Below are 510,251 nucleotides of genomic sequence, written 5' to 3'. Positions count from 1 at the left end.
TGGAAAAACCCACTCATTCTTGCCCGAGTCATATGCACCTGTGTACGACCTTGAACTGTTTCAGGATCATCCTTGCGCACGAGGAGGTCGCATTTACCCTTCGTAACGCCTCATTCCATACTCCCCAGTTTATCTTCCTTCCCAGCTCCCCTTCCATTTCTTCTTAATCTTCACCACTCGCTCATCTCCCTGTTCACCCAGCCACCTGTCTTTGTCTCGGATCCTGCCTTCCCCTTCCACATCCGCAAGCAACAGTCACTCCAGCAGGGTGTACCTTGGCAACCTGGGGAACTCTTTCAAACCTTCGGCGCGAAGTCCCTTACCTACAGGTACTTAAACTCATTTCCTCTCGGGCGCTCTACCCTCTCCTTCAATTTTTCGATACTGGCAAACCCTTCTTCCAAATACAAATCCCTCACCTTAACCAGCCCCACTTCTCTCCACTTCCTAAACGTGCCATCCCCCCCCCCCCCCCGCTCAAACCCGTGACTTTCACACAACGGCGTTAACACCGACATCCCCTCCATCCTAAAATGGCTCCCTGAGTACCACCTCGGCATCATTGGCAATGCTGCCGTCACCATAGCCCTTAAGCTGGACCCCTTACAGGATTCCTCCTCCATCCTAACCTATTCTATTCCGTCCTTCCCACCATCGCTTCACCTTCTCCACATTCACCGCCCAATAGTAATGAAGCAGGTTCGGCAACGCCAACCCTCCCTGCTGCCTCTGTAACAGGGTCCTCTTAACCCATGGCACCTTCCCCGCCCATACAAAGTCCAAAATAATTGTGCCAGTTTCCGAAAAAGGCCTTCGGTATAAAGATCGGGAGTGTCTGGAATATGAACAGGAACCTTGGCAGAATAAAGAACAAAGAACAAAGAAATGTACAGCACAGGAACAGGCCCTTCGGCCCTCCAAGCCCGTGCCGACCATGCTGCCCGACTAAACTACAATCTTCTAAAAGAACAAAGAATGTTCACTTTCACCACTTGGATCCTCCCTGTCAAAAACATTTGCAGCATGTCCCACCTCTAGAGATCCTCCCTAGCCTCCTCCACCAGGTTTGTTAAATTTCACTTGTGAAGCATCGCCCATTCCCTCACTACCTGAATCCCCAGGTATCTGAACCTGTCTCTAGCCACCTTAAATGGCATCCTCCCTAAATTGGCTCGCTAACCCAACTCATTCACCAGGAACACTTTGCTTTTCCTTCCATTTAACTTATTCCCCGAGAACGCCCCAAGCCTTCCCAACAGATCCATGATCCCCTCCATGCTCTCCAGTGGGTCCAAAACATACAACAGTAGATCTTCAGCACAGAGTGACATCCGATGCTCCCTTCGTCCCCTCATAATCCCTTACTCTGCCTACCCCCTAAGAGCCATTGCCAGAGGCTCTATTGCCAGCGCAAGCAGCAGCAGCGACAGTGGGCACCCCTGCCTTGTTCCCCTGTGCAATTTGAAGTTCCGTGAACCCATGTCATTGGTCCGCTCACTTGCCCTTGGTGCCACATATAACAAGCGCATCCATGCCACAAACCTCAACCCAAACCTTCCCAGGGCCTCAAACAGGTACCGCCACTCCACCCAGTCAAATGCCTTCTCTGCATCCATTACCTCCGGCACCCGAGCTCCCGACGGGATCATAATCACATTTAACAGCCTCCTTATGTTGCTGCCTGCCCTTTTCAAAGCCTGTTTGGTCCTCCCCACCACCCCCGGCGCACAATCTCCATCCTTCCCACCACTAACTTAGCCAGCACTTTCATGTCTGATTTAACAACGATATGGGCCTAGACGGCCCACATTCCAAAGGGTCCTTCCCCTTTTTTGGTATTGATGCGACCATCAATTCACACGAAATAAGGAGTAGAAGTAAACTGTGGCTTTAATCGACTAGAACAGTGCCTGCCTGCGACTGCTCTGCTACTGGGAGCCGCCTACAGGGCTACTGCTCTTTATACCTCCCCTCAAGGGGAGGAGCCACGTGCGGAGCCCACAAAGGCACCAACATGATACATCACAGGTAATACCTTACAATGGTCCATAGGTGGAGCCCTCATGGGCAACAGCGTGATACAGTTACATACTGATCATTGCCTGCGTCATCGTCTCTGGCAACTCCCCCTTCTCCAACACCTCACTAAACGCCCCCAACAGATGTGGTGCCAGGTTCGTCGCAAACTCCTTATAAAATTCTGCCAGATAGCCATCAGGCCCCTGAGCCTTCCACAACTTCATACTCCTTACACTGATCAACATCCCCCTCAGCCCCAGGGGCTCCTCTAGTGCCTGCCTCTTCTCTTCCTCCAGCTGTGGAAACTCCAGTTCATCTAAGAACTGTCCCATTTCCCCCTTTTCATCCCACTCGGGTCTCCCTGTACAGCGCCTTATAATAATCCCTACACTCCACATTTATCTTCTCCAGCTCCAACACCACATCCCCTGCCCCAGTCCGTATCCTCAAAATTTCCCTGGACGTGGCCTGCCTCCGTAGCTGGTGCGCTAGCATTCGACTCGCCTTCTCCCCGTATTCGTACTGCACCCTTCTTGCCCTACGCAGCTGTCCTACCGCCATTCCCATTGGCAGCCTGTCAAATTGCCCCTGTAATTTCTTCCTCCTCGCTAATCCCTCCGTGGTGGGCACCCTCAAGAACTTCCTATCTATCTCCACTATCTTGTTCATTAGCTGTTTATATTGCTCCCTCCTTTCCTTATCCGCAAGAGATAATCTCCCCTCGGACCACCACTTTTCGTGCTTTCCAAAAGGTGGCCGCTGACACTACCCATTTTGGTTCTACATAATCTTTAATCACAGCCCGTACTTTGTCACAAAACCCTCTATCCACCAACAACCCCAAATCGAGCCTCCAGCTCGGCCTCTGCTCCCGTCCCAATCTAAGCCAAATCTCCAGTCAATGGGGCACATGGTCTGAGATTACTAGCCCCGTGTTCTCTGCCCCTCCACCCCAACCAAAATGTCCTGGCTCACCACAAAGAAGTCAGTCTGGAATACACCCTGTAAACATGCAAAAAAAAGGAATACTCCATTCCCCCAGGGTTCTTGAAGAGTGACGGGTCCACCATACCCATCTTTTCCATAAACCCACCCAGCTCCTTTGCCATTCGTATCCTACCCATTGACCTGGGGCTCGACCTATCTACCCTCGGCTCTAGGACACAGTTAAAATCTCCTCCCATAATCAACTGGTGTGAGGCCAAGTCCGGGATTGCTGCCAGCAACCCCCTCATAAAACCTACATCATCCCAATTCGGTGCATACACATTCACCAATACCACCGGCGTCCCTTCTAATACCCCACTCACCATCACATATCTCTCACCCGGGTCCCTCACTTCCTTCGTGCTCACAAACCCCGTTTTCTTGCTCATCAAAATTGCCACACCCCACTGCTTGGAATCAAACCCTGGTGGAAAACCTGACCCACCCACCCCTTCCTCTGCCTAACCTGGTCCTTCATGCAGAGGTGCGTCCCCTGCAGAAAGACCACCTCTGCTTTCAAGATGCTGAGGTGCGCAAAAATCCGAGATCTATTTCTTTAAATTTAGAGTACCCAATTCATTTTTTCCAGTTAAGGGCCAATCCACCTACCCTGCACATCTTTGGGTCGTGGGGGCAAAACCCATGCAAACACGGGGAGAATGTGCAAACTCCTCACGGACAGTGACCCAGAGCCGGGATCGAACCTGGGACCTCGGTGCCGTGAGGCAGCAGTGCTAACCCCTGCCCAACCCAAGATCTTTTAACCAATCCATTGAGCCCTTGCACTTTCCACGTTATCAGCCTTACCGGGGCTTGCACCTCCATTCCTCGCTACCATCCACCATCCTTTCCTTTTGGCTCTAGCCCCGTTAATTTCACCCTATACCTGGCCCATCCAAGAAGGCCCCTTTCTCCACCCCTGACCATGTTTGTTCTCCCATCTCGCCTTGTTGTGTCACCCTCCTATCCACCCACACATCCTTCCCCCCCACCCCTCCCCTCCTACGGCCACCTCTCTCGTCCCTAAGGGGCTAGTTTAGCACAGTAAGGGGCTGGCTTAGCACAGTGGGCTAAACAGCTGGTTTGTAATGCAGAACAATGCCAGCAATGTGGGTTCAATTCCCGTACCAGCCTTCCCGAACAGGTGCCGGAATGTGGCGACTAGGGGCTTTTCACAGTAACTTCATTGAAACCTACGTGTGACAATAAGTGATTATTATTATTCTCCCCCACCTCACTTCCGTTCAACAGCATTACTTGTGAGCGGGCAGCCCCTGCCCAAAGGCCTCTCCCACTGACCCCCCCCCGCACGCAACTCTGCGCAGCGAAGGAGGCTCCCTGCTGACCTTACCCTCCCCCATCCAAACAAAGACTCATCTTGAATCACAGGTCATCATCCCCAAGAACAAATTAATAAGGAAATAACCACACAGCCCCAGGCAACAGGAGTGGGATGGGGACAGCCATCCTTGTAAACGTTTCACCGCTGCTACACTTTGTCAACCCAACAGTAAATAAACAACAAGAAAGAACCCCCCCCCCCACTCCCTAGCCCCACTCTACCCGTATTCCCAATTATTTCAAAGTGCCAGCACCTCTGTCTCCCAGAATTGTTGAATTCAGTTCTCCACCAGTTTAAGCTCCTTGATAAAGTCACCGGTCTGGGGTCTCAAAATAGCATTTCCGGCAGATGCACTATCAATTACGACGAGACGAGAGTGGAGAGTAATCGAGGCTTTATTACACAGAGATGCGTGGCCTCCTACAGCTGCTGCCAAAATGGCTGCAATTCGGAGAGCACATACATTTATACTCCGTCTACTGGATGGAGCCAGCAGGCAGGGATCTACCCCCGTACCTGTCGTACAGGGGCCTTACCGTAATACACTCGTATGCAGTGCAGTATATACAATATAATACAACAGTGGTGACTACCACACCGGCCTTCATAAGTCACCCATAGTTTCACCGGATAGAGCACCCCAAATCTGATCTGTCATCGATACAGCACCGCTTTGGCCCTGTTGAACCCAGCACGTCATTTTGGCAGCTCTGTTCCAATGTCCTGATATATTCGGACTTTATTCCCCTCCCTTTCACAGTTCCACTTCTCCCTGGCCCACTGCAAAATCTTCACTTTCTCCACGAACTTATGGAGTCCACCCGCAGCGGCTCTCCCGTTCATGGCTTCTGCCTCAGAGACCTGTGTGCTCTGTCCACTTCAGGGGTCTTAACCAGAACCCTCTCCGCCTCCAGCCCCGCCAGCATCCTCCAAATGTACCTTGTGTCTCTCGCACCTTCTACTCCTTCAAGCAGGCCCACTATCCACAGATTATGCTTTCTCACACAATTTTCCTGCTCCTTCACCTTTGCTTTCAACGTCTTGCAAAGGCTCCTAAGAGCCCCATCTCCGCCTCCAATGCCACCACTCAATTGCTGTGATCCGACATCACCCTCTCAATCTCTCGGATCTGCGACCCCTGCGCCTCCAAACATTTCTTCACCTTCTCCATCGAGCCCTTCAGGGGTGCCACAGCCCCTTCGATGGCCTTCGAGCGATCCTCTTGCATCTCCTTCGTCTGCTGGCGGAACTCTTCCTTGATGAAGGCCATCAACTGTTCCATCTGTGGCTTTGCTATTGCACTAGCCTTTCCCCCTCAGCCATCCTTCTATTGACTGCTGAACCACAGGTCCCTCCCAACTTCTTGGCCACAGTCTTTCACCTTCTTCTGCCGGGATTGGTGACCAGCGGAAATACCACTCCCGGGAGGAACTACTCCCACCTTCAACTACACCTTTCTGTCGAAGTTGCACCCAATTTTGGGTAAAAAGAGCTCTTTTCTATGCCTTCAAGCAGGAGCTGCCCTGTGTGCGACCACTCACACCATGACTGCCACCGGAAGTTCCAAAACAAACAGAATCTTAAGCAGGCAAATCCGGTTAAAAAGGTTGCGCAGTGCTGGTCCAAGGCAACAGAAGAGCTCCTTTTTTTAAATAAATTTAGAATACCCGATTATTTTTTTCCAATTAAGGGGCAATTTAGCGTGGCCAATCCACCTAAGCTGCACATATTTGGGTTGTGGGGTGAAACCCACGCAAACACGGTTAGAAGATGCAAACTCCACACGGACAGTGACCCGGGGCCGAGATTGAATCCGGGTCCTCAGCGCAGTAGGCAGCAGCACTAACCACTGCTCCACCGTGCCGCCCTAAGAGAAGAGCTCCTACGTGGGCAGCACGGTGGCGCAGTGGTTTAGCCCTGCAGCCTCACGGCGCCGAGTTCCCAGGTTCGATCCCGGCTCTGGGTCACTGCCCGTGTGGAGTTTGCACATTCTCCCCGTGTTTGCTTGGGTTTCGCCCCCACAACCCAAAGATGTGCAGGATAGGTGGATTGGCCATGCTAAATTGCCCCTTAATTGGAAAAAATGAATTGGGTACTTTAAATTTAAAACAAAAAGAAGAGCTCCTATGTGACTGCTTGGAGTCAGTGGACTAGTCCATATTCAAGAACTCAGCGGCCAACCTTAACAAGTATGCCACCACCGTCACAGTCTTTATCATTTTTTTTTTTTAAATAATATTTTATTGAAAATTTTTGGTCAACCAACACAGTACATTGTGCATCCTTTACACAACATTATAACAATACAGATAATAATGACCTTTTTTATTTAAACAAGAACAAAAGAAAACAACAACAAATAAATAAATATTAAATAACAAAAATAAAAACTAGCCCTAATTGGCAACTGCCTTGTCTCAGGCCACCCCCCCACCCCCCCCCCCCCCCCCCCCCACCACCCCCCACCCCCCAAGTTCTGGGCTGCTGCTGCTGCCTTCTTTGTTCTCCCCTATCTATCTTTCCGCAAGATATTCGACGAACGGTTGCCACCGCCTTGTAAACCCTTGAGCCGACCCCCTTAGGACGAACTTAATCCGCTCTAACTTTATGAACCCCGCCATATCATTTATCCAGGTCTCCACCCCCGGGGGCTTGGCTTCTTTCCACATTAGCAATATTCTGCGCCGGGCTACTAGGGACGCAAAGGCCAAAACATCGGCCTCTTTCGCCTCCTGCACTCCCGGCTCTTGTGCAACCCCAAATATAGCCAACCCCCAGCTTGGTTCGACCCGGACTCCTACTACTTTCGAAAGCACCTTTGTCACCCCCATCCAAAACCCCTGTAGTGCCGGGCATGACCAAAACATATGGGTATGATTCGCTGGGCTTCTCGAGCACCTCGCACACCTATCCTCCACCCCCAAAAATTTACTGAGCCGTGTTCCAGTCATATGTGCCCTGTGTAATACCTTAAACTGAATCAGGCTTAGCCTGGCGCACGAGGACGACGAGTTTACCCTGTTTAGGGCATCTGCCCACATCCCCTCCTCAATCTCCTCCCCTAGCTCTTCTTCCCATTTCCCTTTTAGTTCGTCCATCATAGTCTCCCCTTCGTCTCTCAATTCCCTATATATATCCGACACCTTACCGTCCCCCACCCATTTCTTTGAGATGACTCTGTCCTGCACCTCTTGTGTCGGGAGCTGCGGGAATTCCCTCACCTGCTGCCTCGCAAAAGCCCTCAATTGCATGTACCTGAATGCATTCCCTTGGGGCAACCCATATTTCTCGGTCAGCGCTCCCAGACTCGCAAACTTCCCATCCACAAATAGATCTTTCAATTGCGTTATACCTGCTCTTTGCCACATTCCATATCCCCCATCCATTCCCCCCGGGGCAAACCTATGGTTGTTTCTTATCGGGGACCCCCCCAGTGCTCCGGTCTTTCCCCTATGTCGTCTCCACTGTCCCCAAATCTTCAGTGTAGCTACCACCACCGGACTCGTGGTATAGTTCCTTGGTGAGAACGGCAATGGGGCTGTCACCATAGCCTGCAGGCTGGTCCCCCTACAGGACGCCCTCTCTAATCTCTTCCACGCCGCTCCTTCCTCCTCTCCCATCCACTTACTCACCATTGAAATATTAGCGGCCCAATAATACTCACTTAGGCTCGGTAGTGCCAGCCCCCCCCTATCCCTACTACGCTGTAAGAATCCCTTCCTCACTCTCGGAGTCTTCCCGGCCCAAACAAAACCCATAATACTCTTTTCTATCCTTTTGAAAAAAGCCTTCGTGATCACCACCGGGAGACACTGAAACACAAAAAGGAATCTCGGGAGGACTACCATCTTAACTGCCTGCACCCTCCCTGCCATTGACAATGCTACCATGTCCCATCTCTTGAAATCTTCCTCCATCTGTTCCACCAACCGCGTCAAATTTAGCCTGTGCAATGTGCCCCAATTCTTAGCTATCTGGATCCCCAGGTAACGAAAGTCTCTTGTTACCTTCCTCAACGGTAGGTCTTCTATTTCTCTACTCTGCTCCCCTGGATGCACCACAAACAGCTCACTCTTTCCCATGTTCAATTTATACCCTGAAAAATCCCCAAACTCCCCAAGTATCCGCATTATTTCTGGCATCCCCTCCGCTGGATCCGCCACATATAGTAGCAGATCATCCGCATATAAAGATACCCGGTGTTCTTCTCCTCCCCTAAGTATTCCCCTCCATCCCTTGGAACCTCTCAGCGCTATCGCCAGGGGCTCAATCGCCAGTGCAAACAGTAATGGGGACAGAGGACATCCCTGCCTTGTCCCTCTGTGGAGCCGAAAATATGCCGATCCCCGTCCATTCGTGACCACACTCGCCACTGGGGCCCTATACAACAGCTGCACCCATCTAACATACCCCTCTCCGAACCCAAATCTCCTCAACACCTCCCACAGATAATCCCACTCCACTCTATCAAATGCTTTCTCGGCATCCATCGCCACTACTATCTCCGTTTCACCCTCTGGTGGGGCCATCATCATTACGCCTAACAACCTCCGTATGTTCGTGTTCAGCTGTCTCCCCTTCACAAACCCAGTTTGGTCTTCATGAACCACCCCCGGGACACATTCCTCTATTCTCATTGCCATTACCTTGGCCAAGACCTTGGCATCTACATTGAGGAGGGAGATTGGTCTGTAGGACCCGCATTGTAGCGGATCCTTTTCCTTCTTTAAAAGAAGCGATATCGTTGCTTCTGACATAGTCGGGGGCAGTTGTCCCCTTTCCTTTGCCTCGTTGAAGGTCCTCGTCAGTAGCGGGGCGAGCAAGTCCAAATATTTTCTGTAAAATTCAACTGGGAATCCGTCCGGTCCCGGGGCCTTTCCCGTCTGCATGTTCCTAATTCCTTTCACCACTTCTTCTACCGTGATCTGTGCTCCCAATCCCATCCTTTCCTGCTCTTCCACCTTGGGAATTTCCAGCCGATCCAAAAACTCCATCATTCTCTCCCTCCCATCCGGGGGTTGAGCTTCATACAATTTTTTATAAAATGTCTTGAACACTTCATTCACTCTCTCCGCTCCCCGCTCCGTCTCTCCATCTTCGTCTCTCACCCCCCCTATTTCCCTCGCTGCTCCCCTTTTCCTCAATTGGTGTGCCAGCAATCTGCTCGCCTTCTCTCCATATTCATACTGTACACCCTGCGCCTTCCTCCATTGTGCCTCTGCAGTGCCTGTGGTCAGCAAGTCAAATTCCACATGCAGCCTTTGCCTTTCCCTATACAGTCCCTCCTCCGGTGCTTCCGCATACTGTCTGTCCACCCTCAAAAGTTCTTGCAACAACCGCTCCCGTTCCTTACTCTCCTGCTTCCCTTTATGTGTCCTTATTGATATCAGCTCCCCCCTAACCACCGCCTTCAACGCCTCCCAGACCACTCCCACCTGAACCTCCCCATTGTCATTGAGTTCCAAATACTTTTCAATGCATCCCCTCACCCTTAAGCACACCCCCTCATCCGCCATTAGTCCCATATCCATTCTCCAGGGTGGACGCCCTCTTGTTTCCTCCCCTATCTCCAAGTCTACCCAGTGTGGGGCATGATCCGAAATGGCTATAGCCGTATATTCCGTTCCCCTCACCCTCGGGATCAATGCCCTACCCAACACAAAAAAGTCTATGCGTGAATAGACTTTATGGACATAGGAGAAAAACGAGAACTCCTTACTCCTAGGTCTACTGAATCTCCACGGGTCCACCCCTCCCATCTGCTCCATAAAATCCTTAAGCACCTTGGCTGCTGCCGGCCTCCTACCAGTCCTGGACTTCGACCTATCCAGCCTTGGTTCCAACACCGTGTTAAAGTCTCCCCCCATTATCAGCTTTCCGGTCTCTAGGTCTGGGATGCGTCCTAGCATTCGCCTCATAAAATTGGCATCGTCCCAATTCGGGGCATACACGTTTACCAACACCACCATCTCTCCCTGTAATTTGCCACTCACCATCACGTATCTGCCCCCGTTATCCGCCACTATAGTCTTTGCCTCGAACATTACCCGCTTCCCCACTAATATAGCCACCCCCCTGTTTTTCACATCCAGCCCCGAATGGAACACCTGCCCTACCCATCCTTTGCGCAACCTAACCTGATCTATCAGTTTCAGGTGCGTTTCCTGTAACATGACCACATCTGCTTTAAGTTTCTTAAGGTGTGCGAGTACTCGTGCCCTCTTTATCGGCCCGTTAAGCCCCCTCACGTTCCACGTGATCAGCCGAGTTGGGGGGCTTCCCCCCCCCCCCCCCTTGCCGGTTAGCCATCATCTTTTTCCAGCTTCTCGCCCAGTTCCCACGCGGCTGTATTTCTCCCAGACGGTGCCCCCCCGCCCATCCTTTCCCGCACCCACTCCCCCCTTTCCCCAGCAGCAGCAACCCAGTAATTCCCCCCTCCCCCCCCCCCCCGCTAGACCCCCCGCTAGCGTAATTACTCCCCCCATGTTGCTCCCAGAAGTCAGCAAACTCTGGCTGACCTCGGCTTCCCCCCGTGATCACGGCTCGCCCCGTGCGGTGCCCCCTCCTTCCTGCTTCTCTATTCCCGCCATAATTATCATAGCGCGGGAACCAAGCCCGCGCCTCTCCCTCGGCCCCGCCTCCCATGGCCAACGCCCCATCTCCTCTCCCTCCCCACCTCCCCCCATCACCACCTGTGGGAGAAAGAAAAGTTACCATACCGCAGGATTAATCATACAATACAATCCCTCTTCGCCCCCCCCCCCCCCCCCCCCCCACTCGTCCCACCACTTTGTCCAAACGTTCATTTTCGTAGTCCAATCATTCCAATTTTTCTTCTACAATAAAAGTCCACGCTTCATCCGCCGTCTCAAAGTAGTGGTGCCTCCCTTGATATGTGACCCACAGTCTTGCCGGTTGCAGCATTCCAAACTTTATCTTTTTTTTGTGAAGTACCGCTTTGGCCCGATTAAAGCTCGCCCTCCTTCTCGCCACCTCCGCACTCCAATCTTGATAGACGCGGATCACCGCGTTCTCCCATTTACTACACCGAGTTTTCTTCGCCCATCTAAGGACCATTTCTCTATCCTTAAAACGGAGAAATCTCACCACTATGGCTCTGGGAGCTTCTCCTGCTCTCGGTCCTCGCACCATAACTCGGTATGCTCCCTCCACCTCCAACGGACCCGTCGGGGCCTCCACTCCCATTAACGAGTGCAGCATCGTGCTCACATATGCCCCGACGTCCGCCCCCTCCACACCTTCAGGAAGGCCAAGAATCCTCAAGTTGTTCCTCCTTGCGTTATTTTCCAGTGCCTCCAACCTCTCCACAGATCGTTTCTGGTGTGCCTCCTGTATCTCCGACTTCACCACCAGGCCCTGTATATCGTTTTCATTCTCAGCTGCTTTCGCCTTCACGACCCGAAGCTCCTGCTCCTGGGTCTTTTGTTCCTCTTTCAGCCCTTCAATCGCCTGTAATATCGGGGCCAACAACTCTTTCTTCATTTCCTTTTTTATCTCCTCCACGCAGCGTTTCAAAAACTCTTGTTGTTCAGGGCCCCATATGAAACTGCCACCTTCCGACGCCATCTTGGTTTCTGCTTGCCTTCCTTGCCGTTGTTCCAAAGGATCCGCTGCAATCCGGCCACTTTCCTCTCCTTTTTCCATCCGTGTCCAGGGGGAACACCCTTCTGGTTTACCGCACGGTGTTTTCAGCCGTTAAAATTGCCGTTGGGGCTCCTATCAAGAGCCCAAAAGTCCGTTTCACAGGGAGCTGCCGAAACGTGCGACTCAGCTGGTCATCGCCGCACCCGGAAGTCCACAGTCTTTATCATTAAGTGTGTAGAAGACTGCGTGCCAAAGGTTTTATGTGCGTTCCCCAACCGGACAGCATGGCTTGTCCGGAAGATTGACTCACTACTGAAGGCCAGGTCTGAGCTGTTCAAGATAGGCAACCCTGACCTATACACAAAATCCAGCTACGACCTCCGCAAAGTCATCAGGGATGCCAAGAGACAGTATCAGACCAAGATAGTCACAGATTAACGTCATGGACTTTCGTCGGTTGTGGCAAGGCTTAAACAACATAACGGGCTACAAAGTGAAGCCGAGTAGAATCTCCGGCAGCAGTGTACCCCTTCCTGATTAACTCAATGCATTCTATAGTCAGTTCGAGCAGGAAGCCATCAAACTGTTGTCAACTGCCCCAGCAGCGGGGACACACCCATACCTACTGTCACAGCTTCCGAAGTCAGATCGGCCTTCTTGAAAGTGAACTCTCGGAAAGCAACGGGTCCTGATGGGGTCCCTGGTCGTGCACTCACCCCTGTCTGCATCATCGGTGCCTAGCTGGAGATGGTTGACAGCTTCAAATTCCCCGGTGTGCACATCTCTAACAATCTCTCCTGGTCCACCCATGTTAACGCTACGACCAAGAAAGCACAACAGCACCTATATTTTCTCAGGAAACTTAGAAAATTCGGCACATTGGCTCTTACCAACCTTTACAGATGCAGCCTATCTGCATCACAGCCTGGTATAGCAACTATTCGGCCCAAGACCATAGGAAACGACAGAGTCGTGAACACAACCCAGTCTATCACGAGAACCCGCTGTAGCCATGTAAAATGGCTGTGTTCCGATTAATCTGGCCAAAACCCAGTTTAAAACGGCTAACCCGAAAGACTGCTGGGAAAAGCAGCCAAGAAGACACAAGCAGGCAGCTGCAGACAGGTTCGCATATTCAGCTCTGGGAACGTAGCCCAGATCGATACTCAGGCAGTGGAGAAACGGCGTGAGACCCACCCTGCCTGGGGACCCCCCCGTTGGTCAAAAACGCTCGGGTAGGGAAGATACGGTATTGGTAGCCGTCCTACCCGGGGACTCCACCCAAATCGTACCCGTCGCGGCCCACACACACCTCATTTGAACTTTTCTTTCAAAAACCGTTTTATTTTATTTAGGCAACCTTTGGGTTGCTGCCACATGCTATTTACATCCTGGAACATTTGGATGATAAACCTAGCACTGGTCCACCATTGGGAAGTGTGCCGTGTCCAAACATTTGTTTTGAAAAAAAAAAATGGGGGGAGAGTCACATACTGTGACCAATTATAAGGGTTTAATTGGCCCCAAGAAGGACAGACACACTAACACACCAGATATTAAACCAAAGTATTTACACACACTACGCTTGTCTTACAGAACTCCAGAAGCTCCAAGTCCGGAGAAAACCAGCAAAAACAGGAAAAGGAAAGAAAGAAGACAGCCATGAGGACTCCTTTCATCGTGCTCAACATTCTTTTGATGGACTTTGGTTGCGCGGGAACGCGGACCCCATCACTCCAAACCCCTTTACTGTTAACACTTCACTGAATAATAAAACATGCACTGGCGGTTTTTCCTGTAAATAAAAAGAGAATGTATGGGAATGTATGATCCTGAGCTTGACTGCCAAGCCAGGAAAGAATATATTAAATGTTGTAATTGTTAGTGTATGTTTAGAGAGATAAGATTGTAAGTTTGAAGAATTGTTTAGGTAAACTTAGAGGTTCCCAGTTTATTTTTTTCCAGACACATGCCCCTGCCTGACATTGCGCCCTCAAGAATTGTTTAGGGAAATTTTTGTGCATAGCTAGGGTCAGAGTAGCGGCCATGTGGGAGGTGCCCCCCCAGTCGGGAAACGAAGAGGACAAAATTTATGTGATCCTTCACGCTTTGTGTTAGGATCACAAGGCGGGAATGTAGCCATGTAAAATGGCTGCGTTCCGATTAATCTGGCCAAAACCCAGTTTAAAACGGCTAACCCGAAAGACTGCTGGGAAAAGCAGCCAAGAAGACACAAGCAGGCAGCTGCAGACAGGTTTGCATATTCAGCTCGGGGAGCGTAGCCCAGATCGATACTCAGGGCTATCAACAGCCCATCAACCCAGGTATCCGCAGTTGCATTCAGGACTGTTTACACCTAATCAACTCAGACATCCACAGTTAAATCGGCTATCCCCGGGAACAATTGCAACATATTAGCAATTGAATACCGGGCCAGACCTGTCAGCGCCTGCAGTGGCCGAAACAAAGACAGGTGAGCGACCACCCCCCGATCAAGGAATCGCCTCACCATTGGACACATCGACCCCAGAGATTGGGGACAGAATCCAATCACTTGGGACTCAGGGTCAAGGGCCACCCCGGGTGGCGGGAAGCCCCTGGGCCCTATAAAAGTGAAGGTCCAAGTTCAGCTCTCTCTCTCATCTTCGCCTGCTCGAGACCTTCGCAAGACCAGCCACCGTGTACCGTAAGTTTGAATCCAACGATCGCTACCCGGTCGAGACACCTAGCCACCGACCTGTAGCAGCCTTCTGAATCCCGCGGGCCAGATTTGATTGGACAAGCCATTCATTTCCCTGACCTGGTGGGCTCTTCCTAAGTTTTTTTAAAAATATATATTTTATTATAATTTTTTTTCCCAAACAACAATTTTTCCCCTCTTACAAAACAAACGTAACAATACAGAAATTTTTAACAATACACAAATAACAAAACCCCATTATCTTTTGACCTTAACTAAACTAAAACCCCCGCCCTCCCCTCCCCCCTGGGTTGCTGCTGCTGGTCATCTGTCTTCCCTCTAACGTTCCCCTAGGTAGTCGAGAAATGGCTGCCACCGCTTGGTGAACCCTTGAGCCGATCCTCTCAGGGCAAACTTTATCTGCTCCAATTTAATGAATCCCGCCATATCATTTACCCAGGCCTCCAGTCCGGGGGGTTTCGCCTCCTTCCACATGAGTAGGATCCTGCGCCGGGCTACTAGGGACGCAAAGGCCACAACGTCGGCCTCTTTCGCCTCCTGCACTCCCGGCTCATCCGCAACTCCAAATAGAGCTAACCCCCAGCTTGGTTTGACCCGGGCATTCACCACCTGCGAGATCACTCCCGTTACTCCCTTCCAATACTCTTCCAGTGCCAGGCACGCCCAAAACATATGTGCGTGGTTTGCCGGGCTCCCGCCGCACCTCCCACATTTGTCCTCCACTCCAAAGAACCTGCTCAATCTTGCTCCCGTTATGTGTGCTCTATGTAGCACCTTAAATTGAATCAGGCTAAGCCTGGCGCATGAGGAAGAGGAATTTACCCTGCTTAGGGCATCAGCCCACATACCCTCCTCTATCTCCTCCCCTAGTTCTTCTTCCCACTTTCCTTTTAGTTCGCCCACCGATTCCTCCCCCTCTTCCCTCATCTCTCGGTAAATCTCTGACACCTTGCCCTCTCCGACCCACACCCCTGAAAGCACTCTGTCCTGTATCCCCTGCGTCGGGAGCAACGGAAATTCCCTCACCTGTTGTCTAGTAAACGCCCTCACCTGCATATATCTCAAGAAATTTCCCCGGGGCAACTTATACTTTTCCTCCAATGCTCCCAAAAGTCCCATCTATAAATAAATCTCCCACCCTCCTAATTCCCAACTGGTACCAGCTCTGAAATCCTCCATCCATTCTTCCTGGGGCGAACCTATGGTTGTTCCTGATTGGGGACCCCACCAGGGCTCCCCGCACCCCTCTCTGTCGCCTCCACTGACCCCAGATATTCAAAGTTGCCGCCACCACCGGGTTCGTGGTAAACTTTTTAGGTGAGAACGGTAGCGGTGCCGTCACCAGCGCCTCTAAACTCGTTCCTTTACAGGACTTTCTCTCCAGTCTTTTCCACGCCGCTTGGGCTCTTCCTAAGTTAAGTATTGGCCAGTAGTGATAGGTTTATTATATAGAAAGTAGTATTAGGGTATTAATATTGCTTGTTGAATATAATAAATGACCGTTGTTTTAATCCTTACTAAGTGGTGTGCTGTGTTATTCATCATAACCTGAACTTGAACCACGTGGCGGTATCATAAAGATACCTGGCGACACATGAGCAAAGGTGACCTAAACAGAGCAAATAGACTAAGGTTAAAAAGAGCAACACCACCTCCTATCCATTGACTCTGTCTACACACCCCACTGCCTTGGGAAAGTGGGCAGCATAATCAAAGACCTCTCCCACCCGGCTTATTCACTCTTCCAACTTTTTCCATCGGGCAGGAGGTACAAAACAGATTCAAAAACAGCTTCTTCCACGCTGTTACCAGACTCCTAAATGGCCCTCTTATGGGCTGATCTGATTTCTTCACACATCTTCTCGACTGAGTAGTACTGCACTCCTGTATGCTTCAACCGATGCCTGTGTCTATGTATTTACATTGTGTATTTATGTATTCCCTATGTTCTTCTCATGTATGGAATGATCTGTCTGGACTGTACTCAGAACAATACTTTTCACTGTACCTCAGTACACGTGATAATACATAAATCCAAATGTTTGCCCATTCACTTAATCCAGCTATTGTCCTTTTCAGACTCCTATAATAATCTTTATTATTATTGTCACATGTAGGCTTACATTAACACTACAATGAAGTTACTGTGAAAATCCCCTCGTCGTCACATTCCGGCACCTGTTCGGGTACACAGAGGGAGAATTCAGAATGTCCAATTCACCTAACAAGCACGTCTTTCGGGACTTGCAGGAGGAAACCGGAGCACCCGGAGAAAACCCACACAGACACGGGGAGAACGTGCAGACTCCTTATGTCCTCTTTACAACTTACTTTCCTACCTATCTTTGTGTCATCAGCAAATGTTCAGCAACCATACATTCATCAAAGACACTGATAAAAATTGTAAATAGTTGAGACCCCAGCACTGATCCCTGTGGCACTGCCACTTGTCATATCGTACCAATCTGAAGCACAGATCAGCCAGGTCTCTCGCCTTTTCCTGATTTACTTTGACTTTGATTACGTTTAATGTTTGAGTGGGGATGAGGTATTGTGGCTCAGTAGGTATGCCATGTCTCTGAGTCAGAAGCTTTTGTGTTCAAGCCCTACTCCAGTACTTGTTGATGACAGAAGGACATTCACAATTGTCTTGACCAAACAATTAGATATTCACTAAAATAAATGCAAAATACCCTGGATGCTGGAGATGTGAAATAAAAACAGAAAGTGCTGGATAAATTCAGCATTTCCGGCAGCATCTGTGGAGACAGAAACTGAGTAAATATTTTGAGTCGAATATGATTAATTTTCAGAGCTGGGGCAAGCTCAGAGGGTGATAGGTGAGAGTAGGTGAGGGGAGCAGAGAAATTAAGGTGGCTGATGTCACACTGACAATTCTCAATGAAAAGATCAAGAACAGATAAGAGGCCGGAGGGAGAGGTGCAGGTAGAGAGAGAATATTGGGAGGGTGTAAAAGGGTCCACAGGTTGGGGGGGTATTCAAAGAAGTGAGCACGGATGCAAAGTGGATGGAAGAAGAGTGCAACATCATGCTGAGCTTGAAACTCACCGAGGTGAGGATGTAAATGGATAAAACCCTGGTCTTTCTTTAAGCACAGATAGTTCAGTGTCAGGGAGGGGAAGTCAGAGGATATAACGAATACATGTTAAGAGGTGGGATTGGAAGAAGGGATAGGGTCAGAGGGAAGGGAAGGGGAGGGGAGGAAGGATCCGGAGGGGTGTCAGTACCCATTAGTTATTGGAGCTTGTGTTCCTTAACACCTGAAAGGAAGAGAGAGCTATTCGTTGAGTCGGATGAGGCGAAGAGTCATATTTGACATGAAATGTTAACTGGGTTTCTCTCCACCGATTCTGCCAGACCTGCTCAATTTTTCTAGCACTTTTAGTTAAGTTGATATTCAACCTGCTACTCCTGCCAACGTACAGACAGTAAGAATGGGAGCGATTCTTGGCCAGCCATCCTTGTGCTGATGGTACTTGTAAAGCCATAACCATGTTTCTCTCTCCTCGAGAGAGGTGCCCCATGACCTATGGCCAAGAGAAGAAAAATGCTTGAGTGATGTGGCAGAATGTTTAATAAGGTTTATTATAATAGAAAATCCATTTTTAATTGACATATAAGGGTGTCACCCGGAAAACAAATTTACAAATGACTGCTTATAAGTAAACACACCAAATGTAATGATTGAAACATAAAATCTAATTTAAAAATAAAAAAATGTACCTAAATCACAATGTCGTTATTTCTTTTTTTTATATAAATTTAAAGTACCCAATTCATTTTTCCAATTAAGGGGCAATTTTTAGCGTGGCCAATCTACCTACCTTGCACATCTTTGGGTTGTGGGGGCGAAACCCACGCAAACACAGGGTGAATGTGTAAACTCCATACAGGACAGTGACCCAGAGCCGGGTTCGAACCTGGGACCTCGGCACGTGAGGCTGCAGTGCTAACCCACTGCGCACCGTGCTGCCCCCTTGTTATTTCTATCTATCAGATACTCAATTCTTTGCAGTGTCCACCAGACAGGGAAGGTCCCAAATATACTGGTGGAAACCACATGCTTCTTCTCCACAGCCACCCAGATACAGACATTATTTTGCAACATCTAAGAATCAGTTTTTGGTGGAGATTGTTCTCACTCCTCGCCCATAGGAGGACATGGATCTGTTCTCCAGCTGAATAAAACAATGTCCAGAGAGACAGTCAAATTGTGCAGCATACTATTGGAACACCCAAGAGATGCCACATATCCTGGATGATGGACAATACAACAAAAGATCAATGTGTTCGTAGTCTTAAAAGTTCAGGGCCGGGATTCTCCAATAATGGGGCTATGTCCCCATGCCTGCCAGAAAACGGGCGCAAATCACTCTGGCCCAGGTCTTTTATTAATGGTTCACCTTTATTCCTCTGATTATGACAATCTTACTAGATTTAAATAAATCTGGCATACAAGACTAGTTGAAGATTAAGGAATCATGCATAAATCTCAAAATATCTTTAATAACTTGCTCAAGGACCACTCTACTAACCAATCATAAATGAATTCCATGTTTTTATTTTCCTTTAAGAAAACATTCGCTGTCTCTGAATCTCTGCTCAAATTTCCAGAGCTACTGAACAGAAAGCAGAGATTGGAATAGCAATTTGACGGACGGAGCCATGTTATGAGTACTGGTGCATCAAACAAATGTGTGTGGGTTAATCAAGGAGGCTTGGCAAAGTTTCTGGCACCCTCTGGCTCAGGGAATGTTGCATTAAACCCCAGTAGGATTTGTGTGCATAATCTATGCAAACAATCTGATGCTGCATTATTTATTGAAAGTTCTGTCTTTTGCATGAGCTGTAAGTACAAGAACCTGCCTGTGTGTCCAGCGGTTCAGATAAGCAGGGAATTCTTCTTGGTGTTCTGGCCAACATTGTTCTCTCATCTAATACTTCCAAAAATAGAATAAATTTTACTGCTATTGGTGGGATGCAGAGTGCTGCAGTAGTTTTCTACATTTTCCTAAATCACTCTACTTCATGCACAATGAGCTGCTTTGATTCAATATATGCAAGGATTAATATTATAATTTAACTATATTTAAGTAAATCAGTGCTGTGTAAACAAGGGAAGTGACTATGACATAAAGTAAATTGACTGAAGAAATCTATCAGCCAGCAGTCATATGAATCTGCTTACAGGTAACAAACATTTGACTAATTTTTCAGTGAAATGCAAGACTGCTGCTTTTGCTGTTTTCATTACTTGAGTCACAGGAAAAAGAGTGATACAAGCATTCTGACGAAGAAAACTCACTGACACAGCATCAAATGACAGATATAATTTTACAAGGCTGGATCCTGTATTGCATTGTCAGGATAGTTACTGTATCATAGCGTGCCATTATACAAGATTTCAGTACAGTGTCCTGTAATTTTCATGTTCTTTCATCAGACTTTGAAAGTTGTTTCCTCCTAACATAAGGGAACATGTCCAAGTAAAACCAATTGCTTTATCCAAAAATACAAGTGAAAGAGTGCTTCGCCCACTCATGACTGCTCGTGACACTTTTCATCCATTACCAGTGTTTGGAGACATGGTCAAATTTTGCAATTATAATACAGTGAATGATTTCATTTGATCCATTAAAAAAAAAATCTTGAACACTTTTTCCTCATTCAGCATGCCTCCCTCTGTTGACTCTTGTAAGAGGATGGTTCTGTGGTGTCAGTATTGTACTTCATACAACAGACTATACTAACCCGCATGGGCAGGTGATTCAACTCTAGAACCATCAAAGTTAAACTCGATCCTGTTCTCTCCCAACACATACATACTATCCAGTGATCTCTGGTAAGCAAATGAAAGGGTCTGGGTTGATTCTTTTCTCCTTACCCAGTGACAGTGAGAGTAACTGTTCCCTAACTGCCACAGGTGAATTAGGTGTACTCAGTACAGAGCAGGAAATTAAAACTGGGACACTCACAATCCGCAACTTTTCTGAAGAGTACCGCACTACATGGTGTATTTACTTACTGAGACATAGGGATTCCTTGTATCCGATCTGAAACATATTGCTTCCCATTGAGAAAGCATCTTCATACAGCAAACAAAGAAGTTGGGTTGTTTATACAATGAATCAATTATTTGTGTCATATTAAGTGTCACTAATCACCCTTTGTAGTTCTGGATACTGTCCTGATTCTCCAACATATTTTAAAACCAGTGTCACCAACCTGAGTAGCATCTAAACAAGGGCTGGGATTCTCCGAGCCGAAATGGCACTCGGTGCGGGAACGGAGAATGGGGCCTCAGACCCGTAATCAGGTCCAACGCCGGGACGTGATTCTCCGGCGACCGGAGAATCGGCGCCAGTCGCGCCCGCGCGGCGACACAGCACCGGTCGGGGGCTGTTGAAAGAGGCCCCCGTGGCGATTCTCCGAGGTCGACTGGCTGAGTTCCCGCCGGCGTGGTTCACGTATGGTTCCATCCGGCGGGAGCTCGGCTGCGGTGGCTGTCCAGGGTGGGGCCTCCAAAAAGGCCAGGCGACCGGAGACTTGATCGGTAGCCACCGATCGGCGGGCGCGTGCGGTCTGGGGGGGGGGGGGGGGCCTACCTTCTTCCGCGCCGGCCCGCTGTGTGGCTCCGCCATGTTGCGCGGAAGCGGCTGCCGCGCGCATGCGCGGACCCACGGGCAGCAGTGCAGGGCCGCGTATGGCAGCTGGAACAGCGCAGAGCACTCCGGCACCATGCTGGCCCCTTGTGGGCCGCGGAATCACCGGGGCAAGAGGCCCGTTGACACTGGCGTGAAACACTCCAGTATTTACGCCGGCGTCTACACTTAGCAGCATTTTTGGAGAATCCTGGCCAAGAACTTTGTAAAGAATAACGGGAAATAGTGGGAGTGTATAAACAGTCAATCAGCATCTAAGAAGACAAGTGTTCCAAGTGAGACTTTTCTTCATGGGAGCAGATCCTGAGGAAAATGTACCCAAAATGTATCCCAAACCTTTCTCTTTCAGATGCTGTCAACCTAACTATCCATTGTTTGTTTCCTCAATAAATATTCCCTCCTCTCTGGATTTGCTGGGATACAGTTCCACGGTGCTTGTAGCTTCTGGTACTGAGGAAAGTGGTTCACCTGTGAGGCTAAGCAACAAATGGCAACAAGCTTTTCAAATCTAAGGGAAGGGACATTACATTCAAGCCCAATCTTGTCCTTGTCCAACATGTACACGCACACACAGCTAGGCAGCATCATGAAACGGAGAGTGAGCTATGGCTGATTTTCTGGTCGCTAGTCAAGCCTGGAAAGGTCAATTATAACACCCCTGTACTGAAATCAGCTAACACAGCACTGCCTGTGAATGAAACTTGGGGTCTACGAGGTTTGTTTTAGGCAGCGGGTAGTGCAACTGAATCACTGGGGAGCTTTTCTTTCAATTAACCCACTCACCATCCTTCCACTTTCTCTTCCTGTTTAGACTTGGATCCTGAAGAAGCTGGCAATGCGGGTGGGGGTAAATCTGGGAAACAGCAATTTAACTGCTCCTGGCTAACATAGCATGTCACAACAGAGCACCATCAACAGCAAGTAATTTACACAATTAAAAAGATCCTAACTATTAATTGTTTGAGGGAGGAGGTGTGAACATGTGGGTGTTCTGGCTGTGCAGTGATCTCAGGTAATCTGGTGTCTGAGGTGTTTGAATCATTGAGGATCTGGAATGATCGAGCAACAACTGGATAATCCGCAGCTCATGCTCACGCTCCTCTCTCCGCCTCTCTTCCTCCCATTTGTAGAACCTTTCTTCAGCTTTCCTCTGATAGTCCATGAAGGTGTTGATAATGGTGTCAATGTGTCTCTGAAACACGGTTCCTTTCTTCAACTTCATCCTTTTCTTTGGCACCGAGCACTCTAGATGTTTTCAAAAAAGGATAGTTAAGTGAGATATGATTAAATGACTTGGGATTACAAAAAAAGATTACATAGTGCCTTTCACAATCAAGGGCATTTCAAAGTGCTTTACAGCCAATTAAATGTACTCGAAGCGTAGTCAGTCATAATGTAGGGATTGCATGGTGGTGCAGTGGTTAGCAGTGTTGCCTGATTGCGCCAAGGACCCGGGTTCGATCCCGGCCCCAGGTCACTGTCCGAGTGGAGTTTGCACATCCTCCTCGTGTCTGCATGGGTTTCACCCCTACAGCCCAAAGATGTGCTGAATAGGTGGATTGGCCACATTAAATTGCCCCTTAATTGGAAAAAAATAATTGGGCACTTTAAATTTATAACAAAAAAAAATGTAGAATGTGAGGCAGCCAATTTGAACACAGGAAACTTCCATAAGCAATATGATCATTACCAGATAATCTGTTTTTGTAATATTGGTTGCAGAATAAAATTGGCCAGAACAGTGGGGCTCCTGCTCGTCTTCAGATAGTGTCATGGGATATGTTATGTCCACCTGTGAGGTAGGATGGTATTTCTGTTTAACTTGTCACCCAAAATACTCCCTCAGGTCTGTACTGGACTGTCAGCCCAGAACCTGTGCTCAGATCTCTGGAGTGAGTCTTGAACCCAGAAAATGTTTGACTGACAGACAAGAGTGCTTTCACAGAACCATAGGTGACACTTGGTGTACCAGTGCAAGCCTATGTTTTGCTCAGTGCTCTTGTTGGTTACGCTCTTCTGTTATTTTTTACTCCTGTGTAAAAGAAAATTGGGAGAGTGGCAGAGGGGAGTTGCCCCTGCAAGGGACCAGCAAGGAAACTAAGGACCAAATGGCCTTCGTCAGTGCTGGAACTATTCTAAACTTCTATATGCACCAATTCCTTGTAGTAAAATATGATATCAGCTATTCACCAAAGCAGCTATTCTTAATGTGAGCCTTAATAGTTACTGTCAACAGGTTATTAAATTAGTAATAACAGTTAACATTTTCTTTTTCCTTTCACAGGATGCTTGGAAAGTAGTTCCAGGATTTTGATCCAGCGACAATGAAGAAAGGGCAACAAAGCTCCAAGTCAGGGGTTTGTTGTGTGGAAGGCAATTTGCAGTCTTCCCATGTATCTGCTGCCCTTGTCCTTCTAGGTGGTAGGGGTCACAGGTTTGGAAGGGGCTTGATGAGTTTCTGCATTACACCTTGTACATAGTACACACTGCTGCCACTGTGCAACAGTAGTGGAGAGAGTGAATACTGAATGTGGTGGGTGGGATGCCAATCAAGCAGACTGCTTTGTTCTGCATGATGTTGAGCTCAGCACAGTCTCTGGCCTGGTTTTGTAGCCACAATATTTAAATGGCAGGCCTAGTCCAGTTTCTGGTCAATGGTAACCCCCAGGATACTGATAGTGATGGATCCAGCCATGGTAATGCCATTGAATATCAGGGATATGGTTAGAATCTCCTTTGTCGGGGATGGTCATTGCCTGGCACTTGTATGGCATAAATGTAATGGATTTGTAAACAATAATTATTTAATTATCCAGCTCATACTAATTATGGCATCTTTGCTCAGATACACACCATGTTCATCTTCAGTCCTTTTTCTGCTTGTTGCAGCAGGGGCCTCCGAGGCTGTGCTAATCATCTCCTCTTCTACTGGGCCTTCTGTTTCTGCTACATTAGGAATCAAGAAAATAAGTAAATAACAATAATTTGTATCAGTCCCATTTGAACGCAACAGGACTCAACCAAACATTTCCCATTAGGCCTCAATAACGTTCAGATGAACCAGTTTCATTAGAAATCACACCATACAATGAGTTCCATTAGACGTCAACACATTCAACAACACTTCACCTCAAGGTGCCTCATGGGAAATTACTAAAGGTTCTTAATCCTTTATCTAATTTGTGTAACACCATGTCCTGAGCCTCTGGTACAAATGGCAATTTCTAATCTGCTCCCAATAAAGATTACATTTCACATTCTGAGCCTCAGTTTCATGTTCCAAGCCCAAAATAAGACAATAAGAAATAGGTGCTAGAGTAGGCCATTCGGCTCCTTGAGCCTGCTCCATCATCTAATTAGAAAATGGCTGATCAGATTGTGATCTCAACTCCTGCCTGCCCCCATAACCTCGACTCCCATGTAGTTCAAAAATCTATCACATTTGGTCTTGAATATATCAATGACCCAACCATCTTGACTTGGAAATATATCACTGTTCCTTCACTGTCACTGGGTAAATATCTGGAACTCTCTGCCTAACAGCACTGGGCGTACTTACACCACAGGGAACTGCTTGAAGCAGTTCAAGAAGGCAGCTCACCACCACATTCGCAAGGGAATAAATGTTGGGCTAGCCAGCGATGCCCACATCCTGGGTGTGATTTTTCCCCCAAAAAGGAACAAAGTCCCCTAGCGAGCATGTATAGCCGCGTGTTTCCCAGCACTCGCAGTGCCGAGAAACACATGACTATTCAACGTGATTCGCTTTGACTAAGGGGCCTGAACAGGGAACGCGCGGCCGAGGCCCCACATTGCCCCGCTTTGTACAGTGGGGAGCTCCACTCGCCGGAACTCCCCATTGTAGCGAGAGATCCCGATATCCGAGACCCTAAAACAATCCCCGACCTCCACCCCCCTCTCCCCCCAGACAGAACGCAATATGGGGGGGTCCAATTGCGCCCCCACATCTCCCCAACACCCGTGCCAGGCAACCCGGCCCAATCGCATGCTGAAAACGGCAGCCTGACACCTTTTCAGTTCCCATGCCAGCTGGCACTGCCACCTGGGCCCAGTAGCAGTGCCAGGGTGGCACCCATGTGGCAGTGCCAGGGTGCCAGGATGGTGCTGGCAGTGCCAGGGCACCACCCTGCCCAAAGGGCATGCAGCTTTGGACCTCGGATCCCCTTGGAGAACCCCACAAGTGCCGTTCCGTCTGGTTCCCAATTTTTGGGGATCTGTACGAACTGGGTAGAAGGCAGGAGAATGGGGATGAGAAAATATCAGCCATGATTGAATGGCGGAGCAGACTCAATGGGCCGAGAGGCCTAATTCTGCTCCTATGTCTTATGGTCTTATGGTGCTCGCTGAGGCCTCTGAGGCAAAGGGATTGAGTCCCAAAGACTCAGGTATCTTAGGAATCTGCACATTAGAGTGAGACTAACTGTCTCGCTCTAATATGCAGATTTGCTATAAAATAATCCCGTCCACATTTCAACATCTCACGAGATTATGTTGAATCTCATGAGGTGTGGCAAGCTGGGTAGATCCTGGGAGCGGGGTCTCCGGCTATGAACTGCCATGCTGCGTGTGCTGAGCTGCTTTTCCGGCGCAGTGTGGCCATTAGATCGCATCCCCTGTGAATGAATATAGAAATTTTTAAATCACTCCCAACATCTTGAGCTCTGATTTTGTGTGACACCTTATCAAATGACTTTTGGAAATCCGAATACATTACATCCACTGGTTCTCCTCTATTAAACCTGCTTGCTCCATCCTCACATAATTCCAATAAATCTGTCAAATATCATTTCTCTTTCACAAAACCATGTTGATTTTGCCTGATTATATTGTGATTTTTTTTAATGCCCTGCTCTTACCTCCTTAATAAGGGATTCTAGCAATTTCCCAATAACAAATGATAGGCCAACTGGCATACCTTTCCCTGCTATATGTCTCCCTCCTTTCTTTAATAGAGATGTTAGATTTTTGGTTGTCCAATCCCTTGGGAGTTTTCCAGAATTTAGGAAACTTGGGGGAGATTACAACAATGCATTCACTATCTCTACAGCCACTTCCTCCAAGACCCTAGAATGTAGGCCACCAGAACCAGGGGTTTGTCAGTCCCATTAGCTTTCCCTGTAGCTTTTCAATGATCATGATTGCTTTGAGTTCCTCTCTCCCTTTTACCTTTTGATTTTCCACTATTCTTGGAAAACTCTTTGTGTCTTCTATTGTGAAGATAGATACAAAGGGGTGATTTTTCAGTTGCCCCTACCCAGAGACCAGAAATTCCCACCAACAGTCATTGACTTTTAAATAGTTTGTCAGATTTTCCGCCCCGCCGGTGACCATTTCCACGGTGGGCCTGATCGGATAATTTACCACAAAATACTTGTTCAAAGTCTGTGCCATTTCCTTGTTTCCCATGATTAATTCCCCAGTCTCAATCTCTCAGGCATCAATGCTCACTTAGCTATTATTTTTATTTTTGTATATTTGTCAAAGGTTTTACTGTCTGTTTTTCTGTTCCTTGCTAGTTTTCCCTCATACTCTAATTTCTGCCTCTTTTTTTTAAAAGTCATCCTTTGTTGGTTTCTAAAATTTTCCCAATCTTCTGGCTTTCCACAAATCTGTGCAACATTGCATGCATTTTCTTTCAATCTGACACCATCCATAACTTCCTTAGCTCATGGATGATGCACATCCTTCTCATAGATGTTAAATGATTTAAGTCTTTTCTCTTTTGGATTTCAATTTCATATTTTGCTTGCATGTTCAACCTTATTTATATGGCAAAAATCAATTTATATATCTAACAAATATAAACATTTTGGGACTGTAATGAATGTAAAGTTTCTCTGAGTCATTTGATAGGCCCAATAAAGCAATAAAAATTTAAATTAGTTTAGAATCCATGTCCTCGGCTCATTGCTCTTTCAGAACTGAAGTGCTGGCCAACTGGCAAATTCTGAGGACAAAGCCTGGCCTGGTGAAGACAAGAGAGCTGGCTGGGTGGGACAGCTGAACAGCAAGAACAACATTATGACCATTATGAATTGTCTTTTTTTTAAATTTCAAGTTCCCAATTCATTTTTTTTCCAATTAAGGAGCAATTTTGCGTGGCCAATCCACCGACCCTGCACATCTTTGGGTTGTGGGGGCGAGACCCACGCAGACACGGGAGAATGTGCAAACTCCACACGGACCCAGGGCCAAGACTGAACCCGCGTCCTCGGCGCCATTAAGCAGCAGTGCTAACCATTGCGCTACCAAGCCGCCTCATCATTATGGATTGTCAATGAGTGGAGACAATGCATAAATAATACTTGAAAGAACACAGAACATACAGTGCAGAAGGAGGCCATTCGGCCCATCGAGTCTGCACCGACCCACTTAAGCCCTCACTTCCCCCCTATCCCTGTTACCCAATAACCCCTCCTAACCTTTTTGCTCACTCAGGGGAATTTATCATGGCCAATCTACCTAACCTGCACGTCTTTGGACTGTGGGAGGAAACCGGAGCACCCGGAGGAAACTCACGCAGACACGGGGAGAACGTGCAGACTCCGCACAGGCAGTGACCCAGCGGGGAATCGAACCTGGGACCCTGGCGCTGTGAAGCCACAGTGCTATCTACTTGTGGTACCGTGCTGCCCTAAAGAGGGAAGATAGTCTTAGGCCCTTCCACCGCTAGGTCACAGTCTAGTACTTGTGATATTATTCATACCGTGCTTAGTCGGAACAATCACAATCCAACTAGAAGTAAAGGAGCCATGAAGATCAGATCCATGTAATTATCTCTCTAGCCAGCCCTCTCACAACCTGTGAGCAATGCTATTACAAATCTCCTAGTATGCAGATACTATTAATGATCGTCAAGTCTATCACAAGCAATCAAGCACAGCTCAAAGATGTGCAGGTTAGGTGTATTGGATTGGATTGGATTTGTTTATTGTCACTTGTACCGAGGTACAGTGAAAAGTATTTTTCTGCGAGCAGCTCAACAGATCATTAAGTACATGAGAAGAAAAGGGAATAAAAGAAAATACATAATAGGGCAACACAACATATACAATGTAACTACATAAGCACTGGTATCGGATGAAGCATACAGGGTGTAGTGTTAATGAAGTCAGTCCATAAGAAGGTCATTTAGGAGTCTGGTGACAGTGGGGAAGAAGCTGTTTTTGAGTCTGTTCGTGCGTGGTCTCAGACTTCTGTATCTCCTGCCCGATGGAAAAAGTTGGAAGAGTGAGTAAGCCGGGTGGGAGGGGTCTTTGATTATGCTGCCCGCTTTCCCCAGGCAGCGGGAGGTGTAGATGGAGTCAATGGATGGGAGGCAGGTTCGTGTGATGGACTGGGCGGTGTTCACGACTCTCTGAAGTTTCTTGCGGTCCTGGGCCGAGCAGTTGCCATACCAGGCTGTGATGCAGCCCGATAGGATGCTTTCTATTGGCCATGCTAAATTGCCCCTTGATGGGGTTACGGGGATGGGGTGGGAGTTTGGGCCTAGGTTGGGTGCTCTTTCAAAGGGTAGGTGCAGAGTCATTGGGCTAAATGGCCTCCTTCTGCACTGTAGGGATTCTATGAAAAACACTCTTGCTAGAAAGTGCTTGTGATTTGTAAGTGGGAATTGGTTTTGGCTCGGCTATGATGGCCTTCACGGGGCAACCACCCCACCAGAATTCTTTCTCTCAGTTCCCAAATCATTAGAGGTCATTTTCATGAGGTACCAGAGGGGGGCCACTCCAGCATAAGTCAGCATCTTAAGAAGACACCGAAAGAAAAATGGGAAGAAGGATTTCTCTGGAGTACAGACACTAAGACTAGTGAAGGTAACAAGCTACACTTGTCTATGCTTTGACCATTTCCTCAGCAGAGATGTGAAAACAGGGAATCAAGAACTGAATTTAATGAATCCCACCATTCCTCCTTTTTCACTCATCCATCTATCACACAGATGCAGAAACCCATTGCCAGATATGAGTCTCCAAAACTATCAATACATTTTCACAAGTAGAGATTCTGATTTCCTGATATGGCATATACATCCTTCCCCTATTGGGGCACTGACCCTTTCCTTCCCCCAACCCCCCCTCCCCCACCCACTCGAGACCAAACAGTTTAGGAACAAGTTTACAACAGCCAAAGCCAAGGGACCTCTAAGGACTTGTCGTGGTTACAAGAGTTTAACCAACTACAACCATGTAGCTCTCCAGAACATTGGAAGCTTTCCTTCCGTTCAGCTAGGATCACTACCCAATGAAGCATTGGCCTGCAATTGAATTAAAAAACCCAGCCACTAGGGGCTGGTTTAGCACAGGGCTAAATAGCTGGCTTTTAAAACAGTCCAATGCAGGCCAGCAGCACGGGTTCAATTCCCGTATCAGCCTCCCCGAACAGGCGCTGGAATGTGGCGACTAGGGGCTTTTCACAGTAACTTCATTTGAAGCCTACTTGTGACAATAAGCGATTTTCATTTAATTTCATTTCTGTCCCTCTACATTCCAGCAGTTAGAAAGGTTGGCTGGTATTGCTTCCCGACCTTCTGGCTAAGATTGAGCGTGAGGTCAGGTGTAATGCCTCGATCTGGTATGTCTCTCTTGTGGGGACTATGAATTGGATTCAATTTGAATTGAATTGATTTTTGGAGCAGGAAAGGAGCTGGATTAGGGGTTTGCCCCTGTCCGCTCTGAGCTTTAGCTTTGTAACTCTGATAAAGGAATACAAAAAAATAAAAGGTTGGCTGGTCAATCAGCAATTAATCCCAAGAGAATTGCTGACCTTTCTAGCTGATGTATCAGATTATGTATTCTGCCACAGTGAAGAGTCAATTTCAATTTTCAATTGTATGAAAACAATCACAGAAATCCTACTTACTGCTGTTCTCTCTGCTCACAATATTACTTGCATAAACCACTAGTTTAGGTACATGTTGGTATATATTCCTTGCCTTTCTATCATTATTGTTTATGCATACCTGTAACACTGTCTGCTCCAGACTGTGGTTCAGGCGGAACTTCATCTTCTTCCTTATCTCTGCTGATGGCAACAGCTGGTTGGACATAGCATGCTGTGGGAGTTAAGATTTACAATGTGTCAGTGTTCAGCCAGTTTTAATGGCAAGATGTATCCTCCTCATCATTATAAACAAGGGTATAGGGATCAGTAGTTCGAGCATGGAGCATACAGATTATACTGTTCTCATGAAGATTCATAACTGGAAACCTGCTTTTTTCCTCGTTTTCTCCTCTCTCCAAGTTATTTATTGGGGCTCCATTTCACAGGAACGTAGTAAGCTTCAAGTCAAGGAGAGGAAGTGAGGAACTCGGGGGGGGGGGGGGGCAGCACGGTGGTGCAGTGGTTAGCACTGCTTCCTCACGACGCCGGGGTCTCAGATTCAATCCGGGCCCTGGGTCACTGTCCATGTGGAGTTTGCACATTTGCCTCGTGTTTACGTGTGTTTCGGCCTCACAACCCAAAGATGTTCAGGGTAGGTGGATTGGCCACGCTAAATTGCCCCTTAATTGGAAAAATTGAATTGGGTACTCTAAATTTAAAAAAAAAGAAGTGAGGAACTCAAAAGTTGCAAAATAGTACACTTACTAAGAAAGATTTAGATTTTGAGCAGAAGAACTCAGACTTTATGGCAACTGAGAGATCGGAGAGATTGGTTTTATTGGTTGGCTGGTGGCCAATGATTTGGCCAAAGACATATTCTGTCTGGCAACAGACAGTGATTGGGTTCAGCCAGATGAGGGTTTTCAGGGGACCCAGGAAGAAGGGAGAAGGTTCTGGATGCTGAGAGAAGAAACTGAGTTGTGCTCGCGCTCTCTCTCCAAAAATGTTTCTTGCCTGCCTGTTATGAACCTGCAGAGAAGTCTTGAGATCCTGATGAATCTACAATGAAAACTATTACAGACTGAAAGCCAAGACCTGACTGAAGGCCTAGACTAAAGGATTCCAACTGGAATTCGTACATCTGAAACTTTTATCCTTTCAGTGTTTGTATTTTTTTTACACGTTTGCATGTTCTCCCTTGGTCTGTATGGTTTCCTCCGGGTGCTCCAGTTCCCTCGCACAGTCCAAATATATACAAGTTAGGTGGATTGGCCATGTTAAATTGCACTTTAGTGTCCAACAGTTAGGTGGCGTTACGGGGATAGAGCAGGGAAATTGACCTGGGTAGAGTACTCTTTCAGAGGATCAGTGCAGACTTGATGTGCAGAAATAGCCTCCTTCTGCACTGTAGGGATTCTATGAAGCCAGGATGGTGCATGACATGAAACATAGGAGGCTGAGGGGAGACCTGATTGAAGTGTATTAAATTATAAGATGTCTAGATGCCAAGGTCCTACTCCCTTGGCCGAGAAGTCCAAAATGAGGAAGCATGGATTTACGATATGAGGTTAAGATCTAGAGCGAATGCAAGGGGAATTTCTTTTCACCCAAGGGTAGTGCGGATTTGGAAATCACTGCCCAGCATTGAGGCAGAAACATTAATAACATTTAAGAAGTGCTTGGATATACACCTGGAGTAGCTACAGACCAAGAGCTCAGAAGAGGGATTAGGCTGGATATCTACTTGTTGAAATAGCCTGGTTCAGTGTTGCAAATTTCTAGGATTATATATTCCCCGAACACTATGCAGCAATGCATAAATTTAAATGATATATTTCTGAGTAGATCAGTAGCTGTCACTGGATTACAAAGTCATTGTATGAGATTTTTTGTGCGATGTAACTAAGGGCAATTTTTTTTAATGCAGTCATTTTCATCATTCCTAATGAGTGTCAAGAGGCACAATTATAATCAAAGGAATAGAAGGAGCTTGCAGATCAAAAAATAACCAACAGACATTTATTTGGCTGGAGGGAGATAAAGGCTGATTAGTTTACACCTAGGACTTCTAAAACCTGATGTGAATGTTAAAGATGATGACGACTGCTGGAGTCGGTGCTGTGAATGTTAAAGGGAACCAAAAACATGGGGTGCTCATGGCATGGAGCTGTACTGTTGGGGAGCATGGCGATGCCAGAGCTTCAGCTGTCCTCCATTTCCCGTTCATTTAAACTAACAACTTGGATTATGCGGCGGCTTTCACACAGTAAAATTCCCCGGCTCAGTAAATGGGAAACCAGGTAATGGCCTGCAATTGCTCCCTGTAAACACCATTCCTCAACGGGAACACGTGATCAGAAAACCAACTCATCCATTCTGGAAGCTGTGCTCTGGATGTTAAGGAGTTGATGACTTTATGGATAAGTGCAATGAACATTAAAGGACACGATACTGTATCAGAAATATTAAACATATAAACTATAACGTTATTTCAACAATTGTGGTAATTCCTTTATTATGACAATCTTCCATTTATTTTAATATCATAAATTCAAAGCTCTACTGTTTTGTTGTCAGCCTTGTTATCTCGTATTCAAGCTGTTGCAATGAGTGATTCCTAATGATTGTGGAGTGGTGTATTTCAAAGAGAAAGAGAGCAGCAAAAGCTTCGACATCTAAAGCGAACCCACAGAAAAACATATTTAATATTTTGAGTTCTCGGACATTACGCTCTACATTTTATAAATCATTTGATTTTAATTCCGCTCACGTTGAAGAAGTGTTATTTCTCATTTATCAAACGACTCCGTTATTTCTGATTTCCTTGTGGCAGACACTGAATTAAAGGTTTACCTGTGACGTTTTGCGAGACTGGAGGGGCCTGTGGTGGGCCATTTTCCAATTTCTCTTCCTCTTCTTGTTTGATCGCCACACTGACGACTGTTCCGTCCGGACTTCCTTTGGCATGGAGAGGTCGGCAGCCTAGCACCGCGTCTATTTCGTTGTAGAAGCGCATAGATTTGCACCTCCTGCCGGATTTCCTCTGGTTAACCATAGTCCTGTACTCGTACTTCAGGTTCTTCACTTTAGCTCGACATTGCTTCCAGTCCCGGTTGACCCCTAAGGCGTTAAGGCTGCTGGAGATCCTCACGAATACATCCTTATTCCTCACTGCCCCGGCCAGCTGATTCTGGATGGACCGATCTTTCCAAATGGACAACAGGCCTTTGATCTCCTCGTCCGCCCAATTTTTACTTGCCCTCCTTGCCATTGTTGAGGCTGCCGGTGATCATCTGCTTCGCTCACGATTTTCCAGGAAATGTGGATCACTGGAGGCGGACGTGAGGCGCAGAGAGAGGCAGCTTGGAGATAGTGGCGGGTGAAGGGAGGATGATTGGCGCTTGGGGCTCGGGCTTGTCTCCACCCACAAAAGGCAGCTCAGGAGCTCAGAGAATGCGTTAGTGTGTAACTCGACACTGCAGCGTAAAGGCGATTAGCGGCGCATCCGCTCAGCACAAAACCCTTGCCGGAACAAGAGGCTGCAAGCTGAAATCGCAAGAACCGTCTGTCTAATGAGAAGAATGAGACTCGGCCTCCGCAGCGAGTGTAAGAACGTTAAATGCCAGTCCAGTGGAGCAGGCCAGGGGCCTGTCTAGAAGCCTCATCCACAATGACATTTTCAAAAAATATTCTAGTCTAGACATCGATAAATCGGAACGGAAACACACCACGATAAATTTTCTGTAAGGCTTAGTTCAGACTAAACCTATCTATGGCGGCTGGTTGATGAATTACATGAGACAGAAATTGCCCCCACTGGAAAAATGAAAGTGACATTCCAATAGCAGGCTGTCCAAAACAGAAATTGCAAACACACTAAATATGTGCCTATTTTTTATGTGAGCCCCTCACCCAGTTTTCTCTTCACCCACCCCAATGGGATGGAACTCTGTTGGTATTCATATCAATGCAGTGCCGCAACTATTCCTGGCACAGAAGTGTTATTTACTCACTCATTTTTACAACATTTGACTGGCTTACGGTGGCACAGTGGTTAGCACTGCTGCCTCACAGCTCCAGGGACCCGAGTTCAATTCCGGCCTCGGGTGACTGTGGAGTTTGCACTTTCTCCCCGTGTCTGCGTGGGTTTCTTGGGTGCTCTGGTTTCTTCCCACAATCCAAAGATGATAGGTAGATTGGCCGTACCAAATTGCCTCTTAGTGTCCGTCAGGCTGTGGGGATAGGATGGAGGCGTGGGCTTGGGTAGGGTGCTCTTTCCAAAGGCCGGTGCAGACTCGGGATGGGCTGAATGCTGAATGGCCTCCTTCTGCACTGTAAATTCTATGATTCTATTGCCAAATAGACTTCCTCATAACTTCCCTTCCCAGTATTTAGGAATTGTACAACCAGCTGCACAACTAACTCCTTCTAGTCCTCAATCACTTTCCTATCTTATCACAGAAACTCCGATCTGCCAACAACCCCACAACCATCCTCCACCTCTGGTCTGCCCCCTTCTCCAGTACCACATCCATCCAATGCGGACCGTGAACCTAGATCACAATTGCCGAAACCTCTGCCCGCTTAACTCCAGCCAACAGCACCTTCCCCACCACGAAGAAAAATCAATCCTAGAGAACACCGTGTGCACCAGGGGAAAAACATTTTAAAAATTATTTTTATTCAGATTTTTATCAAAACATAATTTTTGCATAACCATAAACAACATTTAACAAAACGTTAACATTATATAAAGAAAAAAGAACAAAAATACGCAACATTTCCCCCCTCCCCCCGGATTGCTGCTGTTGACATTTTAGTGCTCTCCTAGAAAGTCGAGGAACAGCTGCCACCTCCGAGAGAACCCCGTCATGGACTCTCTCAAGGCAAACTTTATTTTCTTGAGACTGAGAAACCCAGCCATGTCACCAATCCAGGTCTCCACACTCAGGGGCTTCGAGTCCCTCCACATTAAAAGGATCCGTCTCCGGGCTACCAGGGAGGCACAGGCCAAGACCTCGGCCTCTTTCGCTCCCTGAACTCCCGGTTCATCTGACACACCAAAGATCGCTATCTCTGGACTCGGCACTACCCGTGTGTCTAGGATCTTGGACATTGCCTTAGCATATTCCCATCCAGAATCCTTTAAGAGCCGGACATGCCCAGAACATATGGACATGGTTCGCTGGGCTTCCCGCATACTTCGCACATTTATCCTCAACCCCAAAGAACTTGATCATTCTCGCTGCCGCCATGTGTGCCCGATGGACCACCTGAAACTGAATTAAGTTAAGCCTGGCACATGATGAGAAGGAATTAACCCTGCTTAGGGCATCAGCCCACAGGCCCGCATCCAGCTCCCCGCCTAGCTCCTCCTCTCACTTGCCCTTAAGTTCCCCCACTGGGGCTTCCTCCGCCTCCTGTAGTTCTTGGTAGATGTCCGATACCTTCCCCTTCCCTACCCAGGTGCCGGAGACCACCCTATCTTGTATCCTACGTGGGGGTAGCAACGAAAATGTCACCACCTGTTTTTTCAGAAAGGCACGTACCTGAAGGTATCTGAAGGCATTTCCATGGGGCAAACTAATTTCTCTTCCAGCACTTTCAAGCTGGGAAAAGTCCCATCTATGAACAGGTCCCTCTTCCTTTTAATACCTGCCCTATGCCAGCTTTGAAACCCTCCGTCTATCTTGCCCGGGACAAATTTGTGATTGTTGCGTATCGGGGTCCAAACTGAGGCTCCCTCCACCCCCCTGTGTCTTCTCCACTGACCCCAGATCCTTAGTGCCGCCGCCACCACCGGACTTGAGGAGTAGCGCGCCGGCGAGAACGGCAGAGGTGCCGTTACGAGTGCCCCTAAGCTGGTGCCTTTGCATGAAGCTGCCTCAAACCCATCCCCAAATACCCATTTCCTAATCATGGCTATATTAGCCACCCAATAGTAGTTGCAAAATTCGGCAGCACTAGAGGCCCCCCCCCCCCCCCGACTGTGCTCTAGATACAATCTCTTTACTCGCGGGGTCTTATTTGCCCATACACATCCCAAAATGGTCTTGTTCACCCGCTTAAAGAAGGACTTAGGGATGAAGATGGGAAGTCACTGGAAGACAAACTAAAATCTGGGGAGGACCGTCATCTTAACGGTCTGCACCCTCCCCGCTAGAGAAAGCGGGAGCATGTCCCACCTTTTGAAGTCCCCCTCCATCTGCTCTACCAGCCGGGATAAGTTAAGCTTGTGCAGGGCATCCCAGTTCTGAGCCACCTGTATGCCTAGGTACCGAAAGCTCTTCTCCACCATCTTAAGCAGCAGCTCTCCCAGTCTCTTCTCCTGCCCTTTAGCTTGGATCATGAACATCTCGCTTTTCTTCTCGTTTAATTTGTACCCCGATAAATTGCCGAAGTCCCTCAAAATCTGCATGACCTCCTCCATCCCCTCGAGTGGGTCCGAAATATACAGGAGCAGATCATCCGCATGAAGCGAGAACCAATGCTCCTCCCCCCCCGAACCAACCCCTGCCAGTTCTTTGACGCCCGCAGCGCTATGGCCAACGGCTCTATTGCAAGGGCGAATAATAACGGGGAGAGGGGGCACCCCTGCCTCGTCCCTCAATGGAGCGTAAAATATTCCGACCTCACCCTGTTTGTGCATACACTTGCTGTAGTACGGGGGCCTGATAAAGTAGTTGGACCCACACTATGAATCCCTCACCGAATCCAAACCTTCTTAGCGTTTCCCACAGGTACTCCCATTCCACCCGGTCAAATTTTTCTCTGCATCCATCGCAGCCACTACTTCTGCCTCCTCTCCTTCTGAGGGCATCATAATAATGTTTAGGAGCCTCCGTACATTGGAGTTCAGTTGCCTGCCCTGAACGATGCCTGTCTGATCCTCCCCTATCACCCCTGGGACACAGTCCTCAATTCTAGCGGCCAAAATCTTGGCCAGCAATTTGGCATCCATGTTCAAGAGCAATATCGGTCTATAGGACCCATATTGCAGGGGATCTTTCTCCCGTTTGAGAATGAGTGAAATCAAAGCCTGTGACATTGTTGGGGGGAGGGTCCCTCTTTCTTTAGCCTCGTTAAAGGACCTTAGCAGGAGTGGACTCAACAGTTCCAAAAATTTCTTGTAGAATTCTACAGGATAGCCATCCGGCCCCGGGGCCTTGCCTGACTGCATACTCCCTAGGCCCTTAACAATCTCCTCCAACTCTACCGGGGCCCCCAGTCCCTTCACCAGGTCCTCTTCCACCTTTGGAAACCTCAATTGGTCCATGAATTTCTTCATCCCTTCCCCTCCCGCCGGGGGTTCTGACTCGTACAGTTTACCATAAAACACCCTAAAGACTTTGTTCACCCCCTCGGGGTTTGTTATTTTTGTTTCACAGGGCGGGGGGCGGGGGGGGGAGATATTCTTTGGGGGTTGTAAAGGCAGTTAAATTGGACTTTCCATAGGAAGGGAGGGGCCAGAATAACGAGGCAACAGGATGATCGGAGACAGAGGCGGGAGCATTCGGGGTCAGCATGGGTCAGCTGTGTAGCCAGTTAAAATAGCTAACTCCCGATTTACAGTGGCTAACCCTGATGTAAAATGGCGAACGGCAACGGCTGATGGGAAAATCAGCCAACAGGACTAAAACGAGCAGCTGCAGGTAGTCTGTGTATTCACCTCTAGGAAGGCCAGACAAGATCGATACCAGTAACCATCAGCACAACAAAACATAGTAATGAGCAATCCCCGGGAACAATGTGCAACATTTTAGACACACAAAGCCAACCCAGACTCGTTGGCGCCAGCAGAAGCCTACACAAAGGGAGGTGAACGATCACCTCAAGACCGCCCATCGATCAGGGAACCGCTCCAGCATTGGAGAAAATCCAACCAAGTGATTGGGACAAAGTCCAATCACTTGGAACCAGGTACAGGGTCCACCACGAAAGGTAGGAAGCCCCTGGGGACTATAAGAATAGAGTCCAAGTTCAAATTGGCCCTTCTGCTATGCTTCCGCACCTCTCTGCTTCTCTTCTGGACCGGGTCACTCAGCAATGCGAACCAACTTGACAGTGACCGGTCCAGCCATCGCTGAAATCCAGTAAGTCTTACTTCAACGCTCGCTACGAGATAGGCGCTCCTAGCTACCAATCTGTACCAACTTCGAATCCCGCAGGCTCAGAACCCGAACGAAAGGCCATTCGTTTCCCTGACCTGGTGGGCCAGTTCCAAGTTAAGTATTGGCCTGTTAGTCATAGATGTAGCTTAGACGTAGAATTTATGCATGAGTAGTGATTACTGTGTATAATAAATGTGCTTTGATTTAAATCTTACTAAGCGGTGTATTGGATTATTGATCATTACTCGGACTTGAACCACGTGGCGGTACCATAAAGATACCTGGCGACTCAAGAGCAAAGGTGATAAAACAGGGCAATTAAACTAAGGCAAAAGTTAGCAACAGCTGACTCACGGAAGGGTAATGGGGGGAGAGTTAGCGTTAAGCTGGTGCTTGACTTGGGGGATTGGGATCGTGGGGCTGTTGGCGGGGGGGGATGCTGCTTTGCTGACAGAAAAGGAGCCAACTTGGGGGAACAAATGGAGAGTCGGGGGGGGCCTCCAATGGGTTGGCTCGAGTAAGCGGGAGACGCAGGCTCGTGGCTGGCCGAAAAAAGGGGATGGCTAGTCGGCAGGGGAGGGGGGCATTAACCCCCCGTCCAGGTTGATCACGTGGAATTTGAGGGGTCTGAATGGGCCGGTCAAGAGGGCTCGTGTGTTCTCGCACCTAAAGAGGTGAAAGGCAGACGTAGCCATGCTACAGGAGACGCATCTAAAACTTGCAGATCAAACAAGATTGAGAAAGGGGTGGGTGGGCCAGGTGTTTCATTCGGGGCTGGATTCGAAGACCAGAGGGGTAGCAATTCTGATCAGTAAATGGGTGGCATTCGAGGCAGGGAGTATTGTGGCTGATAAAGGGGGGCAGATAAATAATGGTGAGTGGGAAGCTGCAGGGGACCCGGGAGGTGCTGGTGAACGTCTACGCCTCGAACTGGGATGACGTGGAATTCATGAGACGCATGCTGGGTAAAATTCCGGACTTAGACTCACATAATTTGAATGGGGGGTGATTTCAACAAAGTCATTGACCCTGTATTGGACCAGTCAAAGTTCAGGTCAGGAAAGTGACCGGCAGCGGCTCAGGAACTGAGGGGTTTCATGGAACAGGTGGGAGGCGTAGACCCATGGAGGTTCGCTCGGCCGAGGGCAAAGGAGTCCTCTTTTTTCTCCCACGTCCATAAAGTCTATTCTCGTATAGATTTTTTCGTTGTGAGCAGGGCGTTAATCCCAAGGGTGGAGGGGACGGAATACTCGGCCATTGCAGTCTCTGACCATGCTCCGCACTGGGTGGACTTGCGACTTGGTGAAGAGAGAGAGCAGCGCCCACTCTGGAGGCTAGATGTGGGACTGCTAGCGGATGACGAGATTTGTGGGCGGATAAAGAGAAACATTCAAAACTACTTGGAAACAAATGATAAGGGAGAGGTAACGGCGACTACGGTTTGGGGGGCTCTGAAAGCAGTTATCAGAGGGGAGTTAATTTCTATCAGATCCCATAGGGAGAAGAAAGAAAGAGCGGAGAGAGAGAGGCTAGTTGAGGAGATACTCAGAGTAGACAGGAGTTTCGCAGAGACCCCCGAGACGGGGTTATTGAAGGAGCGCCGGAGACTGCAGGCGGAGTTTGATCTGCTGACCACAGGGGAGGTAAAAGGGGCAGTCTATGAATATGGGGAGAAAGTGAGTAGAATGTTGACGCACCAACTTCGTAGGAGAGAGGCGGCCAGGGAAATTGGGGAAGTTCGGGATAAGGATGGTAACATGGTCTTGGACCCAGAGGGTGTGAACAAAGTCTTTAGGGTGTTTTATGGTAAACTGGATGAGTCAGAACCCCTGGCGGGAGGGGAAGGGATGAAGAAATTCATGGATCAATTGAGGTTTCCAAAGGTGGAAGAGGACCTGGTGAAGGGACTGGGGCCCCGATAGAGTTGGAGGAGATTGTTAAGGGCCTAGGGAGTATGCAGTCAGGCAAGGCCCCGGGGCCGGATGGCTATCCTGTAGAATTCTACAAGAAATTTTCGGAACTGTTGAGTCCACTCCTGCTAAGGTCCTTTAACAAGGCTACAGATAGAGGGACCCTCCCCTCAACAGTGTCACAGGTCTCAATCTCACTCATTCTCAAATGGGAGAAAGATCCCCTACAATGTGGGTCCTATAGACAGATATTGCTCTTGAACGTGGATGCCAAATTGCTGGCCAAGATTTTGGCCGCTAGAATTGAGGACTGTGTCCCAGGGGTGATAGGGGAGGATCAGACAGGCTTCGTTAAGGGCAGGCAACTGAACTCCAATGTACGGAGGCTCCTAAACATTATTATGATGCCCTCAGAAGGAGAGGAGGCAGAAGTAGTGGCTGCGATGGATGCAGAGAAAACCTTTGACCGGGTGGAATGGGAGTACCTGTGGGAAACGCTAAGAAGGTTTGGATTCGGTGAGGGATTCATAGTGTGGGTCCAACTACTTTATCAGCCCCCTGTACTACAGCAAGTGTATGCACGAACAGGGTGAGGTCGGAATATTTTAGGCTCCATCGAGGGACGAGGCAGGGGTGCCCCCTCTCCCCGTTATTATTCGCCCTTGCAATAGAGCCGTTGGCCATAGCGCTGCGGGCTTCAAAGAACTGGCAGGGGTTGGTTCGGGGGGGAGGAGCATTGGTTCTCGCTTCATGCGGATGATCTGCTCCTGTATATTTCGGACCCACTAGAGGGGATGGAGGAGGTCATGCAGATTTTGAAGAACTTCGGCAATTTTTCGGGGTACAAATTAAATGAGAAGAAAAGCGAGATGTTCATGATCCAAGCTAAAGGGCAGGAGAAGAGACTGGGAGAGCTGCCGCTTAAGATGGTGGAGAAGAGCTTTCGGTACCTAGGCAAACATGTGCCTCGAAACTGGGATGCCCTCCACAAGCTTAACTTATCCCGGCTGGTAGAGCAGATGGAGGGGGACTTTAAAAGGTGGGATATGCTCCCGCTTTCTCTAGCGGGGAGGGTGCAGACCGTTAAGATGACGGTCCTCCCCAGATTTTAGTTTGTCTTCCAGTGCCTTCCTATCTTCATCCCTAAGTCCTTCTTTAAGCGGGTGAACAAGACCATTTTGGGATTTGTATGGGCAAATAAGACCCCGCGAGTAAATGGACTGTATCTAGAGCGCAGTCGGGGGTGGCGGCGGGGGTGGGGGGGGGGGGGGTCTCTAGCGCTGCCGAATTTTGCAACTACTATTGGGTGGCTAATATAGCCATGATTAGGAAATGGGTATTGGGGGAGGGGTTTGAGGCAGCTTCATGCAAAGGCACCAGCTTAGGAGCACTCGTAACGGCACCTCTGCCGTTCTCGCCGGCGCGCTACTCCTCAAGTCCAGTGGTGGCGGCGGCACTAAGGATCTGGGGTCAGTGGAGAAGACACAGGGGGGGGAGGGAGCCTCAGTTTGGACCCCGATACGCAACAATCACAAATTTGTCCCGGGCAAGATAGACGGAGGGTTTCAAAGCTGGCATAGGGCAGGTATTAAAAGGATGGGGGACCTGTTCATAGATGGGACTTTTCCCAGCTTGAAAGTGCTGGAAGAGAAATTAGTTTGCCCCATGGAAATGCCTTCAGATACCTTCAGGTACGCGCCTTTCTGAGAAAACAGGTGGTGACATTTCCGTTGCTACCCCCACGTAGGATACAAGATAGGGTGGTCTCCGGCACCTGGGTAGGGGAGGGGAAGGTATCGGACATCTACCAAGAACTACAGGAGGCGGAGGAAGCCCCAGTGGGGGAACTTAAGGGCAAATGGGAGGAGGAGCTAGGCGGGGAGCTGGATGCAGGCCTGTGGGCTGATGCCCTAAGCAGGGTTAATTCCTTCTCATCATGTGCCAGGCTTAGCTTAATTCAGTTTCAGGTGGTCCATCGGGCACACATGGCGGCAGCGAGAATGATCAAGTTCTTTGGGGTTGAGGATAGATGTGCGAGGTATGCGGGAAGCCCAGCGAACCATGTCCATATGTTCTGGGCATGTCCGGCTCTTAAAGGATTCTGGATGGGAATACGCTAAGGCAATGTCCAAGATCCTAAACACGCGGGTGGTGCCGAGTCCAGAGATAGCGATCTTTGGTGTGTCAGACGAACTGGGAGTTCAGGAAGCGAAAGAGGCCGAGGTCTTGGCCTTTGCCTGCCTGGTAGCCCGGAGACGGATCCTTTTAATGTGGAGGGACTCGAATCCCCTGAGTGTGGAGACCTGGATTGGTGACATGGCTGGGTTTCTGCTCCCAGGTCCTAGTAAATGCGAATTACACTGTTCTCCCACCTGCTGCTCCGCTCCTTTTTAGCCCATCGCAAGACACGTTCCTTGTCTGAGAAGCGGTGAAACCGTACCACCATAGCCCTCGGCGGTTCGTTAGTTTTGGGATTCCTTGCAAGGACTCTGTGCGCCCCGTCCAGTTCCAGAGGCCGAGGAAATGCCCCCGTCCCCATCAGGGTCCCCAGCTACGTGGTCACAAATGTACTCGCATCTGACCCCTCCGCACCCTCAGGGAGGCCCAGAATTCGCAGGTTTTGCCTCCTGGACCTGTTTTCAAGGTCTTCCAACCTCTCCTGCCATCTCTTATGCAAGGCATCTTTTGCCTCCACCCTGACGGCCAGACCAAGTATCTCGTCTTCGTTATCCGAGACCTTTTTCTCGATCTCCTTGATCGCCTTCTCCTGCATCTTCTGAGTCTCAACCATCTTCTCCATTGAGGCCTTCATCTGGGCCAGCATCTCCGTATTCAGGTCAGCAAACAACTTCTAAGGAACTCCTGCTGTTCCTGCGACCACTGGGCCTACGCTGTCTGATCCGAGCCTGGCGCCATTTTGTGTTCCCGCGCCCGTTCCGCCCGCTTCTCGGCATTCGCTTGTTTCGCTGTCTTACTCCTGGTCCCCTCCATAAACTGATGCGGGGAGCCTTCCAGCGTTGTTTGCCTGCCGAATTTCATCGAGGAGGAGCCGCTAAAACTCCTTAAAAGGACCGGTTAGTCCGTTCGCGGCGGGAGCTGCCGATTTCGCGACCTACCCGCGCATGGCCACCACCGGAAGTTCCACCAGGGGAAATAATGAATACTCCCAGTCCCTCAGGTGTAAAAATCTCCATGGATCAACCCCCCATTCCCTCATGAGCCTTGCCAATCCCTTCTACCGTCCCCTCCCCGTCCACACTCCCGACGGGGTCAGCGAGTGCGGCTGGGACCTGTCCACGCTTGGCTCCAACACTGTGTTCCAATCCCCCAAAATGAACTCCTGAGTATCCAGATTCGGAATGGCAGCCAATGTTCTCTTCACGAACACCGCATCATCCAGTTTGGGGCATATACGTTTACCAACTCCACCAACCTCCCCTCCAGTGCACCCATTATGATCACGTACCTGCCCCCCTCATCCGCGCCACCAGCTTCTCCATCTAGAACCTCACCCGCTTACCCATCAAGATTGCCACCCTCCGAGCCCTACTACCAAACCCTGAATGAAACACCTGGCTCACCCAACCCTTCCTAAGCCTCATCTGGTCTTTCACCACCATATCGGCCTTTAAACTCTTCAAATGAGCAAAAACGTTAGCTCTCTTCACCGGTCCCTCTAATCCCTTCATGTTCACATCACCATTCTGATCATGGGTCTCACATTTCCCGCACCCCCCACCCCCCACTGCCCCTCCTATCCGCCACCACCATTACCCCAGGCCCGACCCGACACCCTCCTTGTCCGTTGTCCTCCTCTCAGAATCATTCACTTTCTCTTGCAAACAGCCAAAATTCCTCAGTAGCTTATTTATCTCAACCACAGTGGATACTGGGTCTGGAATATAAAGACGATCACCTGCACACAAGGGCACCCTGTGCTCCCTCCCTCCCCGATTTATCCCTAACTGGAAGACCTTAACGATACAGCCAGCGGTTCAATTGCTAAAACAAATGGAAGTGGACACAATGAACATTCCTGCCTTGTACCCCGATTTAGCGGAAAATAGCCACAGTTCAAGGCATTTGTGCGAACGCTAGCAGTGGAAGCCCTATACAGTAAACAAAACCAAAAAGTGAACTTTTGCCCAAAACCAAAGCTCCCACAAACCTCAAAGAGATACCCCACTCCATCCTATCAAACACCTTTTCAGCATCCATGGAAACAATCGCTTCCGATCGAGGCACAGGAGAGGGGGAAAAGGACAATGTTTGGCTGACAATTGCCGACCCTTGATGAAGCCTATCTGATCTTCCGAATTCACCTCTGGGAGGCAGGGCTCCAACCGTAGCGCCAGCACTTTTGCGAGTAATTTAGCATCTGCATTCAAAAGTCAAAAAGGTCGAAATGACCAACATTCTGTAGGATCCTTGTCCTTCTTCAGGATCAGGGAAATAAAGGCCTGCACAAGTGTAATGGGCAACGAATCCGGGACATGGAGTCATTAAACATATCTAAGATTAGACGGATCAATTGTCCTGCAAACTTCTTATAAAACTCAATGGAGAATCCACCATGGCCGGGAACTTCACCCATCTGCATTAACCAAATGCATTTAATAATTTCTTGGGGCCCAACGGGGATTCCAACTCCTCCTGCCTCACTCCCCCCCCAACCCCTGCCCCAACACCCCCCCCCCCCCCCCCCACCCCATTCCCCAAACAAAAAACGTCAAGACGTAAGTATACCTGGTGGACATGGGAGAAAAAAAAAAAGTATTTATCCCTCGGGTGCAAAATAACACCACGGATCTGCCCCCCCTCCCCCCCAAAATCTGCTCCTTGAAAGCCAATAATGCCGTTGCTACTCCTGATGGAGTCAGGGATTTAGGCCTGGATCGATCTATCCTGGGATCCAGAGCACATTTAAGTTACGCCTCCAAGATTTGCGGATGCCAGTCCAAATCAGGAATGAAGGCTAGCAGCTTGTTAATAAAACCCATGTCATCCCAATTTGGAGCATAAACATTAACCAGGACCACCGAGGTACCTGCCAAGGATCCACTAACAATCACATGTCTACAATTAGGGTCCACCAAGATTTTGGCAAATGAAAATTGAACCCTTTTTTTTAAACTAAAACTGTCGGACCCTGGACCCTACCATCAAAACCCAAATGAGAAACTTGTCCCACCCACCCCTTCCGCAACTGTGTCTGGTCTCTGACCCTCAAATAATTCTCCTGAAAAAAGCACCACATCAACATTCAGACTTTTAAGCTCAGCAAATACCCTCAACCTTTTTACTGAACCATTCAATCCCCTTATATCCAGGTAACAAAACAAATTGGGGGCCTCCACCACAACCTTGATCCTGAGTCAGCCATTTCCAAGAGGGGTTATCCAACAATTATTTAGAGAGTACAGGCAGCAGGCTCACCCAAGATGGCCACCAAACCCACTAGCAAGACAGAACAAATACAAATCTGTAGTCACCGTCAGCAAACTATCCCTGCCCAATACCTTCTTCCCTCCCACTTCCCGCCCTCAAATAATTTCCACACCCAAACATACATACAAAGAACAGTAAAGCAAACAAAACCCACTAAAACCTGCTTCCACTAACTTGTGGTAGTCACCACTGTATCATACTGTATATATATGGGTTTTACGGTAAGGCCCCTGTACTACAGGTACGGGGGTAGATCCCTGCCTGCTGGCTTCGCCCAGTAGGCGGAGTATAAATATGTGTGCTCTCTGTACAGCAGCCATTTCGGCAGCTGCTGTAGGAGGCCACACATCTCTGTGTAATAAAGCCTCGATTATTCTCTACTCTCGTCTCGTTGTAATTGATAGTGCATCATAACTCTAACCCCAAACAACGCAAAAACACTAAGCTCATTATCTAAAACAAAACGAGTATAATGAGCTGCAGTCACCCCCACTGCTCCAGTCCCATTAGCTTACTCTTCAGCTAGCAGGGTGGCTCCTGCTCAGAGTGAAGAAAAATGCTAACCGAAAGAAAGACAAAATATTAACAAACCCTTAAAACATGGTACTACCAACAGAGAATTATATGTTTCTCATAACTGTTATAGCACATAGAGTAAAAAACCCCATAAAATTAAACCCGCCACTCAAACTAAACTTTTGAAACACTCAACCCACACAAGAACAAAGAAATGCAAACATGAACAAGGAACCCCAACAACTCCCCATATCCACATGCCCACCTGCAAATCCAAAACCTCACAAATCTCAATCAACCCACACTGGCCCATGCTTTTTTACAAAAGAATCAGCCTCCTGACATATCAAAAAAATAGTCTTTCATCTCAAAAGTCACTCTGAGCCATGTCGGGTACACCACCCCAAATCAGACTCCACTTGTATACAGGACGGCTTTGGCCTTGTTAAATGCTGCCCGCTTCTTTGCCAGCTCTGCACCAACATCTTGATATAGCATGATGGCATGGCCTTCCCTTTCAGTCACGATGCTTCTTAGCCTAGCCTATCTCAGGATCAGTTCTTTTTCTGGAAGCAGAGGAACTTCACAATAACTGCTCGTGGTGGTTCTTTGGAATGGGACTTCTGTTGGAGTGTCTGGTGGGCTCAATCCAGCTCGAGAGGAGACATGAATCCACCCTCCCCCACCATCTTCCCAAACATCTTCAAAAACTATTCTGTGGGAGTTGGCCCTTTGGCAACCCGACAACTCGAATATTCCGCCTCCTGGAAGGATTCTCCAAATATTTCACTTTGTCCTTCAGTGCTTTATTCACACCCGCCATCAGAGACATCTCCACCTCCAGAGAGGCAATCTGGTCACCATGCCTCGAGAGTCGCCTCCACGTCTTGTATCGCAGTGCCATGCACTTTTATCATCTGGCACCACTGCCAACCGAATGAGGGGCTCTTCCATCGACTTGCGGAGGTCCCCTGATACAACCCGTCATTGCTTCGCAAATTCTGCCGGTAAGCATCTCGGCCGTTAGTGGAGTGGCTGAAGTCACAGAAGCTGTGTCTGCCATTTTCCCCACTGAAAAGCTCTCAGAAGCCTCTGATTCTGTCGCCAAAGTTCTGCTTTCAACGTTCTTTGCCCTGGTCCTTCTGGGCATTTCCCTTATATGGGCACCTTATTCCATCAATCAAGTGGGTTTTTACACTAAAATACCCCCTGAAACTTGGCGAAAAGGGCCAAAAGTACAGTACCCTAGCAGGAGCCAACTAAGTGTTCATCCTCCCCTACATACGGCCACTGCAAGTCCCCTATCATCTGCAAACCTAGCAACAATTCCCTCAGTTGCGTCCAGTTGCAGCATGTAGGTGGAGGTCACATGTTTGCTGGCTCCTGACGGAGCAATCTTTTTTGCCCCTTTTAGCCCAGTTTCTGGGGAAGATTTGTCCGTGAGGAGAAGTGGGAAGGTTTGGGGTATTTATAGAATGTAAAAACTGGAAAGAAGAATCCAAGGAAGAAGGTAGTGAGCCAAAGTCCACTGCCAAGCATGGCGGGGGGTGCAGCAGGACAAACAATAGCGGGAGAGAGCCCGTTGGGTGGGGCCACACTCATCACGGTGGAGAAGATGACGGAAGTGATGGCAGGAGAGTTCAAACGGCTGTTTTTGAAGCATTTTGAAAAGCATCAGATAGTTTAAGGGGCGAGATCCGTGTCCCAGTGAGAGAGGAGTTGATGAGAACTTCAACGGGAGCAGGGGGAGAAAATGAAAAGTATGGAGGAGGCCGATATGCCAGTGAGGTTGATGGGGGAGGGGTAGGATCCCTTCCAGTATGAATTGGACTTGGCCCACCAGTCACTCTGGCCGAAACCGAGGACGAACGAACCACCGAGTGCAGTGATTGTCTGTTTCCATCAATTCCAGGTGAAGGAGAAAGTGCTGAGGTGGGAGAAGCAGAAGTGTGAGGTGGAATGGGAAGGCAAGGGTATACGCATATACAAGGGAATTGACTGTCGAGCTGGCAAGAAGGCGGAAACGTTTGGGCGAGTCAAGGTGGCTCTGTACAAGCGCAACGTGTGGTTTGGTGTGGACTACCCAGCGAAGCTGCAGGTTACGCACAACAGCCGGGACTATTACTTTGAGACGACAGCGAAGGCAGAGGCATTTGTGAAGGCAGAAGGCCTGGGACTGAACTCAATCGGACTTTTGACGGTTTTTGACTGAGTTTTTCTTTGTTTCTCTTTTGTTGGGTTCTTTTTCTTGTATGGGTGTTCTGGCTAACTTTTTTTTTGTGTAAAGGGGGTTTGGGTCAGGGTAGTTTGAGACTTAGGGTTGTTGGGGTTGCTGGTGTGTTTGAATGGATGTAGGTTATGGGGAGTTTGGAGGGGAGAGGGGAGCATTGGGCTGGCGTGGTTTCATTTTCAATGTGGGGGTGGGGGCTCTGGCAGGCACTGCCGCACTAGCAAATGTATTGTTGGCTAGTGAATGGGAGCGAAGGAGGGGGAGAGGCTACTGCCGTTAACCTGTATGGGCAGGTTTCAATGAGCTTGGGATGTTTGAATGGTGGGGGGATAGGGACGATATTGGGTGAGGTGTTTTCAAGTGAAGTGGTAGAGGAGTTGACGGGAAAGGGGGGGGGGCGACAGTGACTAGGGCGGGGTCTGGGTCCTGGCCACGAGGCGGGGCCTGGAAAGATGGCTTTGGCGGGTAGGAAGAGCAGGTGGGGGTGTGAGACCCCTGGTGAGAGTGGTGACGTGGAACTTACAAGGGTTGGGGGGACTGGTGAAGAGAGCGTGAGTTTTCTGGTATTTAAAGGGCCTGAAAGCGGGCGTGGTGCTGTTACAGGAGACCCATCTGAGTGTAAAGGACCAGATGAGGCTGAGGAAGGGCTGGGTGAGCCAGGTGGTCTATTTGGGCTTCGACAGTAGGGTGCGGAGGTGGCAGTACTGGTGGATAAACAGGTAAAATTCCAGGTGGAGAAGGTGGTGGCAGACCAAGGGGACAGGTATCTGATAGTAACGGGTGCGTTGGAGGGGAGGTTAATGGTGTTGGTCAGCGTGTATGCCCTGAACTGGGACGATGTTGGGTTTTTAGAAGATTTTAGCAGCCAGACCTGGACACTCACCAGTTGATACTGGGAGTGGGGATTGGAATATAGTGCTGGACCTGAAGATGGATAGGTCTTGGTCGTGCTTGCTGTTCCCTTCGGGGGGTGGGGGGGCAAAGGTGTTAGCCGGGCTTATGAAGGAGATGAGAGAGGCGGACAGTGGAGGTTTTTGCAACCGCAGGATAGGGAGTATTCATTTTTCTCACTGGTACATAAGGTGAACTCAAGGATCGACCTTTTTGTTATAGGGTAGGAACTGCTGGAAGGCAGAGTATTCGCCAATCGTGATATCGGATCATGCGCTGCACTGGGTGTATGTGGTCTTTGAGAAGGGTCCAGTCCAGAGGCCAGTGTGAAGGCTGGATGTGGGCTTGGGCAAATGTTTGCATAAAGATGGGGATAGTGATGGTGGAACATGTGGAGTTCAACCAAAATGGGGAAGTCTCATCATCAGTGGTTTGGGAGGCATTGAAGGCGTAGTGAAGAAGGAGGTCATCACATTCAAGGAGGTGGATAGGGAGGTGCAGGAGGATCAGCAGCGGCTGATGGAGGAGATTCTGGAGGTGGATGGAAGATATGCGGACGATCCGGAGGTATTGGTGAAAAGGAAGGAGTTGCAGGCAAAGTTTGATCTCCTGGCTACAGGGAGGGCGGTTCTGCAGTTGAGGTGAGCGTGGGAGGTTGTGTATGAGTATGGTGAGAAAGCCAGTCGATTGATGGCGGGCCAGCTCTGTTGGCAGGCACTGGTAAGGGGGGAGCGTGTGGATTAGGGATGGAACGGGAAGGGTGGTGGTGGCTCCGGATCAGGTGAATAGGGTGTTTGAGGACTTTTACCGGGGTTTATATAAGTTGGAGCTGCTGCAGAATGAGCCAGAGATGAGGGAATTTCTGGAGCGACTGGAGTGGCCAGAGATGGGAGGGGAGAAGAGGGCCAGGTTAGAAGAGCCATTGGGGGTGGAGGAATGGAAGGCAATGATTAGGGAAGATGCAGTCAGGTGAGGCACCGAGGCCGGATGGGTTCCCAGTGGAGTTCTATAAGAAGTTTAAGGACATGTTGGCGCCACTGATGGTGGAAATATTTGAGGATGCGATGGTAAAGGGGGAGCTGCTGGAGACAATGAGGCATTGTTACTGAAAATGGAAACGGATCCGGTAGAGTGTCGGTCATGTAGGCCCATTTCTCTACTGAATGTGAACTTAGGGATGGGTGAGTATTTTGTCGTGTCGTGTTCAGGTGGAAGGGTGGGAGTGGAAGGGTTGCCATTTAGGGTAGCGACAACTCACTTTAGATACTAGGGGTGCAGGTAGCGTGGGATTGGGCTCAACTCCGTAAGCTAAATTTGACAAGCCTAGTGGCGAAGGTGAAGGAGCATTTGAAAAGGTGAGATAGTCTCCCTTTGTCATTGGCTGTCCAGGTGCAGGCAGTCAAAACAAATATTTGCCGCGGTTTCTGTTTTGTTCCAGTGTCTACCGGTCTTCTTGCCAAAGGCATTTTTCCGAGGGGTGGATAGGTTGGTCTCGTCGTTGGAAGGTTGCGAGGATAAGGAAGGCGGTGCTCCAAAGGGGGAAGCAACTGGGGGAGGTTTGGCTCTTCTAAATTTGTTGCACTATTACTGGGCGGCGAATACGGAGAAGGTGCAGGGCTGGAGTAAGGAGACAGAGACTTTGTGGGTGTGGATGAAGGCAAGGTCCTGTAAGGAGTCGGGACTGTGGGCGGTAGCAATGGCGCTGCAGCCACTCGTCCCGGGTAGTATTCTGGGTATCCGGTTGTAGTAGCCACACTGAAGATTTGGGGGTAATTTCGACAGCACTTCAGGTTGAGGGTAGGGTCAAGGGTGATGCCAATAAGAGGGAATCATGGGTTTGAGCTGTCAGAGTTGCAGAAGGGTGCGGGGGCAGATGTATTAGCCTTTGCCTTGTTGATTGCTTGGAGGTAGGTTTTGTTGGGGTGTACCTATTCAGTTCCTCTGATATATGTTTGTTCCCCATTTTCCAGTGGTCCAATATCCATTCTTACCTTTCATATGAAGCAAAAAAACCTCTTGTAATCTTCTTTTATATTACTAGCTAGCTTACATTCATATTTCATCTTCTCCCGCTTATTGCTTTTTTAGTGCCCTCTGTTCTGCGACCATCAATTCACACAAGACGATTAGTAGAAGTGAATAGTGGTTTTAATAAGCTAGATCTGTGCCTGCCTGCGACTGCTCTGTACTGAGTGCCGCCTACAGACTGCAGATCTATATACTATCCCCGAAGGGGCGGAGCCACAGACGGAGCCCACAAGGGCATCATGTTGCTTATTTTCTCCTTGGTTCAATTGCTCTGTTTTATTACCTTTGCTCTCGAGTCGCCAGGTATCTTTATGATACCGCCACGAAGTTCAAGTCCGAGTAATGATCAATAACCCAATACACCGATTAGTAAGATTTAAATCAAAGCACATTTATTATACACAGTAATCGCTTCTCATGCACAAATTCTACGTCTAAGCTACTTCTACAACTAACAGGCCTATATTTAACTTCGGACTGGCCCACCAGGTCAGGGGAACAAATGGCCTTTCGTTCGGGTTCTGAGACTGCGGGATTTGAAGTTGGTACGGATTGGTAGCTAGGTTCGCCTATCTCGTAGCGAGCGTTGAATTAAGGCTTACGTTGTTCGGGAGTCACTGCACCGGTCACGGTCAATGTTGGTTCATGTTGCTGGGTGACCTGGGCAGGACGCAGAGGTGAAGAGAGCTGAAGAGAGCGATTCGAACTTGGGGCTCAAGTCTTATAGTCCCAGGGACTTCCCGCCTTTTGGGGCAGACCCTGTACCTGGTCCCAAGTGATTGGACTTGTCCCAATCGCTTGGTTCGATTTTCTCCAATACTGGAGCGGTTCCCTGATCGATGGGCGGTCTTGAGGTGCTCGTTCACCTCCTTTGTGTTGGCTCCTGCTGGCGCCGAGGAGTCTGGCTTTGCTTTGTGTGTCCAAAATGTTACTTATTGTTCCCGGGGATTGCTCATCAGTATGCAGATGGCTGCTACTTTGTTATGCTGATGGTCGCTGGTATCGATGTTGTTTGGCCTTTGCAGAGGTAAATACACAGCAAACTTGCAGCTGCTGGTTTCTGTCTATGTTGGCTGACTTTCCCATCACCCTTTGCCGTTCGCCATTTTAAATCGGGAGTTGGCCAATTTAGGTGGCTACAATCAACATAATACAATACAATACACTGGTGAATTGTAGCAGCAATACGTTCACCACATTCACCCCCTCTTAAAAAATTGAAGTCCAGCGGGGGCGAAGTGGGCTCACAGATCAAGTCTGTCTGGTGCCTTGATCATTCTCTGTGATCGCCTCAGCTCCGGCTTCGCTGCGAGCACGGGTGTTGGACTCCTTGACTCCGGGAGCGTGTCGCCTGGAGCTTCATCACGGTGGGTCGGCGATGGGGGGGAGGGGGGGATGTAGGCCGTGTAGCAGTGGGGGCGGTATTTGGTGTAGGGGGGGCGTAGGTGATGGTCGCTGGGGAACCGGCGGGTGCCAGATCCCGGAGGGAGACTGTATCTTGTTGGTCGTCACGGTGCACCACGTAGGTGTACTGAGGTTGGCATGTAGGAGCTGGATCCTCTCGACCAGGAGGTCGGACTTATGGCTCTTCACATGCTTCCGGAGGAGGACAGGTCCTGTTGTCAGCCAGGACGGAAGCGAGACCCCTGAGGTGGATTTTCTGAGGAAGACAATTAGACGGTCGTGAGGGGTCTCGTTCGTGGCTGTGCAGAGCAGCGACCAAATGGAGTGGAGTGCGTCAGGGAGGACCTCCTGTCATCGGGAAACCGGGAGACTTCTAGACCGTATGGCCAGAAGGACGGCCTTCCATACCGTTGAGTTCTCCCTCTCCACCTGCCCGTTTCCCCGGGGGTTGTAGCTGGTAGTCCTGCTCGAAGCAATGCCCTTACCGAGCAGATACTGACGCAGCTCATCGCTCATAAACGAGGAGCCCCGGTCACTGTGGAAGTAAGTGGGGAAACCGAACAGAGTGAAGATGCTGTGCAGGGCCTTAATGACAGTGGCCGCGGTCATGTCGGGATATGGGATGGCAAAGGGGAAACAGGAGTACTCGTCAACGACGTTGAGAAAATACACGTTGCGGTCAGTGGAGAGGAGGGGCCCTTTGAAATCGACGCTGAGGCGCTTAAAGGGGCGGGATGCCTTCACCAGGTGGGCCTTGTCTGGCCGATAGAAGTGCGGCTTGCACTCCGCGCAGACTTGGCAGTCCCTGGTCATGGCCCTGACCTCCTCGGTGGAGTAGGGCAGGTTGCGGATCTTGATGAAGTGGAGAAGCAGGGTGACCCCCGGGTGACAGAGGTCATTGTGGATGGCCTGAAGTTGGTCATCCTGCGCGCTGGCGCATGTGCCGCGGGACAGGGCATCTGGGGGCTCATTGAGCTTCCCAGGACGATACACGATATCGTAATTATAGGTGGAGTTTGATTCTCCACCTCAAGATTTTATAATTCTTGGTATTGCCCCGCTGTGTGTTATTGAACATGAAGGCTACCGATCGTTGGTCGGTAACGAGGGTGAACCTCCTACTGGCCAGGTAGTGCCTCCAATGCCGCACAGCTTCCACAATGGCTTGAGCTTCCTTTTCGTCAGAGGAGTGTCGAATCTCGGCGGCGTTGAGGGTACGGGAAAAGAAGGCCACGGGTCTGCCTGCCTGGTTAAGGGTAGCGGCCAGGGCGACATCCGGCGTCGCTCTCCACCTGCGTCCACTGCGTGCATCGTGGCCTTGGTAATGTCTGCCTTGATGCGGCTGAAGGCCAGGCAGGCCGCAGTTGTCAGGGGAAAGATGGTGGCTTTGATAAGTGGGCGGGTTTTGTCCGCATAGTTGGGCACCCACTGGGCATAATATGAAAAGAACCCCAGGCATCTTTTCAGGGCCTTGGGGCAGTGGGGATGGGGAAGTTGCATGCGGTTGGGCCGTAGGACTCCGTTTTCCACGACATAGCCGAGGATGGCTAGTCGGGTTGTGCGGAAACCGCATTTCTCCTTGTAGATGAGATTGAGGGCTTGGACGATTTGGAGGAACTTCTGAAGGTTAGCGCGTGGTCCTGCTGATGGTGACGTTATCCAAGTACGGGAACGTGGCCCGCAGCCCGTACTGGTCAACCATTCGGTCCATCGTTCTTTGGAATACTGAGACCCCATTGGTGACACCAAAGCGGACACTGAGGAAGTGGAAGAGGCGGCCGTCTGCCTCAAAGGCAGTGTAGTGGCGGTCTTCTGGGCAGATCGGAAGCTGGTGGTATGCGGACTTCAGATCTACCGTGGAGAAAACCCTGTAGTGTGCAATCTGATTAACCATGTCTGCTATGCGGGGAAGGGGGTACGCATCGAGTTGCGTGTAATGATTTATGATCTGGCTGCAGTCTACAACCATCCGGTTCTTTTCCCCAGTCCTGATGACCACCACTTGGGCTCTCCAGGGGCTATTACTGGCCTCGATGATCCCCTCCCTCAAGAGCCGCTGGACTTCCGACTTGATAAAAGTCCTGTTCTGGGCACTGTACCGCCTGCTCCTGGTGGCGACGGGTTTACAGTCGGAGGTGAGGTTCACGAAGAGCGAGGGAGGGGCAACCTTAAGGGTCGCGAGGCTACATACGGTGAGAGGGTGTAGGGGTTCGCCGAACTTCAAGGTCAATCTTCTGAGGTTGCACTGGAAATCCAGTCCGAACAAGAGAGCGCAGAGATGGGGGAGGACATAGAGTTTAAAATTGGCGTACTCGGCGCCCTGTATCGCGAGGTTCACAACACAGTACCCCCGGATCTGCACTGAATGTGATCCGGACGCAAGGGAGATTGTTTGGGATGCGGGGGAAATCTGGGGGGAACAGTGCCTTACCGTGTCCGGATGGATGAAGCTCTCCGTCAAACCCAGAGTCAAACAGACAGGGTGTTTCGTGCCCATTGACCCGGACGGTCATCAGGGAGTTCTTGCGGTGCTTGGGCCGTGACTGGTCGAGAGTGACAGCGCCAAGCCGGGTAGCTGGTGTGGTCAGTGGTAGCGGGGTGGTCCCAAGATGGCGGCCCCCATCGGTCGCATGTGTCGGGTGGCGTTGAAGTCGGCGGCCAAGATGGTGGCCCCCATGAGTCGCATGTGTCGGGTAGGGTTAAAGATGGCGGCCCCCACGGATAGCACGAGGCGATTGCGTGTCAGAAGGGGGTGTTACCGGCAGGCACGAAGCCACGCTGCGGGCTTGTGAGTCGGGCCTGTGAGTCGGGCCTGCGATTTTGGAACTTTAGGTCGTGCCAAGTAAACTTTGGCAAAATGTCCTTTCTTGCCGCAGTCGCTGCAGGTCACGTTCCGAGCTGAGCAACGCTGCCTGGGGTTGTTCTGACCGCAGAAATAGCAAGGCGGCCCCCTGGGTTGGGTGGGCAGCCACGCGGCACAGGCCTGGGACACCCTCGAGTCGGGTGACGGTCGCACCTCTGGCGCCCACAAGGAAATTGCCTGGTCGGAGGGGAAAGCATTTAGGCTCTGGAAGGCTACCTCTAATGAGGTGGATAGTTTTACCGTCTCTTCTAGGTCGAGGGCGCCCTTTTCGAGCAGGCGCTGTCTGACATAGCTGGTCCGGACTCCAGCCACATAGGTGACCCGGATGGCGAGTTCCATGTGCTTCGAGGCCGTGACGTGCTTGTCGTTGCAGTTTCGAGCGAGTACCCTCAGATCGTGTACATATTCCTCCAGTGATTCCCCGGGGTGTTGACGACGTGTGGTGACTGGATGCTGCGCAAACACTTCGTTCACCGGCCTCACGTAATGTCTTTTCAGGATCGCGGCCGCGTCTGCGTACGTGGTCACGTCTTCGATTAGTAGAGATTCTGTGGCTCACCCGGGCGTGGAGGAGACTCAGCTTCTGTGCCTCGGTAATGGCGGGCGAGGAGGAGGCGGCGAGGTAGGCCTCAAAGCAGCGGAGCCAGTGTGAAAAGATTCCTTTTGCTTCAGCGGTCTGTGGGTCGAGTTCCAGTCGATCAGGTTTGAGGGCGGCTTCCATTGCGATATCTTAGCTTATTAAATTGATGCGACCATCAATTCACACAAGACGATTAGTAGAGGTGAACAGTGGTTTTAATAAGCGAGACCTGTACCTGCCTGCGACTGCTCTGTACTGAGTGCTGCCTACAGGCTGCAGATCTATATACCACCCCCGAGGGGGCGGAGCCACAGGCAGAGCCCACAAGGGCATTAACATAATACAATACAATACAGTAGTGAATTGTAGCAGCAATAGGTTCATCACACTCTGCTTGCTTTTAAAGTATTCACAATCCTCTGGCTTCCCACTAATCCTCACCGCATTGTATGCTTTTTCTTTTATGCTGTCCCAGACATTCCTTGTCAGCCATGCTTGCCTAGTCCTCCCCTTAGTATGCTTCTTCCTCCTTGGGATGAATTTCTGTTGTACCTCCCAAATAACCCCCCAAAACTCTTGCCATTGCTGGACACTGTCTTTCCTTCCAATCAACACAGCCCTCCAAGATGTCTGCGCTCCTCGAATTCTGACCTCTTGTTTTACCCTGATTTAAATTGCTCCACCAATAGTTGCTTTGCTTTCAGCTTTCTGGGCCCTAAGCTCTGAAATGTAATCACTAAACCTCTCTTTCCTCAAATAGTTCTTAATATCTACCACTTTAATTGAGCTTTAATCAAGAATAAGTCATCCATCCTAACATCTCCTTAATGTGGCTTTGTAATATTTTACTTTATAATGATCTGATGAAGTGCCTTGGTGCATTTATCATGTTAAACAGATGTTATAAGAGGGCGAGGATAGGAATGCATTCCCTCTCCACACACAAGCCACCCAAATGCAGGATTCTGAAAGGGCAGAAGGATAATACAAGGCCCAGCATATTGCTCGTAGTATACTTATTCATCCTTTGGCCTTCATTCTGCTAGATGCCCTAACTGACACTGGAACAAGCATTAAACAGAAGACCTACACCAGTGCTGTAAGTCAATGGCTGCTGAGGGCATTTTTAAATCCACCTTTTGTTGTGCTTCTATAGGTATGGCAGAAGAAGTGGTAATCTCAGGATTGTTCAAGCCAGACACATAGAAATAGCAGGACCACCTGGGTTCGATTATTGGGGAGGTTATATGAAACAGGACCTCAAATTCTGGGGACACAGGAAGCAGCTGTGACTACTTATCGCAAAGTAGCATGAATAACCGCAGATCCAGCGGAGCTTTATTGAGCCAATTAATATACTGTAGATCCAATGTTCTGTACTCAACATTAATCAATAAGGCTAATGACATCGACAAACTCTACCTTTCTGCTGCCGAACTGAATTAACAGATAAAAGTTATTAGATTAAAAGAATGTATTCCTGGTCTGAACCATTTCATCCCCCACCCCGCCCCAACCAATGTAATGGTATATATAATAATCTGGGGCGAAATTCTCCGTTATCGGCACAAAGTCCGCCGATCGGCGCAAAAAACGGCGCAAATCCGACCTGCATCACGCCGCCAAAAACGTCGCGAAGTCTCCGGCCCGAAATGGGCTAGCAGCGACGTGACGGGATCCGCGCTTGCTCACGTGACGGCTCATAAGGACGCGCTGCTTCCCCCCACCCGACCGGAACACCCGACCGGAACACCCGACCGGATGGCCGGCCGCCGCTCAGCCCCGAGGTTCCAGTCATGGGATGTGGAGGCGCTCCTGGACACAGTGGAGCACAGGAGGGAGGCCCTGTATCCCGGGCACGGCCGCAGAGTTGCCCCACGCCACAGCCGGCGTCTGTGGAGGGAGGTGGCAGAGGCCGTCACAGCTGTGGCCCTGACACCACGGACAGGCACCCAGTGCCACAAGAAGGTGAACAACCTCGTCAGAGCAGCCAGGGTGAGCCTCCCTGCCCCCCCCACTGCCCGATATCCAGATCCCCCATATCCCCCCTCCCCATATCCCCCCTCCCCCATATCCCCCCGCCCCCATATCCCCCCTCCCCCATATCCCCCCTCCCAAAATCCCCCATATCCCCCCTCCCCCATATCTCCCCCTCCCCCATATCCCCCATATCCCCAAGTGAATCCAGCCCTAACCTTAACCTCTGCAATACACGCGCAACCGATGGCGTGCATTCATATACCTGCCTAACAGTGTTGCCTTTTACCCCTGCCACCACCCCCCACAGGAGAAGCGCGCACACAACAATAGGGAGCATGTGAGGACTGGAGGAGGCCCCGCTGATGAGAGGCCACTGACCGAACACGAGGAAAGGGCCCTGGAACTGGCTGGCAGACCTGAGGGCCGGGAGGTTGCTGATGCAGAGGTCGGGGGCGTACTAGCAAGTGAGCCACCGACAGCCCGTCCCCATATCCCCCCTCCCCTATATCCCCCTCCCCCATATCACCTGATCACTGCCTGCGTGTCTAACCATGCATGCTTCATTGTGTATCGCAGGAACAAACGTCGAGGCACCCATCCCCGCAGATGCAGACCGCCCGCAGGATGCCCCTCGGAGGCCACGGGAGACAGAGAGACCCGGACCCTCCGGCATGCGACACCCGCAGGATGCCCCTCGCACACCACGGGAGACAGAGAGACCCGGACCCTCCGGCATGCGACGCCCGCAGGATGCCCCTCGCACACCACGGGAGACGGAGAGACCCGGACCCTCCGGCATGCGACGCCCGCAGGATGCCCCTCGCACACCACGGGAGATGGAGAGACCCGGACCCTCCGACATGCGACGCCCGCAGGATGCCCCTCGCACACCACGGGAGACGGAGAGACCCGGACCCTCCGGCATGCGATGCCCGCAGGATGCCCCTCACACACCACGGGAGACGGAGAGACCTGGACCCTCCGGCATGCTACGCCCGCAGGATGTCCCTTGGAGACCACGGGAGACGGAGAGACCTGGAGCAACAGGGAGACGACGCCCCCGTCTCGTTCGGGTGCGACGACGCAGGCGTGTGCCACCAGCGACGAGAGGGGCGGCCACAGGCCCTCATCACAGCCAAGCCAGGACACCACTACCCAGGACACCACTACCCAGGACACCACTGCCCAGGACACCCCTACCAGGGACAGCACTACCCAGGAAAACGAAATACCGGACAGTGACACAGATTGGATGGACGCAGACGAACTGCCACCCCAAAGTGCCATGGACTCAGAGTGGGACGAAGAGCACAACACAACGCCACTGCTGTCACCAACACCCTCCACCATCGCAGAAACACTCACCTCGGTTGGGCATTTTAGTGATGAGGCGTCTGGTACACTCACTGGTGCGCACAACACAGCCGTCTCGGTACAGCAGGCGGAGATAGGAGCAGCAGAGGGGCCGGGCGGTCGGAGGGCAGCCCAGCCCAAGCGAACATCTGCCGCCCAGATGGATCCCGGGTTCCTGGAGTGACCACACCCACCCATAGATCCGATGCAACCACCGAACCGGAGACGAGCGAAGAGGGTGACGGCCGGCTTGCGGCAGCTGCAGTCGCATGTGGAGGAGTCCAACCGCGTCCAGGAGCTGGGAGTGGTGCCGGTCATACGTGCCACCCAGGCCGACACCGCACGGGTGGCGTCCGCGGTGGAGGCAATGGGTGCGACGGTGTCAGACATGGGGAACGGTTTGCGAGGCCTGGGGCTTTACGTGCAGGCGGCGTCTGTGGCCCAGGACATGGCTGCCCTCTCACAGGAGGCCATGAGCCAGTGCCAGCGCCAGGTGGCAGAGGCGCTCAACGCCATGGCCCAGTCTCTGCAGGCCATGGCCCAGTCTCAGCAGGCCATAGCCCAGTCTCAGCAGGCCATAGCCCAGTCTCTGCAGGCCATCGCTGAGGGCCTCGGCGCCATTGGCCATGTGCGAGCCGGCGTCACACAGTCACAGACAGGGTTTGCCAATCCCCTGAGCTCCATGGCTGCAAACCTGCAGACCCCTGTCGATACCAGCACGGGCCTCCAGGACTGGCAGCACCAGATGTCGGGGGGGGGGGCGTCGGATGGCCAGTCCGTTCGCATCCCCCACCCATGTAGAGGCCTGGGGGCCATTGGGCACCCCGAGGGAGGAGGAGGTGCTGTGGTCCATCCCGGGTCCCCCTGTAGGGGAGGTCCCGGAACACCGCGACACCTCGGACTCCCCCCCTTCCGTCCCAGGTGCATCGGGTGGGCAACGGGCAGGACAGGCTGGCAGCTCGCCATCCCAGTCGCCCGGACCGCAGCCTGGCCCATCTAGGCCAGGACGCCCCAGGAAACAGCCGCCAAAGGGATCCCGTGTCAGAGGGCAGGAATCACAGGAGTCCACCTCCAGTTCTGCTGTACCGTCTGGGGAACCACATAGACGTAGTCATAGGGTCCGTAAGGCCAAACAATTAGACACTGAGTAAGTTGACACGGGTGCAGGGCACAGATGAGTTTTAGGGGCTAGGGCACGTGCATGAACTCCGTTCGTTATTAAAGTCAATGTTACACCTACAGAAGCTGCCTTTGTGCTCTGTTCAAAGCGTGCGGGGGTGTCATGTACGTTGAGCGCAAGTATGTGTGTGAGGGGTGGTCTTACCTCAGCCCCAGGTGAGTCTGCCCCCTTCCCCCTGGGCCACCATCAACATCCCCCCGGGCAGAGGACGGGACCGTGTGCTGCAGTGTCACAGCCGCATGCAGGGATGGTCCGGGTGGATGGTGGTACTGTGGCCATGGGTCAGGCATAGTCTGGACGCAGCACACCACAATGATGCGGCCGACCCTATCTGACCGATACTGGAGGGCGCCCCCAGAGAGGTCCAGGCACCTGAAACGCATCTTCAGCACGCCAAAGCACCTCTCTATCACTCCCCTTGTCGCTACATGGGCATCATTGTAGCGGTTCTCCGCCTCATTGCGTGGCCTCCGTACAGGCGTCATCAGCCATGATCGCAATGGGTAGCCCGTCGCCCAGCAACCAGCCCCTCAGTCGGGGATGGCGTCCCTCGTACATGCCGGTGATGGATGACCGCGACAACACGTATGAGTCGTGTACACTGCCCGGGTAATGGGCGCAGACGTGCAGGATCATCATGCGGTGGTCGCAGACCACCTGTATGTTCATCGAATAGGTCCCCTTCCTATTGGTGAACACGGCCCTGTTATCTGCAGGTGGCCGCATGGCGACGTGCATCCCATCAGTCGCGCCCTGGACCATGGGGAACCCGGCCACGGCAGAGAAGCCCACGGCCCGGACACCTTGGCTGGCCCGGTCCACAGGGAAGCGGATGTAGCGGTGCGCCATGGCATATAGGGCGTCTGTCACTGCCCGGATGCACCGGTGCACCATTGTCTGCGATATGCCGGACAGGTCCCCACTCGGTGCCTGGAATGACCCCGTTGCATAAAGGTTCAGGGCCACCGTAACCTTGACAGACACGGGGAGAGGATGTCCCCCGCCAGTGCCACGCGGTGACAGATGTGTCAGCAGGTGGCAGATGTGTGCCACGGTTTCCCGCCTCATCCGGAGTCTCCTCCTGCATTCCCGGTCCTTGAGGTCCTGGTACACACGGGGCGCCCTCGGGTGCCTCCGTTGCCGCGGGGCCGCGACGTCCTCCTCCCCTCCTCGTCCTGTCGGTCAGGTGTCCCTCCAGCCTGGGCGGCTGCCGCCTGCCCCTCTGCGGCAGCCTGCGCCGCCTCTCTGGCATGCTCCTCCTCCTCCTCCTCACCCAGGGCAACATAGACATTAGCGGCTGCCACCACGGCGGCCAACATCGCTGGCTGATCGGAAAACATGACGGCCTGGTTGGGGGGGGGGGGGGGGGGGGGGGGGAATGACGACATGTCATCATTGCCCATACCACCTCCTCCCCCCAGCCAGGTGGCATGGACCGCATGGGTCCAACTGTTGGAAGCTGGCACCTGGCCAGGTGGACCAACTCACTTGCCCTCGCACCCCCCCCCTCCCTGGCACGGACCCCCCATCCTCCTCCCCGGCACGGACCCCCCATCCCCCTCCCCGGCACGGACCCCCCATCCTCCTCCCCGGCACGGACCCCCCCATCCCCCTCCCCGGCACGGACCCCCCCATCCTCCTCCCCGGCACGGACACCCCATCCTCCTCCCCGGCCCTCCCCGGCACGGACCCCCCATCCCCCTCCCCGGCACGGACCCCCCCATCCCCCTCCCCGGCACGGACCCCCCATCCTCCTCCCCGGCACGGACCCCCCCATCCTCCCTCCCCGGCACGGACCCCCCCATCCTCCCTCCCCGGCACGGACCCCCCCAACCTCCCTCCCCGGCACGGACCCCCCCCATCCCCCTCCCCGGCCCTCCCCAGCACGGACCCCCCCCCCCATCCCCCTCCCCGGCACGGACCCCCCATCCTCCTCCTCGGCACGGACCCCCCATCCTCCTCCCCGGCACGGACCCCCCCATCCCCCTCCCCGGCACGGACCCCCCCCATCCTCCTCCCCGGCACGGACCCCCCCCCATCCCCCTCCCCGGCACGGACCCCCCATCCTCCTCCCCGGCACGGACCCCCCATCCTCCTCCCCGGCCCTCCCCGGCACAGACCCCCCATCCTCCTCCCCGGCACGGACCCCCCCATCTCCCTCCCCGGCACGGACCCCCCATCCTCCTCCCCGGCCCTCCCCGGCACTGACCCCCCTCCCGGCACTCCCCCGGAGCCCAGCCCACTCTAACCACGCCCCACCCCCCCCCCGCCGCACACACACACACACACACACACACAACCCTACACACACCTCTCCCCACACATTCAGACTGCGGCCACGCCATCGCCTGCCCAGCGGCCAACCCCCCAGGCCGTCACCCACCTCCACGCTGGTCGGCGTAAACCTGGAGCACAGGTTGACGCCGATTAAAAGGTTTGATTTACGTCGACGTGACCCGTCATCACTTCGACGGGACTTCGGCCCATCCGGACGGGAGAATATCGGCAGGCCCAAAATCGGCTGCCTTGCGCCCACCCGTGCCATTCTCCGACGTCTGCAGCGCCATTAACGCCCCGCCAACTTTTCTCCCTTTGGAGACTTCGGCGGGCGGCGGGGGCGGAATTCACGGCGGCCAACGGCCATTCTCCGACCGGCTGGCGGGTCGGAGAATGACGCCCAGATCTCCATACTGATACGTAACTGCAAAATGCACTCACCCAATGGTTTGCTCCATGTGGTGGTGTACTGTGGCATTTAGACTAATGTGACGACTGAATTAACTGGACCATGTTGATATATGTGCTACAAATGGCCGTTGTACTCTTAGGTATGCGAGAAATCCATGTTTTGTTCTGGTCAGATGCTGGAAAGTATTTTTGAAAACTTTTTAGTGATTTTTGTCTGCAATGTTCTTCATGGCTGAAAAACCTGCTGACATTCTCTTGACAAAAATATTTAGAATGGCTGGGTGGAAAAGATGATGTCCTGGAAACCATCATTCACATTTGAAATCTTGATGAGCTGAAGGAGCAAAATACTGAACAAGACAAAAAAAAAGAACACTATTAATCTGAAAAATCAATGGAAAACTGTTTGAGGTAATCAAAGAAAATTCTTCCACCATACCTCTGATAGAAATAACATTTATAATATTCTGAACTGTCACAGTTCTCAATCATTAAATAATATTTTATTTTCAACTGACACGTGCTAATGGCCTTAGTATATCTACAACTGGTAGAAAGCAACACAGAAATGAGGATTAAAATGGAAGCAGAAATGGAGTTTAAATTAATAGTCCCAAGAACAGATAGGCTCATTACAAACAAATAATTTTGATAATCACCAAGATAAGGACATGATGGAAATACTAAATGAATAGTCATACCCAATGGAGAACAATGATGCAATGCTCGAGGTGCACAGAAGACCAGACATTAGTTAAAGGGAGAAGCCTAAAGCTTAATTCAAGGTGGGGAAATTGAAATGGATAAAATAATGGGATTGAAGCTAGATGGTTTCCACCCGAGGGTATTAAAGTTGAAAACACGGAGATGGGAAGATAACAAGGCACGTCAATTATGGGCAAGCGAGTTTAACATCATAGCGGCACGATAGCACAGTGGTTAGCACTGTTGCTTCGCAGCACCAGAGATCAGGGTTTGATTCCCGTTTGGGTCACTGTCTGTGCGGAGTCTTATCATTCTCCCCGTGTCTGCATGGGTTTCCTCCGGGTGCTCCGGTTTCCTCCCACAAGTCCCAAATTGAACATTCTGAATTCTCCCTCCGTGTACCCGAACAGGCGCTGTAGTGTGGCAACTAGGGGATTTTCACAGTAACTTCATTGCAGTGTTAGTGTAAGCCTACTTGTGACACTAATAAAGATTATTATTAGTTTGAAGATACCTGGAAATTTATCAGTCAACATAGGGGAGCATGCACGCACAAACCTAGGAAAGGTAAACTGACGAGAGTCAGTTGGTATGATTTGTGAAAGGTAGGTTATATCTAACCAACAGAGTCAATGGACTTTGAGAAGGCATTTGGTAAGATTCTGCATAAGAGACTGACAGCAAGAATTAAGGCATCTGAAATTAGAGTTGGCCTTATGGCAAAGCAGGAAGTCAGGTGGAAGAAAGCAGAGTTTTAAAAATAAATTTAGAGTACCCAATTTATTTCCAATTAAGGGGCAATTTAGTGTGGGCAATCCACCTACCCTGCACATATTTGGTTGTGGGGGCGAAACCCACGCAAACACGGGGCGAATGTGCAAACTGTACACGGATAGTGACCCAGGCCCGGGATCAAATCTGGGACCTCGGCGCCGCGAGACAGCAGTGCTAACCACTGCACCACCCTGCTGCCCGAAAGCAGACAGAGTTGAGATTAAAAGGACAGATCAATTGGTTCACACTGAAAGGTGCTTTCCCCCAAGAATTGGTGCTGGGGTTTTTCACAGAATCATTGATAATAGACGGTTTATCCAATTTTAAGGGGATTACTTTAGTAAAGAAGGGTACATAATGAATTGTAAAGGGACCTGAAAATTGCAAAGAACTTAGATAAATAAATGATAAAGATGGCAGATTTAGTTTAATGTAACCAAATGTGAGCTAGTACACTTTAGGAATAGCAATAGCATGTAAGGGTGCTATATCAATGTGATTGATAAGAAGGAACCAAAAACAAAGTCTGGAAATCTCTGGTCAGGCAGTATCTACAGAGGGAGAAATAATTAGCATTACAGTTTGGTGAATCTTAATTACTGATGAGAACTGATGAGAAGCCATCAACCTTGGGCATTAAAACTATCTCTCTTGGTCTACAGGTGATGGCTGACCTGCTGAGTATTACCAGCATTTTCTGCTTTTGTTTTAGATTTGCCGCACCCAGAGCATTTTGTTTTTGTTAAAGGCCCCAGGCACATAAGACACTAAAAATGAGTTCATAAATGCAATGGGCAATCAAAAATGTTAATGGATGCCAGGTTTCATCACTAGGTTAAGAACACAAAAGTAAGAAAAATCAACTTCAATCCATGTCAATAGATCACCCACAATCCTATGATCCTGAACTGAAAAATAAATTCTTGTTTGGCACAGAATGATTATTTGGAAATCCAAATATACTACACACACTGGTTTCCCTTATCTATCCTGCTCAAAAATTTGACAAATTTATCAGAAATGATTTCCCTTTAATAAACTTATGTTCATTTTGGATATTCACACTATGATTTAAGTGCCTGATATTATGGGCGGGATTCTCCGAAATGGAGGCAGAGTGTCCGCGCCGCCGTGAACGGGCACGGGCATTACCCATTCTGGGCCCCACAGGAGGCCAGCACGGCGCTGGAGCGGTTCACACCGGCACCGAAGTAACATGGCGCGGGGGTTCAGGGGCCGGCCGTGTAACAAAATAGGGCCGGGGCTGGAGAGGCCGGCCCGCCGATCGGTGGGCCCCAATTGCGGGCCAGATCCCATCGGAGCCCCCTCCTGGTGAAGGAGCCCCCCTCCCCCTCCCACAGGCCGCCCTCCCCTGACCCTGCGCGCAGAGTTCCCGCCAGCTGCGAGCAGGTGTGGACGGCGCTGGCGGGACTCTGCCGTTTCCGCGCGGCTGCTCGGTCCATCAAGGCCGGAGAATCGGTCCTCGGAGAATCGCGTGCCGGCGTCGGGGCGGCGTGGCCCGGTTGCGGCGATTCTCCGCCACGTGGCTCGGAGAATCCCGCCCTATGTCCCTAATAATATACTCTTGCATTTTTCCCAATATTGATGTCAGACTAACTGGCTTATAGAATCCTGTTTTTTTCCCTCACTCCTTTCTTTGAATAGCTGGGTTACGTTTGCTACTTCCAATCCACAGGCAGCATTCTAAAATGTAGGGAATTCTGGGAGATCAAATGCATTCAGTATATCTGAAACCATCTCTTTTAAAAACCTGGAATGTGGCCACCAGGTCCAGGGGATTGCCTTATACTTTCTCACGTGCTACTTTTTTTACTAATACTCATTCCTTTAAGTTCTTCATTTTTACATCGTTAGTTTCACACAGTTTCAAAAGCGCGTTTTGTGTTTTCTACTGTGAAGACAGATAATACAAAGTATTTGTATTTAGCATCAGTGCCATTTCATTCTGAATTTACTCTTCCCTGAATCCTGATGTTTCTTATCACTCCTGAGACGTACTATGGATGGAGCCAAATTTACACAAGCAATGATCCCAGCATTACAGTTGGTCTTATTACCCTGGATAGTGAGGAGAAAACAAACCAGCCATTGTTACCACTCAGGATTGATTAATCAACGACGGTGCTGAGGACCCGGGTTCGAATCCCGGCCCTGGGTCACTGTCCGTGTGGAGTTTGCACATTCTCACCATGTCTGCGGGGGTTTCACCCCCACAACCCAAAGATGTGTTGGTTAGGTGGATTGGCCATGATAAAATTGCCCCTTAATTGGAAAAAAAATAATTGGGTACTCTAAATTTATTTAAAAAAAGAATTGATTCATCAAATAACATTAATAACCCTTATTAGTGTCACAAGTGTGTGTATGTGTCTGACCGCAAGTTTAAAAAACAGAGTGAGGTTTGACTGTAATGTTTTCCACAGGCAAACAGCCTGCTGTCACTCACTATTTAGGCTTCCACATTAATAATAACCAATTTTATCAGGTGTCAGATAATTATAGGTATGCATGGACTATGTATCCCAGCAAGAGTCGGCATCTTTGAGCAAGAGACAAAAGACGGGGTTGATTGAAGGTCTTCATAGCTTCAGAATCTTGGTTCAATCAATATTTCTCCTCTGGCCTGCCCTCACTACCTGTCCATGTCAGATTTATGGTGGATGGATCAGGTATCAGTTTGTTGCCCATTGTTTCATCCTCTCTGGAGGTGGGGTTACTCTCAACAGTTGGAGTAATTGGCAAGGTTACTCTTGGGTTCAGGAGATTCAGAACAGACACCCTCTGAATAGCAAAGTTAAGGTTAGTAGACTGAAAAGAATGAATTAGGGGTAAGAATGAATTTAAATTTTATTCGGCATCCTATCACTACATCAAACTTTTCATAACCCATTACATGGAGGTAGCATTGTTGCTATTTGGCAAAAAAACAAAAGCCACTTTTGCACAAAGTCCCATAAACATCAAATTAATATTTTTATTGGAGTTGGTGGAGTTAGAATGTTGGCCAGGATGGCAGAAGATTTCTGATAATGATGAAAACTTTTACATCCATTTGAACTACTGGAAAACACAAACATGGTTTTTGTTTAACCGAATCATCCGAAAGACAACACCTCTAATAATGTAGTACTCTCAGTACTATAGGTAAAAGTCAGCCTTGATTGTTTTGGAGTGATGTTTGAAATCACAATTTTCTGAATGAGTGCTGTCAACTAAACAAAGATGCAGCCTGTGACAATTTTACACCTCAGATAATGTAGAGATTGATGTGTTAGGCTGACTGGTTCGATGTGGACTGCGCTTGATGCAGGGAAGCTAGAAACAGACGTCTAACACTGGAGAAAATCCAACACTGTTTTATTCAACGGTAGAACTGATACACATGTTCAGCTGTGGGTCGACACTATACTGAACTGACTGGAGACCTTGTATTAGCCTGACCACACTTACTAGCTACCGCATGGTGTTTGCACTGTTAGCTCGTAGACTCTGACTGTCTCAGTGGCTGGGTCCAGAGGGAGAGGAAAACCTAGTGCCCTCTGGCTTTATAGTGGTAGTGTCCTGTCTGGTGATTGGCTGCACTGTGTTGTGTGCTTATTGGTCATCCTGTATGTCAATCACTGCCTGTCTGCATCTCATTATATACATGAGTAGATATTATGACATTTCCCCCCCTTTTTTTTTTAGATAAATAAATACTAGGGTGGGTGAGCGTAAGTGCCTGACTATATACAAAAGGTGTCTAGATGAACGTATGTACATAGGAAGGTGTTGATAGTGCAGATACATAGCAAACAAAACAATATTTACAGAGGTTAAAGCGATGAAGTCACAAAATGTACAAGAGTTCAGTCTATAGATTTAGTATTTGTGGTGGACGACGAATTCTTGTCGATCGCTGCAGAGGTGGATCAGGTGCCGCCTGCACTTGGATAGGCGGGATCGCTGCCATCGCGGTGGTCGCGTGGGCCGGCAGGATTGCTGGTAGATCGGTGGTCTCGTGGTAGGGTACGTCCGGAGGAAGCATCGTAGGCGGCGGGGCACGTCGGTCAGGTAGCGGGCGTGGAACTCTTCGCAGTGCCCGTCTGTTGAGCCGTAGCAGGGAGCCATCAGCCATGCGGACAAGGAACGATCTTGGGACCACTTGTTTGGTCACAACAGCTGTGGCTGACCAGCCGCCCTCAGGCAACTGGACACAAACATGATCATTGGGGGCCAGCTCGGGTAGATCCGCGGCATGAGCATCGTATGTGGCTTTTTGTTGGGCCCGTGACTGCTGCATTTTTTGTAAGACCATGAGGTGGTCAAGGTCTGGAACATGGATGGCTGGAACTGTGCGATTCATGAGCATCTGCGCTGGAGACAATTCAATGGACAGTGAGGTTGCCCTGTATGCCAGCAGTGTCAGGTTGAAGTCGGAGCCTGAGTCTGCAGCTTTGCACAGCAACCGCTTTACAATATGGACCCCTTTTTCGGCCTGCCCATTTGACTGCGGATAGTGGAGACTGGAGGTTATGTGACGGAAGTTGTAGGACTGTGCAAAATCAGACCATTCCTGGCTGTAAAAGCAAGGACCGTTGTCGCTCATTACCGTGAGCGGTATCCCATGCCTGGCGAACATTTCTTGGCAGGCTTTGATTACCGCCTTCGACGTGAGGTCGGACAGTTTTACCACCTCTGGGTAACTGGAGAAGTAGTCGACCAGGAGTAGGTAGTCACGCCCCTTGGCGTGGAAAAGGTCTACACCTACTTTGGACCACGGAGAGGTCGCGATCTCGTCCTGCTGCAACGTTTCTTTGGGTTGAGCTGGCTGAAACCTCTGACAGGTAGGGCAGTTGAGAACTGTGTCGGCAATGTCCTGGCTGATGCCCGGCCAATAGACCGCATCCCAAGCTCAGCATCGGCATTTCTCGACCCCAAGGTGGCCCTCATGGAGTTGGCCCAGCACCATAGCCCGCATGCTCTGAGGAATTACGATCCTGTCGAGTTTCAGAAGGATTCCCTCCACCACCGTCAGGTCGTCTTTTGCGTTATAGAACTGGGGACATTGTCCCTTCTGCCAGCCATTGGTAAGGTGCTGCATCACACGCTGCAGCAGAGGATCCTTGTCCGTCTCCTCACGAATTTGGACCACCAGTTCGTCAGAGGCCGGAAGGTTGGTGGCACACAACTGCACTTGCGCTTCTATGTGGCAGATGAAGTCACTTTGTTCACACGGTGTGGTAATTGACCTGGATAGGGCATCTGCAATGATCAGCTCTTTGCCTGGCGTGTAGACAAGTTCGAAGTCGTAGCGGCGTAGCTTAAGAAGAATTTGCTGTAACCGAGGTGTCATGTCATTTAAATCCTTCTGGATTACATGGACTAGAGGCCTGTGGTCCGTTTCTACCGTGAATTTTGGCAGGCCGTAAACGTAGTCGTGAAACTTGACTATCCCTGTCAGGAGGCCCAGATACTCCTTCTCAATCTGAGCGTACCGTTGCTCATTGGGCGTCATGGCCCGGGAGGCATACGCCACTGGAGCCCAGGACGGGGAGCCATCTCACTGAAGGGGCACCGCCCCAATGCTGTCCTGGCTTGCATCAGTCGATATCTTGGTTTCCTTGGTTGGGTCGAAGAACGCTAGAACCGGGGCTGTGGTGAGCTTTGCTTTCAGCTCGCGCCATTCCTCTTCATGCGTGGGCAGCCACTGGAGTTCCGTCGACTTCTTGACGAGATGGCGGAGGACCGTGGTGTGGGATGCCATATTGGGAATGAATTTCCCCAGGAAGTTGACCATCCCGAGGAAGCGGAGGACCGCCTTCTTGTCTTCCGGGGTCTTCATGGCGTTGATCGCCGAGACCTTGTCGGCATCTGGCCGCAAGCCCTGCCGCGAGATGTGGTCACCTAGGAACTTAATATCAGATTGACCAAAGGAGCACTTGGCCCTGTTGAGCTGGAGACCATGTTCATGAATTCTCTGGAATACCTGCTTGAGGCGAGCGATGTGTTCCTGGGGCGTTGTGGACCAGATGATTATGTCGTCAACGTATACTCGCACCCCCTCGATGCCCTCCATCATCTGCTCCATGATGCGGTGAAATACCTCGGTGGCAGATATGATACCAAAGGGCATCCGGTTGTAGCAGTAGCGACTGAAGGGGGTGTTGAACGTGCACAGCTTGCGACTGGACGCGTCGAGCTGTATTTGCCAAAAACCCTTGGAGGCGTCCAGCTTAGTAAAGAATTTGGCATTAGCCATTTCACTGGTCAACTCTTCACATTTTGGTATCGGGTAATGCTCCCGCATGATGTTGCGGTTTAGATCCTTCGGGTCAATGCAAATGCGAAGCTCCCCTGACGGCTTCTTTACGCAGACCATGGAGCTGACCCAGTCTGTGGGCTTTGTGACCTTTGATATGATGCCCTGGTCTTGGAGGTCCTGTAATTGCTTCTTCGGACTTCCGGTTGCGGCTATGCGGAGCTAAGTCGCACATTCGGCGGCTCCCGCTAAAAAGGACTTTTGGGCTCTCCAGAGGAGCCCCAACGGCAATTTTTTCGATGACTTCCAGTGTGGGAAGGGAATAGCAAGATCCCCCCCATAGTATATGGAGTGGACCAGGAGTGGAGAGCTCAAAAAAGCGTTTTTGGAGCAGCAAAAAGTGCGAGGGAGAAAAAACAAGATGGCGGCGGGCGGATATCAAGCGGCATGGGTGCAGGAGCAGCAGGAGTTTCTCAGGCGCTGCTTTGAGGAGCTGAAGAAAGAGGTGCTGGCGCCAATGCTGACGGCGATCGAGGGGTTAGTGGAGACCCAGAAGGCCCAAGGGGTGGCGATCCGGGAGGTGCGGGAAAAAGCCTCGGAGAACGAGGATGAGATCTTGGGCCTGGCGGTGAAGATGGAGGCACACAAGGCGCTGCACAAGAGGTGGGCGGAAAGATTCGAAGACCTGGAGAACAGGTCGAGGAGGAAGAATCTTCGGATTCTGGGTCTCCCTGAAGGAGTGGAGGGGGACGATGCTGGAGCATATGTGAGCACGATGCTCAACTCGCTGATGGGTGCGGAGGCCTCTCCGAGTCCCCTGGCGCTTGATGGGGCTCATCGGGTCCTGGCGAGGAGACCCAAGGCCAACGAGCCGCCAAGGGCGGTAGTGGTGAGGTTTCACCGTTTCGTGGATAGAGACTGTGTCTTGAGATGGGCCAAGAAAGAGCGGAGCAGCAGGTGGGATGATACGGAGATCCAAATCTATCAGGACTGGAGTGCGGAGATGGCAAAGAGAGCTGGTTTTAATCGGGCCAAGGCGGTGCTCCATCGGAAGGGGGTGAGGTTCGGAATGCTGCAGCCAGCGCGATTGTGGGTCACGTTTCAGGATCGACACCACTACTTCGAAACGCCCGAGGAGGCTTGGACCTTTATACAAACTGAAAAGTTGGACTCAAACTGAGGGTTTGTGGTTGTGGGGGGGGATGTCGGTTGTATACATTGTTTTAACTATGCGTCGGGAATGTTCCACGGGTTGGGTGATGGATGGGGATGGGGGAGGAGATCTGATGGGGAGACTGTGAGACAGTGTGTGCGCCGGGGCTGGAGGGAGGGGAGGCCCGGGGATGGGGGAATTGGGATAAGGCCGCAACAGGAGCAGCGCCAGAGGGGGCGGGGCCGGCTCAGGAAAGCGCGGGCTTTTTCCCGCGCTAGGGAAGGACGGAGGGGGGGGTGGAGGAGCGCACACTGATTGCTGGGGAGGAGGGGGAGTGGGGATTCCCACACGGGGGGGGGGGGGTCAATGGGACGGCGGGGGAGGCCGGGGTCAGCAGGAGTCAGCTGACTTACGGGAGTGTTATGGGGGGAGCAAAAGAGCGAGATACGGATCTATCGGGGGGAAGGGGGAGGGGGAGGGGGGGGAAATAGGGTTGCTGCTGCATCGGCCGATGGGGAACTGGAAACAGAAGAGGTGGTCGGGGCGGGGGTCCCCCATCTGGATTACTGGAGAGTGCGGGAGGCGCGGGCACGGGACTGGCCGAGAAAAGGAGATGGCTAGTCGGCAGGGGTGGGGGGTGGGAAGCACCCCAATCCGGCTGATAACTTGGAATGTGAGGGGCCTGAATGGGCCGGTTAAGCGGGCCCGAGTGTTCACGCACTTAAAGGGACTGAAGGCAGACGTGGTCATGCTTCAGGAGACACATTTGAAGGTGGCAGACCAGGTCAGGTTAAGAAAGGGATGGGTAGGACAGGTATTCCATTCGGGGCTGGATGCGAAGAACAGAGGGGTGGCAATACTGGTGGGGAAGCGGGTGTTGTTTGAGGCCAAGAATATTGTAGTAGACAATGGAGGTCGATACGTGATGGTGAGCGGTAGGTTGCAGGGGACGTGGGTGGTATTGGTAAACGTATACGCCCCGAACTGGGATGATGCTGGATTTATCAAGCGCATGTTGGGGCAGATTCCGGATCTGGAGGCAGGAAGCTTGATAATGGGGGGGGGGGGATTTCAAAACAGTGTTGGACCCAGCATTAGATCGCTCCAGATCTAGGACGGGGAAGAGGCCGGCTGCGGCCAAGGTGCTTAGGGGGTTTATGGACCAGATGGGGGGAGTAGATCCGTGGAGATTTGCTAGGCCCATGGCCAGGGAATTTCCTTTTTTTTCTCACGTACACAGAGCCTACTCCCGGATAGATTTTTTTGTTTTGAGTAGGGCGCTGATCCCGAAAGTGGAGGGAATGGAGTACTCGGCCATAGCCATCTCAGACCACGCCCCGCACTGGGTGGAGCTGGAGTTAGGAGAGGAGAGGGACCAACGCCCGCTGTGGCGTCTGGATGTGGGATTACTGGCGGATGAGGAGGTGTGCGGGAGGGTGCGGGGGTGCATTGAAAGGTATTTGGAGGCCAACGACAACGGGGAGGTGCAGGTGGGGGTAGTATGGGAGGCGCTGAAGGCGGTGGTCAGGGGAGAGTTAATCTCCATCAGGGCTCACAGGGAGAAGAGAGAGGGCAGGGAAAGGGAGAGGTTAGTGGGGGAGATCCTAAGGGTAGACAGGAGATATGCAGAGGCCCCCGAGGAGGGACTACTTAGGGAGCGGCGAAGTCTCCAGACGGAATTCGACCTGTTGACCACAGGGAAGGCAGAGGCACAGTGGAGGAAAGCACAGTGAGCAACGTACGAGTATGGGGAGAAGGCGAGCCGGATGCTGGCACATCAGCTCCGTAAGAGGATGGCAGCGAGGGAGATAGGTGGAGTCAAGGAAAGCAGAGGAACTATGGTGCGGAGTGCGGTGAAAGTAAATGAGGCATTTAAGGACTTTTATGAGGAGCTGTACAGATCTCAGCCCCCAGCTGGGGAAGAGGGGATGCGACGATTTCTAGATCAACTGAGGTTCCCGAGGAGCAGGTGGTGGCTGGTTTGGGGGCACCAATTGGGTTGGAGGAGCTGGTTAAAGGACTGGGGAGCATGCTTGCGGGGAAGGCCCCGGGGCCAGATGGGTTCCCAGTTGAGTTTTACAGGAATTATGCGGACCTGTTAGCCCCGTTGCTAGTGAGGACTTTCAGTGAGGCAAGGGAGGGGGGGACCCTGCCCCTGACAATGTCCGGGGCGCTGATCTCTCTGATCCTGAAGCGGGACAAGGACCCATTGCAATGTGGGTCGTATAGACCGATCTCGCTCCTCAATGTGGATGCTAAGTTGCTGGCAAAAGTGCTGGCTACGAGAATTGAGGACTGTGTCCCGGGGGTGATTCATGAGGACCAGAAGGGATTTGTAAAGGGCAGGCAGCTAAACACCAATGTGCGGAGGCTTCTAAACGTGATTATGATGCCATCGGTGGCGGGAGAGGCGGAGATAGTGGCAGCTGTGGACGCGGAGAAGGCCTTTGACCGGGTGGAGTGGGAGTATCTCTGGGAAGTGTTGCAGAGGTTTGGGTTTTGGGAGGGGTTTATCAGTTGGGTTAAGCTCCTATATAGAGCCCCGGTGGCGAGTGTGGCTACGAATCGGCGGAGGTTGGAGTATTTTCGGCTGTATTGAGGGACGAGGCAGGGGTGCCCCCTGTCCCCCCTGTTGTTTGCATTAGCAATTGTGCCTTTGGCCATGGCATTAAGGGAGTCCAGCAAATGGAGGGGGGTGGTCCGAGGGGGAGAGGAGCATCGGGTGTCGCAGTATGCGGACAACCTGTTGCTGTATGTGGCAGATCCAATGGAGGGGATGGTGGAGGTCATGCGGATCCTAGGGGAGTTTGGGGACCTCTCGGGCTATAAGCTCAATGTAGAGAAAAGTGAGCTCTTTGTGGTGCATCCAGGGGACCAGGGAAGAGGGATAGACGACCTACCGTTGAGGAGGGCGGAAAGGAGCTTTCGGTACTTGGGGATCCAGGTAGCTAGGAGCTGGGTGGCCCTGCACAAACTTAATTTGACGCGGCTGGTGGAGCAGATGGAGGAGGACTTTAAAAGATGGGATGTGTTGCCACTCTCGCTAGCGGGCAGGGTACAGTCGATTAAAATGATGGTCCTCCCGAGGTTTCTTTTTGTGTTCCAGTGCCTTCCTATTATGATTACCAAGGCCTTTTTTAAGCGGGTAGGTAGGAGCATCATGGGTTTTGTGTGGGCAAACAAGACCCCGAGGGTAAGGAGGGGGTTTCTGGAGCGCAGTGGGGACAGGGAGGGCTGGCGTTGCCGAATCTGGGTGGCTATTATTGGGCAGCCAACATGGCGATGATCCGTAAGTGGGTAATAGAGGGAGAGAGGGCGGCATGGAAGAGGCTGGAGATGGCGTCCTGCAAAGGAACGAGCCTGAGGGCGCTGGTGATGGCACCGCTGCCGTTCTCGCCGACAAGGTACACCATGAGTCCGGTGGTGGCGGCAACTCTAAAGATCTGGGGGCAGTGGAGACGACATAGGGGTGGTGTGGTCCCCAATCCGGGAGAACCATCGGTTCGTCCCAGGAAGGGTGGACGGGGGGTTTCGGAGCTGGCATCGGGCAGGGATCATAAGGATGGGGGACCTGTTTATAGACGGGACGTTTGCAAGCCTAGGGGCGCTGGAGGAGAAGTTTGGGTTACCCCCGGGAAATGCGTTCAGGTATATGCAAGTGAGGGCGTTTGTGAGGCGGCAGGTGAGGGGATTCCTGTTGCTCCCGGCACAGGGGATTCAGGACAGGGTGATTTCGGGTGTATGGGTCGGAGAAGGCAAGGTTTCGGCGATATATCAGGAGATGAAAGAAGAGGAGGAGGTTTCGGTAGAGGAGCTGAAGGGCAAGTGGGAGGAGGAGTTGGGGGAGGAGATTGAAGAGGGTTTGGGCGCTGATGCCCTGAGTAAGGTTAATTCCTTTTCCTCATGTGCCAGGCTCAGCCTGATACAGTTTAAGGTTATTCACAGAGCGCATATGACAGGGGCGAGGCTGAGTAGGTTCTTTGGGATGGAGGACAGATGCGGGAGGTGCTCGGGAAGCCTGGCGAATCACGCCCACATGTTCTGGTCGTGCCCAGCACTGGATGGGTTCTGGAGGGGTTTCGCGAAGACTATGTCCAAGGTGGTGAAAGTCCTGGTCAAGCCAAGTTGGGGGCTGGCATTATTTGGGGTGGCGGACGAGCCGGGAGTGCAGGAGGCGAAAGAGGCCGGTATTCTGGCCTTTGCGTCCCTGGTAGCCCGGCGGAGGATCTTGCTCATGTGGAAGGACGTGAAGCCCCCCAGTGTGGAAGCCTGGATAAGAACATAAGAACGTAAGAACTAGGAGCAGGAGTAGGCCATCTGGCCCCTCGAGCCTGCTCCGCCATTCAATGAGATCATGGCTGATCTTTTGTGGACTCAGCTCCACTTTCCGGCCCGAACACCATAACCCTTAATCCCTTTATTCTTCAAAAAACTATCTATCTTTATCTTAAAAACATTTAATGAAGGAGCCTCTACTGCTTCACTGGGCAAGGAATTCCATAGATTCACAACCCTTTGGGTGAAGAAGTTCCTCCTAAACTCAGTCCTAAATCTACTTCCCCTTATTTTGAGGCTATGCCCCCTAGTTCTGCTTTCACCCGCCAGTGGAAACAACCTGCCCGCATCTATCCTATCGATTCCCTTCATAATTTTATATGTTTCTATAAGATCCCCCCTCATCCTTCTAAATTCCAACGAGTACAGTCCCAGTCTACTCAACCTCTCCTCGTAATCCAACCCCTTCAGCTCTGGGATTAACCTAGTGAATCGCCTCTGCACACCCTCCAGTGCCAGTACGTCCTTTCTCAAGTAAGGAGACCAAAACTGAACACAATACTCCAGGTGTGGCCTCACTAACACCTTATACAATTGCAGCATAACCTCCCTAGTCTTAAACTCCATCCCTCTAGCAATGAAGGACAAAATTCCATTTGCCTTCTTAATCACCTGTTGCACCTGAAAACCAACTTTCTGCGACTCATGCACGAGCACACCCAGGTCTCTCTGCACAGCAGCATGTTTTAATATTTTATCATTTAAATAATAATCCCTTTTACCGTTATTCTTACCAAAATGGATAACCTCACATTTGTCAACATTGTATTCCATCTGCCAGACCCTAGCCCATTCACTTAGCCTGTCCAAATCCCTCTGCAGACTTCCAGTATCCTCTGCACTTTTTGCTTTACCACTTATCTTAGTGTCGTCTGCAAACTTGGACACATTGCCCTTGGTCCCCAACTCCAAATCATCTATGTAAATTGTGAACAGTTGTGGGCCCAACACTGATCCCTGAGGGACACCACTAGCTACTGATTGCCAACCAGAGAAACACCCATTAATCCCCACTCTTTGCTTTCTATTAATTAACCAATCCTCTATCCATGCTACTACTTTCCCCTTAATGCCATGCATCTTTATCTTATGCAACAACCTTTTGTGTGGCACCTTGTCAAAGGCTTTCTGGAAATCCAGATATACCACATCCATTGGCTCCCTGTTATCTACCGCACTGTTAATGTCCTCAAAAAATTCCACTAAATTAGTTAGGCACGACCTGCCCTTTATGAACCCATGCTGCGTCTGTCCAATGGGACAATTTCCATCCAGATGCCTCGCTATTTCTTCCTTGATGATAGATTCCAGCATCTTTCCTACTACCGAAGTTAAGCTCACTGGCCTATAATTACCCACTTTCTGCCTACCTCCTTTTTAAAACAGTGGTGTCACATTTGCTAATTTCCAGTCCGCCGGGACCACCCCAGAGTCTAGTGAATTTTGGTAAATTATCACTAGTGCATTTGCAATTTCCCTAGCCATCTCTTTTAGCACTCTGGGATGCATTCCATCAGGGCCAGGAGACTTGTCTACCTTTAGCCTCATTAGCTTGCCCATCACTACCTCCTTGGTGATATCAATCCTCTCAAGGTCCTCACCTGTCATAGCCTCATTTCCATCAGTCACTGGCATGTTATTTGTGTCTTCCACTGTGAAGACCTACCCAAAAAACCTGTTCAGTTCCTCAGCCATTTCCTCATCTCCCATTATTAAATCTCCCTTCTCTTCCTCTAAAGGACCAATATTTACCTTAGCCACTCTTTTTTGTTTTATGTATTTGTAGAAACTTTTACTATCTGTTTTTATATTCTGAGCAAGTTTACTCTCATAATCTATCTTACTCTTCTTTATAGCTTTTTTAGTAGCTTTCTGTTGCCCCCTAAAGATTTCCCAGTCCTCTAGTCTCCCACTGATCTTTGCTACTTTGTATGTTTTTTCCTTCAATTTGATAAATGACATGGCAGGGTTCATTAAGCTGGAGAGGATTAAGTTTGCCTTGAGAGGGTCTGCGCAGGGGTTCTTCAGGCGGTGGCAACCGTTCCTAGACTATCTCGCGGAGCATTAGAATGAGGTCGGTCAGCAGCAGCAGCAACCCAGGGAGGGAGGGGGGGGTCTCTTTCGGGGGGGTATTTGGGCGGGCGGGGGAGGGGGTATTCCTCGGGGTACTTGTAAAAAAAAAGCATATGGGAGGGTTAATATGTGCGGGAGAAACCCATTGTATAAGTTCTGTATTATGTTTGATTGATATGTTTATGTTTTGTTCCGTTCTTTTCTCTTTTTCTTTTCTGTAACGGGGGGGGGTTTAATTGGTTGAAAATTTTTGTTGGAAAAACTTTGAATAAACATATTTTTTTAAAAAAGTAATTGCTTCTTCAGACGATCCTTGAGGGGTGCCGGCACCCGGCGTGGTGCATGAATTACAGGGGTGGCGTTCGGCTTGAGCAGGATTTTATATCGGTATGGGAGCTTGCCCATCCCATTGAATACGCTGTGGTACTGCGTGATAATGTCATCTAAGCTTCCGGTTGCGGCTATGCAGAGCTAAGTCGCACGTTCGGCAGCTCCCGCTAGAAACGGACTTTTGGGCTCTTTTTAGAGCCCGTAACGGCGCTTGCTCGACGTTTCCTGGTGTGGGCACAGGAGCAGCAGGAGTTTCTCCAGCGCTGCTTTAGGGAGCTGAAAGCGGATCTGCTGGAGCCAATGAAGGCGTCAATTGATAAGCAGCTGGAGACCCAGACGGCCCAAGGGGCGGCGATCCGGGAGGTCCGGCAAAAGGTCTCTGAGAACGAAGATGAGATCCTAGGCCTAGCGGTGAAGGTGGAGGTGCGCGCGGCGCTCCATAAAAAATGGCAGGAGAGGTTCGAGGAGATGGAGAACCGGTCGAGGCGGAAGAATCTACGGATCCTGGGCCTCCCGGAGGGATTGGAGGGGTCGGATGTGGGGGCCTACGTGATCACCATGCTGAATTCGCTGATGGGAGCGGGGTCCTTCCAGGGGCCCCTGGAGCTGGAGAAGGCCCACCGAGTGCTGGTGAGGAGGCCCAAGCCCAACGAGCCGCCGCGGGAGGTGCTGGTGCGGTTCCACCGGTTTGCTGATCGGGAGTGCGTGCTAAGGTGGGCCAAGAAGGAGCGGAGCAGCAGGTGGGAGAACGCGGAGGTCCGGATCTACCAGGCTTGGAGCGCGGAGGTGGCGAAGAAAAGGGCCGGTTACAACCGGGCGAAGGCGGTGCTGCACAGGAAGGGGGTGAACTTTGGCATGCTGCAGCCGGCGCGTCTGTGGGTCATCTATAAGGACCGACATCATTATTTTGAGACCCCAGAGGAGGCGTGGGCCTTTGTCCAGGCCGAAAAACTGGACTTGGACTGAGGGCCAGGGGCAGGGGGCCACGGTGAACGGATGGTTGGGGATTGTTGTGTTGCATTTTGAGGGGGGGGGTCTTTGTTCATTGTTGGTTCTTTATTTTTCGGGGGTTGGTTGGGCACTGTTTCAGTTGGGTCCGCGGGTGGGCTTGTGGAGGGGGGCAGGTAAACGGCTTGGGGGGTTGATGGCCGGCAGGGGGGATGGGACCCCGCGGCGGGGGGTGAGGCCTGGGATGGGGGCCTGAAAAGGGAGCTGTGCCAGAGGAGGCAGGGCCGGGCGAGTGGAAAGAGCGGGCTTTTCCCCACGCTAAGGGCTGAAGGGGGCAAGGTCGGAGCTGGGAAGCGCGGGCTTTTTCCCACGCTAGGAGTGGAAGGGGGAGGGGGAGAGCCTGCTGGTGGGCAATAGGAGGGGAGGGAATGGTCCACAATGGGAGGGGTCGAGGGAGTGGCGGGAGTGGCAGGGGTCAGCAGGAGTCGGCTGACTTACAGGAGTGCAATGGGGGGAGCAATGCAGCTAGGGGGGGACCTAGCTGGGGGTGAGAGGGTGGGGGGCGGGGGTGTGGGGCGACCGGATTGCTGCTGGAATGACCAAGGGGGACCTAGCTGGGGGAAGGGGTCATCGAAGCGAGCAACAGTCCCTGGAGAGCTCAAGTAGTGGTGGTAAAGACCGGGGAGAAGCATAGGATGGTCATTGACTACAACCAGACCATCAACAGGTTTACGCAGCTGGACGCGTACCCGCTCCCCCATATAGCCGACCTGGTAAACAGGATCGCACAACACAAGGTTTTCTCCACGGTGGATCTCAAGTCTGTCTACCACCAGCTACCCCTCCGTAATAGTGACCGCAAGTACACTGCCTTCGAAGCAGATGGGCGGCTCTATCAATTTTTAAGAGTTCCCTTTGGTGTCACTAATGGGGTCTCGGTCTTCCAGCGAGAGATGGACCGAATGGTTGACCGGTACGGGTTACGCGCAACGTTCCCGTATCTGGATAATGTCACCATCTGCGGCCATGACCAGCAGGACCACGACACCAACCCCTGCAAATTTCTCCAGACCGCGAAAATCCTTAACCCGACATACAATAAGGATAAATGCATGTTTAGCACCGACCGTCTAGCCATTCTAGGCTACGTAGTGCGAAATGGAGTTATAGGCCCCGACCCTGAGCACATGCGCCCCCTTATGGAGTTCCCCCTCCCTCACTGCCCCAAGGCCCTGAAGCGCTGCCTTGGGTTTTTCAGCTATTACGCACAGTGGGTCCCCAACTACGCAGACGAAGCCCGACCCCTAATCCAGTCCACAACCTTCCCCCTGTCGACGGAGGCCCGCCAGGCCTTCAGCCGCATCAAAGCAGACATTGCAAAGGCCATGATGCGCGCCATTGATGAGTCCCTCCCCTTCCAGGTCGAGAGCGATGCGTCTGATGTAGCTCTGGCGGCCACCCTCAACGAAGCGGGAAGGCCCGTGGCTTTCTTCTCCCGTACCCTCCATGCTTCCGAAATTCGCCATTCCTCGGTCGAAAAAGAGGCACAAGCCATAGTAGAAGCTGTGAGGCATTGGAGGCATTACCTGGCCGGCAGGAGATTCACTCTCCTCACGGACCAACGGTCAGTTGCCTTCATGTTTGATAATGCACAGCGGGGCAAGATTAAAAACGACAAGATCTTGCGGCGGAGGATAGAACTCTCCACCTTCAACTACAAGATCTTGTACCGTCCGGGGAAGCTAAACAAGCCTCCTGTCCCACGGCACTTGTGCCACTGCACAAGTGGACCGCCTCCGAGCCCTCCACGAGGACCTCTGCCACCCGGGGGTCACTCGTTTCTTCCACTCCATCAAGACCCGCAGCCTGCCCTACTCCATCGAGGAGGTCAGGACAGTCACCAGGGACTGCCAAATCTGTGCAGAGTGAAAACCGCACATCTACCGGCCAGAGAGGGTGCACCTGATAAAGTCTTCCCATTCCTTTGAACGCCTCAGCATGGATTTCAAAGGCCCCCTCCCCTCCACCGACCGCAACACGTATTTCCTGAACGTGATTGACGAGTACTCCCGGTTCCCATTTGCCATCCCCTGCCCAGACATGACCACAACCACCGTTATCAAGACCCTCCAGGGTATCTTTACACTGTTCGGTTTCCCCGCGTACATACACAGTGATAGGGGGTCCTCCTTTATGAGCGACGAACTGCGTCAATTCCTGCTCAGCAAGGGCATCGCCTCGAGCAGGACGACCAGTTACAACCCCCGGGGAAACGGACAGGTGGAGAGGGAGAACGGAACGGTCTGGAAGACTGTTCTACTGGCCCTACGGTCCAGGAATCTCCCAGTCTCCCGCTGGCAAGAAGTCCTCCCGATGGTCCTCCACGCTATCTGGTCGCTGCTCTGTACAACCACAAACCAGACACCTCATGAACGTCTCCTTGTTTTCCCCAGGAAGTCCTCCTCCGGGACCTCGCTCCCAACCTGGGTAGCGACACCCGGACCCATCCTGCTTCGGAAGCACGTGCGGGCGCACATGTTGGATCCGTTGGTCGAGAGGGTCCACCTGCTGCACGCTAACCCCCAGTATGCCTACGTGGCGTTCCCTGACGGCCGGCAAGATACAGTCTCCCTTCGGGACCTGGCGCCCGCCGGAAACCCTCGCGCACCCAAACCATTACCCCCCCCCCCCCCACAGGAGTGGGAGGGGTCAGTACTCCCGCCGCTCCTGCCTAGGCCCGCCCACCCACCGATGCCCCCTACAGGCGCCCCCCCCCCCCCCCCCACCCCGGTGTCAACCGTTTGCCCCAACAGCGCCGCCTAGGGGTGACGAAGCTGCCAGGGAGGCCGAAACCACGCTCCCGGAGTCGCAACCACCGGGACCCCCACCAGAATCACCACCAAAGCCGAGGCGCTCCAGAAGGACGACCAGGTCACCCGATCGACTGATTGCTTCGCTATGACTTTAACTGTGAACGAACGCTTTGTAAAAGCCTCGACAGCACGGTACCTCCATTCCTGATCATACCATGTTAAAGGCGACTGTTACCACTGGCCACCACCCCTGCCGGACTCTTTTTTAACAGGGGGTGAATGTGGTAGTACCAGGTATTGCGGTACCTAAGAGGTGGATGAGCATTGGTTAGACCCAGGAGTTTACCATTGGCTGTTGTTATGTAGCTCCGCCCTGACAGGCGGAGTATAAGAAATGGTGCCGTCCCAGCAGCCTTCACCTTCTGTACCGAAGCTGCTGGGGAACAAGTTCTAGTAGATTAAAGCCTTCAGTTACGAAATCACTTCGTCTTGAGTGTAATTGATCGCGCATCAGGAGGAAGGCACAGGGGGCGGTATATGAATATGGAGAAAAGGCGAGCCGGATGCTGGCGCACCAGCTTCGGAAGCGAGAGGCAGCTAGGGAGATCGGGGGAGTTAAGGATGGGGGAGGGAGCATGGTGCAAAGTGGGGTGGGTATCATTGGGGTCTTCAGGGACTTCTATGAGGAACTGTATCGGTCCGAGCCCCCACTGGAGGAGGGAGGGATGGGTCGTTTTCTGGACCGGTTGAGATTCCCGAGGGTGGAGGAGGGGCAGGTGACGGGGCTGGGGGCATTGGTGGGGTTGGAGGAGTTGGTTAAAGGGATAGGAAGCATGCAGGCGGGGAAGGCACCGGGACCAGATGGGTTCCCGGTCGAATTTTATAAGAAGTTTGCGGAACTGCTGGGCCCCCTGTTGGTAAGGACCTTTAACGAGGCAAGGGAAGGAGGGGCTTTGCCCCTGACGATGTCTCGGGCGTTGATCTCCTTGATCCTGAAGTGGGACAAGGATCCCCTACATTGTGGGTCATACAGGCCGATCTCACTCCTAAATGTAGATGCAAAGTTGTTGGCGAAGATTTTACCCACGAGGATAGAGGACTGTGTGCCGCAGGTCATTCACGAGGATCAGACAGGGTTTGTGAAAGGGAGACAGCTGAATACGAATGTACGGAGGCTCTTGAATGTTATAATGATGCCGGCGGTGGAAGGGGAGGCGGAGATAGTGGCGACAATGGATGCGGAGAAGGCCTTTGATAGGGTAGAGTGGGGGTACCTGTGGTAGGTGCTGAAAAGGTTCGGGTTTGGGGAGGGATTTGTCAGGTGGGTTAAGTTGGTGTATGAGGCCCCGGTGGCGAATGTGACCACGAACAGAAGGAGGTGAGAGTATTTTCGGTTACACCGGGGGACGAGGCAGGGGTGTCCCCTGACCCCCCCCCTGCTCTTTGCACTGGCGATTGAGCCCCTGGCCATGGCATTGAGGGAGTCGAGGAATTGGAGGGGGATGGTGCGGGGTGGGGAGGAACATCGGGTATCGCTCTATGCGGACGATTTACTGCTATATATGGCAGACCTGGTGGGGGGAATGCCGGAGGTGATGAGGATTCTCAGGGAGATTGGGGATTTCTCTGGGTATAAACTCAATATGGGGAAGAGCGAGTTGTTCGTTGTTCACCCAGGGGACCAGGAGAGGGGGATTGGTGAACTCCCACTAAAAAGGGCGGAGAGGAGTTTCAGGTACCTGGGGGTCCAGGTGGCTGGGAGTTGGGGGGGCCCTACATAAGCTTAACTTCACGAGGCTGGTGGAGCAGATGGAGGAGGAGTTTAAGAGGTGGGACGTGCTGCCACTCTCCCTGGCGGGTAGGGTGCAGTCAGTTAAAATGACGGTGCTCCCGAGATTTTTGTTCCTGTTCCAGTGCCTCCCCATCCTGATCCCTAAGGCCTTCTTCAGGCTGGTTAATAGGAGCATTATGGGGTTTGTGTGGGCGCAGAAGACTCCGAGGGTGAGAAGGGTGTTCCTGGAGCGGTACAGGGATCGGGGGGGGGGGGGGGGGTTGGCGCTGCCTAACCTCTGTGGGTATTATTGGGCCCCAACGTGGCGATGGTGCGTAAGTGGGTGATGGAGGGGGATGGGGCGGCATGGAAGAGGAGGGAGATGGCGTCCTGTGTGGGCACGAGCCTGGAGGCGCTGGTGACGGTGCCGCTGCCGCTTCCTCCAATGAGGTATACCACAAGCCCGGTGGTGGCGGCCACCCTCAAAGTTTTGGGGCACTGGAGACGTCACAGGGGGGAAGTGGGGGCCTCGGTGTGGTCCCCGATTCGGGGGAACCACTGGTTTGTCCCGCGGAGGATGGACGGAGGGTTCCTGTGCTGGCACAGGGCAGGTATTAGAAGGATGGGGGACCTGTTTGTGGACGGGAAGCTCGCGAGCCTGGGTGAGCTGGAGGAGAAGTTTGGGCTCCCCCCCAGGGAACACCTTCAGATATATGCAGGTAAGGGCGTTTGTTCGGCGACAGGTGGTGGAGTTCCCACTATTGCCGCCGCGCAGGGTGCAGCACAGGGTGCTGTCGGGGGTGTGGGTTGGAGAGGGGAGGATCTCGGCAACGTATCAGGTGATGCAGGAGGAGGAGGAGGCCTCGGTGAAGGAACTAAAGGGTAAGTTGGAGGAGGAGTTGGGTGAGGAGACTGACGAGGGGACGTGGGCGGATGCCCTGGGGAGAGTGAACTCTTCCTCCTCTTGCGCGAGGCTCAGCCTCATACAATTTAAGGTGCTGCATAGGGCTCACATGACCGGGGCAAGGATAAGCCGGTTCTTTGGGTGCGAGGACAGGTGTGTTAGGTGCACAGAGAGCCCAGCAAACGACATGTTCTGGGCGTGCCCAGCGCTGGAGTACCTTTGGAAGGGTGTAGCGAGGACGGTGTCGAGGGTGGTAGGTTCCAGGGTCAAGACGGGCTGGGGGCTCGTAATATTTGGGGTGGCAGAGGAACCGGGAGTGCAGGAGGCGAAAGAGGCCGGTATTCTGGCCTTTGTGTCCCTGGTAGCCCGGCAAAGGATTCTTCTTCAGTGGGGCGGTGGCAACCGTTCCTAGGCTTCCTGGCAGAAAGTTAGAAGATGGTCAGCAGCAGCAGCAACCCGGGGGGGAGGGGGGGGTGTTTGGTTTGTTTTTCTTGAGTGGGCGTGTATATTTGCTTTTGTGTTGATGAAGGCTGTTAATTTATTATTTATGTATATGGGGGTTTATTCTTTTCTTTCTGTATTTTGGTGTTGATATTTTGTGAAAATTTGAATAATAATAATTAAAAAAAAAAAGATAATGTCATCTATGTCGGCTTGCAAGTTACCATCAGGCGAGGCCGTCGCCGGTGATGATGACATGGTGTGGACTCGCTGAACCAGGTTCAGGAGTTTGCAGGCTCGAGCACCGAGCAGGGATGCTCTGTCAGGCCCGACGATTTCAAACCGCAGTGTTGCCTTGATCGCCTTGTTGGATACCCCTAGTTGACACGAGCCACTGGCAGCTATGGCATTGCCATTGTAGTCAAGGAGCTGGCAGGCCGGTGGAAAATGCTTGGTCTGGCGCGGATGGTGTCGAAGTCGGATTTTGAGATGAGGTTCGCCAGTGCGCCGGTGTCCAGTTTGAACCGGATGCGAGCCTTGTTAACTGTGAGGACAGCACACCACTCGTCGTCGGGATCCACACTGAGTATGGATAGGCATTGCGCCGTTGTGGTGGAAGGCAGCTCATGTGTAGTATGATGCCCACCCGGTATGGGGACTTGAGGCACTCAGCATCGGGTCTGTTGGGCTGTCGGGATCGGAATCTGGCATGCCTTGTTGTATTGAGCGGACACTTCTGCAGCGCAGCTGGGATCGCTGGCTGATGAGCGGTGGAGCAGATCTGCAAAGGGCTGCGTAGTGGCCAAGCTTACCACACTGTAGACACTGGCGTCCTTTTGCCGGACATTGCCGCTTTAAATGGGCGGAGCCACAATTTGGACACGTCATGACGCTGACGTCAGTGTGTTCCGTGCGCCATCGCGCATGCGCAGTGTGGTCGGTCGACGAACGCACCTGCGCAGTCGGGTTGTCGGGCTCGTCGTCCACTCGGTCGTGGCGCGCATGCGCAGGGACCCTGGAAAAGCACGCGAAACGGCCACTCTCCTCGATGCTCAGGCCCTGCTTCTGTGCAATGCACCCGTTCCGCCTCATGGGAGGCCAGCTTTGCAGTTTCTGCCGCCCTGATGTGGGAGTAACGATTCTTAGCATGTTCATGGACAACGCACGTCTCGATAGCGACAGGGAGGGTGAACTGTTTGATTTTCAGGAGCTGCTGCCGAAGGGAGTCGGAGTGGACCCCGTAAACGATTTGATCCCGGATCATGGAATCAGCCGTCGAGTCAGTTACATGACTGCGCTCGGATGCGGAGATGGATCAAGAAGGACTGGAAAGGTTCATCCTTACCCTGAAGCCTCTGCTGGAAAACGTACCATTCAAAGCTCTCATTCACCTCAATGTCGCAGTGGCTGTCGAACTTCAGCAGGACTGTTTTGAATTTAGTTTTGTCTTCGCCTTCAGCGAACGTAAGGGAGTTGTAGATGTGGATGGCATGGTCCCCTGCTGTTGAGCGAAATAGCGCAATCTTTCTGCCATCTGATGCGGCTTCGAGGTCGGAGGCCTCGATGTACAAGAGGAACTTTTGCTTGAAGATCTTCCAATTGGCGCCGACGTTGCCGGAGATGCGGAGCTGCGTAGGAGGCTGGACGGCGCCGAGGTTGCCGGAGATGCGGAGGAGGCTGGATGTTTTCCATTTCACCGGATGGCTGCTTGCTGGTCAATGCTGATTCACTCTAGTTAGGTACGTCAATATCAGTATCGCTCTGGTACCATGATGTGTTAGGCTGACTGGTTCGATGTGGACTGCACTTGATGCAGGGAAGCTAGAATCAGACGTCTAACACTGGAGAAAGTCCAAAACTGTTTTATTCAACGATAGAACTGATACACATGTTCAGCTGTGGGTTGACACTATACTGAACTGACTGGAGACCTTGTATTAGCCTGACCAGATTTACTCGCTACCGCATGGTGTTTGCACTGGCTAACTCGTGGACTCTGACTGTCTCAGTGGCTGGGTCCAGAGAGAGCGGGAAACCTAGTGCCCTCTGGCTTTATAGTGGTAGCGTCCTGTCTGGTGATTGGTTGCACTGTGTTGTGTGCTTATTGGTCAATCACTGCCTGTCTGCACTTCAGTATATACATGAGTAGATATTATGACAGAGATTGGCGTGCTTCTCATGCTGTGTCGGAAGATAATACATTTTATTTTCATCTCAGATGCTCAGCCTGATGTCAGTGGAGTTAAAAATTATGGAATATGTAAAAGGAGCTGCTGATTCATTGTCACCCATTTTACATGATAGCACAAAATGTAGCCTGTCGTCGAAACTGAAATTCCTGATATCTGGTATTATCTTCATTATTACTCTCTGTCCCTCTCAAGGACAATAATATTATGTGACCAGCACTGCACACTATAACCCTGACCAGTAACTTGACCTTTAACAGCAACAATTAAACCTTTTTAGATGTTTCATTCTATCATTTTAACACTAATCAGCAACGTTTTGTGAAGGATACAGTGCTGCTGCCCAGAGGCGGGAGGCTGATAACTGATGGTGCCTGTGTTAGGCGGAAGAAGCCTGTTGATCCTGATGGATGAAAGTACAGACGAGCCTTTGGAGTAAATACCTGTCCCATCTTCATTGGCATGAACAGTGCTGGGAAACATATTTCATCTACCAGAGTCAGAGAAAGACATGAATAAGTTAACATCTGCATTTTAATGGTCTTTTTAAGATAATTTTCACTCCTCTTCTGAAATCAGCCTGTTGGAATGAGATGCCCTTTTAATAAGTTTTTACTCGTCCTGGCTGAGGTAGAATGTTGGCCAGGACAGCAGAAGAGTTGAAATAATAAGCTTCAGCTCAGCAGATGATCTTAGAAATATTATAACTTTTACGAGTGTAGGCGGGTGGCACAATGGTTATCACTGCTGCCTCACAGCGTCAGGGACCCAGGTTCGATTCTGACCTTGGGTGGACTGTCTGTGTGGAGTTTGCACGTTTGCTCCATGTTTGCATGGGTTTCCTCCTGGTGCTCCAGTTTCTACCCACAGTCCAAAGATGTGCCGGTTAGGTGGATTGGCTATGCTAAATTGCCCCTTAGTGTCCAAGGATGGGCAGGTTAGGGTACAGGGATAGGGCAGGTCGGATGAGGGAGTGAACCTGGATAGAGTGCTCTTTCAGAAGGCAGACCCGACAGGCCTCCTTTTGCACTCTAGGGATTCTATGGTAATAAAAGATATGATGGAGCTTTTACATCCAATTGAATCAGCAATTGACTCTTAACTACCCTCTGAAATGACCTGGTTCATGGGTAATTAGGGATGGGCAACAAATACTAGCATTGTAGCAATGCCCACATCCCAAAGAATGTTTGGGCAGCACGGTAGCACAAGTGGATAGCACTATGGCTTCACAGCACCAGGGTCCCAGGTTCGATTCCCCGCTGGGTCACTGTCTGTGCGGAGTCTGCACGTTCTCCCCGTGTCTTCGTGGATTTCCTCCGGGTGCTCTGATTTCCTCCCACAGTGCAAAGACATGCAGGTTAAGTGGATTGGCCATGATAAATTCCCCTTAGTGACCACAAAAAAGGTTAGGGGGGGTTATTGGGTTACAGGGATAGGGTGGAAGTGAGGGCTTAAGTGGGTCGGTGCAGACTTGATGGGCCGAATGGCTTCCTTCTGCACTGTATGTTCTATAATTAAAGAAAAATCTTCCCGAAATTATACTAAAATATATTGCACCTTTATTTTCAGTCCCATTCAGGTGCAACTCTGACTTTAAGTTGTCTCAACTCTGGCCTTATTCGGTAAATTACCTTATTCATGGGATTAAGGACATAGCCTGCAAGAGAGTTCCTCCTCCTTCCCATTATCACCTCTCTTGGCTTCTATCCCCTGCATCTGCAGTGGGTAATTGAATGCCATTGTACTTTGGGTGGAAATTCCAGATCTCTTAAGTATTTCAAATCACAGTTACTCCTTTAAGAGATGGGTGCGGTGCAGGGAAAGAGGGAGGCAAAAGCCAGGACTGACATCGAGAGATGGAAAGACGAGCAGTGCTGAGGAAGAGTTATGGGTAGCATTGATTTTCTTCGACAAGTGCACACACTTCCTGAAAACACTGACACAGTCCCTGTAAAAGATGGATATTTCACATGAATGTTCAGGATTTTAAGTGAGGGCTCCAGCTGAGATTAAGATTTTTAATGTTGAAATAGCCAAGCCATTTGTGTTTGAAATTGACCCAGAGTCCATGTACCGCAGTATTAATTGCCTTAAGGAGAGATGGGAAGAAAGTTGGCAGTAAAATAATAATCAAAAGGTTGACTGTATTTCAACTTGTGTGAAGTGTTTTAGCCACATCACAAACCTTTACTTCTGTTGCCATTTTTGATGTCTGAATGCAGGTGAAGTCTCTTCTGGACTGAAAGTTGTTTCTCAATCTTCCGACGTGCCTCAGACTGAAGATTTTCAATTGCACTTTGTTTGCTTCTCCACATGTTCTCCTCCAGCACTTTCATTCTCTCCCAAACCTAAAATACAACATCATACTCCTCACTGAAGTGCAGTGGGCTTTACCTTATATTTTCACTGTAAAAACTTGGGTCTGAATGCGGTCCTGAATGATGGGGTGGAGTTTGCTTCTCTGTACTGCCTGTAAGAGTCCTGGTGATGTGAATTTGTACAATTTAAAACTAAAATAATGGGAATATGCCTTATCCAGCTTTAATTTGAGAATCTCATTCAGAGGGTTCACAAACATGGGAAATGCAAACATGTTGCAGGAAGTTGGGTCAGAATAGAGGGAGCTTCAGAACAAAATTTAATTAGAAAACGTTTTTGGCTGTATTTCTTTCTCCCTTGACTGATTCCTGCTCTGCGAGAGCAACCCTGCTACCATTCTCCACCTCCTTTATTCTAACAACGCACTGGAGAAGGGTCACCCTACCAGCTTTTCACCCCCTTCAAACAGCATTACCAAATTATGGAGGTCATCACAGATGAGAAAGTACCCTGATTTAATAGTGGCGCAATTCTGAGACAAAGGAACAAAACAATCCCTGCTTTGATCTGTCAATCTCAGCCTTAAATACACTATGAATTATCAATTGATAAAACTAACGATAAAAATAGTGATTCTGCCAGGGAATAACATTTTCCCTTCCTCCTACATCCCAAAGATTTAAAAACCCCATCATTGCAGCATTTGAGCACTGACTTTTGGACATATTTTGACATTTCATCTATTGTTTTCAACATTGGTGGCATCCTACACTGTAGGCCTTGACAAATTCAAACTATAAAGGAGACTTCACAGCAATATAGTCTGCTACACCCGAGACAATTATTTTACTCAACCAATTGAAAGTAAAATTATATTGGCAGCATGGTTAGGGACAGCATGAGTGGATAGCACTGTGGCTTCACAGTGCTAGGGTCCCAGGTTCGAGTCCCCGCTGGGTCACTGTCTGTGCGGAGTCTGCACGTTCTCCCCGTGTCTGTGTGGTTTCCTCCGGGTGCTCCGGTTTCCTCCCACAGTCCAAAGACGTGCAGGATTGGCCATGATACATTGCCCTTAGTGACCAAAAAGGATAGGAGGGGTTATTGGGTTACGGAGATGGGGTGGAAGTGAGGGCTTAAGTGGGTCAGTGCAGACTCGATGGGCCGAATGGCCTCCTTCTGCACTGTATGTTCTATGTTCTATGGTGGCGCAGCGGTTAGGACTGCTGCCTCATTGCGCTGAGGTCCCAGGTTCAATCTCGGCCCTGGGTTACTGTCCATGTGGAGTTTGCACATCCTCCCCGTGTTCGCCCCCACAAACCAAAGATGTGCAGGGTAGGTGAATTGGCCACGCTAAATCGCCCCTTAATTGGAAAAATGAATTGGGTACTCTATATTTATTTTAAAAAAGAAAGTAAAATTATAGTTGTTGATCTACATCTACAACTGCCATAAGAAAGAAGATCATCTTGTGTTAAGATCTAAAATCAAAATGGTAAATGGTTCAAACTAACTTTATTTACCCCCCCCCCCCCCCCCCCCCACCCCCACTTACATCCTGTGGAAGTTTCCTCTTCAACAGCAGGCTCCTACTCACACTCATCTTCTGTTGTTTTTTAGCAGCACTGTGGGAGAATGAGACAGATAAACACAGCGTGGGTGTAACAACCAGAGCCGAGTCTTTCCACAATCATTGCAATGGGATGCATCAGTCAGCCATGAGAATGTGACTTCAATGGATCTCCAGACAGATTAGCAAGACAAGTTTCTAGATGAGACATCTGGGTTGTAGAATCCTTGTTAACTTGGTAGATAAATATGCCACCCAATATATTATTGCATTCTGAAGACGGAGACTCTGTGCTGAATTAGCCCTTAGTTGGAGTAACAGTTGGAGGTACTAAAATTATCCACAGTATTCCTCGGCCAGGAGGGATTAAATCAGCCAGGGTTCCCATTCCAGATCAAATGTCTACCAATGTCATTCTCCATCTGCAGGATATGGGGCCTCCCCAAGTGCAAACCCAGTGTGTCCCAAGCTTCCCTCACTCTCACCAGGATATGCCAAGATGGTATTTTATGCCTCTTCACAATGGGAGCAGTAATGGGCAGCATCTCTGTTCTACTACTTCATGCCATACCTAGAGGTGAGAACCTTCCTCCCCAAAATGTTCTCTTTACATCTCTTCCCCATCCCCTCTAAAAATTTTAATCTTGTTCTGGTGCAGCTACATGACCAAATTACCATTTTCTATGTGTCAGCCTAGTCTTTGTAGCACTGAAACCCCAGGTACTACAGAACTGTATTTTGAAGTCCAAATTTACCATCTTTTAAATAATTTAAAATAAACTTTATTCTCACTTTAATAATCTGATTCCTATCTCTTTATTTCTCATAATTAAGTGGTTTAGGTGGCCTTCCTCACCTTTTCAGTGGTGGTTTCGGGCTGGTTTGTGGTGACCTGAAGTCTCGAGCTGAGAGATTAAATGTCCTTCCTTCCTTTGTCTGTGTGTCACATTTCTGGGTTTCAGCTGTTGATTGTGCATTCTCTGATCTCAGCACCCTCTCTGGCACATCTGTTTAAAAATACAAACTTTGATTGCTTTACATTACCCATTTCAGTCTTGGAAAAATAAACTTCAATTAAAATTCATCAGAAGCACATGCTTCAAAGGTACTGTAACACCTGAGCCTGTAACCTAAATGTTGAACTCTGTCAGGTCAGGATAGAGCAGGAAAGTCGGTGAGGTTCATTTCAAAGAATAAATTAAATTACATCTCAAGATAGGAACAGATGTCAAAGGCACTTCAATGATTGTTAACTCATGCATCCGGAAAAGAAAGAACTATTGCAACATCCAACTGTACCTTGACCAAAAGATTTTCATTTCCAGCCATTCCACATGTTGATCATACTTTGTGCAAAGAAATTCTGTCAGATATCATTCAAAAAATCTACCTATTGACTGTTTGAATCTAAGCTTCATCTCATTGGAATGATATGCATTCATGTATTTCAAGTGTTCTGTATTATTTAATATCGCGAAGTACAGTCGCCACTAAGACCAAAGAATCCTTATTTTTCCCGTCTTATCTCATATCGGAGTTCTCTGAACAGAATCAGGGGTGTGAGCGTGCTCTGCTCCATCTCCAGGTTTTGAATTTTTACCTTTTGCCTTAAGTGATAGAAACTGGACATAATACTCAGGTGCAGTCTAACTCAAACACTCAGTATATGCATTTCAAACATTGGCATGTTTATTCAACAATACTGTTCAGCATTCTGCACTTTTATATGGCTTGTTGTTCATTGCAAATCTCCAAACAAGTTTTAACTTCATTTTTAGGTGGATTTACGGTGGCGGTAGGAAGGGAAAAGTTGCACACGAGGTGGCTCCCACTAGGGCACTTAATTTTTAACCATTTTCTTCCAGTTTCTGGGGATATTTTGCGTAAAATCCCATCTGATCAATGGTATAAGGTGCCCATATAAAGGAAATGCCCAGAAGGACCAGGGCAAAGAAAATTGGAGATAGAAATTCGTCGAAGGGAGGGACTTCTTGTGGTGGCATGTCAGAGGAGGTCACGCCCAAGGTAGCTCCCACCAGGGGACTTATTTTTGGGGGCTTTTTTTGTCCGGTTCCTGGGGGCAAACTCTTCTCATAAGAAAGTAGAGGGGTCCAAATGTGGAAGCATGTCAAAAGGCTACAACTAAGAAGTCTGTGGATGGAAATTCTTCAATTGAATTGGAGGCTTTGCATCGAGCCTCAGCAGGGAAGATGGCGGCAGAGGCTCCAGTGGTTGTGGCCACCCCGATCATGGCAAATATGCTAAATGGGTACTGGCTACTGAATTTGAAAAACAATTTGAAAGGCATTTTAAGAGGCAATGGAGAGTGATGTTTGATATTCTCTGAAAATCAATTAAGGAGGCACTAGGTCCTGTTCATGAAAAGTTGGAGAGGATTTTGGAAGCTGTGAAGGAGCATAGCGAGTCGTTGAATGGGATGGAAGCGGCTTTGTCGCGGTAAAGCGACCAAATTGCCTCACTGGAGGCTGAGTTCTCGGTGGCGGCGCAGAAGAATAAGAATCTGAGGGCAAAGTCAAGGAGACAAAACCTCAGGATCATGGGTTGGTGGAAGGTGTACTTTTCACATATGTTCAGTAAGATGGTGGGGGAGGGTGTACTGGCATCCTCTCTAGAGTTGGACAGGGCCCATCGAGCACTCTGGCAGAAGCCTCTGGTAAATGATCCACCACTGGCGGTTTTAGTCAGATTTTGCAGCTTCCAGGAGAAGGAGCGGGTCCTGAAGTGGGCCAAAGAGAATTGTGATCTGAGATGGGAAGGAAGTCACATTAGAATATGCCAGAGTGTTGGTGTGGCGCTAGCGAAGAAGCGGGTGGCCTTTAACAAGGCCAAGGCGACTTTGTACAAGAGGGGAGTGAGGCTTGGAGTTCTGTACCCTGAGAGGCTGCATGTTACCTTCAGGTCAAGGGACCATTACTTTAATCCTTCAGAGGATGCTGAAGCTTTTGTTACAGAGAATGGACCGGGTTTGAGTTAAATGGGCTCCAGGTGGACTTGTTGCGGTTGTTTATGGGATGAGGTTTTGGGGTATTTTGCATATATTTGTTGTTATTTCTTTGTTTTGGGGTTGGGATCGGAGTGTTTTACATAAGTTGTATGGTGGGTGATGGAAAGCTAATTGTTTTGTGGGTATCGTTTAAGGCAGTATTCCTCTTCTCTTTGGAAATATATGGCTCCTGGTGGGATCTTGCTCTTGATAGGGGTGTTAAATTTTGTTGTATTCTTGTAGCCGGTATGGGTTGGGGTGTTTTATCTCTTTTTTCAGCCCTGGGTAGTGGCTACCTCTCGAGCAATAACTTTTTAGCTAACGAACAGAAGCGAGCTCGGGGTGGGGGTGCTGCAGCCTGTTGAATCTGTTTTTTGTGGTTCAATGAGCCTAACATTTTTGTTTGGTTTGTTCGGAGGGAGTGTTGTTCTTTGGAATGTAATCAACATGGATGTTCGGGTGGGGCTTGATTGGGGAGGGGGAGAAGGGGCAGGAGAGGGTTAGCATTTCTGACAGTGATCAAGGGGTTTTCTTTGTTTCATTTTTTGGGCTGGTTTGGTGACCATCTTGGGTGGGCCTTGGGCCTACATCCTCTGGGCAGATACCAGGTTGAGGGGGAGGAGGGAGGCCCCACCTGGAATGCAAGAAGATTAGAGGGCTCAGTAAAAAGGTCGAGAGCCTTCTCTCACCTAAAGAATCTGAAGGCTAATGTGGTGTTTTTGCAGGAGACCCATCTGCGGGTGAGGTACCAGACCAAATTGCGGAAGGGGTGGGTGATCTAGGTCTTTCACTTGGGCTTCGATGTTAGGACTCGCAGGGCGGTGATGCACTATCAATTACCACAAAGACGAGAATAGTGGAACAATTGAGGCTTTATCGAGCAAGGTGTTATACCTCCTGTAGCTGGAACCAGAATGGCTGCAGCACCGGCGAGCACTCACATTTATACGCCGCCTACTGGGCAGAGCCAGCAGGCAAGGATTTACCCTTGCACCTCTAATATATGGGCAGTGCCGTAATACATATAATATACTACCAGTGGTGACTACCACATTCACTCCCTGTTAAAAAAAGAGTCCGCCGGGGGTGGTGGAAAATTACACGTTAAGTCTGTCGGGGGCCTTGACCCTCCTCTGCGATCGCCTCAGTCCTGGTGGTGATGTGGGCGCCGACTTGGTCACCTGCGACTCCGGGAGTGTGTTGTCCTCGTCTTCGTCACCCCTGAGTGGAACCAGCGGGAGGATGGATCCTGCTGGGGTGGGGGCGGCGGTGAGGTTCACTGGAGGGAGGGTGAGTGGCGCAGGGGTGAATGAGGCAGCCGGGGCGGGGTGGGGGCGGTGTCAGGTAGGGGGTCGTGGGTGGGGATCCCGCGGGTGCTAGGTCCCAGAGGGAGACTGTGTCTTGGCGCCCGTCGGGGTGTGCCACGTAGGCGCACTGCGGGTTAGCATGTAAGAGGTGCACTTTTTCGACCAAGGGGTCCGACTTATGGGTCCGCACATGCTTCCGGAGGAGGACGGGTCCAGGAACTGTCAGCCATGTTGGGAGCGAGACCCCGGAGGTGGACTTCCTGGGGAAGGCAAACACACATTCGTGAGGGGTCTCATTTGTCGCGGAGCAGAGGTGCCAACGGATGGAGTGGAGTGCGTCGGGGAGGACCTCCTGCCAGCGGGAGACCGGGAGATTTTTAGACCGCAGGGCCAGCAGGACGGCCTTCCAGACCGTCCCGTTCTCCCTCTCCATCTGCCCGTTTCCCCGGGGGTTGTAGCAGGTCATCCTGCTCGAGGCGATGCCCTTGCTGAGCAGGAACTAACACAGCTCATCGCTTACGAAAGAGGATCCCCGATCACTGTGGATATAGGTGGGGAAACCGAACAGAGTGAAGATGCTGTGCAGGGCTTTGATTACCGTGGCAGAAGTCATATCGGGGCATGGGATGGTGAAAGGGAACAGGGAGTACTCATCAATCACATTCAGAAAGTACATGTTGCAGTCGGTGGAGGGGAGGGGCCCTTTGAAGTCCACGCTGAGGCGTTCAATGGGGCGGGAGACCTTCACCAGGTGCGCTCGATCTGGCCGGTAGAAGTGCGGCTTGCACTCAGCGCAGACCTGGCAGTCTCTGGTGACGGTCCTGACCTCCTCAATGGAGTAGGGCAGGTTGCAGGCCTTGATGAAATGGAAGAACAGAGTGACCCCCGGGTGGCAGAGGTCATAGTGGAGAGCCCGGAGTCGGTCCACCTGTGCGCCAGCACATGTACCGCAGGATAGGGCATCAGGGGGCTCATTGAGCTTCCCCGGGCGATAAAGATCTCATAGTTATAGGTGGAGAGCTCGATCCTCCACCTCAAGATCTTGTCATTTTTGATCTTGCCCCGCTGTGTGTTCTGGAGGAATTTTTGGAGGTTAGCGTCGTGGTCCTGCTGATCATGGCCGCAGATGGTGATGTTATTAGGTTCGGGAAGGTGGCCCGCATTCTGTACCGGTCAACCATTCGGCCCATCTCTCGCTGGAAGACCGAGACCCCATTAGTGTTGCCGAAGGGAACCCTAAGGAAGTGATAGAGGCAGCCATCTGCTTCAAACGCAGTGTATTGGCGGTCCTCCGGGCGGATGGGGAGCTGGTGGTAGGCGGACTTCAAGTCCACTGTGGAAAAGACTCGATACTGCACAATCTGATTGACCATGTCAGATATGCGTGGGAGGGGGTACGCGTCGAACTGCGTGTACCGATTGATGGTCTGGTTGTAGTCAATGACCATCCTGTGCTTCTCCCCAGTCTTCACTACCATCACTTGAGCTCTCCAGGGGCTGTTGCTGGCCCAAATGACCCCTTTCCGCAGAAGCCGTTGGACCTCCAACCTGATGAAGGTCCTGTCCTGGGCACTGTATCGCCTGCTCCTGGTGGCGACGGGTTTTCAATCCGGGGTGAGATTCGCAAACAGGGATGGTGGATCGACCTTAAGGGTCGTGAGGCTGCAGACGGTGAGGGCGGGTAGGGGTCCGCCGAATTTTAAAGTTAGGCTTTGCAGATGGCACTGAAAATCCAGGCCGAGTAACAGGGCAGCGCAGAGATGGAGGAGGACGTAGAGCCAGAAGTTGCTAAACTCTACACCTTGGACGGTGAGGGTCGCGATGCAGTACCCCCGGATTTCCACGGAATGGGATCCGGAGGCCAGGGAGATTTTCTGGGTGACGGGGTGTGCCGGGAGGGAGCAGCGCCTTACCGTAGTGGGGTGGATGAAGCTCTCTGTGCTCCCGGAGTCAAAAAGGCAGGTCGTCGCGTGCCCGTTGATCTTCACATTCATCGTTGCGGTCGCGAGGTTGCGGGGCCGGTACTGATCCAGGGTGATACGAGGCAAGCTGCGGAAGATGCTGGGAGGTCCCGGGCTGGTCAGCGGTAGCGGAGGTAGCGGCAGGCGATGAACGGCCAGATGAGCAGGGGTCCGGAGACGCCGTCCAAAATGGCGCCGAAGATGGCGGTGCCCACGGGGCGGACATGGCGGGCGGCATCAAATATGGCGGCGCCCACGGGCTGCACGTGGCTTGCGATGAGGAAGATGGCGGCGCCCATGGGCTGCACATGGCTTGCAAAGGGGAAAATGGCGGTGCCCCTGGGTCGCACGTGGGGGTTGTAGGAACGCAGGGCCTGGAAACAGCAGCGACCGACCTAGCCTGGCAAACAGAAGCGAAGTGTCCTTTCTTCCCGCATTCCGCGCCGGGCAGCGCTGCCTGGAGCGTTTGTTTTGCCCACAAAAATAACACTTGGGCCCCCCAGGGTTGGCTGGCTGCCGCGCGGCACTGGCTTGCAGTGAGCTGGTGTCGGCAGCTGGTTGGGCCCACGATGCCCACGAGGGTGCCGCGCGGTCAGGGGCGTAGGATTGAACGTTACGGGAGGCCACTTCTAACGAATTAGCGAGCTGCCTAGTTCCCGCAAAATCGAGCGTACCCCCTTCCAGTAGCCGCTGGCAGATGTACGCAGACTTCATGCCCATGATGTAAGTATCTCTAATTAAAAGTTCTGTGTGCTGGACTGCCGAAACTGCCTGGCAGTTCCTAACTAGGATGTGTAGGGCACGCCGGAAATCGTCTAGAGACTCCCCGGGGAGTTGCTGTCTCGTGGCCAGGAGTGTCTGGCATATACTTGATTTACTGGTCGAACGTAATGTCCCTTCAGGAGCTCCATCGCTTCGGAGCAGGTGGGCGCAACCAAGATGAGGGGAAAAATGTCAGGGCTCACCCGTAAATAAAGGGCTTGGAGCTTCTGCGAGTCTGAGGGTTCTTCAGCAGCTGCCCTGAGGTAGCTTTCGAAGCAGGCTAGCCAGTGGTCAAAGGCGGACGTAGCTTTGGCTGCTTGAGGGCTCAGCTGCAGGCGATCAGCTTATGCGGAGATCCATCGTTTAAAAAATCTTGAGCAATAAATTGATGCACTATCAATTACTACAAAGACGAGAATAGTGGAACAATCGAGACTTTACTGAGCAAAGATGTTGTACCTCCTGTAGCTGGAACCAGAATGGCTGCAGCACCGGCGAGCACACACATTTGTACGCCGCCTGCTGGGCGGAGCCAGCAGGCAGGGATTTACCCATGTACCTCTAATATACAGGCAGTGCTGTAATACATATAATATACCACTAGTGGTGACTACCACTGGCGGCAATTTTAATCAACAAATGGGTTAATTTTTAGACCGACAAAGTTGTGGCGGGCCCATGCGGTAAATACGTGATGGTTACAGGGTCTTTGGCAGGTATGTTGGTGATATTAGTAAATATACATGCCCTGAACTGGGACGATGCAGCATGTATTAGGAAGCTGTCGCCTTCCAATCCGGAATTGGATACACGCCAACTGATTATTGGAGGCGATTTAAATTGCGTATTAGATCCGAAGCTGGACCGTGCTGGGCTGAAATCGTTGGCGCTCTTGAGGGTAGCAAAGACGTTGTTAGTGTTTATGGAGCAGGTGGTGGCAGATCCATGGAGGTTTATGCACCCGGAAGGTAAATAATTCTCATTCTTCTCCTCAGTACAGAAGATATATTCACTGATCAAACTTCTTTCTGGTGGGTAGCTCTCTTCACCCTTGCGTGAGGAAGGCAGAATACTAGCACATTGTCATCTTGGACCATGCCCCACATCTGAAGGGCTGGAGTGGGGCCGAAGGATCAGACAGGCTGGCGCTTGTCAGCCATTATTCAGAGGCTGTTGAATGTTGTTCTCTCCCCGCCCGAGGAGCCATATTATGTCTTTTGATGCCGAGAAGGCATTTGTCAGGGTGGAGCGGAGATACCTTTTTGAAGTTCTGGAGACGTTCGGTCTAGGGCCAATATTGATTTCATGGGTAAGGCTGTTGTATGGGGTCCCTTGGCTAGTATTCGTACTAATTACTTGAGTTTGGGGTACTTCCATTTGAATAGGGGGACTGGACAGAGGTGTCCGATGTCTCCCCTCCTATTTGCATTAGTGATTGAGCCCTTACCCATAAGCTTGAGGGCTTTGGGTAAGTGAAGGAGATAAAGAGGGGAGGTGTAGAGCAGGGTGTCCCTATACGTTGACCATCTGATGCTTCATGTTATGGACCTGGTCCCCACTGTGGGTGATATAATGGAGCTATTGAGGAACTTTGGTTCATTTTCAGGTTACAAGTTGAAACTGGAAAAGAGCGAATGCTTTCCGGTTAACCGCCACCCCCCAGGGAGGGGAGCCATCTTAGGGATGTTGCCTTTTCGCTTGGCCAGGTCTAGCTTCAAGTATCTGAGAGTCTGGGTGACCCATGATTTGGTCCGGCTTCAGACAAGGTTAAAAAAAAACTAGAACCAGAGGACACCATCTCAGATTAAAGGGACGATCCTTTAAAACAGAGATGAGGAGGATTTTTTTCAGCCAGAGGGTGGTGAATCTGTGGAACTCTTTGCCGCAGAATGCTGTGGAGGCCAATTCACTGAGTGTCTTTAAGACAGAGATAAATAGGTTCTTGATGAATAAGGGGATCAGGGGTTATGGGGAGAAGGTAGGAGAATGGGGGTGAGAAAATATCAGCCATGATTGAATGGCGGAGCAGACGCGATGGGCCAAGTGGCCTAATTCTGCTCCTATGTCTTATGGTCTAAGTCCGATCTGCAAAAATGGGACAACCTTCCCCTGTTCCTGGCAGGCAAAGTCCAGTCTATTAAAATGAATGTTGTTCCAAAGTTTTTGTTTTTGTTTCAATGTCTTATCTTCCTCCCTAAATCTTTGTTTGCGAAGGTTAATAGACTGTTCTCATTCTTTATATGGGCGGGCCAGATTCCGAAGGTCCATAGGGTAGTTCTCCAAAGGGATAGACAGTCGGGGGGGGGCCAAGTATTGCCGAATTTGCTTTATTATTATTGGGCGGCTAATGCGGAGACGGTGCTGGGGTAGCGCAGTGACCCAGGTTCCGTATGGGAGCAGATAGAGGCGAGGTCGTATAGGGGATCTAGTTTGGGTGTGTTGGTGACGGCCTTGTTTCCGTTTTCTCCTGCTAGGTGCTCCTTGATCCCGGTGGTCGTGTCTCCTTTAAGGATGTAGAGGTGATTCAGACAGCATTTTAAGCTTGGATCTGTGTTGAGGTGGGCCACTATCTGTGCCAGTCATTTATTTGAGCCGTTGAGATTGGACGCCACGTTCGGGGTGTGGGAAGGGGCTTGAGAGATTTGGGGATTTGTTTGTGGAGGGACAGTTTACCAGATTGGAGGAATTGTCAGCAAATTTGGGCTTGTGGTGTCGAACTCGTTCAGGTACCTCCAGATAAGGAATTTTGTATGGGTGGCCTTCCCAACATTTCCCGAGGCACCGTGAACGTCAATGTTGGAAAGGATCTTTTCGCTGGTGGGGCAGGAGGAGGGTAGCATGTCTGCTATTTATGAGCGAATTCTGTCTGAGGTTTCGGACTTGGCAGATGCGGTGAAGACAAAATGGGAGAAGTAACCGGGACCTAGTGGATGATGAGGTGTGGAGTGAGGCCCTTCACAGGGGGAACTCCATATCTTCATGGGCGCTACTTGGTTTAATTCACCTGAGGAAGGAGCTGCGCTCTGAAAACTAGTGTTTCGAAACAAACCTGTTGGACTTTAACCTAGTGTTGTAAGATGCATGGCGTTAAGGGTAAAGTAGTAGTATGGATAGAGGATTGGTTAATTAATAGCAAAGAGTGTGGATTAATGGGTGTTTCTCTGGTTGGCAATCAGTAGCTAGTGGTGTCCCTCAGGGATCAGTGTTGGGCCCACAATTGTTCACAATTTACATGATTTGGAGTTGGGGACCTAGTGCAATGTGTCCACGTTTGCAGACGACACTAAGATGAGTGGTAAAGCAAAAAGTGCAGAGGATACTGAAATGAAAATCGCTTATTGTCACAAGTAGGCTTCAAATGAAGTTACTGTGAAAAGCCCCTAGTCACCACATTCCGGCGCCTGTTCGGGGAGGCTGTTACGGGAATTGAACCGTGCTGCTGGCCTGCCTTGATCTGCTTTTAAAGCCAGCGATTTAGCCCTGTGCTAAACAGCCCCTTTCTGCAGAGGGATTTGGATAGTTTAAGTCAATGGGCTAGGGTCTGGCAGATGGAATACAGCAGTGTTCTTCAAAGTCGGGGGTGGGTCACGGGCGGGTGGGTTGCGGGCGGGTGTCGGGAGAGTCGTGGAGCCGTTGACCGCGGCACTCCCGATCACGCAAATCCCCGCGCAGCAGCCGGCTTTTCATAACGCCGGCTGAAAGCGGCTGCGAGCATGTTAAAAAAAAATTCAGCCGCATTACACATGCGCGCACAATGATCGGCGCGCAGTGCGGCCGCTATTTTAAAAAAACGGTTGCAGCGTTTTGTTTTACAAGTTCTGTAGTGGTTTTTATTCATTTATTCTTTCATTTTATTCATTTAATTTTTATTACTTTCATTTATTTTATTTTCAAGTTCGGGGGATTTTATTCATTTTTTTCTTTTCTTTTACTCTTTTTGTTTTACAAGTTCGGGGGGGTTTTATTTGATAAAATTTTACAGGAAAAAAATTCAGAACTTTGGACAGATGGAGACTCCATACTTTCCGACACCGGAAGGCTTCACCTTCATCCAACAGGTTCCATTGGAGGAGCGTGTACGAGGGCCAAAGGGACCCAAAACCATTTCCTCCATTTTCGTCAGCAGCAAACAAGGTAAGAGAAAATGGTGGGTCGCGCAGGTCGGCCGGCGTGGGTCGCGAAGGTCGGCCGGTGTGGGTTGCGAAGGTCGGCCGGGTTGGGTCCCGAAGGTTGGCCAGTTGGTTAAAATGGGTCCCCGGAAAAAAAGTTTGAAGAACACTGGAATACAGTGTTGACAAATGTGAGGTTATCCATTTTGGTAGGAAAAAGCAGCAAAAGGGATCATTATTTAAATGATAAAATATTAAAACATGCTGCCGTGCAGAGGGACCTGGGTGTCCTAGTGCATGAGTCGCAAAAAGGTAGTTTACAGGTGCAACAGGTGATTAAGAAGGCAAATGGAGACTTCCGGTGGCGGCTATGAGGAAGTAGGTCGCATATTTGGTGGCTCCCATTTCGGGCGGACTTTTGGACCTATTCCCCTGACTTTTTTGAGCTTTTGAGCGCGGACCTGGAAAGCAATAGTACTCAGGCACTGAACCCATACAGATTTGTATGGGCTTAAGAAGCCAGAGGGACCATAAACAGCAGAAGAAGTGGTCAAGCAAGGCTGTGAGAGACCAAGATGGCCGATGTCGAGAGCAAGGCGCCGACAGCCCAGCCTACAATGGAGCAGCTGCTACAGGCCTTGCAGGAGGGCTTTTTAGCTCTGAAGCGCGATAACTTAGAGCCGCTCCAGAAGTCGATGGACCGGTGGAAAAAAGGCTGGATGATCAGGCTGAGAAGCTCCAGAAGCTGGAGAAGACGGTGGAGGAGCAGGCCGACTTTCAAACGGGGGCGGAAGTGGAGATTCGGAGGTTGAGAGATCAGCAAAAAATGCTCCTGGAAAGGCTGGAGGACCTGGACAACAGATCCCACTGGCAGAATGTAAGAATTGTTGGCCTCCCGGAGGGGACTGAGGGGCTGGATGCTGCCGCGTATGTGGAGGGTTTTTTCAGAAGCTGCTGGGGAACGAGGTGTTCCCTCGCCCGCCGGTGGTGGACAGGGCACACAGAGTGCAGGTGAGGTAGCCGCGACGAGGGTGTCCCGCACGAGCGATGGTGGTCCGGTTCCACAGGTACCTGGACAAGGAGCGGGTTCTGCAATGGGCCAAGAGCACACAAAGCTGTACTTGGGACAATAGCACCCTGCATGTTTACTAAGACCTGAGTACCGAGGTGGCCAGGAGGAGAGAAGGGGAGGCTACATTTGGAAGCAAATGGACGTCTTAGTGAAAGGCAGCATGGTTTTGTGAAGGGGAGGTCGTGTCTCACTAACTTGATAGAGTTTTTCGAGGAGGTCACTAAGATGATGGATGCAAGTAGGGCAGTGGATGTTGTCTATATGGACTTCAGTAAGGCCTTTGACAAGGTCCCTCATGGTAGACTAGTACAAAAGGTGAAGTCACACGGGATCAGGGGGGAGCTGGCAAGGTGGATACAGAACTGGCTAGGTCATAGAAGGCAGAGAGTAGCAATGGAAGGATGCTTTTCTAATTGGAGGGCTGTGACCAGTGGTGTTCCACAGGGATCAGTGCTGGGACCTTTGCTGTTTGTAGTATATATAAATGATTTGGAGGAAAATGTAACTGGTCTGATTAGTAAGTTTGCAGACGACACAAAGGTTGGTGGAATTGCGGATAGCGATGAGGACTGTCAGAGGATACAGCAGGATTTAGATTGTTTGGAGACTTGGGCGGAGAGATGGCAGATGGAGTTTAATCCGGACAAATGTGAGGTAATGCATTTTGGAAGGTCTAATGCAGGTAGGGAATATACAGTGAATGGTAGAACCCTCAAGTGTATTGAAAGTCAAAGAGATCTAGGAGTACAGGTCCACAGGTCATTGAAAGGGGCAACACAGGTGGAGAAGGTAGTCAAGAAGGCATACGGCATGCTTGCCTTCATTGGCCGGGGCATTGAGTATAAGAATTGGCAAGTCATGTTGCAGCTGTATAGAACCTTAGTTAGGCCACACTTGGAGTATAGTGTTCAATTCTGGTCGCCACACGACCCGAAGGATGTGGAGGCTTTAGAGAGGGTGCAGAAGAGATTTACCAGAATGTTGCCTGGTATGGAGGGCATTAGCTATGAGGAGCGGTTGAATAAACTCGGTTTGTTCTCACTGGAACGAAGGAGGTTAAGGGGGGACCTGATAGAGGTATACAAAATTATGAGGGGCATAGACAGAGTGGATAGTCAGAGGCTTTTCCCCAGGGTAGAGGGGTCAATTACTAGGGGGCATAGGTTTAAGGTGAGAGGGGCAAGGTTTAGAGTAGATGTACGAGGCAAGTTTTTTTACACAGAGGGTAGTGGGTGCCTGGAACTCGCTACCGGAGAAGGTGGTGGAAGCAGGGACGATAGTGACATTTAAGGGGCATCTTGACAAATACATGAATAGGATGGGAATAGAGGGATACGGACCCAGGAAGTGTAGAAGATTGTAGTTTAGTCAGGCAGCATGGTCGGCACGGGCTTGGAGGGCCGAAGGGCCTGTTCCTGTGCTGCACATTTCTTTGTTCTTTGTTCTTTGTTTGTACAGGCAGGTGAAGGAGATTTTGTATAAGAACAAGGTGAAATTCGGGCTGCTTTTTCCGGCGCGACTGTGGGTTACATATGAGGGTCAGCACCACTATTTCGAGGAACCCAAGGAGGCGAAGGACTTTGTTAAGAAGCAAGGGCTGGCCCTGAGCTGAGGACTCTTGGACTCATGGTAGAACTTTTAAGTCTATTTTGTTTCTCTCTCGCTGTGAGAGATGCCTGCATGCTTGGGTCCGTTCTTTTCGTTTTTTCTACCTTTTTAGGTGGATGTATTTTGGTTGCGATGTGTTGTTCTTGGGATCGATGGGTGAGAGACGTACTGGCGCCGAAGCTGGGAGCCAACAGGCAGCTGGGTGGGCTAGTCAACGGAAGCCAGGTGGGGAGTGTTCATATAGTTAGATTAGAGCAGGGGTTAGGTGGTAGGATGGTGTTGCTAGCAGGGGGGGTGGGGGGAGGATGGGTTGATCTGCTGACGAGGATGGAAATTGGGCATGGCAACAGTGGGGAGGTCATGGGTGGAGCCGGCCAGGAGGCGGGGCAGAGGATGCGCGACACATGGCTGGGGGGCTGGCCAAGGAAAGGGGATGGCTGATCGGCAAAGGGGGGGGGGGCAAAGTGCCCCCCAACCAGGCTGATCACCTGGAATGTTAGAGGGCTAAACGGGCCAGTGAAGAGGGCGCGTGTGTTCGTGCATTTGCAGGTTCTGAAGGTGGACGTAGTCATGCTGCAGGAGACGCACCTGGAAGTGGCAGACCAGGTTAGGTTAAGGAAGGGCTGAGTTGGTCAGGCCTTTCCTTCGGTGCTCGACACTAAGACTAGGGGGGTTACGATCCTGATTAATAAAAGGGTTCAATTTGAGGCGGAGGGTACAGTTGCGGATGGGGACAGCAGATTTGTTATGGTTAGGGGTAAGCTCGAAGGGGTGAGAGTAGTCTTGGTTAGTGTGTATGCCCCTAATTGGGATGATGTGGATTTTATCAGGAGGTTGCTAGGGAAGATCCCCAACTTGGACTCGCGCAAACTGATCATGGGTGGGGACTTTAACACAGTCCTGGACCCGAGTCTGGATAGGTCGTGTTCAAAAACAGGCAGGTTGCCAGTGATGGCAAAGGAACTGAGAGGGTTTATGGAGCAAATGGACGGAGCTCATCCGTGGAGATTTAGCTGGCCGTCGGCGAGGTAGTTTTCGTACTACTCCCACGTACAAAAGGTGCATTCCTGAATTGATTTCTTTGTCATGAGTAGGGACTTGCTGGCCAGGATGGTGGGGGCAGAATATTCGGCAATTGCCATATCGGACCAAGCTCCGCACTGGGTAGCTCTACAGATTTGTAAGGATAGCTTTCAGCGCCCACAATGGAGGCTGGAAGTTGGATTGCTTGCGGACGAGGCGGTGTGTGAGAGACTCAGGAGATGCATGCAGAATTACCTGCAGGTAAATGATACCGGATAAGTCTCAGCAGCGGTGCTCTGGGAGGCGCTGAAGGCAGTGATGAGAGGGGAGCTGATCCCAATCCGGGCTCATAGGGACAGGATAGGGCAGAAACGGACCGACTGGTTAAGGAAATTTTACAGACGGACAGGAGCAATGCGGGGTCCCCGAGGCCAGAGTTACTTAGGAAACAACAGAGGCTGCAGGCCGGGTTCGGGGTGCTGACTACAGGCAAGGACGTAGAGCAGCTCAGAAAGGCAAAAGGCGCGATATATGAGCATGGAGAGAAAGCCAGCAGAATGCTCGCGCAATAACTAAGGAAGAGAGAAGCGGCTAGGGAGACAGGAAGGATAGTGGATGGAGAGGGAAATCTGGTGGGGGACCCGGCAGGGCTGAACAAGGTCTTTAGGGACTTTTATAGTAAGCTGTACACTTCGGAACCCCCCCCCCCCCCAGGGGACCGGAGGGGATGAGGCGATTCCTGGACGGACTGACCTTCCCAAGAGTGGGTAGGGGTGTGATAGACAGACTGGGGGCCCTGGACAGGATCGAAGCGGTATTGGGGGGCCTGAAGGTCATGCAGTCAGGTAAAGCACCGGGGCCGGATGGGTATCCGGTAGAGTTTTATAAAATGTTTGCCGAGATAGTAGGGCCGATGCTGGTCAGGGTTTTTAACGAGGCAAGAGACAGAGGGGTTCTATCCCCGACGATGTCGCAGGCCACTATTTCGCTTATTCTGAAACGGGATAAAGACCCGGAGGCTTGTGGGTCATACAGGCCGATCTCTTTGATCAACGTAGACGCTAAATTACTGGCCAAGATCTTGGCGACTAGAATTGAGGACTGTGTACCGGACGTAATTGCGGAGGACCAAACCAGGTTCGTAAAGGGTAGGCAACTGGTGGTCAATCTAAGAAGGCTGCTTAATGTGATTATGATGCCCCCAGAGAGCAGGGAGGCAGAGATAGTGGTAGCTATGGATGCGGAAAAGGCTTTTGACCGGGTCGAGTGGGACTAACTGTGGGAGGTGCTGGGAAGGTTTGGGTTCGGGGAGGGGTTCATTGACTAGGTTAGGCTGTTATATCTGGCCCCGGAGGCTAGTGTAAGGACGAAGAGGACGACATCATATTATTTCAGACTGCACTGCGGGTCAAGACAGGGTTGCCCTCTCTCCCCACTGCTGTTCGTGCTGGCCATAGAGCCCCTGGCAATTGCTCTGAGAGCTTCAAGGGACTGGAAAGGGCTGGTCCGGGTGGGGAGTGGAACATAAAGTCTCGTTATACGCGGATGACCTGCTGTTATACGTATCGGACCCAATGGTGGGGATGGACGGTATCATGGAAACCCTGAGGGCATTTGGCCGGTTTTCAGGATTGTAAACTGAACGTGGCTAAGAGCAAGTTGTTCGTAATTCAGGTGAGGGGGCAGGAGAGCAGGCTGAAGGGGTTGCCGTTCAGGCTGGTAGGAGAAAGCTTCAGATACTTGGGGACACAGGTGGCACGGGACTGGGGCAAGTTGCATAAGCTCAACCTGTCCCGACTGGTGGAATGAGTGAGGGAGGAGGTTCGGAGTTGGGATGCGCTCCTGCTGTCACTAGCAGACTGTTAAGATGACGATTCTCCCGAGATTCTTGTTCATGTTTCTGTGTCTCCCCGTTTTCATCCCGAGGTCCTTCTTTAAGAGGCTGAATAAAATTATCCTGGGATTTGTCTGGGTGGGGAAGTCCCCGCAGGTGAGGAAGGTGATGCTCGAAAGGAACAGAGGGGAAGGGGGGCTGGCGTTGCCTAACTTCAGCAATTACTACTGGGCGGCCAACATAGCGATGATACAGAAATGGATGATGGGTACGGGGTCGGTTTGGGAGCGGATGGAGGCTGCTTCGTGCAGGGGCACCAGTTCGGTAGCCCTGGTTACTTCGCCTCTGCCGCTCCCACCGGCACGGTACTCCACCAGCTCTATAGTGGTAGCGGCTCTTCGGATCTGGGGCAGTGGAGGAGGCATATAGGGGAAGTGAGAGCATCGGTGTGGACCCCAATCTGCGGCAATCACTGATTTGCCCCGGGGAACATGGACAGTGGGTATCGACTGTGGCGAAGGGCGGGGATTGCGAGGGCGGGTGATCTGTTCTTGGAAGGGAGCGTCCCGAGCATGAGGGCGTTGGAGAAGTTTGGGCTGGCGGGAGGGAATGACTTTAGTACTTGCAGGTGCGGGATTTCGTGCGCAGGCTGGTGCCGTCCTTCCCACGCCTCCCGCCAAAGGGGAAGCAGGACAGGGTAGTATCGAGGGGAGAGGTAGATGAGTGTAGAGTCTCAGATATTTACAAAGAACTAATGGGAGCAGAGGATACACAGACTGAGGACCTGAAGCTTAAGTGGGAAGTGGAGCTCGGGTGGGGGGGGGGGGGGGGATGGAGGACGATATTTGGGCAGAAGCTCTGAGCAGAGTAAACACGACATGCGCCTAGCTTAGTCTGATCCAGTTTAAGGTCGTGCACCGGGCCCACATGATGGTGGCCCGGATGAGTAAATTCTTCGGGCTGGAGGACATGTGTGCCAGATGCGCCTGTGGGCCGGCTAATCACGTGCACATGTTCTGGTCATGCCCTAGACTCAGGGGGTACTGGCAGGGATTCGTGGACATCATGTCTCGGGTTTGAAAACTGGGATGGTAATGAGTCCTGAGGTGGCAATCTTTGGGGTGTCGGAGGACCCCGGAGTCCAGGAGGAGAAGGAGGCCGACGTCGTGGCCTTTGCTTCCCTGGTAGCCCGGCGACGAATACCGTTGGCATGGAGGGACCCGAGGCCCCCGAAGACCGAAATATGGCTATCGGACATGGCGAGCTTTCTCGGTCTAGAGAAAGTTAAGTTCGCCTTGAGAGGTATCTTACTATCGGGGTTTGCCCGGAGGTGGCAGCCATTCATTGACTTCTTCGCGGAGAATTAACTGTCAGCAGGGGAGGGGGGGGGCTAGGGTAGAGTAGAGTAGGGGTGGTTTAGGCAGGTCCTTGCGAGAATGGAGTTGTGGATTGTACTCTGCGTTATTTGCTTTTCTTTTTTGTACAGTACTATATAATGTCATTGTTTTATATGCCAAAAATACCACAATAAAATTGTTTATTAAAAAAAAAGAAGGCAAATGGAATTTTGTCCTTCATTGCTAGAGGGATGGAGTTTAAGACTAGGGAGGTTATGCTGCAATTGTATAAGGAGTTAATGAGGCCACACCTGGAGTATTATGTTCAGTTTTGGTCCCCTTACCTGAGAAAGGACGTACTGGCGCTGGAGGGTGTGCAGAAGAGATTCACTAGGTTAATCCCAGACTTGAGGGGGTTGGATTACGAAGAGAGGTTGAGTAGACTGGGACTGTACTTTTTGGAATTTAGAAGGATGTGGGGGGATGTTATAGAAACATATAAAATTATGAAGGGAATAGATAGAATAGATGTGGGCAGGTTGTTTGCACTGGCGGGTGAAAACAGAACTAGGGGGCATAGCCTCAAAATTGTTAAGTAATGGGTTAAGAGACATTGCAATTAGTTGTCTCATTTATGTTAAGTATCCATTAATTGACACTGATATGTAAAGGGGCTTCAGGTGGCCTCTGTCAGGTGGTGTCTTGTTAAGAGTTTTGTGCAGAGGCTGTGGAAGTGAAATAAATGGTGTTTGGTGAAAAGGAAAAAGAACTTTAGACTCTTCATTTCACAGCAACTAAAACGTCTAACAATGGTAGCAGAGGATGGTTGCTGTGCAAATGTGAAGGTTTGAAAGATACAACTTTTCCTGATCAAACCAAGGAGTGAGTGAGAAGGGAAAAAAAAGATACATGGCTGAACCCAGGATAAAGATGGCTGGATATGACTATCCTCCCTTATTTTCTGAAAGGGAATCGTACGACCAACGGAGAAGTGCAGTAGTTATGTGGACTAAAGTAACTGCTTTGGGAAAGAGAAAACAAGGTATGGCATTGGCTCTTTCTCTACCATATGGCAGTAAAATCCGAAACAAAGTGCTTTCTGAGCTGGAATTGGAAGAGTTAGACTCAGAAGAAGGTCTGGAGACTTTATTACATTATATGGATAAGATTTATAAGAAAGATGACTTGTTAAGTGCGTATGAAGCATGGTCGGATTTTGATAAGTTCCGGAAAATGGAGGATATCTCCATGGAAGACTATATAATGGAATTTGGCAGACTATATAAAAGGCTGCAGAAACACAATCTGGAATTTCCTGTCTGTGTTGGCCTTTAAATTACTTGACTGTGCTGGAGTGAGCAACATGGATAGGCTCCTGGTTTTGACAGGAGTTCAGTTTACTAATAAGGATACCTTATTCGAACAGATGACAAAAGCTTTACAAAAGTTTCTGGGGAAACATTCGATTCCGATGGCTCTGATGACCCAAATAGGTCAGCCTGCAATAAGGCAGAATATGGAAGATACACTAGTAACAGGATGGCGAAATCGTATGGCTACGAACAGGGCTCAAGACTATAGACGGAGACCGAGACAAGGAAATTATGAAGACAGAAACCCAGTTAGAACCTACAATAGGAAGATGAACCCCAGAAATGCACGGGGCATGATAAATCGATGTTTTTGATGTGACTCTCAATACCATTATGCTTTCAACTGTCCAACTCGTTATGATAGAGTGTTTGAAGCGACACATGACACGGAAGAGTCAGAAGAGGAAAAAGATAGTGACCAGAAAGAAGGCATTGTCCTATTGACAAGCAGTTTTACGCCGGTAATGAGGGTGTTGGTTGCAGAATCCTTCAATTGTGCTGTATTGGACAGTGGCTGCACATCTACAGTGTGTGGAATTGACTGGTTAAAATGTTACCTGGACTCTTTGAATGCTGAAAATCGTAACAAGGTTAAGGAATTTGAAAGTTCCACAAGTTTCAGGTTTGGGGATGATAATACTCTTAAATCGCTGAAAAGAGTGGTGATCCCTTGCAATATTGCCGGAGTGAATCATTTCATTAGCACGGATGTTGTATCAAGTGAGATACCTTTGCTTCTGAACAGACCATCGATGAAGAAAGCACACATGAAACTGGATATGGAACAGGATAAGGCAACAGTTTTTGGAAAGACGGTGGACTTACAATTTACACAGTCGGGACACTATTGTATTCCATTACTGACAAATAATTTTTCCAAGTAGAGTGGTTAAGGATGTGTTAATGGCAGTTGAAAATGGGACTTTAGCTGATAAAAAGCTTGTGGTATTAAAACTGCATAGGCAATTTGCACATCCGTCTCCTTGGAGGCTGAAAAATGTATTAAAGGATGCAGGGGTCAGGGATGACGACTATACTAAACTGATAGAACAGGTTAGTGACCGCTGTGAAGTTTGTAGGAAGTACAGAAGGACACCAGCACGACCGATAGTAACCCTATCTTTGGCCAGGGATTTTAACGACATTGTGGCCATGGACCTTAAGATCTGGGATAAAGCAAATAATATATTTATTTTGCATTTTGTAGATTTAGCAACCAGATTTAGTCAATCAACGATTGTACAAAGTAAAGAAAAGAGAGTAATTCTGGATCAAATCGTGGAAAAATGGATAGGGACAGGAATGGGTCCACCGGCAAAATTCCTTACGGACAATGGGGGAGAATTTGCTCATGATGAGTTTAGGGATATCTGTGAAAACATGAATATCAGAGTTATGAATACAGCTGCAGAAAGCCCATTTAGTAATGGTGTCTGTGAAAGAAATCATGCTGTCATCGGTGACATGCTTCGGAAAATTTTGGCAGATCGACCAAATTGCAGGCTAAATTCAGCTTTAGCATGGGCAGTACATGCAAAGAATTCATTGCAGATGGTTGGGGGCTATAGTCCTTATCAATTGTTATTTAGTGTTTGGTAGAAATCCTAAAGTTCCGTCCATTTTGGATGACCAGCTTCCAGCTTGGGAGGGGACTACAATTAGCTCTGGTTTTGCTGAACATTTAAATGCATTACATAGCAGTAGAAAAGCTTTTTTGGAAGCAGAAGTCTCTGAAAGAATTCGCAGAGCTTTAAGACATAACGTACGGCCATCAGATGCCGTTTTTCAGCAAGGAGGCATGGTATACTATAAGAGAGACAATTCTAATGAATGGAAAGGCCCAGGGAAGATCATAGGCATAGTTGGCAAAACAATTATTTTGCAACATGGTAATCAAACTGTTAGGGTCCATTCATCAAGGATAATGGGTACAGATTACAAATTTTCAAATTTAAACAGAGCAGACAGACATGACGAGGAACAGAGTCATCTGGTACGCATGTGTTACAGAACTATGAGGACCAATTAACTGAAGACAGGGTTTCTGTGGAGGAACACAACACTTCTGGTGAATTAAAACAGGCCATTTTTCCGAAAGGGCAACTGCCAAAAGTTGGTACAAAAGTGACATACTTGCCTGAAGGGTCTAGTCAATGGAAGGGTGCAACTGTTATTAGTCGAGCAGGGAAGGCCACTGGAAAGTATAAACATTGGTTGAATGTACAGCATTCAGGGGAAGGAGTCAAGACAATGGATTGGGAAAACGGAGTTCAAAAATGGAGGGCACAGAAACGCAGTGCCAGTTCAGATAGTACATCGGATAGTGAACAGGTCCGCAGGAAAAGGTCGAGAACTATTGAAAAGATATTCCACAGCAGAAGGGAAAGATCAAGCAGTAGCAGTACAGAACAAGATACCAGGCGGGAGAGGGGATGTAGTTAGTCAAGATCTCGGAACATGAGTAAGACTACGAATACTAATAGGAGTAGAAGCCCACATGCACGCGAGATTTTGGTGGCTTCAAATAAATTAGATGAAAAAGTCATTAAAGAAGCGAAACAGCAAGAATTGCATAGTTGGAGTGAATTTGGGGTATACACGGAAGTACCGGATAGGGGACAAAGAGCTCTATCCCACAGATGGATTTGCACGGAAAAGGTTCTTCCGGATGGAACTTATAAGGCAAAGGCCAGGCTCGTGGCAAGGGGATTTGAAGAAAACTTAGAAGATCAGGATTTAAGGGTAGATTCACCTACAGCAGGAAAGGTTATTTTAAAGATCTTCTTGGCTCTATTAGCCACAAAGGCATGGGAATGCAAATCTATAGACATAAAAGCTGCTTTTTTTACAGGGGCATCAGCTCCAGAGAGACATTTTTCTCCATCCTCCTAAAGAAGCAGCTAACACAGAAGGGGTACTCTGGAAGTTGAACAAATGTGTATATGGATTAAATGATGCATCTAGAGTCTGGTATTTTTCAGTGAGGTCAGTTTTGTTAAAGTTAGGCTGTTGCCAGTTGAAAGCAGATCCTGCAATGTTTTACTGGCACTATAAAGGAAATCTTTCTGGCATTTTTATGATGCATGTCGATGATTTTTTGTGGGGTGGGACTAGTGATTTTGAAGCTATTGTAATCTCTGGTTTGAGGAAAGAATTCAGGGTTTGAAGTCAGGCTTCCGGTGCATTTAAATTTATTGGGCTGGAAATTGGACAGACTAAATTAGGGGCAACTTTACGTCAGCAATCTTATTTGGAAAGCATCACCCCAATAGCAATTAGTTGTGGCCGAGTTTCACAAAAAGACTCAATGGTTTCAAAGATAGAAAAAGAGCAACTACGAAGTTTAATTGGGCAACTGAACTGGTTAGGTAGACAGACTAAACCGGACGTAAGTTTTGATGTCTTAGAGTTGTGTACAAAAATGAATGATCCCAAAGTGGAAGACATAATAAGAGCAAATAAAGTGTTGGCCAAACTAAAAATGCAGGAGTGTGTTTTGAAGTTCCCGGTTTTAGGTGACCTTAAGCACTTGAAACTCATAGTTTATAGTGATGCGTCCTACGCAAATTTATGTGATGGGGTTTCAAGCACAGGTTTTATAATTTTCCTTTTGGGGAACAATGGTAAATGTTGCCCACTTGTGTGGGAAACAAAGAAAATAAGGGGAGTGGTAAAAAGCACTTTGGCTGCTGAGATGTTAAGCCTTGTAGAGGCGGTGGATATGGCTTTTTATATAAGTATGATATTGACAGAAAGTTTGGGATTAGGGGATTTGGGTAATATACCTATTGACTGTCACATTGACAATAAATCGCTGTGGGAAAATGTGCACTCTACAAAAAGTGTCAATGAAAAGAGGTTACGGATAGACATCGCAAGTTTGAAGCAGATGTTGGACAGAAGGGAAATAACAAAAATTAAATGGGTCGACAGGAGCTATCAACTGTCAAACTGTTTTACGAAAAGAGGGGCGAGTTCACAGAAACTTTTGGATATTGTTAATGAAGGGCGCTTGTTTCTGTGACTGTTTTTTTTTCTTTCTCGTCCAAAAAAAAAGAAAAGAGGCGGGGGGGGAACATCATGTGTGTGTTTTTGAGTTTCTTGAAATTTTGTTTTCACCTAATTATTTTTTTTCTCCAAGGAAGGGGAGACTGTTAAGTAATGGGTTAAGAGACATTACAATTAGTTGTCTCATTTATGTTAAGTATCCATTAATTGACACTCCTATGTAAAGGGGCTTCAGGTGGCCTCTGTCAGGTGGTGTCTTGTTAAGAGTTTTGTGCAGAGGCTGTGGAAGTGAAATAAATGGTGTTTGGTGAAAAGGAAAAAGAACTTTAGACTCTTCATTTCACAGCAACTAAAACGTCTAACAAAAATAAGGGGAAGTAGATTTAGGACTGAGATTAGGAGGAACTTCTTCACCCAAAGGGATGTGAATCTATGGAATTCCCTGCCCAGTGAAGCAGTTGAGGCTCCTTCATTAAATGTTTTCAAGATAAAGATAGATAGTTTTTTGAAGAATAAAGGAATAAAGGATTATGGTGTTCGGGCAGGAAAATGGAGCTGAGTCCACAAAAGATCAGCCATGATCTCATTGAATGGCGGAGCAGGCTCAAAGGGCCAGATGGCCTACTCCTGTTCCTAGTTATTATGTTCTTATGTTCTTCCTGTGCCCACACCAGTCCAACGCTGGCATCTCCACATCATGGTTTAATCCGGTTTAAGGTGGTGCATAGGGAGAACCTGACCAAAACTAGGATGTGTGGATTTTTTCTGGAGGTAGAAGACGGGTGCGAGCAGTGTTCTCGGAAGCTGGCCAATCACACACATATACTCTCTAGTAAGCATGCCCTTTTTGATACTGATGAGGGGGATCGTCCATCAGGTGACAGCAGTAGCCAGAGCGGTGGCACCATGACTGGCCCTACAGTACAGAGGAGGGGGGCAAATCAGAATAGAGCAATACTAATTGGGGATTCGATAGTCAGGGGCACAGACAGGCGCTTCTGTGGTTGTGAAAGTGACTCCAAGATGGTGTGTTGCCTCCCTGGTACCAGGGTCATGGATGTCTCTGAGTGGGTACAGCGCATCTTGAAATGGGAGGGCAAACAGACAGATATCATTGTCCACATTGGTACAAATGACGAGGGCAGGAAAAGCAGCAAGGTCCTTCAAAGACATTAGAGAGAATTAGGTAGCAAGTTAAAAAGCAGGACCTCTAGGGTAGTAATTAGAAGGATTCCTCCCCGTGCCACGTGCTAGTGAGGCTAGGACCAGAGATATACTACAGTTGAATACGTGGTTAAAGAGCTGGTGTAGGAGGGAGGACTTTCAGTTATGAGGATCATTGGGTTGTCTTCCAGGGAATGTTGGACCTGTACAAGGAGGACAGGTTGCACCTAACCTGGAAGGCCACCAATATCCTGGCTGGGAAGTTTGCTAATGTGGTTCAAGAGGGTTTAAACTAGTATAGCAAGGGGGTGGGAATTGGAGCAGCAGGCCAGCAAGTGTGGAGACTGTGGAAGAGCTTGAAACTAAGACAAATATAGCAAAGGAGAGTAGGCAGAGGGACGTCGCTGGTCTCAGTGGGTCTGGAGGTCTGGAGTCCGTTTGCTTAAATCCAAGAAGTATAACAGGTAAGACGAATGAACGTAGAGCTTGGGTTAATATGGGGAATTATGATATTGGTGCTATTACAGAGACATGGTTAAAGGAGGGTCAGGAATGGCAGTTTAACGTTGCGGGATATTGATGTTTTAGATGAGACAGATGGGGTAGCAAAAAGGGTGAGGGAGTTGCATTTCTGGTCAGGAACATATGAGGGAGGATGTCTTGGAGGGATCCTGCAGTGAGGCATTATGGGTAGAACTCACAAATGGGAAAGGTGCAATCACAATGTTGGGGTTGTACTAGTATTGATGTAAGCCTACTTGTGACAATAAAGATTATTGTTATTATTATTATTACTACAGGCCTCCCAACAGCCAGCAGGATACAGAGGAACAGATATGTAGTGATATGCAGACGCTACAGCAACAGATGAACGAACACCACGCAATCGCCAGGTTGAAGTGTTCCCTTCCAGTCAGGGAACACTTCAGCAGTCAAGGATATTCAGCCTCCGATCTTAGTGTAAACATTCTCCAAGGCGGCCTTCAATACACATATAATACAGAATTGCCGAGCAGAAACTGGATGCCAAGTTTCGCAAGCATGAGGACGGCCTCAACTGGGATCTCGGGTTCATGTCACATGACATGTAACTCTCACCATACTGTTTGGGTTTACAGAATCCTACTAACTGTCCTAGCTTGAGACAATTCACACCTCAATCACCTGTGATTATCCCTCACTCCACTCACAGTTTGTACCTGTAAAGACTTGTTTACCTGTAAAGACTCGCATTCTAACCATTCTTCACATTCCAATCTCTAATTATCTTGCGATTGTGTCTCTGCCTATATATGCTGTGTTTGTTAAAAATAAATTTAGAGTACCCAATTATTTTTTCCAATTAAGGGGCAATTTAGCGTGGCCAATCCACTTATCCTGCACATCTTGGAGTTGTGGAGGTGAAACCCACGCAGACACAGGAAGAACGTGCAAACTCCACACGAACAGTGACCCAGAACCGGGATTCGAACCCGAGTCTTCAGCGCCATTGGCAGCAATGCGATGGACTCCATCCTTGAGGTGAACCATCATTACTCGCTTAACCCCACCATTGCTTGCGAGCAGGAAAAAGCTGCAGACGCAATTTGCATTATCATCAGCAGGTAAGGTCGTGAGCCAGTTGCGGTGCTCGAAAGGGGGTATTCTATGAAGACGAGAAGAAGGCCAGTCACTTTTTAGCTAATCAGCTAAAGTGGGAGGAGGCTCCCTGGGATGATTATACAGATAAGGGACTTGGGTGGCAGTTTGGTTTCCAACCTGTCTGAAGTCAATGCAGTTTTTGAGACATTCTATAAGGATCTTTATTGATCAGAGCCCCGAGAGGATAATTCGGTCATGGAGGAGTTTTTAGATGGGTTTTCCTTCCCATTGGTGGTAAGAGAAAAGCGGGAAGGAGTTGGAATCTCCATTGGCCCCGAGGAGATTTTAAAATGTATTGGGTTAATGGAGACCGGTAAAGTTCACCGCTCTGATGGGATTCTCCATTGAGTTCAACAAAAGTTTGCAGGTCAGTTGATCCCATTAATATTGGATATATTTAATTTAATGACTCCTTGGCTAGGGGTTGGTTGCCCTTTACACTTGTGCAGGCTTCTATTTCTCTGATCCTGAATAAGGACAAGGATCCTATGGAATGTGGGTCATTTTGACCATTTCGCTTTTGAATGCGGATGCAAACTTACTTGCGACGGTGTTGGTGCTGTGGTTGGAGCCTTGCCTCCCCGAGGTGATCGCGAAAGACCAGGCTAACTTCATTATGGGTCGGCAATTGTTGGCCAATATATGTTGGTTGTGAAAGATTATTCTTTCCCCCTCTCCTGTGCCCGAACCAGAGGTGACTGTGTCCTTGGACGCTGAAAAAGCGTTTGATAGGGTGGAGTGCGGATATCTCTTTGAGATCCTTGGGAGATTTTGTTTTGGCAAAAAGTTAATATCTTGGATTTGGTTACTATATAGGGCTCTCACTGCTAATGTCTGCATTAATGCTTTTGAGCTCAGGCTATTATCTGTTGAATAGGGGTTCGAGGCAGGATGCCCACTGTCACCACTTCTATTTGCTTTAGCAATTGAACCGCTGGCCATAACATTGTACTAAAATATGCAAACCATTTGTGATATATTGGCAAATCTTTGCGTAACATTTTCCACAAAATGTTGCAGTTTCACACAATTTCAAGAATTTGGTGTGCAAGCACAAGAGACTTACTTAAATGCAATGTTGAATGCCTGAAAAATGGAAGATTTCCTACTTAAATCTATTTTAAAAATTTCTCAAAATTTCTCCCACGTCCTTCAGTGAATGTACTCATTCAGATTGGTACAATTTGGTGGCTGCCAACAGCCCTCTCCAATCTCACCTATTCTTCATATGGGTGTCAATAGTCCATTTCACTTTGGGAGATTCACAGCCAAGCCGGAGTTGTTCTTCCCCAATCCGCATATGCGTATTATCAGAAGGGATCACGGAATCTGGCTAATTTGTCTTCTCCCTAACCCCGAAACTCTAGCATCTTATTGTCTCTTTGGTTGAGATCAACTAACTTCATCCAAAACAGGAATTAGCCATTGGCTTATATTATTATAGCAACGCCCTGTTTAACTCCAGGTAATGATAAAATGCTTGTGAATCTTCATTGTCTTGCATCCAAGTGAAACACAAGCTTCCTCTCTGGGTCATGGAGAATTAGGCTGAAGATATGACAACAAATGCGGGGATTTTCACAGTAACTTCATTGCACTGTTAATGTAAACCTACTTAAATGTTCAGAATAAAATGGGCGCAGAAATCACCAATAAAGGATGCCTGAGGAAAACCCACAGTTAAATTGGTATGTGCAAAGGCAAAGTTACAGTGCTGTAGAGACATAACTGAAATTAGATTGCTCAACTATTGCATTAAGCTATGAACTGGCATCCACAATGAGGAAGGATGAATGGTGAAAGAACAATGGGGGAGGATGAGTAGTGAAAAAAGTAATATGATCTTTTCATGTCACAGCACAAGATGTTCTCTTGGGTTCAGCTCCATCACTGGCTCCCATAAGCTGAGCTTGTGTCGCCTATGATAAAGTACTTTGTTTCCTTCACAATATCTGTAAATAGTAATATGATTTAGGGATCATAACAGAGAACTAAATTCATTACAGTGGCTTCAAGAATGCTGTCATGTATATTTCCCTCTCCAAAATGGTAGACTGGACAAACTCTTACTGAATCAAGACATCGGCGTTGAACTGATACTGGCTTGATTTATTTAAGATGCATGAATGAATAGTAAGTAATTTTGATATAATGCAATAGCCATTTCCTTATTCCCCACAATATATGTTTGTCTTGGGTTCAGGGTCTAGATGGGATTTCTTAATGTTTACCTGTTACCCTAAAAATGCTGCCATAGACAGTTATTTATAAAAAACATTTTTGTTTATTTATGGGTTGTAAGTTTTTCGGGCAACACCAACACCTATAAGGAATGTAAAGCGCACATTGGCCACTTTAAATGGTAGAAGTGGCCACGTTTGGCTGCAGAAACTGTCTGTTTCTCCCAGCAGGCTCAGCCCCCAGTCGAATTCACAAACGGTCAGAGCCCAGACAGGCTGCTGATTAGATTAACTGAAACACAAAGGGAGCAGATGACATCACCAGACCAGACCCGCATCGAGATTGGAAGATCGATACCAACCACAATGGACCTGGATAAGATACAGTAGACACGATAATGGGTCTATCCAGCAGTAAGGAGAAACCCATCTCCATGATGGGAAAGCAATCTGTAAGCCCCGGTAAAGTGATTAGGAACATCGATGGGGCCCAGTCATACTGGGAAGGGCAGTCTCAGCCGTTTGTAATTTCAATAGATTGTGCTATCACTGAGGCTGATAGCAATCCAGGACCATTGTTCTTGCAATTGCCGGTGGGGGCAGAGCTCGCGGGACTTTTTGAAATCTGAACTTTAAAAAGTGTGGCTTAGCAGCCATTTCGCTCTCTTTTTTTTCTTCGGACCCGCATGGCAACTCTCTTTCTCTTCGGACTCTCCTGAACCGAGTTACAGACAGCAGTTTTTTTTTACAGCACGCAGCCAGCCCAGAAGGTCAAGGTCAACTCAGCTGAGTAATTTATAATCGAGGATTGTGAGTATTTCCTCGTCATTCGTGAAGTTCCCGAGGGTAACATAGCAGTTGAGGCTTTGTGGGAATGGTGGATGCATGAACCTTTCATAGTGGAATACATTGCTAATGATGCACGATCAATTAAACTCAAAGACGAGGTTGTATCATAACTGAAGGCTTTAATAGACTAGATCTGTTCCCCAGCAGCTTCGGCACAGAATGAGGGCTGCTGGGATGGCACCTGTTCTTATACCCCGCCTGTCAGGGCGGAGCCACATACCAAACAGCCAATGGTAAGCTGCTAGGTTTACCCAATAGTCTACAGCCTCTCGGGTACTGCAATACCTGATACTACCACATTCACCCCTGTTAAAAAAGAGTCCGGCGGGGGTGGTGGCCAGTGGTTACAATTGCGTTGAACATGGTATGATCAGATATGGAGGTACCGTGAGTATTTACAAGCGTGGAAGATATATACAGTCAGTGTTCGTTTACAGTTACAGTTACAGTGTAGCAATCAGTCGGTCGGGTGGCCTGGTCGTCCTCCTGGATCGTCTGAGCCTCTGTGGTGGTTCTGGTGGGGGTCTGGGCGTCTGCGACTCCGGGAGCGTGGCTTCGTCGTCCATGGCAGCTTCGTCACCCCTAGACGGCGCTGGCGGGGAAAACGGTTGACACGAGAGGGGGTTCGGGTGTCGCTAGCCAGGTTGGGAGCGAGGTCCCAGAGGAGGACTTCCTGGGGAAGACAAGGAGACGTTCATGAGGTGTCTGATTGGTAGTTGTACAGAGCAGCGACCGAATGGCGTGGAGGGCCTCCGGGAGGACTTCCTGCCAGCGGGAGACGGGGAGAGCCCTGGACCGCAGGGCCAGTAGGACGGTCTTCCAGACCGTTCCGTTCTCCCTCTCTACCTGCCTGTTTCCCTGGGGGTTGTAACTGGTCGTCCTGCTTGAGGCGATGCCTTTGCTGAGCAGGAATTGACGCAGTTCGTCGCTCATAAAGGAGGACACCCTATCACTGTGTATGTACGCGGGGAACCCGAGCAGTGTAAAGATACCCTGGAGGGCCTTGATGACGGTGGTTGTGGTCATGTCGGGGCAGGGGATGGCGAACGGGAACCAGGAGTACTCGTCAATCACGTTCAGGAAATACGTGTTGCGGTCGGTGGAGGGGAGGGGGCCTTTGAAGTCCATATTGAGGCGCTCAAAGGGACGGGAAACCTTTATCAGGTGCACCCTCTCTGGCCGGTAGAAGTGCGGTTTGCACTCCGCGCAGATTTGGCAGTCCCTGGTGACGGTCCTGACCTCCTCGATGGAGTAGGGCAGGTTGCGGGCCTTAATGAAGTGGAAAAAGCGAGTGACCCCCGGGTGGCAGAGGTCCTCGTGGAGGGCTCGGAGGCGGTCCACTTGTGCAGTGGCACGCGTGCCGCGGGACAGGGCATCGGAAGGCTTGTTTAGCTTCCCAGGACGGTACAAGATCTCGTAGTTGTAGGTGGAGAGTTCTATCCTCCACCGCAAGATCTTGTCGTTCTTTATCTTGCCCCGCTGTGCATTATCAAACATGAACGCCACCGACCGTTGGTCAGTGAGGAGAGTGAATCTCCTGCCGGCCAGGTAATGCCTCCAGTGTCGCACAGCTTCTACTATGGCTTGTGCCTCTTTTTCGACCGAGGAATGGCGAATTTCTGAAGCATGGACGGGACGGGAGAAGAAGGCCACGGGTCTGCCTGCTTGGTTGAGGGTGGCGGCCAGAGCTACGTCGGACGCATCGCTCTCGACCTGGAAGGGGAGGGACTCGTCGATGGCGCGCATCGTAGCCTTTACAATGTCTGCTTTGATGCGGCAGAAGGCCTGGCGGGCCTCCGTCGACAGGGGGAAGGTTGTGGACTGGATTAGGGGTCGGGCTTTGTCTGCGTAGTTGGGGGACCCACTGTGCGTAATAACTGAAAAACCTGAGGCAGTGCTTCAGGGCCTTGGGGCAGTGAGGGAGGGGAATTTCATGAGGGGCCGCATGCGTTCAGGGTCGGGGCCTATAACTCCATTTCGCACTACGTAGCCGAGAATGGCTAGACGGTCGGTGCTAAAGACGCATTTATCCTTATTGTATGTTAAGGATTTTCGCGGTCTGGAGAAATTTTTGGAGGTTGGTGTCGTGGTCCTGCTGGTCATGGCCGCAGATGGTGACGTTATCAAGATACGGGAACGTTGCGCGTAAGCCGTACCGGTCAACCATTCGGTCCATCTCGCGTTGGAGACCGAGACCCCCATTAGTGACACCAAAGGGAACCCTTGAAAATTGGTAGAGCCGCCCATCTGCTTCGAAGGCAGTGTATTTGTGGTCACTAGTGCGGAGGGGTAGCTGATGGTAGGCGGACATGAGATCCACCGTGGAGAAGACCTTGTATTGTGCGATCCTGTTCACCAGGTCGGATATGCGGCGGAGAGGGTACGCATCCAGCTGCGTAAACCTGTTGATGGTCTGACTGTAGTCAATGACCATCATATGTTTCTCCCCGGTCTTTACCACCACTACTTGAGCTCTCCAGGGACTATTGCGAGCTTCAATGACCCCTTCCCTCAGTAACCTTTGGACCTCTGACCTGATGAACGTCCGGTCCTGGGCACTGTACTGTCTGCTCCTGGTGGCGATGGGTTTGCAATCCGGGGTGAGGTTCGCAAACAGGGAAGGCGGGTCGACCTTAAGGGTTGCGAGGCCGCAGACAGTAAGGGGGGCTATAGGGCCGCCGAATTTAAAAGTGAGGCTTTGCAAGTTACATTGGAAGTCCAACCCCAGGAGTGTAGCCGCGCAGAGGTGCGGCAGGACATAAAGGCGGAAATTGTTGAATTTCCTGCCTTGGACAGTGAGGTTTGCTAGGCAGAACCCCTTTATCTCCACTGAGTGTGACCGGGAGGCCAGGGAGATTCTTTGGTGTACCGGGTGGGTAACAAGTGGGTAACACGCCTTACCGTGTTGGGGTGTATAAAGCTCTCTGTGCTCCCAGAGTCGATCAGGCAAAACGTCTCGTGGCCGTTGATGAAGATCGTCGTCGTTGCTTTTGCGAGTGTCCGAGGCCAGCAGCACGGTTCAATTCCCGTAACAGCCTCCCCGAACAGGCGCCGGAATGTGGCGACTAGGGGCTTTTCACAGTAACTTCATTTGAAGCCTACTTGTGACAATAAGCGATTTTAATTTTCTTAATTTCATATCAGTCTCTTAGTCATGTGACATTGCATTACAATTACATCAGTATCAGATGTTAAACCTTTAAAAAAATAAATTTAGAATACCCAATTCATTTTTTCCAATGAAGGAGCAATTTAGCCTGGCCAATCCACCTACCCTGCACATCTTTTGGGCTGTGGGGGTGAAACCCATGCAAACACAAGGAGAATGTGCAAACACCACACAGCCGGCGAACCAGAGCTGGGATCGAACCTGGGACCTCAGTGCCGTGAGGCCATAGTGCTAACCACTGCGCCACCGTACTGCCCGAGATGTTAACCCTTTTAATGCGCAAACACAACAGGATTTTTCTCAAAAGAAGGGCCTTCAAAAATAAAATCGCAACAAACACACAGCAATGTGGTTGACTATTAATTGCCTTCTTAAATGGCCTAGCAAGCCACTCATGCATGCAAAACCTTGACGACAAAGTATAATATCACTTCTGACAATCCTGCTGAGCTGCCAATCCTCTGATTGGGCTGGAAGCTCTTGGAGTGGGCTGGCGTCCTTACCAGGAAGGCAGCCCTAGTGGCAGTCACTTAATAGGATACTATAAGCAAAATTCAGCCATGGGTTCCACCGTTTGCCAAAGCATAGTCACCCCCATATCCTGCTCCCACTTTCAGCTGTGGTGACACTAAATAATCCTGGCTGGACTGTTCATTTAATATCCCAGCCAAATTACAGTGCCTCTTAAATTACACCCCTCCCTCAATATTTCACCAGGGTCAGTTCAGATTATGAACATAGGCCCTGGTTGAGGGCTCAAACACACTAACGGTGCAATAGTAACAGCCACTGAAACAAACGGTCAGATTAAGAAGAATCACCTAACTGAGACAACAATCACTTGGGAAGTATCGCAGAATCAGAAAGGTGTAAATTAAGGGCCTCATGATGCTGCGAGTCTTAAATCTAAATAATTTCAAGTAAACTGAAGAATCTTTTTCTTTTTTTTAAAAACAATTTTATTGAGGTATTTTAGGCATATTGAAAAAGTGACATTGTACAGGACAAAAAAAAGTCAAGGCACAAATTAAACATAGTGCAAACCACAGCTCTGTTCACGCAAGGACCTGCCTCAATATCCCCCGACTTTACTCTATTCTACCCTAGCGCCCCCCCACCCCCTCCCGCCCTGCTGACCCCTACTCCTCTGCGAAGAAGTCAATAAATGGCTGCCACCTTCGGGCAAACCCTAGTAGCGAACCTCTCAAGGCGAACTTGACTTTCTCTGGGCCAAGAAAGCTCGCCATGTTCGATAGCCATACCTCAGCCCTCGGGGGCTTTGAGTCCCTCCATGCTAACAGTATTCGTCGCCGGGCTACCAGGGAAGCAAAGGCCAGAACGTCTGCCTCTCTCTGTTCCTGGAGTCCCGGATCCTCCGAAACCCCAAAGGTTGCCACCTCAGGGCTCATTACCACCCCAGTTTTCAATACCCGGGACATGACATCTGTGAATCACTGCCAATACCCCGAGTTTAGGGCACGACCAGAACATGTGTACATGGTTAGCCGGCTGTTATAACCTGCCTACTTACCATTGGCTGGGGACTAATGACAATCCCACAATCCTGTAGGAGTATGAGCTTCCCAAATGAGGGGGGCGGAGAAACCATTTGTAAACTCCTAGTATAAATAAAGCTGGCCAGTTCAGGAACCAGTAGGAAGGAGCGTGCAGCAAGGGAAGTTGCTGCTGCTGTTATATATATATGTTATTGTAAATAAATGTTATTACTTTGTATCCTTAAAACTCGTGCTGGATTCTTCGTGGCCCTCACAAAACTGGCGACGAGGATGGGATTCGAACCCACGCATGCGCAGCACAATGGATTAGCAGGTGTGACCAAAATGAAAATGTTAGCCCGGAGTTATGTCTGGTGGCCAGGCCTCGACACCGACATTGAGAAGGTGGCCCAAACCTGCTCCATTTGCCAGGAGCATCAGAAGCTTCCGCCGGCCGAGCCCCTACATCACTGGGAATGGCCAGGGCGGCCTTGGGCATGCTTGCATGCAGATTTCGCAGGCCCTTTTCAAGGATCCATGTTCCTTCTATTAATTGACACCCAGTCTAAATGGCTAGAGGTGCATAAGATGCAAGGGACAACGTCCTGCGCAACAATTGAAAAGATGCGTTTGTCGTTTAGTACGCATGGCCTCCCCGAGGTGCTGGTCATGGATAACGGCACTCCATTCACGAGTGAGGAGTTTGCGAGGTGCACGAAGATGAATGGCATATGCCATATCCGCACTGCCCCTTACCACCCGGCTTCAAATGGGTTGGCAGAGCGCGCAGTGCAGACATTCAAAAGAGGCCTAAAGAAGCAGTCTTCCAGATCAATGGACACGAGACTGGCTCGCTTTTTGTTTACGTATAGGACCACCCCCCATGCGGTGACTGGGGTAGATCCCGCAGAACTCCTAATGGGCCGGAGATTTCGCACCCACCTTAGTATGATTTTCCCGGACATTGGCGCAAAAGTATGCCGCACACAAGAACGGCAGGGACAGGGATTTTCTCGGCATCGGCTGATTCGGCAGTTTGCGCCCGGTGACCCAGTGTTCGTTCGGAATTTTGCTGGTGGTGCCCAATGGGTTCCTGGTGCAATCTTTCGCCAGACGGGCCCTATATCTTACCAGGTGCAAGCCCAGGGTCGTCTCCAGCGCAAACATGTAGACCCCGTCCGGTCCAGAAGACTATCCCCTCAAAAGATTCCCCGCCCCCGGAGCTCATTTCTACAGCCGCAGAGACCAGAGACAAGGGAAGGTAGTCCTCACAATCTTCCACTGGTGCCTCACTCGAAGCCTGCGCAGGTCGTTACGGAACCGAATGGAGATAGAGACGCTGACATGACGGAGGCAGCAGACTCTGACTCCGAGATGGAGACACAGGATGCATCAGAGGGGGAATCCTCGGGTCCACGGGCCGTGGATGTACAACCGTTGCGCCGTTCATCACGGAAGCGCCGGTCTCCGTCTCGTTACACGCCGCCTGATCCAGCGCCGCGTGCAAATGATGTCCGGCCTGCGGCCAAACGAGTCCGACGCCCTCCTTCGCCAGGGTCTTCGGTGGATTCCTTGGACTTTGGGGGGGAGGGATGTTATAACCTGCCTACTTACCATTGGCTGGGGACTAATGACAATCCCACAATCCTGTGGGAGTATGAGCTTCCCCAATGAGGGGGGCGGAGAAACCATTAGTAAACTCCTAGTATAAATAAAGCTGGCCAGTTCAGGAACCAGCAGGAAGGAATGTGCAGCAAGGGAAGTTGCTGCTGCTGTTATATATATATGTTATTGTAAATAAATGTTATTACTTTGTATCCTTAAAACTCGTGCTGGATTCTTCGTGGCCCTCACAAAACCGGCCCTCCGGTGCATCTAGCACACTTGTCCCCCAGCCCGAAGAATCTGCTCATCTGGGCCACCGTCATGTGGGCCCGGTGCACGACCTTAAACTGGATCAGGCTGAGCCTGGCACATGTTGCGGTCGTGTTTACTCTGCTCAGGGCTTCTGCCCAGATACCGTCCTGTATCTCTCTCCCGAGCTCCTCTTCCCACTTAAGCTTCAGGTCCTCGGTCTGCGTATCCTCAGCTCCCATTAGTTCCTTGTAGACGTTTGGGACTCTACCCCCTCCCACCTCTCCCCTAGAAACTACCCTGTCCTGTCTCCCCTTCGGCGGGAGACGTGGGAAGGACGGTACCAGTCTGCGTACAAAATCCCGCACCTGCAAGTATCTAAAGTCAATCCCTCTCACCAGCCCAAACTTCTCCTCCAGCGCCCTCCAGCTCGGAAAGCTCCCTTCCAGGAACAGATCCTCCATCCTCACAATCCCATCCCTCCTCCACAGTCGATACCCCTCGTCCATGTTCCCCGGGGCAAATCGGTGGTTGCCGCAGATTGGGGTCCACACCGATGCTCTTACCTCCCCTACATGCCTCCTCCACTGGCCCCAGATCCGAAGAGCCGCCACCACTATTGGGCTGGTGGAGTACCGTGCCGGTGGAAGCGGCAGAGGCGCCGTGACCAGGGCTGCTAAGCTAGTGCCCCTGCACGAAGCAGCCTCCATCCGCTCCCAAATCGACCCCGCACCCACCATCCATTTCCTTATCATCGCTATGTTGGCCGCCCAATAATAGTTGAAGTTCGGCAACGCCAGCCCCCCTTCTCCTCTGTTCCTTTCAAGCATCACCCGCGGGGACTTCCCAGAATAATTTCTCTTAAAGAAGGACCGCGGGATAAAGATGGGGAGACACTGAAAAACAAACAAGAACCGCGGGAGAATCGTCATCTTAACAGTCTGCACCCTCCCCGCCAATGACAGTGGGAGCGCATCCCACCTCCGGACCTCCTCCCTCACTCGTTCCACCAGTCGGGACAGGTTGAGCTTATGCAACTTGCCCCAGTCTCGTGCCACCTGAATCCCCAAATATCGGAAACTCTCCCCCACTAGCCTGAACGGCAACCCCTTCAGCCTACTCTCCTGAATTACAAACAACTAGCTCTTAGCCATGTTCCGTTTGTATCCAGAGAACCGGCCAAATTCCCTCATGGTTGCCATAATACCGTCCATCCCCACCATTAGGTCCGATACATATAACAGCAGATCATCTGCGTATAACGAGACTCTATGTTTCACTCCCCCCCCCCCTGGACCAGCCCTTTCCAGCCCCTAGAAGCTCTCAGTGCAATTGCCAGCGGCTCTATGGCCAGCGCAAACAGCAGTGGGGAGAGGGGGCAGCCATGTCTTGTCCCACGGTGCAGGCTAAAGTAGTCCGATGTTGTCCTGTTCGTCCTCACACTCGCCTCCGGGGACTGATATAATACCCTAACCCAGTCGATGAATCCCGCCCCGAACCATCCTAGTACCTCCCACAGATAATCCCACTCGACTCGGTCAAAAACCTTTTCAGCATCCATGGCTACCACTATCTCCCACTATCTCTACCTCCCTACTCTCCGGGGGCTCATAATCACGTTGCGCAGCCTTCTTAGGTTGGCCACCAGCTGCCTCCCCTTTACAAACCCGGTTTGGTCCTCCACAATGACATCCGGTACACAGTCCTCAATTCTGGCCGCCAAAATCTTGGCCAGTAACCTGGCGTCTACGTTGATCAAAGAGATCGACCTGCATGACCCACAAGCCTCCGGGTCCTTATCCCGTTTCAGAATAAGCGAGATGGTGGCCTGCGACATCGTCGGGGGTGAACTCCCTCTGCCTCTTGCCTCGTTAAAGACCCTGACCAGCACCTGCCAACTATCCCGGCAAATGCTTTGTAAAACTCCACCGGATACCCGTCCGGCCCCGGGGCTTTACCCGACTGCATGACCTTCAGGCTCCCAATACCGCTTCGATCCTGACCAGGGCCCCCAGTCCGTCCACCAAACCCCTCCCCACTCTTGGGAAGGTCAGTCCGTCCAGGAATCACCTCATGCCCCCCGGGCCCCGGTGGGTTCCGAAGTGTACAGCTTACTATAAAAGTCCCTAAAGACCTTGTTCAACCCTGCCGGGTTCCCCACCAGATTTCCCTCCCCATCCACTACCCTCCCAATTTCCCTAGCCGCTTCCCTCTTCCTTAATTGTTGAGCAAGCATCTACTGGCCTTCTCCCCATACTCATAAATCGCGCCTGTTACCTTTCTAAGCTGCTCTACAGCCTTGCCTGTAGTCAGCATCCCAAATTCGGCCTGCAGCCTCTGGCGTTTCCTGAGTAACTCTGGCCTTGGGGATTCCGCGTAACTCCTGTCCGTCGGTAGAATTTCCTTAATCAGTCGGTCCTTCTCTGCCCTGTCTGTCCTGCCGGGATTGAAATCAGCTCCTCTCTCACCACTGCCTTGAGTGCCTCCCAGAGCACCACTGCCGAGACTTCTCCAGTATCGTTCACCTGCAGGTAATTCTGCACACATTTCCTCAGCCTCTCACACACCGCCTCGTCCGCGAGTAATCCAACTTCCAGCCTCCATGGTGGGCACTAAAAGCTGTCCTTACAAAACTGCAGATCTACCTAGTGTGGAGCAGTAGGGACCTGCTGGTCGGAATGGTGGGGTCCGATATGGCAATTGCCGAATATTCTGCCCCCACCATTCCGACCAGCAGGTCCCTACTCACAACAAAGTAGTCAATTTGGGAGTACACCTTGAGGACGTGGGAATAGTACGGGAACTCCCTCGCCATCGGCCGGCTAAATCTCCATGGATCTGCTCCCTCCGTTTGCTCCATGAACCCCCTCAGTTCCTTTGCCATCGCTGGCAACCTGCCCGTTCTTGAATATGACCGGTCCAGGCTCGGATGCAGGACTGTATTAAAGTCCGTGCCCATGATCAGCTTACGTGAGTCCAAGTCGGGGATCTTCCCTCGCATCCTCCTAATAAAATCCACATCATCCCAATTAGGGGCATATACACTGACCAGGACTACTCTCACCCCTTCGACCTTACCCCTCACCATAACGAACCTGCCACCCCCATCCACGACTGTGCCTTCCGCCTAAAATTTGTACCCATTTATTAATCAGGATCACAACCCCCCTCGTCTTAGAATCAAGCCCCGAATGAAAGACCTGACTGACCCAGCCCCTCCTTAACCTAACCTGGTCTGCCACTTTCAGGTGCGTCTCCTGCAGCATGACTACGTCCGCCTTCAGAACCTGCAGATGCGCAAACACACGCGCCCTCTTCACTGGCCCGTTTAACTCTCTAACATTCCAGGTGATCAGCCTGGTTGGGGGGCACTTTGCCCCCCCCCTTTGCTGATCAGCTATCCCCTTTCCTTGGCCAGCCCCCCAGCCATGTGTCACCCTTCATCTGGCCCGCCTCCTGACCGGCTCCACCCATGACCTCCTCACTGTTGCCATTCCCAGTTTCCATCCCCATCAGCAGAACGACTCCCCCCCCCCCCCTCCCCCCCTAGCAACACCATCCTATCACCTAACCCCTGCTCTAATCTAACTATATGCACACCCCCCACTTTGGCTTCCGTTGACTGGCCCCACTCAGCTAGCCTGGGGCTCCCAGCCTCGGCGCCAGCGCGGCTCCCACCCATTGTTCCCAGTCACCCCTCCCCCGACCCACCCATACCACTTCCCCAGATCAGCCCTACTTAAGCAAACACTCGATACAAGTAATAAACAACCCCCACAATAGCACAATTCAAGTTAAACAAGAAAGAAAAAAGAGATAAGAAATAACAGGCACTCTCAGTCCTTCTCATACAGACACAGAAAAAGATTACACAAAGTTCCCCTGAAGCATCCATCTTAACCCAACCCTTTTAACTGTTTTCTTTATTATTTTCCCCCCAGCCGAACTCCATCTAATCAAAGAGCCCAAAAAGGAAACATTCAGGTAATCCACGCAAAAAGCACGCAAAAATAAAACACATCCCTACCACCTTCCAACCCCTTAAAAAGGTCGAAAAAGAAACGACAAAACCGGACCCAAACATGCAGGCAATTTTCAAAACGGGAGAGTCACCACCTATACTTGAAAGTTTTAACATGAGTCCAAACGCCCTCAGCTCAGGGCCAGCCCTTGCTTCTTAACGAAGTCCATCGCCTCTTCGGGTTCCTCTAAATAGTGGTGCTGACCCTCATACGTAACCCAGTCACGCCGGAAAAAGCAGCCCGAATCTCACCTTTGTTTTGTACAGTATCTTTCACCTGCCTGTAGCCTTCTCTCCTCCTGGCCACCTCAGCGCTCAAATCTTGGTACACACGCAGGGTGGTATTGTCCCAAGTACAGCTTTGTGTGCTCTTTGCCCATTGCAGCACCCGTTCCTTGTCCAGGTACCTGTGAAAGCGTACCACCATCGCTCGTGGGGGACCCCCTCATCGCGGCTGCCTCACCTGCACTCTGTGTGCCCTGTCCACCACCGGCGGGCGCGGGAACACCTCGTTCCCCAGCAACTTCTGAAACATACCCTCCATATATTGGGCAGCGTCCAGCCCCTCTGCCCCCTCCGGGAGGCCCACGATTCTCACGTTCTGCCGGCGAGATCTGTTGTCCAGGTCCTCCAGCCTTTCCAGAAGCACTTTTTGCTGGTCCCTCAACCTCCGAATCTCCACATCCGCCACCGTTTGAAAGTCAGCCTGTTCCTCCACTGACTTCTCCAACTGCTGGAGCTTCTCAGCCTGATCATCCAGCCTTTTTTCCATCCGGTCAATCGACTTCTATAGTAGCTCCAAATTGTCACGCTTCAGAGCCAAAAAGCCCTCCTGCATAGTCTGCAGCAGCTGCTCCATTGTGGGCTGGGCTGTCGGCTCCTTGCTCTGAACACCAGCCATGCTGGTCCCTCTCACAGCCTCCACTGTGCCCTTACTCGGCCACTTCTTCTGCTGTTTACGGTCCCTCCGGCATCTTAGGTCCATATAATTCTGTATGGGTCCTGTGCCTGAGTACTATTGCTTTCCAGTTCCGCGCTCAAAAGCGCAAAAATGTCGGGGGAAAAGGTCCAAAAGTCCGACCGAAACGGGAGCCACCAAATGCGCGACCATCTCCCTCATAGCTGCCACCGGAAGTCTCATAAACTGAAGAATCTTGATAGCGACTCCAACTGAGTCCCGCTAATTCATCCAGGTTAGGTATAGAACCTAGGATTTTTAAAAATATATTTTTTTATTGGCTTTTCTCTTATTTATAAACAGTTGTTGTGTGTATACATTACCTTTTTCTTGCCTGCACAAATTTACTTTATTAAAACCTAGGATCTTTGCAGCCTTTATGACTCTATCTCATATTGGACAGAAAATTACCAAACTTGGCCTTTGGGGAACTCAACTTCTGGCTGTTTTAGAAAGTAGGTATTATTGCCCCAAATTCAGATTTTGTGATATTACAAAACGCAGTAAAGATCAAAAGGTCATCCAAAGATAGCACAAGTGTCAATCATTGATGCGCAACAATATTAATGTATTAATTCACAGTTCTGAAATGAAAGCTCTCTAACATTAAAATGCACCCACACATATGCATATACATAAGCATACCTTTATATACCCTACTTACCTGAGATAGAGGTCTGATAGAGGAGACTGTCTGCTGCAGATGATCTGAGGGACTCTAGAAGGTCCCACATCTCCTTCCTGAAATTTCACAGCAAAGTAACAATGAGATTCTGAGTTCACCCAAATTTTGTTCAGTTTGGATACTTCACATTTGCGTTGACCTTTAAAGCATACGCTGCTATTTCCTTTGTGTTCTATATCCACTGCTAAATCATGAGTTTGCACAGCATGTACGAGTGTATGTCATATAAAATATCAGCTTTCTCTGTTTTATTACACTTCTGGTAGTATGTTATGTTATACTACTGAATGTAACATATATTACTCAATACTGTTGTTGATGAGGTTTTCTGAATCTTGATGAGAAAGACACAAATTCGTTCAGTAATAACAAAAGATCTATTGAGTAACTAAAACAATAATTTTGAGAGTTCTTTACTTTAATATTAATACTAGCAATAAGGTTAACAAGATCTAAATACAGTAACTATGTTTATCTACACTAACACTCTGAGCTAATCTACACTCCTGCTCTCTCGTCACAGTACACCCAAAAGAGAGAGAGAGGAGCAGAATGAGCTTGCTTTTATACCCGTTAGTACTGGCCTCTAGTGATTATCTGATTCCACTGGTTATACATTAACCCCTTATGTACATGCACATACAGAGATCACTACATCCCCCTTTTTTTGTGTTACATATTTTCTGTATGTTGTAAAGAAAATTGAACAAACATAATTGATGCAGTTTGCAAATGCATTACATAAAATCAATGAGTTAATCAGTCCAATGGTCACAAATTTAGTCTCTTAGGTTTCTTTCTTTCTTCTGTTTTCTTGTGTTTAAGTACCAACAAGTCATCATGATGTGTTCAAATGGTTGAATCACTTTTGTTGTCTGACCTGGCCTTTTTCTTGTGCTTGTGGTATCGATTCTGTATGTCATCTGCCTTGAAAACTGTGTTGCTTCTTTGTCTTGGAGCAAATATGAAGTCGTGAAATTCATTGACATGACATTTGTTTTGTGTGACCAATGTCCATGTTATGTTTCTATTCTTGTCATTGTTTTGGACTGTGCAGAGTCGTACTATGTTGTACAGGTTGTTTTTTTGTTGTAGTTGTTGTTGTAGTTGTTGTTGTTTTTGTTGTTGTTTTTGTTGTGTTCCATGACTGTTCCTTGTGGATAATTTGAGTCATTCTCAAAGTTATTGATATCAGTGTCCTTTGTGGTATCTGATGTTTCATTGAGCTTTGTGATTTGAGGTTTGTGTGAATGATCTGATGTTTCATCGATTTTGGTGACATCAGTCATTTCTGGTTGATTTGTTTCATCTTTGATCTCTTGGTGCTCCTCTTCTGGAATCAACATCTTCAAGATTTCAGTTTCTTGTAGGTTGTCAAGAGTAGATGAGGTTTTAATTGACGTGGTCTCACTGGACTCATGTGTAATTTTACTTTGATTGCCAAGATCTTTTGTACAGACGAGCTGAGATCTGTCAGTCTCGCTGTGATCTTGCACATCTTGTATGTTGATTGTGATCACATTGTTACTATTCTCACATACAGTGGTTAGACTTTCATTGTCTTCTTTTTGTTGATTAAATGAGGTGGATAGACCTTCATAGTCTTCTTCATGCATGATTGTCGCTCTGGAGTCTTCAATTGCTTCCATTCTGGAGTCTGCCAACGATCTCTCTGTGGCGGCTTCCATCGCTCTCTGTGTGGAGTTGTGCAGTGTTCTCTCAGTGGAGACGATCAGCGCTCTCTCAATGGAGTCGGTCAGTACTCTCTGTGTGGTGTCGTTTTCTTCTTGGTTATTTGACAAGTTGCTGTCATCTAATGTATCAACGATCTGCCATTCCATCATGGTATTGGATTCATCTACCATGAGTAGAGTCGTATTGAGCTTTTCAACCGTGTTGCTGATGCTGTGATTATCATATCCGAATAACTGAGTAGTATTCTTCAATAAACAAATCATCTTCTTTGGTTTCGGATTTGTTATTGTACTCTTCATTTTTAATAAACAAATAATTTTCTTTAGTTTTGGATTTGTTAATGTGCTCTTCGTGTTGAATGCTGCAAACTGCTTGTTCCAGGGAGCTGAAAAAGTTATTTTCAACTGCTGGTTGAAATTCAGGCATTGTTCTGCCTTTCGAGGTAAAGAATTTGTGTTTTGTAGCTTTAAAATTCTTATTTTTAATTTTCCTTTAAGTGGGTGTGGTCTGAGTCTTTGGACATCATGATGCATGTGACATCATGCGGAATCATCGATTGCACATGCGCAAATCGATCTTCATCCAGAGTGTGCGCTTTTTTCACCTGCGCATGCGTAGCTTCTTTCGCATGCGAAGAACGGAATTTTGCTGGTTTGCGTCTTTTCTGGACGTGCACATGTGCGTTCTGCTCTCGCTCAAGATGGATGCCGTTCAAAACGTGCATGTTCTTTACTTTCAACACTGCCTCTACCTCATGGTGAGTTTTCGCGCCGTTCTTTCTTTGGATAAATTCAAGGTGATTCCCTTAAACTTACATCACATAGTCCATCAACTAATTGATCCCTGATCATTGAGTCTCATAAATCAGAAAAATTGCAGGCTTGTGCTTGTAACTTGACGTCTGTAACAAAATTAGTGATTGGCTCGCCGTTTGTCTGGAACCTATTACGAAATGTAAACCTTTCCGTGATCTCATTAGTCTGCATTTTGCAGTGTTCTTCAAATTTTGCGCTTATCACTTTAAATTTAGTTTTGTCTTCACCGTCCAAGTAATTAAAGGAGATATAGATCCCTATAGCTTGCTGACCTGCCTGGGACAGTAGCAGTGCTATTCTTCTTGCTTCAGAGGCTATGTTTAAATCATTAGCTTCCATATATATTTGGAACTGCTGTTTAAACATTCTCCAGTTACAACTTAAGTTACCGGTAGTTTTCAGCTGCCATGGAGCTTGAATGTGGTCCATCGAATCGGTTGGTCGTCGAGGATCCGAATGCAGCGAAGTCTTCCACAGTCGAGCAGTTGGTACTTTATTTTCTTTCTTTTTTCTAACCTAATCTAACTAGTACTGTTTTTTAAAGCCAATTAGCCTGATACCATGTTTTATTACACTCCTGGTAGTATGTTATGTTATACGACTGAATGTAATATATGTTGCTCAATGCTGTTGTTGAGGTTTTCTGAATCTTGATGAGAAAGACTCAAAGTCGTCCAGCAATAAAAGATCTATTGAGTAACTAAAACAATAATTTTGTGAGTTCTTTACTTTAATATTAATACTAGCAATAAGGTTAGCAAGATCTAAATACAGTAACTATGTTTATCTACACTAACACTCTGAGCTAATCTACACTCCTGCTCTCTCGTCACAGTACACCCAAAAGAGAGGAGCAGAATGAGCTTGCTTTTATACCCCTGTTAGTACTGCCCTCTAGTGATCATCTGATTCTACTGATTACACCCTTATGTACATGCACATACAGAGGTCACTACATTCTGAACAGTAATAACTTGCTCTGATAGAAAAACATCTTGAGGCTTTTCGTAGAAGCATCATTTGACAGAAAATGGACACCTAATCAATTAAGCAGATGTTGTTGGGGTTGTTCAAATATTTGGTTAGGCATGCGTTTGAGGAGAGCTTTATACAGGTATAGTGTGTGAAAGCCAGAAACCTCTGGACCAGAGGTTTGGGTCAAGCCAGATGTGATGGGGGTCAAGGGTTGCTTGGAACACAGGAATAGACTGTGTGCAAAGCCAATAACTAGTCAGGCTCCATACCATGCTGGTGAAGCACCTTGCTGAATTGCCCAGGTAAGTTTTATTATCTTTTAAATTAAAATTGATGCACGGTACATTATCAGGGCTGGTTTAGGTCAATGGGCTAGACAGCTGGCTTGTAATGCAGAACAAAGCCAGCAGCGCGGGTCCAATTCCCGTACCGGCTGAGAATTCTGAATTCTCCCTCTGTGTACCTGGACAGACGCTGGAATGTGGCGACTAGAGGCTTTTCACAGTAACTTCATTGAAGCCTACTTGTGACAATAAAAAAGATCATTACTATTATTATTATGGAATTGTCCAGTTTTCGCTCAACTCCAGTTTTTAAGACAGCTGGATTTGGCACACTGCACTGTGGTAGTAATCATAATCCTCACATGCATAGATATACCATCACCTATCAAAACTTTTTACTTCCTAGATTTTATTTGATTTGATTTATTATTGTCACATGTATTAGTATACAGTGAAAAGTATTGTTTCTTGCATGCTGTACAAACAATGCATACCGTACATAAGGAAGGAGAGATTGCAGAATATAATGTTACAGTTATAGCAAGGTGTAGAGAAAGGATCAAGTTAATACGAGGTAGGTCCATTCAAAAGTCTGATGGCAGTAGGGAAGAAGCTGCTCTTGAGTCGGTTGGTACCTGACTTCAAACTTTGGTATCTTTTTCCTGCCGGAAGGAGGTGGAAGAGAGTATTTCCGGGGTGCGTGGGGTCCTTAATTATGCTGGCTGCCTTTCTGAGGCAGCGGGAATTATAGATAGAGTCAATGGATGGGAGGTTGGTTTGCTTGATGGACTGGGCTACATTCACGACCTTTTCTAGTTTCCTGCGGTCTTGGGTAGAGCAGGATCCATACCAAGCTGTGATACAACCAGAAAGAATGCTTTCTATGGTGCATCTGTCGACATTGGTGAGGATCGGACCTGACATGCCAAATTTCCTCAGTCTTCTGAGAAAGTAGAGTCGTTGGTGGGCTTTCTTAACTATAGTGTCGGCATGGGGGGACCAAGACAGGCTGTTGGTGATCTGTACACCTAAAAACTTGAAGCTCTCGACCCTTTGTACTTCATTCCCATTGATGTAGACAGGGGTATGTTCTCCACTACGCTTCCTAAAGTCGATGATAATCTCCTTCGTTTTGTTGACATTGAGGGAGAGATTATTGTCGTCGCACCAGTTCACCAGATTCTCTATCTCATTCCTATACTCTGTCTCGTCATTGTTTGAAATCCGACCCACTATGGTGGTGTCATCAGCAAATTTGAAGATCGAGTTGGAGGGGAATTTGGCCATAGTCATAGGTGTATAAGGAGCCTAGTAGGGGGCGGAGGACACAGCCTTGTGGGGCACCGGTGTTGACGATGATTGTGGAGGAGGTGTTGTTGACTATCTTTACTGATTGTGGTCTGTGGGTTAGAAAGTTCAGGATCCAGTCACAGAGGGAGGAGCCGAGGCCAAGGCCACGGAGTTTGGAGATGAGTTTCGTTGGAATGATGGTGTTTAAGGTTGAGCTGTAGTCGATAAATAGGAGTCTGACATAGGTGTCTTTGTTATCTAGGTGTTCTAGGGTAGAGTGCAGGGCCATGGAGATGGCGTCTGCTGTGGACCTGTTGCAGTGGTAGGCAAATTGTAGTGGATCAAGGTAATCTGGGAGGCTGGAGTTGATTCGTGCCATGACTAACCTTTCAAAGCACTTCATGATGATGGATGTCAGAGCCACTGGACGATAGTCATTAAGGCACGCTGCTTGACTTTTGTTTGGTACAGGGATGATGGTCATCTTCTTGAAGCAGATAGGGACCTCAGATTGTGGTAGAGAGACGTTGAAGATGTCTGCGAATACCCCTGCCAGCTGATCCGCGCAAGACCTGAGTGCTCGTCCGGGTACCCCATCCGGGCCAGTGGCTTTCCGTGGGTTGACGTGGTAGATGCTTGTGGAGGAGATGAGGAATCTGACCATTAGTTAAATTTGTCCAAATCCATAGAAATTTGGTAGGAGCAGGCTCTTATTTTATTTAAATGTCTGCCTCGCTGTAGGAATTTGGGTATGGAGCTGACCTCCGAGTAGTCTATCCTTGGGATTCTAGTAAAGAAGGTGGATTCCATTCAGATATCCTAGCTTTCAAAGTCTATTTTAGAGTGGGCACTCCTTATAGTAGCTAAAGGAAATGCTTCTTTCAAGTACATATTCAAAATGTCATCAGTCATGGAACAATTTACATCAAGGTCATGCATAACTGGGATCAGTTTGTAATATGGAACTTCAATCTAGAACAAAGCTTGATCAGTCTGGGATATAGGACCATCTGGCAAATTCTGAGCTGGTTCTCAAAGCGTGAAATGACAAGAATGAGGAAGAGTATCGCCCGGAAAATATACTGAAACCCTTGTCTCCTCATTTGACATAGAAGCATTGGAAAGGGAATTAGACTGTTATCTGAAAAGGAAGAATGCGCGGGAATATGGCATGGGGGGTGGGGGGGGGGGGGGGGTGGGGGAGCGGGTACAGACATGATGGGCTTGTTAAGTTTATGCCACTTGCGCTAAGTATCAGGACTTTGTGTTTGTATTAATATCTTTGTGATTGAGGAGACTATTCCAAATTATTTTACTGGAACTCCCTCCCTAACAGCACAGTGGGTGTAAAATAGTTTTAAATTATCCTATTCAATCTAATTATTTTAGTTCCAGCACACATAGCTAAATGCTAAGATGACAAATCTAGCATTAAACATCTACCTTCTCTTGGCTGATGTGAGATTTATGTTCCTCTATTGTAGTTAGCCATAATTACTCACTCATGCAGTTCCTGTAGCTGGGCGAGCTGGAGATTGTGCCCTTCTATCAATAGCTGCACTTCTTCCTCAGAAACCAAACCCTGAAAAAAAGATTGGAAAATATAATAGATTAACTTCATAGTACTGAGTGTTAGTCTAAAATATAGTTCAATTCTAACCGTAACTGATGAGTTAATGAGACGGAGTTTGACTCTGAAGAGTCTTTATGGAACTAGCATACTGTATGTACATGAGAATAAAATAAAATATTCAGCCCGCATATTCAACTATGGAGTGTATCAAAGTCAAAGCCAGTCCAGTTCTCATCGAACATTTGTGAATAAGCTTTGTCACCCAAAACCACTAGTTAGTGATCAGCATGAGGAATCTCTAGGTTACTTGTATGTTATTTTTAAATTTTCTCTTTCTGTTCAACTATGTATTACACTTACTGATTTTTCTATCGGAGAGGATGCCCAGGACATTGCAGAAGTGCAGCATTCTCTTAGCTCAGGTCTCTTGAGGCAATTCTCAAGCTCATTCCGGCTCGTTTCCTCAAGGTCTATCCCTGCGGAAGAATCATGCACAAAGGATTACAGAAGAAGTCAGTGTTGTAATTCAGTATCGTCACAAGCCTGAAATGTCTCAAGATGATTTTCTATCATGGTTGATATATGGATACATGGCTGATATTAGGATCTTGCCACGTGAGGTTTATTTATCGTAGGTTCCATGCATTTTAATGCTATTTAAATTTTGAAATGAAGAAGCCGAGGGCAAGGGTTTAGTTTGTTATTACTTCTTTCTGTCACTTGGAGGCATTAATTTCTTGTTGGTGTTAGTTCCATGGATGCTGGCTACTACATTGCCATCAAAATAACCGAGTGAGTGTCAACACACTGTTCAACTGCAGAGGGCATGACAGCTGAGCCAGATCCTGTCCTCACCCAATGTGTAATGCACTTTTAACCCAGAGGCACTGGAAAGTACTTAGGGGCTGAAACATTGGCGGAATTCTATCTAGTTCCCTGAGGGAGCTACGGCTGAATTACTATTGCCTCAAACAAGATCAACAAATGCAACTGAAACCAGGGATCAAAGCTGGAATAATGGCTCTGTAATATACCAAGCAGTGCATATACCCAAAAAACTCTAGGAAGCCTCTATTTACCTCTGTACATCCCAAATAATTTGTCTGTCAAATGCTTGTGAAATACTGCTGCACTGTAAACTGTAGACAAATGTCTCAGTCAATTTGAACACAGCTACTTCCCACAACAGCAATGAGATAAATGACAAGATAATCTATTTTAGTGGTTTTATGAGTGATGAATAATGGTCAAGATGTTTGGAGAGTTTTCTTACGCTTTTTCAGAGTGTCAAAGGATCAATTAATTCCCCCAGAGAGGGCAGAAAAGACCTCAGATTTATGAATCATCTGAAAGACAGCACCTCCAATAGTGCGTTTCCTCAGTACAATATTAAGTGTCCACCTGGATCATGGTTTTTGGGGCTTGAACCTATAATCTTCTGATTCACAGGCAAGAGTCCTATGCCAAGGTTGACACCTTGGCCTCAATGTAACCTTAAAATACACAATTGGTAAGAGCTGGACTGAGAGGGAAGCCCCTTTGACAGTACTGTTGTGCGACCCAGGCAATCTTTACTCTTCTGCCTCATTTAAATATCCCGACGCGGACTTTCACCTGCAGGACGTAGGATGAAAAATCAGCAGCTACTGAACACCAAGAGGAAACAAAGAATATGGGGCGGGATTCTCCGACCCCCCGCCGGGTCGGAGAATCGCTGGGGGTCGGCGTGAATCCCGCCCCTGCCAGCCTCCGAATTCTCCCACCCCCCAAAAGTCGCCACGGCGTGAATCGCGCTGCCCGCCTCGGAGAATGGCGGGGACCGACGGGACTCGGGGCCGCCCGAATTCTCCGGCCCGCGATGGGTCGAGTTCCCGCCTGTTTTTGCCGGGTCCTGTCATGATATTTAGATCAGCATATCAGGTGCAATCAAACACACACTGATGGACATGCAGTAGGACCAACCAACACACACACAACATCGCAGCCAATCACCAGTGAGAGCACACGCACTATAAAAACAGGGGACACTACAGTTCCCGCTCATTCCAGCAGCAACCAGCTCAGAGCACTGAGCTCAGAGCCTGCCACTCAGACATTCACCATGTGCTGAGTGCCTCACCCAGATAGCAATAGGGCAGGGTCCACAGATTAGCTGGTAATGCACGTACCCAAGTTAGCAGTGTGCTGTTACAATTGAGTAGTTAATAAAATTGAGTTACGCCATCTCCAGCAGTGTTGGATCGTTTGTACATCAGAACACCCAACACGACATGATACCAGAAGTGGACGCAAACCAGCGCCTGTGAGACCTACCTGCAACGTATCAGCAATCCGCCGTCCTGCACCATGGAGAGCATCGACCCGCCGCCGCCGCTCCGAATCGCTGGCAGTCTCGGGGTCAATTGGAAACTGTTCAAGCAGCGCTTCCAACTCTTCCTCGAGGCCACAGACAGGGAGAATGCGTCGGAAACCAGGAGGATTGCCTTTCTCCTCTCCACGGCAGGGCAACATGCCATCCACATCTTTAACTCCCTTACATTTGCAGAAGGCGAGGACAAAACTAGATACAAGACGGTGCTCCTGAAGTTCGACGAACACTTCAGCGTTGAAGTAAATGAGAGCTTCGAGAGGTACCTGTTCCAGCAGCGCCTGCAGGGTAAGGACGAACCTTTCCAGTCTTACTTAACACACCTCCGCATCCTCACGCAGTCCTGTGGCTATGGGACCACCTCTGACTCCATGATACGCGACCAGATAGTTTTCGGAGTCATGTCGGACACCCTGCGCCAGCAGCTCCTTCGGCTCAAGCAACTCACCCTGGCGACTGCCATCGAGACCTGCGTCCTGCATGAAAACGCCACCAGCCGGTACTCACACATCCAGGCGGCCGAAACAGCGCGGCACGGGCCTCACGAGGCACAGCGGGTCCAGACGATCAAGTAATGGCTGCGGCCTGGAGGAGGCCGGCCATTTCGCTCGCTTTCCGAGGCCTCCCGCTCTTGTACGCGCCAAATGAAGGGACGCTGACGCAGAGGAACATGATGCGCAGGCGCGCACTACGCAAGACCGCACCGCGCATGCGCGGTGGCGCAACGAACGCACTGATGTCACGACGTGCGGCAACTGTGGCTCCGCCCATTTAAAGCGGCAATGTCCTGCCAAAGCGCGATAATGCCTACACTGTGGCAGGTTGGCCCACTATGCTGCCTGATGTCGAGCAGCTCACCCTGCCAACTCGTACCCGTTTAACCAGCCTCGCAGAAACGTTCAGGCAATTCAACCCACGTTCACTGAGTCCGATCCAGACGTCACACAGACCAGTAGACCAGTGACACTGAGGACAGGGAGCCCTTCCGCGTTGCTGTCATCAACAAGAACAAGCTGTCGAATGCACCAGCCGCTGCCAGTGCACAGCCATGATCCGGATGACGAGTGGTGTGCCACCCTGACGGTCAACCCGAATTCGTCGCCCACCTGAGAGACTTAATTTATGAACCTTTTCATATTGGACTCACTGACTTGTTCTGACATACTGTTTCAGACTTTTTGCCATACCGTTTAAGATTTTGTTATTGTTTGTTAATAACATTGGTTTCGTTCTTGGTGTAACATAGTTAGTTTCTGCACCTGGCACCTTCCTGTGTATATAGTATACCCACATGTACATATTGTTGTAAATATTGCACACACATGATTAGATGCACTCACCACACTTCTTTATTTATTATCATGTAGGCACATATTCTTTGCGAAAAGGGGGGATATCATGATATTTAGATCAGCATATCATGGTGCAATCAAACACACACTGATGGACATGCAGTAGGACCAACCAACACACACACAACATCGCAGCCAATCACCAGTGAGAGCACACGCACTATAAAAACAGGGGACACTACAGTTCCCGCTCATTCCAGCAGCAGCCAGCTCAGAGCACCGAGCTCAGAGCCTGCCACTCAGACATTCACCATGTGCTGAGTGCCTCACCCAGATAGTGATAGGACAGGGCCCACAGATTAGCTGGTAATGCACGTACCCAAGTTAGCTGTGTGCTGTTACAGTTGAGTAGTTAATAAAATTGAGTTACACCATCTCCAGCCGTGTTGGATCGTTTGTACATCAGAACACCCAACATGACAGGTCCCGCCGGTGTAAATCAAGGTAGGTCCCTACCAGCGGGACCCAGCCCTGTGAACGGCCTCCGGGGTCCTCGGGGTGGCGCGGGGCGATCTGGCCCCGGGGAGTGCCCCCACGGTGGCCTGGCCCGTGGGCCTGTGCCGTGGGGGCACTCTATTCCTACGCGCCGGCAGTGTAGGCCTCCGTAATGGCCTGCGCATAGGTGAACCCCCCCTGCGCATGCGCGGGGATGACGTCAGCAGACGCTGACGCTCCCGTGCATGCGGGACCCGCGCCGGACGGCTGAGTCCCTTCGGCCCCGACTGGCGTGGCGCCAAAGGCCTTCCACACCGGCTGGCGGGGTGCAAACCACTCCAGCGCCGTCCTAGCCCCTGAAGGTGCGGAGGATTCCGCACCTTTGGGGCGGCCCAACGATGGGGTGGTTCCCGCCACTCCACTGCGCCGTTTCTGCCTGCCCCGCCGATTCCCGGAGAATCACGCCCATGGTCCGTAGAACTGTAAACTCACTTGGGGCAGAGATGCTGGAGGTTTTCTTCTAAGATCAAGAGAATCTTCTTCTCACCCTGTTCCTGAACGATTTGTACATTTCCAACTAAAATAGTATCAGTGTCCAAATTATAAAATCAGATTTAGACATTTGTGGGCTCCATTTGCCTGCAACAGTCGGTCTTAATGCTAAGAGTTTAAATGGCAGTGAGAGGGTAGTATTCGGTTGCCATTTTATCATACCACCTGCACTGTTTCCCGCTGGGTAAAAATTGGGGTTCTTTTTAGTACATTTAAAATTATTTTTCACAGCTAGTTTTACCTGTAGCATCCAAGACAAGTTCCTGTAGACTCCAAGCCTCAGTGGACTGGTCCTTCCACATTAATTCCTCCATCTCCTCCAAGTGGAGGCTGATGCATAGGGCCGCCACAGTTTTAGCTGGTGAGCGTGAAGATTTTGGGGTAAAAAGTTGAAGTTCTACATTACTCACATGTTTCTGTTCCATCCGTAGATCCTGAGAAGAAGTTAATGTAGGGGAATCAGCCACTTTACTAGGGTACAATTGCATTTTACTTAATTTATTTACTCTATTTAAGTTCTGCTCATCAAGTTGAGGAGTGTCAGCGTTGCACAGCAAAACATTGTTCCATTTTCTTCCCTGAGGCACCAACACCATCATAAAGCTTTATTTACATGTTCCCATGTTGTTGTTCTTAGGTCAAGGTCAGCACAGGTTAAATGCAGAGTAAAGCTTTCTTTTCACTAATCGTTCACAGTTTAGTACCGTCACAAAGAATCCTTTAATAAAGTGAAGTCACCATAGTCCCACCAAATGACCATAGGCTGCTTTCCCCTTTGAGGGGAGAGCTGACTGGTGGTGATTTAGCCTGAGGATCATCACACCTCAAGCGAGGGACAAGATTGAGAAGGTGGGCCTTTTAGAAAAACATTTTATTTTATTATATTGGAGGCATTTTCAAATTTGTACATAACAAAGAAGAAAAACAAAAAACAATCACGGCAACAGCAAACAGCCAAAATATCCTTACACCCCCCCAAAACTCTTCAGTCTACTCCACCTGCTGCCACCCGAGTGCCCGCCCCCTCTTTTTAAAATTTGTAATCCAGATCCCCAGCCCAAACAGAAAATGACCGCCCTCCCCACTTCAGATACCTGAACCCATTCCCCTTCGGCAACTGGTATGTCCCCTCTAGCTCCTCCAAGTCTGCAAAATTCCTTCCAACAAACAAATCCCTAAAATATTTTTATCCCCACCTGCCCCCACCCCCAGAACCTTGCATCCAACCCCACCGGGGCAAAGCTATGATTGTTGCAAATAGGCACCCAAAGAGACCATGCCTTCCATTCTAACTTGCTTCTGGCACTGGATCCACGCCCACAATGCTGATATCACCACCGGGCTAGTGGAGTATCTGGCCAGCAAGAATGGAAGAGTACCAGCAATAGTGCCCTCAAACTGGTCCCTTTACACAAGGCCACCTCCATCCGCGCCCACACCAACTGCTCCTCCACCGCCCACTTCCTAACCATTGCAATGCTTTCTGCCCAATAATAGATTAGCAAGTTCAGCAACACTAACCCTACTCCCTGTCAATCCCTCTCCAAGAACCCCGTCCTAGCCCGCAGAGCCTTAACTGCCCACACAAATCTCAAAATCATCCCATTAACATTTCTAAAAACGGATTTGGGCACATAGACCAAGAGATTCTGAAATACAAACAAAAGCCTCAGCAACAATGTCATCTTCATCGTCTGGACCTGAACAGCCAACGACAATTGCAGCACATCCCACCTCTTAAGGTACGACTTCATTCCTTCCACCTACCGTGCCAAATTCAACTTATGCAGCTGGGCCCCACTTGTATCCCAAGATACTGAAAACTCTCCCCCACCAGCTTCCCTGGACTCCTCCCCTGTCCCCGGGCATTAATTGGGAATATCTCACTTTTCTCCATGTTGTGCTTACACCCCGAAAAGAGGTTAAACTCCAAAAAAATCCCCATGATCCTGTTGAAGCTCCAGACTGGGTCCGAAATATACAGCAGAAAATCATCTGTGTACAAAGAAACGTGGTGCTCCACCCCCTTCCCCCTCCTGCTCCGGAGGATGACGTTAAGGAGAAAGATCGGGAGGGTCTGAATAACAAACAGGAACCTTGGCAGCACATTCATCTTTATCACCTATACCCTCCCTGCCATCGTCAAGTGTAAAGTGTCCCAACTCTTAAGGTCCCCCTTAACCACCTTCATGAACACTATCAAATTCCACCTGTGCATCGTGGCCCACTCACGTGTCACCTGAATCCCCAAATACCTAAATCTCTCTCTAGCCACCTTAAACGGTAGTGCCCCCAAATCCAAATTGGCCCTCCCACCACCGCATTCACCGGAAACAGCTTGCTCTTCCCTACATTCAGCTTATACCCGGAAAAGGCCCCAAACCTCTCCTCTAGCAGGCCCATGATACTGTCCATACTTTCCAGCGGGTCAGATACAAACAACTATTCGTCTGTGTACAACGACACCCGGTGCTCCCCCACCCCCCCACTTAATCCCTCGCCACTCAGCGGACCCCCGAAGGGCTATCGCCAAGGGTTCAATCGCCACCGCAAGTAACAATGGTGACAGTGGGCACTCCTGCCTCGTTCTCTTGTGCAACCCAAACCAAGCTCAACTCATCTTGTTCATACGCACGCTTGCCACCGAGGATGAATACTAAAGACGCACCCACGCCACAAACTTTGGCCCAAACCCAAACCTACCCAGAATTCCGAACAGGTACTTCTATTCTACCCGGTCAAAGGCCTTCTCCGCATCCATAGATACAATATTCTCAGGTGCCCACCTTCCCTGACGGAGTCATAACTACATTCAAAAGTCTCCTGATGTTGTTGGAGAGCTGCCTATCCTTCACAAAACCTTTGATCGATCCTCAGAGACCACCTCTGGCACGCACCCCTCCATCCTACTCACCAACATCTTCGCCAGTATTTTTACATCTGTATTTAACAAAGAGATGGGCCTGTACAACCCACGTTCCAGTGGATTCTTCCCCTTCTTTGGAATCAATGAAATTGATGCCTGTGACAGCATCGCTGGCAAGTCCCCCCTCTCCCCCGCCTCACTGAACATCCCCAACAAGTGGGGAGCCAACTCTGTCGTAAACCGCTCATAAAACTCCGCCGGAAAACCTCCACCCTGGCCTTTGCACCTGCCCTGATATAAGCCTAACATCCAGCCAATGCAGCGCATGGTCTGATATCACAATTCCCAAATACTCTGCCCCCACCATTCCCGTCAGCACCACCCAACTCACCACGGAAAAATCGATTCCAGAATATACCTTATACATGTGCAAGAAGAAGGAGCACTCCCTTTCTCCAAACCTCCACAGATCCACCATCCCCATTTGCTCCATAAACCCTCCCAGCTCCTTCACTATCCTCAACCTTCCTATTGACTTGGGGATCGACCTGTCTACCTTCAGCTCCATCACACAGCTGAAATCCCTGCCCATAATCAGCTGGTGCGTATCCAAGTCCGAAATCGCCCCCAGTAACCCCTTTACAAATCCTGCATTGTCCCATTTAGGCACACATACATCAACTAACACTACCGGCATCCCCTCCAGCACCCCATTCACTATCACATACCTTCCCCCGGGTCCCACATCTCCCTGGCCCCCACGAACCCCGTTCTCTTGCTCAACAAAATGGCCACACTCCTCGACTTTGAATCAAATGCCGAGTAAAATACTTGCCCCACCCATCCCTTCCTCAGCCTACCCTCATCCTTCAATCAGAAATCATCTCCGCTCTCAACCCCCTCAGGTGTGCAAAAACCCGGGATCTCTTGACCGGTCCATTTAGCCCCCGGACGTTCCACGTCACAACTCTTACCGGAGGCTTATGCCTCCATTCCCCTCTAATGTCTGCCATCATCCCCCATCAGTTCTGCCTCACCGATTCTGAAACGGGTGTATCCAAGTTGGCCCCCTCTCCGCCATGACGACGCTCAACCTGCAAACCTGCCATGTCGCAATTCCCCTCCCGCCAACCTGGCCACCCCTCGCAACCACCTCCCCCACCTCACCTCCATTGCTAGCGTAGCAACTCTCACCCAAAGGCTCCCTTCGCACACTCTCCCATCCCTTTCCCCATCAATCCCTCTTTAGTTTGCGCAACCAGACCCTAATCCCCCTGAATAACGACAATACTTTCGACACCACACATTGGACCCCTTGCATGCAAAAAACACCAAAATTCACAAACAACCTCTTTCTAAAAACAAAACAAAAGGTGGGAGGGGGGAGCGATCGCCCCTTACAAACTTACAGCTTTTTAAAATTCCCCCTTCGGCAACACAAAACAGCCGTAACACCCAACCTTTGCAGACTTAACCCCTCCATCTCACACTGCCCGTCAGTTCTCCCCAACCTATGGTCCCTTATAAAGTAATTCACCTCTTCAAATTAAGAGGATTGTATTTTGTTTATTTTATTACTGATTGATTGCTTATATGTTTGTTATGTATCTTCCTTATTTGAATAAAAATATTTTTAAAAAGTTACATGGAATGTTAGGGGGTTAAATGGTCCAGTAAAATGCTCCAAGGTGCTCGCACATCTCAAGAGCCTCAACACAGAAGTGGCATTCCATCAAGGAAAACATCTTCATATTAAAGATCACATCAGATTACGCAAAGCGTAGGTTGGTCAGGTTTTTCACACTATCTTTAACAGCAAGGCTAGGGAAATGGAGATTTTGATAAACAAGAAACAATAGAGTCCAATTTGCCCCCTCAAATGTAATCTCAGACCCTGATGGACGGTACGCAATAGTTAGCGCCACGCTTCCTCAAACCCCTGTGAGTCTTGGTGAATGTCTATCCCCAACCGGGATGACACAAAATTAATTATTTTATTTCATTTTTTAATATAAATTCATAGAACCCAATTATTTTTTTTCAAATTAAGGGGCATTTTAGCGTGGCAAATCCACCTACCCTGCACATCTTTTGGGTTGTGGGGGTGAGACCCACGCAGACACGGGGAGAATGTGCAAACTCCACACGGACAGTGACCCAGGGCCAGGATCGAACCTGGGACCTCGGTGCAGTGAGGCAGCAGTGCTAATCACTGCACCACCATGTCGCCTATTATTTTATTTCTATCCTCCCTTCCCAACTTAGAACCCATCATCTGCTCTTTGGTGGGGGCTTGAACTGTGTCTTGGTCACAAAGTTAGATCGCTCAAATCTGAAGCCTCTTGCCTTTTCTTGCATTTCCAAAGCTCTCTCCTCCAAGACTCAAGACAGATGCATGGACCTTTGGTGTTTCCTACATCCGGACACGAAAGGCTTCTCCTACTTTTCTAATGTCCACCACACTTATTCACGTATCAACTATATTTTTCTTAAACAATGCTCTTCCCCCCGCAGTATGAAATGAAATGAAATGAAAATCGCTTATTGTCACAAGTAGGCTTCAAATGAGGTTGCTGGAAAAATCCCTAGTCGCAACATTCCGGCGCCTGTTTGGGGAGGCTGGTACGGGAATTGAACCGTGCTGCAAGTCATAGCCATATCAGACCAAGCGCCTCATTCCCTGGACTTGGTTCTTACACTGGCTAATGGTCTAACTCCATGGAAGTTTGATACAGCCCATTATCCGACAAGAAATTTTGCAAACTATATCCACCAACACAGATGATTTTATTAAAATAAATAAATCTGATTCCACCACCCCTTCAATATTGCGGAAGACCCTTAAGGCAGTCCTTCGAAGTAACATAGAGCGGGTTTCTCCCAAAAGGGAACAAAATCCCCTAGAATAAAAGCGATTTTATTCCGTGTATCACGGCACTCGCAATGCCGAATATGGTGATATCATGGTTGTGCTGTAATTCACTGACTGACCACTAGGAGTCTCATTAGTATATAAGCGAATGTTAAGAGTCAGGTGACCTCAGACTGACTGGACAGCAGGGAAGACAGAGGTTGCTTGTGCATGAAATTACTATTATTCATCTGTTGTTTTCCCAGTTTTTAAAAATAAATTTAGAGTACCCAATTATTTTTTTCCAATTAAGGGACAATTTAACTTGGCCAATCCACCTAACCTGCACACCTTTGGGTTGTGGGGGTGAAACCCATGCAGACATGGGGAGAATGTGCAAACTCCACACGGACAGTGACCCAGGGCCAGGATTCAAATCCGGGTCCTCAGCGCCGAACCCGGGTCCTCAGCGCGTTTTCCCACAGCTAATGTTAATAAATCGTTTATAGATTTAGCTACAAGTGTTCTTGTAATCTAAATAAGGCCACCCGATGAGAAAATGCTGATTAAATAGGCTTTGGCACCAATGTCTAACTTCAATTAGACCACTGTACTGCTCACTTCAAGTGATAGCAGCTATTTGTCCTCATCAACCGCATTTATTTTAAATGGAGTGTCAGTTTGCATTTTTTTTAGTGCTGGAAAACTTTTTTATGTCTCCAAAATATTCTTCTCTGTTATTACTCCAGCAAACAAACAGAAATGTGGCGCGACGGGGCGGAGAATCCAGCCCAGGGTCTTGCTTTCTGCCTCTTGCACGATGCTGACTGATCTGGGGTTGAGCTTAGAGTAGCAATTCTGAGCAAAATTTTCTGATTAAAATAAATGCAGTTGATGAGGACAAATGGCTGCTACCACTTGAAGTGAGCAGTACAGTGTCCAATTGAAATTAGACATTGGCGCCAAAGCCTATTTCATCAGCATGACTGATTTTAAAAATCTAAAAATTAGCCAATTAGAAGAAATCACAAAATATCTTAGAGACTATAATGGTGCAAGCATTAAATGTTATGGTACAACCCAAAGATGTGCACATTAGGTGGATTGGCGATGCTAAATTGCCCCTTAATTGGAAAAAAATTATTGGGTAATCCAAAATTTAAAAAATTTAAAAATGAGATTTAAAAATAATTAAATGTTATGGTGCTTGTGACCTGAGTGTGGCGGTGAAAGAACACAGTTTATTCCATCCCAATCTGTATTGTATCCAACGGCTTAGATTCATCATTAGATGATCAGTCCTGTGAAGAATTAGGTCTAGTGCAGTTGGTATATAGCATCCACAAAGGATTGGATTAACACTCCAACAATTCTGAGAACACTATCAGCAAATTCAGCAATGTGTTCACTGATTTTAGTGCACTACCATTCGCCAACGAGATCTGATTTAAAGAGATGCATTATCTCAAGCACCGATACAAACTATTAGTAATGAAATTGCTGAAGACGTAGATCTGCATGTCAATCTAATTTCTACCCTACCACCCATATCAGATACGAAACCACAAGTTATCAAGAAGGTAGAAGAACCTACCAATGGGGTAAATTCCATGGTATGTGTGAAACAAAAAAAATGGTGATGCTCGTATAGGCATGGATCCCAAAGATCTTCACGAAAAAAGTGTACATATTGTAAAACAATCATTACAGAAAGCAATGGAGAGCCAATCTGATCCCTACCTCGCAAAATCACATTACAAAGCATTACCATTGACACATGGTAGATCGTCAGCAGAGTTACTCGTGAATAGAAGGTTGCGTACCACGTTTCCATATTTGGCAAAGAAGGAAGAGAATGGAGTGGTACTGCAGGAAATGCAAAACATTAAAGCAAACCAAAAGCAGTTTTATGATAGGGTATCTGGAATTTTACCACCTCCGAGTAGTGATGACATTGTGAGAATAGAAGTTCGGGCAATTGATCGAGAAAAGCCATTGTGCTTGAAGAAGTACAGACAGAGGATGGGTTGATTTTAAGAAGAAATTGTTGCGCATTCTTGAAAACCAGAGAAGACTTTCACAACAATGTGACGGATGATGAATCGACGTCAGAAACAAAGTCAGCTGCAGTGTCAGATAGTTCAGCAGTTCCTGAGCATGGGAATGTCATGGGGAACACCAAGAGGAAACCCACGCAGACACGGGGAGAACGTGCAGACTCCGCACAGTGACCCAAGCTGGGAATCGAACCTGGGACACATGAGCTGAAGCAACATTGCTAACCACTGTGCTACCGTGCCGCCCGGGTAGGTTTGGTCTTGGTCAAAAATTTATCTCATGGATCCACCTTCTTTACACCTCCCCTACCGCAAGTGTGCACACTAACTCTTCGCATTCGGAGTACTTTCCCCTTTCCAGACCACAGCAGATATGTCCCCTGTCCCCATTGCTCTTCTCCATAGCAAGAGAACCCCTATCAATAGCCTTGAAATCGTCCATGCTGTTGAAGGGTCTCCTCCAAGCTGGTGCAGAACATTGTGTATCCTTATATACTGATGACCTCCTTTTATACATTACATGTGCGTCGATGATATAATGAACATTCTCAGCACCTTCGGCTCTTTTTCCAGCTAGAAACTGAACATTAACAAAAGCGAGTGTTTTCCAGTTAATTCCAATGACAAACATATCCCTCCCATATTTCCGTATATGTGGTGCCAGCTTTCGCTACCTAGGCGTCAACATAGCTGATTCGCTCCCGACCCTTCATAGAATAAATTACTCGAGCCTGTTCGCCAAACTTAAGGCAGATTTGCACCATTGGAATTGTTTACCTTTCTCCTTAGCTTGTAGGATACATTCCATAAAAATGAAATTCTACTCAGTTTTTGTTTCTTTTTCAATGTCTCCCCATCTTCCTACCATGACCACTTTTTGCCTTGGTTAAAAAGCTAATATCCTTGTTCATCTGGGTGGGCAGATTCCCTAGAGGCCGCAGAGTGACACTTCAGAGGGGGAGATAAGTTGTTGGTTTGGCTCTTCCTATTTTACTGTATTATCATTGGGTGGCCAAAGTCAAATACACTATCGGGGGATCAGTTGAGGGGTTCTACCCAAGATGGCAGTTACTCATTGCTTATTTTAAGGAATTAGTTACCGTCAGTTGCTAAAGGTTTTGGGGGGTTTGGTTTTTATTTTTTGTTTCTTTTATGGATGAAGTGCATTTGGTCAGTTGTGTTTGTGTTACGTTGTTCTGTGTTACATACCATAGCCATAGAATTTACAGTGCAGGAGGAGGCCATTCGGCCCATTGAGTCTGCACCAGCCCTTGGAAAGAGCACCCTACACAAGCCCACACCATCACTCTATCCCTGTAACCCAGTAACTCCACCCAACCCAGTCTTTTTTTTGGACACAAAGGGCAATTTAGCATAGCCAATCCACCTAATGTGCACATCTTTGGACTGTGGGAGGAAACCGGAGCGCCCGGAGGAAACCCACGCAGACACGGGGAGAACATGCAGACTCCGCACAGACAGTGACCCAAGCGGGGAATCGAACCTGGGACCCTGGAGCTGTGCAGCAACTATGCTAACCACTATGCTACCGTGCTGCCCATCTGCTGTTTGTGATGATGGTTTTGTTATAAAATTCATTGTAAATGAAAAATCATTAATAAAAATATTTAAAAAAATTATTATTGGCGGCCAATATCCAAAAAATCCAAACACGGTGTCATGACCCAAGTCAAAAATGTGCCTTATGGAGGCACATTCCTGCTGCTCATCCTCTCTTCCTGCCTTTGTCTGTGCCCCACTGACCTTTTACCTTTCGAAATTCATGTCAAACCCTGTCATGATATCCACGGTAAGAATATGGAAACAACTTTGTCAACATTTTATGCTTTCTGCTCCTTCTCTACTGGGCCCTATTTGCAATAACCTCTTGTTTTTGCCCTCCGTGCTTGACTGGGCATTCGCTTTGTGGAGGGGGAAGGGTCTTGTGTGTTTTTCCGACCAGTTTGTAGTTGGGAACTTTTTGTCAGTTTCAGTGAGTCCATGGACAAATTTAATTTACCTATATCTAGTCAAGTCAGATAATTGGTCTGCTCGCACTTTCTATCCTTCCTTCAATCACCTCCAAGTACATTGGAGAGGATTTTGTCTGTGTCTCAAACCAGGAGTAGTTCTATCTCAAGGTTGTATGATCTCATGATATCACCTGGGTGCTTCCCTCTCCAGAAGACGAGAATGGACTAGGAAGCTGAGCTTGGGCTCTGCCTAACAGATGACAGGTGCGAGGAGGTCCTATCTGTCCTCCTGTGGCTCTGTTAAGCTTAATTCAATTTGGCGTTCTGCACAGAATTCACTTTACCAAGGTGAGAATTAGTGGGTTTTCTCCCAACATCGACAACAAATGTGACAGATGCTCGCTCACCCCTGCTGAGCATAGCCACATGTCCTGGTCCTGCCCAAAGCTATTCAGCTTCTGAACATCCTTTTTTGATACTCTCCAATATTCTGGATACTGACCAACAGTTCTGTCCTTCAACAGCCATATTTGGACTCTCACTCAAACATGCCAGTCTCACCAAGGTTGAAGCAGACGTTATCGCATTTGCTTCATTAATAGCTCACAGATGGATTTTATTAACCTGGAAGTCACCAATTGCTCCATCCTGGTGAGAAGACTTGATGTCCTTTTTATATCTGGAGAAGATTAAACATCTTGAGGGGTTCGACTGAGAAATGTTATTGTAGATGGCAACCATTTATCTCTTTCTTCAAATAATTCATTACTGTCAACTGTTCAGTTTACTGTTTTCTTTTTACATCATTTTGTGTTGTATATCTGTTTTTTTGGAGGGTAGGGAGCTGAATTTATAACTATGTATTGTTCTCTGTTTTCCTGCTCCTTTCCCCATTTGAAAATCAGTTAAAAAATATATATATTTTTTAAATGGGTGCTAAAAGAATGGCCCCATTATTAGGGCCAAAGATTGCTTATACTGCTTTCGTGATCTTTGTGAGATTGATGACCTTTCCTGATTTGGTGATGCTGAAAATGAAGGTTTTTCTGTGTTCTTTGCATCAAAGCCTGAAGAGAACTTTGATCATGAAAACATGTCCTCACCTTATTCCTCCTGGAATTTTGTGGCTATGAGATTGTCTGCATGTTGTGTCCATGCAACAGCATCCTCATATGGCTCGTCTGAATCCTCTTCAGTCATCCTCTTTGAAATTCTCCTCATCTGAGGAGATGTTTAGCTCCTCAATGTCTCCCCTCCCCTGTAGTGGTGCAGCAAACAACAATGATGCATGGCAGTCTCTATTGCAGAGCCCCACCTGACCTGTCCAACATCAAAAATGCATCTTTAAGAGGCCAATAGTTTGCTCTATTAAGGACCTTGCGGCAGAATATGCAGTGTTGTATTTCTCCTCAAAACACACTATGGCTGACACAGCAGCATGTTTAGCTATGTCTTCAGGGGCTATCCTATATCATGGAGGAATAAACTCTTTAAATGATGGGATCCCTCAAATATCTCTGGCAACTGCGGGTAACTCAAAATACAAATGTCATGTGTGTTCCCTGGGTACCTCGCAGAAACATGCTGGATCTGCTTCCCGTGATCACAAATGAGCTGGATGTCCAGAGTGAAATTGTTTTCTATTAATGAATTTTATGCTGCTGCCACGGAGCTCTCAAGGCCACATGTACAATCAATGGTGCTTGCAAGAAACCGGAGATTGCGGCGAATCCTACAGCTCTGGCAGCCAGGCTTGCTTCATCCATGCGAATTGCAGGGAATGGTGAGCTTTATTGAAAGGGGGTCTGTGACCTCCCTTTTGCAACTGAGTGTCACCAATTGCGAGATTTCACAAAGATCCCCAATGGGGATCCCCAGAGAGCCCTGGAAGGATCCGCAGGCAAAGTTTGTGCGCAGGTAACCTGCAGAACAATGGGCATTGGACGGCCTCCAAGTCTGTGCGGTGTGAGCTCCTCCCACAGAATGTGGCAAGTGTGAACTATCACATCCCTAGACAAGTGAACCATCTTTCACTCATCTCCACGTATGAGCTCTATCCTCTGTAGACCCTTGGTTGCGCAAAATATCTTAGTGGATTTGGTCCCTCCTTGGCAGAATCTGAGACTTCCTGGCTTTGCTGGCTCAGATCAGGGAAGACCATTGCCCTGAGGATTGTGCCAATTGGCGACAGGCTCTTCATCCCCTCATTGTAACCATAGCTTTCAATAAGGCAGCATTGCCTCCAGCCCGCAATCTCCAGTCCTCATTGTCTCTGTGAACGGATAGAATTGAGCAATCGATGGTAATTCCCCTTCAATGGTCTCAGTCCACATACAAGGCAAGAATCCAGTCTCTAGCCCTTGACCTGCACTCAATCTGCACACTGCATAACAAGGTCACCACTTGCATCATCCTGGAGGATAACAGATGGCTGAGCATCCTCCTTAGACTTGGCTGTGTATTGGCATCAAGGGTCTTAATTAGGGTCAAAAGACTCATGTCCTGTAAGTATAGGGCTAGTTTAGCTCAGTGGGCTAGACAGCTAGTTTGTGATGCGGAACAAGGACAGCAGCATGGGTTCAATTCCCGTACCAGCTTACCCGAACAGGCGCCGGCATGTGGCGACAAGGGGTTTTTCACAGTAACTTCATACTTGTGACAATAAAAGATTATTATTATTATTTGTGGCAATTGTCCTCCAAAGGTCTTGACAATAACTATTGATACCCAATCATTGCACTTATGTCATGACTGCAAGCATGGTATCTTGAATGCCATGACAAGTGCACTGGAAACATTGAGGCTTGTAGGGTCCATGCAGCTTTTGCGCATCAGCCATGACCTTTGATTTTGTTTTGACCCTATATCCATTCTGATATGTCTCTGTAAGAATCAGATGCCGCTTAAGATCATTTGCACTGCAACACCTAAACTTAATGATTTGTGCCTGAATGCACACCATTTATGTATCCCTGCCTCCCCCCACTGTCTCCACCCCCTATATTTCCCCTGCCCAGTCTTGTCTCTGTCCCCCCACCCCGTCGGCACAGCTTGTGCAACAGGCACTTGATATTTTGCAGCTAGTCTTAAAGGAAGGCAAAAGCAGTGTTTACTGGCCTCCACGTTGTCGATGAAGCGAAGCTCGCCAGGTGCGTGACACTTATATACAGTCGCAAAACAGACCGTTCCAATTATTTGCTGGCAAGTCACTTAATTTGGAAGGGGTGCATAATTCTGGCAAGTTAGTCTTTTATTGAGCACTCATGAGATATGCAAATGAATGCAAATGGATTTCCCGACATAGATCGGCAAGAAACTTGATCTGCTCTTTGATCTGTGGCAGTGTCTTTCAAACTTTTTTTCCTGGGGACCCATTTTTACCAACCAGCCAACCTTCGGGACCCACGCCGGCCGACATTTGCGACCCACCATTTTATCTTACCTTTAATGCCTGCTTGGTCCTCATTTACTTGTTTGCTGCTGACAAAATGGAGGATTCGCAATCACGCCAGCGCTCGGGGCGCGTGACATTAATTTTTTTTTAAAGCTTCTCCTGGGTCAGCGCGCTGACGTCAGGAGGAGGCGGTGCTTCTCGCTTGGTTCTGAGCATGCACACGGATGCGCAGTGCGGCCGCATTTTTTAATCTGGTCGCGGCCGTCATTTTCAAAGTCGCTTGCAGCTGACATTGTTAAAAGCCGGCTGTTGCGTGCAAATTCATGCAATCGGGAACGCCGTGACGACTGCTCCGCGACCCTTCCGACACCTCTGCGACCCTCACTTTGAAAATGCCTGATCTATGGTATTCCCTTAGCCAAAGGTTCACAAGAAAAATGATTTGAGTGATTCGAAACAAACCTGTTGGACTTTAACCTGGTGTTGTAAGACTTCTTACTGTGCCCACCCCAGTCCAACGCCAGCATCTCCTTATCAAGAAAAATTATATTAAAAAAGATAGAAAAACAGCAGTGTGACATTGCTACCTGTGGCAATCTGAACTCCCCTTCTGCAATCACTCCTTGCTGATTGCGGTAAAGTATTACTTCCAGCAGAGAGGAATACTCCTTTCCTCCTGACACCAGCAATTCAAACTTTGCTCCTTGAGTACTGAGATACAAATAAAAATCATAAACAATGTCACCAGTCAGAAAACAACGGTTTTATATCCCTGAAATCTCATTGCTGCCAATCAGCATATTTTCCTTTATGATTTTCCATTTGTTTTCCTTTTTTAAAAAAATGTTCTCATTGGTTTTCAAATTTTATGTTACACATTTCAGTTCTAAGGTTAAGTCATCCAGGTTGCAAAACCGTGCAAAACAAAGCAAAAAACAACCAAGGAAAAATTAAAATGACAAAAGAGATAAACTAAAGAGTGAAAAAGAAATCAGAAACAAAGACCACTGTTTAATATTTACACACACTTGTCTCCCCTTCCTCTGTGGCGATGGTCCCCATTTGGCCGACTGCCTCAGCTGTATTCGCCCGTGTTGGCGGAGCATGTATTAACCGTTGTGCTTTTTTTTGTTGTTTACTCTGGTTTTCCACTTGCCCTCAGGCCCGTCCCCTGCGGCTCTGTTCCTTGTGAGCTTTCCCCCCCCCCTCTTACTCCTACCCACCGCCTTCCCTTCCCCCCCTTTCCTTTATGTTCCGTGGCTTGTCTGTGCCTTCCCCCCTCTTCCCCTCGCTCTACTGGTTGCTGGTTACGAAAAGGTCAGGAGTAAATTGGTGAACAGCATCCATGTCCTGTGAAGCCCTCTTCCGACCCTCGGGTGACAAATTTTATCTTCTCCAATTGGACGAACTCCGACAGATCAGACCGCTAGTCTGCAGCTCTGGGTGGTGCTGCTGATCGTCAGCCAAGCAGGATTCTTCGGTGGGCGATTAGGGAGGCAAAGGCTAGGGGGTCGGCCCCCTCTCCTCATAAAGAGTTCTGGCTGCTCCGAGACAGCGAAGACTGCCACTTTTGGGTATGGCACCACCCTCACCCCCACAACCTTAGACATTGCCTCAAAGAAGGTTGTACAGAACCCTATAAGACTGGGGAATGCAAGGGTGGTGCAGTGGTTAGCAATGCTGTCTAAGGCGCTGAGGCCCCGGGTTCGATCCCGGCCCCGCGTCACTGTCCGTGTGGAGTTTGCACATTCTCCCTGTGTCTGTGTGGGTTTAACCCCCGCAATCCAAATATGTGTAGGTTAGGTGGATTGGCATTCTAAATTGCCCCTTAATTGGAAAAAAAATGTTAAAAACAAAAAAAACTGGGGAATGCCCAGAACATGTGGGTGTGGTAGGCCAGGCCACCGTTTGCATTTGTCCTCCACCTCCTGGAAGAACCTGCTCATTCGGATTCTGGTTAGGTGTGCTCTGTGCACCACCTTTGGCTGCAACAGCTCAGTCTATTTGTTTCCCTAGTATGGGCACACACCAAGCAAAGGAAGCTTTTCTAAAAAATAGGGAAGTCCTGCTAAAACTTTACAAGGCACTCGTTAGACCATACCTGGAATACTGTGAACAGTTTTGGTCCCTTATCTAAGGAAAGATATATTGGCATTGGAGGCAGTCCAGAGAAGGTTCACAACGTTGATCCTGAGTATGGAGGGATTTTCTCATTAGGAGAGATTGAGCAGGTTGAGCCCATACTCATTAGAGTTAAGAATGGAACTTATTGAGACATACAAGATTCTCAGGGGGCTTGACAGGGTAGATGCTGAGAGCATGTTTCCTCTTGTGGGAGAGTCCAGGACCACACAGCATAATCAAAGAGTAAGGGGTCACCCATTTAAGACAGATGAGGAGGAATTTCTTCTCTCAGAGGAATCTGTGGAATTCTTTACTGCAGAGAGCTGCAGAAGCTGGTTCATTAAGTATGTTCAGGACTGAGATAGACAGATTTTTAATCAGTAAGGGAATCAAGTGTTATGGGATAATGTGGGAAGTGGAGTTGAGGATTATCATATCAGATCAGTCATTGAATGACAGAGCAGACTCTGTGCCGAGTGGCCTACTTCTGCTCCTACGTCTTATGGTCTAAATTGAGAAATCAAAGTGAGAGGCCACAATGCAAGATGTTATAAAGTTTGAGGACAAGAGGTAAAGTAGAATAAATTAAGTGACACCTAGCTTGAGTTCTAAAAGCTGGTAAAAGGAACAGAAGACAAAGTGGTAACATGTTCTATAGAGTTACAGTAAAAGCAGACACTTTTGACTTTTGTTTCTAATATTGGTGTTATATTATATTACTACTCCTGGTAGCATGTTATATTACGTTGTGTAATATCTTATTACTCATTTGCTTTCTGCCAAGATGGTCATACACTCGATGTTCATTAACGCTCTAAGTCTTCAAATAACGCAAATACTGTTTATTGAGTAACGATAACAATTTAACTATGGGTTCGTTCTCTCTTCTACAACTAAACTTTAGATTAAATTAACAAGACTAAATATATATTAACTATGATATACGACACCTGCACACTAAGCTATCTCTCTCTAACTCTGGTCACTAGTCACTCCAAACACGAAAAGGTGGACATTCTCTCTGAGTTTATCTTTTATACCTATATCTGGTGCTGCCATCTAGTGGTTATCATAAGCACTTACTTATGGATGTTAACCCTTTTCATACATTCAGATATACAAATCACTACAATTGGAAGATCAAATAACTGTTACAGTGGTCTCACCTGATTGATGAGTTATGCCACACTGAACCAGATGTCCCTCTTGTAATGAGGCTCAATCTTTGATCATTTGCTGATTTCTTGGTATGCTTGAGAACGAAATGCCAGGAATGGGTTTTCAGAGACTGTCTGAATGCATGGCAAGACCAAGTCATTGAAATATCTCTGTGACTTTGGTGAATACTGTCTGGATTTAAGTAATGCTGTGTATTAAAACCCATACTGGCTGCAATGGCTATAAATGTATAATTGGAGCTGCAACCAAAAACCAAAGATGAACACTCTACCCCAGCTGAGATCAGGATTAGACTCAGCAGTGATACCAACCATTGATAAATAGCCGGTCAACATGTACTGTCCGGACTCATAATTGAAAAAAAAACATTTGCGTGAAATACTGCAGGGAATACATAATTTGGAACTGTGTCCTAGCATGAGTCAGTTTAGAGGAACAGCAGAGAAAATGGTGTGGGTAAAAGGCATCACTTACCCAGTCAACACAGACTCCATAGCTGACTTTGCAAAATCACTCTTGGCTACTTCTGATGTTTTTAATATTCCTGATGTAGACCCAGTGACAGGCAAGTCTGTTAACATTAAAAAAAAAACGGGTGCACTTAGTATTAAATGATTGTCATAAACCCAATCATTCAGAGTGTAGCACTGGGCTCACAGCATGTAATATTCTGTGGAATATTATTTTCTCCATTTTTATTTTATTCATGTTATTTCCACAGTTTCTGTCATATTACATGTGAGATTAGTAGTTAATTGGGGTTTCATAGCCAAGGGTACAGTCATGCAGGTCTGCTACCATTGATGTGAGACCAATATGCTATGTTGCCTCTCTGGTGCCACGGTAAGGAATATTACTGAGAGGGTTCAGAACATTCTGCAAGGGAACGGCAAAGAGCTAGAAGTTGTGGTCTATGTCAGAACCAATGAGATAGGGAAGATATGGGTTGACATCCTGCAGCCAAGAGTTTAAGGAGTTAGGGAGGGAGTTAGAAAGCAGGTCCTTGAAGGTGACATTCTGTGTCCTACCCTCCAACTAAGATCTGGAGAATATCAGAATGGTTACAGCACAGAAGTAATTTGGTCCATTGTGTCCATGTCCGCACTCTGCATGAGCAACTCAGCGAGTCACACTCCTTTTCCCGTAGCTCTCCAAATTTTCTTTCTTCAGATGCTTATCCAGTTCCCTTTTCAAAGCCATGATTGAATCTGCCTCCACCACACTGTCAGGCAAACATTGCAAATCGTAACCAGTTGATGCATAAAACAAAATCCTCATGTCACCATTGCTTCTTTTGACAAACACCTGAAATCAGTGTTCTCTGATTCTTTACCCTTCTGCCAATTCGAATGGTTTCTCCTTATCTACTCAGTTTCGACCCCTCTTGATTTTAAACATCTCCATTAAATCTCCTCTCAACCTTCGCTCAGGATAACAACCCAGCTTACCCAATCTAGCTGTATAACTGAAGTCTCTTATCTCTAGAACCATTCTTGTAAAATTATTTCTGCATCTCCGAAACCTTCATATTGTTCCTAAAGCAATAGGAGGATATAACAGGTGAGTGCACAGTGATAAACATGGTGCAAGTGAAAAGGGCTTCACATTCCTGAATCATTGGGACCAGTTCTGTGGCAGAGGAGGAACTTCTTCAAGATGGATGGATTCCATGAACGGAGCTGAGACCAATAAGTTTGCTGTGGGAGAGCATTTAAACTAATTTAGCAGGGAGTTGGGCACCAAGATCTATTAAAAAGTAGAAGCAAGGCACACAGAGAACTAGGAGAGACAGAGATAGAATTTTACAGAAGCAAGTGTGACCACAGAAAATATATTAAAATATCCAAGTTAGATCTGGAGTGCACGTGTGGAAACATAATTTGATGAGCTGCAGGCACAAATAGCCATGTGGGAATAAAGAGAAGCTGCACAAAATGGCTGCTTAACGTAAATTCTTGTAAACCAAACACCAGAGTAGACAGAGGGGTCCACAGTGACAGTTGAGGTCCTGGAGATATTAGTGGTGCAGGTGGGCAGGAGGGGAGATGCCAAGATACTACGGGAGGTCAGAACACTCTCAATGGCTACCCTCAGAAATGTGTGGCAGCAAGTAGCCAGGAGGCTCAAGTCCAGAATTTAGACCAAAGAACCTTATAACAAAAGTACCATAAGTCTGTTGACCTCATGCGTCAGTTCTCAACATCAGTTAATCACTTGACATCTACTAACAACCCAGCAGCCTAATCACTCATCCTGCAGAACTCCCTGGCATTCAGGACTCAAGTCTAACATCCAAATACCCCACCTTGCTCTCAGACCCACCAACGCTGCCAGCCTCACACCCAGCTCTCATGGCATTTACTTACCTCCAGTCATTCAGCCATGACAGACACATGACTCAGACACAGTGCTACACAAGCTCTGACAGTCTGCCCTCTCTCTTGCAGGACAAGGTGGCACACAATAGAAGGAAAGAGCAGAGCTAGTGGAGGGCCCCTTGGATGTACAATGGAGATGATTCCCTGCATCATGGTGCTGGCTATGACAAGGTCCGCAGCATTAATGTTGCTGAAAAAATTAGGATGATGACAGGTTCCTGCCTAACTTCCTTTCTCAGCTCCCAGCACACACTCATCCTGCTGTTTGGCATAATGAACAAGCTGCAGCTGTGTGGTCATGTATTCCATGCTTCCCGCTCCAACCCCCTTCCATCACACCAATCTTCCCCTTCTGAGTTTCAGCTTTCAGACACCCAAGAACTGTCACCTGTTCAACTATATGAGCCCCAAGAGGGGGAAAGAGAGCTACAAGAGAGCACTGATGAAGAGGCCCTGTCGTTTGATCCAGCACTTGCAGACACCAACTTAGAAGCTGACACTTCACTTACCCTAGAGTCTAATACAGAGTTGAAATCACCACATTGTGCTAGCCTGTCAGACTGCCTCCTGTTACTGTCCAGGAGCATGCAGGAGTTCAGCTCCAACTTGACAGAGGGAATGACATCAAGCCTGCTCTCTATGCAGTCTCTGATCCATCGAATAATAATCTTTATTAGTGTCACAAGTAGGCTTACAATAACACTGCGATGAAGTTACTGTGAAAATCCATTAGTCGCAACACTCCGGCGCCTGTTAGGGTACAGAGAGAGAATTCAGAATGTCCAATTCACCGAAAAAGCACGTCTTTCGGGACTTGTGGGAGGCAAACGGAGCACCTGGAGGAAACCCACACAGACACGGGGAGAACGTGCAGACTCCGCACAGACAGTGATCCAAGCCAGGAGTCGAACCTGGGACCTTGGTGCTGTGAAGCAATAGTGCTAACCACTGTGCTACCGTGCCGTCACCTTGTTACTCTGCAGACCTGGAGGCACTTGAAACTGCTGCCCCTACATCTCTTGCCGTCTTTGGGTGCACAGGGCCTACGTTGCTCACACGTGAGATCGGTTGTTTAACATCAGGATGTATTGGGTCACAGAGGGGGAGTCCTGACGTATATCCTCTGTTTTATATCTTCTAAATACAGATGAAAGAGCTTGCTCAATACATCATGATGACCTCAAAATAGCACCTTTTGAATTGGGAGTAATTACATTACATTTGGTAGAATGTCAGTGTCTATCGATTGGTTCTAACAGCTTTCAGTGCTGCCCTCCCAACTGATCTGAAAGATTGAAAATGAGAACTTCCAATCCCAATGAACAAATACTGATCTTTCCTCGAAAGCACTGACCAAGCCAACGCAGGGACAAAATGCTGGCTCAGGTTAAAAAGCATATATATTTTTGGCATGTCTGCTCTTAGCTCGTATAGCTCAGCATTACACAGAATATATTTACCCACTAAATCATGAGAACCACTTGGGTATCTATAGCATTAAGACAGTGATCATAGCTCTGGGTGGCAAACACTGTCATAACAATGGTTGAGTAGCTGTTCAATTATTTCCCTGAAAATGTTTCTTTACATATTGTGATATAAATCATATTAATCTTACCTTGATTATCTCCACTTATTTTGACCTGTTTCTGTGCTTTTTTGTTCTGCTTAGTCTCTGGGTCCTTGATAAGCTGTATCTGGTGACCTTCCTGTTGATAGGTAAGTAGACAGGACAGACCGTCCTCAAAGTGACCATAAAATTTAGTCACTGTCACACAGAGAAATCTGATCAAAAGAAACATTTGCACATTAGAAATTAGACGAAAGGAAATTAAGGTCTTCTCCACTGGTCAATTATAAATCCATTATGAGTAGAACCATTTACAACTCTTTAGAATGGTGCACATGTCCATTAAAATTGAGATTCATAGAACCTCTACAGTACAGAAGGATGCCTTTTGGCCCATCGAGTCTGCACCGACCCTTGGAAAGAGTAACAGCCCAACCTTATCCCTGTAATCCAGTAACCCCACCTAAGGGGAGGGCAGCACGGTGGCCCAGTGGTGAGCACAGTTGCTTCACAGCTCCAGGGTCCCAGGTTCGATTCCCGGCTTGGGTCACTGTCTGTGCGGAGTCTACACATCCTCCCCGTGTGTGTGTGGGTTTCCTCCGGGTGCTTCGGTTTCCTCCCACAGTCCAAAGATGTGCAGATTAGGTGGATTGGCCAAGATAAATTGCCCTTCCCGTCCAAAAAGGTTAGGTGGGGTTACTGGGTTACGGGGATGGGGTTGAGGCATGGGCTTAAGTAGGATGCTCTTTCCAAGAGCCGGTGCAGACTTGATGCGCCAAATGGTCTCCTTCTAGGGCAGCACGGTAGCCTTGTGGATAGCACAATTGCTTCACAGCTCCAGGGTCCCAGGTTCGATTCCAGCTTGGGTCACTGTCTGTGAGGAGTCTGCACATCCTCCCCGTGTGTGCGTGGGTTTACTCCGGGTGCTCCGGTTTCCTCCCACAGTCCAAAGATGTGCAGGTTAGGTGGATTGGCCATGATAAATTGCCCTTAGTGTTCAAAATTGCCCTTAGTGTTGGGTGGGGTTACTGGGTTATGGGGATAGGGTGGCTGTGTTGACCTTGGGTAGGGTGCTCTTTCCAAGAGCCGGTGCAGACTCGATGGGCCGAATGGCCTCCTTCTGCACTGTAAATTCTATGATAATCTATGAAACCTTTTTGGACACTAAAGGAGCAATTTAGCATGGCCCCACCTGCACATCTTTGGACTGTGGGAGGAAACCTGAGCACCTGGAGGAAACCCATGCAGACACAGGGAGAAAGTACAAACTCCACACAGTTGCCCGAGGCTGGAATTGAACCCGGGTCCCTGGCACTGTGAGGCAGAAGTGCTAACCACTGTGCCACCGTGCTGCCCTGATGTCTTTAGAATGGAATGTGAATCTTTGAAGGACAAAAGGTACATTTTAAGACCTCACTTCTACTACAGAGTCTCGTTCAAATGGAACATGGATCAAGGAACCAAATGTAGATCCAATTCACGCACTCCCTCACTGTCCGTGTGGAGTTTGCACATTCTCCCTGTGTCTGCGTATGTCTCACCCAAAGATGTGCAGGGTAGGTGGATTGGCCACACTAAAGTGCCCCTTAATTGGAAAAAAATAATTGGGTACTCTAAATTTATTAATTTTTTTAATTTAGCTGGATAAAAGTTTAAAAAATGCATGTGGAAGTTCCACGATTACTAACAGGTTAATCGTTCTTTCTGTAAAGACACTAAAGGAGCGTTTTACCTTTGGTGGAGAAGGTCACCCGTCCAGGTTCCCTGCTCCTCTGTCTGTCCTTCAGTCTGTGCTTCTCCATCAGTGGTGTCCTTCTTTAAAAGAGCACCCTCGTCCTTCAATGGAAACTATAGAGAAAGGTGAACAAGAGTGAGGCTGGTAAAAGGAAATACAGAGATGAACGAGAATGTTACTGTCAGGGTGAGCACAGAAATACATCTTTAGTCTAACAACTTCAGTGTTGCTTTACTGTTGGGATCAGTGCATGAATGATACAAAGTTATTTCGATTTGATTAAACCATATTGATTTAACCATAGGTGACCACTACGATGGAAGGAGTGCTGCATTCTACCTCAAACAGTACAATTTCTACATTAAATTTTAGTTTTGTTGACATGACTTGAAAAGACAGAAATATATGTAATTTAAAGATTGACTGTATTAAATAATACAGGTTGCTGTATTATTTCATAAAGACATATCATTGTCAGAATTCCTGGACCTGGGGTGGCAAGATTCTCCAAATAGGAGGCTATATTTTGGGACAGGACCCAATTCTGGTGGGTCTCTGGTGTTTTTTATTGATCAGTGAAAATTGTTGCATCCACTCCTTCTGTCCTGACATCAATAAAGAGATGGGTTTGGTGGGATAACATTCCTGAGCAGAAATTCTGCCAGTCCTGCATACTTGTTGCCTGCATGATACAAGCAGTCTCTGTCATGGGAATGTCACTTTAAGAAATGTTTGTCTGCTCATGTGGCTGCAGTGATTTCAGAGTGAGGGTGGAGCTGAGCTCTGGCTCTGTTTTTTTGTTTCACTTTGAGGAAAAGCTTGGGTGTGTTTGTGTTTTTTGGTTTTGTTTTAGTATTGGAGCTGAAGCCAGCCAAAGAAGGTGTAATTTCGATCTCTCTGCCATCTAAAGACTACCTCGAGATCATTTGGTGAATTCAGAGTGATAACTGCTCTCAGTAGAGAATTTAAACCTGACGTACTTCTGTAAAAAGGATCTTTGTCTTATGGATGTTAAAAGGAAAGTTTAAGGATTACTTAGAGTGTTGTATTCTTTGGGGGGTATATTTGAATTGATGGTTGCTAAGATGTTCACTGTATGTTTTAAAAAGGTTAACTGAGTTCATAGAATAAACATTGTTTTGCTTTAAAAATTACTTTTAAATTTCTGCTGCATCACACCTGTAGAGTGGGCTGTGTGCTCCCCATACCACAATCCAGTAAAAGTCGTGGGTCAGGTGAACTCCATGATACACTTCAAGGTTCTCTAAACCCTGGCCCATAACAAACAGGGGGCTCGAAGGGGATAAAAGTCTATCTATTGGATTGGCTTAGTGAACTTAAAGACAGTGAGGGGTGAGCATATTGTGGTTGCTTTTCAGGTGTGGTATTTCAGTTTAAGAAGGGAATGTGTTGTGGACAATGGCTCTTTCAGAGGCTCTGAAGTTTTTGGAGGTGGAGACGGTCACATGCAGTACCTTACGGACAGAGTCTAAAAACAGGCTTTTAGAGTTGGCAAAAACATTGCAGTTAACATTACCTGTCAAAATGTGAAAATATGAGGTAATTATAGCGGTGGCTAAGCATTTAAAATTGCCGGAGGTACAGTTTGACTCATTGGAAATAGCAAAAATTCAGTTACCAATTAAACAAATGGAACATGAGAAAGAATTAAAACAGCTTGAATACGAAAGAGAAAGGAAAAAGAAAGAGATAGAGAGGAAAAAGAAAAAGAGAGAGAAGAAAGGAAAACAGAAAGAATAGCCCTAGCACAACAAAAAGAAAGAGAAAGAGAGACACAGATCAGGGAAAAAGATAAAGAGTGAGAGTTTGAAGTTCAGAAAATGACCATGAAACATGACAGTCAGTTAAAATTGGCGGACGTAAAGGGAAACGTCAGTCAGAGGGTAGTGATGAGGATAGTGAGAAAGAGCGTCATAGTCAAAGGCTTGGTGGGGATCTATTTAAATATGTCCACGCAGTGCCAAGGTTTGATGAGAAGGAGGTAGAAGCCTTTTTCATTTCATTTGAGAAGGTAGCTAAACAAATGAAATGGCCACAGGACATGTGGGTATTACTGATTCAAACAAAGCTGGTAGGCAGGGCTAGTGAAGTGTTTGTATCACTATCGGAGGAGGAATCTGGGACATACAAGGAGGTGAAAAATCCATTTTAGGTGCATATGAACTAGTGCCTGAAGCCTACAGACAAAGGTTTAGAAATTTAGGGAAAGAATTTGGTCAAACATACATGGAGTTTGAAAGGATCAAACAGAGTAATTTTGATAGGTGGATAAGGTCTTTGAAAATAGACCAAACGTATGAAGCTCTCAGAGAAATTATACTTTTGGAGGAGCTTAAAAATTCAATTCCTGATGTAGTGAGAACTCATGTGGAAGAGCAGAGGGCTAAAACTGCGAGGCTAGCAACAGAAATGGCAGATAATTATTAATTAGATCATAAATCAAAGCTTGGTTTCCGACATCAGTTTCAGCCTGTGAGGGATAGAAACTGGGGACATGAGAAATACTCAAGTAGTAGAGGCAAAGGTGATCTGATGGGAGATAATAAGGAGAGTGTACCTCAGATTAAAAAAGGAATCCAGGAGGGTGGAAGAGACATGAAATGTTTAAAATGTTTTCACTGCAATAAACTAGGCCATGTAAAGTCACAGTGTTGGTGGTGGAAGAAAGGCTGATATGGTAAAACAGGATAAGACAGTGGGGTTTGTTAAAGTGGTAAAGGAAAGCCCAAGTGAAGCAAAGGCGATGCAAAGGATTGTATAGCCTGATCAAGAGGTGATTGATAAGAAGGTGCCAGATCTCTTTGAAGAATTTACTTGTGTGGGCAAAGTTTACTCGTGTGTATCAGAAGGAGCAGGTAAAGCAGTCATAATGATACAGTTTAAGGTCGTTCACTGGGCTCACATGACAGTGGCCTGGATGAGCAGGTTCTTTGGGGTGGAGGATAGGTATGCAAAGTGTGCGGGAGGACCAGCGAGCCATATCCACATGTTCTGGACATGTCCAAAGCTTAGGGGATTTTGGCAGGGGTTTGCGGAAGTTATGTCCACGGTATTAAAACAAGGGTGGCACCGAGTCTGGAGGTGGCGATTTTTGGGGTGTCGGAAGATCCGGGTATCCTGGAGGAGAAAGAGGCAGACATTCTGGCCTTTGCTTCCCTGGTAGCCCTGAGATGGATATTATTAGCTTAGAGGGACTCAAAGCCCTCGAAGTCGGAGGCCTGGCTATCTGACATGGCTAGCTTTCTCTGTTTGGAGAAAATCAAGTTCACCTTGAGGGTCAGTGTTAGGGTTCGCCCAGAAGTGGCAGCCGTTCGTTGACCTCTTTGCGGAAAATTAATCGTCAGCAGAAGGGGGGGGGGGGGGGGGTTAGTTTAGCTTAGAGTACGGAGTTAATAAAGGTGGGACATGTAAGGGAGGAAGCACTATGTTTATAGGTTCATGTACATTGTTTATTTTGTTGTTGTAAAACCAAAAATACCTGAATAAAATGTTTATTAAAAAAAAAGATATGTTGCACTGTTTCCCTGTTCAGTCGGAGTCTTTGACAGCATGCCTGGCCCGACAGATCCTCGAATGACTGGCGCTGTTGTTCCACGTGAAGCCTCATGCGGCGCATCCTTTGCACCTCCTCCTCCTCAGCCTGTTGGGCGGCCATCTCTCCTGATCATGTAGGCAGGTCATCTCCCTGCATGTCCCTGCCCCCATCTCTCCAAACCTTGGCACCGTGGGGACTCTGGCCCTGATGCCCGTCCCAGCTGCCAGGGGAACTGTCAGCTGGCGTTGCCCATGACAGCGGTACGCTCCGCGGCCCCTGCCTGCCACCCCGCCAGAGGGCTTGCAGTGGAAGTTGTGGGTGTGTGGTCACCAGTACGGCCACATGGCCCATTCCTGTCACCTCTCTCCTCTCTTCCGCACCCCCCCCCCCACCCCCCTGGCAGCCCGCGGTCGCACCTCTCCATGTCCCACCTCCCCACTCTCCCTCATCAGCCACAATGCCGGTTTCATGATATTTAAAAGCATAAGTGAACCTCATCATCAGGAATTCGGCCCATTGGAGGCGGAGAATCGCGGGGACCCTGGAGAATATCAGGTCGGGCCCAAATGATATGCCAACAGTGTTCACTGTACGTGCATTCTGGAACACATTGACGCCACTATCAAGGTGACGGAGAATTGTGATTTGGCATGAAATCAGCACCCATCACAATTGCGACGTTGGAACTGATTCTCCACTCAACTGCGTTTCCTGATTCCGGCCTCGGCCGACAGAGAATCCCACCCCTCATCATCCGTTTGGTGAATTGCCTTCATGTGGCAGCCTTGGCTCTATCACCTCTGAATCAAAGGGTCATGGGCTCAAGCTCCAGTTCAGAGAGATGGGATGGTATTTTCCCAAAATTGCACAGAGTGCTAGATTAGGTAGGAAAAGGTGTGTGAAACTTGCTGGCTTCGCACATGCCTATTCTCACCTGATTAAATAATAATAATCTTTATTGTCACAAGTAAGCTTACATTAACACTGAAATGAAGTTACTGTGAAAATCCCCTTGTCGCCACATTCCAGCGCCTGTTTTAGTACAAAGAACAAAGAAAAGTACAGCACAGGAACAGGCCCTTCAGCCCTCCAAGCCTGCACCGACCATGCTGCCCATCTAAACTAAAATCTACACTTCCGGGGTCCGTATCCCTCTATTCCCGTCCTATTCATATACTTGTCAAGACGCCCCTTAAACGTCACTATCGTCCCTGCTTCCACCACCTCCTCCGGCAGCGAGTTCCAGGCACCCACTACCCTCTGTGTAAAAAACTTGCCTCCTACATCTCTTTTAAACCTTGCCCCGCTCACCTTAAACTTATGCCCCCTAGTAATTGACCCCTCTGCCCTTGGAAAAAGCCTCTGACTATCCATTATACACAGAGGGAGAATTCAGAATGTCCAAATTACCTAACAGCACGTCTTTCGGGACTTGTGGGATGAAAACCAGAGCACCCGGAGGAAACCCACGCACACATGGGGAGAAAGTGCAAACTCCATACAGACAGTGACCCAAGCTGGGAATCAAGCCTGGGACCTTGGCGCTGTGAAGCCACAGTGCTAACCACTATGTTACCGTGCCGCCCAAACAGCACTCTGTGGGGGTGGGAGTGGGGGGGGGGGGGGGGGGGGGGGGCTGAAACATGCTGGCAGAGCCGGGATTCTGAGATTGAGCCTGATTTCAAAGTTACATTAAAGGTGCCTCGATCTCAAAGTTAGATTAAAGGGTCCCCATGGAGATTGGTGAAGGTGCTGCTTTTCGAATGGGACATTAAGTCAAGGTCTTATTGTCCCGAAGGTATACAATTCAAAGAGTGGAGAATTCTCCAGTGCTCTGGTCAATATTAATTCCTCAACCAACATTAATAAAACAGATTAACTGGTTGTTTTTCTCATTGTGCGAATTTGCAAATTGGCTGCTCTGAATTTTTACAATTGAGATTTTCCTTCAAATGTATTTAATCAGTTGTGAAACATTTTAAACATCATGAAGTTGTGAAAGAAGCTATATTAATGTAAGTTTTTAAAAAACATTTTGCTCAATATACCAAGAGACTACAACCTCTTTACGGTCTGAAAATTTTACTTACTTTCTCCATTGGGACCTCAGCTTCCTCCAAATCACTGTCATCCTTCTCCTCTTCCTCATCTTCATTTCTTTCCTCTGGTTCAGTGTATTGATCCTCACTGCTAATCAGGCTCTGTCGAGATTCCTACAGAGGGAGAAATGTCAATCTGCATATTCATTACACATAACAAAATCTGCCATATGTTCCATGCATAGAGGAAGCTTTTTTCTGGATGTCTGTAACAGAAAAGATGACTGGATGCTTCACAAATACTGAAATCATGATGTCAGCTTTCCGAGTCAACTGAAAATGTTATCTCTTGCTGGTCTTGAAACATTATTCCACACTTTAATTATAATGTTAGTTTAATAGTTTTTATTCAATTTTCATCACTCCTCTTATATTGTCGCACCAATTACCCATTGTTATTTCATAAAACTACAATGTCTGATGCACAAGCCAAGATGATGAGCGCTGGCAGTGCTTGACTGTGAAGGGAATGTCACAGTCAAACCTGATACCTAGGGGATGGTGGCACAGCAGTAATCTATTTAGACTTGTGATCCAGAGGCCCTGACTAATGCTCTGAGGCCAGATGTTCAAATCCCACTCTGGCAACAGGTGGAATTTAAATTCAATTAAATAATAAAAAATCTGGAGTTAAAACTTAATCCAGTAATGGTGACCGTACCACAAATCTTTCGATCAGCGTCGGAACCTCTCATTCCGAGTGGAGGCAACATAAATGATTAAAGAGACAATTCTGTAGTTACTGAGGAGTTCGCATTTGTCAGTCCAATGTGGTGATATGCACATAGGCATTCTACGTCTAACTGTAAAGAGTTGTACCGATGTATATATTTGTATATAACAAGTGTACATTGCCATTGATCAATACATGTAGTGACAGTCATGACCGGTGGAACCAGACACCCATATAGACAATTATATATACACTGGGGGATGGACTAGACAGGGACACTTAGTAGTAGGATGGACAACGGGACAGTCACATCTCTCAGCTTCACAAACGCAGACATAATTGTTTGTACATAGAATTGCATGGTTACCATCTTGCATGTCAAGAATAAATACTTCTAACAATCACATCCTCATATTCTATGTGTGCCTTCATGATCAGGGAGCCACAGAACACAACATCCAACATTCAACTATTCAATACTATTGTAACTACTCAAGTAAGTCAGAGGTGAACAAAGTCTCTGATACTAACTCAAAGTTGGAGACTCTTTTGGAGGGCCCCAGGAAACAGGAAATTGACTATTGGAAGTTCAAACTTCCTGACAATTGCCACAGAGGGAATGCAAAGGGGCTGCCAAAGGGTCCCATTGTGCATCTTGGGGAGTACGTCCAGTCTCCAGCAATCCCAAGACCGGAAGATCTTGGCCCATGAAACTGGTCATAAAAGCCCACCTAGTTCACTAATATCCTTCAGCTAAGGGAATCCTGCTGTTCCAATCTGGTCTGGCTTACCTATGACTCCAGACCCAAAGCAATATGGTTGATTCTTAATTGCCTTCTGAATTAGCAAGCCATTCAGCTGTACCAAACTGCTACAAAAAAATTGATAAATACTAAAATCAGATGGATCACCTAGCATTAATCTAGGCACCGGAAACAACAATGGCACACCTCCCCCCGCTGATGTTCTAATAGTTCTTGAAAAGGTTGATGAACATCTTCCACTTCGTGAAGAATCCCTCATCCGTAACTCTAATGGCTAACTTAATTCTCTCCAAATGAAGAAACTCAGCAAGGTCCCGCACCCATGACCCAGTACTTGGGAGGATCAGAGGACCGCCAGTTCTTCTTCGAGTTAATAGGGAGGCGAAAGCCACGACAACGGCCTCCTTTCCCACCAAAACACCCGGATCCTCAGACACTCCAAAAATTGCTACCCATGGAGAAGGCGTGACTGCCATTTCCACCACTTGAGACAATACATCCGTAACACCCTCCCAGAACCCCACCAATTTTGGACAAGACCAGAATACGTGGTCATGGTTCGCAGGGGACCCGGCACATCATGCACACTGATCAGCCAGTTGTGGGAAGAAACGGCTCAGCCTTGCCGGTGTCATATGTGCTCTATGCACAACGTTAAGCTGAATAAGACTAAGTCTAGTACACAACAAGGATGCATTAACCCTATGCAGTGCTTCCTCCCAAATCCAACCCCGCAACGTGCCTCCCAATTCCTCCTCCCATTTTTGCTGCACTGTCACCATTGAAACTTCCTCCCTCCTGGCCAGCATACACATTGGAGATTTTACCCTGCCCAATATCATTCTCCGAAAGGAGTTTGTCCTGTAGACCCAAGGGTGGCAACATTGGGAACGAACCAACCTCTATACTCAAAAACAAGTATCTGGAGGTATCTAAACTCATTACCGCTGGGCAATTGACAGGCCTCCATTGGCTCAGTTAGGTCCACTAACTTCCCACCCAAAAACAGGTCCCCAAAGCATTTGATCCCCAGGTGGGCCCATTTCTTAAGCCTGGCATCTAGTCTTGCTGGGACTGTAGTGATCTGCATACCTGTGTATATATTCAAGGGGTCAATGTAAATGCAATACAACTAAGCAATCACTAGAGGGAGCACGGGAGATGTATAAATATGGACAGACAGGAAGTCAGCATCTATTTCAACTGTAAGACTACGAGCTTTATTCAGACACAAGGAATAACACATGGTACCAGGAGACTTCAGAACGCTTACTATAAGATTACACAAGATGCAGGTACAGAAAGATCGAAATGACAAGAAAACCCGTACCGGACATTCGACATGGGGAGACTTCACTGAGTCAATGAAACTCGTTGGAACTCCACCGCAGCTGAAAAGAACCGGTAATTTAAGTCATAGATGGAAAAGTTTTAAACAAATGTTTGAAATATATATCATAGCTAATGATTTGAGAACAGCCTCAGAAGAAATGAAAATAGCACTGCTCCTAGCAGCACATGAAGCTCGAGAAATGTATAACGGTTTTAAATACTTGAAAGGTGAAGACAACACCAAATTAGAAGTAATACTCAAAAAATTTGAAGATCACTGTAACACCAGTAACAATGCTGCTTTAAGACATTCAATGCTTGGAGACCAAATTGCACGGGGGATGAGTGATGCGAAACTCAAACAATCATTACCAAAACAGAAAGGTTTAACGCTGGAAATCGTGATTGACAAGTGCAGATGACAAGAAAAAAATAACTACATTTTTAACAAGAAAGAACGCTGTAAAAGTTCTTTTCCACGGGTCTGAAGAAGTTACAATGGCGTCTGAGTACATTTTAAACTGCCCGGGGAACAAAAGACGCAAATCTGGGTCTGCGCATGCATGCAAGCGCAATTGAAAAAAGATGTTTTGGCCGCAGATCGTTCTGCGCGTACGCAAGTCGCGCATGCGCAGTTGAATGAAAAGACCGCACAGTTCAAAGATGGAACTGCGCATGCGCAAAACGCACATGCGCTGTTGGACAAAAAGAGCACACAGTTCAAAGATGGATCTGCGCATGCGCGAGACGCGCATGCGCAGTTTAAAACGATTCCTACGCTTTACATCACAAGCGTCATGATGTCAGAAGACGCAGACCACGCCCACTTAAAGGAGAAATAACCAAAAATCACAAACAACACTCTAAAAGGCACAAAACCAACAAATTTAACCTCAAAAGGCACAACATTGCCTGAACTTCTACCAGCAGTTCAAAATAACTTTTGCAGCACCCTGGAACAAGAAGTTTGCACCACCCAAAGTGAAGAGCACAACGACAAATCCAAAAGCAAAGAAGATGATTTGTTCATTGAACATGAAGAGAACAATAACAAATCCGCAACAAAAAAAAAGATGATTTGTTTATCGAAAAATACTACTCAGACATGGCTGAGTTATTCGGAAATGCTAATCATAGCATCAGCAACACGGTTGCAAAGCTCAACACGACTCTACTCATGGTAGATAAATCCAATACCATGATGCAATGGCAGATTGTCGATACATTGGATGACAGCAACCTGTCAAATACCCAAGAAGAACACAACACGACACAGAGAGTATTGACCGACTCCGTTGAGAGAGCACAGATCGACTCCACAGAGAGAACACTACACAACTCCACACAATAGAGCGATGAAAGACTCCACAGAGAGTTCGTTGACAGACTCCAAAATGGAAGCAATTAAAGACTCCATAGCAAACGCCATGCATGAACAAGACCATGAAGGTTTACCCAACGTATCGGAGCAATCAGAAGCAGACTATGAAAGTCTACCCAGCTCATATAATCAACAAGAAGACAATGCAAGTCTGCCCACTGTAGGTGAAAACAGTGACAATGTGATCACAATCGACATACAGGATATGCAGGATCACAGCGAGATTGACAGATCTCAGCTCATCTGTACAGAAGCACTCAACAATCAAAGTAGGGCTACTCATGAGTCCAGAGAGACTACGTCAATTGAAACCTCATCCACTCTATACTACCCACAAGAAAATGAAATCTTGAAGATTTTGACTCCAGAAGAGGAGCACCAAGAAACCAAAGGTAATTCAAATGAACCAGAAATGACTCCAGAAGAGGAGCACCAAGGAAGCAAAGAAGAGGAATCAAATCCACCACAAATGACTGATGTCACCAAGACCAATGCAACATCAGATCATTTTCAATCGCTCAATGAAACATCAGATACCACAAAGGACACTGACACCAATAACTTTGAGAATGACTCAAATTATCCACATGGAACAGTCATTGAGCGCAACAAGAACAACAAAAACCACAAGAAGCACACAGAAGCAACAACAAAAACAACAAGAAGCACAACAAGAACAACAACAAAAACTACAAGAACAACAACAAAAACAACAAGAAGCATAACAAAGACAACAAGCATGACAAAAACAACAAAAAGAATGAAAATAACCAGACAGTAACAACAGAAACAACAACAATGAAACAACGACCTGTACAACATGGTACTACTCTGCACACAAAGGACAATGCAACAGCACACTCCAAAACAATAACAAGAGTACAAACATACCATGGCATGACAACGAATCTCACAAATTCTCATTTGCTCCAGAACAAACAAGCACACCAGCTTTCAAGGCAGATGACACACTAAATCGATACCACAAGCACAGAAAAATGTCCACATCAGTCAACATCAGTGGTTCGACCATTCGAACATCTCGTGATGACATGCAGGTTACTTAAAACACAAGAACACTGACGACATTCACAAAGAAATTACAATATCAATATCACCACGTCAACAACAACAACAAAAATTCAACCGAATATTAATTGGCTTTGTATAACAACCAATATCATCACCACTTATACAGATATACATATCATAATTAATCTAGCTGTTTTGTACAATTTTCTTTAACACTGCACAGAAAATATGTAAAAGAAAAAGGGGGGGATGTAGTGATCTGTGTATACATACAAGGAGTCAATGTAAATGCAATACAACTAAGCACTCACTAGAGGGAGCACGGGAGATGTATAAATACAGACAGACAGGAAGTCAGAGGGCACTCTTTACAGGAACAGCAGCTGGTGAGCATGACACAGACAGGCAGCTCAGATGTAACATAGTATAAGCGCTGGAGAGAACAAACTATACAAATAAAACATCTACTTCAACTGTAAGACTACGAGCTTTATTCAGACACAAGGAATAACACAGGGTCAAATCTATGGCTACCACTAATTGGGGCCTTTCTGTACATGCCCTCCAGGCCAAAATGTAACCGACACTGGTTCCACACCCGCAGAGTGGAAACTATCACTGGATTTAACAGGTATCTACTTGCTGAAAATGAAAGAGGAGCCGAGGCCAATGCCCTTAAGGAGGTCTCTCTACACGTGGCCTCCTCCACCCTACACCATACCGACCCTTCTTCCAACATCTATCTTCGGACCATGACAATATTAGCAACCCAGTAGTAACTTTGAAAATTGGGGACGGCCAGACCATCACACCCCGTCTACTCCTCTCCAGACAAACTCTTTTAATACGGGGAACCCTCCCCTCCCACACAAAGCCCAGAACATGCCTACTGACCTTTCTGAAAAAAGATTTGGGCAGAAAGATTGGTAGATTCTGGAATGCAAAAAGGAACCTTGGCAGGATCACCATCATTATTGCCTGGACTCTCCTGGACAAAGATAACGGCAATCTTTTAAACTCCTCTTTCGTCCCCTCTATTAAGCTTGCCAGATTTAGCTTGCGAAGCTGGGCCTGATCCTGTGCCACCTGAATATCCAAATAGCAAAAGCTCTTTCTAACGAGGCAAAATGGGAGAGCCCTCAAACACCATTCTTGTCTTCCGGAGCCAATCAGAAACATCTCGCTCTTTACCGTATTAAGTTTGCATCCGGAAAAGGAGTTAACCTCACTCAAAATCCCCAGAATCTTATCAAATGACTTTATAGGATTGGAAATGTACAATTGGAGATCATCCGCATACAAAGAGAGCCGAGCTCCACTTCTCCCTGTTCAATACCCCTCCACTCACCAGACCCTCAAAGAGCCATTGCCAATGGCTCGTTTGCAAGGGCAAATAGCAGAGGAGAGAGTGGGCACCCCTGCCTCGTCCAGTGCTGCAAAGTGAAATATTCAGAGTTAACCCCTTCAGTGGAGATGCTTGCTTTCGGGTCTTTGTACAACAGCTTAACCTAGTCCACGAATCCCTGTACGAACCCAAGTCGCTCCAAAGTGTCAAATAGGTACGCCCATTCCACTCGATCAAATGCCTTCTCAGCATCCATTGATACCACAATCTCTGCCTCACTTCCTCCTGCGGGCATCATGATTACGTCCAGCAAACTCCGTATATTGGTCGCTAACAACCTGCCTTTTACAAACTCGGTTTGGTCCTCTCCAACCACATCTGGTACACATCCCTCAAGACAGGTAGCCAAGATCTTAGCCAGAAGCTTTGCATCTACATTTAGGAGTAAAATCGCTGTTAAGATCCACATTGCTCAGGATCTTTGTCCTTTTTTTGATTGAAGAAAATGGAAGCCTGAGATAATGTAGGGGGGAACGAGCCCCTCTCCAGCGCTTCATTGTACATCCGTACCATTAATGGACCCAGCAACGTGTCAAAACATTTATAAAATTCGGCTGGGAATCCGTCTGGACTTCGGGCCTCCCCTGACTGCATCAAACTAACACATCCCAGGCCCTCCTGCAGACCCACCGGGGCCCCCAACCCCTGCACCCTCGCCTGACCCACCCTCAGAAACTCCAACCCATCCAATAATCTTTGTCTCAGCTCGTCCGCTGGCAGCGGTTCTGATTGATATAGCCTCTGATAGAAGGACTCAAAAATGGTATTAATCCCTGCTGGGTGCATAACCACATCGTCCCCTTTGCTCCTAAGCCTACCCATTTCCCTAGCAGCCGTCTGCTTCCTCAGTTGGTGGGCGAGCATCCCACCAGACTTCTCCCTATTTTCGTACATGAACCACCTAGCTCTGCGCAGTTGTCTCACCACCTTATCTGAGGTGACCAAATTAAACTCCATCTGGAGCCTCTGGCGCTCCTTCAACAGTGCCTCGTCATGTGATTCCAGGTAACTGCGATTGACTGCTAAGATCGCTTCCACCAATCTTGTTTGCTCCTCTCACTCCACCCTCAGTCAGTGCGCCCGGATCAAAATGAGTTCTCCCCTAACCACAGCCTTCAGTGCCTCCCACAGCACCCCGGCAGACCTCCCCAGTGTTGCTTTCATCCATATAATGACAAATGGTGCCTTTCAACTTCTCACATATTCCCTTGTCCATAAGGAGATCAATCTCCACTGGGGTTTGCAAGGGGCCATTTTTTCTGCCCGCAGGTCACCCAGTGCGGGGCGTGGTCAGACACCACGATCGCCGAGTACTCTGTTCCCACAACTCTAGGAATCAACGTCTTATCTAAAACAAAAAAATGTATTCAAGAATAACACTTGTGAACGTGAAAAGAAAGAAAGAAAACTCCCTTGCCCTAGGCCTCCCAAAGCGCCACGATCCACGTCGCCCATAAGCTGCACGAATCTCAACAGCACCCCAGCCATCGTCAACATCGTCCCGGATCTAGGGCATGATCGATCCACCTCCATTTCCAGGTTATTGGAGTCCCCCCCTAGGATGCGTCTGTGCGTATCTAGATCCGGGATCAGGGACAGAAACCACCTCACAAAATCCACATTGTCGCAATTTGGGGCATTTATATTGCACAGTACCACTGGAGAGCCCTCCAACCTCCCACACACCAACACAAATCTACCACTCGGATCTACCCCACGAGGCCTGTGACTTTCACTCAAAACTCATCCCCCCAAAAAAGAACCCAAATAAATAAATAACCCCCATCCCACCCTCCAGATCCTCCCAACTCCCGAACGCCAGACCTACCTCATTAAAACAAAAAAACAGGCAGGAGAGTGATAAACATATCAACGATATAAGAATGCACAGCAATCAAACGAACAACACAATCCCCAACGACTCAGAACAACATTTTAACGTATTTTAAATTTCCAATCCCTTGGTCCCGAAGAAACTTAGCCGCCTCCTCCAGGGTGTCCAAAACATATTCCTGTTTACGGAAGGTGATCCACAGATGGGCCAGATACAGCATTCCAAATCTCACACCTTCCTGGTGGAGGACTGCCTTAACTTTGTTGAATTCGGCGCGATATTTAGCCAGTTCCGTAGCCAATCGGGGTAGATTCTGATTATGCTCCCCTCCCACAAGCTCTTCTTCACCTGCCTGGCCCATCTTAGGATTTATTCCTTGTCCAGGAAATGATCCAATTGCACCACAGCCACTCCTGGCTGCTCGCCTGTCTTTGACTTTCTTCTCAGCGCTTTGTATGCGCGGTCAATCTCGGGGGGGGGGGGGGGGGGGGGATGGGTGCTGACTAAACACCTTCTTGCCTACCAGCTTCTACAGCATCTTTGTCACATACTCCGACGGTTGTGAGCCCTCCAACCCTTCCGGGAGACCACCGTCTGGAAATCCTGCCGCCGCTCACGATTCCCCAGCTCATCTACTCTGTCCCGTACCTTTTTGAAGCTGCCAGCAATCAGGGAAACCTCTTCCTCTATTGAGGCCAGCCAGTCCTCGTGGTCGGTGACAGACTCTTACATTTTTTGAGCAAGGCACCCTGAGGCTCTAGACACTGCTCAACCCTATCCACTGCTGCCTTAATCGGTTCAATGTCCCTTACAAGATCTTCAGGAAGTTTCCAACCTCTGCTTCTGGGAGTGAGCAGTTAAAAAGTCTACTAAGTGAGCAGTAGACCATTGGGCCGGAAGTGCCGACTCCGGGTTCACCGCCATCGTGCCTTCAACCGTGCTCTCCAAGCCTCATGGTCTGCTTGTTGCCGCTTTTTCTTACCCCCGTTGCGCTTCGTCGGATGAATTCCGGACCGTGCTCAAAGTTTAGCCGACACCTTCACCAGCAAGAATCGGGACCTCGGGATCGCATTCAAAAGTCCGATCGGGACTTATGGGTATGAAAATGTTTCACCGCGCGGGAGCCACCAAGTACACGGCCGTTTACCGCATGGTCACCACCGGAAGTCCGGCTCTCCACCATTCAGGATGGGGATATTTGTGGCAGGATTGCAGAGCTTAAATCTGTTGGTTGTGTAATTGCTTAGCTCTACCGTTGCTGCTAATGTTGTTTGGCATGCAAATAGTCCTGTGTTGTAACTTCACCAGCTTAACACCTCATTCTGTCGATGCCTGGTGCTGCTCCTGGCATGTCTTCCTGCACTGTTCATTGAACCATGGTTGATCCCCAGGCTTGGTGGTAACGTCAAAGTGGGGATATGCTGGGCCATGAGGTTGCAGTCTGTGCTGGAGTACAATTCTGCTGCAACTGATAGCCCACAGTGCCTTATGGTTGCACAGTCTTGAGTTACTAGATTGGATTGAAATCTATCCCATTTAGCACAGTGCCAAATAAAATGATAGACAATATCCTTAATGTGAAGACATTGACTCCACAAGGCCTGTACGGTTGTCACCCTACAGATACTGTCATGGTCAGATGCATCCGCAGGATGCAGGAAGGTTGGTGAGGATGAGGTCAAGTATATTTTTCCTTCTTGTTGGCTCCTCCACCACCTCCGTCGCAGACTCAGTGTAGCAGTTATGACCTTCAGGACTCAGCCAGTTAAATTTGTAGTTGTGCTACTGAGTCACTCTTGGTGATAGTCATTGAAGTTCCCCACCCAGAGTATATTCTTGGTATCCTCAGTGCTTCCTCCAAGTAGTGTTCAATATGGAGGAGTACTGATTCATCAGCTATGGGGGGGATGGGGTACATGAAGATCAGCAGGTTTCCTTGCCCAGAGTTGATGTTGTATTCGCATACAATCTTCAATGGAACCATCCTTTTTATGAATATAGCAAAAGATACTACAGGGAAATAGTAAAAGAAATACAAGTAGGTTTAACAAAGTAGTATAAAAGCATTTAAAGGTTAATCCTTGTAAATTAATAATATTTACCACAAATATAGATCAGCCTCTACAATTTCAGAAATGCTGGGTGGACAGGGAGGGAAATCCCTATTAGGTCAAGTTTATGGACCCTTTAAAAGTCCTGGGCTATGGGGATATTAGGCTTGGCCCAACTACCAACTTGGACTGATAGAACTTTGGTCTGACCATGCCCAGTTTTGCATCCCCTCTTTTCACCTTCCAACAGTCCAACCTGCAAGAATCTTGGAAAAGCATCTTCCACCAAAAGAAAAGGGCTCAAACCAAAGTATTTAGAAATGCAACTGAATATAAGGAAGAGAAAAAAGGGAGAGGGGAAACTCGAAGGGATAGAATTCTGAAGGTTTGCATAAGAACCATCCCTTTGGAACACAACCCAGAACGTTCAACGATCTTGTCACTGGTCAATTCTGCCAGGCACAACACAAGGGAACTTAGAAAATTAAGTGGGCTGGCAATGAGACCATGGGTGTATCAAGTTTCATCACATTTCCAGGGGTCACTGAGACAGTCAGCATCAGGAACCCTGAGTGATTTTCTCTTCCCTAAACCAGGGGCACTGAAACCAATATGACTCTTATTACCACTTTGTCTGAAATCAACCAGCAGCCTTGTTTGTCTGGCCTAGTTGCATGACTATGTATTTTAATTAACATTTTGTTAATTTCAATTTGAGGTGTACTTCACCAAGTTCAGAATCTGATGCAGCCTCCCATTAAACACAATGATAATTAGCTCAGTTTTATCAGATTTTTAAAAATCCCACTTACTGCTTCTTTAGATACTACATGCAGCCCTGAGTCAATCTGTTCATCCCGTGTCTCAGACTGAGCTGGACTCCCTGTGAACCTCTGTGATTCTAGGCTGTAACATCAACAAGAAAACATCTCAAATTCCAAGTCACAATAGTACTGTAGCCTGTAACAACAGTGTGTGATAGTCAGGTTGCTTTTGCCTACACTAATGTGTCTTTCCTCTTCAGATATTCTACTCGAAACTTCCACCGTCGTCCATGGGTCTTTGCAGTCTGCAGACAGAGAGGAGATAGATTGCCACAGGATCAAAAGGAAAGGCTTGTTCAGTCTTATACAGTGCATAATGTCACTCCATATTTATTGGCTGTACAATGCATAATGTCACTACATGTTTATTAGTCTGTACTACCAGACTGTACAGTTTATGTGCAGTTTAGTTTATTAACAATAATCTTTATTGTCACAAGTAGGCTTACATTACATGAAATTACTAATCACTTGTGTAAGAAGGGCACTAATAAATGTGGTTTAATTACAACGATTTATTAGGTCAGACAATAATTATAGTCTATTAATGGATCTTAGAGAGTTTTTTTGAACTTATACAGTGTTTTAGAAAGGTTAAGGAAAATTCCACACTCAGGGTAAAGACATCATTGAGCAACATGCTGACATTGGCAAAAAAATCAAACGCCTGCAGGACCCAGATCAGCAACTTGTTTTTTTGGTGATCTCTGCAACTCTGACGACCTAAAGTAGCAGACACAGCTAGCAGTGCAAGGCCAAGTCAGTTAGCAACAAGGGAAGAGTCATAGAGGGATTTGAAAAAATAACATAAATTTAGAGTACCTAATTATTATTTTTTTCCAATTAAGGGGCAATTTAGCATGGCCAATCGACCTAGCCTGCACATCTTTTGTGTTGGGGGGCGAAACCCATGCAAACACGGTGAGAATGTGCAAACTCCGCATGGACAGTGATCTGAGGTCGGGATCGAACTCGGGTCCCCAACGCCGTGAGGCAGCAGCATAGAGGGAGAAGGATGAAAACTACTTAGTCTGCCTTATGACCACCTGCAACTTGTTTAATGTAAAAGGCTGAACCATATTTAAATGTAAATAATGCTTGCCTACGTGACCTACAATGTATAAGTAACGCTTGATTTCTCAACCGGGCAGTCTGCTTCAGAGGCCTTTCTCTGAAGTTGTGCTCGCCCAACGCATTGGCTCATAAATGATTGTTCGGTACCTGACTCCAGAGATTATTTTGTGTAATAATCTTCTCCACTACACTTGCATCATGAAGCAATGTGAACCAAACTGTCTCAGATGCTGGATGACTTGATATAATGGATTCCAGTTTGGGTGGATGAATGGAACACCTAAATTTCTCCTGGACCTGGATTATTGCTCAGGCCTTTCACGGTCTTGAGTATACTCCACAAAATTACAAAATCACATACCATCAGCTTTCCAAACAACTTCTCCCAGTTCAAGATTTGCCGTTCCCGAGCAATCCATCTGGCCTAAAAAAATAGAAAATTAAGCGGTTATCAAAAAGTACTTGAGGAACAGGATAATAATTATTGTGTCAGGGTGACTAGCTCCTCAGAAGGATGACTGATTCTTTTGTTTTCTGATGGAAAATGGGCACAAGGATAATAAAGGGCAATGGAACCATTCAAGAGGCACACAGGGTTCATGATATTCTAAATGGGAAACACATTTCTGCTCACAGTATCAGTATCTAACTCATAATAGCTGTTGTCAATTACTATTCTTTCATCTCTTTGTCCTGGGCTCAAATGCTGATAATGAAAAAGGAATGATGATCTCTTTCTGTCTCTAATAAAGAAACTGGACTGTTCAATGAATTCCAGCAGTAACTTTTCACCTCATATCCTGAAATCAGCCCAACACTGGGCCCAACTAGCAAACGATTTGAAAAAGTCCCTAGCTTTCCTTTAGGGCCTTATATTCAATTTGGTATGGCTCACATTCACCCACTTTGAGGCTCATCTGTGGGTAATGTAGATGTATCATGCTCCAACTGAGCTGCTGAAGTGGACTTCTGGCACAGATTACCCCTACCTCTGTCCTTGCAACAATGTGGCCTTGTGTGACAATTGGAACATTTTAGGAAAATTGGATTATAAATGTAGTGGACAATTTAAGGGTTAAAGGTCTGGGGCTAGTGTGGTTTGACCGGGGAAGTCCCTGGAAAGTTAATGATTTTCAGCCTGCAGAGATATTGTTTTTTTCACCTTGAGGAGATGAGGTCAGTGCTGGGTGGAGCTCAGGAAGACACACAGCCTATATATGGGGAGCCGTTGAAGAAAGAGAATGGAGGGGGTTAGGTGTAAGTGGGTGGGGCGGTGGGAGTTGGCGTATGGAGTGAGGCTTTGCGGAGGGTTAATGCATCCTTGTTGTGCGTAAGGCTAAGTCTCGTCCAGTTCAAGAGATGAGTGTGGGGGGTGTGCGGGGAGGCCAGCAAACCATATTCACATGTTTTGGGCATATCCAAGGTTGGGGATGTTTTGCACAGGATGTTCAGATATAATGCTGAAGATTTTGGGGTAACGGTAGCTCAGAGTCCAGAGGTGGCAATATTTGGAGTGTCGGAGGATCTGGGAGTGCAGGTGGGAAGAGACGCCAATGTGTTGGCCTTTCCCTCCCTGATAGTCTGGAGAGGATTTTGTTGAGTTGGCGGGACTCAGAGCCGCCGCGTGCAGGGGTATGGGTGAGCAATTTGGCAGAGTTCCTGCACTAGAAAATCAAGTTCCCGATAGAGGTGCATAGGAGGGGTTCACCTTGAGGTGGAAGCTGTTCATCGACTATTTTAAGGAGTGTTGAGTCATCAGCGGGGGGGGGGGGGGGGGGGGCAGAGTCGGGGGGAGGAACATTTCTGAGGGGGGTGTAAGGATGTTTTGGTTGTTTGCTGTTACTGCAGTTGGTTTTTGATTTTCTTCTTTGTTATGCACATCTTTAAAAATGCCTTCAATAAAAGGTTTTTCCAAAAAAAAAAGATACACAGCCATTTTGAAAGTATAAGAAGTTTAATATTTTGGAAGAAAGCTGAAAGGAAATAAACTTTGATCTGACAACACTAGTTTGTCCACAAGAGGGGAGTTGTCTTTCCCAGTAAGATAGTTTAAAAAGTGACATTTAAAAGCAGAGCAGTCGCCTCTGAAGACAAGGAAAAGGCTGAAACAACCCTTTTGAAGCTGCCATTTGAAGATATTCAGCCAGAGTCTGAAATGGGACACACAAGAGCCAGAATCTGTTTTGGAATGCACATATCACTTTAGGCCTTACTTGTTTAAGCTGGGTTGAGAGCTGTATGTTTATTTTCTTGTTGCTTAACAGGAAATTGAGTAGTAGTGTTAAGGTGTAAGTGTAAGTGGTTCTTTTTGGGTTTGAAGTTAAAACCAGTTTAATATTGTGATTCATTATGAAGTTGGGTTTTAAAAATAATCAAGCCCCATTTCTTCATGCAACACACCTGGAACGAATCATTCTTTCTGCACAGTCTTACAAACTAAAATAAATATTGAGGTTTTGGTCCAGTATCCTAGCCACTGTTGTGGTCTGGTCTGAGATCATAATACCTGTAAGGAGTGGACAGATGTTCTCCCTTTGTTATTGTTACAACCCCTTTGGGGGCCGAGGACTGTGCTCCATACGTTTCCCTCCTTACACAGCTGAGTATGAACTTCCCCGGTAATTGGTGGGGGGTTTCCCCTTAACAAGGGGAAATACTCAGTATAAAAACCCTGACCTGGATGCAGGTCAGGGAGGGTAGCCCTTTGGGGAGAGGAGTTATAGTTTTGTTATTTTGTGTATACCGTACACCTGTTGTTCATTAGGGTTAGGGTTAAACCTGTTGTTCATTTCTACCCAACCGTGCATTCCTGTTGTCTTCCCCATTCACGTTCTACACTGGCGATGAGGGTGAAGTGGAGCTGCCGCAGCCACCATGTGTTATACTGCCAATCCACTTTGTCCAGGCCCACAGAGGCCTTCACTCCGAACAGTGAGATGCCACACATCGGGAAACTGAAACAGTTCGATGCTGGTACCGTGAATGCCCCCAGTGCATAGACTGAGTGCAATTTTTTTTTGGTCGTACGCGATCGTTGGGTGATGAACAACAGACTGTTTACCTGCTGACTGCAGTTGGGGGACCCACCCATGTGTTCATCAAGAGCCTCACCCACCCAGGAGTTCCGATGTGGCATGTAGGTGGAAGTCGCAGGTTGGGTAGCTCTTGCTCGAGGCTCTGGTTTTTGGAGTTTGATGCCCGATTTCAGGGGCAGTCTTTGAACAAGCTGGTGCAGGAAAGCATAAGGAAGGTGGGGAACGTCTAAGACCCAGAAAGAAGAGGGCGAGTGAAAGCTCGCCGTTGAGTGAACGGGTCAGCCCGACAGTAGGAAAAATGGCGCAGGCTGGGTCGCTGGGTGGGGCCACGGCCCTCAAAGTGGAAACTCTAATTGAGGTGGTGGCTGGAGAATTCGTGAGGCAGTTCACTAAGCACATGGACGTGCTGTGAAAGGAGGTGATGCTGCGATGGTGGCATGGGTGGAGGAGGCGATTACCCGGGTGATGGTAGAAGTATCGAAGACATCGGCCAAGGTATGGGAGAAAGCAGAGAAGTTGAAGGGGGTGGAGGAAGCTTTCTTGAAGCACAGTGACCAGTTCACCTTGATGGATTAGGTGCTGTGGAGGGTGGTGGAGGCCAACAAAGCACTCAGAGCCAAAGTGGAGGACCCGGAGAACAGTATAGGCGGCAAAAATTATGAATTGTGGGCTTGCATGAGGTGGTGGAGGCCCGAGGCTGACGAAGTACTTCGCAAAGATGTTAGCAGAATTGTTGGGGAAGGGGGAAGAATCCTCCCAATATGAGCTCATCGGTTACTCAGGCCCAAGCCGAAAGCAAACGAGCCAAGAAAAGCAGTTATAATTTGCTTTCATAAGTTTCTTGTCAAGGAGAAGATCCTGAGTTGGGTGAAGGTGAAGGTGGAGGTGAAGTGGGAAGGAGTTGGTATTCGAATATACCAGGGCGTATAATAATAATAATGTGGAGCTGGCGAGATGGCGGGCGGCTTTCGGGCGGGTGAAGGCAGCACTGTAACAGTGAGAGATTTGGCATGGTCTATCCAGCGAAGCTGAGGGTGACTTAAACCCGAGAGATTTCTACTTCGAGATGGTGGAGGCGGTGAAGGTGTTCATGAAGGCTAAAGGACTGGGACTGAAATGAGGGATGGGATTGGGACTTGGGCTGAGGGAAGGGGGGCTATGCTTAGCCTTTATTTCTCATTTTGGGTTATTTGTTTTATCTTTGTGGGGGGGAAACAGCTGGGTTTTTGGGTTGGTTGAATGGGAAAGGGTAGTTTACATTTGTTATAGCCGACAGTTAGCTGCAATTATATTGAGCGTTGGGGCCATGGTGGATTTCTAGGGCGTGGTTTTTGCACTGACTTCGTTTTTTTGTTGTTGTTTATAGGCACCTCCCATGAGAGAGAGAATTGGGAGAATGTGGGCCTGGGCAGAGGCCTCATACTAGCAAGCAAAGGTTGGCTAGTGAATAGTGGGGGAGGGGCTGCAGTCGTTTCGATGGGCCTGGAAGGTGTGAAAGGTGGGGATGGGGATCGATACAAGGAGAGGTGTTTTCAAGAGGAAGTGGATGGAGGGGGTGGGCAGTTTGACAGTACAAAGGTCAGGCCCGAAGGGCAGGGCCCGGGCTCTGATAATGACAGATAGGACGGGCAGCAAAGGGGGAGGGGGGGGCCCCACACACACACACACACACACACACACTCTCACACACAAACACACACGGTCAGAATAGTAATATGGAACGTGAGGGTGTTAGGGGGAAGGGGAGCTGTGAAGAGAGTGAGAGTTTTTACACATTTGAAGATCTTAAAGGCCGGTGTGGTGATGTTGCAGGAGACCCATCTGAGGGTGAAGGATCAGGGGCTAAATTCTCCGCCCTGCCGCGCCACTTGTCTGCCTCGACCCACCGGCAGGATTCTCCGTTACGCCGGCCGGTCAATGTGGTTTCCCATTGTGGGGCAGCCCCATGTCGTCGGGAAACCTACGGGTGCCGGCAAAACGGAGAATCCCGCCGGCGGAAGTTTTGCAGTTGGTGGTTTGGAAGGCTCTGAAGGCTGTTATGAGGGTGAGGTGAGCTCGTTCAAAGCTAAGGTGGGCAAGGAAGAGAGAGAGGAGCGCCAGAAATTAATAGAGGAAATTCTGGAGGTGGGTGGGAGGTAAGAGTGGGACCCGGATCCGCCTTGTTGGCCAAGAGGAAGGAGATGCAGGTGAGGTTCGACCAGTTGTCCACAGGGAAAGAGGTGCGCGAGTTGAGAAGGGTGAGGGGGGCGGTCTATGAGCACTGGGAGAAGGCAGGGTGTGTGTTGACCGGCCAGCTCTGGAGGGAGGCAGCGGCGAAGGAGATAGTTCAGGTGAGGAATAAGATGGAGAAGTTGGCTGCGGCCCCGGAGCAGTTCAATAAAGTATTTGAAGAGTTTTATAAGGAACTTTTTAGGTTTGAGCCACCGTGTCTGCTTGGGTCTCACCCCCACAACCCAAAGGTGTGCAGGCTAGGTGGATTGGTCAGGCTAAATTGGTCCTTAATTGGAAAGAAAATAATCGAGTACTCTAAATTTATTTTTTTTAAAGTGAAGGGAAGGCAGCTGTGCTTGAACGTGAGGAGGTTGCTGAATGTGATCCTGTCTCTGTCAGAGGGAAAGGAGGCGGAGGTGGTGGTGGAGACACTGCACAGAGAGAATGCATTTGATCGGGTAGTGTGGGGTCACTCGATGGCGGTATTGGAGAGATTTGGAATTGGACCGAGGTTTGTGACTTGGGTTCGGCTGTTGTACAAGGAGCCGATGGTATGCACTAATAGTATGAACTCGGAGTACTTTGCACTGCACCAGGGTATGTGACAGGGGAACCCTATGTCCCCCCAATTGGTTGCATTGGCTATAGAACCTGTTTTGTTACCTGTAAGGCAGGTAATCTGTGCTACTCAACTCAGTTCCAGTAGAGGCTTTGGAAGAAGGCTCAAAGTCATCCAGAAGTTTTACAGAAGGTTTATTGAGCAACGCAACTTAAATAACTGCGTGAGTTTTTACTTTAAGAACTGTACGAGTAGAAAGGTTACAACTTTTCTATACACTACATCTTGGCCTGACCACACTAGCAGCCCTGAGCTAAATCTCTGCCTCTGTTCTCCTCACAGTATAATCCACCCAAGACGCCAGAGGGCTGCTTGCTTCCCCTTTTATACATGCCAGTGCTGCCCCTGAGTGGTCTTTCCATTACCCATCAGCCCCTTCTGTACACACCCATGTAACGATCACTACAGAACCCTTGGCCATCGCGCTAAGGAGCTCGAGGCTGTGGAAACGGATAGTGTTGCCGTGATTGTTGTTTTTATTTCAGTGCCTACCGGTATTTTTATCAAAGTACTTCTTCAGGGGATGGACAAATTGATCTCCACGTTCATCTGGTGGCCAGGATTAGGAGGGTGGTCCTGCAGAGAGGGCAACAGGCAGGGCAGCTGGGGAGGGTTGTGGGGCCGAGGCCTCCCAAACCTATTGTGCTACTATTGGCTAGCGAATGTGGAGAAGGTGTGGGGGATGGAGCAAGGAGAGAGAGGCCATAAAGGGTTAAGATGGAGAAGGGCTCCTGTAGGGGGCCGGAGTTGCAGGCGCTGGCAACGGCGCTGCTCTCAATGGCTCCAGGAGAGTACTCGGTGAGTCCGGTGGTGGTGGCCTGAAGATCTGGAGGCAGTTCAGGCAACATTCTAGGCTGGGGCCAGGTCAGGGGGAATGCTGGTGAGGGGGAATCATGAGTTCGAGCCGGGAAGGATGGATGCGAGGTTTCGGAGATGGGATGAGAGGGGGATCAAGGAAATGAAGGATTTGTTAATTGAGGGGCAATTCGTGAGTCTGGAGAAGTTGGGAGAGAAGTATGGATTGGCGCAAAGGTAAGCGTTTCAGTACCTACAGGTTCCAGATTTTTCAAGGAAGGTTTTCCCGACCTTCCCGATAGCGCCAGCGTATTCGCTGCTGGAGGCTGTGCTGTCAGAGGGAGAGTTGGAGATGGGGGTTGTCTCAGTGGTCTATTGGAGGATCCTGGAGAAGGACAGGGTGTCTATGGAGGAGATTCAGGCAAAGTGGGAGGAGGAGCTGGGGGGGCGATGAAAGATGGATATTGGTGTGAGGTGCTGCGGAGAGTAAATGCCTCGACCTCGTGTGTGAAGCTGGGGCTAATATAGTTGAAAGTCGTACATAGGGGGTACCTCACAAAATCAAAGATGAGCCGGGATGGAGGATGTCTGTGAGCGATGTGGGAGGGGCCCTGCAAGTCTTGTTCATATGTTTTGGTCCTGCCTGAAGCTGGAAAGGTTTTGGAGGACGGTTTTTTGCACAATTCCGGGGGTCTTGCACATGGATGTGGAGCCTGGTCCGTCAGAAGCCATATTTGGGGTGTCGGACCTGCCTACGTTTCAGGCGGGAGCAGGGACGGATGTTTAAGCCTTCGCCTCGCAGATCGCTTGTAAGCGGGTCCTGTTGGGGTGGAGGTCAGTCTCTTCACCCTGTGTCTCGGCATGGAGGGGGACTTGTTGGAGTTTTTGACCCTGGAGAAGGTGAAGATTAAGCTGAGGGGGGTGGGGGGGGGGGGGGGTGCAAAGGAGGGGTTCTACAACTCTCGGGGTTTGTTAATTTGCACTTTCGGGAGTTGGTTACCATTGACTGTTCAAGGGGGTGGGATAATTTTTTTTTTTATATTGTTGCGGTTGTTTTTGTTTCTCTTTTATATGGTGAAAATGATGAAAATATGGCGAATAAAAATATTCTTTAAAAAAGAGCCTCACCCACCCGGACAGGTCGGACTCCAAATCTTTCGCCACATTGGTGGCCCTGGTCAAGGCACAACTTAACCCGCAACCCCGTTAATGGTCCGCCGGTTCCGTTTTCACACGGCCTTGCAGGCCCAAGAAGAATCAAATGGTGAATTTGTAACATGCTTAAGGACGCTCGCCACCTCATCTGAGTTCAGGGCTGCACTGTCCTAATCCTTACGGGACCTTTTCATCTGTGGACTCCGAGGCTCCGATACCCAAAGGAAAATCCTTAACCGCCCAGCAGGTGGTGGACACCGCCATTTCCTGGGGGAGCACGGAGTCCAGGAATTGCATGGCTTGTCAGTCCTGAGCCTCGGTCACAGAAGCAACCACCGACCGACTGCTCCCAGATCTAAACAACGCGAGCTTCCACGAAGCGGGACTGACCACAGGACCCAAAGACATCGCTATGGCGCACCCAAAATGATTCCCCCCCAAAATAGAACCCCAAGATGGCGGCCGCAGGCCGGACGCCGCACACAGCGGCGGGACGCCAGACAAGCTTGTGAGGGCGCCGTTCCCTGCCGAACCCTCAGGCAAAATCGTCCCTCCTTGAGGCCAAGCATACTAGTTGAAGACCAGGAGGAGTACCAGCAGTTGCACTGCGTTACAGCCCCAGTGCCGCACCCATCAGGATTGCCTTAAAGGTGAATGGCTACCCCATTGAAATGGAGCTCAATACCCGAGTGGCAGTCGGGTGATCAGACACTGGACATTCGCCATGATCAAGTCTTGTTTCCAGACTTTGGACCTTCGGGATACAGATGCACGATTGGCGACGTACACTGGAGAGTCTTTGGCCACTGAGGTACCTTTAGTGAACCAACCATCTGATCAAGGCATATGGGGACTAGTTGGCATGTTTGCCTTTGGTGGTGGTCTGCGGAGGAGGACCCAGCTTACTGGGCTACGATTGGCTGCACCACTTCAAATTGGACTGGCAACGCATCTGCCACATGTACCCCCTCAGCCCAGCCTCGGGACGATGAAAGGCGCAGTGACCAATATCAGTGTGGATGTGGGTGCACAATTCCATTATTTCCACATCTGCCAGTGCCGTACACGCTGCAGCTCAAAGTTGATGCAGAACTGGATTAGTTGGACCGCTTGGGCATCATCCTCCCCGTCCATTTCATCAATTGGGCTGTGCCAGTGGTCCCGGTGCTAAACATGATGGGTCCATATGTCTGTGTGGGGACTACAAGATGGTGGTGAACTGGCCTCTTGTCTTGACTGTTATCTAGTCCCGCACATAGAGGACCTGTACACCAATTTCAGTGGGGGTACAATGTTCACGAAGCTCGATATGAGCCACGCATACTTAGAGCAGGTCCTGGGTCCCGACTCTCTGAGGTACTTTACAGTCAACAGCTACAGAGGACTGGGCGAATACACCGACTGCCTTTTGGGGTTTCATCGGCCTGTGCGATTTTCCAACGCCTGATGGTAAACATCCTGTGGGGCCTACCCAGGGTGGCAGAAGACCTGGATGATGTACTCATCATTGGGGCCTCGGAAAAAGAACATTTGGAGAACCTGGCCAAAGTTCTCCGGTACTTTGAACAGGCTGGCGTCAGCTGCCACAGGGAGATGTGAGTTTTTACTGCCCCTGAAGTCACCTACTTAGGGTACCGGGTTGACAGAAAGGGGCCTCACCTGGTGGAAAACAAGGTGCGGAGATCCAGCAGGCTCCCATCCCTCAAGGTCCGACTTAATTCCGTCCCTTTTTAGGACTTATCAACTACTACGGGAAATTCATTCCCAACTTCACTACGCTGCTAAGCCCGCTCCACCAATTATTAAAAAAAGGACACCAGTGGGAATGGAACTCCCCACACCAGAAGGCATTTCAAGAGGTCAAGCGGCAATTGCCCTCCAAGAAGTGCGACCACACGTAGACCCTGCTTGGAGACTGTGGACTGGTCCATATTCAAGGCTGCGGCAGCTAACCTGGACGATTAAGTAATCACCGTCACAGACTTCATCAGTAAGTGTGTCGAGGACTGTGTACCAAAGACGACAATACTGGTATTCCCCAATCGGAAACCCTGGCTCAATCAAAAGGTTCACTCCCTGTTGAAGTTCCGGACTGAGGTGTTCAAGTCTGACGACCCTGACCTATATAAGAAATCCAGGTATGACGTACGGAAAGTCATCAGGGATGCAAAAATACAATACCGCATCAAACTAGAGTCCCAGGCCAACGACACTAACCCACGACAACTGTGGCAGAGCCTACACAAGATCACAGGCTTTAAAGCAAGGCCAGGCAGAATGTCTGGGACTGCAGCATCTCTACCCGATGATCTGAACAAATTCTATGCCCGCTTTGACCAGTCAGCCAATGTATCAGTGCCACCCGCCCCAACAGCCCTGGACACACTCATGCCAACTATTACAGGCTCAGAGGTAAGAGCTGCCTTAGTGAATCCGCGGAAAGCGAAGGGCCCCGAAGGAGTCCCTGGGCGAGCACTCAGAGCCTGCGCAGACCAGCTGGCGAGTGTATTCGCAGATATCTTCAACATCTTCCTCTTCCGCTCTGAGTTCCCCACCTCCTTCAAGACCACCATAATACCAGTACCAAAGAAGAACAAGGTAGCCTGCCTCAACGACTACCGACCGGTGGTTCATAGATTATCATAGAATTTACAGTGCAGAAGGAGGCCATTCGGCCCATCCAGTCTGCACCGGCTCTTGGAAAGAGCACCCTACCCAAGGTCAACACCTCCACCCTATCCCCATAACCCAGTAACCCCACCCAACACTAAGGGCAATTTTGGACACTAAGGGCAATTTATCATGGCCAATCCACCTAACCTGCACATCTTTGGACTGTGGGAGGAAACCAGAGCACCCGGAGGAAACCCACGCACACACGGGGAGGATGTGCAGACTCCGCACAGACAGTGACCCAAGCCGGGAATCGAACCTGGGACCCTGGAGCTGTGAAGCAATTGTGCTATCCACAATGCTACCGTGCTGCCCGTGGGTCTGACGTCTGTTATCATGAAATGTTTCAAGCGGCTAGTCATGAGACGGATCACTGCCATCCTCCCAGACGGTCTCGATCCACTGCAGTTTGCCTATCACCGTAACCGGTCCACAGCAGAGGCTATCTCCCTGGCTCTAAATCAACACCTCGACAACAAGGACACCTATGTAAGACTGCTGTTCGCCGACTACAGCTCCGCCTTCAACACCATTATCCCAACAAGACTAATAACCAAACTCCGCAATCTTGGACTTGACCCCTCCCTGTGCAGCTGGATCCTCGACTTCCTCACCAACAGACCTCAATCTTTCAGGATATGCAACAGCACCTCCTCCACAATAGTCCTCAACACCGGAGCCCCGCAAGGATGTGTGCTCAGTCCTCTACTGTACTCCCCGTCATAATATCCACTCATGTATATAATAAGATGCAGACAGGCAGTGATTGACACACAGGATGACCAGTGAGCACACAACACAGTGCAGCCAATCACCTGACAGGGCACGACCACTATAAAGCCAGAGGGCACTAGGTTTCCCACTCTCTCGGGACCCAGCCACTGAGACAGTCAGAGTCCACGAGCTAGCAAGTGCAAACACCATGCGGTGGCTAGTAAGTCTGGTCAGGCTACTACAAGGTCTCCAGTCAGTTCAGTATAGTGTCGACCCACAGTTGAATATGTATATCAGTTCTATCGTTGAATAAAACAGTGTTGGATCTCCTCCAGTGCTAGACATCTGTTTCTAGCTTCCCTCCATCGAGCGCAGTCCACATCGAACCTACCTGCCTAACACATCATGGTACCAGAGTGATACTGATCTTGACGGACCTAACTTGAGTGAATCAGCATTGACCCGCAAGCAGCCATCCGGTGAAATGGAAAACATCCAGCCTCCGCAGCTCCGCATCTCCGGCAACCTCGGCGCCAATTGGAAAATCTTCAAGCAAAAGTTCCTCTTGTACATCGAGGCCTCCGACCTCGTAGCAGCATCGGATGCCAGGAAGATCGCACTATTTCTCTCCACCATGGGGGACCACGCCATCCACATCTACAACTCCCTTACGTTCGCTGATGGCAAAGACAAAACAAAATTCAAAACCGTCCTGCTGAAGTTTGACAGCCACTGCGACATTGAGGTGAATGAGAGCTTTGAACGGTCCGTTTTCCAGCAGAGGCTTCAGGGTAAGGATGAACCTTTTCAGTCCTTCATGACCCATCTCCGCATCCTAGCTCAGTCATGTAACTATGACTGGACGGCTGATTCCATGATCCGGGATCAGATCATTTTCGGGGTCCACTCGGACTCCCTTCGGCAGCAGCTCCTGAAAGTCAAACAGTTGACCCTCTCTGTCGCTATTGAGACGTGCGTTGTCCATGAGCATGCTACGAATTGTAACTCCCACATCAGGGCGGCAGAAACTGAAAAGCTGGCCTGCCACGAGGCGGAACGGGTGCAGGCCATTGCACAAATGCAGGGCTTGATCATCGCGGAGAGTGGCCATTCCGCGCGCTTTTCCCGGGTCCCTGCGCATACGCACCACGACCGAGTGGACGATGATTCCGACAACCCGACTGCGCAGGTGCGTACGTCGACCGATCGCACTGCGCATGCGCGATGGCGCACGGAACGCGCTGACGTCGGCGTCATGACGTGCCCGAATTGTGGCTCCGCCCATTTAAAGTGGCAATGTCCGGCAAAAGGACGCCGGTGTATGCAGTGTGGCAAGCTTGGCCACTACGCAGCCCTTTGCAGATCTGCTCCACCGCTCAGCAGCCAGCGATCCCAGCTGCGGCACAGAAGTGTCCGCTCAATACAACAAGGCATGCCAGATTCCGCTCCCGACAGCCCAACAGACCCTGATGCTGAGTGCCTCAAGTCCCCATACCGGGTGGGCATCATAACTACACATGCGCTGCCTTCCACTGCAACAGTGAAACGCCTCTCGATCCTCAGTGTGGACCCCAACGACGAGTGGTGTGCTGTCCTCACAGTTTACAAGGCTCGCATCCGATTTAAACTGGACACCGGCGCATCAGCGAACCTCATCTCAAAATCTGACCTCGACACCATCCGCGCCTGACCAAGCATTCTTCCACCGGCCTGCCAGCTCCTTGACTACAATGGCAATGCCATAGCTGCCAGTGGCTCCTGTCAACTAGGGGTATCCAACAAGGCGATCAAGGCAACGCTGCGGTTTGAAATCGTCGGGCCTGACAGAGCATCCCTGCTCGTTGCTCATGCCTGCAAACTCCTGAACCTGGTTCAGCGAGTCCACACCATGTCATCATCACCGGCGATGGCCTCGCCTGATGGAATCTTGCAAGCCGACCTAGATGACATTATCACGCAGTACCACAACGTATTCGATGGAATGGGCACGCTCCCATAGAGATATAAAATCCTGTTCAAGCCGAACGCCACCCCTGTAATTCATGCACCACGCCGGGTGCCGGCACCCCTCAAGGATCGTCTGAAGAAGCAATTACAGGACCTCCAAGACCAGAACATCATATCGAAGGTCACAGAGCCAACAGACTGGGTCAGCTCCATGGTCTGCGTAAAGAAGCCGTCAGGGGAGCTTCACATTTGCATTGACCCTAAGGATCTAAACCGCAACATCATGCGGGAGCATTACCTGATACCAAAACGTGAAGAGTTGAACAGTGAGATGGCTCATGCCAAATTCTTTACTAAGCTGGACGCCCCCAAGAGTTTTTGGCAAATACAGCTGGATGCGTCCAGCTGCAAGCTGTGCACGTTCAACACCCCGTTCGGTCGCTACTGCTACAACCGGATGCCTTTTGGGATCATATCTGCCTCCGAAGTATTTCACCGCATCATGGAGAAGATGATGGAGGGCATCGAGGGGGTGCGAGTATTAGTTGACGACGTAAATATCTGGTCCACAACGCCCCAGGAACACATCGCTCGCCTCAAGCAGGTATTCCAGAGAATTCATGAACATGGTCTCCAGCTCAACAGGGCCAAGTGCTCCTTTGGTCAATCTGATATTAAGTTCCTAGGTGACCATCTCATGGCAGGGCTTGCGGCCAGATGCTGACAAGGTCTCGGCGATCAACGCCATGAAGATCCCGGAGCACAAGAAGGTGGTCCCCCGCTTCCTCGGGATGGTCAACTTCCTCGGAAATTCATTCTCAATATAGCATCCCACACCATGGCCCTCTGCCATCTCGTCAAGAAGTTGACGGAATTCCAGTGGCTGCCCACGCATGAAGAGGAATGGTGTGAGCTGAAAGCAAAGCTCACCACAGCCCTGGTTCTAGCATTCTTCGACCCAACCAAGGAAACCAAGATATCGACTGATGCAAGCCAGGACGGCATTGGGGCGGTGCTCCTTCAGCGAGATGACTCCTCGCCCTAGGCTCCAGTGGCGTATGCCTCCCAGGCCATGATGCCCAATGAGCAACGGTACGCTCAGATTAAGAAGGAGTATCTGTGCCTCCTGACAGGGATAGTCAAGTTTCACGACTACGTTTACGGCCTGCCAAAATTCACAGTAGAAACGGACCACAGGCCTCTAGTCCATATAATCCATAAGGATTTAAATGACATGACACCTCGGTTACAGCTAATTCTTCTGAAGCTACGCCGCCAAGACTTCGAACTTGTCTCCACGCCAGGCAAAGAGCTGATCGTTGCAGATGCCAGGGGTCCATATTGTAAAACGGTTACTGTGCAAAGCTGCAGACTCAGGCTCCGATTTCAACCTGGCGATGCTGGCATACAGGGCAACCCCACTGTCCACTGGGTTGTCTCCAGCGCAGATGCTCATGAATCGCACTCTGAGGACCACAGTTCCAGCCATCCATGTTCCAGACCTTGACCACCTCACAGTCTTACAAAAAATGCAGCAGTCACAGGCCCAACAGAAGGCCACATACGATGCTTATGCCACGGATTTACCCGAGCTGTCCCAACTGATCATGTTCGTGTCCAGTTTCCTGAGGGCGGCTGGTCAGCCACAGCTGTTGTGATCAAACAAGTGGCCCCAAGATCGTTCCTTGTCCGCATGGCTGATGGCTCCCTGCTATGGCGCAACAGACGGGCACTGCGAAGAGTTCCATGCCCGCTACCTGACCGAAGTGTCCCGCCACCTACGATGTTTCCTCCGGACGTACCCTGCCACGAGGCCACCGATCTATCAGCAATCCTGCCGGCCCATGCGACCACCGCGATGGCAGCGACCCCGCCTATCCAAGTGCAGGCGGCTCCTGATCCACCTCTGCGGCGATCGACAAGAATCCATCGCCCACCACAAAGACTGAATCTGTAGACTGGACTTCTGTACATTTTGTGACTTCATCGATTTAACCTCTGTAAATATTGTTTCGTTTGCCATGTATCTGCACTATCAACACCTTCCTATGTATATACATTCATTTAGACACCTTTTGTATATAGTCAGGTATACGCACGCACACCTTAGAACTTATTTATCTAAAAAAAAAGGGGGGGAGATGTCAGAATATCTACTCATGTATATAATGAGATGCAGACAGGCAGTGATTGACACACAGGATGACCAGTGAGCACACAACACAGTGCAGCCAATCACCAGACAGGACACTACCACTATGAAGCCAGAGGGCACTAGGTTTCCCGCTCTCTTGGGACCCAGCCACTGAGACATTCAGAGTCCACGAGCTAGCAAGTGTCAACACCATGTCTGGTCAGGCTACTACAAGGTCTCCAGTCAGTTCAGTATAGTGTCGACCCACAGTTGAATATGTATATCAGTTCTATCGTTGAATAAAACAGTGTTGGATCTTCTCCAGTGTTAGACGTCTGTTTCTAGCTTCCCTGCATCGAGTGCAGTCCACATCGAACCTACCTGCCTAACACATCACTCCCTATACACACATGACTGTGTGGCAAGATTTAACTCCAACTCAATCTATAAGTTTGCGGATGATACGACTATGGTGGGCCGTATCTCAAACAGCGACGAATAAGACTATAGGAGGGAGATAAATCACTTGGTTGCATGGTGTACCGAAAACACCTCTGTCTAAATGTTGGAAAGACCAAGGAACTGATCATCGACTTCAGGAAGCGTAGCACGACACACACACACACGTCTGCATCAATGGCTCCGAAGTGAGATCGTCGATAGCTTTAATTTCCTGGAGGTCACCATCACCAACAGTCTGTCCTGGTCCACTCACGTTGATGCAACAGTCAAGAAAGCCCAACATCGTCTCTACTTCTTACGGAAGCTAAAGAAATTTGGCATGTCTGCATCGACTCTCACAAACCTCTACAGATGTGCGAGAGTGGGCATCCTATCCTGCTGCATCACAGCCTGGTATGGCAACTGCTTGGTCCCAAATCGCAAGAAACTGCAGACTGTGGTGAACTCAGCCCAACGCATCACACAAGCTTGCCACCCACACATTGATTCTGTTTACACCTCCCGCTGCCTCAGGAAGGCAGACAGCATTATCAATGCCACCCAGGCATTGCCTTCTTCCAGACCCTTCCATCAGGCAGAAGGTACAGAAGTCTGAAGACTTGCACATCCAGACATATGAACAGCTTCTTCCCCACAGCTACAAGACTCCTCAACGACTCCCCCTTGGGCTGATCTGTTCCCTGTAAGAACACTATTCACGACGCCCTATGCTGCTCTTGCTCATGTATTTGCTTTGTTTGGCACCTTGTTCCGCACTGTAACCAATCACTGTTTGTCGATGTACCATTTGTCAAAGTTCTCTGTTAATTATTCTTTTTGTCTGCTATGTATGTACTGTGTACGTTCCCTCGGCCGCAGAAAAATACTTTTCACTGTACTACGGTACATGTGACAATAAATCAAATCAAATCAAATCAAATCAACCCAGATAAACCATGTCTCCTGACACTCGACACTTCCCCTTACGGCGTAGAAGCCGTTCTCGCACAACAGATGCCCAATTGGTCAGAGTGACCGATAGCTTTCGCGTCATGCTCACTCGCCGACGCCGAGTGGAACTATGTCCAAATCAAGGAGGGCCTGGCAATCTTATTTGGTGGGAGGAAGTTCCACCAGTATATCTACGGCCACGCATTTATGGTCTATACCGACCACAAACCTTTACTTGGGCTAGTCAAAGAGGATCGAGTGATTTCCCCGATCGTGTCCACCATGGGTGAAGCGATAGGTGTTACTCTTAACAGTGTACGAATAGGGGTTCCGGTGGCGGCTATGAAGGAGTAGGTCGCACATTTGGTGGCTCCCGTTCGGGTCAGACCTTTGGGCCTTTTCCCCCGATTTTTTGTCGGATATGATTCGGTAAATTGATGGTGGAGGCAATTGTGAAGTGGATTCTTACATCAGTGCATGGAGAGGCGGACCAGAAGTGCTCGCAAAGGAAGAAATAGGCGAACAGAGAAGGCTTGGGCTGAAGCTGCAGCGGGAGAAAGCATGGCGGACGACCGGGGTCCTGGCTTGACCACCCAGCGGTCGACGGAGCGGCTGATGCAGTTCATTCAGGAGAGCTTCGCCAAGCAGAAACAGGAATGCTTGGACCCGATTAAGGAATCAATTGCGCGGCTGGAACTTAAGACTGGATGCTCAAGACCGGTGTTATGGAACAGGGTTTAGAGAACCCCAAAGTGTATCATGGAGTTCATCTGACCCACAACTTTTAATAGATTGTGGTATGGGGAGCACACGGCCCACTCTACAGGTGTGGTACAGCAGAAATGGAAAAGTAATTTTTAAAGCAAAACAATGTGTATTCTATGAACTCAAGCTAACCTTTTTGAAACATAGTGAAAAGCTTTGCAACCATCAATTCAAATACAACCCCCAAAGAATACAACACTAAGTAATCCTTAATAACTTCCCAAACAACATCCAGAAGACAGAAGAAACACCTTTTAACAGAAGCACATTAGATTTACATTCACTACTGAGAACATTTATAATCCTGAATTCAGCAAATGATCAAGAGATAGTCTTTTCATGGCAGAGAGATCAATAGTACACCTGCTCTGTCCGGCTTCAGCTCCAACACTGAAAACAAAACTGAAATACACCCTGCAGCAAACAGCCTAAAACGAAAGTAAAAATCTGACAGACAGCCCAGCTCCACCCACACTCTGACATCACTGATAAACACCCATTTCTTAAAGGTACATTTCTTAAGCGCCCATTTCTTAAAGGTACTCTCACATGAAACCGGGCGATCCAGAAAGTGGAGAAGGCGCTGGCTGAGCAGAAGGGACATCAAACAGCAGTGGAGTTGGAGGTGGGGATGCTGAGAGACTAGCAGAAAAGGCTCCTGGAGAAGGTGGAGGACCAGGAGAATAGGTCCCGCCGGCAGAACTTGATAATCGTTGGTCTGCCGGAGGGGTCCGAAGGAACGGACGCAGGGGCGTACATAGCGGGCATGTTCGAGAAGTTACTGGGGGATGGGACATTCTCCCGACCCTTGGAGGTGGACAGGGCTCACAGGGACACCCCCTGCGAGGGCAATGGTGGTGAGATTCCCCAGGTACTTGTTAGACAAGGAGTGTATTTTACGGTGGGCCAGGTAGACACGGAGTTGTAAATGGGAGAATATTATCCTGTGGATCTGTCAGGATCTGAGTGCGGAGGTGGCTAGGAGAAGAGCGGGGTTCAACCAAATAAAGTCAACCCTTTTCAAGAAAAAGGTTAAGTTTGGACTGCTGTATTCGGCCCGTCTTTGGGTCATGTTTGAGGAGGTGTGAGGTGGGGGGACAATAGGTGGGAGAATGCCTGGTGCCATGGGTGGGGGTCACCATGCTAGCTGGGCGGGCTAGCTCACGGAAGCGCAGTGGGGGATGAGCAGATGTTATGCTTGTTGAAAGGGTTGGTTTACATGGTGCTGTTACGGGGGGAGGGGGGAATGTTATGCTGACGGGGGAGGGACTTTTGCTGTGGGACAGAAAGGAGATTGGGGGCGGAGGCTGCCGGGTGCAGGCCGGCAGATGCGTGGGGCGCGGGCTGGAAACTGGCCCAAGAAAGGTGATGGCTGATCGGCTAAGGGGGGGTGCGATAAGCCCCCCAACCAGGCTGATCACCTGGAACGTAAGAGGGCTAAATGGGCCAGTTAAGAGGGCACGCGTGTTCGTGCATTTGAGGGGACTGAAGGCGGACGTGGTAATGTTACAGGAGCCGCACCTTAGAGTAGCGGATAAGATTTGGGCAGCACGGTAGCACTGAGGAAAGCACAATTGCTTCACAGCTCTAGGGTCCCAGGTTCGATTCCGGCTTGGGTCACTGTCTCTGCGGAGTCTGCACATCCTCCCAGTGTGTGTGTGGGTTTCCTCCGGGTGCTCCGGTTTCCTCCCACAGTCCAAAGATGTGCAGGTTAGGTGGATTGGCCATGATAAATTGCCCTTAGTGTCCAAAATTGCCCTTAGTGTTGGGTGGGGTTACTGAGTTATGGGGATAGGGTGGAGGTGTTGACCTTGGGTAGGGTGCTCTTTCCAAGAGCCGGTGCAGACTCGATGGGCCGAATGGCCTCCTTCTTCACTGTAAATTCTATGAAATTAGATTAAGGAAGGGATGGGTCCCGAGTTTTTCACTCGGGGCTGGACTCTAAGACTAGAGGGGTCACGATCCTGATTAACAAGCGAGTGTAATTCGGAGCGGGAAGAATAGTTGCGGGTGTGGGATGCCGGTACATTATGGCCAGTGGGAAGCTGGCGGGGCTGCCGGTGGTACTACAGAATGTGTACACGCCAAATTGGGATGATGTAGAGTATATAAAGAGGATGTTGGGGAAGATCCCGGACCTGGATTCGCATAAGATGGTCATGGGGGGATGGGACTTTAATTCAGTCATCGACCCTTGGCTAGGCCGGTCGAGCTCAAGGACAGGCAGGGTGCCAGCAATGGCAAAGGAGCTGATGAGGTTTATGTAGCAAATGGGGGGGTGGACGTGGACCCATGGAGATTTGGGCGGCCGAGAGTGAAGGTGTTCTCCTTCTACTCACATGCGCATAAAGTGTACTACCGGATTGACTTTTTTATTCTGAACAGAGCTCTAATGACGGGGGTAGTGGGCACGGGTATTCAGCGATCACAATCTCGGATCATGCCCCGCTTGGGTTGACCTACAGGTTAGCAAGGAGAGTAGCCAGCGCCCACTCTGGAGACTGGACGTGGGACTTTTAGCTGATGAGGAGGTGTGTGGGCGGCTAAGGAAATGTTTTCAGAACTACCTGGAAGTTAACGACACGAGTGAAGTTTCGGCAGCGGTGGTCTGGGAGGCATTGAAGGCGGTGGTTGGAGGGGAGCTGATCTCGATACAGACCCACAGGGAGAAGACAGACAGAGCAGAGACGGACCGAATGATAAAGGAGATACTGCAGGTCGACAAGAGGCAGGGCTTCTAAGGGAGCGGCAGAGGCTACAGGCGGAGTTTGGCTTGTTAACTACAAGGAAGGCGGTGGAGCAGCTGAGGAAGGCGAGGGGAATGATTTATGAATATGGAGAGAAGGCCAGCAGAATGCTCGCGCAGCAGCTTAGAAAGAGTGAGGCAGTCAGGAGATAGGGAAAAGAAAGGACGGGGATGGGAACCTGGTTGGAAATTCAGCAGGGGTTAATAAGACATTCAAGGAGTTTTACAGCAGGTTGTATGAGTCGGAACCCCCAGCTGGGCCGAAGGGGACGAGGCACTTTTTAGGGGGGCTGAGGTTCCCGAAGGTGGATGGGGGGGGGTTGATAGAAGGGCTGGGGACCCCGATCGGGTTGGAGGAAATAGCAGAGGGTCTGAAGGCCATGCAGTCGGGTAAAGCCCCAGGGCCACACGGGTACCCAGTGGAGTTTTATAAAAAGTTCTCTGGGATATTGGGGTCGCTGTTGATGAGGACATTCAATGAGGCAAGGGAGCGTGGGGTGTTTCACCCAACGATGTCACAGGTCACTATCTCATTGATCCTGAAGCGGGACAAGGACCCGGAGTTATGCGGATCCTATAGGCCGATACCCCTACTAAATGTAGATGCCAATCTGTTGGCCAAAATCGTGTCCTCTAGGATTGAAGACTGCATTCCGGACATGACTGGGGAGGACCAGACGGGATTCGTTAAGGGTAGGCAGTTGGCGGCCAATGTAAGAAGGTTGCTAAATGGGATCATGATGCCCCCAGAAGGTAGGGACGTAGAGGTAGTGGTCGCAATGGACGCAGAGAAGGCATTTGATGGGTGGAATGGGAATATCTGTGGGAGGTACTCGGGGAATTTGGATTTGGACGGGGATTTATCGACTGGGTCAGGCTGCTGTATCAGGCTCCTGTTGCGAGCATACGGATGAACAGGTCAACATCGGACTATTTCAGGCTGCACCGGGGGACGAGACAGGGATGCCCCCTCTCCCCACTGCTGTTTGCATTGGCCTTGGAGCTGCTGGCAATTGCGCTGAGAGCCTCAAGGGGCTGGTCCGGGGGGAGTGGAACACAGCGTCTCACTATAAGCAGACGACCTGCTCCTATATGTTTCGGACCCACTAGAAGGGATGGAAGAAATTATGAGGGTCTGGGGGAATTTGGCCGGTTTTCGGGTTATAAACTGAATATGGGTAAAAGTGAGATGTTTACGATCCAGACAAGGGGGCAGGAGAGGCGATTGGGAGAGTTGCCATTTAGGGTAATAGGGGGAAGCTTTCGGTACCTAGGCATTCAGGTGGCACGGGAATGGGAACGGCTACACAAGTTAAATTTGGCCCGATTAGTAGACCAAATGAAGGACAATTTCCGAAGGTGGGACACGCTCCCTTTGTCACTAGCTGGGAGGGTGCAGACAGTGAAAATGACGGTCCTCCCGACATTCCTGTTTGTGTTTCAGTGTCTCCCCATCTTTATTCCGCAGTCCTTCTTTAAACGGGTCAATAAGGTGATCACTGGCTTTGTATGGGCGGGTAAGACCCCACGAGTAAAAAAGGGGATGCTGGAGCGGAGCCGGGAGGATGGCGGGCTGGTGCTGACGAACTTCAGTAATTATTATTGGGTGGCGAATATAGCCATGATCAGGAAGTGGGTGGAGGGGAGGATTGATGTGGGAGCGAGTGGAGGCGGCATCGTGTAAGGGCACTAGTTTGGGGGCATTGGTAATGGCACCTCTGCCATTCCCGCAGTGGTGGCAGCCCTGAGAGTATGGGGGCAATGGAGGAGACATGTGGGAGCGGAGGGATCATCGGTCTGGTCTCCAATAATCACCGGTTTGCCCCAGGAAGGCTGGATGGAGGGTTCCGGAGATGGCAGAGAGCAGGGATTGAGAGGATGGGAGATATGTTTATAGAGGGGAGCTTTTCTGGCCTGAGGGAGCTGGAGGAGAAATTTTGATTGACGAGAGGAAATGAGTTTAAGTACCTGCAGACGCGGAACTTCCTATGCAGGCAAGTCTCAAACTTCCCACTCCTACCGCCAAGGGGGATCCAGGACAGGGTAGTTTCCAGAATGTGGCTGGGAGAAGGGAGAGTTTCTGACATTTACAAGGAACACATGGCGTCAGAGGAGACGCAGACCGAGGAGTTGAAACGGAAGTGGGAAGAGGAGTTAGGAGGAGAGATAGGGGATGGTCTCTGGGCAGACGCGTTGAGTAGAGTCAACGTATCCACATCATGTGCCAGGCGCAGCCTGATACAGTTCAAGGTCGTTCACTGGGCTCACATGACAGTGGCTCAGATGAGCACGTTCTTTGGAGTAGCAGGGTGTGCGGGAGGGCCAGCGAACCATGTCCATATGTTCTGGGCATGCCCACAGCTTAGGGGATTCTGGCAGGGGTTTGCGGATGTCATGTCCAAGGTGTTGAAAACAAGGGTGGCACCGAGTCCAGAGGTGGCGATTTTCGAAGTGTCGGAAGACCCGGGAATCCAGGAGGAGAAAGAGGCGGATGTTCTGGCCTTTGCTTCCCTGGTAGCCCGGAGACGGATACTATTAGCTTGAAGGGACTCAAAGCCCCTGAGGTCGGAGACCTGGCTAGCTTTCTCTGTCTGGAGAAAATCAAATTCGCCCTGAGAGAGTCAATGTTAGGGTCAATGTTAGGATCTGTCCGGAGGTGGCAGTTGTTCGTCGACTTATTTGGGGAAAATTAACCGTCAGCAGAAGGGAGGGGGGGCCGGGGTTTAGTTTAGTTTAGAGTAGGGGGTTAGTAAAGGTGGGACCTGGGTCATTATTATCTGTATTGTTACAATGTTGTGTAAAGGATGCACAATGTACTGTGTTGGTTGACCAAAAATTTTCAATAAAATATTATTTAAAAAAAAAGTAAAGGTGGGACCTGTAAGGGAGGAAGACGGCTTTGCACTATGTTTATATTTTCATGTACATTGTTTATTCTGTTGTTGTTATGAAACCATAAATACCACAATAAAATGTTTATATTTAAAAAAAAAGTGTATGAATACACACCACCCGGGCACGCAGAACCCACACACCGCCACATTGAGCCACCTGTCCCTGTCCGCAAGACTGCCGGCTCCCGCCTCGGCCGCAGAAGTAGTAGCGGCCCTCCACTTCATGGATTCCTTGTCGGTCACAGCGCCTCGCATTACAGAGTAGACTTGGATGGACCTACAGCAATCTCGGGTCCGACACATGGTCCAGTATGGGGGCCAGGACAGAATTTTGCCCAACGATCTGCAGGCTTATATGACAAAACTCCTGGAGCTAAGCATAGAGGATGGCATCTTATTGTGAGGGACACGAATTGGTCGTCCCGGAACACGATCATGCGCTCGTGTTGATAGATCGCCACAGTGGACACCTGGGGGTATCCAAGATGAAGATGCTGGCCTTCAGCTATGTCTGGTGGCCCAGGATAGACTCGGACTTAGAGAAGGTGGCCCAGCGCTGTGGTCATGCCAGGAGAACCATAAAGCCCCAACGGCTGCGCCAATGCAATCTTGGCCAGGAAAACCTTTGTCCCGTGCCCACCTAGACTTCACCAGCCCATCCCATGATTCCTTCTCATGGTAGATGACCCCTCGAAGTGACTCGAGGTCCACAAGGTACATACTGTGACCACAGAGACAACTGTGGATAGGCTGCGTCACACATTCAGCATTCATGAAATACCCAAAGTGTTGATGGCGGATAACAGCGCCACATTCACGAGCAAGGAATTAGAGTCATTCATGGCCTCGAACGGAATTCAGCATGTACAGACCTCCAAGTATCACCCAGCCTCGAATGGTTTGGCTGAGTGGGCAGTCCAAACCTTCAAAAGGGCAATGAAGAAACTGACCACAGGGTCATGGGAGATGTGACTTTCCCATTTCTGCTTCGGTTACTGGAAGACCCCCCTCATGCTACCACAGGAGTGGCACCAGCAGAGCTGCTAATGGGACGTCAGTTCCAGACCCGCTTCAGCCTCGTCATCCCAGAAATAGGCGCTCGGATCCGCCAGAGGCAGGACTGCGAGACGGGCACAGGGCAAAACTCTCAACGGCGCGATTTCAAACTGGGGGTTGTTGAATACGTGCGCAATTTCAGCGCTGGCGCCACATGGGTCCCGGGGGTGGAATAAAGTATAAATGTTGAGAGCGATTTTCTGTCATTCTAAAAGTTAAATGGGGGCCATTTCTGTAGTTTAGCGAGTAGGTTGCCCACAGAATAGTGTTTAGACAATGTTGCCTTTAGCTTTTTACAGTAAAAGTCTTAAAACTTGAAACCTTATTGTGTGATTCTTCCAGTCAGCCACTGGAAATCTGAATATTTTTCTCAAAGTTAACAGCCTCCACATGGATCATTTAATGACCAGGAAGCCAACGGTATAAATAACAAAGGATTTATTCAATTTAATGTAAAGTCTGCCCACGGACTATTTACTGTCCCTGTTGGGACAACCAACATACCGGTTCCTGCTTGGGACGGCCTTTTATTTATTTATTTTTCATAAATTTAGAGTACCCAATTATTTTTTTCCAATTAAGGGGCAATTCAGTGTGGCCAATCCGCCTAACCTGCATATTTTTGGGTTATGGGGGTGAAACCTAGAGACACGGGAAGAATGTGCAAACTCCACACAGACAGTGACCCAGGGCCGGGATCGGACCCGGGTCCTCAACACCATAGGCAGCAGTGCTAACTACTGGGCCACCGTGGTGCCCTTGTGCCGACTTTTATGTTCGATCTTACAAGCCCCAGCTAATGCGGAAGCTCGTATTCCACGAGCCCCACAGGGAGATCAATTACAGTTTATTCGTGGCCTCGTGGGGATTATTACTGATCAGAACACGTTTCCAAGATAAATCAGTAAAACGGGGAATAGCAGGAATCTGACAGAGCTCCTGAGAAATTTTGGCCTCAGTGATATTCAGATCCGTTCAGAAAGGGTCTGTACTACAATTGACAAAAGAATCAATGGCAACATGAGGAAAAACATTTTTACATAGTGTAAGATTATTTGGTTACGAACAAGAATACAAATCATTAAAAGCTAACTTTACTAAAAAACCTAACATCTAACCTTGTAGATTAGCTACATTTAATTTTATAGGATATTACAGTGAGAAGTAGAGCACAGTATAAAATATAGAGGCCAAGGAAGAGGAGTTTTGGGAGCTGGACCATAAGACATAGGAGCAAAAGTAAGGCCATTAGGCCCATCGAGTCCACTCCACCATTCAATCATGGCTGATTTCAACTCCATTTACCCGCTCTCTCTCCACAGCCCTTAATTCCTCGAGAAATCAAGAATTTATCAACTTCTGTCTTAAAGACACTCAACATCCCGGCCTCCACCGCCCTCAGTGGCAATGAATTCCACAGACCCATCACTCTCTGGCTGAAGAAATTTCTCATCTCTGTTCTAAAGTAACTCCCTTTTATTCTAAGGCTGTGCCCCCGGGTCCTAGTCTCCACTGCTAATGGAAACAACTTCCCTACGTCCACCCTATCTAAGCCATTCATTATCTTGTAAGTTTCTATTAGATCTCCCCTCAACCTCCTAAACTCCAATGAATATAATCCCAGGATCCTCAGACGTTCATCGTATGTTAGGCCTACCATTCCAGGGATCATCCGTGTGAATCTCCGCTGGACCCGCTCCAGTGCCAGTATGTCCTTCCTGAGGTGTGGGGCCCAAAATTGCTCACAGTATTCTAAATGGGGCCTAACTAATGCTTTATAAAGCTTCAGAAGTACATCCCTGCTTTTATATTCCAAGCCTCTTGAGATAAATGACAACATTGCATTTGCTTTCTTAATTACGGACTCCACCTGCAAGTTTACCTTTAGAGAATCCTGGACTAGGACTCCCAAGTCCCTTTGCACTTCAGCATTATGAATTTTGTCACCGTTTAGAAAATAGTCCATGCCTCTATTCGTTTTTCCAAAGTGCAAGACCTCGCACTTGCCCCCGTTGAATTTCATCAGCCATTTCTTGGACCACTCTCCTAAACTGTCTAAATCTTTCTGCAGCCTCCCCACCTCCTCCATACTACCTGCCCCTCCACCTATCTTTGTATCATCGGCAAACTTAGCCAGAATGCCCCCAGTCCCGTCATCTAGATCGTTAATATATAAAGAGAACAGCTGTGGCCCCAACACTGAACCCTGCGGGACACCACTCGTCACCGGTTGCCATTCCGAAAAAGAACCTTTTATCCCAACTCTCTGCCTTCTGCCTGACAGCCAATCGTCAATCCATGTTAGTACCTTGCCTCGAATACCATGGGCCCTTATTTTACTCAGCAGTCTCCCGTGAGGCACCTTTATGTTAAGTCACAAAGAACTCACTCACAGGACAAGACTTTGAATACTGTGTGAATAAACTGTTCATGTTAGAATGCAATGTAGATGTTTTTCTCCACCAGATAATGAAACATGGCACGTAAAAGCTTTGAGATACAAAGGACATTATTTATTTAAATATGTAAGCTTAGCAACAGTTATGTAAATTATTCCTGGTTGATCAACAAAAGTGTCCTCACATGAATGGATAAAGATGATTGGCTTGAGGGAGGGGTTAATTGGATAACAGCCAGAATAAAGGATGCCCTGAGTTTGCCTTCATGGCGGCAGAGAAAAAGACCACCTGGAGGCAATAAGAGAATTAGACAAAAGACAAGGCAGCTAGAGAGGGAGCGAGAGCGAGAGAGAAAGGGGAAGCGAGAAGGGAAGAAAGAGAGCAAGTAAGAGAGAGAGAGAGAGAGAGAGAGACATAGAGGAAGTGAGAGGGGAAGAAAGAGTGAGAGAAAGGGGAAGTGAGAAGAGAAGAAAGAGCAAGAGAAAGGGGAAGAGCGAGCGAGAGAACGAGAGAAAAGGTTATTTCGGGCTTTGTGTGGGCGGGTAAAACCCCGCGAGTGAAGAAAGGGTTGCTGGAGCGCAGTTGGGAGGAGGGTGGGTTGGCGCTGCCGAATTTCTACAACTACTACTGGGCAGCTAATATAGCCATGATTAGGAAGTGGGGAGTGGGGGAGGGGTCGGTGTGGGAGCGGATGGAGGCAGCGTCATATAAAGACACAAGTTTGGGAGCACTGATAACGGCACCTCTTCCATTCTCGCCGGCCTGATACTCCACAAGTCCGGTGGTGGTGGCGGCGGCTCTGAGAATCTGGGGGCAGTGAAGGAGATATAAGAGAGTGGAGGGAGCATCGGTTTGGACCTCGATTTATAATAATCATCAGTTTGTACCGGGTAGGCTGGATGGTGGATTCCGGAGATGGCAAAGGGCAGGAAATAGAAGGATGGGGGATCTATTTATAGACGGGAGCTTCCCCAGCTTGAAAGTCTTGGAGGATAAATTTGAATTGCCAGCAGGGAATGGGTTTAGGTATTTGCAGGTGCGAGACTGCTTGAGAAAGCAGGTTCCGGCCTTTCCGCTGCTACCGTCACGGGGAATACAGGTTAGAGTTGTCTCCAGTGCCTGGGTGGGAGAGGGGAAGATATCAGATATTTACCCGGAGCTTTCGGAGGCGGAGGAAACTCCAGTGGAGGAGCTTAAGGGCAAGTGGGAGGACGAGCTAAGAGGAGAGATAGAGGCGGGTCTATGGGCGGATGCCCTAAACAGGGTTAATACATCCTCATCATGTGCCAGGCTTAGCCTAATACAATTTAAGGTAGGCACATGACAGTGGCTCGGATGAGCAAGTTTTTCGGGGTTGAAGATAGATGTGCGAGGTGCGCGGGAAGCCCCAGCAAATGATGTCCACATGTTTTGGGCATGCCCGAAGCTTAGAGGGTTTTGGCAGGGTTTTGCTCAGGCAATGTCCACGGTCTACGGGTGTCGCCGAGTCCAGAGGAAGCGATCTTTGGAGTGTCGGAAGAGCCGGGAGTTCAGGGGGCAAAAGAGACTGATGTCTTGACCTTTGCCTCCCTGGTAGCCCGGAGACGGATCTTATTAATGTGGAGGGACTCGAAGCCCCCGAGTGTAGAGACCTGGGTTAGTGATATTGCTGGGTTTCTCAGTCTCGAGAAAATAAATTTTGCCTTCAGACGGTCAATGGTAGGGTTCACCTGGAGGTGGCAGCCGTTGGTCGACTTTCTCGGGGAAAATTAAAATGTCAGCAGATGCAGTATTCTAATGGGGGGGGGGGGGGTCGGATTGTTGTTTTATGGTCGGGGTGTGTGAAGGTTGGAATGGGGGTGAAAATGTTTATTATACCATGTCATTGTTATTGTTATAAAAACTTGCAAATAACCTAATAAAAATACTTTTTTAAAAAAAGCAAGGGGGAGAGCGAGAGAGCGGGAGAAAGGGAGAGGGCGAGAGCAAGGTGGGAGAGCGAGAGAAAGGGGGCGAGCGAGAGAACGAAAGGGGGCGAGCGGGAGAATGGGAGAGAGGGGGCGAGCGGGAGACAAGGGGGCGAGCGGGAGACAGGGGGCGAGCGGGAGACAGGGGGCGAGCGGTAGACAGGGGGCGAGCGGGAGACAGGGGGCGAGCGGGAGACAGGGGGCGAGCGGGAGACAGGGGGCGAGCGGGAGACAGGGGAGAGCGGGAGACAGGGGAGAGCGGGAGACAGGGGAGAGCGGGAGACAGGGGGAGAGCGGGAGACAGGGGGAGAGCGGGAGACAGGGGGAGAGCGGGAGACAGGGGGAGAGCGGGAGACAGGGGGAGAGTGGGAGACAGGGGGAGAGCGGGAGACAGGGGGAGAGCGGGAGACAGGTGGAGAGCGGGAGACAGGTGGAGAGCGCAGGGGGTGAGCAGGAGACAGGAGGAGAGCGAGAGACAGGGGGCGAGCGAGAGACAGGGGGAGAGCGAGAGACAGGGGGAGAGCGAGAGACAGGGGGAGAGCGAGAGACAGGGGGAGAGCGAGAGACAGGGGGAGAGCGAGAGACAGGGGGAGAGCGAGAGACAGGGGGAGAGCGAGAGACAGGGGGAGAGCGAGAGACGGGGGGAGAGCGAGAGACGGGGGAGAGCGAGAGACGGGGGGGGGGGAAGAGCGAGAGACAGGGGGAGAGCGAGAGACAGGGGGAGAGCGAGAGACAGGGGGAGAGCGAGAGACGGGGGGAGAGCGAGAGACGGGGGGAGAGCGAGAGACGGGGGGAGAGCGAGAGACGGGGGGGGGAAGAGCGAGAGACGGGGGGGGGAAGAGCGAGAGACGGGGGGGGGGGAAGAGCGAGAGACGGGGGGGGGAGAGCGAGAGACGGGGGGGGAGAGCGAGAGACGGGGGGGGAGAGCGAGAGACGGGGGGGGAGAGCGAGAGACGGGGGGGGAGAGCGAGAGACGGGGGGGGAGAGCTAGAGACGGGGGGGGGGGAGAGCGAGAGACGGGGGGGAGAGCGAGAGACGGGGGGGAGAGCGAGAGACGGGGGGGGGGGAAGAGAGATAGACGGGGGGGGGGGAAGAGAGATAGACGGGGGGGCGGAGAGAGATAGACGGGGGGGGGGGGGAAGAGCGAGAGACGGGGAGGGGGAAGAGCGAGAGACGGGAGGAGAGCGAGAGACGGGGGGAGAGTGAGAGACGGGGGGAGAGCGAGAGACGGGGGGAGAGCGAGAGACGGGGGGAGAGCGAGAGACGGGGGGAGAGCGAGAGACGGGGGAGAGCGAGAGACGGGGGGGGGAGAGCGAGAGACGGGGGGGGGAGAGCGAGAGACGGGGGGGGGGAGAGCGAGAGACGGGGGGGGGAGAGCGAGAGACGGGGGGGGAGAGCGAGAGACGGGGGGGAGAGCGAGAGACGGGGGGGGAGCGCGAGAGACGGGGGGGGAGAGCGAGAGACGGGGGGGGAGAGCGAGAGACGGGGGGGGAGAGCGAGAGACGGGGGGGGGGGGGGAGAAGAGCGAGAGACGGGGGGGGAGAAGAGCGAGAGACGGGGGGGAGAAGAGCGAGAGACGGGGGGGGGGGGGAGAAGAGCGAGAGACGGGGGGGCGGAGAGCGAGAGACGGGGGGAGAGCGAGGGACGGGGGGGAGAGCGAGGGACGGGGGGGAGAGCGAGGGACGGGGGGGGAGAGCGAGGGACGGGGGGGGAGAGCGAGGGACGGGGGGGGAGAGCGAGGGACGGGGGGGGAGAGCGAGGGACGGGGGGGAGAGCGAGGGACGGGGGGAGAGCGAGGGACGGGGGGGGAGAGCGAGGGACGGGGGGGAGGAGAGTGAGGGACGGGGGGGGAGAGCGAGGGACGGGGAGGAGAGCGAGGGACGGGGGTGAGAGCGAGGGACGGGGGTGAGAGCGAGGGACGGGAGGGAGAGCGAGGGACGGGAGGGAGAGCGAGGGACAGGGGGAGAGCGAGGGACAGGGGGAGAGCGAGGGACAGGGGGAGAGCGAGGGACAGCGAGGGACAGGGGGAGAGCGAGGGACAGGGGGAGAGCGAGGGACAGGGGGAGAGCGAGGGACAGGGGGAGAGCGAGGGGCAGGGGGAGAGCGAGGGACAGGGGGAGAGCGAGGGACAGAGGGAGAGCGAGGGACGGGGGAGAGCGAGGGACGGGGGAGAGCGAGGGACGGGGGGAGAGCGAGGGACGGGGGGAGAGCGAGGGACGGGGGAGAGCGACGGACAGGGGGAGAGCGAGGGACAGGGGGAGAGCGAGGGACAGGGGGAGAGCGAGGGACAGGGGGAGAGCGAGGGACAGGGGGAGAGCGAGGGACAGGGGGAGAGCGAGGGACAGGGGGAGAGCGAGGGACAGGGGGAGAGCGAGAGACAGGGGAGAGAGAGAGACAGGGGAGAGAGAGAGACGGGGAGAGCGAGAGACAGGGGGAGAGCGAGAGACAGGGGGAGAGCGAGAGATCGAGAGAAAGGGGAGAGCGAGAGAAAGGGGAAGAGAGAGAAGGCAAAGAGACTCGAAGACCAAAACTGTGTGAGACCATTTTGTGCACTATGTCATCCAGATCTTACATTGAGGTATACTGCATGAAAATATAAATCACTGCCATAGTAATAATAGCAAATTACTGCAGAAGCTGGAATCTGAAACAAATTAGAAAATACTGTACAATCTCAGCAGGTCTGACAGCATCTGTGGGGAGAAAAGGGAGCTAATGTTTTGAGTCTGGATGACTCTTTGTCTGAGCTCACACCTGCCATGTTTGTTGACATGATTCATCTGAGAACTCAATAAACTTGTTCTGACTTTGTCTCAAGTAAATTGATTCACTCCAAGTTTTTCTAACTTGTCTGTTCCTGTATTAAAGGAGTGCAAAGACCCCAAAATCTTACAGTAGTGAAAGGTTACAATCTCGAGTGCACTGTTCAAGAGTCTGGTGGAGGGAGATTCATCATGGCTTTCAAAAGAGGATTGGATTATCATCTGAAGCGGGCTATGGTGAAAAGGTGCGGAAAAGAGACAAGGACTGGAAGCACTGCTAGGATTTGGATTTGGATTTTGTTTATTGTCATGTGTACCAAGTTTCAGTGAAAAGTATTTTTCTGCAAGCAGCTCAACAGATCATTAAGTACATGAAAAGAAAAGGAAAAAGAAGTGAAGTGTTGGGTGCTCTGGTACAATGCAGTTTTATTCCATTAAACTATCTATACATCAGACTTGGTACTCAGCACGTTGTGACTGTGGGAGTGTCTTGCTATGAGGTCCTGGCCCTGTGCCTTCTCCAGATGGACTGCCTAGGAAGTGTCGTGTTTCTTGTTTTATACTGTGTCTGCTCTTTTCTGTGATTGGCTGTCGTGTTATGTGTGCTAATTGGTCCGTTGGTCTGTCTATCATTATGTATGTGTTATGATGTATGTTTGAATATCATGACATCCCCCTTTTTTTACAAGATTATGTGCCTACGTGGTTATAAATATAAATGTGTCCTGAGTGCAGCTAAAGGTGTGTGTGTGCGTAATATTTACATCATGTACATGGGGCTTAACTATATACAAGGGGCGATGTCAGGTGTGACATGCTAACGAGGTTGTACCATAACAAAAAGAACAACGTGGAAATTTGGAACGATCAAACGAAGCCTGTAACGATAAAACAGATACATGTTATAAAACAGTGGTTGCAAAAGTTTGACGTGTAAACAGTCTCATAAGTCCAGTCTAGTAGGTGGGTGACGAATTCGGGTTGACCGCCTCAAGGGTGGGTCGAGAACCACCGGCTGAGGTGCGAGCCTGGCCACGGGCGGCGACAGAAGGGGCATGGTATATGGCAACTCCACAAAGTCGCTATCAGGAACCAGTGGAGGACACGGCGTCTGTGTAGGGTCCCGTTGCGAGCGTGGAAGTAAGCGAAGGGCTTGGCGATTGCGCCTACGCACGGATCCATCCGGCATGCGTACCAGGAACGAGCGGGGAGCCACGCGTTGGAGGACTTCTGCAGGTGCTGACCAGCCACTGTCTGGGAGGTGGATGCGGGCGCTGTCTCCAGGGGCCAGGGAGGGAAGATTAGGTGCCCGTGTGTCGTACGATCTCTTCTGCCGACCGCGCTGCAGTTGCATCCTATGCAGTACCGGAGCATGATCTATTGTTGGTGCCAGGATGGAAGGCACAGTGGTTCTGAGGGCGCGACCCATCAGCAGCTGTGCTGGTGAGAGTCCAGTGGCTAGTGGGGCCGAGCGATAGGCCAGCAGGGCGAGGCAGAAGTCCGACCCGGCAGCAGTAGCCTTGCAGAGGAGCCGCTTGGCAATGTGAACGCCCTTCTCCGCCTTTCCATTTGACTGGGGGTGTAGAGGGCTGGACCTCACGTGTGTGAAGCCATACGAAGCAGCAAAGGACGACCATTCCTGGCTGGCAAAACAGGGCCTATTGTCCGACATGACAGTCATCGGAATGCCGTGGCGAGCAAAGGTGTCTTTGCAGGCCCTGATGACAGCAGACGACGTCAAATCGTGCAGGCGTATGACTTCAGGGTAGTTTGAGAAGTAGTCAACTATGATGACATAGTCCCTGCCGAGCGCGTGAAACAGGTCGACACCCACCTTCGCCCAGGGGGACGTCACCAGCTCATGGGGCAGAAGCGTCTCAGGAGATTGCGCCGGCTGAAACCTTTGGCAGATTGTACAGATGAGCACCATGTTGGCAATATCGTCACTGATGCCCGGCCAGTATACCGCCCCTCAGGCCCTCCGTCTGCACTTCTCGATCCCCAAGTGGCCTTCGTGTAGTTGGTCGAGAACCAGCTGGCGCATGCTGTGCGGAATCACAATCCGGTCCAGCTTCAGAAGGTCACCATCAATGATAGCTAGGTCGTCTCGTACATTGTAGAACTGCGGCACTGCCCTTTTGAGCCATCATCCCGTCATGTGGCGCATCACTCGCTGCAGAAGGGGGTCGGCCGCAGACTATCGGCGGATACGGGCCAGACTGGAGTCGTCAGTCGGCAGATTTGCCGCTGTGAAAGCCACCTATGCCTCGACCTGACATACGAACCCCTCCGCATCTGGCGGCGTGCTCACTCATAATATTATTATTGTTCCCTCATAATATTATTATTGAGGTCTTTGGGGTCAATACAGATACGGAGCTCGCTGGAGGGCTTCTTGACACACACCATGAAGCTGACTCATGGCGTGGGCTCCGTGACTCTGGATAGGGCATCCGCCATGATGAGGTCCTTCCCTGGGGTGTAGACCAGTTGGAAGTCGTACCGCCTGAGTTTAAGTAGGATGCGCTGGAGGCGAGGGGTCATCTCGTTCAGGTCCTTGTTTATTATGCTGACCAGGGGGCGGTGGTCAGTTTCGACAGTGAACCGGGGAAGATCATGTACGTAATCATGGAACTTGTCTAAACCGGTTTGCAAACCCAGGCATTCTTTTTCGATTTGCGCGTAGCGCTGCTCTGTGGGGGTCATGGCCCGCGATGCATAGGCCACTGGGGCCCATGAAGCCGTGTCATCCCTCTGCAGGAGCACTGCTCCAATGCCGGATTGGCTAGCATCAGTTGAGATTTTGGTGGCACAAGATGTGTCAAAAAGCACCAACACTGGTGCCGTGGTGAGTTTGCGTTTGAGCTCCTCCCATTCCAGCTGGTGTGTGTGTTGCCACTGGAACTCTGTGGATTTTCTGACGAGGTGGCGCAGAGTCGTCGTGTGGGAGGCAAGGTTGGGAATGAACTTCCCCAGGAAGTTGACCATGCCAAGGAAGCGTAGGACAGCTTTCTTGTCGGCCGGCTGCGGCATGGCTGTGATGGCGCTCACCTTGTCTGCATCCGGACGGACGTCTGACCGGGAGATATGGTCCCCCAGGAACTTCAACTCGGTCTGGCCAAAGGAGCACTTGGATCGGTTGAGGCGCAGGCTGTTTTCCCGTATGCGGGCAAAAACGCGCTGGAGACGATATATGTGCTCCTGCGGTGTGGTGGACCAGATGATGACATCGTCCACATATACGTGCACCCCTTCGATGCCTTCCATCATCTGCTCCATGATTCTATGGAAGACCTTGGATGCCGAGATGATGCCAAATGGCATCCGGTTGTAGCAGAACCTGCCGAAAGGGGTGTTGAAGGTACATAGCTTTCGGCTGGACGGATCCAGTTGGATCTGCCAAAACCCTTTAGAAGCATCCAGTTTCGTGAATATCTTCGCCTGGGTCATTTCACTGGTGATCTCCTCCCGTTTGGGTATGGGATAATGTTACCTCATAATATTATTATTGAGGTCTTTGGGGTCAATACAGATACGGAGCTCGCAGGAGGGCTTCTTGACACACACCATGGAGCTGACCCATGGCTTGGGCTCCGTGACCCTGGATAGGACCCCTTGGTCCTGGAGATCCTGCAGCTGCTGCTTGAGGCGGTCTTTAAGTGGCGCAGGAACCCTGCGAGGTGCGTGAACGACCGGGATGGCGTCCGGTTTGAGGTGAATTCGGTAGGTGTATGGCAGTGTTCCCATGCCTTCGAATGCCTCCTGGTTGTGGGCGCGGAGCGATTGGAGCTGTGCGTTGAACTCTGCATCCGGGAAGTCAGACGTGCCGTCTGGAGAGAGAGAGTGGATTTGTTGTACAAGGTGGAGAGCCTTGCATGCCTGTGCGCCCAGCAGGGAGTCCTTCGATGAGCCGACTATCTCGAACGAGAGTGTGGCCGTGTGTGTGTTGTGTGTCACCTGGAGCTGGCAGGATCCCATGGCCAGGATAACGTTCCCGTTGCAGTCGACCATCTTGCACCGGGATGGCCGGATTGGTGGTCTGACCTTCATGGCGTAGAAGGCTGACCATGCTATGAGGTTGGCGGAGGCGCCAGAGTCCAGGCGGAAAGTGATCGGTTGACCTTTAGGGTGGCACTCCATTCATCGCCCGGATTGATGGTGTTGACCCGGTTCCCATCAATGACCGCAACCCGGAAGGCGTCTTGGTCATCTGTGTCATCGGTTTGGATGCCGTGATGTGGAGGCTGAATGGTCCGCACGTTCCTGCGAGGTTGTCGGAGAGGTGGAAGATCAACAGGTTGAGCCGCTCGACAGTAGGCAGCGTAGTGACCCATCTTGCCACAGCGTAGGCATCGTCAGGTTTTTGCAGGACATTGCCCTTTTAAATGTGCAGCTCCACAGTTGCCGCACGTCATGACGTCATGGCGTTCGTTACGCCACTGCGCATGCGCAGTTCGGTCTTGCATCTGGCGCGCCTGCGCAGCATGTCCCTCAGTGTTGCCGTAGGTTTTGTCGCGCACAAACGCGGGAGGCCTTGAAAAGCGCGCGAAACGGCCGCCCTCGTCCGGGCCGCGGGCCGGGAGAAACTCGATTGCCTGGACGCTTTCGGCCTCGTGGGTGGCCTGGCTTGCCGATTCGATCGTGTGGGACCCCCTCCGTGCCGATTCGGTCGCCTGAAATTGGGCATAGCGGCTAGTCGCATTCTCATGCAGGACACAGGCTTCAACTGCAGATGCTAAGGTCAGGCCTTTTATTTTTAGAAGCTGCTGGCATAGGCCACTGGAGGCAATGCCAAAAACGATCTGGTCCCGGATCATGGATTCTGAGGTGGTGTCGTAACCGCAGGACTGTGCGAGTATGCGGAGGTGCGTCAGGAAGGACTGAAAGAGCTCATCCTTACCTTGCAGGCACTGCTGAAAGACATACCTCTCAAAGCTTTCGTTGACCTCAACGTTGAAGTGCTTGTCGAGCTTGAGGAGGACCATGTCATACTTAGCTTTGTTCTCGCCTTCCGCGAACACCAAGGAGTTGTATACATGGATGGCATGCTGACCTGCGGTAGTGAGGAGCATGGCAATCTTTGTTTCGTCCGAGGCGCCCTGTTTTTCATTGGCTTGCATAAGCGCTGCTTGAAGAGCGTCCAATTTGTGCCCAGGTTCCCAGCGACTTGCAACGGCTGCGGTTTGTTGAGGGTGTCCATGGCTCAGAATGGCAGATGTGCCGGTAGGTATCGATTCACTCCTGGTATCATGAAGTGTTGGGTGCTCTGAGGTACAGACGAACCAACACGGTTGCGATTGGTACAACGCAGTTTTATTCCATTAAACTATTTGTACATCAGACTTGGTACTCAGCACGTTGTGACTGTGTGAGTTTCTTGCTATATAGGTCCTGGCCCTGTGCTGTCTCCAGATGGACTGCCCAGGACGTGTCGTGTTTCTTGTCTTATACTGTGTCTGCTCTTGTCTGTGATTGGCTGTCGTGTTGTGTGTGCTAATTGGTCCGTTGGTCTGTCTATCATTATGTATGTGTTATGATGTATGTTTGAATATCATGACAAAAAGAAAATACATAATAGAGAAAAGAGAGAGGTTAGTAATAATGTTAGTCTTTTAGAATTAAATTTTAAAAGATTAGAACGATTGTAAGATAAGTAAAAAGGGGATCTGTTAGGGAGAGCTCGCAGAGTCTCGACACGCTCCGGCACCATCTTTTTTTTTAACAAACAATTTTATTGAGGTATTTTAGGCACATAGAAAAAGTGACATTGTACAGTACAAAAAAAAAGCCAAGACACAAATTAAACATAGTGCAAACCACGGCTCTGTTCATGCACGGACCTGCCTCAATATCCCCCTACTCTACTCTACCTTAGCCCTTAGACCCCCCCCCCCACCGCTTCCTCCGCACCCCCCCCTGCTGACGCTTACTCCTCTGCGAAGTAATCAATAAATGGCTGCCACCTTCGGGCGATGCCTAATAGCGAACCTCTCAAGGCGAACTTGACTTTCTCTAGGCCAAGAAAGCTCGCCATGTCCGATAGCCATATCTCAGCCCTTGAGGGCTTTGAGTCCCTCCATGCTAACAGTATTTGTCGCCGGGCTACCAGGGAAGCAAAGGCCAGAACGTCGGCCTCTCTCTCTTCCTGGACTCCTGGGTCCTCCGAAACCCCAAAGATTGCCACCTCAAGGCTCATTACCACCCCAGTTTTCAATACCCGGGACATGACATCTGCAAATCCCTGCCAATACCCCGAGTTTAGGGCACGACCAGAACATGTGTACATGGTTAGCCGGCCCTCCGGCGCATCTAGCACACTTGTCCTCCAGCCCGAACAATTTGCTCATCCGGGCCACTGTCATGTGGGCCCGGTGCATGACCTTAAACTGGATCAGGCTGAGCCTGGCGCATGTTGCGGTCGTGTTTCCTCTGCTCAGGGCTTCTGCCCAGACACCGTCCTCCCCCCCCCCCCCCCCCCCGCCCCTCCGCCCCCCCCCCCCCCGAGCTCCTCTTCCCACTTAAGCTTCAGGTCCTCCATCTGCGTATCCTCAGCTCCCATTAGCTCCTTGTAGACGTCTGAGACTTTACCCTCTCCCACCTCTCCCCTAGAAACTACCCTGTCCTGCCTCCCCTTCGGCAGGAGACGTGGGAAGGACGGCACCAGTCTGCGTACAAAATCCTGCACCTGCAAGTATCTAAAGTCGTTCCCTCTCGCCAGCCCAAACTTCTCCTCCAGCGCCCTCATGCTCGGAAAGCTCCCTTCCAGGAACAGATCCTCCATCCTCACAATCCCCGCCCTCCTCCACAGTCGATACCCCCCGTCCATGTTCCCCGGGGCAAATCAGTGGTTGCCGCAGATTGGGGTCCACACCGATGCTCTTACCTCCCCTACATGCCTCCCCCACTGGCCCCAGATCCGAAGAGCCGCCACCTTTATCAGGCTGGTGGAGTCCCGTGCCGGCAGAAACAGCAGAGGCGCCGTGACCAGGGCTGCTAAGCTAGTGCCCCTGCACAAAGCAGCCTCCATCCGCTCCCAAAACGACCCTGCACCCACCATCCATTTCCTTATCATCGCTATGTTGGCCGCCCTGTAATAGTTGAAGTTCAGCAACGCCAGCACCCCTTCTCCTCTGTTCCTTTCAAGCATCACCCTCCTCACCCGCGGGGACTTCCCTGCCCATACAAATCCCAGAATAGTTTTATTCAGCCTCTTAAAAAAGGACCACGGGATAAAGATGGGGAGACACTGAAAAACGAACAAGAACCGCGGGAGAATCGTCATCTTAACAGTCTGCACCCTCCCCACCAATGACAGTAAGAGCGCATCCCACCTCTGGACCTCCTCCCTCACTCATTTCACCAGTTGGGACAGGTTGAGCTTGTGCAACTTGCCCCAGTCCCGTGCCACCTGAATCCCCAAATATCTCCCCCACTAGCCTGAACGGCAGCCCCTTCAGCCTACTCTCCTGTCCCCTCGCCTGAATTACAAACAACTGCTCTTAGCCATGTTCAGTTTGCATCCAGAGAACCAGCCAAATTCCCTCAAGGTTGCCATAATACCATCCATCCCCACCATTGGTTCCGATACATAGAACAGCAGATCATCTGCGTATAACGAGACTCTATGTTCCACTCCCCCCCGGACCAGCCCTTTCCAGCCCCTAGAAGCTCTCAGTGCAATTGCCAGCGGCTCTCTGGCCAGCGCCAACAGCAGTGGGGAAAGAGGGTAGCCCTGTCTTGTCCCACGGTGCAGTCTAAAGTCGTCCGATGTCATCCTGTTTGTCCTTACACTCGCCTCCGGGCCCGATACAATAGCCTAACCCAGTCGATGAACCCCACCCCGAACCCGTACCGTCCTAGTACCTCCCATAGATAATCCCACTCGACCCGGTCAAAAGCCTTTTCAGCGTCCATGGCTACCACTATCACTACCTCCCTACTCTCCAGGGGCATGATAATCACATTGAGCAGCCTTCTTAGGTTGGCCACCAGCTGCCTCCCCTTTACAAACCCGGTTTGGTCCTCCACAATGACATCCGGGACACAGTCCTCAATTCTGGCCGCCAAAATCTTGGCCAATAATTTGGCGTCTACGTTGATCAAAGAGATCGACCTGTATGACCCACAAGCCTCCGGGTCCTTATCCCGTTTCAGAATTACCTTGATGGTGGCCTGCGACATCGTCGGGGGTAAATTCCCTCTGTCTCTTGCCTCGATAAAGACCCTGACCAGCACTGGCCCCACTATCCCGGCAAATATTTTGTATAGCAAATACTGTTAGCATGGAGGGACTCAAAGCCCCCAAGGGCTGAGATATGGCACCATCTTGTGCATCTACTGGAAGAGATCATGGCATGCATTCATTCCATCCAGTCAGGGAAGGCACTGAGATAGGTTCCCAGGGGACTTCTAAAAGACGTTTGCGGCAGCACCGGCCCTGCACCTGCGGGAAATATTCAATAACTCACTGTCAAGGGGGTCCTGCTGCCCATGCTGGCAAAAGCCTCGATCTCGCTGATTCCAAAAAAAGACAAAGATCCAACGAAGTGTGGGTCATACAGATCCATCTCACTCCAAAGTCCTGGCAAAAGCTCCGGCGGTGGCGATTGGAGAGCCGCTTGCCAGATGTAATCGCGGAAGATGAGACCTAGTTTGTCAAGGGCAGACAGCTAATGGCAAACATCACACACCTGCTGAATGTGATCATGACCTTACCCAGGCATCATCACGTACCAGAAGTGATCATCTCCCTGGATGCTGAGATGGTCTTTGATCGAGTGGAATGGAGGTACCTCATGAAGGGTTTGGGCTTGGGCCCCGTGTTCACCTCGTGAGTGAAACTACTGTACAGCGCTCTGATGGCAAGCATACGGATGAACACCATCAGCTGCACAGAGGCACGAGGCAGGGATGCTCATTGTGTCCGCTGCTGTTCGCACTGGCAATTGAGCCACTGGCCATCGCTCTTAGATCTGCAAAGGGGTGGAGAGGCATTCAGAGAGGAGACAGGGGGCACAGGGTCTCTCTCTCTGCGGATGACCTGCTCCTGTATGTCTCGAACCCCCTCGCCAGTTGGGTAAGTTAACGGAATTCCTGAGTGAGTTCAGAGCCCCCTTGGGATACAGATTAAACCCGAGCAAGAGTGTAATCTTCCCGGTGAACCGGGGTGTGCGTTTAAACTGGCCCAAAACAAGTTCAGATACCTGGGGAACCAGATAGCATGTGACTGTGCACAGCTCCATAAGTGGAACCTGTCCAGCCTGGTGGAGGAGGTGAACAGGAACCTACGGAGATGGGAAGAGTGCAGATGATAAAAATTAACATGCTGCCAAGATCCCTCTTCTTATTCAGATCGTTCCCGATCTTCATCCCCAAATCCTTCTTCACCAGTGAGGATAAACTGAGCATGGCCTTCATCTGGGCTGGAAAGAATCCTAGGATCTGTAAAACCATCCTACAAAGAGGGCGGTGAATCGGGGGCTTAGTTCTGCAGAACTGCCCATTCTACCACTGGGCAGCGAACACAAAGAAGGTGCATGGTTGTTGGGAGAGCCGGAGGCAGAATAGGTGCAGAAGGAGAAGGTAGAGTGGGTGCAGAAGAAGGAGGCAGAATGGGTGCAGAAGGAGGAGGCCTCCTGTATTGGGATGTCCCTTCAGGCACTGGCCACCACCCTATTCGCATTCCCCCCAGCCAAGTACTCGAGAAGCCTGGTGGTCGTAGCCACTTAAAGATCTGGAACCAGCTCAGACCCCACTTCAAACTCAATGGCGTGTCTGCAGCGGCCTCCATCTGCAGATTTGTCCTGGCGAAAATAGAAGCCACCTACAAAGTGTGAAGAAAGGACGAAGGTGGACCAACAGTAAGGGGCCTGTAGGTGGATAGTAATATGGCAACCCTGGGCGAACTAACAGAGAAGCTTCAGCTCCAGAAAGGGAACAAACTCCAAACCTGCAGCTACAGTACTTCCTACGCAAGGAGTCTACAGCGTTTCCACAGACACCCGAACACACCGGGTGTCTGGTGAAGAGGTAAAGGCCCCACCGGACAAAACACGAGAAAAAACTAGGCATAGAGATAGGGGGAGGATTCTGGATCGAAGCATTGCACAGGGTAAACGCCATCTCCTCATGTGCAGGGCTGAGCCCAACACAGTTAAAGGTGGGGCACAGGGTGCACCTGACCAGAACACACGAGTGGGTGCTTCCCGGAGGTGGAGGATAAGTGCAAGCGGTATCAGGCGGGGTCCGGCGAACTACACCCACACGTTCTGACCCTGCCCAAAACTCATCAGGTTCAAGAAGACCACCTTCTTCGAGGCCATATCCTAAGTGATGGGGGTAAAAATGGAGCCATGCCCTTTAGTGCAGTCTTTGGGGTATCAGAGCATCCAGGACTCTTGATGGAGAGAGGGACCAAAATCCTTGCCTTCGCCTTCCTGATTGCCCGGCGGAGACTCCCGCTTGGATGGAGGTCAGCAATGCCACGCATGGCCTCATACTGGCTATCCAACCTAGCAGAGTTCCTGAAGCTAGAAAATGCACCAGCGGGCAGCACGGTGGCGCAGTGGATTAGCACTACGGCCTCACAGCGCTGAGGTCCCCGATTCGATCCCGGCTCTGGGTCACTGCCCATGTGGAGTTTGCACATTCTCCCCGTGTTTGCGTGGGTTTCGCCCCCACAACCCAAAGATGTGCAGGGTAGGTGGATTGGCCACACGAAATTGCCCCTTAATTGGAAAAAATGAATTGGGTACTCTAAATTTATTTTAAAAAAGAAAATGCACCAGAGGATGTTGCCCACAAACGGCAACACTGCCATACACAGAGTGTAACCACCATGCGAGTCCCATCTCCTGTTTTGCTTCTCCCTGGGGTACGGTACTCAGTGGGTATCTGCACCTCAGGCTACAAAGTGGCACCTCCGACTATATCTTTAATGTGCTGGTTACAATGATGTAAATAGACCACTTTTCCTATTTTTGGTACGCAAGTCTAAATCTAGATCCCATTTCGGGTAAGTAGAGTAAAATGGTAAAATGTATTTATAACTTTTGTAATGATTGAGGCAACGGTGTAATTGAATTACATGTTTAACAGATTTGCCTGTCATAAACAAAAAACTTCAAAAACATTTTTTTTAAAAAATCTACCAAGAGATGCTAAATACAACCAGGAAGTAATCGGCAAATTAATGGGATTGGTCATTTGGAATAAACTTGAGAATTTATATTCATCTATCTGGTAAATAGCTGTTTTGGGAAGGATAAACTAAAAACAAGAGCAAAATACTGCAGATGCTGGAAACCTGAAATGAAAACAGAAAATGCTGGAAAAACTCAGCAGGTCTGGCAGCATCTGTGGAGAGAGAAACAGAGTTAATGTTTTAAGTCTGATACAGATATCCGAGATCACCATTTTCAGCACACGGCAAACAGTGAACCTCCGCTCTTCAGGTTTGTCGGGCTTAATGACACACAGTTTTGTGATGAAATCAATTTTTTGCCAGCTGCGGTCTGCACAGACTGGAGTTTCAAAGCATGTTTCTTTTGAGCCAGTCCCCAACTGAAACAGAAACTAAGTTCCTGGTTTCTGAGCAGGGGTTTCTTTATTTAATTTCCTGTGACTGTGAGATCAGTCTTCTGAGCAATAAGCCTGTGCTTTTTGTTGTAGGGAAACGGAAGCTGGTGGGAAAAAATATAGCTCAGCGATTGAATTTCATAACAGACACATGTACTCTTGGATGTTCCATGTTTTTCACTGCTAGTGATCAGAACAGGATAGAAAAGCCATATGAATAGCCCAGACTCGTTGAGAAGCTGGGCGATTTATACCACAGCTGACCATATTGTGTACCAGATATGGTGTTGAGTGGTCAGATGAAGGTGACTCTGGGAAGCTACACCATCAGGACTGTAGTAAACTGAGTGAAGGATGTTCGACATAGTGCACCTTTTTTTTATAATATTTTTATTAAGGTTTTTTAACAACACAATTTTTTCCCCTTACAAGTAATAACCCCCCGCCCCCGTAACAAAATAACGCAAATTCTCCCTGAGCAAGATATATACATGGCAAGATGGTATATTTACATAGCTTTATACACTGGCTCTCGCCCATTCGTGCCAGTTTCCCCCACCCTCCATGTTATCCCCCGCTCATCCGTCCCCTCCAGCAATCTCTCGTTCTCCCCCCCCCCACCCCCCAGGATTGCTGCTGCTGCTGACCGACCTTCCTCTAACGCTCCGCGAGGTATTCTAGGAACGGTTGCCACCGCCTGTAGAACCCTTGTGCAGACCCTCTCAAAGCAAACTTAATTCTCTCCAATTTTATGAACCCCGCCATGTCGTTTATCCAGGCCTCCAGGCTAGAGGGCTTCATCTCCTTCCACAATAGCAAGACCCTTCGCCGTCTACTAGGGACGCAAAGGCCAGAATTCCGGCCTCTTTCGCCTCCTGTACTCCCGGCTCATCCACTACTCCAAATATTGCTAGCCCCCAGCTTGGCTTGACCCGGACATTCACCACCTGAGATATTATTCCCGCCACTCCTCTCCAGAACCCCTCCAATGCCGGGCATGACCAAAACATATGGACATGGTTCGCCGGGCTCCCTGAACATCTTTCACATCTATCCTCTACTCCAAAGAACCTACTCAGCCTCGCCCTCGTCAAATGCGCTCTGTGAACCACCTTAAATTGTATCAGACTGAGCCTGGCACACGAGGAGGAGGTATGAACCCTACCCAGGGCGTCAGCCCATAGCCCTTCCTCAATCTCCTCCCCCAGCTCCTCCTCCCATTTATCTCTCAATTCTTCTACTAGCGCTTCCCCCTCTTCTTTCATCTCTTGGTATATTTCCGACACCTTGCCCTCCCCGACCCATACCCCCGAGATCACCCTATCTTGAACTTCTTGTGCCGGGAGCAACGGAAATTCCCTCACCTGTTGCCTCACAAAAGCCCTCACCTGCATATATCTAAATGCGTTTCCCGGGGGTAACTCAAATTTCTCCTCCAGTGCCCCTAGGCTCGCAAATGTCCCGTCAATGAACAGGTCCCCCATTCTTCTAATCTCCGCCCGATGCCAGCCTTGGAACCCCCCGTCCATCTTCCCCGGGACAAACCGGTGGTTACCCTGATCGGGGACCACACCGATGGTCCCATTGCTCCCCTGTGCCTTCTCCACTGGCCCCAGATCCTTAGCGTTGCCGCCACCACCGGGCTTGTGGTGTGTTTTGTCGGCGGGAGCGGTGCCGTTACCAATGCCCCCAGGCTCGTTCCTTTACAGGACGCCATAGATCATAGAATTTACAGTGCAGAAGGAGGCCATTCGGCCCATCGGGTCTGCACCGGCTCTTGGAACGAGCACCCTACCCAAGGTCAACACCGCCACCCTATCCCCATAACCCAGTAACCCCACCCAACACTAAGGGCAATTTTGGACACTAAGGGCAATTTTGGACACTAAGGGCAATTTATCATGGCCAATCCACCTAACCCGCACATCTTTAGACTGTGGGAGGAAACCGGAGCACCCGGAGGAAACCCACGCACACACGGGGAGGATGTGCAGACTCCGCACAGACAGTGACCCAAGCCGGAATCGAACCTGGGACCCTGGTGCTGTGAAGCAATTGTGCTATCCACAAGGCTACCGTGCTGCCCCATCCTCATCTCCATCCTCTTCCATGCCGCCCCCTCTCCCTCCATGACCCACTTGCGGATCATCGCCACGTTTGCTGCCCAGTAGTAACTCTCTAGGTTTGGCAAATCTCCTCGGTCCCTGTTGCATTCCAAGAACCCTCTTCTAACCCTCGGTGTCTTATTTGCCCACACATACCCCATAATACTCCTACCTACTTTCTTGAAAAAGCCCTTGGTGATCCCGATGGGGAGGCACTGAAACACGAACAAAAACCTCGGAAGGACCACCATTTTGACCGACTGCACCCTACCCGCCAGCGAGAGCGGGAGCATGTCCCATCTTTTAAAATCCTCCTCCATTTGCTCCACCAACCTCGTCAAATGCAGTTTATGTAGGGCCCCCCAACTTCTGGCCACCTGTATCCCCAGATACCGAAAACTCCTCTCCGTCCTCCTCAGCGGTAGGTCCCTTATCCCTCTTTCTTGGTCCCCTGCCTGTAATACAAAAAGCTCACTCTTCCCTACATTAAGCTTGTAGCCCGAGGACTCCCAAACTCCTTCAGAGTCTGCATGACCTCCACCATCCCCTCTATTGGGTCCGCCACGTATAGCTGCAGGTCATCCGCGTATAGCGATACCCGATGCTCCTCTCCCCCGCGGACTATTCCCCTCCATTTCTTGGACTCCTTCAGTGATATGGCCAAGGGTTCGATCGCCAGTGCAAATAACAGGGGGGACAGGGGGCACCCCTGCCTCGTCCCTCGGTACAGCCGAAAGTACTCCGACCTCCGCCGGTTCGTCACTACACTCGCCACCGGGGCGCTATAAAGGAGCTTAACCCATCTAATAAACCCTCCCCCAAACCCAAACCTGCGCAATACCTCCCAGAGGTACTCCCACTCTACTCGGTCAAAGGCTTTTTCCGCGTCCATAGCTGCCACTATCTCCGCCTCTCCCTCCTCCGATGTCATCATTATCACGTTTAAGAGCCGCCACACATTGGTATTTAACTGCCTGCCCTTTACAAATCCCGTCTGGTCCTCATGAATCACCCCCGGGACGCAGTCCTCAATCCTCGTGGCCAGCACTTTTGCCAATAACTTAGCGTCCACATTGAGGAGCGATATCGGCCTGTACGATCCACATTGCAGTGGATCCTTGTCTCGCTTAAGAATCAAGGAGATTGTCACCTCTGACATTGTCTGGGACAGGGTTCCCTCCTCTCTTGCCTCGTTAAAGGTCCTCACTAGCAGCAGGTCCAGCAGGTCCACACATTTTCAAAAGAACTCCACCGGGAACCCGTCCGGCCCCGGGGCCTTCCCCGCCTGCATGCTCCCCAAGCCCTTACTCAGCTCCTCCAACTCAATTGGGGCTCCCAAACCAACCGCCTCCTGCTCCTCCACCGTCGGGAACCCCAGCTGGTCCAGAAATCGCCTCATCCCCCCTTCCCCCCCTGGGGGCTGGGACCTGTACAGCTCTTCATAGAAGGCCTTGAATACCTTATTTATTTTCGTGGCACTTCGAACCGTGGCTCCTCTTCCATCTTTGATTCCCCCTATTTCCCTCGCTGCCGCCGTCTTACGGAGCTGGTGCGCCAGCATCCGACTAGCCTTTTCCCCGTACTCATAGATCGCCCCCTGCGCCTTCCTCCATTGTGCCTCCGCCTTGCCCGTGGTCAGTAGGTCAAACTCCGTCTGGAGCCGTCGCCGTTTCCTGAGTACTCTTTCCTCCGGGGCCTCTGCGTATCTCCTGTCCACTTGCAAGATCTCCCCCACTAACCTCTCCCTTTCCATGCCCTCTGTCTTCTCCCTATGAGCCCTAATGGAGATCAGCTCTCCCCTGACCACCGCCTTCAGCGCCTCCCATACCACCCCCATTCGCACCTCCCCGTTGTCGTTGGCCTCCAAGTACCTTTCAATGCACCCCCTCTTCTTCCCACACACCACCTCATCAGCCAGCAGTCCCACGTCCAACCGCCACAGCGGGCGTTGGTCCCTCTCCTCTCCCAGCCCCATTTCCACCCAGTGCGGGGCATGGTCCGACACGGCTATGGCCGAATACTCCGTCCCCTCCACTCTCGGAATAAGTGCCCTACCCAGAACAAAGAAATCTATCCGGGAGTAAACCTTATGTACATGGGAGAAAAAAGAAAATTCCCTGGCCTGCGGTCTTGCAAACCTCCATGGGTCCACTCCCCCCATCTGATCCATAAAACCCCTGAGCACCTTGGCCGCCGCCGGCCTCCTTCCCGTCCTTGATCTGGAGCGGTCCAGTGCTGGGTCCAGCACTGTATTAAAGTCCCCTCCCATTATCAGTCCTTCTACCTCCAGAAGGAGGTATGTTGCGCCCCAACATACGCTTCATAAATCCAGCATCATCCCAGTTCGGGGCGTATACATTTACCAACACCACCCTCGTCCCTTGCAGCCTACCACTCACCATCACATATCTCCCTCCATTATCCGCTACGATAGTCTTGGCCTCAAATGCTCAAATGACACATGCTTTCCCACCAGAATTGCCACCCCTCTATTTTTCGCGTCTAATCCAGAGTGAAATACCTGTCCTACCCATCCCTTTCTTAACCTGACCTGGTCCGCCACCTTCAGGTGTGTCTCTTGGAGCATTGCCACGTCTGCCTTCAGTCCCTTCAAGTGCGCGAACACTCGAGCCCTCTTCACCGGCCCGTTCAGGCCCATTCCATGTTATCAGCCAGATTGGAGGGGCTCTCAACCTCAACCCCAACCCCCCCCCGCCGCCACCCCGGCCGACTAGCCATCTCCTTTTCTGGGCCAGTCCCTTGTCCGTGTCTCCCTCCCTCTCTAGTCCCCCAGCCAGGGGACCCCCGTCCCAGCCACCTCTTCTGTGTCCCGTTCTCTTTCGGCCAGTTCAGCAGCAACCCTTTCCCCCCCCCCCCTTCCCCCCTTCCCTCCTCTCCCCCTCGCTAGATCCCCATCTAGCTTTTTTGCTCCCCCCATAACCCTCCCGTAAGTCAGCTGACACCTGCTGACCCCGGCTTCCCCCACCATCCCTTTGACCCCCACCCCCCGTGTGGGAATCTCCCAATCAATATACATTCCTTCGTTCCCCTTCCCACCTTTCTTGCCGCGCGCGGGAAAGAAAACCCCGTGCTTTCCAAAGCCTGCCCCGCCCCCCATGGCGCCTCCTGTCGTGACCTTGTCTCTCTCCCCCAGCCCATATAACATTTCCTGTGCGTGATTGACCGCCTATGTACAACAACCATCATACTTCAACCCTCAAACACCCCCCTCACACACAAACCCTCAATTAGAGTCCAGCTTTTCAGTTAGTATAAAGGTCCACGCCTCTTCGGGCGTTTCAAAGTAGTGGTGTTGGCCATTATGTGTAACCCACAGTCGCGCTGGCTGCAACATTCCAACTTTCACTCCTTTCCGATGCAGCACCGCTTTGGCCCGGTTGAAACCCGCTCTCCGCTTAGCGACCTCCGCGCTCCAATCCGGGTATATTCTAATCTCTGCATTGTCCCACTTGCTGCTCCGTTCCCTCTTGGCCCATCTCAGGACCCTCTCTCTGTCCCTAAACCGGTGAAATCTCACCACCATCGCCCTTGGCGGCTCATTTGCCTTGGGCTTCCTCGCAAGCACTCGGTGCGCCCCATCCAGCTCCGGCAATCCCGGGGGGGCCTCCACACCCATCAGCGTCCCGATCATTGTGCCCCGCATATGCTGCGGCATCGGCCCCCTCCACTCCTTCTGGGAGTCCCAGGATCCTCAAGTTGTTTCTCCTCGACCTACTCTCCAGGTCTTCGAGTCTTCCCGCCCACGTCTTGTGCAGCGCCTCGTGCCGCTCCACTTTCTCCCCCAGGCCCATGAGCTCATCGTCGTTCACGTTCACTTTTTCCTGGATCTCCTGGATTTTCACCTCTTGGGCTTTCTGGGTTGCTCCAAGTCCTTCAATTATCCACCATCTCCTTGCACATCTCCTCAAAGCAGCGCTTGATGAACTCCTGCATCTCTTCTTTGTCTGTTGGCGCCGCCATTTTCTTTTCTTTTTTTCCCTTCTTCTCTCGCTGCTCCAGGGCCGCTTTTTTTGCCGTTTCGCTGCGGGTCCGATCCATACAGGTTGGTAGGGGACCTTTCTCCTTCCTTCCCCATGGGTTGGTTTTCAAAAAAGTGCCGTTGGGGCTCCGTTAGCGGGCCAGAAAGTCCGTTTTCACGGGAGCTGCCGCATCGCCGCAACCCGGAAGTGTGCACCTTTTTGTTGATAACCATGATGCACTATTAATTACTACAAAGATGAGAGTAGTGGAATAATCGAGGCTTTATTGAGCAAAGGTGTGCCTCCTGTAGCTGGGATCAGGATGGCTGCAGCACCGGCGAGCACACACATTTATACGCCGCCTACTGGGCGGAGCCAGCAGGCAGGGATTTACCCATGTACCTCTATTATACGTGTCTTACCATAATACAGATAATACTGCTAGTGGTGACTACCACATTCACCCCGTTAAAAAAAAAGAGTCCGGCGGGGGTGGTGGAAAACATTACAAGTTAAGTCTGTCGGGGGCCTTGACTCTCCTCTGCGATTGCCTCAGTCCTGGTGGTGATGTGGGCACCGACTTGGTCACCTGTGACTCCGAGAGCGTGTTGTCCTCGTCTTCGTCACCCCTGAGAGGAACCAGTGGGAGGACGGATCCTACTGGGACGGGGGCTGCGGTGAGGTCCGCTGGAGGGAGGGTGAGTGGCGCAGGGTTGAATGAGGCAGCCAGGGGGGGGGGGGTCATGTCGGGAGCCGTTGGTGGGGATTCAGCGAGTGCCAGGTCCCGGAGGGAGACTGTGTCCTGGCGTCCGTCGGGGTGTGCCAAGTAGGCGTACTGCGGGTTTGTGTGTAGGCGGTGGACTCTTTCGACCAAGGGGTCCGACTTGTGGATCCGCACATACTTGCGAAGGAGGACGGGTCCAGGAACTGTCAGCCATGTTGGGAGCGAGACCCCGGAGGTGGACTTCCTGGGGAAGGCAAACACACGTTCATGAGGGGTCTCGTTAGTCGCGGTGCAGAGGAGCCAACGGATGGAGTGGAGTGCGTCGGGGAGGACCTCCTGCCAGCGGGAGACCGGGAGATTTTTAGACCGCAGGGCCAGCAGGACGGCCTTCCAGACCGTCCCGTTCTCCCTTTCCACCTGCCCGTTTCCCCGGGTGTTGTAGCTGGTCGTCCTGCTCGAGGCAATGCCCTTGCTGAGCAGGACCTGACGCAGCTCATCACTCATAAAAGAGGATCCCCGATCACTGTGGATATAGGTGGGGAAACCGAACAGAGTGAAGATACTGTGGAGGGCTTTAATGGCCGTGGCAGAAGGCATATCGGGGCATGGGATGGCAAAAGGGAACCGGGAGTACTCGTCAATCACGTTCAGAAAGTACGTGTTGCGGTCGGTGGAGGGGAGGGGCCCTTTGAAGTCCACGCTGAGACGTTCAAAAGGGCAGGAGGCCTTCACCAGGTGCGCTCGATCTGGCCGGTAGAAGTGCGGCTTGCACTCTGTGCGGACCGGGCAGTCTCTGGTGACGGTCCTGACCTCCTCAATGGAGTAGGGCAGGTTGCGGGCCTTGACGGAATGGAAGAACCGGGTGACCCCCGGGTGGCAGAGGTCATAGTGGAGAGCCCGGAGTCTGTCCACTTGTGCCCTGGCACATGTACCACGGGATAGGGCGTCGGAATTATAGGTGGAGAGCTCAATCCTCCACCTCAAGGTCTTGTCGTTTTTGATCTTGCCCCGCTGTGTGTCATTGAACATGAAGGCAACCGACCGTTGGTCAGTGAGGAGAGTGAATCTCCTGCCGGCCAGGTAATGCCTCCAATGTCTCACATCTTCCACAATGCCTTGTCCTCCTTTTCGACAGAGGAGTGCCGAATTTCGGAGGCATGGAGGGTGCGGGAGAAGAAGGCCACGGGCCTGCCCGCCTGGTTGAGGCTGGCGGCCAGAGCTACATGCGATGCATCGCTCTCCGCCTGAAAGGGGAGGGACCCGTCGACCGCGTGCATCGTGGCCTTGGCGATGTCTGCCTTGATGCTGTTGAAGGTCTGGCGGGCCGCAGCCGTCAGGGGAAAAAGAGTGGACTGAATGAGTGGGCGGGCCTTGTCTGCATAATTAGGGACCCACTGGGCATAGTAGGAGAAAAACCCCAGGCATCGTTTCAGGGCCTTGGGGCAGTGGGAGTTCCATGAGGGGGCGCATGCGGTCGGGGTCGGGCCCTAGAACTCCATTTTCCACGACATAGCCAAGGATGGCTAAGCGGTTGGTGCGGAACACGCATTTCTCCTTATTGTACGTGAGATTAAGGAGTCTGGCGACCTGGAGGAATGTTTGGAGGTTTGCGTCGTGGTCCAGCTGATCGTGGCCACAGATGGTGACGTTATCTAGGTACGGGAAGGTGGCCCGCAGGCCGTACCGGTCAACCATTCGGTCCGGCTCCCACTGGAAGACCGAGACCCCATTAGTGACGCCGAAGAGAACCCTAAGGAAGTGATAGAGGCGGCCATCTGCTTCGAATGCAGTGTATTGGTGGTCCTCCGGGCGGATGGGGAGCTGGTGGTAGGCGGACTTCAGGTCCACTGTGGAAAAGACCCGATACTGCGCAATCTGATTGACCATGTCAGATATGCGTGGGAGAGGGTATGCGTCGAGCTGCGTGTACCAATTGATGGTCTGACTGTAGTCAATGACTATCCTGTCTACTTCTCCCCAGTCTTTACTATTACCACTTGAGCTCTCCAGGTTGGCTGTTGCTGGCCTCAATGATCCCTTCCCGCAGAAGCCGTTGGACCTCCGACCTGATGAAGGTCCTGTCCTGGGCACTGTACCGTCTGCGCCTGGTGGTGATGGGTTTGCAATCCGGGATGATGTTCGCAAACAGGGAAGGTGGGTCGACCTTAAGGGTCGTGAGGCCGCAGACGGTGACGGGGGGGGGGGGGGGGTAGGTGTCCGCCGAATTTTAAGGTTAAGCTTTGGAGGTGGCACTGGAATTCCAGGCCGAGTAACAGGGCAGCGCAGAGGTGGGGGAGGACGTAGAACCGGAAGTTGCTAAATTCTACGCCTTGGACTGTGAGGGTCGTATTGCAGTGCCCCGGATTTCCACAGAATGGGATCCGGAGGCCAGGGAGATTTTCTGGGTGACTGGGAGGGATCAGTGCCTTGCCGTAGTGGGGCAGATGAAGCTCTCCGTGCTCCCAGAGTCAAAAGAGCAGGTCGTCTCGTGCCCATCGATCTTCACTGTCGTTGTTGCGGTCGCGAGGTTGCGGGGCCGGGACTGGTCCGGGGTGATCGAGGCGAGCTGTGGCAGATGCTGGGAGGCCCCGGGCTGGTCAGCAGTGGTGGCGGTAGCGGCAGGCGATGAACGGCCTGACGAGCAGGGGTCCTGAGGCGCCGTCCAAAATGGCGCCGAAGATGGCGGCGCCCACAGGGCGCACATGGCAGGGGGCATCAAAGATGGCAGCGCCCCTGGGTCGCACGTGGGGGGTGCAGGAACGCCGGGCCTGGAAACAGCGGCGACCGACTGGGCCTGGCAAACATAAACAAAGTGTCCCTCCTTTCCACATCCGTTGCAGGTCGCGCTCCGCGCCGGGCAGCGCTGCCTGGGGTGTTTGTTCTGCCCGCAAAAATAGCACTTGGGGGCCCCCCCAGGGTTGGCTGGCTGCCACGCGGCGCAGGCTTGCGGTGAGCTGGAGTCGGCAGCCGGTGGGGCCCACGATGCCGCCGCGCGGTCGGGGGCATGGGACTGGACGTTACGGGAGGCCGCTTCTAACGAGTTAGCAAGCTGCCTAGTTCCCGCAAGATCAAGCGTACCTCCTTCCAGTAGGCGCTGGCGGACATACGCAGAATTCATGCCCGTAACGAAAGCGTCTCAAATTAAAAGTTGTGTGTGCTGGACTGCCGAAACTGCCTGGCAGTCACAGTTCCTACCTAGGATGTTCAGGGATTGCCAGAAATCGTCCAGAGATTCCCCGGGAGTTGCTGTCTCGTGGCCAGGAGGTGCCTGACGTGTAGTTAATTGACTGGTCGAATGTAATGTCCCTTCAGGAGCTCCATCGCTTCGGAGTAAGTGGGCGCATTCCGGATGAGAGGAAAAATGTCAGGGCTCACCCGTGAATAAAGGACTTGGAGCTTCTGCGAGTCCGAGGGTTCCTCAGCGGATGTTCGGAGGTAGCTTTCGAAGCAGGCTAGCCAGTGGTCAAGGCGGACGTAGCATTGGCTGCTTGAGGGCTCAGCTGCAGGCGATCAGGCTTAACGTGGAGATCCATCGTTTTAAAAAGTCTTTGCTCAATAAATTGATGCACTATCAATTACCACATAGACGAGACTAGTGGAATAATTGAGGCTTTATTGAGCAAAGATGTTGTGCCTCCTGTAGCTGGAACCAGAATGGCTGCAGCACCGGCGAGCACTCGCATTTATACGCCGCCTACTAGGCTGAGCCAGCAGGCAGGGATTTACCCATGTGCCTCTACTATACGGGCCTTACCGTAATACATGTAATATTACGAGTGGTGACTACCACAAACCAGAACTCAGATGGAGTATAGCAGTTATCAGAGACCACTTGATGATCAAATTCTGTGTCAGGGGAAGGAGCTAACTCTACTTGAGGAAGCCAGAATTGTGAAAGATGTTGTGGATTGCCCTGGTATCATACCCGCTGAGGAAAACAGCCAGTAAATCGGAGACTTATAGGCTATTTAAGGTGTATTTTGTCATTCCTTGTTACAAATCTTGCCCATCGGTTCTTCCATTTTGGTGCTTTTGAAAGCTGGTTTCTTTCACATTATTGGTCACGACATGATTGTAATAGTTTTGATTGACTAACGAGCATTGTCTCGCAAACGTGCTCTCAACTCAGAATAATTTGAAGGAGGAAACTTACATGACCATCAAGTAGCTGTAGTCGCTTCACTGCTATACCCAGCTGATGCTTTTTCCTGAAAATGTAAAACAGAAAGCTTTTAGTATGTAGCAACTACTTGCACCACCGGGAGCAGACCTGAATCATCCAGAATTTACAGAGCAGAAAGAGGCCATTCAGCCCTTCGAGTCTGCACCGGCCCTTGTACGAGCACCCTACCTAAGCCCACGCTCCACCCCATCTCCATAAGCCAGTAACCCCAGATAACCCTTTTGGGACATTAAGGGAAATTTAGCATGGCCAATCCACCTAATCTGCATATCTTTGGACTGTGGGAGGAAACCGGAGCACCCGGAGGAAGCCCACGCAGACACGAGGAGAAAGTGGTGCAAACTCCACACAGACAGTCACCAAGACCAGAATTGAACCCTGGTCCCTGGAGCTGTGAGGTAGCAGTGCTAACCACCATGCCACCGTGTCACCCCCAGTATTATCTTTTGGACATCATTTTAGAGTGGCATGGTGCTATTCAGCTGACGGTTTGAAGTGGGCAGTGGCCCTATCTGTGCAATTTCAGACAGGTGGGGTTCCTGTTCTGCTCTGCTCTGCCTTTGAGCTGGCAGTTCAAGGTCTGCAACTTTGTCTTTAAGACATCTTTAAACCACATGGTTGAGAGTGGTGGACCAACTGTCCTGTATATTTGCAGCATATTACAGTCCTGCATTTACTCTCTCTCAGTTTGACTTGCACAGTGCCATACAGTTGCGATATCTTTATCCACCAGTCCAAATAGGCACATTTTTCATTATGCTGATAACAGGCATCCATACCTCTCACGATCTGCATGTAACAACTCCAGGTTTTCTTTCTTCTGTTCCCATGGAGCAGCGTAGAAACGTACAAGGCGGATCAACTCGGTGGTCGGGGTGTACAAGTCAGAAACACTGAGTCATCAGAAAACAAAAGGGCAAATATTAACGGGGAAAATTAAAACAGGAAGTGAACAAACTCCTGCTGCCTCATGAAATAATTCCTCCTTCCCTAAAACAACAAAGGATAGGAACAGTAAAAGATCTAAAAAGTGAAATCTTGCCTATTGGTTTCTTCCATTGTGTTCATTTGGGAAGCTTGCTTCTTTTACGTTATTGGTCTCCACGGAGATTGTAACAGTCGTGATTGACTAACTAGCATTGTCTGGCTAACTCGCCCCTCTAAAGAACTTTATGGGAAAACTTACATGGCCATCAAGTAGTTGCAGTCTCCTCACTGCCACACACAGCTGGTAAAGTTGAAAAGAGTAAGATTAAAAAGGAGGTAAATCAAAAAGTAGGTGATGTGAAGCTTGGGTTATAAAAGCCTGTTGATTGTATGAAAAAGAAAAGATTGAAGAAAATAATTACATTGTTTTGAAATCCTGGTAGAGAATGAGGTAAATTTTCACTCTTATGAACAGGTGGAAAAATGGCGGTAGCAGTCGCACCCATTTTACATCGTTGTCAATAGAAATTAAAACTAAATAATGTAAAGAAAATCTAGGCTAGCCCCCATCTATCAATTAAAATGCACCCCAATTAATTAGTGCGATTACTCTGTTTTAAAACCATCAAGGGAACATGGACAGTAATAAAAGTTATCTGCATCCCACTGCACACAGCCAACCCCTATAGGTCCAGCACATTTATTGGACCCACTTTCCTTTAAAGGCCCGCTGGTAAATATCAGGCAGAGAACGCAAGTATGCTGCACATTATCTGGTCTGAGGCTCTCTGTAACTCCAGTCATATACATGGGTCTGACATTTTATTGGCAGAGTCCTTCACCTGGACAGAGGCTTGGATCAGAGTAGGGGTGGAACGTCAACTGTGTTCTGCAACAGCATCAGCCATTACCACTGACTTTCTGCCTCCAATGTTAATTATGTTGGCCCAGTTTGTGCTCCAAACTTTGGTGCAGGATCCATCTCAGATCTTCCAATTAAGCCCTTGATCATCCCCAAGGTATAAATTCTGATAAGGAGAGATACGAGGCAAAAGACACAATCACACTACTCCATCCTTAGTGGAAGTATGGAAGAGATTCAGTGTCATGGGTCATTAATATTTTTCTTCGACTTTACATCTGGAAAATAAATGTACCCCAAGCACAAATGTACCCCAAGCACACAACTGAAGAAATTTGATTCCCCTAGTTTCAATTGAAGAATCTAGTACAGAGGGGAAGTATCCGCTAGTTGTTAAATAAAGAGGAAAAAAGGACAAAAAAGTTTCACCATTAATAACTAGAGTCAGTTCAATAGATGTCAGATGCATCAAGTACCTTACCCAAATGGCCATTCTTTATCTGCGAGGACAGTAAAGGACAATTTTAATGGATGTCAACCTATTTAAAGAAAATAATATTCATACTAGGATCCTGAAAGTAGAGTTGCAGTCTTGTTTGTTTGGTCTATGCAGAAATGGTGAAATTTTGAGTCAGGCATCCTCCCAGGTGTCTAATGCTGCCACCTAAAATTGGTATGTGCCAATTCAATATATGCAAATGAAGTTTAAACTGGTTTATATACTCAAATACAACTTTCAACAACTTTAGAATGCTACCCATCAGTTCTACAATACACCCAAAAATCACAGGTGCTGTGTAAAGGGATCCTGGGTATTAAACTTTCCAAAATATCATCTGGCTTAACCTACACTGGAATATTAAACAAGGGCTTCTTGGAAACTTTAGTTTGGATTTTTGACTGCAATGATTGGGATGTCATTGTGGCTGGAAGCAAAGGACGGGCAGGAGCACCAGATAACAGCCTAGAGACTTGCAGCTGCAGAGAAGAGGCAGAAGGTGGGGGTTTGCATGGGTCCTTGTCCCAGAGATATACGGGCAAAAAGCTTCATCCCTGCTGTCAATCGCAAACATGGATACCACTGGATGCCGATCCTCTCAATGGAAACATACCTCAAAATGGCACATATAAAACAACAGCTGATTCAGGCAGGCAAAGTGGATAGATAGCCCATTCATCTCACATCCATTTTGGACTCTGCTTGAGAGTTATTTCAATGTAAGAATGTAGGAGATGTTATAGTCAAGCCTGACCTTATCCTCACATACAAATGCACCTTCATTTAGGATTCTCTGCTCAGTGATGAAGAGCAGGAATCCTTGCCGTCTTTTAGCCTTCCTAGCTTAGGTGTGATCAAGTTAATTATAGAGCATCTTAAATTTCCCTAGCCGGGATCAGCTATCTCAGTATACATCAGGTATTGAACATGAACTAAGCTTCAAACTTGCCCGCTACAAAAAGCTCAGCACCATGCCAGACAGTGTACTTCTATGCACTGAATCTTTAGGGGAGCTCAACACATGGGTTGTTGTAAAAATGTGGAACATTAAAATGGATGGTGTTGCACTGGAACAAGTGTGTCTATTTATTTACTTATTTATTTTTATTATTTAAAAAAATAATAATTTAGAGTTCCCAATTCATTTTTTCCAATTAAGGGGCAATTTAGTGTGGCCAATCCACCTATCCTGCACATCTTTGGGTTGTGGGGGCGAAACTCACGCAAATACGGGGAGAATGTGCAAACTCCACACGGACAGTGACCCAGAGCCGGGATCGAACCTGGGACCTCGGCGCCATGAGGCAGCAATGCTAACCACTGGCCACCGCGCTGCCCAAGTGTGTCCATTTAGAACAACACTGCTGAAATTAGAAAGATAGAGATAGCAAAAGTAATTTTGTGAAAATGAAGGATGCGTTAATAACAAGAAAACTCAAGCTTTTGACAAGAAAAAAAATTAATAATATGCTACATTCCTCCCACTTTCATGTATGCCTCAGAAACCTGGACAATAAATAAAGATAGAGAGCTTGCAATATGGATGCGAAGGCGTATGCTAAAAATTCCATATACAAACCATAAAGGAGGTAATGCTGCGGTAATGTCACTGGACTAGTAATCCAGAGGCCCAGGCTAATGTTTGGATACCTGGGTTCAAACCCCACCATGGCAGCTGGTGAAATTTAAGTTCAATTAATTAAAAAACTGGGATTGAAAGTTCGTCTCAGTAATGGTGACCATGAAACGATCAGTGATTGTCATAAAAACCCATCTGGTTACACTTATGTGCTTTAGAGAAGGAAATCTGTCAGAGTCCCGACAGAGCATAAAGAGGCCATTTGGCCCATCAAGTCTGCACCGACACTTCGAAAGACCACCTTACCTAGGCCCTGTAACCCCACCCTAAGGGGCAATTTAGCATGGCCAATCCACCTAACCTGCACATCTTTGGACTGTAGGAGGACACCAGAATACTCGGAGGAAACCCATGCAGACACGGGGAGAACTTGCAAATTCCACAGAGATAATCACTAAGGTCGGAATCAAACTCCGGTCCCTGGCGCTGTGAGGCAGCAGTGCTAACCACAATGCCACCGTGCCACCCCATTCCGTAATCCTTACCTGGTCTGGCCTACACGTGATTCCAGATGCACAACAACTTGGTTGACCCTTAATTGTCCTCAGAAATAGCTTAGCAAGCCTGTCTGTTCAAGGGCAATTAGGGATAGGCAATAAAAGCTAGCTTCACTAGTGACATCCGCATCTCACAAAATAGTGAAAAGAAATTACAAGAACAACCAAAAGAACTCTAAAATGTGACATCCAGGAAAGAAAATGTTTGCATTTCTACTATATGACCAAAGCTAAAAAGTTACAGGAAAGCTACAGAGATCTCTTCTCGAGGGAAAAGTGGAGGGCAGTAGAGAGAAGAGTTGGCCTAGACATAGTTGGATGAAGGCTGGTTGCAGATGAACTTCAGTGGATGTGCGAGGATGGAACAAGACACACGTGTGACATACCATGACAGTCCTGAGGAAAGAATGAGATAGAGTGGGAGATGGTACAACGAACTTGACCTCAACATAGTGTGGATATTTGCAATACCTGCGGAAAAGCCGCCCTGTGGTAATGACCAAATGGGCTAAGAGGTTGGTGGGAAGGGCATGGTTCATCAGTTGATCTTTAAAATCCAGAAGCTGTTGGAAAATTAAAGAGAGAAAAAGTAATGAATAACAATGAATAAATAATGCCTCACAACGCCAGTGTCCCGGGTTCAATTCTGGCCTCGGGTGACTGTCTCTGTGTGGAGTTTGCACTTTCTCGCCGTGTCTGTGGGTTTCCTCGGGGTGCTCTGGTTTCCTCCCATATGTGAGGATAAGGTCAGGCTTGAATATAACATCTCCTACATTCTTACATTGAATGGATTGGCCATGCTAAATTCCACCCCCCCCCCCCCCACCCCACCGTGTCCAAATGTAAGGTGGGGTTACAGGGATAGGGTAGGGGAGTGGGCCTAGTTAGGGTTCTCTTTCAGAGGGTCTTTGTAGACTCGATGGGCTGAATGGCCTCTTTCTTTACTGTAGGGATTCTATGAACTGACACTGATTTATGCTCCATTATGGTGCAGGGTGGAACCATTATGACAATCACTGATCGCTTCATGGTCACCATTACTGAGACTAACTTTCAATCCCAGGGTTTTTACTAATTGAACTTAAATTTCACCAGCTGCCATGGTGGGATTTGAACCCAGGTATCCAGAACATTAGCCTGGGCCTCTGGATTACCAGTCCAGTGGCATTACCGCAGCATTACCTCCTTTATGGTTTGTATCTGGAATTCTTAGCATACGCCTTAGCATCCATATTGTAAGCTCTCTATCTTTATTTGTTGTCCAGGTTTCTGAGGCATTCATGAAAGTGGGAGAAATGTAGCATATTATTAATTTTCTTTCTTGTCAAAAGCTTGAGTTTTCTTGTTATTATTTAAGTAGGGTTCAAAACGTATCATTGAAATTTAAGCCCCAATTTTCTGACACCGGTGGCATTGACAGATCTGTGACAGTTGTTAGCCTCACTGAATTTTGAAAGACTGGCTTTGTGTATGGAAAATAGACACAAGTGTCCTGGCTAGTAGGATGCTTGGGTGGGATGTTCAGCAAGGCCGTTGTTCCTAAAGGCTGCTGTTTTCTATTAAATAGGACCATTTTAGATGGCATGATGGAGCAGTGGTTAGCACTGCTGCCTCACAGCTAGGTACAGGTAAAAATCGTCTCTATTATTTTACAGTTGTTACAATTTTTACTGTTTTCTTTGAAAAGTGTAAACAACAAAGATTTCGTTTTTTAAAAACGGTTTCCAATTAAGGGTCAATTTAGCGGCCAATCCACCTACCCTGCACATCTTTGGGTTATGGGGGTGAGACCCACGCAGACACGAGGAGAATGTGCAAACTCCACACAGACAGTGACCAAGGTTTGGGATCGAACCCGGATGCTCGGCGCCGTGAGGCAGCACTATCGTGCCACCCGTAAACAACAAAGATGCTTCACCTAAACATCTCCTGCTCAACATAATTTTTTTTGTTAAATATTATTTGTATTCATTTTTTCCATTTTATACATAATACAAAATTTAAAACAAAACAGAATAAAACACTAATATATACTTACAACCCGAAAAACATAATCTAACCCCTCATAAAACTTAAACATCAGCAACTAACGGTGCCGAGCTCCTGGAAATACACAATAAACGCCTGCCATCTCTGGTAATACCCCTAAGTTGCTCCACTCACGGTGTACTGGTCTTTCTCAAAGTAAAGAAACTCCACCAGATCTCCTAGCCACACTGAGGCACTGGGCGGAGAAGCAGACTTCCACCCCAGCAATACTCGCTTCTGAGCAATCAGCGAGGCGAAGGCCAGGACATCGGCTCCTGTGCCCAAATGCAGTGAGTCTGACACCCCAAATATGGCCACTAAAGGACAGGGCTCCAGTTCAATTTTCAGAATCGCCGACATGGTGCTAAAGGAGCCCAAAAACCCACATGCTTAGGTCAAGACCGGAACATGGGCACATGTTTGCCCAGACTCCCTGAATAGTGTAGCACTTATCTTATGGGCAGCACGGTAGCACAGTGGTTAGCACAATTGCTTCACAGCTCCAGGGTCCCAGGTTCGTTTCCCGGCTTGGGTCACTGTCTGTGCGGAGTCTGCACATTCTCCCCGTGTGTGCGTGGGTTTCCTCCAGGTGCTCCGGTTTCCTCCCACAGTCCAAAGATGTGCAGGTTAGGTGGATTGGCCATGATAAATTGCCCTCAAGTGTCCAAAATTGCCCTTAGTGTTGGGCGGGGTTACTGGGTTATGGGGATAGGGTGGAGGTCTGGGCTTGGGTGGGGTGCTTTTTCCAAGAGCCGGTGCAGACTCTTGGGCCGCGTGTCCTCCTTCTGCACTGTAAATTCTATGATTCTATGATTCTTCCACCCCTGTAAAAAAAATGACTCATTCTGGATCTAGTTAGGTGTGCCCTATAAACTCCTGGGAGTTGGATTAAACCAAGCCATGGAGTCAGCAGGGCCTCGCTCCACACCTCATCTAAAATGGGCCCTATTTCCTCCTCCCATCTGGCTTTCTCCCCCTCCACTGACACCGAATCCTCCGACATAATCTGTCCATACATATCAGAGGTGCTCCCTTCCTCCGACACTATGAGTGAAAGAACCCTCTTCATTAGAAAGGTTGGTAGCACCATGGGGAATGTCAGGAATATCTGTTTCTCAAAGTTGCGAACTTGTAAATATCTGAAGATGTCAGGTTGAGACCACAATTCTCAGACAGTTCCTCTAAACTGGCAAACAGTCCCTCCAGGAACAGATCACAAATTCTTTCCAACCCCTTCCCAACATGCTTCCCGAAACTGGCATCCAATCTCGCAGATTTGAACAGATGATTTGCACAAATCAGAGCCAGCTTTGATACTGACTCCAATTTAAAATGCCGTTGAAATTGTCTCCATATCTTCAAAGTGGAAACAACCACTGGAACTGCGGAATACTTTGCTGGTGAGAATGGGAGCGAGGCCATCGCTAATGCCCTCAGACCAGACTCTGTTCATGACTTCGATTCCACCAGCACCAACCTAGCTCCCGGCTCTCTAGACCAACCCAACACCTACTCTGCATTCACTGCCCAGTAATAAAATATCAGCTTCGGCAACGGCAAGCACCCTGACTGTCTATCCCTTTGAAGGACTGTCCTTCGCATCCTCGTGATCTTGCCCGCCCATATAAAGGACATAATCAACTTTTCGACTCCCCACAAAACGGATTTAATCAACTTTTCGACTCCCCACAAAACGGATTTAGGGAGAAAGATCGGCAAACACTGGAACAAAAAGAAAATATTGGCAAAATGTTCATCTAGACTGACTCTGAACCGTGCCTGTCAAGGACAGGGGAAGATTATCCCACCTTTGCAGATCAATCCTGACCCTGCCTACCAAGCTCGTATAGTTCAGTTTACGGAGACGGGCCCCAATTGGACACCCTATGCTCCACCCCTACTTTTGCTATCCCCCTCCACTTCCCTGAAGCCCTCCTGGCAATGGCCAGAGGCTCTATTGCTAGTGGGGACATAGGGCACCCTTGCCTCATTCCCCTATTTAATTGGAAATACCCCAAGTTCCATTGGTGTGGACGCCATCTGTTGAGGCCTTATACAACAGTTGTATCCAAGAATCAAACTTGGGCCTCAATCCAAACTTCTCGAAGACTGCAAAAAGATACCCCCATTCTACTCTAGTGAATGCCTTCTCGACATCTAATCAGGTTACCTCTGGATTCTACCCCTCAGACAGGGTAGCACATTTAGCAATCACCACACATTAGGCGACAATTACTGGCCTTTAACAAAACCTATCTGATCTTTGGTCTACGACCAAGATATCATCTATCAACTTTTGACGTTCCTCCCTTGCCTCTCTATCCATATGCGTTTTGCGCAAAATTATCTCTCCTCTAATCACGGCCTCACACAGAACCGAGGGCGAGACCGACCCATTCCCATTAAACCCCACATACTTGTCTATCGCCCTCGATATCCGTCACAGATCCCAAAGTCTGTCAATAACCCACATACACCTCCATGTTGGACACTGAACTGGACCTATTTCTATTACCAAATCTAGCAGATGTGGAGCATGGTCTGAGATGACTATTGCAGAGTATTCAGCTTTCCTCACACCAGGCAGAAGAGGATTTTCTCCTCATAAAAAGTCAACCCTCAAATATACTTTATGTACTGGGGAGAAAAAAAGATAATTCCTTACCCCCAAGAATACATAAACCGCCATGGATCCGCCCCACTCTATCTCCTCCATAACCGGCAACATCACCTTTGCTACTTCCGAAGGGGCCAACAACTTCGGCTTAGGCTAGTCTAGTTTCTGATTCAAGACACAATTCAAGTCTCCCCACAAGATCAACTGATGTGTACCCAAGTCTGGTATTGTGGTCAACAATCTCCTCATGAATGTTACATTGTCCCAGTACGGCCGTACACATTCACCAACACGACTAACTTACCTTCCAGTGTCGCAGTGACGATAACGTATCTACATCCCTGGTCTGCCCCGACCTTTCCTGTCAGAACCCTTTCATTAATTAAGATTGCCAACCCAACCCTTTTGAGTTGTGCATGACTCTCAATCTTGCCACGTACACCATACCAAAACGCACTCTGCTCTTGTACAACACCAACTTTACTTTATTAAAGGCTGCATGCTTCCTTGCAAGCTCTGCACCGACCTCTTGATAATTCTGAATGCTGCTGTCCCCCCACCAACTTTGCAAACATCTGGGCGAGGTACTGGGTGAGCCTTGGGCTCTCCGCCCTCTCCGGCAAACCGTCAATCCTGAGGTTCTGACTCCACGACCTGTTCTCGACCTTCGCCCTGAGGCCCTTATTCTTCTCCTCCACAAGCAGCATCTCAGCTTCCAGCTCAGCTATTTGGCCGCTGTGTCGCGACAAGGTCTCCTCCAACCCTTCAGCTGCTTTCCATGTTCCCGAATCGCCTCCGCAGTCCTTCCCAATCTCTCTCTTATCGTGCCCAGCACATCCTCCACAGACATTTTCAGGGTCTCCGGCATCTCCCTTCCTTGCCTCCCAAAGTCCTTACCGAATTATCTCTCAAACACGATTGCCTCCATCAACAAATCTACTGTGACAGGCGCGACTCCACCTTACGAGGTCACCTCCGTCATCTTTGCTCCCAATGAGCTTCACAGCTTCTCCGCTGAAGGGCTACCACTCGCACCCTTCTTTTCAACATTCTTTTTCACGGCTTTCAACACGTTCTCATGAAATACTGTTCGATGGGTTGGGTCTGTCAACCAATTTCCCCCGGGAACTGGGCTAAAAAGGACCAAATAACATGGACTCTGGCAGGAACTACCTTATGTGCGACCTTCTCCTACATGTTTCTCTCACAAATACAACCCATGTCTTCACATCAGATGTAGGTGTCAATCAAAAACAGTACCTTAAAATGTAAATCATTTAATTTGTTTGTGTGGTAGTCACCACTAGTAGTATTACATGTATTACGGTAAGGCCCGTATAGTAGAGGTACATGGGTAAATCCCTGCCTGCTGGCTCCGCCCAGTAGGCGGCGTATAAATGTGTGCGCTCGCCGGTGCAGTAGCCATTCTGGTTCCAGCTACAGGAGGCACAACATCTTTGCTCAATAAAGCCTTGATTATTCCACTACTCTCGTCTTTGTGGTTCAGCAAAGACTTTTTAAAATGATGGATCTCCGCATCAAGCCTGATCGCCTGCAGCTGAGCACTCAAACAGCCAACGCCATGTCCGCCTTGACCACTGGCTTACCTGCTTCGAAAGCTACCTCCGAACATCCGTTGAGGAATCCTCGGACTCGCAGAAGCTCCAAGTCCTTTATTCACGGGTGAGCCCTGACATTTTTCCTCTTATCCAGGATGCGCCCACTTACTCCGAAGCGCTGGAACTCCTGAAGGGAATTATTTTCGACCAGTCAATCAAGTATACACCAACCACCTCCTGGCCACGAGACAGCAACTCTCCGGGGAGTCTCTGGATGATTTCTGGCGTGCCCTGCACATCCTAGGTAGGAACTGTGACTGCCAGGCAGTTTCGGCAGTCCAGCACACAGAACTTTTAATTCGAGACGCTTACGTTACGGGCATGAAGTCTGCGTACGTCCGCCAGCGGCTATTGGTAGGGGGTACGCTTGATCTTGCGGGAACTAGGCAGCTCGCTAACCCGTTAGAAGTGGCCTCCCGTAACGTCCAGTCATACGCCCCTGACCGCGCGGCACCCTCGTGGGCATCGTGAGCCCCACCAGCTGCCAACTCCAGCTCACCGCAAGCCTGCGCCACGTGGCAGCCAGCCAACCCTGGGGGGCCCCCCAAGTGCTATTTTTGCGGGAAGAACAAACACCCCAGCCAGCGCTGCCCGGCGCAGAGCGTGACCTGCAATGGATGTGGGAAGAAGGGACACTTTGTTTCTGTTTACCAGGCCCGGTCGGTCGCCGCTGTTTCCAGGCCCGGCGTTCCTGCACCCCCCACGTCCGACCCAGGGGCGCCGCCATTTTCCACTTCGCAAGCCACATGCGGCCCGTGGGCGACGCCATCTTCTTCACCGCAAGCCACATGCGGCCCATTGGCGCCACCATCTTTGATGCCGCCCGCCATGTGCGCCCCATGGGCGCTGCCATCCTCGGCGCCATTTTGGACGGCGCCTCAGGACCCCTGCTCGTCTGGCCGTTCATCGTCGGCCACTACCTCCACCACCGCTGACCAGCCCGGGACCTCCTATCATCTGCCACAGCTCACCTCGATCACCCTGGATCAGTCCCGGCCCCGCAACCTCGTGACTGCAACAACAACGGTGAAGATCGATGGGCACGAGACGACCTGCCTTTTTGACCCCGGGAGCACAGAGAGCTTCATCCTCCCCACTATGGTAAGGCGCTGCTCCCTCCCGGTACACCCCGTCACCCAGAAAATCTCCCTGGCCTCCGGATCCCATTCCGTGGAAATCCGGGGGTAATGCATAGCGACCCTCACCGTCCAAGGCGTAGAGTTTAGCAACTTTAGGCTCTCCGTCCTCCCCCACCTCTGCGCTGCCCTGTTACTCGGCCTGGAATTCCAGTGCCACCTCCAAAGCTTAACTTTAAAGTTCAGTGGACCCCTACCCCCCCTCACCGTATGCGGCCTGACGACCCTTAAGGTCGATCCACCTTCCCTATTTGCGAACCTCGCCCCGGATTGCAAACCCGTCGCCACCAGGAGCAGACGATACAGTGCGCAGGACAGGACCTTCATCAGGTGGGAGGTCCAACGGCTTCTGCGGGAAGGGATCATTGAGGCCCGCAACAGCCCCTGGAGAGCTCAAGTGGTAGTAGTACAGACTGGGGAAAAGCACAGGATGGTCATTGACTACAGTCAGACCATCAATTGGTACACGCAGCTCGACGCGTACTCCCTCCCACGCATATCTGACATGGTCAATCAGATTGCGCAGTATCGGGTCTTTTCCACAGTGGACCAGAAGTCCGCCGACCACCAGCTCCCCATCCGCATGGAGGACCACCAATACACTGCGTTCGAAGCAGATGGCCGCCTCTAACACTTCCTTCGGGTTCCCTTCGGCATCACTAATGGGGTCTCGGTCTTCCAGCGAGAGGTAGACCGAATGGTTGACCGGTACGGACTGCTGGCCAACTTCCTGTACCTAGATAACATCACCATCTGCGGCAATGATCAGCAGGACCACGACGCAAACCTCCAGAAATTCCTCCAGACTGCCAAACTCCTTAACCTCATGTACAATAAGGAGAAATTAGTGTTCCGCACCAACCGCTTAGCCATCCTTGGCTATGTCGTGGAAAATGGAGTTCTAGGGCCCGACCCCGACCGCATGCACCCCCTCATGGAACTCCCACTCCCCCAAGGCCCTGAAACGATGCCTGGGGTTTTTCTCCTACTATGCCCAGTGGGTCCCTAATTATGCGGACAAGGCCCGCCCACTCATTCAGTCCACTCTTTTTCCCCTGACGGCTGAGGCCCGCCAGACCTTCAACCATATCAAAGCAGACATCGCCAAGGCCACGATGCATGCGGTCGATGAGTCCCTCCCCTTTCAGGTCGAGAGCAATGCATCGGACGTGGCTCTGGCCGCCGCCCTCAACCAGGCAGGCATGCCCGTGGCCTTCTTCTCCCGCGCGCTCCATGCATCCAACATTCGGCACCCCTCTGTCGAAAAGGAGGCCCAAGCCATTGTGGGAGCTGTGAAACATTGGAGGCATTACCTGGCCGGCATGAGGTTCACTCTCCTCACTGACCAACGGTCGGTCGCCTTCATGTTCAATAACACACAGCGGGGCAAGATGAAAAACAACAAGATCTTGATGTGGAGGATCGAGCTCTCCACCTATAATTACGAGATTTTGTATCGCCCGGGGAAGCTCAACGAGCCCCCTGATGCCCTATCCCGCGGTACATGTGCCAGCACACAGGTGGACTGACTCCGGGCTCTCCACTATGACCTCTGCCACCTGGGGGTCACCCGGTTCTTCCATTTCATCAAGGCCCGCAACCTGCCCTACTCCATTGAGGTCAGTCACGTCACCAGAGACTGCTAGGTCTGCGCAGAGTGCAAGCCGCACTTCTACCGGCCAGATCAAGCGCACCTGGTGAAGGTCTCCCGCCCCTTTGAGCGCCTCAGCATGGGCTTCAAAGGGCCCCTCCCCTCCATCGTCCGCAACACGTACTTTCTGAACGTGTTTGATGAGTACTCCCGGTTCCCTTTTGCCATCCCCGATAGGACTTCTGCCACAGTCATTAAAGTCCTCCACAGCATCTTCATTCTGTTCGGTTTCCCCACCTATATCCACAGTGATCGGGGATCCTCTTTTATGAGCGATGAGCTGCGTCAGTTCCTGCTCAGCAAGGGTATTGCCGCGGGGAAATGGGCAGGTGGAGAGGGAGAAGTGGACGGTCTAGAAGGCCGTCATGCTGGCCCTACGGTCTAAAAATCTCCCGGTCTCCCGCTGGCAGGAGATCCTCCCCGACACGCTCCACTCCATCCGATCGCTCCTCAGCACCGCGACTAACGAGACCCCTCACGAATGAGTGTTTGCCTTCCCCAGGAAGTCCACCTCCGGGGTCTCGTTCCCAACATGGCTGACAGTTCCTGGACCCATCCTCCTTCGCAAGCATGTGCGGACCCATAAGTCGGACTCATTGGCCGAAAGAGTCCACCTCCTATACGCGAACCCGTTGTACGCCTACGTGGCACACCCCGACGGGCGCCAGGACACAGTCTCCCTCCGGGACCTGGCACCCGCTGGATCCCCACCCACAGCCCCCGACCTGACACCGCCCCCCCCCCCCCCCCCCGGCTGCCTCCTTCACCCCTGCGCCACTCACCCACCCTCCAGCGAACCTCACCGCTGCCCCCACCCCAGTAGGAACCGTCCTCCCATTGGATCCACTAAGGGGTGACGAAGGGGTGGACAACACGCTCCCGGAGCCACAGGTGACTAAGTTGGCGCCCACATCACCACCAGGGCTGAGGCGATCACAGAGGAGGGTCAAGGCCCCTGGCAGACTTAACTTGTAATGTTTTCCACCACCCCGCCGGACTCTTTTTTTTTTTTAAAAACAGGGGGTGAATGTGGTAGTCACCACTAGTAGTATTACATGTATTACGGTAAGGCCCGTATAGTAGAGGTACATGGGTAAATCCCTGCCTGCTGGCTCCGCCCAGTAGGCGGCGAATAAATGTGTGCGCTCGCCGGTGCTGCAGCCATTCTGGTTCCAGCTACAGGAGGCACAACATCTTTGCTCAATAAAACCTTGATTATTCCACTACTCTCGGCTTTGTGGTAATTGATAGTGCACCAGTTTGTAATTAAATGGAATGGCTTAATTCACAGGATGGTTACAGCAGAGGAGGAGGCCATTCAGCTCAGCTTTCTACAAGAGTAACTCAACTAGTTCCGCTCCCCCGTCTTTCCCCATAGCCTTGCAAATATTATTCCTTCAGATAATTATCAATTCTTTTTTGAAAGCCAGGATTGAATTTGCCTCCACCACACTCTCAGGCAGTGCATTCCAGATTCTAACCACTCACTGCGTAATAAAGATTTTCCTCAGCCCCCTTCGGTTGTTTTGCCATTCACTTTAAAATTTGCGTCTTCTGGATCTCGATCCTTCCGTCAATGAGAACAGTTTCTCCCTCTCCACTCTGTCCAGACCATCATGATTTTGAACACCTTTTATCAAATCTTCTCTCAATCTTCCCTTCTTTAAGGAGAACAGCCCCAGCTTTTCCAATCTATCCATGTAATTGAAGTCCCCCATCCCTGATGCCATACTCGTAATTATTTTCTACATACTCTCGAATGCCTTCAAATTTTTCTAAAATTGTGGTGTCCAGAATGGGACACAATACTCCAGTTGAAGCGACACCCGTGTTTTTTATTACCATATCCTCCTTGCTTTTGTACTCTATTTATAAAGTCCAACATCAGGGCGGCATGGTGGCACAGTGGTTAGCACTCCTGCCTCATGCCGCCGAGGACCCGTGTTCAATCCAGACCGCGGGTCACTGTTGGTGTGGAGTTTGCACATTCTCCCCGTGCCTGCGTGGGTCTCACCCCGACAACCCAAAGATGTGCAGCTAGGTTGATTGACCACGCTAAATTGCCCCTTAATTGGAAAAATTAATTTAAAAATAAATAAATAAATAAAGTCCAACATTCAGTATGCCTTAATAACCTCTTTTGCAACTTGCCCTGGCAGCTTCAATGATTTATTCAGCTGTACCCTCAGTTACCTCTGCTCCAGCATCTCCCTTAGAATTGAAAATTATTTTATTTTGCCTCTCCCCATTTTTCCAACCAAAATTTGTCATTTCATTCTTCTCTACATTGATTCTCCGGTCCTCCAGCACTGTGTTTCTCAGCACCAGGCCGTTCGCTGGTGGCAGGATTCTCTATTCCCACTCTTGTCAATAAGATTTCCCATTGAAGCCACCCCACGCCGCTGAGAAACCTGTGGGCGGGGGTGCGCTGCCGGCAGGAACAGAGAATCCCAACAGCCGGAGAATTTCAACCTAAATTTCTACTTGTCTGCCTATTCCAATAGTCTGTCTACATTCTCTTGCAGATTCCCACTATTCTTCTCAAAGTTCACAATACTTGCAAGGTTTGTGTCACCCACAAATTTTTTAATTGTGCCCTCATTTATCGGTGTCAAATATTTTTGAATGTGTCAGTCTCCATCCAGGTATAAACTGAGCAACTAATTTGTGCGTTCCAAAATTAGGAAAAATTCTTCACTTGAAGACTGATAGAAGTTTAAAACTCTCTTCTGCAAATGGAAATTGATTTTGGATCAAATATTAACTAATAAAATCGGAGATTAATTTTTTTTATTAGTCAAAAGTTTTTTTTTTTTTTAATTTAGAGTACCCAATTAATTTTTTTCCAATTAATGGGCAATTTAACGTGTCCATTCCACCTACCCTGCACATCTTTGGGTTGTGGGGGCGAACCCACGCGGACAGTGACCCAGAGCCGGGATCGAACCTGGGACCTCGGCGCCGTGAGACAGCAGTGAAACCACTGAACCACAGTGCTGCCCTTAGTCAAAAGTTTTAATGGGTTATGGGGTAAAGGCAGGCAAATTAATAGAAAATCAGTCACGAGTGGCAGAACAGGCTTGAGGGACTAAATGGCCTATTCCTGTTCCTATATTTCTATTATGAATTCCTGAGCAACACATCTTCTGCCTTGCCCTGATATGCAAAATTTAGTCACACTGCAATGTAAATCCCTTATAGTTTTCAGAAACAGAAAGCCATCACTGGAATTAAACCTGTGTGAGTACTGTGGCCAACAATTAAGTACCAAATAAATCATCTAACAGAAACCACAAAAGCTTCATTTTTGTTATAATAGGCGCGTATTCTCTTGCTGAGGTATGGTTCTGCTGATGGTGAATTCCAGTATGTACAATTAGGTCGATATGGGGTTTCAATGTTCCTTTATTATGCAGAAGAACTTTCCATTTTTCTTTTGTGTCAACAAAGTACAGGGTTTCATCCATCTCTCCAGCCACAATGGCCAATCTTTACATATGACCCCAGGATGATTGTAAGCAGGCTATTCAACAAAGGCAGAGAATCACTGGATCTAATTCAACTTATACAGATAGACTTTTTAAAAATAAATTTAAAGTACCCAATTCTTTTTTTCCAATTAAAGGGCAATTTACCGTGGCCAATCCACCTACCCTGCACATCTTTGGGTTGTGGGGGTGAGACCACGCAGACACGGGGAGGATGTTCAAACTCCATAAGGAGAGTGACAGGGGCCGGGATCGAACCCGGGTCCTCGACGCCATGAAGCAGCAGTGCGAACCACTGTGCCACCGTGTCACCCACAGATAGACATTTAGCAGAGGCGTCACTGGATAACACTCACAGTAGCCGAGGAGCTAAATTGCCAAAAATCAGCCATCCACTTACGTCAGCAAGAGTGAAGAGAATGGGAGAAAACATATGCAACAACAGTCACAGATCTGTATAAGGCACTGAAATTAAAAGGTAAATCTCAGAGATACACTTTGTGAAGAAACTAAATTGTACACTTTTTGGGGTACCTCGGTGATGCTGCTCTGCAGTAGTGCCAGTGATGATAGGACAGTGTCACACAGAGTCTCAAACAGCGTGTAATCCTTTGCCTCAACCATCCTTCCATCCTTCCAATAAAACAGAAAAAAGGTTTTAACACCATCACTGCCTCATTCAAACTTAGGACTCCCATTTAGGTAGTGTCTCATGTTCAGAATCCATTTCCATGAAGCAATCTCACCGTCAGAATTCACTTTGAACAGAAAGCCTCTTTTAAGGACATCAACTTCCTTTTCGTTGGAATATTGGCTTCCAATCTGCATCCATTTGTCTCGATCTCAGGCATCACAGAATATACACCTTCTATAGTTATATGCAACCCACAGATAACTCTTACCTTTCTCCTGCTGAAGACATTCCTGTCCTTTAGTGGCCCAATTTGGGGGTTTACTGGAATCAGGTCAATCACTATACCAACTTATGGGGAAGGGCAGAAAGAGGAAAAACCAGGGAAAAAGTCTGGTAGGTAATTGGAGTAGGAAGAAAATGGACAGTACAGGGATGCTAATAGCTTTTGTGCAGGATATGAGGCTAATAAAAACATTAAAAATGTTGTGAAAAGTAAGCAACACTGCAAGGTTGTGATCTTTGAAAACTGGTACTGTACCAGAAAAATCCCAACTCTTAAGGAGCAGGCGTTAAAACATGGATTATAATCAAAGGGTCAAGAACATGAGAACTTCAATTTATGCATAGGTATTATCAGGAAAATTAAATGGCAGCTATAACCTACTATTGGCTTTAACCTCTGGCCTGCTCTGATGAAAAAATGGTGAAAACGGACATGCAGTCAGACACAGACTGGGTTACATTGTACCTCTTCTGCAGGCTTTTCTGTCTCTTTGTTTTCCTCCTCTTTCTGATTCCTGGACAGCAAGTCTTCAGAATCAATATTATCTGCAGCATCAGGAGGAAAATAATTACCACAAACACTCAGAATACAGTCACACCATTCCTAAAGCATTCAAAGTAATAAAAGCAAAATATTGTGGATACTGGAAATCTGAAATAAAAACAGAAAATGTTGGATAAATTCAGCGGGTCTGGCAGCATCGGTGGAGCTGAAGAGAGGTAGAAGTGTGATGGAAATCCCGAAACAAGGTCTCGCTCTCTTCCCCCCACCCCCCTGCCCCCACTGTGGCTGGCAAGGCCCTCAACCATCTGACTCATCTCCCCCATTTCTGCCTTCACCCCTTCCTCTCGCTCACAGAACCATCCTCACTTTTCACCCCACCAGCCTTTACATTCACCCCTCGCTCACAGAACCATCCTCAGTTTTCACCCCACCAGCCTTTACATTCAAAGAATCACACTCTTGTCATTTCCGCCAACTCCAGCATGATGCGACCACTAAACTCATCTTCCCCTCACCTCCCTTGCTAGCATTCCAGAGACTATTCCCTCCATGGCACTCTGGTCCACTCATGCAGCACCCCCAGCTCCTCATCCCCTTCCCACAGTATATTTTGTTGCAATTGCAGAAGGTGTAACACCTGCCCTTTTACCTCCTCTGTCCTCACTGTCCAAGACCCCAAACATTCCTTTCAAATGAAGCGGCAAATTCCCTTACACTTCTTTCAATTTAGTCTACTGTTTTTGCTGCTCACAATGTGGTCTACATCGGGGATACTAAACATAGACTGTGTGACTGCTTTGGAGAACACCTTCACTCAGCACGCAAGCATGACCCCAGCCTTCCCACTGCTTGCTATTTCAATTCATCTTGCTCTTACGTCGATATAGAGTCACAGAATTTACAGTGCAAAAGGAGGCCATTTGGCCCATCGAGTATGCACAGCCCTTAGAAAGAGCACGCTATTTAAGCCCACACCTCCACCCTATCCCCACTAAGGGGCAATTTAGCATGGCCAATCCACCTAACCTTCACATCTTTGGATTGTGGGAGGAAACTGGAGCACCCGGAGAAAACCCATGCAGACACGGGATGAAGTGCAAACTCCACACAGTCACCCGAGGCCGGAATTCAACCATGGTCCCTGGAGTGCTAACCACTGTGCCACCGTGCCTGTCTGTCCTTGGACAGTGAAGCCCACTGCAAACTGGAGGAACAGCACCCCATCTTCCAATTAGGGACTTTACAGTCTTCTGGAGTTCACGTCGAGTTTAATGGCTTCAGACCATGAATTCTCTCTTCCATTTTAATCATTTAAAAATAATTCCAACCCCCCCCCCCCCCCCCCCCCCCCCCCGGGGCCAGGCTGCAACTTGTTCTTGTGCTTTGCTTTCAGAGAGCACATACTCTTGTTCTGCGATTAACAATTCTGCTATCTGACCTTCATGCCACTATTAATACCTGTCTTTAACAGCACCATCACCACTTCCTTTGTCCTGCCAATGGCATCTTTGTCAAATCACCCCCGAGCTCCCACCTATTCCTGACCTTCAATTTTGATCCCTTTCTTCATCAGTATAAAATCCACTACATTTCTACCTCTCTTCAGTTCTGTAGACTCAAAACATTAATTTGGTTCCTCTCTTTACAGATGCTGCCAGATCTGCTGAGTTTTATCCAAAACCATCCACGTTGTTTTATTTCATCCTAAGATGACAAATGAGATGCAACTTGTAAATACTGAACAGAACTGCTAATTCCCGAGTACTATTCAATTGAGGCAACCATTACAATTAAGCCTGATGCTGTACACAATAGCTACAGATTTGTACTTTTCAGGAAGAAGTAACTGGCTAGCTATCCATAGACAGGAGGGAAGCAGATGGGGAATGGAAGCTACTTTTTTAAAAAACACAAGAATTCCTTGGATAACCAACTCAAAAGTCAGACATCTAACCTAATACCAAATAAACATTAATATCCAGGATGGGGATCACCAGCGCCGCCCAGTCAGCGAAACACACAGGCAGAATGATGCTCAGACCTCCAATAGGTCGAGTTCGGCATCCACTTCATTCACCAAGGCAGAGGGGACTGGACGCGCTCAGAAATAGCGTCGCTGAGCCACCAGGTTCATCTGACGTTTTGCCATGGCACTTAGAGAACTTCCCGAGCACTTTGCACAGTCCGCTTGACTCCACCTGTAGACTGCGTTGCCAGTCCAATTGCAAGCACCGCAACCAATTGCACCCCAGCAGGGTGGGGCCATCCCCATGAACCACAATAAGGGGGAGTTAAGCTGATTGACAGTCATAAATAACAGGGGACAACACCATCCCTGTAATCTGTAATTGTCTCTCCTGTGTACGTAGCCAAACAAGCCGCATGCAAGTAAAGGCCAAGGCTTGGACACCCCGTTGTATGCTGTCGAAAGTGCTCTGGGACACCAATGCCCCAGTATCCACATTTGCAACATGTGCCCATTCACCTGAATGGGGACTCGAGTGAGGGCTATGTGGGGCGTTGTCAGCCAATGTAACTGCATTGCAGTTCTTCCTCCGGATGATCTAAGCGAAAGTATGGACGCCATGGTAGCACAGTGGTTAGCACTGTTGCTTCACAGCGCCAGGCTCCCAGGTTTGTTTCCTGGCTTGGGTCACTGTCTGTGTGGAGTCTGCACGTTCTTCCTGTGTCTGCGTGGGTTACTTCCGGGTGCTCCGCTTTCCTCCCACAAGTCCCGAAAGGCGTGCTGTTCGGTAATTTGGACATTCTGAATTCTCCCTATGTGTACCCGAACAGTCGCCGGAATGTGGCGACTAGAGGCTTTTACAGTAACTTAATTGCAGTGTTAATGTGAGCCTATTTGTGACAATAAAGATTAAAGATGTCTACCCCTGCTGGGACGCCTAGATGCTGGGACCCTTATTGCCTATGGTCGCGCGGTGCTGGAGGCCGCAAGTCTCGCACAGAGGTGACTTGCACTTGGCGGACTCAGGGAGGGTTCCTGCTGTGGCGGACAGGCCTGAAACCATGGGTCGGGGCCCTGCCGTTTGTCAGACGTGGTGGGAGGGGCGCCACAGGAGAGACCGCGTACTAGGGCATTTACATTCATGCCCTGTATCTCCTGCACCACACAGTCCGCGCTCTCCCACGACAAGGAAAGTAGCACCTGTTGGAGGTTCAGGGAACGCTTGTCCAAAACCCCCGCTGTGTCTCTGCGTCTGCCAATTCCACAGATGCCACACATCTCGGGTTGCGAAGTTCCATATCTGCAAAATTCAGGAAGATTCCGCAGCTGGGTCATGAACTTGGTGACTGACTCACCTGGGGCGTGTTCCGGCGCGTTAAATTGATACCACTGGACTATGACGGATGGTGGTGGGCTAAAGTGCTGACCAAAGAGCAGGTCAAAGGTGTGGATGTTCAGCGTAAACTCCGGATAATCGCACAAGTATGGGCCCTGGTAATGGTCAGCAAGATCACTGTATGGCGCTTGTCCTCCTCAACATTTCTCGCATGGAAATGGTCAGCAAGTTCACCATGTGGCACTTGTCCTCGACATTGTTCGCATGGAAAGACAAATTCATGCGCTCCGCATATCAGGCCTAATCCTTGACCCTGGCGTCCAGTCGGCTGAACAACGGCATGGTAAAGAAACGCAGGCTCTGACTTGCAACATGAATGCTAGGAGACGGTTGAGCCACAAGGCCTCAAATTGGATAGTTTTTAATCAATAAATTTAGAGTACCCAATTCATTTTTTCCAATTAAGGGGTAATTTAGCGTGACCAACCCACCTACCCTGCACATCTGTGTGTTGTGAGGGCGAAACCCGCGCAAATACGAGGGAGAATATGCAAAATCCACACAGACAGTGACCCAGAGCCGGGATCGAACCTGAGACCTCGGCGCCGTGAGACTGCAGTGCTAACCACTGTGCCACTGTGCTGCCCTATCTCAATGTGGACAGTTAACCAAGTTTACTCCTCACTGCCAGTTTTGTTCTTACAAGAAGGGGAGTCCACATCGAATTGAGCGAAAGAAGGAAGGTTTATATCTGGAGCTGCTGATACACGGCTCTCCGCTATACCCAACTGAGTGAGTTCTGCCCGGTCCCTCATCAATTAGCTTTATACCGAAGTGCTTAGATCACCCTGCCCCCTTAGCGGGGAAGTGTGTGTTCTGCCAAGGACTCTGGGAATACAAAATCTCCGAATCCATAAGTCTCGCATGCATATGATCACTGGAGGGATTGGGAAAGCAAGTGGTTAAATATGTGCTCATAAATGGTGGTGAATAGTTTTGATTGACTTAAATTTGCTAGAATGTTTACGTTTATGAGGAATTTCACGTCAGGACATTCATTGATTTATACGAGGGCAGGGTCATTATACTATGTAAAGCACAATGGAACAGACTTTCTTCTATTTGCACCAGGGTGCAGCACAAAGAAAATGTGAACATGAGGACTGCACACCCACAACAAGTATGTGTATTGTCCTATCGAGTATAGGACCTGGCAAGTCATTCTATAGTTGTATATAACCTTGGTAAGGCCGTACTTGGGAGTATTGCGCACAATTCTGGTCTCCACTCTACCAGAAGGATGTGGAGGCATTGGAGAGGGTGCAGAGGAGGTTTACCAAGATGTTGCCTGGTCTGGAGGGTGTTAGTTATGCGGAGCGGCTGAATGGAATCGGACTGTTTTCATTAGAACGACGGAGGTTGAGGGGTGACCTGATAGAGGTCTACAAAAGTGCAGAAGAGATTTACGAGGATGCTACCAAGACTTGATGGTCTGAGTTATAAGGAGAGGCTGGATAGGCTGAGACTTTTTTTCCCTGGAGAATAGGAGGCTTTGGGGTGATCTTATATAGGTCTATAAAATAATGAGGAGCATAGATAAGGTAGATAGTTAACATCTTTTCCCAAAGGTAGAGGTGTCTAGAACTAGAGGGCATAGGTTTAAGGTGAGAGGGGGGAGATGCAAAAGAGACCAGAGGAGAAATTGTTTCACACAGTGGGTGGTGAATATCTGGAACGGGTTGCCAGCGACAGTGGTAGAGGCAGGGACAATTTTTTCCTTTAAAACGTTAGACAGTTACATGGACAGGGTGGGTATAGAGGGATATGGGCCAAATGCGGGCAAGTGGGACTAGCTTAGTGATAAAAACTGGGTGGCATGGACAAGCCCGGCCGAAGGGCCTGTTTCCATGCTGTAAACATCTATGACTCTAGGATTTTGAGGGGCATAGATAGAGTGGATGGGCAGGCACTGTTTCCCAGGGTGGGGGGAGGTCAGTCACTAGGTTTAAGGTCCTTGGGGCAAAGTTTTGAGATGTGTGATGCGGGTTTTTTTACGCAGAGGGTGATGAGTGCCTGGAACGCTCTCTGCCCGGGGTGGTTGTGGAAGCAGATACATTAACGGCATTAAAATGGCATCTTGACACTTGACAAATACATGGGTAGGATGGGCATGGAGGGATATGGCACAAGGAAGTGCTGAGGGTTTTGGCCAAGGTTGGTATCATGACCGGTACAGGCTTGGAGGGCCAAAGGGCCTGTTCCCGTATTGTTCTTAGTTCTATCCCGCTTGCCCAGATTTCTTCCAAATAATGCGCCTGGCCTCATTTATTATAATCTATTATAATCTATGCCCAAACACAAGTAGGGGAAAATTCACCCAATGCTGCTGCATTATTTTTCGATTATGTCAATTTAAACCTAATAGGTTTAACTGGTATTAGGCAAGCACTGAAGAGGTCCATTCAAAGATTAAAGCTCAACATCTAGCTTGGTTTACAATTCAATATCTTTTAGATATTGTGACTCTGGTATTTTCTGCTCATGGAGAGTTTCCCCTGTCAGGTGGATGTACCTTTAAGAAATGGGTGTTTTTAAAATAGCTGCAGTGATGTCAGTGTGTGGGTGGAGCTGGGCTGTCTGTCTGCTTTTTACTTTCGTTTTGAGCTGGCAGCTGCAGTGTGTTTTTGGTTTCGTTTTCAGAGTTGGAGAGCTGCATTCAAACCAGAAGCTGTATATCGCTCTGCAATCTAAAGACTGTCTCCAGATCACTTGATGATTTCAAAGTAATACCTGTTTCTGTAGAGAATTTAAACCTGCTGTCTTTATTTGAAAAGGGCTTAGCTTGTGGATGTTGTTTGGGAAGTTATTCCGGGTTATCTAGAAAGTACTGTATCTTTTTTTTTGTGGGGGAGGGGGGGGGGGTTGTCAGGGTTCGTCATTGATAAACTGTTTACTGTGTGTTTATAAAATGTTAACTGGATTCATAGAATAAACATTGTTTTTGTTTAAGATACTTTTAGTTCTCTGTTGCATCACACTTGTAAAGTGGGCCCCTGTGCTCCCCATAACCAAAATCTATTAAAAGCTGTGGGTCAGGTGAACTTCATGATATGCTTTGATGTTCTCCAAACCCTGGCCCATAATACCCCTGGCCTACATCTCCTTTTGGCACCCAGATCTCAACTGCCTGGAGCTTCTCACATTTATCAATCTGACTTATTTCCCAAAACTGAATGAAGAGGCACAAACCAACTAAAAGATTACAACTTTCAAAATGCACCATACATTGTGGAGTGAATTCCTGCAAGTTCAGATGAAGGAACCTTCCTTCTGAATCCAATGAAAACTGCCATATTTGAGGAAGGGCATTTTATATATCAGGATTTTTCTGATATATAAGCTGAGTGTGGATTTGTTTTTTCGTATAAAACACACCCAATAAATTAAGCTTGAACAATTTGAACTCTCTGAGGTACCTTTGACAGACAAATGATAAGGAGTTGTTTATTTATAGAACTACAGTATGTAACCAACACAAAATGGTCACTTAGGGAAAAGGTAAGACAGCGGACACCCATGAAACCGACACCCCGTTCAGAGGAGAGAAAATTAGTGGCTGGAGCGGAGTGAAGCAATAATACATTTTCAAATACTAGTCCTATTGAAACAGTCACGGCAGAAAGCAGTTATATTCTGGCGGAGTCAGTATGTGACCCTTGGAGAACAAGCAGGAAATACCCATCCCTCCCCCAACTAAACTTTCCTGTTCCTCCTCACCTTTCCTTTAGCACTTCCCTTTTAATAACATTTCAGGAATATAGTTGGAGAATTGGCCCTTTCCTCGGCTCGCCTCAGTTGCACCATAACGGTGAACTCTGGCGATAGTCAGCAGCCTACTCTAATCTTCTTAAACCTCTTCCCTCTGCAGCAGTGCTATCCTTACCTGCGGAGCTCTCCATGTCAGCCTGACGGCTGTGCGCGGTCCCTGGTTGCCCAGCGACCGTGATTCGAGGTGCGTGGTCTTCCCAGCCCGCAGGTGGCGCACTAGCACTGTACGCGCGTGTGGGCTCCCTGGTTGCCTAGCGACCGATGATTGGAGGCATGTGGTCCTCCAGGGCGGCAGGTGGCGCACTAGTGATGGCGGAGCCATTGAGCCGACCTGCTGTCGATCAACGGATGTGGAGACTCCTACAGGCTTCCTTAAGGGTAAACAACTTTCTTAAAAAACGCGACCCAGGCAGGATAAGCTTATTCAGACAACAGCATATCAATTGAGTGTTTTTAAAGCTTTCACACAATTATGATCATTCCTCAAGTTGTTAGTTTTGTTTTAAAATCCTAAAATGGTGATGCATCTTCTATAGCATTTGATATTGGTCTTGAGCATCCCTATGCTTCCCCAAAGTGAAGGTGATTGGTTTGTGATTTTAAGAGAATGTCATCTTACATCCATGGGGAATGCACCAAAAGTACTAACCTATACTATTTTCCATTTGCAGTTACTGATAGATCCACTCTGTATTTCTAGAATTTTCCCTCTTTTGAGTTTATCTACATATGTATTGTTTTCTTTCACCATTACTCTTCTTTCTAGTTTTGTTTATTCAATGCATTTATTTTTGCTTTCTCTTCATGCGAGTCCAGTTGTTCACCGCAGCCTTTTTTTTAATTAAAAAAAATTCAAATTAAGGGGCAATTTTGCGTGGTCAATCCATCTACCCTGCACACCTCTGTGTTGTGGGGGTGAGACCCACACAGACATGGGGGGAATGTGCAAACTTTATGGACAGTGACCCGGGGCTGGGATCAAACCCAGGTCCTCGGTGCCGTGTGGGTGCAGTGCTAACCAGTGCACCACAATGTCGCCCTTTCACCGCAGCCCTACTACTGGCAAGGTTACCATCTGTCCCTTTCCCGCCCCCGGTGACGATCTGTCTCTTTCCCCCAGAGAGCAGAAAGAGGATTGTTGTGGAAGGTAAATAGTAGAGATAAAGAGAGAGAAGAAAGGAAGGTAAGGGCTGGATTGGAAGTGGGGAGGAGAATCAGGAAAGTGAAAGCTTACTGATTGCAGTCATCACTAGTTGGCTACACGTATTGTTGGGAGAAAGTCAGAGTTTACTGCTACCTGACTACACAGTAATCATTTGTAAGATATCCCATAGTGGATACACAATGGAAAGCACTAAGGAACAGAAGCAAGCAGAAGACTGCAGCTATTTCTGGAAGCTCAGATTCAATTACATAACTAAATCCAGGTGAGCTGAGAAGAAAGCATTTTTTGAAATTGAATTTCTGCTAATAGGTCTCCTACATTGGACATGGTCATGCACCTGAGGCGCAGTATTTTACAGTTCGGCTTCTTAATCCTTTGCTGCTGTCACTTGAGTTGGGGAATAGGGGTGACAATGTTTTCTTGTGCACATAGCAAAAATGTCATGGCTATATAAATCATAAAAACTTATAAAAGGAGATATTTAGTCCATCTTTTCTGTACAAGCTGAAAGTTATTCAACCGTATTCCATTTTCCAATTCTGACAGTTTATACCACTTCAATTTCATATCCAAGGAATTTTTTAATGCAATGAGGGTTTCTGCCTCTACCATCCTTTCTGCCAGCGAGCTTCAGGCCCCCCACCAACCTTTGGGGCACAAATATTCTCAACTTCCCTCTAGTCCTTCTACCAAATTACTTATGTCTCCTGATAATAATACAACGTTTCTATCCACTCTATCTAGGCCTCTCACAATTTTTCACATCTCAATTAAATATCCCCCAACCTCCTCTATACCAAAGAAAATAACCCCAGCCTATCCAATCTTTCTTCATACATAAAACTTTCCAGTCCTGAAACATCTTTCCTCTACCTTCTCTGATGCAATCACCTCCTTCCATTAATATGATGACTGTATCTGTGTGCAGTAATTTAACTATGGCTTAACTAGTCTTTTATATAGTTTTAGCATAGCCCTCTGCTCTTTTGTTCCAGATCCCTGTTAATTAAGTACTCCATATTCCTTATGTTATGACTGTATTTTCCCTCTAGTTCCGTAAGCTGCTTGATTACAGCTGAGACCACTTGAAAACAAACTGAGAGTTGTACAGATACCCTTTTTATCATATATACAGCCAGATAAATAGGACTGAATATCTCTTGTCTGCCAATTCCCATTAATTCATGAAGTTAAACAGTAACTCTGGAAGTTAAACAGTAACTCTGGCTCACTGGGAGTTCTCCCAGTGAGCCAGAGAAGACACAGCCAGAGTGAGACACCGCTAAGAGTGAATTTGGGAATTTGAAGCTAGGTGGGAATTGAATTAAATTGAATTCAATCGGTAAGACTGTTCCTTTTCAAATTTCATGAATTAAAATTAAAATTAAATTAATCTAGAATTGTGCAGTGAAGGTTAACAAAGGCTGCCCCACCCACTCACATAACTGGTTGGCAGTTAAGTGTCAGTCACCTGAATCTACTTTGATCTAAAAGCAGGTGGTTGGGGGAGGGGGGGGGGAGTCAACTCAGGCCAATTTAAAACAGCAACTTGTACCTTTCTCCCAGTGAGCCAGAGAAGACACAGCTAAGAGTGAGTTTGGAAATTTGAAGCTAGGTGGGAATTGAATTCAATCGCTAGGTGAGAATTCAAAGCTGGGAGGGGAGGAGGTGCTTTTTATCCTTGGTAAGTGACTGGTAAGTAGTTTTTCTTGTTTAATTTTCTTTTCATTGGTATATTTGTTTATTTTTTTCTTCGTTTTGTTTCTTGGAATTGTAGTTGTATAAGTTAACCGAAGGTTTAAGACATGGCAGGAGATCCCAGACCCGTGTCATGCTCCTCGTGTGCGATGTGGGAGCTCAGGGACGCGTCCACTGTCCCTGGCTCCTTCACGTGCAAGAAGTGTGTCCAGTTGCAGCTCCTGTTAGACCGCTTGACGGCTCTGGAGCTGCGGATGGACTCACTTTGGAGCATCCGCGATGTTGAGGACGTCGTGGATAGCACATTTAGCGAGTTGGTCACACCGCAGGTGAAAGCTACGGAGGGAGATAGAAAATGGGTGACCAAAAGACAGAGCAAGAGTAGGAAGATAGTGCAGGTGTCCCCTGGGGTCATCTCCCTGCAAAACAGATATACCGCTTTGGATACTGTTGAGTTAGATGGCTCACCAGGGGAAGGCAGCAGCAGCCAGGTTCATGGCACCGTGGCTGGCTCTGCTGCGCAGCAGAGCAGCAAGAAGAATGGCAGGGCTATAGTGATAGGGGACTCAATTGTAAGGGGTTCTGCGGACGCAATCGAGACTCCAGGATGGTATGTTGCCTCCCTGGTGCAAGGGTCAAGGATGTCTCGGAGCAGCTGCAGGACATTCTGGGGGGGGGGGGGGGGGGGAGAGAGTGAATAGCCAGCTGTCGTGGTGTACATAGGCACCAACGATATAGGTAAAAAACGGGACTAGGTCCTACAAGCTGAATTCAGGGAGCTAGGAATTGAACTAAAAAGTAGGACCTCAAAGGTAGTAATCTCAGGATTGCTACCTGTGCCACGAGCTTGTCAGAGCAGGAATGTCAGGATAGATAGGATGAATGTGTGGCTCGAGAGATGGTGGGAGAGATTCAAATTCCTGGGGCATTGGAACCTGTTCTGGGGGAGGTGGGACCAGTACAAACCGGACGGTCTGCACCTGGGCAGGACTGGAACCGATGTCCTAGGGGGGGTGTTTGCTAGAGCTGTTGGGGAGGGTTTAAACTAATGTGGCAGGGGGATGGGAACCAATGCAGGAAGTCGGAAGGTAGTAATACAGGGACAGAAACAAAAGGCAGTAAGGGGGAAAGTGTAAGGCCGAGAAGCCATTGTCAAAAAACAAAAAGGGTGACAGTACAGTGACTGAGGGGAGCTCAGTGAATAGGCCCAGTAATACTAAAAGGAATAAAACGGGAAGTAAAAGTATAAATGGTAAGCGATGCGGCAGGTTGTTACATGAAGATATGGGTTCAACGACAAGGAAAATTAGGAGAAAAGTTAAGAGGAAATATAACTTAGGAGAGATTACTGATCGGGAGGTGTTAAGATTCAAAACAGAGGTATAAAAGCCAACATAAGTGTACTTTACCTGTATGCTCCTTGTGTTCGGAATAAGGGAAATGAGTTGATGGCGCAAATCATCGTGAATGACTATGATTTAATGGCCATTACTGAAACATGGTTAAAAGATGGTCACGACTGGGAGTTAAATATCCAAGGGTATCAAACTATTCGGAAGGACAGAGTGGATGGTAAGGGAGGTGGTGTAGCTCTGTTATTTAAGGATGACATCCGGGCAATAGTAAGGGATGACATCAGTGCTATGGAGGATAAGATTGAATCCATTTGGGTGGAAATCAGGAATAGTAAGGCGAAAAAGTCACTGATAGGAGTAGTCTATCGGCCACCAAATAGTAACATTATGGTGGGGCAGGCAATAAACAGAGAAATAACTGGTGCATGTAGAAATGGTACAGCAGTTATGGGGGATTTTAATCAACATGTCGATTGGTTTAACCAGGTCGGTCAAGGCAGCCTTGAGGAGGAGTTTATAGAATGTATCCGCCATAGTTTCCTAGAACAGTATGTAATGGAACCTACAAGGGAACAAGCGGTCCTAGATCTGGTCCTGTGTAATGAGACAGGATTGATTAATGATCTCATAGTTAGGGATCCTCTCGGAAGGAGCGATCACAATAAGGTGGAATTTAAAATACAGATGGCGGGTGAGAAGGTAAAATCAAACACTAGTGTTTTGTGCTTAAACAAAGGAGATTACAATGGGATGAGAGAAGAACTAGCTAAGGTACACTGGGTGCAAAGACTTTATGGTGAAACAGTTGAGGAACAGTGGAGAACCTTCCAAGCGATTTTTCACAGTGCTCAGCAAAGGTTTATACCAATAAAAAGGAAGGACGGTAGAAAGAGGGAAAATCGACCGTGGATATCTAAGGAAATAAGGGAGAGTATCAAATTGAAGGAAAAAGCATACAAAGTGGCAAAGATTAGTGGGAGACTAGAGGACTGGGAAATCTTTAGGGGGCAAAAGAAAGCTACGACAAAAGCTACAAAGAAGAGTAAGATAGATCATGAGAGTAAACTTGCTCAGAATATAAAAACAGATAGTAAAAGTTTCTGCAAATATATAAAACAAAAAAGAGTGGCTAAGGTAAATATTGGTCCTTTAGAGGATGAGAAGGGAGACTTAATAATGGGAGATGAGGAAATGGCTGAGGAACTGAACAGGTTTTTTGGGTCGGTCTTCACAGTGGAAGACACAAATAACATGCCAGTGACTGATAGAAATGAGGCTATGACAGGTGAGGACCTTGCGATGATTGTTCTCACTAAGGAGGTAGTGATGGGGAAGCTAATGGGGCTAAAGGTAGACTATCTCCTGGCCCTGATGGAATGCATCCCAGAGTGCTAAAAGATGGCTAGGGAAATTGCAAATGCACTAGTGATAATTTATCAAAATTCACTGGACTCTGGGGTGGTCTTGGCGGATTGGAAATTAGCAAACGTGACACCACTGTTTAAAAAAGGAGGTAGGCAAAAAGCGGGTAATTATAGGCCAGTGAGCTTAACTTTGGTAGTAGGGAAGACGCTGGAATCTATCATCAAGGAAGAAATAGCGAGCCATCTGGATGGAAATTGCCCATTGGGCAGATGCAGCATGGGTTCATAAAGGGCAGGTCGTGCCTAACTAATTTAGTGGAATTTTTTGAGGACATTACCAGAGCGGTAGATAATGGGGAGCCAATGGATGTGGTATATCTGGATTTCCAGAAAGCCTTTGACAAGGTGCCACACAAAAGGTTGCTGCGTAACATAAAGATGCATGGCATTAAGGGTAAAGTAGTAGCATGGATAGAGAATTGGTTAATTAATAGAAAGCAAAGAGTGGGGATTGATGGGTGTTTCTCTGGTTGGCAATCAGTAGCTAGTGGTGTCCCTCGGGGATCAGTGTTGGGCCCACAATTGTTCACAATTTACATAGATGATTTGGAGTTGGGGACCAAGGGCAATGTGTCCAAATTTGCAGACGACACTAAGATGAGTGGTAAAGCAAAAAGTGCAGAGGATACCGGAAGTCTGCAGAGGTATTTGGATAGGTTAAGTGAATGGGCTAGGGTCTGACAGATGGAATACAATGTTGACTAATGTGAGGTTACCCATTTTGGTAGGAATAACAGCAAAAGGGATTATTATTTAAATGATAAAATATTAAAACATGCTGCTCTGCAGAGAGACCTGGGTGTGCTAGTGCATGAGTCGCAAAAAGTTGGTTTGCAGGTGCAACAGGTGATTAAGAAGGCGAATTAAATTTTGTCCTTCATTGCTAGAGGGATGGAGTTTAAAACTAGGGAGGTTATGCTGCAATTGTATAAGGTGTTAGTGAGGCCACACCTGGGGTATTGTGTTCAGTTTTGGTCTCCTTACCTGAGAAAGGACGTACTGGCGCTGGAGGGCTCACTAGGTTAATCCCAGAGTTGACGGGGTTGGATTACGAGGAGAGGTTGAGTAGACTGGGACTGTACTCGTTGGAATTTAGAAGGATGAGAGCGGATCGTATAGAAACATAAAATTATGAAGGGAATAGACAGGATAGATGCTGGCAGGTTGATTCCACTGGCGGGTGAAAGCAGAACTAGGGGGCATAGCTTCAAAATTAGGGGAAGTAGATTTAGGACTGAGTTTAGGAGGAACTTCTTCACCCAAAGGGTTGTGAATCTATGGAATTCTTTGCCCAGTGAAGCAGTTGAGGCTCCTTCATTAAATATTTTAAAGATAAAGATAGTTAGTTTTTTGAAGAATAAAGGGATTAAGGGTTATGGTGTTCGGGCCGGAAAGTGGAGCTGAGTCCACAAAAGATCAGCCATGATCTCACTGAATGGCGGAGCAGGCTTGAGGGGCCAGATGGCCTACTCCTGGTCCTAGTTCTTATGTTCTTATGCAGATTTAGAGTAAACTCTTAGGTGTTTTAAGCACAGAACACAACTGATATTTGTTGAACTGATGATGCATGCTTTTACTTAACTAGATAGGTACTACATGTAGCACAATGTTATGGCCCTGAACTGGCTTTCCAGTTGTATTTTTAAAATTCTATTTTATTAATCATCTATACAACTTGTATCCCTTTGAGAAAAACTAATTTCTCTCATCGCTTCTTGTCACCCAGACATCCTCACAAGACATTTCCTCATTTTTATTTTTTCTAAACAGTCATCACCAAGAGAGCATTGTATGTTGTAGCCCATTTGCCATTGTTTTCAACATTAATTTTTCATTTGTCAAAGCCTTTTGCATGTATCAATGGGCACTCATGTAAAAAAAATCTATTTATGAAGCCAATTGTTGGTGCCATGATTGGGATTAGCTGTATTACAAAGAGAAAGGGTAAAACATGGGACCTTAGTGATCTTTATGGCTCAACTACTGACTGTATAAGCTTTGTTGGGAAGTCCTCTGTGTGCCTCTGAACAAGAACTTGGACTTTGCAAAACTATGTCCATGGTTATCTAACTCCCTCTCTAATCAGGTTCTCAATACAACAACTCAAGGTTTGTCCTTTCTGGTGATTCTCTTCTTGCTTTACAGCAATAACTTTCTCCACTCTCACAGCTCTAACTACTGTTTTGACAATTATTTTACTCATTTGCTTTGGATTTATATCTTGAATGTACAGAATCTACATACTTTAAACAGTACAGTGGTGGAATCACTAAATCTTGACCTCTTCCAGAGAATGAAAGTCTTGTTTCTTTCAGTTCTCCAAAGAACTTCACAACTTTCTTCACAACGTTTGCAATTCCACTCCATTTCTTCCATCTCTTGCGTTTAACGGATTCAACAATACTCCTTCCTAGGTCTCACTGTCTCATTTAGTCTGAAATGGAGCTCCAAAGTTGTTTCTTCCATTATCACTTCTAAAGCTATCTTCAATATTTTAGTTTGTTTGTTATTCCTATAAACTTGTTTACCATACTATTTCCCATACTGACCATTCATAGGATCTCAGAACTGGAATTTCTTATTTCCGACCATCTTTTCCCTTTACATTCTGCAAACCCAAGCTCAGGGTCATTGAATGATCTCTTCACCTTTTTGCTTATTTGACTAGTGTTAGTGCATTTTGTACAGTAGTTATTAATCTTTCATTTTGTTTTTCAATTTGAATATTGTCTCACTAAGCAACTGCAAATCAGTTGCTACCCATCAAATATTAGATTAAATGGCTATTGCAAACTAATAGAAGCCCTACAGTACAGAAGGAGGCCATTCGGCCATTGAATCTGCACTGACCCTCCGAAGGAGCACCCCACCCAGGCCCCTGCCCTATCCCTGTAACCCCACCTAACCTTTTTTTTTGGACTCTAAGGGGCAATTTATCTTGGCCAATCCACCTAATCTGCACATCTTTGGACTGTGGGAATAAACTGGAGCACCCGGAGGAAACCCACACACACACTGGGAGAACGAGCAAACTCCACACAGTCACCAAGGTCAGAGTTGAACCCGGGTCTCTGGCATTGTGCTAACCATTATGCCACCGAAAATGTTATCAATAGGGGAGCATGGTGGCAGTGGTTAGCACTGCTGCTACACGGCGCCAAGGACCCTGGTTCGATCCCGGCCCCGAGTCACTGTCTGTGTGAAGTTTGTACATTCTCCCCGTGTCTGCGTGAGTCTCACCCCCACAACCCAAAAAGATGTGCACGGTAGGTGAATTGGCAATGCTAAATTGCCCCTTAATTGGAAAAAAAAATTGGGTACTCTAAATTTAGAAAATAAAAGAATTGTTATCAATAAAGAGAGGAAGAGGTTTAAAGTATAATATATATAAAATTTATTCTAGCTATTCATATAGACTTATTCGGGGATTTAATGTGTTCGTTTTGATTCAAGATCAGATCTTCTAAAGTTGATCAATAAAGAAACATTGTGGCAGTCTTGGCATCTTCCCCTGTTGCTTTGAAGTCTCCGCTTTGTTGTGTTATCATGTATTTTCCATTTGGTGCCTTGAGGATAAGAACATTGGAACCAACCAGCTGGATAATGAAGTTGATTGGATGGTCTCCGGTACCGCTGATGAAGCCGTCTTTGTCCATTTCCCAGTACCTGTCTGTGGACACTGAATCAGAACATAAAGAGGCAAACAGAGGTTAACCAGAATTTAGATACGAGAGGAGTTTTAATTTGTGCTTTTGAAAAGAAATGGGACTGGTGCAAAACAGGAACACAGAATTAAAAGGAAAGAGGTAAACTGTAGGAATTATCAAATAACCCTGAATAAAGGAAGTGCATTCATGGTGTCTCTTGGTCACCTCTTGTTTGAGTATTTCAGGCAGTTTTACCTGAGGATTGCAGTACCCAACATCTCACTCTGATACTATTCCCAGTTTTAATAGAGGGGGGTGGTTATGAATTCAGATAGCCCAACCTTCACTGCATCCCGTGCCTTGATGTACTTTCCAGCAACAATAAACAAGATAGAACACTTATAAATCCAAGAGAATAATAGAAATATACATCAAGGGACATAAAGAAAAGAGACACAGCAGAGAGGGAAAAAGGGATAAGAAGGAGAAGAGATGAATACTATGATGAAAACGATACGTTTTGGACTATGGTATATATTCTTACTTTCTTTACAGTTTTTCTGAAATGAAGATAATTTCTCTTTGAAATAACTTGGGAATGGAACATTTCATTAAACCAGTATGTTCATCGCTGGGGCCAAATCAGCTCTGATGAAACTGTGCTGTGAGTATGTTAATTGTCTTATTGGTACTTTGTTTACCTGCTTGTAGTATCCTTAAAATAGTCAATGAAGATAAATGAGAAAAGGTTTCAGCCATTTTAAGTATTTCATCACTCGCTGAAAAAACACCAAGTCATACAATTTAAATTGCTTCCACACAGAATGTGTGGGCTATGGACTCCAGCCATCCTCTGTTTTAAATTGTGAGGATGTTTGTCAGCAATTGTGAACGATATTTAAAAGTGAAATACTGTGGGTACTGGAAATCTGAGATAAAAACAGAAAATACTGGAAATGCTCAACCAGTTTTGCAACAATTGTGGAGTGAGAAACAGATATGAAATAATTTTTTAAAAAAATTTAGAGTACCCAATTATTTCTTTTTTCCAATTAAGGGGCAATTTAGCACGGCCAATCCACCTAACCTGCACATCTTTGGGTTGTGGGGTAAAACCCAAGCTGACATAGGGAGAATGTGCAAATTTCACAGTGACCCAGGGCCGGGATTCAAACCCGGGCCCCCAGCACCGTAGTCCCAGTGCTAACCACTGCACCACATGCTGCCCTAGATATGAAATAAATATATCTGATTCTCTTTGTTCTTTGTTGAACTTCAAAGTGGATGGGAATATATTTTGAACAAGCTTACTGGAGTTATTCCTGTGTTCCTGCATTGAAGGCGATGTGGGTGTTCCATATAGATACTCTATGGAGATTAAATTGAACCCCATCTATAATTTAATGTTAGATGCTAGTACAGATTTATTATGAAGAGATTTTGCCAAGTATCGCACATTGTTATTTTATATCTGTGTAAATGTAAGTCGTACAATTAATTGTAATCTGACACATTGATTTGATGTTACTCTTTACCCCATCCTTTTAATAAATCTGATTCCTAGTTTATAGGCTAAATTGCACCACCTAATCGTTTATCCTTCCAATAACCAAAACGGTTTATCTTTCCACTAACCAAAAAATGCTCACACCAAATCCAGAAAGGCTCACACCAAATCCACAAAGCTATTCCAAGGGTTTCAGTTGGGTTCCAGAGAAAATGATAACAGCAAATATTGGAGGTAATTTTCAATTTCATTGCCCAGCCAGTAAAACCTAGCAGAACCCACCCGATTTTAATCAAGGAGTAGTCGATCCTCTCCAGTTAGTGACTTTGAAAATAACTTCTATTGTGTGCATAAGGTTGTAATCTGTTTGGTAACAAGTAAGATTTCATTAATGAAAGTGATCTTTGTCTTGAGCACGAGAGAAATATCTGCAGGTATTTCTGGTAGAAGCCTAAGCATTTACCAAATATTTTAGTGCCATTTTCCTAACCACTGCAGCCTAGTTGAAAGGTATAGTTTGGCTGTTTAACCAAACTTATGTTTCAGGAGTTGAACAGGTACACAGTTGATGAATGGAAATTTTAAACAAGGTGGGGCGAAACCCACGCAAACAGTGACCCAAAGCCGGGATCGACCCTGGGACCTTGGTGCCGTGAGGCAGCAGAGCTAGCCACCATGCTGCCCATGACGAACTGAATAGTTACTTTGCATCAGTCTTCACGGTGGAAGACACCAGTGGGATGCCAGAGCTCCAGGAGAATCGGGGCAGAGATGAGTGCAGTGACCATTACTAAGGAGAAGGCTCCGGGGAAACTGAAACGTCTGAAGGTGGATAAATCACCTGGACCGGATGGACTACACCCCAGGGTTCTAAAAGAGATAGCTGAGGAGGTTGTGGAGGCATTGGTGGTGATCTTTCAGGAATCACTGGAGGCAGGAAGGGTCCCAGAGGATTGGAAAATGGCTAATGTAACACCACTGTTTAAGATGGGAGGGAGGCAGAAGACAGGAAATTATAGTTAGCCTGACTTCGGTCATTGGTAAGATTTTAGAGTCTGTTATTAAAGATGAGATCGCGGAGTACTTGGAAGTGCATGATAAAATCGGACTGAGTCAGCACGGCTGTTAGAGTTCTTTGAGGAGGGAACAAGGAAGTTAGACAAAGGAGAACCAGTGGAGGCGATTTATTTAGATTTCCAGAAGGCATTTGACAAGGTGCCGCATAGGAGATTGTTAAATAAGTTAAGAGCCCATGGTGTTAAGGGTAAAATCCTGGCATGGATAGAGGATTAGCTGACTGGCAGAAGGCAGAGAATGGGGATAAAGGGGTCTTTTTCAGGATGGCAGCCGGTGACTAGTGGTGTGCCTCAGGGGTCTGTGCTGGGACCACAACTTTTCACAATCTACATTAATGATCTGGAAGAAGAAACTGAAGGCACTGTTGCTAAGTTTGCAGATGATACAAATATCTGTAGAGGGACAGGTAGTATTGAGGAAGCAAGGGGGCTGCAGAACGATTTGGACAGGCTAGGAGAGTGGGCAATGAAGTGGCAGATGAAATACAATGTGGAAAAGTGTGAGGTTATGCACTTTGGAAGGAGGAATGGAGGCATAGACTATTTTCTAAATGGGGAAAGGCTTTGGAAATCAGAAGCACAAAGGAACTTGGGAGGCCTTGTTCACGATTCTCTTAAGGTTAACTTGCAGGTTCAGTCGGCAGTTAGGAAGGCAAATGCAATGTTAGCATTCATGTCAATAGGGCTAGAATACAAGACCACGGCTGTACTTCTGAGGCTGTATAAGGCTCTGGTCAGACGCCATGTGGAGTATTATAAGCAGTTTTGAGCCCCGTATCTAAGGAAAGATGTGCTGGCCTTGGAAAGGGTCCAGAGGAGGTTCACGAGAATGATCCCTGGAATGAACAGCTTGTTGTATGAGGAACGGTTGAGGTCTCTGGGTCTGTACCCGTTGGAGTTTCGAAGGATGAGGGGGGATCTTATTGAAACTTACAGGATACTGCGAGGCCTGGATAGCGTGTATGTGGAGAGGATGTTTCCACTTGTAGGAAAAGCTAGAAGCAGAGGACACAATCTCAGACTAAAGGGACGATCCTTTAAAACAGAGATGAGGAGGAATTTCTTCAGCCTGAGGGTGGTGAATCTGTGGAACTCTTTGTCGCAGAAGACTGTGGAGGCCAATTCACCGAGTGTCTTTAAGACAGAGATAAATAGATCCTTGATTAATAAGGGGATCAGGGGTTATGGGGAGAAGGCAGGAGAATGGGGATGAGAAAAATATCAGCCCTGATTGAATGGCGGAGCAGGCTCGATTGGCCGTGGCCTAATTCTGCTTCTATGTCTTATGGTCTAAGAACCACATAAGGCTCTCTTCCACTGATATTTGTTCTTTGTTCTCCTCTCCCCAATCTTCTTTGCTTTTTATTTCCTCGAGGCAGTGTCCCAGGATGAATGCTGGTTCACAATTGCTGGCGGCCCTCCAGTACCTCTCGTGAGTAACTATTCTTCATGTCTGTCCCTGGACAGTGAACTTTTATAGATAGGAGGACATCGTAGGCATATCTGACTGACCTGTCCTCAGAGTTGACATAAATTCAATGCACCAGGGACTTCTGGATAGTGATAAATAACAGAAAAAATGGATGATTTTCTTTCCCTCCCTTGCCTGAAGTAAGACAACTTTACTGTCCCAAACACTGCCTTGACTCAGGATAGACTAGGTAAGCAAGCGTGGCGTGGGTCCCAACGACCAGCAGGCGTGGGTCCCGAAGGTCGGCCAGTTGGTAAAAGTGGATCCCGGGGGGAAAAAAAGTTTTTAAAACACTGCCTGACATTGTTAACATTACAGGAGCAGAACTTGATGATTGATCATGTGGGTGGAGTTGAACACAGAGAGCTGGATTCTCCGTTTCAGCGGCGAAGTGCCAGCTGAAATGGAGAATTCCCGGGCGTTTTACGATGCCAAAATTGGGGCTGAACCCTCACCGAACCTGGGACCGGTGAGGGGCTAGCAACGGTGCCGGGAAAAACTCCCGTCTCCCATGGAAAAACTGGCTGGAGGACATCCAGGACCATGGCCGCACATTCGCACAGCGACGACCTCCAGCGGTAGCGCCGTACAACATGGTGCCGGCCGTGCGCGGACCCGACCTGCCAAATATGGCCCCATAGGCCACCCATGTCCACCCCCCACCAGTCCCCCCAGCATTCGCGGAAACCCAACCGACCAGCAGCACGGTTCCCAGCCGACTGTGGCAGCGCTAGACACCACGCTAGGTTCCCGACGGCTCAGACTACGTGTCAACCGTGCAGTCGGGAACCCAGCCTGTCAGGGGCAGAGCATCGGGGGAGGGCCTTCCGATGACACGCCACCGCCATTCCAACGGCGTGTGGCGCACAACGTGATGCCGCCATTTTGGAGAGGCGGAGACTCGAATATCGGCGTCAAACCGGCGTCACCCCCGATTTGGGCATCAGAAGAGATTCTCTGCCTGATCGCCGATTACGATATCGACGTCGGGCAATGGAGAATCCCGCCCCAGATCTCTGCTTAACCAGAAGTTCAAAAGCCTTATACAGAGAAGATGTAGGTGACCAAGCAACACCATTGATATCTCCCTTTATGAAATGTGGGATTTGTGAAAAATTCAGGAAACTGTGTCATTTAAAAATAAGTCAATTCACTATCATGACTCTTTTCAAAAGGTTTCACTAATAGGAAGGGACTTAGATACTTGATAATAGGACCTAAATTTATAAATTTAGAGTACCTAATTCATTTTTTCCAATTAAGGGGCAATTTAGCGTGGCCAATCCACCTACCCTGCACATCTTTGGGTTGTGGGGGTGAAACCCACGCAAACACGGGGAGAATGTGCAAACTTCACACGGACAGTGACCCAGAGCCAAGATCGAACCTGGGACCTCGGCGCCATGAGGCAGCTGTGCTAACCATTGCACCACCGTGCTGTCCCTATAACAGGACCACTCTTAAAGAGTGAATCTAGCAATCAAGACTTGTCTTAAAGATCACATGAACTAATAATCAACTTTTCTTTGATGCTGAATCTTCTTTCACACATTTTGTATTGTCTCATCAATGGACTCATCATTTCATATACAAACCATGAAGAGAGGTAGAACACTGCTGATGCACTGGGTAAGCACAGGATTGAGTTTGGTTCGAATGGTTATAGCACAGAAGACCATTTGGCCTGTTTTGTCCATGCTAGCTCTCTGCAGATGGAATGCACCTAATCACACACAGCTGAATTGACTGCTGACATTAATAACTCGGCCGACATGTGAAAAATGTTTAGTTGGGAGAAGTACTAGAATTTGACTCTCAAAATCATATTTCTACAAGAATCACTTCAAGAGTGAAGAGGAGAAAAGCTTGAAGAATCTTAATTGTCTCTGGTTTACAAAACAGCTCTAATTAAATCCAGGATAAAATTATTTACCTTCCTGAGAGATAATTAGGACCCTTTAAAAAGGGTTATTGAACTATATTGATGGTAAACTTACCAAGTTTGAACTGGTAGTAGCCATCTTCATCTGAAGTCATCCTACTTACTTCATACATGGGTCTATTGCCATCTAATCTTTGTGTTCCAGAACCAAATGCAACAAAGCCAAAATCACTTTGCAGTATTAGGAGTGGCCGATTGGTGAGTTTTAGAATGAATTCTTGGGAATTATCTGTGAAACAACAGAACATGATATAATTACCAAAACTCCACAGCTTAAATCCTCCTCACGAGTCTCTTTATTCAGCTATTTTCAGCCAAACAATTCTTAGTAGGGAGGTCCTTGACTCAGAATGTAGCGGACTACCATATATATTTTCTGAAGTATTTGGATATTTCCCCTTTTATTGCTTGTATTTCTATCCCTTTTTCTTCTGCTTAACAGCCAAACAATCATGTTTCCTGATCACAGGCCAGTAGCAGGTTTCCCAAATGTGCCAGGTCCTACACCAGACCCTTGCTTCTCTTAAGTCTACTATTAGTTTTCCTCCCTCTTCTTCCATCCCACCTCACGCATCGAAAACTCCTTGACCCCAGCCCAATTGTTGCAGTAAAGATCAAGTGTTGATTGGAGTGCAATTCTATTGACATAGTCACTTCTTCGCCAACACCTGATGATGTTGATCAAGTCATGCAAAAACTTTCTCAAGCCATCATGTTAGCAACGAGATTGATGAAGGTTGATGTTGCATATGTGAACTTTCAAAAGGAATTTGATAAATTCAGCATAATCAATTCATTCTCAAACTTGAAGCAAGAGTCGCATGAACTATATGGATACAAAATTTGCTAAGAGAGACAGAAAGCAGAGATTGAAGGTAAACGGTTGTTTTCCGGACTGGGCGGTGTTTTCCAAGAGTTGGTGATGGTGCCACTGCTATTTTTTGATGTACATTAATGACGAGGCATAATTTAAAAGTTAGCAGATAATATGAAATGTTGTAAACAATAAGGAGGGAAATTAAATACTTCAGGAGGACACAGCAAAAGGCTCAAATGAGCAGATACATAACAGATGAAATTTAACACAATGAGATGTGAATTGATTTTAACAAGTAACATAGGAACAGGAATAGGCCATTCTGCCCCTCCAGCCTGTCCCGCCACTCCATGAAATCATGGCTAATTTGTGTCCTAACTCCATATACCTGCCTTTGGCCCATATCCCTTAATATCTTTGCTTAACATAAGTCTATAAATCTCAGATTTAAAATTAACTATTCTAGCTTCAACTGCTGTCTGTGGGAGAGACTTCCAAACCTCTACCACCCTTTGCGCGAAGAAGTGGGCGACACGGTAGCACAATGGTTAGCACTGTTGCTTCACAGTGCCAGGGTCCCAGGTTCGATTCCCGGCTTGGGACACTGTGCGGAGTCTGGACGTTCTCCCTAGAGTCTGCATGGGTTTCCTCCAGGTACTCCGGTTTCCTCCCACAAGTCCCGAAAAACGTGCTGATAGGTAATTTGGACATTCTGAATTCTCCCTCTGTGTACCCAGACAGGTGCCAAACTGTGGCGACGAGGGGATTTTCACAGTAACTTCATTGCAGTGTTAATGAAAGCCTACTTGTGACAATAAAGATTATTTAAAAATGCTTCCTAACATCTTTCCTGAACGGTCTGACCCTAATATTTAGACGATGCCCCCTAGCTTTAGAATCTCCAACCAATGGAAATAGTTTATCTTTATCTACCCTGTCTTTTCTTATTAATATCGTGAAGACTTTGATCAGATCATCCCTTAACCTCCTAAATTCAAGCGAAAATAGGCCTAATTTGTGTAATCCGTCCTCGTAACTTAACCACTGTAGTCCAAGTGTAATTTTTGTAAACCTACATTGCACTTTCACCCAAGGCCAAAATATCCATCCAAGGTGTGGTGTCCTGAACTGCTCACAGTACTCCAAGTGGGGTCTAACCAGGATTTTGTATAGCTGCAGCAAAATGCCTCTTGTTTGTGGCATTTTGAATATCTATGCACCAGGGGGTGTCATGGTGGCGCAGTGGTTAGCACTGTTGCCACGCGGCGCTGAGGACCTGGGTTTGATCCCAGCATTGGGTCATTGTCCATGTGAAGTTTGCACATTCTCCCCGTTGCTGCGTGGGTCTCACCCCTACAACCTAAAAACTTGTGCAGGCTAGGTGAATTGGCCACAATAAATTGCTCCTTAATTGGAAAAAAAGAATTGGATACTCTAAATTAAAAATAAATAAATAACGATCTGTGCACCTGAACTCCCATGTCTCTTTGCACATCTTAACTGTCCTTAACCTCTTCCCATTTAGAAAGTACCCTCTAACCTTGTTTGGTCCAAAATGGATAACCTTCCACTTGCTTACATTGAATTCCATCTGCCACAATTTTGCCCAGTCACCGAGTCTGTCAATATCTCCTTGCAATTTAGGGCAGCACGGTGGTGCAGTGGTTAGCATTGCTGCCTCACGGCGCCGAGGTCCCAGGTTCGATCCCGGCTCTGGGTCACTGTCCATGTGGAGTTTGCACATTCTCCCCGTATTTGCGTGGGTTTCACCCCCACAACCCAAAGATGTGCAGGCTAGGTGGATTGGCCACGCTTAAATTGCCCCTTAATTGGAAAAATTGAATTGGGTACTTAAAATTTTTTTTAAAAATCTCCTTGCAATTTTATGCTATCATCTAGACTGTCTACAATACTGCCTATCTTTGTATCATCAGCAAATTTGGATATATGACTTTCTAGAATGACGTAGAATGAGAAGAGGCAAATAAATGAAATTGTACAATTTTAAAGGATGTACAGAAAGACATGCTGTTAGGTAATTTGGACATTCTGAATTCTCCCCATGTACCCGAACAGTCGCTGGAATGTGGTGACTGGGACCTTTTCACAGTAACTTCATTGCAAAAAAAATATAGATTTTTTTTTTTTAAATGGAGGCCGGAGGAGGTAAGTACATAAGGCTTTGAAAGTGCTATGACTTTCTAAAAAGGCTGTTTAAAAACATGGGATCACTGGCTGTATAAAAAGAGGCTGAGAGTACAAAAGCAAGAAGTTAGAATAAGCATTTATGAAACAATGGTTTGGCCCCAGTTGGAGTATTGTGTACAATTCGGGACATCACATTTTAGCTAGGATCTCTAAGTCTTAGAGCAGATGCAAGTTACCACAATTACACTTGTAAGGGAGGGAGATGTCTTTTGCACTATGTACCTGTAAGGGAGGGAGACGTCATTTGCACTATGTTTATAGATTCATGTACATTGTTTATTTTGTTGTTGTTGTAATACCAAAAAATACCTCAATAAAATATTTATTTTTTAAAAAGTTACTACAATTACACCAGGTATGGAAGACTGCAGTTACATGGGGTGCAATTTTCCCATGTTTTTTCAAAGTGTTGGTCCCGGCAAAAAAAAGGGAGCACCAGTGGGAAAACTCACTGTATATTCAGTCTCATTCACAAATTATTTTACCCCCCACTTAATTAACACTGCGCTCGTGGCGGCTTGCCTCAGATTCGCTTGCCCTGGGAAAACTGTTTTTATTTATATAATAAATTTAAAGTACCCAATTCTGTTTTTCCAATTAAGGGGCACTTTTTCTGCCTCCATAGATAGTTCAGGCAGTGTCCTATTGGGCCCTCCCCACCACCCTCCTTTCCCTTCTCTCCCCATCACACTGGAGAGTGAAGTAATTGATTCGGAGACTAGGGTGCTGAATCTTAATAAAGGAAACTATGAAGATATGAGGTGTGAGTTAGCCTTGATAGATTGGGGAGAGTTATCTAAAGGGATGACAGTGGATAGGCAATGGCAAACATTCAAGGAATGCATGGGGGAACTGTAGCAACTGTTCATTCCTGTCTGGCACACAAAAGCAAAATGGGTAAGAGGGCCAATCCATGGTTTACAAAGGAAATAAAAAATAGTATCCGATCCAAGGTCAGACCCCATTTGGAGTATTGTGAGCAGTTTTGGGCCCAGTACCTAAGGAAGGATGTGCTGGCCTTGGAAAGGGTTCAGAGGTGGTTCACAAGAATGATTCCTGGAATGAAGAGCTTGTCGTATGAGGAACGGTTGAGGACTCTGGGTCTGTACTCGTTGGAGTTTCGAAGGATGAGGGGGTATCTTATTGAAACTGACTGGACACTGCGTGGCTTGGATAGAGTGGACGTGGAGAGAATGTTTCCACTTGTAGGAAAAACTAGAAGCAGAGGACACAATCTCAGACTAAAGGGACGATCCATTAAAACAGAGATGAAGAGGAATTTCTTCAGCCAGAGAATGGTGAATCTGTGGAACTCTTTGCCACAGAAGGCTGTGGAGGCCAAATCACTGAGTGTCTTTAAAACAGAGATAGATCACTTTTTGATCAATAAGGGAATCGGGTTATGGGGAGAAGGCAGGAGAATGGGGATGAGAAAAATATCAGCCCTGATTGAATGGCAGAGCAGACTCGATGGGCCGAGTGACCTAATTCTGCTCCTATATCTTATGGGGCGCAATTCTCCCATCGGGAGACTACGTCCCGACGCTGGAGTGAAAACCGTAGTGTTTCATTCCGGCGATGGAGGCCGTTCCCAGCCCCCTATTCTCCCGCCCCCGGAGGGCTAGGTGTGGCGCTGCGTCATTTACGCACGCCGTTACGCGGCGCCGCGCAAATGACGTCACCGCGCATGCGCAGTTGCCGTCCTCCCCGCAAGAAGATGTCCGATGGATCTTGCGGGGCAGCGGAGGAAAGGAGGTCCTCCTTCAGAGAGGCCGATCGGTGGGCACCAATCGCGGGCCAGACCTCTTTTGAGCCCCCCCCCCGTGCAAGAACCCCCCTTGCCCCCCCACAGGCCGCCCTCCCCCAGCATTCCCGCACTGTTCCTTGCGGCAACGACCAGGTGTGGATGGCGCCGGCGGGAACCTGTCGTGTTGGGCAGGCCACTCGGCCCAACCGGGCCTGAAAATCGCCGCTCGCCCATTACAAACGGCGATTCTCCCAGCGGCCAGCCGTGATTCGCGCCGCGCCGGTTTGGGGGGGGGATGGGAGAATCGCGTCGGGGCGGCATGGCGGGACCCGCGCGCTGCCCGAGCAATTCTCCCACCTGGCGTGGGGGGGTTGAATTCCGCCCATGGTCTAAGGAAGAAGCATACATATTAGCCAAGAAAAGTAATAAGTCTGAAGATTGGGAGCAGTTTAGAAAAGGTATTAAGGTATTAAGAAAGGGAAAATACAGTATGAAAGTAAGCTTGCAGGGAACATAAAGAGTGACACTAAGAGTTTCTACAGATATGTGAAGAGAAAGGGATTGATGAACAGAAATGTAGGCCCCCTACAAACAGAAACAGGGGAATACATAATAAGGGACAAAGAAATGGCTGAGCAATTGAATACATACTTTGGTTCTGTCTTCACAAAAGAGGAGACAAATCAGATACCAGAAATGTTGGAGAATGAAAGGTTTAGTGAGAGGGAAGAACTGAGGGAGATCAACATTAGTAGAGAAATGTTGCTGGGAAAATAAATGGGATTGAAGGCAGATAAATCCCTAGGGCCTGATAAGGAGGTGGCTCTAGAAATAGCGGATGCATTGGTGGTCATCGTCCGGGATTCTATAGACTCTGGAACGGTCCCTGAAGATTGGGGGGTAGCTAATGTCACTCCAATATTCAAAAAGGGAGGTAGAGAGAAAACAGGGAATTTAGACCAGGAAGCCTAACATCGGTAGTGAGGAAAATTCTTGAATTTATTATCAAGGACTTTATAGTGGAACATTTAGAAAGCAGTGGCAGGATTAGTCAGAGTCAGCATGGATTTATGAAGGGGAACTCATGCTTGATAAATCTGTTGGAATTCTTTGAAGATGTAACTCGTACAGTTGACAAGAGGGAGCCAGTCGACATGGTTTATTTGGACTTTCAGAAGGCGTTTGACAAAGTCCCGCATAAGAGATTATTGTGCAAAATTAAAGCGCATGGGATTGGGGGAAGTGTATTGAGGTTAATAGAAAACTGGTTGGCAGAGAGGAACAAAGAGTAGGAATTAATGGGTCCTTTTCAAATTGGCAGACAGTAACTAGTGGGGCGCCACAGGAATCGGTGCTGGGACCCCAGCTATTCACAATATAAATGATTTGGATGAGGGAACAAAATGTAACATCTCAAAGTTTGCAGATGATACCAAGTTGGGTTGGAGGGTGAACTGTGACGAGGATGCAGGGATCCTACAGCATGATCTGGACAGGTTGGGCAAGTGGGCAAATCAATGGCAGATGCAGCATAATTTGGATAAGTGTGAGGTTATCCACTTTGGAAGCAAAAACAGGAAGGCAGATTACTACCTGAACCGTTGTAAATTGGGAGAGGTGAGTGTGCAGCGGAACCTGGGTGCCCTTGTGCACCATTCGCTGAAGGTAAAGAAAGCTAATGGTATGCTGGCCTTGATTGCGAGAGGTTTCAAGTACAGGAGCAGGGATGTGTTATTGTAATTATACAGGGCCTTGCTGAGGCCACACCTAGAATATTGTGTGCAGTTTTGGTCTCCTTTTCTGAGGAAGGATGTTCTTGCTCTTGAGGGAGTGCAGCGAAGGTTTACCAGACTGATTCCAGGGATGGCGGGACTGTCATATGAGGAGAGATTGACTAGGTTAGGATTGTTCTTGCTGGAGTTCAGAAGAATGAGGGGGGATCTCATGGAGATTTATAAAATTCTAACGGGACTAGACAGGGTAGATGCAGGGAAGATGTTCCTGAAGGTGGGTGTGTCCAGAACCAGGGGTCACAGTCTGAGAATTCAGGGTAAACCATTTCTGAGATGAGGAGGCATTTCTTCACCCAAAGAGTGGTGAGTTTGTGGAATTCATTACCACATGAGGTAGTTGATGCTAAAACATTGAATATATTCAAGAGGCGGCTAGATATAGCACTTGGGGCGAAAGGGATCAAAGGTTATGGGAAGAAAGCAGGATTAGGCTATTGAGTTGGATGATCAACCATGATCGTGATAAATGGCGGAGAAAGCTTGAAGGGCCAAAAGAGCCTCCTCCTGCTCCTATCTTCTATGTTTCTATCTATCTATGTATGTGTGAATGCCATATCGCTTCCCTTGCATGTCAATCTGACAACCCTTGCGGATCACCCTCGCGTCCTCTGGAGACGAGGGTGACCTGAGCAGCAATGAGGGAGACATCTCAGAAACAAGCATCGAGGAGGCATCACAGATGTCACCTGCATCCTCCACCAGCACAGATACTTGTACCTCGGTGGGACTAACTCGTAAACAAGCTTCATGATTACTTCAAGCACCTCACAGCTGAAGATCCACAGTGGGTGGAGGAAGGAATGTCAAAGGGAACTGGCACTTGGAGGGAAGCCGGAGCTAAGGACTCTGCTGAGCCCCAGGCTGATGAGGTGCCCCTGGGTCTGGTCATCACTGAGCTACTGGAGCTGCAAAGGTAGGGTTGTGAGCATCAGGAAGGAATGATTGCAAGGTTGACTGGAGGAGTCCCATCGTCTTCTGTCCAAGGAGATGGTGCCTTCACTAATAAGGAACAAGGCCACTGAGAGCGTGTCATCCATAGTGGAGACCATAGTGCAGGAGGTCCAGTCCATGGCAGGGAAGGTCAGCTGCATGGATCAGCTCATGACCTCCATGGCTGAGGGCATGAGCTCTATGGTGCACGGCTTCAACTTCATGGGGCAGATACTAGTGAGAATTCACGAGTGTCGATGTCAGAGGACAGCTCATTCCAGCTGCCTCTCTATTCCATGGAGGAGTTGAGAGGCCCCCAGGCACCTGAAGGAAAGAGACTCGGCAGGACCGTAACCTGGGTTTTTCCACACAGGACACCCTCTGGGGGTTGTATTGGAGGGCTCCCCTCGATTGATCCAGGCACCAGAACCGCATCTTGAGCAGCCCAATCGCCTGCTCGACTAGGATACGCGTTGACAAGTGAGCCTCATTGGAGCTAGGCTCTGCGGGATGTTGTGGCATCATCAGCCACCTACTGAGTGAGTACCCTTTGTCCCCGAGGAACCATCCCTTCAGCTGCTTCGCTCCCTCAAAAACAGCTGGGATCTGCAAGCATACCAAGATGTAACTATCATTGATGCTCCACGGGAAACGGGCACGCACCTGCATGATGTGAATCGCATGGTCACAGATGATCTGGACATTGAGGAAGTGGTATCTCTTGGGGTTCAGAAATGGCACCCCATGCTTCCATGGGGAGCGCAGAGCCATGTGGGTGCAACCAATGACAACCTGTACCTGGGGCATGCCTGCTTTGCAGGTGAATCCCATGGTCCTGGCTGTCCTGATCCCGGTCCAAGTTGATCTACATGTGGGCCTTCGCAAATAGCACTTCTGTGACCCCCCTTATGCACTTGTGCGCTGCTGACTGGGAGTTGCCGCACAGGTCACCAATGCAACCCTGAAACAAGCCACTGGCATAGATGTTCACAGCATCAGTGACTTTCAGGGCCACGGGCAATGGGTGACTTCCCAGTCCATGTGGTGCCAAATCTTGCATCACCTGGCACAGGTGGTCCACCATCCTCTGGGATAGTCCTCTCTGGCACTGGGCCTCTGACATGTGGAGATAGGAATGTCTGCGGTGGAGTACCCATGGCCGGTAGTGTCGCTGCTGCTTGACCTCAATCAAAAGCATTGCCAGCTCAACTGGCTCCATGATGCTCACAAATCAAAAACGGAAAGGAAGGGATCATCAAAGTGAGTGATGTGGAGTCCTGACAATGCCCTGACCCACAGCCCTCTCAGAATATGGTACGTCCACCCATGCACATGTGAGCGCCTTTCCAATGAGCCTCACTCCCTCTCCTGTCACAGAACAGCCTCTTCACCACAGTTGCCCCTCTCAACTCCACCTGAATGAAGCACTTCGATTCTTGAGAACCTTCAAGGCTGCATGACTCCATCAACGGTGAGGAGTGAGGGCAGTTCAGTGCATTCAATAGTTCTGACCTCACTGGGTAAGGAGATGCTGCCACCCATCATCTCCTGAACTGGGTGACTGATGAGCGACTTCACCATAATGCCTTGCATTGTGGGCCACATTTTTGTCTCCATATCAGAGAGGGGACAAAAATGTGGCCCCCAATGCAAGGCATTATGGTGAAGTCGCTCATCAGTCACAAATGAAACTTACAACATTAAACCAAAATGTGATTAAAGGGATCAATAAGGCACCCCTGTCGTACTGGACAGGCATGGAAAGGCTTAGAGGGTGGCAGTGGATACTGAATGCTTCCTCTCCAGGGCCACCGGGCCACGAATGTAGCTGTGGGAGAGGGGCAGATAGATGGGTCGGACGACCCCCTCGATCACCTGCTGCCTGGACATGTTGATAGCAAGTTTGGCCAGGAACAATTGCATTGCAATGCTGATGAAATTGGCACAATTGACTCATCAGGGAAGAGTTAGGGAGCTGATTAGGCAATTGGTTTCCCCTTGTATAAAGCGAGGCACAGGTGGTGCATGTGAAGACTGTAATTTGTAGTCAACTTCATCCTCATAAGGTACCTCCAGATCTCACAGACTGCAGATTAAATGAGCCTTCCAACTTGAACAGCCAGTCACCCATTCACTAATCCCTGTCAGCCTGGCCTCCATAACCAGTGGCCTTGAACTTCCCGATATCTCTCATTCTCTGGCTTCAAAGTGCAGCCTGAGTGTGGGGGTTCATTCTGACGGCACTTGTCCTCCCCCCGTGTGAATGTTGTCAGCCCTCATCAGGCTGGAAACCACCCCTTGTCAAAGTCCCCCACTCTGCCCATGCAGCCTGGCATCTCATGGGACCCCATCCCCAGTCGTGCATTGCATTTCTCTGGGATCCCATGTCCTTTCTGGTACCCCCTCTGCAATTGACACACTTGAACAAAGAAAAATTACAGCACAGGAACAGGCCCCTGCGCCGATCCAGATCCTCTGTCTAAAACTTGTCGCCTATTTCTAAGGATCTGTATCCCTCTGCTCCCTGCCCATTCATGTGTCTGTCTAGATACATCTTAAATGACGCTATCATGCCCACCTCTACCACCTCCGACCTGAGCGCTCACCTCCAATATCCCCTTCGGAGGTGAGGTCGCCAAGTTCTCATTTTTATAGAGCTGTTGTAAATTACATCATGCTGGCACCTGATGAAAATTTAGTGAGGAGGGGGATGTCCCGGTGGGAGGGCTCGCTAATACGATCCTGATGTATTTAAACAAGGTTCCCGACCTTCTATAGCAGGATTCTTGTTATGCCACCAGCAAGGGGCTGAGAAAATCAGAAAAAACGATCTCGTCGGCAAGAACCTCGGGAGTGGGGGGTGCGGGGGGGGGGGGGGTGATTTTCAGCCCGCGTCAGCAAGAATGGCGATATGGGTACAAAATACGGTGTGAATCGGTGGGGTGGGGGGGGCGGGGGAGAGAATTTGTTAAAGCGGCTGAATGTATTTTCTGGCCAGGACCAATACTTCGAAAAAATATGGGAAAATCTCACCCGTGTTTCCCAATTCTTGCCGCATCTTGCGTCCAGTCGTCGTTCTCACTAACGCAGGCTGAAAATCACCCTCATGAAGTGGCTGAAGAAATGGTTGTTTTCCTTAGAGTAGAGTTGATTGAGGGGAGATTGAAGAAAAGTATTCAAAATAATAAAGGATCCTGCTACATCTCAGCAGATGTTGCCTGATCTGCTGCATATTTCCAACATTTTATGTTTTTATTTCCGGTTTCCAGCATCCACAGTATTTTGCTTTTATTTGAAATTCTTGTTCTTGATTTCAGATTGCTCCTTGGTCTCACTCTGTAACCTTTGGCTGCCTTATTCTTCAGCACGCACCCTGCGTTTGTGCCTTTTGTCTACAAATACCCTCCCCTCGCCTTACTGCACTGTCAGTGCCATGCTCTGCATTCTCAAACTCTCTTCCTAAACCCACACCTTGCTACCTCTCCTAACCTTCAAAATCTCATGTGCAACCACACCATTCATAACTTCTCTCTCATCTACAATCATGTGTCTTCCAATCAGTTGTAAAATATCCAACGAGAGACACTATATAAGATTACAATGTTTTCAAATTGGAATCAGCGTTCTGTGTTACTGAGTGTTATGTGAACAATCACCAGCCTTCACCAGAGCACATTGAAATCCTCAGGTACTGGATTTCACAGTTAATGCTGCTAGGTTTATTTTAAACAGGTACTTGAAAGATTTTTGAAACTCGTGCTGTAAGTTTCCCCATGATTAAAGCTCCAAATAATTCATTTAGTGCTGATCATATTTACCCAGCTGCTATCACCCTACTTCGATCAGCCAGCACAGTATATCACAAACTGGGGATCAAATCAAACTATTTTTTTTTAATAAACTTAGAGCATTCAATTGTTTCTTTTCCAATTAAGGGGTAACTTAGCGTGGCCAATTCATCTACCCCTGCACATCTTTTGGGTTTTTGGGGGTGAGGCCCACACAGGCATGGGGAGAATGTGCAAACTCCAAAGGGACAGTGACCCGGGGCTGGGATCAAACCCGGGTCCTCAGCGCCTTAGGCAGCAGTGCTAACCACTGTGCCACCATGCTGCCCAGAAACAAATCAATCTAAACTGCTAATGTGTATGGCTTTATATTATTTGAAGCAGCACCTTTTTCCATCTGACCAACAGATATTAACTCACAGGGGAAGGGAATATGAGTGATGAATGAAGAGTAAATTGTAGCTCACCAGCTGTATAGTATCCCACCACGAGCTGACCAGTGGACTTTGTGGTGAGGAGTTTTCCATCTCCTGTTTTTATAACCACCTTAGGCCCATTGTACACAATATTAAACCAACATTCATCAGTCAGAATTGGGCTCGCCACGATTATATTTTGAGGGCCCTTGAAGGATAAAAAAAATAAAAACAAATAAAAATTGACAGTAAATGTAAGGGTGCAATTGAACATTTTCACTCAATTTTTAAGAAACATTTTAACAGCTACTCCCCTGAAGGTACTGACTCATTCCTGGGGTGTAATTTCGTGGGCATTGACAACTCTTTCAATGCCACCTTAAGTGCCCATTTTCTGTCTGGGTCCACACAGAGTATTGGCAGTATTATTTGACCTTATTATGCAAGCTGAATGTTGTCCTTACCTGATGTCCGTGCATGGAAAATTCCAGCAGAAATAACTGGTTGACTAGGGTAACTGAGGCATTCTCAAGATCTCTAACAGATCTCTAACAGCCCTCCAAGAGGCAGTGGACGGGAGGAGTTGGAGACGGGGGGGTGGGGAGGGGGGGTACAACTCTTGGGTATCATGTACGGTATTCGTTCAGAGGTTGGATGGCACTGAGTGTTGGGGGGGGGGAGGGGGAATGGACTCTATAGGTCAATGGTGACCATGGGCGGTCCCGGACTCCTTTTTCTTTTTCTCTTTTGTGTTTTGTTTCCACCGTGGGAGGGTTTGTTTTATTGGATGCATATATTGACAGGTGGGCCGTTGTTTGGGGTGGTGGGAGGATGGGATCATTGGTATTGTTAAGGGGATTGATTTTGTATTTATTACCGTTTACTGATTGTGGGGTTTAAATTTTGAAGGAAAATGTGAAAATGGAGAATAAAAACATTTTTTAAAATTGCAATTTATCATGGCCAAACCACCTAACCTGCACATCTTTGGACTGTGGGAGGAAACCGGAGCACCCGGAAGAAACCCACGCACACACGGGGAGGATGTGCAGACTCCGCACAGACAGTGACCCAAACTGGAATCGAACCTGGGACCCTGGAGCTGTGAAGCAATTGTGCTATCCACAAGGCTACCGTGCTGCCCCGACGGTATCATCGTAGGATGATAAAGCATGGAAGGTGGCATAATGCTTGTCCGTTCTTTAAAAGAGCCGTCTAATTAGTTCCATTCTTCTGTCCTTCTACCAATAGGGGCTTTTCACAGTAATTTCATTGCAGTGTTAAAGTAAGCCTGCCTACTTGTGACAATAAAGATTATTATTATTAATAATAGCCCTGCAAATGTTTCCTATTCAAGTATTTATCCAATTTCCATTTGAAAGTTAATGTTGGGTCTCTTCCACCAACCTTTCAGGCAACACATTTATCAAAACTCAATGCATAAAACATTTCTTCACTTGCTTCTGATTCTTTTGCCAATTACCTTAGATCTGTATTGTCTAGTTACCAGCCTTTCTCATTTGAAAGTGTTTCTCCTTATTTTCTCTATCAACACTATTTCTGATTTTAAACAGCTCAATTAAATTTCCCTTTATCAATCTTTGCTCCAACGAGAAAAGATTTTTATGTGACTGAAGTTCCAAATCCCTGATATAATTCTCGTAAATTTCTTCTGTGCCCTCTCTAAAGCATTGGTATTCTTCCTACAGAATTGTAAACAACACTCCATCTGGGGCCAATTTTATCCGATCCAATATCTCTATTAGCTGCTCTTTAACTGTGTCGTTCACGGTCATGCTCGGATCCGACAGCACTTGTGGTCTTGAGGTGGCACAGGTGTGTGGTGTACTCCCATCTGACCGTTCCCCTGTTTGGATAGAATTTCACATTGGCCCCAAGTCCCAATAACACCCCCCCCACCCCCCCTCCCCCCCCAAACCTTGGGATCTGGAGCCTCACAGCCTGAGCCACCTTGCAGAAATTCCCTCCATGCCCCTTTGCACGGGCTATATGGGCTGCTGCTGCATACTCTTGATGCTCGATCAATAACTCCAGAAGCGAGATTGGAGACAATTGAAGGCTTTATTACACTAGATGTTTTCCCCAGCAGCGCAGTTACAGAAGGCAGCTGCTGGAGCGACACAGGCTCTTATACCCCGCCTTGCTGGGCGGAGCCAGCAGACAGGCTTAACCAATGAGAACAGAGTATCTTCTATACTAATGATCTTCCGGCATTACAGAGTACCGTAATACTTCAAATACTATCACATTCAACCCCTGTTAAAAAAAGAGTTTGGCCTCGCATTACAGAGTGGTAGAAGTTAAGGTTATGAAGGTACCTGGTATACCTCTGTACAGTGGTTCGCCTCGTTACATCGCAATTATTTACAACATTTATTTACATTTCAGAATGAAGCAATTAGTCGTTCGGGGGCCCTGGTCGTCCTCTGCAATCGTCGTAGCTTTGGTGGTGATGCAGGTGGCGGCTCGGGCGTCTGTGGCTCCGGGAGCGTGGCTTCTTCACGCCTAGACGGGACCGGTGGGAGAACCAATCCACCTGAGAAGGGGGCAGCTGTGGGGTGCGCCGGTGGGAGGGAGGGTGGGACTGGTGGTGGGGGGGGGGGGGGATCCAGCTGGCGCCAGGTCCCGTAGGGATACCGTATCCTGTCGGCCGTCGGGGTACGCCATGTAGGCATAGAACATAGAACATAGAACAATACAGCGCAGTACAGGCCCTTCGGCCCACGATGTTGCACCGAAACAAAAGCCATCTAACCTACACTATGCCATTATCATCCATATGTTTATCCAATAAACTTTTAAATGCCCTCAATGTTGGCGAGTTCACTACTGTAGCAGGTAGGGCATTCCACGGCCTCACTACTCTTTGCGTAAAGAACCTACCTCTGACCTCTGTCCTATATCTATTACCCCTCAGTTTAAAGTTATGTCCCCTCGTGCCAGCCATTTCCATCCGCGGGAGAAGGCTCTCACTGTCCACCCTATCCAACCCCCTAATCATTTTGTATGCCTCTATTAAGTCTCCTCTTAACCTTCTTCTCTCCAACGAAAACAACCTCAAGTCCATCAGCCTTTCCTCATAAGATTTTTCCTCCATACCAGGCAACATCCTGGTAAATCTCCTCTGCACCCGCTCCAAAGCCTCCACGTCCTTCCTATAATGCGGTGACCAGAACTGTACGCAATACTCCAAATGCGGCCGTACCAGAGTTCTGTACAGCTGCAACATGACCTCCCGACTCCGGAACTCAATCCCTCTACCAATAAAGGCCAACACTCCATAGGCCTTCTTCACAACCCTATCAACCTGGGTGGCAACTTTCAGGGATCTATGTACATGGGCACCTAGATCCCTCTGCTCATCCACACTTTCAAGAACTTTACCATTAGCCAAATATTCCCCATTCCTGTTATTCCTTCCAAAGTGAATCACCTCACACTTCTCTACATTAAACTCCATTTGCCACCTCTCAGCCCAGCTCTGCAGCTTATCTATATCCCTCTGTAACCTGCTACATCCTTCCACACTATCGACAACACCACCGACTTTAGTATCGTCTGCAAATTTACTCACCCACCCTTCTGCGCCTTCCTCTAGGTCATTGATAAAAATGACAAACAGCAACGGCCCCAGAACAGATCCTTGTGGTACTCCACTTGTGACTGTACTCCATTCTGAACATTTCCCATCAACCACCACCCTCTGTCTTCTTTCAGCTAGCCAATTTCTGATCCACATCTCTAAATCGCCCTCAATCCCCAGCCTCCGTATTTTCTGCAATAGCCTACCGTGGGGAACCTTATCAAACGCTTTGCTGAAATCCATATACACCACATCAACTGCTCTACCCTCATCTACCTGTTCAGTCACCTTCTCAACGAACTCAATAAGGTTTGTGAGGCATGACCTACCCTTCACAAAGCCATGCTGACTATCCCTGATCATATTATTCCTATCTAGATGATTATAAATCTTGTCTCTTATAATCCCCTCCAAGACTTTACCCACTACAGACGTGAGGCTCACCGGTCTATAGTTGCCGGGGTTGTCTCTGCTCCCCTTTTTGAACAAAGGGACCACATTTGCTGTCCTCCAGTCCTCTGGCACTATTCCTGTAGCCAATGATGACATAAAAATCAAAGCCAAAGGTCCAGCAATCTCTTCCCTGGCCTCCCAGAGAATCCTAGGATAAATCCCATCAGGTCCCGGGGACTTATCTATTTTAAGCCTGTCCAGAATTGCCAACACCTCTTCCCTACGTACCTCAATGCCATCTATTCTATTAGCCTGGGGCTCAGCATTCTCCTCCACAACATTATCTTTTTCCTGAGTGAATACTGACGAAAAATATTCATTTAGTATCTCGCCTATCTCTTCAGACTCCACACACAATTTCCCATCCCTGTCCTTGACTGGTCCTACTCTTTCCCTAGTCATTCGCTTATTCCTGACATACCTATAGAACGCTTTTGGGTTTTCCTTGATCCTTCCTGCCAAATACTTCTCATGTCCCCTCCTTGCTCGTCTTAGCTCTCTCTTTAGATCCTTCCTCGCTACCTTGTAACTATCCATCGCCCCAACTGAAACTTCACACCTCATCTTCACATAGGCCTCTTTCTTCCTCTTAACAAGAGATTCCACTTCCTTGGTAAACCACGGTTCCCTCGCTCGACGCCTTCCTCCCTGCCTGACCGGTACATACTTATCAAGAACACGCAGTAGCTGATCCTTGAACCTGAGGGTCTGAGGCATACTGAGGGTTAGCGTGGAGGAGATGGACCCTCTCGACCAATGGGTCCGATTTGTGCGCCCGCACGTGTTTGCGGAGCAGGATGGGTCCAGGAGCTGCCAGCCAGGTCAGGAGCGAGGTCCCAGTGGAGGACTTCCTAGGGAAGACAAGGAGAAATTCGTGAAGTGTTTGGTTGGTCATGGTACACAGCAGTGACCGGATGGAGTGGAGGGCATCCGGGAGGACTTCCTGCCAGCGGGAGACTGGGAGATTCCTGGACCGTAGGGCCAGTAGGGTGGTCTTCCAGACCGTTCCGTTCTCCCTCTCTACCTGTCCGTTTCCCTGGGGGTTGTAACTGGTCGTCCTGCTCGAGGCAATGCCCTTGCTGAGCAGGAATTGACGCAGTTCGTCGCTCATAAAGGAGGACCCCCTATCGCTGTGTATGTAGGCGGGGAAACCGAACAGCGTAAAGATACTGTGGAGGGCTTTTATGACGGTGGCTGCGGTCGTCGGGGCAGGGGATGGCGAATGGGAACCGGGAGTACTCGTCAATCACCTTCAGGAAGTACGTGTTGCGGTCGGTGGAGGGGAGGGGGCCTTTGAAGTCCATACTGAGGCGTTCAAAGGGACGGGAAGCCTTTATCAGGTGAGCTTTCTCTGGCCTGTAGATGTGCGGCCTGCACTCCGCGCAGATTTGGCAGTTCCTGGTGGATGTCCTGACCTCCTCTATGGAGTAGGGCAGGTTGTGGGTCATGATGAAATGGAAGAATCGAGCGACCCCCGGGTGGCAGGGGTCCTCGTGGAGGGCTCGGAGGCGGTCCACTCGTGCGTTGGCACATGTGCCGCGGGATAGGGCATCAGGAGGCTCGTTTAGCTTCCGGGACGATACAAGATCTCATTGTTGTAGGTGGAGAGTTCGATCCTCCACCGTAAGATCTTGTCGTTTTTTATCTTGCCCCACTGTGCATTATCGAACATGAAAGCAACCGACCGTTGGTCAGTGAGGAGAGTGAAACGCCTGCCGGCCAGGTAATGCCTCCAGTGCCGCACAGCTTCTACTATGGCCTGGGCCTCCTTTTCAACTGAGGAATGGTGGATTTCTGAAGCGTGGAGGGTGCGTGAGAAGAAGGCCACGGATCTGCCCGCTTGGTTGAGGGTGCCCGCCAGAGCTATGTCGGTCGCGTCGCTCTCGACCTGGAAGGGGAGGGACTTGTCGATGGCGTGCATCATGGCCTTTGCAATGTCTGCTTTGATGCGGTTGAAGGCCTAGCAGGCCTCTGTCGACAGGGGAAAGGGAAAAACCGTGGATTGGATCAGCGGGCGGGCCTTGTCTACATAGTTGGGGACCCACTGAGCATAATAAGAGAAAAACCCTAGGCAGCGTTTTAGGGCCTTGGAGCAGTGAGGGAGGGGGATCTCCATAAGGGGGCGCATGCGTTCAGGGTCTGGGCCTATAACTCCATTATGCACTACGTAGCCGAGGATGGCTAGGCGGTCAGTGCTGAACACGCATTTATCCTTGTTATATGTGAGGTTAAGGATTTTTGCAGTATGGAGGAATTTTCGGAGGTTGGTGTCGTGGTCCTGCTGGTCGTGGCCGCAGATGGTGACATTATCGAGGTACGGGAATGTGGCCCGCAAGCCGTACCGGTCAACCATTCGGTCCATCTCTCGTTGGAAGACCGAGTCTCCATTAGTGACACCGAAGGGAAGCCTTAGGAAGTGGTAGAGCCGCCCATCTGCTTCGAAAGCAGTGTATTTGCGGTCGCTAGGGCGGATGGGGAGCTGGTGGTAGGCGGACTTTAGATCCAACATGGAAAAGACCTTGTATTGCTCGGTCCTGTTGACCAGGTCGGATATGCGGGGGAGAGGGTATGCGTCAAGCTGCGTATATCAGTTGATGGTCTGGCTATAGTCTATGACCATCCTATGCTTCTCCCCAGTCTTTACAACCACTACTTGAGCTCTCCAGGGGCTGTTGCTGGCCTCAATGACACCTTCCCTCAGTAATCGCTGGACCTCCAACCTAATAAAGGTCCGGTCCTGGGCACTGTACCGTCTGCTCCTGGTGGCGACGGGTTTGCAATCCGGGGTGAGATTCGCAAACAGGGAAGGCGGATCGACCTTGAAGGCCGCAAGGCCGCAGACAGTGAGGGGGATATAGGGCCGCCGAATTTGAAAGATAGGCTTTGGAGGTTGCACTGAAAATCTAACCCTAGGAGTGTGGCCGTGCAGGGGGGGGGGGGGGGGGGGGATGGGGGGGAAGGACGTAGAGCCGGTAGTTTCTAAACTCCCTTCCCTGGACCGTGAGGTTTGCTCCGCAAAACCCCTTGATTTCTGCTGAATTAGACCCGGAGGCCAAGGAGATTTTTTGGTGAACGGGGAGAGAACAGTGCCTTACCGTGTCGGGGTGTATGAAGCTCCCCGTGCTCCCAGGGCCGATCAGACAGGACGTTTCATGCCCATTGATGAGCACCGTCATTGTTGCAGTCGAGAGTGTTCGGGGCCGAGACTGGGCCAGGCTCACCGAGGCTAGTCGTGGCAGCAGTTGGATGTTCTCTTCGGGCGGTGTGTGGTCATCCGAATTGGGGTCCTGAGAGTCCAGCCAAGATGGCGGTGCCCACTGGTCGAACATGGCTGGGGGTGTACAAGATGGCGGCACCCATCCATCGCACGTGGTGTCCGAGAGACAAGATGGCAGCGCCCGGAGGCCACAAGTGGCCCTGGAGGAGAAAGATGGCGGCGCCCGCTGGCCGCACGGGGCCCGTGGAGAGGGTTGTGGTGGTGGTCCGTATTCGCCTCCTGGGACCGCAGCGACCGCCCGGGCCTGGCATACCGCCACGAAGTGGCCCTTTTTGCCGCATCCTTTGCAGAAGGATGAGCGGGCCGGACAGCGCTGTCGGGGCTGCTTGGCTTGCCCGCAAAAATAGCAGCGTGGCCCCGGGGTTGCCAGGCCGTCTCACAGCACAAGCTTGAGATGGGATGGGAGATGCATCGGGGTTGGCCGCGGGGGTTTCCACGCTGCCGAGGGGGCTGCCGCGCAGTCGGGGACGTAAGCGCGGGCGTTTCGGGAGGCCACATCCAGGGAGCTGGCAAGGGCCCGTGCCTCCTTGAGGCCTAGTGTCTCTCCAGCAATCGCTAGCGGATTTGGGAGGACAGCATACCTGCAACGAAAGCGTCCCGGATCAAAAGTTCTGTGTGGTCGCTCACCGAAACTTGCGGGCAGCTGCAGTTTCTCCCCAACACCATGAGCGCACGGTAGAACTCCTCCAGCGATTCCCAGGGATTTGTTGCTTCGTCGCTAGTAGATGTTGGGCGTAGACCTGGTTTACAGGGCGAATATAATGTCCTTTCAGCAGATCCATTGCGGCCTCGAAGTCGTCCGCATCCTCGATGAAGGTGTAGATCTCTGGGCTCACCCTTGAGTGCAGAATTTGTAGTTTCTGGACTTCCGTGGGTGTGTTTTCGGCCGTCCCGAGATATCCACGCCAGCCAGTGCTTGAAGGTTGCCGCTGGGTTTGTCGCGTGGGGGCTGAGTTGCAGACACTCCGGCTTGATTCGGAGCTCCATTCTTTAAAATCTAGTGTAATAAATTGATGCTCGATCAATAACTCCAGAAGCGAGATTGGAGACAATTGAAGGCTTTATTACACTAAATGTTTCCCCTAGCAGCGCAGGTACAGAAGGCAGCTGCTGGGGCGACACGGGCTCTTATATCCCGCCTTGCTGGGCGGAGCCAGCAGACAGGCTTAACCAATGGGAACAGAGTAACTTCTACACCAATGGTCTTCCGGCATTACAGAGTACCGTAATACCTCTAATTCTGACTACCACAACTCTTAATTTCCTTCCCGTTGCTTTTTACATCTTGGCATGCCTTGTTACCATACGACGGTTGAGGTCCCTCTATGGAGGAATCCTCCCTCTTAACATCGGGGACCTGGGGCGGTGGGTGTTGCATGAAGCAGTACCATACAACTACAGGATGCATCGATTCACGGACTCCCAATATACCTGTCCTTTTTGCGACCTTGTGGACCATGTTTATAAAGATTGCCATAGACTGCAATCCCATTTAAGTTATTTAAAAAACCTTTTGTTGCAGCTTTGTTTGCACTTCAGCCCCATGCTCGTGATCTGTGGCTACCCAGTGTGGAGAGAGGCGGGGAAGGAGGACCTCCACGTGAACCTGCTTCTGGGCATGGCCAAGCTTGCAATCAACAGATCCAGGCAGCGGATGATTGAGGGACTTGTCCGACCCGACTGTCTGCCCTCTACTGCGGCTACATTTGCGGCCGGATGTCCCTGGAGAGGGAGCAGGCAGTGTCCACTGATGCCCTTGAGACCTTTCATGCCCTTTGTGCACCGCAGGGGCTGGGGTGCCTTGTTGACCCTGTTAATCACATTTTGGTTTCATGTTTTAATTATCATTTGTGATTCGCTTTTTGTTTAAGGCAGTTTCCCTCATTAAATAAGAGAGTGGACCAGAGTGCTTCTGCAGAAGATGGAAATGGAATATACGTTAAGCCATGAGCTGAATCACTCTACTGAGTACTTGTTCAGCAGTATTCTGTGTGCCGTGAGCAATTGTAACAGGAGAAGGATGCTATCAGTCCTAAGCTTGGGGAAAGCGTATGGATTTATCCTCCCCACTCAATCCTGAAGATGTCGAATGTGGCCTCTTTGGACTTCAATTTGAGGAACCCTCCTCCCAGGCAGGTATTCTCCCTCCTGTTATGTGCCACCTTGTTCTGCAAGCAAAAAGGTAATATTGAGATTTTAGAAGTCTTCGGATCACATTCAACAGTGTTCAAGTGCCTATCTGGATAGTCCAGAATTTATGTGATTGAATAAAACATACACCAGGTTTTAACAGTCAAATTTCTTGCATGTCCATCTTAAGAGAGTAAATGTGACAAGTCTGCCCTGCAATGGTATAGAACATAGAACATTACAGCGCAGTACAGGCCCTTCGGCTCTCGATGTTGCGCCGACCTGTGAAACCACTCTAAAGTCCATCTACACTATTCCCTTATTGTCCATACGTCTATCCAATGACCATTTGAATGTCCTTCGTGTTGGCGAGTCCACTACTGTTGCAGGCATACATGTCGTGCTGGTCATACATGTTAAGAGTTAAGCAGCTGCAAGTGCTTTGCATGGGACAGCAATCAATGCACAACAAGTTGTGATTATTTAAAGACAAATTGTGTCTAACTAACTTCACCAAATGATTTGATGAAGTAATAGGGGGTTGATAAAGATAGCACAGTGGATATTGGGCAGGGTTCTCCATTCCTGAGACTAAGTATTAATGCCGAAGCAGGATTTGTGGACTTCCATGTCAGCAAAACTGGCACTGCATCTGGACCGATTCAGCGAGGGGCTAGCACCGGCAGTGCAGTTGGAGGAGTCCATGCATGCCATCCAGGCCCACACCACACGGGTGGCGTCTGCGATGGAGGCATTTGTGTGTGTGGGGGGGCGGGGCGGGGAGGGGTGGGGGCGATGGTTTCGGTTATGGATCAGCATGTCCAAGTCATGGGGCAGACTGTGCAGTCACTGGCCGAGGCGCAGGACAGCGTTGCACCCTCACAGGCAGTCATGTGCAAGAGCCCCTTGAAATTGCAGCGGCGCTTCTGAGTGTGGCCCAGTCATAGTAGGCCATGGCTGCGAACGTTGGCAGCATTGCCCAGGTGCTGGCCGACGTGGCGCAGACACAGAGGGAGGTGGCCCAGTCCCAGAGGGAGATGGTGCAGTCACTGGCTGATGTGACACAGACCTAGAAGGTGATAGCACAGTCAATGGGTGATGTGGCGCAGTCCCAGACGGAGGTGGTCTATTCTCTGTGCTCCATGGCTGCGAGCAGGCAAACCCTGGGCGAGACCAGAGCGGTCCTCCAGGACAGGCAGCGGCAGGTGGCCGGAGAGCCTCGGGAGATAGCTCTGCTCGCACCCCCGACCCATGGAGTAGCCCGTGGGCCACCGGGCACCCCGAGGGGGGAGGAGGAGGAGATGGGGCCCGACGGTGACTCCCGCAGGGGAGATGCCCGAACATTGCAGCACCTCGGACCACCCCCTCCCCTGTCCCTGGCGCATCTGGTGGGCAGCAGGCAGAACAGGGTGGCACCATGCCACCTGGGACACCCGAGCAGCAGCCGGACCTTCCAGGCCCGTTCGATCCAGAAGACTGCTGCCAAGGCAGACTAAGTGGGAATCACAGCAGGCCGCCTCCACTCCTGATGTACCATCTGGGGATCCACCAAGATGTAGTGTTGGGGCTTGTAAGGCCAGAAATTTAGACACCAGTTAAGGTTGCATTGGTGCAAGGCACAGTTTAGTTATAGGGGCGAGGGAACTTATCTGTAAATATTTGTGCACATTAAACACCTGTTAACACTGTTACAACTTCAGAACCTGCCTCGGTGCTCTTCCAGATGGGTGTGATGGTTGGGCCTGTCTGGGTTGGCCAGAGAGGGGGATGGGCAGACGTGGGTGGCCTGGGCTCCCGGTTGCCCCCCCCCCCCCCCCCCCCCAATCCGTCCCCATCTCCATCACCCTAGGGATCCGATGGGACCGTGTGATGGAATGGCCAGCTAACATGCAGGGATCACCCAAGGTGGATGTTGAGAAGCACTACCATGGGCAGGAGTAAGGCACCAGAGCTCATCGCAGAGAAGGCTGTCATCATCCTCCATCCCATGGACCAAGCCTGGTATTACTGCCAACACAGGGTCCGCAAGCTGTGGTGTTGCAGGTGCGGGAGGGGGGGACGGGGACGCGGTGTCCATGTCACTGGCCAGTTTCTCACGCCCCTTTGTCGGTGAATCTGGAGCTGGTCAGAGCATCCTGTGTGGGTTGGCCCTGGCGCACACGTCGTGCAGCTTCTCGCACCTGCCTGGGTCCCATGTCCTGCCAATCCTTCCCATCCCCCGCATCCTCCTCATCGGAGGAGGCCTGGTGTTCATCCTCCTCCTCTAGCACGTCGCTCCTCTGCTGCGCGATGCTGTGGAGGAAGCAGCAGGCCGCCACGATGCGGGCGAGCCTCTCAGCATCATACTGGAGAGCCTCTCCAGAGGGGTCCAAGCATCTGAACCACATCTTCAGGATGTCGAAGCACAGCTCAATCACGCCCCTGGTCACGGGATGGGCGCTGTTGTAACGGGTCTTGCTGTTTGTCTATGGCCTCCGGATAGGTATCATCATCCACGACTGCTGTGGATAAACCTTGTTGCCCAGGATCCAACCCACCAGTCGAATTGGGGGGTGGGGTCCACCTTGATCGTGTCAGGAATCGTCGACTGTGCCAGGATGCAGACATCGTGCACGCTTCCCGGGTATCTGATGCGGATCTGATGGTCACATAACAGCTGCACGTTCACCGAGTGGAACCCCTTTTGATTTGTGTGGAGCGGCCTGTCATCTGCAGTTGCTCGTCGGGGGACAAGCATCCCATCAATCAGCCCCTGGACTCGGGGCATCCAGTCAATGGCGTCGAACCCCGCTGCCCGGGCATCCTGGTGGACTCGGTCCATATTGAAAATAATGTATTGTGCCAACTGAGTATATAGGACCTCTGTGTCAGCGCAAATGCACTTGTGCATCGAGATTTGTGGGGTCCCAGATAGGCCCTCACTCGGCGCCTGAAAGGACCCTGTGGCATAAAGGTTCAGGGCGACCATCGCCTCGATGATCACTGGGGGCGGGTGTCCTCCCCCATTTCCCCACGGTGCCACGTGCACCATGACCTGGCAGATATGTCACACTGTCTCCCTGCTCACTGGAGTCTTCAACGGCAAGCCCGGACTGGCAGGTTCTCGAATGACATGCACTGCCAATACACACAAGGCCTCATGCGGCGTCTTCTTTGCACATCCTCCTTCTCGGCCTATTGGGAAGTCGGCTCTCCATCCTGGACAGCTGCCTCCTGTTCCTCTGGGGCAGACTCCGCTGCTGCATGCTCTGCTGCAGCAGCTTCCTCTTCTTCGAGCAGCTCCAGCTCGTTCAGCCGCAGGGCGTCCCCCAGGGCTGCGGCGACTAGGAAGAAGGCCACCATTGCTGGCTGAATTCCAATGTCCATTGTCTGCAGGGGGTGAAAGGCTGACATGTTAACATGGTGCGTACCCCCGTGCCCAACCAGGTCCACCAGACTACATGGTGGCCCCAGTTGGCACCGCGCATGTCCCCCTCCCATCCGCGCACTCCTGGCCCTGTCGATGCCCAGCACCGTGGGGACTCTGGCCCTGGTGCCCATCACTGCTGCCAGGGGTAACGTGGCTGGTGCTGCCCTTGCCAGCAGTATGCTCTGCGGCCTCTGCCCGGCACCGCCATAAGGGCTACTCTGGGCTTTGTCCTTGACAACCCGCCGGCAGGTAGCGACCGGTTGTGTAGTGGACGGTATGGCAGAGGGTGGTGTGTAGGGATGGATGGGTTGGGGGCACCCATATGGCCGGTGTCACTCTGCAGTACCAGGGGCCAAGGTGGGTGGTCAGTGGGGTGCGCAGCAAGATGGCTGCCTTGCAGGCCACGGCAACGGCGGTCCATGCCTGGGCACCACCCCAGTTCGGTGGGCCGTCACTCCGGCCACTGAGCCCGTTCCGCCGTCCCCCCACCCCAACCTCCCCAGCCCTGGCAGGGCCACCTCCCCAACCCAGCCAGCCGGCCAGTGTCCGGCCCGGCAGCCCATGGTCGTGCCTCTCCATGTCCTACCACCTTGCTCTCCCTCGTCAGCCACAGCACTGATTTTTAAAAGCATAAGTAAAACTCGCCATCGGGAATTCAGCCCATCGGAGGCGGAGAATCGCAGAGACCCCAGAGAATACCGGGTTGCAAAGGAGTTTACTGTACAGACGTTCAGGGACGCATTGACACCGCTGTCGAGGGGATGGAGAATTGCGATTTGGTGTTAAAACGGCGCCCGCCACAATTTCTGCATCGGGACCAATTCTCCGTCCAATCGCGTTTCCTGATTTTGGCATCGGCCGACGGAGAATCTTGCACATTGTAGACTTTCAAAAAATACCACATATCAAACCTATTTGAAAAAAAGAAGCTTGTGTTATTGAAGGGATAGCTTGGATATGAAATTGACAGAGGCAGAGAGTAACTGAATGGATGTTCTCTGACTAGGGTGGAACGGTGGCACAGTGGTTAGCACTGTTGCTTCACTGCGGCAGGGACCCGGGTTCGATTTCCGGCTTGGGTCACTGTCTGTGTGAAGTCTGCATGTTCTCCCCGTGTTTGCATGGGTTTCCTCCGGGTGCTCCGGTTTCCTCCCATAGTCCAAAGATGTGCAGGTTAGGTGGATTGACCATGATAAAGTGCCCAAAGGGTTAGGTGGGGTTACTGGGTGACGGAGATAAGGTGGAGGCATGGGCTTAAGTAGGGTGCTCTTTCCAAGGGCCGATGCAGACTCGATGGGCCGAATGGCCTCCTTCTGCGCTGCAAATTCTATGATTCATGTCTGCTCCCGGTGGTGCAAGTAGTTGCAACAGACTAAAAGCTTTCTGTTTTACATTTTCAGGAAAAATTCTATGACTGGAGTAAAGTTTGCAATGGATCCTTTAGAAATCAGTATTAGGACCATTGCTTTTCTTGTTACATACAAGTAACCTAGACTTGGGTAGAGGGAGTATAATTTTTAAGTTATGAATGATATAAAACTTAGCAAAACGTAGTAATGAGCAGGACAGTAGCAGGTTTCAGGAGAACATAGACAGACTTGTGAAATGTGCAGACAGATGGCAGATGCCCATTCATCCAGCTGAGTATAGAGTGATGCATTTTGGGAGAGACAACATGATTGGCCACACTAACTTGCCCCTTCATTGGCAAACAAAATTAAATAAAAAAGATACATGGAGAGGCAATATGATCTAATTGGTACTATTTTGGGGAGTTACAGGAGCAGAGGAACCTGGGCATGCAGATTCATAAGCCCTGGAAGGTGGTTGAGCAAATTGATAAGGTGATTAATAAACTATACGGAGGCACTTGGCTTTGTAAATAGGGGACTTATTTTTTATTAATTTTAGAGTATCCAATTAATTTTTTCCAATTAAGGGGCATTTAAATTGGCCAATTGACCTACCCTGCACATCTTTTTGGGTTTTGGGGCTGAGACCCACACAGACATGGGGAGAACGTGCAAACTCCACATGGACAGTGATCCAGGGCCGGGATCAAACCCAGGTCCTCTGCGCCATGGGGCAGCAGTGCTAACCACTGTGTCACCGTGCCGCCCATGTAAATAGGGGAAGTAAACACACAAATAGGGAAGGTATGCTGAACCTTTCCAACTTGTGATATGCCTTTGGCTATATCATAGTTGAAAGGTATGCGACCTCCAACCAGGTGCAGACACACCATGCGGTCTCTAAACCAAGGTCACATGACCTGTGACTCCGATATAAGGGGAGACACATCCAGCCAGCTTCAGAAGAAGATTGAGAGGGTAATAAGACGTACATGAATAGTCAAAGCGAAGTGCAAGTTCCAGGGGAGTAGTTAGCAGACTCCATGATAACGAGCTCTGTATCAGATTGCTATATTTCCACACGAGACTCAATAAAAGATTCTGGTTTGGACAAGTCACAGTGTTTGGTGTATTCCTTCATGAAGTACAAAGGGCCAAACACAACATGGTACCTGTGGTAGTCACCACTAATAGTATATTACATGTATTACGGCACTGCCTGTATATTAGAGGTACAAGGGTAAATCCCTGCCTGCTGGCTCCGCCCAGTAGGCGGCGTACAAATGTGTGTGCTCTCTTGTGCTGCAGCCATCTGGTTCCAGCTACAGGAAGCACAACATCTTGCTCAATAAAGCCTCGATTGTTCCACTATTCTCATCTTTGTGGTAATTGAAAGTGCATCAGTACCACGAGTGCTGAAGATTTAAAGATAGCAACGGCAGTGACAACATTAAGCATTCAGCTTGAAGACCGGTCTCGTGAACTGCAGCCTGAGGCGACCCAACGCCTAAGAAAATGATGAAGCTGGAGATTTTTGGACTGAGGGCCCCCCCACCAGCTTCAGATGTCCGGTAACGTAGGTGGATACTGGTGGCTGTTCAAACAGCAGTTCGAACTTAATGCTGCGGTGGTGGGCCTACAGGCCCAGCCTGATAAAAGGCGACTCGCGTTGCTGCTAACCGTGGCAGGTCCACAAGCGCGCGAATGGTACTACTCGTTTCAGTTTGATAATGAGGAAGATTACAAGAAATTTGATGAAGTGATGAAGCACTTGAATAAGGATTGTTCCCATAAGAAGAATGAAATGTTTGAACGCTCTATGTTCCGGATGCGTATTGTTGGTGTCAATTTTCTGCTGAGACAGTGAACTTTGGACTAAGAGTGACTCTAACAGATGTATCCTCCAAAGACAATGGGTCAAGTGATGACCAGTGCTCCACGGACTGCAGGAGCTGTTATTCTAAGCTGTCAAGACAGCTGCGAGAGGACGGGTGGCCTCTAAATCCACATCTCGGACTGGCAACTCATAACCTTATGACCTTATGTAATCACGCACGCAAAATATTGATTGGGCGAATGTAACATACTGTGTAAAGAATTGATAACTATATATGGAATTAACTGTGATACTCACTTCCGGTTGCGGCAGGGATGAGCTAGCCGCACGTTTCGGCGGCTCCAGCTCCGACGGAACTTCGGGCTCTTTTAAGAGCCCCAACGGGGACTTGGACGGCCGTAAAACCCGGTGCGAGGCGCGAGGGAAGGGAGTCCCCCCCGAAAGACGGAGGGAAAAACCGGCGGCGGCGGCTGCAGCCCGAAGAATCTGCAGCCAGAAGATCAGAGAGAGAGAGAGAGGGAGTGAAACAAAATGGCGGCGGAGAAACCACAGGTGACATGGGGGCCTGAGCAGGACGAGGTGGTGAGACGGTGCGTGGACCTGCTGAAGAAGGAGGTAATGACCCCGTTGTTACAGGCAATTGAGGGGCTTAAGGAGACTTTAAAGACCCAGGAGACGGAACTTCGCGTGGTGGAGCAGAAGGTGTCAGGTGTTGAGGACGAGGTCCTGGGCCTGGCGGTCAAGACTCAGACGCACGAGGCACTTCATAAAAAGTGTGCTGACAGGATTGAGGCCCTTGAAAATGGAGCGCGAAGGAAGAACCTTAGGATACTAGGTCTCCCGGAGGGTGTGGAAGGAGTGGACTGTGGAGCGTACGCAAGTAAGATGCTGAGCTCACTGATGGGTGCTGAGGTCCCTGCGGGCCCCATGGAGGTGGAGTGGGCAAATCGGATCCCGGCGAGAAGACCAAAAGCGGGAGAACCACCGAGGGCGATAATCGTGCGATTCTACCGCCTTAAGGACAGAGAAGAGGTCCTGAGATGGGCCAAAAAGGTGCGGATTGGCAGATGGGAGAATGCGGTGGTAAGGATCTACCAGGATTGGAGTGCGGAGGTGGCGAGAAGGAGGGCGAGCTTCAACCGAGCCAAAGAGGTTTTGCACAAAAGGAAGGTGAAGTTTGGGATGCTGCAGCCGGCAAGACTGTGGGTCACGCATCAGGAGAGACACTATTATTTCGAGACGGCGGAGGAAGAATGGTCCTTCATCAATGAAGAGAAACTGGACCGGAACTGAGGGACTGATGCTGTAGGGAACTGTTATTGTTGTTATTATTGTTTTTGTTAATGGGATGGTGAAAGTTAAGCGAGAAGTAAACAGGGAAGGGGGGGGACGCTGGGGAAATGTGGGCGCCGGTGAGGTGGGAGAGGCGGGACATAGTCAGAGAATGGGGAAGGAGAGGGGGAGGGGAAAGGGAGCTGCGCCATAAGAGGCGGGACAGGTAAAGGGATGTTCCCGCGCCAGAAAGAATAAGGCGGGAAAACAGGCGCAAGGTGGATGGGAGTTCCCTCACACCGGGGGGGCCGAGGAGCGAGCAGGAGTAGCCGGGGTCAGTTGAAGTCAGCTGACTTACGGAAGTGATATGGGGGGAGCAATCAAGCTAGATAGGGATCTAGCGGGGGAGGGGGGGAGGGGGGAAGGGGGGAACTGGGTTGCTGCTGCGGAAATCCAAAAGGAAATGGCTAAAGAGAAGGTGGTCGGGGGCGGAATGCGACGCTGGGGGAGCGAGCGGGAGCGCGGAGGCGGGATATGGGACTGGCCTAGAGAAGGTAATGGCTAGTCGACACGGGAGGGGGGCAGGTAGCCCCCCAGTGAGGCTGATCACGTGGAACGTGAGAGGCCTGAATGGGCCGATAAAAAGGGCCCGAGCACTCGCGCATTTGAAAGGACTAAGGGCAGACGTGGTTATGCTCCAAGAGACGCACCTAAAGGTGGCGGACCAAGTTAGGCTAAGGAAAGGATGGGTGGGACAGGTGTTCCACTCAGGACTGGACGCAAAGAACAGAGGGGTGGCCATTTTGGTGGGGAAACGGGTAGCATTTGAAGCAAAGAACATCGTAGCAGATAGTGGAGGTAGATATGTAATGGTGAGTGGTAGGCTGGAGGGAATGGAGGTCGTGTTGGTTAATGTGTATGCCCCAAATTGGGACGATGCGGGGTTCATGAGACGGATGCTGGGGCGTATTCCGGACCTGGAGGCAGGAAATTTGATTTTAGGAGGGGACTTCAATACGGTGCTGGACCCGGGGCTAGATAGATCCAGCTCAAGGACTGGAAGAAGGCTGGCAGCGGCCAAGGTACTTAAGGGGTTTATGGACCAAATGGGGGGAGTGGATCCATGGCGATTTCTTAGACCCAGGGCTACGGAGTATTCCTTCTTCTCCCACGTCCACAAAGTGTACTCCCGGATAGATTTTTTTTGTTCTAGGAAGGTCGTTGATCTCTAGGGTGGAAGAAGCTGAATACTCAGCCATAGCGGTTTCGGATCATGCCCCACATTGGGTGGACCTGGAAGTAGGAGAGGACAGGGAGCAGAGAACACTCTGGCGATTAGATGTGGGACTGATGGCGGATGAGGGAGTGTGTGCAAGAGTGAGGGGGTGTATCGAGAGATACCTGGAGGTCAATGACGACGGCGAGGTCCCTGTGGGAGTGGTCTGGGAAGCACTAAAAGCGGTGGTCAGAGGAGAGCTGATTTCTATTGGGGCCCACAAAAGGAAAACAGAGGCCAAGGAAAGGGATAGATTACTGGGGGAGATTTTAAGGGTGGACAGGGAATTTGCAGAGACCCCGGAGGAGGAGCTGTACAGGGAGAGGAGACGACTCCAGACCGAGTTTGACCTTCTGACCACCAGAAAGGCGGAGGTACTGTGGAGGAAGGCACAGGGGAGGAGGTATGAATATGGGGAAAAGGCTAGTCGCCTGTTGGCGCACCAACTGCGAAAGAGGGCAGCAGCGAGGGAGATAGGAGGAATTAGGGATGAAAGGGGAGACACCGTGCGAAGGGCAGGAAAGATAAATGAGGTGTTTAAGACCTTTTATGAAGAACTGTATAGGTCTCAGCCCCCAGAGGGAGAGGAGGGGATGCGGCAGTTCCTGGACCAGTTGAAGTTCCCGAAAGTGGAGGAGCAGGCGGTGGCAGGCCTGGGGGCGCCGATTGAGGTGGACAAGGTTATTAAGGGACTGGGAAGCATGCAAGCAGGGAAGGCCCCGGGGCCAGACGGGTTCCCGGTGGAATTCTACAGAAAATATGTGGACTTGTTGGCCCCGTTGTTGGCGAGGACGTTCAATGAGGCCAGGGAAGGGGGGTCACTACCCCCGACAATGTCGGAGGCGACGATATCGCTAATTTTGAAGAGGGACAAAGATCCGATGCAGTGTGGGTCCTATAGACCTATTTCACTATTGAACGTGGACGCCAAACTGCTAGCAAAGGTGCTGGCATCGAGGATAGAGGACTGTGTCCCAGGGGTGGTGCACGAAGACCAGACAGGGTTCGTAAAAGGGAGACAATTGAATGTTAACGTGCGACGGCTATTAGGGGTGATAATGATGCCCTCAGTGGAGGGGGAGGCAGAGATAGTGGCGGCAATGGATGCAGAGAAGGCATTTGATAGGGTGGAGTGGGAGTATTTATGGGAAGTGTTAAGGAGGTTTGGGTTTGGGAACGGATTTATTCGCTGGGTTAGACTACTTTATGGGGCACCGACGGCAAGCGTAGTTACAGGTCGACATAGATCGGAGTATTTCCGATTATATAAGGGAACAAGACAGGGATGCCCGCTGTCTCCATTGTTTGCGCTGGCAATTGAACCTCTGGCCATGGCGCTGAGAGACTCCAGGAAATGGAGAGGGGTGACTAGAGGGGGAGAAGAACGCCGAGTTTCATTATACGCGGATGACCTATTGCTATACGTGTCGGACCCAGCGGGGGGGATGATAGAGGTTATGCGAATCTTGAGGAGGTTCGGGGAATTTTCGGGGTATAGGTTAAACATGGGGAAGAGTGAATTATATGTGATCCATCCAGGGGACCAGAGTAGAGAGATAGAAGGCTTAACGCTAAGGAAAGTGGAAAGAAACTTCCGATACTTGGGGATTCAGATCGCTAGGAGCTGGGGAACCTTGCACAGACTTAATCTGACACGGCTGGTAGAACAAATGGAGGAGGACTTTAAGAGGTGGGACATGCAGCCTTTATCGCTGGCGGGCAGGGTGCAAGCAATTAAGATGATGGTCCTCCCGAGGTTCTTATTTTGTATTTCAATGTCTCCCTATTTTAATCACCAGGACCTTTTTTAATAAAATAGATAGGAGCATTACGAGCTTTGTGTGGGCAGGGAAAGTTCCGAGAGTAAGGAGGGGGTTCCTTCAGCGCAGTAGGGACAGAGGAGGACTGGCACTACCGAACTTGGGAGATTATTATTGGGCCGCCAATGTGGCAACGATACGTAGATGGATGATGGAGGGTGAGGGAGCGGCGTGGAAAAGGCTGGAGAGAAGGTCCTGTAAAGGGACGAGTCTAGAGGCGCTGGTGACGGCGCCGCTACCGTTCTCACCGAAAAAGTACACCACGAACCCGGTGGTGGCGGCAACACTGAACATATGGGGACAGTGGAGGCGACAGAGAGGGGTGCGGGGAGCCCTGGTGGGGTCCCCTATCAGGAACAACCATAGGTTCGCCCTAGGAAGAATGGATGGAGGATTTCAAAGCTGGTACCAGTTGGGAATTAGGAAGGTGGGAGATTTATTCATAGATGGGACTTTTGCGAGCTTGGGAGCACTGGAGGAAAAGTATAAGTTACCCCGGGGGAATTTCTTGAGATATATGCAGGTGAGGGCGTTTACTAGACAACAGGTGAGGGAATTTCCGCGGCTCCCGACACAGGGGATACAGGACAGGGTGCTTTCAGGGGTGTGGGTCAGAGAGGGCAAGGTGTCAGAGATTTATAGAGAGATGAGGGAAGAGGGGGAGGAGTCGGTGGGCGAACTAAAAAGAAAGTGGGAAGAAGAATTAGGGGAGGAGATAGAGGAGGGTATGTGGGCTGATGCCCTAAGCAGGGTAAATTCCTCTTCCTCATGCGCCAGGCTTAGCCTGATTCAATTTAAGGTGCTACATAGAGCACACATAACGGGGGCAAGATTGAGCAGGTTCTTTGGAGTGGAGGACAAATGTGGGAGGTGTGGCGGGAGCCCGGCAAACCATGCACAAATGTTTTGGGCGTGCCCGGCACTGGAAGGGTATTGGAAGGGAGTGATTTTGCAGGTGGTGAAGGCCCGGGTCAAACCAGGCTGGGGGTTAGCTCTATTTGGAGTTGCGGAAGAGCCGGGAGTGCAGGAGGCGAAAGAGGCCGATGTTGTGGCCTTTGCGTCCCTCGTAGCCCGGCGCAGGATCCTACTCATGTAGAAGGAGGCGAAACCCCCCCGGACTGGAGGTCTGGGTAAACGATATGGCGGGGTTTATTAAACTGGAGCAGATAAAGTTTGCCCTGAGGATCGGCTCAAGGGTTCACCAGGCGGTGGCAGCCATTTCTCGACTACCTAGGGGAACGTTAGAGGGAAGACGGATGACCAGCAGCAGCAACCCAGGGGGGAGGGGGGTGGGGGGAGGGGGGGAGGCAGTTGAGTATAGGCCAATAGAGTACGAGGTTTTGTTACTTGTATATTATTACTACGATGATTATTATTGTTAAAAAGTTTAAAAATTTCTGTTTTGTTACTGTTATCGTTTCGCTTGTTTTGTAAGCGGGAAAAATGTTGCTCAGGGAAAAAAATTTCAATAAAATATATATTTTTTTAAAAAACTGTGATACTAAGAAAATTGATTGGCTATATGTAAATGAAAATGCAAACTAATTCTGCTTTTGAAAGTGTATATTAAGCCAGTTTAAGCCACAGCTCTGCGAGAAAGTGTACCGGCAAGACTGAGGGGTCTAGGACTTTCTCGCAGAGCTCTGCAATAATAAATTTCTTCTTTTGCTCACGTTAAGGTTTACTTGTGAATATTTTCACGCAACAGTACCCAGAGACCTGACGAATCATTTGACAGTTTTGTCATGGACTTGAGGCTGAAGGCTCAGCCATGCAACTTCAGTGACCTGAAATCTCAATTAATCCGCAACCAAATTGTCTTTGGTTTGCTTGATGGGGGCGATATTATTGCAGGAGGAAGATTTGGTGCTGGAAAAGGCAGTGAAGATTTGCCAGGTTAACGAGATAGCTGCACAAAGAACAGGCGCATTCTGCTCCAAACATTTTGCGGTGTCCGGCGGCGTTAGCGGGCCGTCTCGCTGTGCAGGCTTGCGGGGTCAGGGGAAAGGTCTGAGGGGCTGCCGCTACGCGATCGGGTGCAAAGGACAGCACGTTTTTATAGGCAACGTCCATGGACCCTGCCAGGGCCTGTGCCTCCATAAGTCCCCGAGTGTCCATTTCTAGGAGCCTTTGGCGGATATCGGGGGAGGTCATACCTGCCACAAAATCATCCCTGATCAGAAGTTCCGTGTGCTCGCTCCCCAAAACTGGCGGGCAGCCATAGTTTCGGCCAGCACCAGCAGCGCCCGGTAGAAGTCTTCCAACGTTTCCTCGGAGCTTTGCCTCCTAGTCGCCAGCAGGTGACGAGCGTAGACCTGGTTCACAGGGCGGATATAATATCCTTCTAGCAGCTCGATCGCGGCAGCATAATTCTCCGCCTCTTCGATAAGAGGGTAGATCCCAGGGCTGACCCGTGAGCGTAGGAGATGCATCTTTTGTCCTTCCGTGGGGGTGTCGGCGGCCGTGTCGAGGTAGCCCTTAAAGCACGCCAGCCAATGTTTGAAAATAGCAGCAGAGTTGTCCGCGTGGGGGCTGAGCTGAAGGCAGTCCGGTTTGATACGGAGATCCATCCTTCCAACTGAAGTTGTAGCAGATTAAATTGATGCGCAATCAATTACTCTCAAGACAAAGTGATTCATAACTGAAGGCTTTAATCTGCTAGAACTCTTCCCCAGCAGCTTCGATACAGAAAGTGAAGGCTGCTGGGACGGCACCGGTTCTTATAGTCTGCCTCTCAGGGCGGAGCTACGTACATCAGCCAATGGTAGACTCCTGGGTCTAACCAATGGTCATCCACCTCTCAGGTACCGCAATACCTGGTATTACCACATTGGGGAACCTCCAGGTGGTGGGGTTCCCAGGTATCTGATGCTCATGTCCTTCTAGATGGTAGTGGTCGTGGGTTTGGATGGGAGGTGCCGTCTAAGGAACATTGGCGAGTTACTGCAGTGCATCTTGTAGATGGTACACACAGCTGCCCTGTTCGTTGGTAGTGGAGGGTTTGAATATTTGTCGAAGGAGGAGCAATCAAGCGGACTGCTTTGTCCTGGATGGTGTCGAGCTTCTTGAGTTGTTGGAGCTGCACTCACCCAGGCAAGTGGAGAGTATTCCATTACACTCCTGATTTGTGCCTTATAAATGGTGGGCTGGCTTAGGGGGGTCAGGAGGCTGGTTACCCGCTGTAGGATTCCTAGTCTTTGACCTGCCCACTCATCTGGAACTTGCACCTAGCACTGACCATTCATATGTATGTCTTATTACCCTCTCAATCTTCTTCTGAAGATGGCCGAATGTGTCTCCCCTTATACCAGAGTCACAGGTCACATGACCTTGGTCTAGAGACTGAATGGCGTGTCTGCACCACCACCTGCTGGTTGAGGTTGCATCTATGATACAGCCTATAGGCATATCACCACATCCCCCTTCCTCACAAAACATTCAGATGATTTTTTTTTTGCAGGCAGGCGAATCATCCCCGCCCATGCTGCCCGGTGCACTGCCACCTGCAAAGGGTGTGGCAAGAAGGGCCACGATGTGGGGGTCTGCCAGGTCCGCGCCGTGGCCACGGTCTCCAGCGACTATCGACAATCCCCTTTCAGGCCCGGACGCCCAGCGCTCACCGCCACCCCATTGGCAACCCCCCTTTCAGGCCCCGACCGCCCAGCGCTCACCGCCACTCCCCTATCCTAAGGCCACGTGCGACCCGTGGGCGCGGCCATTTTGCCCCCCGGACACCACGCTGGACGGGTGGGCGCCGTCATTTTGTCCCTCGCCGCCATCTTCTTCATCCCCAGACACCATGTGCGACCCATGGGTGACGCCATCTTGGATGGGGCCCCAGGCCCCCAGCACAGCCGACTACATGCTGCCCGACCAGAACTCTCAATTACTTCAGCTGGCCTCGGTGACTCTGGACCAGAGTCGGCCCTGGACGCTTGCAACAGCTACAATGACGATCTCCATCAACGGCCACGAGACGTCGTGCTTGATTGACTCTGGGAGCACGGAAAGCTTTGTTCACCCTGACACGGTAAGGCGCTGTTCTCTTGTCACCCATCCCGTAACTCAAAGGATCTCCCTGGCCTCCGGGTCACACTCGGTGGAGATAAAGGGGTTCTGCCTAGCGAACCTCACTGTCCAAGGCAGGGAATTCAACAATTTCCGCCTGTACGTCCTGCCGCACCTCTGCGCAACCACCCTCCTTGGGCTGGATTTCCAGTGCCATTTGCAAAGCCTGACTTTTAAATTTGGCGGCCCTATACCCCCCATTACTGTCTGCGGCCTCGCGACCCTTAAGGTCGACCCGCCTTCCCTGTTTGCGAACCTCACCACGGATTTCAAACCCGTCGCCACCAGGAGCAGATGGTACAGTGCCCAGGACCGGACCTTTATCAGGTCGGAGGTCCAAAGGCTGCTGAGGGAAGGGGCCATCGAAGTGAGCAACAGTCCCTGGAGAGCTCAGGTAGTGGTGGTAAAGACCGGGGAGAAACAGAGGATGGTCATTGACTACAGTCAGACCATCAACAGGTTTACGCAGCTGGATGCGTACCCTCTCCCCCGTATAGCTGACCTGGTGAACAGGATCGCGCAATACAAGGTTTTCTCCACGGTGGATCTCAAGTCTGCCTACCACCAGCTACCCCTCCGTAATGGTGACCGCCAGTTCACTGCCTTCGAAGCAGATGGGTGGTTCTATCACTTTTTAAGGGTTCCCTTCGGTGTCACGAACAGGGTCTCAGTCTTCCAGTGAGAGATGGACCGAATGGTTGACCGGTACGGCTTACGCACAACGTTCCCGTATCTGGATAACATCACCATCTGCGGCCATGACCAGCAGGATCACGACACCAACCTCCGCAAATTTCTCCAGACCGCGAAAATCCTTAAGCTGACATACAATAAGGATAAATGCGTGTTTAGCACCGACCGTCTAGCCATTCTAGGCTACGTAATGCGAAGTGGAGTCATAGGCCCCGACCGTGAGCGCATGCGCCCCCTCATGGAGTTCCCCCTCCCTCAGTGCCCCAAAGCCCTAAAGCGCTGCCTCGGGTACTTCAGCTATTACGCACAGTGGGTCCTCAACTACGCAGACAAAGCCCGACCCCTGATCCAGTCCACAACCTTCCCCCTGTCGACGGAGGCCCGCCAGGCCTTCAGCCGCATCAAAGCAGACATTGCAAAAGCCACGATGCACGCCATCGACGAGTCCCTACCCTTCCAGGTCGAGAGCGATGCATTCGACGTAGCTCTGGCGGCCACCCTCAACCAAGCGGGCAGACCCGTGGCTTTCTTCTCCTGCACTCTCCATGCTTCCGAAATTCGCCACTCCTTGGTCAAAAAGGAGGCCCAGGCCACAGTCGAAGCTGTGCATCACTGGAGGCATTACCTGGCCGGCAGGAGATTCACTCTCCTCTCGGACCAACAGTCGGTTGCCTTCATGTTCGATAATGCGCAGCGGGGCAAGATTAAGAACGACAAGATCTTGCGGTGGCGGATAGAACTCTCCACCTTCAATTACGAGGTCTTGTACCGTCCGGGGAAGCTAAACGAGCCTCCTGATGCCCTGTCCCGCGGCACTTGTGCCACCGCACAAGTGGACCGCCTCCGATCCCTCCACGAGGACCTCTGCCACCCGGGGGTCACTCGTTTTTTTCATTTTATCAAGACCCGCAACCTGCCCTACTCCATCGAGGAGGTCAGAACCGTCACCAGGGACGGCCAAATCTGTGCGGAGTGCAAACCGCACTTCTACCGGCCAGAGAGGGCGCACCTGATAAAGGCTTCCCATCCCTTTGAACGCCTCAGCATGGATTTCAAAGGCCCCCTTCCCTCCACCGACTGCAACACATACTTCCTTAACGTGATTGACGAGTACTCCCGGTTCCCATTCGCCATCCCCTGCGGACATGACCACAACCACCGTCATCAAGGCCCTCCAGGGGATCTTTACACTGTTTGGTTTCCCCGCGTACATACACAGTGATAGGGGGTCCTCCTTTATTTATTTTTTAAAAAAGATATATTTTATTGAAATTTTTCAAACAGAAATTTTCCGTTTTTACAACTTAATAAAGGAATATACATTGAACGTTATTTAAATAATATATTAAACTAACAACAAATGAAAAAAGAGATAAACCAAAAAGCAAAGTTCAACAACTGGCAAAAAAGCAAAAACACGGAATAATACCCCCCCCCCCCCCCCCCCCCGGGTTGCTGCTGCTGTCTTTTCTGTTTTTCCATTATCGTTCCGCGAGATAGTCAAGGAACGGTTGCCACCGCCTGGTGAACCCCTGAGCCGATCCTCTTAACGCATATTTTATTCGTTCCAGTCTTATGAACCCTGCCATGTCGTTTATCCAGGCCTCCATGCCCGGGGGCTTCGCTTCCTTCCACATAAGTAGAATCCTTCGCCGGGCTACTAGGGACGCAAAGGCCAAGACGTCGGCCTCTTTCGCCTCCTGCACTCCCGGTTCTTCTGCAACCCCAAATATAGCTAACCCCCAGCCTGGTTTGACCCGGACCCCCACCACCTTTGAAATCACTCTTGCCACACCCTCCCAGAACTCATGCAGTGTCGGACATGACCAGAACATGTGAGTGTGGTTCACCGGGCTTCCTGAGCACCTTCCACATCTATCCTCCACCCCGAAAAACCTGCTCAGTCTTGCTCCCGTCATATGCGCTCTGTGTAGAACCTTAAATTGAATCAGGCTAAGCCTGGCACACGAGGACGAAGAATTTACCCTACTCAGGGCATCTGCCCACAGCCCCTTCTCGATCTCTTCCCCCAGCTCCTCTTCCCATTTTCCCTTCAGCTCCTCTACCATCGCCTCCCCCTCGTCTCTCATCTCCCTGTATATTTCGGACACTTTACCTTCTCCAACCCATGCCCCCGAAATCACTCTATCCTGGATCCCTTGCGTCGGGAGCTGCGGAAATTCCCTCACCTGTTGCCTCGTAAATGCCCTCACTTGCATGTATCGGAAAGCATTCCCTGGTGGCAGCTTATATTTTTCTTCCAATGCTCCCAGACTCGCAAACGTCCCGTCTACAAACAGGTCCTTCAGCTTCCTAATTCCTGCTCGCTGCCAACATTGAAATCCCCCGTCTATCCTCCCCGGGACGAACCTGTGGTTATTCCTTATCGGGGACCACACCAAGGCACCTGTCACTCCCCTGTGTCGTCTCCACTGCCCCCAGATCTTCAAGGTCGCCACCACCACTGGGTTTGTGGTGTACCTTTTCGGGGAGAACGGCAGCGGCGCCGTCACCAGCGCTTTTAGACTCGTTCCCTTACAGGATGCCATCTCCAACTTTTACCATGTCGCACCTTCTTCTTCCCTCATCCACTTACAGACCATCGACACATTAGCGGCCCAATAGTAGTCACTCAGACTCGGCAGTGCCAATCCCCCTCTGTTCCTACTGCGCTGCAGGAACCCCCTCTTTACCCTCGGGGTCTTTCCCGCCCACACAAAGCCCATAATACTCCTGTCTATTCTTTTGAAAATCAGGATGGGGAGGCACTGAAACACGAAAAGAAACCTCGGGAGGACCACCATTTTAACCGCCTGTACTCTGCCCGCCAATGACAGGGGCACCATATACCACCTCTTAAAGTCCTCCTCCATCTGCTCTACCAATCGCGTCAGGTTAAGTGTATGTAGGGTTCCCCAGTTCCTGGCCACCTGAATCCCCAGGTATAGAAAGTTCCTTGCCACTCTCCTCAGCGGCAGAGCATCTATCCCCCTGCCCTGTTCCCCGGGGTGCATCACAAAAAGCTCACTCTTTCCCATATTTAATTTGTGTCCCGAGAACTCTCCAAACTCCCTGAGTATCTGCATTACCTCTGGCATCCCCTCTACCGGGTCCGCCACATATAGCAGTAAGTCATCTGCATATAGTGACACTCGATGTTCCTCTCCCCCTCTAAGCACCCCCCTCCACCTCTTAGAGTCCCTCAGCGCTATGGCCAATGGTTCAATTGCCAATGCGAACAGTAACGGGGACAGGGGGCACCCTTGTCTTGTACCCCTATGTAATCGAAAGTATCCCGATCTTTGCCTGTTTGTAACGGCGCTTGCCACCGGGGCCCCGTACAAGAGTCTAACCCATCTAATGAACCCCTCCCCGAACCCAAATCTCTTCAGCACCTCCCACAGATAATCCCACTCCACCCTATCGAATGCCTTCTCTGCATCCATCGCCACCACTATCTCTGCCTCACCCTCCGGTGGGGGCATCCGGTCTGGTCGTCATGTACCACCCCTGGGACACAATCCTCTATCCTTGTCGCCATCACTTTGGCCAGCAGTTTGGCGTCTACGTTTAGGAGGGAGATGGGCCTGTATGACCCGCACTGCAGTGGGTCTTTGTCTCGCTTCAGAATTAGCGATATCGTCGCCTCCAACATTGTCGGGGGTAATATCCCCCATTCCTTAGCCTCATTAAAGGTTCTCGCCAAGAGCGGGGCCAGCAGGTCCATATACTTCCTATAAAATTCCACCGGGAACCCGTCTGGTGCCGGGGCCTTCCCTGCTTGCATGTTCCCTATTCCTTTGATCACCTCATCCACCTCAATCTGCGCCCCCAGACCTGCCACCTCCTGCCCCCCCACCCTCGGGAACTCTAGCTGATCCAAAAAGTGTATCATTCCTTCTTTCCCCTCCGGGCGTTGGGACTTGTACAGCCTCTCATAAAATGTCTTGAACACCTCGTTCACTTTCCCTATTCTCTGCTCCATCTTTCCCGTTTCATCCCTAACTCCTCCGATCTCTCTCGCCGCTCCCCTCTTCTGAAGTTGTTGGGCCAGCAGCCGGCTCGCCTTTTCCCCATATTCATACTGTATCCCCTGTGCCTTCCTCCACTGTGTCTCTGCCTCTCCCGTGGTCAGCAGGTCAAACTCAGTCTGTAATCTTCGTCTCTCCCTGTATAGCCCTTCGTCTGGGGCCTCCGCATACTTCTTATCCACCCTCAAAATTTCCCCCACTAATCTCTCTCTTTCTTTACCCTCTTGTTTCCCCTTGTGGGCTCTGATGGAAATCAGCTCTCCTCTAACCACCGCCTTCAGCGCTTCCCATACTTCCCCCACCTGGACCTCCCCATCGTCATTGACCTCCAGGTATCTTTCGATACATCCCCTCACCCTTCCGCATACCCCCTCGTCCGCCAGTAGTCCCATGTCCAATCGCCAGAGTGGCCGCTGCTCCCTTTCCTCTCCCAGTTCCAGATCCATCCAATGCGGGGCGTGGTCTGACACGGCTATAGCCGAGTACTCCGTTCCTGCCACCTTCGGGATCAGTGCCCTTCCCAAAACAAAAAAGTCTATCCGTGGACGTGGGAGAAAAAGGAAAACTCTTTACCCATCGGTCTGGCGAATCTCCACGGATCTACTCCCCCCATTTGTTCCATAAATCCCTTAAGCACCTTGGCCGCTGCCGGCCTTCTCCCGGTCCTGGATCTGGACCGGTCCAGCCCTGGGTCCAGCACTGTGTTGAAATCCCCCCCCATTAACAGGTTTCCCACTTCCAGGTCCGGGATACGTCCCAGCATTCGCTTCATGAATCCCGCATCATCCCAGTTCGGGGCATATAAGTTCACCAGCACAACCGCCTCACCCTGCAATCTGCCACTCACCATCACATATCTGCCCCCACTATCCACCACTATGGTCTTAGCTTCGAACGATACACGTTTCCCCACCAGTATTGCCATCCCTCTGTTCTTCGCGTCCAACCCTGAGTGGAATACCTGTCCCACCCATCCTTTCCTTAGTCTAACCTGATCCGCCAACTTCAGGTGCGTCTCCTGGAGCATAACTACGTCCGCCTTCAGTCTCTTTAAGTGCGCAAACACCCTTGCCCTCTTAATCAGCCCATTTAAACCTCTCACATTCCACGTGATCAGCCGAATTAGGGGGCCATTTATCCCCCCCCTCGTCGACTAGCCATCCCCTTTTTTAAACCATCTCCTCACCCAGGTCTCACGCACCCGTCTGTCCCCCAGACGGCGCCCTCCCGTCCCGACCACCTTGTCTCGTATCAGCTCCCCCTTACCCTCAGCAGCAGCAACCCAGTTAATCCCCCCCTCCCCCCCCCCCCCCCCCCCCCCCCCGCTAGATCCCCCTCTAGCTTGATTACTCCCCCCATATTGCTTCCGGAGGTCAGCTAACTCTGGCTGACCTCGGCTTCCCCCGTTCATTCTTTGACCTCCCTGCGTGTGAGGCTCCCTTCCTTCCTGCGCCCATTTTCCCGCTATAATTTCCATAGCGCGGGAAAATACCCGCGCTTTCCTCTCGGCCCCGCCCCTAATGGCGCAGTTCCCTCATTCCCCTTCCCTGTCCCCTTTTCCACCGGCGCCCACATTTCTTCGTGTCCCCCCCATCGGGGGGAGAAATATTCCCCGTCCAACATTATTATACAGTAGCCCTCCCCTCTCCCCACTTTACATTTCCGTGCCACCACCTCGCTACTTCCCTCCGGACATCAATTTCTCAAGTCTAGTCCAATTTCTCATCCTGAATAAATGTCCATGCCTCCTCCGCCGTCTCGAAGTAGTGGTGTTTGCCCTGATGCGTGACCCACAGTCTCGCCGGCTGCAGCATCCCAAATTTGACTTTCTTCCTATGGAGCACCGCCTTGGCCCGGTTGAAACTCGCCCTCCTTCTCGCCACCTCCGCACTCCAGTCTTGATACACGCGTATCACCGCGTTCTCCCATTTGCTACTCCGTGTCTTCTTAGCCCAGCTCAGGACCATTTCTCTGTTCACCACCATTGCTCTTGGTGTTTCCCCTGCCTTTGGTCTACTCACGAGGACCCGGTACGCTCCCTCCACTTCCAGGGGGCCCGTTGGGGCCTCAGCTCCCATTAGAGTATGGAGCATCGTACTCACATACGCCCCAGCATCAGCTCCCTCTGTTCCTTCGGGGAGACCTAAAATCCATAAGTTCTTCCTCCTCGAGCTGTTCTCCAGGGCTTCCAGCCTTTCTATGCACCTCTTATGTAGTGCCTCGTGCATCTCCGTTTTTACCACCAGGCCCTGTATCTCATCTTCGTTCTCGGCTGCCTTTGCCTTCACTCCACGGAGCTCCATCGCCTGGACCTTTTGTGTTTCCTTTAGTCCCTCGATTGCCACTAACATCGGCGCCAGCACCTCTTTCTTGAGCTCCTCCACACATCGTCGGTGGAACTCCTGCTGTTCCGGGCCCCATACCATCTGGGCTCCCTCGGCCGCCATCTTGCTTCTCCCTTCTCTTCTCTGCCGCTGCTCTAAAGGATCCTCCGTAATCTGGCCACTACTGCCGCTCCTTTCCATCCACCCCCGGGGGGACTGCTTCCTTTGTCACCTCACAGTGGGTTTGGCCAAAAAAAGTTCCCGTTGGGGCTCCCGATAAGAGCCCAAAAGTCCGTTGAAACGGGAGGTGCCGAAACGTGCGGCTTAGCAATGCATCGCCGCAACCGGAAGTCCGGGGGGTCCTCCTTTATGAGCGACGAACTGCGTCAATTACTGCTCAACAAGGGCATCGCCTCGAGCAGGACGACAAGTTACAACCCCCGGGGAAACGGGCAGGTAGAGAGGGAGAACGGAACGGTCTGGGAGACTGTCCTGCTGGGCCTACTGTCCAGGAATCTCCCAGTCTCCCGCTGGCAGAAAGTCCTCCCGGAGGCCCTCCACCCCATCCGGTCACTGCTCTGTACAACCACAAATCAGACACCTCATGAACGTCTCCTTGTTTTCCCCAGGAAGTCCTCCTCCGGGACCTCGCTCCCAACCTGGCTAGCGACACCCGGACCCATCCTGCTTCGGAAACATGTGAGGGCGCACAAGTCAGACCCGTTGGTCGAAAGGGTCCACCTGCTGCACGCCAACCCCCAGTACGCCTACGTAGCATTCCCTGATGGCCGCCAAGACACGGTCTCCCTTCGGGACCTGGTGCCCGCCGGAACCCCATGCGCACCTGAACCATTGCCCCCACCCCCACCCTCCCCACAGCACCTAACTGGAGGGTCAGTACTCCCGCCGCCCTTGCCTAGGCCCGAACGCACATCGACGCCCCTTACAGGCGCTTTCCCCCCCTGTCCAGCTTTTGCCCCAACAGCGCCGCCTAGGGGTGATGAAGCTGCCTGGGAGGATGACATCACGCTCCCGGAGTTGCAACCGCCAGGACCCCCATCAGAATCACCGCCGAAGCCCAGACGCTCCAGAAGGACGACCAGGCCACCCGATCGACTGATTGCTGCACTATGAACACTTCGTTAATACCCTCAACATCATGGTACCTCTATACCTGGTCATACCATGCGAAAGGCGACTATTAACGCTGGCCATAACCCCGCCGGGGTCTTTTTTAACAGGGGGTGAATGTGGTAATACCAGGTATTGAGGTACCTGAGAGGTGGATGACCATTGGTTAGAACCAGGAGTCTACCATTGGCTGATGTACGTAGCTCCGCCTTGAGAGGCGGACTATAAGAACCGGTGCCATCCCAGCAGCCTTCACTTTCTGTATCAAAGCTGCTGGGGAAGCGTTCTAGCAGATTAAAGCCTTCAGTTATGAATCACTTCGTCTTGAGAGTAATTGATTGCGCATCACTCTCCAAGTCATTTACCACCCTGACTTGGAAATATATCACCGTTTCTTCACTGTCGCTGGGGCAAAATCCTGGAACTCCCTCTCTAACAGCTCAGTGGGTGTACCTATACCTCAAGGACTGCAGCGGTTCAAGAAGGCAACTCACCATCACCATGGTAGCACAGTGGTTAGCAGTGTTGCTTCACAGCGGCAGGGACCCGGATTCGATTCCCGGCTTGGGTCACTGTCTGTGCGAGAGACTGCACATTCTCCAATATCTGCGTGGGTTTCCTCCGGTTGCTCCAGTTTCCTCCCACAGTCCAAAGATGTGCAGGTTAGGTGGATTGATCACGCTAAATTGCTCTCTAGTGTCCAAAAGTTAGGTGGGGTTGCTGGGTTACAGGGATCGGGTGAAGGTGTGGACTTAGGTAGGGTGCTCTTTCCAAGAGCCGGTGCAGACCCGATGGGCCGAATGGCCTCCTTCTGCACCATGATCCATGATCTGAAGGGCAACTAGGACTGGACAACAAATGCTGGCCTAACCAGCGATACCCACATCCCATAAATTAATTTTTTTAAATGCTGTCAGTCCTGCTGAGATTGTCCAGCATTTTCTGTTTCCTTTCAGATTCCAACATCCACGGTAATTTACTTTTATCTTTTTGTCCTTTTCAGGTATTGCTCCATAAATTAATCATGAATGATTTTTGGGGGCGGCACAGTGGTTAGCACTGCTGCCTCACGGCACTGAGGATCCAGGCTTGATCCCGACCCCGGGTCACAGTCCATGTGGAGTTTGCACATTCTTCCCGTGACTGCGTTGGTTTCACCCCCACAACCCAAAAGATGTGCAGGGTAGGTGAATTGGCCACGCTAAATTGGGTACTTTAAATTTATTTGAAAAAAGAATGATTTTTGGGCTGTCCACAATTTTGTCTTTCTAAAGGAGACTTACCTTCAAATTGCCGCTGCAATATTTTTAAATACTGTGGCAGTTCAAGATGTGCCCTACTTTGCAAGCTTCCAGCAGTAGATATTGAACTCCTATTGGACACATATTATAACAGTGACGACAGTGCAAAAGTAGTTAATTGGCTACAAAGTGCTTTGTAGTGTTCGAAAGAGAAAGTGCTGGAAAATCTCAGTAGGTCTGGCAACATCTATAGGGAGAGAAAAGAGCTAAAGTTTCGAGTCCGATGACTCTTTGTCAAAGCTGAAAGAGAAAATGCTGGAAAATCTCAGCAGGTCTGGCAGCATCTGTAGAGAGAGAAAAGAGCTAAATTTTCGAGTCCGATGACTCTTTGTCAAAGCTTTGTAGTGTTCTGAGGATATGAAAGATGCTATATAAGTGCAAATATTTTTTTCTAACTCATGACATCTGACTGGAAGCTTTGCTCGAAATGTTATATGATACATGGGCAAGCACATTGCTGACTGTGTACTGTTCCATGGCTGACCTACTGACAGTGGAAAATCCTTCTTCATAAGGGAGGTAGGGAGACCGAGAGGTTCAGGGAGAGTGTTGCAGGGCTTAGGGCAGCAACGGCAACCTAGACTAGTGAGTGGGGTCACATTAGTGGCCTTCATCTCAAGTGGGCCACAAGATTGAAATTGGGCTTGTTGACTAACCATGACAGCGCACGGCTCTCACAGGCACTGTTGTGTGCAATCAGTATGCACCTCACTTCATGTGCCCTTGTTTTACATGTGTATCACTTTGGATGAAGAAAAACTATGCAGAAGGAAATCAGCGGAAAATAGCAACCCACGTATGGACAACAGTCAACAGAAGTCTCATTGGCCACACTCAGAATCCAGATGAGCTACATGTACAGGTTTCCCACCACTGGCTTAGGGCCTCGGCAACTGAAGGCACAACAACCAATAATGGAGCAAAGAAAATTATGGCTGTGTAAAATGCCTGAATTAGAGGAGCACTGCAATCTCAAAGGGCTGCAAGGCTAATGGAGATTACAGATATAGGGAGGAGGATTAGGCCATTGAGAGTTTTAAAATAATGGGCGTGATCGAGTGGCTTCGTCATGCCCGACTCGGTGACGCGATGAGGCCTCTCGCTAGATTTGTGACGCTTCGAAAGCCTTGCGGGATCTAATGAGATCTTGCAAGATATCACGATTCTGGATCTTGTCCTCGTTGGGCGAGATCCAGATTTACATATTTAAATGAGCAGTTAGGCTCACTTAAATAGTGCCCGTTGCTCCCGAGGTCCAAGAATGAACGCCCGTGCCTGAGAGACCTCGCCATAGCCCTGTTTAGCACTGGTCCACACAAATGTGAACCAGGCGTAACGGCACCTTGGCGGCTAATTGGGCTTTGGGACTCCTGCTGCTACCCAGGCACCTTGGTACTGCCAGCCTGGCACCTTGGTACTGCCAACCTGGCACTGCAAGGGTGCCCAAGTGTCATTACCAGAATGGCAAGGGCACTGCCAGTGTGATAGGCTGGCGGTGCCAGTTTGCCCATGTCAGGGATCGGGTCCAAGAGTGCCCTGCCCTTATGAGGTGGGGTGAGGGGGGTGCTCGAAGACCGCCTAACAGGTTAGGTTGGGGCGGGAGGGGAGAGGGTCCAGATGCGTGGTGACGAATCTGAAGGAGGTTGAGAGATCCAAGCGGCATTTAAAAATGGCGCCCCGATCTCTTCATGCACTGACTGAGCTCGTCAGTGCAGCAAGTGAGGTATTTGCAGCCTCAGCAGGACATTCCTCACTGAGGCCAAACAAAAGTGTCCCGTTTGATAGCGAGGTCGTTCTCGATGCTGCAGACGCCAAGAAACACCCCGCTAAATGCACCCAAAATGGGACTCTTTATTTTTTTCTGTCCCCCCATTAAATCACACCCAAAGATAAGAATTTTAGAATTATAGCATGGCTGAACTGTGACCCAATACCGGTCAGCAATAGACTTCCGGTTGCGGCTATGCCTGGGTAGGTCGCACGTTCGGCAGCTCCCGCCGTGAACGGACTTTTGGGCCCTCTTGAGGAGCCCCTGCAGCACTTGGACGACGATTCCCGGTGTGGGAAGGCAGCAGTAAGGTTCCCCCAACAGTGCATGGTGTGGACCAGGAGTGGAGCGGTCAAAAAAGTGATCTTGGAGAAGAAAGGAGAACGGATGCGAAAAAGTAAGATGGCGGCGGGCGGAGACCAGGCAGCGTGGGCGCAAAGGTCGCGAGAGCAGCAGGAGTTCCTGAAAAGCTGCTTAGCGGAGCTGAAAGCAGAGATGCTGGCCCCAATGAAAGCGTCGATTGAGAGGCTGATTGAAGGCTAAAAGGATGGCAGAAAACCTCTGAAAACGAGGACGAGATCCGTGGCCTGGCGGTCGAAGTGGAGGCGCACGAGGCGCTGCATAAAAAGTGGCAGGAAAAGTTTGAGGACCTGGAGAACAGATCGAGGAGGAAGAATCTCCGGATTCTGGGTCTCCCTGACGGTGTGGAGGGGTCCGACATCGGGGCATATGTAGCCATTATGCTGAATACGCTAATGGACGCGGGAGCCTTCCCGAGCCCCTGGAGCTGGATGGGGCTCACAGAGTCCTGGCAAGGAGGCCAAAGGCAAATGAGCCGCCAAGCGCCGTAGCGGTGAGGTTTCACCGCTTCACGGACAGAGAGTGCGTCCTGAGATGGGCGAAGAAAGAACGGAGCAGCAGGTGGGAAAATATGAAGATCCGCATCTACCAAGACTGGAGTGCAGAGCTGGCCAAGAAGAGGGCAGGATTCAACCGGGCCAAGGCGGTTTTCCACCGAAATGGGGTGAAGTTCGGGCTGTTGCAGCCAGCGCGATTGTGGGTCACTTTTCAGGACCGCTACCATTATTTCGATACGCCGGAGGAGGCGTGGACCTTTATTCAGAACAAAAAATTGGACTCGTCCTAATGGTTTGCTGTGGGTTTTGGGAAAGCTGGGGAGTGTGAAGGGGGGATTGGATGTGATATGTGTGTTTTAATGGGCATGGGTATTGTTTTGGAGGGGCCGCTCCTCGCGTTCGAAGGGGGGAGGGGGGGCAGCAGGCCCTGGGCCGTTGGGAATTTGAGAGAGGCTGCAGGAGAAAGGTGCTGCGCCACAGGGGGCGGGGCCCGCCCAGGTAGCAAATCGCAGGCTTTTTTCCTGCGCTAAAGAAGGGGGGCGTGGCCCGATGGGAGGGGCGGTGCCGGAGGGGTGACCGTATCGACTTGGAGGGGGCGGGGGGACTTTGACGGGAAATCTAAACGGGGGATCGTTGGCAGAGGTGGGAGCGACTGGGGTCAGCAGGAGCCAGCTGACTTACGGGAGTGCAAGGGGGCTAGACAGTTTTCTGGGCAGGTGGTAGAGGGGGTACCTGGGTTGCTGCTGCATTAACCGAAGGGGAGCTGGAGGTAAGGGGGAGAGTCGGGGCGGGGGTCCTCCGCCTGGGGGCCTGGAGAGTGCGGGAGATGTGGGCACGTGGCTGGCATAAGAACGGAGATGGCTAGTCGGCAGGAGGGGGGGAGGGGGGCGGGCAGTCCCCTGATTCGGCTAATCACATGGAACGTGAGGGGCCTGAACGGGACGGTCAAGAGGGCCCGGGTGTTCACGCACCTAAAGGGACTGAAGGCATCAGTTGCTATGTTGCAGGAGACGCACTTGAAAGTGGTGGATCAGATCAGGCTGAGAAAGGGATGGGTGGGGCAGGTCTTTCATTCGGCCATAGCGATTTCGGACCACGCCCCGCACTGGGTGGAATTGGAGTTGGGGGAGGGAAGGGACCAGCGCCCGCTGTGGCGCTTGGACGTGGGACTGTTGGCAGATGAGGAGGTTTGTGGGCGGGTCCGGGAGTGCATTCAGAGATACATAAAGGCCAATGATAATGGGGAAGTACCGGTTGGTGTGGTTTGGGAGACTCTGAAAGCGGTGGTTAGGGGAGAGTTAATCTCAATTAGGGCTTACAGGGAGAAGAGAGAGAGGACAGAGAGGGAGAGGGTGGATAGGAGATATGCGGATTCCCCTGAAGAGGGGCTGCTGAAGGAGCGACGGAGCCTCCAAACGGAATTTGATTTGTTGACCACGGGGAAAGGGAAATTGGAGGAATCAGGGACAGAGGGGGGAACACGGTGCGGAGTTCGGCTAAAATAAATGAAGTATTCAGGATTTCTATGGGAACCTCAATTGGTCCAGGAACCCCCGGAGGGGGAAAGGGGATGCGGCGGTTCCTGGACCAGTTGAGGTTCCCGAGAGTGGAGGAGGGGCAAGTGGAAGGCCTGGGGTCCCCGATTGGGATAGAGGAGCTGGTTACGGGGTTGGGGAGCATGCAGGTGGGCAAGGCCCCGGGGCCTGATGGGTTCCCGGTCGTATTTTACAGGAGGTTTGTGGACCTGCTGGGCCCGCTGCTGGTGAGAACCTTCAACGAGGCAAGGGAGGAAGGGATTCTCCCCCCGACAATGTCCCGGGCGCTGATTTCGCTGATCCTTAAGCGGGACAAGGACCCGCTGCAGTGTGGCTCATATAGGCCGATCTCGCTCCTTAATGTAGATGCCAAGTTGCTGGCAAAGGTCCTAGCCACAAGGATTGAGGATTGTGTCCCGGGTGTGATACACGAGGACCAGACGGGGTTCGTGAAGGGCAGACAGTTAAATGCAAATGTGCAGAGGCTCCTGAATGTGATTATGATGCCCTCGGAGGGTGGGGAGGCAGAAGTGGTGGCGGGCAATGGACGCGGAGAAGGCCTTTGACCGGGTGGAGTGGGAGTACCTATGGGAAGTGCTTGGCAGGTTTGGGTTCAGGGGGTTCATAGGGTGGGTCAACTTGTTATACCAGGCCCCGGTGGCGAGCGTATTTACGAACGAGCGGAGGTCAGAATATTTTAGGTTGTACCGTGGGATGAGACAGGGGTGCCCCCTGTCCCCTCTGTTGTTTGCTTTGGTAATTGAGCCGCTGGCCATGGCATTGAGGGAATCTAGAAACTGGAGGGGGTTGGTCCGGGGAGGGGAGGAACATCAGGTCTCGTTGTATGCTGGTGACCTGCTTTTGTACATCGCAGATCCAGTGGAGGGGATGGTAGAGGTCATGCGGATCCTTAGGGAGTTTGGGGACTTCTCAGGCTACAAGCTTAACGTGGGGAAGAGTGAGCTCTTTGTGGTGCATGCGGGGGGCCAGGAAAGGGGGCTGGAGGAGCTGCCGCTTAAGAGGGCGGAGAGGAGTTTCCGATATTTGGGTATCCAGGTGGTCAGGAGTTGGGGGGCCCTGCATAAGCTTAATTTGGCGCGGTTGGTAGACCAGATGGAGGAAGACTTTAGGAAATGGGACGTGTTGCCACTCTCCCTGGCGGGCAGGGTGCAGTCAGTTAAGATGACAGTCCTCCCTAGATTCCTGTTTGTGTTCCAGTGCCTGCCCATCCTCATCCCCAAGGCCTTTTTTAAGCGAGTGAGCAGGAGCATTATGGGGTTTGTATGGGCAAGTAAGACCCCGAGGGTCAAGAGGCTGTTTCTGGAGCGTAGTCGGGACAGGGGTGGGCTGGCACTACCGAACCTGTGTAGTTATTACTGGGCAGCCAATGTAGCAATGATTCGGAAATGGGGTATGGGGGGAGAGGGGGTGGCGTGGAAAAGATTAGAGGCGGTGTCATGCGTGGGCACTAGCTTGGGAGTGCTGGTGGTGGCACCTTTGCCGCTACCGCCGACGCGGTACACCACGAGCCCGGTGGTGGCGGCGACACTGAGGATCTGGGGGCAGTGAAGACGGCACAGGGGTGAGTTGGGGGCCTCAATTTGGTCCCCAATATGGAATATCATCGGTTTGCACCGGGCAGGATAGATGGCGGATTCCTAAGCAGGCATCCGCCCCCAAGCGGGCGGGAATTAAAAGGATGGGGGACCTATTTATTGACGGGGCTTTTGCTAGCCTGGGGGCGCTGGAGGAGAAATTTGGGTTACCCCCCGGAAACGCTTTTAGGTACATGCAGGTGAGGGCGTTTGTGAGAAATTTCCGCTGCTTCCCGCATGGAGGATTCAGGAAAGGTGACCTCGGGTGTATGGGTGGGAGAGGGCAAGGTCTCGGCGATCTATCAGGAGTTGCAGGAGGCGGAGGAAACCTCGGTGGAGGAGCTGAAGGGCAAGTGGGAGGAGGAGCTGGGTGAGGAACTGGATGAGGGCTTGTGGGCGGAGGCCCTGGGCAAGGTTAACTCCTCCTTGTCTTGCGCCAGACTTAGCCTGATCCAGTTCAAAGTGGTTCACAGGAGCATATGACAGGGGCGAGGATGTGCAAGTTTTTTGGGGTGGAGGACAGATGCGTGAGGTGCTCGGGGAGCCCAGCAAATCACACCCATATGTTCTGGGCGTGCCCAGTGCTAGAGGGGTTCTGGAGGGGCTTCGCAAAGGCTATGTCCAAAGTCTTGGACACTCGGGTAAAACCAAGCTGGGGGATAGCAATATTCGGGGTATCAGATGAGCCGGGAGTACAGGAGCCGAAAGAGGCCGGAGTTCTGGTCTTTGCGTCCTTGGTAACCCGGAGGAGGATCCTACTAATGTGGAGGGATGTGAAACCCCCAAGCGTGGAGTCTTGGATTAATGACATGGCAGGGTTCATCAAGTTGGAGAGGATAAAGTTTGCCTTGCGAGGGTCTGTGCAGTGGTTCTCCAGGCGGTGGCAACCGTTCCTAGACTTTCTCGCGGAACGTTAGGTGGAGGTCAAGAGCAGAAGAAACCCGGTGGTGGGGGGTTTGGCTTGTTTTTATTATTGTAAGGGGCGTTTGCCCCATTTTTGTTCTTAGTTTGTTTAAGTTGTTGGAGGGGATGGCATAAGGCCCCCCCTTGTTATTTTTCTTATGTATATTTTCTTTCCTTTTTGGAGTGTTTTGTAAAAATTTATTGAAAACCTTGAATAAACATATTTTAATTTTTTTTTTTAAAATACCGGTCAGCAATAATGGATGAATGGGACTTGGTGCAAGTTAGGACATGTTAGGAAATACATTGTCCATCTCAGTAACTCCTCCTAGCCATCACCCTTGGATACTTGTTGACTCTACACTGATATCAGTTCAGCTGTCTTACACTGCTGGGCTAACACATAGATATCTTTACAAACCCTGATAAGTTCCATTATTTTATCACAGTAATAACACTCACTTGTATTACGTTTCAGTAAACTCCATAACCACTCGACAACATAACATCAAGCTTCCTGAGTCAATCAGTTGAAAAGATCTCTATGTTAATTACTCACCACAGCAAGGTAGTCCTTTGAAAAACCACGGAAGCAAGCTTTCCTAGTTGTGTTATTGATGATAATCTGAAAGATCTCAGCATCTGTCTCTTGTGACTGATGTACACAGACATCTGCACCTAACAAAAGAATACAGCAATACTCCACTGAAAATTAACATGTGATATGTATCTGATTTTTAAATTATTAAATTTGTCACTTTCTCACTACTGTTCTCCTCAAGGCATTAACTAATTCCTGGAATATGGTTCAATGCAGCTTGTTGTTTGTGTGCGAGCTTTGACAATAATCAAAAGGTTATTTGACTGGGGTCTTCAAAACCAAATCCTATTCAAACTTTGAATAAGTTATACTTCTGGCAGTGGTCCCTGTATAATGATCAGTAAGAGTGTTGAGATTCAATTACAGCACTCCTGCTGCTGCTCTGGTTGAGATACGTTTATTTCATGTAGACCTAGGATGAAACCAGGGATTTTTTTGGTGCTGGGGCTCAGCTGTTCAGTGTATAAATTTAACCAGTACTTGGACACAGGTCAGAATGGCTTTGTCGTCGCTGGATCTGGGAATTTCCTATCTAACAACATTGTAGAAGCGCCATCAGCGTAAGTAGTTTAAGAATAAAGTCCACTTTCTCAGGTGTTTAAAGTTATAAAAGGGATTTGGGAAATTGAATGTAAGTGATCGTTTCAACCATGTATAAAATTTAAACACAAGGGGTCATATTTACAAATTCAAGACAATGAAAGAAAATAAGAAATACGGAATTGTTATTCAGAATTGGTGGTAAAAGTTTGTGTCATAAATGGCTGAACAGGTGGAACAAGACACCTTAGTGAAGTTCAAGGAGTAAGGAGACAGGTTCTTCTGAACAGATGGGATTGAGGTTTGTTTGAAATGAACCAAGGGAGTACTTTGTAGAGGTGGGCCAAAGATCTTCTCATCCCTGAAATTGTTACAATGGACTGAAATTGTACTTGGGAGATGGGGAGGGGGAGGGGGGGGTGTAGAGGAGTGGAAGCGTTAGATTGAGGTCAGGAACCTAAGGGTGAGAGAGTTGGATTGAGGTCAGGAACCTGGAAGAATGGTTTCCCTCAGGCCCCGATGAATTTAGTAGAGATCAAGGGCTGGATTTTCTGATCGGCGACGCTGAAATTGCGTTCGGCGATTGGCCAGAGAATCCCCGTTTACGCCGGAATCGGGGGCGATGCCGCTTTTAAGATGCTCCGCCCCCTCAAAAACGGCGTACTCGGTGAATACGCCACATGCCATTGGGATGGCGTCAGGACGTCACCTGTGCTCACACCGTTTGGGCACCTCACGTGGCGGCTGCGGACTGAATCCAGCACAGCCACAGTCAGGGGGGAGCTGCTGGCAGGGGGAGCTTTGGCGAGGACTGGTGGTGGTGGTGGGGGGGGGGGGGGGGGGGGGGGGGGTCTGGGGTGGCGAGGTGGGTTACAGGGGGTCACTATCTGGCAGGCTTGGTCCGTACGTGGCCGGCGCCCTGTCATATGGCACGGCCACTGCCATGCGCATGCGGGGCCTCGGCCCCGACCATTCTGTGGCCGTATCCGCAGGTAATGATGCGCGGCTACCCGCCCCACACCGGTTGGAGGACCGGTGTGGGGCAGCGCCGACTTTCTGGTCGTAAGACGAGATGGATCCTGCAGACAGATGTGCAGGATCGGAGAATCCAGCCCAGGATGTCTTTGGGAGGTTGGGTACAGACGTTGGGGGAGTTGTGGAAGATTGGAGGCCTGAAGCATCAGAGGCTTCGAGGAAGGGGTGGAAGATTGGAGGCTTGAGGGATGAAATGTTGGATATCGAGTAGGGAGTTGGGGTGGTGGTAAGGGCTTTGGAGGTCGGAGTAGTTATGAGAGATCAATGACTGAGTATGGAGTGTGGTGGGGGGGGGCGAGGGAGATCCGCGTCTGGCAGGGTCACAGGCCAGCGTGGAGGGAGGCATGGGATACCACAGGTCTAATGGAGGAGATTGTAAGTGTCTAAGGTAAGGGGGTAGGTGGGGGGAGGTAGTGCTAAGGAAGGTCAGTGGAAAGGTACTTATTTCCTTGATCAAGAAGTTTTCACCTTTTGGTAGTTACCAGTTTCCCAGAAGACAAAAATCCAATTTAAAATTGTGGAGCATTAGAGGATGCCAGCCTCATTATATTTAAATTGCCAAACCTCAGGCCAAGTTGGTTGCCCATTTCCCTCCCACCTCCGTTTAAACGGGAGGGGCCAGGTTGATGTTGGGTTTCAGTTTTTTTTAATACTTCAACCTTCCACCTGACCCAAAACCTTCCATTTTTTGGCATTAAAATTTCCCTATTTTTCTCATGGTTACGTAGTCAGAGGAGGAATCCAGAGTTATAACCCTCAAACAAACTCTGGACTGATGTATTTGCAGCAACAGTTGCTCTGCCATTAGCTATTGCTGGTTTCGGACGCAATCTTGGCTGTATGGAAGTATGTGACTAGCGATGGACAATGAGGGTAGTCTTGCCAGTATCAACATCATCCTAGGAGCAAATATATTCCAAAAAATACCTTGGCATAGATTTTTGTCAAGTGTTTTACTTTTGTTGTCAATCTATTCTTCCATCTTATCCCATCTCCTCAAATGATTACATAGAATTTGATTTTGGAATAAAACAATTTATGGGATTTTCACAGTAACTTGATTGCAGTGGGGTAATGTAAGCCTACTTGTGACACTAATAAAGATTATTATTGACTACGTAGCAGGTTGGTCAATTGAATCAGTGTTAAATGTGTTGCATTGTTATAATGGCAGGCTTTGTTTGCGAGAGAAATGGAAGAGTGAAGGGAGAGAAAGAAGACCCGAGAGGAGAAGGAAAACCAGGAGTGAGAAAGTAGAATGCAGAGAGGATGAAAATTAGGAGAAAGAGAAGAGAGATAAGAAATAATAGAAAAACAAAGCAGAAAATGGGGGGGGAAGCCAGTTTTGTGTCATGTCTTGAGATCTTTTTTTCAATTTTCCATGCATATATTTGGAAAACAAGATTCCGTTAAACATTACTTTAAAGCATAGTTCACTTGTGCAAGTTAAAATAGGGGGGCATTTTTGAGCCCGGCGAGATACGATTTCTGATTTTCCAGGCCCCTCGCCGGTGGCGTGATGAGAAATCCATTGTGGAAGGCTGGGAACTTTTAATAAATTAAATTATAAATATGAACAAGCCTTCCCTCCAGGACCACCGCTCCCTGATTATTCATCGGTTCTGTCACACCGCCGCCATTTACAACTGCATTATTAAAATGAGAACCTGCTGACATCGCCTCCAAAGGAGATACCAGAGGTGAGCGCACAGGCCACCATTACCCTCCAGGATGCCAATTGCAGAGGGGGCACCGGAAAGGATTTGGGTGGACCAAGATAAGTGCAATCCAGGGCCAGAGGAAGGTTAAGTCTTGGCTGCTCTAGAGGTGGGGTCACTCGCAGGCCTTAGTGGCCCTTCATGTCTGTGAGTTTTAGGTGAAAAGGCGTCTGGCTTGGTGAAATGCAGGCAGCGCTTCCCGTGTTCTCCTTGATGGGCTTGTGGTGATATAACCGCTGAGGGATTGCCCTTCTAGAATGGAAACTGGAAGGTGGGTGGGAGCTGGTGAACCCACAGAGTCTGCACTGGGGGTGACTGTGAGGCCCATGATGGGGTCAGCATGCATGAGCAGAGTGGGGGACTCAAGGTTTTTTTTCTGGAACACAAATAAGAACCTCAGGAGAACTGTCATCTTTACCGACTGCACCCGGCCCGCCAACGACAGTGGGAGCACATCCCACCTCCTAAAATCCCCCTTCATTTGCTCCACCAACTGAGCCAAATTCAGCTTGTACAGCTGCTCCCATTCCCGTGCCACCTGAATGGCCAAATACCAGGGCCGGGATTCTCCGCCGGCGTGATTCTCCGTTATGCCGGCGCCTGGGGGTTTCCCGAAGGCGTGGGGCTGCCCCACAATGGGAAACCCCATTGACCAGCCGGCGTAATGGAGATTCCCGCCAGCCGGTCGGGGCAGAAATGTGGCGCAGCGGGGCGGAGAATCCCGCCCCTGAAGCTTGCCCCCACTACTCTAAACGACAACTCCCCCAACCTCCTCTTCTGCCGCCTCTCTTGAATCGGGAAAACCTCACTCAATTTGTACCCCGAGAACCGGCCGAATTCCTCCAATATGCTCATAATCCCCCCAATACATTCCAAAGGGTTTGATATATAGAGCAATAGATTGTTGGCATACAGCGAAACTCTATGCTCCAACACCCCTGCACTATTCCCTGCCAATCCCTTGACGCCCTCGGTGCCATCGCCAGTGGCTCTTTCGCCAAGGCAAAGAGCAATGGGGAGGGTGGGCATCCCTGGCTCGTCCCATGGTGCAACCTGAAATACTCCAAATTCACCCGTTTCATCCGCACACTCACTGCTGGCTCCCAGTATAGCAGCTGGACCCAATCAACAAACCCATGCCCAAACCCAAACCGCCCAACACCTCCCACAAATAATCCCACCCACCGGTCGAAGGCCTTCTCTGCGTCTATGGCGATCACCACCTCCACATTTCGTCACTCCGGGGGCATCATTACAAGGTTTAACAAACGTCTAATATTGGTCGACAGATGCCTCCCCTTTACAAACCCTGTCTGATCTTCCCCTATCACCTCCGGCACGCACTCCTCAATTCGTGAGGCCAAAATCTTGGCCAGCAACTTAGCGTCCATATTTAGCAATGAAATTGGCCAGTAGGACCCACACTGCTCACTCCCCCTCCTTCTTCAAAATTAAGGAAATAGAGACATGTGATAATGTGGGGGGGGGGCTCGGGGCTCCCCCTTCTCCCTCGCCTCATTGAATGCCCTTACCAGCAGGGGCCCCAGGTTCCCCGAAAACTTTTAATAAAATGTTATTACAAACATGTATCAAAACAGGTTACAACACCTAAACACCTGGGAAACATACTTCCCAGCAATCAACTATACAGTCTGTACAAATTCTCTCCCCCCCAAATCCCCCCCCACCCCCCCGGCGACAAATAGCTCCTCAAACGCGGTCACAAACATCCCCCATCTTTTCTCAAACCCCTCTGCAGAGCCCCTTAACTCATATTTAATCTTCTCCAACCGCAGGAAGTCGTACAGGTCACCCAATCAACCGCTACCCCAGTGGTGATGCCGACTGCCACTCCAGTAAAATTTGCCGCCGTGCACTCAGAGAGGTGGCACAAGCTAGCACGGCACGGTAGCACAAGTGGATAGCACTGTGGCTTCGCAGCATCAGGCTCCCAGGTTCGATTCCCCGTTGGATCACTGTCTGTGCGGAGTCTGCATGTTCTCCCCGTGTCTGCATGGGTTTCCTCCGGGTGCTCCGGTTTCCTCCCACAGTCCAAAGACGTGCAGGTTAGGTGCATTGACCATGATAAAATTGCCCTTAGTGACCAAAAAGGTTAGCAGGGGTTATTGGGTTACGGGGATAGGGTGGAAGTGAGGGCTTAAGTGGGTCGGTGCAGACTCGATGGGCCGAATGGCCTCCTTCTGCACTGTATGTTCTATGTTCTAAGGTGAAGGCCACGACATCAGCCTTCCTCCTCTCCATGAGCTCCGGCTTCTCTGAAACCCCAAATATTGCCACCAAAGGGTCCGGGTCCACCGCCTCCTCCACTATCCTGGCTAAACAGTGAACCTACTCATTCTCACCCGAGTCATATGCACCCTGTGCACTCTTTAAACTGTATCAGGCTCATCCTTGCACAAGAGGAGGTCCCGTTTACCCTACACAGTGCCTCATTTCATACTCCCCAATTGATCTGCCCTCCCAACTCCCCTTCCCATTTCTCCTTGATCTTCACCACCCACCCGCCTCCGTGCCCCCCCTCCCCCAACCACTTGTATATATCCCCAATTCTTCCCTCCCCTTCCACATCCGGAAGCAGCAGTCGCTCCAGCAGGGTGTATCCCGGGAACCTAGGGAACCCCCACCAGACCTTCTGCGCAAAATCCCTAACCTGCAGATACCTGAACTCACTCCCCCTCGGCAGCTCTACCCTCTCCCTTAGCTCCTCTAGACTTGGGAACCCTTCCTCCAAATACAGATCCCTCAACATGGCCAGCCCCACTTCCCTCCACCTCCTGTATACACTATCCATCACCCTCCCCTCCCAAGATTCTCGCACAGCGGCGTTAACACCGACATTCCTTCCACCCATTCCTTCCGCCTCCTCAACTGATTCCATATCTTCACCGTGGACTGCACCACTGGGCTCCTTGAATACCTACTCGGAGTCATTGGCAACGCTGCCGTCACCATAGCCCTCAAACTAGACCCCTTACAAGATTCCTCCTCCGCTCTAACCCACACTATCCCTTCTCCTTCCCACCTTTGCCGCACCTTATCCACATTTGCCGCCCAATAATAATGAAGCAGGCTTGGCAACGCCAAGCCCTCCCCTGCTGCCTCTGCCCCTGTAGCAGGGTCCTCCCGACCCTTGGCACCTTCACCGCCCATTCAAAGTCCAAATGATTGTCTCCACTTTCCGAAATGCACTTATCATGGTCAATGCACCTAACCTGCACATCTTTGGACTGTGGGAGGAAACCGGAGCACCCGGAGGAAACCCATGCAGACACGGGGAGAACATGCAGAGCCTGAAAAATAAACTAGAACCTCACAGAATATTCATTTTCACCACTTGGACCCTCCCCACCAACATCAACTGCAGTGTATCCCACCACTTATGATCCTCCCTGGCTTCCTCCAACACCTCCAGGGGCCGTTCAAAGCCCTCCCCCCCAGCAACATCTCCAGCATTTTGGCTATATTAGAGCCAGCATCCATTCCCTCAATGCCCCCTGGCAACCCCACAATCCTCAGATTGTGACTCTGGGAGCGGTTCTCGAGATCTTCCACCTTCTCCTGAAGCCGCTTCTGGGTATCCCGTATTACCCCATCTCGGTCGCCAATACAGTAAGCTGCTCCTCAAGCTCCCCCACTGTCTCCTCCACCTTTTGGATCGCCTGGCTTTGGGTCTCCAGCCTTGGCTCCACAAGGTCGATCCCCGCCTTAAGCGGGTCCACCGTCTTCACCAGGTCCTCCAGAGATTCCTTTCTCTGCTGGCTCAACGTCTCATTAAAGAAGTCCACAAGCTGCTCCATCGACCATTGAGATGGTAGGGCTGACCCCTTGCTCTCAACACTTTGTCAGTCCTCGGCATCCTCATCACTAGAGATGACTGGCAAAAATGATAGGCATGAGCTTTGATGTTGTGGGGTGGGGGGATTACTTTCCATGGATGGGAGTTTGGCGGTGGCTGTGGGGTGGGGTAGAGGGTGCATGCCAGCAGCGCCGCATCTTTAGCTGGTTTAGCACAGGGCTAAATAGCTGACTTTTAAAGCAGACCAAGGCAGGCCAGCAGCACGGTTCAATTCCCGTACCAGCCTCCCCGAACAGACGCCGGAATGTGGCGACTAGGGGCTTTTCACAGTAACTTCATTTGAAGCCTACTTGTGACAATAAGCGATTTTCATTGCATCTCATCTTTACTGTGTTGTCACTGTGAGAGACATGGTGCTGAGTGTGCGTGGGAGTTCGCGGAGCATGGCGCCATGAAATGACAGCATGGAGGATCTGTATGGTTGAACAAAGTGAAGTTTAATTGAAGTGCTATATTACAATGGTGACATATCTCTACTAGTGCCTAGGTTCACCTGTGCCCACTAGGTGCTTAAAGTTTTGTTCTCTTCCTCACCCTCCTGCTACATCTAGGTGTTTCCCCAGGATCCACAGCTGAGGTTGAGGTGGCCTGGTGTCTTCCATGTCCTGTTGCCTGAGATGACCTTGGTGGGTGTTCCCTGGGGGAACCTGTAACTTGAGGGTCCAGGCCTACTTTTGCTTGCATGGGTGTTGTTGTGCTATCCTCCTCGGTGTCTGGGGCTGGAGGTTCACTCACAGGGAGGGGGTGTCAGAAGGACTGGACACCCCAGAGTCTCCTGATGCTCCTCTTCCCTTTGGGGCTCCTGGGCTCCTCCATGGGAAAGAGGGGCAGCTGGAGTGAGATCCAGAAGCCCCTCCATCCTCTGGCGCTGGCATTCGTGGATTCTCACTAGTACCTGCACCATGCAGTTGAAGCTGCACCACCGATCTCATGCCCTCAGCCATACAGGTCTTGAGCTGAACCATGGACCAGACGTTCCCTGCCATGGAGTGCACATCCTGGCCTTGTTGCGTCGGTCTGACGGCACCATCTCCTCGGACAGAAGGCGATGGGTTTTGATTGACTGATCCTCCAGTCGCTTATATTCCATAGTCTAAAGTAGCAAAGAATGACAAATGGCCTCATTGAAACAGGCATTATTCTCTCAGGACTCTACAGAGCAGATGCAGAATGTAAAAGTTTTCCTCAGATGGGTGGTTTACAGCCTGGGGATGTTGTCTGCAAATTACAATGCGACGATTTTAAACATAGATAGGAGGAATTACTTAACTCATAGTAGTGTGAATCTTTTTAATCTCTAAAATTGACGATCAAAGAGAGTGTTCAGGTTCAGCCATTGAGCATATTCAAGACAGATGCAGGAAGACTGAATTGAATTTTTAAAAAAATCTTCTCCTGGGTCAGCATGTTGACGTCAGGAGGAGGTGGTGTTTCTCTCTGGGTTCCGGACATGTGCACTGATGAGCGGGTATGCATGCGCAGCGCGCCCGCATTTTAAAAACTGGTCGTAGCGAATGCCGCAATGGATGGCTCCGTGATCCTCCCGACACCCGCTGGTGACCCACTCGCGGGTCGCGACCCCTACTTTGAAAATGCCTACATTAGGAGGCAGACCCTGGCTGCACGATGAAGGTCATTTGTCTCATTCCAGCATTGTTGCCCCATTCTCTTGTGCTGCGAGCTGTCATCGCTACTGTCTCCCAGACGAGAGTGGTGACCCTGGTTGATGGACATCTGCGGGAATGGGGGTAGAGGATGTCACGTCTCTGCTCCACACCTTTAAAGGGATCTGTGAGGGTTCCCTCTGAAATCTTGGTGCTGTCTTCCTGAAAGCTGTCTCCCAACTGGACAGGGGAGTGCTGGGAAGGTGTTTAAAAGGAGTGCCCAGTGATTGCAGAGATCAAGAATTCCCTGGGTAAGTGAATCAGAGGCAAGCCACCACAAGCACGGCGTGGAATCACATGGGAGAAAAAAATTTGCACAAGAGGTTGAATAATCAGTGAGTTTTTCCCTCTTTGGCAGCGGTGGGATTCTCTCCGGTTTTCTCACTGGAACCGACACTTTGAAAAAGTATGGTAAGATTCTGCCAAGGGTTCGAGGCAATATATTATTAAGATGCTAATAAGCTAGTCTTGATTTTTGTGTTCGCAGACTGTAAGTAAACTTATTTGTTAACCTGCCGTGACAATCAAAACCCATCCCATCACTTGAAATGGAAAGCCCGTGATCCCTTTTTGTGACTGTGAATAGCAGGATAGAGACATGGGCTCAGGCAAACAGTGGAGTTTTTGGAAATAGGAAAGTTGCAAAGGCAGTCAAGTTTGTTAAAGAGATGTGAAGTATTTTATTAAGGTAGAGATTTGAAAATCTGAATGATAGTAGCATGGAGTTTCCTTTATTTTGAAACGTTTAAATTGTATGGATTGAATTGAATGATCTGAATAAAACAATTGCTTTGTACGTTCACCTTAAAATTAAGTAAAGCAATTTAAATTATTTGTGCCTGGCCTTGTCTCACCAAGTGTTTGCTAGGTTAGCTTTTGAAGTTGTATGTGTATAAAAGATGTCAGGTCAAAGGGTGTATTAGCATTACATCCTTAAGAATTGGGTACTCTAAATTTATTTTAAAAAAGGATTACATCCTTGGATTACTCTGTAATATAAGTGGATGTAAGACAATGTGAGTTAATTCCCACTCACTGCTTATGGAGTGAAAGGCACCACACTGCACCTAACCAGGTACCTAGGATAGAATCAAATTTGTTATAGTGAGTGAGGGTTTTGAAAAATTCAGATCTGGTAGGAGAGGACTTCCGAAGTACCTCAAACAAGAAGCATTCGCTGCAGGTAAAGTGGCGGTGATAGTAAATGAGGCTCCATCTACTCTGCTATTAATAATTGCTGATTTAGGACATCATTTTGGATACAAGAATCATAATTGTTCATATCAGAAATACTTTAAACCCTAGAAAAGGCAGACTGGTTGGATTTGTTGCAACAATTTCTACACCTGAAAAATTAACTTGCACAAATGTTAACTAATCTGCTGAATGTGCCCAGCATTTTTGTTTATTTTCTATTGTGTTCGTACAATAGGATATAGGATGTTAAGCTTGTACTTGGTGGTGAAACCAAAATTGTTAATATTCTGACAACGAGTTTATAAAAGCTGTTCTGGTGTCATTTGACGAATTTTGCTTCTTACCTGGTTTAAGACTGACATATTTGCTGTTGAGTATTGATCTGATGGTGACTTGCCCAGGGCTTGGGTCAGGAGAGAAAAGTTCCTCCAAGCTGGGGCTGTCAGTTTTAATGGTTCTAATATAGCTGTCTCTTCCAGTCAGAAATCTTCCTTCATTGTCCTTTAAGCAAATCATTCCACACCTTATCTCTGGGATGTACAAGGTCCTTGATGACTGACAGGGCTCAAGTTTCCCATTCCAGGCAATAAGATCTCCACTACTTGTCCTTATGCTATATTTCTTCTCTTTAGGAACAAAATGAAATGAAACTTTTTATATCACATCATAATGTTATAAAAGATTTACATCTCTTTCTCAGATGGAAAGCTAAGAGATTTGATTAATCTGCTGTAGCCATTATCACAAAATTATGTTATTATTGTCACTACAATCCTTCTCACAAAACCTACACTTGGCCACTTTGCTCTTGCAAACTATTCCCAATCTCCAATCTCCCTTTCCTCTCCAAAGTCCTTGAATCCGCCTCCCAGGTCCGTGTCCTTCTTTCCCGGAACTCCATGTTTGAATCCCTCCAATGAGGCTTCCAGCTGTACCCAAGCACTGAAACAAGGCCCTTCAAAGTGGGATTGCTCTCATCTGCTTCCCAGTCATAGCCAGAGAATCATCTGCAATGGCTTCTGTTATGGGCCAGGGTTTAGAAAACTCCAAAGTATATCATGGAGTTCACCTGACCTAAAACTGTTTCTCAATTTTGGTTACGATGAGGACAAGGGCCTGCCTGTCAGGTGCTATTCAACAAGGGCCTTCAGCACTTTTAAAAAACAAGCTTTATTCTACGAATTTAGTTAACATTTTTATAAACACACACAGTCAGCATTTTTATCAACTATCAACATAAGTACTCCACACAGGGCAGCAGGGTGGCGCAGTGGGTTAGCCCTGCTGCCTCACGGCGCCGAGGTCTCAGGTTCAATCCCAGCTCTGGGTCACTGTTCGTGTGGAGTTTGCACATTCTCCCCGTGTTTGCGTGGGTTTCGCCCCCACAACCCAAGGATGTGCTGGCTAGGTGGATTGGCCACGCTAAATTGCCCCTTAATTGGAAAAAATTAATTGGGTCCTCTACATTAAACATTTTTTTTAAAATAAATAAATAAATAATTAGCTACAGTAATCTATGTATTACCCTGAATAAATTCCCCCCTTTAACTGTTCCAATTTAATAACAAGATCCTATAAACCAGAAACCACCTTTTCAAAGGTGTGGCCCAGAACACAGCACTCAAGACCTGGTATGGATGCCCTTGTTTCCTTTCCAAAACAGCAGGTTTGAATTCCTTCCAGAAAGCAATTTTTTCTTTTAAGTTATCAAGTAATCTGGAAACAACTTTTAAACTGAAGATAGAGAGACAGGCCAAGATACTTCTCTTTCTGAGTACAGCAGCCAAATGTGAAAACGAAAGCAAAAAAACTCAGAGCCACCAAAGCAGCCCAAAGTCAAAGCGAAAGTAAAACCAGCTCGCAGAGCCACAGCCCAGCTCCACCCACACAATGACATCACTGAAGCCATGTTGCACTATCTACATGTTGCCCCATGGTATTAAAACATACCATGGGGTGTTTGTGAGAGCACCAAGGCCCTGTTGTTTGCCGTGGCCGCACCCATGGATTTTTCTTTCCCTTGGAACCCTTTGGTTCCTGTACCCTACTTCCCCTGTACCCTGGGTCGTGTCTCCCCTCCTCCCCTTTTCCTATCTCACCCCCCATCTTTCTTCTTTTGTCTGTTTCAGTCCACACTCCCTTATTGGTTGCTCGTCACAAACAGGTCCTCGAACAGGTTGATAAATTGCTCCCATGTGTTGCTGAAGCCTTCCTCCAATTCTCTGATGGTGAATTTTATCTCCCCCCCCCCCCCCCATCTGCTCCATAAAAGTGTTCAGTTCCTTTGCCATCACTGATTGTTTCTCTGATTTGGGGCTGGATTTGTTCGTTGTTGGGTCCTGTACCACCATGTCTCCCACCATGTTGAGTTGGTGGGAGTTTAGGTTGGGGATCTCCACCATGGTTTTTTAAAATAAAGACCACGTCGCCCCAGATGGGACACAGGTGCTCCTTCCAGCACGCCGCTAACTGTTACGTACCCCGGGTCTGTCACCGTGTTTGTCGCTGTGAAGGTCGTCCTTTTGCTATAAATAGTATGGCCACCCCCCTCGCCCTTGTACAAAGACACACTTGGTATGTCTGCCCTATCCAGCTCTTCCTTACCTTCAGCCGGTCCTTCTCGCTCAGGTGTGTCTCTTGAAGGAAGACTATGTCGACCCTCAGGCTTTTTAGATGGGTGATGACTCTGGATCTTCTCAGCAGGCCATTGAGTCCCCTGACATTCCAGCTGAATATTCTGATGGGGTTTCTGTACCCCCCCACGCCTCCTGCGGGGTCAGCCATACTTACCATGAGATTGAGCCTCTGCACGCCAGGGTTTCCCTTTGTTTGTGGGCCACCCAACATGGCCACCATTGTCTTCTGTGTTCCAGCCATTCCCACGTGCCACCTGTTGTGACCAGTGTTCTGCCCTCTTCCCCGCCCCCTACCTAATCCCTAACCCCACCCCCCTGTGCCCATTTGCACTTGCAGTCCCTTCGTCTCTTTTCCCGTATCCCTATTGGCTCCCACCCTACCTAAATCCCCTTTTATCCCTCGTTTGCCCACACCCCCCTCACCTCCCTGGTTCACTGTTTTGCATCCCCCCCCTCCCCCCCTTCTGCGAGGTCCTCCTTTTCAGGAGCTGCACCGCAACTCCCCCTATTTTACTCCCACACATTAGCATACTCCCTCCTGGGAGCAGCTCTATTGTCCCTCAGCCCGTCTTGTCCTCCCCCCCGCTCCCTTTCCATTTCAGTGTACCTCTGGCCTCTCTCCGCCGCCGTGCCCCCCCCCCCCCCCCCCCCAACAGATCATGTAGGCATTCAGAACAAAAAGAAAGTCTTGTTTATGAGTTCTTGATTGTCCATTATTGTTGTCTTCCCAGCCCACTTTTCACCTTGTTTTAAATAAAGCCACTTTGGCCCCATTAAACTCCACCCAGGTCTGCTCCAATGTCCTGGTAGATGTGGATTATATGTCCCTCCCATCTACAGGACCATGTGCTCCTCGCCCAGTTCAGCATCCACTCTTTGTCCTGACACTTAATATGGTTTCGCTATTATTGCCCTTGGTGGTTCTCCTAATTTGGGCGTTTGCTGGAGCGATCTGTGAGCCCGGTCCACCTATGGGGGTTCGGCATAGCCTTCCGCTTCGACCAGCTTTCTAAGGATTCTCGCAACATACTCTTCCGGGTTTCTGCCCTCTGTGCCTTCAGGTAGCCTGAAAATCCTCAGGTTCGGTGGCAGCACCTGTTCTCCTGATCGTCAACCTTCTCCTTGAGCAGTGTCTGGGTTGTTATCAATGCTGCCACCCCGGCCTCGAGCAAGATGATTTGCGCACTCTGTTCGGTGGCCGCTTTCTCCAGGTCTCGCACCGTCGCTTCCAGGGTCTCCAGTCTCTGCTTCATTCAACGCCTCTTTAAGGGGGTCCAGAGAGATTTCCATGGCCGACATGAGGTCCTCCTGTATAGAGTCCCTGGCTGGGATTCTCCGAGCCCGTGCCAGGTCGGTGTTTACGCCAGCGTCAACACTTGGCCGGGATTTTGTTTTGTTACCTTTTGTATCTGGGTGAAAAGGGCCTAAATTAAAGTTCCTAAGAGAGAACCACCTTTCGTGCAACCTTGCAACTGTAGCAAGTAATTAGGAAGGCTTATTGCAAGGGGATGGAGTACAAAAGTAGGGAAGCCTTGTTATAACTGTATAGAGCATTGGTGATACCATACCTGGAGTACTATGTACAGCTTTGGTCTCCTTATTTCAGAAAATATGTACTTCCATTGGAAGCTGTTCAGAAAGGATTCAATAGGTTAATTTCTGGGATGAACGAGTTGTCTTCTGAGGAAAGATTGAGTAGGTTTGACATATACTCATTGGAATTCAGAAGGATAGAAGATGATCTTATTGAAACATCTGAGTCTGAGGGGACTTGACAGGAAAGATGCTGCAAAGCTGTTTCCCCTTATGGAGGAATCTAGACCCAGGGTGTCACAGTTTCAAACTAAGGGGTCTCCCATTTAAGGCAGAGATTAGGAGAAATTTATTCTCTCAGAAGATTGTTGAAATTTGTAATTCACCCCAGAGAGCAGTGCAGGTTGGATCATTGAACATATTTAAGGTTGAGTTGGACAGATCTTTGATCCAAAAGGTTATGAGGTGCAGGCAGGAAAGTGCAATTCAAGTCACAATCTAATCAGCCATGATCTTATTGAATAGCAGAGCAGATTCAAAAGGCCAAATGGCTTACTCCTGCTATTTCTTATGTGGAATAGTGTCCTTACAAAGGGGTTTAAGGGAGAAAATTAGAAGGAAAATATTAATGCTTAAACAGTACTGCCTGAAATTCTACCTTCTTGCCTCAAGCAGGTTGTATTGTTAGTTATGTCACTGGGGATGTACAGAGAGAACATTGTTACCAGGTGATTTAACCTCTGCTTCCCTTATACATCTTCCTTCAATCAAAGCTGCAGTGGCAGAATGCTGGAGGAAATTGGGGCAAATTTACAATACAGGCAGGCTCTTAAGAAGGTATAAAAACAGCTTTAAAAATTGATTGTTCCTTGTACCTTTGAAGTTAAACATGAGCGCCATAACACACTCTCGGCCCCAGGGCAACTCACTGTCACATTGTACTGCGTTCTCATTGGCATCATACCGCAGGTATTTCTTCTTGCCTTGGTTAAACATGCTGATATTGGGATGGATGGCTAAATGCAGTACCCATTTCTCGCTTTCTGAGATTGTCTGAGCAAAGCAAGTGATATTATCTTCTGCTCCTCCCAAGTACCGTTTGGTTTCTTCAGACTGCAAGGAGACCTTGCCGTCCGGATGGGTGATCATTACAAACTTATTATAAGGATTGGGAACCTCCCGATCGCAGGTGATTTTCCCATTATTATCTCCAGCTAAGTATCTCCTCAGAGAGCTCCTGATGTGGACCATGGGGGAATTCTCCTTCAAAAACTCTATGGTCCAGATCTGTTTAATCTTCAAGATGGTACTGGTAGCATTCACTCTGAAATTGAAGTTCTCTGCTGTCAAGTATTTTTGGGCTGAGTTGATCAGACCAACTGGAAGCACCCTGTAAACCATCTTCCCTTGTTGATATATTAAGCTGCAAGTGTTACCAGCACAGTTTGCACCTCTGTGACATCATTAGTGTACTGGAGCAGGGTAACTGTGACATTACGTATCTTTGTGACATCAGAGAAAATCACTGTGAAAATAGTGAATGAGGTGAAGACAGGATATGGCTTGGGCAGCAGTACATGGCAAACTCACCACTCACTGAGAAAATATTTCCAATTTCCGTTTCTCAATTCCATAGATAAAGATTCTGCAAACAAGAAAATTAATTTTGCGTATACTAACCAATTCATGTTGTTTACCACACACTTGGGACAGTTTCTCCAAGAAAATTTAAATTAGTCTGATACTACTGTGGCGCACAAAGACTCCGTGAGACGAATAGAGTGAAGTCGATGAGGCTTTATTAAGCGTGTCTGTTCCCCAGCAGCCCGATAGTAAACTGGCCTGCGGGGGAAGGCACCGGCTTCTTATACTTCGCCTTCAGGGCGGAGTATGAGGTCAACGGCCAACCAGGACCCGGGATCTGTCAGCCAATGACATTAGGGCTTCCAGTCCCACATGACCCCCAATACATACTACCACATTCACCCCTTGTCAAAAATGAACCCGGCGGGGTGATGCTTCGTATGGTGGTAAGGGTTTACAGTACTGGTCCTGGGAGGATAGAACAGTTACATGGTAGTACAGTATTGGACAGTATCGTCCTGTTACAACTATTTACAGAGGATATAGGAAAAACAAAATGTTCATTGGACAGTCCATCTTTGTTTTACATCGACGCCACGAGTCGGTCGGGCGGTCTGGTCGTCCGTGTCGATCGCCTCGTCCCCGGCGGTGGTAGTGGTGCTTGTACCAGCGTTGTCGCCTCCGGGAGCCGCACGGTTTCAGCTGTCGGTGCAAAGGGGAGGGGGACTGATCCTCCTGGGAATGGGGCGGTCGCGGGGTGCGGCGGTGGCAGGAAGGGGGGCGGTTGGGTTGATGGTGCCGGGGGGGTGTGCGTGGTGCCGGCGGGCGCCAGATCCCGCAGGGAGACCGTGTCCTGTCGGCCGTCGGGGTACTCCACGTAGGCGTACTGGGGGTTTGCGTGGAGGAGGTGAACCCTTTCGACCAACGGGTCCGCCTTATGTGCCCGCACGTGCTTTCGGAGCAGGATGGGTCCTGGGGCCGCCAGCCAGGTCGGCAGCGACGTTCCAGAGGAGGACCTCCTAGGGAAGACAAGGAGACGCTCGTGAGGCGTTTGATTAGTGCTCGTACATAATAACGACCGGATGGAATGGAGAGCGTCCGGGAGGACCTCCTGCCACCGTGAAACTGGGAGATCCCTGGACCGTAGGGCCAGTAGGACGGCCTTCCAGACCGTGCCGTTCTCCCTTTCTACTTGCCCGTTCCCCCGGGGGTTGTAGCTGGTCGTCCTGCTTGAAGCTATGCCCTTGCTGAGCAGGAACTGGCACAGCTCGTCACTCATGAAAGAGGACCCCCTGTCGCTGTGGACGTATGCGGGGTAACCGAACAGCGTGAAGATGCTGTTCAGGGCTTTAATGACTGTGGCCGCGGTCATGTCCGAGCAGGGAATGGCAAAAGGGAAGCGGGAGTATTCGTCCACTACATTAAGGAAATACGCGTTGCGGTCGGTGGAGGGGAGGGGCCCTTTGAAATCGAGACTGAGGCGTTCAAAGGGACGGGAAGCCTTAATCAGGTGCGCTCCATCTGGCCTGAAAAAATGCGGTTTGCATTCTGCGCAGATGTGGCAGTCTCTTGTGACTGTACGGACCTCCTCTAAGGAGTATGGGAGATTGCGGGACTTGATGAAGTGGTAAAACCGAGTGACCCCCGGGTGACAGAGGTCCTCGTGGAGGGCTTGGAGGCGGTCAATTTGTGCGTTGGCACATGTCCCGCGGGATAGGGCATCAGACGGCTCGTTCAGCTTTCCGGGCCGGTACAAGATCTCATAGTTGAAGGTGGAGAGTTCGATCCTCCACCGCAAGATCTGGTCGTTCTTGATCTTGCCCCGCTGTGCATTATCGAACATGAAGGCTACCGACCGTTGGTCAGTGAGGAGAGTGAATCTCCTGCCGGCTAGGTAATGCCTCCAATGTCGCACAGCTTCCACTATGGCTTGGGCTTCCTTTTCCACTGAGGAGTGGCAGATTTCTGAGGCGTGGAGGGTTCGGGAGAAGAAGGCCACGGGTCTGCCCGCTTGGTTAAGGGTAGCCGCTAGAGCTACGTCAGAGGCGTCGCTCTCGACCTGGAAGGGGAGGGACTCGTCGATGGCGCGCATCGTGGCCTTTGCGATGTCCGCTTTGATGCGGCTGAAAGCCTGGCAAGCCTCTGTCGACAGCGGGAAAGTCGTGGTCTGTATTAGGGGGCGGGCCTTGTCTGCGTACTGGGGGACCCACTGGGCGTAGTATGAAAAGAACCCCAGGCAGGGCTTTTGGGCAGTGCGGGAGGGGAAATTCCATGAGTGCGCGCATACGTTCGGGGTCGGGGCCTATTATCCCATTGCGCACTATGTAGCCCAGAATGGCTAGCCGATCGGTGCTAAAAACGCACTTGTCCTCGTTGTACGTGAGGTTCAAGGCTTTGGCAGTCTGGAGGAATTTTTGGAGGTTGGCGTCGTGGTCCTGCTGATCGTGGCCGCAGATGGTTACATTGTCGAGGTACGGGAACGTGGCCCGTAACCCATGTTGATCAACCATTCGGTCCATTTCCCGTTGGAAGACCGAGACGCCGTTTGTGACGCCAAAAGGGACCCGTAGGAAATGGTATAACCGCCCGTCTGCCTCGAAGGCTGTGTACTTGCGGTCACTTGGGCGGATGGGGAGCTGATGGTAGGCGGACTTGAGGTCCACGGTGGAGAAGACTTTATACTGGGCAATCCGATTGACCATGTCGGATATGCGGGGGAGAGGGTACGCGTCTAGTTGTGTGTACCTGTTGATGGTCTGGCTATAGTCAATGACCATCCTTTGTTTCTCCCCTGTCTTCACTACTACCACCTGCGCTCTCCAGGGACTATTGCTGGCCTGGATTATGCCCTCCTTTAGTAGCCGCTGGACTTCGGAGCGAATGAAGGTCCGGTCCTGGGCGCTGTACCGTCTGCTCCTAGTGGCGACGGGTTTGCAATCCGGGGTGAGGTTCGCAAACAAGGACGGGGGTTGCACCTTGAGGGTGGCGAGGCCGCAGATAGTGAGTGGGGGTATGGGGCCGCCGAATTTAAACGTAAGGCTCTGTAGGTTACATTGAAAATCTAAGCCCAGCAAGGTGGGGGCACAGAGTTGGGGAAGGACGTTAAGTTTGTAGTTTTTGAATTCCCTCCCCTGTACCGTTAGGGTAACTATGCAGAATCCCTGGATCTGTACGGAGTGGGATCCTGCAGCTAGGCAAATCTTTTGTGCGCTGGGGAAGGTAGTTAAGGAACAGCGTCTTACCGTGTCGGGATGTATAAAACTTTCCGTGCTCCCGGAGTCAACTAGGCATGGCGTCTCGTGGCCGTTAATTAGGACCGTTGTCGTCGTCGTCTGGAGAGTCCGGGGCCGAGCCTGATCGAGTGTAACCGAAGCGAGCCGTGGTTGTAGTAGTGGGGTGGGGTCCGATGTTGCCGTCCAAGATGGCGTCGGGGATGGACAAAATGGCCACCCCCATACATCGCCCGTGGCTGAGGGGTCACAAGATGGCGTCGGGGGTGGACAAAATGGCCGCCCCCATGCGTCGTACAGGTCGGGGGCGGTCCAAGATGGCGGGGACCCTCCTCCCCTCGTGGTGGTCGGGACCCAAAATGGCGGCGTCTGCGGGTCGCACATTGAGTGCTGGGGGGTCTGGGGGGCGCTAGGACCGCGCGGAGTTCCTGCATTGCGAGCGCCCGGGCCGCGGGCGCTAGGACCGCGCGGAGTTCCTTGACTGCGAGCGCCAGGGCCGCGGGCGCTAGGACCGCGCGGAGCTCCCTCGCTGGGGACAGCGGTGGTCGGGGTCCAGGTAAGTTGTATTGCCGGCGGGTCAGGCGTGGGGCGCGGGACGGGGGTGAGGGCCCAGGTCGGCGGCGCCGGCGGGTCAGGCGTGGGGCGCGGGACGGGGGTGAGGGCCCAGGTCGGCGGCGCCGGCGGGTCAGGCGTGGGGCGCGGGACGGGGGTGAGGGCCCAGGTCGGCGGCGCCGGCGGGTCAGGCGTGGGGCCGCGAGCGCTGGCACCGCGCGGAGCTCCCTCGCCGGGGACAGCGGTGGTCGGGGCCCAGGCCGGCGGGTCAGGCGTGGGGCGCGGGACGGGGGTGAGGGCCCAGGTCGGCGGCTCCGGCGGGTCAGTCGTGGGGCCGCGAGCGCTGGCACCGTGCGGAGCTCCCTCGCCGGGGACAGCGGTGGTCGGGGTCAAGGTAGGTGGCACCGGCGGGTCAGGCGTGGGGCACGGGACGGGGGTGAGGGTGGCGTTCGGGATGCGAAAAAAACCCTCCTCTCCGTGGAGAGTGTTGGCCGGCACCCAAATCGGGAGCGCCGGCGGCGGGTCGTACATGGACTGCGGGGAGGGGGGTTGGGGAGCGTAGGCGGCGTGCAGGGCTCCCAGTTTTCCCGGGGCCGCGGTGGTCGGGACCCAAAATGGCGGCCCACATGGCGTGCTGGGGGGGTTGGGAGGCATAGACTGCCTGTAGGGCTCCCTGTTCTCCCGGGACGGCGGCGACCACGCGGGATCGGCACACCACCGCATAGTGGCCCTTTTTCCCGCAGCTTTTGCAGATGGCTGCGCGGGCCGGACAGCGTTGTCGGGGGTGCTTCGCCTGGCCGCAGAAATAACAGCGGGCGCCCCCGGTGCGACTCGGCGTTTGGACTGCGCAAGCCTGTGGGGTGTCCGGGGGGGGGGGGGTAGTGGGTTTGGCGCGACGGGTACGTACGGGGCCCAATGGCCTGCCGCGCGGTCGGGGCCGTAGGCGCGGGTATTACGCGCGGCTACGTCCAGCGAGGCTGCCAGGGCCCGTGCCTCTGAGAGTCCTAGCGACTCTTTTTCTAGAAGTCTTTGGCGGATTTGGGAGGATTGCATACCTGCAACAAAAGCATCGCGCATGTCCGTATGTTCGTTTGCATTCACCGACGGGCAGCTGCAGGCTCGTCCCAAAATCAGCAGCGCGGCGTAGAACTCGTCCATCGATTCTCCGGGAGCTTGCCGTCTTGTCGCGAGCTGGTAGCGAGCGTAGATTTGGTTAACTGGGCGAACGTAGAGACTTCTCAGTGCTGTGAACGCCGTCTGGAAATCGCGGGTGTCTTCAATGAGGGTGAAAATCTCCGTGCTCACCCTCGAGTGCAGGACCTGCAGTTTTTGTTCGTCTGAGACTCGGCCTGCGGTCGATCTGATGTAGGCCTCAAAGTAAGTCTGCCAGTGTTTGAAGGCTGCTGCCGCATTCACTGCGTGGGGGCTGATCCTCAGGCATTCTGGAATGATCCTGAGCTCCATAGTCCTTTTTAGGCACGCTTAATAAATTGTGGCGCACAAAGACTCCGTGAGACGAATAGAGTGAAGTCGATGAGGCTTTATTAAGCGTGTCTGTTCCCCAGCAGCCCGATAGTAAACTGGCCTGCGGGGGAAGGCACCGGCTTCTTATACTTCGCCTTCAGGGCGGAGTATGAGGTCAACGGCCAACCAGGACCCGGGATCTGTCAGCCAATGACATTAGGGCTTCCAGTCCCACATGACCCCCAATACATACTACCACAACTACCACATAGAGCAAAGGAAGGAGAAAAAAGCTCAACTTTCCCCCAAAAGATCATATTTGGCCCCAATGTCCAAGAGAATCATGTGTTACGTGAGGAATAAATAACATATGGATGGCTACCAGGTATCAAAAATGGGTACAAAATGAAACAACAAAATAGCTGACTGGAGCAGTCTTGCTAGACCCAAGAAGATTGAGATTTGATTCTCGTTGAAAATTAATTTTTAAGTTTTGTTTGCCCCATTTTCTTTGTTTGTTCTGCTATCCACAAAAAAAAATGCCAACCCTTCTCGTGCTTTTGCCACTCTTCTAAAACTGAACACCAGAAGATACACAAGAATTGTCCAAGTTCTCCCTCTCTCCAATTTTCATTGTCACCTTGTAGGACGTTACAACAGAGATCATAAACTTGAGTGAGAAGACCCAAGCACACTGGGTTTAACACACTGGGCTAAATTGCTGGCTTTTAAAGCAGACTAAGGCAGGCCAGCAGCACGGTTCAATTCCCGTACCAGCCTCCCCGAACAGGTGCTGGAATGTGGCGACTAGGGGCTTTTCACAGTAACTTCATTGAAGCCTACTTGTGACAATAAGCGATTTTCATTCATTTTCATTCATTTCATTCAAGTGCTGGATTTTACGTTAGCAAATCAAGCGCACTGACCCCACGTGAACTTAAAAAAAGGGTGATGACATTGGGTCCCAAATTACGCAAGATGAGTGGGCGGGGAAATTGGCAGGCCACCTGACATTTTGAAATTACTAATTAACAGCTATTCAGATCCAATTATCTGTAATTTCTTTGCCTGCTGCATTTTTCGCGGGTCATTCATGATAACATTTGGGACTGTTTTATAGCAGTTATGATGACACAGCACAAGGGTAGAAGAAAAGGCCTGCCGTCTGGAACATGGTTGAATGTAACCGCAGGTTCTGCTGGGGAATTTGGCAGCGTCTGTATGTTATTCAATTCATTTTAAAATATTTTTTGATCATTCAATAAAGTGCAGGAGGTCTTTAAACTTGTAGCCATCACCGACTTCCTGTTCATGGCATTACTCCACTGATGCATGACATCCCAGCTCATGATGCCAGTTGGGTTCAGAGTCCCCCTTTGAAACTCTTAAGTGGCCTCCTTTCCATTGGATAGCCACAAATTAGCCATCTGATGCTTCATTGGAGAAGTAGGAGTTAATGTAACACTGCAATGAAGTTACTGTGAAAAGCCCCTAATCGCCACATTACGGTGCCTGTTCGGGTACACGGAGGGAGAATTCAGAATGTCCAATTTACCGAACAGCACGTCTTTCGGGACTTGTGGGGGGAGCCAGGCAGGGAGAACGTGCAGACACCACACAGACAGTGACCAAGCCGGGAATCAAACCTGGGACCCTGGAGCTGTGAAGCAACAGTGCTAAGCACTCTGCTACCATGCAAGGAGGTGGATGAAGAATAATGAAAGGCAGAGGGTAAACTGTGGGGAGGGAAGCTGGACCCCAACAAAGCTGCATGAAAAGCTCACAAACAAGAGGTCAAAGGGATACCACATCGTTTACTGGAAGAGGATGCAAGAAGACTCCAGATGGGGTGATTAGAAGTCCTGGTGGGTGACACATGGGTGCCTCGTAGGTGATGGGCTCAGAGGGAGTGTGGTTTAATTGAGGAACAGACTTCTTATTGCGGTTGCTGTACTTTTCTCTCTGAGTTTCTGACATCATGCATGGTCTGGTGAAGATAGGTGGGATGAAGTGATATGAATACACTAGTCTGATATTTAAATAAGGCACCGGAACCTTCAAACCGGTCAGCTGAGGGCAGGTGGACAAATGATGCTGATTTTCTCTTTGGTTCAATTGCTCTGTTTTATTACCTTTGCTCTCGAGTCGCCAGGTATCTTTATGATACCGCCACGAGGTTCAAGTCCGAGTAATGATCAATAACCCAATACACCGATTAGTAAGATTTAAATCAAAGCACATTTATTATACACAGTAATCGCTACTCATGCACAAATTCTACATCTAAGCTACTTCTACAACTAACAGGCCTATATTTAACTTCAGACTGGCCCCCCAGGTCAGGGGAACAAATGGCCTTTCGTTCGGGTTCTGAGTCTGCGGGATTTGAAGTTGGTACGGATTGGTAGCTAGGAGCGCCTATCTCGTAGCGAGCATTGAATTAAGACTTACGGGCTTTCGGCGATCTGAAGAGAGCGTGAAGAGAGCGATTTGAACTTGGGGCTCAACTCTTATAGTCCCCAGGGGCTTCCCGCCTTTCGGGGCGGACCCTGTACCTGGTCCCAAGTGATTGGACTTTGTCCCAATCGCTTGGTTCGATTTTCTCCAATACTGGAGCGGTTCCCTGATCGATGGGCAGTCTTGAGGTGCTCGTTCACCTCCTTTGTGTTGGCTCCTGCTGGCGCCGAGGAGTCTGGCTTTGCTTTGTGTGTCCAAAATGTTACTTATTGTTCCCGGGGATTGCTCATCAGTATGCAGATGGCTGCTACTTTGTTATGCTGATGGTCGCTGGTATCGATGTTGTCTGGCCTTTGCAGAGGTAAATACACAGCAAACCTGCAGCTGCTGGTTTCTGTCTATGTTGGCTGATTTTCCCATCAGCCTTTGCCGTTCGCCATTTTAAATCGGGAGTTGGCCAATTTAGGTGGCTACACTCCCTCCTTGTGATCCTAACGCGAAGCGTGAAGGATCACATAACTACGTTGCTTTCCATTCCCTGACCTGGGGAGCACTTCTTTCATGGCCTCTACACTGACCATAGCTATGCAAAAATTTTTAACTGACAATTCTAAGGGCCGCTATGTCAAATAGGGAGAGGCATTACAAAACAAAAAAGTGGGAACCTCTAACTATTCTTAATACACTACATTCACTTAAACATTTCATCACTCTAACTTCCTCAACCATGCAAACAAAATCATAGCAGTTTATACACATTTTTCCTGGCTTGGCAGTCAAGCTCAGGATGGTACAATTGCTCATGAACATTTTCTTTACATTTCTTTATTTACAATAAAACCGCAAATGAATGCTCTTTATTATAAATCGCGGGGGTCGGGGGTCTGGTCGCATCCGAAAATAGGGGATCTGATCCTATATACCGGGGTTCGAGCGCGGTAGGCTCTCCTTCTCCATTTTCTTAGACGCATAGTCTGCACGATGCAGCAGAGTATCGCCAATACCAGTAAGGTTTCTATTACATAGGACAGGGAGTACCAGGTTATAAACCTGGCACAATCTGGTGACTGGGCTCTGGGTACTGTGGGGAAGTGAAACATTAATGGCTGGGGGGCTTGAGATCATGGGGTTCGCGTTCACTCGCAACCAAATGTCCATTATCATGATGATGAACCATGTGAAGGAAGTCCTCATGGCTCTTCTCTTTTCTTTTCTCCGGTCCTGGAGCTTCTGGCGTTCTGTGGAAACAAGCATAGTGTCTGTAACTATCTTGGTTTAACATCTCGTACGATAGTCTGTCTGTCCTTTAGTGCCAATTACTCCCTCCATAATTGGTCACTATGTGTGACTCCCTCATTTTTTTTTCCAAAAACCGAATTTTAGGACAAGACACACTTACAAATAATGAACCAGTGTGAGCCGTCTCGCAGACTGTGCGATTTACCATCCAAATGTTTCAGGATGTAAATAGCATGTGGTTGACAGCCTAAGGGTTACCTGAAACAAAACACAACTTTTGAACTAAAATTTCCAAAATGAGGTGCGTATGGGCAACGGGTAAGAGTTGGGTGGCGTCCCCGGGTAGGACGGCTACCAATGCCGTGTCTCCCCTACCCGAGTGTAGTTGACCAGAGGGGGGGGTTCCCAGGCAGGGTGGGTCCCAAGCCGTTTCTCCACTGCCTGAGCAACCGACAAGAACGGGCAAGAAATGTAGTCATCGTGGGGGGGCTGCCGTATTGGTTCCTTCCTTCAACCAGAAGAGCAGTTATGAACGGGGCTCTGGGTTTCCGTCGACAGACGAGTTCCGCTGAACTGGCGTCTGTGACCTTTACAAGTCTCTGCAGACAAACTAGTTCCTCTGAGCTAGCGTCTGGCCAATAGCGAGTCTCTGTGGGCAAGTCCTCAGAGGTTTCTGCTGAAAGGGCGTGGGGCCGAGGAAATTTTTTTTTCTTGTCTGACAAACAACATTTAACAGACTTACAAACAACATAAACCATGCGGCAGGTTCCATCAGAAAGGACACCACTTCTCCCAAGCGGTTCCTTTTAAACCATCATCTGGATACCTCAGTTATCGGTTGCGAACAGCGTCACAAAGGGGTTCTCGTTTTGGGAGTCAGACTCAAGGTCGTCATCTTCTCCCGGATGCCAAACTCTTGAATGTATTAAGGTTGATAGGGCTGCGTGGTGTGACTTGGGGTCGCTCTCGTCGTTTCGGACGAGTCTGTATGAGTTGTCTCTGTGCCAATAGGTGGTGTCCAGTTGTGTGGGGACGGAATCGGGGTCATCAGTGTAGTTCGGTGGTCGGTGGTGGGATTTGTTTAGGAAAGTGATCATGAAGGGATCACTCGGATCATAGTCGGATTCGCTGGGTGTGGGTCCTGTTGCATGGGGATAGTAGGGAAGCGTGCTGTGGCTAACGTCCGAGTCACAGTCGCTGTCTCTGCTGCTGCAGTCGGTGGGCTTTCCGGGGCGGAGTGTATATTTAGGGGGTGGAGTCGAGGTCGAGTCCGTGGCTGGGCTAGACGTGTTAGGGGATGGTAGGATTAAATTAGCTGTGGGCGGGGTGTGGTGTGCTGCGTCGAGCATGACGTGGTGTGAGTGGTTAGACTGTGTTCCATATGCCTTCAGCTGGTTGATGTGGAACCACGCAGTCTTACCGTTGGGATACTTTATCTTGTATACGGAAGGGCTTACTTTGTCCGCAATGGAGTACGGACATGAGTACTTAGGTGACAGGAATGTGTTGGGGTTGTATGCGGAGAGCATGACTTGCTGTCCTATACTGTACTCAGTCGCATGCACTGTCTTGTCGAAACAAGCCTTGCTCTGTTTCTTTCCGGTGCCCAATTTTACTGCGGCTGCTAGCTGAGCCGTTTTAACATTTTCCACTAATTGCTCTACTGCTTTCTCGTGTGTGAGGGACGTCACCTCGGGGCTGGTTAAGTCTAAACCTCGTAAAAATTCTGTGCCTTTCATGGGGTGTCCGGTCATGAGGGTGTGTGGGGTGTAACCTGTGGAAGTTTAAATTGTATCACGCAAAAACATCAGCGCAAAAGGGAGGACTGAGTCCCAAGTGGTGTTGTTTTGCTGGACCATTTTTCTGAGGGTGGATTTTAGGGTCCAATTCATGCGCTCCACGATACCACTCGACTGTGGGTGTTATGCTATGTGGAATTTTTGGATGATGCCAAATATCGTGAGGACGTTCTGCATGACAAATCCCGTAAAATGGGAACCTTGGTCGGATTCAATGCTGCGGGGGAGTCCCCATCTTGTAAAGATGTGGTGGGTCAAAATCATGGCTGTGGTTTTTGCAGTGTTTGTTCTGGCTGGGAATGCTTCCACCCATTTCGTAAACGTGTCTATCACCACGAGGACATATTTATAGCCATTCCTGCAAGGGGGCAATGGTCCTATAAAATCAATCTGGAGGTTAGCCCAGGGGCCATTAACGGGTCGGGTGTGGCTGAGTTGAGCCTTTTTGGCATATCTGTCCGGATTATTCTGGGCACAGATAAGACAATTCTCGATGTAGTGATTAACATCGTCCTTTAAATTCGGCCACCAACAAAGCTACTTGAGGTGGGCTGTAGTGGGATCGATTCCCTGATGTCCATGACCGTCATGGAACAAAGAAATCAGTTGATTCCTGTCCTGTTCAGGAACCACATAAAGGGTGCCTTTTAACACCACACCGTCATGTGTGGTCAGTGCATTTCTAAACCTCTCATAGGGTGCTGGATAGTTTCCTTTTACAATCTCCCTGAGATTGCTGTCCTGCTTCTGGGCCTCCACTAGATCCTCGATCCTAGTCTGTGAGACCTGAACTGCACTCATTGGTGCGCTTTCGGGGGGTGTCCAAAAGTATCCATGCCTGGAACCTGCTTTAGCCAGTGCGTCGGCTTTCACATTTCCAGGGGGGGAGGAACGGTGGTGACTACGAACTTTGACTATCCCAAAAGTCCTGTTCTGTGCTCTCTCTAAAATGTGACGGAGCAATGGGGCTCAGGGGAGGGGTTTTCCGTCTGCGGAAACAAATCCTCTTGCTTTCCACAGGGGCAGGAATTCCGTGAGGCTGTTGCAGACATAGAGGCTGTCCGAGTATGTCTGCTGGGCTGGGGAAAGAATCTGGGTGTTCCACTATATATGCGATGGCCACGGGCTCTGCTGCCTGCGCGCCTAAGTGGCCTGGAAGTTTTATTGATATTTCCTCTAGGGCGCGTCCCTGCGCGTCCTCGACATAAATACCGCAACCTGTTATGCGCTTCCCATCCAATACTGTGGAAGATCCATCCACATAGATCTTTATGGGCTCACACGTGTCTGTGTGCTGGGGGCTCTGGGTTGAACTACCAATCTTTCTGGGGGGTGTTTTCGCAATAAAGAGGCCTGTGTTGTGGTGTGGAGAGATAATTTCACATTCATGGGGGGTTCCGGGGTACTGTAAGTTGTCGGCTAAAAAGGTGTGCGTCTTTGTCCGTTTAACAGTGGTGTCCCGTCCCTGCAAGAGAAGGGTCCATCTAGTTGTTCTAATCTGGCTTACTGTACCGTCCTTGAGTCGTTCGTCCAGTAAAGGTTGGGTGGGGGTGTGTTCGGTGAGAATTGTGATGGGGTTCAGTCCGGTAATATACGAAAAATACTGAACTGCCCAAAATACTGCGAGCAGGTGCCTCTCACAGGCTGAAAATCCCTGCTCCACAGCATCTAAAATTCTGGAGGCGCAAGCTACGGGCCTTAACTGGTCGTGCCGTTCCTGGAGGAGCACGGCCGATAGGGTGCGGTCTGTGGTTGCTACCTCTATTGCGAGGGGAAAGCGGGTCTGGAACTTGTAGTGCGGGGACTGCTATGAGTGATTGCTTCAACGCATCCACAGCATCCGTATGCTGCGGAAGCCATTCCCAGGGGGCTCCTTTCTTTAGGAGGTCTGAGAGGGGCGCTGCCTTGCTGGCGAAACCGTCGATGTGGTTTCGGCAGTAGCCAACCAGTCCTAAAAACGACTGGAGGGCTGAAACGTTCTGGGGAAGGGGCAATTTAGCAATCGAGTCAATCCTTTTATGCTCGATCTCGCGTTTACCATGTGTGATAATTGTTCCCAAATATATCACCTTTTCTTCCAAAATCTGGGCCTTTTTGGGGTTGACTTTGCAACCAATTGAGTGTAAGAGTTCCAGGAGTTCGGACAGAAGCTCAATGTGCTCTTCCTTGGTGTCTGTCTGCAGTAGTAGGTCGTCTACGTACTGGACCAGACATTCGGGGAGAGAAAATTTGGCTAAACCATTTGCCAGCTGTCGGTGGAAAATGGAGGGGGAGTTGTGGAATCCTTGTGGCAGGCATGTCCACGTGTACTGCTGATTTTTAAAGGTGAAGGCAAATTTGTACTGGCACGCCTTTGCCAATGGAATGGACCAGAATGCATTACTGACATCCAAAACCGTAAAGAATCGGGAATTGAGTCCCTGCTTGAGCATGGTCTCGGGACTTGTGGCTACTGTGGGGGCTGCTGCGGGGGTGATTTTGTTGAGTTCCCGGTAATCGATGGTCAGTCGCCATGATCCATCGGGCTTTCTCACTGGCCAAATCGGGGCATTATTAGTGGAGGCTACTGATCTAAGTATGCCCTGCTCTAATAAGCTTTCTATTACCTTTGAGATTTCTCCCTCTGCCTCTTGGGGAAATCCATACTGTTTTTGGAGTCTAGGGTAAGGTCCTGTTATTTGTACGGAGCCAGTCATCCGTCCACAGTCATGCTTGTGGGTCGTGAATGCTGCCCTGTTCTTTTGCAGAACTGCCCTAACCTGCTTGTCCGTGCTAAGTGTGGTCGGGTTGAACCAAAATTCGCCTACTGCGCTAATTTTGTTCGCGTATTCACCTATGCTGAGCGTTGCGGGGGCTCTTGCGTATTTTGCCATCTTCCCGACACACTGGTTGACTGGATCAAATGAAAGATTGTGGGAATTCATGAAATCGATTCCCAGAATGTGTTCTGCTGTGTGGGGCAGGTCAACTAAAACTACGGGGTGCTTGGTGGTGATGGTACCGATTTGAATGGGTACAGGGGCTATGATGTGTCCCTGCTGTGAGTGGCCTGTAAAGCCGCTGAGGGTGATGGTGGCTGTAGTGGGCCACGTGTCTTTTTGAAACAGGGTGGAGGAATTTATTGTGGTGCGGGACCCTCCTGTGTCCCATAGAAATTCGATGGGCTGTCCCTGAATTTTCGCTGCAACTACCGGCCGGCCGGACCTATCCCAAAGGGTGTCACAGACCCAACTGGGGGAGCCCGTACACCGTCAGTCCGTTCCGGTCAGGTCCGTCTGATCTGAACGGGCGCTAACACTATGAATGGGCTCTGTCTTTTTATTACTCAGAGTGCCCGTCTGCTGGGCACTCTGTGGCTTTCTAGGGGCATTGCACTCTCTTGCGAAGTGTCCCAACTGTCCACAGTTGTAACACTCCTGTGACTTGGGTGGGGGGCTGTTCTTTCCTTCATTCACCCATGCGGTGTTCTGGTGTGTTTTTACTGCCTGTATATCTGCGTCAGCCTGCTTTTCCTCGGGATTCTTGACTGCGGGTTTGCTTTGTATAGATTGCTCCCAAGCGCGGGATAATCTTTTCACTACCCACTTCTCGTTATGGGCCTCCTCTGAGGGATCATAACTCGCTCAAGCTTTCTGTCCTGTTTCTGTGGCATGGGAAATAAGGGTGCGGGTCCATTTGGCCATGTTGTCTGGGGACAAATGGGCACGGTCTAAGTCTCCAAAGACTGCTGCAAAGTGGATCCACAGGCATCCAGCAAACGCTGTGGGGTGCTCGGATTTCTTTTGCCTGCATTTGTTGAGGCCATCTATGGGGTCACCCCGGTTATACCCGATCGCATCCAGGATCGCGGTATGCATTTCTGCAAAGGTGCCTCCTCCTACATTCTGTGGGTCGGGAAGGGCTGCTGCTACTGAAGGATCTAAACTTAAAACTGTGAGCTTTACATGCTCTCGCTCATCCAGGCCGTACATGGTCGCCTGATGTTTTACTGTGGCAAAGAAATGGTGGGGATCTGAGGGGGGGGAGGAACGGTGTGATCTTATCGCACGCGTCCTGTAATTGGGTCACTGTTAAGGAGGTGGAGTATAGAAATTACGCATCGTCCGATGTGGCTGTGCAGTGGGTGGTGACTGGGTTCATTGGAGCCTGAACTATCTGCTCTGTGGGGGGTTGGGGTGCTTTCCTCTTTTGTGGTTTTCCCTGCGCACATGTTCCCTGAACATATCTCTGCACTGTTGCTTTCAATTCTTCCCAATCAGGGCCGTCTTCCTGATCTAATTTCGCTCCAAAGGTTTCCTGGAAGCCTTTCTGAACTGAAAGCAGCGATTGCAGCTCTGCAATCTGCTTCCGGCACTTTGCGTGATCTAGCGTGCTTTTTCTTTACTCTGTGGTGGCAGCATGGAGTGCTCTTAATGCTGCCTTTAGGTCGCTGCACTGTCTCTGCAATGCTTCTACCTGCTTTTCTGTTTCTTCACATACCAGGACTGCACGTTGCGTGTCCTGATAGGCCTTTTCATATTGAGACTGGAAGCTGCTTAAGTGCGCCAGACAAGACTGGTGAGCCCTTTTGGCGTCATCCACCTCTACGTCTTTTGCTGCCAACTTCCTCCTCAATTCTAAATTCTCCCTTTCTACCTCGCTTACATCAACCTTACTCATTCGATGTATGCCCTCTACTTCTTTCTGGAGCGTCCTAACGACCTCCTCTGTGCCTCGCAATTGTGCCAAGCAGGACACGATTGCCATCGGCTTGCGAGCTTTCCCTAAGCTCTTTTTGTGGATCTCGCTCAGGTTCTCCCACCAAGTATGTCCTATACCCCCGGGGCCTGATTCCTGGTTGTTACAGAATTCGCTCCAAAGGGGCCACTCTACTGCTGCTGGCCGCTGCGACTGCAGATTCCTCTGGGTACATGAGGTGCTGCATTGCCTGCATTGCCATCTTTCCTATCCGAATGCTGCTCTTCAAATTTGGGACAGGGGTATTAAGGCGGTGCTGTAAATACAGGTACGGCTTTTGCTACTTTCCGATATACAAACTTCCGACAGTTTTGTCGCAACAAAAAATCTATCAGTTTTACCTTATCGCCCTGTTAGTTACGCATGCATACACACACTTCCGAATTATGAGTATTGATCAGAACTGCTTGAACACTTGTGGTTTTCTGTTTCCAATTGGACTTCTAATTCAGATTCTGGGTTCTCCCGGAGTGGTTTTCCACTTCTAGATCGGGTCCCGTCAGATGTCTCCAAATAATGTTGCTGATTTTCTCCTTGGTTCAATTGCTCTGTTTTATTACCTTTGCTCTCGAGTCGCCAGGTATCTTTATGATACCGCCACGAGGTTCAAGTCCGAGTAATGATCAATAACCTAATACACCGATTAGTAAGATTTTAATCAAAGCACATTTATTATACACAGTAATCGCTACTCATGCACAAATTCTACGTCTAAACTACTTCTACAACTAACAGACCTATACTTAACTTCGGACTGGCCCACCAGGTCAGGGGAACAAATGGCCTTTCGTTCGGGTTCTGAGTCTGCGGGATTCGAAGTTGGTATGGATTGGTAGCTAGGAGCGCCTATCTCGTAGCGAGCGTTGAATTAAGACTTACGGGCTTTCGGCGATCACTGCACCGGTCACGGTCAATGTTGGTTCGTGTTGCTGGGTGACCCGGGCAGGAAGAAGAGGTGAAGAGAGCTGAAGAGAGCGTGAAGAGAGCGATTTGAACTTGGGGCTCAACTCTTATAGTCCCCAGGGGCTTCCCGCCTTTCGGGGCGGACCCTGTACCTGGTCCCAAGTGATTGGACTTTGTCCCAATCGCTTGGTTCGATTTTCTCCAATACTGGAGCGGTTCCCTGATCGATGGGCGGTCTTGAGGTGCTCGTTCACCTCCTTTGTGTTGGCTCCTGCTGGCGCCGAGGAGTCTGGCTTTGCTTTGTGTGTCCAAAATGTTACTTATTGTTCCCGGGGATTGCTCATCAGTATGCAGATGGCTGCTACTTTGTTATGCTGATGGTCGCTGGTATCGATGTTGTCTGGCCTTTGCAGAGGTAAATACACAGCAAACCTGTAGCTGCTGGTTTCTGTCTATGTTGGCTGATTTTCCCATCAGCCTTTGCCGTTCGCCATTTTAAATCGGGAGTTGGCCAATTTAGGTGGCTACACAAATCAGCTGTTGACCCACCAGGAGAATCGGTAGGGAACTCCCCTGTGTATAATTAATGAGATTCCAAGGGCTGAATCTTGCATGGGAATCCACCATTCTGGCTAACAGGACAGACACCGCCAGAGTTACCTGTCACCACATTTAATCACAAAATGGGAGACTTCCACCCAATAGATTTCTGCTGGTGTTTATGATCCTCACAAGTCTCTTTCCTCCCTCCTTCATTTAGGCTCCGTCAACATATCCTTCCATCCCTTTCTCTCTCATCTGCTAGCGGTATGGTAACACAGTGGTTAGCATTGTTGCTTCACAGCGCCACGGTCCTAGGTTCGATTCCTGGCTTGGGTCACTGTCTGTGCGGAGTCTGCACGTTCTCCCCGTGTCTGCGTGGGTTTCCTCCGGGTGCTCCGGTTTCCTCCCACAAGTCCCGAAAGACGTGCTGTTGGGTAATTTAGACATTTTGAATTCTCCCTCCGTATACCCGAACAGGCGCTGGAATGAGGTGACTGGGGGCTTTTCACAATAACTTCATTGCAGTGTTAATGGAAGCAAACTTGTGACAAGAAAAATTATTATTATTATCTAACTTCTACTCAGATGCATCTATGTTATTTGTCTCTGCTCTTTGTAGTGATTAGTTTTACGTTATTTTTTTTAGAAAATATTTGATTGAAGCATTTGTAATTTTCAGTTTTAACACTTTAACATTTCTTAAACAACCGAGCGGGCCAACACACACAAAAACCATAAAAATAATATCCCCTCCTACCCCCGCCCTGCTTCCTAATTGCCTCCCATTTCCCCCCCGCCCCCTTGCTGCTGACATTCAATTTTCCTTGAAGAAGTCGATGAATGGCTGCCACCTCCGGTCGAACCCCTGAATTGAGCCTCTCAAGGCAAACTTAATCTTTTCCAGCCTGAGAAACCCTGCCATGCCGCTGACCCACACTCCTGACTTTAGAGGCTCCGAGTCCCTCTACGACCTCCGACATGACGTCCGCAAATCCCTGCCAGAATCCCCTCAAATTTGGACACACTTAGAACATATGTACATGATTCGCCGGGCTTCCCCCACAGCATCCGCACCTATCCTCCACTTCCTCAAAAAACCTATTCATCCGGGTCATATGAGCCCTATGGACCACCTTGAACTGGATCAAACACAGCCTGGCACATGACGAGGATGAATTGACTCTCCTCAAGACCTTTTCCCATAGTCCGACTTCCAACTCCCCTCCCAACTCTTCCTCCCACTTCCTCTTCACCTCCCCGATTGGGACTCCTTCCCACTCCATCAATTCCTTGTATATCTCCGAGACCCTCCCCTCCCCAACTCCCATTTTTGACATTACCTTATCCAGTAGACCCCTCAGGGGGAGGCAAGGAAATCTTGGAACCTGCCTCCGGACAAAATCCCGTACCTGCAGATATCGAAACCCGTTCCCACCCGGCAACGCAAACTCTCCTCCAATGCCTCCAGGCTCGGGAAACCCTCCTGAATGAAGAAATCCCCAAATCTCTCAATCCCTGCCCACTGCCACCTCCTAAAACTCCCATCCAGCCCCCCCCAGAACAAAATGGTGATTGTCACAGATCGGTGACCACACTGATGCCCCCTCCAATCTCATGTGCTGTCTCCATTGCCCCCACACCCTCAGGGCTGCCACCATCACTGGGCTTGTGGAGTACCGAGCCGGCAAGAACGGCAGGGGCGCCGTTAATAAGGCCTCCAAACACGTACCCTTACAAGATGCCGCCTCCACTCGCTCCCAATCCGACCCCTCCCCCACTACCCACTTCCTCACCATCGATATGTTGGCCGCCCAGTAATAGTTCATAAAACTCAGGAGGGCCAAGCCCCCCTCCCTGCGACCCCGTTCCAGGAAGGCCTTCTTCGCCCTCGGGGTTTTACTAGCCCACACAAACCCCAAGATGGCCGCGTTCATTTTCCTAAAAAAGGCCTTCGGGTCAAAAATCGGGAGACATTGAAAAAAGAACAGCAGCCTCGAGAGGACTGTCAGCTTCACTGTCTGCACCCTCCCCGCCAGTGTCAGCGGGAGCATGTCCAACCTGTGGAAATCCCTTTTCATCTGATCGACCGCTTTTCCCAAATTTAACTTGTGGAGCTGCCCCCATTCCTTAGCCACCTGAATCCCCAGATACCTGAAGCTCTTCCCCACCACTTTAAAAGGTAACTCCCTCAGTTTTCTTTCCTGCCCCCGTGCCTGAATCGCAAACACCTCGCTCTTTCCCATATTTAGTTTGTAGCCTGAAAAACGCACCAAATTCTTCCAGTGTCTCCATGATTCTGGCCATCCCTCCCAACGGGTCTGTACGCTAGGTCTTTCCTGTGCTCGCCTGTCGGTCTATCCAGTGTGGGGCGTGATCCGACACTACGATTGCTGAGTATTCAGAGCCCTCCACCCTTGCTAACAGCGTTTTGTCAAGTACGAAAAAGTCTATCCTTGTGCACATGGGAGTAGAATGAATACTCCTTGCTCCTTGCCTCCCAAACCTCCATGGATCCACCCCCCCCATGCGCTCCTGAACCCCCGCAGCTCTTCCACCATTGCTGATACTTTTCCCGACCTGGAACTCGACTCTAGCCTCGTTTCCAGAACCGTGTTAAAGTCCCCCCCCCCCATAATCAGCCAGTGCAAGTCGAGGTCCAGAAACTTCCCCAGCACCCTCCTGACAAACGCGACATCATCCCAGTTTGGGGCGTATATATTCACCAACACCACAGCCATTCCCACCAGCCTCCCACTGACCATATTAAATCTACTCCCCGGGTCTGCCTCTATCCTTCCCCACCTCGAATGCCACCTTTTTATCAACGAGAATTGCCACCCCCCGTTGTTTTAAAGTCCAATCCCGAATGAAACAGCTGTCTGCTCATCCCTTCTTCAGTCTAACTTGGTCTCCCAGTTTCAAGTGCGTCTCTTGCAACATGGCTACGTCCGCCTTCAGCTGTCTCAAGTGTGCGAACACACGGGCTCTTTAGACCGGCCCATTCAGTCCACGAACATTCCACGTGACCAGCCTGGTCGGGGGGCACACTACCCCCCTCCCCTGTCGATCAGCCATGACCTTTCCTAGGCCAGCCCCTGGCCCATGCCCCGTACCTCACCTGCCCCGCCCCCCGGCAGCTACCGTCATCCACTCTCCTCCTCCAACACCCTAAAAGTCCCATCCTCGTCAGCAGTTTACCCTTCCCCCCCTCCCCCCAACATTATTCTTCAGCTCACCCCCCACTTTCCTTCCGTGATCTAGCCCTCCCAGCTAGCCTGGCAGCTCCCGCCTTCAGCGCCTAGCATCCTACCACCTGCTGGTTCCCTTCCCCCCCACTCTTCGTATAAGTTTCCAGAACAATGGCAAAAAGCACAAAAAACAAACAAACAATCCCTCCCAAGGTCCAAGCACAAAAGCCCACCCCTCCTCCCTTAACAAAATCTTATCTAGCCAAATACCTTCAAACAGAGCCAAATGGAACAGACCGAGAAAAAAAAGGAAAAGGAGTTATACATGCAGAATCTCAAACTACATTTTGAACATCGCAAATTAAATTACAAAGTTAAAAGGTTTGTACAAGGCAAAACATCACTTCTAACTCAGTTCTTCACAGTCAAGATTCAAGGTCCTTGTTTTCCCGTCAGGTTATTGTCCTTCATAAAGTCCGCCACGTCCTCCGGCGAGCCAAAGTACAGCACCCGACCCTCATAGATCAACCATAGACGGGCCGGGTAAAGCAGTCCAAACTTTATTTGCTTCTCAAACAGGGCCGCCTTGACTTCATTAAAACTCGCCCTCCTCTTTGCGAGTTCTGCTGCCAAGTCCAGGTACACCCGGATCTCAGCATCGTTCCACATGCACCGTTTTGTCTGTCTGGCCCATCTCATGATACGTTCCTTATCTAGGAACTGATGCAGCTGTACCACCATCGCCCTCGGGGACTCAGGCCCCTGGGGCTTATGCATAAGCTCCCTGTGGGCTCAGTCCACCTCCAACGGCTTGGGGAACGCACCCTCCCCTATCAGCTTCTCCAGCATCTTCCCCACATACGCACCGGCATCCGATCCTTCCTTCCCCTCAGGCAGACCGACGATCCGGATATTCTGTCTCCGAGAACTGTTCTCCAGGTTCTCCACTTTCTCCAGCAGTCGTTTCTGTTGGTCCTGTAGCATCCCGATCTCCGCTGCCAACGCGGTGGACTGCTCCTCTCGTTCCACCGGCAGCTCCTCCAGCCTCTGGATCGCCTGTCCCTGGGTCGTCAATCTATCCTCCATACGGTCCATCACCGCTCTAATTGAGTCCACTGCCCGGGCCAGGTCCCCTGCACACTCCTTGCGATGTTGAGTAAACTTCTCAGTCGAGACGTTCACCAACTGGTCCGTCGACCATTGAGCTGGCGAGGTCAGACCCTGCGTCCCTGCCATTGCCTCCCTCGAACATTGGTCCTCGCTTCCAACCCACTTTTGATTCCTCCTTTTTTGATTTTTCCCTGGGCGCAGCTCCATAAACTAGGGGTCACCTCCTTCTCTTCTCACTTTTATACCTTTATTTTTGAAAAATTCCTGTGGAAATCCAGCATAAAAATCCACAAAAAGACCACCAAGAATGGGAGCTACCAAATGTGCGACCTTTCACTCCATGGCTGCCACCGGAAGTCCATGAGTTTTACATTCTAACTAATCTCTGGGTAATTGTCTCAATTTTATTGGTGGTTATCATATATTTATAGTCCGTAGTTCTAGTCTCATCTGTATCAAAACTTGTTCTCTATGTCTACTCTATCAAACCCTTTCATGATCTTAAAGGCGGCATGGTGGCACAGTGGTTAGCACTGCTGCATCACAGTGCCAGGGACCCGGGTCAATTCGGCTTGAGGTGACTGTGTGGAGTTTGCACATTCGCCTAGTGTCTGCGTGGGTTTCCTCTGGGTGCTCTGGTTTCCTCCTACAGTCCAAAGGTATGCACGTTAGGTGGATTGGCCATGCTAAATTGCCGCTTAGCGTCAAAAGATGTATATTAATGGTGTTACGTGGAAGGTGTGGTGTTGGGTGCTCTGAGGTACAGATGAACCAACACGGTTGCGATTGGTACAACGCAGTTTTATTCCAACTTGTTATTTACAGGTCTGTCTTGGTACTCAGCATGTGGTGAGGTGTGAGTGTCTTGTTAATCAGGTCCTGTCCTTATCTCTAGATGGACTGTCCACCAGGTGTCGTGTTTCTTGTCTTATACTGTGTCTGCTCTTGTCTGTGATTGGCTGTCGTGTTATGTGTGCTAATTGGTCTGTTGGTCTATCTATCATGATGTGTGTGTTTGAATATCATGACATCCCCCCTTTTGTACAAGATTATGTGCCTACATGGTTATAAATCTGAATGTGTCCTGAGTGCAGCTAAAGGTGTGTGTGCGTGATATTTACAGCATGTACATGTGGCGTAACTATATACATGGGGTGATGTCAGGTGTGGCATGCTAACGAGGTTGTACCATAACAAAAGAAGAAAAACTTTGAAGTGTGGTCCGGTCAAACGAGATGTGGAACGATAAAACAGTAACATGTTACAATACAATAGTTGCTAAACTTTGACGTGTGAACAGTCTCATAAGTCCAGTCTAGTAGGTGGGCGACGAATTCGGGTTGACCGCCTCAAGGGTGGGTCGAGAACCACCGGCTGAGGTGCGAGCCTGGCCACGGGTGGCGACAGAAGTGGCACGGTATATGGCAGCTCCACGAAGTCACTATCAGGAACCAGTGGAGGACACGGCGTTTGTGTATGGTTCCGTTGCGAGCGTGGAAGTAGGCGAAGGGCTCGCCGATTGCGCCTACGCACGGATCCATCCGGCATGCGTACCAGGAACGAGCGGGGAGCCACGCGTCGGAGCACTTCGGCGGGTGCTGACCAGCCACCGTTTGGTAGATGAATGCGGACTTTGTCTCCAGGGGCCAGGGGGGAAAGATCAGTTGCCCTTGCGCCGTACGATCTCTTCTGGTGATCACGCTGCAGTTGCATCTTATGCAGTACCGGAGCATGGTCTGTTGTTGGTGCCAGGATGGAAGGCACAGTGGTTCTGAGAGTGCGACCCATCAGCAGCTGTGCTGGCGAGAGACCCGTGGCTAGCGGGGCCGAGCGATAGGCGAGCAGGGCGAGGTGAAAGTCCGATCCGGCAGCAGCAGCCTTGCAGAGGAGCCGCTTGGCAATGTGAACGCCCTTCTCCGCCTTTCCGTTGGACTGGGGATGCAGAGGGCTGGACGTCACATGTGTGAAGCCATACGAGGCGGCAAAGGACGACCATTCATAGCTGGCAAAACAAGGCCCATTGTCCGACATGACAGTCATCGGAATGCCGTGGCGAGCAAAGGTGTCTTTGCAGGCCCTGATGACAGCAGACAACGTCAGATCGTGTAGGCGTATGACTTCTGGGTAATTGGAGAAGTAGTCCATGATGATAACATAGTCCATGCCAAGCGCGTGAAATAGGTCGACATCCACCTTCGCCCAGGGGGACGTCACCAACTCATGGGGCAGAAGCGTCTCAGGAGGTTGCGCCGGCTGAAACCTTTGGCAGGTTGTGCAGTTGAGCACCAGGTTGGCAATATCGTCACTGATGCCTGGCCAGTATACCGCCTCTCGGGCCCTCCGTCTGCACTTCTCGACCCCCAAGTGGCCTTTGTGTATTTGATTGAGAACCATCTGGCGCATACTGTGCGGAATGACAATCCTGTCTAGCTTCAGAAGGATCCCATCAATGATGGCTAGGTCATCCCGTACGTTATAGAACTGCGGGCACTGCCCTTTGAGCCATCCTCCCGTCATGTGGCGCATCACTCGCTGTAAAAGGGGGTCGGCCGCTGTCTCTCGGCGGATGCGGGCCAGACTGGAGTCATCAGCCGGCAGATTTGCCGCTGTCAAGGCCACCTGTGCCTCGACCTGACATACGAACCCCTCCGCATCTGGTTTCGTACTCACTGTTCGGGATAGGGTGTCCGCCACGATGAGGTCCTTCCCTGGAGTGTAGACCAGTTGGAAGTCATACCTCCTGAGTTTAAGTAGGATGCGCTGGAGGCGAGGGGTCATGTCGTTCAGGTCCTTGTTTATTATGCTGACCAGGGGGCGGTGGTCAGTTTCGACCGTGAATCGTGGAAGACCATATACATAATCGTGGAACTTGTCCAAACCGGATAGCAAGCCCAGGCATTCTTTTTCGATTTGCGCGTAGCGCTGCTCTGTGGGAGTCATAGCCCGTGATGCATAGGCAACCGGGGCCCATGACGACGTGTCATCCCTCTGCAGGAGCACTGCTCCAATGCCGGATTGGCTGGCATCAGTTGAGATTTTGGTGGGACGAGACGTGTCGAAGAACGCCAACACTGGTGCCGTGGTGAGTTTGTGTTTGAGCTCCTCCCATTCCAGCTGGTGTGTATGTTGCCACTGGAACTCTGTAGATTTTTTTTACGAGATGGCGCAGAGTCGTTGTGTGGGAGGCAAGGTTGGGAATGAATTTCCCTAGGAAGTTGACCATACCAAGGAATCGTAGGACAGCCTTCTTGTCGGCCGGCTGCGGCATGGCTGTGATGGCGCTCACCTTGTCTGCATCCGGACGGACCCCTGACCGGGAGATGTGGTCCCCCAGGAACCTCAATTCGGTCTGGCCAAAGGCACACTTGGCTCGGTTGAGGCGCATGCCGTTTTCCCGTATGCGGGCAAAAACGCATTGGAGACAATGTATGTGCTCCTGCGGTGTGGTGGACCAGATGATGACATCGTCCACATATATGCGCACCCCTTCGATGCCTTCCATCATCTGCTCCATGATTCTGTGGAAGACCTCGGATGCCGAGGTGATGCCAAATGGCATCCGGTTGTAGCAGAATCTGCCGAAAGGGGTGTTAAAGGTGCACAGCTTTCGGCTGGACGGGTCCAGTTGGATCTGCCAAAACCCTTTAGAAGCATCCAGTTTCGTGAATATCTTCGCTTGGGCCATTTCACTGGTGATCTCCTCCCGTTTTGGTATGGGATAATGTTCCCGCATAATGTTATTATTGAGGTCTTTGGGGTCTATACAGATGCGGAGCTCGCCAGAGGGCTTCTTGACACATACCATGGAGCTGACCCATGGCGTGGGCTCCGTGACCCTGGATAGGACCCCTTGGTCCTGGAGATCCTGCAGCGACAGCTTGAGGCGGTCTTTAAGTGGCGCAGGAACCCTGCGAGGTGCGTGAACGACCGGGATGGCGTCCGGTTTGAGGCGAATTCGGTATGTGTATGGCAGTGTTCCCATGCCTTCAAATGCCTCCTGGTTGTGGGCGAGGAGCGATTGGAGCTGTGCGTTGAACTCAGCATCCGGGAAGTCAGATGTGTCGTCTGGAGAGAGAGACAGAATTCGTTGTACAAGGTGGAGAGCCTTACATGCCTGTGCGCCCAGCAAGGAGTCCTTCGATGAGCCAACTATTTCGAACGAGAGTGTGGCCGTGTGTGTTCTGTGTGTCACCTGGAGCTGGCAGGATCCCAAGGCCGGGATAACGTTCCCGTTGCAGTCGACCATCTTGCACCGAGATGGCTGGATTGGTGGTCTGACCTTCATGGCAGAGAATGCTGACCATGCTATGAGGTTGGCGGATGCGCCAGTGTCCAGGCGGAAAGTGATCGGCGATCGGTTGACCGTCAGGGTGGCACTCCATTTGTCGGCCGGATTGATGGTGTTGACCCGGTTCATATCAATGACCGCAACCCGGAAGGCGTTTTGGTCATCTGTGTCGTTGGGTTGGATGTCCTGATGTGGAGGCTGGATGGTTCGCACGTGTCTGCGAGGTTGTCGGAGATGTGGAGGATCCATTGGTTGAACCGCTCGACAGTAGGCAGCGTAGTGGCCCATCCTGCCACAGCGTAGGCATTGTCGGGTTTTTGCAGGACATTGCCCTTTTAAATGTGCAGTTCCACAGTTGCCGCACGTCATGACGTTCGTAAGGCCACTGCGCATGTGCAGTTCAGTCTTGCGTCGGGCGCGCCTGCGCAGTGCGTCCCTCGATGTTGCCGTTGGTTTTGGCGTGCACAAACGCGGGAGACCTCAAAAAGCGCGCAAAACGGCCGCCCTCGTCCGGGCCGCGGGCCGGGAGAAACTCGATTGCCTGGATGTGTTCGGCCTCGTGGGCGGCCTGGCTTGCCGATTCGATCGCTTGGGACCCCCTCCGTGCCGATTCGGTCGCCTGAAATTGGGCAAAGCGGCTGGTCGCATTTTCATGGAGGACACAGGCTTCCACTGCAGATGCTAAGGTCAGGCCTTTAATTTTAAGAAGCTGCTGGCGTAGGTCACTGGAGGCAACGCCAAAAACGATCTGGTCCCGGATCATGGACTCTGAGGTGGTGCCGTAACCGCAGGACTGCGCGAGTATGCGGAGGTGCATCAGAGAGGGTTGAAAGAGCTCACCCTTACCTTGCAGGCGTTGCTGAAAGATATACCTCTCAAAGCTTTCATTTACCTCAACGTTGAAGTGCTGGTCGAGCTTGAGGAGGACCGTGTCATATTTAGATTTGTTCTCGCCTTCCGTGAACACCAAGGAGTTGTATACATCGATGGCGTGCTGACCTGCGGTAGTGAGGAGCATGGCAATCTTTGTTTCATCCGAGGCACCCTGTTTTTCGTTGGCTCGCATGTACAGTTCAAATCGCTGCTTGAAGAGCTTCCAATTGGTGCCCAGGTTCCCAGCGACTTGCAACGGCTGCGGTTTGTTGTTGATGTCCATGGCTCAGGATGGCAGATTTGCCGGCAGGTATCGATCCACTCACTGGTATCATGTGGTGTTGGGTGCTCTGAGGTACAGATGAACCAACACGGTTGTGATTGGTACAACGCAGTTTTATTCCAACTTGTTATTTACAGATCTGTCTTGGTACTCAGGACGTGGTGAATGTGTGAGTGTCTTGTTAATCAGGTCCTGTCCTTGTCTCTAGATGGACTGTCCACCATGTGTCGTGTTTCTTGTCTTATACTGTGTCTGCTCTTGTCTGTGATTGGCTGTCGTGTTATGTGTGCTAATTGGTCTGTTGGTCTATCAATCATGATGTGTGTGTTTGAATACCATGACAGAAGGGGCGGAGGAGTGGGCCTAGGTAGGATGCTCTTTCAGAGGGTCGGTGCAAACCCGATGGCTGAATGGCATCCTAATCAGATCACCTCTCAATCTTCTGTGTAGAAAAGGAGTGTCTGCCTGTTCAATCTTTTCTGATAAGTATAACCTCTCAGCTTTGGTTTAATTCTAGTAAATCTCCAGTGCCTCTATATTTTTATAATAAGGAGTACCAGAACTGTCCACCAAGTGAAAGGTTCTATACACATTTAACACTCTTGCTCTGCTTTTCCATTTTCTCCCTTGAGAAATTAACTGTAGCGCTTTGTTTCCTTTTTGTCTCATTAGCCTGTATTAGTACTTTTACATTTGCATCTGTACCCCACATCTCTCTTCCCTTCTATCCCTTTTAGACACATTATATTAAAATGTACTATCTCACACCTATTTAATTTGCCAATTGCGCACTCATTCTGCAAGTGTATTAATTGCTTCCTGAATTTTGTTGCAGTCCTCCTCTGTATTAACTAAATCTCCCCCCTCCAATTTGGTGTCATCCACAAATTTTGAAATTGTACTTGTTACAATCCAATTAAGGGGCAATTTAGCGTGGCCAATCCACCTACTCTGCACAACTTTGGATTGTGGGGGTGAGACCCACGTAGGCACGTGGAGAATATGCAAACTCCACACGGACAGTGACCCGGGGCCAGGATCGAATCCAGGACCTCGGCACCTTGAAACAGCAGTGCTAACCACTGTGCAATAGCGTTTTAAAAGAAAGGAATCCCCAAAACATCAACAGGAAAGAAAACAATGAATAAGATTTAACTTTTTAAGCCTTTTACTGAAACAAACAAAAATCAACTTAGATCAAACATAAAATAACAGGGAACTGGTACATCAAACTAAAGAAAAAGGTATGTTCACATTAACTAATTAATGCAACTGCAATATGCCTTATAAAACATTTTTACTCTACCCCAGTGGTTCCTAACCTTTTTAGTAACACGGCACACTTCAATGAGACGAACAATTCCACGGTGCACCCACTTTTTCTCAGCTGAATTGATTATTCATAAACGCCCAACAATCTAGTAGCCAATCGACAATTAGGGACTAAACTTAACTCTTGTCCCAGAGGAGTCTGCTAACATATTGCGATGAGACACACGTTGGCACTTGCGACTAAACATTGCAAAGTCCACACCCAAGGTCAGGATATAATGTTAATTAAAGTTAAGGCAGCATGTGGGTGTTTCAATTTCAATATATTTAGAAACCTCATCCAGGATATTATTTTTTAAAATATTTTTATTAAGGGATTTATATAAACATTAAACACAAACCATCACAAGAGTAAGAACAAACAGAAATCTAATTAAAAAATAAATCACTACCCGAATGCCTCAACCTCCCTGCTGTACCCTCCCCCTGACCTGTCTTCCCCATTTTAAACCCCATTATCCCCCCGCTGACACCTCAATTTTTCTTGAGAAAAATCGAGGAACGGCTTCCATCTCCTGACAAACCCATCAACTGACCCTCTTAAGACGGACTTGATTTTCTCCCACCTTCGGAACTCCGCCAAATCGTTCACCCACACCCCCCGGTATCAGTGGCCCTGAGTCCCTTCACTCCAGCAAATCCATCTCCGGGCTACCAAGGAGGCAAAGGCCAAAACATCAACCTCTCTCACCCTATGGACTCCTGGGTCTTTCGACACACCAAATATTGCCACTTCGGGACTTGGAGCCACCTTCAATTCCAGCACCTCGGAAATTACATCCGCAACCCCCGTCAGAACCCCTTCAGATTTGGACATGTCCAAAACATGTGGACATGGTTAGCAGGCCACCCCGCGCACCGTCCACACCTATGCCCCACTCCCTTAAAGAACCTGCTCACCTGGCCTTGCCTTAAATTGAATAAGGCTAATGACGAAGATGCATTCACCCTCCTCAGAGCCTCCTCCCACAACCCAGCCTTAATTTCTCCCTAGCTCCTCCTGCCATTTCCTCTTGACATCTCCTATCTGGGCTCCCTCCAAGTCCATTAACTCATTGTAAATCTCGGACACTTTGCCCTCCCCTACACCCTCCTTCGACACCACCTTATCCTGTAGTCCCGGGAGTGACAGATCGGGAAAAGACGGCACCTGCTTCCTCACATAGGCCCGTACCTGTAAGTATTGGAACCCGTTTCCACTGGGCAGCTCATATTCCTCCTCCAATTCCTCTAAACTTGAAAAGCTCCCCCCACAAACAGGTCCCCAAACCGCTTGATCCCAGCCTGTCGCCATCCCCAAAACCCCACATCCAACCCAATAATAATTCATTATGTTCTCTGGGAGAAGATAAGGGGCGGGATTCTCCGTGAACCGGCGGGGCGGGCCACTCCGGCGCCGAGGAGTGGCGTGAACCACTTGGGCGTCGGGCCGCCCTAAAGGTGCGGAGGAGGGCTAGGCCGGCGCCGGAGTGTTTGACGCCGCGCCAACCGGCGCAGAAGGGCCTCCGCCCTTCTGTGCTGGCGTCATCCCAGCGAATGCGCAGGGGGGGTTCTTCTCCGGGGTTCTTCTCCGCGCCGGCCATCGTGGAAGTTGACAGCAGCCGGTGCGGAGGGAAAGAGTGCCCCCACAGCACAGGCCCTCCCGTGGATCGGTGGGCCCCGATCGCGGGCCAGGCCACAGTGGGGGCACCCCCCGGGGTCAGATCCCCCCACGCCCCCCCCAGGAACTCTGCAGGCCGCCCGTAGAGCCAGGTCCCGCCGGTAAGGACCTGTTGTGATTTACGCCGGCGGGACCCGCCAAATACGGGCAGCCACTTAGCCTATCGCGGGCTGGAGAATCGCCGGGGGGGGCGCTGCCTGCAGCCGCTGACAGGCGCGCTGCGATTCCCGCCCTCGCCAAACCCCCGGCACCGGAGAATTCGGCAGCCGGCGGGGGCGGGATTCACGCCGTCCCCCAGCAATTCTCCGTACCGGCGGGGGGTCGGAGAATCCCCGCCCAAAGTGTCACTAGTTGGGATTAAGGCAAAGTGGGAGGAAAAGTTGGGGGAGGGCATGGAGGAGGGGTTGTGATGTGAGGTGCTACAGAGGGTGAATGCGTCAACTTTGTGTGCGAGGTTGGGGCTGCTACAGTTGAAGGTGATGTATAGGGCGCACCTCACAAGGGCGAGGATGAGCCGACTTTTTGAGGGGGGACGATGTTGGTGAATGCTGTGGGGGGCCCCCGCAAATCACATTCATATGTTTTGGTCCTGCCCAAAACTGGAGGGGTATTGGAGGGAGGTCTTTAGGGTAATCTCAAGGGTGGTGCAAGTGAGACTCGAATCAGGTCCCCTAGAAGCCATATTCGGGGTGTCAGATTGGCGGGGTTGGAAGCGGGTGCAGAGGCAGATGTCTTAGCCTTTGCCTCGCTGATTGCCCGAAGGCGGATTCTGTTGGGGTAGAGGTCGGCTTCTCTGCCCTGTGCCTCGGCATGGCGGGGGGACCTGCTGGAGTTCCAAACACTCAAGAAAGTAAAGTTTGAGTTGAGGGGGAGGATGGATGGGTTCTACAACTCATGGGCCTTGTTCATCATGCATTTTCATGAATTGAATGACATTGAACATTGGGGGTGGGGGGAGTTGGGGGGGATTTGGAATGTATAAATTAATGATGATTCTTTTTTATTGGTGTATTCGAAATGTTGCGAGCAATTTGAGGGTGGGTGGGATGAGGGGATTGTTGGCTAGGGATTGCCATTGTATTTGTTGCTATTGTTAATTATTTGTTGTTGTAAATATGATGAAAATGTGAAAGAGGAGAATAAAAATATATATATTTTTTAAAAATTCATTATGTTTGGCAAGGCCAGCCCACGCCCCCGCTTTATCAGCACCTTCTTAGCCCATGGGGATTTCCCCGCCTACACAAACCCTGAGGTCAACGAATTAACTTTCCGAAAGAATGATTTGGGGAGCTTCTGCAAAACAAATAAAAGCCTCGGGAGCACTGTCATTTTCACTTTCTGCACCCGCCCCACCAGCGATAGTGGCAGCACATCCCTCCTCTTTTAATTTCCCCTCATCTGTTCCACCAACCGCACCAGATTTAATTTGTGAAGTTATTTCCATCCCCGCACCACCTGGATGCCCAAACATCTGAAGTTCGCCGCCACCACCTCAAACGGCAGCTCACCCAATCTACTCTCCTGCCCCCTGGCCTCGATCAGGAAGACCTCACTCTTCCCCATGTTCAGCTTGTATCTGGAAACTAGCCAAAGTCCTCTAAAGTACCCATAATTCCCCTGATGCCTCCCAGTGGGTCCGAAATATAATGCAACAGTTCGTCCGTATATAGCGAGACCCTGTGCCCAACCCCTCTGCACAATCCCTCTCCAACTCCTTAATGCTCTAAGCGCCATTACCAATGGCTCTATTGCCAAGCAAAAAGCAATGGGGAGATGGGGCCCCTGCCTTGTCCCACAGTGCAGACCTAAGTAGCCCAAATCACTCAGTTCGTCCGCACGCTCGCTACATGCATCCTGTACAACAATTGGATCCAGCCTACAAACCCCTGCCCGAACCCAAAGTGTTCTAACACTTCCCACAGATACTCCCACTCCACCCGATCAAATGTCTTTTCTGCGTCCATAGTAACCGCCACCTCCACATCTTGTTCCTCCGGGGGCTTCATAATCACGTTCAGTAATCTCCTGACATTCGCCGACAGTTGTCTCCCCTTTACGAACCCCGTCTAGTCTTCCCCTTTCACTCCTGGCACACAATCCTTAATCCGCGAGCCCAAGATCTTTACCAACAATTTAGCATCCACATTTAACAACGAAATCGGGCGCTAGGACCCGCACTGCACCGGATCTTTATCCTTCTTTAATATCAGGGATATGGACGCCTGAGATAATGTAGGGGGGAGCTCCCCTTTTTCCCTTGCCTCATTATATAAGGAGCCCCAGATTCCTAGCAAACGTCTTATAAAATGCTCCAGGAAACCCATCTGGACCCGGGGCCTTCTCTGCCTGCATCGCCCCCATGCCCTCCATCACCTCCACCAGTCCAAAGGGGGATCCCAGCCCCTCCACCAGGTCCTCCTCCACCTTGGTGAACTCCAAAGCATCCAGGGACTGCCGCATTCCCTCCCCCTTGGCCGGGGGGTCCGATTCATAGAGCCTCCTATAAAACCCCATTCATCCCCACCGGGTGCAGTACTGCCCTTCCCATTCCATCCTTCACCCTTCCAATCTCCCTCGCCGCCACTTGCTTTCTAAGTTGGTGGGCCAGCATCCTGCTCGCCTTCTCTCCATACTTATACACTGGCCCTCTGCAACTGCCCTACTGCCTTCCCCGTGAGCTGCCAAATGTGCGACCACTCACTCCATGGCCGCCTCCGGAAGTCCGCCTTATCCAGGATATTATACCTGACTGTCTCCCAGCCCTGGCACCCTCCCCTCACAAAGTGCAATTTCCTGCCCATTCATTTAAATCAGCTGGAAAATCACAGGCTGTTCTTTAGTGTTCTGACATGCAGAAATGGGTTTAGAGTTCTTTCCCTCACTGCACACAAGCATCAAAATACAGTCCACACATTACAGGAGAGTAGCTTTTCTGGGACTTGTAAATATGTTTGACATCAAACTGGTTAGTGCATTTAATCAGTTCAGTAAACAGGAAAACTTTAGTCATGTATTGCAAGGCTTAATATAAAACTAGGAACTGTAAAATAATTGATCTTGAGGGCTTCTTGTCGTACAGCTTATTAAAGAATGAGTTGTCTTGTTGACTCATGGCAATTAGCATTTGCATTTGTGTGGCAATGTATCAACAGAAATGTGTTTAAATGCCCCAGCTGGTGAATTGCTTTTGAAGTGCAATGATTGTTGTGGTTTCTGCAGTTACCCGGTCTCACCGGACAAGCTGTTGGCAACAGTGGTTTGACGCCGAGCTCCAGGTCAGAGCCCATACCACGGATTCATGAAAACTCTGCTCCTGCTGAAGATGGTAGAGCTGTGGTGCCAAGGAAAGACAGCTGGAAACTCGAGTCAGAAGGTGAATATCACACTCTCTGGGAAGAAGAGGAGCAAGTTACAGAAACAGATTCAGCACAGTCAGAGGGAGCGATCCGTCGTGGATGTTGAATCTGCTCCATCAAGGACAAGGCTAATGGACAGCATGGAGGTGGAAAGAGGAGGCGGCAAAACAGGACACAGGAGGGAAGGTGGTGAATATATAATTGAAAGATGAAGAAGTGTTGCAGCAGTCCGGATGAGAAGAATGAGGATGCTTTGAAGGCAGTTTCTGCAGCCCAGCTTTCAGCCCAGTTTTCATGGTGATCCAGAAGGACCCTTCAGGATCTACAGTCATGTTGTGACTGCTGCCACTGTACATTGCCTGGCTCCACAAGAGATTTCCTTGTCTTCTTCTCCGAATTTGTCAAATTACCAGTTAATTTAACTGGAAATAAAGAGATGATCAATTATTGTTTAAAAATCAACTGGAACACATTAGAACAGCTGTGATAAAGGGTCCACTGGATGGGACCTGGATGAGTGCAACTCCAACCCAAGAAGGTTGGCACCATCCAGGACAAAGCCGCCCGCTTGATTGCTCCCCCTTCCACAAACATTCAAACCCTCCACCACCGACGAACATTGGCAGCCGTGTACATCATCTACAAGATGCACTGCAGTAACTCACCAAGGTTCCTCAGACACAGTGGATGCACCTGCACTTCAAGGACTGCAGCAGTTCAAGAATGTAACTCACCACCACCTTCTGAACACCAAGGATGGGCAATAATTGCTGGCCTAACCAGCAACGGCCACATCCCGTAAATGAATTTACTTTTTTTTTTAAAACACTGAAAACATTGACTCATCCACTGTCTCCAGCTGATCTATTAATGGTTTTGAGCATTTTATGAAATTTGTTTCAGCATGTGCAGTTTTTGATAAAGTGTATTTTATTCCAAACGTATAGAAAAAGTTACAACAATTCCAATCAAGTTAAACAATTCGGGAAACAAACTTCCCAACACACAACTATGCAGTTTGTCCAAATTTCCCCCCTTTTTGCAAACCCCCTTCCCCCTTCACTCCCCCGTGACGAACAACTCCTCAAATACGGTCACCAACATCCCCCACCTCGCCTCGAAACCCTCTGCTGAACCCCTTAACTCGTATTTGATCTTTTCCAGCCGAAGAAAGTCATTTAAGTCACCCAGCCAGGCTGCTACCTCCAGTGACATTGCTGACCGCCACTCCAATCAGAGAGGCGAAGGCCACAACATCGGCCTTCCTCCTCTCCATTAGCTCCGGCTTCTCTAATATCCCGAATATCAGCACCAAAGGGTCCGGCTTAACCTCCTCCCCCACTATCCTTGCTAGCAGTGCGAATACACCCGCCCAGAATCTCTCCAACTTTTCACAGCCTCAGAACATATGTGCGTGATTCGCTGGTCCCCACCCACATTTCTCACACTCATCTGCCACCCCCTGAAAGAATCCACTCATTGTACCTAGCGTACGATCTTGAATGTATCAGACTCATCCTTGCGCACGAGGTGGTCGCATTTACCCTTCATAGCGCCTCACTTCACATTCCCCAGTTTATCTCCTCTCCCAGCTCCCCTTCCCACTTCGACTTAATTTTCACCACCTGCTCACTTCCCTGTTCTCCCAGCCACCTGTATATGTCTCCGATCCTGCCCTCCCCTTCCACATCCGGAAGCACCAGTCACTCCAGCAGGGTGTACCTCGGCAACTTGGGAACTCTTTCAAAGCTTCCGCGCGAAGTCCCTTACCTGCAGGTACCTAAAGTAATTTCCTCTCGGGAGCTCTACCCTCTCCTTCAATTCATCTATACTGGCAAACCCTTCCTCCAGATACAAATCCCTCACCTTAACCAGCCCCACTTCTCTGCACTTCCTATACGTGCCATCTATCCCCTCCGGCTCAAAACCGTGGTTGTCACACAATGGCGTTAACACCGACATCCCCTCTAACCTAAAGTACCTCCTCAGCTGGTCTAGATCTTCACCGTGGACTGACCCACAGGGCTCTCCGAGTATCTGCTTGGCGCCATTGGCAACGCCGCCTTCAATATAGCCCTTAAGCTGAACTTCCTACAGGATTCCTCCTCAATCTTGACCCATTCTACCCTATCTCCTTCCCACCATCGCCTCACCTTCACCGCCCAAAAGTAATGTAGCAGGTTTGGCAACACCAACCCTCCCTGCTGCCTCTGCCTCTATAACAGGGTCCTCTTAATCCTTGGCACCTTCCCTGCCCAAACAATTCAGCATGTGCTGTTGTTTTGATTCCGTTTAAGCCTTTTCATACTGGGCTAAGAGTTGTTGCATGTGTTAATTGATTATGTTGTCCGTAAATTGTCAGATACTTCAACCAGTTTATTGGTAAAATGTTTTACCCAGGTGCCTTTATTTGCGAGATGAACAAAGGACAAATTCTACCCAAATTTATTCAATACAAGTACAATAAAACAATTACTATTCCAAATTATCCCCAATATTATCTGCCTAAGATTCTAAAAATACCTAGGCCGATGAACTTGATCGAGCTGCGGGTCCAATCCTCTGAGTCTCCAGCGTCTCAGGGGCCTCGTCTGCAAAGGTAGTTCTCGCACACCTCTTCCACCCGTCTCTGGTTCACCGTTGAGACTGTCATAATATACACATCAGTATATGATGGTGCAGAGACACACACTGACTGACACACCGCAAGACCAATCAACACACACAACACAGCAGCCAATCACCAGTTAGGGCACGGTCACTATAAAGACAGAGGGCACTAGTTTTCCCGCTCATTCGGGATGCAGCCTCTGAGACAGACAGAGCCCGCAGTCAGTAGCACAAACATCCACCATGTGCTAGCAGTATAGGCTGGTCAGGTTAGGCATAGGTCTTCAGTCAATCTAACATAGTGTCGACCCACAGTGCAATTATGTTTAACAGCTCTTAGTTAAATAAAATAAAGTTGTACTACTACAAGTGTTGGTAACCTGTCTATGTTACTGCTAAGGTAAACGCAGTCTCCACAGATACAGAGTACCCAACACATCATGGCTCAAATTCGACAGTCACTGTGACATGGAGGTAAATGAAAGTTTTGAGCGCTATGTCTTTCAACAGCGTCTGCAGGGTAAGGATGAACCTTTTCAATCTTTCCTCACCCACCTTCGCATCCTTGCGCAGTCCTGCAATTACGACTCCACCTCCGACTCGATGATCCGTGACCAGATCGTTTTCGGTCTGCAATCGGACCCCCTACGCCAGCAGCTCATCAAGGTTAAACAGTTCGACTTCCGGGTGCGGCTATGCAGGGTTAAGTCGCATATTCGGTAGCTCCCGCTTGGAACGGACTTTTGGACTCTTTTGCAGGGCCCCCACGGCATTTGTTTGACATTTCCCGGTGTGGTAAGAGGACTGCAACACTCCCCAGGAGTGTTGTGTCTTTTGGCTGCCAGGCCCAGCAGAAGCAGTGGAAGATTTGGCTGCAACAGGATAAACAGCATTTGCAGCAGTTTGCAGCATGCAAGCGGGGGAAGGGCAAGCTTAAAGCTGCAAACAGTCCTGAGGACCTTTATCAAAAGTGAATTCTAACAGCAGAGGGAACAACTGTGAAAAGATCTCACCAGGGCCACTGAAGAAGCGGGGACGAGGCTTCCGGTGGCGGCCATGGAGGTGTAGGTCACGCATTCGGCAGCTCCCGTCTGGAACGGACACTTAGACCTTTTTCAGGAGTTTCCACGGACATTTTGGGGCAGATTGGTGAAGTGAACACTGCCAAAAGGATTCCCTCTCGAGACTTTTGGGCTCTTTTCAGGGCCCCCAAGGGCACTTTTTCGACGTTTCCCGGTGTGGGAAGGAGTTAATAATAGTTCCCCGTCAGTATATGGCTTTAACTAGGAGCGGGGTGACAAAAAAGGTGGTGGTGGACCAGAAGAAGGGAGGGAAGAAGGACAAAATGGCGGCGGGCGGAGACCAGGCAGCGTGGAGGCAGTGGGCGGAGGAGCAACAGGAGGGTATCCAGCGCTGCCTCAGAGAGATTAAAAAGGACCTGCTAGAGCCGATGAAGGCTTCTATTGATAAGCTGCTGGAGACACAGACGGCCCAGGGGGTGGCGATCCGAGAGGCTCAACAAAAGATCTCTGACAATGAGGACGAGATCTTAGTCCTGGCGGTAAAGGTGGAGGCGCACGAGGCGCTCCACAAGAAATGGCAGGAGCGGTTCGAGGAGATGGAGAATCGGTCGAGGCGGAAGAATCTGCGGATTCTGGGCCTCCCGGAGGGGCTGGAGGGGCCGGACGTGGGGGCCTAAGTGGTCACCATGTTAAACTCGCTGATGGGAGCGAAGTCCTTCCAGGGGCCCCTGGAGCTGGAAGGGGCCCATAGAGTGTTGGCGAGGAGGCCCAAGGCTAACGAGCCTCCGCGGGCGGTGCTGGTGCGGTTCCATCGGTTCGTCGATCGGGAGTGTGTGCTCAGGTGGGCCAAGAAGGAGAGGAGCAGCAGGTGGGAGAACGCGGAGGTTCGGATATATCAGGACTGGAGTGCGGAGGTGGCGAAGAGGAGGGCCGGGTACAATCGAACAAAGGCGGTGCTGCACAGGAAGGGGGTGAAGTTTGGCATGTTGCAGCCGGCGCGATTGTGGGTTACCTACAAGGACCGGCACCATTATTTTGAGTCTCCGGAGGAGGCGTGGGCCTTTGTTCAGGCCGAGAAGCTGGACACCGACTGAGGGTCGGGATGGGCGATTGGGGACTGCTGTGGATATGTTGTGCCTATTTTTGGTTGGGGGGGGGGGCCTTTGCATTGTTTTGGGTTTCTTTTTCTCTGTGTTTTTCTCTTTCGGGTTGGGGAGGGTGGATGGGGCGGGTCGGGCACTGTTTTGGTTGGTGGCGGGGCCTGGTAGGTGGAGAGCGCGGGATTTTTTTCCCGCGCCGAAGGCTGGGGGGGGACGGGACCGGGGCGGGGAAGCGAGGATTGTTTCCCGCGCTTAGAACGGAGGGGGAGAGCCTGTGAATGGGGAGCGGGAGAGGAGGGTGTGCCACACAATGGGAGGAGTCGAAGGGGAGGCGGGAGTGGCCGGGGTCAGCAGGAGTCAGCTGACTTGCGGAAGTGCAATGGGGGGAGTAAACCAGCTAGGATGGGTCCTAGCCGGGGGGGGGGGGGGGGGGGGGAGAGAATCGAGTTGCTGCTGCTAAGATCAAGGAGGACCAGTGGGGTGGGTCAAGACGGGGGTATGCCACTGTGGGGAACGGGCCCGGTGTGGGGTGCGGGCGCGTGGCTGGCCGAGGAGGGGTCATGGCTAGTCGGCGGGGGAGGGGCGCGGGTAGCCCCCGAATCCGGCTGATAACCTGGAATGTAAGGGGACTGAATGGGCCGGTTAAGCGGGCCCGCGTGTTCGCGCACCTGAAGGGGCTCAAGGCGGATGTGGTTATGCTCCAGGAGACACACCTGAAGGTGGCAGACCAGGTAAGACTGAGGAAAGGGTGGGTAGGTCAGGTGTTTCACTCGGGGTTAGATGCCAAAAATCGAGGGGTGGCGATCTTGGTGGGAAAGAAGGTGTTATTCGAGGCGTCGAGCATTGTGGCAGATAATGGCGGTAGGTACATAATGGTAAGTGGTAAGTTGCAGAGAGAGAGGGTGGTACTGGTCAATGTGTATGCTCCGAACTGGGATGATGCGGGTTTTATGCGGCGTATGTTGGGTCGGATCCCAGACTTGGAAGTGGGGGGCCTGATAATGGGGGGAGACTTTAACACGGTGTTGGATCCTGCACTGGATCGCTCCAGGTCTAGGACGGGTAGGAACCTGGCGGCGGCTAGAGTGTTGAGGGGATTTATGGACCAAATGGGAGGGGTGGACCCTTGGAGATTTGCAAGACCGGGGGCTCGGGAATTTTCATTCTTCTCACATGTCATAGAATCATAGAATCATAGAAGTTTACAGCATGGAAACAGGCCCTTTGGCCTAACCAGTCCATGCCGCCCAGTTTTTACCATTAAGCTAGTCCCAGTTGCCCGCACTTGGCCCATAACCCTCTATACCCATCTTACCCATGTAACTATTTAAATGCTTTTTGAAAGACACAATTGTACCCGCCTCTACTACTACCTCTGGCAGCCCATTCCAGACACTCACTACCCTCTGAGTGAAGAAATTGCCCCTCTGGGCCCTTCTGAATCTCTCCCCTCTCACCTTAAACCTATGCCCTCTAGTTTTAGACTCCCCTACCTTTGGGAAAAGATGTTGACTATCTACCTTATCTATGCCCCTCATTATTTTATAGACCTCTATAAGATCACCCCTAAGCCTCCTACGCTCCAGGGAAAAAAGTCCCAGTCTATCCAGCCTCTCCTTATAACTCAAACCATCAAGTCCCGGCAACATCCTAGTAAATCTTTTCTGCACTCTTTCTAGTTTAATAATATCCTTTCTATAATAGGGTGACCAGAACTGCACACAGTATTCCAAGTGTGGCCGTACCAATGTCTTGTACAACTTCAACAAGACGTCCCAACTCCTGTATTCAATGTTCTGACCAATGAAACCAAGCATGCCGAATGCCTTCTTCACCACCCTGTCCACCTGCGACTCCACCTTCAAGGAGCTATGAACCTGTACTCCTAGATCTCTTTGTTCTATAACTCTCCCCAACGCCATACCATTAACTGAGTAGGTCCTGGCCTGATTCGATCTGCCAAAATGCATCACCTCACATTTATCTAAATTAAACTCCATCTGCCATTCGTCGGCCCACTGGCCTAATTGATCAAGATCCCGTTGCAATCCTAGATAACCTTCTTCACTATCCACTGTGCCACCAATCTTGGTGTCATCTGCAAACTTACTAACCATGCCTCCTAAATTCTCATCCAAATCATTAATATAAATCACAAATAACAGTGGACCCAGCACCGATCCCTGAGGCACACCACTGGTCACAGGCCTCCAGTTTGAAAAACAACCCTCTACAACCACCCTCTGCCTTCTGTCGTCCAGCCAATTTTGAATCCAATTGGCAACCTCACCCTGGATCCCGTGAGCTTTAACCTTCTGCAACAACCTACCATGCGGTACCTTGTCAAAGGCTTTGCTAAAGTCCATGTAGACAACGTCTACTGCACTGCCCTCATCTACCTTCTTGGTCACTCCCTCAAAAAACTCAATCAAATTTGTGAGACATGATTTTCCACGCACAAAGCCATGCTGACTGCCCCGAATCAGTCCTTGCCTCTCTAAATGCTTGTAGATCCTGTCTCTCAGAATACCTTCTAGCAACTTACCTACTACAGATGTTAAGCTCACCGGTCTGTAGTTCCCAGGCTTTTCCCTGCTGCCCTTCTTAAACAAGGGCACAACATTCGCCACTCTCCAATCTTCAGGCACCTCACCTGTGGCTGCCGATGATTCAAATATCTCGGTTAGGGGACCCGCAATTTCCTCCCTAGCCTCCCACAACATCCTGGGATACATTTCATCAGGTCCCGGGGATTTATCTACCTTGATGCGCTTTAAGACTTCCAGCACCTCCTCCTCTGTAATATGCACACTTCTCAAGACATCACTATTTATTTCCCTTAGTTTCCTAACATCCATGCCTTTCTCCACCGTGAATACCGATGAGAAATATTCATTCCATAAGGCTTATTCTCGAATCGACTTTTTCATTTTGAGTAGGGCGCTGATAGCGAGAGTAGAGGATACCGAGTATTCAGCAATAGCCATTTCGGACCACGCCCCGCATTGGGTGGACTTGGAGATGGGGAGGAGAGGGACCAGCGCCCGCTGTGGCGCTTGGAGGTGGGGCTGTTGGCGGACGAGGAGGTGAGCGAGCGGGTCCGAGGAAGTATAGAGAGGTACTTGGAGACCAACGACAACGGGGAGGTCCGAGTGGGGATGGTATGGGAGGCACTGAAGGCAGTGGTGAGGGGAGAGCTGATCTCCATCAGGGCCCACAAGGAGCGGAGGGAGCGGGGGGCAGAGGGAGAGGCTGGTGGGGGAGATGGTGAGGGTAGACAGGAGGTATGCGGAAGAACCTGAGGAAGGATTGTTGAGGAAGAGGTGCAGCCTCCAGGCCGAATTCGACCTGGTGACCACCAGGAAGGCGGAGGTGCAGTGGAGGAAGGCCCAGGGGGCGGTCTACGAGTATGGGGAAAAGGCAAGCCGGATGCTGGCGCATCAGCTTCGGAAGCAGGACGCAGCTAGGGAGATCGGGGGAGTTAAGGACAGGGGAGGGAGCGTGGTGCGGAGTGGGGTTGGCATAAATGGGGTCTTCAGGGACTTTTACGAGGAATTGTACCGATCCGAGCCCCCACGGGAGGAGGGAGGGATGGGCCGTTTCCTGGACCAATTGAGGTTTCCAAAGGTGGAAGAGGGACTGGTGGCAGGACTGGGGGCCCCGATTGGGCTGGAAGAGCTGATCAAAGGGATAGGAAGCATGCAGGCGGGGAAGGCACCGGGGCCGGACGGTTTCCCGGTCGAGTTCTATAAAAAATATATGGACCTGTTGGGCCCGCTGTTAGTTAGGACCTTTAATGAGGCAAGGGAGGGGGGGCTTTACCCCCGACGATGTCCCGGGCACTGATCTCCTTGATCCTGAAGCGGGACAAGGATCCCCTGCAATGTGGGTCTTACAGACTGATTTCCTTGCTAAATGTAGATGCCAAGGTGCTGGCGAAGGTCTTAGCCATGAGGATTGAGGATTGTGTGCCGCAGATCACCCATGAAGACCAGACGGGGTTTGTGAAGGGGAGACAGTTGAACGCGAATGTGCGGAGGCTTTTGAACGTTGTCATGATGCCGGCGAGGGAGGGGGAGGCGGAGATAGTGGTGGCGATGGACGCTGAGAAAGCCTTCGATAGGGTAGAGTGGGGGTACCTGTGGGAGGTGCTGAAGAGGTTCGGGTTTGGGGAGGGGTTTGTCAGGTGGGTTAGGCTGTTGTACGAGGTCCCGATGGCGAGTGTGGCCACAAATAGGAGGAGGTCCGAGTACTTTCGGTTGCACCGAGGGACGAGACAGGGGTGTCCCCTGTCCCCCCTGCTCTTCGCACTGGCGATTGAACCCCTGGCTATGGCACTGAGAGAGTCGAGGAACTGGAGGGGGTTGGTGCGGGGTAGAGGGGGGAGCACAGGGTGTCGCTTTATGCGGACGACCTGCTGCTGTATGTGGCGGACCCGGTGGGAGGAATGCCAGAGGTAATGAGGATGCTTAGGGAATTCGGGGCGTTTTCGGGGTACAAGCTCAATATGGGAAAGAGCGAGCTGTTCGTAGTTCAGCTAGGGGACCAGGAGAGGGGGATTGGCGAGCTCCCACTAAAAAGGGCGGAGAGGAGTTTCAGATATTTGGGGGTTCAGGTGGCCAGGAGCTCGGGGGGTCCTGCATAGGCTTAACTTTACAAGGCTGGTGGAACAAATGGAGGAGGAGTTCAAGAGGTGGGACGCGTTGCCGCTGTCCCTGGCGGGTAGGGTGCAGTCAATCAAAATGACGGTGCTCCCAAGGTTTTTGTTCCTGTTCCAGTGCCTCCCCGTGTTTATCCCGAAGGCTTTTTTCAGGCGGGTTAACAGGAGTATAATGGGGTTTGTGTGGGCGCGAGGGACTCCGAGGGTGAGAAGGGTGTTCCTGGAGCGGAGTAGAGATAGGGGGGGGGGGCTGGCGCTGGCCAACCTCTGTGGGTACTACTGGGCCGCCAATGCGACAATGGTGCGCAAGTGGGTGATGGGGGCTGCATGGAAGAGGCTGGAGATGGCGTCCTGTGTGGGTACGAGTCTGGGGGCGCTGGCAACGGCGCCGTTGCCGCTCCCTCCAAGGAGGTATACCACGAGCCTGGTGGTGGTGGCGGCCCTCAAAATTTGGGGGCAGTGGAGGCGGCATAGGGGGGAAGTTAGGGCCTCGGCGTGGACCCCATTACGGGGGAACCACCGGTTCGCCCCAGGAAGAACAGGTGGAGGGTTTTCGGGGTGGCACAGGGCAGGCATACTAAAGTTAGGGGACCTGTTTGTGGACGGGAAGTTCGTGAGCTTGGGTGAGCTGGAGGAGAGGTACGGGCTCCCCCTGGGGAACACCTTCAGGTACTTACAGGTAAGGGCGTTTGCCAGACGGCAGGTGGTGGAATTCCCACGGCTACTGCCACACACAGTACAGGACAGGGTGCTCTCGGGGGGATTGGGGAAGATCTCGGAAACTTACCAGGTGATGCAGGAGGAGGAGGAGGCCTCGGTGGTGGAGTTGAAAGGTAAGTGGGAGGAGGAGTTGGGAGAGGAGATCGAAGAGGGGACGTGGGCAGATGCCCTAGGGAGGGTGAACTCTTCCTCTTCATGCGCGAGGCTCAGCCTCATACAGTTTAAGGTGCTGCACAGGGCACACATGACCGGGACAAGGATGAGCAGGTTCTTTGGGGGTGAGGACAGGTGTGTTAGGTGCTCAGGGAGCCCAGCAAATCACACCCATATGTTCTGGGCATGCCCAGCGCTGGAGGAATTTTGGAAGGGCGTAGCGAGGACGGTGTCGAGGGTGGTAGGATCCAGGGTCAAACCGGGCTGGGGGCTCGCAATATTTGGGGTGGCAGAGGAGCCGTGAGTGCAGGAGGAGAAAGAGGCTGGAATTCTGGCCTTTGCGTCCCTGGTAGCCCGGCGGAGGATTCTCCTTCAGTGGAATGATACGAGGCCCCCAAGTGTGGAATCCTGGATCAGCGATATGGCAGGGTTCATTAAATTGGAGAGGGTGAAATTCGCCTTGAGAGGGTCGGTACAAGGGTTCTTTAGGCGGTGGCAACCGTTCTTAGACTTTCTGGCAGAACGCTAGACATTGGTCAATGGCAGCAGCAGCTCGGGGGGAGGGGGGTTTGGTTTACTTTATTTTTGTTTATGTTGTTTACACTGGAAGGGTCTGAGGGGGTGTATACACCTGTTGTCTTAAGTCGGGGTGTTAATGTTAATTTATTATTTAGGTTGGGGGGGAGGGGTTTGGGGGGTTGCTTTTTCAGTTTGTGTTTTGTACTTACCCCTGTTGGGTTCTTTTTTCTTTCTCATTTTGTTATTGATATTTTATGAAAACCTTCAATATAAATTATTTTTTAAAAAAAGGTTAAACAGTTCACCCTTGCAATAGCCATCGAGACCTGCGTTCTGCATGAACACGCCACTAACCAATACTCACACATTCAAGCGGCTGAAACGGCGCGGCAAGGTCCCACGAGGCAGTGGAAGGCATTAAACAACTCCAGGGCCTAAGCCTGGATGAGGGCGGCCATTACGTGTACTTTTCACGGGCTCCCGTGCATGCGCGCACTGACCGAGGGGACGGCGAGGCCGAAGACCGCATCGCGCAGGCTCACACTACGTACGACCGCACGGTGGCGTACCGAACGTTCTGAAGTCACGACGTGCGGCAACTGTGGCTCCGCCCACTTAAAGCGGCAATGTCCTGCAAAATCCTGACGCTGTCTCCAATGTGGCAAGCTTGGCCACTATGCAGCCCTATGCAGGTCTGCTCAACCTACTACCTCTCGTCGCTCCAACCAGCCACGCAGGGATGTCCGAACCATCCAGCCACCAGTCACCGATTCCGAATCCGACTTGATTCCGGACCTTGACACCGAGGACCCTAAAGCACCATTTTGGGTGGGCATCATCACCAAACTCAAGATGCAAGTCTCTCCCAATATTCCGCATTGATCCGGATGACGAGTGGTGTGCCACCCTCACGGTCAACCGATCCCGCATCCGATTCTGCCTGGACACCGGCGCTTCAGCCAACCTCATTGCGCGGTCTGACCTCAAAAGCCTCCATGTCAAACCTACCATCCTGCCATCCGCCTGCCAGCTTCTGGACTATAATTGTTAAGTAATGGGTTAAGAGTTAAGAAATGCATTAAGAGACATTGCAATTAGTTGTCTCATTTAGTTTAAGTATCCAATGATTGACACTGATATGTAAAGGGGCTTCAGGTGGCCCTTGTGTCAGGTGGTGTGTTGTTAAGAGTTTTGTGCAGAGGCTGTGGAAGGGAAATAAATGGTGTTTGGTGAAAAGGAACAGGACTATTGACTCTTCATACAACAGTAACTAAAACGTATAACAATGGTAGCAGAGGATGGTTGCTGTGTAAATGTGAAGGTTTGAAAGATACAACTTTTCCTGATCAAACCAAGGAGTGAGTGAGAAGGAAAAAAAAAAGATACATGGCTGAACCCAGGATAAAGATGGCTGGATATGACTATCCCCCCTTGTTTTCTGAAAGGGAATTGTACGGCCAATGGAGAAGTGCAGTAGTTATGTGGACTAAGGTAACTGCCTTGGGAAAGAGAAAGCAAGGTATGGCATTGGCTCTTTCTCTACCTTATGACAGTAAAATCCGAAACAAAGTGCTTTCTGAGCTGGAATTGGAAGAGTTAGACTCAGAAGAAGGTCTGGAGACTCTATTACAATATATGGATAAGATTTACAAGAAAGACTTATTAAGTGCATATGAAGCATAGTCGGAATTTGATAAGTTCTGGAAAATAGAGGAATTCTCCATGGAAGACTATATAATGGAATTTGGCAGACTATATAAAAGGCTGCAGAAACACAACCTGGAATTTCCAGTCTGTGTTGGCCTTTAAATTACTTGACTGTGCTGGAGTGGGCAACATGGATAGGCTCCTGGTTTTGACAGGAGTTCAGTTTATGGATGAGGATACCTTATTCGATCAGATGACAAAAGCTTTAAGGAAGTTTCTGGGGAAACATTCGATTCCAATGGCTCTGATGACTCAAATAGGTCAGTCTGCTATAAAGCAGAATATGAAAGATACACTACTAACAGGATGGCGAAATTGTACGGCTACAAACAGGGCCCAAGACTATAGAAGGAGATCGAGACAAGGAAATTATGAAGACAGAAACCCAGTTAGAACTTACAGTAGGAAGATGAACCCCAGAAATGCACGGGGCATGATAAATCGATGTTTTCGATGTGACTCTCAATACCATTATGTCTTCAACTGTCCAAAACGTTATGATAGAGTGTTTGAAGCAACACATGACACGGAAGAGTCAGAAGAGGAAAAAGATAGTGTTCAGAGAGAAGACATTGTCCTATTAACAAGCAGTTTTACGCCAGTAATGAGGGTGTTGGTTGCAGAATCCTTCAATTGTGCTGTATTTGACAGTGGCTGCACATCTACAGTGTGTGGAATTGACTGGTTAAAATGTTATCTGGACTCCTTGAATGCTGAAAGTCGTAACAAGGTTAAGGAATTTGAAAGTTCCACAAGTTTCAGGTTTGGGGATGATAATACTCTGAAGTCGCTGAAAAGAGTGGTGATCTCTTGCAATATTGCTGAAGTGAATCATTTCATTAACACGGATGTTGTATCAAGTGAGATACCTTTGCTTCTGAGCAGACCATCGATGAAGAAAGCACACATGAAACTGGATATGGAACAGGATAAGGCAACAGTTTTTGGAAAGACGGTGGACTTACAATTTACACAGTCGGGACACTATTGTATTCCATTACTGAAAAATAATATTTCAAGTAGAGTGGTTAAGGATGTGTTAATGGCAGTTGAAAATGGGACTTTAGCTGATAAAAAGCTTGTGGTATTAAAACTGCATGGGATAAAATAGATAAGTCCCCTGGGCCGGATGGGATTGATCCTAGGATTCTCTGGGAAGCTAGGGAGGAAATTGCTGAGCCTTTGATCTTTAAGTCATCTTTGTCTACAGGAATAGTGCCAGAAGACTGGAGGATAGCAAATGTTGTCCTCTTGTTCAAGAAGGGGAGTAGAGACAACCCCGGTAACTATAGACCAGTGAGCCTTACTTCTGCTGTGGGCAAAATCTTGGAAAGGTTTATAAGAGATAGGATGTATAATCATCTGGAAAGGAATAATTTGATTAGAGATAGTCAACACGGTTCTGTGAAAGGTAGGTCGTGCCTCACAAACCTTATTGAGTTCTTTGAGAAGGTGACCAAACAGGTGGATGAGGGTAAAGCAGTTGATGTGGTGTATATGGATTTCAGTAAAGCGTTTGATAAGGTTCCCCACGGTACGCTACTGCAGAAAATACGGAGGCATGGGATTCAGGGTCATTTAGCAGTTTGGATCAGAAATTGGTTAGCTGGAAGAAGACAAAGGGTGGTGGTTGATGGGAAATGTTCAGACTGGAGTCCAGTTACTAGTGGTGTACTACAAGGATCTGTTTTGGGGCCACTGCTGTTTGTCATTTTTATAAATGACCTGGAGGAGGGCGTAGAAGGATGGGTGAGTAAATTTACAGATGACACTAAAGTCGGTGGAGTTGTGGACAGTGCAGAAGGATGTTACAAGTTATAAGCTGCAGAGCTGGGCTGATAGGTGGCAAATGGAGTTTAATGCAGAAAAGTGTGAGGTGATTCATTTGGAAGGAATAACAGGAAGACAGAGTACTGGGCTAATGGTAAGATTCTTGGCAGTGTGGATGAGCAGAGAGATCTCGGTGTCCATGTACATCGATCCCTGAAAGTTGCCACCAAGGTTGAGAGGGTTGTTAAGAAGGCGTTCGGTGTGTTAGCTTTTATTGGTAGAGGGTTTGAGTTTCGGAGCCATGAGGTCATGTTGCAGCTGTACAAAACTCTGGTGCAGCCGCATTTGGAATATTGCGTGCAATTCTGGTCGCCGCATTATAGGAAGGATGTGGAAGCATTGGAAAGGGTGCAGAGGAGATTTACCAGAATGTTGCCTGGTATGGAGGGAAGATCTTATGAGGAAAGGCTGAGGGACTTGAGGCTGTTTTCGTTAGAGAGAAGAAGGTTAAGAGGTGACTTAATTGAGGCACACAAGATGATCAGAGGATTGGATAGGGTGGACAGTGAGAGCCTTTTTCCTCGGACGATGATGTCTAGCACGAGGGGACATACCTTTAAATTGAGGGGAGATAGATATAGGACAGATGTCAGAGGTAGGTTCTTTACTCAGAGAGTAGTAAGGGCGTGGAATGCCCTGCCTGCAACAGTAGTGGACTCGCCAACACTAAGGGCATTCAAATGGTCATTGGATAGACATATGGAAGATAAGGGAATAGTGTAGATGGGCTTGAGAGTGGTTTCACAGGTCGGCGCAACATCGAGGGCTGAAGGGCCTGTACTGCGCTGTAATGTTCTATGTTCTAATTTGCACATCCGTCTCCTCGGAGGCTGAAAAATGTATTAATGGATGCAGAGGTAAGGGATGAAGACTATACTAAACTGATAGAACAGGTTAGTGATTGCTGTGAAGTTTGTAGGAAGTACAGAAGGACACCAGCACGACCATAGTAACCCTACCTTTGGCCAGGGATTTTAACAACATTGTGGCTGTGGACCTTAAGATCTGGGATAAGGCCATTTCTCTGAAAGGACAACTACCAAAAGTTGGTACAAAGGTGACATACTTGCCTGAAGGGTCTAGTCAATGGAAGGATGCAATTGTTATTAGAGCAGGGAAGGCCACTGGAAAGTAGAAACAATGGTTGAATGTACAGTATTCAGGGGAGGGAGTCAAGCCAATGGATTGGGAACACGAAGTTCAAAAATGGAGGTCACAGGAACGCAGTGCCAGTTCAGATAGTACATCGGTTAGTGAAAACGTCCGCAGGAAAAGGTCGAGAATTTTGAAAGGACATCCCACAGCAGATCGGAAAGATCAAGCAGTAGCAGTATAGAACAAGTTACCAGGCGGGAGAAGGGACGTAGTTTATCAAGGTCTCGGAACATGAGTAAGACTACGAATATTAATAGGAGTAGAAGCCCACATGCACGTGAGATTTTGGTGGCTTCCAATAAATTATATGAAAAGTTATCAAAGATGCTAAACAGCAAGAACTGCATAGTTGGAGTGAATTTGGGGTATACATGGAAATACCAGATAGGGGACAAAGAGCTCTGTCCCACAGATGGATTTGCACGGAAAAGATTCTTCCGGATGGAACGTATAAGGCAAAGGCCAGGCTTGTGTAAAGGGGATTTGAAGAAAGCTTAGAAGATCAGGATTTAAGGGTAGATTCACCGACTGCAGGAAAGGTTAATTTTAAAGATCTTTTAGCCACAAAGGCATGGGAATGCAAATCTATAGATATGAAAGCTGCCTTCTTGCAGGGGCATCAGCTCCAGAGAGACATTTTTCTCCGTTCTCCTAAAGAGGCAGCTAACACAGAAGGGGCATTCTGGAAGTTGAACAAATGTGTATGTGGTTTAAATGTTGCATCAAGAGTCTGGTATTTTTCGGTAAAGTCAGTTTTGTTAAAGTTAGGCTGTTACCAGTTGAAAGTAGATCCGGTAATGTTTTTCTGGCACTATAAAGGGAACCTTTCTGGCATCTTTATGATGCATGTCAAATAATTTTTGTGGGGTGGGACTAGTGATTTTGAAGCTTTTGTAATCTCTGGTTTGAGGAAAGAATTCAGGGTCGGAAGTCAGGCTTCCGGTGCATTTAAATATATTGGACTGGAAATCCGACAGATTAAGTTAGGGGCAACTTTACGTTAGCAATCTTATTTGGAAAGCATCAGCCCAATAGCAATTAGTCGTGGCCGGGTTTTCACAAAAAGATGCAAGATTCCAAAGATGGAAAAAGAGCAACTGCAAAGTTTAATTGGGCAACTGAATTGGTTAGGTAGACAGACTAGACCGGATGTGAATTTTGATGTCTTAGAGTTGAGTACAAAAATGAATGATCCCAAAGTGGAAGACATAATAAGAGCAAATAAAGCGTTTGGCCAAACTAAAAATGCAGGAGTGTGTTTTGAGGTTCCCGGTTTTAGGTGACCTTAGGCACTTGAAATTCATAGTTTATAGTGATGCGTCCTATACAAATCAAGCACAGGAGGTTTTATAATTTTCCTCTTGGGGAACAATGGTAAATGTTGTCCTCTTGTGTGGGAAACAAAGAAAATAAGGAAAGTGGTCGAACGCACTTTGGCTGCTGAGACGTTAAGCTTTGTAGAGGCGGTGGATATGGCCTTTTATATATCTCAGATATTGACAGAAATTTTACTTTTGGATATTGTTAATGAAGGGCACCTGTTTCTGTGATTCCCCCCCCCCCCAAAAAACAAAATTTGAAAAAAAAAGAAGGGGGGAAATTGCGCGTGTTTTTGAGTTTCTTTTAATTTTGTTTTCACCTAATTTGTTTTTTCTCCAAGGAAGGGGAGATTGTTAAATAATGGGTTAAGAGTTAAGAAATGCATTAAGAGACATTGCAATTAGTTGTCTCATTTAGTTTAGGTATCCAATGATTGACACTGATATGTAAAGGGGCTTCAGGTGGCCCTTGTGTCAGGTGGTGTGTTGTTAAGCGTTTTGAGCAGAGGCTGTGGAAGGGAAATAAATGGTGTTTGGTGAAAAGGAACAGGACTATTGACTCTTCATACAATGGTAACTAAAACATATAACATAATGAAATGAAAATCGCTTATTGTCACAAGTAGGCTTCAAATGAAGTTACTGTGAAAAGCCCCGAGTCGCCACATTCCGGCGCCTGTTCGGGGAGGCTGGTACGGGAATTGAACCGTGCTGCTGGCCTGCCTTGGTCTGCTTTAAAAGCCAGCGATTTAGCCCAGTGTGCTAAACCATGGTAATGCCATTGCTGCCAGTGGCTCTTGCCAGCTTGAAGTGTCGCACCGGTCATTAAAGGCTAACCTGCCATTCGAAATAGTGGGATTCACTAAAGCCTCCCTGCTTGGTGCTCAGGCGTGCAAACTTCTAAACCTTGTCCAAAGGGTTCACTCCCTGTCACCCACTGACGCTTCCGCATCTCAGGACGCTGACTTTCGAACACAGCTGAACGCCATCATCACCCGATACCACAGTGTATTCGAGGGCATGGGCACACTCCCATACACTTATAAAACCTTGTTAAAACCAAATGCCACGCCTGTGGTGCACGCACCTCGCAGGATACCAGCACACCTCAAGGACCGCCTCAAGCAGCAGCTGCAGGACCTCCAGGACCAGGGCGTAATTTTGAAAGTTACAGAACCGACTGACTGGGTCAGCTCTATGGTGTGCGTGAAAAAAACCATCCGGCGAATGACGCATATGTATTGATCCCAAGCACCTCAACCGCAATATTATGAAAGAACACTATCCCATTTCAAAGCGCGAAGAACTCACCTGCAAGATGGCTCGCGCCAAATTTTTCACCAAGCTAGACGCATCCAAAGGGTTCTGGCAGATCCAACTCGACGCATCCAGTCGGACGTTCTGCACCTTTAACACCCCATTTGGCCGATATTGCTACAACCAGATGCCGTTTGGCATCATCTCTGCATCGGAAGTGTTCCACAGAATAATGGAGCAGATGATGGAAGGTATCGAAGGGGTTCGTGTATATGTGGACGACATCATCATCTGGTCTACTACCCCGCAGGAGCACATTGATCGCCTCCAACGCGCCTTCCGACGAATCCATGAGCATGGCCTCCAACTCAACAGGGCCAAATGCTCCTTTGGTCAAACAGAACTTAAATTCCTCGGAGACCACATTTCATAGTTTGGCGTGCAGCCGGATACTGACAAGGTATCTGCCATTAAGGCCATGAAGACACCGGAGGACAAGAAGGCGGTCCTCCACTTCCTGGGCATGGTCAATTTCCTGGGGAAATTCATCCCTAACCTCGTCTCCCACACCACGGCTCTCAGGAACCTGATTAAGAAGACGACCGAGTTCCAATGGCTCCCTGCCCACGAACAGGAATGGCGGGAACTCAGGGCGAAGCTGACCAAGGCCCCGGTGTTGGCATTTTTCGATCCGGCCAAAGAAACAAAGATCTCCACGGATGCCAGTCAGTCCGGCATTGGAGCAGTGCTCCTTCAATGTGACAACGCCTCCTCATGGGCTCCTGTCGCATATGCGTCACGTGCAATGACGCCCACTGAACAACGCTATGCACAAATTGAAAAAGAGTGCCTGGGCCTTCTTTTTTTAAAATAAATATTTTATTGAAAATTTTTGGTCAACCAACACAGTACATTGTGCATCCTTTACACAATATTATAACAACACAAATAACAATGACCTATTTTATAAACAAAAAATGAATAAATAATAAATAACAAAAATGAAAACTAACCCTAATTGGCAGCTGCCTTATCACAAGTAACACTCTCCAAAAATATAATTTAGCAGTCCAATATATAATTATCTGTCGCAACGACCTATACATATTATACAGTATATATTAACAACCCTGAGAGTCCTTCTGGTTCCTCCTCCCCCCCCCTCCCCCCCCACCCCCGCCCCCCCCCCTCCCGATCCTGGGCTGCTGCTGCTGCCTTCTTTTTTCCATTCCATCTATCTTTCTGCGAGGTATTCGACGAACGGTTGCCACCGCCTGGTGAACCCTTGAGCCGATCCCCTTAGAACGAACTTAATCCGCTCTAGCTTTATAAACCCTGCCATGTCATTTATCCAGGTCTCCACCCCCGGGGGCTTGGCTTCTTTCCACATTAACAATATCCTGCGCCGGGCTACTAGGGACGCAAAGGCCAAAACATCGGCCTCTCTCGCCTCCTGCACTCCCGGCTCTTGTGCAACCCCAAATATAGCCAACCCCCAGCTTGGTTCGACCCGGACCCCCACTACTTTTGAAAGCACCTTTGTCACCCCCATCCAAAACCCCTGTAGTGCCGGGCATGACCAAAACATATGGGTATGATTCGCTGGGCTTCTCGAGCACCTCGCACACCTATCGTCCACCCCAAAAAATTTACTGAGCCGTGCTCCAGTCATATGCGCCCTGTGTAATACCTTAAACTGAATCAGGCTTAGCCTGGCACATGAGGACGACGAGTTTACCCTGCTTAGGGCATCTGCCCACAGCCCCTGCTCGATCTCCTCCCCCAGCTCTTCTTCCCATTTCCCTTTTAGTTCATCTACCATAGTCTCCCCTTCGTCCCTCATTTCCCTATATATATCTGACACCTTACCATCCCCCACCCATGTCTTTGAGATCACTCTGTCCTGCACCTCTTGTGTCGGGAGCTGCGGGAATTCCCTCACCTGTTGCCTCGCAAAAGCCCTCAGTTGCATATACCTGAATGCATTCCCTTGGGGCAACCCATATTTCTCGGTCAGCGCTCCCAGACTCGCGAACTTCCCATCCACAAACAGATCTTTCAGTTGCGTTATTCCTGCTCTTTGCCACATTCCATATCCCCCATCCATTCCCCCCGGGGCAAACCTATGGTTGTTTCTTATCGGGGACCCCCCCAAGGCTCCAGTCTTTCCCCTATGCCGTCTCCACTGTCCCCAAATCTTCAGTGTAGCCACCACCACCGGGCTTGTGGTGTAGTTCCTCGGTGAGAACGGCAATGGGGCTGTCACCATAGCCTGTAGGCTAGTCCCCCTACAGGACGCCCTCTCTAATCTCTTCCACGCCGCTCCCTCCTCCTCTCCCATCCACTTACTCACCATTGAAATATTAGCGGCCCAATAATACTCACTTAGGCTCGGTAGTGCCAGCCCCCCCCCTATCCCTGCTACGCTGTAAGAATCCCTTCCTCACTCTCGGGGTCTTCCCGGCCCACACAAAACCCATGATGCTCTTTTCAATCCTTTAAAAAAAAGTCTTCGTGATCACCACCGGGAGGCACTGAAACACAAAGAGGAATCTCAGGAGGACCACCATCTTAACCGCCTGCACCCTCCCAGCCAGTGACAGGGATACCATATCCCATCTCTTGAAATCCTCCTCCATTTGTTCCACCAACCGCGTTAAATTTAACCTATGCAATGTGCCCCAATTCTTGGCTATCTGGATCCCCAGGTAACGAAAGTCCCTTGTTACCTTCCTCAACGGTAGGTCCTCTATTTCTCTACTCTGCTCCCCTGGATGCACCACAAACAACTCACTTTTCCCCATGTTCAATTTATACCCTGAAAAATCCCCAAACTCCCCAAGTATCCGCATTATTTCTGGCATCCCCTCCGCCGGGTCTGCCACGTATAGTAGCAAATCGTCCGCATACAAAGATACCCGGTGTTCTTCTCCATACCAGCTTCCCCCTCTCCCCAGCAGCAGCAACCCAGTAATTCCCCCCTCCCACCCCGCCCCGCTAGATCCCCCGCTAACGTAATTACTCCCCCCATGTTGCTCCCAGAAGTCAGCAAACTCTGGCCGACCTCGGCTTCCCCCCGTGACCTCGGCTCGCACCGTGCGACGCCCCCTCCTTCCTGCTTCTCTATTCCTGCCATGATTATCATAGCGCGGGAACCAAGCCCGCCCCGCCCCCAATGGCCAACGCCCCATCTCCTCCACCTCCCCTCCTCCCCCCATCACCACCTGTGGAAGAGAGAAAAGTTACCACCTCGCAGGATTAGTACATAAAACTCCTCTTTCCCCCCTTTTTAACCCCCCTCTTCGCCCCCCACATTCGCCCCACCACTTTGTTCAAACGTTCTTTTTAATAACCCGCTCATTCCAGTTTTTCTTCCACAATAAAAGTCCACGCCGTCTCAAAGTAGTGGTGCCTCCCTCGATATGTGACCCACAGTCTTGCCGGTTGCAGCATTCCAAATTTTATCTTCTTTTTATGAAGCACCGCCTTGGCCCAATTAAAGCTCGCCCTCCTTCTCGCCACCTCCACACTCCAGTCTTGATAAACGCGGATCACCGCGTTCTCCCATTTACTGCTCCGAGTTTTCTTTGCCCATCTAAGGACCATTTCTCTATCCTTAAAACGGAGGAATCTCACCACTATGGCTCTGGGAATTTCTCCTGCTCTCGGTCCTCGCGCCATCACTCGGTATGCTCCCTCCACCTCCAACGGACCCGCCGGGGCCTCCGCTCCCATTAACGAGTGCAGCATCGTGCTCACATATGCCCCTACGTCCGCTCCCTCCGCACCTTCAGGAAGACCAAGAATCCTCAGGTTGTTCCTCCTTGCGTTGTTCTCCAGTGCCTCCAACCTTTCCACACATCGTTTCTGATGTGCCTCCTGCGTCTCCGTCTTCACCACCAGGCCCTGTATGTCGTCCTCATTCTCGGCTGCTTTTGCCTTCACGACCCGAAGCTCCCGCTCCTGGGTCTTTTGTTCCTCCTTTAGCCCTTCGATCGCCTGTAGTATCGGGGCCAACAGCTCTTTCTTCATTTCCTTTTTGAGCTCTTCCACACAGCATTTCAAGAACTCTTGTTGTTCAGGGCCCCATGTTAAACTGCCACCTTCCGACGCCATCTTGGTTTTTGCTTGCCTTCCTTGCCGCTGTTCTAAAGGATCCACTGCAATCCGGCCACTTTCTCCTCCTTTTTTCATCCGTATCCAGGGGGGATTCCCTTCTGGTTTACCGCACAGTGTTTTTAGCCGTCAAAATTGCCGTTGGGGCTCCTATCAAGAGCCCAAAAGTCCGTTTCACCGGGAGCTGCCGAAACGTGCGACTCAGCTGGTCATCGCCGCACCCGGCAGCCGTGCCTGGGCCTTCTTACCGGAGTCGTCAAATTCCATGACTGTGTCTCTGGACTCCCAAAATTCACAATCGAGACAGACCACAGGCCACTGGTCAATATCATTCAAAAAGACCTTAACGACATGACGCCACGCCTGCAGCGCATTCTCCTTAAACTCAGGCGGTACGACTTCAAACTCGTCTACACCCCGGGTAAGGAGCTCATCGTCGCCGATGCACTCTCCCGATCTGTCACCACACCCTGCGACCCAGCAGGCTTCTTGTGCCAAATTGATGCTCAGGTGGCATTCGCCACATCCAATCTGCCCGCCACGGACGAACGACTCATCCAGATTCATCGTGAGACGGCCAACGATTCCCTGCTCCAACGTGTCATGCGCCACCTGACAGACCGGTGGCTCAAGGGCCAATGCCCTCAATTCTATAACATTAAAGATGACCTGGAGGTAGTAGATGGAATTCTACTAAAGCTGGACAGGATCGTCATTCCGCACAGCATGCGGAACCTCATCCTTGAGCAGCTCCATGAGGGCCACCTGTGGGAGTGGAGAAATGCCGCCGACAGGCCCGTGAGGCAGTGTACTGGCCTGGAATCAACGAGGACATTGCCAACGCCGTTCTTAACTGCCCAACATGCCAGCGTTTCCTGCCTGCTCAGCCAAGGGAGACCTTGCAACCCCATGAGTTGGTCACGTCCCCCTGGACCAAAGTGGGCATCGACCTGTTCCATACACTTGGCCGGGACTACGTCCTCATAGTGGACTATTTCTCAAACTACCCGGAGGTAGTTAGGCTACACAGCCTCACCTAAACTGCGGTCATCCGTGCGTGCAAGGAAACCTTCGCTCGCCATGGCATCCCGCTCACGGTCATGTCCGACAATGGCCCGTGTTTTGCCAGTCAGGAGTGGTCCAATTTTGCCAAACGATACAACTTCACACATGTCACGTCCAGTCCCCATCACCCCCAATCCAATGGCAAAGCTGAAAAGGGGGTGCACATTGTCAAACGACTCCTGTGCAAGGCGGCCAATGTAGGATCTGATTTTTACCTCGCCCTGCTTGCTTACAGATCAGCTCCATTGTCCACCGGCCTGTCACCGGCTCAATTGTTGATGAATCGCACGCTGCGGACGACGGTGCCGGCCATTCATGTCCCGGATTTGGACAACCTTCCAGTCTTTCGTTGAATGCAGTTGTCTCGGGCCCAACACAAATCGGCGCACGACACCGGCGCCACGGATCTCCCTGCTCTGCCTCCTAATGACGAGGTCCGTGTCCAACTTCCCGATGGTGGTTGGTCCGCCACCGCTGTGGTGCTCAGACAAGTGGCCCCCAGCTCATTTTTGGTTTGTCTACAAGACGGCTCTCTTCTTCTCCGAAATAGGTGGGCACAATGACTCCTTCCTCGCTCGCCACCAGATCATCATGTCCTGCCTCGCCGTCATGACAAACCCGTCACAGACTTTGTAAATCTCCCTTTCGCTCTGCCACCCTCTGAGTCTGACACAGTCCCGCCCATTCCAGAACAGGCGGCCCCTGACCCACCCTTGAGGCGGTCGACCAGAATTCGTCGCCCACCTCAGAGACTGAATTTATGAACTGCCTGAATTTATGGACTCTTTGAACTCATGAACTGATTGTTTCGTTACCCTGTTTGATTAACTCACTGGTTTGTACATATTGTTGTTCTAGTTATATTTTGTGTTACATACTGTCCATCTGCACTAGACACCTTCCAATGTAAATATCTTAGAGTTTCTGTACATAGTCCTGTAAATATGCTCGCATGTGCCACACATAGTTAGGAACATTCGCATACTACATTATTTATTGCCACGAACATGCATTTTTTTAGAAAAGGGGGGGATGTCATAATATGCACATCAGTATATGATGGTGCAGAGACACACACTGACTGACACACTGCAAGACCAATCAACACACACAACACAGCAGCCAATCACCAGTTAGGGCACGGTCACTATAAAGACAGAGGGCACTAGTTTCCCCGCTCATTCGGGATGCAGCCTCTGAGACAGACAGAGCCCGCAGTCAGTAGCACAAACATCCACCATGTGCTAGCAGTATAGGCTGGTCAGGTTAGGCATAGGTCTTCAGTCAATCTAACATAGTGTCGACCCACAGTGCAAGTATGTTTAACAGCTCTTAGTTAAATAAAACAGAGTTGTACTACTACAAGTGTTGGTAGCCTGTCTATGTTACTGCTAAGGTAAACGCAGTCTCCACAGATCCCGAGTACCCAATACATCAAAGACTTCATTGGGGAGGGTCTCTGGGTGTCCCTTCTTATCCCCCTGTTTGCGCCCTTCCAGAGGTTTATCTGGCTTTCAGCCAATGAGGTCACTGGGCAGGGGTCGAAACTCTCAAAGGAGAGAGTTAGCCCAAAAGGGGAGGTTGGCGGACGGTAGAGGGGAATGGAGGCGTAAGCCCCCAGTAAGGCTGATAATCTGGAACATGCAAAGGCTCAATGGACTGGTCAAAAGATCTTGGGTCTTTGCGCACCGTAGGAGCTTAAAAGCAGAGGTGGTCTTTCTGCAGGAGACGCACCTCCACGTGAAGGGCCAGGTTAGACTAAGGAAGGGGTGGGTCAGGTTTGATTCAAAGTCACGGGGAGTGGCAATTTTGCTGAGTAAAGTAATAAAATGGGTTTTGTGAGCGAGAAGGGTGAGGGACCCAGGTGGGAGATATGTGATTGTGAATGGGGTATTAGAAGGGACGCCGGTGGTGTTGGTGAATGTGTATGCACCGAATTGGGATGATGTAGGTTTTATGTGGGGGTTGTTGGCAGCAAATCCAGATTTGGCCACGTAGCAGTTGATAATGGGAGGAGATTTTAATTGTGTCCTAGAGCCGCCGATTGATAGATCTGGATGGGTTTATGGAAAAGATGGGTATGGTGGACCCGTGATGATTCAAGAACCCTGGGGGAAGGGAGTATTCCTTTTTCTCGCATGTGTACAGGGTATATTCGAGAATTGACTTTTTTGTGGTGAGCCGGGAGATTTTGGTCGGGATGGAGGGGGCAGATTACGCGGGGATAGTAATTCGGGTCATTCGCCCCGATTCAGCTTAGATCGGACGGGAGTAGAGGCCGGGTTGGAGAAGGATAGTGGGAGAGGAGGTTAGGCCAGATCCTTTGGTGGCAATATTTGGGCGAATAAGGGGAAAAACTTGTACAAACGGGAGACTTGTGTGTTCGGAGGTTTGTTTCCTGAACTGTTTATTGTGGCAACTTTTCATATACGTTTGGGATAAAATACATTTTTAAAAAAAGATACAGCCAATTTTTATTGGAAATATTTTTTTAAAGTGTTTTTTATTGAGTTTTTAGTATACAAAACAAATATAAATATGAACAATCAGTAGGAATTAAACAGGAAAATATATAAGAAGTAAAACTAGAACTATTCATACCAAGATCGGTTTTGACTATTTACATAAATACAGCGCAGTTTCCCCATCCTTTTCTTTTATTCCTTCCTTGCAGTTGTTGCCGTGTTAAGTCTGGTCCCCTGCGTTATGCTCCCCACCGGTTTTCCCTTTGCTTTTCTTACTTTTGTTCAGGTGTTGTTGACCTTCGCTTCAGAGTTGCTACCCTATTTCGAACCCCAAGTCCTTTCCCCGCTTCTACCTTGTCTCGTCCAGTTGGGTGTTGGCCCCATCTTAGCAGTCGTCATGTCACCACAGTTCCCTTTTACTAATATGTCCGTGTCCAACAGGTCCTTTAGCAGTGACTGTCAAGGTAGTTGTGGCTACGTCCTTATTTTTCTTCGAAGGAAGTTTTTGATTTGTAGGTACCCAAGTTTGTTGCCCCCTGTCAGCTCGAATCTTTCCTGTCAGCTCTCTGAGCATTGTTAACCTGTTGATGGTGTACAAGTCCCTAACTGTCACTGTCCCCCTGTCCTGTCTCCACCTTTTGAGGGAGGCGTCCATGGTCTGTCATAGAATTTACAGTGCAGAAGGAGGCCATTCGGCCCATCGAGTCTGCACCGGCTCTTGGAAAGAGCACCCTACCCAAGGTCAACACCGCCACCCTATCCCCGTAACCCAGTAACCACACCCAACACTAAGGGCAATTTTGAACACTAAGGGCAATTTATCATGGCCAATCCACCTAACCTGCACATCTTTGGACTGTGGGAGGAAACCGGAGCACCCGGAGGAAACCCACGCAGACACGGGGAGGACGTGCAGACTCCGCACAGTGACCCAAGCTGGAATTGAACCTGGGACCCTGGAGCTGTGAAGCAATTGTGCTATCCACAAGGCTACCGTGCTGCCCCGACTTTTTTATTGTCGGCGTGAACCTGTGGTTGTTGTAGATGGGGGCCTTGTCAGACTTTTCCGTTAGCCCGAAATGCTGTCGCAGTTGGTTCCACGACTGGAGTGCTCCTACCACCACTGGGTTTGTTGAATATTTATTGGGTGGAGATGGGACCGGAGGGAGGTCCCTCTACATGAGCACCCACTCAGCTTCTGGCTCCTTTAGCCACCCTTTTACTCCCTCTGTGGTCGCCACACAATGGTAATATTGCAGGTTTGGGAGGGCTAGGCCCCCATGGATCGCGTTCTCTGCAATACTCTTTTTGGGATCCTTGCATTCTCCCCCCCACCCCCCATATAACGTATAATCAGTTTATCCAGTGAGTTTAAAAAGGCCTTGGGGATGTAAATCGGGATGGCTCTAAACAGGAAGCGGAACCGGGGCAGTATGTTCATTTTGATCGTCTGCACCCGCCTCGCCAGGGAAAGCGGGAGTGAATCCCACCTCTGCAGGTCCATTCTTACTTCCTCCGTCAGGCTGGTCAGGTTCCACTTGTTGATCCCTGTCCAGTCGTGAGCGATTTGGATCTCCAGGTAGCGGAATTTGTGTCGGGCCTATTTAAACGGCAGCCCCTCCAGCTCTGCCCCTCCCCCTTGCGGGTTTACCGAGAAGATCTCGCTTTTGCTCAGGTTAAGCTTGTAGCCCGGGAAGGTTCCAAACACTTTCAAGAGCGGCATGATTCCTTCCACGCTGCTTCGCAGGTCCGAGATGTAGAGGAGCAGGTCATCCACATAGAGCGAGACTCTGTGCTCTCTGCCTCCTCCCCTGATTCCTTTCCAATTCTTTGCATCCCTGAGCACAATCGCAAGTGTATCGATAGCCAGGGCGAACAGCAGCGGGGATAACGGGCATCCCTGCCTTGTGCCCCAATGTAGCTGGAAGTACTTAGAGCTGGTGGTGTTTGTCCACACGCTCGCTGTGGGAGCGTTGTACAGGAGTTTCACCCAGGCAGTGAACCCTGTTCCAAGCACGAACCACTCCTGTACCTCAATGAGGTGCTTCCATTCGACTTTCAGCGTCTAGGGAGATGACCACCTCTGGTGTTCTCTCCCCGGATGGGGTCATTATCACGTTCAGCAGGCGCCTGATGTTCGAGGTTAGCTGTCTACCTTTTACAAAGCCCGTCTGGTACGCAGTCCTCCAGCCGTTTGGCTAGGATCTTGGCCAGTACTTTTGTGTCTACGTTTAGTAGCAAGATGGGTCTGTCGGAATGGCATTCTGTTGGGTTTTGTCTTTTTTAGGTATCAGCGAGATTGAGGCTTATGCTAGTGTAGGCGGCAGTGTGCCTCTCGCCAGTGAGTCTGTGAACATCTCCCGCAGGGGCGGGGCCAGTGCTGTCACAAATCTTTTGTCGAAGTCTGCTGGGAAACCGTCTGATCCTGGTGCCTTCCCCGCCTGCATGGAGCTAATACGCTCATCTCGGTGTTCCCTCAACTCTCTTGAGAGGAACGTCCTCCATCCTTTCCCTGGTGAGGGGGGCTTCTCATGCGGCAGGTCAGTTCCTCTCGCTCTGGTGAAGTTCGGGATTCGCCGCCTTGTGCGCTGGTCAGCTCGGCCGATTGTTATTTGTCCAGGCTCTTCCAACTCTTGGTCTCCACCCGTCCTCTGGACTGGCTGTTATTTGGCATCCTTCCTTTAGTCTTCATTTTGTTGGCGGTGTGGCGATGATTTGCTTCGTCTGCAGTTGTTTTACGGGCAAAACGTGCCTATTTTTCAGGTTCGCAGGAGGAGAGCCACCGGATATGCGACTTCTCAGCACATCCCCGTCACCGGAGATCTACTGGAAATACTTTAACTAACTTATTACACATTGTAGAGGTAAAGTTCCTTCTGCGTTTATCATATTTCACCATTATTACCTTGTTGAAGTTTTTTTGTAAATCCACATATATTAGATACATTGTAAATGCTCAGTTACACACACCCCAGGATTATCCCAATTATTTGGAACCACAGAACCATATATATAATGCAAACAAATAAATGTATTTAACATAGATATTCAGTTCCAAGCTTCCACAAAAGCTCACACACTATTTGCATTGTTTTGGTCTCTGTTGAAATCAAAACTTATCAAAGCAGATTTTATTCTAAATCATTCTTTATCAGGATATAAAAACTGTGAAACTCATCACCTTGAGCTAGTCTGCAGGCTTTTACAACCCAAACTAACTGTTAACCATTTGATTCGATTATTTTGATGTGGAGATGCTAGCGTTGGACTGGGGTGGGCACAGTAAGAAGTCTTACAACATCAAGTTAAAGTCCAACAGGTTTGTTTCAAATCACTAGCTTTCGGAGCGCAACTCCTTAATCAGGTGAGTAAAGAGGTGGGTTTCACAACCACATATATAGACAAAGTCAATGATGCAAGATGATACTTTGAATGCGAGTCTTTGCAGGTAATTAAGTCCTTACAGGTCCGGCAGAGCAACTGGAGAGAGGGATAATCACAGGTTAAAGAGTTGTGAATTGTCTCAAGCCAGGACAGTTGGTAGGATTTTGCAAGCCCAGGCCAGATGGTGGGGAGTTAATGTAATGAGACATGAATCCAAGGTCCCGGTTGAGGCCGTACTGATGCGGAACTTGGCTATCAGTTTCTGCTCGGCGATTCTACATCGTCATGCATCCTGAAGGCCGCCTTGGAGAACGCTTACTCGAAGATCAGAGGCTGAATGCCCTTGACTGCTGAAGTGTTCCCCGACTGGAAGGGAACATTCCTGCCTGACGATTGTCCATTCATCCATTGTTGCAGCGTCTGCATCATCTCGCCAATGTACCATGCCTCGGGATATCCTTTCCTGCAGCTTATGAGGTAGATAACATTGGCCGAGTTGCACGAGTACTGCGTACCACGTGGATGGTATTCTCACGTGTAATGGTGGGACCCATGTTAATGATCTGGCACGTCTTGCAGAGGTTGCCATGACAGGGTTGTTGGTGTCATGGTCGCTGTTCTCCTGAAGGCTGGGTAGTTTTCTGCAAACAATGGTCTGTTTTAAGGTTGCGCGGTTGTTTGAAGGCAAGTAGTGGGGGCGTGGGGATAGCCTTGGCAAGATGTTCGTCTTCATCAATGACGTGTTGAAGGCTGCGAAGAAGTTGTCGCAGTTTCTCCGCTCTGGCTAAGTACTGGACGACGAAAGGTACTCTGTCGGCTGTGTCCTGTGTTTGTCTTCTGAGGAGGTCGGTGCAGTTTTTTGCTGTGGCACGTTGGACTGTCGATCGATGAGCCGGGCGCCATATCCCGTTCTTACGAGGGCATCTTTCAGCGTCTGTAGATGTCTTTTACGCTCCTCATCTGAGCAGATCCTGTGTATACGGAGGGCTTGTCCATAGGGGGTAGCTTCTTTAATATGTTTAGAGTGGAAGCTGGAGAAGTGGAGCATCGTGAGGTTATCTGTGGGCTTGCGGTAAAGTGAAGTGCTGAGGTGACCGTCCTTGATGGGATACGTGTGTCCAAGAATGCAACCGATTCTGGAGAGTAGTCCATGGTGAGTCTGATGGTGGGATGGAACTTATTGATGTCATTGTGTAGTCTTTCAGCGATTCTTCGCTGTGGGTCTAAAGGAAGAAAATGTCATCGATGTATCTGGTGTATAACGTTAGTTGAAGGTTCTGTGCGGTGAGGAGCTCTTGGTCGAACCTGTGCATGAAGATGTTGGCGTATTGACGTATAAATTTGGTCCCCATGGCTGTTCCGTGTGTCTGAATGAAGAACTTGTTGGCAAAGGTGAAGACGTTGTGATCCGGGATGAAGCGGATGAGTTGTAGAATTGCATCTGGAGATTGTCAGTACTGACGCTGTTGCAGCAATGCCATCGTCATGGGGGATGCTAGTGTAGAGTGCTGAGACGTCCATTGATTAGAATCATAGAATTTACAGTGCAGAAGGAGGCCATTCGACCCATCGAGTCTGCACCGGCCCTTACAAAGAGCACCCTACTCAAACCCACGTCTCTACCCTATCCCTGTAACCCCCACTTAACCTTTTTTGGACACCAAGGGCAATTTAGCATGGCCAATCCACCTAACCGCACATCTTTCGACTGTGGGAGGAAACCGGAGCACCCGCAGGAAACCCACGCAGACACGGGGAGATCGTGCAGACTCCGCAGACAGTGACCCAAGCTGGGAATCGAATCTGGAACCCTGGAGCTATGAAGCAACTGTGCTAACTACTATGCTACCGTGCTGCCCCTTATTTTGATATGTTTTCTAAACTACTGTTTCCATCTTTGGTGGAGTCCTGTACTTTGAAAATTTGTCGTTCACCGTGTTTCACAATAAAATAGCACCAACAATAGATTAATTGCTGGTTAATACAGTGCCAGATATGAAGTATTCTGAACTTCACATATTCTGATATATTTAGCATTTAATATAATTGCAAAACAATTTCACTTTTTACTCCAGCCAAATTGAAGTAGAGAAATGTATATACATCTATCAGAAGTTCAATTTTTAGTCTTTCCATTACCCGAACTTAATTAATTTGTTGAGAAATTAAATACCAATTCTATTTGGCTTTCTTCTCTCCCAGAAATATTTTTTTAAAAATGTATTTTATTACAAACGTGTAAAAACGCTAACATATACAACACTCTACAACCTCTCAGTCCAGTTTGTACAATAAGCCCCCTTTTCTACCCCCTACCCTCACCACGATGAACAGTTCCTCAAACATTGTCATGAACAACCCCCACTGTGTTTCGAAGCCCTCCAACGACCCGCTCAACTCAAATTTGATCTTTTCCAATCGGAGAAAGTCATACAGACCCCCTAGTGGTGTATCCGATCTAATTCAGCACGATCCTTCACCAGGCAATCACAACATCGGTCCCCTTCCCCTCCATCAGCTCCAGCATTTCCGATACCCCAAAGATCGCTACTATTGGGTCCGGCCTGACCTCCACTCCCACAATTTTACTCCCAGAAATATTTAGTTCATGCCAGTCACTTTCCTCTGCTTCATCAAAAGTAGTCTCTTTCATATAAGAGCTTCAATTGTGAATGGCAGCAGACTGTTCCACCACCATGGGCATCATAGACTCAAATTTATTCTCATTTGATATTCACACCTGTGTAGGTTACTGGATAATAAGCAAGTTTCATAACCCTGTTTGATTTTCTCTTCCCTGAATCAACCATGTTGAAGTCAATTATCGTGCTTCCCTCGAGATCATTCCTCCTTACATTAATATGAAGCACCATTGTCACAGCAACACCATGCAGTTAGGAATTCTACTAGTTTAATGGTCATTACAATTTTTAACTCCATCCAAATGGTGAGACCAAAATTAATTTGAAAATGAATTAACCCAGAGAAGTAAACAAGGCCTGAATCAGAAAAGAAAATGACTTACATTTGATCAATGTACAAATTGTAAGCCCACCTTTACTGACCTCAATTTCAAGGGTTGGGCAGGTGAGAAGAATGTGGGGAAGATCAGTGGCAGGTGTCGACTTGGAGGCACCAATATTCTTAAAGGAAATGTCCCATTTAAATAAATGCAAAAATATCTCCCAACAACTGGTCGGATTAACTATCCAATGGTGAGAATTGCACCTGGAGGTCTGAGGAAACAAAAAGCAGTAGTCAGGAGTGTGAAGCCTTTGGGTCACAATTGGGGTGGGTGGGAGGGGAAAGGGGCCACCAGCAGAAGTGAAAGATCAGGGTGGAGGTAGCAAAGGGCGGCACAGTGGTTAGCACCGCTGCCTCACGGCGCCGAGGACCCGGGTTTGATCCTGGCCCCGAGTCACTGTCCGTGTGGAGTTTGCATTCTCCCCATGTCTGCGTGAGTCTCACCCTCACAATTCAAAGATGTGCAGGGGAGGTGGATTGGCCATGCTAAATTGCCCCTTAATTGGAAAAAAATGAATTGGGTACTCTAAAAAAATTTTTTTTAAAGGATGGAGGTAGCAAGGGTTCCATGTAAGGTCTAGCAAAACACTGCTGCTACACAAGGAAGCCTAAAATTAAAACTTTTTAAAAAACTTATCTTCTGGCCCAGGATTCATGTCTGACAGGTGTGCCTAACGAAGATGACACTGCCTCCACTTTTCAGACCTCAATTTGAAATTGTAGATCTGGTCCTGATGACATAATTGGACACAATTTCCACATTTAAAATAGGACCCTGCTTTCTTCCTGTAGATGTCTGGCTCGCCTGCTTACTAATACTGGAACACAATGGGTAAGCAGCAGGATTGGAGGGGTGAATTGACTTGCATTATTTTAATTCAAGCAAAGAACAGCACTTAACATGCCTCTTTGTGCTTTGTCACAAGTCAAGAACTATGCAACCTAAACCGTAGGCTGCAATAACAGGGAACTTTGTCTCTCACAAACTGAATGTTAACAAAGGTTGATTTGCATTTTTGCTTGGACAATCCAGATTTTATTCAATTTCCTGTAATTGTGTCCAAAGCCTAGTCTAACATTACTTCGATTTCCAAAACCCAATAACCCCCTCACCTCTTTACTTTCTCCCTACCACCCCTTATTAAATTGTGATGGCTTGGTTGAACAAATCTTGAACCTTGTTAATCCATGCCAGATTAATCCATTACACACTACTTTACAGCCATTTTCATGTTTTTCTCTGAGCTACGTCTGAATCCAGACTAATAAATTTAAGTGTTTGCAATCACTGGGCTATCAAGCTTTAGCAAGGATCAGATTTATCAGCACACTGTCCAGTGAAACAGGGTGCATGGCACAGAAATGCAAGGCAATGTTGCCAGTCTCCGATCCAACCCAAGACCTCAATCCAGTGCATTAGGTTCACGTTCTGCAAATATATCTCAACTGTAGGGCATTCCTCTGTATAGTATATGGAGTTCTTAAAAAAGACAGCAAGTCATCAGGAATCTACATTTTAATGCATTGGAGCATATTTTGCGCCACTAAAATATACATAGTAACAAGCTACAAAGAAACAATTTTATTTCACAGTAAACGCACAAGCACAATACAAAGTCACTGACAAATCATCCTTTTTTCCTTAAATTGGTACGACTAAAAAGATTTACATTTTTCCATTTAAAAAAAATGGAAAACTGCCCCAAGTGAAGAAACATTCCAATTCTGCACAGAATGCTAAAGCTCATCCATCATTTTTACCCTCCCATCCCCCATTACCCCCAGGGGTGTTGGCACCAACTGTAGTTGCACCAAACCAGCAGGTGCCAACCCAGCTGCAAATCGCACAGTAGTTATGTTATTTTCATTTCCAAACTATCCAAAATAAAATATTTAAATCAAAAACTTGAAAGAGGGGGAAAGCCTGCTTCAGGAAATGAAAGTTGTCCGCAGAGCTTACTGCCAAACTTAAGAGATTCTCACCATTGGCTTTGCACATGCAATACAATGTCATCAAGCTAGAGTTTGAAGTGAATCACTTGATTGGTCAGTAACATTTATGCAGAAATTAGTTAGTCTCAATTGCTCTTTATAATTTCTTCTGCACCGCTTAAGTTCCCATACAGCAACTTCCATTCAAGCACCTAAATACACAGGCTCCAGTCAAAATGCCCATCACTCGCCACCTCCATTATGTCACAATTAAAGCCATTATTGCAGAATATGCTGTTCAGTCTTAATGTACTTAGAGCTGCTGAAAGCATGCCACTTAAAGCTGGGCATATGCAGGCAATACTTGCAAACTCAACACAACCACTAGTCTGGGGACGAGAGGAGCCAGGAGTAAGCAAATGCGAAATCCTGCTTGCTGTATTCATTTCCCACCACCAGTTGTCACTAACATTCAGAATTTGTATTCAGACTGTAATAAGGACCCTAGTGGCAAGTACCACATTTGGTGCACAAATAAAAGGACTTTGGTTAACCCTTTAACATTGCTCATCCCCCAGTGGCAAAACGGCAGCTGGTGTTGCTGTAATATACCTGATTAATGTGGAGGTTCAGGAGTCTCAATGTCTTGTCTTACTTTTTCTCTTGGTGGAGGTGTATGGTATTTGGCTTGCCTGTTGCATTATTTATTCCGCAAAGCTGTTGCAAACAGGTTCCCTGTAATTCTTAACAATTTATGCCCACATTTCAAATCAGTTAAACGGATCACCGTAAACATGACTCCTTGCTACTATTTATTTTTTAAAATCGTACATCGTGAGATTTTCTTTCATTGATGTAGTAGGGGATTGGAGCAGCTAAGTGAATTTTCAGTGTACTCTGGGGAAAACTGCCCACTGAGGCAGGATGTAAAGTACATTTCTGTTACTCAAATAAATCTAAAATAGCTAACACATTTCAATTTTTAAAAAAAAACTCAACAAATGAGAGATTTTACAGATGGCACAAGTTGAAGGGGTCTCTCTCACATTGTTTTGACTACAAAACGTATTACCTCAAAAGATATTTAAAAACTTCATTGTTCTATTTTAAATTTACAACCAAAACACTTTTGCAACTCTAGCATTACAAAGCAAAAAGCATTCTGCTGACTGGGTGTGATCCAAGCTGACACTACGACGCACAAAGAATGATCTGGACAACACCGGGCACTGTTCTCACACATGGGAAATAAAAGAGTCTTCGTCAGGCTGCTCCTAACCATTCGCAGATCATGGCACAGACACACAAAAAAATGTTTTCCTGCACCCAAATACAACAGAATTAAAAAAGTATTTACTCCATGACGGAGCGAGCGATGATGGTCACTATCCATTATACATTTGCAGTGTGGGAAGATTTTCCTTGGCTGTTATTTCCAATGAAATCAAAAATCAGTTTACTTAGAACTTAGCGAGGAACATTGAGTGACCAAAGGAAATGTTCCAATATTATCCACAGAAAACAAAACAAATATAATTAGTTACAGGATTTTATTCAAGAAGATACAACCAACTGATGACATTTACCCCTAAAGGTTTTACCAGTGATTCTCAACTGGCAATAGACATTAGGGTTCAGGCCGATGCCCTCAGTAGGCAATGAAAAGATTGGCACGGACAGTTACTACAACCAGTCAAACATACGGCCTACTACTAAAGACTCTCTCCCAGTCATCTGCACCTTATAATAAAAAGATCTTCCCAGCCAGCAACTTTTAAAGAAACAGAGGATGTAAAAAAATGTTTAATATATAATTGTTGAACAAAAACATGTTCGACATAATAGCAGGTTTATGTTTCAGAACGCCACTACCAACTGGAAAAATTCTTCAAGTTGCAGCTCTGTGCGTACTAACACTTCACTTTTTACAGCCCATGGTGTGCACACATCTCTCCCCAAGAATTCAGCTCCTTTCTTCACTCATTTCAAAATGTCTTCCTGATTTTTTTTTTAGTTTTTCTCCTGATCCAGGATCTGTACAAAGATGTAAATTGTTCTCTGCAGATTGAAGGGTTGGAGAGGAAGAGGGGGAGAGAGAGAATAATGCACATTAATTTACCTAGATAAGAGCTTTAGATATCCGGGCTACAACAGTGAAATCAACCATATTTATAGCCATACTCTCCCTACAGTCAACTTCTATTCCCCTCCCCGCCAATCGTCTCTGCTTGTGAAGGCACCGACTCTTGTTGGACTGCAGTTTCACAGGCATCAGTACCGCTGGTCTGTTGCCCAACTAATCATTCCACAAGTATAAGCCCAAACAGTTAATGTCTGGCGCTTTTTCATTGGAGGAGGAAGTCACAACTGAGCCCAATTCTGACTTCACCTGATGTCCATGTATTTGCACTTTCCCCACAATGGGTCATTGAATTGTGACCAGGAACATGAAAATTAGATGATTTTGCTGCTCCCCATTGTGGGGGCTACAGAGGTCAACTGTGGTGTCCATGTTGCTGTTCTGAATAGCAAACATAAGCTGTCATTTAATTTTCAAATGTTCAGACTCATTTTTATAAAGATCCATTCCACGACCTTCTCCCAGCTATTGGTATTTTAAGGCTGCAGGCTCATAGACCTGTGCTTACCGTGTACAAACATATAATCATCATTTCACTTTCCTGGTACATAATCTAACTGGTATACATTTTAAATAATTTCTTATATAAATGTAATGGAGTACACAGCTGGAAGGCCAACTCACATTTATCTAAACAATTTGAGTTCATAATCCAGAATTGCTTTCCATGGGGGACGCAGGAAGCATTACAATTTCAGAGGTACATTTCTCAGAAATGGCATTGGACCAAAGTTTAGTTCACTCCTAAGAATGGATGTTCAAGATTCCATATATCTTTGAAGAAGTCAGGAAGTGGCCAAAATTTTACTCTCATTCAATACCATCACATCACTGCTCTTTATGGGATACTACTGATAAAGAGGTTACTTTTTGCCCACATAACAAGGGCAATATTTTCCCTGCGGGCTTCAGGACCTTGCCATCAGGATCAAATGTGGGTCAGAAACTTGCACTTTATGTCCCCGAACGGAGAATATTGACTCATCTGTGATTTCCCCAGACTTGGCCAATTAATAGCCAGGGGATGAGCAAGCTGTCCATTAAAGGACAGCGGGTCTGTTCTCGAAAATGGATAGCCACCGGGAGGCCCCCTATCTCAGAAGCAGCTGCAAGATGCCATCGCAGCTAAATTAGGGAGTGAGTGCATCAAAATGGAGGTGCCCACTCTCCAATTTATTAAAATTCAACATAAAAAACAGATCAAGCAGCCAGGCCATCAGTGTGTGATGATGTGGGTGGAGGAGTCACACCATAGGACAGCCTGCAGTTGCAGCTGAACCCAGACATACATGGAGGGCTCCTGAGCTAGCCTGGAGTGCTGCCCCCCCCCCCCCAATCCCTAGTTTGCCACAGGGTGGAGCCATCTCCAAGCAGCTTCACTATCCCCTGTCACCTGTGGACCTGGAGACACAGTGGAAAATCCCAGCTGGCCTCTGACAATTGGCTTAAGTGAAGATTAAAGATGTGAATTGACTTACCTACCATCTCATAGAATATACAGTGCAGAAGGAGGTCATTTGGCCCATTGAGTCTGCATCAACCCACTTAAGCCCTCACTGCCACCCTATTCCCGTAACCCAATAACCCCTCCAACCTTTTTAGACATGAAGGGCAATTTAGCATGGCCAATCCACCTAACCTGCATGTCTTTGGACTGTGGGAGGAAACCGGAGCACCCAGAGGAAACCCACGCAGACACGGGGAGAACGTGCAGACTCCGCACAGACAGTGACCCAGTGGGGAATTGAAACTGGGACCCTGACGGTGTGAAGTCACAGTGCTATCCACTTGTGCTACCGTGCTGCCCCTCATCTTCTGGGTAAATTGTCCAGGAATGGAATAGAGCTGGGGAACTGGCACTCCAGTTGGCGATACTATTTTTACTGCTTGTCCACCTCCCTGCCCACCCTAATGGAGCCTAAAGATTTGGCCCCAAGATTCCCCACATTGCTTGCAGTAATTCATTGGGAGAAGTGCTTTCAACATTGAAATGTAATAAGGCAATTATAATGATGCAATTTTTAAAAGCAAGCTTTGCTTTCCAAGCGTACCTTAGCGGTGTCTATATTCTCTCTCCCGATCTCTTTCCCGGTCACGGTCCCGGTCTCTATGGCGATCTCGTTCTCTGCTTCGCTCACGATAATTATCTTCATGCCGATCCTCACTGTGAGAGCGCTCCCTGTGCCTCCGGCTTCTGTCGTGAGAACGGCTGTACTCTCGGTCTCGTGATCGATCTCTCTTTCTATAAATGGAATCAAACAATCAAATAATTTCTGCAACTTCTATTCAGGATGCATGTTTCAATGTCCCTTCAAGCAAAGATGTTGATCACTTAAAGGAGAAATATTAAATAATTACTTTGCCTCGATTTTTACCATGGAGACCAACATGGTGAGCAAGACATTAGAAGGACATACAAAATAGCAGCAGGAGCACATGGCCCTTCAAGTCTGCTCCGCCATTTCTAATGATCATGACTGATGCTCAGCCTCAGCTCCACTCCTGCATGATTTCCATATTCCCGGATTCCCTTAAGAGTCCAAAAATCTATTGATGCTGCTCAACAACTGAGCATCCGCAGCTCATTCTTGCAGCTCCCCCAAACATAAGCAACTGAGTTCTGTAGAACATGTTATTCCAAGTTTCATTGCTGGCCCGTATTCAGCTTAATTCACTAGGAGGCATTTAGCAGAATTTAATCCCCCCAGGTGAGTTTGGAGGCAGGGGCATTTAACATTTAATTGGGTGTGAGGGTTGTGGTTGGGGACCAGTCTACTTCCTGCCTTTACCCTGTTTAAGTCTAGGGTGGGAAGGCTTGTGGACAGCCTTCCGGTCCTGCCTCATCCCACTTCCACATGTGTTCAACCAGCGGTGGGTGGGGGATTTGCCATGCTGGAAGGACCCTACTGAGAGACAACCCTGATCTATCCTTGCTGCTGACACCCCTCATCCCCCTCCTCAAACTCACACCTCACCCTCACCTCGAGGGCCTGGGTTCCTCATCAATACCAGGCTGCCGGTTTGTGTCCACCGCTCCCACGGGGCTGCCTGTAATGCATAGCTGCTGGACTCTGACTGGCCGGCAACTCTTGGGGTGCAGGATTTCTATCCAAGGGATTGGCTTGCTGCTGGCTACTTATGTGCTTGAGAGGCAGGCCTTCCTGAAAAGAGGCAACGTGGGGCTCAATCGGTTCTCCAGCTGACACCTTGTAGGTTAGTCGTTTGTCTTAAATACCACCCAATAACATTGCCAATATTAGCTTGTGACGTAATAATTTATATAGGGAACATAGGAACAGGAGTAGGCCATTTAGCCTCTGAGCCTGTGCTTTCCTTAATATCTTGAAATCTTTAATCAAATTACCCTATAACTCTCTAAATTGTTGTGTTTTGCTGAACAAGGATAGCTGCAATTGTCCTTCCCATATTGGTGGTATCACACAAGAATAATTTGCTCACATGGACAAGTGACAGCAGTTTCAACTAAGCCAATTGAGCTGACGCTCATTATCTGCTTACCTGGATCCTGATCCATATGACTTTGATTCAATCCCATGGAGGCAGTCCTGTAGGGAGCTGACCAGAACCTTGCAGCGGTCATCTGCTGCGACTTTAGACTGTCGAATCAGGGCAATGGCCGTAAGCAACGTCTCAATTGCATTCCCATAGTCACCTGCATAACATAACACAAATAGTAAAAAACTGATCCCACTTCAAACCACTACACCAGTGCACAAATTATTACATCTAAAGCATTATCCTGGAGGAATCTAAATTGCAGTAGATGAGTCAGATGTGGCTACAGAACTGGCAGTGTAACCACAAAGCCCAGATAGTTGTCTTATTTGTGCGCATATTTTATTTCCTGATATCTTTATATTTGGCTGCCATTCTGGAAGTTTGAAAGGGCTATTCTTTGTATTGTTGCTTTATTGATGGTTAAATTGTAAATCAGAACAGCAAGATTTGTCAGTAATCTGAGATATATATGAATTAATTAGAACACAGACCATCCTCATTCAATGTTTCTCGAATCCCACAATGACAGATGGTAATATTTCAATTCAATAAAAATCTGGAATTAAAAGTCTAATGATGACCATTGTCAATTGTAAAAATCCATCTGGTTCATAAATGTCCTTTAGGGAAGGAAATCTGTCGTCCTTACCTGGTCTGGCCTAGATGTGAGTCTAGATCCATAGGATTATGGTTGACTCTTAAATGCCCTCAGGAATGGGCAATAAATGCTGGCCCAGCCAGCGACGCCCATGTCCCATGAATGTATAAAAAAGACTGAAAAGCCCACCTAAGCCCACACATGCTCAGAACACTCAACAGACGCCGGCAAAATAATTACATAGGAGAAGGCTTATAAGAACACTCTGTACTCAAAGTGACACTCTGTAACAGTAATATTTAACAGTAATGTTCCTCCTAAGCTCCAGATATATCATCATACACACGCTGCCTTCTCTTCACATCCTCAGTGTTGAAATCAAGGATCGTCACAATGCGCTTGGGAGTTCTGGAAATTCCCATGCCTTGCATGTGACAGAGGCAGGGACAGTAGAGTTTGCTCGGAACTGAATTTTAGTATAACAGTTTGATAGCTATCAGCGCATTGGAATTGGGTGGAAAAGCCTGCACCTACTGATGTGCCATCAATTATACAAAGACGAGTTGTAGAACAAAACTATGGCTTTATTAAACTAAACGAGAACCTGCTGGCAACTGATCCCGAACTGGGGCAGGGCCAGAGGTCGGCCACCTTTATACAGAACCTGAGGGGAGGAGCCACAGGCGGAGCCAGCAGAGACAACAAACAATATATACAATAAAGTAACAGTGGTTTACCACACCTACTGAATCACAAACCTGTGCTGGCTCCAGCCACAGCTTTGGAGATGGCACTGCTAGATATTGCTCGGTTCTTGTTCATCATCTCTTCAAACTCTGCTTCATTCAGAGGAGGACTACTGGGGTCAGGATCTCTGCAGGGAAAGAAGGTATCTCATTGTTGGCATATAAATTAAAATAAAATTGCAATCACTTCAGACATTATGCTGCGCAAACGTCACATCCATAAGGTGATAACTCAAAGTTTGACTTATACATGGACAGAAAATGAATACGAGGCCATCAATGAACTGGCCTGGCTCTTCAATTTTTTTTTTAAAAATCACTTGGCTGGATCAGCGCTCCACATGCCTATGGGCCTCCATTCCTAGCTTGTCTCACTGGCTTTGAGGTGTTAACCTGGATGATATTGGATGATCCCTCTCTTTTTGCCCTCCAGCAAAAGAAAGTGAGGATAATGGAGGGAAGATTGTCCCAGCCTCCATACTGCAAATGAAAGCATCCGATTAAAATATTTGATAAATGTATTGGTCCTGTTGTTTAAATCTCCAATCCTTGCAGAACATTTGGACTTCACAGTTGTATGACAGTTGTTTTAAGGAATTGCAGGCTTGGACCTGATTCTCTTCAATCTATAATGCAGCATAGAGCTTGTTGGCCAAATAACCTATTTGTGCTGTAACATTCCTTGATTTGTTGTCCAGTTTGTCTGTCAATAACTGAGCAACCTTAAAAACATACACACACAGAAAGTCCATTTTATCCTAGGTTTTCTGAACTTGAGATACCCTTAACTGTCCCTAAGCAGAGAAGTCAAACAACTGTCAATCTCAAGAAACTTTGAACAACATAATCAACAAATTAACCATGAGATGCCTATTTAGACCATTTTCTCACGTGACAGGGCAGGTCAGTATTGAAACTATCACAAAAATGTACAATCCCAGACCACGGGCAGCACGGTAGCATAGTGGTTAGCACAGTTGCTTCACAGTCCCAGGTTCGATTCCCGGCTGGTTCACTGTCTGTGCGGAGTCTGCACGTTCTCCACGTGTCAGCGTGGGTTTCCTCCGGGTGCTCCGGTTTCCTCCCACAGTCCAAAGATGTGCGGGTTAGGTGGATTGGCTATGATAAATTGCCCTTGGTGTCCAAAAAATGTTAAGTGGGGGTTACTGGGTTCCGGGGATAGAGTAGATATGTGGGCTTCAGTAGGGCGCTCTTTGTAAGGGCCGGTGCAGACTCGATGGGCCGATGGCCTCCTACTGCACTGTAAATTCTATGATCACATGTTAACAATATCAAAGGAGATTAGTTCATGTATATCTTGAGACAGGCCCCTCCCTCTCTAAGCATCACATTGACAAAAGTACGAGAGAAAAAGAAAGTCACCAAATTCCTGTTTCAGATAAACTCCCCCAGTACAAAAATGGCCTCGAATTGACTTCAAAATGTGTCTAAGAGCAAATATGATCCCAGCATGTGCCTATTTACAGCAATAAGCTAATTCAGCCTGAAAGGGGCAAGCCAAATTATCTCTGGTTCTCCCTTTTAAAAAATATATATATATTTATTCAAATTTTCCAACAAATTTTCAACAAAACCCACCCCCCCACAAGAAAAAAAGAAGCAAAAACACAACAATTAAGAGATTATACATTGGATTTCCCTCATGTACAATAACCCCCCCATATAACATTTAAAAGCACAAAATAGGGGAAAAAAAACCACCTTCACCCAAACGCCACCCCATAAGGAAACCCCCCCCCCTCTCCTGGGCTGCTGCTGACCTCCTCCTAACGCTCCACGAGATAGTCTAGGAACAGTTGCCACCGCCTGGAGAACCCTTGCACAGACCCTCGCAAGGCAAACTTTATCCTCTCCAGCTTGATGAACCCTGCCATGTCATTGATCCAAGCTTCCACACTAGGGGGCTTCGCATCTTTCCATAGTAGCAAAATCCTCTGCCGGGCTACCAGAATACCGGCCTCTTTCACCTCCTGCACTCCCGGCTTGTCCGATACCCCAAATAATGCCAATTCCCAGCTCGGCTTGACCCGGGCGTTCACCACCTTGGACATAGTCCTCGCAACACCCCTTAAAACCCATCCAGCGCCGGGCACGACCAGAACATATGGACGTGATTTGCTGGTCTCCCCGAGCACCTCCCACGTGTGTCCTCCACACCAAAGAACCTACTCAACCTCGCCCCTGTCATATGCGCTCTGTGAGTAACTTTGAACTGTATTAGGCTGAGCCTGGCGCAAGAGGAGGAAGAATTAACCCTACTGAGGGCATCAGCCCACCGACCCTCATCGATCTCCTCCCCAAGCTCCTCCTCCCACTTGCCCTTTAACTCCTCCACCGAGGCCTCCTCCTCTTCCTTCAGCTCCTGGTAAATCGCCGAAACCTTGCCTTCTCCAACCCATACACCCGAAATAACCCTGTCCTGAATCCCACGTGCCGGAAGCAGCGGGAATCTCTGGTTCTCTCTTAATAACAGAGCATTACATTACACAGAACATTGTTTCTATTTAATGGAAACATTAAAACATGTATCCACTGAAGTGCACAAGCGAAGTTATGAGAAATTCCAGGTCCTAACCCTTGTTGCATAAAAAAGTATTGCCTCATATCACCATTAGTCCCTTTGCCAATCACCTTAGGTCTCTGGTCATCGACTCTTTTGCCAATGGGAACAGTTTCTCTCCATCTAGACCACTCATGATTTTGTTCACCTCTATCACCTCCTCTCAGCCTTCTGTCCTCCAAGGTGATCAACCCCTGTTTTCTGTGCTATTTCTAAAGCCTTGACACTGTTCCTAAAGTGCAGTGCCTAGAATTGGACACAATGCTCCAGTTGAGGCCAAACCAGAGTTTTATAAAGGTTCATATTAACTTCCTTGCTTTTGTTTTTTTTAAAGTATTTTTAATACCCTTTTACAGTTTAGAAAGTACAAAAATAGAAAAAACAGCAGTATAACAGTAAAAGAAACAAGCTAAATTACATAACACCCCCGACAAAAAAAGGACACCCCAACATGGTAAGAACAAGGCCCCTCTCCCCCCCCCCCTCCCCCCCAGCAGATAACAGTGACCAACACTTTGAAGTAGACGATAAACGGCCGCCATCTCCGGTAGAACCCTTCAATTGACCCCCTCACTGTGTATTTGACCATCTCCAGTTGTCGAAACTCCATTAAGTCACCTAGCCAAGCCGAGACACTGGGTGGAGTTGCCAACCTCCATTAACAGGACTCACCTCTAAGCAATCAGTGAGGCGAAGGCATGAATATCTGCCCCCGCTCCAGTCCACAGCTCTGGCAAGTCCGATAATCCCAAATATGGCTACTAAGGGACAGGGTTCCAACTCGGTGTTCAGAATTGCCAGGGAGAGCCAAATTCCCACCAATTTGGGACAGAACCAACACGTGCGTGTGTTTAGCTGGCCCCTCGAACAGCGCTCGCACCAATCCTCAACCTCAGCAAAGAAGCGACTCATGCTAGCTCTGGTCAGGTGCGCCCAAACACTACCTTAAGCTGGATCAAGCTCAGCTTCGTACACAAGGACCTAACGTTCACCCTGCGAAGGGCCTCACTCCACACCTCATCCTCCCATTCAGGTCCAAGCTCCTCCTTCCACTTGGCTATCACCCCCTCCACCGAGACCTCTGCCAGAATCTGCCCTTATGTACCGGGCGTACTTCCCTCTTCTGATCCCGCGCATGAAAGGATCCTCTCATCCTCTCTATTAAGGAGGATGGTGACACTTCTAGGAATACTGGGAACGTTCGTCTATAACAAAATTTTGTATCTGAAGGTACCTAAACGAATCCGGGCCTGAGAACCCAAACTTCACTTTCAATTCCTCCAGGCTGGCAAACTGCCCCTCCAGAAATAGATCACATAATCTATCCAGTCCCTTCTCCTTCCACACTCCAAATGTGGCATCTAACCTCGCCGGCTCAAAGAGGTGGTTGAGCACAAATGGAGGACAGCCTTGATACTAACCTCAGTTTAAAATGTTGATGGAGTTGCCTCCATATTTTTTAAATGGAGACAGCCACCGGGTTTGATGAGTACTTTGCCGGTGCGAACGGAAGAGAAACCGCCACCAGTGCACTCAAACTGCACCCCCTACATGACCCAACTCCATTTGCAATCAGGTAGACCCCGAGTCTCCATACCATCCCAACACCTTCTCTGCATTAGCAGCCTAGTAATAAAATAAAAGGTTCGGCAGCACAAGACCTCCTGACTGTCTATAACTTCCTTGCTTTTGTAATCTATGCCTCTGTTTATAAAGTCCAGAATCCAGGCGCAGCACGGTGGTGCAGTGGTTAGCACTGCTGCCTACCGCGCTGAGGACCCAGGTTCGATCCCGGCCCTGGGTCACTGTCTGTGTGTCTGCGTGGGTTTCACCCCCTAAACCCAAAGATGCAGGTTAGGTGGATTGGCCGTGCTAAATTGCTCTATTGGGAAAAAAAAATTGGGTACTCTAAATTTATTTTGAAAAATATTGGGCGTGATTCTCCAAGCCCCGCGCCGGGCCGGAGAATCGACGCAACCACGCCACGCGGCCCCGACGCGATTCTCTGAGGAGCGGAGAATCGACGCCATTTGCGCCAGCACGGCGCCGGTTGCGGGACGCTGTCCGTGGCCGGCCCACCGATTCTCCGGCCTTGATGGGCTGAGTGGCCGCGCGGCACCGTCCACACCTGCTCGCAGCCGGCGTGAACTCTGCGTGCAGGGTCGGGGGCGGGGCTCCTTCACCGGGGGGGGCCATCCGATGGGGTCTGGCCCGCGATCGGGCCCACCGATCGGCGGGCTGGCCTCTCCAGCCCCGGCCCTATTTTGTGTCGCGGCCAGCCCCTGAACCCCCGAACGGCGTGAACCGCTCCAGCGCCATGCTGGCCCCCTGTGGGGGCCAGAATCGGTAGTGCCCGCGCCTGATTCGTGCCGTCGTGAAACGCAACGGCTTTCGCGACGGCGCGGCCACTCTGCCTCCATTTCGGAGAATCCCGCCCATAATGTCCAGGATCCGATAAGCCTTATTAACAGCTTTCAAAGACAGTCCTGCCATCTTCAATGAATTGTGCACAGATATTCCTAGGTCCCTCTGCTCCTGCACCCTCTTTAGCATTGTACTTTTTATTTTATATTTGTAATTTTTCCTGTCAAAATTAATCATTTCACATTTGACTGCATTAAATTCCATCTGTCGCTTGTCCACCCATTCCACCAGTCTGTCTGTGTCCTCTTGAAGAAGTTTATCACAGTTCATAATATTTCCAAGTTTTGTGTAATCAGCATATATTGAAATTGTGCCCTGTGCACTCCAGGTTAGATCATTAACATATTAAGAAAAGCAGTAGTCTTCGTTCTGACCACTGTATACCTTTTCCCAGGACGTAAAAACTGTTCGCCATAACTTTCTCCTATCACTCAGCCAACTTCATGCTGCTACTGTCATTTTTATCCCATAGGCTTCAAATTTGCTGGCAAGTCCATTATATAGCACTTTATCAACCACCTTTTGGAAGAGCATATACATCACATCAACTACATTACCCTCATTAACCATTTGTTAGCTCATCGAATAACTCAATAAAGTTAGTTAAACATGATTTGTCTTTAACAAATCTGTGCTAGTTTTCATTATTTAATCCCCATTTGTCCTAGTGGCTGATAATTTTGTCCCAAATTATAATTTCTAAAAGGTCTCTCATCACCGAGGTTAAACTGACTGGCCTGTCATTTTTGGGCTTATCTTTACACCCTGTTTTGAACAAAGGTGTAGTATTAGCCATTGTTCAGTCTTCTGGGACCACTCCTGTATCTAAGGAGGATTAAAAGATTACAACCAGTACCTCCACAATTTCCTCCCTTACTGCCCTCAGTATCTACGCAACGGGATTTCTATAACCAGTATTCACTGACATCAATTGGATTCATTTTGGAGCAGATAGTGAATAATCCTTGGAGAGTTTTGTCCTTTTCACACACTGTGTACAACTTGTAAACTGCAGCATGCACAATTAGGCAGTGAAGCCTGTAGTGGGAAGAACATGTCTTAAAATACATTAGCTAATCTCCTGTGGTATCGGTCACATGTAATTGGGAATTTGGCACATAATTTTGAAGTTCAGATGCTAGCCTGCCCGGTTCCTTTGTTAGGCAATAAGGCCTGCTTGTTATATATAAATTTCATCAATCCCCAAAATTAGTCTTGCAACTCACTCCCCAGAGTTGACATTGAGTCACAAACCCAATATTGTCCTCACCCAACATCCAAACAGCCCAATAAATGTCACTGGACAGAAATCAGAACACTTGCTGATCATTCCATTTAATCGTAGTTGTAATGATTAAGTAAAACAGCGATGAAGAGAATATAAACTTTGTTTTTCTTTTTCCAAAAAGTTCAGTACTATCTGTTTACTAATTGAGCTGGAAAAGTAGCTGAAAATGTAAAGAAATGTAGTTCAGCTGGACTGATCTTAATAATGCACAATTTTACCTTCCACGTTTGAATTCCTCTCTATTGTACAGAGATGGTGACGGTCTGCCATAAATATCCGTTGGCGGCGGTGGAAGTCCTCTATTATCAACTGGTGGAGGCAAGCCGGCATTTGGGGGTATAAAGAAAGCTGGGTTAATGTGAGGTGCAGGTGGAATAGCACCAGGAGGTGGCACGGCCAAGTGGGGAGGGAGTCCTGGTGGCAATGGAGGTACAATAGATCCTGGAGGACCAGGTCGGGCTAAGAATGCACCTGGTGGGGGCAGTGGCCCTGGCTGCACCTGAAGTGGTGGTCCGTATCCAGAGTTGAAAGCAAGTGACATTGGAGGAGGCAGAAGACCTGGAGGAGGAATTCCATGTGGAATTTCACCATATGGTGGCCGACCAGGCATCTGAAAGGAAGGTGGTAACTTATCCCTCCTGGGAGGTGCTACTGCATTTTCAGCTGGTGATGGCCCTCTCCGTGGCAAAGGGGAATCTCGGTGGTCTGGAGAATTCATCGAGTCATGTGATTGGCTCCTCTGAGGGTTCTGTCCTGTGGAAACATTGACAGAACAATGTTAGCAGTTAAGTTATGAACAAGTACCAATTTGGTAAATACGCTCCCAAAAGTAAAGCCATTCACATATTAGAAAATAAGAATATTCTATTTTCAAATAACACTGCCTGCTGACCCAACGACTGCTTTCCTTCATGGTCTGAGACTTGGTGCCAAATTTAAGTACATTGTACAGATTATAGGGTACATCTCATACTGTTAACTCTTAAGATCGGGGTACAGATTTCCCAAACACTCAAATTTTAACTTGCAGGCTGAAGAGACATCCATCACCTCAGTCATGGCTAGGTGCAAGCTCAAGTCACAAGGTGGAAGAATATAAATTAAGCCTCTGTTCCTATTTTCCCAATAAAAAACCTTGAAGAGTGAAATTTTACAGAATGAAAAATGGGAGAATAAATTTAAAGTACCCAATTCATTTTTTCCAATTAAGGGGGAATTTAGCGTGGCCAATCTGCCTAGCCTGCCCATTTTTGGGTTGTGGGGTGAAACTCACGTAAACACGGGGAGAATGTGCAAACTCCACACGGACAGTGACCCAGAGCCGGGATCGAACCTGGGACCTCGGCGCCGTGAGGCAGCAGTGCTAACCACTGCGCCACTGTGCTGCCCTTTCTCTGTAATTAATTACCAACAAACAAAATCACTTCAATTCAAAGCTATGTTCAAAGCATTATTTTGTTTTCTTCCATACAGATGAATTTCATCCTATAAGTGTGGTTGAAGAGTTGTTTTTGTTTCTCCATGTCTTGACTCCAGAATACATTTCCACCAGGATTGGAAAAAAAATCCATTGATACAATAGAAAATGTTGGAATGTGCACTCATCCTTATTTCCACCGCCTGAATTTATGTATTGTTGTACCAGTTAGACGCAAGGGAACCTGCTTTCTACTTGTTTTATTAACAAATCAGCAAGGTTTTCAGTTTTCATGGAAAATTAACATGTGAGAATACATCACACAAAACACAAGCAAAAATCCATGCAATAAAAGAAAATCTTACTTGCTCAGTTACAATAAAGCAGTGAAGCTGATAATCAATAATTCATAGTATAGGAGTACATGAGTAAGAACCTTTGACTGCTCTGTTACTTCAACATTGAACTGTAATGAGACACTGTCCAAAATGGGAAGTGCTAAGTGTGATTACGTATGAAGTACAATGTGTAACAAGAATGGAGAGAATCTATAATTAAGGATAAAGTGACTTTACACAAAGACATTTGAGCCGTTTAGAGGGCCAAACATGGATTTGTAATGATTGGTCAAGTCTAATGAACTTAATGAGGAAGTAACAGAAGTAATATGTAGGGGAATATCTATATGGCTGTAGCTTAGATGAAATCAAGAGGCATTCAAAAAGGTTCCACTTAAGAGACTTTTAGCTCAACTTAAAAGTCATGAAATTGAAGGCAAATTATTGACCTGGTTAAGAGATTGATTCAGTGGCAGAAGATAGGAGAAGAGATATTGCTAATGTCTTGAAATTGGAAGGAAGTGCCAAGCGATATTCCACAGAATCTGTGTTGGGGCCTCAACTATTGACTAAATGTATTAATGATTTTGATAACATAAAAGAGATCCACATATCCAGGTTTGCTGATGACACAAATGTAGGTGGTATAGTAAGCACTATAAATGAGAGCATAAAATGACAGAGATATTGATCTGACTGAGTGGAGAAAAAACATGGCAGATGGATTTCAATGCAGCTAAGTATGAGATTTTCCACTTTGGACCATAAATGGACAGATCGGAGTATTTTTGAAATGGTGAAAAGCTAGGAACAGTGGATGTCCAGTGTGCACCCTAAATTGTAGTAGTCAGAAACAAAAAATAATGCAAATGGCTAATGGAAAGTCAGCCTTTATATCTTGAGGATTATTATATAAAGGACAGGAAGTTTTGCTGCAGACATACAAAGGCCTGGTTAGGCCACATCTGGAGTACCTTGTACAGTTCTGGGTACTGCACCTTCAAAAGGTCATACAGTCCTGTAGCACAGATTCACCAGAATATTAAATGAGGAAGTTAAGTAATTCCAGTCTTGAGGTCCTGGTCAAGTAATTTAGGATGGGCTACTGTGCAATGACTCAAGAGTTAAACCCCAATTTGTCCCCATTCCTATCACAGCTATAACTGCCCTTCACTTTTAGACAAGTGTGACCATTTGAGAAACTTCTAAACTCAACTATTAACAAAATGACTTCGGAGGAAAGTGAACAGTCAATGTAATTTCTCCTTCCCCAACCTCCAAGGAGATAGAAAGGTCAATTCTCATAGCATACATTCAATGACTTGACCAAGCATGACCAACATTTTATCTCAGATGAGGCATCAGAGAGCAACTTTGCTAACATCCATTAAAGAAAAGCCTGGAGATTAGCATTCAGGACCAACCAAGAAAGAATGCACCAATCTTTAAGAAAGTTAATCTTGACCAGCTAGTTATGTTGCAAGGAAAGAAGTAAAATATTATTTTATTTTTACCTCATCACTGTTTAAAAAAAATAAATTTAGAGTACCCAATTCATTTTTTCCAATGAAGGGGCAATTTAGCGTGGCCAATCTACCTAGCCTGCACATCTTTGTGCTGAGGGGGTGAAACCCACGCAAACATGGGGAGAATGTGCAAACTCCACACGGACAGTGACCCAGAACCGGGATCGAACCTGAGACCTCGGCGCCATGAGACTACAGTGCTAACCACTGCGTCACCGAGCTGCCCACCTCATCACTGTTGACCTCTCAACGAGAGTTCAGATGTTGCAACTGTCAATCTAAGCTTCTTTACCAAACTGCCATCATTGTTCATAAAGCATTATCAGCATGTATACTTTTAGTGGAGCAGAAGCCCTGGCTGATAAAAGACTGAAATGGCTGCTGCAATGGGTGGGAAATTACTACTGCAAGAGCTGAAAAATATTTTACGTTTTCATTTAAAATATTTATACAACGGCATATTTTTTGAATAAGCATATGAGGGTAAAATTCTAGGGCCTTACCCTAGCATTATGGGGACAGTGCATCACAGAAGGCCTGGGTTTCACACAATGCAACAACAACTTGCACTTATTTAACACCTTTAAGATAGTTGAGAAGTCCCACTGTGCCTCAAAAGAGCATTTTCTGACAAAATTTGATATCAACTCACATAAGGATCTATTAGGATAGGTGAACAAAAGCTTAGGCAGAAAGATAGGGGGGCAGGATTCTCCACCGGCGGGATGCTCCGTTTTGACGACGCCCGGGGGTTTCCCAATGGCATGGGGCTGCCCCACAATGGGAAACCTCATTGACCAGCCGGCATAACGGAGAATCCTGCCGGCTGGTCGAGACAGAAATGTGGCGCAGCGGGGCAGAGAATCCACCCAAGGGTCTAAGGAGAGCTAGTATGTGACGTGCAAATGCTGGAGAAATTGAATCAATCAGAAGAGATTTGATTCATATATAAACGTTTTACTCTTTGCCATCAATATTGAGCTGCTAGGCTTAAAACATCTATTAGCTACTAATGTTCCCTCTAATGTTTCTCTGAGCAACCTACTTATTGCACTGCATGGTACATTGAAGATTGTTGCATAGCTGTGCATCTACACAGCTTACTTAACAGGAAAAGGCAGTGAGACAGTTTCCCCAGATGTATTTTATAATAGGCACTAAAATAGTGTTAAGTCATAGCTCAATTTATGGGCGGCACAGTGGTGCAGTGCTTAGCGCTGCTGCCTCACAGAGCCGAGGACCCGGGTTCGATCCTGGGCCACTGTCCATGTGGAGTTTGCACATTCTCCCCATGTCTGCATGGGTCTCACCCCCACAACCTAAAGATGTGCAGCGTAGGTAGATTGGCCACGCTAAATTGGAAAAAAGGAATTGGGTACCCTAAATTTATAAAAAAGTAAAAGCTCAATTTATAATGACATTAAATAAAAGTTAAAGATTAGAAAATGTCCATAACACAGCATAGAAGACATGTAGATCAAACTGCAGATAAGTTAATTCATGTCTACATTCATGTCTGTTGAGAAGCAGTGTTGGAAGATTTTAGTAAGTAGAAGAAACTTAGTGCTCCTTAATGTACAGAATCGGTAGGTGGTGGTGGCAGAATAATCATAAAAGGACACTGAAGAGGCCAAGCCTAGTGGGTTAAATGTTCTTTTCTCATTCCAGATGTTAGATTCTAAGATCATAAGCCACAAAAACATTCAATACAACAAAAGTAGTAACGTTTTAGAGTATAAAGTTTATGAAAACGTGACACTTCATAATAAAGCAATCTTTAAAAAAAGCTGAATCACGACTTACTTCTTACTGCCGAACCCTTAATATTTATAAAAGAGTTTCATGTATGCAACTAAGTATGAATACTCAGCAAGATTTCAGACTGTAAGCTGCAGAGTTGAGACTGACAAAAAGTGTTTAACTCCATCCTGCTGATCCCTCCAAGTCACAAACCTCTATGTCATAGTGAAGGATGTAGGCAGTCTAGTACCATTGATACCAGGAGAGACCACTGCTAGATGATACTCTCCTGTGGGAATGGACACCCTGAATCATTACATTGTCAAAATTGGGCCAAGTCATATGTATGGGAGTTTGTGGGATTGAACTTGCTCGCTAACACTTTGGGGTAAGCAGCATCACATCACTACATTAAGAACGGTTCTATTAGACTTTTGCATCGTACATGGGTGCTCCACCTAGAGACTGCTCCTCTAACTAATTGTACGCTGTGGAACTTGTACAGAAAATCTAACAGGGAAGTGTTATAAAATAGAGAGGATGAAATGGGATCATTCATTGATGATCTTTTCCTGTTGCTAAAATGTCCTACAAAAATTCAGCCCATTTCAAACAGCACAAGAGTCAGAAAAGAGGGAGAATGAGTTACCCATTTTCTCATGTTGCAATGTTTACTGCCCTATTCCTGATTTCATTCAATCTAACACTTCTACTTAGACTACATAATGTATTAATGTTCAACAATTTACAGTTAATAATGCTGCGATAATTGTAGATTGAGACCATGTGACATTGAAGTTACTATGATTGCAAATTTACTGACACCAAGACAGATGTGAGAGAAGACTAAAAGCTCAGTTAAACGTTGTAAGATTTTTTTGTTTAAAAAAAAGTTTTCAAAGGTGGGATGGAAGCAGCAGGAGAGATAAACTGTAAAGGGATTTAGGAAAATTCCAAAGTGAAACAGTTTTGCCACCGATGAAGCATACAAGGAATGGAGGTTTTGAAGCATGGGTTTCATATCCCCTAATTCACAGTTTCACTCCTACTGCTGTCACAATCGGAAGAATAAACAATGGTGGTAGGTTTATTGTCAGCCTGCTCTTGGCACATCATTGTGACTAATTTTGATTTAAAAAGTGTGAACCAGGACAGAAGATCATTGAATAAAGGGGAGAGGGGTGGCAAAGGAGAAAATAAAATCTTCACTTACATCAACTTCTGATTTAAACACTGATGTACAGCACAATGCTACCCTCTCCCACCATCTCATAATAATCAAGTTTCTCACTCAATCTATAGTTCAGTAAATTAAGTTTAAAATTACAAGATGGAAAAAAGCACTGTAAAACTATTCAAAATGTGCTAACATATTATTATTCTGCCAATTTTATTTCCTATCTTACTATTGTGTGCTTCTCCACAATTTAACCCCACCCCCATTCACGAAAACAGAAGCATAATTATGGAGGGGAGTCAAGGCTTTTTGTGTAAAACTTTTGAACCTCTCAGTGAAAGGCTGTTTAGCACGATATAACAATCGCTTACGGGGATTCAATGTTATTAGGAGGCTTGATGAACTGATGAACCTTTCAGACTTTGTCAACCACCTGCTCAACATGGACGTTGAGCCTAGCTTGAAAACAACAGCAAATTTTCCAAACATCTTGTTTCTTCAATTCAGCCATTTCCTGCAGCTGATTTTTTTCAGTGGGAGGAAATAGTTACCACAATTGCAGGCATGCATAACCAAGGGTTCAGATTTATACTTAAAACAAATAGCTCTTCCATTGCAATAGGTCTGTCACCCCAGTTAATTGAACTAGGAAGTAAAGCTTTACTGTAATCTCAAGTTCTGTTGTAAACTAAACCAAAGAAACCATCTAGTCATATAAACAATTTAAAAAAAAAGCTACGTGTACTTAATACCCCCTTCCCCCAAACCCAACTATCAAAATGAAGTTAGCAGAAATAAAAGAGTAATCAGCTGTTTATTCTTCTTTCCATCACAGCATAACAAAAAGAATCTCATGTTTTGTAGGGCTCCCTTAGTGCATTGTGGGAGAAGACACTACTCAAAATTGTACAAAACAATATAGACCAAAAAGCCTCTTGCTTAATTCTTGGTCTGCACTGATTTAGTAAAGCTCAGGCAAGGCATGTGTACGGTCAATACAATTAATGTTAGTGCCATTGGATTAAAAAGGGGGCAGTGTGGCAGGGCTGGGCTCAGGGATTTCTGCTACTGACTACTTACTATCCAGTGACCCCCATTTGGACAGTGAATAAGCATGTGTTCACATCTGCATGAATTTCCAGTGAGAATAGATTCAGGTCCCACGGTGGAGCCTACACAGTGGAAAAACCTCCTGATACTCACCATAAAGATTCTCACAAGAAGAGGTACTCGAGGGCAGTCTCAAAGAGAGTCAACACTTCGATGAAGGGCAGGGAAAGCTGACAAAACAAAGGACTTTGCTGTGAAGGTAGGCTGTTAGGTTCAAAAGAGTTTTGGAAAAACAATCCATGTCTGAGGACATCCAGTGATGAGGACGTGCTGAGAAGTAGGCTATCAGATGGCTCCCCTCCCGCGAACCTGCCAAATAGGCACTTTTCACCTGAAAAACACCGAGAAACTGAACAATTCATCCCCATGACATTAGCAGAACAGGGAGCAAAAAAGGAGGGAAAAAAAGGATGCCAGGCAAAAGCTAATCCAGGGGTCAAACGGAAACCAGGAGTGGGAAGAGCCTGGATCAGCAACGGACGGACGAGCCAACCGGCGCACGAGGAGGCGAAATCCAAACTTCGCAGGAGCGAAAAGGCCTGACCAGCCGCGCACCAAGTCCTTCCTTACCAGGGGATGGCTGGAGGACATTCCTCTCAAGTGCATTGAGGGAGCACAGAGACAAGACAAAGTCGAATATTCCGCGGCGGGGAAAGGCGCGGTAGCCGAAGTTCTGGCACACGTGCAACTGGCCCAGGAGGCGACGATCACAGACCTGGAAAGGGCCACAACGGATCAGAGTGACTGGATCCTGGTCCTAGAAAAAGAGATGGCGAGGCTGGTCGCGACACAAGACAGCCTGAAAGGAAAGGTTGAAGACTAAGACAATCGGCTGAGGCGGCAGAACTTGCGAATCGTGGGCCTACCGGAGGGGATCGAAGGTAGGGACCCCACAGATTATGTGGCCCAAATGCTGGGCAACCTGGTGGGAAGGGAGACCTTCCCCAACCCACCAGAAATAGATAGATTACACAGGTAGCTCCGACCAAAGCCCAAAGCCGGGGACCAGCCAAGGGTGATTATTGCGAAAATGCACCGGTACCAAGACCGGGAGCGAATCCTGCGCTGGGCCAGACAATCCAAAAACTGCAGCTGGGAAGGACATAAGATCCGGATATACCAGGGCAGTGGCGTTGACCTGGCCAAGCGCCGGGCCAAATTCAACAAAGCAAAGGCCGCGCTGTACAAGAGCAGTGTAAGATTTGGAATGCTGCACCTAGCCAAACTCTGGGTCACATTCCAAGGCAAAGAACGCTTTTTTACAGTCTCTGCGGAGGCGGTCAAGTTCATCGCAGAGTTGGAAAAGTGGCAACGGGGGAAACGATGAGGAGCCCGCAGATCGAGACTGTAACGCTGCAATGTTCTAACATGGAGGCGGGGAAGAAAAGAGCTACCCCGCCACACAACCTGTACAGCCAACGCCAAATCACCACCAGAGACCGCTTTACGCGGGAGAGCGTGGCCTCGTTCTGAAAAACGAAGGTAGCGAAAGAGGGAAGGATGAGCTGCGTTCAAACAAGTACAGGGTAAGACGGTAGAGCGAGAGCGGGCGAGGGAAGTAACTTCCGGGAGGGGAGCCACCACACTAGCAGGGTAGCTAGCATCGAGACTCATGAGAAAGAAAGAGGCCGCGGGGCCCCCTCGGCAAGGGGCTAAGCACCTAGCGGGTGTGTGTGCAGATAACGGGGAGGCAAGCAGAAAAAGGGGGAAGCAGGCTATGGAAGGGGGGGCGGGGAGAAGGGCACCGTAAGAAAGAAATAGGCAAAGACAGATGGAAAATGGTAGACTGGCTACAACAGGCCATACATGGCGGCTTGGAACATAATGACACTGTAAACCACCACCTAGAAGTGTCCTTGAGCAAAGGGAGACCCGGGAGTGTAGGGGCGTATCCACGTAACGGACGCTCAGTTGCCGGCCATGGTGGATGCCCAGGGAAACCCCGGAGCGCAGAGGACCGACCACATGGGGAAAACGGTGACCTCGGCCATTTTGGACAGCCCCCCTAACAAAGGGAAATCCCGGAGTGCAGGGACACGTCCACCAAGCGAATAATCCCACAGGAACAGGAGGACAAAATCCCTCCATCAAGATAGTCATCTGGAACGTAAGAGGACTTAACGGCCCAGTGAAAAGATCCAGAGTCTTCACCCACCCGAGAAATATGAAAGCCGAGATAGTCTTTCTCCAAGAGACGCACCTAAGGGCTGACTGCGGGTAAGGAAGGACTGGGTGGGACAGACCTTTCATTCCTGCTACGGGACGAGGGCCCGGAGAAGGGGGGGGGGGGGGGGGGGTAACCATTTTAATTAATAAAAGGACGATGTTCACGACGACAAAGACAGTAACGGACCCAGGGGGACGGTACATCCTGGTCAGCGGTGTCCTAAGACGGGGGACCAGTAGTCCTCGTTAACGTGTAAGCTCCCAACTGGGAAGAAGACCATGGTGGAAATCCCCAACATAGATACGCACTGACTGATCATGGGAGGAGACTTTAACTGTGTACAGGACCCACAGACGGACAGGTCGAACCCCAAAACAGGAAAGACCTCCAACATGGCAAAAGAACTTGGCCTTTTTATGGAGCAGATGGGGGCGGTGGACGCATGGCGTTTCACCCACCAAGGGGAGGAGGAGTTCTCGTTCTTCTCCCAAGTGCACAACGTCTATTCCCGGATCGACTTCTTTATAGTAGGGAAATCGGTGCTTCCAGGGATGGTTAGGGCGGAATACTCCGCGATCGGAATCTCCGACCACGCTCCACACTACATGGATGTGAGGTTGGAGACGGGCAGTGCCCAATGCCCCTCATGGAGGTTGGACACTGCACTAGTGGCTAAGGCTTTTCGTGAGAAAATATTAAATGAAATGAAAATCGCTTATTGTCACAAGTAGGCTTCAAATGAAGTTACTGTGAAAAGCCCCTAGTCGCCACATTCCGGCACCTGTTCGGGGAGGCTGTTACAGGAATGGAACCGTGCTGCTGGCCTGCCTTGGTCTGCTTTCAAAGCCAGTGATTTAGCCCTGTGCTAAACAGCCCCGGCAATATCACAGGCCATAGGCAAGTATACAACTAACAACCAGAATGGGGAGGTCTCACCCTCCACATTCTGGGAGGCACTAAAGGCTGTGATCAAGGGAGAAATTATCGCTTTTAAAGCATGAAGAGACAGGGAGGAGAGGGTGGCTAGGCAACAGCTAGTTGACTCCATACTGGAGGTGGACCGGCGATACTCCAAGGCCCAGACTGTAATTTCTGGCGGAGAGGAACAAGCTACAGCTGGACTTTGACCTGCCCTCCACAAGGAGAGCAGTGCACCAGCTCCACCAGGTACGCGGGACCCTTTACGAACACAGAGACAAGGCCAGCTGCCTGCTGGCGCACCAGCTGAGAAAGCAGGCAGCCACAAGGGAGATCGCACAAATTAGGGATAGAAGAAGCACACTCGTAATGGATACAGACATGGTCAACAAAGCCTTCAAGGCCTTCTACCAGGGGCTGTACACCTCGGAGCCCCCAGCAGGGGACTTGGGGAGAAGCAGTTTCTTGATGAACTGGACATGCAGGTCGTGGGGGAAGACAGGAAGCGGTGCGTGGATGCACCACTAGAACTGGGAGAGGTCATGGGGAGTATTAGATCCATGCAGGCAAGGAAGGCGCCGGGACCGGTTTCCTAGCACTTCTACAAAAGATTTGTGACAGCACTGGCCCCGCACCTGTGGGAGAGGTTCGCAAACGAGCTGGCGAGGGGCACACTACCACTTACACTGGCACAAGCCTCAATCTCGCTGATACCTAAAAAAGACAAAGACCCAACAGAATGTGGTTTCTACGACCCATCTCACTGCCAAACATAGAGGTAAAAATACTGTCCACAATTCTAGCCAAAAGGCTAGAGGACTGCGTACCAGAGGGGGTTGCAGAAGACCAGATGGGCTTTGTCAAAGGCAGACAGCTAACATCGAACTTCAGGCGCCTGCTGAACGTAATCATGACCCCATTCGTGGAGAGAATATCTGAGGTGATCGTCTCCCTGGACGCAGAAAAGGCCTTCAACAGAATCAAATGGAAGTACCTCATAGAGCTGTTAGGGCTCAGAATAGGATTCACCGCCTGAGTGAAACTCCTGTATAACACCCCTACGGCGAGCATACGGACAAACACCACTAGCTCCAAGTACTTCCAGCTGCACGATGCAGGGATGCCCGCTATCTCCGCCACTGTTCGCCTTAGCGACAGAGCTATTAGCGATCACGCTCAGAACGGCAAAGAATTGGAAGGGGATCTGATGAGGAGGCAGAGAGCACAAAGTCTCGTTCTATGCGGATGACCTGCTCCTCTGCATCTCAGACCTGCGAAGCACCATGGAAGGAATTATTGCACTATTGTAAGAGTTTGGAGCCTTCTCGGGCTACAAACTCAACGTGAGCAAAATGGGAGATCTTCCGGTGAACCGGCAAGGGGGAGGGGCAGAGCTGGTGGGGCTGCCATTTAAATAGGCCCAGCACAAATTCCACTATCTTGGGATCCAAATCACTCATGATTGGATAGGGGTCCACAAATGGAACCTGACCAGCCTGACAGAGGAAGTAAAAAAGGACCTTGTGGGGGGGGGGGTGCGTGCAGGCGATCAAAATGAAAATGAACGTGCTGCCCAGGTACCTCTTCCTACTTAGATCCATTCCGATCTATATCATCAAGGCCTTTTTTAACTCACTAGACAAACTAATTATGGTGTTTGTGTGTGGGTGTGGGTGGGGGGATAATGCAACGATCCTAAACCCAAGAAGCATTCAACCAGCCCACTGATGGTAGCAACACTCCAGTCGTGGAATTAACTGCAACAACCGTTCGGCCTAACCGAAATGTCCGATAAAGCCCCCATCTGTAACAACCACAGGTTTGCGCCATCACTCACTGACGCCTAATTCAGAATGTGGAGACAGGACAGGACACCGACAGTTAGGGACCTTTACAACCGACGACAGGGTAACAACACTCAAAGAGCTGACAGAAAGATTACAAATAAGGGTGCAATGAATTCAGATACCTACAGCTCAAAAACTTTCTGGGAAAAGAAATAAAGACGTACAACCGCCACTACTAGAGGAATTGCTGGACACAGACATATTAGGGAAGGGGAAGTGTATGTAGCGACATGTACGGACGACTGAAAATGGGGGCCGACACCCAACTGGACGAGAGAAGGGAAAAGTGGGAGGGCGACTTGGGGTTCGAAATAGGGTGGGGATTCTGGAGCGAAGCACTGCACAGGGTCAACTCTAAATCCACATGCGCAAGGCTTAACCTAACGCAACTAAATGTGGTACATAGAGCCCACTTGACCAGAACCTAAATGAGCAGGTTCTTCCCGGAGGTGGAGGACAGATGTGAACGGTGCCAAGGAGGCCTGGCCAACCACGCCCACATGTTCTAGTTTTGCCCCAGACTTGCTGGGTACTGGGCAGTCTTCTTTGAGGCAATGTCCAAAGTGGTGGGGATGAGGGTGGAGCCATGCCCGAGAGTGGCAGTCTTCAGAGTATCAGAACAGCCAGGTCTCTTCATGGGGAGGAGGGCCGACGCCCTTGCCTTTGCCTTCCTGATCGACCGAGGGAGAATCCTGTTCGGCAGACGGTCAGCAGCGCCGCCTAAAGCTGCAGACTGGCTGTCTGACCTGTCGTAATTTCTTCAAATGGAAAAAATCAGATTCGCCATTTGTGGTACAGAAGAAGGCTTCTACAGAATGTGGGAGCCATTCACTCGGTTGTTCCAAGACCTGTTTGTAGCGAACAGCTAGGTAGCCAAAGATCAAGCAAGAACTACCATGACACAGAAGAGAAAGTAGGGGGGGGGGGGGGGGGGGGGGGAGAAACACGAAAGTTCAACCAAACCCAACAGGAGAGCAGGGGACATAAGGGAGGGCAGGAGCAACAACATTGGGAACCAGGGGAGAGAAAAGAGAAGGAATAGCCGTCGGGGAGCGATAGACAGGGGACCACAACGGCCACAGCAAACGCTGCAAGGAAAGGTCAAAAGAACAGAAAGAAGAAACTGTGATAAATCCATGTAAATAGTTGAAACCGATCTCGATGGACATAACTGTAATGGTACTCCCTCGGTGCTCCCTTGTGTAATTCTCATTGTTCTGTTTGTATTTATATTTGTTACGTATACCAAAAAAACCAATAAAAACATTGAAAATCAAACAATCCATGTTCTCAGTTAAAATTTTCGATTTAATAACGCGGATTTTATACTGAACCGATTTCGGATTTTAATATTGAAGGGGTACAGTCACCTTTAGCACACCATTTAAAGTCACAGGAAAATACAGATACTTGTTAAAATCTAGGAGAAATGTGACTTGATTTGTAATATCCAGAAAGTCACAGGTACAGAATCTGGTTTCAATATGTTTTCTTACTTCAGTTCAATTTAATTGTTCTAATTTTTTCCAAAACATGATTCAATTTTCCCTCACTATAATTCCAAGAGGACATAACTGTTCTTCTTCCTTCATTGGTTTCCTTTGCCTCTTCTACTCTTATATATCTTTCCATTCTAATTTGTCTGCCTTCTTTGTGGAGATTTGCGATATTACTGGAAGTTTGATTTTTGTTAACGTTCAAAACCAAGGCTGAAATTTTAGCTCACTCAAAACCCGACAACTTGCATGGTTGAAATCAAGGTCTAAGTGTTTAAACCAGAAAATAGCTAGTCAGGAATTCTGATTCTACTGGAAGTGCAGACTTTACAAAACCATACTGATAATGGTATGAAGATCCTCTCAACCTGGCTGCATATCCCAAGTGACTGAGCTTTTTTTACCAACCTGCTTTAATTTGCTTCAGCAGCTGCGCCCTCCTTTCTTTCACCAATCATTCAGTCTTCCTTAAGTTATGAGCAGAGGAATAATATATAACCCTAGTCACTATAAGCATATAACAAACTCAGCACAATTTGTTGCATTTTATTTTGTAAAATAAATTTAAAGTACCCAATTCTCTTTTTTCCAATTAAGGGGCAATTTAGTGTAGCCAATTCACCTACCCTGCACATCTTTGGGTTGTGGGGATGAGACCCACGCAGACACAGGGAGAATGTGCAAACTCCACACGGACAGTGACCCAGGGCCAGGGTTGAACCAAGATCCTTGGCACCGTGAGGCAACAGTGCTAACCACTGCGACGCAGTGCGACCCATTTGTTGCATTTCATTGAATGAAATCGTTTTCTGATGTTACACACCAATTTAAAACAAAGCAATATAAAACAAACCAATATACTAACTCACCCATTTAAAACAAACATTAAACTTTGTTTACATTAACTCACCCAATCACACCTGTAAAATAAATTAAGTTCTTGGAAGTGCCCTCTCACTCTCCAATCTTGAATGCCATTTAGCAAGCGTATTTTCATATCTATTCACTGCGCACCAGGTCTGACCAAGGCTTTAATATTGCTTGCATATCTGGTGAGCCTTCCAACACATTATTGTACTCCTGGGCAAGTTACAAGAAAAAACTTCCAATGTGACAGTCAACCCCTCACTCATCTCTAGCCTCTTTATCTTATTGATAGTACATTGGAAAATTAAATACGGGAGGTGGACGAGGGTGTAAGTTTTGAGGAAGCTATTGAAAATGGATCAAGATGTAGCAAGATAAAGAGATTAACAATTCCAGAGCAACGGTATAATAGATGAAGGCTGTGCCACACAGTATGAAGCAAAGGGAAGTGGGTGGCAAAGAGCTGAAGAAAGCAGAGGTAGGGTGCAGCAATACAATGAAAGGATTTGTAAATGAGGACAAGCATTTTGTGAATGTACTAAAGATGGAATGGAAATCACTTGGAGAAAGTTGGCAGATAAACAAGGCAATGTATTTCCTAATACAGTACATAATAGAATATGGACATCAGGACATGGGAGCTGTTGCAGTTAGTCTCAGGAAGCCAGCATTAGGGAACCAAAGCCAGGAAATGGTAAAGACATTGGATGAGTATTTCGACAATGGTGAGAAATGAGGTGGGAACAGAAGGTAATGCTATGGTGTGGTGGAACGAATCATTCTTGGTGCTGGACCAGATGTATGGGTTTGAAGTTCAACCCAGAGCAAAAGAGGACACTGAAAAGTCCTTTGTAGATTCAACCTGAGAAAACATTGGGATGGGAGAAGGAATTGAAGGTATGGATCCAATGTTTCTGTTGGGAGCCAAACAGGATGCTTACTCAAAACGCTTTGGCTTATTCATGATGTAATGTTGTCAGATAGCACCGCAACAATCATGGAAGCATTCGTGATGGCGAAGAGATAAGACTGCGTATTGTTGGTGCATACAGGGAAATTGATTTGATGTTTAAGGTAAGAGCAGTGGAAGTCTAGACTCCTGTCATGTTCTATCTGATTTATCTCATCTCTAATTTTATTTTGAATACCTACATCATGAGCCTTTGACATCGTGGCTGAGACAGTTCATCTCAGCCAAGGCAGCAAAAGGGTTGTAATACTTCTGGGATAGTGAAGGGATAATTGAGCCAGGGCTCCACACTATGTCACGATCTAGCGACTCTTGTTTGAAAGTGCATGCTCGGCTGTCAGGTTCAGGTTCCGATCTGATGCCCTCATAATCAAATGGTTGGTAGGTATGCAGGGCTTGTGCAACATCCAAGAGAACTTAATTCATACAAAAACTGTCAGTATATTTGGAATTGGACCCCAGCATAACTCTGTGCCTTTATGAGAAAGGCAGGAAAATAACAACCATTTTGAATCCATGTCAGCACAAAAATATATTTTATGAGACCAAAATCTCCTACTTAAAATATCAAAACATTTTGTCAATACAAAACAAAATTGGAGAAAGCCTTGATTTAAATGCTTTTTATTGTGCCCAAAAGGATGGGTTGTGCAAATGTAAGTAGAAAAGTATACAGATTTGCAAGCCCAACGATTTCCACCAAATTTTGCTATGGTACCCAGGGGACAATAGTGATACCCATTTATCAATTCTGCTCTCCGCCAAGGTCAGATTCATATGTTACAGGTCACTTTCATTCAAAAGTGCAGACATCCACTGAACTTTTATATCTCTGGTAACATGATGTTGGTAAAAGATAGACATGTTTGGCATACAACCTTCCTGCTCTCGGTTTATAGTTTATTCATTTTTGAAGTAGGTTACTCAATGGTTGCAAACGTAAACACACCAAGTGGTATTGTAGAGAAAAGTTCCAAGTGCCAATTGCAGATTTGGTCTTGACTGATTTATCGCAACCATTGAAACATTGGGGAATTAGTGTCTCTGATAATCACAATCCAGTGAAGCCTGCCACATTTGCATATGTGGTAATCAGCTGAGGGCATAGTTAGGCTCAGTTGCGATGCTTTCCAGACACCCAATGTCTTGGGTCCACAAGAGGATCCAATTTGTTCCCAAGGTCATCAAATATCTGTTCATATATAATCAGTTTCTGTATTTGAGCAGGTGCAGTAGCATAATGATTGCATTAGTGTGTCCAGTGGTTGGACAAAGGATCTGGAGACAAGAGTTCAAACTCTAATAAGACAGCTGAGGGCATTTAAATTCAGTTAATTAAATAAATCTGAAATGATGACCACAAAACTACCGCATTGCCATAAAAACTCATCTGCTTCACTTATCTTTCCTTTAGGGAAGGAAATCTGCTGTCCTTCCCTGAACTGACCTGAGATTTCAGACCCACAGCAATGTAATTGACTCTTAACTGCCCTCTGAAATAGTCTAGCAAGCCATTTATTATACCAACCTGCTATAAAAAGCTACCATCACAGACTGCAGTGAATCAAGAATGCAGCTCACTACCATATTCTTGAGGGCAATTCGGAATGGGCATGAATGCTGGCCGTGTGAGCGACAACTGTATTGATTAAAATATTGCATGTTATTTCTGTTGTTGTAAAGTGTCCTGCAATGGTAGAACTATTCTTTGGGAGGCTGTCAGTATCATTGGAAAGTGAGGGCAAGGGTTTCAGATTTATCTGAATTTCCAGGCAATTCAAGATGATAAAATCACTGGACTAGTAATCCAGGCTAATGCTCCGAGGATATGGATTCCAATCTCACCATGGTAATTGGCAAAAATTAAATTCAACTAATAAATCTGGAATATAAAGCTAGTCAATAACGGTAACCAGGCCAATATTGATTGTGGTAAAAACTCATTTGGTTCATTAATGTCATTTACGGAAGGAAATCTGCGATCCTTACCCAGTCTGGCCTATATGTGACTCCAAAACCCACAGCAATGTGGTTGACTCTTAACTGAAGGGCAATTAGGAATGGGTGACAAATGCTGGCTTTATCAGTGACACCCACATTTCATGAAAGAATTTAATAAAAAGATTTGAAAACCTATGTCTAAGCTTGTTATAGGACAGTCACTTGGACAAGATGCCATTGAACTTTGTCATTGTGAGTGAGTTCCTTCAGTTTAAGGCAGTGTAAAACACAAAGCACTAAAACCGACAAAAGCCAATTTTTCAAGCAATAACCAACTTTCAGAATGGTAGGTTTTTGAAGAGCCCCTTTTAACTGTATGGATTCTGTGTTTATGTAGTTCGGAACATACTTTTTAAAAAATAAATTTAGAGTACGCAATTATTTTTTTTTCCCAATTAAGGGGCAATTTAGCATGGCCAATCCACCTAACCTGCACATTTTTTTGGGTTGTGGGGATGAAACCCACGCAGACATGGGGAGAAAGTGCAAACTCCACACGGACAGTGACCCAGGGCCGAGATTCGAACCAGGGTCCTCAGCACCACAGTCCCAATGCTAACCACTGTGCCACGGTGCTGCCCTTAGTTCGGAACATTCGAGTCACAAACATGCTGTTCCATTTACAAGTTTACATATTGTTCCTTCCCTGCACCTACTGCTTAATTTAACTGCTACCACATATAGTTCAAAATCAAGCTACTATGAAATTGGGCCTTACTGGTTCAAGATTTCAAATCAGATAGCGTTATAATAATGGCGATGCAATTTAACCAAGTCATATCGACCAGAATTCATCAAAATCTGTTTGAGCCAGCTGATCTCATGGGCTGCAATTAAGATACAGAGAATCATAGTGCCCTGTTCCCGGCATGTTAACCCTGAATACTGACATGAAGAATGAACCAGTTAGTAGGATTGCCGGTGCCCAGAAAAATGTATCCCCCAAATATGGACACTTCAGAGAGGAGACTAGAGGGTAAAAGAGAAGACGGAGGGGGAAAGTAAGTAGGAAGGGCAGGTGGGGAACGCAGAGAGGGCAGGTGGGGAACGCAGAGAGGGCAGGTGGGGAACGCAGAGAGGGCAGGTGGGGAACGCAGAGAGGGCAGGTGGGGAACGCAGAGAGGGCAGGTGGGGAACGCAGAGAGGGCAGGTGGGGAACGCAGAGAGGGCAGGGGGGAACGCAGAGAGGGAAGGTGGGGAACGCAGAGAGGGAAGGTGGGGAACGCAGAGAGGGAAGGTGGGGAACGCAGAGAGGGAAGGTGGGGATCGTAGAGTGGGGAGGTGGGGAACGTTGAGAGATGAGGTGAATGTAAGGACGGGAGGAGGGGACTGTAAGGAAGCGATGGGGACATTGTGGGAGGGGGAGAAGGGGAACGTGAGGAGAGGGAGGTAATGGGGAATGTGGGGGTTGGAGAACGCGGGGGTTGGTAGTGGACGCGGGGGTTGGCGGAGGAGGAGAACGGGGGTTGGCGGAGGAGGAGAACGGGGGTTGGCGGAGGAGGAGAACGGGGGTTGGCGGAGGAGGAGAACGGGGGTTGGCGGAGGAGGAGAACGGGGGTTGGCGGAGGAGGAGAACGGGGGTTGGCGGAGGAGGAGAACGGGGGTTGGCGGAGGAGGAGAACGGGGGTTGGCGGAGGAGGAGAACGGGGGTTGGCGGAGGAGGAGAACGGGGGTTGGCGGAGGAGGAGAACGGGGGTTGGCGGAGGAGGAGAACGGGGGTTGGCGGAGGAGGAGAACGGGGGTTGGCGGAGGAGGAGAACGGGGGTTGGCGGAGGAGGAGAACGGGGGTTGGCGGAGGAGGAGAACGGGGGTTGGCGGAGGAGGAGAACGGGGGTTGGCGGAGGAGGAGAACGGGGGTTGGCGGAGGAGGAGAACGGGGGTTGGCGGAGGAGGAGAACGGGGGTTGGCGGAGGAGGAGAACGGGGGTTGGCGGAGGAGGAGAACGGGGGTTGGCGGAGGAGAGCGGGGGTTGGCGGAGGAGGAGAGCGGGGGTTGGCGGAGGAAGAGAGCGGGGGTTGGCGGAGGAGGAGAGCGGGGGTTGGCGGAGGAGGAGAGCGGGGGTTGGCGGAGGAGGAGAGCGGGGGTTGGCGGAGGAGGACGCGGGGGTTGGCGGAGGAGGACGCGGGGGTTGGCGCAGGAGGACGCGGTGGTTGGCGCAGGAGGACGCGGGGGTTGGCGCAGGAGGACGCGGGGGTTGGCGCAGGAGGACACGGGGGTTGGCGCAGGAGGACGCGGGGGTTGGCGCAGGAGGACGCGGGGGTTGGCGCAGGAGGACGCGGGGGTTGGCGCAGGAGGACGCGGGGGTTGGCGCAGGAGGACGCGGGGGTTGGCGCAGGAGGACGCGGGGTTGGCGCAGGAGGACGCGGGGGTTGGCGCAGGACGCGGGGGTTGGCGCAGGAGGACGCGGGGGTTGGCGCAGGAGGACGCGGGGGTTGGCGCAGGAGGACGCGGGGGTTGGCGCAGGAGGACGCGGGGGTTGGCGCAGGAGGACGCGGTGGTTGGCGCAGGAGGACGCGGGGGTTGGCGCAGGAGGACGCGTGGGTTGGCGGAGGAGGACGCGGGGTTGGCGGAGGACGCGGGGTTGGCGGAGGAGGACGCGGGGGTTGGAGGAGGAGGACGCGGGGGTTGGAGGAGGAGGACGCGGGGGTTGGAGGAGGAGGACGCGGGGGTTGGAGGAGGAGGACGCGGGGGTTGGAGGAGGAGGACGCGGGGGTTGGAGGAGGAGGACGCGGGGGTTGGAGGAGGAGGACGCGGGGGTTGGAGGAGGAGGACGCGGGGGTTGGAGGAGGAGGACGCGGGGGTTGGAGGAGGAGGACGCGGGGGTTGGAGGAGGAGGACGCGGGGGTTGGAGGAGGAGGACGCGGGGGTTGGAGGAGGAGGACGCGGGGGTTGGAGGTGGAGGACGCGGGGGTTGGCAGAGGAGAACGCGGGGGTTGGCGGAGGAGAACGTGGGGGTTGGCGGAGGAGAACGTGGGGGTTGGCGGAGGAGAACGTGGGGGTTGGCGGAGAACGTGGGGGTTGGCGGAGAACGTGGGGGTTGGCGGAGAACGTGGGGGTTGGCGGAGAACGTGGGGGTTGGCGGAGAACGTGGGGGTTGGCGGAGAACGTGGGGGTTGGCGGAGAACGTGGGGGTTGGCGGAGAACGTGGGGGTTGGCGGAGAACGTGGGGGTTGGCGGAGAACGTGGGGGTTGGCGGAGAGCGTGGGGGTTGGCGGAGGAGAACGTGGGGGTTGGCGGAGGAGAACGTGGGGGTTGGCGGAGGAGAACGTGGGGGTTGGCGGAGGAGAACGTGGGGGTTGGCGGAGGAGAACGTGGGGGTTGGTGGAGTAGAACGTGGGAGTTGGCGGAGAACGTGGGGGTTGGCGGAGGAGAACGTGGGGGTTGGCGGAGGAGAACGTGGGGGTTGGCGGAGGAGAACGTGGGGGTTGGCGGAGGAGGAAGCAGGGGTTGGCGGAGGAGGAAGCAGGGGTTGGCGGAGGAGAACGTGGGGAATGGCGGAGGAGGAAGTCGGGTTTATGGTAGAAAACGCAGGGGCTGGCGGAGGAGAACGTGGGGGTTGGCGGAGAACGTGGGGGTTGGCGGAGGAGAACGTGGGGGTTGGCGGAGGAGAACGTGGGGGTTGGCGGAGGAGAACGTGGGGGTTGGCGGAGGAGAACGTGGGGGTTGGCGGAGAACGTGGGGGTTGGCGGAGGAGAACGTGGGGGTTGGCGGAGGAGAACGTGGGGGTTGGCGGAGGAGAACGTGGGGGTTTGCGGAGGAGAACGTGGGGGTTGGCGGAGGAGAACGTGGGGGTTGGCGGAGGAGAACGTGGGGGTTGGCGGAGGAGAACGTGGGGGTTGGCGGAGGAGAACGTGGGGGTTGGCGGAGGAGAACGTGGGGGTTGGCGGAGGAGAACGTGGGGGTTGGCGGAGAACGTGGGGGTTGGCGGAGAACGTGGGGGTTGGCGGAGGAGAACGTGGGGGTTGGCGGAGGAGAACGTGGGGGTTGGCGGAGGAGAACGTGGGGGTTGGCGGAGGAGAACGTGGGGGTTGGCGGAGGAGAACGTGGGGGTTGGCGGAGGAGAACGTGGGGGTTGGCGGAGGAGAACGTGGGGGTTGGCGGAGGAGAACGTGGGGGTTGGCGGAGGAGAACGTGGGGGTTGGCGGAGGAGAACGTGGGGGTTGGCGGAGGAGAACGTGGGGGTTGGCGGAGAACGTGGGGGTTGGCGGAGGAGAACGTGGGGGTTGGCGGAGGAGAACGTGGGGGTTGGCGGAGGAGAACGTGGGGGTTGGCGGAGGAGTACGTGGGGGTTGGCGGAGAACGTGGGGGTTGGCGGAGGAGGACGTGGGGGCTGGTGGAGGAGGAAGCAGGGGTTGGCGGATGTGGAAGCAGGGGTTGGCGGAGGAGGAAGCAGGGGTTGGCGGAGGAGAACGTGGGGGTTGGCGGAGGAGGAAGTCGGGTTTATGGTAGAAAACGCAGGGGCTGGCGGAGGAAAACACGGCGGTTGGCCTAGGAGAACGTGGGGGTTGGCGGAGGAGAACGTGGGGGTTGGCGGAGGAGAACGTGGGGGTTGGCGGAGAACGTGGGGGTTGGCGGAGGAGAACGTGGGGGTTGGCGGAGGAGAACGTGGGGGTTGGCGGAGGAGAACGTGGGGGTTGGCGGAGGAGAACGTGGGGGTTGGCGGAGGAGAACGTGGGGGTTGGCGGAGGAGAACGTGGGGGTTGGCGGAGGAGAACGTGGGGGTTGGCGGAGGAGAACGTGGGGGTTGGCGGAGGAGAACGTGGGGGTTGGCGGAGGCGAACGTGGGGGTTGGCGGAGGAGAACGTGGGGGTTGGCGGAGGAGAACGTGGGGGTTGGCGGAGGAGAACGTAGGGGTTGGCGGAGGAGAGCGTGGGGGTTGGCGGAGGAGAACGTGGGGGTTGGCGGAGAAGAACGTGGGGGTTGGCGGAGGAGAACGTGGGGGTTGGCGGAGGAGAACGTGGGGGTTGGCGGAGGAGAACGTGGGGGTTGGCGGAGGAGAACGTGGGGGTTGGCGGAGGAGAACGTGGGGGTTGGCGGAGGAGAACGTGGGGGTTGGCGGAGGAGAACGTGGGGGTTGGCGGAGGGGAACGTGGGTGTTGGCGGAGGAGTACGTGGGGGTTGGCGGAGGAGGACATGGGGGCTGGCGGAGGAGAACGTGGGGGTTGGCGGAGAACGTGGGGGTTGGCGGAGGGGAATGCCAGATTTGATGAGGGAACCTGGAGGGAAGAGAGGAGATAAAAGCAGGAAAGGGAGGAGGGGAAGATAGGAAAGGGAGGACGGGAAGATTGGAAAGGGAGGAAGGTAGACAGGAAAGGGATGGGGTAGACAGGAAAGGGATGCGGAAGACAGGAAAGGGAGGAGGGGAAGGCAGGGAGGGGAGGAGGGGAAGGCCGGGAGGGGAGGAGGGGAGGCCAGGAGGGGAGGAGGTTAAGGCCGGGAGGGGAGGAGGTTAAGGCCGGGAGGGGAGGAGGTTAAGGCCGGGAGGGGAGGAGGTTAAGGCCAGTAGGGGAGGTGGGAAAGGCCGGGAGGGGAGGAGGGAAAGGCCAGGAGGGGAGGAGGGGAAGACCAGGAGGGGAGGAGGGGAAGACCAGGAGGGGAAGACCGGGAGGGGAGGAGGGGAAGGCCGGGAGGGGAGGAGGGGAAGGCCGGGAGGGGAGGAGAGGAAGGCCGGGAGGGGAGGAGGGGAAGGCCGGGAGGGGAGGAGGGGAAGGTCGGGAGGGGAAGAGGGGAAGGCCGGGAGGGGAGGAGGGGAAGGCAGGGAGGGGAGGAGGGGAAGGCAGGGAGGGGAGGGGGGGGAAGGCAGGGAGGGGAGGGGGGGAAGGCAGGGAGGGGAGGGGGGGAAGGCAGGGAGGGGAGGGGGGGAAGGCAGGGAGGGGGGGAAGGCAGGGAGGGGGGGAAGGCAGGGAGGGGGGGAAGGCAGGGAGGGGAGGGGGGGGAAGGCAGGGAGGGGACGGGGGGAAGGCAGGGAGGGGAGGGGGGAAGGCAGGGAGGGGAGGGGGGAAGGCAGGGAGGGGAGGCATTGAGGGGAGAGGCAGGGAGGGGAGGGAGGAAGGCAGAGAGCGGAGGGTGGGGAAGGCAGGGAGGGGAGGCAGGGAGGGGAGAGGCAGGGAGGGGAGGGAGGAAGGCAGGGAGCGGAGGGTGGGGAAGGCAGGGAGGGGGGAAGGCAGGGAGGGGAGGAGGGAAGGCAGGGAGGGGAGGATGGAAGGCAGGGAGGGGAGGAGGGGGAAGGCAGGGAGGGGACGGGGGGAAGGCAGGGAGGGGAGGGGGGAAGGCAGGGAGGGGAGGGGGGAAGGCAGGGAGGGGAGGGGGGAAGGCAGGGAGGGGAGGCATTGAGGGGAGAGGCAGGGAGGGGAGGGAGGAAGGCAGAGAGCGGAGGGTGGGGAAGGCAGGGAGGGGAGGCAGGGAGGGGAGAGGCAGGGAGGGGAGGGAGGAAGGCAGGGAGCGGAGGGTGGGGAAGGCAGGGAGGGGGGAAGGCAGGGAGGGGAGGAGGGAAGGCAGGGAGGGGAGGATGGAAGGCAGGGAGGGGAGGAGGGGAACGCAAGGAGGGGAGGACGAGAATGCAGGGAGAGAAGGAAAATGCAGGGTGGGAAAGTGGGAACGCAAGGAGGGGAATGCAGGGAGGGGAGGAGGGGATTGCAGAGAGTTAGAGGAGGGGAATGCAGGGAGTTGAGGAGGGGAATGCAGGGAGTGGAGGAGGGCAATGCAGGGAGGGGAGGAGGGGAATGCAAGGAGGGACCTCAGGGAGGGCAGGAGTGGAGCGCATGTGTAGTGGAGAATTAAGAAAGGTGGGAAGTGTAAAGTCGAGGTGGGAAATTAGAGAGGGGAAGGCAGGAGGGGCTTGGCAGAAAGGAGAGAGGGGGATTAGGGATGGGAGACCATAAGACGTTGAAGCAGGTGTAGGCCATTCGGGTCATCAAGTCTGCTCTACTTTCCCACCTTAACCCCATTCAGTACTCATCTATCTATCTCAGCCTTGAAACTACTTAATGATTCAGCCTCTACTGCCCTCTGCAGTAAAGAATTTCACAGATTCCCTACACTCAGAGAGAAGAAATTCCTCATCTTCATCTTAAATGGGGGATCACTTACTCTGAGATTGTGTCCTCTCATAATGGGAAAGAATCTCTCAACATCTACCCTGTCAAGCCCCTGAGAATCCTATTTGTCTCAATCAGATTGCTTCTCATTTTTATAAACTCCAATGAGTACAGGCCCAACCTACTCAACCTCTTACCCCTCCATATCCGGGATCAACTGAGTGAACCTACTCTGGACTGCCTCCAATGTCAGTATATCTTTCCTTACGGAAGGGGTCTAAAACTGTTCAGTATTCCAGGTGTAGTCTAACTAGTGCCTTGTGTAGTTTTAGCAAGACTTATATATATTTATACTCCACCCCTTTGACAATAAAGGCCAACATTCAATTTGCTTTCCTTATGACCCGAACTTGCATGCCAGCTTTTGTGATTTATGCACCAAGACCCCGAAATCCTGCAGTTTTCTCCATTTAAATAATATTCAGCTCCTTTATTATTCAACTCCTCTATTCTTCCTCCCAAAGTACATAACTTCATATTTTCCTGCAGTTTATTCCATCTGCCACATTTTTTTTGCACACTCACAACCTGACTATATCCTTCTGTAAACTCCACGCGTCATCCTCACCGCTTGCCTTCCCACCTATTGTCATCTACAAACTTGGCAATCGTACATTCACTTCCCTTGTCCACAAGTCATTCATATATAAATAATTATGGCCGCAGCACTGATCCTTGTGGTATTCCACAAGTTACAGGTTGCCATCCTGAAAGGGACCCTCTTATCCCAACACTGCCTCCTGTAAGTTTGCCAATCCTATAACCATGCTAATATACTACCCCTAACACAATGGGCTCTTGTCTTATTAAGTGGCCTTTTGTGTGGTACCTTATCGAACGCTTTTTGGAAATCCAAGTATATTACATCCACTGGTTTCCCTTTATATATCCTGATCGTTACCACTTTAAAATAATTCTAATAAACGTATCAGGCATGATTTCCCCTTCATGAAGCCACGATGATTTTGCTTGATTGTATTATATATTTCTAAATGCCCTGCTATTACATCACGGAAAGTAGGGAGGGAAGAAGTAGTGGGATAAGTGGAGAATAAGGAACAAGTAGGGGGCAAAGTAGGAATAAGTGGGGTGCGAAGTAGGAATAAGAAAGGGCGAAGTAGGAATAAGTGGGGGGGGGGGGGGGGCAAAGTAGATGGGGAAAGTAGAAAAGAAGGAATAAGGTGAAGTGGAGGGGGAAAGGGGGGAATATATGAAGGAGTAAATGGGTAAGCAGGGGGTTATGGTTGAAGCAGGGACGGGCAAGTGTGAGGAGGCAGCAGAGAAGAGGGTGGAGCAGGGAGGAAGAGGTAGGAACAGGCAGGAGGAGAGAGAAGCAGGCAGGAGGAGGGAACAATAAGCAGTGGGAGATGAGGAGGCAGGAAGAGCACAGATAAGGGTAAGTGGGGCAGGGGGTAGAAGGTGGTGGGGAGAGGAGGCTGTCAGGTGGGAGGAGGTATGAACGGGATCAGAAGGAATTGGGGTAGTTGGAAAAAAAAAAAATCAGGCAGGCTGAGTAGAGTAGGAGACAAACAGCATAGGTGATCTATTTGTGGGGGAAGGGGGGGGGGGGGGAGAAGAAATAGGGTAGGGGAAGCAGGGGAAGAATTGGATAGGGGGATTTAGTGAAAGAACCCGGAAGAGCAGGGTTGTTTGGAGTAGAGGGGAATGGTCTAGGAATAAAGGGATGGTTGGTTTTGTTCGGGGTACATTAAAAGTTGGGTTTGAGAGGGGGATTGTCCTAGCGGTGTGGGAGCAGCATGAGGAGGGAGTGGAGGACTCTGCACGGGGGCAGGAGTAGGGGCAACAAGAGGACCTGGCTGGGGCGAGGCAGGGTGCATGGGGACTTGGGCAGGGTGGGGAGCAGGGATGACCCAGCAGGAAGTGTAGTGAACCGGGGCAACCTGGGCAGCAGGAGGTGGGACCAAGGTGCGGTGGGCAGTAGGATGGAAGGAGGGACGAAGCTACGGCAAGATAAAAACAGAGGGGACATGGGAATAGGTGATAAACAAAGCAAGGAGGCAGTGAAGGGCAGAATGGGGTTATAAAAATGCAAAGACATTAAATAAATGGCTGGTGGACAAGTCTATTATTCCATTTCAATTACACACAGGCAGTGACAGATAAGAAAATATCAGCAGTACAAGCAGGCAGGTAAGCAACCTCCCAGTTCAGATTATTTCCAGGAGGAGGACTAAAGGAATATTCAACCCCAGTTAAATGGATCCAAATGGATCCCCACTCAGGCCACCTTCTTTCTGCTGGTTGACACACTGAAAGCAGTAAGTTCTCACAATGACGGGACATGTTGGGATCTCATTCCCAACAACAAAAAATTAGAAACTTCTGCTTGTTTTGTCAGCCGACAATGGTGTCCTAAGCCCTTCTGATATTAAAATGCCTGAGGTACACGATGCAGATTTTTTTTTTTTTTTTTAAATGAAATTTTCACTGATAATTTTTTAACCAGCTGTATGTAATGGTTTTTCAACTTACCAGAAATTCCTGTATCTCAGATGGAAAGTTTCAAAGTAATATCAAAGAGGGTGTCTTTATGACATTAGTGTATCATCAGGCCCCATTATAAATTGGTGTGATCAACGTGTTTTATTTTAAAGATACAATAGTTATCACACACGGGTACAAACACAGTCTAAAAGATAAGTACGTTATTGGTGCTTGGGGGGGGGGGGGGGGGGATACTAATATTTGTTCAGTAATCAAAAAATGGCAGAGACTGAGCCTGACAGTGTGTGGGAGCTGAATTAACACAATGATAAATCTCATCAGTACTTTCACCTAAAGTAACATTATAAAGGTGACTGGGGGAAGCAAGGGGCGACTGCAGACTGAACTTGTTAAACAATTGCTTCATTGAGAAACTGGGCAAAGGCTCATGTTACAGAACACCACAAAGGTTGAAGTGGGAATCAGGAAATAGCAGTTAAATACTGTCAAATTTGGGTTTTAAAAACCTGTAAACTTTTGACAAAGGAAAGACCAAAGGAGGTGAGAAGTTCCACGTTTTGGAAGTACCAAGAAAGAATGAGTTGGAACTGAAGATCACATAACAACCTTAAATTAGACACAATAAAGATGCAGTGAGGGGGTGTATACAGAATAGAAGGTGCCAGCTTAGTGGAGCAAAAGGGAAATTCAGGAGTACTGATTAACCAAATGCTAATTTAGTCTCCTCACACCGTTAGATCCAGTAACTCTTTCTAACCGATTTTCAAATGTCAACAGCACTCGCCATTACAAAAATTTACAGAAAAGTAATCAAAATTAGCATGACTTATAAATAAGGGGGATCCAATTTGGATTCTGCCCCCTGAAGGGATTATATTTACAAAGTGGCATTATCTTTTAAAGTGCGTTAAGAAAGGCAGCTAATCCTGCAAGCATTAGGAATGTGGCAGACACTGAAGTGGAGTAGACAAATAAAGCCATTGGACTGATAAGCAGTTCTGAAGTCAGCGGGTTGATTCACAGAAAAGTCAGCATGTTTTGTAGGGTACAAAAGATGTTTCTGGCCGATTAGGAAGAACATACCCCTAAACCCTTGATGGGGTAACGAGAAATGATGCAGGTTATACAAGAGGTCACCCAATCAGTTTGAAGTCTCAACAATTGTCATAATGAAGTGCTTTGTTTCCCTTCCCCTCAAACGCACAGCACAGATAGATCGCATTGTGCAGTGAATTGCACAAAAACAAGGTTTTATTGCAACACAACATGCAGGAGATTGTGGACTCTGGGAACACTGATGGCAATGGGCAACATGGTCACATCACAACAAGAAAACTCTTGAAAAAAATATATGATATTACGCACTGTTCCAACCATCATATTTCCAATAAGATCCATTTAAAAACATATTTACAGTTCACAAATATGAAAATAGAAACATTTGTCATATTAAACCACTGGAGAGGGAGGCAGTGTAAACAATAAGAGAGTACAAGAATTAATACCCCCAATCATTTTCCCTCTGAACATAAATTGTCAGCCCAATTGTGCAATATACTCCACAACTGAAGTACTTCACTTAACCTATCAGGTAGCATTCACACTTTCTGTATCCAGTGCTGCTATTTATTGGAAACAAGTTTTCTCAAAACAATTTGGCCATAAATAAATTAGCTAACAGCCGTTTCAGAATAATGTTTTCCTGCCTCAGTAAAACTTAATATGACAAAGGTGTGGAGCTGAATTTAGTATCCATTCAACTAGTTCAATTCACCTAACGACAATACTTCCATTTAATTTTGCATTTGCTGGAATAACTAAATGGAAACATATTGTACTACATAAAGCCAGTGTTAGCAACTGGCTTACTGTCATGTGACCAGAGTAATTCCTGAGGTAACTGGGTATGAAATAGTTTTCCACCATTTACAGGTATTACTCTGGCTCATAAACATACAGGTCTGCAAAGAGGTTAATGAAGATCTAATGTAGTGTAGAATTTCCAAAGATTTACTTTTCTTGGATTGCGCTTCAAACTGGTTGAGATTCTGTTTGTTGTAAGGCATGACCTCTGGTCTCTGTCCATGAAGTTCTCTTTGTGGAAGTTGCTCTATGAGGCGTCGAACGGAACTTTCAGAGCCCAGATATACTTCAGCAAACCTGGTCAGTAAGTAGAGGAAAACAAAAAGATAAAGATCTCTATTATTCATCACAGTGCAGCAATACAGCAAACAATTTCCAGTTTTCTCTCCATTTCTCCTAAAGTCCCATCTCTTGCTAGCTACCGTTCAGTCGGTTCCAACATCTTTCTGTTGTCTTAGCCCAACGTCCTTTCATGTACAAACCCAGACAATGGATGTAACCTTGGAAATGAATTTGATTTGTTTTTGACAAAACATCCACATATATGCACTTTCGAGCTGATGGTGCTGGATAATGATCAAGAGTTGTAACCCACACTGATTTTCCCTTCCTTCATGTACCTCTGAAATACAACCCCAGCTGACATCAGTCAATCCACCAAAGAAAACAGATCAAGGACAAACCAGAGTGAATCTCAGACCTTTCCAGTCTGAATGACTTTCAATCATAGCATGTGCTATCTTTACCCACCGAACTTTAACAAATTCATCAAGTGCTCATGTGATGATAGGGAGGGAAAATAAAAAAATAGACAATGTTCCTGCTTCTGACTGCAATCCAATGAGGTGTTGGTGGAAAGTGTACAAAGACAGGATTCAAGCTTGCTGTGGTGTGCAAATATTTTTTCCCTTCCTAACAGCACTATACGTGTACTTACACTGATGGCCTGCAGCAGTTAAAGAAGGCAACTCACCACTACCTTCTCAAGGGCAATTAGGGCCCAGTTAATTTCCACCGATGATTATCTCTATTCACAGAAAGATGTGCCAGACTCTAGGTACTTTAATGTTATGCCCTGATTTGATCATGAACAAACATTTTTTTATATATATAAAATTTCGAGTCCCCAATTCATTTTTTCCAATTAAGGAGCAATTTAGCATGGCCAATCCATCTACCTTGCACATCTTTGGGTTGTGGGGGCGAAACCCAGGCAAACACGGGGAGAATGTGCAAACTTCACACGGACAGTGACCCAGATCCAGGATCGAACCTGGGACCTCGGTGCCGTGAGGCAGCAGTGCTAACCACTGCGCCGCCGTGCTGCCCTGATTATGAACAAACATAACAAGAGAACAAACAACAGCATGATAACTTTAGACCATATGGTCCGTCGAGTCTGCTTTGCCATTCAATATGATCCTTGCTGTTCTGGGCTTCTACTCCACTTTGCTACCCACTCTCCATATCGCAATGTGTTTCAGTTATTACAAGTTCCCAATCAAGGGAACAACACAAAATAGTTTGTATGAAGTGTTTACAATAGTTTGCATCTTAAATTCATATATAACCAAAAGAAAACATGGTGTACTCTACACCCATTTCATTCACTTTTTGCTGTAGCGCTCATTTTCATGATACACTTTAGACACAGTGCTCCATGCACCAGGCAACTGCTCCATCCTCACCAGTTTTTTCAACTCTGCAGGCATCACAACTTGAGTCCGATTCTGTCTTCTAGATTGCAGAACTCTTCTATTGTCTTGGCAGAGATTAGCTAACTGAACATAGTTCAGGCCTTGACCCTAGGACCTTCTTGTATGCATGACTTAGTACTCCCAACTGGTGGTAGTTATCGACTCGAGCACCCGGGACTTCATTTTCTCAACTTTCCACAGTGGAAATGTCAACTCTTCAGTATTCTTCACAGAATCTGTCTGGCCTGCTGAGTGATCTGGCATTTTTCGTTTTTATTTTTATAAAACACTTGTGTAATCTCAGGGCACCATTCACACAGGTTAAACATTAATATATTTACTGCATTGTAATTCTCAGTTCAAAGTGTATTTGGCATCTTGTTCAGCAACATAATCATGCATAATCAGGCCTGACTGTCTCATGTAAAAATTGATTAAGACAAAATTGTTTTTGCTGACGAAGTGTCTAGATTTTTTTCAAAACTCTTCTCAAGTTAACTGCTTTTTACACAGAGGATAGTGCGTTAGTGGGTGCCTGGAACTCGTTGCCGGAGGAGGTGGTGGAAGCAGGGAAGACAGTGACGTTTAAGGGGCATCTTGACAAATACATGAATAGGATGGGAATAGAGGGATACGGACCCCAGAAGTGTAGAAGATTTTAGTTTAGACGGGCAGCATGGTCAGCGCAGGCTTGGAGGGCCGATGGGCCTGTTCCTGTGCTGTACTTTTCTTTGTTCTTTGTCACTTTATTAACTGAGCCAAGACCTGGCAAAAGCTTTTTCAAATGGCAGACATCCTGACTTTCAGAGAGATTAACATCCAAGCCACACTGCTGCATTTATTAAATTACAGATAACTAAGTAAAATGCCTGCCAACATCAGGAATAAAAAATAAAGACAAAAATGTGCAGGTGAAGAAGCATCTAAAAAGAGAAGATAGGTTTGTGTTCTGATAAACAGGCTCTACCCAAAATTAATTAACCTGTTTTTTCTCTTTACACATATTGCTGAACCAGGTCTGTTTTCCCAATTTTATAATGCCTGGTAAACTCAATGAACTTCAATATATCAGTGACAGATGCCAATTTGGGGACCTAATGTATATGAGCATGTAGGCTGTGGTAGTGAGCTGATAGCGTCTCTTTTTTTGCATGATAATCTTCAACCAGATGTGTGGAGAATTGAATGCATGAGCTGCTAGTTTCTGACACAACGCACCATGATGTGGAGATGCCGGCGTTGGACTGGGGTGAGCACAGTAAGAAGTCTTACAACACCAAGTTAAAGTCCAACAGATTTGTTTCGATGTCACTAGCTTAATTATTGCTTCATTATAGCAATCTAATGCAAAGATGATTCAACTAAATAGCATTGTACTAAAAGGACAGAGTGTGCTCTGGCTCATCAAAATGATTGTACAAATTTTCTCAACTGAACAGTGCAACTGTTCTGACAAATTATAAAGTAATGAAACCTGTGGCTGACGATGAATGAAATATTAATGAAAAAAAGTCCCAATTTCCTAGTTCCTATGGTCTGTTGTACCACATCAAAGTGAGCATCCTTCGTATGTGACCTCAGAGTGGGCATATTTCTTGTGGCGTGGCAGACTATTCAATCACAATGCTCATCACAATTAATTCTGATTCTATCCTGATTCAATGTCCACAAATCTATTTTCAGGAGGACACAGTGTTTGACGATCAGAAATGGGAACTCCAGTTGATTTTTCCTTTTTATCAGTTTAAAGGTGTTTTTTTTTTAAATTTACACTATTGACATTATAATCCCGGGTCTTTGTTGGGCAGTCACACTGTCAGTAACAGTGAAATAATTTTTCTTCCTCCACATAATCACCCTGTTTGCTAACTGGGTTTATGATTTTGAGCCAATGTTTATTTTCACAAGCCTCAAGCCACACATAAAATGGCCACCAGACCTACCTGCCCCACACAAAGATCATCCCAAAATGACCTGCATATTTATCTCTTCAATACAGAGAGGGCAGCACGATGGTGCAGTGGGTTAGCCCTGCTGCCTCAAGCGCCAAGGTCCCAGGTTCGATCCCGGCTCTGGGTCATTTTCCGTGTGGAGTTTGCACATTCTCCCCGTGTTTGCGTGGGTTTCGCCCCCACAACCCAAAAATGTGCAGGCTAGGTGGATTGGCCATGCTGAATTGCCCCTTAATTGGAGAAAATGAATTGGGTACTCTAAATTTATTTTTAAAAATACAGAGATTATCTCAAAATGGAAATCAGATCCATCTCACATAAAACTGAAATCATCTGAATTTTCAAAACAAATCAGTATTACTACAGAATCAAGAAGTCATCCCAGGTAATTAGAAATTTAAACTTGAGAGATTGTATTATTTAATAATCTAAATGGGCCACAACGACCTACTTCTGAAAGTTATTTCACCCATAAAAATACCACCAAAGAATATTAAAAGCAAAATCATGTCACAGCTTCTATATTATTGTTTAATTGTACTTTAATTGCCAGGATAGTGGAGGAGGATGTGGATCCGGACCCTTTGGTGGCGATATTTGGGGTTTCAGAGAAGCCCCAGAGCTCATGGAGAGGAGGAAGGCCGATGTCTTGGACTTCGCCTCTCTGATTGCACGACGGTGAATTTTGCTGGAATGGGGTTCGGCATCGCAACCAGGGGTAGCGGCTTGGTTGGGTGACCTGTACGACTTCCTGTGATTAGAGAAGATAAAGTATGACTTAAGGGGCTCTTCAGTGGGGTTTGAGGAAAGGTGGGGGTTGCTTATAACCGGGTTTGAGGGGTTGTTTGTCGTGGGGGGGGGGGGGGGGGGATGAAAAAGGGGGGAAAATCTGGACAGGCTGTATAGTTGTTGTTGGTAAGTATGTTTCCCGGGGTGTTTATTCGCTGTAACCTGATTTAATACATGTTTGTAATAAAATACATTTTTTTAAAAATTGTACTTTAATTAATGTTTACTGTTTTCTTTGATGAGAACGCATTGGCCAATTTTCATAACAGACACCACAGGGAATTTAAAATTTTTTTTAGAGTACCCAATTCTTTTTTTTTTCCCAATTAAGGGGCAATTTTGCATGGCCAATTCACCTACCCTGCATCTTTTTGGTTTGTTGGAGTGAGACCCACACAGACACGGAGCGAATGTGCAAACTTCCGGGGCCAGGATTGAACCCGGGTCCTTGGTGGTGTGAGGCAGCAGTGCTAACCAGTGTGCCACCGTGCTGCCCTCAGAGAGAAATTTTTATTATAAACACGGATTCATTTGTTATAATTTGGGGAGGAAGAGCAACGCTGCTACTAGAAAAAAGTACACAGTATTACAATGTGTTACACTCCAAGTTTAATCATGTGAATTCTTCCATCTAAAGATAAAGACCAACATTATTACATAGTAACATGGTAATGTTTTGGACAGGATCACCATTGACTCTTCACCATTATTTCTCTATACTTCCCTTAATTTCACATCAGTTTCCTTTTTGTGAGCCTGCAACTTCTTGCAATAAAATATTCATTTTCTTTCCACTTAAGGGGCAATTTAGCATAGCCAATCCACCTAACCTGCAAATCTTTTTGTTGTGGGGGTGAGACTCACGCTGATGCGGGCAGAACGTGAAAACTCCACACAGACAGTGACCGGGTCAGATCGAACCCGGGTCCTCGGCGCTGTGAGATAGCAGTGCTAACCACTGCACCACCGTGCTGCCCCCATGTCACTATTTCTAAGAGCAGCAGGGAGTTATCAATCAACACCATACAAACACAGAATTTGGTCATTATTACATTGTTGTTTGTAGGAGTTTGCTCTGTGCAAATATTACATTACAACAGTTACTACACTTCAAATATACTTTGCTGAAAATCACTTTAAGACCTCTGGTGGTCGTGAAAAGCACAATATAAATTCAAATCTTTATTTATTTATTTTTTAAATGTGCCTCCTTGATTTAGAAATTACACTCAAATATATCAAACATTTTATCTTCTTCCTTGACATTACATGAGCACAAAAAAGTAATTTTAATGATTTATCCACCAAAGCTCCAATTTCTCTTCTGCTGTTACCTCAAACACAATGACATTCAAGTGTAATTCACATTCTTGTTCCTTCTCACCAATTTTTACCTGGATGAGAGTGACAACATTTCAAAAGAAGAAATGCAAGGGCCAGGATGTGCTTTGGGTTATCCTGAGGATTTGAGTGGTGCTCTATAAATGCATGTTTTAAATCCTTGACTTTGACATGTGTTGAATTTGCCATTTCTCTGCCACTGTCGCGGCTTATCCATATCCTTCTGGATTGGTCAACACATCTGTTAGTACCACTGATCACTGAACCCATTTTGGTGTAATATGCAAACTCAAAAAACATTGGACAATATTATGTTCCAAGTGATTTATAAACGTTATATATACCTTCTGCTATTGAATCTATGTTTCAAAGGGCAAATCTATAATTGTACCAGCAGATGTTTTTGTAGTTCCACAGAACACAGGATGAAAATTTCCCACATTCATCATTCCAGTTGTCTAAACTTTAGTAGCAGCATCAGAGAGTGTTATCCTTGTTTCTGCATATATTTATCTTAAACATGGTATCAATAAGAGTATTTAGTTGGGAGAAGAAAGCAAGCCCAACAATAGGAGGAAATAATATTCATACAGTTGAAAGGGATAGATTTTCAACCTGCTGGTGCAAGGGAGATAAAGGTATTTAGTTAGAAGTCCAGAACCCCTGAGATACTGTGCATTGGTGGAATTTATTTTAAATTCTGCTCAAATGCTAGGGTTCTTTTAGCCAGATTCCAATATAGCACCTGATTTAAACTGAACAGGAAGATTAAAATAAACAAAATAATGTTAAACCATAATTTCTGGTCCACAGCTGTCCTAAAACCAAAAGGTAATTCAAGTATTTATTTACCTGGTTTGCATAACTCAAAAGTGGCACATCTAGTTCCTGGAGGACTCAGATGCTGATATAGTGTATGTGCCAGCCTTCCAAAGAATTGAACCGGGTTTGATTTAGAAACATTTATTCTAGTATCATCTTGACTTAAGAGTCAACATTTCAGGATTTCAGTGTGTAAATAACACTGATGTACACTGCAGCTAACATTCCACATTTACAGATGCACTACAGAAAGCATCCTATCTGGCTGCATCACAGCCTGGTATGGCAACTGCTCGGCCGAAGACCGCAAGAAACTTCAAAGAGTCGTGAACACAGCCCAGTCCATCACATGAACCTGCCTCACATCCATTGACTCCATCTACATCTCCCGCTGCCTGGGGAAAGCAGGCAGCATAATCAAATACCCCTCCCACCCGGCTTACTCATTCTTCCAACTTCGCCCATCGGGCAGGAGATACAAAAGTCTGAGCACACGCACAAACAGACTCAAAAACAGCTTCTTCCCCACTGTTACCAGACGCCTAAACAACCCTCTTATGGACTGACCTCATTAACACTACACCCCTGTATGTTTCATCCGATGCCGGTTTTATCTAGTTACATGGTGTACCTTGTGTTGCCCTATTATATATTTTCTTTTATTTCTTTTTCTTTTCATGTACTTAATGATCTGTTGAGCTGCTCGCAGAAAAATACTTTTCACTGTACCCTGGTACACGTGACAATAAACAAATCCAAATCCAAACATTCCACCTCAATACTGCTACATTGTCTAAGGTGCTGTCTGTTTGTGATCGTATTGCATTATTTAAGTTAACAGCAGCAATTTATGTATCCTGAGCAACATGTTCCTCTCAACCAAAGCCAGATTAACCCACTGCTTATTTAATCAGTCAATCCTGTTGTGTAGAAAACGGCTGCTACATGTTACATTTACATCACAACAGTCACGTGCTTCAAATTTGGTTTACTGTATTTGAACAACTGAGACATTCTGGGAGAAATAATCAGATGCTACATGAATGAAAGGTTTTCTTTCATTTTTAGCACTTCAAGGGGAAATTGATATGGGAACCAATTGTATCCCAATAACTCAGTTGAATTTTGATATACACTCACCCTTTAGACTGTCCATTGGCCCTGTTTTCATAGAACTTGATTTCCAATAGGTCCTGCACACCAACTGAATGGACAGCATCAGCCACATCCTGGTCTGTCGTCCACTGAATGAAACAAAACAGAAGAGGTATGAAAGACACAGCAAATTTAGACCAGCAAACAAATCAGACTTTAATTTCCCCACAATTTTCTTTCCAAGCTAGAAATAGTACCATTTTTAGTGACTATACATCACAGCATTTGAAGTGCAAACTTCTATGTTTTTTTGTTGAAATTGGAATTGCAGGGGTCGTTCTTGAAAGCAATCTTTGGGGTCATCAAGATCATCAGCAGATTTTGGTATTTGTTGACTTATGAGGATCTCAATATTGTTGCGCTCCCAGTACCTGCCTTAGCAGTATTCCATACATTCAGCAAGTTCTTGCATTGTTAATAATAAACTTTCCTTTTATCCTCCCGTTGTATAATCAGTATCAAATGAAATGGAGCTATACCTTGTTTGGCACTCCGAAAAACGGTATGTTAAAATGAAAACATTACAAACAAAAATCATATTCTCATAAGAAAGTATATAACAATGGTAGGTTGCATTCCTGACTGGTAATTATTAGATAAGAAACTTATGCATTCACGTATTTTATACAGAACACTTACACTCTAGCACAGCTAGATGCACAATTTTCAAAGAATGTTAAATAAGTGAAAATAATGCACTAGTAATGCAATCTTCCACAGAACTATGTTTCCAACTTATGTTTTTGCTGAATACTGTATTGGCGCTCTTCTTGACGCATGTGCAGTAATGACGGACTAGCGTGGCTCGTAATACATGTGCAGGAATAACTGCCATAACTCTGCTAAAGTGAAAATGGAGGTCGTGGCCAGCAGCGCTATTTGGAAAAGTTTCCTATTTATAAAATCAATGTAAGAAGAAAAAGCATTAATAGAACTCACACTAAATGGGGATATCTGTATATTGATAATGATCCTTCCACAACCTTTAAGATCGTGATTACATCTATAAAGTCACTTGTGATCCTTCGTTCTTCCAGTGTAAATGTTTCCAAGATCGTCATAATCCCATTGATCAATTTAGTTGCAGGTGAAGTACAATATGGGAAAGTGTGCAAATAGACACTTTGGTTGAAAGACTGGAAAAGCAGAATAATTTTTAAAGCTGTTGGTAAATATTCAGGGTATTTAAGGGCTCTTGGATATGAATCACTGGAAGTTAACATGTAGGTACAGCAAGAATTAGGAAAATGTAATGTAACCTTTATTGCAGTGTAAGAGTAAGGAAGTCTTGCTGCAATTGACTGAGATCACACCTGCTGTATTATGGACAGTTTTGGTCTCCTTATCCAAGACTAGATTCACTAGATTTGATTCTTGGGATGAGGGCTGTCCTATAAAGAGACATTGACATTGGGCCTATATTTTCTGGAGTTTTGAAGAAGTAGAATTGATCTCACTGAAATATATGAAGGCCTTGAAATGGTCGATGCTAAGAAGTTGTTTCTCCAAGGAGCATAGATTAAGGATAAGGATAGTCTCAGGATAAGGAGCTGGCCATTTAAGACTAAGATGAGAAGATGTGTCTTCACTCAGATGGCTATGAATCTTTGGAATTCGCTATCCCAGAGGGCGAGTGATGCTCAGCCATTGAGTATATCCAGGATTGAGATCAACAAATTTATGGGCACAAAAGAAATCCAGAGATATGGGGAGAGGATGGGAAAGGTAGAGCTGATGTAAAATTTCAGCCAAGACCTTACTGAATGTCAGAGCAGACTCAAGGTGCCCCATGACCTATTCCTGCTCTGACCTACTTATTTTAAAACCCTAGTGCACAAGACACCCAAGGAACTACACTCATTATGATTTTCCATATACATGCTCACCAATCCATGGTTTTTCTGTCCATTGAAACCAGTGAGGCCAAGTGCACAAGGGGAAAATCCCAGTCTTATCTCTTCCCTTTCTAGTTTTAATTTTGCCTTGCGCACAAATTCTTAGTTTTCTTTTTTTTAAGTTCATATAACACATTTTCCTTTATTTTCCTTTCTCTCTCAGTTTCCAACACCATTTTCTTGATGTTCATATAAATGTTCCTTGTGCACCAAGCGAAGTGCCAGGTTCCACCCACACAATCCCATTATCATTTAGGGATGCCACATTTATCCCAGTTGAAATCACGGTTTGAGCAGGTCCACTTCAGCAAATACAGGTTTTAGGCTTTGGATGAGACATTAAACCGAGGCCCCGCCTGCCCTCTCAGCTGGATGCAGATGTTTCTGTTCCACCATTTGGAGATGACCATGGGACTTCTCTTAGTTAACCTGCTAGTATTTATTCCTAAATAAATAAAAATATCCTGTCATGTGCCTCACTGCTGCTTGTAAAACACTGTTGTGAGAAAAATGGCTACACTGTTTCTTGGCATTGCTTCACATACTGGAGTCCAAACAGACTTTCCAGGGAGTCCACAAAATCCACTTGAGATGTAATCCAGGACTCAGGAGAAAAACAGGGTCACTAAAAGTGCAGCAGAGTCAGCTGGCCATCTCGTCTAGGAAGTTTAAAAAAATTAATTTATGGGACGAGAACGTCACTGGCATTTATTGCCCACCCTTAGTTGCCATTCAGAAGGTAGTGGCGAGTTGCCTTCTTGAACCGCTGCAGTCCCTGAGGTGTACGTACATCCACAGTGCCGATACAGATGGAATTCCAGGATTTTGATCCATTGACAGTGAAGGAACACCAATATATTTCTAAGTCAGGCTGACGAGTGTCTTGGAGGGGAACCTCCAGATGGTGGGGTTCCCAGGTATCTGCTGCACTTGTCCTTCTAGATGGTGGAGGGGTTAGCAATCAAGCTGGCTGCTTTTACCTGGGTGGTACTGAGCTTTGTGTGTGTTGTTGGAGCTACACTCATCCAGGCAAGTGGAGAGTATTCCAATACACTCATGACCTGTGCCTTGTAGATGGTGGACAGGCTTTGGGGGGGGGTTCAGGAGGTGAGTTACTCACTCGCTGTAGGATTCCTAGCCTTTGACCTGCTCTGGTATGGTTAGTTCAATATGGTTAGTTCAGTTTCTGATCAATGGTAACCCCCAAGCTGTTGATTGTGAGGGATTCAGCGATGGTAATGCCATTGAATTTCATGGGGCGATGCGTAGATCCTCTCTTGTGGATGGTCGATGCCTGGCACTTGTGTGGCGCAAGTGTAACTTGCCACTTGTCAGTCTAAGTCTGGGTTCAGGTCTTGCTGTATTTGGACATGGACTGCTTCATTATCTGAGGAGTCGCAAATGGTGCTAAACATTGTGCAGTCATCTGCGAACATCCCTAATTCTGACCTTATTTTGGAAGGAAGGTCATTGATGAAGCAGCTGAAGATGGTTAGACCTAGGACACTACACCAAAGAATACCTGCAGTGACGTCCTGGAGCTGAGGTGATTGACCTCCAACCACCACATCCATCTTGCTTTGTTCCAGGTGTGAGACCAACCAGTGGAGAGTTTTCCTCGATTCCCTTTGACTCCAGGTTTTCTAGGGCTCCTTGATGCTATACTTGGTCAAATGCTACCCTGGGCGGCACAGTAGTTAGCACTGTTGCGTCACAGCGCCAGGGTCCCAGGTTCGATTCCCGCATGGGTCACTGTCTGTGCGAAGTCTGCGCGTTCTCCCCATCTCTGTGTGGTTTCCTCCCACAAATCCCGAAAGATGTGCTTGTTAGGTGCACTGGACATTCTGAATTCTCCCTCCATGTACCTGAACAGGCGCTGGAATGTGGCGACTAGGAGCTTTCCACAGTAACTTTGTTGCAGTGTTAATGTAAGCCTACTTATAGAATTTACAGTGCAGGAGGCCATTCAGCCCATCAAGTCTGCACCAGCCCTTCAAAAGAGCACCCTACCCAAGCCCACACCTCCACCCTATCCCCACAACTTGTGACAATAAAGATTATTATTATTATTATTATTATTATTAAGGGCAGTCACCGTCACCTCACCTCTGGCATTCAGCTTTTATGTGCATGTTTAAACCAAGACTGCACATTCATATTATAAGTATTATATAACATAATTTAGATGGGGATTCATGATTTTTTTTGTTATATATTTAGAGTACCCAACTCTTTTTTTTCCAATTAAGGGGTAATTTAGCGTGGTCAATTTACCTATCCTGCACATCTTTGGGTTGTGGGTGTGAGATCCACGCAGACACAGGGAGAAAGTGCAAACTCCACAGGGACAGTGACCCTGGGCTAGGATCGAACCCGGGTCCTTGGTGCCCTGAGGCAGCAGTGTTATCCACTGCGCCACCACGCCGTTCCATAGATGGGGTTCATGACTGATCTGTTTGAAAAAAATCTGAAATACCAAAAACGTTCAAGAACTACTGTGACCACATTTGAGAAAGTACATTAATGGTCACTAAAACACAGATGCTGAAACCATGAAGGACACTTTATAACTGCAAGTCCTTGGGCAGCACAGTGGCGCAGCAGTTAGCACTGCTGGCTCAGAGCGCCAAGGACCCAGGTTCGATTCCAGTCTCTCCTTGTGGAGTTTGCACATTCTCCTCGCGTCTGCGTGGGTCTCACCCCCACTATCCAAAGTTGTGCAGGGGAGGTAGATTGGCCTCGCTAAATTGCCCCTTAATTGGGGGAAAAAAAGAATTGGGCGCTTTAAATTTAAAAATAAAATAAATCAATGCAAGTCCTTCCCTCTCCTATAAGGACAGCAACCAAAAATGGGACTTTATCATAGCTCCGGTCAAAATTGCAGCAGTCTGAAATCAGGCCTTTCAGTTATTAATCAAAGAGGGTCTTCTGCAGCAAGATATTACAGAAATTCTCTATGACCACCTAGACAGCGAAGAATGTATAAGGTATTGCCTGAAGGAAATGTAATTTCAATATAGCTGACGTTTGGGAGTAAGTTATTAGGTTGGTGGAGGTAGATAGCCTGGTTGACACAGTACATGTGGACTTTTTAAAAGCTTTTGTTGAAATGCCACACAATATTCTAATAAAACGGTCAATCTTCTGGGAGTAGAGAGCAGATTAGGAGAGCTGAAAAATTAATATGTTAGTAGGGAAGAAACTGTTATTAAAGCAGTGGTTCTGCACATGGACTGATGAAGTCCTTCAGGAATTGTGTTACGATCACTAATTTTCACCTTTACCAATAGTCTGCATGAAAGCGCTGGCGAGATCCACTAGTGATTCAATTGGCAGTTCTGGCCTTAGAACCTTAGTTAAGAAAAATGGATTACAAGCATAACTAGGTCTGATGGGAGAACGGACCCACAGTTGCCAAATGTCATTCGGCATAAAAACATAGGAAGTTATCTAGATAAATAAATGTATGTACATAGATAGAGGTAATGCCTAACATGCGCATACAATGTATGGTTATGAACTTAAGACTGGCCAATTGGAAAAAGATCCAGTTATTACAGTGTCTTATGAGATTCATAACAGGTCTGGACAAGTGTGGCTCCAACAACACTATCCAAAGCAGCCCACCAGAAGGATAAGGGCAGCATTACCTGCAAGTGTTCGTGTCCCCCCCCCCCAAAGCCACATACCATCCTAACTGGACTATCTTGCTGCTCCTTCACTATCCCTGGGTCAATATCCTGGATTGAAGCAGTTCAAGAAGGTGGCTCACCACCATCTTCTCATGGCAATAAATGATCAGCCATGATCATAGTGAATGGCAGAGAATGGCTTCCTTCTGCTTTTATGTTCTATGTATGTTTCTATATAAATGCTAGCTTCTCCAACAACGCCCACATCCCATGAATGAACAAATGTTCAAAAGGTGCAGTTTGAGCAAAAATGATTGGATTACCAGGGTGTATTGTAAAGACAATCCAATACCAAACAAAAAAAATACTGTCCTTTTATACGTCCTTCTTAAGGCCTCGTTTAGAATACAATGTATAGTTTTGGTCCCTATACATGCTGAGTGAAATTGAGGCCCTGGAAAGGTATCAGAGGAGGACCACTAGATTGGTCTAGTTTAAATTCCCTTATTTACCAAGAGAGGCTTAGAGAGCAGGCTATTTTTACTCTAAAGCAATACTGTAGAGGAGCTAGCTTAAGATCCTTTAAAATGTCCTCTGGTCATTGTGGATCTGCTATTTGAGTTTGATAGGTTTTGGAGGACATATGGATATTTGTATAAGTTGGATACAAGGTTTTTTTTGAAGAGTCATTGATCTTTGAAATGACTTGTGAACTCATGCCGTGTACACATTTCCTATGATTTCTTGGAACTTGTGTGATTACCGTTGGGGTTGGAATTTCTCCCAGTTTCTTGCCCCAGGATTTTGTTCTGCGTTTCTTGCCTGACCAAGGAGATTACAATGATATTGACAAGCAGTGGCAATGGGGGCCATGATGTCAAATTGCACAATGATGAATCCAGATATTCACAATGGATCATTTAGTCTTTTCTCATTTATTATTTTTGTTTATTTACAAGCACTTGGCAGAATTAATTCTGTGAAAAGCAGAATTTACCTATAATTCTCAAGAATGCGAGAATGAGCGAGCAACTTCACTTCTAATTAGCACAAAACAGATCCTTAACCTACAGAGGTAATGCCGGCAAGATTCATTCCTCTCCAACTACAGAAAGAACTGACAAAAACTAAATTTGGACTATTTCCCAAAGCAGGCCAAACACATCGAAGTTGAATTGTCCAAGGCACTTTAGTCAATATGCTCAGGAAAGGAGGGATCAAAGCAGAAAAATAATCTGACAGGATGTTCCATTCAGGCCTCTTGGAGACTTTTCAGTCTGTTCAAATAGTTGTCAGCCATTGGACATATGGCTTTGTACATCAGAGTAATGCTAAGCAGGTATAGATTTACTCACCCATGTCAGGTTTCCCACATACACAGCTTGCCGTTTGCCTGCGTATGTGTAGACTATTGTCGGCCTGGCACTATTGTCAGTTTTCTGTGGCTCACCGGGAGTCCGTGGTAATAGTTCATCAAAACTTTGATCTTCCTGGTTATTACCATCAGCAGCCGCTATTACATCATCATATAGGTCAACTTGATCGTTTGGAGTATAATCAGTTTCCTGAAAGAGAACCCATACATTTAATTTAGGACAGGGTCTTCTTCGATGAAAAATTCAATTGGTGGTAGTGGAGGGCCAGGGTAGAGGTGGGGGGTTAACTGCAATTATGGTGCTTTGTAAATTACATGCTATAGTAGCCATATAATCCTGAGCACCTAAGACGTCCTTTTATCTTTTGCCATTCCTAACTACGCTGTTGAAGGTGCGGATTCATACTGAGGCACGTTTCTAAGGACACAGGAAGTCCTCTGAAACCAAACCCAAGTAATCATTCTTGTGAGCGCACCACAGCGAACCAGAACACTCTCCTCACCTGACAGCCACACATACACTGGATAATAAAAATCGACTGCTTCCCCCCTTCCCTCAGGCTATTGAGTCTATTTGTACCATTCTAATGATGTCCACGGTGAAATTAAAGGATTAAACCTAGAACTCTAAAAATTAGCACGGAAGCAGAACCAACTGGAAAGCTCTTTGAACAGCTGGTGTACATTCGATGGGATGAATAGCTGCTTTCTGTGCTGTATTGTTCAACAGTTCTCTGAACATATGGTGTATTTATCCGATAAAACAATGATGTTCATGATAGATTTAGGAGGGAAGGCCCTACTTGACAAATATTGTTGACTTTTTTGAAGATATTATTACATAGAAATCAAATTGTTCCTAGTCCAAAGATGTTCAGGTTAGGTGGATTGGCCATGCTAAATTGCCCCTTAGTGTCCAAAAGGTTATGTTGGGTCACTGGGTTACGGGGATAGGGTGAAGGCATGGGTTTGGGTAGGGTGCTCTTTCCAAGGGCTGTGCCGGTTGCAGACTCGATGGGCCAAATGGCCTCCTTCTGCACTGTAAATTCTAGAATTATAGGATTTAAAGCATAAATTGCCATTCTGCAGATCACGTCTTTGGATTCCCTAAAATGTATGATTCGGACTTAGATGGATCAATGAGGGCACTGCCACCAATAGTGCAGAAAACTGAGGGAGTGAAGCCATGAAGAGATTTAAAAACAAGGGTGAGAATTTTAAAATTCTGAAGCTGAGAGACCTTGAGCTATTGCCAGTTGGTAAAGGCAGGGGAATGGTGAATGATATGGGCAGGAGAAGTTTGGATGAGCTGGTTTACAAGGATTGAGAGGCTGGCCAGCAGGGCACTGGACCGAGGAAACCAAGATGGATCATCCACTCACCATTTCTGGTTGAAGATAGTTGCAAATGCCCCAGTCTTGTCTTTTGCACTCATTGCTAGGTTCCATCGTAATAAAAAAGAAAATTACTCTCTGGTCTGTTGCCACTGATGGTCCACAATGCCTCAAGGATTTCCATATTTGGAGCTGCTAGATCTGTTCTGAATCTATTCCATTTAGAACAGTGGTAAACCAATATGACCGAGGGTGTCCTCGGTATGAAGACAGTACTTGTTCTTCAAAAGACTATGCAATGGTCACCTCTACTAAAACTGTCACTGACAGATGCATCTTTGACAAGTAGACTGGTGAGAGCAAGGTCAAGAAGGTTTTTCCCTTGCGTCCTGTTGAGAAGGCATGAAGACAAAACAAAAAGAAATGTGTTTATCTTCCATATTCTCATGTCTAAATTGTTTTTTTTATAGGACAAATGGCTGGACTGATAAAATGGCTGCAGCTGACCACCTCATGGCAGTTCTGAAAGTTTCTGAGCAGTTTAAAAATGGACAACGGCTAGCTCAAAATCTTGGAATGTAACACTCCTTCCACTGCATAAACATTCCAGCCAAGCCGTCACATGGGATTAATAGACGAGATATCCGCACCAACCAGCTCTGGACAAAGGCATTGGGATACCTCATCTCCAACACTGAGCTAATGGTTCCACAGTTACTTGCTCAAAACACAATGGGTTTTAACAAGGGAGTCTCGTTAGCCGAATGGCTCAGCCCAAAGTCATCCAGTCACATGACCAAGACTTGAGCTGTTTGAATTGCTTTAAACATACAGCTTTTTAATTCTGTCTTCAGTCACTGTTTTAACCTCAAGAAGAGAATCAGAACTTAAGGCTAGCAGGCTGCCTCTGTCTGCCATCTTTCAACAAAGGTTGCAGCAGGAACAAAGCTCTGTCCAGGGTTAAAAAGCCTGATCCTCATCTACGCTATCACAGTAACTTCATTACAGTGTTAATGTAAGCCTACTTGTGACAATAAAGATTATTGTTTTCTATTGGAACATCTTGCCTACTGCAAGGCTAGTTCATCTCCCATTGTGGAAGTCAGAGCTACTGGAAAAGTATCACCCTGCATCAGTTTCAGCCAGCTAACCTCTCTGAAGGAATACACCACTCAACTTTTGATTCTGGACTCACATGAAACTATCATTTTTATTTTGTCCATGATCTTGGCTCCAACCCCTTTCCTTCCCTTAACCTTCTTTTATTGTATGATTGCAAAAGTGGGGTATATCACAAACCCGCTTCCCACGTTTTTGAGTGTAAAATAAACTAACCTTCTTATTTAACTCTAGTGCGAGTTTGCTGTGGAGTTATTAATCGAGGATTGCATCACTCGAAAACTGAAGGATTGGGGGAAAAAAAACGTCATCACTAATAAAGGCAGAAATCAAAAATACCTTTTGTTTACGGATGGGTGGTGAGTGGAGAAATCAAGGGTGTTCTAAATTAAACCCCCTCCTGTCCATAACATTTGTGTTGCTTTCAACACTTGCCGCAGGCCCAGTCTGGCAGGTGTGTCCTTCAGAACTCAATCAGGAGTGGTGTTACCAAGCCTCCCTTGGTGATGGGACATTGAAGTACCTAACCCAGGGTATATCCTGTGCCCTCACTGCTACTTGCAAGTCATACTTAAGATGGAGAATTATTGGTTCATCAGCTGAGGGAGGGCTGCAGGTGAAAATCAGCAGGAGGTTTCCTTGCCTATGTTTGACCTGATGGCACGAGACTTCATGGGATCTGGAATGCTGAGAACTCCCAGGGCCACTCACTCCCAACTGTAGTGCCGCCACCTCAGGTGGAACATACCTAGGAATGATGATCGAGGAGTCTGGAACATTGGCTGTAGAGTACAATTTGGTGAATGTGATTATACCAGCTATTGCTTGACTAGGCTTTGGGACAGCTCTCCCAAATTTGGCACATCTGCAACTATTTGAGGATCGATTGAGCTGGCTGTTTAATTATCATATCCGGTGCCTACATAATAATAATCTTTGTCACAAGTAGGCTTGCATTAACACTGCAATTAAGTTACCGTGAAAAGCCCCTAGTCGCCATATTCCAGCACTTGTTCGGGTACAGAGGGAGAATTCAGAATGTCCAAATTACCTAACAGCACATCTTTCGGGACGCGTGGGAGAAAACCGGAGCGCCCGGAGGAAACCCACGCAGACACAGGGAGAACGTGCAGACTCCGCATAGACAGTGACCCAAGCTGGGAATCGAACCTGGGACTCTGGCGCGGTGAAGCAATAGTGCTAACCACTGTGCTACTGTGCAGCCCCTACATTATTACTGGATGATTGGTCCAGGTTTGTGGGAACCGATGGCAGAGGGGGGGCCAATGAGGGGCACGATAGGGGGCAGACTGCGAGATGGGGCAAGGCAAAGAGACACAGGAGGGGAGAGGAAGAACACACAAGAGAGTAAGGGAGTGGAACAGCTGCTTATAGCCATGCCATTGTTCCCTTACCCGACGGAGATTAGATAATTTCCTTGTTATTTATGCCTGGAGCTTGTAAATGATTGGATTGATTTTACATAACTTTGTAACAATCTTCCAGTCACTCCACTTTGCTGGAGGAATAATCCTGCTTTCATTGGGTGGTGCTGTGATAATTCCAGCCAGGAGTTTTGTTTGCTGCATTTCATCAAGAGCTTTATTAAATAGACTCTGCTGAGTTAATACACGCTGTAGTGCACATCTTAAATAATTTCTTTCCTGAAGAAATAAAGTTTACTTGTTGTAAAATGCATTGTTTTCTGTGGTTTTAGAGTAACTCCCGTTCTGCCTCCAACGTATTGGCTGAGAGCTCACTAGTTGACAATGGTTCCGACAGGCACTCTTGAGATAATAGTTCTACAAATTGGTGCATTTGTCTTCAAAGGCAGCATGAGCATAAGCTATGAATTGTGAATCCTCAGGGTCTATATATGAAGTTTAAATGCATGTTCTCATTAACTTACAAATAGCTAAGATTACTGAAATTACAGACCTTGGTGACTTTATTTATTGATCAGAAAGGTCACAACAAAGAATGATCCGTTGCAGATCTTCAGACTCAAAAAATTGAAATAGGACAAATCTGCAAATATAAAATTGAAGTGAAAGTACCTGAGATGCCTGGGCTTCAAGGGACAAATTATGAGGATTTTGGGCTACCTAGGGCATCACAACTGCAGATTGGCACTGATGATATAGCACACTGAAGGTCTTATTACAGATCCAATTTAATTTTTTGCAAGAAAGGACTTAAGTCAATTCATGTTTCCTGACTTACCAAGAGATGTAGACCCAGGCCAGCATGTGGATGTTTGACAACTGATGTCATTAATGGTCATGAAATACATATTTAAAATTCCCTTGTTTCAGTTTTAAAGTGGGGTGCTAGAGGGAGGTAGAATAAAAATCTGAAAGAGCATGTTTCCAGCTCACATGTCCATTTACTTCATGAGTTTGATTGTTTTATTCTACCACTTCGTGAAATCTGAGAAATCTTGAGAGGGTTCATGTCCAATGCAGGAAACTAAATATAGGAATATGGATATATGTTCAACACTAGGCAATGTCACAAACCAACTACTAGACATATAAAAACATGGTTTTACAAAAAATGAGGGTTAGCTTACCAGAATGATTATGATGCAAAGGTGAAGCCCAACACAAGAAAAACAGATTTGTACTTCATGACATCTTTCACTACCTCAGGATACTCCAAAGCATTTTATTCCCAATTAAGTACTTCCCAAGTGCAATTACTCTCGTACCCAATCCGCACACAAGCTCCTACTAACTGTAATGTGATCATTTGTTTTAGTGATGTTGATGGGGTGATCATCAGGGATAACGTAGATGCAAGTGCTCAAGTCTGGAATGAAGCTTGAACCCACAACCTTCCGACTCAGGAGTGAGTGTTCTACCAGGGAGTCACAGCTGACAGATGGGGTTGTTTCAGATGGTATACTGAACAATGAAACACAGGTCTGATTCTCAGTTAAACATGTCAGAATAAAAATTCACCATCGCCAGTGACAGCTGGCTTTTTTGTGTGTGTGGGGGGGGGGCAGGCTGTGAAGAAGCAAAAACGAATCGACAACTTGTGGCTATGGAAGTAATTTATGGTGATGAATTAGATGTTTCACAGAAAATATAGCGAATGACACTCATGGAACCAGAATCAAAAAATAATTTGAGCATTACAGACTGGCTTGTCACAAAGTGGCTTAACCTGGCTGCACATTTTAGTCACGCTGACTGGCTTGGGTCTAACTGGCAGACTTCACCCCCCCCCCCCCCCCCCCCCCCCCCCCCCCCCCCCCCGGACTAAAAAAAGATACTCAAATTGTAGATTATATTTATTACACATATACAACGAGGCACTTCTTGTCAGGAAAGACAAGGTTTTCCCTTTCTTTGACATTTTACAAAGAGGCTTACCAGTAAAGTCACAAAAATTAACAACTTTAAAACTGAAGTTCCCTCTTCAGTTTGTAGAGTCAAGTTGTTCACCAATGGTCACTGCCAAGGACCTTTCAGCTTCACAGAATTTTCTTGCAAATAAAATCATTAATCTCCCAAATGTTAAAAAAAATTCTCCTCTATCTCCAATCAAAGGCATCTGGCAAACACTTTAAATGTGCACAGACCCAGAACGTTTTAGTTTTAATAGTATATCAGGTGGAATATTTACCTGCTTGTGACTCTCGTACAGCCAAAAAATATATTTTGAAGTTACCCAGTTAAATTTCAATATAGCTCAAATGTCCATTCAGTTTGAAGGTGTTACTCTGGTTTGCCCTTTCAATTTCCACTCTGACATCAGTTTTCTGTCTCCAATGTTCAAATGACAGTCAGTACAAGTTTTGGCAACTCTCATCTGAGGATCTTTTACATCATTTAACAACTTACTATTCAGCAAATTGCAAATCAATTAACTCACACTGTATATTCAGTCTAACTTTTGATTCCTTTTCCCCCGTGCTTCCTAAACTGCTGTTGGGGGAGGTTCCATAATTTAACCTAGTGACAATGAAAGAATGACAATATAGATCCAAATCAGGAGGGGAACAAGGTGCCACTATCTGTAAATTTAGTTCAGGGAATTCAGCCTTCTTGCACATTCAGCACAGCAGCACGAAATTGCCTCATTAATTTGGAATTTCAATTTAAAAAGTCACAGATAATATTGTGGGGAAATGGGCAAATGGTCACATTGGAGCAGCAGAAGTTAGAGTTACAGCAGAGTAGAACTAGTTTGAATCTGGAAGTGCTCCAACGATAGTAGGTAGGCTAACATCACTTATGAACACAAAATCTGTGCCAGATACATCTTTTCGTCAGCTAACTGCATCTTCTCTGAACCTTGTTAATTAGGTTATTTTATAAGTTTGCAGAGGTGAAGTGTTTCCAACTAAATGTCTATGGAATTTTGAGAGCAGGGTTATTTTAGATAAGCACAACTTTAGATAAAAACTCAATGAAGGAGGAAAAAATTAATTCATATTAATACAAAGTTTACATTATTCTGCTTATAGTGCCAAACAAAACCTAACATTTCCTCAACTCATTCAAGTGAAATTAGCACGGACACATTCAAAATGCTCAATGCTGTCATCAAATTCATTTAATACAGTGAAACTTCTATGCGAAAAGGGGTAAATAACTCTAAACCAACACACTCTTTATAGTGCTGGATGTGATATATTTGACAATATTTCAAACTGCTCTCACCACCAATGTTAAGCAAGGAACCAACTGTACTGCAACCCTAGCATTGCACAGCTCATAACAATCTCTCCAGTTCAACTGCACCAATGGGAGTTTAAAAAAAATAAATTTAGAGTACCGAATTAATTTTTTCAATTAAGGGGCAATTTAGCGTGTCCAATCCACCTACTCTGCACATCTTTGGGTTGTGGGGGCGAAACCCACGCAAACACAGGGAGAATGTGCAAACTCCACACGGGCAGTGACCCAGAGCCAGGATTGAACCTGGGACCCAAACACCATCGGAAACAAAAATACAATCAAGAATCTTCAATATTAGCTACAAAACCACAAATACTTACCTCAGCCACAGATTTTACAAAAACACTACCGGAAATGTAAAAATAAATACTGTAACTTCGTCACATCCCTTTTCGGGCTCACCCTGAAGCTCAGCGAATAAATACAATTCCTGTATGATTGTAATATGAAGCCTTGGAGATGAGGATGATCTTGCATTCAACCTCTGTTCTGTGTTGATTTAGCTGCTCTAAACCAGGTAAGCAACTGGACAGGCATAATTGGTCTCAGTTGTTCTTGAGCTAGGGAAGGATGGAAAATGAGCCAGGGTTCCCAGTCAGGACTATATTATATGGTAGTTACTCTGGCTAAAACGTGATGGATCCAAGCTCATGCCCAAACTACCCAGGGTTCGCAGGAAAATACCACTGTTGAACCAGTAATTCACTTGGAGAAATCAGTAGTCCTGTCCAAGTACCAGATATCTAATCCAAAACCACAATGTTTTGTGCATTACGGGTAGCACAAGTGGATAGCACTGGCTTCACAGCGCCAGGGTCCCAGGTTCGATTCCCCACTGGGTCACTGTCTGTGCGGAGTTTGCACGTTCTCCCCGTGTCTGCGTGGGTTTCCTCCGGGTGCTCCGGTTTCCTCCCACAGTCCAAAGACGTGCAGGTTAGGTGGATTGGCATGCTAAATTGCCCTTAGTGTCCAAAAAAGGTTAGATGGGGTTATTGAGTTACGGGGATAGGGTGGAAGTGAGGGCTTAAGTGGGTCGGTGCAGACTCAATGGGCCGAATGGCCTCCTTCTGGATTGGATGTTCTATGTTTGCAAAGCCACTGGTCAACCTGGATTATTCTGCATTTATTTAAAACCAAACTCAACAATAATGAGCTATTCAAAAATAGCTGGCAGCACTGCTGCCTCACAGCGCAGAGGACACGGGTTCAATCCCAATCCCGGCTACCTGTCCGTGTGGAGTTTGCACATTCTCCCCGTGCCTGCGTGGGTCTCACCCCCATCAAAGATGTGCAGGCTAGGTGAATTGGCCACGCTAAATTGCCCCTTCATTGGAAAATAAGAATTGGGTACTCTAAATTTAAAAATAATAAAAAGAAATTCAAAAATTTATGAAGTTCACAAAGTTCCAGGATTAAATGGTGGCATTCAAATTTAAGCATTTCAGGAATATGTGGAATTCAAACCTGTAACAGGCACCAAAGCATAACATACTGCCAGGCTGCAATAATTAGGATGCTACAGTCCTTCCTCCAGCTGTGTCATTCAAAATACAGGATATTAGAAAGATTTTCATAAAATACAGTCTACCTCCTGTGGCACTGCCCAGATAATACTATTTTATTATAACAACAACACAGAATGTAACTTTGTTAAATTCTAAGAATTTAATTGTTAAAAATGCATCTGAAATTATTTTGCTAATTCCATTGAAAACTTATGAGTTAATGTATTTAACCCTTCAGTTCTGTGAACTCGAAACATTAACTCTGGTTCTCTCCTGATAGATGCTGGCAGACCTGCTGAGGTTTTCTACCGTCCTGGGTTTTTCTTTCAAATTCTAGCATCTGCAGTATTTTGCTTATTTCATTTGATTTAACTTATTTACTAGTTCTTTAATTTTATCTTCTAACCCAGTTTATAATAATCAGCAGATAAGCTTAATACAGTCGGTTCTAATATTTTACTTTCTGGTATGGTACATAAATAAATAGTATTTAAGGGGAAGGTAGCTAAATATGTGGAGGAGAAAGGGAGAGAAGGATGGATGCACTGATAGAGATACATGAAATAGGGAGAGAGGAGCATGCATGCCAGAACAAACCATTGGACTAAATGGTCTGTTTCAGTGCTGTAAATTGCATATAATCATCCATGGAACACACAGAGCTGCTACAGTCATGTGTGCTGAATCTAGCTTGTTAAACAACAAGGCCCAATTGCTGTAAATAGGTACACCTGACATAATCTAGAATTTAATTCTTGTTAGTGAATCTCCAGATGCCTGTAAATTTCCAGTTCAATCTGTAAACTCACTTAACCAACAGAAATGAACCTATACTAAGATCCCAGACTGAAAACCCTTTATTTTCCAAAATATATATTTGACACCTAGATCATTGAAGTATGGCACAGTCTTTACAGATGAAATTGATTTAATGAAAGAGCCATCAAGTCGAAAAATGTCTTAATTTCAACTCACCACAGACTATAAAGACATGTCACAAAGTCAACAGAACTCTAGACCAACGGTGTTCAACCTGCATTCAGTTAGATAAGTCCTATTTAACATTATATTTAGAATTTGGTTTGTCTTGTTTGAATTTTGACAAGCTGGACGACTGGAACAGGCTCTTGCTAATTGGTGACAAATTCTAAACCTGAACACCAAGATGTGTTTGTATCAGCAACTTTAAATATATACAAATTAATTGCAACATTAATTTAAGTTTGAATATGATCTCTGAGGCACCATGATGTATCTTTGTTGGCTGCAGAAAAATGTAGATTAAGATGATCCTATTGTGGGAACTGAAAAATATGTAATAAATTAGCTTGATCTTAAAATACAAGGTACAAAGTTGTTAGCATTCTCTTATTAGTTCACTACTGAAGCACCTATTGCATATCCAGATTTAGATTTCCTGCTGAGAAAACACCTGGAGGACTACAGAAAGCATAGCAATATACAGAACTGGAAAAAAAATTCTGACCCATTTGGTTGATACCAAACTTCAAAAATTATCACTATATATTCACTTTCAGAATCTTTTCTTTTTTTTTGAGTACCCAATTCTTTTTCCCTCTAATTAAGGGGCAATTTAGCATGGCCAATCCACCTCCGCTGCACATCTTTGGGTTGTGGGGCTGAGACCCATGCAGACATGGGGAGAATTTGCAAACTCCACACGGACAGTGACCCGAGGCCAGGATCGAACCCAGGTCCTCAGCACCAGGGCAGCAGTGCTAACCACCGCACCACCATGCCGCCCCACCTTCAATTGTTTTTTTCATTATAGAACCATACAACTGTTATCTGAATTGAGATAAACTATTTGCTTCCACTTTCTAACAACAAAAATGTTCCATTAATACATTTCTGATTTAAATCATCATTTTGATGGGAACCGTTTTTTCATCCACCATCACATTTTTCATTCATCTAACAATCTTACTTTCAAGTATTCTTTAGTAATAAAATACCTTTGAAGACACAGATGAGGAAAAATTTCTTCTCTAAGAGGCTAACGAATCTGTGTAATTTTTTTTACTGCAGAGAGCTGTAGAGGGTGGCTCATTACAAGGCTGAGATAGACATATTTTTAATCAGTAATGGAATCAAGGGTTAAGGGATAAGGCGGAAAGGTGGAGGTCGAGGATTATCAAATCAGTCTTGATCTCACTGATGGCGGGGCAGACACGCTGGGCCAAATGGCCTACTTCTGCTCCTACATCTTATGGTCTAACCTCTCCATTGCCAAACGGCAGCCACTGATCGATGTACAACAGGTCTTTGAGTAAAGAACAGATAGGTCAGAGATAACAAAATGTATGCGAGGGTATAATGGTTAATTAAAATACCTCAAACCTGCAAAGCAATGTGAATGGGAGAATCTGGCATGAAAACAGTAAATGGCAGTTACTAAATGGAGGTTATTTAGCGTTGGAAACAGATAGGAAATGAAATGTTCTTTGGAATTTACATTGACTTTCATTGGAATGTCATATGACTTTATTTTTCATTCTGACTAAATGTCTCCAAATGATCCAAATCATAATTTGCTTTTACCTTATCAGATATTGCTTGAATATTTAAAATGTTAAACATGTAGCATTTTCTGATTTATTTTAGGTTTGCAATTTTCACATTTGTCTCTTTTTATCTGTGGAAGAATTTTTCCCCTCAAAGTGCACAAAATGTTTATATTAATCGCTCTGGGGCAATTGTTTGCCACACTGCAAACATGCTGCCAGGAGGCATGGAGAAGCAAAAAAAAAATACAGAAGCGTTTAACAAATATATCAGCAAATCTCAATGGTGAAAATCCAAACCATGAACCTGCCTTGTCCGTTCCCAAGATGTCGGCGTATCAACTGTATGTGCCATCATTTTATGTTCAATTTCACTTTCCTAGTATGTGGCTTTATTTCTAAATAGGCTTTCAGTAAGCTGTCATTTCAAACCTCAACTCATCAATAGTTTTTATTTCATACATATATCCGGTATTTGTATTTGAAAACTTAAACATAAAAAAAGATGTAGGCCAACCCACATTGATCGGTTTTAAGTTCTGTAAAAGTGGATTCCGCCCATTTCTTTCAACATTTGAAAAATTTTTGCCCTAAAGGTCCGTGACCGGACTCGAGTTCGAACTGACTTGAAGCTGCAGATTTCTCCTGCAGGGGTTCTCTCAGCTCATGGGCCGGGGAAAAGAGCTTCACCCGGTTCCTCCAACTCGAGCCAAGACCCGAGGCCTGCCTGCAGATCCCAGCCACTCTCTGCTTCCCAAGCCTTAACTCAGTTTCTCCACTTCCCCCAACTCGGCACGACTCTTGTACCCATAAACTCCCGCTCACTCACCTGATTAAACTCTTCATCCGCGTAAATGTCGATCAGATCGGCTCCCTCGGCCATTCCCCCAGCCGCGCCGTGTGCGCACGGACAATCAAACACCCGGACACCTTTCAGGGCCGGACCAGGCCGCGTCGTAGGAACGGGCCCTCCGGTCCGCGGACACAGGCGTACTTCCGCCCCGCTGTTGACACGCAGAACAGGCTTCCGCCCCACTGACTGTGCCTGCGGATGGTAGGAGCCCAAGACAACAGTACGCAACTGGCTGTCACATTACAAAAACACATTTCATTGTGCACCTCTGCCCTCTTGCCAGGGATACTTTCCAGTAAACCCAGAGTAACTTTTGCTACTAAAGAGGTGGAAGATGTCGGCGGTGCGGAGTGTGAGTAAAAACAAGGGAGCAGGGTTTAAAATGAACTTTCAGAAAGGATATCAAGGCCTTGGAAAGGTGCTGCCAATTGACCAGAATTATACCGGGGCTAAAACGGTGAAGGTCAGAATCACAGAATCGTTACCGCGCGAAAGGAGGCCATTCTGAACCGGCTCTCCAAACGAGCATCATGACTTAGTGCCCATCCCCTGTCTTTTCCCCGTACCCCTGCACATTGTTTCTATTCAAATTCTGAGGGCAGGTTGCTAAAGTTAGCTTAGCTTCCCTTGCATCAAAAGGGATCAGCCCTTTGTATATAAATTTAGAGTACCCAATTTTTTCTCCCAATTAAGCACCACATCTTTGGGTTGTGGGGTGAAACCCATGCAGACACTGGGAGAATGTGCAAACTCCACACAGACAGTCACCCAAGGTCGGAATCGAACCCAGATCCTGGCATTGTGAGGTAGCAGTGCTAATAGGAGAGATGTTAAGGTTTTTTTTCTCACGGGAAACCAACACATGGGGACGCAATCTGCAAGATATAAGACCTAGGATATTCGAGAACCATGTTTTAGAACATAGAACACAGAAAAATACAGCACAGAACATGCGCTTTGGCCCACGATGTTGTGCCATACTTTTGTCCTAGATTAAGAACAAATTAATCTACACCCCATCATTCTACCGTGATTCATGTACCTATCCAATAGCCACTTGAAGGTCCCTAATGTTTCCGACTCTACTACTTCCACAGATAGTGCATTCCATGCCCCCACTACTCTCTGGATAAAGAACCTACCTCTGACATCCCTCCTATATCTTCCACCATTCACCTTAAATCTATGTCCCCTTGTAATGGTTTGTTCCACCCGGGGAAAAAGTCTCTGACTGTCTACTCTTATCTATTCCCCATATCATCTTATAAACCTCTATCAAGTCTCCCCTCATCCTTCTCCGTTCGAATGAGAAAATGCCTAGCACCCTCAACCTTTCCTCGTAAGACCTACTCTCCATCCAGGCAACATCCTGGTAAATCTTCTTTGCACCTTTTCCAAAACTTCCACATCCTTCCTAAAATGAGGCAACCAGAACTGCACACAGTACTCCAAATGTGGCCTTACCAAGGTTTTGTACAGCTACATCATCACATCACGACCCTTAAATTAAATCCCTCTGCTAATTAACCCTAGCACACCATCGGCCTTCTTCACAGTTCTATCCACTTGAGTGGCAACTTTCAAAGATCTATGAACATAGACCCCAAGATCTCTCTGCTCCTCCACATTGCCAAGAACCCTACCATTAACCCTGTACTCCGCATTCATATTTGTCCTTCCAAAATGGGCAACCTCACACTTTTCAGGGTTAAACTCCATCTGCCACTTCTCAGCCCAGCTCTACACCCTATTTATGTCTCTTTGCAGCTGACAACAGCCCTCCTCACTATCCACAACACCACCAATCTTCGTATCGTCTGCAAATTTACTGACCCATCCTTCAACTCCCTCATCCAAGTCATTAATGAAAATCACAAATAGCAGAGGACCCAGAACTGATCCCTGTGGTACGCCACTGGTAACTGGGCTCCAGGCTGAATATTTGTCATCCACCACCACTCTCTGATTTCTATCGGTTAGCCAGTTCGTTATCCAACTGGCCAAATTTCTCACTATCCCATGCCTCCTTACTTTCTGCAGAAGCCTACCATGGGGAACCTTATCAAATGCCTTACTAAAATCCATGTACACTACAGCCACTGCTTTATCTTCAACCACGTGCTTGGTCACCTCCTCAAAGAACTCAATAAGACTTGTGAGGCAAGACCTACCCCTCACAAATCTGTGCTGACTATCCCTAATCAAGCAGTGTCTTTCCAGATGCTCAGAAATCCTATCCCTCAGTCCCTTTCCATTACTTTGCCTACCACCAAAGTACGACTAACTGGCCTGTAATTCCCAGGGTTATCCCTATTCCCTTTTTTGAACAGGGACACGACATTCGCCACTCTCCAATCCCCTGGTACCACCCCTGTTGACAGTGAGGACAAAAAGATCATTGCCAACGGCTCTGCAATTTCATCTCTTGATTCCCATATAATCCTTGGATATATCCCGTCAGGCCTGGGGACTTGTCTATCCTCAAGTTTTTCAAAATACCCAACACATCTTCCTTCCCAACAAGTATCTCCTCGAGCTTACCAGTCTGTTTCACACTGTCCGCTCCAACAATATGGCCCCTCTCATTCGTAAATACCGAAGAAAAGTACTCGTTCAAGACCTCTCCTATCTCTTCAGACTCAATACACAATCTCCCGCCACTGTCCTTGATCTGACCTACCCTCGCTCTAGTCATTCTCATATTTCTCACATATGTGTAAAAGGCCTTGGGGTTTTCTTTGATCCTACCCGCCAAAGATTTTTCATGCCCTCTGTTAGCTCTCCTAATCCCTTTCTTCAGTTCCCTCCTGGCTATCTTGTATCCCTCCAGCGCCCTGTCTGAACCTTGTTTCCTCAGCCTTACATAAGTATCCTTCTTCCTCTTAACAAGACATTCAACCTCTCTTGTCAACCATGGTTCCCTCACTTGACCATCTCTTCCCTGCCTCTCAGGGACATACATATCAAGGACACGTAGTATCTGTTCCTTGAACAAGTTCCACATTTCAATTGTGTCTTTGCCTGACAGCCTATGTTCCCAACTTATGCACTTCAGTTCTTGTCTGACAGCATTGTATTTACCCTTCCCCCCAATTGTAAACCTTGCCCTGTTGCACGCACCTATCCCTTTCCATTACGAAAGTGAAAGTCACAGAATTGTGGTCACTATCTCCAAAATGCTCCCCCACTAACAAATCTATCACTTGCCCTGGTTCATTACCAAGTACCAAATCCAATATGGCCTCCCCTCTGGTCGGGCAATCTACATACTGTGTTAGAAAAGCTTCCTGGACACACTGCACAAACACCACCCCATCCAAACTATTTGATCTAAAGAGTTTCCACTCAATATTTGGGACTTTGGAGTCACCCATGACTACTACCCTGTGACTTCTGCACCTTCCAAAATCTGTTTCCCAATCTGTTCCTCCACATCTCTGCTGCTATTGGGGGGCCTATAGAAAACTTCCAACAAGGTGACTGCACCTTTCCTATTTCTGACATCAACCCATACTACCTCAGTAGGCAGATCCTCCTCAAACTGCCTTTCTGCAGCTGTTATACTATCTCTAATTAATAATGCAACCCCACATCTCTTTTACCACCCTCCCTAATCTTATTGAAACATCTATAACCAGGAATGTCCAACAACCATTTCTGCCCCTCTTCCATCCAAGTTTCCGTGATGGCCACCACATCGTAGTCCAAGTACCGATCCATGCCTTAAGTTCACCCATCTTATTCCTGATGCTTCTTGCGTTGAAGTATACACACTTCAACCCATCTACGTGCCTGCAAGTACTCTCCTTTGTCAGTGTTACCTTCCCCACTGCCTCACTACACGCTTTGATGCCCGGAACATCGGCTACCTCAGTTGCTGGACTACAAATCCGGTTCCCATTCCCCTGCTAAATTAGTTTAAACCCTCCTGAAGAGTACTAGAAAACCTCCCTCCCAGGATATTAGTCCACCTCTGCTTATACAGGTCCCACCTTCCCAGAATGCGCTCCAATTATCCAAATACCTGAAGCCCTCCCTCCTACACCATTCTTGCAGCCACGTGTTCAACTGCACTCTCTCCCTATTCCTAGCCTCGCTATCACGTGGCACCGGCAACAAACCAGAGATGACAACTCTGTCTGTCCTGGCTTTTAACTTCCAGCCTCACTCCCTAAACTCGTTTATTATATCCACACCCCTTTTCCTACCTACGTCGTTGGTACCAATGTGCACCACGACTTCTGGCTGCTCCCCCTCCCCCTTAAGGATCCTGAAGACACTATCCGAGACATCCCTGGCCCTGGCACCCGGGAGGCAACATACCTTCCGGGAGTCTCGCTCCCGACCACAGAAACTCCTATCTATTCCCCTAACCATTGAGTGTCCTACCACAATTGCTTTTCTATTCTCCCCCCTTCCCTTCTGAGCCCCAGAGCCAGACCCAGTGCCAGAGATCTGGCCGCTAAGGCCTTCCCCCGGTAGGTAATCCCCCCCCAACAGCATCCAAAACGGTATACTTGTTTTGAAGGGGACTGGCCACGAGGGATCACTGCACTGTCTGTCCGTTTGTTTTCTTTCCCCTGACTGTAACCCAGCAACTCTTGTCCTGTACCTTGGGTGTGGTTACCTCCCTGTAACTCTTGTCTATTACCCCTTCTGCCTCCCGGATGATCATGGAAATCCAAAACTCAGTCCTTGAAAAAGTTGCGGATGCTGGGTCAATTGAAAATATTAAAACTGAGATTGATGGTTTTCTGTTAGTAAAGGATTACAGAATCAAGACAATTGTAGATAATGATTAGACTGAATGGCTTCCTCCTGTTACCATACTGGATATGAAAGGGAAAAAACTCTGCCAACCCACTTTAATTGTGCCTTCAATATGTGCAACACTTGAGATTTTTAATCAGTATTTTGTGATCACATTCCACAATTTGCTTTGTTCTTCTATGAAAACTGTAAGCCTGTTGCCTTAAATATTGAACAATTTAACATGACAATAACAAATAATGTAAATACTAGAAATTTGAAATGAGAGAAAATGTTGGAAATGCACAACGGATCAGATATGGAAAGAATTCTAGTTTTAACCAGAGCCTTGAATGTTTAAAGTGGGTAATGATCTGATTTGGGGCGGCAGGGAAACACAATGGTTAGCACTGCACCCTCACAGAGCCAGGGACTGGGTTCAATTCCAGCCTTGGGTGACTGTGAGTGTGGAGTTTGTACATTCTCCCTGTGCCTGCCTGGGTTTCCTCCGGGTACTCTGGTTTCCTCCCACAGTCCATAGATGTATAGGTTAGGTGGATTGGTCATGCTAAATTGTCCCTTAGTGTACAAGAGGTTAGGTGGGGTTTCTGGGTTACGGGATATGGTGGGGGCATGTGCCTAGGTAGGGTGCACTTTCAGAGGGTCGGTGCAGACCTGATGGGCCGAATGGCCTCCTTCTGCACTGTAGAGATTCTATGATGCTATGAAATGCATAGCCTGAAAGGATGGTAAAAGCAGATTTAATATAAACGTTTAAACTGGAATTGGATAAAGAGGAGAAAACTTCAGGGCTATGTAGAATAAATAAGATAGTGGGACTAATTGGATAACACTTTCAAAGCACTCACACAGGCACAATGGGCTGAATGGCCTCCTTCAGTAAAATTATAATCTAAAGCTACATATTCACTCATCAAGTTCTGATCGTCAATGTATTCACCCTCCATGCTACCATTCGTGGAGCAACTTCAGCTGTTGTATCTTAGTACACTGTATCACCATTTGCAGGTGACCCATAGGGCACAGGTAATATAGTCAGACTACTCAATGCCTCGTGGTAACTTGTACAAAATTAATCATAATGAAGAAATCTTTTAAAACTGAAATTGGAGCCTATTATCAATTATTTGACACTCAGAAGATGATAGCTAGGAGATATTATGTGTCAGTAAGGGATCAATATGCTGAGGTTTGACAGAATCTCCGCCTTGTCTCTCTGCAGGCTCTGAGACTGTCCAGACAAAGCTTAATACGTACCGTACTTGGTGCTTGCTCTGCACGAGCATTTCGTGGAGATACTCCGAATGATGAAATGAGAGACATTTTTCAGATACTGCTACTTCCATGGGAAGAGCGGACTGATGAGCCACTGGATACAAAGCGCGCACGCCTGCTGTATGAGAGCCGTAAGCGGGGAATGCTAGAGAACTGCATCATATTGAGGTAAAATATTGGAGTTTGAATTTGAAGATCTGAATTATCATTTGCTTTACCATTTATCAAATTGTCAACGGCATTTTAACATGCTTGTACTGCTTTTCCCCCTTCGTGTTTGTGATGGAACTTTGCCTCATTCGGTATTATTCCCTGTTTATTCTGAGCCGAGAATGTTATTTGAGACAGTGCAGAGGAAGTCTTTTTATTCATTCATCGGGATGTGGGCATCACTGGTTAGCCCAGCATTTATTGCCCATCCCTAATTGCCCTTGATAAGGTAATGACAATCTACCTACTTTAACCGCTGCAATCCATGTAGTACACCCACAGAGCTATTAGTGATAGAGTCCCAGGATTTTGACCCAGTGACAGAGAAGAAACGATGATATATTTTCAAGTCAGGATGGTGAGTACAGGTGGCAGTTCCCATGTGGCTGCTTCCCCTGTTCCTTTAGATGGTCGTGATCATAGGTTCAGACCATGCTGTCTAATGAGCTTAGTGAATTCTTGCAATGCATCTTGTAGATGGTACGCTGTGCCATCGGTGGTGGAGGGAGTGATTGTATGTGGATGGGGTACCAATCAAGCGGGCAGCTTTGTCCTGGATGCAGTGGAGCTTCGTAAATGTTGTCGGAGCTGAACGTCCAGGCAAATGGACAGTATTCCATCACACTCCTGGCTTGTGACTTGTGGACAGGCTTTGGAGAGTCAGGAGGTGAGTCACTCACCACAGGATTCCTGGCCTCTCACCTGCTCTTGTAGCCACAGTATTTATATGGCTAGTTCAGTTTCTGGTCAATGGTAACCTCCCCAGGATGTTGATAGCGGGTAATTCAGTTCTGCACTGTAGGGATTCTGTTGAATGTCAAACGGGCAATGGTTAGATTCTCCCTTGTTGGAGATGGTCATTTTCTGGTGTGAATGTTACTTGCAACCCTGTCGGCCCAAGCCTGTACCGGCCTTGCTGCATTTGGACATGGGCTGCTTCAGTATCTGAGTCATTATGAATGTTACTAAACATTGCAATCATCAGCAAACATTCCCATTCCTAAACTAATGATGGAAGAAAGGTCATTATGAAGCAGCTGAAGATGGTTAGGCCGAAAGACAATACCCTGAGGAACTCCCGCAGTGATGCCCTGGAACCTAGAGGATTCCTCCAACAACCACAAGCATTGTTCTTTTTAAAAATAATATTTTATTCAAGGCTTTTACATATTTTCATCAGAAGACCAAAGCATCAACATGCACAGAAACTACAAATCCCCTACCTCCCCCCACCCCCCCCATGCCAACACCCCACGCACCCCACCTTCCTAATTTCCCCCCCACCCCAATCACTCCCCCCCCCCCCCCCCCCCCCCGCTGACCCCTCAATCCATCTTTAAGAAATCAATGAATGGTTTACACCTCCGGGTGAAGCCCTCCTACAAACCCCGCAAAGCAAACTTGACCTTCTCCAACTGCAGGAATTCTGCCAGGTCACTCGTCACTCACCCATTCCCTCCCCTCCTTTGGCATCATCGAGTCCTACCAACACCACAGAATCCGACTCCGGGAATCAGAGAGGCAAAGGCCAATACATCGGCCTCTCTCCCCACCTGGACTCCCGGATCTTCCGACACCGAATATTGCCATTCCCGTACCCAGAATCTCGGACTTAAAATCCAAGAACCACAGCCAGAACCCCCTCAGCTTTGGACATGCCCAAAACATATAGACGTGATTTGCAGGGCCGCACACACACCGGCCACACCTATCCCCCACCCCTGCAAAGAAGCAGATCATCCTCACCACCGTCATGTGTGTAGTGATATCATGGTTGTGTTTTAATTCACCGACTGACCACTAGGTGTCTCACTAATATATAAGTGAATGTAAGAATCAGGTGACCTCAGACCGACGAGGGTGCTGGGAGAGAGGTTGCTTGTGCATGTTCATACTGTTATTATTTGACCCACAGTTAATGTTAATAAATCATTTATAGCTTTAGCTACAAGCGTTCTTGTAATATAAATCAGGCTTCTGACAAGAACATTACATGGTACCAGGGTTGGATGGTATTAAACACTGAGAAAAAACTATCTCATCATTGGTGCAGCCTGCCATGAGGTGCACAGAGATTTGAAGATTTTGCAGACTGCACAAATGAACTACACAGTCATTGAAGCCACCAATGAGTCTCAGATTTCATGGTAATGTGGACAGCCACTGGGGTGTCTTTAAACAACAATTTAATCTGTTTCTTACTGCAGTAAATTTAGGACATCAATCAGATTCGCATAAGGTAGCAATAACATATTCGCATAACAGCGGCAGGGCCCAAAGCAATTGCTGTGTTTAATATGTTTAAATTTGCAAACGATGAAGGTAGTAAAAACTTTAACCAAGTAATTTGAAGATTTGATGAACATTGCACCCCCAGAAAGAGTGAAATTTATGATCTAACGTGTGTTTAGATCACGTTAACAGAAGACAGAAGAGTCCATAGATCATTTCATCACTGATTTAAAGTTAAAAGCTAAAACCTGTAATTTTTCTGCGGTGGAACCTTCCCTGATTTGGGACCAGATCGTGTTTGGTGTAAATGAAAATAAGCTGAGGTCCCGGTTGCTGAGGGAATCGGAGTTATCTTTGGAACAAACAGTTAAGATTTGTCGGGCTCACGAGCTAGCAGCACAGCATTCTAAAATGTTTATCAGTAATGGCGGTGTATTCTTGAAGGAAAGAACTCCGGTTGCCGCCCTTTTTCCATAAAGGTGGGAAACTTCCCCCAAAAAGCCGGGAAAGTTCCTGCAGCTCCTCGCACACCAATTTACATGTTAAAGATCAAGATGGAGTATTTCTGTGTAAAAGATGTGGTCAAAGGCACAAATTAAGGCAGTGTCCAGCATTTGGCAAGTTTTGTTCCAGATGCAAAGGAAAAAATCACTTTGCTCAGAATTGTTACTCGTAAGCTCAACGCCAGTTCAGTCAGCACAGTGGAAGACACAGTCTACAGTGATGAAACATCATATCTGTTGGAGAAATGACAGAGAAGAAGAATTTTTTGGAGACATCAAAAAATTCTCCAGCACTTTAAAAAAAATGTGAACTGATACTCCATTTAAAATAAATGCGATTGGTGACAAATGGCTGCTACAACTTGAAGTGAGCAGTACAGTGGTCCAATTGAAGTTTGACACTGGTGCCAAAGCCAATTTAATCATCATGACTGATTTTTAAAAATCTAAAAATTCTGCCGATCAGAAGAAATCACAAAATATCTCTGAAAGATTATAATGGTTCAAGTATTAAATGTTATGGTGCTTGTGACCTGAGTGTGGTGGTGAAGAACACAGTTTATTCCGTCCCATTCTGTATTTTACCCGAGGGCTTGGGATCGGATCAGTCCAGTGAAGAATTAGGTCGAGTGCAGTTGGTACGTAGCATCCACAAAGGATTGGATCAAAACTCCAACGATTCTGAGAACATTATCAGCAAATTCAGCGATGTGTTACTGATTTTAGTGCACTTCGCCAACGAGATACAATTTAACAATGCATTATCTAAAGCACCGATAGAAACTATTAATAGTGAAATTGCTGAAGATGTAGATCTGCATGTCAATCTCATTTCTACCCTACCACTCGTATCAGATACGAAACCACAAGTTATCAAGAAGGTAGAAGAACCTACAAATGGGGTAAATTTCATGGCAGATGTGAAACAAAAAAATGGTGAGGCTCGGATAGGCATGGATCCGAAAGATCTTAACGAAAAAGGTGTACATATTGTCACATGGTAGTTGCTAGCAGAGTTACTCATGAATAGAAGGTTGCGTACCACACTTCCATACTTGGCAAAGAAGGAAGAGAATGCAGTGGTACTGCAGGAAATGCAAAACATTAAAGCAAAACAAGTAGTGATGACATTGTGAGAGTAGAAGATTCAGGCAATTGGTCGGGAAAAGCCTTTGTACTTGAAGAAGTAGCACCCCGTTACTACAATGTACAGAGGAAGAGTTGGTTTTAAGAAGAAATCGATGCATGCTTTTGAAAACCAGAGAAGACTTTCACAACAACGTGATGGATGATGAATGTACGTCAGAATCATCAACGTCAACTGCAGTGTCAGATAGTCCAGCAGTTCCTGAGCATGAGAATGTCATGGAGAACATTGAATTTACAAGTTCTGAGCAGCAAGGTCAAACTTTGAGAAGATCAACCAGAGTCAGAAGAAAACATGGTCGACTCAATTTGTAGATTTGGACTATTTGTACACACTATGCTTGCTGTTGTGGTGTGTATGTATATATAAGTATTTAAACCAGTTTTACATGTTTTTTAAAATTAATATTGTTAGACTCACAAGCTCATGATATCACATGTAAATATACTGATGATGTATTAATTTATCCCTTCAAAGGAAAAGGAATGTAGTGATATCACGGTTGTGTTGTAATTCACCGACTGACCACTAGGAGTTTCACTGGTATATGAATGAATGCTAGAGTCAGGTGACCTCAGACTGACTAGGGAGCTGGGAGAGAGGTTGCTTGTGCATTTTCATACTGTTATTCACCTGTTTTGGAGGTGGTTGACCCACAGTTAATGTGCATAAATCGTTTATAGATTTAGCTACAAGTGTTCTTGTAATATAAATCAGGCCATCCGAAAGAACACTACAATTTGGGCCCTATGCACCACCTTAAACTGGATGAGACACAACCTCATACATGACGAGGACGTTCACCCTCCGCAAGGCCTCTTCCCATGACCCATACCGCACCTCCCCTCCCCACTCCTCGTCCCATTTACACTTAATCTCCTCCACCGAAGCGCCCTTCCTCTCCATCAACCCACTGTAGATATTCAACATTCTCCCTTCCTCAATATCATCCTTCAATGTCTTACAACACCCGAGGCGACAGCCCCGGGAAGGTAGCACTTCTCCTCATGACATCTCTCACCTGCAGGTACCAAAAACCATTCCCTTTGGGCAATGCAAAGGTTTCCTCTAATTCCTCCAGACCTGCCTCCTATAAACAAGTCCCCAAAGTACTCTGCCGTCACCCCCAGAACCTCGCATTCAGCCTCGCCGGCACTAACCTATGGCTGCCACATATCGGCGCCCACAACGACATGCTCCAACCCAAAATGTTACCTCCACTGGCTCCACACCCTTAACGCCAAAACCATCATTGGGCTCACGGAATACCTGGCTGGCGAGAACAGAAGAGGCACCAACAATAGTGCCCTCAAACCCGTTCCCCTACATGGCGCTGCCTCCATCCGCCCCCATACTGATCATTGGGCCGAATGGCCTCCTTCTGCACTGCAAATTCTATAATTCCTCCACTGCCCATTTCCTCACATTGCAATATTCACCGCCCCATAATAATTCATCAAATTCGGCAACAATAACCCCAACCTTGCCTCCTCTCCAGGAACATCCGCCTCACCCGCTGGGTCTTGCCCACACAAACCCCAAAATTATCTTGTTCACCTTCCTAAAAGAGAAAGGAACAAAGATGGGGAGATCACCGTCTGCACGCGGCCAGCTAATGACAGCCGTAACACATCCCAGCTCTTGAAATCCTTCATGCCCTCCACCAGTTGGTTAAGTTCAATTTGTGTAGCCGGAACCAGCTCCGTGCCACCTGGATTCCCAGATACCGAAAACTCGCCCCCACCACCCGGAACTGTAACTCCCCAAACCGCCTCTCCTGCTCTCTAGCATTAATAGAGAACACCTTGCTCTTCCCCATGTTCAATTTGTATCCCGAAAACCGTCCAAATTCTCTCAGGATCTCCAGAATCCTTTCAACGCTACCCAATAGGTTGGAAATGTATAACAACAAATTGTCCACATATAGCGAAATTCTAATGCTTAGCAACCCCCCTCGCCAGCTCAATCCCTTTCCAGCCCCTCAATGCCCCTCACAGCCAACGGCTCTATCACCGAGGAGAAAAACAATGGGGAGAGTGGGCACCCCGCCTCTCTTCCCCCCCCCCCCCCCCAATGTAACCCGAAGTACTCCAAACTCGTAGAACGCTTGGCATCAGCCGAACAACAGCCAAACCCAATCCACAAACCCCTGGCCAAGCCAAACCATCCCAGCACCTCCAACAAATACACCCACTCCACCCACCCTCGTCTTCATGTCTAACCCCAAGTGGAACCCCTGCCTCACCCATCCCTTTCTCAGCCTTGTCTGATCCTCCAACTTCAGTTGTGTCTTCTGTAAGAACACAACTTCCACCTTCAAGATCCTCAAGAGCGCAAAAGCAAGCGACACCATTCAAACCTTGGACGTTCCATGTGACCAACCTGGTCTGGGGCTCCTCACCCCCTTCCCCTGCCGATCAGCCATATCCCTTTCTAAGTCAGCCCCTGTCACGCACCTTTCTTGGCCCACCCCCAGACGTCCGCCGCCATCTCTCTACCCAACTGCACCACACCCCACACCCATGTCAGCAACCCCCCCCCCCCCCCATTCAACCAAAGAACCATCCCAATCCCCCCACACCTTCCTCTGACAACCCTCACTTCACTCCCGTTAACTAGATCACCCAGCTAGCATGGTGGCCCCCGTCCAAGACCTCTGAGTTCTCCTCACCCCTCCAGCCCACTGCCCCCCCAACCCTCCCAAACGACAGAGAAATAAAAGGCACACTCAGCATCGCCACTCCCCTGTCATAACCTGCCCCAATCGACCCACCCTATATACCCCACAATTTACACAGAACTCCTCGTCAGGGTTCAATGTCCTCACACTCCTCCCGGTCCATCACCTCCTTTGGTGACTCAAAATAAAATTCCTGCTTTTGATGTATCACCCACAAACGGGCAGGGCACAAAACCCCAAACTTCACCCCCTTCTTGCAGAGGGCAGCCTTTATCCGATTATACCCGGCCCTCCACTTGGCCAGCTCTGCACCAAGGTCCTGATAAATACGCAGCTCACTCCCCTCTCAGGTGCATTTCTTGGTCTACCTCACCACCTAAGAACTTCTCTTTATCCAAGAACTGATGCAGCCTCACCACCATCGCCCTCGGCGGCTCCCCCACCTGCGACCGCCTCCTTAGCGCCCTGTGCACCCGATCCACCTCGAGGGGTCGGCAAAGGCCCCCTCCCCCATCAGCTTTTCCAACATGCGAGCCACAAACTTGGCGGTCTCCGCACCTTTGATGCCTTCGAGCATCTCAACGATCCCCAAATTTTGCCTCCTGGAGCGGTTCTCTAGGACCTCCAGCTTCTCTCTCAGCTTCTTCTGGCTGCTCGTCACCATCCCCATATCCGTCTCCAGCGAGATCAGCCAATCCTCAAGCTCCACCACTGACTCCTCCGCCTTCTGGATCGCCAGGCCCTGAGCCTTCTGTCTGTGCTCTATCTGCTCGATTGCCGCCCTAAGCGACTCCACCACTTTGGCCAAATCCTCTAAGGCCTTTTTCCTCTACTGCTGGAATTTGCCTTTGAGGAACATCACCAGCTGTTCCGTCGACCACTGAGAGGGCTGCACTGCCTCCTCGCCCTCTGCCACCTTCACCTGGATCGCACCATGAAAACTTTTCTGCTCCAACTGCTCTCTCTTCCTCGTGGCACTCCTCGTCCGCTGATCCTCACCAGAGGAGTATTACCTTCCCTGGGCACTCATACATCTTTTGCCCTCAAACACCACACAATTCGGGTGGGGAAGGACCAAAAAAAATCCACCTTGAGCGGGAGCCACCAAATGTTGACCACTCACTCCATGGCCACCTGCGGAAGTCACCACAAGCATTTTTCTTTGTGCTAAGTGTTCGGCTCCCGGACGAGAACCCAACTACTTGCAATTTGTAAAACTGTGAAGAAATGTTACTGCATCCCAAGAGTGATAACACTGACCAATAGGTAGCTTTAATGTTAAAACAAACTTAAATTTAAACACAGACTTAAGCACATTAACAACAGTGAAGTAGCTTTACAGTTAACAGTTACAACAATTCTTAAGTAAAAGAAGAAAAAAAATCTTAACTTAATTCCTAAACCGGCCACTATATTTCCAATTAAGCAAACCAACATAGTTTAAGTACTTCATGAATAAACAAAGGTTTTTACTTGCTTTTCTCTGTGCTGAATCGTTGGAGAGACAACCTTTCAGGGCCAAAACTGAAATACCTGGTCAGATTACAATCCTAGGAAGAACTAACTTTTCTGGCTCCTCCCCTTAATTACATCATCTCTACCCAAAGCATAAGGTATTCTTCTGTCTCCTCCCACAAGGTATCCCATAACCTGTTTAGCCAGGACCAAAGACAACATCCCAGTTGTTATTCAAATGTAAACAATATCCCATTAGCAGAACACGTCACCTGTAAAGTTAATAATTTGCTCACTTTTAAGATCCTTTAATCATAGCTTTGGCAGTCATTATGTTTGTATGCATCTGTTCGTAGTAAATTACTGCAAAACATATAACATGACAATTTCTTGCGTTCATCACATAAATATGACTCCAACCAACAGAGAGATTTCCCCCAATTCCCATTACCTGCAGTTTTGCTGGGGCCGCTTGATCCCACACTCGGTCAAATGCTACCTTGATGTCAAGGGCAGTAACTCTTGCCTCACCTCTGAAGTTCAGCTGTTTTGTCCATGTTTGAACCACGGCTGTAATGAAATCAGGAGCTGAGTAGCCCGAGTGGAATGCAAACTGAGCATTAGTACAGTTATTATTAAGCAAATGCAGCTCGATAGCACTGTTTTTAAAAATAAATTTAGAGTACCCAATTCATTTTTCCAATTAAGGGGCAATTTAGCGTGGCCAATCTACCTACCGTGCACATCTTTGGGTTGTGGGGGCGAAACCCACGTAAATACGGGGAGAATGCAAACTCCACACGGATAGTGACCATGAGCCGGGATCAAACCTGGGACCTCGGCACCGTGAGACTGCAGTGCTACCACTGCGCCACCATACTGCCCCAGCTTGATAGCACTGTTGACGACTTTACTGATGAATGAGAGTAGACTGATGGGATGGTAATTGGCCAGGCTGAATTTGACCTTTTTGTGTATAGGACATATCTCTGTGACAATTGGAAGATTTTGGAAAAATTGGGTTATAAATGTATTGGGCAATTTAAGGGCTAAAAGCCTGGGGTTAGAATGTGTTTGACTGCATTGGTCATTTAAAAAAAAAAATCAAAATTCTGTTTTACAGGGCCTGGGTGGTTTTCGCACCCGGCAGGTGAAATTGATGAAGGAATGTGTTTTCCAGTCTGGATTAATTCATACTGGCTTTCCTGGCAAGTCCCTGGGGAGTTAATGTACTTTCAATCCTTGGAAAGTTAATTTTTATTTTCTTGGTGGAGCCAAGGAGGGCAGAAAGACATTTTTAAAAAATATTGTCATGTGAGAGTACCTTTAAGACATGGATGTTTAAGCAATGTACCTTTAAGAAAACAGTGATGTCAGAGAGTGGGTGGAGCTGGGCTTTAGATCAGCCATTTTTAAGTTTCAGTTTTGAAAAAGCAGCTTGTGTGTGTCTGTGTGTTTCCTGAGAGCTGCAGTTTGAAAAGACCTTGGGAGTGTCTGTGTTTGCAGTGAGCTGGATCTCTGCCATGAAAGACTATCTCTGGATCATTTGCGTGATTTAAACTCATAATAGTAAAGCCTTTAACCTGATGTGATTCTGTTTAAAGGTGTTAAGTCCTTTGGAAGTCTGAAGGAACATTTTTAGGAATTATTTACTGTTGTAATATTTTTGGGGTTATCTTTGAAGTAAGGGCTGTTAAGAGATCCAATGTTTATTTAAATTCATGGAATAAACATTGTTTTGTGTTTAAAAACCCATGTGTCCATAATTGTAATCCCACACCTAAGGAACAAGCCGTGTGCTAGGAAAAGCAACAAATACATTGAAGGGGGAGGTTGGTTGAACTTCATGATACATTTTGGGGTTCTGAAAACGCCTCGCCCATAACAATATATTATCGGCTTTTTTCAAATTTTACAGAATAACTATTCAACAAATAGTGCACCTGGTATTTACATGTTGTGCAGTTTCTTATTTACATACTTTTTAACATACATCCCCCCCCCCCCCCCCCCGCCACGTTGGTAGTCCCCTCTTCCGCCTGGGTGTCATATTACAGAGCTCCGTTCCTTTTTTCTGTGTTATTTGTTGTTGTCCTTGTGGGTTCGGGGGGGGGGGCCTTTCTGCCCCTCCCTCCCTTTTTTCCCCATGTTTCTCTCTGTGACTCCCTTGTGTTCCCTCCTTCTCTCCTCCCCCGCTTCCCCCTTTGCTCCTCTTGTTGCGTGCGTTCTTGTCTGCTCTATCCACACCCCTCTTTCCCTGGTCTCTAATGGCCTCGAAGAGGTCTTGGAACAGGCTGATGAATGGCTCCCATGCTTTGTGGAAGCCATCGTCTGATCTGCGGATGGTAAACTTAATCTTCTCCAGGTGGAGAAATTCTGACAGGTCTGCCAGCCAATCTGCAGCCGTGGTGCTGCTGGTCGCCAGCCGTGCAGGATTCTCCGATGTGCGATTGAGGAAGCAAAAGCCAGGGCGCGGCCCTCTTCCCATCTGTAGTTTTGGCTGGTCTGATACCCGAATACTGCGACTCTCGGGCACTGCTCCACTCTCACCCCCAAAACATTGAACATCGTCTCGAAGAAGGTTGTCTAGAACCCGACAAGTCTGGGGCAAGCCCATAACATGTGGGCGTGGTTGGCCGGGACTCATTGGCACCATTCACATTTATCCCCCACCTCCGGGAAGAACCTGCTCATTCGGGTTCTGGTTGGGTAAGCACTGTGCCCCACTTTAAACTGCATGAGGCTTAGCCCTACACAGGAGGAGGTGGAGTTGTCCCTACCCAGTGCTTCGCTCCAGAGTCTCCAACCCACTTTGTCCTCAAAGTACAGTTTGTCCTCACATTTTTGTCTGGCTTGGTCCAGCGGTAGTCTTGCCCGATCCAGTACATAGACCAAAGAAACGTACAGCACAGGAACAGGCCCTTTGGCCCTCCATGCCCGTGCCGACCATGCTGCCCGACTAAACTACAATCTTCTACACTTCTGGGGTCCGTTTCCCTCTATTCCCATCCTATTCATGTATTTGTCAAGATGCCTCTTAAACGTCACTATCATCCCTGCTTCCACCATCTGCTCCAACAGCGAGTTCCAGGCACCCACTACCCTCCGTGTAAAAAAACATACCTCGTACATCTCCTCTAAACCTTGCCACTCGCACCTTAAACCTATGCTCCCTAGTAATTGACCCCTCCACCCTGGGAAAAAGTCTCTGACTATCCACTCTGTCTATGCCCCTCATAATTTTGTAGACCTCTATCAGGTCGCCCTCAACCTCCTTCGTTCAAGTGAGAGCAAACCAAGTTTATTTAGCCTCTCCTCATAGCTAATGACCTCCATAACCAGGCAACATCCTGGTAAATCTCTTCTGCACCCTCTCTAAAGCCTCTGCATCCTTCTGGTAGTGTGGCGATCTACTGTCCATAGATGTTCCCACAATTTCCCCCCCTCCCCTCCTTAATGTCTGTGTTTATTAGTTCCCCTCGTAGTGTGTCAATCGGGGTCCTTGGGCACCTTTGGAGGTTTCTGAGTTCCTGCCCTGTTGGTAGTTCCAGGTCTTCCGTCAGTTCGCACAAGGTCACTAGTCTGTCCCCTATGTAAAGGTCCCTGACTGTGAGCATCGCCCCGTCATCTCTCCATTTTTAAAAAGTGGTGTTGAGCATGGCTGGTGGGAATTTGTGATTTCCGCAGATGGGGGCCATGAGGGGACATCTCGGTTAGACCAAAATGTTGCCTCATTCGGTTCCATGTCTTTAGTGTTGCTACCACTGGACAGGATGTGTATTTCTTCGGGCGGGGGATGGGAGCGCAGCCGTGGCTAGGGCCCGGTGGGTCGTTCCTTTGCAGGAGGACTCCTCGAACCTCAAACATTCCATGTTGGGTTCACGTATCCATCCCCTCACCTTCTCTGCCGTAGCTGCCCAGTGATAGTTTTGTAGATTCGGCAGGGCCAGACCACCCATATTTTTCCTCCTTTGCAGTGTCGATTTAGGGATCCTTGGGTTCTTACCCCACACACAAATGCCATGATCATTTTGTTTATATTATGGAAAAAGGCCTTGGGGTGAAGATCGGTATGGATCGAAATAGGAAGAGGAACCTCGGCAGTAGTTCATCTTGATCGTCTGCACCCTCCTCGCCAGGGAAAGCGGGAGTGCATCCCACCTCTGTAGGTACTTTTAACTTCCTCCGGCAGACTGGTCAGATTCCACTTGTGGATCCATGTCCAGTCATGGGCTATCTGGATCCCCAGGTAGTGGAATTTGTTTTGGGCTAGTTTGAATGGTAGTCCCTTCAGCTCTGTCCCTTCCCCGTCCAGGTTCACCGGGAATACCTTGCTTTTGCCCAGGTTAAGTTTGTAGCCCGAAAAGGCTCTGAACTTTCTCAGAAGTTGCATGATTGCTTTCTGGCGTTCAGTGGGTCCGAGACGTAGAGGAGCAGGTCATCCGCATAGAGTGAGACTCTGTGCTCTCTGCCTGTTCTTTGAATGCCCTTCCAGCTTTTTGCATCTTGCAGAGCAATCGCCAGGGTTTCATTTGCCAGGGCAAACGAGCAGAGATAGTGGGCATCCCTGCCTTGTGGCTCTGTGCAACTGGAAGTAGTCAGAGCTGGTGGTGTTGTTCCGAACGCTCGCCTTGGGGGCATTGTACAGGAGTTTCACCCACGAGGTGAACCCCGCTCTTAGCCCAAACCGCTCCAGTACCTCAAAGAGGTACTTCCACTGGACTCTGTCGAAGGCCTTTTCAGCGTCCAGGGAGACGATCATCTCTGGTGTCCTCTCCCCGGATGGGGTCATTATTACATTCATCGGTCGCCTGATGTTCGCAGTTAACTGTTTACCAGTAACAAAGCCCGTCTGGTCCTTTACGACCACCTCCGGTACGCAGTTCTCCAGTCTCTTGGCCAGGACCTTTGCAAGTATCTTCGCATCTACGTTGAGCAGCAAAATGGGTCTGTATGATGCGCATTCCGTTGGGCCTTTTTCTTTTTTGTGTATCAGCGATATCGTGGCCTGTGTTAATGTAGGAGACAGGGTGCCCCTCGCAAATGAGTCTGCGAACATGCCCCTTAGGAGTGAGGCCACGGCTGGTGCAAATTTTATATTAAAGTCTGCTCCATGAATGCTCCCAGTTCCCTAGCCATGCCTGTCATTTTCCCCGTTCTGGTGTTTGATCGGTCCGTCAGAAGGTCCTGTACACAGTTGGAAGTTGCCCCCATGATCAGTCAGTGTGTGTCAAATGTTGGGGATTTGAGCCATAGTCTTCTTTATAAAGTCTGTGTCGTCCCAGTTGGGCGCGTACACATTTACCAGAATTACCAGTGCCCTGTCCAAGACACCGCTGACCATGACGTACCGTCCCCCTTGGTCTGTAACCGTCTTTTTCGCTGGAAACCTCGTCCTCTTACGAATCAGTATGGCTACTCCCCTAGCCCTCATCCTGTAACATGAGTGATACGACTGTCCCACCCAGCCCTTTCTTACCCGCAGTCGGCCCTTCTCCCTCAGGTGTGTCCCCTGCAGGAAGATTATGTTGGCTTTCAGAGTTAAGTGGGCGAAGACACTGGGGCGTTAAGCCCCCTTACATTCCAGGTGATAATCTGATGGGTGGGTTTGTCACTCCGTTCCTGCGGGATCAACCATACTTACCTGGTGGACGCGCCCCTGCACTCCGGGGTTTCCCTTTGTTAGGGAGCCATCCAACATGGCCACGGTCACCGTTCTCACCATGAGATCAGGCCCCTGCGCTCCGGGGTTTCCCTTTGTAAGGGGGCACCCAACATGGCCACCAACTATGTGTACGCCATGTGGACGCGCCCCTGCACTCATGGGTCTGCTGTCTTGTCTGCTGGTCATGGCACTTTCCGCTGCTTCTGCCGTCTCTTCAGCTCCTCGAGCTCCCGTTTGCTGGCATCTTTCCTTGGTTATCCTCCTTTAGTTGTTGAGGGATTATTTTTTATGAAATTTGGGCAAAATTCAATTAAAAGTGCCTTTTTTTATCTTGGTTCAGAGGAGAGTCAACTGATGTGCGTCCTCTCAGCACATCACCGTCACCGGAAGTCCAGAAAGACATTTTGAAAGCACCAGAGAGACAGAATATTTGGAGAAAGGCTTATGGAAGTGAAGTCTGATCTGGTAATCCTTGTTTGTTTTTAGATCACAAGTGAAGGCAGTTTTCATTCCCAGTAGGATCGTTTAAAGAGTAATAATATTTTAAAAGCAGAGCAGTATTGTCTGAAGATACGAGGATGAAACAACCCAATTGAAGCAGCCGTTTGAAGATATTCAGCCAGAGTCTTAAGGGGTTCTAACCAGAGCCAGAATCTGTTCTGTGAAGCAAGTATTACTCTCTGCCCAGCTGACTTTTAAGCTGGATTGACAGTTGTATGTTTCTTTCCTCGTTGTTCAATGGGGAATTGAGTAGTAGTGTTAACGGGTAATTGTAAGCTGTTCTATTTCAGGTGTGAAGTTAAAAGTTTAATATTGTATTTATAATAAAAGTTTTGTTTTAGAAAGACCAAAGCCCTATTTTTCAAATGCAATCACTCCTGGAGCGAATCATTCTTTCCGCAGTCTTACAAATAAACTAAAATATTGGGGCTTTGGTCGCGTATCCTAGCTACTGTTGGAGTCTGGTCTGCCTCATTGTTGGGTAGATAACAGTGTTGTAGCTGTACACTTGGCTAGGGGCATGGCCCGTTCTGGAGCACAAGTCTTCAGTACTATTGAAATAATATTGTTAGGGCCCATAGCCTTTGCAGTAGCCAGTGCCTTCAGCTATTTCTTGATATCACAAGGAGGTAAAGGCTCGCATCTGTGATGCTTGGAACCTCTGCAGCATTTCACTTAATTTGAGAATATTTAATATAAAAACAGAAAATACTCAAGATATTCAGCAGGTCTGGTAGCATCTGTGGAGAAACAATTAATGTTCCAGGTAGCAACTGTTCATCAGAATATTTACTACTGGTACTGGTGCTGATACTCAAAATAAGAAAATGGTCCCTACTGCTGACAAAATAAAACTAATCGCAGATATCTGGCACTGAATGAGAACAAACTGCCTGAATGTAAAAGAAAAACAGAAAACACTAGAAATATTCAGCCGGTCAGGCAATATCTGTGGAGAGAAACAGTTATCATTATGGATTGATTACCCCTGTTCTGAACACTCTTGATAACTTGCCACATGGTATACTAGAGCAAGAAATAAAAACAATATTTTGATTACAATGCATTATGCCTGGTAACTTTCTTATTTCAGTTTCTTTGCCAAAGAACATCTAAATAAAATGACAGCGACACAGCTGAGCTTGTATGATAAGCTGATAAATCAACCAAGCAATGACTGGGACATTTACTACTGGATAACAGGTATGTACAGACCCAGCAATGCTCCCCTTTCCCTGCCTTATTCCCCAACTCCTGATTAGAAGGTAACTAATTGTTTTATAGTAAATAGTTGGTTTCTGAATTTCTGTTACGTTTTTAAAATAAAATTTAGAGTACCCAATTCTTTTTTTTACCCCCAATTAAGGGGCAATTTTGCGTGGCCAATCACCCTGCCCATCTTGGGTTGTGGGGATGAGGCCCACGCAGACATGGAGAAAATGTGCAAACTCCACATGGACAGTGACCCAGGACCGGAATTAAACCCGGGTCCTCGGCGCCATGAAGCAGCAGTGCTAACCACTGTGCCACCGTGCCGCCCCTTCTTTTACATTTTAACTTCTTCCAAAAAAGTGATTCTCAACCGCTAATGATTCAGTGGATAAACGTGGCATATTGTGGTACTAACATTTACAGAACAGGAACATCTGTCTGTAACTGCACTGTTAGCTGATAACTGGGGCATCAATGAGAGCATTATAATTAGTCTCACTGTCTCAGTCCTCAGGAGGGTAAAACTGGCTGTTGATATGTATATTTGAGAACAGGACATAGTACCAAGGAGTGAGAACTCCTTACCAGCACTGAAGCAAATTGTAACAGCTTTACCACTACACCAGCTCAGATCAACTAACTCGGTGAATGCTGTGGATAAACTGTTCTCTCTCTGGGTGTTACACAACAATCAGCTATTAATAATAATCTTTATTGTCACAAGTAGGCTTATATTAACACTGCAATGAAGTTACTGTGAAAAGCCCCTAGTCACCACATTCCAGCGCCTGTTTGGGTACACAGAGGGAGAATTAAGAATGTCCAATTCACCTAACAGCACATAGGGGCTGGTTTAGCACAGTGGGCTAAATCGCTGGCTTGTAGTACAGAACAATGCCAGCAGCGCAGGTTCAATTCCCGTACCAGCCTCCCCGAACAGGCACCAGAATGTGGCGACTAGGGGCTTTTCACAGTAACTTCATTGAAGCCTACTCGTGACAATAAGTGATTATTATTATTATTTCGGGACTTGTGGGAGGAAACCGGAGCACCCAGAGGAAACCCACACAGACACGGGGAGAACGTGCAGACTCCACACAGACAGTGACCCAAGCCGGGAATCGAACCTGGGACCCTGGCGCTGTGAAACAACAGTGCTACCCACTGTGGTACCGTGCTGCCCAATTAAAGTTGAGGGGGAAAACAGCCTTTACAATTGCAGCATTTTGCGTTTGAACCTGCAGATTTATAACTTTTTCAAGGTCCCTGTATTTGCAATTTGATTATTATCCAAAGATTCCTGAATATATGGATGGGGGTCCTCAATCAGCTGGGCTGTAATATCCGTAATAGTCAAAAAGGTACCTACTGTATTATAAAGCACATATGAAAATTTTAAATTCTCTGTTGCTGGTGAAGATCATGAAGTTGTAACCCAAAAGGTGAGCCATCAGGAAAAAGAGGAAATCTGCCCATCACACGTCACCCAATTTAAAAATTTATTTTAAAAATTCAGTCATTAGGTAGGAATTCTGCTGTTTGGGGTTGAAGAGGGTATTGGGTTCAATCTGCAGTCTTGTAGCCAATCTAGAGCTCAAACACCCCATATAGATTGTGATTTTGTGACCTTTGTTTTTATCTTCTTCACCTGAACAGAAACCAAGCCAACTCCTCCAGAATTTGATAATGAAATAATGACCTTGCTGAAAGAGTTCACCAAAAATCGCAACATGGAGCAGAGGATAGGGCAGCCTGCTCTCGATTATCTCTTTGAGAACAAAAATTAATATCGGATTACTTTGCTCATAAAAGGACTGCTGATAATTGTTTTGCCCAAGTGATCTGCAGTAACAATATACAGAGATTCAGAAGTTCAAATATTAACTAGTTAAAAATGGTTGAGGTATCACTGGCCATTTTTGAAGTGTGTGTTACTATCTGCTTGTATGTATAGGAGCTAGACTGTTCGGAGCGTATCCAGCAAAGCTCCAGCCCCTGAAAAACAAATAGTTCTGTGTCAGAACTGATTGGCTTCTGTCAATATCTGTTGCTGAAATTGAACCATATATGGTCTTGTACAGCAAAAGAAAAGGATTTAAGTTGATTCCTTATAAATAAATAAGCCTGTTTTCTGAAAGATGGTCTGATTTCTTTTATACAATAGTTACAGCACACGAGGAGGCCCTGTGGCCTATCATGTCTATGCCAGCTCTCTAAAAGCAATCCACCGAATCCCATTTCCCTTATCCAAAATAGCTTGATCGTTAGGTGTAGTATGTGGATGGTGTTGGACTGAGTTACTCGAGATCAATCTGAGTTAGCTGATCTCAACAGGGGATTCTGATTGTTATCAGTACACTACCCCCATTCACCAGTTCAAAAATTTACAGTATGAAGGGAGGCCATTCAGTCCATCATTGTCTGTGCTGGCCAATAAAGAGCTATCCAACCCCATCCTACTTTCCATCTCTTGGTCTGTAAGCTTGTAGGTTATGATACTTCAAGTGCATATCCAAGAACTTTTAAATGTGATGAGGGTGAACAAAGAAAACTAGTGTTCAGATCCCTTGCACCTGATCACTTCTGAAATCCAGAGTGAAGAGGATCAAGTTCATCAAACAGTACGTCTTTACTTAAAGTTGTTGCATTCCTGAAAATCACGACTAAATGAAACCATGTCAAGTGAATCACCGGAATCAGTTTTCTTTTTGAAAGTATTTTTATTCTGTTTTCAACATTTTAACATTTTATACATAAAACAAAACAACCCCCAACAAAAAAAATAACAAAAGAACCTCTCTCACCAACCAACCCCAATATAACCCCACCCATTCCAACACCCTTACCTTAGCAGTTGATGGTAGCCAACTCTTTAAAGTAAAAAATAGCCCCCATCTCTTATGGGACCCCTCAATTGCCCCCCTCAAGGTGAACTTCACCTTCTCAAGATACAAGAACTCCATCAGGTCCCCCAGCCACAATGAGGCACAGGGTGGAGAAGTTAACCTCCATCCCAACAGAGCAGTCAGCGAGGTGAAGGCTAAAACATCCACCCTCACCTGCAGCTCTGGGAGGTCCAGGGGACTCGGCTCCAAGTCTCAGTGCAAGATCGTTGACATGGTGCTGAAAAAAGATCTCCAAAATTTCTCCAACTTCGGGCAGAATCAGGGGCGAAATTCTCCGTTATCGGCGCAAAGTCCGCCGACCGGCGGCAAAAACGGCGCAAATCCCACCTGCATCACGCCGCCCCAAACGTCGCAAAGTCTCCGGCCCGGAATGGGCTAGCAGCGACGTGACGCTATCCGCACAGGCTCACGTGGTTCACGCCGTGCGGTGTCATACACGCCGCACGGCGTGACGGCTCATTAAGGACGCGCTGCTCCCCCCACCCGACCAGAACACCCGAATGGATGGCCGCCCGCCGCTCAGCCCCGAGGTTCCAGTCTCGTGACATTAAGGCGGTCCTGGACGCAGTGGAGCAGAGGAGGGAGGCCCTGTATCCCGGGCACGGCCGCAGAGTTGCCCAACGCCACAGCCGGCGTCTGTGGAGGGAGGTGGCAGAGGCCGTCACCGCTGTGGCCCTGACACCACGGACAGGCACCCAGTGCCACAAGAAGGTGAATAACCTCGTCAGAGCAGCCAGGGTGAGCCTCCCCCCACCCCCCTGCCCGATATCCATATCCCCCCTCTCCCATATCACCTGATCACTGCCTGCGTGTCTAACCATGCATGCTTCATTGTGTATCGCAGGACCAAACGTCCAGGCGCCCATCCCCGCAGATGCAGACCGCCCGCATGATGCCCCTCGGAGACCACGGGGGACGGAGAGACCCGGACCCTCTGGCATGCGACGCCCGCAGGATGCCCCTTGGAGACCACTGGAGATGGAGAGACCCGGACCCTCTGGCATGCGACGCCCGCAGGATGCCCCTTGGAGACCACTGGAGATGGAGAGACCCGGACCCTCTGGCATGCGACGCCCGCACGATGTCCCTCGTAGACCACTGGAGATGGAGAGACCTGGTGCAACAGGGAGACGACCCCCCCCCCCCCGTCTCGTGCGGGTGCGACGACGCAGGCGTGTGCCACCCAGCGACGAGAGGGGCAGCCACAGGCCCCCGTCACAGCCGAGCCACGAAACCACTACCCAGGACACCACTACCCAGGACACCCCTACCCAGGACACCACTACCCAGGAAACTGAAATACAGGACAGTGACACAGATTGAATGGGCGGAGACGAACTGCCACCCCAAAGTGCCATGGACTCAGAGTGGGACGATGCGCACGACACAACGCCACTGCTGTCACCAACACCCTCCACCATCGCAGAGGCGCTCACCTCGGTTGGGCACTTTAGTGATGAGGCGTCTGGTACACT

General features: G+C 48.7%; 5 protein-coding genes across 6 annotated transcripts; 1 reads left to right on the top strand and 4 right to left on the bottom strand.

Moving 5' to 3' along the window:
- Positions 1-19,990: 19,990 nt before the first annotated feature.
- LOC140384385 (uncharacterized) lies at positions 19,991-34,022 on the bottom strand. Its single transcript, XM_072466034.1, has 4 exons — positions 33,032-34,022; positions 30,318-30,410; positions 24,191-24,283; positions 19,991-22,582 (listed from the first exon to the last, which is right to left on the bottom strand). Exons 1-4 carry the CDS (start codon positions 33,447-33,449, stop codon positions 22,290-22,292), a joined length of 897 nt encoding a protein of 298 aa, XP_072322135.1. The 5' UTR covers positions 33,450-34,022; the 3' UTR covers positions 19,991-22,289.
- A 32,188-nt stretch (positions 34,023-66,210) lies between these two features.
- LOC140384384 (uncharacterized) lies at positions 66,211-264,327 on the bottom strand. The gene is made up of 23 exons (XM_072466033.1): positions 264,295-264,327; positions 257,011-257,090; positions 256,163-256,261; positions 243,561-243,652; positions 239,445-239,558; positions 238,636-238,690; positions 185,215-185,277; positions 183,957-184,024; positions 183,768-183,861; positions 172,475-172,597; positions 166,826-166,941; positions 165,142-165,308; positions 161,620-161,716; positions 158,430-158,553; positions 144,943-145,135; positions 140,355-140,470; positions 139,924-140,003; positions 133,342-133,418; positions 92,804-92,954; positions 91,933-92,002; positions 90,247-90,409; positions 88,391-88,548; positions 66,211-67,641 (listed from the first exon to the last, which is right to left on the bottom strand). The coding sequence occupies exons 1-23, from the start codon at positions 264,308-264,310 to the stop codon at positions 67,465-67,467; spliced, it is 2,493 nt and encodes an 830-aa protein (XP_072322134.1). The 5' UTR covers positions 264,311-264,327; the 3' UTR covers positions 66,211-67,464.
- Positions 264,328-273,191: 8,864 nt separating this feature from the next.
- Positions 273,192-348,001, bottom strand: LOC140384900 (fascin-like). The gene is made up of 6 exons (XM_072466820.1): positions 347,476-348,001; positions 342,776-343,057; positions 332,359-332,477; positions 291,215-291,371; positions 279,520-279,693; positions 273,192-273,500 (listed from the first exon to the last, which is right to left on the bottom strand). Exons 1-6 carry the CDS (start codon positions 347,999-348,001, stop codon positions 273,295-273,297), a joined length of 1,464 nt encoding a protein of 487 aa, XP_072322921.1. The 3' UTR covers positions 273,192-273,294.
- A 66,807-nt stretch (positions 348,002-414,808) lies between these two features.
- Positions 414,809-484,353, bottom strand: LOC140384381 (cleavage and polyadenylation specificity factor subunit 6-like). Of its 2 annotated transcripts, none has more exons than XM_072466031.1 (9): positions 484,197-484,353; positions 472,174-472,383; positions 465,277-465,380; positions 457,687-457,832; positions 428,754-429,288; positions 422,255-422,370; positions 420,899-421,052; positions 419,431-419,621; positions 414,809-417,297 (listed from the first exon to the last, which is right to left on the bottom strand). In XM_072466031.1, exons 1-8 carry the CDS (start codon positions 484,248-484,250, stop codon positions 419,432-419,434), a joined length of 1,509 nt encoding a protein of 502 aa, XP_072322132.1. In that variant the 5' UTR covers positions 484,251-484,353; the 3' UTR covers positions 414,809-417,297; position 419,431. The 2 variants fall into 2 exon arrangements, with proteins under 2 accessions (XP_072322132.1, XP_072322131.1); XM_072466030.1 differs by lacking the exon at positions 484,197-484,353 and adding an exon at positions 473,576-473,842.
- A 40-nt stretch (positions 484,354-484,393) lies between these two features.
- Positions 484,394-508,007, top strand: sdhaf2 (succinate dehydrogenase complex assembly factor 2). The gene is made up of 4 exons (XM_072466032.1): positions 484,394-484,572; positions 490,213-490,433; positions 505,752-505,861; positions 507,527-508,007. Exons 1-4 carry the CDS (start codon positions 484,555-484,557, stop codon positions 507,655-507,657), a joined length of 480 nt encoding a protein of 159 aa, XP_072322133.1. The 5' UTR covers positions 484,394-484,554; the 3' UTR covers positions 507,658-508,007.
- Positions 508,008-510,251: the final 2,244 nt, after the last annotated feature.

The sequence above is a fragment of the Scyliorhinus torazame genome, chromosome 10 (genome assembly GCF_047496885.1).
Source record: "Scyliorhinus torazame isolate Kashiwa2021f chromosome 10, sScyTor2.1, whole genome shotgun sequence".
NCBI lineage: Eukaryota > Metazoa > Chordata > Chondrichthyes > Carcharhiniformes > Scyliorhinidae > Scyliorhinus > Scyliorhinus torazame.
The sequence above is the reverse complement of the archived record's forward strand: the minus strand, read 5'-3'. Positions and strand labels throughout refer to the sequence as shown.

Bases quoted from the DNA above. Each gene is read 5' to 3' on its own strand.
- LOC140384385 (XM_072466034.1), bottom strand. From the start codon at position 33,449: ATGGCAAGGAGGGCAAGTAAAAATTGGGCGGACGAGGAGATCAAAGGC. The intron at 24,284-30,317 runs GTATGCATAAAC...TTCCTAATGTAG, and splicing joins TGGAGCAGACAGTGTTACAG to CAGAAACAGAAGGCCCAGTA. The intron at 22,583-24,190 runs GTGTGTATCTGA...GAAAACATCTAG, and splicing joins AAGGACTGAAGATGAACATG to AGTGCTCGGTGCCAAAGAAA.
- LOC140384384 (XM_072466033.1), bottom strand. The intron at 140,004-140,354 runs GTAAGTGTAATA...TCTTTTTTTCAG, and splicing joins CCTCTCCGATAGAAAAATCA to GGTTTGGTTTCTGAGGAAGA. The intron at 92,955-133,341 runs GTAAGTAGGGTA...ATTTTTAAACAG, and splicing joins CTATCAGACCTCTATCTCAG to ATGTGCCAGAGAGGGTGCTG.
- LOC140384900 (XM_072466820.1), bottom strand. From the start codon at position 348,001: ATGGTTTACAGGGTGCTTCCAGTTGGTCTGATCAACTCAGCCCAAAAA. The intron at 279,694-291,214 runs GTGAGCTACAAT...GTTGTTTCACAG, and splicing joins GGTGGGATACTATACAGCTG to ATAATTCCCAAGAATTCATT. The intron at 273,501-279,519 runs GTAAGTTTACCA...GTTCTGATTCAG, and splicing joins CTACTACCAGTTCAAACTTG to TGTCCACAGACAGGTACTGG.
- LOC140384381 (XM_072466030.1), bottom strand. From the start codon at position 473,641: ATGGAACCTAGCAATGAGTGCAAAAGACAAGACTGGGGCATTTGCAAC. The intron at 472,384-473,575 runs GTGAGTGGATGA...GTTCTCTTTCAG, and splicing joins ACTATCTTCAACCAGAAATG to GAAACTGATTATACTCCAAA. The intron at 421,053-422,254 runs GTTTGTGATTCA...TATGTTATGCAG, and splicing joins TGTGGCTGGAGCCAGCACAG to GTGACTATGGGAATGCAATT.
- sdhaf2 (XM_072466032.1), top strand. The intron at 490,434-505,751 runs GTAAAATATTGG...TTCTTATTTCAG, and splicing joins GAGAACTGCATCATATTGAG to TTTCTTTGCCAAAGAACATC. The intron at 505,862-507,526 runs GTATGTACAGAC...TCACCTGAACAG, and splicing joins CATTTACTACTGGATAACAG to AAACCAAGCCAACTCCTCCA.